At 39.1% G+C, this 576,716-nt stretch overlaps 16 protein-coding genes across 33 annotated transcripts; 8 read left to right on the forward strand and 8 right to left on the reverse strand.

Moving 5' to 3' along the window:
• Nucleotides 1–5,371: 5,371 nt before the first annotated feature.
• NFXL1 (nuclear transcription factor, X-box binding like 1) lies at nucleotides 5,372–49,065 on the reverse strand. The gene is made up of 22 exons (XM_054295569.1): nucleotides 48,906–49,065; nucleotides 47,627–47,797; nucleotides 47,188–47,297; nucleotides 44,946–45,079; nucleotides 43,350–43,528; nucleotides 43,011–43,172; nucleotides 42,805–42,905; nucleotides 41,468–41,582; nucleotides 41,007–41,131; nucleotides 40,067–40,189; nucleotides 38,674–38,764; nucleotides 34,988–35,108; nucleotides 34,198–34,354; nucleotides 33,396–33,487; nucleotides 32,914–32,935; nucleotides 26,928–27,068; nucleotides 23,943–24,109; nucleotides 23,114–23,183; nucleotides 16,188–16,292; nucleotides 14,903–14,989; nucleotides 11,324–11,377; nucleotides 5,372–6,421 (listed from the first exon to the last, which is right to left on the reverse strand). Exons 1-22 carry the CDS (start codon nucleotides 49,063–49,065, stop codon nucleotides 6,248–6,250), a joined length of 2,661 nt encoding a protein of 886 aa, XP_054151544.1. The 3' UTR covers nucleotides 5,372–6,247.
• A 3,059-nt stretch (nucleotides 49,066–52,124) lies between these two features.
• Nucleotides 52,125–56,618, reverse strand: CNGA1 (cyclic nucleotide gated channel subunit alpha 1). The gene is given in 7 exon segments (XM_054295570.1): nucleotides 52,125–53,542; nucleotides 54,358–54,464; nucleotides 54,603–54,710; nucleotides 55,589–55,690; nucleotides 55,793–55,818; nucleotides 56,212–56,282; nucleotides 56,507–56,618. Coding segments are annotated over 7 exon segments (1,944 nt in total).
• A 10,334-nt stretch (nucleotides 56,619–66,952) lies between these two features.
• NIPAL1 (NIPA like domain containing 1) lies at nucleotides 66,953–75,560 on the forward strand. Its single transcript, XM_054295702.1, is given in 7 exon segments — nucleotides 66,953–67,014; nucleotides 67,016–67,098; nucleotides 70,954–71,220; nucleotides 72,268–72,324; nucleotides 72,769–72,859; nucleotides 74,662–74,822; nucleotides 74,956–75,560. Coding segments are annotated over 7 exon segments (1,326 nt in total).
• Nucleotides 75,561–82,138: 6,578 nt separating this feature from the next.
• TXK (TXK tyrosine kinase) lies at nucleotides 82,139–95,432 on the reverse strand. 2 transcript variants are annotated; one of them, XM_054295517.1, is made up of 14 exons: nucleotides 95,365–95,432; nucleotides 95,044–95,146; nucleotides 94,653–94,852; nucleotides 93,584–93,646; nucleotides 92,879–92,933; nucleotides 91,980–92,059; nucleotides 90,485–90,612; nucleotides 89,271–89,345; nucleotides 88,158–88,329; nucleotides 87,231–87,447; nucleotides 86,231–86,295; nucleotides 84,141–84,259; nucleotides 83,523–83,680; nucleotides 82,139–82,207 (listed from the first exon to the last, which is right to left on the reverse strand). In XM_054295517.1, exons 1-14 carry the CDS (start codon nucleotides 95,430–95,432, stop codon nucleotides 82,139–82,141), a joined length of 1,572 nt encoding a protein of 523 aa, XP_054151492.1. The 2 variants fall into 2 exon arrangements, with proteins under 2 accessions (XP_054151492.1, XP_054151490.1); XM_054295515.1 differs by having other exon boundaries at nucleotides 94,653–94,855.
• Nucleotides 95,433–103,108: 7,676 nt separating this feature from the next.
• TEC (tec protein tyrosine kinase) lies at nucleotides 103,109–131,528 on the reverse strand. Its single transcript, XM_054294331.1, has 17 exons — nucleotides 131,391–131,528; nucleotides 117,527–117,628; nucleotides 116,427–116,508; nucleotides 114,770–114,898; nucleotides 113,365–113,405; nucleotides 112,723–112,904; nucleotides 111,717–111,782; nucleotides 109,985–110,039; nucleotides 109,743–109,822; nucleotides 109,082–109,215; nucleotides 108,215–108,289; nucleotides 107,340–107,511; nucleotides 106,961–107,177; nucleotides 106,369–106,433; nucleotides 105,313–105,431; nucleotides 104,808–104,965; nucleotides 103,109–104,160 (listed from the first exon to the last, which is right to left on the reverse strand). The coding sequence occupies exons 1-17, from the start codon at nucleotides 131,526–131,528 to the stop codon at nucleotides 104,083–104,085; spliced, it is 1,893 nt and encodes a 630-aa protein (XP_054150306.1). The 3' UTR covers nucleotides 103,109–104,082.
• A 32,597-nt stretch (nucleotides 131,529–164,125) lies between these two features.
• SLAIN2 (SLAIN motif family member 2) lies at nucleotides 164,126–198,304 on the forward strand. Of its 7 annotated transcripts, none has more exons than XM_054292475.1 (9): nucleotides 164,126–164,484; nucleotides 173,877–174,025; nucleotides 178,825–178,989; nucleotides 180,388–180,549; nucleotides 181,754–182,113; nucleotides 184,185–184,322; nucleotides 189,232–189,309; nucleotides 193,685–193,994; nucleotides 195,688–198,304. In XM_054292475.1, exons 1-9 carry the CDS (start codon nucleotides 164,126–164,128, stop codon nucleotides 195,752–195,754), a joined length of 1,788 nt encoding a protein of 595 aa, XP_054148450.1. In that variant the 3' UTR covers nucleotides 195,755–198,304. The 7 variants fall into 7 exon arrangements, with proteins under 7 accessions (XP_054148450.1, XP_054148471.1, XP_054148457.1 ...); XM_054292496.1 differs by lacking the exon at nucleotides 195,688–198,304 and adding an exon at nucleotides 191,083–191,204 and having other exon boundaries at nucleotides 193,685–193,848; XM_054292482.1 differs by lacking the exon at nucleotides 189,232–189,309.
• A 15,910-nt stretch (nucleotides 198,305–214,214) lies between these two features.
• On the forward strand, nucleotides 214,215–216,847 carry SLC10A4 (solute carrier family 10 member 4). Its single transcript, XM_054295639.1, has 3 exons — nucleotides 214,215–214,606; nucleotides 215,016–215,226; nucleotides 215,890–216,847. The coding sequence occupies exons 1-3, from the start codon at nucleotides 214,221–214,223 to the stop codon at nucleotides 216,403–216,405; spliced, it is 1,113 nt and encodes a 370-aa protein (XP_054151614.1). The 5' UTR covers nucleotides 214,215–214,220; the 3' UTR covers nucleotides 216,406–216,847.
• Nucleotides 216,848–216,977: 130 nt separating this feature from the next.
• Nucleotides 216,978–219,253, forward strand: ZAR1 (zygote arrest 1). The gene is made up of 4 exons (XM_054295651.1): nucleotides 216,978–217,910; nucleotides 217,994–218,086; nucleotides 218,161–218,235; nucleotides 218,319–219,253. The coding sequence occupies exons 1-4, from the start codon at nucleotides 216,978–216,980 to the stop codon at nucleotides 218,460–218,462; spliced, it is 1,245 nt and encodes a 414-aa protein (XP_054151626.1). The 3' UTR covers nucleotides 218,463–219,253.
• A 3,348-nt stretch (nucleotides 219,254–222,601) lies between these two features.
• On the reverse strand, nucleotides 222,602–383,596 carry FRYL (FRY like transcription coactivator). Of its 8 annotated transcripts, none has more exons than XM_054290529.1 (63): nucleotides 383,492–383,596; nucleotides 369,784–369,984; nucleotides 316,271–316,470; nucleotides 309,901–309,954; nucleotides 305,937–306,076; nucleotides 305,430–305,526; nucleotides 304,804–304,883; nucleotides 304,231–304,311; nucleotides 303,600–303,768; nucleotides 302,664–302,756; nucleotides 299,560–299,658; nucleotides 298,088–298,189; nucleotides 291,970–292,073; nucleotides 291,234–291,342; nucleotides 290,148–290,234; nucleotides 289,347–289,518; nucleotides 288,533–288,665; nucleotides 288,171–288,278; nucleotides 286,732–286,969; nucleotides 285,933–286,118; nucleotides 285,755–285,841; nucleotides 284,731–284,999; nucleotides 284,119–284,314; nucleotides 283,047–283,171; nucleotides 280,818–280,875; nucleotides 279,354–279,445; nucleotides 278,099–278,271; nucleotides 277,483–277,643; nucleotides 276,845–276,955; nucleotides 275,826–275,980; nucleotides 275,481–275,580; nucleotides 274,159–274,327; nucleotides 273,079–273,338; nucleotides 271,770–271,910; nucleotides 270,587–270,755; nucleotides 269,202–269,286; nucleotides 267,316–267,428; nucleotides 264,842–264,992; nucleotides 264,402–264,505; nucleotides 263,695–263,880; nucleotides 261,782–261,986; nucleotides 260,777–260,898; nucleotides 260,122–260,312; nucleotides 259,346–259,440; nucleotides 257,587–258,194; nucleotides 256,912–257,009; nucleotides 255,764–255,934; nucleotides 254,685–254,825; nucleotides 252,407–252,604; nucleotides 251,036–251,197; nucleotides 250,673–250,747; nucleotides 249,382–249,558; nucleotides 246,529–246,732; nucleotides 245,514–245,684; nucleotides 241,364–241,617; nucleotides 239,139–239,346; nucleotides 237,007–237,156; nucleotides 234,609–234,707; nucleotides 230,101–230,169; nucleotides 226,759–226,776; nucleotides 225,683–225,793; nucleotides 224,125–224,321; nucleotides 222,602–223,672 (listed from the first exon to the last, which is right to left on the reverse strand). In XM_054290529.1, exons 3-63 carry the CDS (start codon nucleotides 316,388–316,390, stop codon nucleotides 223,414–223,416), a joined length of 9,060 nt encoding a protein of 3,019 aa, XP_054146504.1. In that variant the 5' UTR covers nucleotides 316,391–316,470; nucleotides 369,784–369,984; nucleotides 383,492–383,596; the 3' UTR covers nucleotides 222,602–223,413. The 8 variants fall into 8 exon arrangements, with proteins under 8 accessions (XP_054146504.1, XP_054146496.1, XP_054146514.1 ...); XM_054290521.1 differs by having other exon boundaries at nucleotides 383,445–383,596; XM_054290539.1 differs by lacking the exon at nucleotides 383,492–383,596 and adding an exon at nucleotides 382,494–382,566.
• A 4,743-nt stretch (nucleotides 383,597–388,339) lies between these two features.
• OCIAD1 (OCIA domain containing 1) lies at nucleotides 388,340–403,915 on the forward strand. Its single transcript, XM_054295609.1, has 8 exons — nucleotides 388,340–388,406; nucleotides 389,730–389,814; nucleotides 393,207–393,260; nucleotides 393,755–393,802; nucleotides 396,684–396,813; nucleotides 398,953–399,161; nucleotides 400,515–400,664; nucleotides 403,483–403,915. The coding sequence occupies exons 1-8, from the start codon at nucleotides 388,362–388,364 to the stop codon at nucleotides 403,518–403,520; spliced, it is 759 nt and encodes a 252-aa protein (XP_054151584.1). The 5' UTR covers nucleotides 388,340–388,361; the 3' UTR covers nucleotides 403,521–403,915.
• A 6,938-nt stretch (nucleotides 403,916–410,853) lies between these two features.
• On the reverse strand, nucleotides 410,854–425,728 carry OCIAD2 (OCIA domain containing 2). Its single transcript, XM_054295829.1, has 8 exons — nucleotides 425,661–425,728; nucleotides 422,383–422,512; nucleotides 420,025–420,115; nucleotides 419,171–419,224; nucleotides 417,297–417,344; nucleotides 416,210–416,315; nucleotides 414,944–415,031; nucleotides 410,854–412,524 (listed from the first exon to the last, which is right to left on the reverse strand). Exons 2-7 carry the CDS (start codon nucleotides 422,440–422,442, stop codon nucleotides 414,950–414,952), a joined length of 441 nt encoding a protein of 146 aa, XP_054151804.1. The 5' UTR covers nucleotides 422,443–422,512; nucleotides 425,661–425,728; the 3' UTR covers nucleotides 410,854–412,524; nucleotides 414,944–414,949.
• Nucleotides 425,729–430,923: 5,195 nt separating this feature from the next.
• Nucleotides 430,924–455,726, forward strand: CWH43 (cell wall biogenesis 43 C-terminal homolog). Its single transcript, XM_054295771.1, has 16 exons — nucleotides 430,924–430,966; nucleotides 431,740–431,931; nucleotides 434,964–435,084; nucleotides 435,197–435,351; nucleotides 436,656–436,857; nucleotides 437,821–437,909; nucleotides 439,205–439,459; nucleotides 442,193–442,318; nucleotides 444,439–444,518; nucleotides 445,450–445,555; nucleotides 448,318–448,453; nucleotides 449,673–449,822; nucleotides 452,095–452,239; nucleotides 452,862–452,923; nucleotides 453,972–454,127; nucleotides 455,639–455,726. Exons 1-16 carry the CDS (start codon nucleotides 430,924–430,926, stop codon nucleotides 455,724–455,726), a joined length of 2,106 nt encoding a protein of 701 aa, XP_054151746.1.
• A 7,929-nt stretch (nucleotides 455,727–463,655) lies between these two features.
• Nucleotides 463,656–501,882, forward strand: DCUN1D4 (defective in cullin neddylation 1 domain containing 4). Of its 4 annotated transcripts, XM_054291721.1 has the most exons (12): nucleotides 463,656–463,757; nucleotides 473,253–473,323; nucleotides 474,264–474,303; nucleotides 480,160–480,189; nucleotides 481,485–481,599; nucleotides 490,887–490,981; nucleotides 493,280–493,350; nucleotides 494,892–494,983; nucleotides 495,878–495,986; nucleotides 500,319–500,423; nucleotides 500,869–500,971; nucleotides 501,082–501,882. In XM_054291721.1, exons 1-12 carry the CDS (start codon nucleotides 463,733–463,735, stop codon nucleotides 501,135–501,137), a joined length of 912 nt encoding a protein of 303 aa, XP_054147696.1. In that variant the 5' UTR covers nucleotides 463,656–463,732; the 3' UTR covers nucleotides 501,138–501,882. The 4 variants fall into 4 exon arrangements, with proteins under 4 accessions (XP_054147696.1, XP_054147704.1, XP_054147719.1 ...); XM_054291729.1 differs by lacking the exon at nucleotides 480,160–480,189; XM_054291744.1 differs by lacking the exons at nucleotides 463,656–463,757; nucleotides 480,160–480,189; nucleotides 481,485–481,599 and having other exon boundaries at nucleotides 473,267–473,319.
• Nucleotides 501,883–508,898: 7,016 nt separating this feature from the next.
• LRRC66 (leucine rich repeat containing 66) lies at nucleotides 508,899–517,679 on the reverse strand. Its single transcript, XM_054291678.1, has 5 exons — nucleotides 517,184–517,679; nucleotides 514,629–514,798; nucleotides 513,786–514,116; nucleotides 510,660–512,398; nucleotides 508,899–509,579 (listed from the first exon to the last, which is right to left on the reverse strand). Exons 1-5 carry the CDS (start codon nucleotides 517,677–517,679, stop codon nucleotides 508,899–508,901), a joined length of 3,417 nt encoding a protein of 1,138 aa, XP_054147653.1.
• A 468-nt stretch (nucleotides 517,680–518,147) lies between these two features.
• On the reverse strand, nucleotides 518,148–525,396 carry SGCB (sarcoglycan beta). The gene is made up of 6 exons (XM_054291710.1): nucleotides 525,328–525,396; nucleotides 523,649–523,858; nucleotides 522,667–522,852; nucleotides 522,363–522,554; nucleotides 521,742–521,873; nucleotides 518,148–520,931 (listed from the first exon to the last, which is right to left on the reverse strand). Exons 1-6 carry the CDS (start codon nucleotides 525,349–525,351, stop codon nucleotides 520,728–520,730), a joined length of 948 nt encoding a protein of 315 aa, XP_054147685.1. The 5' UTR covers nucleotides 525,352–525,396; the 3' UTR covers nucleotides 518,148–520,727.
• A 172-nt stretch (nucleotides 525,397–525,568) lies between these two features.
• SPATA18 (spermatogenesis associated 18) lies at nucleotides 525,569–537,909 on the forward strand. The gene is made up of 12 exons (XM_054295307.1): nucleotides 525,569–525,761; nucleotides 527,344–527,449; nucleotides 527,534–527,637; nucleotides 529,055–529,173; nucleotides 530,992–531,114; nucleotides 532,877–533,093; nucleotides 533,599–533,760; nucleotides 534,127–534,302; nucleotides 535,964–536,087; nucleotides 536,438–536,500; nucleotides 537,320–537,359; nucleotides 537,831–537,909. Exons 1-12 carry the CDS (start codon nucleotides 525,699–525,701, stop codon nucleotides 537,839–537,841), a joined length of 1,308 nt encoding a protein of 435 aa, XP_054151282.1. The 5' UTR covers nucleotides 525,569–525,698; the 3' UTR covers nucleotides 537,842–537,909.
• The last annotated feature ends 38,807 nt before the right edge of the window (nucleotides 537,910–576,716 follow it).

Below are 576,716 nucleotides of genomic sequence, written 5' to 3' on the forward strand. Positions count from 1 at the left end.
CCAACCCCCAGGGAGGGCGGATGGAGTGGGCACAGCCTTTGCGCCCCTCCCCATCCCCCCATCCGGTAAAGGGACGCCTCGTCACGCTGCGAAGGGCTTCAGGTGGCAAGACAAGCCTGAGTCAGAGATGGTGTAGGGGGCAAGAACCCGCGGGGCTCGCCCCTCGCACCCCTTTACCTTGGCTCGCCGGGGCTCCGCCGCGCCCTGGGCCCCGCGCCGCCCGGACGCGCACTTGCGGCTGCAGCGATCCGAAGCCAGCCCAGCGCACGGACCTGCAGGCGCTCTCGGCCCACCGAGTCGAGGCGCAGAGTTCAGAGCGGAGATTGGCAAGCGTGGGCCAGACTCCCCTATCCCTTCATTCATCCGCGAGTGGACTTCCCTGCGCTTTATTTTACGTTACGCTCCGGCAAAGGCTTTCCTTTCAGCCCAGGGACGGAGCGTTTCGCGCCTGCAGGGACTGCAACGCTTCCCTCTGTAGCACAGCGGCTGGCCTGTCGCAGCCCGGCTTCTAACGCTCCAAAGAGAGCTGAAAGAGGCGCTGGCACCGCAGAAGCGGAGGGGAAAGAGCTCCAGCAGGAGGAACCTCCCGGAGCCAAAGACACGTTTCCCCAGCTCGTTCCCCGCAGGAAAGCTCCGGTCCCAGCCCCCTGGCGACAAGCCTGCCGTGCCCCGTTCCTCCCCTGCGAGGAAGCGCTGCGCGGGAGAACAGCGGCGACCCGACGGCGTTACCCCTTGTCCCGACGCCGGTCCTGGTCCTGACCGGCCCCAATGATCCGGAGCTGGAGGGATGTGCTGGCTGTTGCATATCTATTGAAGCAAAATTCTCAGGCTAAGAGCCAACTGCCGCCTGAAGCTGCAAATGACAGAGCAAATGTCCTACCCCCATGAGATACCAGCTAAGACCTGCATTTGATCTATTTGTCCCCTTGCCCTGTGTTTGCATTCAAAGATGTCAAGTCTGACTGAAGCCCCGGTCTGTGCACACAACAGAGCTCACCAATACTATCCAAGAACGATAAAGTCAACAGGACAAAAGGCAAAACAATGAGTACAAAATGGGCGGAAGTGTGTGCTACCAGAATAGAAACAGTTCAGGACCCTTCCAAAAGTCGCAGGGACTACTGCTGGGTTCTGAGATGACATCTGTAAACCAAAAAGGCTTCCAGTTTTTACTGTGTATGATTTAGTACTTCTGAAATGCTATCATTCTAAATGTAAATCAGAAAACTCCCAAGAAAATGTGAACCACCACCTCTCTATGAATATGGCTTCCAGCCCTGTCGGCACTCTTGACAATCAGTGAGGGTGATACTTCTCATCACAGCGTTTATATTTGTAAATATAAACGCATTGTGTTATATATGTTTATATTTAAATAATAAACAAGATGCTTAGCATTTTTTCCAGTTTCTTTTCCATACCTGTATTTCCATACCTTCCGATTTAGGCCCTGTTACCTTGTGTGCAAACATTATGGTGCAGACAGTGTTCTCTGTGCTTCTACAGTGCCAATGTACTTAGAGGCTTCTGCTCATGGTAACTCAGTGCTGCACCTTTTACCTAACCAACCAAACATCTCTCCAAACCAACCTCCAGCATCTGCAGGAAAACAGTGGTAGTTTTAAAACAATTGCACCAAAAATAGGAAAAGCATGGAAAGAGAGAAAATAAAGACCATTTATGCAAAATAACAAATATGTTGTGCTGTAATGCAGGAATCAAACCATAATTTGTGATTCATTAGAGAGATTAGGTAGCCCTGTCAAAAATTCTAATAACAGTAAATGACAATGTGTATCTAAGAGGTGCAGTACATGACTTAGACTGCAAAGCCAGCTTGGCCTTGGCTGAGGATGGCTTCAGCTGGAGAACTGTGAATTCCAAACCCCAAGCCAGTCTTGACTCCTAATCTCAAACTATTTCCTCCAGTAGGAGTGCCACTGAAACTGGAGTTTCACAACAAGATTCAGCAGCATACAAAGAAAGCCTGAGTTCTGTTTTTTTTGGTGATTTTATGGAAATCACTGCATGAGCAACATTTAGCATAAATAATGCTTGGTTGAATGAAGCCACAGTTCCCTCAGAGCATGACTTATTTCTACACAGCTGCTGTTTAGCCTACCTTACAGCTGAGTTTGATGTATCACAGGTCATATTCATACACTATCCATACCACAGAACTGTTTTCTGGTAGCACGGCATGTAGACATTGTAATACAGTGTTCAAATAATTAACATCTCACCATCTTTCCATCTTTGTGGAAAGAAGTATATCTCATTATCTTATAATTAATTTTACTTAATTTGATTTTTTTCCTTTATTTTTACCTTGCATTTCTTTTCCTAGGAAATTCAAGACACTACAGGTTCTTAATTTTTTAATTCTCTGAAGCAACTGACTAATTTACTTGAATAAGAGCAGATAGGAATACAAATATATTCATGAAGAAAGGAAAGGGAGCAATTGAAATGCTCATAGATAACAACTGGTAACAGGATGCAACCCAAGCAGAAGAGGGATATCAAAACTAAATGAAAATGAGAACAGGGCCACACGTGAGCCTGTTTGTGTGTGTCCAAACAAGAATGCTCCAACCTAAAGCACACACATCAAGCTTTCACTGCCTGGCACTGGAACACACTTCAGACCAAGCATCTCTGTGCTCTAACCTCACAATACACAAGCTCATCACCCAGAGAAAGCTGGCACAGGGCAGATACATTCTGGAGCCTGAACTACTACTGAGATGACAAACTCAGAATTCACTGCTTTAAAGCCACAATCACACATAGATGCTTTTATGAACAAATTTTGGTGCTTTCTGCTTAGTAACATTTCTTTCTCTAGTAGTTAAGGTCAGCACAAATGTCTAATAAATCATCTATATTTCTCCCTGTGAGGCCAAAAAAAATCTACAAAGTCCATTCCCATTTGTTTCACCTTCATCGACTTCCCCAACCCATTTTCACAATTTTGTCAGAGCAGTAACATGAAGGAACACAATTACATAATTCCAGCATTCATCTGAGAAGGAAGAATTATCACTACCAGAGAAAGGGGCAGAAAGCATACCTAAATCTTGGGCTGCAGTGTGTCAGTCATCCTTACCTGGGAAGTTTGCTGCTTCACTACACCAGTCCTTAAGAACAAACAAATTTTCAAGGTGTTTTTGATATATTTATTGTCTGACTTGGTTTTTACATTAAATTAACACACGCAATGGATTGATACTGTTACAGGGAAAAAACTTGCCCTAGGAGTTTCCAATCCCAAACATACTGAACAGTTGTAAGAACCTTGGCTCAACTGAAGGATACATTTTCATCACAATGCATCCAGAATCAGGAAAAGCCACAATATTTTTCATTTTACACATACCTAAATATTCTTCATGTTACGTCATCATCAGGCTTCTATCACTGTAATTTCCCTTCAACAGCAGGTCAGATTACATAATTTGTTTTAATGTATACTGATCAATATGCATTTTTTTTTGTAAGCTGTTAACATTAAAAATATTTGCTCATTACATTATGTAACAGCACATTACATATAAATTGCTACCAAACCCTACCTTCAGTTCAAAATTTCTTTTCTAAAATTGCCATCTTTCATTAATATTGAATAAAAGGTGATTTTATCTGTATCTTTTACTTCAAAGGTTGTTGACAACACAGAGCTCCAACCAAAGAAAGGCAAAATATTAACTGTCAAAATATTTTAAAGAAACAAACAAAAACCTATGATTTATTAAACTGCCGATTGCTTGAACCCCCACACTTTTTTTATGCCAAGAAATAAATATCTGGTTCAGCAGGCAGACCAGAGTGCAAATGACTCAAATGGTTGGATAAGATATACAGAACTATTTTGAATAAAATTTCAAAAATAGGTATGCCTTGCATATGCAAGGTTCAGAAGAGATACAAATCCTTTAAGAAAGGGAATACGCCCACTCACACATACCTTTGTATGAAGAGAATGAATTTGTATAGTAAAAAATCATGGCAATCTTTAATGAAGATGATCAATGAGAAGCCTCTTCCTCTCCAGTATTTCCCACAAATATGCAGGAAAGAATACTAAGAATTTCTTCAAACATCTAATAAGTGCAGTTAATTAGTATAACTCACTAGAGAGAGGTTTCTTCTCTTTGCTGTAGAAGCAAGGATAAACTTTCTACTGTAATTATTTTAAAGCTAGCAGTAAATAAAAAAAAATTAGTGATAGTCATGCAAGATAAAAGCTGTTTCCACAAAGTTCTCATTCATTTTGATTTCCGTGTTTCAGCCAGAAAGGTATCTTTTTGTACTTTTGGATAAACCATCACATTTTACTTCATCTGAACAAAAATATCTCTCCTTTTTCCTTAGTGACAAAAGAGTTACTGACATATGCAGTCACAATAGAATAGCATCACCTCACTCTTGTTAAACATATCTGAAATTATCCTTCAGGCATTAATATGATAGAAAAAAGTTAAAGCAACAATATGAAACAATGCTTACCTTTTATACTAGAAAAATAAATTCAATGGAGATGCCATTTTGCACAGTGTAATTTCAATTAATTCTACAACTTTAAATACTAATGGTCTGACACATAAGAAATATGCATCTCTAAAATTTAATTTACAACCAAAGTACTATAGAATAGCATTAATCCATGCTAAATATTGCCAAGTTTTCCCCCACCTTTCTCCTCATTCACCAAACTTCTGTGAAAAACTGAAAAGAAACTAATTTTATCTGTTTTCTTAATCTATGTAATCAAAAGCTTCTGCCTTTTTGCAGCTTTTCTATTTTATTTTCTTGCTGCTGAATCAGAATTACAATTGGATATCTTTCAAATTAATACTGGGTCCCTTCACAAGTAAGTCAAAATCAACCAGAAGAGCTTTCAAGCAAACTGCAACATTTTCTGCTAACTCATACAAATGGTCCCACTGCTTTTGCAGGATTTGTGGTTAAATTATATGCCAGAATTACAAGGGCATAATACTAATACCCGTTAGCCATGCACCCCATTTTTTACAGCATCTTGTAATCACTTTGCAGTAACCTGCAATGCTCAAGTATCAGCAAAAAGTTTCTAGCAGAGGTTTAAAAATTCTGTTTTCTGATATCCCCATTCCTGAATTGAACTTGCAGTCTCTCAGCTGAGACTACATAGCCTCTCTGATAATCCTGAAGCCAGATAAAAACTTGCCAGTTCTACACACCAATACTGATAACCTAAAGCAAGGTATTCACAAGTGTCAGTAAGAAAATATTTAAACATTTGGAAGTTTAGCTAGAAGGTTTAAATGTGACTACCAAGCATCAGGTGGCTTCAGAACATCACATTACTGTATTGTTACACTGTTCACATTACTGTATTGTTACACTGTCCAATTACATTTTTGCACACCGTGCAAATATCCAACTCTGACATTTATCCATACAAATAGTCCACTGATACTCTTAAGTTTAATTTCAAATTGTTTTCTGCTGCGGGCAGTTGGGGCAACAGTGAGAATGCAGCCTTGTACCCTGAAACTTCTTGACATCCCTGTTCAGCATATGCATCTGTCCACTAAAGGAACTTTTTAGTTAGTTGAATTTTGAGGAAACAAGGGTGGGAAGGGGCAGGGTGAAACAACAAAAAAGCAAACCTCACGGTTTGTAAGGGGGGGAGGGCACTGTTTTGTTTGTGATACAGCTGAATTGAAAGATAGTTCACATTTCCTTTATCTAACAAAGCTCTGAACAAGGCCCCAGAATATGCAAGCCTAAGTGACCCAAGGTTCCCTGTTAGTTGCCATAATTAAAACTGGTGTGAAGCATAGAATTATTGTGTGATACAACAAAGATGAGCATAAGAACACTAACCTTCAATAAACAACTAAGCTGATTTTACAGGAAACATATATTCAATAAACCATTTTATACTAAGCTATTCCTAATATTATGAAATGGAGACAAGGAAAAATAACAGAATAATAGAAGAGATGTTAACAAATCCCAGTCAAACTATCAACACTTCAGTGTAGACTAGAATCTACTATTACTTTTGATGTCTGACTTCAGTTTTGTGCTGTGAATGTAGTAACACAAAAGGTGACATTTCTTCTCTCCTCTACATTTTTCTTAGCAAAGAGTATAATATATAATCTATGCTTATTAAGTTCTGTTACACACAGACTAATGTTGTAGGAATAATAGCTACCAAAAGTCCAACTGAGGTATATGAAATATTGAGTTGTTTTCAGTCATTGTAGACCATGAGCCATGCAACCATCACAACAGCAACTCCGAACACCGGCAGCATAATGAAGTTCTTGTACTTTTGCCATGATGATTGTTCAACTTCTACCTCATCCTTTCTTCTCTTATTCTTTCTTCGCCCTTTTAATCTGTTTTCAAAAGCTTCCAGTTCAGCCTAGATAAAGAGAATCACAGGTAGTTGACATTTGTATCAGAATTAAAAACAAGGAAATACGAAGGCATTACCAAGTAACATTCAATCGAAGTAACCGTCAGCCAGGAGAAGTTACACATCTCACAGATGTGTACTACACCCATAGATTGGCACTGCATCCCACAGGTACAAAGCACACTGCTTTCAAGTATTAAACCATTGTTTAGTTTCCTATAAAAACATTGCCAAAAATGCAGCCAAATGAAGTTTGCATGCTCAGTCTTTTAACTCAGGCTGAAAATATTAAGCTAAAAATAATGTTATCTCAATGATATATGTTAAAAATACTTTTTTTTTTTCAATTAAAAAACACATTTGCATTTAAGCTATTTTACCAACTTCTATAAGGGCATAGGCTGAAATCTTCAAAGACATTCCCTTGTAATAAAGATGCATTCTGCCAAAACTAAATTAATAAAAACCTAAGTAACTAAAACTCTATGTTATTTCCCTCAATTCTTTATATTTGCATGGTCACTAAATCTTAGATTAATTGCTATAATCTTAGATACACACAAAAATATTCTATTTGTTAAGTGTTGTAACTTGAACATTTAATCACTCATGTGAATGTAAGAGGTATATAATATCCTTCAGTAGGAAGCACATGCCTATAGGCCCAAAAATGGAGCAAAACAATTGTAAAAGTAAGAATGCCAGGCTTCCAACATAGAATGGTAGTTTCAGGGTCCTGTCTGGAATAAACAATAGGATCTCTGATCCCTGTTCCTCATTCCCCTCCACATTTATTTTAAAAGAGCATCATGAGAACACAGAAAAAACTCATTTGAGTGTACAAAGCTGAAATAAAACTGGAACTAGGCAGCCTAGAATAAAGAGTGAAGACTAGGATGAGGCTCCAATGAGAAGGTATCTAATTGCTAGGAAGACCTGAGACAGGCTAAAGTCAGAAAAAGTCTGATGATTTCTTGGATTTTTGGTCAAGTTGTTAGCTACCAGAGAAAACATGGGACAAGGCACTAGGGAGCAGAGAACCCAGATGGAGTGAAAGGAAGTGAGATGGGAGTAGCAGAGCGCAGCAAGGCAGGACTGGCTGGGCAAAAGGCACAAGACTGAGCTGAAGCACAGGAATCATGGACAGTGAACAGGGACAAAGCCTGGCCAGAGAGGAAATAAATCTATGTGACTACAACTGCAGTGCTGCCAGGAAGAGGGACTAAGACAATACAGTAGGTGCATTATAAAAACAAGAAAAAGACTCTTTTGGGAAATGGACAGAGTAGTAGTTCAGTAAATAAAATTTTCATTCAAACTCAAGGTTGCCTGATGTCTGGTCTTCCTTCACTGACAGCAAATATTTGTCAGTTTCATAAAGCAGCTCTTCCCTTCCTGAGCCAGATACCACTGTTAGCAGGAGAACGGGACCTATTTTGAAGTCTATTCCTTTGTACCTAATAAAGGCAGAAATTGTTGGCACTTCTCTGATGATATGGGAGAAGAGTTCAGACAAAGTCACAGCCTATTTGAAACAAGATTACTCTGAACTAGCTAATCCTCCCTTAGAAAAGCAAAGTATTTTAATGAAACAGTTTTTCAAAATCCAAAATCTGGAGGCAAGGGCAGAGTTTTTATGGTTTTAAAGATAACATGGCAGTATTTCATGACAGTATTTCATTTACTTGAGTGACAGACACTCAAGTAAAATTTGGGACTTCTATAGTTATTATACACTTGTGATCAGTACATTTTAAAAGCAGAAAGCTCTAGGAATTACAATAGTTCAATTAAAATATAGGGCTCCAGCAAAATTATGTAATAGATATTGAATTGCTTTCCTAGTGAACTCTACAAAAACCTGGCTAAAAATGAATATATAATTTACAAAACCAAAAACACAGAATGAAAAAAGATTTGTAAGCACAGAATATGAGAGAGAAGCCATCACTACTCTTGAAAAGCCACCTACAGATTTTGTGTAACTGTCATATTCCTGAAGTGCCACCTTAATGACCTCTGAAGCAATGGTTGTGCACAGTCTTTTAACAAGCTTAACTTTTCAAGCTAAACAAGCCTAGGGTTTTTATTTAGATAAGAACCTAACTTCTTTGTATATAAGCACACTAAAAGTAAAATGGCATGTGTTTATTTGAACTGTATACTCAAAACATCTAGTTCAGTGTTGCTCAGGCCCTGGATTTTGTTCTTTCAGGTGTTGTTCACTATATTCTTTCTGCACTGAAGGGAGTAGCATTCCCATGGGAAAATGTAGCTAAATGAATGCAAGTAACAGTGACAAAGTGTATTTACTGAAAGTGAGGATCTATTTTTATTAATAGGGAGGGGAACACTTGACTATTTAACTTCTAAGGATCTGTTAAAATTTTTCTTTGGACATAAAAAAAAGGAAAATAAATCTTTCCTACAAGTCAGTAAATTACCCTTCAGGTTCAAGACCCTAACTTCCAGTATTGAAACTCTAAACAGTTAGCTTGAAAATTTAACTAAACCTTTTACAATGGAGAGGAACAGACAGAGCTTGGTCTGAGTTGTTAAATAATCAAAGTGCTGATCTTTTTTCCACCTCTAGCAGTTGTGAAAACCCTGGCCTCACAGCATGCCTCTGAATTAGAAGCAGAGGGAAAGTTTGGCTGCTAAGGCCACAACAAGAAGGCTAGCCAAGCCATCTCTTCCACTAAGAAACAAGTGATTCCATCTGTAAATGGTATTAGCAAAAGTTGCTACCAAATATAGCAAATACCAAAATATAAATGCACAGACTTACTAGAGCACTAACTAATTTGTATATAAAACATTTAATGAAGTATTAATCAAAATAGTTTTAAGAAACTGTGACTAACAGATGAACAGTCTCTACAAAAATGTGCTAATGACATTGAGGAAGGTGGTACAAGATGCATACTTTTGTCAGAAGGGAGTACACTCAAAAATATACTTTTAATGTGACCCAACACCCTACGATAGTGATGTCCTCCTATTTCCATCAACAGATGGCAGATAATGAGTTCTAACTGGATGGGAACCAATGTTACATAAAAAGGCTGCAGTAGTTGAGGTTAGTACTTGCATGCAGTTCTAGAGCCTATTTATTAGTTACAGCTGTCTCTTTTTTTTAACAATTTGTTTTGTCTTTTATTTTTTTTACTGTTTCTGTCCTACTGCTTCCTAATGCACTAAATAACTAAATTAACCTTCTAATAGCGTTCATTATGTATAGGTGAAGTTTTCCATCCCTGAAGTTGCATCCATCACAAAACACATATGCAGGAACAGTTGCCATATATTGCCTAAAGTTACTACAGTGGAGCTGAAACTGTGAGACTTCAAAGAATGTACAAGTAGAAAGCAATGGTGGTGTGACTGCAGAGAGAAACAATCACTGCTGAAGAACCCAGCCAAAATCCAGCACGCTGTGTTGGTGGAGTGAATCTGCTGCTGTTTCAGAGGAGCCTCCTTACTGAGACTTTACTAGAGGGACTATAAATCAAGTGATTTTGAGCAGAAATCATTAGTATTTGGGTGAGATGGCATCTGGAATGCATGCAAACACTCAGTGCAAGACAAACATCAGCAAATTTGGCTTTCTAGCTCTAGGACTGCAAACGTGTTCTTTACATGTTTAAATGGCCATTAGCATACATCAGTACTTAGCTTGCAGAACCAACATTTCCTCTGCCAATTTGTTTCAGACATCTGTATGTAAGTCACACTTCCTGAGCTATATGCCAGAAGTAACATTTCCGGGGTCAGCTTAGAGAATAAGAATTAGAACTGTCTAGGAGTTATATGAGGAAATATGTGCTCAATTCTATAGCCAGCTGAGATATGAATGTTGCAACAAACATTGCAGGATGATCACAGAACAGTGCCTGGTCCTCGGGACAGATGCATAACCATGTTTTTCTTGCAGGATGAGCAGATAAGGTTCTCCTCTGATAAGCAAAAACATGCCTTGCCAGAGCAATTTAGATGTAACATTTTCATAAATTACTTAGAGAACTTAAAAAGTGTGTATAACAGAAGTTATGACCCACAGAGAGGCTGTCTATCCTAATGAGACTGGGGAAATGGCACAAGTACATCAGCTCTGTAAGCCTCCCTTGCCCCCCTTTCAAGAAGGGAGCAAGCCACTGATCCCTGATAAAAACAGAGTGTGACATGCAGGTGAAAACACAAGTGTAAACCAAATACACAGATGCTGTGATAACTGAGTAAATGGAGTCAGAAAGCACACACCAGACATGGAATATGATTTGGTGTCAAACGCTCACTCAGGCACAGGCACACATAAAGTGGCTGGAAGGCGTGCAGACTCCAGATGGCAAACCTGTCCTAGCCATCACCAGCTAAGCTTAGAGTGTTTGCCTGAATGTGACCAGCACCTCCAGGCAGCTGGCACAGCAGCTTTGTGGATTACAATGCCAACCACATACCCTCACCACCAACAGCAATTACAGAAAATACATGTTCCCCCCACAACCCCAGAGACCTTGAAGGACAAAGACTCTTCTAGCTGTCCTTGTTCTTTCATGATAGGAGGGGGAAGAGCAGCTTCACCCAATATTTAAATCTTGCAGAGGCTATTCAGTATTCTGTGATGTCTATGCTGTATAAAGTGTTTGATTAAAGTAAAGCATCCTTACTAGTTTAAAAATAAATTACCTTGTAGTTACCATTTTGCACGAAATTATGAAAATTGCTTGCAGAAATGTGGCCTCAACCATTGTAAATAATTTACAGCACACAGAGTATGGTAACAGCTGACAGGAATGACTGTGCATATCACATTAAAAACTATAAATCTTTAATAGCATGTAAATTACATTATTTACTAACAAGAACAAGGTGGTTATGATGTGGATGAGGAAAAAGAAAGCCTAATACCTGTTGTCTTCGCTTCTCCTCTTCAAGAGCAGCTTTCGTTTCTGCTTCTTTTATCTGTCCAGACACACAAAGTTATAAAAAATTGTTGTAAACAGCAGCTAAACCTATTTTCTTAAGAAGTCATAATTACTCCTATAGAATGGTTCTCAGCAAAAGCCTGCAAACTTTCCGTCATGTGAGCTCCACCATCCAAAAGCCATGAAAAGTAGTCATGCAAGATACTATTGATAACTCTGTAGAAATATTTTACAGAGTTCAAGGAAGCAAATTAAATGCTAGAAAGTATTAAGAAGAAAATGGTGCAGAAAACATTGTCAATACATAAAGATGTCACATACTTGAATCTTAGCACCTGGATTCCATTTTGGTCCTAGAATAATAAATAAATGTGAAACCTGAATGTATACAAAAGACAACAGGATGGAGTGGCTCCCATCTGAAGAGATGCATAGCTAGGATTCATCAAGTGACTAACAGGACACCAAATCCTGGAGAGTACACAGATGCCAAACAGGGATAAAACATCAATAATTATTTTTCATAATGCAAAGGCATAAAATGAATTTACCAGGAGGTTGGCTCACAATAGAGGAAAGTATTCTACTCCCACAGAGTATTTGGCTAAATCTAGAATTTCAGTACTACAGGACATTTGTAGATGCCAGAATTTTATGTCAACTGAAAAACAACCAGACATGTGAATAGGAGATAAATCCAACAAAGACCATTAGAAAGACACCATCTCATCCTCTTCCATATACCATTCCCACAGGAACGGTATATGGAAGAAGTTTATATATCTCCCTTTTTTATACCTTTTTTAGGCTTTTAGCATTGCAGTCACTGAATCACTCCCTTAGAAAATTTAGATGTAAAAATCTATTAATAAGTTGAAATGAAAAAATCTTGATCCTAGTAGCTGGATGATTTGCATACTAACAAGGAAAACAGTTTACTGAATACTGTTTGCACAGGTAGAATTAATTACAAATAATTTCCAATTCAAGAGCATTGGATGACTAAGGAGAAAGCACACTAGCTCATGCTTTAGCATGCTGTAGATCAAACAGCAGGGACTGGGGGCAGGGCCAAAAGCACTGTCCTATTTGCAGGTTTTCTGACTAATTTTTAAATTACTAAACCTTGTATCAAATAAAAGCACTACTGAGAATTTCATTAATTTAGGTACAATGGCAGAGTCTCTTTAGAAATGTGTGTAAAGGACCTTTTCAGCCATGCACATCTGAAATCTGAAAATCTGGTGTGCAAAAAACTACACAATGAGCCCCCTCGTTTATCACTGCCATCTAATGGCAAAACTTCAGCTACAAAAGAAAAAGTGACCTTCAAATCTGGAAAAGAGCAACAGAAAAGCTTCTTTTTACTCTGGTGTGGTCATGTTTGTATAAGATGCACAGGTATAATGTACACAGATAAAGGGAACCTTAACTATTATAATCACAGCATGGGAAAACATTTCTAGGACTATTTCTTTAATGAAATGTACAGTCAAAGACACATTCAATTCCTAGGAATCTAATGAGTAAGAAATGCTTACTCAATAGGTGCCAAACATGAAAAGTTTCATTAAGAATTAATGCACTTCGGTTTTAGAAATTAATGGGTGTCTTGCAAATGTGCAAACTAATTTATCTTTGTAAATGTCTGCAGTTTTCAACAAGTTTTTTTCCAGTCTGGACACATTAAATAGTAATAGACATAAATAAGCCAACTTGATTAAAGTGCCTATATTAGTAGGCTATTGTAGTATGCCATTCAATAATAAATCAACACAGGTTACAAAAAGGTGCCTAGAAAGAACTTAAATAAAACTTAATCACTTTATATAAAAATCCCAAAACAAGTAAATACCCATTCTTCTGAGAAGAAGGTAGACACAGCTAGGTTGTGCCATCCAGTATGTCTGTGGCATTGCTTACAACAGAGACTTGTGGCCATTTGCTCACTGCCTTAGACCATTTCTCCCTGTGGATCACATCAGGGCAAGACATTGGCAGTAGCATCTGCTCCAGGCAGACAGCACTGACACTGCAGCACTCTGAGACAGGCTGCTGGGTCTCAGCTCATGCACTCTTACTGTCTGTTGGAATCCATAAAGTTAGAGGGTTTTTAAGAAATAGTTAAAAAAATATAGGCCTCAGATTGAAGTTCTGTTAGCATTGCAAATACAGCAGAAAAGTTTCCCAAGCAGTAGAGCATACGTGACAAATAAAAATAGGCCTCTGTAGAATTGGCTTAAAGATGGCAACAAAGTTATTTAATGTATATCTTTAGAAGGTTAGCATGAATAGAGCTCTGTTCTTTGTCTCTTATGAACCAGTCTTTGTTTTAACTACCATTACGTGTGTTTTATAAGATTAGATAGAATGCTTGTCAATATGTGTTGTTCTATGTATAATTGGCTGAAATCTAAGCTGAGATAGCTTTATACTATTCTGTATTACCCCACCTTCCCTGACATTCCCTGTAGATCAGCGAGCTGTTAACATCCTGTCTCCATTATCTAACAATGTCTTGAAGCTGATGTGCAAAAAACAACAAAAGCTCTTCACTAGTCTAGTTTGTCCGGTGTTGTCCATATTTGGACATTCTGCCGCGGCAAGTGAGTTCCTTTTTTAAAACGTAAGTTCCTGACACAATTAGACATATATTTCCCATATATACCTAAACCCCACACTGTCAGCTCACCTGGCTTTAGGGAGGGACTCCATACACTATGAACTTATCATCTTCACATTCTTCCTGGAACTATTTGTTATGGTTGGGATTCCCTAAAGGCATATCCCAAGAGCTTTAGCATTCAACCTGCTTGCAAAGTTGCAGGATTTGGTCAGTGTGGTACTTGTTAGAACTTGAAAATCTGAGCAGAAGCTGACTTGTTGGCCTTACCCATTGAGTTCTTGGCTTGTACATTTATAACATCTAACACTTACCTGATAAAACCCAAGCAACTTTGCATCAATTCTTTCTGTGTATGTTTTTATTAAAGGTTTGTAACAGCAAGGATCATATCCTGTCTCTCTGTGTGACAGCACACAGCAAATTCTTTACTTCATAAAAGAGCTGAGCTCGGGAGCAGTCACATTAACAGCAGTCTAGGTAGTATTCTGCAGTTACCAGAAAGTCTCAATTCTTCCAGTATAGGATAACTAATACCACATGGCAGATTATACTCCACACTGGACAAGCTAAGCAACTGATAACTGCAAAACCTTGATTGGAAAGAGATCTTACAATGCTCTGTAAAGCAGTCTGACTCTAGTCTTACAGCACTAATAATGACTATTTTATTATCACTGATCATCACTTGTTCTCAGTGAAAGAGGAAAGAATCAGTTCCAATCAATTCAAAGAAAAAAAAAGAATAATACTGTTTAAAAATAGTATTTGAGTCAATTAACACCATTCATAAATTCAAAACTGAAAAAATAGCTACTATTCAACAGCCCATCCACTTATGTTGCATTTCTGCAGGTACTGCCTTGAAAAATAATGTGTTCTTTTTTCTACTTTTCTTGAAGCTCTGAGAAGGAATTATAGCTCCAATGGTTACATTACCTCATATGCTTTCCTCTTCATTTCCTTGCATAACGCATCACATTCCAGTGAAACTTGGCCTTCTTGTATCTTGCTGCACTGCACTTCCTGTTAAGCAGAATTTGTCTTTTATAATCTTTTCCCTTTATAAGATTTTAATTCTCAACTTCTTTATGAAAATAATAAAACTTTCTTATTTAATAAAATATTGGTTTTACATATAAAGTTAATGACTGAATGTTATTTCAACCTGTAATTATGTATTAAATTGTCCTTTTTTTTTCTTCTTTCTAATAAGCTAAGCTGAAAGGAAGAATAAATATACAGTCCAGTTTAATTTTTCTCCTCTTTACTCATCTGTTTGCCTTAGACAAGTAAGATAACCTTCTGAACCTTTGCATTTAGAGTGTCAGTAATTTCATATATATTATCTTAACTGGCTTAGATTACAGGACATAGTCTGGTCATGGGGGGGGCAATTAAGTAATTCTCATTCATACTTTCTCCCCTTTTCCTAGTACTGAAGAAATTTAAAAAAAACAAACAAACAACAAAGTGGTTATCTGTAAGCAGAGGGTGCTCAATTTTAAGCACTTATTCTATATATGTCATCTTTTCTCTTGCTGAGCATCCAACCTGCAAGACTTCTTGGATGCACAAGACATTTTTTGGAGAAGCTGAGGACTCTGGGGAACTGCTGGATGGTTCAGAAGTTAATTTGGGTCCAGAAAGGTAATTTGAACATGACAGATTATGGTGTTCTTTCATTAAGACATTATCATTTGTCAAAACTTCATATAAATTTCTGTTGTTCCCCTCATAACAGTGTATAGCTATAGTAAACCTGCTATATTACTTTGTCCTTATCTGTGTTAGAAGCTAAGGATGCGGACGCCCATACTTGTTTTTAGGTTTGCAGGGAACCTTGATTAATTATAGTAGTTCAGGTTTCACAACATCTGTGCTAATTCCAACTGCTGTACATTTTCCCAATAATGTCATAAAAATGTCATTTTTATTCTCAAATCACTCCAGGTCATCTGAGTATTTTTCTCACAAAAATTTAAGTGTGAATGAAGTTAAAGCTATTGTAAGTCAGGCAGCTAACATATTTTAGAACTAACAAGATTTTATATTCTCCAGTGAATCTGCAGATATCTTCAGTGAATCTGCCCAGATCTTCAGTGATGTGAATTGTAACAGCCCTACTATAGCAACAGGCCCTATTCCAATCTGCAGCATCCATACAAGCTCAGGAACATGTAAGGAATACACATCCTTCAAAAACTGCATCTTGTAAATTTACCTTTTTCAGTCTCTTACAGAGACATCGGAGTTTGACCTTCTGGCTGCAGTTAAGAGGACAGCTACCTGAATGGCAAATCTCTTTACACCGGTGACCACAGGGCAGCTGTAAGGAACAAAACACAAATTAAACTCCCTCATCAATAAAGCATTGTAAAATTACCAAGAACCTATGGAATTGGTTTTATTTCAGACACAGAATTTTAACAGAAAACTCATTCAGGTAATCAGTCTTTTAACTTGTGAAATAATTGATTTTTCTTTTCATTTTTTTGTGGGGGGAAATGTTTGCTTATTATATACTGGATTTCAGTTCCTGTAGGATGATTTCTCTTTTATTGGCACAGCTTCATTGGAAGACAATTTCTCCTTTCACAGATTTCAAGCACAGTCATTTCCACAGTAATGTATACAACAATCACCCTAGCCATCTCTATGCTGGGGGAATACAAATGGATAAGGTAAAAAACCCCTGAAAACTGAAATTATGTAGCTACTTGTAGATTAGACAGAATAATAAAGGAAGAGAAAAAAATCAGAAGCAAAAATACCGCAAAAGAAATCTTCTATTCAAGCATTATCTGAACTATGCAAAAGTCAAATAAAGGTCACCAAAATTCTTATCATGGCAAAAATAATTTCACAAAATCCTAAATTTATGCATTTGGCAGATTATCTTATTTCTGCCATCTGAAAGATAAAGTCTTTTTTTACTGCCAGAGCAATTTTTAACTTACAAAGAAAATATTATCGTTCATTTACTGTGTAAGAATTGAGTTACTAATTTAAGTATGCTGATTGATAAGAATGTAGCAGTGCTCCCAGCATTGCATTAGATAAAATATGTCAGGAAAGTAAACAGATTTTTTTCATTATTAAGAACTTGACTAAAAATATCCCTTGCTCATAAGAAATCTTCACAGTAACCATTTTTCATTTTCAATTACATAACCTAATACTGTTAATAACCAAAGATAGAATCTCACAGAAGACGTCTAAGCAACTTACTTATAGAGAGCTTTAAAGCCCCCAACTACTTAAAATAGCATTAGACAATGTTCTTTATCAAAAGTGAAATTTCATCTCTTCACTGTCATCAAGGGATTAACACAAATTGGAAAATGCCCCAAGACATACAATTTTAAGATCTGTTTTTTCCATTTATTAAAAAAATCAAAATGTATACATACTACATCACTTCATCCACAAGAATGAAAACAGTAAGTATCAAACCCAGGTGGGTACAACTTTGATTAGTAAATCTGGGTTCTCAGAAGTCCATTGGAATGGGCACAACATCTGAGCCAGTATCATGAAACACACACCTAAACAGAACATGAATCTTTCAGACTAAAATTATGGAACACATACACACGTCTTCATGTCCATGACAATCACAAGCCATTATAGATACTTTGTGCTTTTGGTTCAGTTTCTTAGTTATTGTTTCAGCACATTTTAAAGAGGACTAGAAGGAACCTTTAAGTCACCATGTTCTGTCCTGAAATCCAGTCCTCCTCCAGGCAGGTACCTCATATATCCTTCCAGGACTGGATGAACACTTACCATGGAAACAGTCCCCCACTCTGAGCCTATTCTACTATCTCACTAAGGAGATGACTACAAGATGTAAGAGCTTATTTTTTTTGAGTTTCCTAGGTTTGTTCTAGCTAGTCTAAGCTGCAGTTCTTATCCTCATATTGAAGCACTTCTGTCTTTTCTTAAAAGGCTCTTTATTATCATAGTATTGCCTTAATTGAATTTCAACTTTGCTCAATCAATGTTTCTTGAATACACAGCCAGAACTGCATGTAATATTTCAAGTGACATCTCAGCAAGAAGGCATTTGTACAATGCCTTAATTGCACCTCATTCTTAGTAGAGCATGTTCCCCAAAACATCTTCAGCTCTCATTGCATTTCCCTCCAGCTAATCATGCTGTGAAAATAAGAATATCTGCTGTTTCCTGGGAGCTTATTATAAGCTTCATATGCATGGTCTTATTGTTTTGGGGTGTTTTTCTGTATTTAATAACATGACCCCAATACATGTGTTCTACAGATGCACTTCCTCAATTCTCATACACTGACAACACCCCACAACTTTTCATCAGAAAATTACAATGTTTTTACTGCCAAGGTCATTACTGAAAACAATGCGAAGTGTCAGTTCAGTCCTTGAAAAATCTTCCTTATTGTTAGTATCTCTTGCTCCATCTTTTTCTTTAGTTTTGATGTTGTTTTGGGGGAGGAAGTTGGGTGGTTTTTTCAAAAGATAATCACAGTTGTTTCTTTTAGCCACCTTCATGCTGGTATTAACTCTCTCCTGTATCTGAACTAGATATTCACTAAGTAGCATTGACTCAGCTGAAGCTGTATGCAGCAGATCTCACCTATTCATTTTATCTGGAGGGAAAAATATATAAATCGGTCACCTTATCAAAGAAGGAATCTAGGTTTTTTTCAGGCACAACTGATCATCAGCAAATATTTTTCCCTTAAATCAAAATATTATTTTGCCTCATTTGAAAAATATGAGAGGAGAACCTTGTTTAAGTCTTGTATGCTACCAAGGCGAGACGACAACTCAGAACATGGAATCTAACGGCTGAGTGTCCTCACAACTGACCACAGTCTCTGCAAAATCAATTTGCTGCTGCATGAACACTGTCTCCTGGCTCCCTACACAAGAGCATCAGACACAGTAACTCCATCTAGTCTCACCTGCAAGTCACCTCATGCTAGAACGAGCCATGGCTAGAACCATTACTTCCAGCTTACTCTTTCACAATAATTAAGCACATATTCAGTAATAGTGTCAAAGCCCAAACAGTCATATCCTAACTGACATGTCAGAGCTGCAAAGTCAAGACAGTAACCCTCATCTCATCCTCTAAGTGCTTCTGCAATAAAATTCTTAGACACCATTAGACCAAAATATTTATAGCACAGGAGTATGTTTAATCCAATACTGAAAAGCAAATGCACATGCTTAAGTTTCCCTGCCAGCTTTTTTCTTGTCCTATATCTCTGTGTGGGAAACTTTCTTCTTACTCCCTCCACTGTAAAAACAACACTAAAAAATATGAAGAGAAGCTGTGAAATGAATGGCAAAACAACATTTCCCCATGACTGCAGAAAACAAAAGCAATCATTCTGCTGCTTCTGCTGGATAAAAAATGTAATGGGAAAGGATTTTTTTTTGCTTGTTTTTAAGTGTCAGTGCTGAACTACTTGGTGCTCAAAGTGTGTGCCCCCTTTGGGGGGGGGCACTGTACAAAATCTCTTGTCAATAGCTTCTGGACTAAAGCCCAAATTGGACAGGCTTTATGTTTGATATGGCAAGGCCATTAAAAGAAGGGATTTAATCCAAAGCTCTGAAAAAAAACCAAAAAACAAAAAACAAAAAAAAAAAAACCCAAAAATGTCCTACAAATATTTTTTCCATAGGCAGTGCATTTAAGTCTTAACATTATACCCAATGATGATAAACTCTGTCAACACTTACGGAGGTTTAAGTGAACTCCAACAGAAGGCAGTAAACACAACCTGTTACTACACATCTGATAATACAGAAAATAGCCTGGTCCTAAAGAAAATAGCACTTTTGAGCACTGATTCCAAAAGTTAAGTACAAAATAGAATTTTATCACTTCCAAAGACAAAACTAAATTTTTACAATCCACATACATTTGCAGTGTGTGTTTGCAGAATTAAATTTTATTTCCAGAATGCTTAATTAGTTCAATGCATTAAAAAAACACAAAAAATTTATCATAATGGAGTCATGTATTTCACATCAAGACAAAAGCAGAGTGCACAGTAAAACTACAAAGTATGGCTATTTTGTCAAAAAATACTAACTACATGGAATAAAGTATTAAATACAGATTCACAAATACTAACAGGAAAACACAGACAATGAAAACTGATCGACTTAAAATTTCTATGTTAGAATTGTCTCAAAACATCTGCAAGCATAAGAATTTAATCACCCTGATTGAGAAAAAAATAAAGTTAAATTTCCTTTAACAGGATATCTTGTTATTACTACCAAACAAAAGAATTAACTTTTTAATTAAAATATCTCATTTATAACAGTTGTTGCAGTATTGAAGACACTGCTTCTCCCTAAAGCAGAAAGGAAATGTCAGCTGTATGCAATGCTGAAAGTTACTTTTTTAGTTTTATACTGCTATAGCCAAAAGAAAAGCATGGAACTTCTCAATTTTTTCAAGTTTCTGTAGCATTTTTGCAAAGGACCAGACAATATAATTGTTTTTCTTTATCTCCAAATGTACCACGGCAACTGTAGAACAAATGTAGTAGCTGTCCTACCACTATCTACTAATATTGTCTACTGCAATTTCCATTAACCAAAAACATCTCAAAATGATAACTGCAGTAAAATACTGCATTCTGTTGAACCTAAGTTGCACTATGGTAAGCTAGAAGTGATAGTGTACACTGATTTATAGGAAAAATCAACTTCACTGAGCTCTGCAAATGACTCGATGTCAGCTCCTGACATGGAATAACAAAATTCTCAAGAAACACTAATTTGAAATTTACTTGAGGCTCCAGAACTACACACAAAAACATTCCCAAATTAATTTTGGGCAGACATTTTAGATCTGCAATCTGTAAATGCTCCAAATTCAGTAGTCATATACATCTTATCTCTGGTCAAGTTGTTTCTAAGTTCTTGTCTCACAAGACAAAGACTTAAAAACAACAAAATGGGCTTGGCCTGTGTTTGCTGGGGAGAGGTGGTGATGGGAATGGCAGGGTGGTGTCTGTTAAGGCTGCCCCTTCAAATTGTGTTTATCAATGATTCCTTTAAAAGACAATTATCAGTATAATTTGTATTATGATGCAGGTATCTCATTTTCTCAAAGCTGAGGAGATATATTTTGTTTAAAAAACAGAAACAGACAAAACATCCCTAGAACTGTTTGGTATTAAGAGAAATGGAGCAGATTTTTTAGACAAAAAATAGTAAAAACCCCAAACAGTACCCATGTAGTTATCAAAGTAGGATCTGAAGAAAGTAGGAAGAATTGTAACACAAAGATATGAACTACCTGAAGCAAGAAGGTACTAATAGCTAATTTCTATATTTCATGAAAGACTGTAAGAGCTAGAGCTAGCATCACAGAAAAGGAAGAACATGCATTTTTCCATCATCAATTACAGTAAAACAATGCTCTGGATAGCAGAAGCCAGAAAAAACCCTTATTTTCCAAAGCATTTATAGGAGTAAGAATTTTAGAGCTGCTTCATAAAACAAATGTAAATTCTGTTGCTGTACTCCTTATTTCACATCCCACCAAACTAAGTAAAAAAGACATCATCTGTGGAACAGGGCAATTCTGAACTGCAAGCTGAAGTTTGGGACCACTGCTAGGTGGATTTTAAATCCCAGACTAAGTCTGGGGAATACGTTCAGAAAGATCACAACAGTTATATTAACCAGAGATGAGCTACAGGAAACAAAAGACTCTTTCAAGAGGAGCTGAAGTACAGAACATATAGTTCATGATAAGAGACTGCAAGCACTCGTGAAAATACAGAGAAGGAAGTCGTGGAGCAAATAAACTCAAAGTAACAAAGAAGGACATGAAAGGACAAAATTAAGAGATAAATGGACAATTAAGTAATATCTCAAAGTGTTCCCCCACCAGGAAGTGAGCTTTCAGACATCCAGATGAGAAAATTGTGACAGGAACATTCATGTACAAAAAAAAAATCCATCAGATAGGCATCTACAAGGGCAAAAAGCAGAAAACACAAGTATGTACAGAGCACAGCCTTCCTGTTGGGGTTAACCCAATCTTGTCTGAAAAGCAGAGCATCAGACACTGCTGGGAAAGCAGGAGAAATCTTGTAAATTTTTGTATTTAATCAAAATAATAATAAAAAAGTTTTCTAATAAAGACAAGGACTCAAATTTGAAGTTTCTGACACTGGATGATAATGAAATTCCTGCTTTTCCACTTTACATGTTTTCTAACCCTCCAGGAAATGGAGTAAAGAAAGAGCTGTCACTCTCAGCACAATTAATGGCAACTAAGGAACAAACATAACAGTAAGTAACGCAGTGATTTCTGAAAGCACACAAGCACCACACAACTGCAGCACTGAGAGGGGCAAGGACAAAGTCCTTTGGCCCATCCCTCACATCCAGTTGTGGGTGACACTGCTGCAAGAGACATCCTGAAACATTTCTAAGCTGCTTCTGATGAAAATTTGGTAGCTTCTCCTGCCCTGCTCCACAAAGTCTATTATTTAAACATAGTATTGAACAGGAATTTTCTTTACTGATGCTACTGGCTCATAGTCTAGGTATCATGTAGTAAGGATATTATTCTTCTCTTCTTCACAGCAAACCTTTAGATGCACCCAGATACAGCAGACAGACTAACTGGCTTGTCTTCCATTTTACACTACTTAACATATATTACACTAATTCACCAGGGCATTATTATCTCATCTCATTTATTAAGTATAAAATCCCTTAGCCTCCAAATTGCACAGATAGGGATTCTAAACCTGCACTTACATGAGAATAGCAAGCACAATTCTTACCATTTTTCCTAATCAAACAGCATCTTATCATTTATGAGACATAGATTGATGACTAGTTTTTAACCATGTAAGAGGACATCCTCTTCCACATTCAAGCTCATCTGTGTGTTTAAGCATCCAAGCCATTCGTGCCTTGAGACAAACCCCTGTCCCTTTAATAAACTCCTCCTAGTTGACAGCAATATATTAATAACTGTCCTTGAAGTACAGTCCACTAACCACCTTCACATCTATTATTTAACATATTCACTTAGACTAAGCTTCTCTAGTTTGCTTGGCCTATATTCACAAAATGTCACATACCCATCAACTGAAGTATTTCTTTGTTAATATGTCTTACCTCTTTTGGACACTGATTTCTGCAGGAAATAAGAAGCTCCTTTTCTTTTACATCAGCAAATGTTAGTTTTCTGTAAAAGGAAAGATGTATTTGTGTTAGAAAAAACCCAAACAATTTAAAAACAACACAAGTCAATGCAATTAGGGGTGTATATAATTCAGTATATTTCACTGTAAATAAAAGCAGACTCATTTGTCCACATCCTGAGTGACTAATATAAACTGCCCTGTTTTACAGACAAACCCACAAAAATTTAGAGGACTTGAGGTACTTTAAAGAAAATTAAGAAAAAAATACTTGCATATGATGAATATTTTCAGCAGAATTCTCAAGTTTTAACTTATATTTCATGAAGTCTAGCTTAAAATCTATCCACACACACAAATGATTTAAAAAGTGTATAAATTGAAAGACTAACCAGTTTTTCAATTAAAGCTAGAAATTGAAAGACATTAACTGCAAAGACAAAGACCTTTTAGACTAACTATATTCATTCTAATACTTGTATAAAATTCTTCTTTACATACTTTAAAATAAGCACATATAGAACAAATTTTATGTAGATTACATTATATTTGCATAATTTAAAGGATTATCTGTATTATAAAATCAATTTCTGTTCATGAGATCCATGCATTTATAGCAATTTCAGCAGTAAAAGCAAATAAAATACTTGCAAAATTTAAATAGAAAAAAACATTATCTTAGAAATTATAATCAAGAAAAGTTTTATAACTTGCTATAAGAGTAGCTCCCATCCCCAGTCACTTCAAATTATTTCCAGTTAATAGCATTGAAACGAAAAGCTGGTTTGTGTTCTGACACTTACAAGCATTCAATGTACAGTACTGATAGTTTGCAGTGACACTTTATTTTAAGCATCTGGAGACATGATGGGCAGTCCCCAGGATGACAGGGCAAAACACATCGGTGAGGACAGCCAGCTGGCCGGGGCTTGGTGCACTCCTCTTCACACTGCGAACACTCTGGACCCGCCTAACAAAATTAAAACAAAGTACTAAAGAAAATGCCAAAGTATTTGTTTTGTGGGGTGTCATTAATGATCTGTTACATAGAAGAAGGAGTTGGGGTGGTTTTGCTATGAGAATCAAGCTATTCAGTAAGATATTTCACAAGCAAGAGTAATTATTAAAATATGTTTTTTAAGAAAAAAACCAGAAATGCCAGTGTTTGTCAGTCAAAGAGAATTCCGTTTTCCCTTCTGGGCTTAAAAGAAGCTCCTTAATATTAGTGCTTTGGAAAGTGACCATAATCCCTGTTAATTCTCTAAGGAAAATTGTTAAAAAAATAAGTCATTACATATTCAAAACCAACTTAGTCCACTCACCATATTCTTGTAATGCTTGAGTCATTACATACTACCCTCTAATGCAGGGGTGGTAGGATTGGTTTGCTTGATTTTAAGAAGCAAATTTAAGTAATTCCATTTCCATACACATATGATATTTTGTATAATCTTCCAAATAGAATTATTAACTTGGGAACATCCTAGGAACTGCCTAAGGTCTTGCTTTTACTCCACAGACTACACAAGTCTCCCAGAGCTGTGATGTCACTCTCATTCCAGCTGAAGCGATCACCGGCACAAGGTGATCAACAGTACAGTAAATGAAGCTTCATTTCTACTCATATTCTTAACAACACTTCCAGAACCCCAGTCTGCAACCAAATAGACCCAGACAGATTGACATGATTTATCAACTCAACCTACACAACACAATATTTAAGGACTACTATCACATTCAATGTATAGTTTCCAAGAAGTCAGCCAAAGGAAAGCAAATTTATCCAGGAATGAAGCTACAAAAAGCTTCCCCAAAAGGACTTTTCCAACACCAGTGTTCCCCTTTATGCTGTTCAAAATAACAGCATAAGAATTTTAAGGTTTTAATAGTTTTTCCCCAGTTCCCTTTCCTTCTCCATCTATAGCTGAACAATTTTTGCTGAAGTTTAAAAAGAAACCTTTGTACAATGATTTTTAACAAATCTTGGCTCACAAAAATTCAAATCTAAGAAAAAAAACAGCAACTAAAGCCATTTAGAAAACTGTCATATAACATTTAACAGTAGGTAAAAGTAAAGAGCTGGCCTTTCTGCAACATTTTTCTAACACAACATGCAGAACAAAGTGAAATTCCAGACAGAAAAATCACTACTCAGACATATAAGCCAGAAATTAAATCAGCCCTGACTACATTTAGTCTACCAAAATAAGAGAACAAAAGCTCTAAAGGTCAACACAAACTTGAGTTCATAAGAATTGAAGAAAATTGAGAAATGAGATTTACCCATGCTTTGCAGGTACATAGATTCTCATTCTTCTAAGAATGTACTGCCTCATTCAAAATGGAGCCAGAAATAGTCCTGACTCATTCACATTTTAATTGGCTTAACTGAGGCAGCAGGCAGGCAGCCTCTTATAGCCAGAACTGGAGATGCTTAACTGTCACTCACTATTTACTGATGTCACTCTGTTGCTGCAAGTCATTGTTCCACCAGTTGCACTAACAGCCCATACTCCTCACACAAAATTTCCACAATCATAAGTTAATGTGTTACGATATACAGTTATTAAATGACAACACCACCACGTCCAGGACACGAATCCACAGAGATATTATGCTATTTAAGTTCAGTGTAAGCTAGTTAAAATATAACATTCCTGCTTTACACCCAACTCAATGCTTCTGTGTTTTCTAAATGCCCAGACTGCCATGGTGCAACTTTTTCGAAAGTAATGCTTAAAAAAAACTTGAGAAGCTGTTTTCCTCCAAATCATGGCTCTCCCAAACCATACAACATATATATGTGCCTCTAACTGCTCATGACTTGAACAATTTTAGTTTTACACTTTTGTTTCACATTATCTTCAGCAGTTAACACCTGCAACTTAACTGCATAAATGACAGTTTCTAGTAGACACTGATAAATTCATGTTTATATAATCACTTAAAGCAAAAGCATATTGACAGTGGTTCTATCTAATCACTTGAAGTACACATAGCTGTGGTTAAAACAACAGCAGTTTTTTCTCTAATACAATGCTTCATTTATAAAAGACAAAGCACAGAGCTCCATTCATATTTAAGTTTCTAAATGTATACTTAAAATATACTTTTTGCAACTTAGAAAGCCAAGCCACACAGGCCTATTGTTCTAGTCTTCATATCTTCACTACTGCTAATATATTTTTTCTGCTGCTCCAGCATTTCTCTATTCTGACAAGTCTCTGGAGCCTGTCCTTTTCTTGCTTTTTTAAAATCTTCTGATTTTATAAATTCCCACACATGAATACATCATCCCAGTACTTTGAAAAGTCTTCAGCAATTCTGCAACATTTCCAGTGCTCTCCTAAAGGTCTCCCAGCCTCCTCAACCCATTTAAACTCTCCTCAGTAAATAGCTTCCCCAGTAGATTGCAAGTGCATTTGTATACAGGGATTATCAGTAGCTCCCCTTGATCTTGACAGCTACTTTTTGTAACTTCAGAAGAGACTTCTCTAGGGTGTTAAATAAAGTTCTGATGAAGTCAAAGTAATGTCATCACAAGACAAAGTTATAGAATTTGCAAAAAACACAATACTGTCTCAGGTTTATAGTCTAAGGAAATATAGATTAGCTAACTGATCACAGCATCAATGGGAACAGCACACATGCAAGTCTCCCAGTGGGATCTGGAATAGATCTTTACCTGCCAGCTGTAAATTCCTTATTTTCCAAGTAAAACTGAAGACAATTTCCATATAAAATACATAAAATACACAAAAACAAAAGCAAACAGGAAATTACCCTACCTTCTTTCCATCTGCACTGCTGTTGGATTTAGTAACACGATGACATTCTTTCATACAGGTATGATTTTGACAATCAAGAAGCTGCCCACAAAATCTCTTACACGAGTAGGGATTTGCAGAGTGACATGGTAATGGACTAACCTAAAAGTTAAAAATAAATGAATAAATATATACAAGCTTTGCACATATGTAGCCTGTGAGATATATAAATTTACACACACAGAGACACAGAATTATTACAGAGAAGCTTTGGTTCTCCTTTGAAAAAGAAAAAACACCAGAGAAATTCTATTTAATTTTTTAAGTATCATTTGGGTTCCTATCCACACAAATTTGTTTTACACTGACTATAACAGGAAAAAGGCACACTTCATTAAACAAGCTAACTTTTGTAGCATAGTTTCCCTTTCTTTTTGAAAGATTATTTTGCACTCAAATCTTTTAGCACCATTTGCTCCATCTTTCTGAACTACACTCATGTCTTCCATTAAAGGTTTCTAGGGTGCTTTACTATTATTGCAAAAGACAGTAACAGTTTGCTTTTACAGGGCTAATTGTGTTATGGTCAACATAAATCAAAAACATTTTACAGTCTCAAAAACAGAAAACCTCCAAGCCGGAAATGCTAAAAAGCAAATACTGACTACATCAAATATAACTCCAAGGAAAAGTAAGGAGAAGCAGAAATAGTTCCAGAACAGGACTAAGATTTTAATGTCTTATGTCACATTTGTACTTTCCAGTTTGGGATCAACACTCCAGTTAACAGAACTCTGCAGAAACCTTCAGAGCATCTACTTTAAAGGCATTACTCCTCATTGGTACTGAAACCAGTGTAAATTCCTAAGTAGGTTACTTGCCTGAAGTTGAATAGTACAAGTCCCTCCATACAAAAGGATTAGAGGAAACTCACTGTTAGCATTTTCCAACCATTATATAATACTCATACAAAAAAAAAAACCTTAGTTTTCTGTGATGCTGTCAAAAAAATTGATTTTGTTTCTAAATTTCATGTCATTTCTCAGAGAAAAACAAACTATTTGTGATGTTATTACACAAGAGGCTAATGTGACATAACTCACTTTGACAAGACTAAGGGTGTGATTTTATGTTGCAACTGTGGTTGACTGAACTGCTTTGCAGGGTACCCATTCCTTTTCTCTCTTCAAAGTCTACAGCTCTCACAGCACTCTCCTACCACTTTGAACAAGTCCTACCACACATCTCTCTTTACAGAAGGATGATTCAAATAATCAAAATGGAAGAAAAGGAATCAATAGAAAAACGTTTCTTGACTTTTGCCAGTGGCCTGGCCATACAAAGAGGTGAACACAAGAAAAGAAAGAAGAGAGATGACCCCACAGGGCAGAATGAGGGACAGCCTCCCTTCAGCACTGTCCATGTTATCCTCCCTCAAGCACACAAAGCACAATTTCAATCCACTTGCCTATATAAATTTTTCTGGGCTTCACCCAAAAAATACTACTCCACTACATCACTTCAAAATCCAGTTCATTCACAAGACTTCTGAACTCCCCTGATCATCCTGACTCACCAAGACTGAAGAGAAGTCTGCATGGCAAGCTGAACATCAAGCATGGCATACACAGGAGAAAACCTTGAGGCCGTGTCAGAGCTGAAGCTCATGCTGGCTAAAGCACCAATACCACAACCACACCTGGTCCCTACTGCCCCTTGCAAACATCCTCCTCTGTCTCTGATGGATGCTTCTGGTGACAAAAGGAAAAGCCAGCAAGCAGTGGGTCTGAAGCAGAGAATAGTACCCTACCCAGAATGCACTTAGCAATCACCAAAGGTTTTGATGTTCCTAGTATCCCACCCCTTCACATCCTACTCCATCTCCCTCTCCAGAGCACAACATCCTTTCAGTAGCAATGTAAGTAGTCAAAGGATTACAAGATAAAAGAAGGAAAAAAAAGATGTATTAATCATTACATTCCACCCACTTCTCTACCTTTCCTTGCTCTCCCATTGCCACTCAGATTTTTATGACTATGCTTCTGCCCATGGCTCAGACAGTGACACCAGATCAGGGCAACAACAGCAATTAGCTCCAGCTGTTCCATAATGCTGGTGAGACTTCTTTTACCAAGAGTTAGTCTTCCACCAGATAAGGACACAACCCCTAGCTCCAGTTACAGCCAAGCACTTAGGCAGAATTGGAGCATCCCTCCCAGGAGCATTGCTCAAGCACACAGATGAGGGGCACTGTTAAACACAGGCAGACTGGTGAAGCACACAAGCCAGCCAGGCAACAATGGCAGCTTTCAGAGGTCTAACTAGAGGGAACATTCCAGCCCTCTGGCTGCATCCAGCAGGGCTTCAACTTGAGCTCAGTAAGATACAACAACCTCCTGGAATCAACAGACACTGTAGCCAAAAATTGAAAATTTTCAATTAATTTAAGCCTATTATTATTTTTTTCTCCATTTCTCTGCTGTGAATCCAAGCAATAAATCCAGCTGAGAAAGTAAACTTTTACTTCCTACAGTAGGAATGAGTTTCTGAAATGGTTCTGAAGGCTGGAATTCTTAATACAAAGACAAACATCAAAGTAGCCACAAACTCCAGGAGGCTGATGAGCTGAAGAATGAAGAAGGCAGATGAGAACCATAAGTATTTTATGAAAGCTGAATGGGAAAGAAAGAAAAAAAAAAAAGAAAGCAACATTTTCAGACTACAGGTCTTCCACAGGACAAGGAAAGGAAGGAAAGAAAAAAAACACATGACAACTTTCAAAAGCTTTCCAGGAAATCTCCCAAATGCATAAAAGTGATTAACACATAAATCAATTAGAATATGAAAACAGAAATCAACAGGGCAAGGAAATTCTGGAAACCTTTATAAGGTGTTTAGCCATACATACAAAGTCATCAAGTTTCACATTAAATTTTACCTAGAGGCAGAGTAATGGTCTTCGTCCTATGAAAAAAACAGAACTAAAACCCACTCAGAATATTAAAACATACCATTAAATTCCTATCTAAAGAAAAAAGAAACACCCAAGAAGGAAGAGTTCAATGATATGCCCAGCCTGATACAGGATATTTAGAAGGAAGCAGAACCAGAGTGTTTCCCTTCCTCTAGAACATTTAATGAAATTAGGCAACTAGAAGAAAATCACACACAGCAGATAAATTCATATCTTAGTCACTAAATATTTCCTTCTTTGTCATCATTTACCTTGTATGACCTTTAATGTATGTTTCCCATCAAAAAGAGATTTAGAATAACTTGATTTTAAAAGATTTTAAAAGAGCATATGTGTACTACTGCTATGAAATTCCAATGTATATAACAGTTAAGAAAAGTCAGAACATCAAGATTTCTTTTTTGGGATGGCATCAGCTGTTGATAGGTGATTTTTCTGACACACAACCTGAAACAAAATTGAGAGCTACTTTTAAGAGCCTACAAATGGAAGAATGATGAGTTATTTATTTTTATAAATATATGTAAAATTATTTAAGAGAAGGCTGTAGACTTCAGCTAAAAGAAATGTTCTTTTAGCTTAAACATCATGTAGAATCATACTCCCACTAAGAACAGATTTTATATAATTACATCATCTGAAAAGTAATTTTAAGTCTGTTCTTAAGGGATAAATTGCTTGTTCTAAATGCCAGAACATGTAAGAGCTCAAACTAAATCAATCCCTTAAAAATACTTCCTAAATTAAGTACCAAATAGAAATAAAATAAAACAACCCCATACACAACCTTCCCAATGAGCAACCAACTCCAATATCTACACAAATTAAATTTACTGTCCAAATATTAAAAAATTAGACAGTAGATTTGCTTGTTATACAAGTCCTAAGGTGTTCGCTTTTATTCTCAATTCTACACATTGTCAGTAGGCATCCTGATAAAACACAAGAAGACTTTACAGCCTGCTTCATTCCTAGTTTCTTTCTTTTTTATCTCTTCCATTATAGGAGGTATAACAACAGTCCAACATAAGTAGTAGCATAGTACAGCAAAAAACACCTACTCACAGCTCACAGCAAAAGTTTGCTTAGGAAAATTGCTACTACTACTTTTGTCACTTGTGAACAGCCCCCATCTTCCAGTGAAAATCCCCTTAGCAGCTGGACCCTTCTACTGGAGGGAAGCATTCCTAAATACATATGTTTTCTCTTATTAACAAAAGTAAATTAATTTGAGCTGAGATTATTTGCTAGGAACCAATGTGGCTGTAAAACAGTGAACAGACACTACATGTTTTTTTTTTTCTTTCCAGAGATCTCAGAGCAACACAAAAATGTACAATGAACACAAAATCCACTGCAAACAAAATACACTTCGTATACATATTAATGACTCATTCTTTTCCTTAACTTCCACCAAAATCTCAAAGAGGAGACAATTTCACTCGAGGAACTGCTGCACTTCAGCAGGAAGGCAGCACCGCCCTCTGCGGGCTGACAGAAGTCACAGTTCATCTAAAGCACCGTGTAGCATCAAAAAATCTAAATAATTAAAGTCAGCTATAGACTAACAGGGATTTGTCCTTATTGTCTATGCAAACCCATATAGAAAACATGACCCAAAGGCACTGGATAATTTTGCCAAGACTAGTATGCAACAGAAACTGAATTTTTTTTTAAATTATTCTGAAACAAGTAGTAATAAGTATGTACTAATTGTTACTATGTTCTCTATTAAGGTAGCAATACTGACCTTCTGCTGTGAGGAAGGACAAACTTCACAGTCATGTACATCTGAACAGGACCAAATCCTTTTACACTGTCTAGATCACGTTCTAGACTGGGTCTATTGACCACAGCTTGCATTTTATTTAACATAAATTCATGGAAGTTTGGGTGAGATTCGGGATGTCCTATCAAAAATCATGTCACTGACTAAATAACAAACTGGCTGTGGAAAAACAAAGCAAAGCCCATCTGTTTCAGCAACAAACAGAAAAGCACTGTTGATCTTTTCATCCACTTTCAGGACAAGCTTTTCTTCAGCAACCATCAAGCTGCAAAACAGCCCGATGGAAAAGTGCATTCACAGCCTGGCTGGGTTAGGAACATGCTGCCCCAACAGACTGCAGCTACCTGGACACTGGTAACAACATTTGAAGGTGTCACCAAAACATAATCGAGGCACCATTACAACACACAGCAAGACATTATTAATAAAGGTCAAAGGAAAAAAAAAGAGGTATCTTCGATATTTTTGTATTTATTTAGTGTTTTCTACAATTTTTTACTTGCTTAAAATTATCCTCGGGTTTTTTTTAATATAGTTAGTCAGGCTTTGACGCTGAATTTATAGCAGACATACCAGCAGACAAAACCATAACAGCAAAATGTTTTTTTAAATTAGTTTAGCAATCATCTTCTGAAATCAAGAAAAGATACTTGACCTTACATTTTGTAACTTTTAGAAATTATTGTGAATCATGATGACAGCTACCAAGTTTCAATTAGATTCTCTTCTCACGTAAGCCAAAAGAGACATCAACTCCACCTAGAACTAGAGAAGGCTACACACCAGAAAGATAAGTTATTAACTAACACTAAAGAAGTTTCCACTCCACAGTCTGACTTCATCCATGTGTGCTTAGATCCAAGTCACATGAGAATTTTCCTGTATGACATTATATTCCTAATCCTTTTAAAATACACACAGCAGTTCACAGAACTCAAGAGTGTGTGACAGAGAGAGAATACTAACTATAGAGTGAGGGGGAAAAAAGCATAAATATTTAATAAGAAGACCACCAAAAAACATTTAAACACAATTTAAACACCTGCAAGAAAACGTAGGGAGCTACATAAATGATGAGTTTAAATTTCTGTCCATGAATATGTAAGCTGTTGTGTTAAAGTACTTGATCAGTTAAAAAATATTTATTAAAAATCTACTAATTTTTTTAATGCCTTTTGTTTTCCAGACTTACAAAGTAAGATAACTGCCATATTTCACTTCACAGGGCAGTTTCCATGACTCACCTCATGCTGTCCAAGACACTCCCTGTTAAAAAAAATAAAAAATCAGAGATTAGAAAATGCCTATTTCTTTTGGGGACTTCAAACAGTGACACTGCTTTTCACACAAAAATTAGTGCAATCTATTTTTTAAAAGTGCAAACTAAGAAAATCACCCATCTATGCAGCTCAACGCCTCTCCCTTTTCAACAGTTGTTTGGATTGCTGTGTTTTGTAATGAAAATCTCAAAATTTGTTTCATTGCAAATTAATTGTAGTTGTATATGAAATCAGTTACTTTTTAGAAAGTAACCTGCTTTTGTTCCAAATAGCATCTTCTTTTTCTCTACTAATACACCATATTTTTCAGTTATTTCAGAGGTCTAGTCTGAAGAACAGTTATTTTTTAAAAAATATCTCTGATAACTTCTTGGACACAAAATAATTACCTTCCATATAAAACCTCCTTTTTTAATTTGCCTTTCTTATTTTATTTTACTACTTACACTGGTATAGGAACCTCACAGGGAGGGCACGGCAGTGCAGTCTGAATGAAGGCTGGCTCAGATGGCTGTTCCCAAGGCCCTGCAGACTGATGCTGAGAGCAAAAGACACCAGCTGAATACAAAACATAAATGGAACTATCTGCCTGACCATAAATAAATGTACAATCTAAAGCCTTTCCAATTCTAAAAAATTCACTTTCTATTAACTAGCTTTTACTAATGGAAATCTCCACATCCCATATAGACAAAAAAATTACAGTTTTATTCTTAGCGTGGTTAGGGATAGGAAAATTAAGTCCTGTGGCTCCTAGTGCTAAAAATTAAGCACCAAGCCAAATAAAAAAGACCAGTAAAACAGTTCTAACCAGTTAATAAAGGTAAAAATATTTCAACTAGTAAGCTATTTCAATTACCATCATGCAGTGCATAACACATGTTATGTTAAAAACTGCCAATTTCTGACCTCTAACTTGTGCAAAATTTGATGGTTTTGTGAACACCACACTTAAATTTTTTTGGTTCTTATGCTAAAAGCAATTGCTTAAAGCTGAAATTAAATGTTTTTAATACAACTCCAACAAGAATCTTATCTTTTGAGCAATTCAAGTATGTATTAAGAAATTAGTTAGATTGCAACAAAGGAGCTAGAACTAGTTAGCATCATGCTGAGCAGTATGCCTACCGTCTGTGCTTGACTATGTGTTTACTCTGAACTCCAAAAGCCCCAAAACAGAAGATTCAGGTCAAACTGATGCTCATTGTTCAAACACAAATAATGCACCATTTTTCACTGTTTACTTACTGAGCCTGTTTGCTTCACAAGTGCCTCATCATGGCAGGAAACAGGGCACAAATGGCCACAGGTTAAGGTTTTCTGGCAGGGCTGGCGACACGGAGGGCACCGCCCAAAGTGACAGTAGTGTTTCTCCTGGGTAGGATGGTGACAGGTAGGTGGCCGACTGAAGTAAAATCCAAGAATGAATCAATATGACAGCAGAAAATACCAAGTTACAGTCACTGGGCAAGTATGTTCAACATAAAAAGAACTGAAATGAAAAGCTGTTGGTGTTTTTTGTGAATTAGCTTACTTTTCATCTTCAGCGGGTTGTTAACCTTACAATAAAATTAGAGAGGAATTCTAAATAAAATATCAGAGTTGGTTTACATATTCAAACAGCTGTTTCAATCCTAATTCTACTCTGCACTACATAATCTTGCTACATTCCAGCAGAAAATATTCTTTTTCTTTTGCTAGTTTTCCAGATAAACTGCCTCACTGAGGTACTTCAAAACATACCAGAGGAGACTTGAAGAAATGAGCTGGTCTACAGAGTTGGAAGAGCTTGGTGGGACAGAACCTCCCCCATGAAGCAGGCAAGCTGCTCATGAAACCTCTGTGTCAGAGAGGTATCTGATAGGAGAGATTATTGCTAATCTGCATCGGCATAGTCAGGGATTCAGAAGACTGAGAAGTAATAACTGTAATCAGATAATGAACAAATTTTGCCTTTCAAGGTATATTTTACCACTTTCTTTAAGAACACTTTAAACTCCACTAAAGAACAGGAAACAGACCCACTTTCTATACTGACCTGCACAGCTGCTTGCACTTGGGAGGTTTGATGGTGCGCTCTCTGCCACAGGGCACTTTGATGACAGTTCTTCCACAATTGCATTTCACATCTACAGTCTCTGGACATGGATTACAACTACCTAAAAATAAATATATTAACAATGTGAAAGGCAAGTCAGAAATAACCCCTTTATCACATTTATAAAAGAAACCCAGTTATTTGGATCACACAACACTTAGATGTTTTCAATTTGTATTTCAGTCTTACTTACCTATGAAGAAATGTCATCTTTCATCTAAATTCAAAAAGGGACACTGAAAAACTGGTACAATAAAGTTTTGCAGATTTAGTATGATATTCATGTTCAGCCCGTGTATAATGAATGCTTCTTCCTTGACAACATCTTTCATCTCTATAAAGTTAATAATCTGATGCATTTTAAAAACTGTATCTGTAAAAGATCTATGTTTTAATTCATAACTCTCCCACACCATTTCTTCACCAAGTGACAACTGCTAAGTTTTATTATTGAGTAATTTAACAGCAAGAATATGAATCTGCTAAAAAAAGCAAAGATGTGAGATTTTAGCTTACTAATCATGTTGCATTCTGAAGCTTTTAAGAAAACAAATGAAGACATTTACAGCAAAAAATTTTAAGCAATTCTGACTTGTTAGCAGGATCTGAAAAGCAGCATTTCAAGAAGCAGATGTCTCACTGGCAAAAGGCTGCTGAAGAGAAAAGGATGGAAGCACTACAGTCTTCATATTGCAAAGTAAATTAAATAAGACTGTAGTGTTCAGCATGCACAGAAACATAGAATCATTTGGGCTGGAAGAGATCTTAAAGATGATTTAGATCCAACCCCTCTGCCATGGGCAGGGACACATTTCACTAGACTGCACTGCTCATAGTCCCTCCCTCAAAACACTGCCAGGGATGGAGCATCCAAAAATCCTCTGGACAACCAGTTCCAATGCCTCACCACTCTCACAGTAAAAAATCTCTTCCTAATCTAATCTAATCTAATCAAATCATATTCTCTTTTCACTGAAAGAATTGTCCTGCCCCTTGTCCAGCCACTGCCTGTCCTTGTAAAAAGTCCCTCTCCATCTTTCTTGTAGGCTGCCTTAGGGACTGGAAGGCTGCCAGTCTCCTCCAGGTTTAACAACCCCAATTCTCTCACCCTTTCCTTACAGGAGAGGTGCCCATATCTCTCCCCATCTTAGTGGCCCTTCTCTGGACTCACTCCAACAGGTCCATGTCCTTCCTGTGCTGGCACCCCAGAGTTGGATGCATTGTTTCATGTGGGGTGTCACCAGAGCAGAGCAGAGGGGCAGAACCCCCTCCCTCCCCTGCTGCCCACAGGGCTCTGGATGCAGCCCAGGACACCTTTGGCTCTCTGGGCTGTGAGTGCCCATGGCTGGGTCATGTCCAGCCTCTCACAGCACCCCCAAGACCCTCTCAGCAAGGCTGCTCTGGATCTGTTCAGTCCTCAGCCTATGTTGATACCAGGGGCTGCCCCAACCCTCGGGTGCAGCACCTTGCACCTGGTTGGTAAAGATCATGAGATTCCAAGGGCCCCCTTCTCAAGCTTGTCCAGCTACTTTAGCAAAATAAACCAAAGGTCTAAAGCTATAGTGCCCAGAGTGGCTAATATGTCTGCAATTCACTTAAATATCCTGTTAAGGAAGACAACTGGCTACATTCTCAAAAATACAGAAAGGCAGAGATCAGAGATTCAGAGAGCCTGAAGGTAAGGTGAGAGCACACTGTTCTCAAATCAAGCATTATAATGTACCACAGTAGGAAGCAAAACATTTCTATTCCCTGGCAACACACTGTAAATTTCAGCAGGCACAATAAATATTTAAGAAAAGAAGTAAAAAAAAAAACAAAAACAAAAACACGAACAGAATAGATTAAGCTACCTTTTTCCAGGGACTCCTGCTAAAGGCCAAGTGTTTATTATCACCAACCTCTAAAAATTCTGAGATTTGATGCCTTTTAAAGGACCCTATCTGGGAAGTTATTTTCTATGAGGCCTTATTTCCTTTAATATCAGTGGTCACTGCAATCTGACAGCTCATAGGAAAATTACCCTGACCCTGTATTACATAGTTATTTTATTACAAAGATATTTTATTACATAGATATTTTATTACAAAGATATTTTATTACATAGATATTGTATTACAAAGATAAAATAATTAATCATAACTTTCAGTAGCTATTAAAATATTGGTATATAGGGAGAAACAAATTAATATAAATATTTTACATTAAAATAACTGCCTTTATAAGGAATACTTTCAAACATTTATGAAGATATTACAAACTGTACAAGACTGTATTTTGTTAAAACACAGAATTTAGAAAAGAAAATAAATGTATCATCTGGTATCATTAGCGATTACCTTCATTATATGCAACTTTAGTGAGTAAATAGACAATTATGTTCTTTTGATAAGTTATTCTTCAAAGTGTATATATTTGTTATTTACATTCTCAAGGATCACTTTTGTTTTCTTACAGACATTGCTTTAGTGTTTTCATGTTAATTACTAGAAATCTTTGTCACTTTTAGCCAGCAGCACCAAATACAAACAATCATTCAACATAAAAGCTTATCCCATAATACAGCATAAGATCTTGAGTTTTCCAATCAGAATTTTATTCTAGAATTTAGTTATCAACCAAACTAACATGGAAAAGCAATGTTACCAGTTTTCTTCTGACAGTACACCAAAAAAATTACATATTTCCAAGATTTTAGAGAGGTACAGGGGATGGAGAAGAAAGGGAAAGAGAATAGGGGACACAGTATACAGAGAAAAACCAAACTACTAGTTTATTGTGACAGATTTAATAGCAAGTTAACAGGTACAACTACCACATTTACCTATCCTCTTCTCCTAAGAGTCACTGCCTCAGAAGGAAGACTGGCTGAACAAGCTGTGATTTACTTCCTGAGTCATTGCAATTTATACTTCAGAATACTAAGGAAAATTACAGAGCCTACTTGGCTGCTGTTTCAGCAGGGCAGCAGCTTCTGCGGGGAAAATTGCTGAGAGGGCAGACAATTTTCCAGTCATTCCAATTTAACCCCCTACCAAGCCAATGTCCAAGCAATCTGCCAGGTAATTTTGCCCATTTCCAGCATCTTTCTAACCAAGGTCACTGGATTCCAAAGCAAACTTTTTTGTTATCCTTCTCAGTCAGTAACAAGTTGTTATTTTCTTTTACCAGTAGGATACTGATATATATTCCAATTCCATCATATTTTTTTTTCATTTTAAGCCCACTTGTACCACATGTTGCATTCTAGGATTTTTTAAAACTGTCCAGACTCAATCAGCAGCAGTCATTTCTTGTATGCATTTGGACTTTGTTATGCATATTCAGTGAACAGAATTATTGAGAAATGGAAGTCAAGCCATGGCTTTTGTATTACACAATTGGAAAGGAGACAGGAGCATTTTCAGAGGAAAAGTATTAAGCAAAATCACCACATAAAAATTGAGGTTGCCACTATGTAAGTCCTTAAGTTCTAACCAGCACTTTCAAACACACTGCCCCCACAAAAAGCCCACATGCAACAATGGAGAGAATTTATTAAGCACTACACACAGTCATGCAAGCATGAAATTTGGCAAAAACTACGCAATATTCCATCACTACAGGGATTCTTCACCTGTTCTTACCTCTGTGGCAGCCTGAAGGGCATTTGTGATTTCTGCAGCCGAGAGTCCGCCCGCAGACTTGATCACAAGGTGGACAGTTTCCAGAACAGCACTATTAAAAAAAGCCCCATGAAATCTAATAACTGGACACTGAAATTTTTGGTGTACACTTTCCCTCTTCTACTATCTCATTTTTTCAATACTTATTTTTAAAAAAAGTCAGTGTAATTTAGCCAAATTTCCTCAAACCCATTCCAGAAAAAAGGCTACCTGTGAAGTGGTTTAAATTTTTTTTTTATTACAAAATAACAAGAGAACACATTTTAATGCATCATTTCAACACATTAAAAAGGCAGAGGGCTTCAAAAAAGCATAAAGCTCAAAATATTATAATATTTTAATCACAAATAATTTCAGAAGATAGGACATCTTACAGTTCACCTCATTATTCTGCGATTTCTTCCACTTTTGTGCTCTATTGTCCCCAGCACAAAAATGTTGCTAACCATTTTTTTATACACCCTTTACCTCTGTAGTAAAGGCAGATAATTTCACGACCAGTTATCTATTTTCTATTCTTAAATAAATCAGTAACATGAAAGAATCAAAAAATCTCGTAAAACCATCACATCGGTGGATGTTGTATCAGGAGAGAACATCACCTTTTCTACTAACTTGAAAAGTACCTTCCTTCCAACAAGAAACCTCTATTTTCCACCATGGAGGTGTCAACACTGCATTCACTTGTTTTGTAATCTTTTCACATAAAATAAATTTACTACAACAATAATATTCAAAAATACTTAAGAGTAAAACTGTATTTTTTCATGCCTATTTGTGGTAAGTAGTCCAACTTTCACTAAGTATTAATTCAAAAATAGGAGGCAACTTTCAGGCTCTCTTGAATGAATAAACTGAAAAGATCCTTCTTATACTTTTGACTTCAAATAAGAAGTGAAACAAATCTCCAATTCCCAACTGTCAGACCACTGCTGCTTGCACTGCTGTGTATGTGGGATGGAATGCTGGGCTGTGAAAAATAAAGAGTGTGTCCCTGACAAAATTTTAAGTGTTTCCCAGCTCTTCCTACAAAGCAGGGAAATAAATTTGATTTACTGCTGCAGAAAGCATAAATCATCAGTGACTACTCAAGAACCTGACAGCAAAAGTGCATTCAGGAACTATAGAGTTGTCAAAATCCCCTCCCTGCTTATAAGGCCAGTGAGAGTTACTTGATGTCATCCTTTTCGGGGAATTCTGGTACACTGAAAACTAATTTCAGTGACATGGAAGAAAATTCCTCTTGCTACACAGTAACATGAGGTGGAGCAACAAATTGATGTGATTTTATCTAGACTTTTTTCACAAGTCAGCTAAACAATGCATTTGAGACAGATCATCTGTGGGCTCTTACCTTCCTGCGGCACTGGTGCTTCTGGCAGTCGCGGATTTTGGTGCACTTGGTTTCACACAGGTATGGCTTATGGCACGGCATGCGCTTGGTGTGCTTCCCACAGCGACACTGCTTTTCAACCTCCTGGGCACCAGCACAGGCAAAAAAAGCAGGGTGTTTTTCATATAAGAGAAAAAAAAAAGGAAAATAGAATGTTCTACTACTCTGTAAAGGAAAGTTCGAGGAAAAGTAACATTACACTGCATACACAAGGCAAGCGTGTCCTGCAAGATGATAAGTGTAACTGCAAAACAAATTAGTACAAAAAAGTACCTCTCCTGCACATGAAAGCAGATTCACCCCTAGTGTATACAGATAATTTAAGAAGTAGATGAGCAGGTTTATCTGACCTTCATCATGGCTGTCAAGTGATGATTACTATCACCTAGATTTTGTAGCCAAAGCTGGTTCAGGAAGAGACAGCTGAGACCTGACAGAGCAATGGCTTTGTAGGCCAGACCACAGAAGCTCCAGAGATATCTAGAGCACAGTAAATTTCTTATTGTTAATTTTCTTACAAAGAAGAAAATAGTGTTATTTTATACCACCTTCCATCTCACTAATGAAGGAATATCATAGAAAGACAAAGCCAGAAGGAAGCTAGGAAAGATAGGGGAAATTTGTCTTTTAGCACATAATAATTTTTAAAAAATGAAATAAATCCAAGCTAAAGCAATACCCTCATCCACAGGTGCAGCCTCAACTCAATACAGTGCTCAACTACTTACTCAGAGTTGTGTTGAGGTGGGAGGGGAATAATGAAAGAACATGTTGTTTTTAATAAACAGAGTGACAGATTTTGTGATAGATGTGATTGCATTTTCCTTAGGTGACTTGCCCTGTTCCAGGCACATAGTTGAAGAGCCCAAGCAAAATGTGAGCCTGATAAAGTAAGACTAACCTGTCTGCATATTTCACAGGGACCCCGATGGCAGCGCTGTGAACATTTATGGATTCCACATTCCAGAACTTTGTCACAACTATCACCACAGGTGGGTACATCTTCTGTACAAGGCAACGTGAACTCTAGATGAAGAGAGGAAAGTACAAGTAAACATTTAGGGAACAAAAAAAAAAGCCAAAATATTTAGGAAAAAATGCAATGTATAGTAAGTTCAAATGACAGTTGTCTTTTGGTTTTTTCAAAGCTTCCTTAGATTTACTTAGTTATTCACATCAAAAATTAAACCCCTGGTGCTAAATAAATCTTTGAAAGCTATGCAAAAAAAATTTAATGTACTGTCATGGCTGACAGTGAGAACTTTTCATGGACCCCGCCCTGCAGAATTAGCCTAAACCACTGACTGTGAAAGACTGGAGGACTTTTTATTCAATTTATCATTAAAAAAAAAAGTAGCTTACTTGTTTTTCCACATGGACAGGACCTTTTCCCAGAACGAGGACAGTCTCCACAGGGACCAGCATGACAAACTTGCTCACATGTGTGATTGCCACATGGCAAACACTTCCCACACACCTGAGAAATTCAGAGAAATCAGTGAATGCAATGAAATAGAGCTACATACCAAGCTAAAGCAAGCCAAGGGTAAAAAGCAGGAGTGAAATGCTTCTGGATGAAATTTCACTTTTTCTGAATTTTGTTAATAAATGTTGTATTTGCCAGATTCACTAAATAAAACAGTGATCCTGCCTGGAATCAGTACAGTACAGTGAGGAGTTAGTGACTCACAAAACCTGAGTAGTTGCAGGTGTGTGCTGGGCTGCACATACAGCTCAGCCTTCAGGCCTGCATTGTGGGCACATACACTTTGGCCACAGGATAAACTTACTGTACAGAAGAGAGTGGAGGCACCTCCCACTTCGTACCAGTGATTATGGTGTCTGCATGTCTTTGCTTTTATCTAAAAGAGCAGCAAGAAGTTCTCATCTGAATAGCCTTTGTGTTTGACTGTAGAAATTATGATCAAGGATGCTTTCCTCTTGTAAGATCCTACAATAACCTTCAACAACCAAAGTGGGGTCTGCACTGTATGCTGCACATCTCTCATGGCCCATTCAATGCTGCACAGCTTGAGGCTCCAGAGATCTAAAGGGACATGCTAGTCTTTAGATTATACTCCTTTTCTCTACAGTGTTAGCTGAAATAAACTGCATTTTAACTGATACTTCACAGAGGCCAAGTACCTTCCTTACTGGGATCAGAATGGCCAAGTACCCCCTGATACAGCCTCCCCTCCACCACTTAATTTTTTAAATTATTTTTATTTTTTCCAGTCTGTCAATCCATAGCCTTGGTCTTAAGCACAGGCTGCAAATACACTTCAAAGAATTAATCACAAAGCTTTCATTCTGCTACAGTCCTAAAATTAGGACTCTTGTCTGCTAAGCTATGGTAAAATGAAACTCTTGTCTGCTAAGCTATGGTTTCATTCTTATTTTTGAAGGCAACAGCTGAAATTTCAACCTCAAGTAAAAGAAAAAGAGTATACAAAGTTAAATTCACTGCTAGAGTAACCCCAGAACAATTCCAGAACAGTAGCATTTTAACTATTATAGAAAATTAACGGAGTCACCAATTAAATCTCTACTCAAAACAATGCTGTATATATTTTTGATTTGTACACTTCCAAAAGTTAATTTTTTTTTCTTACTGAATAAGTTTTTCCAATCCTTAATACATCAAGTAATCAAATTTTATAAAGGTGAGAAATCTGTCTAAAAGGATAGGTTCAACATACCTGATCACACTGCCACTGAGGGCTTGCACAAAGCCTCTCTGCTGTCTGCCTCCCACAGATACACCGTTGTTTACTGACACGTGGACAAGGCTGACAATCTCCTGCATGCAATTGCAAAGTGACACTGAGAATAGGAATTGCAAAAGAATGATGTATCTTAAGAACAGAAACAGCTACTGCTCTGAAATTTAAAAAGGTTGGCCTACCTGCATGACAGGGATTCTCACAAACATGTTGTCCACACAGCAGCATTCGCCCACACGGCAGGCGGCAAGACCACGCCTTGGCACTGCACCGTCGGGGCACTGCTTTGGCCTTCTTACAGTGACACGTTGTTGTCACCATCTTTGGGCAAGGTGGACATGGTCCTAATGACAGGAAAAATAGCATCTTGTTAATGACCATTCATCTTGTTAAAGACCATTCAGCATTGACTACATCTCTTCTATTCTGGGAATTTTAAATATACTTAAGAGATGCTAAGTTGAACTGTGTAACAGGTATCTAAATACAGGTGACACAACCAAGAAACACAAAGGATTTACCTGGATGACAAAGCAGCAAACATTTATGACCACAGGAAGGTTTGAATTCCCTCTCACATATTTGACCACAGGAGTGAGGTACCAGCCATGGGTCCACTGCTGGATTCTCCACTTTTCCACAGTAACAGTAATATCTACTGGGAGTTTCAGAGCGTTTGTATTCAAACCTACATTTTGGACTACAACAAGGGGAAAAGGAGTGAAAACAAAAACAACTTCTTAAAACAATTAGAAAAAAAAACCAGTTTTATCATTTTGGCTTCCCAAGACTGTTTCAATGCTACCAATTAACATTTTTACAGCTACTACAATGAATAACAAAAATACACAGTAACACAGAAGAAAGGTCTTTCTATATGTCAGATATTACAATACATTAATTGGAATGTCTAAGGAATTGCTTTGTTAATGCAATTTCTCTTCTCTAAGAATACATATAGACAAAAATAAGCACAGCAAAAATCAGAACAGTTTTTATGTCAAGTAATATCAAAAGAATCTATGCAACAGTTAACCTACTTAAGTAGAACCAATTAAAAAAAGGATTAAAAACCAGGGGTTTACTAGTAGCAGTCTATTAGTCATGTAAAACAAAGTTTAGCAATGCTATTAAAACCAAGCATACTAATTAGAATTTTATATGAAAAAATTTAGATTCAAGATGTACACCTTCATTGTTCACTCCTGATATTGAGAGAAGTTAAAAAAATAATTATTTCTAAAGGTAGACAGACACTGGAGGCCTGGGATTTATAAAGTGCCACAGGCCCAACAGGCCCCACAGAAGCCATGAACAAGGGAGGCAACACAAGGAAGGAGAAACAAAGCAATTCACATTGCTGGCTACACTGAGAAAAGACAACAGACAAGAAAGTCCCCCTCAGAGAAGAACAGAAAGACTCTGAAAGACCTATGCACTCATTTTTATCAATTAAAACATCAATTTGCCCTGATATAATATATTACAGACCATGAACCATTTGTCTATAGTGATAGCATAGTTTTAGCATGTCCTTACATGTAAAATAAAATACCATTTGCCTGAAGAGGCATTATCAACTTGAGATGCAGCCAGGCAACAACTGACACTTTATTTCCTAAACAAAACTGCTTAGGAAACTGTATTCATGTAGCCACATTATTACCTCCTTCTTTATACAATCTCAAGGAAAACTGCAAGGCCTAACTTAATGTTTGGATTATAACAAGACTAAAAAAAAATAATAAATAAATCCCTACATCTTGCTATTTGACAATATTTTTTAAACTTATTTCATGGTGCCAACTTTAAAAGTGAAAAATATGTAAAGCCATTCAGAAATAAATATCAGAAGTTGAGATACAGATAAGTTACCTTCTAAGAGGTTAAAACAAATTTGATGTAGCAAGGTTTTAGTTACAGTGTGAAATTTTTCTGAATCATTTTAACAGAAACTTACATAATTTTAAAAAGCAAAGAAAAGTCAGCCTTCTGAACAGTTTTTTTTGGTTGTTGTTGTGCACATGATGTACAAATACCACTCCTTCTAAAGGAACACCGGTTTGCCTGGTCTTCTCAACAGAAATAACTTTGTAAATGTACCACGAGGAGCTCACCATGGCCAGGGATAGTCTTTCTTCCCAAAGTCATCATCTGTCAGAGGAGAAGATACAAGGAAGAGGCTGTCCTTGGCCCACTTTTGGATACACACCAGATGAAATATACAAAAGCATCCACAACAGCTCCAGACCTAAAGAGCAGACATCAAGCACCAATTGCTTTAAATGAGGTTTCTGTTTCCACTGATGAAAATCCGTAACATCTGAAGAAATACTTCCCTTCCAAAATAGTTTTTCAAAGACAGATTATACCCACTGTTAGATCAATACATAGATTCATACCTGTTACAGATTCATACCTGTAATCTTTTTTCCAACTCCCGTGGAAGTTTTTGCCAAGGCTGATGGAGCCCAAAATACTCAGATAATCAGAGAAATGTTGATTTAAACACTGTTGGAGGTCATGTAGCACAAACTGATGCCCAAAGAAGGACTACTGCCAGCTTAGCTCTGTTCAGACACAGCTTTGCCAAGCAAAGCTGGAAAGCCCTGAGGGATGGGGACTCAATCTTTGTGAGCAAGCTACTCCAACCATCATATCCCCTTCCTAGAACCCAAACTGCATCTCCCAAGGCCCAGTTTGTGCCACTCTCTCTTATTAAACCACCTGGCACCATAAAGATGACTTTGGTTTTACCCAAAACTGTAACAATTTGGTAAGAAAAGTGCAGAAGAAAATTTTAACTATTTTTTTAATAACTTCAGACAATGTTGTGAAATAATACTGTGAAAATGCAGATATTTTCTCCAGTAACTTACAGAGGACAGTGGCAATGACTAAGTTTCTATAACTATGGTAACTAACTTCACAAAACTAAAGCTAAGCAGGAGACATTACAAAAACAAACAGACTTGGCCAAAATTCTACAGATTCAAGATAATTAGCAAACCACTGAGTTATAAAAGAAGGCTTTCAAGTTACCAAATCATCTCACTTCTGCTAAGGTAAGATTAACTCTATCAAGAGCCACAGAAATATGAAGCAAAACTCATTGAGGTCTGAAAGAATATGGATTAAATATGTTAAGAATTCATACAAAATATATTGCATTTCTTTTTAGAAAAAAGTTACTGACTACAGTTTCATTGGGTACTTGTAGTCTGTGTATATCTATAATAAGAAATTTAAATATTTTCTGAAATTATTTATTATTATTTTGTTGTTATTTTTATTATTATTATTTCACTTCATTTCTTCTTCATGTCAAAGACACAGTTGATGCCTCAGGTTTTAGCTTTTATATTTCCCAGATTCTGTACTGCTTTGTGTGGAGCTCTGAGCTTCATATTAAGGGATGGTGAGCTCTCCTCACAGAGTAGCTTAGACAAAACAATTCCTTCTCTAGCTGGGGACCCAAGGACAACCAATCCAAATCTCAGGCCCAAGAGCACAAACAACAGTGGAATAAAGAGAGAAATACAAGGAGGATGGGACTTCATAACCTAAAGCTGTAACTGGACAATTAACTCCAATAGGCAAATGGACCAGAACTTCTAAAATTGAGAGACCTCGTGACTGGTTGTCCCTTTTTTGTGACCATTTTGGGTTCATCTTGGGTGTAGCTCTGCCTGGGCTCTTGTACTGCCCCAGGTGCATCCATTGAGGCCTTTTAATAAATACCTACTTTATTCCTTTAGCTCTGCCTAGTCTCTGTTCCAGGTCATCCTTCACAAAGCATCACAGTTCTACATGTTTTTGGTTCATGTACCTCTATCAGAAAGAGGAAAAAATATTTGTCCTGAAATCTTTCCCATATAAAATGTACCTATATGAAATAGGACAAACTTCTCTGACACACACACTTCTTTTTCACCTGATCAGCATTAAGGGCAGTGAAGTTTATCTTAGTTTCCCTGCTGTAAGCCTAACAATAATATCTCCTAATGTTCTAGTATTTCATGTTTTGCTTTGCTACTCCATAGCATAAGGAATACACAATTGCAAGCACTGGCATTCAAGCACTTATCTTTGTCACCTGCTACTACCTAAAACTTAAAAATAGCTATTTTACACAATGAGAAGAAACATATGACAAAAAAAAGGACACATTCTGATTACAAGCTACACATGTAACCTCTTGCATCTTCCAGTGTTTCAAAATCCAAAGATGCCAAATTTGCATTTAGTACTTTTACCATTTTAAAGCTATCAATCCCAATAATAACCTCAATAATATAATACAAGTTATTCAGACAGTAACATTTGTTTTGCTCTAAAAGATTACTGTAAAGTACTTACAGCTTGGTTCCTTTTAACTGAAGCAATGCAGATGAGACATGTCATGGCCCCTGACTGAAAGGCCTCATTCATGTACTGTCTTGTACGTTCCAGTTCACTTGCATCTCCATCTTAATGGGAAAAGATTTTTAAAGCAATTAGTAACATTTGATCTGTTATTTTGTACATGTTGAAACTACTGCACAAGTATTTTTTCTCTGAATAAAGCCAGTCATGTATTATTTAAAAAGCCACACTTCAGACAGTTAAGAGCTATACCATTGCTTCTGCACGAAAAGACAAGAAGTACACCCAGCATGCACTGCTGGGAAAGAACATTTTTAATGTAAGACATGATAGAGTGCCTTCCTTCCAACTACAGTAAAATTTAAATACAATAATACTGCATTGCTTATGCTTTCAGACCAAAATAAAAGTCAAGAAATGAAAAAAACATTACCAGTTTGACTGGTGTAAATGGTAAATGTTTTGTCCAAAATCTTCCCTTGTTTTGCCTCAGCATCTTCATCATCATCTTCAGACGAGGAGCTTAATTGGTCTTCAACTAGCTTTTTTGCTGCAGCCTGGTTGGCCTTCTTAATTTCATCAAATTTCTTCAGTGAAGATAATTCTATTAAGAGAAAATACTAATGATGATTAATATCATGATAGCTAATTGTAAACACACATTCAGTTCTACATACTTTCACTTATTCTTTTCTTTAAAGAGTTTGCTGATTTTATTTTTTTATGAGTATTACATCACTATCATTTCAATACCACACAAGAAGAGCTAAATTGTATTTACTTCTTTACTGTGCATTATAATAAAATTCACAGCAGGATTATCTATCAATACTGCTAACAAATCAAACCTAACATACCAGAGCAGAAGCAACTATAATGCTGCTTTATGAAAAGGATACTTAAAAAAACCCCAGACATCCCACACAAACACAACTGACACACATGAGGAAGAGAAAAACAAAACACAACCCACAGTTTTGTTTATAAGAAATTTACAGCTGTTATAACTTGCAGGTACCACACAGGTATTTCTCCAGCATGTGGTATTTCTTAAATTATGACTTTCACTGATCTCATTCAAATTCAAGAAATCTTTACTGCAAGAGCGTGTTCACGCTATTTCACAGGAGATTTTTCTATTAGACCCAATATATTTACCAGGGTTTAATCAAGTTTAGCTTTAAGGCTTTTCTTAAGAAACTATGCTGCCACTGAAAAGAGCTGTCTTTGGCACTTCTCTGCTGTATTTGCCGAGGGCGAACTTGCACTCCCAGCTGCCGCGTACACCGAGCACCCGCACCTTTCCCACACCGAAGCCAAGTGTTTCGCTGACCAGCGCACCTAATGCTGTCTCTACCGAGGAAATCCCCTGGCTCTTTCCAACCAGACAGAAACATTTCATCCATTACTTCACACTTTCCTCTAATGCTTCAGGAAGACGGTGCACCCAGTGCACCCTGGCGAGGGCTGAGCCCCTCAACTCCTCGCCACTGCTCGAGGCCTCCGCGTCTCTCCCCGGCAGGAGCCTGCAGGCAGGACCCGGCACATGGCGAGCACCGGCTCGACACCTCCAAGCAGCGCGGGAGGGGGCCGGGGCCCGCCAGCCTCCCTTCCCCGCGCCGCGGGGGACAGCCCCGACCTCGCATCTGCAGGGGCTCCGGGCACAGCCCGGGGCCCGGCAGCGCGGGTAGGGGGCGGAACGCAACACTCACCGCTGGCCCCGTCGCCGATGGGCCCCGCTGCCGCAGCGCGGGCAGCGCCGCGGCCCCGAGCGACCGGGGGCCGGGCGGCCGCCCCAGAGCGAGCGGCGAGCTCGTCCCCGGGCCTGCCGCGGCCGCGGCCCCGGCCGCCCTGACGCCACTGAGCCTCCATTTGTCCCTCTCCAGAGAGCGAAGGACGGCGCTGTGACCAGACCCTTCGCCTCCCCCGCTGCCGGCACAGCCGCCCGGGGAGCCCTCCGCCCGGCCCAGCCCGGCCGCTCCGCCGGGCCGTGGAGGCGGCGGCGCCGCCGGTGCTCCCGCGGCAGCGCGACTACAACTCCCGGCGCTCCCCGCGCGGCGGGCGGGCTCCGCCTCAGCCGGCCGGGCTCGGAGCCGGGGCTGCGGCGCTGTGCCCAGATCACAGGGCGTCCCAGCTTGGAAAGGGTGTGAGATCGCCGTCATTAACCCAGCGCTGCCACGTCCAACATTGAACCGTGTCCCCAAGTGCCACATCCATACGGCTTTTAAATACCTCAAGGGATGGTGACTCCACCACTTCCCTGGGCAGCCTGTTCTAGTGCTTGACAACCGTTTCGGCTGAAATTTTTCCTAGTTACTAGGAAACCTAGTTACTAATCTAAGTAATCTAAACGAATCTAACATCTCCTGGCGCAAATTTCCTCTCGTCCTGTCTCTTGTTGCTTAGGAGAAGACACCGCCCCCCATCCTCTCTCGACCGCCTCCCTTCAGGTGCGGTACCAGCGATCAGGGCCCCTGAGCCGCCTCCTTTTCTCCGCAGGGAATGTCGGGCAGCTGCTCCGGCGGCACGCGGCTCCTGCCGGCATTTTCTGCGCAGCTCCTGTAACTCCTATAACTTCATAGCTCCTGGAGGATGAGTTAAAAACCGACCACAAAGCCTGTTCAGAAACTTGACTGAAGCACATCCAGAAAGTTTTAGCGCACAGAAACATGTATTGAGGAACCCGTGTGCCTCCCAAGTTCTGACAAATAATGGCAGGTTGAAATAATTGTAATTTTATTAACATTTCCTTATAGCACTTGCATTATGTCGTGTGCCAGGAGGAAACTTTGCATTTAGCCTTCTTTCAGCAAATACCTTCTCATGAAAGTCGTTATAGAAGATTTCCAACCATAAGTAGTCTGAAAATAGTAAGCAAACCACTGGAGATAAATTCTGGTTTTCTGTTTTATTTTGAAATTGTTTAAATCAAAGAGTTTTTATTCTCAAGAAAGAGGCAGCTTTCTTAGTAAATACAATTCATGTCTTAGATTGAAGAATCAATATTGAAAAAAAAGTTAGCAGTAGATATCTGTCCTTTTTTAATTAAATCTTCATATAACACATTTATCTAATAAAAAGTTTTAAGCACTTCAACAAAGTGCTTTCTAAGTGCCTAGTAGCCACATAGGATAGGTTGCTGCTGGCATACAGATTGCAAATTATATTCAAGACCTGAGCTGGAAGAATGTAGATTGCAAAGTCCAACTCTCACAATATAGCTAAATACCAGAATAATCCTTGTTCCTGTGTACAGGGATAGAACCTTTACTGGCAGGATGGCATACCTTTTCCCCTTATCACCTAATGAAGCCATTTATCCTTCAAAGCACAGATCAACAGGGCATGGACAGCCATTTTGTGTTTATATTTACCCTTATTGTTCTATATATATCTCATGCATTAGGTACTTCAGAAAATTTCATCCTTGGAGTAAATCAGGAGCTATTTCTAAATCTCTGGCATGCTGGAAAGCATCAACATTACAAAATATAAAACAGCCAGAAAGGAATGCACTTTATAAAATACCCAATTTATATTATCTCCATCTCAATAAGCAGAGAATGCAAGTGTAGAGAGATTATTGACAGTAACATGTACATATGTATTTTTTAAGAGTGGCAGTCCAGTTGCTCAGAGAAATCAAACTTCCCTAAACAGAGAATTATCCATTCTCTCTACAGTCCCTTGCTTCACTCCCTTTCATCAAACTTTAACAATGTTATGTGCCTATGATCAAATTCTACTGAATACACCCAGCTGCGAACACTCAGCTGAGACTGTAACTAAGGAAACTATTTTTTTGCAAACAGAAAAAGAAAAAAGGATCTAAGGAGATAATGCATTTTAAAGCAGTTGAAAATTGATCTAACGTATGAATCTACAGACTTTACTATCTCAGAAGTAGTTATGAAAAACAGAAATTCTCTATCAGTGGGAAAAAGCAGCCTCTTTAGTCATATTCTTCCACCAACAGCATCTACAGAAGACCCTGGAGGAAGAATTTGGCCTGTTGCTGTTGTGTCTTCCCCTTGGACTCTGCCAGTGTTACAGTAGGGATATAAACATTTTTAATTACAAATCTTCAAAACTTGATAGTCCATGTTCTGCAGCCACATGATTACATAGAACAGAACAATCTTTAATGTATATTTTTATTTGTATATTTTTTGTATATTATTTGTTCTTATTGTGAAAAGAACACTAGATTATGAGCCATCCATATCTTTCATATTGATGCTTGCCTAAAATTGAATTTTCTCCTCTCTGTATTCCAGCCTTTGCTTGTACTATCCTGGAAAAAGGTATATTTCAATCTGCCCACTTATATTTCAAGAAATCAGCCAAGGTGGACCCAATGAAGTAACAATATTTTCTAAATCTTACAGTCTTCAGTGGTCACATCTACATTGTAGATGAGAGTGGACAATATTAATAGATATGCCTAATTTTTTATATAATATTGCATACTTAATTAATTTCATGTTGCTCAATAGATATTAAAATGTGCTCATTTATACACAAATGTAATATAAAGGTTAATGACTTCAAATTGTTACCAAACCTTTCATTCTTTCCATAAGCAGACACAAAGAAATTATTTTAAAACAACCAGCAAAGCTTCCAATATTTTCCAGTATGTGACAGTGCATGTGCATCTGTCATAGGGCAGCGTTACAGAGAGTACAAAACACATTAGCAGATAATAACACTTATTTGTGCAAGAGCAAAGCTTTATCTTCCATTCTCATTCTTGATTTTTCTTTTTCTGCCCCAAAACTGCCAAATATGCACTACTTGTAGGAGATTAGTGACATTGTCTCAACAAAAAATTTTTTGTAATTAATAGTCAGGTATTACAAAGATTAGAAATCAGTGTTCAGCCCCAGTCACGATTTGACCCTCAGTCTTATTGGCAACTTCCATTGTTTTTATTCTGCTTTTGACAATCCAGGTTTATCTGTGGATGGATCTGCTTCTTCTAAGGCTGCAAATTCTTCCTCTATAACTGGCTTCAATATTTTCTCTATTTGTGTAAGTCTTTTTTTCACTTTCTGTTGTGCACCTTCATACTCAGCCAACAACCTGGCAAACTTTGTTTGCAACCTGTCCATAGCACGTTCCATGTAGGCGACCTTCTCCTCCAGATCTTTAGGATCACTTCCTAAATTTGCAATTTCAATGTCCAGCAACCCATCTTTCATTAGGATTTGCTTGCCTTTTTCTTCCAGCATAGCCTTTGCATCCGGATACTCTGTTAAAGCCTCCATGAGATCATCTTTAGACAGACAAAACAAGTCTGAGTATCCAATACTTTTAATATTGGCTGTTCTTCGATTGCCAGCTTTGCTACCCTTGATGTTAAGAATGCTGATTTCTCCGAAGTAGCTGCCATCACTTAGGACCACAAATTGGGTGACTCCATCATCAGCAACTACTGCCAGCTTGCCTTCTTTGATAATGTACATCTCTCGTCCAATGTCTCCTTTTCTGCAAATATAATCTCCAGGACTGTATACTTGGGGCTGGAGTTTCAAAACCAGTTCAACCAGCAAACCTGCTTCACAGTCCGCAAAAATCCGAACTTTTTTTAACGTTTCCAGGTGAACATTGATTGCAATCTCTGCTCTTAGTTTATCTGGCAGGTACTTCAAGACCTCCCTTTCATCCACAGCCTTTTTGTTTGTCCACAGGTAGTCAAACCACTTTATAACTCTTTTTTCCATGTCCTTACTCACATTCCGAAAGTGCATATACTGCTTGATAGCATCAATCCTTGCTTGGAACTCCGCCCTGGCAGCATTCATGTTGGAGATCATTGAGCCCACATTACCAACGATGGTAGCAAAGATCAGTACTCCAACCAAGAAGTCAACAACCACAAAGAAATACTCAGAATCTCTTACAGGAGGGGGGGTTTCACCAATTGTAGTCAGGGTCAGTGTTGACCAGTAGAGACTGTAGACATATTTTCTCGTCAGGCGGGCAAATTCAGGATCTGAGGTGTTGGGGTAGACCCACGTGTCAGCCCCAAATCCAATGGCTTTTGAGATGGAGTAGTACACACAGGCATTCCAGTGAATAATAATCACAATGTACATGACAAGGTTAGAGATCCTGAAGATATTTGGGTAATTTGTTCTTGTTTCTGTTCTCTGGAAGAATTCAAACATCCGAGCTACTCTGAGTAGTCTGTTTATTCTTAATTCTGGGTAATTCAATCCTAACTTAAAGTATAAGAGATCAGTTGGTAAGATTGACAGAAAATCTAGTTTGAATTGAAAAGATTTCTTGTATTTCTCTCGTAGCTTATGTTCTTCTTTCACCAGAAGACCTTGCTCCAGGTAACCTAAAATAAAATTGTAAATAATACAAGAAGCTACAGGTTCAAACATGTTGAGTTTAAGGTCAGTCCAAATCTACTTTGAAAAATATTTTGGGTGCAAATTCCATATGGAACATAATTTCTCTTACTTTTTACTATTTAATTTCTTATTTCCAAATAGTCAGCTCAGTGCTATATGGTTTATCTATGAAAGATGAACAATTCTAGATCTGAATATTTTCCTCCACTTTTCCACTATGGTGAACATCTGGAAAAAAAAACCAAAAAACATCTTCCCCTCCAAAGAAACCTCCACAAGCTATAGGAAGGGTGATTAATGAGGAAAAGAATCTGAACACAGGAATTGCAGTTCCACATTGAGTGTATCTACTTAATAGCTCCATATCTTAATATTTTAAAATAAATAGTTGTAGCTGAAGTTAATGGGATGTCTTGCTTGCTCAATAGTCTTGAAAATCAAGCAAATACTTGAATCTCCCATTAATACAAAAACCAGATCTAGGTGCTTGTTTTTCAGAACCCGTGATCCTTTCTTGGCTGCACTTCTTTTTTTGTCTTGTTGAATCGGCTGCAGGCAGAACAGCTTGTACCTGCATATCTCAAACTTTATGTGTCCTTTGAGTAATACATAAAATTTCATCAGAATTTCTCCTACTTTTACAGTAAGGCTGCAGTCTTTCAGAAATCTAACTCAGTGTCTTTTTTTCGCTATTGCACCTCATCAAGGCAATTCAGATAAGAGAAGTAGTAGGGTTTTGATTTAAAAAAAACTGGCATAAAAATGTAAAAAGGAGTAATTAATCCTTGAGTATATTTACCTGTCCTTGTCCGCACAAACATATCAGCAACATAAATGGCATCAGAAACATAATCAATAATAAACCATGCAACTAAGTAATCGTGCTGAAGCTCATCAAAACAGGCTCTGAATATGAAAAAACAAAAGTAAATTACCATAAAACAAAAATTAAATACTTGTATGAGTCAATGATTATTTTTTTATCTAGTCAGGAATATTATGATTTTCCAGAAGTTCTATGTAGTCACTAAAGGAGTACATCACCTAGCAATAATCATGGTCCAGTTGTACATGACAGGCATTGTGATGCAAAACAACCAGTTGTAATATATATTTCCTGCTGGATCAATGGTGAAAATATCTTTCTTCTTCCTGAGTGGTAAGCAGGGGAAAAAACGAAATTTAATGAGAGACTTGAAATACACATCTCATTTTTGAGGAATTAAGCATTCCAGAAATTATTATTGTGAAATAAATGGTCTTTATCAAAGTTAAACTTCCTTGCTCAAGTGCATGGAAGATATGAAGCTGGTACAACTTGGTGTGACACAAATTTAGAATCTAAATTTTGCTGACCAAAGTCAGCTTGGCAGTCTCACTTCACTTCATAGTGGCACATGTGATTTTTAAATTATTTTTTCCTACACAAATAACTCTCTTGTCTGATAATTTATTTTATCATTTAATAAAAAGATTATGTGACCATTAATTTTTAGATAAATATAAATTATGAGATGAATCATGCCTTTCTCACAGGAAGATAAAACATTGGCATAGTTTACATAAAGAAACCAAAGAACAGGAAATCATACAACACAGGTTTCTATTGCACTGTCTTGAGTTTCTCTTCCTTAGCCAGAAAAGTATGAATTTACCAAGCAGACTACAAAGCAACAATTTTAGAGCGTTGAAGAGTTTACTGGCTTGTAGGTGCCTTTGAATGTGGAAGAGGTTGCTTTATACTGGCACATCATTTGCTGCAGTGTGTTGTACAAGAGATATTAGATAATCAGAATCCAAAGGAGATATATCTTGATTAAGGTTTCAGGTCACCTCCATGCATGCATAATTCTGTTGCCCACATACGAAGTTAAGTGAAAACAACTCTACTCTAGGGAGAGCAACAACAGTCTTTACACTCATTCACTAAGGTACAAACATCTTTACAGGACATCTGTGAATTAATTTCTTCTTACATCAAAAGCTATTTTATTGCATAGCATATCTGGACCTAAACAAAAAATACTTACTCTTCTGTATTTTCTTTCTTCTTCAACTTATCTTTATTTTTATTTTTCTCCTTTTTTTCTTTGGTCTTTTGTGTTTCTCCATCCTTTTTCTTCTCTGGCTTGCTAAGAAATAGATTAACATTTTCCATTGTTAAGGACCAAGTAAAACATATGTAGAAAAAAACCTAAATCTCTTAGAAATAGTAATATTACTCTTCATCTTACCTCTTCTTTTCTTTTTTCCTTTTCTTCTCCTCTCTAAGAAAAAGAAAAATATTATAGGGTCATGGGATTCACATCCTGTTTCTTCAACATCTATTTATTAGAAGCATCTGAATTCAGTAAGGATAACATTGTACTTATGTGTTTAGCCTTCAAAAAAAGTGTTTTTCTTACTGCTTGTTATTTCACCTAGAACTACTTTTGTTATAAATCAATAGATACAATATCAGTAACTTTGGTAATAAGAATCATCAACATCATAACTGATGTGCATGAAGTGAAATGTATGTGCAGTCTCTTTTGGGCTTACCTGAATGGCATAACTGTTTCTAATGAAACAATTAGATATTTATTATAATTATTTATTTCTGCTTTTATAATCAAAATTGCAGTGCTCTCATTTTATCGAATGGCAAAGATACTTACTCATCTTTATTACTATTATTGTTAATATTGTAGCATGCAAAAACTCCAGGTAGATACTGTTGCCTGGGAAACAACAAAACAACACAGTTATATGATATCTGCTGAAATTTAAAAAACAAAAATCTCCTAAAATATTTACAATAAGCAATATACTGTAATCTTAAAAATTTTGACTTTTACTAAGAGTGAAGAAAATTATATGATAGCAAGTATATGTGCTTAGATAATCCTATGTAAATCACCAAACTAAAAGAAAAAAACAAAAAACAAATGGACAAAAAATATATTTAACATACCTGTTTCCCCCTTCATGCATCAGTCCATGGTCCTTACTGGTGTCATGCACTACCACACTGGGAACAATTGTATGGGAGTGATGGGTCTCAATCACTCCTACCTTCATGGTCAGGTCTGTTTTAACTTGGGTAATTGAAGAAGGCTGAATAAAAAAAGTATCAAGTCAGTTCACCACTAGAATATTTCTTTTTCCTAAGAATAAATCTCTTACATTCTTGCTTTCCTGAAGCCCAACAAGAATATTTACAGTTTCCTGTCTCCCATGACATTCCCACCAGACAAGAAAATGACCTGGCAACTCCTGCTGAAGGGAACGTTGTGCACATCTTTAGGGAAGCATTAATTTAGGTTTTAGGTCAAAACTCCTGAGTTTTGACACATACTTTGAAAGTATTTAAATAATTGTGTTTGAAACATCTACTGCTGTTTCTCTGAGTTTGAACCAAAGGCCAGAAACACTGTATCAAGATGGAGAAACAGATTCATGCGCAGATACATCCTGAAAACCTGACCAAGAAGTATCCCCTGGTTGGAGGTCCAAAGAAATCTCAATATATCTGGTAACAGAGACTTACACTCTGTTGGGATCAAAGAGTGGTTCTGTAAGTAAGAGGGTAAGATTAATGTAGGAGTTTCCTCACATATATAGCAGGTGATAAATAAACACCTAATGGAAGTGTAAGTGGCTCTTTATGTCTGGGCTGTTCATCTCAAGGGAGAAAAAAATAAGCTGAAAATGTTTTCTAGCTAATACAGTGCATTCTACTGCATAATTTTCTGGAACTGGTGTAATTAACTTCTGCTCTCCTTTTTCACCACTTATTCCTATAGTGCTGTCAGTTATATTTTGGCAGCAGTGAGACTGCCAACTCTTCAGGCATGAATTCTACCAGTGTGATTTGCTCTTGCCAGGGCCATTTAGAGAGAATTATAAAGCAGATATTGATACTGCTATCCACTGCAGTAACAATATCCCTGTATGTGTGAAATCAGAGTATAGAGATCTCTGTAAGCCACAAGCTGGCAAATGAGTGACTGTACCACTGATAAGTGAAGTCAAATGCCATAGGGATCAGTCTCACAGCAGTTTATTCTGGCACACCACAAAGGAGGAGCAGAATGAAACAGCTGACATTGCTGCCAGACTTGACTTCCCTTATTTGTCAGTGAAACTAAAAATATGCCTATGCAGGAAATAGGAGGGGAAATTCATGTTTCCAGCACTCATCAGACATGAATGACACACGGTGCAAAAAAATAATACAGCAACATTACAGAATAACAGAATATTCTGATTTGGAAGGGACCCACAAGGACCACTGAGCCCAACCCTTAAGTGAATGGCCCATACAAGGAACAAATCCACAGTCTTGGTGTTATAAACACCATGCTCTGACCAACTGAGATCTAACATTCTACACAATAGAAAGATAAAGATTGAAAATTAAGATGTGTTATTCCTTGAATAGTCCTAAATAGAGTTCAATATTACTGGTCAGACTTTCAATATTTACCAGCATGGATCAGGTCTAAGACAAATAGACATAAAAATATTCTAAGTATCTAAGATATGGTAAACTTCAGGTTAGATTCATCAGGAGACTAAAAGCTGTACCAGGGTTTCCAGTGACTTACTACTTGAAAGTGAGAGGATTGAAATTACACGAGGTTCAATTAAGTAGCTTTATATCTGCTTACAGGTGCTCTGAAAGCTCTATTAATGCTGGCACACACAATTCCATCCTGATTAAACCTATATCCTCCACAGGACCACACAAATCCTCCACAGAGCACACAAATAATGGTGCAAAATAAAGCTGTATCCATCTCAGCACCAGACAAGTTCAAATGAATTATTCTCAAGGGAAATAATTTCTCCAACAGAGTGGGCTCTAAACCAGTCAGTTCATGTTAGTACTAACAGTACCAGCATTTCTATATAGGCATATATTTTTCATGTTTACTTTTGCTCTTTGAGTCTTCTTTACTTTCAAAAAAAAAAAAAAAAAAGAAATTTGACGTTGTGCTCTCCAGACATACTGATTTGCACTTGTTCTAGAGTTTAAAGATAATGATAAGTATCTATAAAATAGAACGTGTCTAAAATCACATGGATTGTGTATGGAGCCTGAAGGCTGGGGAAAAAAAAATCTATATCCTCTACATTCCCATCTTCTTCAGGTTAATAGGATTTTCTTTGCATTTTTTCAAATAAAAAAATTCCTCTGGCTCTGTTGGTGTCTGTTGTAAGCAGAGATACTGTGGGATACTGTGTGTTCTGCCATGGCAGCCATGCATAGGATTTTCTGGGAAAGAGGAGCTGCCATTTGAGGCAGGACTGGACATTTCATATTACTGAGACACTGAGAGCATTAAGTGGCATAGAAACTGAAGTATTAACTACCCTGTAGTCTCAAAATACCAAGTTTGAATGTCAGGCTTAGGTAAGTGCTGCACCAGGTTCTTTTCCTGTCATTCAGGATGTGTAGCACAAGAGTATCTTCAAATTCCATTAGTCTAAAAGCAAATTGTGGGGAGTTAAAGTTCCCAAGTCTAAGACACAGAAGTGCCAATGCAGCATGTGCCCAGTGCAAGTTGGACAGACACAGAAACTAAATCTAATTTGGGGACTACTGATACCTTGTTACAGCATTTGCCCATACTGGGCACAGTAGAAAATATCACATTAAACTCCCTGGGTCCAAATTCATGTTAATGCATTTTCAAGCATTTCAAAATTTTTACTAAATTCTATCACTATCATGTTTCCTATTCTGTAGTCACACATATTTTTTTCTTTAACTGATCCATTGTCACAACTTATTACAGTGCTTTTTAATATTGGGATGCACATTTTCACATTATCATATTTAGGTAGCAAATGCAAAAAGTAATAGATGTTTTCTATAGACATATTTTAGATTTCTACCATATGCTTTTTACTGTATCATCTCAAATAGTATCATCCTTTTACTACTTGGATTTTTTTAAATGTAACTACTATGATAAACAACCAAGTTTTCAAGCATTATGAGCTGAAAACTAATTCTACTAATCACTATACATCACAATCTTTAGGGCTGCAAGAAAATGAAGGATTGTGATGAATGGAAGACCAGCTTCTGTTGCTTCTGCTGTTTCATTTTACATATTTCTCCCTTTTTTACTGGCCCACTACATTCACATCTCTAATCATTATTTTCATAGACAAAATACTTTAAATAAGGATTCCCTGGAACAGATTTGGGCATCATATACAGATCTATTTTTTTTTCTTTACAAAAAGCAGCAAAAAAGTCTTCATTAACATTGACACCTGCAGCATGCTACAGCATGATCTGTCTTTTCTAACATGCTAAGAGTCCTCAGCAGCTCTGCAATAAGCAGTTTCAACAAGCAGTGTGCATGCTTACCTTAGGAATGCAGTCTGCTGCTTCTGCTAGAGATTTCAGTCCTTTAAATCAGCCACATTTCCTTTCTACATAAGCAGCATCACCATGAAAAGCTAAATATAATCAACATTTCAAAAATAAATTCCTTACTGATTGATTTCACAAAGAGCCAGCCCCCTTGCAGTTCTCTGAATTATTCCCAAGGAAGGACATGGTTATTAGAGGAGGATTTCCTTGACCTAGTGATGGATTTTGAGATTTAGAGGGAGATGAAGGTGACAGTGGCAGTCAGTAGTATCCTTCACCTAGTAAGCAGAAGCTTACTAGCCCTATCTGCAAGCACAAGAAGTGACAAATACTGGAGTGTGCTCTGTTTTGAAACTGAAAAAAAAATATTGTAAATAACTATGTATTCAGTATTGTCTGCTCACTTGTTCTCTTACATATTGCAGATGCTTTTTAGCAGTGGTAACAGGTTCTTTTACTGTAATAGATAAAATGCCATACATGGAAATTTCCTTTTATGAAAGGAATAAAATTAGAATAAATTAAAAATTTATTTTAATGCGTATACCATAGGGCTGAAGAAAAGGAAATAACATTTTAAATTACTTAAAGCTCTTAAATAATATAACATAACATATTTTGATGCTTTAAAATCCAGTGAATTGTGGATACATTTTTAGTGGAAAATACCTTGATGATGAAGTTATAAGACACTGAATTGATCTTCAGCTTCAGTATGGATTATGACTTTACAAAATGGTTTAAGTAGTTGCATTCCTCCTCCATTAGAAATGAGCAAAAGTGCATCTGTAGTGGCTAGAGAGTCAAGAAAGGCCCCATGAGGATATACTTGAAAAGAGGACATGGTATTTGCATACCTCACCTTTCATATTTCACTGCTGGATACCATAAGAATGAGAAAAATAATGTTCTCTGAAGTTTGAGTCATTAATTTTTCAATCTGGAATCTTGTACATGGCCCATTTTTTTAAAAGAAAAAAGAAAAAAGCTCTTAGGCAGCAAAAAGAGGTAAATGTTGAAACTTGAATTTATACCTTTGTCACAACTGAGACATAGCTAAAGTTTTTACATTCTATGAACTACATTCTAACTTTGCTTCACAAAAATCAGAACTCAGGAAAGCAGTCCAGCCCCTGGGACTCTAGGATTATGATGCATTTGTTTCTATAATCAAGGGCAGCCGGAAAAAATGTCATTAGCAATCATAGGAACCAACTTAAATCTTGCAGCCCAGATGACTGAGTTTATGGGTTTAATCATAAAACAAAAGCTCAGCACAAGTCAGCCTCCTGATGATGGAAGGAAATTAAACACTTCTGCTGGAATGACTTTCCAGCCCTGAAGACAGTCATTCCATTTCCCAGACAAGAGAACATGCATTGAAATTTAAAGAATAAAAATAATTTAAATAAGATAGTAATGGACAACAAGGAAATGTATAATCTTATGCACAATGGAAGCCACATACACCAGTTTTAGTAAGATATGCAACATGACTAAGAGATAAAGTGAATAATCTTCTAAATTCTGGCTTATACTTTACGGTTGTCTTTGAAGAGCTGAAATGCATCTCTTATCCTAAGATCATAGATATGAAAGAATCTCAGAAGGTTACTGCATCCAACCAGTATTGAATCTTGATCAGATTTACCTCTGTCATTCTCCAGGGTTTTCCCTGTCTTGCTATCTGAAAGGTGTCTGTTCAGTGCTGAGCAGCGATTCTGTGAATATGTGGTGACACTAAATGTTTGGGATACATGCCTTGTTATGTGTCACAAAAGAGTTGATACACCTTTTTAATCTGGTATAGAACTGCCAGTTTTCTTATAAAATAATAAGTTCTACAGAGAAAAACTAACTTTTTTTTTTCTTTATTGGTTTACCCTGGAATTTTTCAAAGCTCTCAAACACAGAAAAATGAGTCTTACTAGGCCTGGCCACTTTCTTGTCTGAGAGTGGCCAGGACCTCACTAACCTGTGAAGAAGTTTGCAGGACAAATTCTGGATGAGCTCAACACAGTGGTGTCAATTCTGCCCTCCTTTAAAAGCCAGTTACATAGCTGTCATTGACTCCACTGACAATTATATTAGTTGACTGTCAATATTTTTTCATGGATATTTTTCCTGTCATTCTGTATTCCAGTGAAGTAACCTTGGCTGATGGAAGAATGACTGCACTAATGGATTATTGTTTTAGTAGGCCAACTATAATCTCTTTTTGCATCTTGCATTGTCATCATCTGTAATTCTTCTCGATCCTATTAATTCTACATGTAGTTTCAGATACCCATAACCAAAACACTAGATACATTAAACATATGTATTATGACTTATAAATAAGCAGGTTTGAATGGCACATTGCCTTTCAGCTTACTATGTGGAAGCTCTGTAAACAGACGAGTGTTGGGATTGGGATCACAGTTTTGACCAGCTTATATTCTGCAAATATTGTTCTGGTTTTTCTAGTGCTGATGTGATTTCAGCAATTAATGTCATGTTGGAAGTGCTGCAGCTGAGAAGACTCCACGGCTTCTGACTTACTAATGCTCTTGTGTAGAATTCAGTGTCATGAAGCTCAATTGGCCCCAATGAGGCTTGATGACTGGAAAACCATCAGTGCCACGAGTGTCTCCACCAGTAGGTGGTACTGTATTTTTACTTTAGGGTGATGGAGAGTGAAATAGAAGCAATTTAGGATGTGTGCTGGTGAGTTGGATTCTAATGTTCAGATGAGGCTGGAATCACAAAGCACCCTAAGTGCTCTCAGGCGCAGAGCACAGCACTGCACGGTGTGCTCAAACACTGTCACAAACCTCTCACCATCATCCTCCAGGTCCAGAGCTTAGTTTCTGCATGACTACTCTGCACAGGGACTAGCACTTCTGAAAAGTGGCAATGTGGACACACTGTGTCTGGCCATGCCTGGCAGTTTTTTCTGTGCCCTGAGATGAACCTGCATTAAGATTATCCTTGTGTCTTCCAGGTTCAGTGGGTGTTTCGCCCCTGAGATCTCTCCTCAGCTCCCAGGCTGAAACTGCAAGGAACAGAGGGACTGGCTTATCAGAAAACTCTCTGGGAAATACTAGATCTTCATTCAATGGTATAATTGGGATAAAGAATAATTGTAGTGACCCTACAGAAGCTCCAGAATTTCTGTACAGTCAGTACTTCTATTTCACAGAATTTTATTTCAAGTTAAAATAACATAGGAAATCTTGGTTGCACAGAATTACGATGCTGAAACATTTACACATAAAAAAGTGATTCAACTGATATTAATTTTAAAAAATTAAAATTAAAACTGATATTAATTAAACAAAACCTGATATTAATGAAACAAAAATCATTAATATATGACATAGCCACCAATAAGAGAGGTCGAAAGTGCACTGTGATAAAAAAAGGTTTAATAAATCCAGCCTTGGATGTTGTGTGGCTACATGCCAGGAAAGGTAATGAATCTGTCTGTAGCCTCTGTATTGAACAGAACTTATGTTTGGACACTGTCGTGTAGCAACGACTGCTGGCAGAGTAATGCAGAGCAGGGAAGCTGAGTAATGATAACAGGATTTAAAAATGCCACAAGCAATTTTCCTAAATAATAATAAAAGAGATAGTTCTTGCTTCATGTCTGCACCTGAACCAGCTGCGTAGTGAACAGGTTTTCTAATTGTGGGGAAACTTGTCATCATCTTCAGTATTTACCATAATATAATTCAATACTGCATAAGGAACTCAAAGTTTATGCACATAAGAAAAAAAATCCTCAAGATTAAATTTATAACAAAGCCAAAGAGATACACAAATTATGGTAATTAAGTTGTTCATGGCTAACACAGAGGTAAAGATGGGATTTATTAAGGCACAAAAATGGGGTTTACCATGACTTATAAATGTAAAACACTAAAATTGGCTAGATAGTGCTTCCCTTTTTATGAAAGATCAACAATTAAAGTCAGTGCTTGTTGGCTTTAAGGAAAGTTTCATGAAACCTTTCATATATTAGTTAATGAAGTTATGTAACTACATAAGTAGCAGAATCTTAACATAAATTTTCTCTTGCATTTTCCAAACATTTAATGGGGGGGAGAATAATGCCATAATATAGAAGGACATAGCAGGGTTTCATAAGACACTTATTCCTCTTTAGGAGAAATGGAAACTGCCACAAAATTGCTTTGACTATTACTACATGCGTATTTTTACTTCATACACAAAAGGTTGATCTGTGCTTAGCTGCATCTGGCACAGCTCCAGGGAATTAAATGGGTCTGTGCCGATTTGCATTTGCTCATGATCCAGGCATTGCTCTAAATCAGTTGTAAGTGTCATTTTGAATGGCAAAATGGCTTTTTTTTTCTCTTTATGTCAGTTAACGAGATTGTATATTAATACTTTATTTTCTTTCCCATTTGACTTTTACATGCCATTCAAAATAAAGAAAAATATATCAATGTTGGTAAATTACTTTTGTGTAGTTAGTTGCTTCCTGACATTGTCTCAAAGTTCTTCAAAACAAATTGAGTGTGAAAACTGCTAATCATCATTGAAATATTTACACATGAAGTATATGCCTACTCTCTTCTGTAATAATATTATGGATTGCAAGTTTTTTGCATCTGTCCATTGACTTGGATTGTTAGTCACAATTTTTCTGTGACTTCACATTTTTTTCTCAGAAGAAAAAGGGTCTCGTAGTGCTTTTTGGAGTTTATTACAATATCAAAATATGAAGCCTTTAAAGCTTTTCAGCCAAGGAAAAATAAATATATAGCTTCAATTAAGTTGGAAAATATTCTTAAGATAAATAAGCCAAATTTAACCCAACACTATTGCATTCACCATTAAACTATACCCATCACTACCATATCGATACATCTTTTGAATACCTCCAGGGATGGTGTGTGCACCATTTCTTTAGGTGGCTTGTTCCAATGCTTGACAACCCTTTGAGTGAAGAAAAACCTCCCTGGCACAACCTGAAGCCATCTCTTCTTGTCCAGGTGCTTTTGACTTGGGACAAGAGACCAACCCTCTTCTAACTACAACCTCCTTTCAGGCAGTTGTAAAGGGGTGTAAGGTTTATCCTGAGCCTCCTTTTGTCCAGGCTAGACACCCCCAGCTCCCTCAGCCACTCCTCATAGCACTTGTGCTCCAGACCCTTCACCAGCTCCATTGCCCTTCTCTGGACTTGCTCCAGCACCTCAATGTCCTTCTTGTAGTGATGGGCCCAGAACTGAACGCAGGATTCACAATGTGGACTCATCAGTGTCAACCTCAGGGGGACAAAATTTTGCTGGCCACACTATTCCTGATAGAGGGCAGGATGCCATTGGTTTTCCCAGCCACCTGGGCACACCGCTGGTTCATGCTCAGCCAGCTGTCAACAAATTTGTAAATCAGATTAAATATTTTATTTATTAATTAAATAGACTTTGATGTCCATGGCCTGCTAAAGGACTTGGCTGATACAGAGGCCCACCTACAGAAGTGTTAGCTGTGCTGTTTCTCAGTATTCTTGCTCTGGGTGCTGCACCACAGTGAAACTGTGAGCAGCAAGGCAGCAAGAGCTGTGCCAGAGGTAGAGGTGGTCTTTGGCAGCTCACCCTCTCCCACCTGCTCTTCTGCTCCAGCAGGGCTCTGTGGATATTACCACCTCCCTTCTCAGCAGATCTGCCAAGAGTCACTTGCAGGATTGCAGCAAGCTCAAAAAATTGACATATTTTTGCAGAAACAGGGATATAAACAGAGTTGATAGATCTGAGAGGACACAGAACAAAAGCAGGAATTTGAAGCAGACTGCAGACATGCATCTGTCCATATATGTGGTTTTATCCTATGGGCATGCTTATGTGGTACAAGAAGATCACAGTTTTCTCCCAGACTTTCAGATTATGCTCTAAAATTTTGATTTAACTCTTTCAAATATAATTTAAAAATTTTGCTCTGTTTTTTTAGCAGTAACCTGTTTTAGAAATGTTAAAGCAGAGAAGTCAAACTATTTATCATGCAGCCTGCACTGGATTCAGGCCACCCTCCCTAGAAGTTGTTATAGTGTAGACACAGTAAAGATAAAGTGGAATGATAACTAAAATCACAAAAAGGAAATTCAATGTTCCTTTTCTCCTAACATACAGAGTGCTGGTAATGCTAAAAAATAAACACAGAAATTAAAAAATGAGACTAAGACATTGAAACTGGTCTCTTGGTTTAACCACAGGACTGCAAAGTCAACGATACCTAAGCCAAGGAAAACCAAGTTATTTTGCTGAAAATGTCAGTGTATGACATATTTCAGCAGTATGCCCCAATGGTACAACTTTTCAAAACCAATGATGATTAGTTTGGGTACTGTGCTGCAAAGGCTAGTTCCAGCTCTAATCTCAATCCCCTGTATCCCTGTGGTGCTCTGTGGAGGTGTGTTAAATTTGCAATTTTGACTCCAGTTAGAGAAATCTTTGTGCATGCTAAAGGTCTGCAGAGTGCCCCAAGAAATTTGTTGGGCGACATGGAATGTTTTATTAAGCCTTACATTTTGTAAATGTATTTCACGTAATCATGTCAAATCCGAGACCTTAGTTGAAACTATTCAACTAAGGTCTTGGGTAATAAAGGTAATTATTTCTTGTAACAACCTGGAGCCTGTTAAGCCACAGGGAGTCATCTCAGGGTGTGCATCACCAGGCACTGCCCTTGTTCTAGTTTGGCTGGGGGATCCCTCTGCTTGCCCGCAGATCCACCGGCCAAAGCGAGCACAGGCCGCTTGTCACAGGCACAAGTGGTTGCACATCAAGACGGCTCATCTCTTCTCCTAGCTGCGAAAGGGAAGAAAACTAAATCTGTAGAGACTCCAGGAGAGGCAAATGCTGCCAAGGTACTTCAGGAGAGCACGCTCTTCTTTGGATTCAGTGTTCAGGTGGGGTCACAGAGCTCCCCAGGTCTGGGACTCGATACCGATCTAGGAAGCCCACTCGGGGCCTCTCCCGGAGCCCTGCGCGCCCGTTCCCCGCAGGCCGAGGGGATGCCACCTCCGTGTCCGCCGGCGAGCGGGCGCGCCCAGGTGCGCTGAGCCGCGCCCGGGCGGGCGGAGCCCGCGGAGCCTGGCAGCCGTGGGGCCCGGAGGGGCGCTGCCCGTCCGCCCGTCCGTCTGTCTGTCCTGCCGTGCGGGTCAGCGTCTGCCCGTCCGTCCGTCCTGCCGTGCGGGTCAGCGTCTGCCCGTCCGTCCGTCCGTCTGTCCTGCCGTGCGGGTCAGTGTCTGTCCGTCCGTCCGTCCGTCTGTCCTGCCGTGCGGGTCAGCGTCTGTCCGTCCGTCCGTCCGTCTGTCCTGCCGTGCGGGTCAGCGTCTGCCCGTCCGTCCGTGCGGGTCGGTGTCTGCGCGGCCGCGGGGCCGGCCCGGTCTGTTCGGTGTGCGCGTCGCTCGGGACGCGGAGGGCCGGCGGGGCTCGGACCCCCGGTGTCCCCGTAAGATTTCCCTCCGCCCTGGTGTCACCCCGTTGTTTTCCGAGGAGTGGCGTGGGTCCGGCGCCGAGGAAGCTCCTGCGCTTCTGCCGCGGCTGCCTGGGGTAAAACATCTTTTCAGCTTTGTTCTGTGCTTTTTGGTGAGTCTCCGCTCCAGGCGTGCCAGGGGGGAATTCCTTGCTGCCTCTCGATACACCCAGGAGCTGCGCCTTGGCAAAGGTGGGCTTGGTATTTCCTGGGTGACCGAGAGAGGCGTTTCATGTTTCTGCCAGGGGTGAGCTGAGTCATGAGCTCGCTAGAAATGGTTAAATTATTGTCTAATCAAAGCAGTTAGTTTTTGAGATTACTTAGGACCAGTACCTTCAGTAGCAGGTTAAGAACCAAGTTGGCTGTCACTAACCAAGGCAAGTCAGCCCTGAACTGCAGAGTGACAGCAAGTCATGCATGTCACAAGCAGTGTGTAGCACCGGAGTGTCTGGTCTGCCCAATTCAGATAGAGAATATTTAGGTGTTTGAGGGGGAAAAAAAAGAAAAAAAATAGCTGAATCATAAAAAAAGTTCAGAAGTTACACCAGCAACTGCCTTGGCTCAGACCAGTTTCCTGTTGTTGCCAGTCTTGAGTCAGAGCTGGGAGAGATTATTTCTGCAAGGAGGAGTTCTGCTGACACGTTCGTGTTTGTTGACATTTGGAAGTAGGAGGTGAAACTAGCTTAGCTACAGAAACTCTGTGCTGAGCAAGCCAGGCAGCCTCAGTGATTTGTCATCTTCCTCAGCCTTTCCAAGCGATCTTCAGACTGTTCACAGGGTAATAAAATAACAGTAATTCCTGGATCAGCCTCCTCTTCCCGTCTCTCAGGTGGTTCTTTGATCAGTGCAGTTACATGCCACTTTTCATGAAAGTGGAACAAAGGACTTTTTTTTTTCTTTAACCATGAGAAGCTGCTCAGCCCAATAAACAGAGATCATAAGCATTCAAAATTAGTCTTCTCAGTGATAAATCCAATATTTCTTTGTGAATGTGGGCAAAGATTGTTATTCAGAAAGGAGCGAAACAACCTGTGGCAGTCACTGAGTGACTTAGTACAAATGGCATGATTAAATTTTTCTGATGTTGTAAGGTATGCTAAGGAATGAAAACCTTTAGAACACATAGAAAAACATTTTGTTTCATGTGAAACAAAATAAGCCTGCCATTCATCTCCAGCTAAATGAAAGTACACCAGTCACCAAAAAGGAGGAAGAAAATTGTCATTTTCTTCACTGTAGAAACCCAATGCACTGATAGAAAGCTGCCTTACAGTTCCTTACTGTTGCAGGAAACTGAAGGACTATACTTATCAGGAGTGTTTATCTCCATGTTTTCATTAAAGGCAAGGAATGTTACTGCTTCTCACACCATCCTGGTTTGGCATCAGTATAGGTATTGGGAGCTAAGGGATTTCATTCATCTCTCCATTGGTTTTTTTTCACAGAATAATAGAATAGTTTGGATTGGAAGGGACCTTTGAAGACTATTTAAACCAACCCCCATGCCATGAACAGGGCATTTTTATCTTGCCCTGGTATGTGTTTATAAAGAGAAAATGTAGTTATGCTAAAAGGACTTTTCTGTAATTTTGTTTTGTGATTTATTCTTCACTAATTTTGTCATAACAAGTATATGCAAATTTTTCTTCTTCTAAGACTATGCTAATAGTTTAGGATTTTAAAATACTTTCAGGTGCAAATGCTAATTCCATATTTTTACATTATCCAACTGTAATTTCTAGTAATAATAAGAGTGTAGAATAGTGTCTCTCCTACATACTATGCAACAGGAACTGCATGTGGATCTAAGCTCTCTAAGATTTTAATCTTCAGCTGGTGAATATGAACATGACTATCTTGTGGGAACATTTTTATTAAGTCTGACTTACCAATACAAAACAACTCCTGTTATATGGAAACACTCTTGGTAAACAAGGAAGTGTGTTTGCACTGCCTGCAAATCAAATTATAACTTCCTGTATTATGTTTGTTGTATAATATGGAATGAGAAAACAGGCAGCAGGTACTCACTCTAGCTCCTTGCTTGAAAACGGTTCTGTATCCCAGAGCTAATACCAGCATTGCCAACAGCAAATAGGATATTTTCAGGACCTTATGTATTTTAACTATTCTTTGTTAAACTGTATTAAATGAATTATCCAAGTCTGCTTCTTGTTAATTGTTCAGTGAAGTACTTTTGGTATAACATTTTTGTTTCCAGAGCTTACAGAGGCCCATCCTTTTCTACTAACTCCCCAAGTGCCATTTCTTCACTTGGAAAAGGGAAGAAGAAAAAAGAAAAAGAGGGAGTGTATTACTGATGCTGTCACTCTCCAGGATGAATTGTTCATGTATTATTTTAATTACAGGGAAAACATGGGGAAAAAACCATATTTGTTGGATCCCCTCCTTCCTATGTATCACAGTGGACTGAACTTTTGTACTTCTGCAAATTGTTTCATATTTTAACATGTCTTCACAATAAGCCTTCTTTACAAAAAAGGTTGTTCTTCAAAGTTTTCCAGGCTAGAGTCTGTAATCCACACAGGCTGCCTGATGCACTCCACTGTGACAAACTGAGACGTCAGCCTAGACTGCCCAAGCCCTGTGGCAGCTTTGCTGCCTGACCCCTGCTTCCCCATGAAAAAAGCAACTCCTTTTGTTCTTGGAAATGCAGTACCTGCTCTTCCTTTAGAAACAAATCTAGGCTGATTACAACGATGCCATTCCCACAGACTGTCATCACAGTGGTGCTGATAGTGCTTGGCTGGCTGAGTGTGAACCTTTGCTCTGTGCTCGGGATCACCCAGCTCTCCAGCAGGGTTGCAAGGATAGCTGGGGAGCTGTCCCCTGTTGGCTGTGATCTACCTCCACCAGGGCTTTCTGAGGTTAGATTGAATTTGCTGGGAGGCGGAATGAGGCCTTCACCTGAAAATTTTGTGATCGGTTAAATAAGACTTGGCTCACACAGTATTCACTGAACAGTTTTTATAAAATGCCTTAGTTCCCATATGCAGTGAGAGTTTCCTCTCTATTTGATTTTCCTTCCTTTTTTTCCATTTGTTTTTCCAATCTTACCTACCGATATAAAACCAGAAGCCTTGAATAGCAGCAGGCTGACTTTAACAGGCAAAGTCCAAAATCATGGATTTGGCTATATGTTTGTGGTCTCTGCACAACAAAAAGGAGCCCTTTCATCTTCAGGTTTCAGTTTAGCTTTTAAGATTTTGAGTTGAATTTTTAACTGAAGCTAATTTCTTTTTTTTGGTTCATTCCTTGGTATTTCCTTTATTGCCTGTCTGGCCAATGAAGTGCAAAATAGGGATGTAAAATAATGTAATCACCTGTGAGCTACAGGAGTGGGTAATGGCCCAGGGCAGCACTGTGTACATTGTGTGGGTTTTGTGTGTTATTCGCACAGTCAGAAATTACAGGTGCTCTGCAAAGACATAAAAAGGAGTGAGCAGAGTGGGAACAGGGCTCTTCCAGTGCTGGGCCTGTGTTGTGAATCATTTGTCCTCCTTTTTCTGCTCCCAGGTGCTGTGCTCTCTTTTTCTCGCCCTGACTCCTGCCAGGCATGGTGCCAGATCATCAACGTGTCTGAATCACACTCTCCTCTCCTCACCTCTATGGAGGGGGCTGGCAATGAAACAAACTGGAGCATTTCCCTTCCTTCTGGAAGCAAATACCACCTCTACATTGGCTTGGCTTTGGCTATAGGTTCCAGTATCTTTATTGGTTCTAGTTTCATACTGAAGAAGAAAGGACTTTTGAAACTGGCAGACAGAGGAGTCACCCGAGCTGGTAGGTGATGGTGCCATCCTTGCTCCTGCTGGGGACACAAACACCTCTTCTAACTTGACAAAATCAAGGTTCAACTCACAGATCACATGTTTGAAATTACTTTAATGGTGATCAGAAGTCCTGTCTTGGTGAGGGATGGAGATATGATATTATTTCTGTGTGTGGTTACAGGGACTGGGATTTCAGAACTCTTAGGACTAAGGAATATGCAGTGTATATTAAATCTAGTGAGCTGGTGCTATTTCCTCACTGAGAGCAAATAGTTACCAAAATAAAATTCTTTATTTGTCTTATCCTCCAAAATGCCATTCTCTCTCTTTTTTCAATCTTTCTTCCTCCTCATTTGAGATTGAAAGTCTTAGGCTGGTTTAGCTTTTTGGTTTTGCTCAGCTTTTTTAAAGTGAGTACAATGAGTTGTAGAAATGACATTTATTACAGAAGTTTCTACAGTTAGTACAACTATCCCTTCATCAAAGTCAGCAGATGAACAGCTAGAAAAAGAACAGTTGCACTAATGTCTTAATTTGCTTTGCATGGATTTAAATACATAGCATTAGCAGTTTTTCTTTTGTTTGTTGTCTTTATTGGAAAATATTATTCCAGGGAATTTGGTTATTTGAAGAAATTGGTACTGAATATTAGATATACGTAAAAAAAAAAGTCATGCACACGGGGGCATTGTTCTTTCTAATTTCTTCAAACCTAAAGTAAAAGGAGAGTCAAACTGCAGTTGACTGTATGAATCTATTGGATCTGACCTGGAAAAGCATTTTGAAACATTTCACCAAAAATCTTTATAAACATTTTACTTTTGCTTGAAACTTCTCCTCTGTGTATATTTAGTCAAACAGCATTTTTTACAAGCCCAAGTCACAAAGCAGTAGAGTCATTAATAAAATGTCAGTCAAAATCAAATATTCTTCTTTTTGCATCTAGGTAACATGCTCTTTTTGTACTTTGTAAGTGCAAATGTGAAGCTGTACTTTTTGTTTCTTACATTAAGGTGATCTGTTTCCTCTAAGATAAGGTTATTTTTTTCTCTTTCAGGGCAAGGTGGATATTCTTATTTGAAGGAATGGATTTGGTGGGCTGGACTGCTATCAAGTAAGTCAGCTCTTTTCTTTCAGCCTATCTGTAAATCTACAAAAAGCAGATTGTTTTAAATAGATTTATTGTCTGATTTTTCATTCCCTTCACTTAAATGTCCTTGCAATCACATTCATGACAAGCTCTTCTCATATGCCTTCTTTCAAATACTGCATTTGGTCTTAAGAGCTCTTTGCAGAATAACCATCTTTTCTTTAATATCTGATAAAATGCCATGGAATTGCATCTGTCCAGCTTCTAGGAGTACTTAGGGGAAGAATATTTTACTTCCTTCCAGCATTACTAATTGTGCAGCTAATTTTGAAATGAAAATGTGCCTATATAGTGCAGAAAAATGATTTTGGTTTGTATTTGCTGTCAGAGTTGCCGTACAAAATATTTACAATAGCGTGCCTTTTAATATTCTCCTCCAAGCTGATCCAAATGTTCTTTCTTCTGCAGTGGGATTAGGAGAAGCTGCAAACTTTGCTGCCTATGCCTTTGCACCTGCAACCTTGGTTACCCCCTTGGGTGCCCTGAGTGTTCTCATAAGGTCAGTACCAATGGGGAGCAAGCCTTGGCAAATGAACCACTAAGGGAAAAAATACTTGCTTTGGCTGAAAGGAGAGATTTTTAATAAAAAATCCTGAAAATCGATTTATGGGCAAAAATTGTTTTTTGTTGATTGCTGGAAATATATATTTCCTTATTTAGAACTGAATTATCTGGGTAGATGGAATCAAAAGTCTTGTTGCAAAGGTCACTGAATGCCTTCCCAGTAGCTTTTCACCTAGATCACAAAGTAATTCTTATCAGCATAAACAAGGTATACTGCTGATAGAAGGTAATTTAGCTATTCCTAGAGAACTGGAACTTTTTTAAGAACTGTTATCCTGTTCTTCAGCTGTGACTAAACTTTAAATAAAAATACAGCATTCCTTCACAAAATGTTTTAAAAAACTTTTCTATTGATAGGAGCATAATTTCATATTAATGCACAGTTAGTAAAACTTTTGATTTTGTTTGGTCTTTTTGACATCTTTCTAGAAAGAAGGCAAAGAAAATCTAAGCTTTCTTCTGTATCCACAATTAACATTTGTAGTTCTTTTGAAACATAAATGTCCTTCACAGACTTATTGTTTCCTATGTATGAAGGAAAAAAATTCCAAGGTCTTAAACACATACAGTAATGTGGCCATCATAGCAGCAGAAAAGATGTGGACTGTGCATACAAAAACTTTATAGGAAATAATCTTTTAACAAAATGAAATTATAGTATTTTAAATGTAAAACTCTGATTTTTAAGAACTGAGTATACTATATGAAACACTGTGTTTAAAACAACATGTGCCACATATTAAAAACAAAACAGAAAAATAACCCAAACAAAAACACCCCAAACAAACAAACCTCCCCTAGGATGCTTGGAATAATCCACCTGCTCAAACTGCAGCTGTTTTGTCATAGCAAAACCAAAACCAATGTAACTGAGTCTCTGCAGTGGGGCTGGGGTCAGCGTGTTGGTAAATGCAGATCAGCTGGATGCCTGGCTGCTGCTGTGCAAAAACAGCTTGAGCTTTATTGCCTTCTTCTTTGATGGGGAGAACAATCATTCAAATTTTCATGAGACAGAGGGGTTGTTAGAACTTCATGTCAGTGAACTCATTACCCTTGTGTGAAAAAAAGGTCTGTGTTTTGATCAGTGGGTTGAGTAACTATTTGTGTGTTCACACACCATTAAGCCTGTGTCTGTGCCCAAGGTTGTTCTCTAGCAGGCTAATCATGCCCCGTGAGTGGTGTTTTAGGCCATGTTATTGTGCCTTGGTTAAATAATCAACCCCGTGGAGATCCTGGGGTTGATCTCTGAAGGGGGAGACATGCCTTCTCTGTGTTTTGGGAGGAGCCCTGGCAAGCCAGGCAGAATGTGTGCCTGGGTGGGAGAGCCTGAGGATGGATGAGGAATAGTTTCCAGCACTCATGTGCTTTGGTTGTAATGGTAAATGAACTGCTTTGAGCCATTTTTGGAAGAAAGAAACAGCTCTTGTGGTTAATCTACAGTGAGAGTGCATACCCTGACCCAGACAATCAGGAACGAGAAGCTCCTTAGCAAATTTGGACCCTTTTACAACCTGGAGGGAAGCATTGAGTGTTGCTAAACTCCCTAAAACCTGACCTTACCTTCTTCATCATGACCAACTTTCTTGGAAAAACTCTTCACTCACAATTTGATTGTTTCAGGCTGGTTTACCATATATCCAAATTCAAAAGAAGTTTTCTGATATGCTACACAGAGAGATTTTGAATGTCTTCTGTGCATGGTGGAGCTGAACATTTTATTTCTGTTTTGCCGAACAGTGCTATATTGTCATCCTATTTTTTAAATGAGAAGCTGAATATTCATGGAAAGCTGGGCTGTGTACTGAGCATTTTGGGGTCAACAGTCATGGTTATTCATGCCCCAGAGGAGGAGGAGGTCACCTCACTAGATGAGATGGAAAGAAAGCTGCAAGATCCAGGTCTGTATGCAATTGCAGTGAAGACATGCTGCAGTTCACAGGGAAGTGTCTGGGACACTGAACAACTCTGAGCATGTTTGTGAGCATAGTCTGGTGTTGTGTGTATTACTCTTTCCTTTCCTCTTTTTTACAGTGTTTGTTACATTTGCTGTTCTGCTGACAGTCATTGCCCTTGTACTGATCATTGTTGTGGCTCCAAAGAGAGGTCAGACAAACATACTGATCTACATTTTAATTTGCTCTCTCATCGGTGCCTTCTCCGTCTCGTCTGTGAAGGGCCTGGGCATTGCCATCAAGCAGATGCTGCAGAGGAAGCCAGTCTATCGCCATCCCCTGGTTTACATTCTGGTGGGCATCCTGGTGCTCTCAGTCAGCACTCAGATCAGCTACCTCAACAAAGCCCTGGATGTGTTCAACACATCCCTTGTGACGCCCATTTACTACGTGTGCTTTACTACCACAGTGGTGACGTGCTCCATCATCTTGTTCAAGGAGTGGAGCAGTATGGAACTGGGTGACATCATTGGAACCCTGAGTGGATTCTGCAGCATCATCATTGGTATCTTCCTACTGCATGCTTTCAAGAACACTAACATCACCTGGAGTCAGTTGATGTCCACTGTTGCCAAAGAATCGTCACCGCCACACCGTGACTCTGAAACCAGTCACACTTTGCTGGAGAGCATGGAAAACCCAGCTTTGGCATATGAGGAGGACAACATTTTATTCAGTCAGTGAAACACTCAAGCAGTGTTCATCGTCGAAGTATCATGAATTGCAAACTCAGCCCACCCATGTCTACTAGAAAGCCCAACTCTTCTGCAGTCCTCTGGAAATTTGCCTGTGGGGCCTGTTAAGTGTGGACCACTCCTCTATTGTCAGCTGTTGGCAGTAATGAGTGAAAATGGTCAGTAATTAGCACAACAGACAGAAACCTAGTGGTGATTATATGTTAGACAATTAAAAACATGGTCCTTTTTTTATGCAGCCCCTCTTCCTGGGAAATTTTAGCAAAAAAGAATGGTCTTTGTAAGCCATGTTTAAAAATACAATTTTCTTTTGATGATAAAAGACAATCCTTGCTGAAGTGGCAGGTACTCTGCTATTATCTTGTGATGGCCTTAATATTTCTGGCTGTCTTTATATTTTTGTAATTTATTGCCAAGCAAGCTTGTAAATACTCTACATGAAGGATATTCATTGAAGACATAACATGAAGAAAACAGTGTTTAACCATTTTAGTTTTTCATTTAAAATTTTGTGCAAGATTTTTTTCACTTTTGATGACCTTCCAATGAACATTGATTAGATGTCACAAAAAAATTTTCACAAATGCAATTCTTGATATATCTCAGCTTTTCTACCCAAGGAATCCTGAATGGATTGTGAATTCCTGAATGTGCCTGTACTTTTTTATTTCAAAACTAAGACCAAGTTTAAGGAAAAAAATGCATTTGCCTGCAAACAGCTGCTACTGGCTTAAAAAGTTACATGAGGTTATAGAATTAAGTATTCAAATCCAGGAGAAAAACAGAACCTGCAATTAAAAATTTCTCCTTTGTTTCATATAGTTTTGAGGATTACGAAGTGGCTTTACTTATTTCCATAATTCTTCCTTATACAACCATCTATAACCCATATATACAGCCATCAGAACCCATATAAGCTTTTCAAATTTTTTTCCTTATTTTCTGGGAAGGTATTGTTCTTTATTAATAATAAAGCAGTCCTGTTAATTTTTATTCTTAGTGAAAAATTCATTTTGCAATCTATGCGCTACTTCTAAAAATACTAGGTAGGGGATGAGCTGTAGGCAAGGGTTGAGAAATGTCAGAATGTCTTTTTTTTGAGTTTGGACTTCTCTAAAAAAAGAGTATTTGCTCCTATTAGATGTTTTACAATATGTTAACCTACCAGAGGCCTTGAAGATTGGTAACTGTACTGTAGTTCCTCAGTTGAGGTCACTGATCTTCCTGTCACAAAAAACCTTGCACAGTCCATGGTTTGCTCATTACAATCTTCTTTGTTTTCCACTTTGTAAGTAAGTAACTTCAGCAATCAGACATGTGGTTGGTGACAAGCTCATCAGAAAGCAGCATTTCCAATCTTTGGATTTCTAAGTGTGAGTCCAGAAAGTTTGCCAGAGGATGCCAGCACTTCAGCAGTTAAAAACTGGTTTTAATCAGCTGAAATTTATATGCCAAGCAGAACTTCCTCATGAAGCAGGCTATATGCTTTCTAATGTTCAAAAGGTTCAGCAGAAGAAGAAAAAGAAAGAAAGCTCATCCTTTACAAAAGGGTTGCAGCTTGTATTTCATATATTTGTATGGCATCGCTGTTACCCAGCAAAAGCGACATTTTCACCAAAAATGTACTTGCCTTCAAAATATAATGACATTGTATAAATTATCTATTTGGAGTATTTTTCAGCTTGAGTGATGAAATTCACAGCAGTTCTTTGCTGTTAAAAAAGCTTCAGACAAGAAAATCTACTAACAGGATTTCATTACTTAGTTAATGTAGAGAATACTTTGGTTTAATTGACCAGATTCAAGCTTCAAAATCTTAATAGTTAAAAACAAGTAATACAAGCAATAATAAAACTAAGGATGGAGGGGGTTTTATAGTTTGTTCTTTAAAAAAACCCTTGCTTTTCACTCTGAATTAGACAATTCAAAGAATAACTGAAGAAAATGTTGACTGTAAAAAAGAGAAAAATAAATGCTTTTGCATAGTCCATGGCCCCTTTATTTGCTTACAGAGTCATCAATGTGATGTGACCAAATGAGTTATTTGTAAGAAATAGCAACCAGTCCAGCTCTTGAATGGACGTGTGTTGGCATTTTTTAAAGATATGTCATAATAGTTTCTTTGAGAAGGCAGTGGACTCCGTATATAACAATTGCTGGCAATAATTAGCTTATACCAAGCAAAATTCCTGTATTTTCTACTGGATCTGTGTATCTGCTATTAGACATAAATAGCAACTAATAATAAAAGAATGTTATTTTCTAACAATGTCAAAAAAACCAAAGTTAGTGGTTATTTTCGTGGTGTACAAGAAGTCCATCATGTTAGAAATAAATTAGTGATTATTTTTTTGTATAAAGATATTTCTTGTAAGAGAGGCTATTTTTTTAAATGTTTATATTTAGTTACTAGTTTGGAATAACTTTGATTTTTTAATTGAAATTATGCTAATATTTCTCTTGTAATAAATTACTCATGGTTATGTACTAAATTATGTGTGTTTTTTAAACAAGGGATAAAAAAAGAGTGTCATTCATATTTCTAAATTGGAGAAGAAAACCCAAAGCATGTGTGTCTCACAGCCAGTCTCAGTGGAGAGTGTTTCAGTGAGTTGCCGGGTTTCCCAGGCAGTGAAATGAAGAACACTATTTAAAGTAATTAGATGTGTTTTGGTATGTGGGGTGAATGCTTAGGAAGGTAAACAAAGCAATCCTCAGAGGCAATACATTGCTAACCAAATTACAGCTTTTAAATGCTGATACTAAACAAATCTTGGCAGCTACTCATTATTACCATATCTCAGAACAAATTAATGGGCAATTAAGTTCCTCACATAGCTGCACCAACTAAATTTAGGTAGGTCAAGAAGACTTGGATAGGTTAAAAAAATCTGTACAATTTTGGAAGGAAATACATCAGTTATTACTTTCTATAGAAATCTGTTCTACCATCTTCAATTTCCAGCCACACTTGAAAGAACCATGCTATTAAAAAAAATCTTCATCCCAAAGGGGTGCATATTCAAAAATTCAAACTCTACTCATCGGGTTGCATCCTAGAACTATATGGGGAATTGCATACTCCTAAAAAATGTTGTTGTCTTATTCTTTAAATTCCAGCAAAATAAAACTGTTGTCATCTTATTTCAAAAGCTCTCATATCTTCTTGGTGATTTCTCATGGGCAACTCCTCACGGCACTGACTCCTCCTTCTTCACAGAACAGCCAACAAACTCCATAAATCTCCTCACCCAGCTACCCCACTCTTTTGTAGCACTCATCTCCTTACTGGACACAGCTGTGGCCTGTTAAGCACAGGCCTGTTCCTAAACTTTGGTGATTGGTACAGCTGCAGCTCGTCAGGTGTGAGACTGCCTTCTGCACTATTCTCTTACATTCTATCCCTCCACACAAAACTGTCAGGTGTGCTAGGAAATATCCTTCCAGCAGGGCAGGTTTACAGCAGCTGACTCCTTTTGGGCAGGTTTTAAAATGATGCCATGGTTCAGAACATGGGTGGGAGGCTGAGCAGGAGCCAGACTGGTGGTGCATGAAGGAGGAGGGATGGTGATGTGCTTTGGTGGGCCTGCAGGGCCTCCCTTTTTATGAAATCTGCCGGGGCCAGAGGGGAAGGAGGCAGGAATTGGCCTGAAACAAGTGTCACCAGCCCAGTACACACTAGTTATTGGTCTGCATTGTTTCTCAGGAGTACTTTTGACAAGTGAATTCATTTCACTTTCTGAAAATAAATTCCATTTTGTCAATAATGCACCTTTTTATAGAAAAGAGATGTATCCTATGTGGCTGGCTCACAAAAGCTTGGAGTTCTGCCTCTTTTCCTCCCATCCATAATACAGACTTGTTCCAAGTTTTCTGATGTTTGATCAGCAAATAGTAGCTAAATTTTTACAAATGCTGAACACTCCTACAGCCTTTGATGGAAGTTTCCCTGTATGGAGGTGTCTCCCTGTATGGAGGTGCCTCCTTTACTACTTTTTCCAGATCTCATTTTCATCATATGGAAGTTTAAAAAGAAACCAGCAAACAGACATCTCTTTATGGTTAGTGATAAGGATGTCACTCACTATTCATCTGTTTTTCTGCCTGTTAGAATGTGGTTGGAATTTGACCTAAGCTCACAGTCACCATGAGGTCTAAGGTGGCCTACTCAGTCTTTATGTAAGGGTGTAGCTGTTCTGGTAAATAAATGCACTGTAGATACCTGACCTTTGTACTGCAGACCATTTCTTGCTGCCAATTAAGCACCACTTTCACTGACTCTGAAGCAAGTTCTCATGCTTTTTCATTTATTTACAGTCAGCTTGATGAAAGCAGCTGTTAAATTTATTCTGTGTCAGAATGTTAATAACAGCTTCTTCAAATTTTTCCCCAAGCAGCCTACAGAAAGATTATATTGGGAAGTGGAAGCCTGGTAGGCAAGCATTATTGGCTCCAGTTATTAGACCAGCATGTTTCTAGGATGGGTGGAAACATGAATATGGGTCCCATATTCACCATGGGACAGCTCAGTGAGACAGGCAGGAGCAAGATGCTTTGAGTACATAAATCTAATGCAGCTGGTTTTCACTGCATGGTGCTGTAACGTATTACACATTAACTTGCAGTAATATGGCAAAACCAGTTTTACAAGAGCTGCTTAAAAAGATGTCTCATATGTTATTCAAAGTCCCCATTTACTTTTTATTGTGGAGAGAGCTTGAATTCCACATTGGTAGTGCATCATCTGCTGAAAAGCTTTGTACTCTGTGGCCTGGACATAAACTGTGGTGAGCTCCATGTGTGTACTGTGTTGTTGTCTCAGTCTTGGCTGAGAGGGAGCAGAGCCAGGACAGCTGACCTGAGGTGTCCAAGGGGATATTTTATACCATAAAATGTCATGATCAATGTACAACCTGGGAGGGAGAGGGAGGGAAGTTGGCTGGGGGCTGCTGGTTACTGCCTGTGGATGGGCTGGGCATCAGTCAGCAGGGAGTGAGCACTGGTACTGGGCATCACTGGCTTCTCTTGGGTTCTACTCCTCTTTCTTTCTCCCTTTAATCACTATTGCTATTGTTACATCTTACTTTGCTTCAGCTGATAACCTGTTCTTATCTCCCCCACAAGTTTTACTTTGTGACTCCCTGTCCCACCAGGGCAGAGGCAGTGAGCAAGCACTGCATGGCACTGTTACCAGCTGGGGTTAAACCACAACAGTTAGAGGCCTGCATTCAGTCATAGCTCTCATAAAGGACCGAATGCTCGTAAATAAACTGATTACAAATGTAAACAGTGACATCAATTCTTCTGGGAAATTACATGAAATAATGAGAATATCATGGTTTACTTGATGCAGAAATACCTTAGAGGTGTGCTTGAAGGTACTCCCAAATGTTCAAACACTGGGACTAATGATTTCCTTTCCCAAGGGTTGATAACTATCAAAATGCTATTGCAGTAAAGATGACTGATTACTGCCAGGACTATATTTGATTATGAGACGCCATCATCCTTTGGAAATTCCAAACTTTGTGGGATTTTTTCTGTATTTAATTCTAATGTTGCAGTTATTTTTTTTTTAATTTGGAAATAAAAAATTATAGTGTGACTCAATTTATGACAAAAATTAAATTGAACTCAATCATTCTTTATCTAGCATGTTTTACATATTTTGTCTACAAATAAAATTAAATATTGTGATGTATTTACCTACAAATAATTCACAATGCAATCACATATTTCCAAGAACATATTTATTTGCAATGATCTGACTATTTTGTTTTAAATAATTATGAATTCTATCTACCTTTCCTTCTCTACAACATATTTGTGTTGACCATAGTTAAGATTTAAAATTAAAAGTGAATAATAGCATAAGAAGTAGGGGTACAGACCTGTCCATGTAAGGTGTCATAGGATCCATCTGAGCTTCACTGTCAGGTTCCAGTTTTAACTTGCCCATGAACCATCCTGGCCATTTGCAAGGGAGGGCTGAAGCACTACTTTGTCCAAGCAGTGGGTGCAGGCACACGTGTGGGCACTGCCCCAGCAGCCACTCACTGGGCTGGCTGTCCCTTGGACAGAGCCCTGCTCTGCTTCTCCAGGGCTGGATGCTCTGCAGTGCACAAGGACTTGCCTTTAGAAGTGACTTAGCCAGAGCTTTTCAGAGCTTTTTCCTTCATTTTGCTCTGCCAATCACTATTCCCCGGTGCATGAGTCATATTAAGTATAAATAATGTAATAATATTGATGCAAGAATTAGTGTAACTCAGAACAAAAGAATGAATAAAAATATCTATAAGGTGAGTAGGCTTAGTTATTGCTTTTCAGACAGATTTTTCTCCCTAATGATGAAAACAAAGTCTTGGGAGTCCCAAACCAGTGTCCTGGAGTATCTTTCACAAATAAGAAAAACTGTGCCAAGACCAAACAGCTGCTTCAGTATGCAGGATGCTGGTACTGGGATTTAGGTAGGGACCTCTCCAAAATGTTGAGGTTTTCTGTACCAGCTTCATTAGTGGCATGCTTAATGCTAACCTTTCAGGAAATACATTGGTATAAAATCTGTGATTATGTCATCTCTGCTAGATCTCTGAGGGTCACTGTTAACTCTGCAAAAGTAGGACGTCCTTCAGGTTTCTGAAAAGAAAAGCAGAGGATAAACTTGTGTTAGCAGATTGGTTGATTACAGTACCAGACTTCAGAAATTGGATATAAGTACATATGAGATAACAGTTAAAAATTACATTTCATTTTATTAATAGAAATTTTAAAAATCAAGTTTGTAATTTTAGAGAAAAAGAAAAATTTGTTATTCATGACACCAGCAGCATGAGCACAGACACTTGTAAAAAATTCCTGAAATTTCTTTATACTTATTTCAATTCTGTATCAGAATTCCTATGGAATTCTCCGTGCAGTAGGTTTATGGAAAGCCCTACCAACCAGGAAACCATAGTGCTCAGGAATGCTCCCTGTGTTTTTGATAAAGGATCTTCACTGCTGTATGATTTGAAGTGCTGCAGCTCAGTATTGAACAAACTCCTGTCTGGTGGCAGACAGGAAAGAGAATTTCCCCATGATCCCTCTGCTGGCTGGCACCCCAATGGGTGTTTGCAGTAAGCAGGCAAGGTGGATGCAATTTAGATTTCCTTCTCTTAAGCTTTTTTTTTTTTTTACTCAGGATTTAAAAATTTTATTCAGAGGAGTAAGGTGGGAGATAAAGGAGACAATGGTAGCAACAAGATTCCCCAGCTACTTACTGTGTATGCCCACAATTTTACATGAAAAAATTGCACACAAAGCTCTTCTGAAAGGACCTTTAACCTAAAATAAAGATTCATTTCTTCTAGAGACTAGAGAAGGAGGGCCCTTAAGGGATTAATCAGATGGAGAAGTTAATGAAATCAGTGTTTTGTTACCAATATAGGAAATAATAGGTGCTGGACAAATGGTGAAAGAACATGAAGTACTAAATCAGCTTGAAGAGGGTGAAAGAGGTGCAGCCTTAGGAGCTGCCCTGATGTACAGAGATACTGATACACACTTGAAAAAGGGGTTTCAAAATCTACATTTAGTGGGCATATCCACTTGGTGTATGAGTGTTTTATTATCCAGAGCAGATCTAGAGAAAGCCATGAACAATACAAAGGCACAAAAAAGGTATCACATTGCTCCCAGCAGAGAAACAGGACAGCAGTGGCATATTCCAATCAGGGATGCTCTAGACCTATTGTACTCATAGTGTGCTCTGTATTTCTCAGCTGCAACAGTCAAAAGAAGCAGAGGCTTGTAAACTTTGGTGTGATTTGTGAAAAACATAGTTGGAGATGCTGAGAATGCCACACATGTGAAATAAGGATTTGATGCCTTGAGGTTTTAAGATTGCTCTTATATCCATGTTAAAAATTAAGAACAAAGTAATACCTCAGGGAAAGAAACAAGGGTAACAAACCTCATGCCAGCAGCTGTACATGACTTTGTACACAGGATGGGATGCCAAATGTGGTCGATAAAGTCGGTTACCCTGAGAAATCTCACGGATTACTTCAGCATTTGACTTGGTTTCAAAAGGCATTTTGCCTTCTGTGAAAACTTCCCACATCAGTACACCTAGAAGTGAACCAAAATAGGTTTAGGACAAAACAAAAGATGCCAAACCCACAAGTTTTCAACAAAATTAGGAGAATAAAAACCACTCCTGATTCTTCTGTGTGTTGAAAAATGAATGAGAGTACGGGCAGCCTGAGCTGAAAGAAGGATACAGCCCAAACAATTTTCAACAAATATAATTCCGCTCTCTTTTAAGTCAGCTAAGGTGATGGTCCATGAAACTCAGATGAATACTTTTGGCTAATGAGGACTCATCAGAAATGCACATTTCAGTCAAAATCTACTTTTTAGGTGCAACCTTCCGAATGAAAAATCCATTTGTCCAATATAAGCAAACTTTGAAAAATGAGAAAGACTGAAGTTTCAGATATCTAGTATGGGTAGAAATTTATACTTTCCTAAATCACATCAGTAGTTTTTTTTAGGGAAGTATGGTTGCCTTTTCACCTAATCAACTCACCAAATGACCAGACATCTGATTTGCTGCTATATTTTTTGAAATGAAAGACTTCAGGAGATGACCATTTGACTGGAAACTTGGCACCTGAAGAGCTGATATATTCATCATCAATTACATACCTGAAGAAAAGGAGCAAACCACATAAATTTGAATGAGTGACATTCCCACAAATGGTTTAGAATTCCAGAAAAATAGTATCAATTTGCAAACGAAATTATATCACTATTTTAGTATAAAATGCACACACACAAAAAAACCCCATAGCAATGCACTTAAAGACATTTTGGTCTAAATGAATGATTTGGATTATTCATTAGAATTATGTCAGAATAAAACATTTTGATACAAGCATAAGAGTGACAGAATGGTTATTATTAATATACACCCAAAAGATGACAATAAGACACATCACTTCACCATGGGTAGGAAAATCAGCAGCAATAAAGAATTAGTCTTTTTTTTAAAGGATCCACCTTTTCAACCAAGTAAGACTCTTGCTGTCCATCTTCACAGATGCCATATCAGGGACATTGTTACCAAAGCAGCACACAAAGAAATGTTCATCACATTCAAGACAGCAGTTCTTGTAAGAGCACTAAAGTAATTGTTTTTCCCCAAGCTTATAGGAGCTGACCTCCCAGATAAAATGAAATTATTTACCTAATGCAGGCATTTCTAGGGCAACATTTTAAATGACTACTAGGCTGACCCTAACATCCTTATGAACTCTGGGCACATTTTCCAAGTATTAATGTTCCTGAGCAGATCACAGACATGCAGTACACATTTATTCTCAGGGAAAGCATAAAGGTAATTTTTTTAAGCACCTTTTAAAGGAGGTCACATTGAAATAAATAATCTTTTTGCCTCACTTTCTCATTTTGGTGCAGGCACAGAAACATGGGAGGCTATTGAATTAGGAACATATGAAATAGCAGTACAAAATAACCTGTAAAAGCAGTTGTGTGAGCTCTGAATAATTAGGTTGTGTTCCCATCACATTTCCACAGCCTCCCCAGGATAGTGAGTCCTAGAGCCAGACCACTGATCTCCACTTTGTGGCCACAGTGAGCCTTTCAGGTCCCTTATTCTTAGGCTGGAGCCTGACAGCCACCTTGGTCTTACTGTATTTTCTCATTCATTTGGATATGTCCAGAGCCCTGATACTGACCTTTCCCTTTTGGGGAGCAGTACAACCATGGTACAGGATAGCCCTTTGAAAAACAAGTCCTTAGCTATAAACTGCTAGGGTGTTGTAAGCCTGAGGTTAGAAATAGGAGGCAAAACTGAAGGAGCAAGGCTGTGCTGACCTAACGACTCGCAGCCACAAGTGTCACCACAACCTTCTGCTCAGAGCCACTGACTCTCTTTCAAGCTCATCTGCCTCCTAATGCTAACCCACAGAAAAACCAGCCAGTAAAGCACCAAAGTAGAGGGCTTTATGTCGGCCTTACAAGAGGACAACCTTTTGTTGTCCTCTTTGGGCAGCATTCAGTCATTTGGCCAGCTCAGCTGTGTCCTCTGAGGAAAGTCTGTGAGGCTAGAGCTGTTTCTCAGGCTGGTGCTTGTCACAGTTGAGAGTGCTCTCTTTCCTCACTTTGGCTGGTTCTATCACTAAGCAGAAAAACCACTTCCCTTCCAGAGCAGCATGTGTCACACTTCCTACCCACATGGTCCTTCCTGCATCCTGCCTCACCTACTCAGCTACCGCAGCCTCCAGAGGTCAGCACCAGCTCCAGTTCTGTCCCTAGCGGCTTTCTCACCTCCATCCTGCTCAGCAAAGCTGGGGAACTTCTTTCTGCAGGCTTCTGGCTGCCCTGCGCACTCTGGGCATTTCTCTGTCTATAAACACCTCTGAAGTTTACCTGGCACTGTGTTTACCTATCTTGCACTCACCAAGAGCAAGAGGAGGACACGATATCCAGTTCATGGTACAGTGGTTAAACAACATTTCAATTTTCATCAGGATTCAAAAATTACCCACAGTGGGATCCCCCAAACCAGTGAAGCAAGCAGTGAGGTTAACTAAAGATCATGCTGCACCTGTCTGAGAATGGGTGCTCTCAAAACCTTTGTCAGTGACCTCGTACCTTGCCATGCCAAAGTCAGATACTTTAACCACATGCTCCTCATTGACTAAACAGTTTCTTGCCGCCTGGGGAAAATGAGAGAAACATATCTGAAATCTGGGCTAAAGATTTTTAAGAGAAATACAGCAGCTGATTATATTTGCTCTAGCTCATGCTGTTTATATCTGAAAGGAGATTAGTGTATTGGTCAAAAATATTAATGAATTTTTGAGTCAGTGAACATATTTCACTATTGTGTAGTTACACATACATAGCACCTGGCAACTTATATGCTTGTAGAATGAGTTGCAATATGTTTATGTATTCTTAACAGTGAAAGACTTTTAGGTTTCAGAGTCTAACGATCCAACCAGATATTTTCCTGAACATCAACACAAGGGACAATTAGTGTAACTTTTTAAATTTGTTTTTTGATGCTTTCATTACAGAAATCAGGAACTTCCTGGTAATTTTCAAAATTTTACATTTCTTCATGCAACTAGGCAGGAGAGGAGGAAGATTTCCTCTCTACATCCAAATGTGAGCATTGAAAAAGTATCAAGGAGTAAAGAAACAAACTCCTTTTCTCGAATTCCCTGCCTACGGGCAGAAAAGCCACTCATATATCTCAACATTAATGAATGGCTGTAGAGAGACAAAAAATTATAGATAGAAAAATATTTCAATTTTAAAAAATTCTCATTGTTGCTGACATTTTGTAATGCTGTGATTCTGGTTGTGTTCTAATCACTTTCACATTGAGATATCATAATACCAGCTAGTTCCATGTCAATATCCTACTTTTCCCTGAGCTCTCAAGGGGTGTTTCCAATGGACAAACTTCTCTCAAGTGTTTTTTTGAGCTGTCCATGGGCAAAACAACAGCTGAAAAGTTTGGATTTTCCTTATTAGATCCTGCAGGGCTGAAGTCTTATAGGATTCACAGTGCCCCATAAAATGCAACCGCACATTCTGTACTGCAAATATTTGATAAGAACCACAGAAAACCTGTTGTACTTACCAAATCACGGTGAATAAAGCTGTTTCTTTCCAGATATTCCATCCCTTCACAAACGTCCTGGCACATGCTCAGGAGAACGTCTCTGCCGAGTTTCCCCCGCCCTTGCCGCAGGTAACTGAGCAGGCAACCATTTTCCATGAATTCAGTCACAACATAGAGGGGCTTGTGATGTGTGCACACTCCATAAAGCTGGACCAGCTTTGGGTGGGAGAGTTTCCTGTTTAAAATCACATTTTAGACAGGCTAATATTTGTTCTTGGCAGGTAACTAAACCTTTGATTCTCGGGATGGCTTTGAAAAAATTTTTCACTACTTGATAAACAGTGTCCTATTCAGCTGTACTAAGAGTTCTCCCCATACTTAATGCTTTTCTCTCTACAACTTTCTACAAAATTTCACTCTGTGAACCGATAATTCTTCATCAGTTATATAAATGCAGCAATCAGAATGCAAAGCTTGATTTGGTTGCTGCAAAATGGAAAGGTCTAGCTACACTTGGTTTGCAGGCAGGGGCCTTGACCCTGCAAGGGTTCATCCCTTCTGGGCTTTGCCAAGACCTCGTGTGGATACTTCCTTAATTTGCAAAGTTTGCAGGTATGGTAATATAGTTTCTCAAAAGCTTTAGTTGGATAGAAGCTCTGCCAGTGTTCCTGAGGCACTGAGGTATGGATTAAAGAATAGTTGTAGGAGCACAGTTACATTTTACCAGAACATTTATTCCCCAATGAGCTCCATAGCACAAAGCAAAGCACGCTCTAAAGAAAGAGTCTGGGCATAGGAAGCACCTGCATCAGCTTGGTTCAGACCTTTGCATCAGCCTTTCTGTCCCACACATCCACCATTCCCATCAAACTGCTTTGTTTGTTTGAAATGGAATTAGGTTATATTTATTTCTTGGTAAACTGACAGAATAGCTTTTGTACTTACATCATCAGTTTGGCCTCCTCTATGAAATCATCTTCAGACATTGCACCTTCATTGATTGTTTTGATAGCAACCTTGACAGTCTCTTTCCATTTACCAAGATAAACAACTCCAAACTGCCCACGCCCAAGTTCTTTCAGTATCAGCAGTTCAGACGGGTTTAATCCCCACTCCTCTGCAAAAGCAACCCAAAATGTCAGGAGAGTCAGGCCAGCTTTCCTGAGCCATGCTGCAGGAGACACGCCTTGCTGATGGCAGTCAATGAGCACTGCAAAGCATCACACTTCTTCGTCAGTCATAGCATGAGTTTTAAATATCTGAAATTTTTTACTGGTTCATATATATTTAAATATAAATACTGTTTTACAGCTTAAAGAATGCGATTAGTAATTTTGCTTAATGTAGGAATGTCTGAGGCTTGAAGATAAGGCAAGTGTTTAGCTTTGATTACACATGAGAACTTTTTTGGCACTATGATGTCTGATGTTTTTAGCTCCAAACCAGTTCCAGATGGATAGTATAGCTACAGAAATAGTCACTGGCTACCTGTATTGTAATAACTACAATAGCTCAACCCTTCAGAAATATTAAGCCATGAGATTCATGGGAACATGAAAGATACTCAGTTGTGGAGGTTCCTGTTGTCTAATAGATGGTATGAAATTCCTGATCTATATACACAAAACTGGCATTTATTGCTTATGTGTTTCTTTTACACCACATAAGAGTTCATTCTTATTTCTAAAACCTGCAGAACTGACAAAGAAAATCTTCTCTATTAATAGTATTAATTTCAGGTTTCAATTTTGGTTTCCTAAGCATTTACATAAATCTAATAGCCTTTCAAAAGCCATTAAATGTCTATTTGAGTCGTAGGTTTGCTTAGAAAAGTCCAAATAGCTCTGAATGCACTGGGGGTTGTAACAGAAGCACAATAGTCACAGAAGCAGCTCAGTCAGGTGTCTCATTTGGTACTGACACCTTACACTGTTTATGTGTTTAGTATTACCAAAGAATTTCACAGATACAATTTAATTATTAAGCTGGGTGAACATGAGCTAAATTCTTGCCTCAGCAGATAGCTAAATCTCCTTCAAAAGAAGACAAAAAATTTACCATAACTCAGTCCTGTAGTTTCTGGTGAGGTGCATCCATCTGATCCCACTGGATGTCGGAGACGTGTGATAAGACCTGTTGGGGACAAAGCCACAATAATCTGCTGACAAATTACTTTATTTTAAAATATGCTATACCATACTTCTTCTCAAACAAAATTACTTGGAATCTCATGTAAATTTCTTATTTATTGAAGTTATTTTTGCCTAGTTTGCTCAGATAAAACACTACAGTGAGAAGAAATGTAGAAAGACTATTTAATAGGGCCCTGACTACAAAACTATTTCTACTTTCATAAAGCCAACACTAATACTCTTACTTTTTTGTACCATGACAGTAAGCATAAATGACCTCTAAAATACTGTGTCACTGACCTAAGTAGGGTCGCATGACTTCTCAGGTTTGAAATATTTTTGCGTCTCATTTATTTTCTTTGCATTAATAAGCCAAGAGTACTAGTGAATTGAACGTCCTTCACCAAGGACTCCCTGAGTTAATTGATTCTTCCCACTACTACTTTTAGGGCCAATTCTGCTACAAGTGTTTCCTACAATTCTCCTCCCTCCAGCAAAAGGCTCTGTCCATTCCCATATCTTCCTCTCTAGAGCAAGGGATCTCCCTGTGTTTTCCCATCTTCCCTCATTCAGAGTAAAACCATTTTATATTGTATTAAAATGATGGGCAGAACCAAGGTGAAGGATATTTTTCATGCTAAAAATTATAAAAATCTGCCATCAGCCAACAGTTAGAGGTATCTAACTCTGGTGCTGAAAGTCAGTGTTAGAGAGTCCTTGTGAGCACAAGAACTAATTCTGTCCTGGATTGTTTGTGTTATGGGTTGGGTTTTTTTTCAAAATCAGTAGAATGCTGCCTGCTGATGCACAGCATAGCTCCTGCTTTTATTAGATTGTATGTATGCTGGTCCTTGTCATAGACAAAGAAAGAATTATGATCAAATTTCACCCAAGTCCCATTCAATCAAATGTGAACCAGGAGAATACAGAGCAGTCTTTTATTTTTGCTAAACTCATTTAATAATGTAGACAAGTTTGGTCATTTCACTTCCCTCATGGTATATGCACATGACAGCTATAACTTCGGCAGAAAGAATCAAGGCATGTTTGAATTCATTACCAATAGAAACACTTGTGTCAGATTTTATAAGGAAGCTATTAGAAAAAGATGTAAAACCATTATCAGCTCACATGCATTACCTGCAGCATTGTGTTGATGATACTCGATGAGCTCAGGAACAGATGAGAAGACATAATTTTCTGCTACATAATATTGTCCTGAGTGATTTTGTTTAATTTGATAATGTAGAATATTCCCATTATGACTTCTGAAATCAACAAAGCATTAGAATTTTCAGTAAAAATAATTTATAGTATAAATCTGCTTAAATTTCACTATGAAAACATAGAAAAATCTGAAAACTTGGGACACAGTTCTCATCTGAGAATGTGTCTGAGAATGTGACACATCTGAGGCTGTGTCTAGCTGGAACACTGTTTCAAGAGAAAAAAAACCACTTTTGTTGCCAAAGTATTTTTTACCCCTGTATCAATGCATTCATAAGAAATAGCCACAGTGTTTAAGAATTGCTCCTCCTCATTTAACATTCATTTGAACACAACCTCTTGAAATTAAAATGTTACAAATTACCTGCATTTTCTCCCCAAAAACTTAAACACATATTCATGTATAGCATGAGATTAAATTTTCAGTTCTATTTCTTCAAAGAGTCTTCATTGGAGCTTTTATTTGATACCTTTGTTTTTCTGTATTTCTTTACATTATCTGTCTTTTTTGCTTTCTGTGTATTTTGCTGTCTGCTTATCCCTACTTCTGTGACACTCAAAATTAAGCAGTTAAGTTTGCATTTCAGGCTGGTGGTTGCTGAAGGTTAGTACTCTAGACTGTGGACACAGCAAGCAGAGCTCAGAATACGGAGACATTGTACAGTCTGCATTACTGAGTCATTGTCAGAAACACTCCTGAGCCTCACACAGAAATTGTGAGCCTGACCCCAGCACAGGGATGGTGGGGAGGGCTGGCCCCATGTTTTCAAGGAGGAAATGGAGGGAGGGAGGAAGAGGGTGGAGGTAACAGCAATGCCTTAGCTGCTCTCACCTCTGGCTTACTGTAAGAGGGAGAGAAGGAAAGCAGACACAGTAGATACAGGGGGATGTGGGAGGGTTATAAAATAGCTTGAAATAGGTTAAGTCAGTGCTGTAGGTGATTGCTCCTGATATGGGCAAGTGTGAGTCCTGTGGGTGTTGTCCAGCAAAAGTAAGATTGCACAGTAGGGGTGAGGTGATTTTGGGAGACAAACAGGTGACGTTTGAGCACAGCAGACTCTGGGATGGATTTACAGTGCACAGAGCCTGTGGAGAAAGGAAACAGTTTGGTGCAGTGGCCAAAGGTTGTGGCATGGTTTCCACAGCTGGTTTCCACAGCAGATCATTTGAGAATTTCAGAGAGTGCAGGTAATCTTGTCTTGCTAGGACCTTTGCACACTGACTCCCAGATCCACCACTCCCCTTGATCTTTTCTGCACACAGGGTGATTAGCTCTGCATGAAAAGCATCCCAGTGGTTCCCTGCTCCTGTGCACTGCATGTCCAACCTACCCAGTTATTCTGAGGAGTCTGGAGGAAGCTTTTCCATCACCACTTGATTCAAACCCCAACCATTCAGAGGAACTCACCCCTTTGCCCGCGAATACATGGACAGCGTAAGAAGACCTTGCCGGCTTGAATCCCTGACAACAAAGGCACCTTCTTTGGGCTGAAAAGAAATCCAGGTAGAGTTATTTTATGCTTTTGAGCTTCAGTAATGCTCCCTTGAGACAGGACTTGCAGCTGATTACCAAATTATGTAGAATACTTAAGACTATTTGGGAGGAAGATCAAGAAGTGGAGAACAGGAATAGATAGCCAGGTACATGGCAGAGCAAAATAAACCAACAGAAAATAATAAATGCCAGGAAACTTCTAGAGATAAGCAATTTAGCTGAATTATACTCTTCAGTGTGAGGTAGTGAAAATGCTTCAATTTATTAAAAAATCAAATTGTACAAATCACTAGAAAAAAAATCCAGTTAAAATAATTCTGTCTGAGATGTTCTTCCTTGGTCTTTCTTGTCCTGGGCCTGCGCAAAGACCCAATGAGTTTGACTGAGTTAGGCACTTTGGTAACTGACAGGGGGTAGAATGCAGTGTGGATTGTTGGCTCTGTATTTAAGGAAGATGCAGTGGTTTGTTAAGTTCTGCTAAACTCAGAGCTAATTAGCTTACTACATGGATTTCTGTTTTTAATGTCTAATGTAACAGACAAGCACAGTAAGCCACATAATTTGATTTATCTGGCATGGAAAATCTACATAGAATTTGCTGGGGCTACAACTTAAAGCTTTGTGAAGTCTGGATAGTCTGCACTTTACACTCACACCAGAAAGCCTTTTCCTTTTAAGTTAGAAATCTTAAAATGTACTTTTCTCTCTTACAGAATACCAAACAGATTTTGATTTGACTGTGATAATGCTCTTGATGCTCTACTGATAGGTATTTTTTCAGTACTGTTAGCTCTATGTGCAAGCTGAATTACCTTCTGGTGCAAAAGAAGTTCTGCCTGGCTTCTGTTCATGTTTCTGCAGTACCACCTGCAACAAGGACATAACCTATCCTTAATTTCAGCCAGTAAAAATGAATGTTTGCTTTGTTTTACAGTTTAGTAGTTGCATTTTTCCAATTCAAAAACATGTTTAGAACTATCATTGTACATGAATATGTCTTAATTTAGAATGATTTTATTAGACTTTTTTTTAGAACTTTTTGGCCCCAATTTACTATGACTACATATTAGCTCAAAGAAAAGAAGAAAAAAAGAAAAAAAGAAAAAGAAACCCCAGGGGAAAAAAAAAATTATGCCAAACTGTGATGAAATTTACAGTCCTGGATGATGTGCCAAGTCTTTCTTCTCTACAATTTTTCAGAATTTTAATCTTCTCTTCAGTAATTTAAATTTATAGTAGATGGAATTAGCTACATGATCACAACAGGCAAAGATCAGAATACAGAAACATTATGCATTGGGTCTACAGAAACAGGAAAAATCTGGATTCTGACACTATGATTCATGTACATGAATTTAAATTCATTTTAGGAGTAATGTTTTATATTAAAAAAAAAAGAAAGCTGTTGATAAACATGTTCATGTCTAATAAAAATTTGAAGGCTCAAACATTAAAATGTATTTCTGCAATCCATTTTTAGAAATAAAAGCCCAGTTATAATTTTCAAAGGTACTTACTTGTATGTTTCTAAATTGCTTTTCTTCTCTGTAACATAGTTGCTGGGAATTAGACCTTCATTCCTGAAACAACATATTGGGGATAATATTATGGTATGGTGTAAAAGATAAGTAGGATCAAGATATACATCATCCTTTTGTTGAATTACAAAGATTCCTTATCTTGGGGGCTATGTTGCTGGATACTGAATTCCAGCATTAGAACTGAATAAAAATTTGAGTCCTTTCATCCAGGCACAACTTTTTGTCCCATGACTGTGGATGGCTACTCAAATGAAAAAGCCAGATGGTATAGGCTGAGACTTAGGAAAAAAATATTTTCCTTCTGAACCAGAAGCCACCATCTTTATTTCTGGCCTGTACAAATCCTATATGAAGAAATACAAAGTGTGTGCTTGTTTGTATGTTCAAAATAGTTGTCAGTATACTTTTGCTGAAAACATAAGTTGAGAAAAAGCATTTAAAATATTTAAAGGAGAAATCTGAAGGGAAAGGAGATGGTTATAATATAACATGCAACCATTCCCAATATCATAGTACAGGATATACTGCAGATAATACAAAGGAGAAAGGGGAACAAAACAAAACAAACGTAAGTGTGAAAAAGATCCTAATTGAAGTTATCTAGCTCTCTGAAATAACCAGGTATGTTGGGGAAGAGGTTATGTTTCAGGAATGTCTTCATAATCTCTGTGGTTTCACAAAGTTTTTACACGTACGCGCTCCATTGTAGAGCATTTGAAATATGGAAAGCTGGATTTTCACATGGCCCAGAGCCCAGTGACTCACATGGTCTTCAAACATCCCTATGTTGCTCAGGAACCTACTGAGTGTAGGGCTTAACTCTGAATTCCCAACAGGTTCTATATTCCCTGTCCATTTCTGGGGTGCCAAGCCCTGCTGAAAGTCTCCCCAGTCAATCTGTGTGCCTCACATATAGTTGAACACTTTCAAGCCTGTCCCTAAATAGTCCCATAAGTCTAATTCTATCTGCTCACTTTTGCACAGGGTGCTTTAAGGGTTTTTTCTTTCTGTGAAGGGAGATTGAAATAGATGCCCTCTCTCTTACCCATGTTGGTCTCTTGCCTTCCACCAGAGGGGATCATACTGTTCCAGGACAATATATTCTTCTGATTTCTTGAGAGGTAAATCTAAAGGCCCTCTAGCAAAGAAGTCATAGAGTGCAATAACTCTGGGTTTGTCCTTGTAGTCTTCAAAGGCCTCGGGAGGCAGAGGAGGTAATGGCTTGTCCTTAAACTGTCTCTTGGGCTGCTGAAAAATCAAAGTATTTTTCATAACTAGCCTTTCTCTCTACTATAGATTGTTTAGTTACTCTTACTCTGTAATTTTTATGCAACAAAGAACTTTATATGCTCAAGAGCTAGTTACTCCCCTGCTTATCCTGGTACTGAGCCACTGTGTGTCAATTCTCTCTTTTCACCTGCCAAAATGTTACTTACCCCACACTTCCAAATAGATTCATAGGAAACATCTGGCTGTGAGGCAGAGTACTGGGTCACCAGGACAGCGTCAGGCTCCAGGTTCACTTTTGTTCTCGTTTCCCTGATTTTGAAAAACATGAAGCATTGGTGTGAATGCCTACCTGTAAACATCCACATAAAAATATCCATGGCCATCCATGCCTTCCTTCATTAGGGATATGCAGAGTACAGTGTCTTTAAACTTCCACATATTTGCTCTTCTACTGCAAATAGAGGGGCTTTAAGAAGTCCTTTATGTGTAGATATTTAATTACTGAAAAGTTTAAGCATTTCACATACCTTTCTTGCACTGAGCAGCAGCAGCAGCAGAAAACAGACTGGATGGTGTGATCTGTGAACAAGAACATTTTCCATATTTGCAGTTTGTTCACAAAACTTACAGAATTAAAGACTATGCTATGTGCTTACACCCACTGTTAGCTCTGTCTTACTGTGAGATATTTAGCAAATCATTATAGCTAAATTTGCAGTCACCAAAACCAGCAGACCTTTCCTACCACAGTCTCCCTTACAATGTTTTTGCAATCATAAGGCTATATGTATGAGCTAAATCAGCTCACTAAATCAGCAAAAATAAATAATAAAAAAAGATACATTGTCAGCCAAATTCATACCAATTTGGTTGATTACACCACCCTGCACAAGCTCTACCTAGTGCAGTGAGGGGAATGAGAGTCTTATCAGGGACAGGAGGTGGAGGACTGTCCCCTTTATCACTGACATAAATTTTAGATTATTCAAGACAAATATAAAACCATGCTTGCATGACAAGCTTTTCTTTATTTTGAGGTTTATTAAAGGAGCCACACTATATTTACTTCTCTGAATTAATACTGATTTTCCAGTTTCTGTTGCAGCCATTAATATAATGAATACACTAGCCTAGGTTTGAAGTGCAGAGAGAATATGTGCTTTACACTTGCATGTCAAGGGGCTGATAATCCTTGTTTACAAAATTGTTTCTAAATCCAAAATACATTAGATACATCATCACAGACATCAAAAATTTAGAGAGAAACCAATCCACTCTGTCTTGTATATGCAGCAGAGATAATATGATACTAAATATTTTGGAAGGCATTAAAAATATTTGAATGAAGTAAATAAATGGTTGACACTTGGTCCACTCCTACCCAGGCTGAGATGTACCTTCCTCAGTTTGTGTTCCCAGAGCAGACTGAGCTAAGCTGCAGCAGTTATGGTCCTATACTCTTTCCCTCTCCATCTCATGTCATCACATCTCAACCTCATCTTATCTCAAACTGGGCAAGACAGGATGCTAAAAGGGCAGGTACTCCCTTTTTACTGGGTCAGTTCCTTGAAGCGTCACCACTGGGCAGGTGGGAGGGCACAGCAGCACCTGCAGGACAGGCTCAGGTTCTTCTTTTAAAAAGCATGACAGTCAGGGATGGAGAGACAAGGTTCCCCTCATATTCAGCACCACTAACACAAAATAAACTTTATATCCCACTATAATGTGTCCTATTTTTCTCTGCCACAGATGTCACAGTTTGCAAAGAGGCCTCAGATTTTTATTTGAAATAGACTTCCCAAGGTCTCAGAATTTTGCTGCTTTGTATTTCATATGATATTTCTTTGTGCAGTCCCACCAGTTCCTTCCACATTATTTGTTTTGCCCTCATGGCACTTTTGCATTGCTGATCCTAATGACCTAATCCAGCCTGGAATAAATAGGATGTCCCTTCTAGTGTCCTGTGAAACCTTTTGCCATTGCCTATTACTAGCTGAAAGCCAAGTGTACTAAGAGTATGAATCTTAGCATTCGAATAATTAAGCAACCTTACCACATAATGAAAACGTAATTATTTTTCCTATGAAGGTACACAGAATAGCAAATCTTGTGCTAATAAAAAAAGTGAGAATGTTGGATGTCAGAATGATAAGACCAAATCTAGTTCTTAGTTGGAAGAGCCATGTCTCATAAGTGGTTTGTTTAGACAGTCTTGAAAGTCATGGTGAAGTTTCCCCTAGACTGTTGAATCCTGTGAAGAATCTATTCTATGGGAAATGGATGAGCTGACAGTAATCAGAAGACATCATCAATTGTTTGATAAAAGTTTCCAGTGACAGCTGTGTAAAATGCAGCAAATAAAAATACCCAAGTCAGCTGACAGCAACAATTCTCTTCAAAGCAGCCAGACTAAAAAGATATTGTCAATGAAGTTGATTTGCTGTGTAATTGTCCAGTGTACATTGAATTGTCCCTTGGCCATTTAAACCTGCCTCATAAATAGTCAACACTGTGGGTGAAGAAATGCTTGGGTTTCTTTTATTTCAGTCAGTGACATGAAGTTTAATCAATGTCTATAAAGTACATTGTTATTTGCAAACAGGAACATGAAATTTTAAAACCTGTTTCTTCTCATTAAACCATCTAGTCCATTTAAATACATAATTTCTCTTCAGTTTATTTGCTCTCCATATAAAACATTTACAATAAATAGTTAGAAAGAGCACTGCAGACTTTCTTTGTAACACTAGAATAATCTTCTAATTAGATTTTAAAGATTTGGCTGTTAGCATGAAAACAAGGGTTCAGACAGATGCCATGGATGTGTAATTCTGGCTTGTTTTATTTATGAGCCCAGTAATTTGAGTATATTTATAGTGTAAGGTCAGGAATCCTTTTTGCCTTCAGTGAATCTCAGACTTGTTTTGTTAATGGATTATTTTTATGTCTGACCCCCTCCTTTCACTGTGCTAAAGCTATTAGTAATAAATGACTGTATGTAACATTTTAAAAAATACCCTAAGCATATATGATATTGAATATTTATCCTCTTGCCCTATCGATAAAACCACAGAAAAAGTATAGATTGAAGCTGTAATTGTGATGTTTCTTCCTGGGACATGTGCTTCATTTGGTGAGCAATTTTTCCAAGGATGGAGTGTGTAACCTAATAAAGATGACAAAATAGGAGATGATAAATTCTGCAGACTGTAAATTAAGGCTCAGATTAGATTAAAGCCATAGATCACACAAGAATACACTGAACTGAATTGCAGGATCTGGAGGAGCAGCACAAACTGCACAGTCCTACCAAAGTTTAGTGGAGTAGTAGAGTATTTAAAGTGTGAAATCACAGCCTATCAATCCAGCAGATATCATCCTAAAGCAGACAATTTCCAGTTCTTTGAGAATTAATTTGTCTTTATACATCTTTTTTCAGCAACCTCAGTCACTTCTGAAATTCTTTTGTCCCTCCATCACTCCTAGAGTATTTGTGGAATTAATTCAGTAGAAATTAGTACAAGTGTAAATTATTGCAGTGCAAACTGTACATTCCTGCTTGGAAATTTGCTAATGCTGCAAGGAAACATTATCAAAGGCCTTCAGCTCTGCAGAGCTCAGTCCTGCTTTAGTTAAATTGACTTAAGGCCGGAAGCTTTGACCTAATGGCTTGGAATTTCAGTTCTCAAGCAAAGACTCATGTACTGATCTATGCCTTTTACATCTTCCCTGGTCATTGGTAAGCTTCTTGAACTATAATTTTCCCTCCCAATTACATTCATATTTATTAAGTGCATAACTTACTTCAGAAAGTAGGCCCAAACTGTGATGCTGTTTTAGAAAGACTTGGCCAACACTACAGATGGGGCAAGCTTTGATACACTGAGTGAATAATTTGATTTAACTTCAATTTCCTTTAACTCTCCCCGTGGCCAAGGAAGATGCTGACACTGAGGGCTGCACAGCAGCGTGTGCTGTCACACAGCAGGAAGATGGCATTTCCTGCCTGACACTTCTCACCCTCACATGTACTCTCTCAGGTCTTGAGCTCTTCCTTCCTTTCTCTTTTCTCAACACCCAACAGATAAACTAAGAAAGAATTATAATATTTAAACTCCTGTATTTCAATTTTTTAAGCTATAATTTAAAATACAAATACATTGAAAATAGAATTTACTCATTTAAAACATTTCTTCTTGATTATCCCTTCTGCTAGATCCATGAAATCAGTGGAACAATTCTATCTGATTTCCTTTAGTTTTTCACGAAGGACATTCTCCTAAGCAAAACACTGGATTTGTCAAGGAGTGTTAGAGTCACATATTAGCTGGCCTAGATCCCCTGGTCCCCAGCTCAAGTAACCACACTGAAGAGTTCATAAATTAAAGATTAGTCACTGATGGTATCACTGAGAGTTGTGCTTCAGCAAGGAAATAACACTTTGGATTCCATATTTGGAAGAGAACAGAGAGACCAGTTAGATTTGCCATGTTATGAATTACAGACTGCTTGGACAGGACACAGGAAAGAAATACAGGCTAAGAGGAAGAAATAATCTCTAATTTTTAACAGTAAATTAATTTTGATGTCTTTTCAAATAAAGTACTTATGGAGCTATCAATTATTTTAGAATCCACCTCTCTGTTTCCGGCCTAACCAAAAAGTTTCCCATAAATAAAAAAGTACTCAAATCTAGCTTCTTTTAAATCCATACCAAGGAAGATTTCTGCAGCACCCACAGACCCATTAAATCTTCCAGCTCACATTCCCTTGAGTTCTATCACAACACAAGCTATGTACACACGTTGCTTTGATCTTCGGGGTACGTCATGATGGAACAACTAAACTCATAGCTTAAAACCTGGGTTTAAATTAAACAAGAAGAGTATTTGAGGTGCTGAATCTAGAGCTTGCAATCTTCCTTCTTAAACTGTATACAGAATTTTTTATTTCTGCAATTTTTGATGAAAGCTTGCCACCTTAGACAGAGTTCTTTAACACAGGAACAAACAAATACAGTGCATTTCACTGCTAATGTCTTTTTCTTTCCGGGAATGAGCAGTTTATGAGGAATACGCTTGTTTATAAAGCAGGGTCATTATCTCCCTGATGACAGTCAAGCAAACACAAATCCCAACACTAGCAAGAACCATGACAGTTCTGTACATCAGACCTATTAGGAGGCTCTGTTTCAAAACAAGAAATAACCATGGCACAAGAAGCATGTGGCTAAAGTAAAAACACTAGGAAAATGGTGTTGAAGCTAATCTGACAAATACACAGCCTAAAAATGTGCAGCTGACATTTTGATAACCAACTTTTGACTCCTGGAAATAAATTTATCTGTGCACAACAGAGCAGATGGGATGCAAGAGGAGGAAGAAAAAGATGGGTCAGCTGTCAGGAACAGCCATTTGCTTAAGCAGCTTAAAAGGAGTCTCATGAGAACAGAGAAGGTGGAGTGAAAACACATCATGGCCTGATACAGTCCCACAACACCCAGAGTACACTTTGGGTTGATAATGCTGTCTGCATACATGGCAAATTCACACATATATGTGCCATCTTCCTCCCATCCTCAGTTGTTACTCACTGTAAATGGCAGCTTTAGGAAAGTAACATCAAAGACAAAAGCAATAATTTAGAAATTAATTTTTATAATTTGCATTTTATAACTTTGCTTTTTCACCATTTTCTTCGAGAAGAAAATCTCTTTTTCTGAATCAGTTTCCCAAAGTGCTACTAACACTGAAGGCACTCCAGTCCACATCTAAGGTTTGCACTCTTCCACCATTTTTTGTCTTGCAAGAAGCTCTTGCTCTTGCAATGGAGCAGAAGGTTAACTGTGTTCAACACTACAAACTCAGCTTCACCCACCAAACCTTTGCTGTAACACACCGTGCCTCCTGGTCTGGTCTGCCAGTTTTCAACATTACTACAAAAATCAATAACCTGGTAGAAAGCCACACTATAGTTAGATTCTAAAATAATTTTAAAATACAAGCTTTCAGTTTTAGATGTGTGCAAGCTGAGGCTTCCTGTCTTTCCTGTGAGTTAACTCTACTCTGAGGAAAGACAGGTTTAGTTCTACCAAACTCTCTGTCCATGTCCATGTAGTTCACAAGTTTAAGAACAGTATTTGGAAACATCTCCCTATCTATATGTAAAAACAGTTGCTTTGCTAAATCTGTGGTACAATGGATTAATATTTGTATGTTAATTTTGAAAATCAAGACAAGCAGTCTTAACAGAGATCCCCTTAGCAGTGCAAGAGAAAGTAGATTGATATTTTTATGACAATATTTAAATACTTCATTTGCTAAGTACACTGCTGTTGCACAAAACAAAACTACAAGATCAAAATATGCACCCAAGATTACTTACAGGTAGAAAGAATCATGTCTGGTTATCCGTTTATATCAAAATGAAAATGCAAACCTCCCTTCATCAGCTGTGCCAGTAAAACAGCCCAAACTGAGCTCTTTGCTCTGATATGAAGCATGGTAAACCACAAGTATTGCTTGACCACGCCTACTTACCTTTTCTTAAAAAAAAAAAAAAAAACCAGAGTAGAAGGAGAAAAAATGGTCTGGTATGAAATATTTTATAGAAAAAATAAAATTATTAAACTGTTACCACTAGGTCTAACTATTTTTTTTTTTAAAGTAAAAAACCCACAGCAGATATAAATCACAGAATGGTTTTGTTCAAATGGATTTTTGACCCCAACATCTGACAGGAGTCAGTTATAATAAAAATGGGAGGAAGGGCTGAAGTAGCTTAAGGGTGAGTGAGATCATCCAGAAGAAAGGATGCTACAGCATTTCAGCGTGCTTTCAAAGATTCCAGGAGAGTCAGCAACACAGCTGCCTCCAGAGGAGTTCTGATCCTTTGTAAAATTAGCCACCTAAGGCTACATTCAACTAAAAAAAAATAATTCATCTAGAAACTGGGTGCCTCAGAGTTCCTGACATCCTCAGTATCAACCCCAATACCAAATAGGCAGAAATTATATTCAGGTACTGGGAAGAGGCAAGTGAAAGGGTCAGATTCAAAGCACCCATCCCACTGAGAAAACTGCTGCCAAACCTTCATACAATTAGATTGTGTTTTATAATATAAATTAATGATAAATATTTAATTATTGCAAAGAAATAGGCTTAAGGTTCATTGCAAGTAATTAATCTTCTGACTTTCCTAAGCATCATTTAGGTTTTAAGGAAAACATTACTTATGACAGGATGTGTTGTTGAAAGAGTTAGCAGCACCATACTTTGGAGGATCTTAAGAAAAAGTGGGGTTCAAATAAGGAGTCAGGGAAGGAAAGCTTACCTTAAATGTTCCACATTGCTTTTTCCACTACTTTTTCTACTAGATTTTCCCTTTCAGCAATGCTTGCTGTTGGTATTGATTGGAGAGTGGTTTTGGACTCAGCAATTTGACAAGTTAGTCTGCATGGTTGGAATAATCTTCTGAGACTTTGTCATGATGGAAATAGGCATTTGAACGTTTCTGGCAGCCTGCAGCTTTTCAATAGAATAGCATGAGAAAAGGAAAGCACTTCTTCCAAGAAAGAGGAGGCTTCCTCCTTTTGAACATAAAGGCAAACATTAAGCAAAGCAGTGTGGGAATCTGGACATCTCTAAATTGAAATACTCCAATGCCAGAATGATGGAATGTATTAAGCTAACTATGGTTACTCTTAATAACTTCATTGGAAAGTAAATTCATCATACTTCTCTCTGACTACTTGCAAAAATAACTTTTGTTGCAATCTATTTCCTATTACACATGGCACAACAGCACAAGTAGCAACAGAAAATGAAAACATTTAACAGAGCTCCTTAGAAGGTGACTACAGTGAAACGGGAGTACAAATAGCCCTCATATGCACTGTTACAAAGTGAGGTTAACTGAAGTAGGCTTCAGCAAGACTCTGGAGATGTTAGCCTCCAGCAGAGGGGACAGGGCATGTAACTTCCAAGGAAAGTTCAGGTAATGCTGAACATTTCATCGTGGCCAAATTCATTTAAATATGTATTCATTCCACCATATAGATATATACATATATATTTAAAGAGACAGAGAGTGTCTGTATACACACCAAAGTGTATATATCTATATAGGTACATATCTATATATACATGCCTTACCATAATGCCATATTCATGTGAACAATTCGTTTGACTTATGATGCATTGACAGTAAATTATAGGCTACAAATTAGTTGGTTCCAAACAATAGTTAACATTCAGTTTATTTACACACACATGCAGTATGATATCTCCTGTTATGAACAAAAGGTTAGATCACTGTATGTACAGACAACAGACAGAAACACGAGCCCCTCCTAAACACATTCGAGAATTTCTTTCATTTACAACTCCCTGTATAATTGTGTGTTTAAGTGAAGGAAGGACAAATTTTTGCTTAAACATTTCAAGACAAAAACCCCCCACTTTATATAAATAAATGCATTCAATTTATATATTTACAGTACATACAGCATATAAATAATTTTAAAATTAATCCAAAACATGGTACTATGGTTCACTCACAGCCAGTTGTGGTGAATCTTGGACTTATTTTTCATTAGCAACATGAAGACTAAGCATGGGAGATCTCTGGTAAACCAACTTTACAATGACTCCAGGCATATCATGGCTCATGAAGCACAGCTTTTAGAGTGTTATGCTAAACTGAGCTGGCAACAACTTACTATGTGCAAATGAAAGAGGTGCATTTTGTCTTCTTGATAAACACCCACCAACCAAGAAAAAGAACGTTTCTGGAGAATCTCTGGAAACATTTCAGTGTCAGTAAAAAGCCATTTATAGATACCTTCCATTTTTAAGCAGGCAAATCACTACTAATGCTACTACCCATGTAAAGAGAAACCCAGAAACGTGGACTGTATGTACATGAATCCAACCTATTAAATACAAATGAGGTTCCTGGCCTCTAGCCACATTTTCTACCTCCATAAAGAGCTAAACTTTACAGCTATGCTGACTTTTCAGAGAAAATACAGAGATTGCTAATATTGCTGAAGATACTGTGCTCATTTCCCGACATCATGGAAAATTCTCCTTGTTCTGGAGTGCATCAGATATTACAGGTTCCCCACATTGTTTATTTAGCAGCACCCAACAGCTTACAGGATCAAGTTATTAAAAAGAAATTATGAAGGCACATATCTCTGGGAAGTGCCTTATTTTCTCTGCTTGTGCTGCTGTTGCCATTTTTCAAAAAGCATCTTCACTCTCTGCAATGTCAATGATTGCATGAAGCAACTCTTCAAAAGTTGGGCGTTCCTCTGGTTTCTAAAAATAAAAAGCATGCTGTGATCAGAAATCAATAAAGTTGTGTTGATTTTGATAAATTACTGGACATATCATCATTCTTTGGTGAGGAATTTAGCATTTCATTAAGTATTAAATGTAAAAATATTTCCTTGTCTGGATTTTGGGATGTATCACTTAATCTCAGTAAGCCACACTTTTCTTTATGTTTTGAAAAGGCATAAATAGGTGTAGCTGGGCTACACTCTTTATATAATTAAATAATTTGCATAGTTTTACACCTTTTTATTTTTCTTCCCCATTCCCACCCTCCCCAATGAACTGCTCCAGTCTTTCTTTCTGCAAGTTGTTCATGCTCCTAAGAATTTTGGGTGTCATTCTCTGATGCCTCTTTTATATCAGCTGTATTTTCTGACCTCTGAAATAAGAAATGATTTAATTTTGTTACTAAATGCCTTCACATACTTAATCTGACAGTTCATTTATTTAATAGAAATTTCTTCAATGTTTTATCTTATCAGAGCTCTAGTTCAGTTGCACATGAATAGCTGAGAGACCTGGATGCACTCAGAACGCTGCTCTAGAGAACATAACTGCCGTTTCTAGATCAACCTTTATTTCAATTCAAAGACCAAACAAAATTTAAATATATGTACATGAATACATACCTCCTGCCAGCACATCATCATCATTTCATACATCTGCTTACAGGCCAGCTTGGGCCGATACAAGCGATGTCCTTGGCTAACCATTGTTACCACTTCATAGTTGGAGCTTTTTTCAAAAGGCATTTTTCCTTCTGTATATACTTCCCACATTAAAACACCTGCAGGGAAAAAAAAGAAGAAGTAACTCCTTAAACATATGTGTTCATTAAACTTATGTGTTTATTTTGAGCCCTGGACTCAGGCTTTCTGAAAGATAAATAGTTTGAGATCCATATTCTAGACACTTTTCACATGTGTCATCACTGAAAATCTGTTATTCTAGTAGCATGGGTTTTAATGAATAACAGAACTAAATGTGTCTCTGGAACTTTATCACAAATAAAACCATGGCAAATGATTTCTCTGAGCTTCTTCTCAGATGTCTGAATCCTTCCCAATAACCAGAGCTTAACTGCTACTGATAAAATATAAAAAATAAACTTTCTTTCCATGATGAATATCTTACCAAATGACCAGACATCTGACTTGCTGCTGAATCGGCTGTAATTAAAGACTTCTGGGGGACACCATTTGACAGGAAATTTAGCCCCTGAAGAACTTGTGTATTGGTCATCAAGGACATACCTTAAAAAAACACACACACACACAAAAAAAAAAAAAAAAAAAAAAAAAAAAAAAAAAAAGAAAAAAAGAGAGAGACATGATAGCCTTCTGATATCCTTCTGTCAGTCTCCAAACCTGCAAATTTTAATTTAGCTTTGGATTGGAGTACTAGAAGCTCATATTGCCACCTAATGGCCATGGGCGTTAGCATCATAAGATAAAAATAGCTTCCCTGGGGCAGTACTACTGCTTCAGCCACAACTGTTCTTTTTTCATATTACCCCAGAGTCCTCTCTTGTGATTTATTAGCTATACAACACAGGTCTAGGCCACCTGCAAGTTAAACATCTCTATTATGAGAGGAAATGAGGGAAAAGCAGAAATTTCATGTTCTGTTTTTCAGCAGCCAGTTTGAGTTCAGCTGTCAGGGGACATAGAAACTTAGCAGCACAGAGATGTGGCAAAAGTCAAACCACGGTGCTTTAACACCTTTCTTGGAAGAGCCGTTCCCACCACTGCCTCACCAACACATCACCCACGCAGGTGCTAACAAGGGCAGGAAATTAACCCCCCTCCAGATCTCAGCATCTCCCAGCCCTTCAGCCAGCACAACTCTGAAACATCGATCCCAAGAGAATCCCAAACTCACTGAACAGCCTCTTACTAACATCTATTTAACAAAATACAGTTTAACTATTATCTCTGCAGGAGCTCTGCTCTCTGAAACACAAACTCTGTCTTTTTTAAAATGAGTGAGGAAATCAACAGAGAACCAGCAAGTATTAAAGACACCAGAAAAGAAAAAAGCAAAACAAACCCCAAAAAACCAAAAAGAAGAGGCCAAAAAAGATCATCTTTGTATGCAATTTTGCTTGGTCTGTGTTGCCTTTGGGCCAAGTACAAGGCTTAGGTGAATTTTCCCAAATCTCCATAAATGCATTTGCACACTCACACATACCTCGTCATTCCAAAATCCGAGACTTTGACCACTCCTGAGTCACTCACCAAGCAGTTCCTGGCAGCCTGCAATGGGAATGGTTAGAGCTGGATGAAAACTTGGAGTCTCTTGCAGACAAATTACAGCAATCTACTCATGTCATTGTATTCATTGCTTAGCAAGTTTACCACGTTCAGTGGTGTACTCTCATTATAAAAAGTACATGTGCATCTCCTCTTGATAGCACCATTTTCACAACTACACTACTGTGTAAAAGATAACCAGGAAAAAATTATCATCTCAAGGGATTAATGTGTGGTGAAAATGGCACCAATATAGAAAGGAGATAGGCTGTTATATCAGCACAAATCGCTACTATTTATAAATATTTCAGAGAGATTTTATTCCATTTTCTTAGGAGAGAAAAATCTCTCATGATTTTTTGTACAGAGCAGTTTTAGAGACTTGACTAGACCATAAAGAGCCAACTTCATCCACTCAATTTTCTGCAAGAACAGAAGCAGTTGTAAACAAACAGACCATGTCAAAAAGGAATAGGTACATTCAAAAATAAAAATTTCAAAGAGGACTGTATTGCCTAATGGGATGTTACCAGATCTCTGTGGATAAAGCTGTTCCTCTCCAGGTACTCCATTCCCTCACACACATCCTGGCACATAGTAAGCAGAGTGTCTTTACTCAAAACTCCCCGTTTTTGTCTCAGGTAATTGAGAAGGCAGCCATGCTCCATGAACTCTGTCACGATGTAGATGGGCCTCTGCTGTGTGCACACACCGTACAGCTGAACTAGTTTAGGATGAGTTAGCTTCCTGAAAAGATTGAGATCATGTCGTTATTACTTCCTCCACGCAGTGCTACTCCTCCAGCACACAAAACTGCAGAAATACCACCTCCCCCAGAGTTTATTTATAATCAGTATACAGCATCAGAGGCCTAGGACTGGAAATCAAAGTGCCAAGCGCACAACTCACATCATTACTTTAGCTTCTTCAATGAAGTCCTCCTCATACATGGCACCTTCCCGAATTGCCTTGATGGCCACCTTGTACTGCGCCCTCCACTTCCCGAGGCGCACCACGCCGAACAGGCCGCTCCCCAGCTCCCTCATGAAGGTCAGCTCTGAGGGGTTGATCTCCCACTTCTCTGTAAAAAAAGTTAAAAAACAGCTAAGGAACCTCCTGAGCTGGCAGAGGATAAGGAAGAGGAAATAGAAACTGGACTAGTAGCAAATTAAGTAATTTAGGTAGAAGATGTCTGAGAATTAACTTGAAAACTGAACACTTCTGTACTTCACAAAACAAACTTTCAGGTGGACGTGACCTTTAAGCAGCTCCTGACTAACACAGAAGTCAAAATTCAAACTTTCCTGAGGCCAGTAATTACATACTGATACTATCAGATTTGACTTCAACAAAATGCCACCACAAAGTTGTGCCAATGTAAAGAAGTTGCTCACATCACCACACTTGAAAAATGGCTATTTTAAATTTATATTATAAAACAGTAACCCCTCAACAAGGATCAAAGGGTCAAGTTTGAGTCAGAAGTCTGGAGACTTACAAAGGAACCAAAAGCACAGCTCTCTAATTGGGCAAAGCTCAAGATATCCATGGCAGAAAGCAGGGAGGAAAAGACCAAATTCTCCTGGAGCACCAGTGGCACGTGGCGCCTCTGCACGCTGATACTCTGTGCAAGGGTCTTGAAAGTACAGCTTGGACCAGTGTAAGTTCATATTGCCAATCACAGCACAGAATCAGATCTTTTCAAAACTTTTAGAAAGTACTGTAGCATCTCAGCATAGCTAAAATCATTAGAATAAGCGTAGATGAACATAACAGGCAATCACCATAGCTGAATCCTGCTGTTGTGGGTGCTGTCGTCCTCTTTGGGGTCACTGGGTAGCGCAGCCTGGTAACGAGACCTGAGGTTCAATGACAATTCAAGAGACACAGTTTACTTCTGAAACAGCACCAGGCAGCAACTCAGCCTCTTGTTCACTGCAGACTACAATTAAGAATATGTAGAAAAATCAGTTATAATAAATTAAAAGTGGGCATGAGGAAATGCTGAGCCGTCTGAGTTTGATGCAAAGATCTGGAAATTATAGCTCTTGAGTGAGATTAATGCACAGACAAGACTTGGAAAAAAGAAGTATTAGTATCTGTGCCTTGAACTCAATTCCTATCCTCTCCCCATTCCATCATACAGAGGGCAGAGATCAGCATCAGCCATCAGCTATGGATCTGGAGTAGGGATTTTCTGAACAACACATTATTGTTCTCCTCAACCGTTTGCTGTATGGGAAGGTTAGATTATTTCAAGTGGCAGTGAGCAGCAGGTAAAAAGGTAGGGTCTGGAGAGTTTTCTGGGGAAGTACCATCCCTATTCATCTACTGTGGGTTACAGGCAGCTGATAGAAGCACTATGTGGAGCTAAGGGGAAAAGTTTTCCTGACTTGATACAACTATTCTTCTGTTACTCTGGGGAAGGAACATTTTATACATCGTATGTACACACATATATATACATACACACATGCACAAAACCTTTCAAATTACTGTCATTATTGAAATAATGTGAAACTACAGTGTTTCATGGCTTCCCTGAAAAGGAAGGATCCACAAACCCCCCCAAAATTTCATTCAAACAATAAAATGTCTCAATCTCCTTTTCAAATCAACCTTAAGTGATAGAAAGAATCCAATCCATCTACCTGCTGCATTATGGCTGTGATATTCAATTATTTCTGGAATGGAGTTAAAGAGATGTTTTTCTGCGAGGTAGTACTGTTTTGGTGATGTCATGGTTTCTTTTATATGGTAGTGTCTTATTCCTGATGAACCTTCCCTGGAAAAAAAAAAAAGCAAATAACCATTAGTAATAATATCATGTCATTTGTGGTGAATTTTTAAGAGGAGCACATTGACAAGGAAAAGTAAACTGAAAGGGCCAGCACAGGTGCAGAGCACCTCATGCTCTGGGAATGGCTTGAATATCAAATATCCAAAGAACTGGCGACTCGCCTTCATCTCAGTGCTCAAACCAAGTTGAAGATTAACCCAGAAAAGGTTAATTTTCAGCCCAGTGAGCTCCCCAGACCAGCTCACACATGCAGACTGGCAGGAGAGAAGAGACCAAATGGGGTGGGAGAGCAAATCCTCCTGCTGTGGGTTGGGGTTAAGGTGTATGCTGGATTAAACCAATTGGGAGCTAACCATGGAGTTGAGAAGTTCATTTTAGTCACCCCTCTTTTTTATCAGCAGCCCATTTCTTTATTGAGCCTTGTCCTGGCTTTCCCCCAGCCAATGAATTTGGATACAGATACAAATGGATTCAGATGAGACAAGGTGTGCAGAGAAAACACAGAAACTCACCCTCCAAATTTTGTGTAAAGGGAAACAGTATACAGGCCAGGCTGACTGGAGTCTCTCACCACAAAACCACCTTCTTTATCCTAAAACACAAGCACATTGACAGTTCTGAGCAACTGGTTTTAAGCAACATGAATCTTTCACTTGGTTCCAGACATGCATTTGCCAAAATAAGCTTCTGCTTTAACTAAAGAAGCTACTTAAAGTGAATTTCACAGTTGATACTACCAGGCTGATGTGCTCACCTCATTTCTGAGGAGCTGCTCTGCCTTGCTTCTGTTCAGGTTTCGGCTGTACCACCTGCAACACAACATCAGTAAATAAAACTTCCTCAAGGTGCATGATTTGCCTAAAATGCTGTAAGCAAAGTGTTATGAAGCTAGAGATTAAATAATTTTATGATAAATGAAAATCAAGAATTGAACCTTTGATAACATGCAAAAATAAGTCTCTACCACACAGTGCAGTTGTCCCATAAAAAAGCCCTGAAATAAATCCATCCCACAAAAGCCCAGGGAACTGATGTAAGTTTTTGGAAACAACACTTGTCCAACACACCCAGGCTGATGGCAGCAGTTGCTGAGAAGAGCAGCCCAAGGGGAAGGCTGGCAGCTCTGGGAAGCAGCTGCCTGCACACCAGTCAAACCACCCGTGGAGCTGCTGCCACACTGCTCTGCCATTCAGTACCCCACACCTCTGGGCTCCCAGGGAGGACCCACCTAGCAAAGGTGAAACTCTGAATTAAGTGCCATGGCTGCACATCTCTGAGCTGCATGGGCAGGTTAAAGCAGCTACAGAAGCACCAGCATGTCAGCCAGTCACAGAGAACAACAAAAAAAGGAAAACCAGGCAGTTTTCAAATGGAGGGGTGCAGTTGTTTTGAGCTGTGCTGTTATTTCAGGAACCAAGCAGGGAAGTGGCACAGCAGCCTTTAATCAGATTGTGCCTGCTCAGGAGACAGTGGTTTCTTGCAGTTGGTAGACGACCTGGAGTAATGCTCCCTGGGCTGCACAGTGACTCAGAATTTTGGCCCCAAGGTGGTAAAAGCACAAAGTGGCTGGACCAGATAAGGCAGTTCCTTCCTTCCCTTTCTGCCAGCCCTGCAGGCCAGCCCACAGCTGAACAGAGCTCTTAGCAAGAGCTTTTAAGATGAGAAAGCAACAAAGAATTCCCTCTAGTCAAGCTAAGGGCAAAATCCCAGATGAAATTCTGTCTTCTGTCAAAACATGGCAAGTAGGAGCCATATATAGCTGAGAGTAAAGTTTTGGAGCTACTAACATAGCTTTGAACATTGGTTTTATTTATTATTTTCTGACAGTTCCATTTTATCTAAAAGTCATTAAGTATGTCCTAAATTCTCAGACATAACAGTTTATCCTACAATGATGTTTGAGCATCAAGAACAGGTTTGGAGACTATCATGTTAAATTTTACCCTGATGTTCTTAAATAAGTGCTCCCTAATTAAACATCAACTGGAAAAAGTATTAAAAAAAAAAAAAGCTAGACATTTATGGCTGTTAAGTTACACTGAAATGCATTGAACTACATATTTTCTTGAAAACTAGAGCTTCCAAAATATCCAATCTTTTATGTTTATTTGGAGTGACTTTCACTGTTTTCTCCTCTAGTGTTTACTGCTACAAACTTTGGACAGACATGTCACTTTACTATTAAAACAGCATTTAGCACACTTAAAATGGGTAAATTTCCTTCAAAGTTTCCCTTTGCCTACCAGAGGATTAAGAGGGGAATTTTGCTTTAACCATGACAGCCTAAATACCACAGGCTGATGGCTGTCTTGCTGACTTGATTTTACATTATAAATCCTAACAAAACCAATGAGGAGAATCTGAAGAAATATGTGCCTATTTCAGTTGCTTAAGTTTAACTTCTAGCTGAGCAGTTGCTTTCAAAATGTTAAAAATACATTGTCATTCTTGAAGCATCGGTTTCATTTTATGGAATTCCAACTTACTCATATTGATCAAGGTTGTTGGACTTCTTTCCTGTTACATAGTTGCTTGGAATATATCCTTGTTTTCTAAAAAAATGTAGAATATATCATCTGAGTGAAAACATGTAAAATTGCATGCCTAGAAGACAGTTGTTTCATTCTGCTAATTATGAGAGGTCTCTCAATGTAATTTATTAATTACTGACCCACCCACCCTACTACTTATTATTCAGAAACTAATTTTCCACATCAGCATTTCCACATTAACTTTCAGCATCCCTAGAAAAGTGTCATGGGCAGCAAAAGTGTCCAAGAAAACAGCAGAAGGGATGAAGGAAAGTGAGAAACTATCTGCTGCTCTGTCACTCTTCTGCACTCAGAAGTCCCAGTCAGTCAGGGGAAATATGTGTGGAGCCTGGCACAGTCTGATAACTCACAATTACCCATAACATATGGCAACAGGAACCTGATAAATATTGAAATATGAAAACTTTCATCTTTGAAACCACAGGGAAAATTCTAATACAGGGAATGTAAAGTAGTAGTCATTACAGCATCTCACTGCAATTCTCTCTCAACTTATTCAAAGATTGTCCCTAATGATCCAGCTATTAAGTAAAAGGATGATTATTCAAGTCTGGAAGTTAGAGCCTGCTGAGCTAAATGTTAACCATATTGCACCCTAATGAGATGTTCCCCTGGGAAGAGGGAATACTTTACCAGTCTAGTGAGGTTTTAAAGGATGGCTGGTGCTTTAATTGTGGAACTATAAAGTTGGAAAGTAAACATAATTGGAAAGGCTTCCAGTTCTGGAACTGTCTTTGCACTCGGGTCCCACAATCTATCTGTTGAGCACTGCCCTTTTAAAAATTGGTTTCTGCATGAGAATGCATGGATGAGATTTCAGAGCCTGGGCCTAATGTAGAGTCTAACACAGTTATTTCTTGATACATAGTCAATATGAACTTCTACAACATGAAAACAGACTTTTGAACTTCATAACAAAAAATAAGGAACTCATTTTTACCCATATTTGTCTCTTGCTTTCCACCAATGAATGTCATTCTTCTCAATCACTGTGTATTCTTCACCTTTCTCTAATCTTAAATCATGGTGTTCTGTAGGTTCAAAGTCATACATTGCTACTACTATCTCCTCCTCTTCATTCCCATTTTCTTCAACTGGAGGAACAGGTGGAGGAGGCCTTCTCTGAAAACAACACAACATTATTAAATTATCATTACCATTATAAATTTTCATTATCATCCCATGCTGCTCCACCTTCCCGCCCCATTCACCCTCACCATCCCACCTGTGCATCCTGGAGGCAAAAGCTGGGCTAGGCCTGGGGGGCAGCTGGGGCAGGGGAGGCAAACATGCAGGTGCCATCCATGGGGCTGGTTTGTGCTGCAGCCCTGCAGCTGCCAGTACACAGCAAAGCTGGCTGGCGTTTGCTTTTTGCCCACATCTTCCACCAGCAGTACAGACACAGCTAACAGATGCAGCTAAATTTCAGTGGGATTTTTTTCACCCTGAGATAGAGCATGATGCCAATTGATGCATCCAGAAATAGACCTTTGCTCCAGGATACAGCAAGTATTTTGAGAAATGTAAGCACTGTTTCAAAAAGCAGTAATTATCTGTTCAATGTTTTAAAGATTCTACCTACCGCACTTTTTTCTGGCATTGAAGAAGACAATCTCATTACATCTAGAAACAAAGCACAGGAGAGGATTTATGCCTATTCATTTAGCTAAAAATCTCAAAATTAAATAAAAGGTTTAAATTTCAGATTAGGCTTGAATAAGCCTTCAGTATGGCTTAGAAATTCAGAAAGCAAAGACAACTCCAATTAAGCTATAGGAAAAGTGATTAAATATTCTTGCAAAAACATCCCAAATCAGCCAGCAGGTTACATCGACCACAGATTTGGCAACATCTATGGCACACCAGAGCATGCCACAGAGAGCTCTGAACCAGCCCTCAGATGCAAAAAATTATGAGAAATAAAAAAGGGATAGAGATGAAAAAGAAGCTGCGTTCTTTTCAGCATGATGATCTAAAAGTCTGTTGGTATTAACATCTGCCCTTTTAAAAAACATAAGCCCCTGAACCCTGCCTCGCTAAACAATGTGTAACAGTTGTAGGTATTTTCTTATTACATGTCTCAGATCCAATTTTTTTTTCCCCCCTGCAATGCTTTTTTCATGCATTTAAAACGTTGAGCTATAGTCATGCTTTTCACTTTGCTGAATCAGATCAGCCATGAGCCCCTGTTTGTACTGCAAGTCTTCTAATGCTACTAAATGCCCAGGTCCCCCTGACTGCCTGTGCAGACATAAGAAATCATTGGGTGCCACAGATTTAACTGGGAGATAAGCAATGGCTCAATGTCTTTCCCTACAACAGAATTTTCTTTAAATCAAGGACTGGATAATTACTAGCTCCTTTGTTGGACAATATTGCAGTGCCACAACAATGCACACTACAGCATCCACTGCCGAATCAGCAGAACCTGCAGTCTGGAGCCTGGAAAAAGTCACAGCTCATCCAGGCTTAGCACAGGGGCATTTACAAACCTCTGAGTGTCTGATATCCAGTGTCTGTAAATATATTAAATCTTGTATCATTTTTAGCTTGGTGTAGGAACACTGAATGCAATGCAGTTATTATTCCTTCATATGGCTATGCAGAGGTTTCAATAAATAACTGAAGAGCTGGCAAGATTTGCAGCTGAATCTTTTTACCATAAGGTTTTATCCTCAGTCTAAGGTAAACCCTTGGTCAAATAAGTTTCAAATGGGAGAAAAAAACCAAATGAAATTCAGCAACTCCAATAACTTCTTTCAGATTTATCTAAACTTTTTTTTCTTTCCAAGGATATTTTTCTGGCTTTTCTATTTTTTACAGAATGCTTGGTAATTATTTTTGTCTTACTTTAGGTACAGTACCAGCAATTGACTCTGCTCTACAAATTTGCCTAATACCCAGGGCATTCAGGTGTGACAACAGGATCATATAAAAATACAGAAAAATATACCAGAAGAACTTCATAAGAAAATGTATGTACTTACTGTTTTCAAAAAGACTATATTTTTCACAGCCAGGTGCTAATTTTTCTGTCTGCCTACAGCACTGATAAATTCCCTCTGTCCAGAATTTAGGATGATATTTTACCATTATATTGCTGTTGTTCTTTATTTCTACAAGAAGAAAAAGAGCATATATTGAAATATACAACAAAAGAAGTCTGCAAGAGGGTAATTTTTAATACATATTACAATATCTTTAACATGAGGCATAATCTTTGCTTGCCCTTACTTTGGCATGGCATCTCTTCTTGCAAGTTTACATGGAGGTGATAAAACAATCACAGAGGATATGTTTAAGGTAGTAACTTAATTCCAGAAGGGTATGCCATACTCCCCCCTACACCAGCCATCCTAGCAGGGGTTTGGTGCATCAGTGAAAGGAGACCCTGCACCACTGGGAACAGTCAGGCAGCTGTGTAGGCTTTGGGAGCTCTGCCTCCTCCTTTACTGCTGTTGCAAGTGACTCAAATTCATCTACAAACAGTGTTCTGGAGGGAAAGGGAGCTGATATTTATCTCTATTCCGCAGCACAATTCATCATTTTGGCCTGGAAAGCTGCTTACCCCATGCTAGGGGCTTGCTGAGTTTCAGAGGTCGCTCCTTGCCCCCTGACCCCAGCTCAGAAATAATTTCTTATTACTTTACAGACCATCTGTAATTAATGTGAGCACCTGATGGTGAGAGAGGGCATTAAGAGACAAATTAAAAAAACACCTTTACTTACTGTGAAAGCAACTATCTAATCACATCTCAGCAGAGATACCTCCTATCATTTTACACCAGCTTAAGGCCACAATGTTGTCTAGCTACATCCAAACAAAACTTTCCAGTGATGCTATCAACTAGCTTGGATAAACTTTTTAACTAATTGTGCAAAAGCAGAGTCAAATTCTGATTGCAGCTGCACTTCACAAAATCAAACTAGATCAGTCTGAGCATCTGAGGCTCTCAGTACCTGTTACCACACCCTGTGTATGCAAGCAATGAGCTGGCCCAATAAAAATTAAAATTGGTAGATATGAGCAGCAGAAACTCTACCATTTCATTTTTGTAATTTGTGGTGGGCTGATGTAGCCAGCAGCTAAGCACTTATGCAGGCACTCACCCACTCCCACAACCCAATGGGATGGGGGAAGGAATAGAAAGGACAAGAGATAAAAACTTTCGGCTTGAGATAAAAACAGTTTAATACCAAAAGAGAGAAAGAAAGAGCCCAGAAGTAATGTAAAGTAAATCACTCACCATCTCCCACAAGCAGACCAGTGCCCAGCCAACCCCTGTGCAGCAGCCAATAGGGAAGGAAAAACCCTAACCCCTGACTTCCTCTATCCCAGTTTTTATTGCTGAGCTCAACTTTATTTGGAATATCCCTTTGGTCAGACCAAGCCTGTTGTCCTGGCTGTGTCACCTCCCAGCCTCTTGTCCACCCCAGGTGTGTGGGGGCAAAAGAGGAAGGAAAAGGCAAATTCTCCATGCTGTGCAAGCGCTGCTCGGCAGCAACCACAACACTGGCATGTTTTTAACATTGTTTTGGCCACAAATCCAAAACACAGCACCAAGCTAAAGTCCAACCCATGCAGACAGCTCAGGCAAAGCTATCTGCCTATGTTAGGGTTGAAGTACAAGCAGCTCCCATTACCTTCTTTCAGGTTCCTCACCCACTGATCCCGGCTTTGTGCACTCGGTGCAAAAATATAAAGTGTATTAGCATCATATACAACCTGGAGGGGAGAAAAGAAATAATCAAAGTACATTCACCTCATAATGTTAATTCATTTCTTCCTAAAGAAACAGAGTAAGACAAATAACTGTTGCATTTGGCAAAATTAGTGTATTCAGGCAAGAAATACAGAAACTGGGAAAGGTTATTAAGGTGCAATTATTCTGATACGATGTTTTCAGGAGAATTAGGAAGAATTTTGTAATGGTATATTATCTTGTCAGCATTCCTTTAAATGCTTGCTTCATGCTTTGCTTTGTTCATTCTTCACTGTGCTTTTTCTAAAAATACTTCTGTTTAATGAATGAAAGCTACTTTGCAATCAGACATTCTCCCATCTGATTCAGTATTGCTCTGGAGTGACTCTTTTGTATATCTCCACTGCTTGTATTAGCAGAAAAAGAGTATTGCTGTGGCAAAAATGGATCAGAGTCACTGCTGCCCCTCTCCAGCAGTGGAATTCCTCCTCACTCCAACCATTCCCTCTATAGTAAGGAGGGAATAGTAAGCATCCAACCCCCACATGTTTCTTTTTCCCCTCTACGCACTTTGCTTTCTGTTTTCATTTCCATTCAATTCACAATGAAACAGGAAAAAAAAACCCAACACCTTTTATTTTGATTTTCTTATTCCGATATAATTTCATGGCAATTAGATTTAATTTAATGTGAAGGAATGAAGACTGGTAAATTGGGCTGTCAGCTCTCCTGTTCCAGCACAAGAACAGGGCAAGGCAGTTTCCAGTCAAAATTCAAGCTGAGAGGGTGAGGAAAAGATAACAACCAAGTTGTTTTCTGTGGCCCAACTCCCAAGGCAAGGGACTGCAAGGGCAGCAGAGCTTGCAGGGGATGTGTTTTAACACTGATCCTGAATTACCTCCTACCAGCCCAAAAGAGACAGAGAATGGGCTCATTATTTGGAATTGAGAGTAATTTTAGATTAAATTGGTTATGTCCAAATGACTTGGTGTTGTTGAAAAGAGCACTTTAATTGATGTATTTTATATTTAGAAAACATACCTGAAAAGGATATTTATTTTGACATGGAATAATACCATCATTTTTTACAACTTCTACACATTTAATCCTTGAAATATCCACAGATCCTTTTCTGTACTTTTTCTATAAGAGAAAAGAAGGAAAGAAAACATTTGTTAAAAGATAACAAATTTATCTAATTATCTTTTTTTTTTTTCAGCAGAGGCATCTTGATTTCTTTCCCACTTATAAAAGTGATTTCACTTTATGTGACTTTAGCTGGAGAAGTTGTCTGAAAACTGAAAGTATAAAGATCTGCACTTGTGAAAATGCACTGAGTACATTAAATTTGCTTAGTGAAAAGTACCAATTCTTTATATAGAAAGTTTCCAATCAGATGTGATTTTAAGCTTAATATACTCTTCTTTACAAAAAATAACTTGAGAAAAAATAAGTGCTTCCCCCTTGGTGAGTTTATGAATAAAACTGGTATAATCTCATCTGCTTCCTTGCTCTGTTGCTGAAGTGCTCCCCCCATTTGGAGGCTTCTGCAGTGTTCCACTAAGGTTCCAGAGAAATTTGGATGCTACACAGGCAACACAAGTCCCTAATGAAACAGAAGGCAGAAGATACAGGTGTAACCCTGGACCAAAGTGGGGTCTGTATTGAAGGAATTTCTTTGAACAAGGCTAGCAGAAGCCCAGAGAAGCAAAGTCAAAAGCACAGACTAAATCTGAGATTTATTCACCTTCACTGATAATTATGAGCATTTTAAAGAAGGCACAGGTGCTCAGCAGGTGCTACACAGTGCATGTAATGACAGTGTAGCTCAACACACTGGAGAGGCAGCCCCTTGGAAGAAGAGCTGATAATGAGTGGAAGGTGTACTGGGCTTTAGTCCACACTGAAATCCACAGACAGACTGTACAGTGCCACCTCTCACTTTTGGGACAACCAATCTCTAATAGGAGAGGAAGTTTCTACTGGAATCCAGAACAAAAAAATAGCAGTAGCAGCTCATGGCTGGTACTGATTTAATACACATCAAAAAAATTGATTTGCCAAGCACATCCAGAACATCCAGTCCAGAGTACATCTTATGAAAGACTGACACTGTTCACACAATGTGGAAATAATTAGCAATTACTGAATTCTTTGAGATATGCTAATCCTTACTCAGCTCCTCTCTTGGGGATGGAAATTTTAGCCCAAATAGCAGAAGTCTGGTACAATCACAAGCAATGGAAAACACAGCCTTGCCAACAGAAGCAAAGAACAACTTCAAACACAGCAGTTATGATTCCATCACCCTAGAAACACTACAGTTAATTACCCATGAAGCTTCATCAGCACTTAAAATGCATTTAGCACTCTGAGTCTTACATAGATTAGTGCAGAGAAAACATGAATAAAGAATTCATGTACATCATAGTCAGCATCAGGAAGAATGACAAGGGATAAGTTCAGATAAAGCTGCAACTCCTATTTGTTACCAGAAAAATCAATACACACAAAAGAAAGGTAGGTTTTGTAAGGGGAATGTATGGGGGAATTAGGCACTTAAACCAAGCATAAAGAAAAAAGTAAAACATAAACATTACCGTGAGTTGTACTACAAAGATTTATCAAGTAACACTGAAAAATAATTTTGTCCTAAGTATGCAACCTTGGATTTTAAACTTAGAATCATTTTAAGTTTTTTGTTTATTTTATGTTGGTCACCTCCAAACTCAGTATATTCTATGGTATCCCCTTACTTGAATATTGACTCCCTAAAGTTCATGCAAAAGCCAAAAGTTGTTACTGAAACATACACCACTTGGCAGAACAGCCAGTACTATCTCTCCCTCTCCTTGTCACTGTGTGGCTGCTTGGCAGTTTCAGGGATGCCAGGTTAGCCAAGGCCGAACAGGAGGGTCCAAACAAGATCAGCCTTTTCATGAACCCCAGAATTCAATACCCACATAACTGTGCTGAAGACACCTCCCCAGATTCTTTCTTGCACAACAACAGGCAAAGAAGAAGAAACACCACTCCTGTAAGTTATCTACCCTGCTCTCTGTGTCCAGAGGGGTGCCCATACTGCTTGGATCCCACCCACTGGTTAACTGAGGTTGCAGGACAGACAGACAATACACATTGGAGGGGGTTTTTGTCCAGAATCACAGAAATCCCTTAGAAGAACACACTATTATTCTATCTTGAATCACCCTCCTTCTGGGCTCAGAGATTTTCATGTCAATTCTGGCATTCAGGGAGCTCACTCAGAGGACACTGACAGGAGGACAAAGGACTGGAACCCAACTAGATAACCATCTAACATTTGGGGGAAAAACATAAAGGAAATCCCCTAGTGTACAGCACATCATTCTAGTAATTGTATTTCCTAATTCCTACCTTTGTATGCTGTCTTGATTTAGGGTGGCTCAGTTTGCTTCATCACAAGATGCTGAATTAAGCTAACACAAAGCTGACCCACCTTACAAGGCAATCCACCTTATTAAATCTAATGCCAGGGAAGATTCTTCTGTTCTTGCATATTTTATAGATTTAAAACCCCCCTTGCATATCTGAAATTAAAAACAAACCTACTGCTCAAGACGTTTTCAGATTACATCAGAAGCAACAGTTATTAATGCCAAGTGTGCAGCTCTGTTTTAGCTGACCATTACTCATTACATAAACTATGGTGCACAGAAGCAGGAAAGAATGACTCAAGAAAAATGCTAAAAAGACCACTGCAATTCTCTCTCCTCCTTACCTAAATGATTTCCTTTTATAATAATAGGACATCTTGCGTACCATAACTGCGTTGCATTTATTCTCCAGGCAAATCGGTTCTATGGGCTCTACAGCCAGCTGTACAGCAGACATGAAGTGCAGAAATGCAGAATCAAAGCAGAGCTCAAGCCCTGAAGCAGCTGGGAAGTAGAGATGTGGGAATGAGCCAGCCCTGAGAAATCCAACAACAAAAGCTACAGAGAGACAAAATTAGTGCAATGGCTAATCATGCAATGTTGAAGGGTAGGAAGCAGAGGGACATTTTGAGAGATTCTTTTTTTTTAGGTGGAAGATGGCTAATAGAGTAGAAAAAAGATAGATTTATTGTAGAAGTAGCAGTATTTTACCAGAACATTCATGCATGCTCTCTGAATGGGATACAAGTATTCAGAGAGGATTGGAAGAATCACAGGTCAGTGAAACGCAGGGATCTATCAAACCTGGTCTGCTCCTTTACTAAAGATAAATATATGCCTCTAGAGGGAGGCCTATAGAAGCAAATATGGTTAGAACAGTAATAAAGGAATAAAAATACTAAATCCCAATAAGGAAAACCTAAAATAGGTAAAATATGTACTTCAAAGTGACACTAAAGGTCGGGGTTTTGGTGTGGGTTTTCTTTTTAATGTATCTTCTTTCTGAAAATAACAAAAGGGAATGACTATACAGAAACTATTATACAAAGCTTTTCAAAATGCTGTACACATTTCATATTTACCTATGTTTCAAAATATTGATTTACAGTTTTAGAAGTCCTGCTCCTTGCTCACAATGGGTATGACCAAGTCTTGTTTCCATACAATCTCAAAAGAATAAGCTATTCCTCTTTATTTTAGCATATTAAACAGTAATATGAAGAAGTCATAACACTAGACCTATGTTGTCAGATACGGAACAAATACAGGATTACACAATTCTTTAAAAAAATAATCTTAGAATACAGTAAGACAAGAAATACCCAAGTGTTAGATAAGTGTACAATCAAACAGCTGATCCTCTGTACATTTGGAACTCCTCCTCTGCTAAACACAGAAGCTTTACAGCTACAGAAGCCCATATTCTCACTATCAGATGAAAATAATTCTTCAGCGTATTTCCTCTTTGCTGATGAACATATTGCACTGTTTACCCCTGCAGAAGTATGTGTGTATGTGGGGGTGTTAAACAACACAAAGGATGTTAGATTTGGAAAAAAAAGCCTCAATGAAAACATGCATAAGTCAGCCCAGCCTGCAAGAAATATCTAGATTTTTGTCTCCCCCATGCTCTCTCTTTCTCTCTTTCCTGGAAGTACTTATTATTTCTTTCTTCCATGCCTACCCCCATATAGGAAATCCTGAGGTCATCAGCATGTGACCATGGAGCTTGGGTTCTCACAAGTGCAACACATCACAGCACCACTTTTATCTCCTTTTATGGAGTGTCTCTTCAACTTTGCAAAACCACAAAAAGCCTGGCTAAGCCAACACTGCCTACAGACAGCTGCTCTGATAGAATATGCTCCAGAGCCAAATGTATGGGTATTTTCATTTTTGGGTTCTTTGCAGGGAGGGAGGTTGGGCTTTCAGGGTTTTTTTCCTTTTCATAATATTGCCATTTATTAATAAGAAGCACTGACTGAATACTTCTGCAGTTCCCTCTTGAGGCAAGCAATTACAGATTATGTCAATATAATTCCTATAACTAGGTGCTAGGTGGCCACATTTTCTATTCCTACATTTTCCAGTGTGTTAAATACATTGAAGAATGCCCTTCTCCTTTCAATTATATTTTTAAATTATTAGGAAAAGCAAGTATCAAGTATTTTCATTTACCTTTCGAAAGTGGCTAGAATTGATAGGAAAATAAAAGGTGATTACTATTCTGATCTAGTCTGACCTGATCCAATATCTGTCTACAAAGAGGAATTTAAAGGGGAAAAAATACAGACATAATTAAGAAGAAGAAAGTTTTAAACCCTGTCTTGTAGATTAAGAAACTGAGAATCCATTACCACGGCCTGGCTGCTAAGCAGATGTCAATGACCAGCACTGGAGAGACTGAAAAGCACAAAAATAAATTCTCTGTCATAGCACTGATACAACTTCCTAACCATGACTACAGTGCAGTATCTGTAATTATTGTAATTAATTCACTCTTCTCCTGCAATGGAGAGGCAGCCATTAAAACGTGCACAACTGCAGTTATGATACATTGCTGCAACCTCATAAAAGTAAAGGACACATAATAAATCAGCCAGGTCTCCATCCATATCAGGCCTTAAATAACCTTCAACCCTTCTGCTATCAAAGTAACTGCTATACCTCTACAGGTTCTTTCAGACAAGTCTTCTCTTCTTGGTTTTCTGTGAAGTCCACACACACAGAGCTCTTAGTCTGCCCAGCCCAGCTGCAGCATTTCTGCCCTGTTTTCTCCCTCTGGCTGCTGGGTGAGTGACACCTTGCATTAAGCCCAAACTCAGCTCCATGCTGTCTGAGCCATGCAGAGAGGAGAGCCCAAGTCCACAGGCACCACAGGCCAGTGACCAGAGCCCAAAACAGGATCCAAGAGGTCCCTCAGCCAAGGCGCTTGCTGCTTTAGCTACTTTCTCAAGGTCCAAGTGATGGAGTCCACAACTACAGGCCCCAGGCCCTGCTAGGGACAGCCTGACTCTTGGCTACTTATTGCTGTGCTGTATCTGAACATTTCAGCACTCCTGCCTTTTTACTTGTCCACACTGAATTGTATTCTACAAAATAAAAAGAAAAGGCAAACAATTAAACCCACCACACACCCAATCCAAATATACCACATGGATTTCTAGACTTGTTTGTCAAAACACTTGCAGCTCCTTCAAGTTTTATTTCATCTGAGAACTCTACAAGCTTCTATTCCAACGACAGTATCAGTAGTGAAAATACTAAAATGCAGAATAGGACATCCCGTTCAAGACAGGCTCTCAATCTGGAAACAAGCCACCAATGCCTGTTCAACACAGCAGCAGCTTCCCATGTGCTCTGCAATCAGATTTACACAAGTTTATATAGGTAATTTCTAATGCTGACACATGAAAATGCCTCATTCAGCAGTGTCAAAAAACCCTTACTGGGATGAAAAAACAGGATTTCTGCTGCTCTCTGCTATCCACAAGACTTGTCACCACATAGCAGAACATAGATAAATCGGAGATTATTTTGTTTTGTTTATTTATTTTGTTGTGTTTCTTTGTTGGCTGTTGTGCAATTTCTGCATCTTCTAGGTACCTTCAACAAGCCTGGTTTTTCTTGCATTTTTCTCTAAATTATCTTCACAGATTAAAGTTTCTCAGCTTCTCTTCTGCACATTTTTTAAAAAACTAGGACTTCTCTAGCCTTCTCTAATCTATTTTCCAGTTCTTCCTTCTTAAGACCTTTAAGACTCATCCACTCCTGTCCAGTCATAAGGTAAATGTTCTCATTCCTGCCTTTTCTATATCTCAACAACTGCAATCTGTGCTCCTCAACTTCATCTACATTTCATTTGTTCCATCTCATAAAAATCAAAATTCTTGTAGAAAGATAGTTACTGCAGATTCTCATTTTATAGCTGACTTTTCTTTCAGTAGCTGTTATAGAAAACAGGGAATCATTACTACAACATAACAATTTTTTTTTTACAACTAGGTTTCTTTATGAATTGCCCTTTAGAAGTGAGCATTCCCATGATCTGTTAAGCTGCTCCCATTCACATGAATAGCTTTACATTATGTCTCCAACTTGAACACTTTTCACTCACAAGTACTTTAAGAAAGCTCTATCATTATGACCTGTGACTTGGAACTAAAAAATTCTCTGGTTTCAGAAGCATTGTAATACTGAATTGTGCTTTCATTTATATAAAATAATTAAATCACCTATGCAATGACTAAGGAAATCCCATAAATCAGGGTAATTATTTAAAAAATTATAAAGGATAAGTACTATGGGAATAAACAACAGTAGAATGAATTAATCTTCTATTTAAAAAGTACAGAAAGAAGCACAGCTTTTTGGAACTCTATAATGTTGCTGTGTTCCAAATGAAGTATTTGCACAATATTAGTGTTGCAATGAAGCTACACAATTTTACCCTGAAACCTACAGCTTCGGGGTGGGCCCCAGAGCTTCATTTTTCCTTCCTTAAAATATCACCACTGTAATTTCAGTAGCTTCTGTCTCCTCTATATTCAAATTACAAGAACCAAACATAACCCTCACAGAAGGACCTTTTTTCCTTAGGAAGAGACTTTCAAAATGAGCAACCCCCCAAAACGTTCAGGTTTGTATTCTGCTTTTTTCATTTATATTCTGGTTGGGTTTTATTATTTTTAACAGTCCTGTTTACACAAGAAAGTTTTCACAGAAATCTGATTCTAATGGCAAATGCCACTGAAGACAGGAGCATTCTGCAGCTCCCAAATTCAGACTCTTAAACATTTTCCCTCAGGGAGCTATCATTTGCCTTCTCTGTAGAAGGAAATGGTTTCTGCACACTAATAAACAGGTAAGTGATGTGCCTACTCCAACATCTTCTGTGCAGCAGTTCCAGAGCCAGTGGGCACTGCAGCCCAAACTCTGCCCCCTTCTCTTCCTCCCTTCTAGCACTGCAGACTCCTGTCCACCCAAACACAGGCAGGGTAACCACAGGAACCAGGATTTAGCCTATGCCTTTAGAAGATGCAAAATCCAATGTACACTATTTATTGCTGTGAACTGTCATCCATACAGCAAACGTGAGCAAAAAATAAAGATGCCAAAGCATAAAGAAATTTAATGTTCATAAGCTCATAGTCAGCTTCACATTCATGGTCAGTGCAAGCTGCAGTGGGATGGAAAGGTTAATTCAAGCATGCTGTGCCCTGTGTGGGAGGACAGTAACCAAACCACACACATCAGCACACTTTCAAACTAGAGAGTATCACTGATAAACAAGTTGAGTGACAGAGAAATATCATGGTGAAAGGGAACATTGCACAGGCTCAATATATATGAGGATACTAACAGTTTACACATTGATAAGAATTGATTAAATTATGACCAGATCTGTGTCGCCTTTTGGAAGCACCACACTCATGAGAAACATCAATGTGAAAGTTTTTAAACCAACAAACTGGTAGGACATCTCACTTGCACAGACCAGCCCTTTTCAACTATTTCACTGCAAGAAGTACTTTAACACCTACACTTACTCTCTTTCCTTCATCATGACGAATTTCCCTTGCCTAAAATGCCATCTAGAGCAAAAACCTCTAGTCTGGTGGCACTTTTAAGTTCAAGCTGGATGCCCTGCCAGTACTAGCTAACTAAAACTTGTGTGCAGTAGGTGTTACTTGCTATCATGGCTGTTCTGCAATGCAGCAGCAAGCCTGCCCCAGCTGAGGCCATCCAGCTGCCCAGGGAGAGACATCTTCTCACTGTGTGCTGAGAAATGATTCACAGCAGCCAGACTCACTGGCACACAAGGAGAAAGCCAATAAACCACAAGAAGGTGGTGGCCAACCCTGGTGGATGCAGTAGCTTGGATGCAATTTTTGTGTGGTCTTGGCTAACGCAAGAGGAATAAAGGATGCTGTTCTTTGCAGTCAGCCTCCAAAGGAGTGTGGGGGACACACGAACTGTGTGACACCAGGCATGCTGGTAAAATGAGTCCTCCTTTCCACTGTCCAGCTGATATTTACTGAAGTGTTTACAATTTCAGTGGGCTCCTAGATAAACACTTAAGGTTTGATTTTCCAAACAGAAACAGATGAAAGTGAGAATGCATCAATCCTTTGAAAATAAATTCCAGGGAAATTTAAGTTGAATATTCAAGATATGAGCTCACTTTTGACAGAAAATGGCTAAACTTGCCTAGGGCCATGCATATCTGGTATTATTTCCACAAATGCCTCCTTGGAATTCAAACCTACCCTCCTACATTCAAGATTAAATTAGCAATTTGGAAAAATTCATACTAAAACTCCAGCTAAATTTTTGCTGGTCAAAAATAAAGAAAGCCGTTCTGGATGAGATTTTTTTTAATCACTGCATGAAATATTTGATTTTCAAGCAAGTCAAATAATTTCAAAATTGCTTGAATTTACTTATAAATTTAAAACTGACTAGTATATTTTGATTTCTTGAAAGAAAATAGTTCAGGAAAATGACCAGAAGCACACCTGAAATATTTTCCTCAGTTTTCAAACCACACTTACTCTCTTGAAAAGAGATTTCCTAATAAAATATTTCATGCTTGTGTTTCCTCATTTAAAACAAACAAACACTACCTTTGCTATACAACCAGATTATCCAGCAAAGTCACACTATAATCCATTATTCCAGCTGACACCAGTAAGAATAGTGCAGCAGCCCTCAAGAGCAAGGGCCAGTTTGTGAAAAAATGCCACCACCTCCCACTTCAAACTAGTTACTACTGTCTACATAAATTTGTTTAAAGCTGCCTTGGTAAGTCTACCATACATGTTTGAGAACACTGTACATATCTCAAGTCTTTCTGACTGCAGCATAACCACCAAAATGTACTTTACAGTACATCCTCATGCTCAGAATAGGAAGATATTTTACTTCTACTCTACTTTTATACAGTCATGAAAGTACTCTGTCCTTGAAGACCAATGCAGTTATATTTTACTACAGTGAATTTTTGTCTTCATTGTAAATGGACCACATCACATTCAGATTTCAACAGCCACTTTTGCAACATTAGGAAAACATACAGAAAATACTCTTTCCAACAATGACAGCTGATAAGCCATTAGGAGCTTCAAGAAACAACATTAGCTCAGCCTTTTCATTTGCTTATAATCATTGTTGGTCCAATATTGCATAATAGTGCAATGATGCCATTTCCCCAACAGCTCCACTTACTAATTCTCAGAATTTATGACCAAGAAAAAAAGACAAAACCAGAACACATCCCAGCTTAAACAGACTATTTCTCTTTTCTGACATTAAAAAGCTATCTCCATGACACTTAAGGCACATTGGTTCCTGATGTATTTTTATTTTCAAGCTTCTTAATAGCTTCTTAATGTCCATCTTTTTAAAAAACCTAAAGGTGATACTTCTTCTACATTTTTTATCCAACAGCATCATGCCCAGAAGGTAATGAGTAAAAGCCAAGGCCCCATGGGCTTCCTATGCAAAGTAAGTTTCCCATGGTATCAATCATAATTGTAGAGCTTTTCACAGGTGACCCAAACCAGGATTCTCCTTCCTCAGGCTTTTGTGTTTTGAAACCAGCCTTGAAATGCAGCCTCTTCACTGATTCTGTAGCTGTGCTCCATCAATAGCTCATGCACCTGCTCCATGACTTACAGCAGAGCAGTATCTTTAAGTGATATAATATATCACTTTATAAAAATAAACTGTATTTCTCCTTCTCATGGCAGCAGGGCAGTTCCAGCTTCACTGCAGGCCTGCACTGCCATTGTGCCATGGCAGGAGGCCTGATCTGCTTGAGAGCAGGTATAGAAAGATTTAAACCAGTAATAAGCAAGCTAAACCAAGATTTTAGCCTGTTGTTAGTAGTTATGTTTAGGAGATAATCATTTATTGCTCCAAGTAAGGTAAATGGGACTTTTTCAGTACACAGGACAGGAAAAAACAGAGAAGTGTGATGTCTATAACGTGCAGTTTCTGTTCAAAGAGCCAGAGATGCTCCACTTCTGGCTGCACAGAACAATTAAATCTCTCAGCAGCATTTACATGAATACTATTTGCTGTGGTTGACTGCTTTTTGTTGTCATAAATGTTCCACTTCTGTCACCAGACATACAAAATGTCTAATTCTGTCACTTTATTAATAATCCCAACCTGCCCACACTCTGAGTATTGACTAATCTGGTTAACAAGATTTACTTCAGTCTTGTTTTAAAAAAGAAGTGGTATGATTATTCACGTGCCCACAAATCCCGGGTTTTTCTTGAACTCTCTCTACTGAACTTCCATAAAAGTTAAAATGGAAGAAAACAAGAAAATATTTCAGATTGGCCAACAATCAAACTGGGAATTGCACACTTGCCTAGAGGAGCAGAACTCGACACCCTTGGCAGACTGCTACCACTGCAGTAGTGGGATTAAAATGAGGGTGTGAGATCCTCTTGGCTTGGGATTTCCATGCTTATTTTACCAATCTGGACTTTGAATACTGCCAAGCCCAAAATTAAATCAGTCTGTACCTATCCTTTCATCTGTCAAGTCTTTAAATTCAACCAGCATACACAGGAGTCACATTTATTTCAGCAACAAACCCCCAGTTATTCAGAGGGGGCAGAATTATCTTGATGGCTAATAACATTTTTCTCTTCGTATAAATTAGCCAGAATATGCAGCTTACATATTTATAGCCACCACAATTGGCTTTAAAAAAACCCAAACAATAATAAAACAAATAATTAAACCCACAAACATCTTTGCCATTAAAGTTCTCCAGAAACATTAAGGAATAACTGTGCCACAGAGATCTTAGTCTTACAGTTGTGGTTTTTTTAAAGAGATAAAAGTATTCAGTACGCCCCTTTAAGATCAGAGCTCACTATTTTCAGACAACATTGCTAATAAAATAAAATGCTGATTAATGTTTAAAAGAATCTAAAATGAGAGGAACAGTGAAAATGAAAATGGTTTGAGGCTGGAAAGTAATGCATTATGGCTGAGCCAGTCTAACAACCTGCTGATGTCAACAGTTGGAGCATCTTGTTCTCCTCCACCACCTGGCACGGCCTCTGGCACTTGTTAGGTCCTGCACCCAGTCATGCAGCGTGCTAATCCAGCAGAACACTGATCCAGCAAAAATAAAACCAGATCCAATATCTTTCTGCTGACCTAACTGCAGCCTTCCAGCACCCGAAGGGAGACAGCAAGTAAGACAGTAACTGTTTCCAAGGGCAGGTAGTGACAGGACAGTGGGGAATGGCTTCCAACTAAGAGTAGGCTGAGATCACATTTCTAGAAATCATTCTTTACTGTAAGGGTGGTGAGGCACTGGAACAGGCTGCCCACAGAGGTGGTGGGTGCCCCATCCCTAGAAGTGCTCTAGGTTGGATGGAGTTCTGACAAATCTGGGCTAGTGGAAAGTATCTCTGCCCAGGTTCAGAGGGGCTCGAACTGGATGAACTTCAAGGTCCTTCCTGACCCAGGACATTCTATGATTCCATGGTTAGCAAATTTTTTCAGAGTAATATGGATTCCAAGAAGGACCAGTATGAATTCAAGTGAGTAGGGGAGTCTAGGAGGTCTAGGAGAGGGATAAAATGGCCTTTTTCAGCAGCAAACTGATGGCATAGCATAGGCATAACGCATATTTTCAGCCCAACTGGCTGTATCTGAGGCAGAAATTTTTTAAGAAGTTACTGCATCCTCAGCTGATGGCACTATGGGCTGCCCTGTTCAATCTCACTGCAGATGAAACTGACAGTTTAAACCCCCTCTCAGAGAGATCCACAAGTCAGTCTCCCGGAAAAGCATTTTAGCCAGAGGACATTAACCTGCAGGGCAAAGGGAAAACTGGAAGGGGAAGACTGGAAGAGGGGAAGCTGGAAATGGTAACTTCTTAAAGGTTGACAACTAGACCTGCAAAACCTGTTTGTCACATTTCTATTTGATCTGAATGTAAGACATGGGATAAGCAGGTAAGACATATTTCAGAGGACTTCCTAGCCCCCACCTCTTTATTCTCTAGGAATGTGCAAAGAGGACAGAGCTGGGAGACTGCCAGCAGTGTCCAGTGACAGGGCCAGAGGCAGTGGGCACAAACTGAAAGACAAGAGGCTCCATCTGAACACCAGGAAACAATGTTGGTCTTTTTTTACTGTGAGGGTGACCATGCCCTAGCACAGATTGCCAAGCAAGGCTGTGAGGACTCCATCAGTGGAGATACTCAACAGCCAGCTGGACAGAGATATCTGACAGCCAGCTGGCTCTTGGCAACCAGCTCTGTGTGGCCTTGCTTGAATAGGGGGCTTGGATCAGACAGCCTCCAGAGGCCCCCTGCAGCCTCGGTCTGTGGTCTTGTTCTTAATCCCTGACTGTGTCCAAGCTACTTTCAGAGAACAAAGTGCTGTGAGTATCTTGCAGCGGGGTAAGTGAGCTCAGTTCTCGTGCAACCATAACATCTGGCAGAGAAACATGCTTAGCAAGCCTTAGCTCTCCTCTACCCTCTTCTTTTAGTACAGGTAAGAGAGCCAAGACAAGAGGTTGCAGGGTTCCCTCCATTAAGCTTTATGTGTTAAATGGCTTCCCAAGGTATACAACATGTTTCACAAGCTACTGCAGTCATTTTAATCCTCTTCAGCATTGTGACAAACATGGAAAGTAGCCTCACTTAAGTGGAAAATCTCACCCCCAGCACTGAGGATATGACAGGGCAGATGACCTGGGGAAAAAAATCTCACCCTGAGCACTGAGGATATGACAGGGCAGGTGACCTATACTCTGGGGGCAGGTGACAGTGAAGAAACTGAGTCTGAAGATTATTTGGAAAAATGCTGATCTGAGGATTTGCATGGTTTACACCAATGACTTTCTGAGTAACTGAATTTACACAGAAAGTGGTAATCTGGATGAGTTGCTTGTATGGTCAAAGATAAACTGCTTCCAGCTTCATTTCAATCACCAGGCTGCATGATCCACTCTAATGGATCTTGTCTCTGCTGAACTTGGTCTGCAATGCACTGCTCCTATCAAATGATCTTTCTCCTGTTCAAATGCAGTTAATTGCTAGATGTTAATGTAATGGCCTTCACAGTACCCATGGCTACAAGAAACTGCAATTGCAACTTTTTCTACCTTTTCCCCAATTCATCCTAGCAGTGATCTTTCACCTCTCTGGAGAGAGAAAGAAATCAGCTTTGATGACCACCTCTAAATGCTGTTTTATGTCATTTATGACGACCTCTAAATGCTGGCTATACACTACTTCTCCTATTGAGAACCAATTCACACTGACTGCCAGGTAAGTTACCTACACCTCTGCCAGCTTGCATTATAAATAAGAGAAGTGCCAGCTCATGTTCACAGCCACTAAAGACCATTTCCCTGATCAGCTCTTGATAGTATGACATACAGTAGGAAAAAAAGCCAGTGTGGTACAAAAGCAAAAAGGAACAAAGGCAATCTGTGTCTCCTACCTCCGCTCGACCTTCATAGTATGTTAGCATAGACTTTGTAAGCACAAAAAGTCTCTCTTTGTAGTTCAAGGGAGAAGTCCTCTTCTTCTGCTGCGATCTTTTAATCAAAATCTCTTGTAGGATAGTAGTCGTATTCATTTCAGCCACTTGTCAGCTCTCTTCTAGCCATTGAACATCAGTTCCTGTGAAGATGAGGAATAAAACATTACCAGATCTTAGGAGGATCACAGAATTGGAGACTTCTGCAACAAAAAGAGCTTCTACTTATAAACGAAACTGCCTGAATATACAGAAAGCTGGAGCTCACATGGAAGTTTACAAAAGTTAATTATTAGACTAAAAAGTTCAGGCTTTGCTCAGCTGAGGGCTGCACTGGCACATTCCCAGGAAGCCCAAAGCTGTACGTGACTGGGATGAAATCAGGTACACTGCAGCCTGTGTCACAGAGAATATGGGTGAGAAGTCTGAAATGTGCTCCAGGCAAGCAGCAGTGCACAACTGCTCTTCACCTCAAACCTGTACAGAAGTTTCTAACCTGTATAGAAGTTGTAATTGCTAATTTAATTTCAAATGCTAATTGTGCATGTATAAATGTCATTTGCAAAAGAGTTCTATACACAAAATTGAAGATCATAGAATCATAGATTATCCTGCATGGAAGAGACCTACAGGGATCATGGAAGTCAAACTCCTGGCCCAGAACAGGACAGCTCCAAGCATCCCATCATTTATCTGAGAGCATGGTCCAAATGTTCCTTCAACTGTCAGGCTTGGTGCTGTGATCATTTCTCTGGAGAGCCTGTCCCAGTACCAAACCATCTTCTAAGTGAAGAATATTTTTCTGATATCCAGCCTAAACCTCTCCTGACACAACTTCAGGCCATTCCCTTGGGTCCTGTCACTGGTCACAAGGGAGAAGAGATCAGTGTCTGCCCCTTCTCCTCCCGTCCCAAAAAAGTTTCAACTGCAGTGAAGTGTCTCCTCAGCCTCCTCCAGACTGTACAGACCAAGTGTCCTCAGACATTCTTCATATGGATTCCCCTCTAGACCCTTCACCATCCTTGCTGCCCTCCTTTGGATACTCCCCAATAGCTTAATGTCTTTCTCACATTGTGGCACCCAAAACTGCCCACAATATTCAAGGTGAGGCCGCCCCAGTGCAGAGCAGAGCAGAGCAGGACAATCCCCTCCCTTGCCTGGCTGGCGATGCTGTGCCTGATGCACCCAGGACACACCCATGGCCCTCCTGGCTGCCAGGGCACTGCTGGCTCATGTTCACCTTGCCATCAACCACGGCTCCCAGGTCTCTTTCCACAGTGCTGCTTTCCAGCCTCTCATTCCCCAGTCTGTACACACAACCAGGGCTGTCCCATGCCAGGTGCAGAATCCCCGATGTGCCCTTGTCAAACTTCAAATGGTTGGTGATTGCCCATCTCTCTAATCTGCAGGGCCTCTTTCTGCCCTTGAGGCAGTCCACAGCTACTCCCAATTTAGTATTTTGGGAAAGCTCATTTAATATTCTTTCAATTCTGCATCCAAGTGTTTTATGAGGATGCTGAAGAATGCTGGGCCTAAAATGAAGCCCTGGAGAATTCCACTAATGACCAGTCATCAGCCTGATTAATCCCATTTACTACAACTCTTTGTACTTAAGATGGATCAGTAGAAGTAATTTTGAAAATTTACCCAGATTTTATTAATGAAAATTTTTAGACACAAATGATTGTTTAGAAGAAATTAGTTTGAGAAAAAAGAACTTAAGCTTGTTTTTCAGAAACTGCTAAGCATATGCCTTCCAGCTTCTGTTGAGAAAGACTTCATGCTGACTATCAAAATCAAGCAATTGGATTCACAGTTTTGGTCACTCAGTAATGTCAAGCTGCTTTAAGCTGTACACCATGACTGATACCTGTAGGACAAACTTAGGAGTCCATGAAAACCAATGCACCCACAGCTGCTTGTTTGCCAATCCGGCTCCAGGGTTCCGCTGTAGGCAATTTCTCTGTTCTTCACAATGATGCCAGCTTAAACACAGCTGATCTCCTCCCTCATCAACCCACCACTGTCCTGCCATGCCACCCTGCCTTGTGCAGGTGTTCCTCCTGCCAGGCTGGGAAGCAGGTTAGGGAAGGGATCCAAGGAGGATTTCATCATGCAGCATATGACACATTTCATCTGCCTGCACAGACGCATTAAATGGAGTGCACGGAGGCAGGAATGAAAGCTGTGGGAGAGGTTGTGCAGAAGCTGTCCCAGAAATCTTCCTCCCCACTCCCTTTTGCTTTGCTCCCTTTCTGCCAGCCCTGCCCATGGCACCACTTGCCCTCCCTGCCTGGAGCTGTGCTCCAAAGCCAGGAGAAGCTGCAGGCACAGACCTGGAGAACAACTCAGGCTAGAGCAGCACGGCTGGAGCTGAAGCCATGGCTTGAAGAAGGAACAGCAGCATCTGCTGAAGCACCAGTGACTGAACAATCTCTCAGCTGTTTGGAGGGGGTGGGGGGATAACCCAAACCAAAGCCCTAGAGTAAAACAAAAAAATAATTCATTCTTTACAGGGCTTGCTTTATGCACCTATTTGCTACTTAGAGTATTTCAGAATTCACTGGGGAAATGGCATGCACGTTTTTCTCTACAGGCAACATAACTTCAGCATGGACAAAACAGTACGTTTCACAGAATTGTGGCAGACAATCCTGAAAAACCACAAACCTCTTCACAACTGCCTTACACTATATAATTTTTAATAAAATCAAACGTAAACAAACTCACTGTAGCGTGTCTCACTTTGTGAGCAATTGATGGCTGTCACAATACATGAAGTGACACTCTTGGCCTTCCAGTCCAGCGCCGATACTACTTTTCACTGCCTGGTTTGATCAGCTGAGCTCTCATAGCCCATACTGCTGCTATCTTAACAGCTGGAAGTCACGGTTAACTGTTAACAGCTTTAAAATATCCTTTTCTTTCCTAGGAATACCTCTTCATATGTCAAAAAAAAAAAAAATCAGTGGTTTATGTTAGGATTTTAGTTGATTAGAAATTGGAAAAGTACAAGGCTGTGGTTAATTCTAAGTCTTGCACTTGTAAGATAGTGTGTCTTTAGGCTTAGTTGTAGCATGATAACAAATAGTGAAAGAGACATGAGAAAAGAAGGATGTAACTCCTAAGGAAAGGGGAAGAACTGATGTTGTAGTGTAGCCAACAGACGGTGCAAATTACAGAATATTCATGAGCTTATTACTTGCTGTATAGGTGTCTGATGCTCTCTTCAATAAACTAAGCTTGCTGAACACTCATATTGAGTGTCCGAGTTTTCCCTGCACCCAACAAATGGCTCATCCCCGACAAACGGATCATTCTGCAACAGGTTTAAATGAAACTACAAAATAAGACAAGGCTAGGATGCATAAGTAAAAGATGATGATTGGACTGCAAATAGTGATTATTATGAATAATCTACATTTTGTTATTTCTCTTCTTCTGAAATGCATACACATACATTTTGTTGGTAATCTGTCATATTGCATTCTGGGAAAAAGGCAGATCTTTAATAAGTAATTGTCTTGGATACGTTATTTAACCACTAAAGCTGACCAATTCTGTTTTATTGCCCTTCTAAAAATAAATTGGCAATCTTAAAGGTAATTGCAGAAGGAAGAATACTACCATAAACTGAAAATATAAACATTGTCCAAAAAAATTAAAATTCAGTATTAACTTTCAGACTAGCTTAATGCATACAAAACTTTAAGAGTTCCCATCACATGATCTCCCACTCAAAACAATTCTACTGTTCTCAATAGTAAAAATTCTCTGTTTGTACTTAAGAAAAATATAATTATCCATCTTATCTCTAGATCCCTAGAGTGCTCCATTACAGAGCACAAGAAGGATTCAAAGTTAACTATGATTTCAAATCTCAATACTGATAATGCTAATATATTTCATTTCTCTCTAGGTTATTTAACATGACACAAGAATCAAAAAAATCCTTTTGACAAAATCAGGGTTAAAAAATAAAAACATCAGTAAATGTCTGCTCTTGGTTGCTACAATGAATTATCTCTGCTATGAAGATTTCAGCAGATTAGAACCAGTTTCCCAGGTCACAAGATCAGCCCTTGAATCTGCATTTGGTCACGGAAACCTGCCTTATTTGGGGTTATTTCCAAGCCAATGGCTCTAGATACATTTCTGTTTGGCTCAGGATAAGTGAGCCTTCACCTATTATTCTGAAAGTTCTTTTTCAGAATAGCAATACTTCATTAAGAAGCCCGAGTAACAGCCACATCTACTCTTAACAAACCCATATATCACTACTTTTCTTCATTAGAGTTTTAGACACTTCCTGCACATTTTCCCTGCCCCACTTCCCCCCAACCACTCCTTTGTTCCCAGACCAACCCTCAGAACACGAAGCTGTTTGCATGACACATTGTTATCTTGTTATAAACACCTGTGGGAGTTTCAGGCTGACACCCAAGGTAAACTTTTCACGATGTGACTGGTGCCAAGGAATTGCCCTGTTCCCTGCCAACCATAGTTACACAATAACAAAGACAATCTAATTTGCAGAGATGCTGAAGACTCAGAATTACAGCAGAAATCAGAAAGAGTTACAGATTCTCAGCTTTTCTGAGGGCAGGAAAACATCCTCAACTTTAAGTTTCAAAATATCTTCATCAGCTCAGGTTTCCCATCTTCCCATTGTACAATTATTAATCTGTACAGCCATGAAGTCACCATACACCTCCTCAAAACAAATGAAAACCACTGTTCAGATGAGCCTTCTATGTCAATATTGGTCCAAATGCACAAGGTACATCTTCACTTGTACACAGAGCTTCTTATGCATGCCACCTCTGCCAGTTTTCACTGGGGAAAACTGAGCCACCAAGTGATGTGGTAAGCTCAGGTGTTGCAACTCTACCCACCCCACACATCTTCTGGTTCCCACTCCCAGCTCCCAGATTGTGTCTGTTTATTGAAACAATTAGTCACTGTAAGCCACCTGGGCTGTAACACCTTCAACATTCAAAAAGTTGGAAAAATGTATGAAAATCCCAGCACAAATTCTAGCAAGCAGAAAAGAGAAAGTGCATCCAGTCTGACCAGGGTTCCTCTCAGCCAAATGCAACAAGTAATTGTCACTTCTTGAGGCACAAATCTTTGCACCACGCATAGTCATGGAGGGGCTCACAAGAAAAAAAGACATTCTGAAAAACATACTTATCACAATGATACAAAAGGAACACTAGGAGGAAATATTGGTAGCTGAAAAGAAAAATGAAAGCAAGGTGGAACAGTTTTCTGAGTTTCAACACCTCCTGATGGTAAAATGTCCCTAGGAATTTGTGTCCTTCAGAGCAAAGTCTTAATGTTAAGCTGATGGCAATCAAGGCAGATGCTTATTCCTCTAAGGAATAAGCATCCTCAGCTTTCTGACTTGGATTTCATACATCGTGCACAACTGCTCTTTTTCAGATTTGGGACACATCAGTCAAAACCCATGTCAACTCCAGATCTGGATACTTAACATTGAAAATGTACCTCCTAGGGCAGGAGACCCAAAAAAAAAATAGAATATTCACTACTTCCATTTTTGAAAGTATCAATCAAAATGTCAATTTTAAAAACCCAATTGGTACCTTGTAATCCCTCCTCAAATTGTACATTTCACAATATTTTTCCTCCATTTTAATCAGTTCAGATCAGTTTACTGACCAAGCTCATATTGTGCAAATGTCTGCAGTGGGGCAAGTGAAAATGCAGCCCAGAGCTCCTCTGGGTAGAGAGCAGAAACAGTGCAGAAGGAACAAGGAAAGGAGAACTCCTTACCCTGTTTTTTTCTGCTGGAGCTTCTGTTGCTTTACCATGAAACCATGAACTGAGTTACATGTGAACATTTACATAAGTATCCAGCACAGGCTTATTTGAATAATTACAACTCAGTGTAAGCAAGGGTTGCAAAATACACTCTTGTATTGCCTTTTTGTGCCACATCTAAGGTTGCAAATTCAACCTCAAAAAAATAAAAGACAACTGTTATTAATCCCTGTTCAAAATTTCACAGAAATGCATTTCTGTAAATTTCACAGAAATGAAAATACAAAAGAAATATACTTCATTGAAAATCTGTCATAATTTAAAAATTCAAGTTCAGGGGGAAATACTGTAATAATATACAAAATGTATCGCATCCAGAAAAAGGAGAAGTAAAAACATTAGGAAATATTTAGATTTACTTTATTTACTTTTTTTAACAGCAGACTCTCAGTAACCACTTCCACCACTTCCATCATATGCAAGTTTGGGGATTTTTTAACTGTGAGAAATGTAATTTGGGGGGACTAATTTCTAAGAGATTTCAAAATTATAGCCAAAGGTTTGCAAAAGCTTCGTTTCTCTTTGAAAATCAGCCAAACAACAAATGGCTAATTTTATATACACAATCAAACCCTGCAAAAATAAAATTTATATTTGCCTGTATGAAATTTAGTTTTAAAAGTAAACAGGCTAAGGGGCAACTCTGTGACAACTCTGACTGGAGATTCTGAGACCATGTGATACTGCAAAATATCCCTTATTCAGCTGAAAGGTACCCATGTACACACACAGAAAGAGCATTTTATCACAATCAGAACCAGTTTTCCAAAATTTCTTGGAAACAGGCTCACTACATTTTACAAAATACATCATTTGTTTCCTTTTGGCATTCTAACTTAGGTAGCTGGGGTAAGTAAAGAAAACGATGACAAGTCATGGTCCCTCTTAGGGTCAGCTGGCATTGAGGTGTTTATCACACCAAACTGGAGCATCAACCATTGCAACAGGGAAATGCACCCCAGAATGTACACAGAACAGCTCAGGGAGCACCAAAAGGGTTTCTTTTCCCCTTACAATGATGATTTAGTAGAACAGGCACGTCCAGGTCTCCAAGTCATTTATAAATGCAGCTGTTGCTCCTTACTGGGATTGCCTGCAAACCATACACTCCAGTTACTAAGTTATCATATCACAGCTTTGGAGGGCACCTTCTTCACAACTAAATTATTCAGGAAATTTATGAAACAAGAATTACATTATTACCATCCGTGATGAAGGAAATATGTTGACATGGGCATTTTTTACTTGAAATTATTTAGTACTAAGTTTGAGTTAGCAGCACTATGAGATGCCATACAAAAAATGGACTGATAATTTTTCACTATCCTCATCAACTTCTTATATTTTTATTCATTCCTCTAGAGCTGAGTACTTCTAGTTGTTTTATTTTTCCCACAAAAAGCTTTACAATATTTACAAATTTGCATTGACTGTTTTGCCTTCAGTTTACTCAGACCAAAACCCTCTATCATTTGTAATGTTCTCTGCTGCAAGACAAGGTGAAAATTAGTTTGGGACATGGGAAAGCAAGGCACAAAAAAAAAGACTTTGAAACTTCAGTGTTTGATATTAACCCTTAAAAGGGAGACAGTAGATTTCCCTAGGTCCAGACTTTGTAATTCAGGTTTATTTTTATTCTAAATACCATGTATAAAGCAAAGTGAAAATAGCAAACAATTTTCCATTGTCTTCCAGCAGGTTTTGCCCTCTATGGTGCTATCACCAGGACTTCAGGATGCTGCAAGGTTTGACTGCAGCTGGAATGAGGAGGCAGAGCATAAAGAGATTTGCTTAATTCACTTGTGCAGTATAAAGGTCTGGTGAAGAATATTGGCTTGGTTTACCTGTACAAATATAACTGACCCTCACCTGGCAGAGAAAAGGTAAAAGATAAAGTAAGAACAGGAAGGGAAGGACAGGTTCTGGGCTGGGAAGAGGCATGTGGTGTACTGGCCCCTTTCACATGTTTATGAACCTTTGAAAGGAAACAATCTGCTTTATTCTGGCAAGTGTTTCCAAAATAAGATTAGAGAGGGATGTGGAAGAGCTAACTCCAAACTGGCGTGGCATTGGTTCGGAGGAGCAGAAGCACCTCAAGAGCAGTGTATTTCCTTCACTTCCACACAGGCCAAGGCTACACCACCACCACCCCACTGGCCGGACACTCAGTAAAGCTGAGTGCTGCCTCGGCTTTTTCCAAAAATCCCCTGCTGATAAGAAGGAAAGAGAAACAGTAACACCTACTTTCTAAAGAAACAGGCAAAGATGAGATTTGGCAACGAAACAGAAAAAGAAATGGGTGATGCTTGTGCAAAAGATTTTCCTACTTCTCCAGGAAGCTGAAGATTTAGAGGGGTGGAAAAATAAAAGCACTATTAAATCAGAGGTTGAACCTAACTCTGTTAAGGAATCCTAAAGCTCACTGTCAAGTAGGACAATTGCTTTTGTACTGCAAGTACTGAAAAACTGCAAGTATGAGAAAAACAAATCAAATCTATAGGAAAGAAAAATATAAAAAGAAAACAGATCAACGGTGCCTGAGGGTATCCTTCTTTCCAACTACCATAAAGGAGTCAACTTAATTAACTTTCTTCACAATTTGAACTTGTCTTCTCAAATGTTATACAATCTCAGATAAGCATGTGATAGATTATACAAAAATAAGCTCAATTTATTTCAGCTGTTTTGACATGGTCTAACTAAAATACTGAAATACATACAAATTATGACTGTCTTTATGCACAGGGAATGACTAATACTTCCTCAGTTATTTCTCTTTCCAAACATTCCAAGACCTTTTTTCCCTAAACAACTGCTTGTTCTCCACCTACTAAAGAACTACTTGTTCTCCACATGCTAGACTCTGTGAAGCAACACAGTAAGAAATGCTTCAACAAACATGAGAACTTCTGCTGAAGGCAAAGCTGAGAAGCTGCCTCAGAGGATGAACTACTGGGCCCATCTCACATGTCGACTAACAAACATATTTACCTTCAAAGTAATTATTTTGAGGTAGTATTATAAGGTCACTCGATAAATGTTGCCTTTTCACACCTACTGAGCAACTGACTAGTCCCACCTGACAGGGCTCAGTAGGTGTGAAAAAGCAACATTTATCTATATCTAAATAATATATCTAAAGTTACTGGTCAGAACTGCCTTCTGTGCAGGAAAAACCCAAGGCAGTGAGTGGGGAGCAGAAAATATCCAAGTTCCATGTGTCACCTTTTCCCCATGTTGTTTTCACTAGGACACATCCCCTCTGCTACAAAACAAGTGCAGGAGATGGAACACGAAATGAACAACCATTTACATTTCAGCTGAGATGGTGTTCTGCCCTTCCCCTGCGTGGCAAAGCAGTGGTGTTGGCAAGGTCAGCCTGCTTATCTTGTGATTCCAGACTCTCTCACCCTGATATGTTGGATAGGTGTGCTTATTTTGGCTGGGGTAGAGTTAACTTTCTTCACAGTGGCTAATATGGAGCTGTGTTTTGAAACTGTGCTGATCACAGTGTTGATAAAATAGAGATGGCTTTGTTATTGCTGGGCAGTGCTTGCACAGAGCCAGGACCTTTTCTGCTTCTTTTACTGCCACATTGGCAAGGAGACTGGGGATGCAAGGGAAATTACAAGAAGACACAGCAGGGACAGGTGACCCAAATGACCAAAGGGATGTTTCAGACCATGTGCCATCACCTCTGTATACAAAGTGGGGGGAAGAAGGAGGAAGGGGAGACATTTGGAGCTATGGCATTTGTCTTCCCAAGAAACTGCTTTGCATGTTGTAGACCAGCTTTCCTGGGAATGGCTGAACACTGCCTACCCACAGGAAGTAGTGAAAGAAATTCTTGCTTTTACTTGCATTTCAGCCACTTGCTAATAAAGTCTCGTCATATGGGACTGAAAAGCCAGGCTGTGACCTTGAAGAATTTCTTCTTCACATACAGTGCACCCTAAGCAACAAGGAATACCAAAGAACTTCAGCTTCATTCATGTCAATATATAAATATTAATTCAAGGGAAAAGTTTCTCACTGAATCTGAAAATAAACACAACTGACACACGGTTGTGGTCTTGTGTTTTCCCTTTCCTCTGGTTAACGCAAGGTAGTGAGCATCTCTAGCAAAGCAGCTTGTTATCTCTGCTCTCCTTGATATCAGATCTCAGATGCATTGAGATGTTTCAACTGTTGCAAGTTAAACAGGGAATTGGACTTGCACTTGTACGGAGTCCCAAGACATTTATGGTATTAAGGAACAGCATTCAGCTCAAACTCTTTGAGACATCATGCAACACAGTCACTAATGCCTCGCAGTACCTTACTGCACTCTGCTTATCCATGGTGAGACACAAGGATATTGGAGAATCAACCAAACATCATCACAACATGGGCTACCATAATCCAGTCCCATTGAGGCCAAAATTACAAGTAGTAAAGCTAAGGCACTGCAAAGGTAAGATTTATGGTTAGGTCTCAGCTTTTCATGGGGAGTGCCTGCATCACACTGACTTTCAGAGTTAGTTTCAGGTTAAGAGATCCAGAAAAGTAACTAAACCAAATTGAGGGAATTTTGCTGCTTGCCCATGACTTTTACTTTTTCCTCAGAAAGCTGTAATCCCCTTCATGGTTGGAGAGAGTGCCTTGGTGGGAAGACAAAGCTGCTGTGGTGGCAAAGAGGCTGCCTGCACAGAGCGATGGCCTCCTCCCACTGCTCTCACACTCCACAGCCTTTCACCGTGCCATTCTCCCAAACTCCCTGCTATAAAACAGACCCTCACAGTTCATCTGACACTCTGGAGCTGTAAATATGTCTGCTTCCAACAACTGAACCCGCTATATTCAACCACTGAGGAGGACTGATTGCCAGCCTGCAGCTCTGAGGAGGAGGATGGTCCTCATGGCTGACCACAACAAAGCAAACTCAAACAGTCCAACCAGCCATGGGCTGAATGAAACAGCAAAATCACATGTGGCTACATAATTAAACACGTAACAGATTAGGTGTAAGCAAGGAGAATTCAAGTTGCAATAGCAGTTTTGAACCAGTCACTCTTAATACTGGAGTGTTAGATCTCTTCATGTTAAAAAAAAATATTATTTTAAGCATCTTTTGGATACAGATTAGGTAGAAATTTTAATTTCAAAAGATCTCAAAGTATATGTAAAATTATCAGTTTAGGAGATCTCTTTTGGGACAGAAAAAGGCCCACTCAGCTCAACTTACTTTGCACATCCCTTGAACTGGGTCACGCAATTCAAAGCAGGAGAGTCCCCCTCTTCTCCTCCTGCCATAGCACTGGAGACCACTGATGTGGCCTGCCACTTCAGCTGGGAAGAGATGCTCAGAATAAGAGTGGGGAGGCAGGGAAAACCCACAGTTATTTTTTCTGCCAGGATATGGAGCTTGCCCTGTGATATAGGACATCCTGTAATTCACAGGACAAGTAGCAACCTTGAATATATTTTTATATATATATATGAATATATATATATGGAGATATATATATTTTTTTTTTCAAGTTAATTATAATTATCTCACCTACCCAGTAAACTAGCACAGTGAATCTGACAAGATTTGTTCACAGGGCTGCCTAGGACAGATTTACAATGTTTAACTAAAATGAAGGAGCAGATATCACCTGGGTCTGATGGTGAGTTATGTGGCTATCCTGTGGAGGGAAAAAAAAACAAAGACAACAAAGAGAACCTTTTTTTGTTTCATAAACATAAATGGCCAGGAGTTTGTCCCAGATTAGTGTACAGTGCACACTCTGGAAGTGCCCCTAGAAGGGCAGGGTCCCAGTGTTGTGGCCAGATCCTCTTTCAGGAGGAAGAATCCTGCTTCCTTTACTACCCAAAGCCATGCTTTTCTGCCCCACATTCAATTGAAAAGAAGGCCTAGATCTTACAATTTAATCAGATCCCAGCTTGCAATAGGCACAAGGCTGAACAAAACCCCTCCTCACAGGAAACTCAGCTGTGACCTACTTGAGCCTACATGAAGTTGTACCCTATGCGTGGCAAAGTGGCACCCATTCACATATCTGCTGATAAGAGAAATGGAAATGAGAAAAAGCAGGAGTGCCAAGAAAGCCTTTGTTCAGGTCCCACTTGCCTCAGCACACTACTTTTTTTTTCCTTTTTTCCTGCATTTGTTTAATGTTGCACAGGATTTTTACCTTAAGAGCTGAAAGAGAGTGACCCAGTTGGCAGCTTGGTGCTTTGCTTCAGCAGAGGAGCGGTGACTGCTGGCATGGCCAAACACTTCTCCTTCCCCTCACCAAAACCTGAGTCCCACAGCTGATGGGAAACAGCTCTTGTACATCAGCTGTTAGCCAGGCTCAGACTCTCCTGGAGCAACTCCTCTCTCTGCAGCAGGCTCCTGAAAACCCTGTCTCCTGCTCACACACAAAGGCAGGACCACACCACGCTAAGCATGAGCTTTACTGAACTGCCCAGAATACAGGACAGCCATGCAACCAAGAGGTGTCTTTTCAGCAATATCCTTTCCTCCTAAATGTTTGGGTATTGTCCAAACCCAAGACAACTTCTAGGTGATGTCATTCTTCCTAAGAAAGGTAAACCCTGCACATGAAGGACAGACCTACTCTCAGGAGACTTCTGTAATTCTTCCCAAGATTTCACGACCCCATCTGAACACAGTGGCCACTTCACAGTACTTGTAAGAAATGTCTCTCTCTCCATCCCACCTCCAAGCCCAGGAAATGCAGAAAGCTGCTCCCCTCCCCACACAGCACCTTCTGCAATGAGACTGTTTTCACACTGGTATGTAGTGCCTGTCTATTTTTCAAGGTTTTAGCTCACATGTTGTTTTCCCTGACTCTGAATCATAGCCCATGGGGCTGAGCCAGGCCAGGGGATGACTGAGAACTGCCAGAGCTGTAATGGCCACAGGGCAGTGCTCAGTTCCCCAGTTCCTCTTCTGCTACACAAAGAGCAGACGTGTCCACCCAAACACTTGTTTCCTTCACTTGCACACTGTTTTCTTTCCTAATGCTTTTTCCTTTAGAAAATACACTTAGAAAAACAGACCAGAAGCAGGAGAGCAGAATGCTCCTCTGCCTGAGGGCTGGCAGAGCAAACCAGTGATTTGCTGCTAGAAGTAAACTGCTCTATTAACAAAAATACATTTCTTGAGACCTGGCTGACCATTTGGTAAAACACTGGTGCAATTTCATGCGTTTCTGGAGAGTTGTGTCCCACTATATCAGTAATACCTCTAAGGCCTAGTGCTGGCATGAAGTCCTGGCCAGGAGAATTAGGGTAAATTGGGCTGATCCCTCTGCAGTAAGGAGCAGCCAGTGTAGTGAGAGTCTTTCCCTTGCACTTTGCATAATGGAGAAAGCTATGGGGATCAGCAGGTCATTTAATGAACTTCATCACTCTAATTTCCATGGTGCAGCAACTGACTGACCATTGCCAACACTTTCCAGACAAGGTACCAGTAATTCTGAGCAAATAGATGTATCTAGATAATAATAAAAATATACGTAGCACAAATACAAAAATATACGATACACGTCCTTCAGGAGCACATATGTAATTAGAAATATAAAAGCTCCACCACCTCAGGCTTTCTTCATCATGCCAACCTGTACTCCACTATGTTTGAGTACTGTTTTCCATATTTTTCAGTTTTTATAGTTCCTTATATTATTTCTGCAAGAGAGTCATTGTAGACTGCTACAACTGATTCTTTTCCATGCACAAATCTTCCTTTTCCAAAGAATAGTTCCAGGTTCGGCAGCAAGAAGGTAATAGGTTACTGAAAAAAAGTCAAACTAAGCAAAAGAAAAAAAACATCTTAGACATCAATGGTTAACAAAGGCTAAAGACTGTTTTCCATGACCTTTGCATTGACAGCAGGCAGCACAGACTTCTATTGTCTAAGAAACAGAAAATGTTTTGCATATTTGAGGTATAAATATTTGTATAAAACTTACACTATTCTGCACCTTATCTTGGGCATCCAGTTTATAAGCTAACACAACACAGAGGTAATCAAATATACAACAAGTTGCACCTATATTTGGTGGGGGGGGAAGACTTGTCTTGATGCTTCCAAGTAATTCTATTAAATTAACCAGTTCCCAATTATTTTAACTTCATTACAGGTTATCACATATGGCGTTTCTGAATACAATGTTGTTTCAGGGCAAGATAAAAAATATGGAACTAATATTGTTTTATCAGCTCTATTATTTTTCTCTCTTTTTATCTACTGTAAACAGCCTAATGGATACACTACAATGCCAAATCCACAATGCCTACAGCTAAGCATTAAAATGTGATTTAACTTAGGACATAGTTCAAACCACCTCACAGTAAATGGTTTTTAAATATTTCAAAGACTTTAAAAAGTCTATATTAACATTAAAAATAGGTGGTATTCCTACAAATTTAGAAGGGTTAATAAAAGCAGGGCTGGCAGTTGATAACCAGAGTTCCTTCAAGGCAGAGGTGTAACTGCCAGTACGGCTTTGATTTGCGCACCTATGACATTATCTTATCAAAACAAAAAACATGCCAAACATAATCATGCTGCTCTGCTCTCAGTGGTTTCAGCAGGCAAGCTCGCATAGAAATCAACCATTTGGTTTAAAATAATCATAATATTCATTTAGAAATTTAGAGGAACACATAAGGCATCCTTTCAATAAGAACTAAGTGTAGAGATAAATGTGATCATTTCATGATAAAATGTATTTCACAACAAATAAAACATAAAATAAACCTCAGAGAAACATAAAGCATACCAGAGGAGAGTCTGATAGTAAATGGGCCCTTTCCTGCTGCAGTCCCCTTACAAACCATAACTACCAAATGACTGTAAGCAACTCCCTGTCTGGGAGCTACCTCCCCACGTACAAGAGCAGAACCCAGCAAACTAGACCAGGACACCTGAAGGGCCTCCTCTGCACAGGTGAAATGATCTGAGCAGCACAGCTGGTGTGCCAGAAGGAAAGAAAAGCACGTGCTTTCTGATAGCTCAAAATACTTTAAACATTTATGTAACAGCAATAAGTAATAACCCATCTTCCAGTCTCTGAAGAGTTCTGAGAAACTGAACAAAACATCATCCTCTATCAGAGGTGAGACAGTCAGAATATCAGAAACACGTATGCTAAAATGAAAACAAAAGCTCCAGTAGCAGGTACTCACAAGACAGCTTTTTGCCTGCATTTCTACTACAGTCAGTTTTTCCATCTATAAAACCAATATGTATTTGACTCAAAAAACAACCCTGAGTATTTCAGATCAGCATCTGTCATTTCAAGCAAGGAGCTCACGGCCATTCCGGTACTAAAACTTCAGTTTACAGCACAAATAATTACCCGTTCCAGCTTTTAAGGGTGCAGAAAGGAAGCCTGTGGAAAAGCACCACGCGAGTCTCGTCACCCACTGAACAAGCAGCAGGTGTGCTGTATCCCAGCACAAGGCTATGTAAGAGCATGCGCTGCCAACAAAAGGTAACTCCATGTGGGACAGAAAGCAGGAGGAATTATTAGGATAACTGAACTCAAAAGAAGGCAATTCTTCCCACGAGACGAGGCAAAACAGTCTTAGCAAAGCACACTGGTTGCATGGAGTTAAGACTCAGAGAAGAAAGTCACATAAAGAAATACTCATCAGTGTTGCGTTTCAAATGGACTTGGCAGCCTGGGCCACAGCCCCTTTATATCACACAGTTAGAGCATTAAGCAAAGGTTTCAAAGCCGGCTTTTGCCACCGCTCCCGCTTAGCGCTGCTGTGACACCTGTGCTCCGAGGCAGCAGCCCCTCGGCCCCGGCGGTGCCGCACGCTCTGGGGCTGGGAGCGGCGGCAGGGGGGCTCCGTGTGCCAGCTCCCCGGGCTCCGTGTGCCCCGCTCCCTCAGCGGGCCGGCACCCCCGGCCGGCCTCACCTGCCCTACCTGCGTGTCCCGGCCGCCGTCGCGGAAGGAGTCCGGGCGCCCGCGGCGTGGAGGGCGGCGGAAGGAGGGAGGGAGGAAGGGAGAGAGGCACCGCACTGCCTCGCTCCGGCCCGGGAAGGCGGCACCTCCTCCTCCTCCCGCCGAGCGCGGCTCCCCGCGGAGGAAGCAGCGGGGGCAACCCGGGGCGGCCGCGCTTGTCTGGGCGCCCGGGGCGGGTGCGGCGCTGCGAGAGGCTGAGCTGAACTGAGGTGTCCCACGCCCACCAGATCCGTCGGGAGCTCCCTCGAATCCCGTCCGAGAAGTAGAAGAAAAAGGCAAATTACGTAATTCGGAGCAAGTTGCAAACTCTCCCTCAAAATCTATGTTCTTGGCACCAGCTGCCTGTAAACTGTGTGAAAGCTGTGCTTTGACTACAGCATTTCTCTTACCAAACCACGGGGAGAATGAGCGCTTGCAGGGCTCCGGGCTGGGCCGTGCGGTGGCGGTGGGCACGGCATTCCCCCATCCCCAATGGGCTGTGCACCCCGAGGCTGCTCCTCTTCAATGCCCATCGCAGATCTGCTCTTGTCCCAGTGCCCCCGGGGTTCAGTGCCTTCCTTCATAATTAACCATGCCAACAGTCACATCCAGCCACCTCAAACCCACAGCCAGAATAACTGAAGTGGCTTTTTGTGCACCTCAGGTGCCTGTGCTGAACTTCAGAGTTCAGGGTGTGTACTGAAATGGCACGTAGGCTCTATTCTTTACCTCCTTTCCCACTCTTAGCGCAGTCTGACCTACAGAAACTGTCACTGCAAAACCACATTGAAAGAAAAAGATCTTGTAAAGTTCAATGGAAATACATCTCTCACATGTCAGTCAGCCTAGAGGAAAGCAAGCAGGGTCTATGCTGTTTACAAGAGAATTGTTTTGTTGTGATTAGTGTGTAATAGCTGTATCAACACAGATGTCTTTCTGTTCAGCTCAGAGGAAATGACTTACCGAGCCTTTGTTTTTACTTGAGGGATTTCCTCCAACTTAATTTGGCACTATGTCCATGTCTCTCATGCCTGTCACACTACTGCTGAGACCTGGGAGTCACAGGGCTGAATGCCTGGTGTGTGGGGCCTGTTTTAAATACATAGGCAGTCTCCTTGCAGCCACTTTATGATGACTAGTACCACCAGCCCATGTCACCACTCCCACTTCCCTCCACATCCATGCAGTTGTGGTAGCACACACTCAGGCATCCATTCAGACACCTTTACCCACTGCCACTGATGTGGTCAGTTTTGCAAACAGGCAACTGTTGCTTCATTTTTCAAGTAATGGCAGCTACAGCTTTCCTCACCCCCTCTGCTGCTGCTGTGGCACAGGGAAAGGGCAATAAAACCAAACAGTTGCTTAAAGGAGGAACTTGAAATAGCTTTGCCCTATATGGTGCCCTTTTTGAGCTCTAGAAAGAAGTGACATCTAGCAGAGAACTAGATTATGTGTTATGCTACACTGTGACTTAACCAGCAGCAGCTACCTTACTACTGAACCTTCACTCCAGAGCTGCAGCAGAGGCAAAGGGACAGCAGGGCACATCCCTGTGGTTCAAAGCATGTGGCCATTGCCATGCTGAAGTTGTTCTTCTTACAACCATTGATCAGGGGTTAACTACTTTGATCTTGATCAGCCAACAGACAGAGCATTTGTGGTGGACTTGTGGAGCACAAACTTGTTTGCAAACTTTATGGAGTTTGCGGTTCTCGGTTCCCTTCCTGTGTTTTTTCTACCACAATAGCAGACAAAAGACATCATCAGGATGGTGGAATCAAAGCAACTACAGGATGCCACTGCTTCTCAGGATTTTGCTCTACTAAGGAAAGAGCAATAGTGAAGAGTCCTTGTGGTGAAGTCTCAAGGAGAAAGTCTCCACTTTGGGAAAGACTGAGACTAATGAAATTTCAGGCCCACATAAAGTACCAAGGAGAGAAAGGCAAATACACAAGTTGGATGGCAACTTTAATAGACCACCTTTTCCAGCAGTTTTTCACCTACTGATGCTTTAGCATCTCATGATTCATGCCTATTTTCTCATTGAAGCCAGTGTTGCTCTTTTGGGTGTGCTCTTGGGTTCAAAAAGCCACTCTGTAATATTTCTGGTCAGAGAGAGGCATGTCTACCAGTTCCTTGATCACAGAGAGGCTCTTTTTCTTTTTCCTTTATATGCCTGTGAAATCCTCTTTGTCCCTTAATTTCTCAGAGGATTCTGTCAATTTAGTCACTGAACGTTTTCTTTGTTTATTTCTCTTCCCTCACTTGCTGTGGGCAGAGATAACACTCTAAAGAGGGAACCCTGTGAATGAGAGAAAAACTTGTCATTCTTCGTTATCTGGTTTTCCTATCAGCAAATGTGCTGGTTTTCCTTTCTCCATAGCTTTGGCCCAGTCGGATGTAGTCTGCCTGGACTTCAGCAAAGCCTTTAATACTGTCTCCCACAGCATCTTCCAGGAAAAGTAGGCAGCTGATGGCTTGGATGGGTGCACTCTGTCAAAAACTGTATGGACAGCTGGACCCAGAGAGTGAATGGTGCCACATCCAGCTGGTGGCAGTCCTTAGTGGTGTTTTCCAGGGCTCAGTACTGGGCCCAGTCCTGTTCCATATCTTTGTCAGTAATCTGGATGAGGGAATCAAGTGCATCCTCGCAGACTCATGGATGACACCAGGCTAGGTGGCAGTTGATCTGCTGGAGGGCAGGAAGGCTCTGCAGAGGGGTCTGGACAGGCTGGATCCATGGGCTAAGACCAGTAGTGTGAGGTTCAACAAGGCAAGTGCTGGGTCCAGCACCTGGGTCACAACAACCCCGTGCAGTGCTACAGGCTGGGGGAAGAGTATCAGGAAAGCTGCCCAGCAGAAAAGGACCTGGGGGTGCTGGTGACAGCAGCTGAACATGAGCCAGATGTGCCCAGGTGGGCAAGAAGGCCAATGGCACCCTGCCCTGTGTCTGCAACAGTGTGGCCAGCAGGGCCAGGGCAGTGATTGTCCCCCTGTGCTGGTGAGGCTGCACCTCAAATCCTGTGTCCAGTTCTGAGCCCCTCACTACAAGGACACAAGGCGCTGCAGTGAGTCCAGAGAAGGGCAATGGAGCTGGGGAAAGGTCTGGAGTACAAGTACTATGAGGAGTGGCTGAGGGAGCTGGGGGTGTCTAGCCTGGACAAAAGGAGGCTCAGGATGGACCTTATTGCCCCCTACAACTACCTGGAAGGAGGTTGTAGTTGGGTAGGGATTCATTTTTTCTCCCAGGTAACAAGTGGCAGGATGAGAGGACTTCACCTCAAGTTATGCCAGAGGAGGTTCAGGCTGGACATTAGGAGGAATTTTGTCACTGAAAGGTGTCAGTTATTGGAATGGGTTGTCCATGTAGGAGGTGGAGTCACCATCCCTGGAGGTGCTCAAGAAATGACTGTTCTGGCACTTGATGCCATGGTCTAGTCAACAAGGTGGTGATTGGTCAAAGATTGAACTTGATAATCTCAGAGGTGTTTTCCAACCTAAATGATTCTGTGATTCTTTGATTTACAAGATATCATAGTCACAACAGGAAGGTACAGTCAAAATACTAAGGAGTTTTGAAAGCACTCCAGAATACAGGTAATCTGGGGTTTTACCACCCACAGCTTTAGAATATTATAGCATTTTTCATTGTGAACATTGCCCAGCACAACATGAAAGATCTGTGCACAAGCTATGTGCACAAACAAAACATATAACCACATAACATTTGTTTTGTTATGTGGTTATAATCTAGATTTATGGAACAGCAATTATCCATATGTATCACTTGTCCTTTCCTTGATCACCCTCTCCTCTGAAAAGCCCCCTCTAGGAACTTCCCTTTCTGGACTAGGAAGCCAGTGTTTCCAAGTGGGAGGATGTAGCTGCTACTGCTGGATGGCTGGGAAGGGGCAGGCCCTTACCTACCACGGTGATAACCTTCGCTGGTCTAGCTGGGATTAATCTTCTTGGGGATGCAGGGTGATTTCCACCATGGTAACCTTTTATCCTTTCAGTGTGAACTGTTGTCAGTTGATGCCAGATTTTCCTTTGGCATGCAGCTGTGTCACCTGACATTTTGCGATTTTCATATCCACAGTCTAGCAGGACTCATAAATGAATGCTAACTCCATGTAGGAAAAAGAAACTGGGGAAATAGTTCATAAAACAGTCAGGTTATTGATATGCCAGGAGTAAAACCCACAAGACTTTGCAAGGAACTCTAATATAGTTACTGATTTAATGAACAAAAGATAAAAGAAGCATGTATCAGGCTAAATTAGCCTTCAAAAATCCATAGACCTCTCTAAAGCTACCAGACCCTTGCAAAAGAGTTTGAGAAATTTCTTTAGTAAGTGGTGGGCCTGCTTGACCACAATGTTTGGTAAAATCACACAACCACACACATTTGTCAACCCCTTCTTTCCTCTTTCTCTGTGCTATGGTGTACTGCTGCAGTGCAACTTGCCACAAACAAAGGAGTTAGTTATTAAAAACAAGGCCCTGTCTTCAGCACAGTGCAGCCTGATTTGAGTGGTGGCTTGATGTGCTAATGTAATAGCATAACAGGAAAGTAACATGAATATATAACATGGAAGAGAATGTAGAGTCTTCATTTAGTTGCACATTTTACCTGACATCCAGGGTCAGAACCGTAGTGCTAAGGAGTACATTGAAATTCTCTGCCAGTCCTGGTACAAAGAACAACTGTCTAAAAAGACAAGGATGTGGATTAGTATGCTGGGTTGTTCAGCTCTGGTGATTGTCAGCTTGTGCTCTCTGAGTCTCTAGATACTTGTCAGAGGACCCCTAGGAGGAAACCAAGAAGGACCACAGTAGGATTCACTCTCAAAGGATCTTTAGATCTGAAAACTACTGCCCTGCCAGCTAATGTAGTCAGTGTGGACTGCCTGAAGCATGCAGCTACCAGGAGCTGTGGGCAAAAACTGTCTAGGTGACACTGCAGGGCAGCCTCAGACACTGTGATAGCATCATATGTGGCTTAGCACATGCTGCTGCTAAGGAAACAGTAAGTCTGCTTGAAGAGGCAACTCTTAGATTTCAAAAGCAAGTTTAGCCTTTAGATATGGGTGGCAAAGCAAAATTTAACCAATTAATATGTGTGCTCAGTGAACAGAATCTGAGCTCTGCAAAACTGGGATTTCACATCTGGCTTTAGGGGAGTTACACCAAGTTTACAGGGAAAATGCTGAAAGGAAATGTTGTGTCAAGATGTGATCTGTTGAACTGGAATATACTATGGAAAAGTAGGTGTCAATGCATAATTTTAGCTTGTATATAAAGTATTATGTAAGACTGAGTAAGGTTAGAAAGCAAAGCAAAAATGCAAACAACTTTTCTCTCTCAAGAGAAAAAAATATTTTATCTCCATTTCTGAGAGGTTTGTATCACTGTATATATAACCATGTTATACTGATTTAATTATAAGAAGCAGCTGAACCACATGGATTAGAAGCCTATCATGCCAAATCCCCAAGAGAAGGTCAGATTCTGATTGTGATACTATTATAGCTGTGTTCCTAGTTAAATTATTCTGAATTTACATGTAGGTCAGACTATGGTTTTGCTTATGGAGCTTTAGTGTATTTGGCATTCCCTAACACAATTGCAAAATAAAATATACCATGCATCCAGTTGACAATAAAAGTTCACTTCAACAAATGGAATCAGTTGTACGGCAGCAGCCTTCAGTCCAAGCATTTTGCCACATGACCCTAATTTCTGCCCTTATCAGGCTGGCATCCCAGTAATGACAATTCAGAGTAAACCCACTGTGATAATCACATACATGACCTTACTATTATTTTAGAGTGAATTTGACATTCTACACTCTCTCTAAAACCCATTTAAAACCCATTTAAAACCCATTTTCCAGCCTTCATTGACAGACACTAATGTTACAAACTTTCAAAACAGGTGCAGCAAGTAGCATTTGTTTTGTTATTAAAGAATTTGCAACTTCATGTTAGAAAGTTTTATTTAACTGATGATCACTTTTCAAGTTATAATTACTGATTAAATGAAGTAGGGACATAAAATGTAATTTTTTTTCCTAATTCAACCCCTGTGAATGTGCATTGCTGTGAACAAAGCTGAGTGAAGATGAATGTTGCATCCTTTGCAATGCCATGTCTAAAGGTATGGTCTTGCTGAAAAAATTACCTTCATTGTTCCTAAAAGCTCTTAATATTGAAGTATAGGAAGAGTTAGGGACCCTCAAGTGTCATAAAGAGGGAATTTCCACTTCATACTTCATTGCTGCTTCCTTGCAACCTCCTGAAGCTGCAGTCCAGCATTCTAGCAATTTTTCAAGTCCAACATGGTCTGCAAATATGGTGTTTAAAGGAGTATGTGCATGTATAAGCACAGAGATACACACAAATGTGTGGTTGCACACACACTATTTGCTGTACATCTAACGAAAGACAAGTTAAAACAACACAATATGGTTCATCACTTTGAAATATAGCAATATGAACAGATCATAACCCTAGCCTTCCCAAATCAATACCCCTCCCTGCTTCATTGGACTTTGTCATAAATCCAATATTTTCAGAGAATTATTTAGCTGTCACTTATTTCTTTGGAAAAAAAATTGTCAAGAGCACTAAAAGCTTTGGGGTTTTTTAATAATAATTCTATTCCTTGGACAAACCTTAATGTTTTTCTCAAAATTTTCTTGCCAAAATGCTTATGAGAAAGGAAGAAGTCTTTAAGTCTCTTGCCTCATGTGTTTCTTTGTTCTAATAGCCAGGCCTGTCACTAGTAGGAGATGCCTGTGCCATGACTGAGAGTGGGCTGACACATTGCTATCTACCCTCACATTTGGCTTGCAAACAATACCAGGAACTGAGCCCATAGAAAATATCTCACTCTCACCAGCCTGCCACATTGTTTGAGCTGGGAAATTGAGACAAACTGCTACATTCTCAGTTAAAAATAAGAGGCCTTTGAATTTTCCCTCTACTCTGAACTTTCCACTAAGGGTTGACTTTTGTCATTTTGGCACATCTTCTGAGGTCTGAATATAGCTTAGCTTTTATGTAGGGATTTCTGTACTTAAAGAATTGTGCAGCAGTGGAACAGGTTCAGACCTGTTAACAGAGGAAGTGCAAAAAGTGCCTTATTGAACCAGACACCAGCATCCTACTGTGCCCTGATGTGCAGGTTTGGTTGTGATGGGGGTAAGATGCCTCAGCCCAAGACAGTTCCCTTCTCCTGGAGAAAGCCTAAATGTGGCTCATATTTAGCCCTAGAGCACCACTGACGTCAGCCACACTTGGGCTGGATCTGTCCCATACATTCTTTTGATTTTGCATCCTCCATCAATCCTTCATGAAGAGTGACTCAGCCTTTCCACCAAGGAACAAAGGCATTTAGAAGGTTACAGCTCATTCCAAAGATTGTTTCAAGATGAAAATGATAAAATAAGTTAAACTGCATGTGTACAAAGTACAATACTGCAAAGAGCCAGGGATTTTTACAGAGAAGAATACATACAGAAGGTAACTTCTAATAAAATGTACACGTTCTGCTGTGCTTATTATTGTCAAGCCCTCAATAAACAGATTTTCTGTGATGGTAACTACATGTTCAGATATTATTTCTCCTTTTTAATTTTGAGAGAGAAAAATAATTGTTTAAAAGTATTAAAAATTTTATATTCTACCTGGCAGCAAGGTAGAATATTTCTATTGCTATTTTACTTATCATATTCTAATATCTCAGCTTAACATTTTGATTGAAGTCAAATACATATATGTACACAGAGAAATACAAGTCAGTGACCACTTCCAACTTGGTATGTGTACTGACACTCATAATTATTACATGCATTAACAAAACCCAACATTAAATATTGCATTTTTGCAACTTACCTGAATTACAAAGGCACCTGAAGGATCCTGATGCTACAAGCTTTTAATTCCCACTGAAAATAGGAATAAATAGGGAGTATAAGATCAGGTTTTGGTTATAGCAAACCATCAATGCATGGCTTATTAATGTATTGTTTGCACTGGGAATGTTCAGACTGTGTAGAACTGCAACTTGAATGTGGAGGAAGCTGGAAAACCTGCTCATGGGGCACTGTTCTTTGACTTGCATAGTTCTTCCTCCCCAGTGTTTACCCTTGTTGCTGTCTAAAACAACATCTGGTTGAGCCCAACAAGACACCTCCTGACCTATACTTAAGGCATCACCATTTCCTTGACCATTTTAAGGTTTTGTCTCCTGAACTTCTCTGAGTGTATTTTAATGTTTCTCCACTGTGACGTGTTCTGAGTAATCTCCATAAGGTCTCAGTTTAAACAGTTTCAAAAATATTTTGAGCCAGGATTTTCTCTTCATTTTTATTCAGCAGCTGATAAATCTGTAGTTACTGAAGAAATTCCTCCTACTCTTTTAAGTACCTTGCCTTTGTTGCCTTAGACTTCTATTAATTAAGACTTTGTTTTATGGCAGTTCAGTCCAGATATTTTATTTTGGTCACAAGTGCATTTCATTAATTAGTTCTTGTCTTTGGACATAACCATTAACAGAAATAATAAATGCACCAGTCCCTAATCCAGTTACATAAACCATCCCCTATAGCCAGGGCAGTTTCCTTAAGTACAGTAATTGCTGTTGCTCTTTGGCTGGTTTCTTTCCTCTGATTTTCCTGCATCATCACACTGATTTCCATGTAACACCATGTCAGTCACTTTACTGAAATCTATATGGATTTGCTTTATTGCAATTGTCTAAAACATTGTGTATTTTAGCAAATAAAAATACCAGTTGATCCTTGGCAACTGTCTCCAATTTTTATCTGCTTCCATAGCTGTTTCTTTCACAAAAACATTGAGTCCTTACAGACAACTGAAATCATCACAATTCATCACTTTATTCCTTAAATACTGCTACTTCAATTTTTAGTCTTTTGGTCACATGGTATTGTTGTCTGTTTTAGTAAAAACCTTACTGCTGGGTTTATTGTCTCTGCTACTGGGCCTCCTTGACAGGCAAGCTCTCTGCCCTTCATTTTCACCTCACACATAATTTCTTTCCACACCCATTCTCATGAACATCTTTGGGCTTAGCTCTGTGTACTTCAGCATTATCATTACTCATGCTGAGCCAAATAATCAGGTAGTTTGGGGTGGGACCTTAATTATCTTTAATTATAAGCACATCCATGATTTATATGGCATCCACTCCTTTTTTGTTGTTTAAATGGCCAAGGTACCTTTCACTATTTGCTTAAACTTCTTTTGCAGCCTCCTCCTAAGTTTGACTTTTGACATTTTCACATGCCTTTTGTCTAGCAGGACACTTTTTCATTTTCTGTTCCTTGTAGACTCACTCTTTACTTTATAAAGTTCAAGGTTTCCCAGTTAATTGTGAATGGAGCTATTTCCATATTTTTTTTTCCCTTTGGGATACATGCTGAAGATAATTTCTGGAGCACTTAGGCTTAAAGGAATTCCAGTTGCCTTCCACAGTTATCTGACTGAGCCATTCTGGCTTCAAATCAGCTGAGTAGCACAAGTATTTTTAAATTAATATTTCAGCTAGTTGTATTCTGCAGAGCTCAACTTACACTTGAGTAGTTCGATTAGGTGTACTAGAGAAAAACAAAGCACTTCAAAAATAGAAGTGGGAGCAAAACTGCTCCAAACAAAGATCTTAAAATCTAAAGGGGATAATTGTTGTTATCATAGTGCAAGAGTTCTAGCATCATTACATTGCAAGGGTTCCATATTGCTAGAGTTCTGTACCTCCTTGATGCTTTGTGTAGGCAACTCCTCCAGACAGACTCTTCCTTGTCCACACAGCAGCCAAATGACTCCAGTTCCCACCAATCCACTCTTTTATAACACTCTTCTTATTGGCTACAGCTGTGGCCTGTTAAGATCAGGCCTGTTCCTAATCTTTAGTAATTGGTTCAGCTGCAACTCTTTAGGGGGTAAGATTACCTTCTATAGCACCTTCATTTACCCATACTGTATCCCCCGACAGATAATAACAGAAACAGAAGAAACACAAATACATTATACATGCAGGAGCATGAATAATGACACAGGCCATTTTATCAGCCTGGTTTTTCTAATTTTTAGTAGTCTCTAAAATGTCTGTAAAATAAAGCAAAACCAGAGGAAAATAAATAAGATTGGTGGTACTGTATACCTTAGAGGATGATCTTGCTGTTGCAGTCATTACTGAAAAAGAAAAAAAATCCCAGTCTGCTTGGTGAATGTTGTGATAATATTAGAAGGGAAGCAAATAATTCAGGAGGGAAATAATGGAATACATTTGTCCTGATTTTTTTACATCAAATTGTTTATCCACCTGCAGCTGGGCAGCTGAATCTCTGTATCAGGCCTACTGACTTATGGTGAGTGACCTGTCATATCATATAGTAGGAGTCCTAGTAAAATCTATGTATTGTATCAGTGGCCCTGCCCCAATCCTAGTTGTTCTAAATGGGCTGCAGCTGTGATGTCCTTAATTGGGTGGCAGCTGTGGCTAATGAAGATAACTGGGATACAAGGGGAGTGGGTTGGCCAGTTAGGGAGAGCCTTGGAGGAGCCCTGATGAAGAAGCAGGAACAACACTGCTGTGAAGAGCTGCTTGTGAGAAAACCACCCAGAAGGTATGGGACTCTACAAACATGATAACAACAATATGAATACAGCAATATCAAGACCAGACTATTTTCCTTTGACTTTGCTGAGAGCCATGATGAGAGGGCCATTTGCCTGCAAGCCCTTCTGAGGGGCCTCCTGTCCCCCTTCCTGGACAGCCTGCTCTTGTATTCCAGTGTGATTTCTAAACAATATTTTCCCAATTTGCTTCTCATTTACAAACCCTATAATATTCTTGCAGTGGGAAATGTAATGATAGTTCTTCTTGTGGACTTCAGCAAAAAGGTATGCATTTAATTAGGCCCTGGAAAACATGCTCTGGGAAACAAATGAATTTTAATTTTCTTTTAGTTTCCCTGCAGGGCCTTCCCTTTCACTTGTCCTTGCTGATAGAGGGCACAGTGACTAACTCAGCTCCTCATTGAGGTTAGCTCATTTATTTGAGCAGCAGGGACCACAGAGGGAATGTTTTAGCCAGTCCTATAAATTATTTGTTATTTTACCCCTGCTGGGTAAAATTAGCCCTCATTTGATATATTAAAAAAATTACCATACAAAAATCCAAAAGAAAAACAACATGACATTGCATTAAATAATACTGGTTCTGAAGAAAAGAAGATCAGTAAGTGCTGGGACTGACTACACTGTAGGATTTCCTTCATGGCATCCTCCAAATACAGGGAACTCCTTCCACTGTGGAATGTGCAGGGTGTCCTCTCCAAGTGCCCCCAAAATGTGGGCAGGAAAATGTCAGTGCAGAGGCCAGGGCACACACAAACCTGTGCTACCTCCCCACTGCACGGGCATGGCAAGAGCTGTCCCACGAGAAACTCTCCAGGCTCATTTGTCCCCTCTCTGAGTCACCTTCTCAAGAGGGAGCTCTGGACCACCAAAGCCATGACCGAGGTCTCTTGCCCTCAAGACCTCTGAAAGAGCGGCAGGAGTCCTGGGGCACCAGCTCCTCCCCGGGAACGCTCCCGTTACAGGCTCAGACTCAGCGGCAACGTGGTGTCACTAGATGGCGATGGATACCTTCGATACTGTGCAAAATAGCCAAAAGAGTTCTCAAAAGAGAGCAGGGAAGAGGAAAAAAAAAGAGCAGAAGTTGCATTATACAGTGATATGCCACATCTCAAATAACATATTCTTGTTTTCTCTCCAGATTCAAGTACCAGTAGTATCTCAGGCTTCTTTGGTAAATCTTTTGTTTGCATACAGTATTTTGGTTACTCATGGTCACACATTTTCCTGTCTTGATTGCAAATCTCAATTACTTTTGTCACCATTAGCATACTGCCTTCAGACAGAGACAGAGCCTTGTTAAATACAAGCCATTAATAAATCGAGCATAAACCTAATTTAATTGCAAAGTTTTGTCTATGCAATGTGAATACCCTCTCTCTCCTATTCAATAACAATTTTTCTGCAAATCTAAGCAAAAAGACATTTAATACATACTAGCTTTTCCAGTATGCAGCATTTCAAACTTTCAACACATTTGAAAGTTCCTGACTTTCCAATTACTTTGCATTCTGAAGATTTGGTGCTTTATCATGCTAAAAAAAGTGCAGAAGGAAAACTGTTTTAAAAACTTCTTGAGTGCAATGAAGTCTTCTTCCTTCCAGCCTTGGCCTGTTAGTAAAGCCATGTTGGGAGAGCAAATTTGGGAACTTTTTTTGAATGACAGAACAGAAGATTGCTTCATACGGGTGGAGACATGTAAGGTTTCACTCACTGTTACCCAAGTAATTAAAATCACTGCACTCGCAACTGAACATCAATCATGAATCTTCTTGACAACAAAAAATCCTTTCCCAATGTTCTGAGTCACCACAATGTCAATTCAATTTCCATGTCACCACAGCATTTTAAGTGTGTTGAACTCTGCAGTTTTTTTAAGAGCAACTAAGCTATTCCCAAGTGATTGATAAAAATGAAATACTGGTAGCTAACGCCATGACAAAACTGAAATTGCTCTTCCCTCCTTCCCTTCCTTTCTTTTCTTTCTCTTTTCTTTCTTCTCTTCTCAAAATATATTGTAAGCCAGACTAAAAAATTCCAATCAATACCTTAAAAAGTACCTTGTTCTGTCTGAATAATTTAAATTTGGCTAAGTTTAAGCTTGCTCAACTCAATTTTGTTAAGTGTCTTGTAACTTGGTAAGGAGACCAATGTACTGATCACGGGTCTATCATCCACAACACTGTCAGCAGAAAACACTTTTAAAAATTATTTATATAGACTTTTAAAGTGTATTTATGCACAGCTCACTGCTGTTTAAAGTTTTTAGGGGATGGGTACTGAAGATGTGTGCAGAGTGACTACATTTTTAAGTTTCCAAACTCCAATCTAAAGGGCTAAACGTTGTTGGTGCTGTCTCACCACTGATGAGCCTGATGTACTCAGAGGTGTATTTTATAAATAGCTGAAGTTACAATGTTGCTTCTTTTAATAGAACCAGAGTAACAGTTCTGCCTTTAATTCTGAAAGGAACATATGACAGGAACATGCTTCTTCCACTCTGTATTCAATTTTTGCATGTGCCATATATTGTAATGATAAACAATACTTTATATTTTGTCAAAGGTTTAGCTAAACACTGCCTAACACAAACATGTGTGGGCCTGCTGAACACCTCCTTTGACAAGTCTGGCAGGCAACAACCCTTCTGCAGGAGAATAAACAAAGCTGCTTAAAAACCAGTCCAGTTTTCCAGACATCAAGTTAAATATTTACAACAAATGTTAACTTCCCACCACACATCTACCCATCTTCATGTACTATTCTCCCTAAGGGATTGTCCTCTCAGGTGACAAGTGAAATCCAGGTTTCAAAGTCAGATTCTAAGACAGATGTAAAGACAAAGATTCAGCAAATCACCACTGTGAGAAACTAACCATAGGGCTGTCCATTCTAGAGAGCTCAAAGGTCAGCAAAACAAGGCTCCTGGTGGCCTTTTTCTAGGATCCACTTGTCAGAAGGATGGGTTGAATTATTTGAGTGACATGAGAGCCTTGTTCAGACTTCCTTTCCTTTGGAGAGACTGCTCCTCATTTTCTCTCATCTTGTGAGTTTAGAACCTGCCCCAAGTCAGACAAGGGAAGCACCCATGCATGAACTGAGATCTGGAAATAGTGCTGTGGAAAGGCTGCTTTTCCTCCCTCTCTGTGAAAAGGGAAAACACAGCGTGGGTGCAATCACAGCTGTTCACAAAAAACTCTGCAACAGATCTAATTTCACACACAGAGGAATTTCTCTGGCCCTTGTGACACAGTGGAAAGGTTTCATTTTTGTAGCATTACTATCAATTAATACTATTTCTGTATATCCACCCAGGGGCCTCTGCTTGGGTGTGGTCTCACATCTGACCAGAGCAAGCCTGGAATCTGAGGAACAAGAAGGTTGTGGAAGCCTATTATTGACCTGATATTTCACAGGAAGCTTATGGACCAAGCCCTGCTGCTCTTCAGTTCCCAGCACATGAGAAGGGCACTCACAGCACAGGAATGAATGAGAAAGCAGAATCATGGCTCTTGCTATTCAAAACACAGACTATGGTGACTATTAAGCAGCGACTCCCTTTGTTCATTTCATTTATGCCCTTACTCTTTGTAAAAATAGCAGATGATTCAGCAGTTCTGAAGCTCTTTTCTGAGACTTTTTTCTCACTTTCCTCCTCCTTTGTCCACACACACCTGCAGGGAGTGTATCTTGTGGGGAGAGAAAATTGCTACAGCTGCTGGCAGCAAAGTAATGGTGTCAGCAGGGGACAGAAGGTTGGAGTAGGAAATCTGGGGGACAGACAGACCATAAAATGAACTGGGGGGAGAGGAAGGGAGAAGGAAGAGGAAGCAGAGGAGAGGCAGGATGCAGGCAGTGCACTGACCACTAAAGAGCTCTCAGAGGTGCCCCATTAGCTATCAGAGCAGGCCCCTAAACATGACAGAATCACCAGGAACAGCTGCAGTTTTGGAGCAGCTCCCAGGAGCCTGGGTCTCTGTGGTCCTGGTCCTCCTCTGCACTGCCTGTCTGCATCTCCTGGCAGAGCCCTTTGTCACAGCCCCACTTCACACTGTGACACTCCCAGTTCCAGCCACCAGTCCCATCCTGGTCCCAGTATTTGCACTGTAGAAAGGATTACACTCCTCCTGTTGCTACCATAGAAGCATGATTAATTCAAATGCCTGAGGGTTTCTCACACCACTGATGTTTGGCCTAAAGATAGTCATAGAAGAAAGAAGTTATTATTGCGTGGTCCTGCTATAAATGCTCTAATTTGGAATAAAGTTCCCTGCATAGTTTAAGACCCACCAACTACTGAATCATCAGCAGTGTTACTGTAAGTATGGGGGTCATGGAAGATCCTTAATGTAAAAAACCTTTATATTATAGTTTTCTTGGCCTTTTGGTAGGACTGTAAATTCTGTTGATAAGTAACTGTTCTCACAGAATATATCTCGATTCCCTTAAGGCACTTGACTTTGTTCCATATCATACAGACACACAGAACGAGCTGGATTTACAAACTGGTTTACAGCCCAGTCTCTAAGGAATTATGATAGTCATTAACGTGGTGCCAGGGAGCAGAGTGCCAAAGGTCTCAGCTCATGGGCCAAAACTGTTTAGTAGTTCTACAACTGTGAGAATTATACAAAATCTGTGGCAAAATCTGCTGCTGATAAGAAGTTTGCTTCATTTGCAGATAATGAAGACATTACCATAGGAGTAATTAAATTGCTTTGTTGGAAGATAGCAGCCCTGATGTATTTTAATGCAGTTAAACACTTAAGGTGATAATTGTTTTGGGAAAACAATGACATAAATTGCATGTATGGATCAAAGGCCTGGATTCTGGTGAGAAGCTAACATTAACAGTGCAAAACCACCCCAGAATAAACCCTCAAATAATGCTGTACATACAGGGAATGTATTCTTTGAATGTATAAGGGGAGAGTGTTGTGTAAGGCAAAGAAGCGACCCAGTCTTGTAAGGATGTGGTAAACTCATGCCTGGCAGTCTCAACACACCAGCAGTCCATGCACCATACCTAACACAACCAGATTGTGTGGCATTAAATGCCCCTAAACTTTGCAACTTCTCAGCAAATACTGCAGGTCTGAGCACCCCAGTCTTATTTTCCTTCTTCCCTTCCTGAGCCTGGTAAAAACTGCTCACAGCAGTGCCATCCCCTGCAGGCTCCAGCCATCCTCTGGCCCACTTGCTGGTGTTCCTCCTCTCCTCTGCTAAAATAGGTTCCAAAATGAAGCTGGTGAGTAGATGGAACTTTGGAAGAGGAAAAAATTCTGAAGAGGTGGGACTAAGGACAGTGTCACTCAGTGGCTCAGGGAAGGGGGACACAGAGCATCCCCACAATGCCAGCTGACAAAATTTGGAGACAATTCGTCACAAGACACAAAACATCCCAAGAAACAGGGCAGGAGGCAATGGGCAGAAAGCAATGCACAGAAAGTTCCACCTGAATATAAAAAACTTCTTTACTGGAACACATTGCCCAGTAAACACAATCCTGTGCCCTGAGCTCTACGGTAACTCTGCTTGAGCAGGGAGGTTGGACCAGATCAACGACTGTGGTCCCTTCCCACATTATCCATTCTGTGATTCTGTGACAAATCCCAAAGCCCCACTAATACCTTAAACCTAAAGGTGTAAATTTTGCTATGGAAGGCAAAATCCCCACAATCTTTAAAAGAATATGCATCTATTTATACAAAATGTAGACTCGAAGGATGTTCAGTTCACACGACCCTCATACACAATAGACCCAACGCTTTCACCTAGGCCTTGAACCATAGGCAGCCTTGTACTCTCCAGAGGTTTTGAACGGTTTTGAAAGATATTCCGGGGCTTCCATACAACTCCTGTCCGGGACCTGCGGTGCCCAAGACACGGGAGGCCAGGCCAGGCCAGGCCGCTCCCTCAGGAGCGAGCCCACCGGACGGCCCCAGGCGGGGCTGAGTCACAGCCTCCCGCTGCCGGGGCCGCGAGCCGCCGCCACGCCACGCCACGCCGTGCCGTGCCGTGCCGTGTCGTGCCGTGCCGTGCCGTGCCGCCCCGAGAGAAGGCGGCGCGAGGGCCGGCGGTTCCGGCGGCAGAGGCGGTGACATGGCGGCGGCGGATGTGCGTCCTGCGCCCCGCCCCAGCCCTGCCCCGCCGCCGGCCGCCGGGCCGCGTAGACGGGGCGGCACGGCCGCCTCTCCCCGCGCAGCCGCCGCTCTGCCGGCGGCCGCCATGGAGGATGTGGGCTCGGGCGTGAACGCGGACGCGGAGGTGCGGAAGCTGCAGGAGCTGGTGAAGAAGCTAGAGAAGCAGAATGAACAGCTTCGCAGCCGCCACGGCGCCCTGCCCGCCGCCCCCGCCAGCCCCAAGCGCCTGCCGAGCGCCGGGCCCTCCTCGCCGCCCCCCGCCGTCTCCGCGTCGCCCGACGGCCGCTGTCTCAGCACCAGGGCCACCGCCCGGCACTCGCTCCTCGAGGAGCCCGGCGGTGGCGATGGGGATAACGGCGGCAATGGCCTCCTGGACGACGCGGCGGTGCTCAGGCCGGAGGAGCTGGAGCGGCTGGCCGGCTGCGATGAGGACGAGACCGGCTGGTGAGGAGGCGGCCGGGGTGGGGATCGGGCGGGGGCGGGTTGGTGAGCAGGGCTCCGCCGTGCCTGGGTGGGGAAGGGGCTGTTTCCAGGCGTGTGGCTGATGTCGGAGGGGGTCTCGGGGCTTTGTGTGCGGAGGCAGCCTCGCCCTCTGGGCTGGGTGAAGGGCTTAATGAGCTGGACTAGGCGCCTGCCGGGGAAGGGTGTTTGGCTTTCTGCAAGCGGCGGTGAAGCTCCCTGGAGGCCGCGGCTCTGCCCTGCTTGCTGCTCGGCCGCGAGGGGAGCGTTACTTGGGGGCACTCGGACCCCGAGCGGGCTCCGGTGCTGCCGCAGAACGAGCCGGCAGTGTTTTCGGGAGTGCAGGCGGTGGAGAGGCATTGACAAACTTGTGGGAAATTTCTGCGTATAGAATTGGCCCACACGTAGTGTTAGACTTCAGACATGCATCGGGCACCTTTAATGCCTCGATTTCTTTCAACTGTAAAGGCAGCAATGTAGCACTTTTTCATCTCATAAACGCTTTGCCCTTAGGCGTTCTAATTTATCGCTAATGATGTAGGATCACGGTTTCCCTTAGGTGGTTCCTCGGTATAAATGGACTGCTTACCCTGCTGCTTCAGCAGAAACAGCTGCAGGTGGCTGTTTGCCTTGTCATTATTAACACTTGATTGAGCTTCCACTGAGAATCAAGGAGACTTGGCTCTCTCCACACATCACACTGGCTCCAGCTGTCGTTTTGAAGTTTCCTGTGACAGTTGTTGAGCGGCAGCCTCAGAGCTGCAGGAGAAATAGTGGGGAGGAGCGCCGTGTCAGCACCATGTCCACAGAGAAATGCAAGGGAAGCATGTACAGGGACAAAAAGCGTAAACTTTTGTTTAAACAGACATGCTGACTGTCTTGCAACAGAACTGATTGTGGGTCCATCTACGAAGGTCTCTGGAAGCAAACATGCAGACAGATTTACAAAACAAACAAAAATGTCTTGCAGAGTTAGGAACGCCTTTAAAAATTCTGGAATGACTCCATGCATGAGCAATGTTTTACTTGCTCAGGGAGGAGACGGCATGTGCGCTTCCTTGGAGAAATCATTTGCCTGACATTCAGCCCGATCCACTGGAGAAGTATGAGAGCATAAGTTTATTCTCATCCAACACTAAATTAACACAGGGCATCATCTCCCAGAAGATGAGTCTGTGCAAGGCAGCTACTCTTATTTCTCACTGTATGCCTGGTAACCTACAAGGGCCTACAGCCCTTGATGGAAATAGAATCTGGTAAATTTGCACTGCAGGTTTGGAGTGGCATGGCCAAATTTATTTGTAAATGTTGTGAATTCTAGTGACAATAGATCTTACTGTTTTATACATTAATTCTAAATCATGGGTAACATAATGAGTCTCTTAAGTGAAAGTGAATGTCCCGACAGAGTGTGTGGTGGCAGTGTATGGTGACAGTGGTGGCATTAGTGCTGTGTTTTTGTTGACGCAGTTCTGGGCACTCACGGGGCAGCCGCACGGTTCGCTGAGCGCTGCCCTTGCTGGTGTCAGGTGTTTGGCTGCCAGTTATTGTGGCACCCTCATGTTGCTGTGCAAGTTGTGGTGCTCAAAAGGCAGCAAAACTTATAGGCAGTCTTTTGCACATCTTGATTCCTTTACTAATATTTTGGCAGCTATAATGCTGAAGTGATTTAGTTGCTAATTTTCAGTCTCAGGCATGGGACACTTAGTGAGACACAAATGCATGAAACAAAAGAAGCAATTGTAAAAACTTACAAATTGTCACACATATCACAAAATATGGATATGTGGTTGTTTAAAAAAAGTGTTTTCCTGCTGTTGTTTAATATGCAATTAATGATCAAGATAGTTTAGCTAGAATGATGATTTTTTTGTTCCAAAGTGCTTAATAAAAATGGAAATCAAGCTCTTGGAATTTCTAAACATCTTTTAATTCAACTGTTGAAACGCTAAATAGTCCAACCCCTTTTATTTTCCTATGAAGGTAAGATGCCTTTGTATTTATGCATTTGATTAATGGAGTTTTTGCTCTTAATGAAGTTTGAAATTTTCAGAGGGCTAATGGAGCAATCTAAAAGAAACAAGCCTGTTTTTTTTAGGAGGGGTTGGTGTGAGTAAGTGGATTTCCCTTAAACTGTTTTATAAATATCCTGCTCCTAAGGCCTTGGCTATGCAAGGTCATTCATAAAATAATTTAATCAACTGAAAGGGTGAATGTATTCAATGAAATTTAAGTCTCATATGAACTCTTTGAGGTTCAAATGGATTGGATCACTACACTACTACTTAACCCAAAGTCCTGTTTAAAATATGGGATTATACGCTGTCAAAATCAAATACCTCTCTCTTAGCAGCTGAGGACACCTCTTGGGGAAACAAACTAAATCATTGTTTGTTCATAAAAAATTGATTCATCTTGCCTGTTTTGCTTGTCTACAGATAGAAGTTAAGATTTGTCTTTACTTTTGATTTCAAAAGGACCTTGCTGTGGGCAGTAATAGGTGTTAAAGGGTGCTGGTTATCACTGTTCTTTTCTGTTTTGTGTAATACAGACATTTTCATACCCCATTATGAAATTGTCTGCAGTTTTGTCATAGCAGAATAAATATTTTTCTTAACTGTTAAAATTGTTTTATATTTAATGCCTACATGAGATTAGTGGCTGTGAATTTAAGACAGAACACTTAATACTGTGATTGAAATTGATACTAGAATGTGACATGTTTCTTTAAATCTACATTGTAGAGTTGATCAACTTATTTTTAGCTTTTAAAATGCATTTAGGTAAGAACAGAAGTGTCAAGTGAAAAAGTAAGGAGAAGGTGCAACTGTCAAACAAGCAAAGGAACTTTGACACTGCTGTTTTAATAGCAGCATTAGCTATTCAAACATCCATAGAGTATTAGTGAATTTTGGGATTGTTTATATTTTTGCTTGATTGTTTTTCTTCTCTGTGCTTCTTAAATCCAGATTCACTTCACGTTTTAAACATTTTTGCATCAGACAATCTTCAAATTATGTGGTAAATTATTAAAAATATTTTACTGAATTTAGATTGAGTTTCTTGTCTATATGCTTCTGAAGGTTGTTTAATGTGCTGAAACTTTCTTCCTGCTAAGGTCCTGAAGGTTGCAGATTGGCACATATGTACTTGCACACTGTACTGAGCTCTGCACAGACCCATGGAGACTTTGCTTTAGGCCTGCTGATTATTTCCTCCAGTTATCAGCAACTTTCATAATCTACTCTATGGGTGTTCCTATTTAGCTGTTCTTGAACCAGATTGCATCAAATTTAATTTTTTTCAAGTTCAGTCTGAACAGGTCTTTTCTTACTAATTAATTGCAAAGACAATAGGGCAGAAGAGGTGACCAGAGTGGAGAAATCTTCAGAGAAGTGGTGTGCACCTCCTTGCCTGACTTGCTGGGTAAGGTTGGGTGTGGATGTGTTATCTGGATAACAGGGTGCAGGGTGGCTTGCCATGCTGCTTTTAAAAAGAGTTTATTGGGTCTTGAGTTTATTGCAGGATAAGTGTGCACACGTGGGCAATTACTCTAGATGAGTTACTGTGCTGGGAACCCACTGTCACTTCCTTTGTGGTAACTTGTTGCACGGTCTCCCAGACTAAGCTCTCTGAGAAGTTTTGTTTTAAATTTGAGCAAAGCATGCTGTACTTTTCTTCAAAATTTACTTGCAGCATGTGCATAAGAGTATAGAGCTTGCTGTGTATCTATTTTGTACATGTAATTGCTCAGCAAACTTCAGAACAGTTGTTCCTCTTTAAATGACAGTGCTATAAAAACTAGCACCCATGTTTTCATATCAGCATCAAGTCTCCTTGGTAGGGTTAAAATAGCTGACAGTTGACTGACCTTATTTAACAAGAGGCGGTTATTGTGTATTTAAAATTAAATTATTGGTGTTTTTTTACTAACTGAATAGCTAAAAGTAATAGTTTCAGTGTTTGTTAAGAGCTCAGGCTGGTTGTGTATCCTGCCTAGTTCAAATGGAAGGCACATACATTTGCTGTTATACTCTCTCTCGTTCAGCAGCTATTTCTAATTTGCACCTGTTGGTAGCAGTGCAAGTTTCCGCTCCAGCCATCCGTTAGCGTTACTTGGCCAAGGGCCTGTGTGCGATACACGATTGTCATCTGTAATGATTCTTCTGTCTCATATTGCTGGATGTCCCTTGAGCACCAGCATTGTTTTGGAATCCTGGTTTGCCATAGTGAGCTGGTAAAGTATACTGTGACTGTTTTAGGCTAGAGCTCCACCTGAATGAAACCCCATTGCTGAAATTGCATTGCAGCATTTCCTGTTTAAGTGTTAAATTTTATTGAATTAATGTGGTTTAGGCCCTTTGGAAGCAGGACAGATTCTGATCAATTTCTGTTCCATGGTGTAAGTAAAAGAGAAATTGCTGCTTTTCATTTTGTGGCACATAAAAAGTCAATTTGATTTAAAGTTGTTGGGGTTTAACCAAATTCAGATAACATCTTCATAAACTAGGAAGATAATATGAAAAGAAGCATGGAGGAAAAGTAGGGATTATGGAAGTCATCAGTGTTATAATGAAAAGCAATTGGTAACATTAAATAATACTCAGTTTGATTATTGTCTTTGAGATATCCATATTTGTCGTGAAACAGATATTTGAGAACTGGAGGAAGAATCCTGAGAAAGAACTATTTCAAATTCTGACCTTTTTTGTGATAATTATAGCTTTTAAACATGCTTGATATTTAGATATAAGGAAATCATTGATATGGGTTTCCTTTACTTGTCCTAATGATATTACTGAAATTTACTACATAATCATGTCTTGTTTAGGCATGATTCACATTTCTACAACTTGTAGTTGTTGGTAGAGCTCTCAGGCGAAGTCATTAAAAGGAATTTTATTTTGGAGCACATTTATTTGGACACAGAACTTCTCAACTTTTCTCTCTTGAATGTAAGTATGAACAATGCTATGTTCGAGCACATATGCACTAATAAATTCCTTATGAAAAGCTTCTCAGATAGTGGACAGTTGTACAATTTGTGTGGTAGTTCTGGAGAAGGTACATGATGGTGGTTTTGATGGCCTATTTCCCATTCTGCAAGATCCTTTTCCGACACAAACATGTTCTTCTGGATGAGGAAATGAATAATGGCAGTAATTTCCAGCAACTAGCCAGGGCACAGCTAACTAGCTTTTATTGTTGGGCACAGAAAGATAGTTGTGTTCCAAATTGCACTTTGCAACCTCTTGGATATTCTTAATTCTGCTTAAAAAATTCATTATGTAACTGAGATGTACCACTGTGATATGAAGGTTTAATGAGTCTGTCAAAGGCTTTTTGTAGTATTCATATTCTGCAGTTTATATTCATAGACTGGAGTTTGCTGTAGTTTGTACAATCTCTCAGAACTAGAAGTATTCTGTGAAGTAGAGCTGAAAACTAATAATTGCAGGCTAAACAATGTGTATCTTAGTCAGCCACAGCTGTGGCACAGGAATTTTGTGGGATAGGGAGAAGAAAAGGAGATCTGTGGGCCACATAAGTGCAGGGATGTCACTTAATTTTTTGATTGATTTGTCTTTCAGCCAGAGATGCTTTTCAGATCTTTACCTGTCCATTCAAAATGTGTCTTAAATTTTAACATGCTTAAGTCACTTCAGATAGGTTTTCCTAAATCTTTTTAATTGTCTTAAAATAGCTTAGACTGACACTCTTGTGTTCTAAACTGTCTGTTTCCAAGACTGTCCAGTATTATTGTCTCCTGATTTATGTTTTCATTAGCTTTTCACTGTGAAGTTTCTTTCTTGTATTTTAGGGGCATTTCTTATTGATTTATCCTTGGATTTCAGTTTTTTCTCCTCATCATGTCTTCAGGTTTTTAATCTTGCTTTTGCACGCATCACGTTTTGTGTGCTCCCATTTAATTTCCCTTATTGTAACTTCCAGTTTTTGCTTAAACCTAATGTAACTAAAATAAATGAGCTCTAACTTCAGATTCCTTCCACTTGTCATCTTCTTTCTGATTCAGATTTGTGACTTCATGTTTTCCCTCACTCTTGTACTGAGCAGTGGAAGGATTTGATACAAAAAGACACTTCCTTTTTTTTCCAGGCTTCTTGTTTCATGCCTGTAGCAACTAGCCTCTTGTATTTTAATGCACTGGGAGGTGTTCCTCAGGTGAGGTAATCTGTACACAGATATTCCACTCCTGATGCAGTGGTGTGTCCTCTTTCTTCAAAGCCTTTTGTGACTCACCTGTGTCCCAGTGCAACGTGCTGCATCTTGCTCCATTTGGCTGACATCATGTTTGCTTGTAGTCAGGGCAGTCTTCCTGCAAAACTCTGCTTGTTTCTGTGCTGCATCTTCCTGGAACTAATCAGTAGAGCCTCTGGCTGCTTTCAGCCTCAGGTTGGTGCTGCTCTGCTGTGGTTGACTAGTAAGAGCCAAAGGAAGGAAATATTAATGGCTGCAGCAGAGTCATAGTGTCTGCTCTCCTTAGTGTTGTTTCAAAGTAGATCAAAGCTCCTGAGCTCCTCTTAATGTACCATTTTGTTCTGTTTTATCTTATGTCACTGAGTTGTGGAGTCTTTACTCCATTGAGGAGAGATTGGAGTATATATTTCTGGTGTGTTAACGTTTGTAGTATGGATGGCAACTGTAAGTTGTCAGCTTCCTCAATAATTTTTAACTTCCTGATTTGAGAGAGTTGATTTACAGTGGTTAAAGATGTATGAAGTCATTCTGATAATCTTCTGTCTTGAAGTTGCTGTACTGCCAGTCAGTGCTGTTGTGTTGCTGTAGATTGCATTGACAGGTACACATGGGATCTCTTCTGGAAGGTTCTTCAGCTAAAGAGGACCTAGATCATTTGGATCAAACAGTTTGACCAGGAAGACCACTTAGCTGTGTGAAGTTACTTGTTTGAGCTTCATGTATCTGTTCTTTTTCTGATGTTGGGCAAAGAGGAAGAAGTAATAGAGGCATCACTCTGATTCTTAGCCTTGCCCTTGGTCCTTTTGGTTTTTGTAAAATCCAAGTTAGGCAAAGCAAGTAGAGTTAAGTCAGTCTCAAGACTTGAGATTGGCTGTTCTTTGTCAGGTGGAATATTAAGATCACTGTTTATAGTGAGACTTGATAATTGCATGATGTGCAAGAAACTGCCCTGAAAGAGCTGTTTTGTCACTGCATGAGTGTATGTGTGTCTATGTGTTGGAGTTGCATGAAATATGTATGTTGTCAAGTTCTGTCTTTCCTTGAAGTCCAAGTTATGAAACAAAGGTTGATAAAGGAGTTGGAAGAGGTGGGGGGAATATGCGATATGTATTTGGTTAGAAAGGGAGGTGGAAAAGAGGGAGGGAGCTGTGTGAGCCTGGATTGCTTCAGTAAATAAACTACTTGTGAAACAAATGGAACAATTGGGAGTTCCTGAAAGGAATGTGCTGAAGTTTAAAATATCAGGTAGAGTTTTGATTAGACCAGTCCTCAAAGACGACATACATTTTAATTTCTTGCCTTTTATACTGGCTGCTACTGTAAACTGAATGTGCACGGAACTTCTCAAACACAGCAAGGCATGCCAGCTATCCAGAGCACCAGGAGTGAGTCTGGCCTGTACTGGGCAAAGCTGGCCTTGTTGCCTTTGACACTTCTGTGTATTGTATAAACATACCTTAGGACAGAAAGGAGTACAGGTAAGTACTAAAAAGACAGTAAATTCTAAATGCTGGAGAGATAGTAAATGTTAAACATTACTTTTAATGGTATGGAGATGTCCTAAAAATTACAGAAAGTGGTGTAATTGTTTACACAACTGTGAAAATTGAGTGACTCTTGTGCTTTTCAAGGATCTTCAGGGCTATAAATACATGAAGAGCTTTTAGCTTTTCCTTTGGGCTGAGTGCCCAGTTGCAGGCGTTTCTACAAAAGCAGTTATGACAGCATGATATTGGCCACAGCATAAACCCCTTGAACTACAGTAAGTGGCAGTGACTATTTGGATTGTTACAAACAGCTTCATTTTTATTTTAAAACCTGGCAGCTGAAATATTTTCTTGCCTGGATCTGCAAGCATAGCTTGCTAATTTCTGTGTTAGAGGGAAGAGTGTTTTGGAGCTCGCTCTTAATAAAGATCAGTATTTTGGGTGACAGGTGGTTTTATAAACATAAGCTTTTGTAAGAAGTGAACTTAATGGTAGTAATTACAAAAAATCTCTAAAAGCTATTATAACACAAACAGTTCAAGTTCTAGAATTACAGAGGAGAGATGAGATAATCTTGTAGAGAGAAAGTTGTAGGAAATAACTTGTGTTGCTAATGTCATTGGCATAAAGAGAACAACTTTTGCTGTGTGTTTTGTACAGAAGCATGTCTGATTAGACTGTCAGATGTTCCTAAGTGATGCTGTGTGGCATGCAATCATATTCACTTGGAATATGAAGTCTGTCATTACCCTAGAAGAAACACTTGTTTAGCTGATTCTGCCCATGCATAATCTCTAGTTAAGAGTTATGTCTTGCAATTCACTTTTGTCTTTTGCTGAACCACATTTCCAAGTTTGGTTCTAATTCAAAGTAAGGCTTAAAGTTCCCTGCTGCGAGTGTGTGATTGGTTATGACTTTTCCTTTGATCTGTCTGTTGAGGGAGGAGAAGTTTTCAGCTAAATTTCTAGAGTTTTTTAACTGGACTACTACTTTCTTTAGTCATGGAATGTTGATGTTAAAATAAATGAGTGGAGATGCAGACAGACAAAGGTTTCAGTATATCTGGCAAAACAATATGATCTCGTTGTTTCTCTCCACTCTCCTGTGTGCATTATCTCTTTTTCCTTGTTGCTAATGCTTGACTGTGTACCTCCTTAGGACAGAGATAGTTTCTTTGTTCTGTGTTCAAAGAGAGTGGAAAGATCAGGTGCTAGGATAGCAATAATAAACAAAAATAAATTGTTTATTGTTCAAGGCTACTGAAACAGTAGTTGTGTTTTGTGTACTTTAGCAGGGCTCCTTGGCTGTTAAGATGCTTATTGCTTCCTTTGCTTAGGAAAACAAGAGTTCTCTGTTGCATAGTGTTTTATTTCTTTCAGGTGAATCTGAAAAGATTAATCCTCATTTGTATGTTTATGTATATTATGGACAGTGAAATTGTCCATGATGTGTCTGAAGTCCTTGGTAGGCATATGTTATCACTGTTATACTCTATCCAAAATAGTTAATTGCAGGGTCAAATCTGTGCTTTCTTTATCTTTTGGGATTGTACTATCATGTAGATAGAGTATTAAAACTGAAATAGCATACTCCGTGGTATTCTGTTGCATGTCTGATCTTATGCTCATTTTGTTTGTCCTCATAATTTATTTTTTTTTCTCTGTTTTCCAGGTTATATACATCTCCAAAGAAGAAAAAAAATCCACTGCAAAAAAGTGTCAGTCCATTAGTTTGGTGCAGACAGGTATTGGATTACCCAAGTCCTGATGTTGAATGTGCTAAGAAGTCACTGATCCACAAGCTGGAACAAACAATGTCAGGTGAGTTTCTGCACACTGAAACCCCTGGGTTGTATGTATTTATTCTGAAACAGCATCAAAATTAGCTAATGGTTGTGAGATAAAACATCTATCAATTACTTGTGTCTAAAGCTTTCATTATGGTTTATAAAGTCATTAATTCTACTCATTTTACTCATATGAATGAAATGAAAGAAGGCATTAGATCATGAGTCATGATTTCAGAGTTTTGTAATACCTGCATAGTTTGGTCTGATGTTTTCAGGAAAAGCCAATGGTTTTAACTCAAAAAGTTTTCTCTTTTTTTTTTTTTTATAGAGGCCTATATTAAGATATCATAATTGTTAGGTGTTTGTCAGTATTTTAGCATGAAACTTGATTTTCTGCTAAATTATCTATTTTACTTCATCTAAAGAAATGGAGGCTTATGTTTTTGAATACTTTTGGGAGATGATAATGATTTCTTCTCCTCACATCCCCAGTAACTTGAGATCTAGTTACAGTCAGATTTTAAAAAAATCCAGAGTTTGATTCTTCCTTAATACTAATTAGTTGCTTATATTCAAAACTGGAGAGTGTTTGACCCTGTGAGAATGCAAGTCTGCATTCTCCATCCTTCTATTACCAGACTTTTTAATGTCAAACCAGCAGCAAAATCCTGAAGGTCTGATTTGAATTCTCGGTCCATCTTGTTTCTTGCTTTGTTTTGTTTCTTTGTTGGAACCTATTTTTTTTAAATTATGCTGAGAAAACTCACTTTCTTGTTATTAATAGCTCTTCTCCTCCTGTTGCCTCTTTTTGTAGTCTGCTACTGCTACATGTTAAACTGTTATCTTCAGGAATTAGCAGAATAGTTGGACTTGAGCTAAGAGTGTATGAACACACAGTTCCAGCAGCCACCTCCTTTCCATGGTTATATGTAAACTTTGTGCTGAGTTTATTTGGCTGTGACTTCTTTCCTGTCCTTGTATTGTTTTTTGGAGCAATTCAGTCTTTATTCTGGTTTGTACTAAAACTGTTCTCAATAAGATTTGAATCCATTCTTTATTCTTAGGAAAATCATGGGCATAGTGGTGGAAGTGCCTTCAGTACGAGTCACCCTAAATATTTCCCTATTTCTTGTGCTTTTTTATGCTGCCTGGACAATTGTCTTTTAAAAATTTACCTCAACAGTTAACATAACATATGATATAGATACAGGCAAAGACTGAGATTGTGAACAACAAAAAGCACTCACATCACAGGGATTTATGAAGGATGATACAGGTTTGGGAATCTGAATACTACTGAGTATTTATGAATGGATAGCAGTTGATTGACATAATTCTGTTTGTGGTTTAACTTCTTTCAGAATTGAGTAGAAGTCTTGCGGAAATATCACTAATTCTGCTACCCACAGGGTATCTTTAAAAATTCATAGCTGAAGCAGAATGGCAGGAAACTTGTCTGTGAAATGGATACATTTGAAAGTTTTAACATTCCAATGATGTGTTTTCTCTTTTTTTTTGTTTTCCCCTAGATCTGTGAATCTGCTTCTGGCAGTGATACTTGTAAGAATAACACAATTTGTAGTATTAATTGGTGGAAATACAAATGGGGCACATGCTGCTTGGAGCAGATTGCATGTAAAAATGAATTTTCAACAAAACAGAAAATTATCTTTCAGAGCAACCAGCCTCCTTTAAGAATAAGGGTAGCAGGGAGCTCCACTGGAGAAGACAAGTGGTGTTTCTTGTAACTTTGTGTGTATTTCCTATTCTAAACTTCAGGAGTGTCATGTAACTTGCATTTTGCATAGTACTTGTACCTCATGGACCCATCACTTAAGGCTGTTCAATATCTGTAACTTTCTTCCCTGAATCCTTGGTGATGCTTCTTTAGCATTGACTCTCTGATTCTTCTTTTGCATTTAGTCTTTTTACATTGTTAGGTCTTTCTAATCTTAATATCTTTTTCCTCTTTTTCAGTCTCAAATGCTTTCTTGTATATCTTATTTTCTTCTTTCATTGTATTTTTCATTGCATGACAATCAAGGAGGGAAGAATAGCATGGAGTCTCAGCTCCATGCTACTGCTAGCAGTTACTGATGCACAGTGCCTTGTCAGCAGTCAGGTTTACCTTGCAGAGCAAGTCATGCTCAGTGTTGGAAGTGTGTTCAGACTCGAGGGAACTTTAGGTATATTCTATACTCAAATTTTCCTATTTTCTACAGCAAAAGAGAAATTCATTACCATTTCAGCAGAAACATAACTAAAGGAATTAGATGCTGCATACTATTTCTGTATTTTTTAAAAGAAAATTTATGTTAAAATAAACTTGCTGATTATCAGCCCTCCCTTCTGATGTTTTGAAAGCTAATGTGTAATCTTTTGTAAGCTAGTGTTTAATATTAGGATCATTGTAATTCTAAAATGATTCTGTCTTGCTAGTTTTGTCTGACACTCCTAATAAAGACCATATCTCTATTTGTAAAAATAGCAATGTCTTCCTGAGTCACAAAAATCCCTGTTGGAAAACCTTTAGGAATTCTGGTCCAGAAAATGGATTTGAATCCAGATTTTTTTCTTTCTTGGAAAATCTACTGTGCTGATGAAGGTTCACATTAGCTACCATGAAAACTACTGTGTGTATCAAGTCTCACCACATACAGGAGCAAACTTTTTACATGTAGCACAGTCCTGCTAAGTTTCATCCAAAAAAAAAACACCTGTGTATGTTCAAATACTTTGTATCATTATGGATGTATACAAAGAGCCTGTTTTGAAGACTGTACAGTAGTAGAATTGTTTTCTAATGTGTGGTTAATATTTTAAAATACTTGTCTGTGTAATAAATACAAAAGAAAGAACTGTTGTGCAGATTTACATCTTAGGGATTTTTAATGACTTTTTCAGCAAGAGATGAAAGGTAGATTTTTTTTTTTGGTGTGAGAACAAAGATTCAATTGGAATAGATGCTTTGGGGTTCCTTTGTGAATGCTAGAAGTTGATATCAAAGGCCTCATCATAATCATCCAGATCAGAGTGAGTTGTAATTACTGGCTTTGTTTACTGAGCTTTGTAATCAAATGGAGGTTTTCCCTTCTGACACTCAAAATAAACTGAAAATATCTCATGAATACTTGCTAGAATTTAGTGAAGTCACAACCTGCTGAAATTAACACATACTGTTTAAGACTTGCAGTGAAAGCTGAAATATAAACCTTTCATCCTTCATCTATAACTGTCTTTTCATTCTAACTAAAACACTGGTAATACTAACTGGTTTAGAAAGGATCTTTATATGAGGTGTGATTTTAGGAATTTGCTGCAAAGTCAACTTTAATTTCTGCTGCTTTTGCCTCTATATTCTGCCATTGGCTAGGTTGGATGTTATGCTTTTTTGGGGACACTCTTAAAAACTGATTAAGTGATGCAATACAGTTTAAAATCAGTTTAAATAATATATTTTTAAACTTACATCTACTTTAGTAGGTCAGATAATAGTCCAGCCCCACCAGTGTTTGCACTGGACAACTGAGGATGTAGTGACCAAGAGCAAAGGGGAGAAGCTGAAGCTTTGCTGGGCTTGGCTGCTGAAAGCAGCATTTCATGCAACTGTAATCTATTTTGGCTTCTAATGTCAAATTAACAATGATTTTTAGTGAGGAAATTTGGGTTCCTTTCCTTTTTTTTTTCTGTCCACTGCTATCAGTAGCCTAATTCTTACTGCACTCATTGAAGCCCCTTTTCACTAAGAGAAATGTCACACAATATTTTTTAATTGCTTACTTTCAGCAGCTGGGTGAGCTGCAACTAAATCTAATCTGGATTTACATAACATCAAGTTGGCTTTTCTAGCTTTTTTCTTTTTAACATTTTGTAATTTAATTTGTCCTTATATACATTTCTGCATTAATATACTTCCAGCAGTGAAGGAACTGATTTCTAGCAAAATTATCTTTTGGATCCCACTACCTCTGTAGCTGAAATTCCATTTTCTGTTACATTTAAAATGTAAACTTTTGAACAAAATAGTCAAGTAACTAAACAAATAATATACCTGACAACCAGCGGAATTTCAGTATCATACTGTTCACCACTGTTAATGTTCACCAGTGTTTAAAATTAATCTGAAAATTCTTCAACATTGAAACATTTACAACAAATGGCAGAGGAAAGTACCAAATTTAGATCTTATATTGCATATGAGGTTGAAGCCTAAGGTCAAAAAATCCCAAGTTATTAGAACAGAAGGTTAACAGTAGGAAATAGTCAATTTGCTTTAGTCTGGTAGGTTCACGGTACCTGCAAATCTATACAGAAGTGTTTGCCTTACTTGGTGGCTTTTGATTTTAGTATATGCATAGGGAAATTTTGTAGGTGATACTGCTTAGTTGTGTGGTGCCAGTCTTGGAGTTACTGTTGAAGTATTGTGTGATTCAGAGAGATCTGAGAGTTCTGAGAACACGACTTCCTGGTGTGCTCTGGTTTGTATGTAGTTGTGTATGGGGTGTGTGTTAGTGTAACTGAGCTACTACTGCCTTCCTGCCTCCCAGCACCTACACTGGACATCTCAAAGACATCAGCTGTAGTGATCTTAGATCTGACTTCTGAAAAGAAAACACTTGTCACTATCTTGTCTTGCCCTCTTCTGCCACTCCTTTCACTTTATGGTTATACCTAGGGGTGAAGAAAGCAGTGGAAAAACTTTCTGGTGACTGAAGTTTTCTACTTGAACTGCATAGTAATTAAATCACACTGAAGACACAATATAGTATTGTATTTGTTTTTCATTGATTCATTGAGTATAATTCATCACTTTTCCCCTCCTTCCTGCAGCCCTCAAGAGACAGAGTTTGTACAGCAGCCCTTTCAGTGCGGTCAGTTACGCGAGCTCCTACAGTCCAAATACCGGCAGCCCCTACAGCAGTGGCTTCAACTCTCCCTCCTCAACACCAGTGAAATCTGCTTTAGTGAAACAGCTCATACCTCCTGGTACCTCAGGTAAGGCACTGTGGCTGGTCTTTTCCTTTCTTCCTCCTCTTCCTTCACAAATATGCTCAGATAGACAACATTTGCATCGAACTAGAGTAAGAAAGACTCCAGAACTTTCCAGCATTTTGTAGGATGTGTGCATCACACATTTTAAGCTTTTGAGGAAGGGATTTTTGCGTACTCTCTGGCATGAGAAACATGTAAAATGTTTTCTTTGGGTGTCTGTGACCCAAGAATTACTGATGTATGTGATTAGCAGTTAGACCAAAACACCTGAGATCATTCTGTAGAGTTCCAAGTGGCTTCTGGAACTGACCCTGTAATTGACAGGGGTGTAAGTTCCATGGTAGCTGTTCAAAGGTTAGTTGTGAAGTTTTTTCAACTATCCTGTTGTTTACTAACTGAAACATTTGGTATGCAGTGTATCCAGCAATACCTCTGAGATGTGAACAATATAAGGAAGAAGCATACATTCCAGTTAGGCATTCCATGCTTGTAGCCTTTGTAGCCATCAGTGTGAGCATTAACTTCTGGCAATGTTTTCTACTTTTATTCTGCTCTGTAGACACTTTCTTTGCATGAAAAAATTTGGTGCCTGGAACATATCTCTACTCTGAAGTCAGGCTGTTGGCCTATTGTATATAATTTAAGTTAGCTTACAGGAAAGATGAAAAAACATTGCATTGACAATCCAGCTATCACTAGTTCACTGGACTTTTACAGAAGCCTGCACTGCATGAGAGCCATTACCCAGTTTTTATCTTGGTAGCTGTGCTCTGCATTGTGTGCTACAATGACATGTCTGCCTGAGGGACAGAGATGTAACAGGAAGTGGGAAGGCAGAAGGCAGCGAACAGGGAGAGTTTTTCCTTGTTATAGTTTCCATGTTACGGTTTAGCAAAGGTGTGTTTGTGGAACAGGTAGTATTCTTAGATAAAGTCTATTTTAAGCATTCTAAACTGAATCAATATTCATTGGATCAGCAAAAATGTTATTGTTAAGAAAGATCTAAACTTATATTTTACAAGTGTATACAGAGGTGAGACTGATAGCAGAGATGGAACCAGGTATGTAGTTGCTTTTTTGTAGAGCTGTGCAAACTTCACAGCAGTTGTAGCATGCTATGATAGACCAAATTATTTGCCACTAGTCTGTTTTGGGACTATGATTTTATAAAGTTGCCCATTTTTAGAAGGTAATGGCTATGACCTGCTTTTGTAAGTTACATTTTCAGCCTAGGTTTGCAATAAAATAATCAAATGTGTCAAATGGTTTGTCAGATCAATGTCTCAGTAGCAATTTCTTCAGACTGGTGGTTTTTACTAGGAAAGGAAATGCAGCTTGCCTTTTTTTTTAATTGTTTTTTTTAGTAACAACAATTCCTGTTACTTTATTTTCCTTCTATAGGTCATCTTAAAATTTCAGGAGATAGAAATCCTCCACTAAGTCCACAGTCTTCTCTGGACAGTGAATTAAGTGCATCAGAAATGGATGAAGACTCTATTGGGTCTAATTACAAGCTAAATGATGTTACAGATGTGCAAATTTTAGCACGAATGCAGGAAGAAAGTAAGTGGTTTTTTTTTTTCCTGAAATCAAATAGAGCCGTTGCATTTTGGTTTTTTTTAATAACTGCAGTAGTAGTTGCTTAGTAAGTGTGGAAAAGCATTATAACTTCTACTATGGATATACAAATGTAGTTTGCCCAAGAAAGCTGGTTAAGGACTTCAGCCTCCAGGCTAAACAAAGGAAGTTGCTGTGCAGAAGTTTTCTTTAGGAACAATGGACAAGACTTTTGTAAGGTACAGTATTTGCTAAAAGGATGGTTGTTTGAATGGACTACTGCCTGCCACCATTCTTCTAAGGACATTGGTGCCTTCCTGATGTAAGCCAGTCTTGTTCACATCAATGCTTAAATCATAATTTAAATCATTGAATTAAAAAGTCAATATGGCAAAGAATTATTAAGGAAAGTGCCTATATAGATGTCTATCTTTAATTATAGCTTTAGTTGAGACTTTTTGTCCCTCTGAATTTGCAGTGGTAATAATTTCAGATGTCTAACTAGGTGGTCTCCAGACTATTTTATTGTGTGTCCTTACCAGTGAAAAAAACCAAAACCAAATGCCTAATATATGTACTTTTTAATAAACTATAGACGTGTATTAATCTAATGTATAACATACATACATATACACAAAAATATAATTTTAAAAAGTATGAGATAAAGACGAGATAAATGCTGTTTTAAGAATATCAGTTGTTCAGAATTTTCTTGCTTTATGCCAGTGGATTGCTTTGTATATCCCCAGAGGTGTGGGCACCACACTTCAGAGACCACTGATCTAATACCTCCAGTTTCTCTAGGAGTAGCTTATTGTGTTGCTTTTTTGGTTAGATTCACTAACACATTGCAAGAGACATTTCACTGTGGCTGCTGTAATTGCTGTAGGATGTTACTTGATACCAAAATTATGATGTAGCCTGTGTTGCTAGTCACAGCCTGAGAGAGGAGATGAACATGTACATACACAATACACCTATACTGGTGATTGCTTTACTAGGAAAAGGAATGAGCTCACGTAATTCAAGTCGTCATTAGCTGGTCGATAACTTTTTGGTACTGATCGGAATTTATTTAATGCCTCCAATAAAAGGAGTTAAGGTGAGCCAAATCTGAGTTTGAGAACTGTGCAGGTATCTGTGTGCCCAGTCTCTAGTTGGAACCATTTGTGGGCTGGAAGCAAGTAAACAACGCTCTTGTTGTTGCCAGGCCTGCGGCAAGAGTACGCAGCCACGGCGTCTCGGCGTAGTTCTGGCTCCTCCTGCAATTCCACGCGACGAGGCACGTTCAGCGACCAGGAGCTTGATGCACAGAGCTTAGAAGATGAGGAGGATGGCACACATCACACAGTGCACCCTGCTGTCAGCAGGTTCTCACCATCACCTCGCAGTTCTCCCTGGCCTTCACCAAAACAATCCCCAAGAAACTCGCCCCGCTCCCGATCGCCTGCTCGCAGCATAGAGTACAGCAGAGTGTCACCGCAGCCCATGATCAGCCGCTTGCAGCAGCCTCGTCTTTCCCTTCAAGGCCATCCTACAGACTTGCAGACTAGTAATGTCAAAAGTGAAGGTAAAAAACGGTTTGAAGTTCATTACACGAGTAGCTGTGTAGTTACTCTATAAAGGAGTTTTGTCAGTGTGCAGTCCTAAAATTATGTGCCTGTGTAACATTGTGGTTTGATCTCTGAATTGCTGAAGAAAACGCAGAGCAAGCAAAGCTTCAGTTCTGCTGGGGCACCCTTACAGTGTGATAAGTTAATAGGCTTACATTTATTTTAGATGTTATCCAGTCAATGAGTATAATTGAGTTTCATAGTGACCAAGGTCTATATTTGGCAGGCAAATGCACTAAAATAAAGCAGGGAAACTCATTTACTAGTAGAGTTAGGCCTTGCAGATAACAGAACAAAATGCAGAGGAAAGTAACTGTGGTCAGATAAGAGTAACATGGTGATTTATGCATACCTATAGCCTGTGAGGCAGCTGAATGCTTTCTTCTGGTTGCACAGGACTCTGAAACTTTTTAATCATGAACATAGTCTTAAAAATATTTGTACTTAACTCATGCATTTGTTGGATATTTTAGATATCTCAAATCTGTGAAAACTGGTGTCTAATAAATAAAGTTTGGAGTAAATTCAATAGAGTTATACTATATTGGCATGGAACAAAATAATATAATCCTGATACAACTTTTCTTCTTGAATGTACTTTTTCCTAGTAGCCATCTGGCAGAAACTCCTTTTACTGGGATAAAATTTTGCAAGCAAGTTCCCCTTTCAACAAATGTATTTTTTATCCAGCAAGTAAGATTTTTAATTTAGAAAGAATATACATTTAAATATTAAGAATTCCCCTTACTAGTAATAGTGGTTTGGGGAAATTTTAGGTATCTAGGAAAATGTGCAACACACAAGCTAATCAATTATATTGTAACTTAATCAAGAATTCCTTTCCCATTCATTTCTTAAAATGAAAGTCTTAATGTGTGCTAGATGAGCTGCAGTAAAAATACCCTATGAGAGGAATGGTACCAAAAGCTAGTATCCCACATACCAGAGGGATCAAAATAGAGTATGTGATCATGTGTTTCTGAAACACTTCAAAGGAGTTATCTTGCAGTGGTTTTTGTGCAGTTGAGTGTTGCTTGGATATTCAGAGTTGATACAGCAGCAGCCAGAAAAAGTTGTTCAGGTTTGCTCTTTTGTTTGTTTTTTTTTTTAATATTCTTTGTCTAGAATGATTGGAGGGAAATTTGGTTGACAGGGTTCAACAATGTACCAAGTGCAGTACAAAGGAATGCAGACTGCTAAGTGAAGAAAGTACACTTATTGGAATATTCAGCCAATGAAGACTTAGTTTTGTTTTCACCTTTAGTGCTTGTGCATTGTAACCTACTTCTTCCCTGCATCCCTCTGCAGAATCAGGTTGGCCACTCATCCTGTCAAGGCATCTTCAGTCCTCTGTCCAAAGTATGTCATCAACCCAGCTCTGCATGGGTTGGAGATACACAGAATGTCATTAGACTTGAGAAGTACTTAATGACATCTTTTCATATTCTGTGAACAGTGGTACAAATATTAGAAGGCCCCTGACAGATCAGCATTAGCTGAGTAGATAAGTCAAGTCATGTGTGAAAGATGAAGCATAACTGGACACTTCAATAATGCTGTGTATGAAGAGGTCCTTACCAAGTGGGACTCTGTTATTTGTTGTGTAATGGACTGATATGGGACAGGGCAGTCTCAAAAATTCTCCAACATCTATGTTGTTTTTACTCTTCAGGCAAGCATTTTGTTACAAATAACCTTCTAGGTAAATAATTTGAAAACTGTGCAAAACTGCAAATTTGGTTTGTCTGTTCAGCTTTGATAATACTACCATAAAACCCAGAGAATCACAATCCAGATATGTTTCAATTTCAAAACACAATATGCTTGACTTTTTTCACCATAGGTGAGAAATAGACATTCTTAGATACATAAATATTTTGTATGTGATAGAAGAAGTAATGTAACAAAATATACTTTTAAATTGTAGTTTTATATGGCTACTTACATTTGGGGCTCAGCTACAGGTTCACAACCTGACCTTTGTCCAGCATCAGACTACACGTTGTATCTTTGTATTATTTCATACAGAAAAGCTAAGGCGTAGTCTTCCAAACTTGTCCAGGACATCCAGCATCCAAGCAGAGTCTGTGAAAAACAGCAGAAGTGACTCAAACTTCCAAGTGCCAAATGGAGGAATACCTCGCATTCAACCTCAAGCCTCAGCCAGTAAGTACCTTTAGTACTGCTTCAGTGGGAATTTCAGAGTTAAGTGATGGTGTTCAGCTGTCTTTGCCCAGTCTCAGGGCAAAGCAGAACATTGCATGCCACACTGGAGATGCTAATCTTGATTTGTAATCAGACTTTTGTGAATCTGTTTTTATGGTTTACAAAATAGTCGAAGTCTGGTTTCTTATTAAGGTGTCATTCGTAGTTTCCCAGAAGTATATGTAGAAGTAATATGAAGAATTATAAATACAGTATTTGAGCATGTCCAAAACTTTTCTTTCTAGGCTCTGAAAAAACACCTAGATGATGTTTATTGCTTTTTTTAACTAGTAAAACATGACCTGAAAGTGTTAATTTCAGTTTAGCCCTTTAAGTTAACCCATGTCTACAGTTTCTTTCTTTCTTTTTTTTTTTTTTTTTCTGGGCATATGGATTATATATCTAGTTGGCAATTTTATTTACTTAAAGTGTTAGTTACTTCCTAAAAATGGTTTGGATGAACCTGTGTCTCATAAAACATATTAGCCCATTGCTAGACTCCCATTGCTCTCCTAGTTTTTCCAAAAGTTAACTGCTGATATGAAAATACTGCTATGCTCACAAGTCTCTTGAAAATGGTGACCTTAAAGAAGCTAAAGCAAATGAAAATTAAATATTCAGTGTTTCTTTATATGTCAATATTGCCAATTCCTGTTGTTTAAATGTTTCCTGACCATTTCTTTTAAAACAAGTTTCTGAATTCAATAACCTTGTGTGACATTTTCAAGGAAAGAACACATTATGAATATTTTTATGTGAAGAGCTTTGAACTGTAAAAATTCTGTGATAAAGGTTCATCAGTAATCTAAATATTTGGCAGGAAATGTAAAAATGATGTTTGTGAATTTAACTAGGGGTATTTTACCTATAGAACAGTGAAGCCACAGTGGCATACCTGGTTGGTTGTCTTAAAGCTTTCAAAACTATGTGTTAAAGCTAACAAGTACAGTTAAATACAGAATAAGGAATAGAGACCAAGCCAAAGACTCCAAGGTTTCCATCTTTGTACAGACTCAGAGCAGATGTAAGGATTGCGTGGACAGTCAGTCCAGGTGTGTGATACTGCAGTAGACAGAAGTTAGTGTGACTTTACCATTGTTCATATAAGTTATTCCAGCATCCTTCCACCTTGGCCCTCTTCTTCCACCTTTGGCAGACACTCAGAAGGTGGGATTTCAAGCTGAAAGGACGTTTGTGTAGTTCAAATGCACAACTGTTACCTGTTTGGCAGCCTTATCAAAGTAGAAAGCACTCAGAGGAGTTGGGCAGCTGGTCTACAGCTGTGCTATTTCAGTGATAGGAAGAATTATCAAAATGAGCTGAAATAAATTTAATGAAAAAATATTTTTAGTAAAAATCTCTACAGATTTCATTTGGTGCTTTAGAATTGAGTGAACTGGAAAGGGAAGAGCATAGAGAGCAACTTAGCTAGAAGGCTGTTTCCAGAATTAAAAGTATATTCATGGCTAAACTTTCTGGAAAGACCAGACAACAGAAGACTCAGTATTCAATATTTAGTCAGTTACTTCATTGCACGAACCAAAGTGGTCTGATTGTGTTTATATTTCTTTTTTTCAACTTGTGGATGCATTAAGAATTACTAGGTAAATTTGCGTTTCTTTCATAGACAATTTCCCCAAATGTGAACCACTCTAGACCAACTTACATTTAAATGTAAGTTAAATATCATTAATAAAGGCCAGATTTCTAGCTTTTACAGTTTCCCTGCTCTTACAGATGTTTGTCAGAGTCTTGCTATTGACAATCGTAAAACGGTTTGTGTGTGAAGTCGATGAGTAAGTATCTTTGCTTAGTCCGGATTAAAAAATTTTCTGCAAAACTGTACATTGTATCAAGATTTCCAGAATTGTGTCCTTTTTATTGTATACTTTTTGTTTTATTGGTTTTATATTTTGTCACTTTGCACAAAGCACTGTTAAATTGCAGCAAATTTTTGTTTTCCCTTGGCAATGATTTCTGGGTCTTGGGATTTGAAGCTTCCTCATACAGCTGCTAGTTTTGCATGAGCTTACCTTTGCAAGGACGCTGGCTTGCCACCCGAGGTCACTACTTCGCTCCTTGTCAAAGATTCGCGGTTCATAATTTACTTGCACATTTGCTGTGGCTGCAATACTGAACTTGCTATGGTTGCTGGCATTCAAAAAATGAGCTAGGAATCCAGTAAGTTTCTGAAATGACAATTCCTCTTACAGTTTTATAGCCAAATTGTATTTGCTTGCTTACAGAAGAGAGGGAAGACACATGTGATGTGTTTAGAAGTACAACTGTAAACATGAAAACATAGGCCTTTTCACTTTTAGCTGCAGTGTCGTGAACAATCCAAATTGATTTTGAAGAGAGACTGAATTAAGTAGCAATTTTAACAATTTACATCTGATTCTCTGTGCCATTCTATACTTTTTTTAAATATGAAAGCTAGTAAATAGTTCACTTTAAAACACTAGAAGATATGGTAATATGTGTGTTCCCCAAGGAAATAGGTATTTTCTAAAGTGTTAGCGATGGGAAATCTCTGTGTTTGGGTCCTATACCACGTAGATTGTACAAAGCTCTAGAAATGGTAGGGTGACTTGCACGTAGGAGCTACCTGCTTTTAAATTCTGTGTGATGCTTTTGTACTTAGTGGCACTATGAGCACATGGATGCTTTTAAGAAGAGCTAAATACAAAACTTTCTCGAGCTGTAGATTCAAAGTATCAGTAAAGTGACTGGTCTGCTTGCCAAGATCCAACTGCTTGGCATGTTCAGAGTAAAAGGAGGAAGAGTAAGTTTTGAAGAGACCAAATAGTCCAGTTAGTTGATCAGAAGTAAATGTAACTACATGAGTTCAGCACGCAGCAGCTGTGACAGGGAATGTCACAGCACACAGAGCACTTCAAGAGCAGCAAGTGGTGTGGATAAACATGCACTGGGCGCTTATCTCAAACTGCATGTTTGCTCAGCATTGCTCAGATTGAACTGCCTAAGCTCTGTTCAGTGTTTCAGTGCACAGAAATGTTTTGCTATTGAGTGTCTATTTCCTAGAGTCTCCATTGAGAAGGAAGGAATTTGATATGTGCATATTTAAAATCCTTTCCATATCATCCCATCTCTCTGACTTGCAAGAAGTGTGAATAATGATGGGGGAAGAAAGTGCCATGTGCAGTAGCATATTGAAATTAGGACAAAACAAATTCAAATTATGAAGAAAGAAACTTTTCTTCATTTTGTGTGGTATAACAAAAACAGTGATTCTGTAGAAAATAATAAAGTGGAATTCTTGAGGACTGAAGCAGTCTGCCTAGTGGTCTGCCTCAGTAAATTTCTAGGAATTGTGCTCATATTTAGAGACCATACTGTACTTAATTGGCTGTTCACATGTATGCTTTAAAAAAAGTTTCCAGGAAGACCATGTGCCAGTTGAGTAAGAATTACATATTGCCACAGGCTATTTTGCATTAGATTCTAGTTGGTAGAACGAATAATGTTTTTATTAGTAGTAGGCACAGGCAGAATTTTACTGTTTATGAACAATCTAATTCCTTTTTGCTGTTTGTTGACCATGACAGTTTTAGTTAGTTATTAGGACTAAATTGAATAGCCTGCCTAGTCATAATTTCAGCATGATGTTAAAACATATGATGAATTTTTTATAGTTCATAAAATACTGTGTATTTTGCACTGACTGAAGCATAGGAAAGGTGATAGTAATCATTATATGCTATCAAACAAAAGGATTAACTAATATTAGGATTCAAATTATTCCCCCCCACCTTCTTTATAGCAATATTCAGCAACTGGTGATGGGATTATTCCTTATTCAGGGTCAGAATCTTTTTGCACAGATGTTCCTCCATCTTACTTCCTTCTCACTATGGAAATAACCCTTGCTAGTGCAATCAGTTATATTCTGCTATAAAACTTCATACACTGAGATAAGCAGAGATGTTTATTCATACATTATCATTTTATGAAGTCTCTGTGTAGTCAAAGCTTTATTTCATTGACTACTTTCCTCCTTCTCCCCCTTAAATGTGCTGCGATGGAAATAGGCTGAGTCAGTGCATTCCTTCTGGCAATAAGTAATTCTCTCCATGCCAAGATTCTGCAGCTCTCGGAACATTGGCTTCTCTCTTGGTAACTGGTAGGTAGTGAGGTCATTGCAAGGCAGCACCAGCCCTGAGTGTTACTAGGCAAAAGGCAGGATGAGGGAGAAAAGGAGCAATAAAAACCAATTTCCATCATGCTGGGTACATGCTGGCAGTTGATAAATCTTAGTGTTAAGTCTTCATTTTAAGCTTAAGTCCTCTTGCATACCTTTGGAAGAGGAGAGAAAAAAGACATCTCTCAAGAAGGCTTAAGTCTCCATAACTGAAGAATACAATTTGTTTATATGATGATCATATTAGACAAAGATTTATGCTTTTGTATAGTATTAGAATATTTTTTGAAAACACTTCTAAAATTAAAAATTTAGTCTTGCTAGGTCAAATACAACAGTTTAATTTTCATCTGTATCTAATCTTGCTCTCATATTGCTGTAGCATGTTTGCTAGGTGGCTTGTTCTCCCTTTGGTGTTTTAATTTTTGTTTTGCATTTCTGGGCATTTTGCCCTGCAAGAAGCTTTACTCTTACCAAATCTGCGCATTTTGCACTGCAAAATTTCTGACACACTCCTCTGCAACTCTTTGCCATTAAGAGCAAGCACCATTCACAAAACTCCATCACTTCCAGATTCATAACAGCTTTTTGAGTGTTTTACTCACACTGTTTCTTGATGCTTCACCAGTGGATACAATTCTGAAATTCCCAAGAAGTTTAGTTTTCTTATCTTCTTAGACAAATATAACACTTCTTGTCTTTCAACAGCTCTGCAAAGGCAGAAAAATTTGCCTCGTGCTGCCTTCAAAACCAAACAGTTTCTTCAAACTCCATCTACAAAAGGAGGTAATTAACTTACAACCTCTTATCAAGCTCCAGCAAATCTCAGATAATGGTTCGGTTCGCCTGCATTAAATCTCACATGTTCTAGATTATTAAACTTGCTCTTGCAATTACTGTAGAGATTAACCAAGTGGTCCTTGCTGTATGAAAGTTAACTTCTTGGTCTAAATATTGAAAATAAACTCTGTGTTATATAGGAGATTGAATTTTGAGATAAAAATCCAAGGAACAGTGACTTTCTAACATTAATCTGGAAATAGGGATTAGAAAAGTAGACTCCTAAATACATATTCACTAGGGCTGCATTTGTATAGGAATTCTTTAAATGGCAAAATACAGTTTTTAAAACAGAAGTTGTAAAAATACTCATACAATCCTTTGTGCTGGGAACAAAAGCTAACAAATTTATCTTTGAGAAGATGACTGTGGACTGTCAACTTATTTTGCATGTACTTGTGCTTTCTCTTTTCCTCTCAAAAACAGAAGGTTAATCCCAACACAGATGAATTAAGGTTTGTTGACTCAAGGAATTAGAGACTCTTGTATATAATATTCCAGTTTGCTAGTGGTTGAACTTGACTTTTTTTTTAATACAATGAAATATCAAGTCTCTAATACAATTAGACAGTTTTATCTGATTTTTAATCAGCTCTGGCAGCCTTGTATGTGACACTGCCTCAATTTCACAGTTAAGGTAAACAATGATTCTGGTTTTAAGCATAGTTGGTCTGTTGTCTATTACACTGAAGAAGATCTCATTTTAAAAATCATATTACACTTGAGACGAATTCATAAGCTTGTAGATGCTAGAATCCTTTGAGTGTTGTGAGAGTCACTGGTGCAGACATGAGGGACTGACAGAATGTACGTGTTTCTCTTGGGGCCAATGCCAACTCCTTAGAGTCATCTTCAAGCCATGCAGAAAGTTTTAGCAGAGTATGAGGCCTGTGGAACAGATTCACATGTCTTAAGAGGAAGTCTTTTAACAGTTTTCATACTTTGTACCAGATAAAGTTCTCACAATGTTCTGCTTTGCATAAGAGCACCATTGCTATTCCTCTGCAGAGCTTTCTTTGCTTTCTTTCCAGTTGGCCATGCCCCCCTCTGGCTGTCTGGAACACTTACTAGGTCAATGGCCTAGTCTGAGCCTGTAGGAATGTACAGAAAATCAGCTTTTCTTTGAGTTTATATTGTTTGTAAAAAATTATTAAACCTTAGAGAATGCGGAACAGAGCATATTGCACTGCCAGTTATATATTCCAGTTTATGGCTGTTGTCATTCCTTACTGCAAATGAGGACCCTTTCAGTTACTTGCTTTGTCTTTTTCAGTTATTTGCTATTTTATAGTCCTTAATGTGTTGGTTTTCTTTCTTCTGATCTGAGATCCTCCTCAGTATAGAAGTATTTAATAGTAATGAAGCAGAGAAATGAACAGCTGAGAGACAATTTATTTTACCTTCTTAAAATACTGTTCATTGCATAGCTTGACACCTTTCACACACATGTTGGCTTTTTTTTACCACTTTGTGGTAACATCTCCCCAGCACCTTCTCTTCTCCAGGCTGAAGACCTCCACCTCTCTCCAGATAGAGGAGAGATACTCATCCATGCTCTGTACCTGCTCCAACAGGTCCACATCTTTCCTGTACTGAGATGACAGATCAGTTTATTGATTCCAATAGTTATACCTCATCTGTTCTTTCATATTGGGGTGATTCATCTCATCATAATGGTTGTGGGTTAACAACTGCATTAGAATTTAATCTGTTTTCAAGTTGGTGTGCAGCAGCTGGCCTTGGAGTGCAAGCCAAATAAGTTTGCAGCTTCACAGCACCCTACTTTGCCACATGGAGATCTCGTGCTCCCTGCCCACAATCCAGGACAGAATCCAGAGAGGGTAGGACATCTAAATATCATAACTGCACCATGCCTTTTAATTTCTTTTTTTTTTCTTTTTTTTTTGGCTGCCAGATGTTTTAATTGTAGCTGTTTCTAGTTTACTTTATAAGGAGACTGAGTTGTGTAAAATTATTAAGCACTACACTTACATGTTTACATGTTTTTGTTGAACATGGATCAGCTAAATACTCTCCATGGTTACGCAGTTTCCAGATAGTCTGTGAGGCAGTACCTCAGTCTTTGTGATCCTGTCTTACAGATAGACCAAACTGACTATAATGAATATCAAAAACTGCTCTGAGACCAAATTCTTTATCTGTAGAACAGTACTATTAGGCAGTTTGCCAGACTGCATCATGTGGGCTGCTCTGGAAGACAATTCATTCCTTTATGCACAAGAATGAATATAGCTCTCAGCAATGTCTGCAATGCTGTGCTGACAGGAAATGTTTTGTGAATTGACAGCTCAAGTTTGCAGCATGGTAAAATATGGCCAGCAGAAGGTTAAAGAGGATGGAGAAGACTAATGTACTGGATCCTTACTTCTGCTGGGAATGCTGGAAGCTTACTTCTGTTGCAACTTTTTGTTGCTTGTATTCTTTACCTAAAATCCTTTTCCCTGTTGTGCCTGTAAGAGGCCCGAAGCTGTATTCAGCTTTTATACACTGGCGTTGCTTTGTTGGTAGTTGCTAACATGGTGCTGTGTTTGTGTTCCAAGCATTGTAATGAGGAGTTCAGTGATAAAAGCTCCCACTATTTACACTGTAGAGTCACTTGGAAATTCTGCAGATTTGATTGCATTGATGTTAACAGCTGAGGTCACGTTTTAAAAACTTACATATAATCTATCTTAGTCCTAGGAGCACTTGGATGCTCTTCTTGTCCAGTCATTCCATTGGTAATGCTTTCCTTAATCCATACTCTGGCTTGATGCCAGCTTTTATTTTAAGATTTTTTACTTAATCTCCCTGCCACTTAGCAACTGTCACGTGGTTTTGACCTCTCTGTCACCTTTTCTTGTCAGCTTTTCCCATGAGCGGCTTCATGCTGTGTTTGATATTGCTGTCAGGGGAAAGGCCCCCTTGGGTAATCCAGAAAGGAATCAAATCCAATTCACATCTCTAATGAGGTACATATTAATCTTCCTAGACATCCCCTATAAGAAACAGCTTCAGAATACAATTTCAAAATTACCAGTTCTTCTGTAGCCCATTTGGGATGCTGCATTCCTGCATTACCTGTCTCCTTTCTCACTCCTTCTGTTCTTACTGGATCTACCTTGAAAATGATAATAAAAGCTGTGTTAAGGACCAGCTTCTTTATGCACAACATCTGTCAAAAACGATGCAACTTTAGTCTTAGTATAAAACAATTATTTAGTAGAGGAAAGTATAGTTAATGCAGATTTACTAGATGTAAACATGCTTTTGTCACATGATTGATTTGATCATCCTGTGTTGACTCTTACTGACTCACCCTAATCACTTCGAAAAGCTGGTGAAATTTCATTCCATTACTAAGATGATGAGTTTATTTAAGTATTCTATTCAGTGATAAGTTATGCATAATTTGTAAATATTCCTCATACTTGTGAAGAATTATGCTTAAGGTTTGGCATTATCAAAGGACTGTTGAATATTCTGTCTTATTAACCTATCCCAGAAAGGACTGATAAGAAAACCTTGCATACCAACTCAGGTACAAAGTACTAGAAAACAGGTATTAGTTGTACCGATCATTTAGGTAATGTTTGTAAGAAGAGGAAGGCTATAAATTGTTAAGAGTTGTCTGGTTTAAGTTTCATTAAGCAGCACCTTAACCTCTTTGGTGTTGGGGGTTGGCTGATGTCATCCTTAATCCAAACTACAGCATTATACCAGTTACTAGGAAAAAAATTTACTCTATCCCAGCTGAAATCAGGACAGATAACGCCATCTTTTTTTTTTTCCATCTGCCAGAAAATGTGGGATGTAACTATATCTTTAGATGAATTCTAACTCAGTGGTTAAACAGAACAGCATTAAAGAAACACCAAGATGCTCTGTGCTCAAAGTTTCATCATTGAAGACTAAAATAGACTTTGAATCTGTTTAAAGCCCGTGTCACACTAGAATACTGTATTTTTCAACATGTTCTTTCACAGATGGGAATTATGTTCACATATTTCTGAAGTAGTTAAATTTCTTCTTAAGCCTTCTTCTCTATTTCTTTTGACTTAACTGATACAACAGTTATAGCCTGATTAGGATCACTTAGAAATCCAAATAAATATTTGTAGTCAGCAAAGAGGGCATTACAGTTATGATATCAAAAACACATGCCAAAGAGGACATCTGAATTCCTGTTTCTCATTGCTGCTTGATTGGCTGTATTCCATTATACATTCCATATTGTTTGTACAATCACATAAAGTAATTTCCAGTTGTTCATTTCAGTAATATTGTAACACAAGCTGAAAGCGACTTCTGTATTTTGCAGTACCCTCTTCGAGCAAATTCCGCTCGCCCGCGGCACCGTCTCCGTTGGCCCTGCGGCAGCCGGTGAAAGCGTTCAGCGCCCACGGGCCGGGCTCGGCTGCCTCTCCAGAAGCCGCTCAGCTGACGCACAGCAGTTCTTCACCAGGGCCCCTCGCAGCCCAGAGCTCAGGCTTGCCCAGCCCTGCCAGCAGTATTAACAGTACTACTCTCACCAGACCAGCAGGGATGAGGAGTGGCTTGCCCAGACCCAGTGCCCCTTCCACAGGGGGCATCCCAGTGCCTCGTAGCAAACTTGCACAGCCTGTTCGCAGGTGAGTCTCTGACAGGCAGTCTGAGGTTGAAGTTTTCAAAATTAATTTTGTTCACTGTGTATTTGTGCTGCTGCTTCTTGCAATTGTTATTTTGATCTTAAGGTTTTCAGAACAGAAATGGAAACCTCCATGTGAAGTATTTCCAAAACAGTTTTGAATCCAAACCGAGAGATAAAGGTTCGTTAATGAGAGAGTGAAAGTAAAGAGTGGAAGTGAAATTGGTAATGGAAGATACTGAACTAAGTAAATAAAATCTTAGTCTGGGCTGATAAGGCAGCAAGAATTTGTCTGCATGTGGTAAAAAGTTACCAAAGTACAGCTGACAAGAGAGTGACACATTCTGAAGTCGGAACTGCTTGCCTCCATAACTCAAGCAACACTACCATGGTGAGAGTAGTTTCTCTCCTTGGGCAGCTGGAAACTTCCAGAAGGAAGATGCACCGAGACATCTATAGCATTTGCTAAACCTAACATAAAAAGCACTGCAGTTAACCCCCAGGCTGAAACAGCGTTTTTAGCTTAAACATAACTGTGCTAACACCCAAGAATAGAAGTTGCTTGATGTGTCTTTTTGAAAACTACTGCGAGAGAGACTGAGTATTAACTGTAAATGTCGGTTTTCACTGAAGGTATTAAGTAGAAGCTGACATAAGGAAGCAGTCATCCATGAGAAATATTAAGGATCTCTTTAAACAGGAGGGAAAAACAGTTAGTCTGTAGTACTGTAAAAAAGACAAAATGGTGGTAAATAGCACAGTGGAAAAGTTCTGCTCTGCAGTGAGTGCTAGGCAGGGGAATGACAAGTGACTGTCACAGCACTGACTTTTGTGGTTAAAGCCTGCACTGATCAGCAATACAGAACTCTGTGGAATAAAAAGCAATTGTTTTGCTTGGAGTTTGCTAATAGTAATGAAGTGTGGTTGTCCAAATCACAGCTTATAGAAAAGTGTTTCACTTACTAAACTTTTTTAAAACTGACTTTATAAAATTTTTTTTTTTAAAGTTTACATGTACAGGGCAAAGGGAAATAGACCCAGCTTGCACCAGAGGAGGTTTAGATTGGGTATCAGGGGAAATCTCTTCACTGAAAGGGTTCTCAATCATTGTAACAGGCTGGCCAGGGAAGTGGTGGAGTTATCATCCCTGGAGATATCTGAAACATGTGTAGATGTGGCATTTTGAGACATGGTCTTGTGGTGGCCTTGGCAGTGCTGAGTTAATGGTAGGACTTGATGATCTTACAGGTCATTTCCAGCCTAAACAATTCCATGGTTCTATAATGCAGACTCTGTACACAGTGCAATAATCAAGTTTCCAGGAATGTCAGATTTTGATGTAAGCAAAATGCAATATTCTAAACAAGGATTTGCCTGTTTATATACATCACTGAAAAAATGGCCCATTTTAGGTGGAAGCAGATTAAGTTTGCATTTTCACAGAGTATAATAGCAATAAGTTTTCTATCTGTTTATTTATTTAGCCTTTTTCCTGGCGTGGTAGTTGCCAAGATACAACACATGAAACCTAAAACTGAAAATACTCTAGAGATTATCTTAAGTAAACTGTATTGCAGAGAAGTAAATGAATGAAGTGTATATTTCAGTTATTTATAAAATGTTTAAATTCTTATGTATTGTAGATAGAGACTTGAACAGTTATATATGAAACTGAAAAACATCTCATTTCATTTTAGATCATTACCCACTCCCAAGACATATGGCAACGTGAAAGATGAGAGTTGGAAAGATGGCTGCTACTGATCTGCACAGCTTAATGCAGAGTTCCAGTGCTCATGGATACTTCCTCACCAGGCGAAAAGACAGCTTGATTAAACAAACTGTTCAGATGTGACTCTTGGAATTTGTAAAAATTCCAAACCTCTCTGTCTCTAATTAGCACAAACTGGCAGAGATTATTATAAAGCAGCACTTTAATGACATCTAACATCAGATGTTTGGTGGTCATACAATCACTTCTACATTAAATTGCTATCAGTTCTGGGGGCTTTTTTATTGCTTGCTAAAAATGTTATCAATATGAGCATTTATGAGAGTGGCCAATGTCAGGGCAAAAATGAATGAATGCCAAAGAAATGCCCATCTTGAAAAACAGCAAGGATAACTATCAACACACATCATCCAAAACTTCATTTTCAGCCTGCTTTAACTCAGCAGAAAGATTGCTGAATATGTACTATTGAAACAAGGCTACATGAATCAGAGCTCATGTTCTGATTGCAGACTGCTACAGTGCTAGGGAAATGTTGCTTTTATCAATTGTATGAGATCCCAACTGGGGCTGGATCTGTCCTTCAGTACTGCAGAAAGAATCAGCAGCTACTCTGGAGGATTGGGCAGACAGGGAGTTGTAGCCATGACTTCTGTTGCATTAAAAGGTTTGAATGTAGCAGACACACACAATGCAATAGATAGATTGCATCTTTCCTATGTTGATTTATTGGCTTTACCTACTCCTGTGTCCGATTGCCAAAAGGGCTTAGTATCAGTTGTACAATCTTTCTAACTTTAAATTCCTGGCTCAGGAAAGATGGCCTTCACTATTGTAGCCACATTTTTAACACATGGCTTGCTATTTGGGGAAAAATTTTTTATAGCAGGTTTCCTTGCAAAAGAAAGAGCAAGTGATAATTTTGATTTATTCTAATACCATACCACTATACATGCAGCCTGCAGCAACTGTAAATGCTGATAGTTAAGGAGAAGGAAACACAACTATGCACTTGTAACATACAAATTTTAAGGAAATTAGTTGACTCTTGATGCCAAATGATATTCATTTAGGTGATGTTCCATGGTATGAGGGAGTTTTCTGTATCCTATTTTTTTACTTTCATCCATTTCTTAAATTGGTTTATTTTAAATTGTAAATATTTTTACAGAAGATATTGCCCATGTAAGTGTGTTTAAATATGTACTTTGCCTTACATATGTGTATCTTACATTACTGGTAACAGAATATGAAACCTGCTATGTCTGTTTACAAGCTATTAAACTCCTCTGGTGGCTCTGATTTACTCTAATACATTTTGCTCAGAACAACTGATATATTTAGCATTGAACCATTGTTTTCTGTTTTGGAAGACATCATACAAAAATCTGTACCTAAAGTTGTATTGAGTGGGACTAGTTAAGCGGAAGGGATTTTGTTTGAAGGTTTTTCAATATTTTGGATGTACAGTTGATGAAGTAAGAGAATGTGAATCCTTTGTGCAATGATTGACAAACACTACAAGTCAGCTTGGACGGTAGGTAGCCTTCAACCCCATTAGTAACTGAGTTTGGGACTGCTGGTGTATTTTGCTCCCACCACTAAGAGGATAACTAATCCTGAAATTCTAGCACTTGAATTTTAGGCCAACATTAACATATTCCTGGATGAAAAGCCATTCAATACTACTTGACTTGGAAGAAACCAAATAGGAAGGAGTGGAGACTAACTTGCAACTTAAACTACTCAAGCAAGCTCTGGGTTGATGGGTGATTTCACACACCAGACCAAGATGTGTGCTAAGACTTCAAAGTTGGGGTGTCAAATATACTGTAATTGTCAGATTGCAGCAGAAAGCACCTTTCACCAGTACAGAGCAGTGCATACCACTAATGCAGCCTTGAGTCACCTGCAGGTACAGGGAATGGATGTATCTCACAGCACTGTTCAGCAGAAAACAGGACTAGATCAAATGTGCATATTCTCAGTAAAGCCTGAATTTTAATATTTCAGCATTGTACAAATCAGTGCTGCAGTCTTCACTGAAGAAAGGGGAATTTGATGGATTGGATCAAACTTCACTTGACTCACAAATTTTGAAAGTCAGTTTAGGTGACAATATTGGGGGGTTTGCCATGGCTGCATCAAACTTGTGTACGTTTCCTTAAGTTAAGTAATTCATCGCTTGGGTAAATTCAGCTTGAGTTTTATAGGGATTTTTTTCTCTGCTATTCTCCCTGAAATACAGCAAATGACTTCCTGAGAAGACAGACTGTCTGTTTGCTAGAAAGCCTTTGTGCATTACCAGTTCATTGATATCAGGAAATCATGGGGCTCTGTGTTTAGAGATTTACTGCAGAATTGTGGAAATATGGATTTGATAAAATAGTGCCTATGATTTACTTAACTTATGTTTGATATAGTAGTAAGGGTTTTATGAATGTGGATTACTTTTTGTGCCAACAGCTTGGAATTGATGTATGTGTGTAGGCAGAAGGATTTATTCTGCTCCCAAAGTTATTTAATTTTTTTTTGTGTTTGAATGTTTTTGTAAGTGTTAAAAGTGTAAAAAAATATATAAAATATTCTTACCACAAAACACTTCCTGGATCATCATTTTTACAACAAAGTGTTTTTAAAATCTCTTAGAAATTTAGAGGATATTTTATGGGGGTTTTTTTGTCTGGTTGGTTGGGTTGTTTTTCAGGAACTGTATTCTCTTTTTTTAGAGGTTACCAGTATTGGTTTCTGCCTACTGTAATTCATGAACTGAGTACAACACTGTATTTGGGTAAAATCTGTGATTTCACTGACACACAGAGGTGGACTCATGCCTCTGTTCCAGAAGGACCCTGCATAGTTCAGATTTACGTGAAAAACTGTATTCTAAATTTGCATCCAGAGAGATTTGTATGGGCAGTTTGAAGTATACAAGCCTTCCTTTCCATTTTACAGGACTTCAGACCACCACATGAAACAAAATTTTAATTTTGAAAATTCTGGCATTTAGCAGAAAATTGACCCATGTAAAAGTGTACCTACTAAGCCCTCTTGGAACTGATAAGTACTCATTTTATCTACCTTCTACATGAATGCCTCCATCTTTGGCTCACATACAAGCAAGAAGTTAGTTTTGAACTTGGAACTTGGTATTTTTCTGTAATCTGCATTTTGTTATAAAGCAATGGATTCAATAGTAATGTGAATGCCATCTTTGCCTTGGTATTAATAAGGGCAGGTTTAATTCTATTTGATAGCCACTTAAGTTTAAAAGAATTTAAGCTATAAAACTTCTAACCCTTTATCCCAGCATAGTCCCCTATTTTGTAATTAAGCCAGTAAGTTAAAATGTTTCCCCCTAGTTAACGGACGTATTTATGGAGAACTGGCTTCAGACCTGCTGCTTCTAAAAGGTATTGCCACTTTCTAGTCTGCAGTCAAGTACCATTTGGCCCATTCCTTCAGGAAAGTAGAGCAGTGTCAAAATCTGGTAACTATTAGCCTTTTGCACTTCTCTTTTAGTAGGTTTCTGTAACAAACTCTTCTGTTTTAAACTGTTGTTTATAATTAGTATCATCGCCATATTGCAAGACTGAGGATTAGAAATAGTATTTTTCTCAGTTCTCATTCTGAGGGAGGGTGTGACAGCTCCTTTGGGTCCTCTTACATTTCATGTGTGTTCCCCTCTGGCAGCCCAATTGCAGTGGTGAAGGAAAAAAAGTTATGAACATATGAGGAGGCAGAAGGCTGAAAAGGCATATGCTGCTGGTCTTGAGATGGCGGCAGAGTGCACAATTCAATAATTTAAAACTTACCTTTTTTATTTCTCAGCAGTATTTCCATTAAAACAGGTATGGGACATGACCATGGCCAGCAGTATTGTCTGCAATTCTCCCTCTTTTGATTGGAACAGAACAAACTTTGGATTTAATGTTTAATTTTTAACTAAAACAGGCAACATGTGAGGTTGCTTTGATTTAACAAACAAACCAGAAGGCCCACCTGCTCCTGACTTGCATTTATGCCATGTGCAGTCCGAGTGTGACCCCTACAGGCAGCCTGTCTGTACTCACTGTATGCCTCAGGAAGGGGAGGCTGGCATTCAGCTGCTCTCGGGAGCACCCCTGTTTTACACACAACTGCCCAGTGAAGAAGATGCTTTTGGCTCTAAGAGTTAAAGGAGCAAATTCCACCTAACTCACTCTCCACAAGATTTTTTACAACTGTTTTCAGCTATGATATCACACAGAGTTGTCCTGTGTGTCATTGTCCTCTTTGCACTAAATGATAAATTCTGCTGGGACCACGTTAAGCACTTAGAAGGACACAAACTGCAACTGTAGTGATTAAGCTGATTTGTGGCTCTTCAGCATTTATTTAAAGGAAGAGGTAGCAAAAATTACTTCTTACCAGCAAAGTAATTTTTTAACTTGATGCATCATCCACCTGTTACAAACTGAATTTAAAAAAACCCCCTAGATTTGAAAACTGGAATGCCTGAGATCTCTACGCAGTGTGGCAATCTCAGGGGACAAAAGTATACTGTATCTTTCATCAGACTAAACAAAAGATACTTATATTGTAATCTGAGTTTCTGTCATCAGCAGCATAAGCAAAGAATCACATGAAATCATCCTCCGAGAATCCTCTGAAATCATCAAATCCAACCAACCAAGGGCCACTTCCAGTCTTTCCTTCAGGGATGGTGACTCCACCACCTCCCTGGGCAGTGCATTCCAATGTCTAATCACCCTTTCTGTGTAGGAAATTCTGTGTCCAAATGCAACCTCCCCTGGCGCAGCTTGGGGCCATGTCCTGTTGTCACTAACTGAGTGAGAGAAGAGGCCGATCCCCACCTGCCTGCAACCTGCTCTCAGGCAGTTGTGGACAGGGATAAGGTCCCTCCTTTTCTCCAGGCTAAACACCCCAGCTCCCTCAGCTGCTCCTTGTGCTAAAACTAGAACACAACAACTAGAACTTGTGCTCCAGACTCTTAGCAGCTTTGTTGCCCTGAAAGTGACAAGAATAATGTAAATCCATTTTCTTTTGAAAATAGCTTTAATAAATTAAACAGTAAATACAGTAAATAATAGTTTTAATAACTAGAACCAGTACATTTTAAAAGACAGTGGCCTGTGATGCCTTCTCCCCCAGCATGTTCTCCCCTTCTTGCTGTTTTTAAACTACCCCTGAGAGCTTGCTTCCCTTGGCACTACATCATGGGAGACTCAAGCCAATACAGCTTTTGGGGTGAGTGGGATGTGCCTTACTGAGAAGGGGACTTTGTGGTTCCCAGTGCCACTCAGCTGCTGGTTATCATGCACAATGCACAGAATACAGATTGTATATTATTTTCCATTCCGTTCTTTACCATTCTCTTTGCCATGATTTTCTTGGGACTTGGAAAACTGCAACCTTTCACAGCCCTGCTATGACAGGCTGATTAAAATCCTCACTAGTGCAAACAGCTTGGGCTAAATGTCAGACAAACTACAGGCCCTCCACCCAGCACATGATCTCTGGAAGCCTCATACCAGCTACCTCCACTCTCCTCCAGTAGCAAGGCTAGGATTTTTTTCATGGAAACTCTCTACATAGTAACAGGAAGGTGAATAAAGACACTTCTGTTCTGCATTGTTCCCCACCTCTGCCCTGCCCAAGAGAAAAAGGTGCTTATTAAATGTGGGAGTAGGTCATCAGTGACTTGACCTGGGACTCTGTGTGGCCTTGGCTGCTTAAAGCCACAAATGTGATGAGGAAACAGCTGGGGTATGATGGAAGAGTGGTCAGGGTATAGGGGGCCAGCATGCTGGGCTTTCCCCAGTCTCCTGCTCTTCCCAGGCACCTGCCTTGGGCACTGACACATCAGCTGCTGGGTTGGACAGGGGGCCCTGCTCTAACACCAGCATCACTGCACTGTAACCCCCAGCAGCCTCCTCCATTTCTCTTGCAGCACTCTTCCTAAGCTGTTTCCCTTTAGAGATCATCAGTAAACAAAACTGCACAACCCATTACAAAGCTTAGTTATGCCACTGATCCCTACCTGCCTTTCACTCAGCAGCGTTAACACTGCTGTGCAAATTGTACAGCTGCTGCTGGTCCCTGTGCTGCACACGATTGCCAAAATGCTGCCAGGAAAAGTCAGGCTCTGGGTTACAGCGAGTTTGGTTCCTGTTCAGAGCAGAGGGTAAGGCCAATGTGCTCCTGGCTTACTGAACCCAATACATGCCAAATTAAAAGCAGAATAAGTGTTCTTCTTCAAAGCTGTTTGTCTAATGATGGACAGGACAGAGTATTGTGCCACCATAATTATATCTTTGTTACTCTCCTCCTTTAAAAATAAAAACTTCATTGAAGCACTTGCTACCATTTTGAGTCCCCTCTCAAAGAAAAAGAAAAGAGGGAGATCAGGCAAACCCTCTCCTTTTCATGCTCTGCCTCAGCTCCTGTCTTAGCCTTGTATTTCTGAGCTCCACAGTGATCCATTTACCCCTCCATTTATTCACCCAACTCCTGAGCCCAGGGCAGGCTTGTATTGTTTCTGTTCATCTGTTCTCCACCAGGCTAATGCAGACACAGAAAACCACTGTTAATGCCGCTTCAAAGGAGCCATGAAAACCTCGTCCTGATTCTCATCCCTTTAAAACCATGCCTGCATGTCAGAGACAGCAGTGCGATGCCACCACCGTCACACAGCCTCAGGAAAGAGCCCGGAGCATCCCCCTGCAGGCGGGGCCAGCCCTGCTGGCAGCAGCGGCAGCTCCCGAGCCGCAGGCGGGCCCTGCCTGCACACGCAGCGCCTGCAGCACGGTCACGGCACCGCCCGAAACTCCCCCGCGGGAGCGGCTGCGCTGCCATCGCAGCCACCGATAACACCCGGCACGGCTGCTGCCGGCCGGCGCTGCTGAGTCAGGGCACACAGACCTCCTGAATGCCTGTGGGTGCAAGGAAATGATTTGTTATGGTACAAGAGGGGGCTATAGAATACCCTCAGCCAGTTCCCCCTCTGCTCATTTATTTTTCCTTGAGGCTCAGTCCATCATCACTGAAATGACTCCCAGGCTTCCTGACTCACGTGCTGGGAGCAAGGGGCAGGTGGCTGCTCTTTAGAGGAAGGGACAGCCAGTCAGTTCATATCTGGTCTGATACAGCAGGGAAAGTTAAGAACAGAAATTTGGTTCACCTCAGTTTATGAGCTCAAATGTCAGAGAGCAGATAATTCCTATTGTAAATGTCAGAGTCAAGGGATTTTATTTTCCCTTTAAAAGAACATCAACAAAGATTTAGTGACTATTGACGCTGCCATTCACACAGGCTCAGCATGAATGGTGGGGCCCACATACACAAACATACTGGAGAAATATTAAAGGGACTTGCTTAAAACCACAGAGCTGGTAAAGCACCCGAGCGCAGCTCAGCCCTCCTCAGCAATAAAGCAGCTTTTAGCAACACAAGGCTCTGATAAAGTCTGGCAAATTCAGGCTACCTTTACCAGAGGAGAACAGAGGGATTTGATATATGGCGGACTTCTTACCTTTACAACTTATACCCATGTGAAAATTTACCCAGGGGACTGAAATACAATTCTCTGCAGGTCCCTGGATCCAGCCACCAGTGCCAGCTCTCCTGCCCAGAGGCCCACTGTCAGGGGAAGAAATGGAAAATTCCATTAACTGTTGCAGCATGTGCCACCACACACATCGCAGCTGAGATGGCCACGACACACAGAGCACATCATACAATGTCAGAAGGCTTTAACCCACACACAGCAACACCAAACCACTGCAGGCGGCTTCAAGTGTCTGCCCATCCAGAGTAACATCATCCCACTTCAGAAGGCTACGAGCATGTGCTCTTAGTCTTCAGCCCAGCCTTTTATCCCCCTCATGCTCACACATTGCACTGTGTGCCCTCTGTTCCCTTTGGTGGTGGGTCAGTAACCTCAGCACTCCATGGCTCATTGCTGTCAGTGCTGCTCACCTGCTTTTCACAGCTGCACCCACTGGGGATGAGGCTCAGCCACAGCCCCACTCCCAGTTACCACAAACTCTGTTCCTACAATTTACAAAGCCACTTCACAGCTTACTGCTCAAGACTTGCTACAGTGTAGTAGGCTCTACTGATTTGTACCCTATTTCCCCACCTTCACAAAGGTACAACATCAGTTTAAGATTCCTTTCCCTGGCCCAAGTGCCTCAATGGCAAAAGTGAAGTACAAAAATAGGTGTTTCTTGTTAAGGAGCTCCAACCATGTACCCTATTCAGGGCCTTGACTCAGCCCATCTCCCCTGCTCCTTGCCCAGGCCATTTCTCTGTGCTGCCTTCCACACTGAAGTCTCTCAGCCGTTTTCATTAGCAGATTCTATCTGTGTGCTCGCACTTTCTGCATCCTTCTCATTATCAAGATAATTAAATAACATTAATTACCCAAACAAGTCGCTTGAAATCTGCCTACCAGAAACTAACTTTCAAAATTTGAAATGTCACCTACGATTGGTAGGTTACATTTATAACCCATTTATGCATTCTTTTTAGCCCTTCTATTTTCCTTTTATTTCCTGTAATTTTTGCCTTTTATTACTCTATTAAGTATTGCAGGGTTTTCTTTTTGCTCTCTGCTTCCTACCCAGGACTCTTCAGACACTAGAGGGTGAACTTGTCTTCACAGTGCTTTTTCATGCCAAGTTTGGTCTAGTTCAGCTTCAATTCAACACATTGTGCTGAGCTTTCACTGAATTGTTCATAAGGTCCTGAATGTAATTAACAGCTGCATTTATGCCAGGAAAGCCCTAGTCTGAGGGAGGATGAAGCCACACACAGCAGGCCATAAAAAACACATCTTGAGATGTGTTAGACTTTTTACTCAGTGTCACTGGACTTAAACTTCCTTAAATTGTTTAGGATTTCAGAAATATTCTCCTACTGGTCTGGGTTTTTCCAGCTAAATGTGTGGTGACACGGCAACATCTCAAGACTGTGGGATGCACAAAGGCTTGTCTTGAGCTACTCAGAGATTTTATGCATTACACAAGACATACACCCCTCCTCTTCTTGCTGTGGCAATTAGCATCGCACTCAAGTAGAGCCAACCCCCAGAGCAGCCCCTCTGAGCAACCCCAGTGCAGTGCTGAGCCACCAATTCCCACTGGCATGGCTATGAAATCCCTGGAGGGGTTGGGAGTCTGAGCTGCACCAGGACTGCTTCTGCTTTGGGGCCACAGCAGTGACTGCAAACTGATGCTGTTACTACTCTGCAACAGGGAGCAAGGGTCAGTCTCCTTTTCTGCAGAGCTTGGCTTCTCAGGGCTTCCAGATTTGGGCATCTGATCCGAGAAATCTCCTGGGAAGAGCTCAGCTGTGACATGCCTTTTTGCACAAGCAACAGTGAAATTCGCACTCAAATATTAGTGCTTCCTATGCTGGTTGGCCAATGGCTCTTACTGTTTGTTATCCCTCAAAATTAAATTTTTGGTTACTTAAGGTCTTTCTAAAATCTCCTTCTGAGTTCTCAGATAATATCTTTCATTCTCTAATGAAGGCTAAGATCACTGCCAAAAATGTCTTGAATGTCAAAAGGCCTGGGATGCTAATGGTGAGTGCCAGCATGCTGCAGGGACAGGGAGCAGCCACGAGCTGTGAGACAGCCTCTCCACTTGAAGGGAAAATATGCTTGGACACCTTTCCTTTGCTACTGAATCAAAGGGTTTAATGAAGCCCTTACAAAGAACTGTTGCCTGCTGGAGGAGCCCAGCAGCCATCCTCCCTGCAGAGTCTCTCTGGGAGCAGGATTCATGTGTCTGTAGGGACTGGAGGTGATTGCTCACTGCTTATGGCAGGTCCTAAGGAGGGTCTCAGCATCACCACTCAAACACTTCAAGAAGCTAGAATTTAAAATTAATTCTGTAGATGTTTGGCAGTGGTAGAGAAACAGAATTGTTTTGTCCTGAGGGATCACACTGTACATGCTGCCTCCTCAGGAGTATGGTAGATGTGGAGCTTTGTGCACTTGTCACCAGTGTGCAGCTTTGCGCTATTTCCAGCATGATCTCATGCAAATTAATCACTCCCAAGTATAACTTCTCCCTCTGTACATAACCATGATAATGTCATGACCCTGCATCTCTGCACTTGATAATAAACTCTCTGGGGACAGGGAAGGTCCTTTCCCTAGCTGGCTTTGCATTAGCACCTTGCATTTGGGACCTGGACTTGTTTAGACTTCTTGATGTTACCTTGAAGCAATTGTTTTGCAAGGATGAGTTTCTGGATTTCCATGGGAAGTCGTGACTGTGTCATCTCCTGCCCATCTCCAGCTTCTATCCTGCACAGGGCTTCCTTGCCTGGAGGGGTTTGGGCTGGGTTTGTTTGGGTGAACTTTCTCTTGTGGGCCTGGGGTTACTGCATGGTACCACTCACAGCTGGGTGCAAACACTGAGCACTGACACCTTACAGATGTCTGTGGGCAGCCACTCTTTTGGTCCCAGTCAGCTTTGCTGATTTCAGCAGCAAGAATCTCCTACTGAAACTTCCTCAGCATTTAGATTACCCATGTACATATGGGTAAAATATATTTCAAATAGTTTATTTAGAAATTATATGCTTTAAACAGTGTGTACGAAATAAATGTTATATGTTTATTTATATTATTTTAGCAATTTATATATTTTAATATCCTAAAATTAATTTAATAATATCGCTAATATTTTGCTTTCTTATAATGGACTGAGCAGAGGAAAGGAGCTCTTATGGTGGCCCTTTTGTGTATGTTTATTCCAATCTTTTGTCTTTAATTCTTTCACCCTGAAACAAGGGGCTAACCACTTTTTATTCCTTCTACTGACTAACCAATCCGAAACAGCTCTGTCCGAAGCTCGTTCTCTGGCAGGCAGGATGCAAGATGCTGCCAGCTTAATAAAATTTGCAAGCAGTTCAGGACACAGACTTCATTTCTGGGCTGTGAACTGCACCTGACGTCTCCAGCTTGGGCAGACGCCTGCAACCCCGTAGGCGCTGCCGGCAGCTCCAGCCGCAGTTACGCCCCAGAGAGACGCGAGGTTCTGTTGGTACCGGCGGTGTCACCGCGCAGGACAAAGGGCATTAAAGGGCACATTAAAGGGCACAAGGTACAGGCAGCCAGGTAAGCAGGGCCACGAGGAGCCCGTGCCACCCCAAAGCCAAGTCAGCAGCTGCAGCTCGCAGAGATGCTCGCCTGACCTTTCCCGGGAGATCGCTGCTGCCTGCCCAGACCATCCGGCCTTCAGCACCACGGCTGTATTGGCCCCGGCAGTATCTAATCCCAATCTCTTACAGCAGCTTAAACCCACTGTGTTTCTGAGCAGTTGTGAGTTTATAAAAAGAGGTTACTCTCAGCTACTGGCAGAATGGACAGCACAGGCAGGAACAAATATTCCCCTGACTTCATACCCAGCATTTCTGCTTAGGCACTGCAGAAAGGAAATAAAAGATCTTGTTGATCAAGACATTCATGCTTTCATCTCTCTGGAAAATTAACAAATACACAAAGCCCAGAGTACCTCTGCCTCAGCTGCAGTGACATACAGTCTCTACTGATACTGTGGTTTATTAAAAATGTTCTGCTTCATCATAGTTTTAAAAGTGCACATAACACTGTGCCAAGGCTATTTTCATGGGCTTAATATACAACATTAGCTAAGACAAGTATTAAGAGATGTCTATTACGTTTGAGATTTATTTCTCCCCATTTCCCTGACATTTTTTTCTAGACAGCTCAAGAGTTAATTTAGGTAATGGTGCACCTATTTTGAAGGGCTTCCTTATTTGCTGATCAGCATTACTGATACTCATTTTTAATATCTGGTAAAAATTTGGCAGCAGGACAAGAAGCATTTTTATTCTATGGTTATGCTAGCACAAAACAGCTTTAGTCCACATGCAGGCACCTTCAATGGCATGATACAAATGGCTGGTAACTGAGTACAAAGATATTTTTTTGTGTGCAACCTGAGATACAGAATATTGATGCTATTAATTCTTACCATTCCCACGGGGCTCACCATTAACATTCCTTTTAATATGGAGAAAGCTTTGGCAGGTGAGTGATGTAATTTTTCTTTTGGGTGTCTTTCTTCAATTAAATGAATACTCTATGAAGCAACTGCTGCTATAGATGGTACTAAATGGCATTTATTTATACATTTTTGACAACTAAATTAATCTGTGGGACAATATCTTGGTGTCATTTACTCTGATCTGTTTTTTTTGCAAAACCCAAATTATAGGTTATATAGGCACAAAACCACATCTGTGTGATCTACTGCCACATTACCTCTCTTGATTTATGCCCTTAACCCCAAGTTCAAACACAGAAAATTAAAAGGGGGCTGGGACCCTCAGCAGGTGATGGATGCCAAGTAAACCCAGCTGGACCTGGAGCTGCAACTGCACATCCATCCTGAAGCCCCAACACTTACCAGGCTGTGCACATCCCATTGTCACTGTGCTCTCTGGCCTTGATGTCCACAGCCATCAGGGTCCCCCACACCGCAGTGTGGCCCCCCACACCATCAGGGAAGGTGCTGAGCAGGCTGTTTGTGACGCTCTTGGGGAGGCCAATCAGAGCTCTGACATCCAAGACATGCCTGGTTCTCAAGTCCTATGAACACGTGCCTGTAAGAGCCTGTGCCTGCAGTGCAAAATACCACTGAATTTTAAATCTGAATCCAGTGCTTTCAGTCATCCTCATCTCACCTCCTTGTCCCTATCTGATGGGGCAGGATGATAATTTTGGCTCTTCTGGACAAAGGCATGCATTAGTCATCAGGTCATTTATTACAACTTTTCATTTTAATTCTGATAATACTCCAACCCCAGAAAAAGATCAAATGACACCAAAAGGGAATAGTGAATGAGGCAGAATCCTTTCTTATCTGAATCTGGGTAAAGGTACCTCACACAAAGGCATTTACTTGCTTAAAGAAAAACTTGCTGCTAGTAATTGTTTTACAGTTGTAGGGATACAACTGCCTAAACAACTCACTGTCAGCAGTCAATTTACAAAATTATCCTTCAGTGTTTCCCTGATTTCATCTCTTTTCATGGACCAGAAGACCTTTTCTAATGGGATGGCTGGCAAAAGGCCTCTTCATTTAGAAGGCAGACCACGCATTCTTATACACTTAGCTCGAATTATGAAGTACTGGAACACTGCGACCTGAGGCATCGTGCACTTACTTGTTGATTAATGTTTCAGACATCTTAAAAATAAACGTGGAGAACACCAAGTGCAACAGGAGGAGCTAAATAATTTCTGCCCTTTATTGCTAACCCAGAGCTTCTGAAAGGCTCTGTTCCCATATGGTCAGAGACTGAATGTATAGAGGGGACACAAAGGAGACTGCCCAGCCAGGTAACAAGGCTTATGCTTGTTTCCCTTCCACATCACTTCAATTTAATAAAATCTCAGAGGCTCTAAGTTGCTTGGTAGATGGCACTGTTCCCAAGGCAGGCATAAATACAGAGCAGGACTGGACTGAAACAGGCATCATTAGGAAGAAGAGCCCTGAGAAAAGGGGGATGGCACTCCCATGAACAGAAAAATTACAAAGACAGCAGAGGAGAGGAGAGGCAGACACAGCGCAGCAGAGGAGGGTGCCTGGATGCCTTTGCCACCTCAGCCAAGAGAAGGCAAGCATGATTTGATGGGATCTCATCTCTGAGAGGAGACAGGGATGCAGCAATGACTGCTGCTGAAGAGGAGAGGAAGGGACATTTATCTAATTTTCTGCACCCTGAAATTCAGACCCTGGGACAGGTTGAGGATGCTGGCCATGGAATAAAAGATGCTGATTAATGTGGAGATTTACCAAGCAGGATTGAGCAGCAGCACCTTGCTAAGGACAGGACAGAGAAGACTTGAAGATAAACAAGCTCAGGATGAGATGTATCAGTGCTGCAATGGGGCCAGGTGCCATGTTGCACAGCAGCAGAAAAGCCTGGGAAGCAGGAAAGGCAGGTCTCTCCTAGTGCTTCTGCACTACAGACATCTGCAGGAGCAATGAACCAGCAGGAAACCCACAACTTTTGTGTTTTCTCCATCTCCATGGTACAACTGCACTCTGCCTCTGTGTGACCCACAAGCAGCTTGGGGCAGGAGCAATGTTGATCAACCAGCATATCCTCACCAAAGCAGTTTCTGCCTGTGTCTGCCTGGGGAGGTTTCTTGGGAAAAACTTGATTGCACAGATCTCAGTGCTTCACCTTATTTCCAAAACGTATTTTCTCACCTGTTTAGTGACCAGACAACATAACAATATCCCAAACAACATAAAATTTTTAAAAAGGATAAAGTCACTTGTCTGCTAAGATCTGACAGTTGCTTGCTCCGTGAGGGTGGGCTATGGGTGGGAGTGACAAGAGGTGCCAAGTCCCCTGTGTGCTGCCACTCTCGAGAGACAGAGTGGGAGACAGGTCCTAGTTCAGCAAAGGAACAGGAACACATCCTTCCCAGCACAAAGATAACCATGGAAGAACAAGCAAAAGCACCAATATCTCTGCACAATTAGGCTTCAACTTCTAATTCTCCTAAGCCACAAAAATCACTGCTCTGGATCTACATTATAAATAAAGATCAAGCTCATGCATTTCATGGAGTTTACCACAAAATTACCTTTAACTGCATACAGAGGATCACACAATACACGACAAAGGAATATTTTAATTCAAGGCAACAGCAAAGACTTTTCTTTTTCCCATGGTAAATTATTATTTCCCTATTGAGTCTTTAATTTTATTTCTATCCATAACCTAGGTGTATAGCAAGTAAGGTAGAAATGAAGGGATTGTACATCCCCTGGAAATCAGGAACTGCTCCTGCTAGGTCTCACCTGAACATCACTTTCACAGCAGTATTTTGTCCCAGCATCTTTAGTAGCACACTGGCTTAAGGTGCTGACTGAAAGCTTTCCACCCTCCAGGACTATCCTTCAGAGGCCTCTCCTCTGCAAACACCCAGCACAGCTCCACAAATCAGCTGGCATGGACTGCAGAGAGGCAGAGCGTGACTTACGGGAGGGTGACGCCACTTCCCACAGACCCAGGCACGGCGCGCAGGAGCCAGGGCGGGAGGAGCTGACATGGATATCGAGCTGAAATGGGAATAGAGGGAAAAGAGGGGGTGACCACCCTTGGCTTTCTTACCCAGCCCCACTGGCTGCTTTTATGGAGTGCTCATAACTACAGCATGCACACACCTGAAGTGCACACGTTCGGGATTTAGGCTTTCAAGACCCTGATTTATCCCTAACTCACTTGGGATTTGCAAACCAACCCCTGTTGCTTGAGGCTTTAGAGCCTGCAGAGTGACAGGCACACACCAAACCCCCTCTTGCTGCCCCAAATTCAGCTCAGAGGACAACACCCACAGTGACTTCCCTTGGGGGTCACTAAGAGGAAGCATAATGACTGCAATTTTGCAGCAGTCCTGGGCTATGCAAGATGCTTTTAATCTCTGTCAGGAGAAGCAACATTATGCTGAAGCAGTCACTGCGTAAACAGCAAGGTTGCTTTGCTCATTCCTTACAGTACCATTAGAATTCCTTACAAATTTATCCTCTCTTTTTCACCTTTGATTCTAGTTAAATAAAGGGAAGGCACAAAAATCCTGTTACAAAGGAGCAAACAAAATTCCTTGGTTTTGAGAGACTTCTCCCTCTCCAGACTGGCTTATAGCACAAGTGCTCTTCTGTGGAAATCAACCCTCTTCTAAGATTATTGTAAGGCAATATTTTAATATAAGTTACAAACTACAACAAGTTCATATTTCAGTGGTCCTTTCCCTCCCTCTTCTTTGTTCTTGCTAACTCTTATCCTTTTACCCATTTTTCAACAGAAGTACTAACAAGAAATAATTGAGAATTATTTATGATCAGGTTTACTTGCCAAGTCTTTTTATACTCAAATATTCAATTTGTGGCTTCCAGTAATAGCAGGGTAGGCAGTATCCTTTCTCCTGCCCTCCCCAAAAGAAAGCAGAAAGGAATTATCCATGGGTGTAGATACATTGAGGTGTTCACTATGTGTGAGCTGGCTGCCTCACAGCCAGATCCTGCAAAACTACTCAGCATCACTCCAGACTCCAGACTGTGCCTTCATTAGGACATATCAGAAAAGCCTGCAGCAAGTTAGAGGCAAGAGCCATGCTCAGCAGCAGGTACAACGTTTCTTTCATTCTAAATGCTCCATGTGAAAATATTCCGGGTGCCCACTTGGAGTGGAGGTACTTTGTGGATGGACAATTTACAAAATCGATTGGCTGGGTTCAGACTTGGCTTTCCCTGAAGGCAGCTTCACTGCTCATGTTTAAACCAAGAGTTTAACTTAAATTTTAGCTGCTAAATTATAACAAAAATCTCAAGAGGTCTTGTTTTGTTGCAATGCATTCATGACATTTTCCCACTACAGTTCCGTTTCCCTTGAAACTGAAGTTCATGCTGACTGGGTGGGCTCTCAAAGAGCTTGCATCTGCTTCCAGGGATACTGGACTCCTCCTGCAACTGCCTGCACCAAAGGTGCCACACATTGTGATATAAAAATATCTTCCTGTGGCCAGCCCTGCTGCAGTGGGGAGTCTGGGGAGCGGCAGTCAGAGATAAAGCACAGCTGGCTGTGCTGACCTGCTCAGTAAGAGCCCCCTTGTGCTCACACAGTGGATCCATCCTGGGTCTGCCCACAGTGATCCCTGGTCAGCCACAGCACAGGGAACACCCAGGCATTTCTTACAGACCAAGGAAGGCATGATAAACAAATGACCTGCATGTTGCAAAGCAAAGAATTGGCTACATGACAGATGGAATGAGATATAACAGGGGTAAGACTTTATGAACCACAATAAATATACTGCAAGCGCTCTTCTGTGTATGCAAACCAGAAAATTAAATCCAGAGGATGCTGTTGGCTCAAAAAGCCAACCAGATCCTGAGCTCCCCTCCTCGGGAGGCCAAAAATATGAATGAACTAAAGCAATCTGGATCCTATTTGGTTGTTCAGCTCTGATGACTCATCTTCCCTGAGCTCTCATCTGAGCTCTTCTTAGGCTAATGACAAGGAAACAAACACAGGCAGAACAGTACTGAACTTGGTATCATTTTGGCAAAGCTGCTTTTCCAGGATTTTGTCACCAGGTACTGCTTGCACTTCCCCAAGAAACAACCAAAGGTTTAATAAGCAAACTGTCCAGTTTTCTTTCAAGTCACCAATAACTTCTACTCGAGTCCCAGGACAACCTAAAATTTTACCCAAACTTGCTGTTTGATGGAGCTTAAGGCAAGCAGCCAGTCAGGGCAGCTCCCACAGGCTGTCTCCTTACACCCAGTGTCTCTCCTTCAGCTGTGACCCGAAACGTTCCATGCAGAAATAGAGCCATAGAGTGCAGAAGCCAAGGGGGAGACCCTGGGGATGCTCTGTCCTGAGTCAGCTACCCTCACCCAGGAGTGATAATGTGAATTGGTGGCTGTGACCCCTCTAAACCCCGTGGGTGAAGGAGGGAAAGAGTTACATTCCTAAGACAAGGCCAATAGCAGTGCCAAGAGTGAGAGTCACAATGTATCGCTGCCCTCCTCTCTCAGGAACTCCTGCCCTTGTGAGTCTATTTGGGCATTCTATACAGCACTTTACTCCTGAAGGAACAGAGTGACACACAATTATTAAATGAAAAGCAAATGTTGTAAGCACAATTTTATGACTCAAAGCAGTTTAATTGCCCTTGGATGTGATTTTTGGGTGACAGACTGCATCTTACCCTGCTTTGAATATTTGTGAGCCTCTGATCTTGCCTGCTTCTTTCACGTGTACTGACTACACTTTAAAAGGTATCACCTCTCATGACAAGTTTCTGGGTCCCCACCAGCAGAAAGTGGTGCCTTCTCGATTTCATGAAAAGGCTTTCCATCCTTCCTCACACATTCCAAAACCTTCATATCAATGGCAACTTGGCTGAAGGGGGAACGAGCTTGGCAATCCCTCGGCAGAGGGGTCTAGTGCTGCCCACCCCCATCGCGTGACACTGCGACGCTAATTGACCTTTCTGTAATGCCGACTCCAAAGTAAACCCTGTGATACCTCAGGTCCTCCGCTGGAAGGGTCGGGCCCTGCTGGCTCCAGAAGAGGCTGCCGGGGGTCCCACCGGAGAGGGGGATGCGGCCGCGAACCCGCCGCCGCCTGCGCTTCCCTCCGCCGGGCCCGGGCGGCGCTGGCGGCCGGCGCTGACCGCCGTCGAGGCGGCAGCGAGACACCGCCCACGGCGGGGGTGGCCCCGCGTGGGTCCGGGGACGCGCGGGCGGCGCCGCAGCAGACAGGAGCCGGGGACCGCGGCCGCTGCGCGTCGGCAGCGCCCGGAGCTGCGAGGGAGCCGGGGAGGGATGCGGGCACCGCCGCCCGCCGGGGCGACACCTCCCCGCGTCCCGCACTGACGGCCGCCCCGCCGCCGGCGCTCTCCTCGGGGCTCCCGGGGCCGCGCAGCCCATGGCCAGCTCCGCGCAGCCCCCGGCGGCGGCGGGGGGCGCCGGCCCCGACGGCGGGTCCCTGGCGGGGGGCGGCGAGACCTTCGGGGACCGCTCCCTCAGCCAGGGCCTGAGCGTGCTGGTGGGGCTGGGGCTCTGCGTGACCATGCTGGGGCTGGGCTGCGCCGTGGAGCTGGGGCAGCTGGGGCAGCAGCTCCGGCGGCCCGTAGGGCTGCTGCTGGCGCTGCTGGGACAGTTCGTGGCAATGCCGCTGCTGGCCTTCCTCCTCGCCCTCATCTTCGCCCTGGACGAGGTGGCGGCCGTGGCTGTACTGCTGTGCGGCTGCTGCCCCGGGGGCAACCTCTCCAACCTCATGTCGGTGCTCGTCGACGGGGATATGAATCTGAGGTAGGTGCCCCGCTGCCCCTCGCCCCCAGCCAGCCGGGGGCTGCGGCGGCCCCGGGAAGCGGGGAGGGCTCGCTGGGCATCTGCCGCCGGTGGAGCCGGGACGGACGGGCGGGTGGGCACGGCGCGCTGGGAATCGCCAGCGCTGCTCTCCTGCCTCTGCCGTGGAGGATCTTAGAACCCGACACACGCCTCCTGCCTCCTTCCCTAAAAAGCTTGCGTGCCCGCGCCCTGGCCGGAGCAGGGAAAGGGTGGAGGACGGAGAGGGGAGCGAGGGGAGCGAGCGGGCTCTTGCCGTGAGAAGTGCCCGGCCGGCTGCAGAAGCCGCTTCCCGCGGGGGTTGGAGCTTCCCAGGGTTGCCCCCCGGCCGGGCGGACGGTGATGGAGCATTTCTTTGGTTCCCCCGGCGCAGCATTATCATGACGGCCTCCTCCACGCTGCTGGCCCTCTTCCTGATGCCCCTCTGCCTCTGGATCTACAGCCGCCACTGGATCAACACGGCCGTGGTGCAGCTGCTGCCCCTGGGGGCGGTGAGCCTGACGCTGGGCAGCACGCTGCTGCCCATCGGCCTGGGGGTGCTCATCCGCTACCGGCACCCCCGCGCCGCCGACCTCCTGGTCAAGGTAGGCACGGCGCCCGGAGCGGAGCGGGGCGGCCACGCCGCGGGGAAGGAGCGGGGCGGCACCGGGAACCGGGAGCCGATGGCAGCGAGCATTGTGGTCTCTCCAAACCGGTGTGTCACACAAGCACGTTCAGCTACTTAGGTGAAATACAAAGACTTTTAGTCTTGAAATAAACCGGTGGGACAGAGAAAGCGAGAGAAAGGGCGGGTGACCCCCTATCGCAGCACACAGGACACAGGGCAGCGTGGTGTTCTACCCCGGCAGGCATCCTGGACCCTGTAGCAGAGGCATTCCGTGACATCCTACTTTCTCCCCACTCTTGCTGCACCCAGGTCAGGCAAAACCAACCTGCAGGCACAGCCACACTTCCTTAAAATGTGCAACTAAATTAGCTTAATTGAAAAAGGAAGAATGAGGCACAAGTCCCAACTCTTGTTTCTCAGCAAGTCATCCCAAAGCAAAATGATGGAGGATGACCTCAGCCCATTCCTTTCCTGAGATATGATCAAACACTACCAAAATCCCAGGCCAGGAGCAAACCTGGGAAGGGCAGTGCAACCACGTTGTGCTATTTAGATTCTTTAGCAAGCCTCTAATTGCTATGCTTATCCTTTCAAAATAATAGCCCTCATGTTGTTTATCAATGTCTCTGTCTATTGCCAGATTTCCCTTTGGTCCCTCTTGGTGACTCTGGTGGTCCTGTTCATCCTGACTGGGACCATGCTGGGCCCAGACCTGTTGGCACAGATTCCTGCGTCTGTCTACGCCATTGCAGTGCTGATGCCTCTGGCAGGGTACGCCCTGGGATACGGCTTAGCCACGGTCTTTAAAATGCCCCCACACTGCAGGAGAACAGTATCTTTGGAAACAGGGTGCCAAAACGTCCAGCTCTGCACAGCCATCCTAAAGCTCACCTTCTCCCCCGAGCTCATAGGGAGCATGTACATGTTTCCCTTGCTTTATGCGCTGTTCCAGTCAGCAGAAGCGGGACTGTTTGTGCTGGCATACAAGATGTATGGAAAAGACAGCTACAAGCAAGATGCACTCGGTGAAGAGGAAGACACAGATATTTCCTACAAGAAGCTGAAGGAAGAGGAGGTAGCTGATACTTCATATGGCACAGTGACCACAGAGGAGCACAACTCCATTCAGATGGAGCCGACTCAGACGGCGCTTTAGGCAGGACCAAGAGGTAACTCCCAGAGACGTGAATGTGTGTTGTGCTTGCAGCCAGGCTGGGGCTGTGCTCGCTGCTGTGCAAGTGGAGCTGCCCAGCCTCTATCGTTTCTCCAGCTACTCCCATTGTACAAGGTGATATGTGTTTATTGCCATGACAGTTCTACTTCCTCAAAAGTAAATGTGAAGAAAAAAAAAAAAAAGAAAAAAAAAAAGGAAAAAGCATCACTGCGACACAAAATAGTAACTGTAAAACTTCATGCAAGAAAGCTGCTGCCTGGCTGAGTGCAGCAGGAATGGGTAGAAGGAAGAAACAGGGTTCTACAGAGTAAACACCAACTCAGTGTCAGTTCAGATGACAGGAAAAACCACGTGGCATGTGTATCTCTGTGCCTCCCACCTGCTGTAAAAGCATTGTTCTCATTGTTGTCACCACAAATACATGGCGAAGCCAAACCAAACCCGTGTTCTCCCCTGTTTACTCCCTCGGAGGCAATTAATAGCCGCGCTACCTGGTTCAGCTGGGGAGCTGTGAGGGGGGTGGGGGATGGCCCAGGGCCGCGCACCAGGTGGGGATGGTGAGGGGCCAGGGGAGCCGGGCCCCGCCCCGGGGGTATTTAAGGCCACTGCCCGGGGGCTGCCCTGGGTCCGGTGCGATGGCCGAGGAAGCGATGGCGAGCTACCTCTACACCGCCTACCACCCCTACTCCTACCGCTATCCACCGCCCAAGGGCAAAGGTGGGGCGGCGGGCGGCTGGCGCCCGCGGGGCAGCAGCAGCTACTACTCGGGCTACGGGGAGGCGGCCGCCGAGTACTTCGACAACTACCAACGGGCGCAGCTGAAGGCCATCCTGTCCCAGGTCAACCCCAACCTGACGCCGCGGCTCCGCAAGGCCAACACCAAGGAGGTGGGCGTGCAGGTGAACCCGCGGCAGGACGCCTCGGTGCAGTGCTCGCTCGGGCGCCGCACGCTGCTGCGCCGCCCCCCCGGCCCCGCCGCGCCGCGGCCCCGTGAGGCGCAGCGAGAGCAGGAGCTGGGCAGCCCCGCCACCACCAACACCCGCGCCGTGCGCTTCCCCCGCACCATCGCCGTCTACTCGCCCGTGGCGTCCCGCAGACTCACCGCCTTCCTGGAGGAGCCGAGCCCGGAGCCGGAGCGGCGGCCGCAGCAGGACAAAGCGCCGGCCGTCGAGGAGGAGCCGGCCGCGCTGAGGGAGCAGCGAGCGGCGGAGGCGGCTGCCGTGAGGGCGAGCTGGGAGAAGCCCCCCGAGGTTGGCGCCGAGCCGCTGGAGCAGCGCTCGGCCGCCCCCCCGGAGCCGGCGACGGAGGAAAGCCAGGAGCAGCCGGCAGAGCCTTCAGCCCAGGCAGGGGCAGCAGAGCCGTCAGCCCTGGCAGAGCCTTCAGCCCAGGCAGGGGCGGCAGAGCCGGCAGCCCAGCCGGCAGAACCACCGGCCTCACCCCAGAAGCAGCAGCAGGCGTCGGCGGGCAAGACCCGCCTGCGCTTCCAGGTGAGTGTCGACCGCGGGGGAGCGCAGCGGGGCCGGGCAGGTCCGGGAGGGGCCGCACCGTCGAATAACATTGTCCCCGTCAGTTTCTGGAGCAGAAGTACGGGTACTACCACTGCAAGGCCTGCAACATCCGCTGGGAGAGCGCCTACGTCTGGTGCGTCCAGGGCACCAACAAGGTAGGGCCGGCTCGGATTGCCCCGGCGAGCGCTCCTCGCCGCCGCCCTCCTGCTGACCCCGTCCTTCCTCACAGGTCTATTTCCGTCAGTTCTGCCGGACCTGCCAGAAGTCCTACAACCCGTACCGCGTGGAGGACATCACCTGCCAGGTAAGGGACCCCGCCCTGCCCTGAGCCCGGCCTCTCCGGGGCCCGGCTGCCCGCGCCGACCGCCGCCTTCTCCCCTCCCTCAGAGCTGCAAGCAGACGCGGTGCACCTGCCCCGTGAAGATGCGCCACGTGGATCCCAAGAGGCCCCACCGCCAGGACCTCTGTGGGAGATGCAAAGGGAAACGCCTCTCCTGTGATAGCACTTTCAGTTTCAAATACATCATCTGAGTGGGATGGGGTTCCTTGTTTTTGTTTAGGGCTCTTCAAGAAAACTGCAAGTAGAGCAGATTTTTTTGTTGTTGTTGTTTTTGATGGTATTGTTGAAGGTAATTGGTGAGATGTAGCTAGGAAAGCATGAAAATAAAAGCATTGCAAAGCATACTCAAATGATCAGGTGGGTTTGTGCCCAGCTCAGAGGATGCATATTGTAAATTCTGTAACTTGCATGGGCAACAAGCCTAGAGGTGTATTGTAAATCAGTGATGGTCTTGGAAGCAACTGACTTAGGATTTTGTAGACTCTCAGGTGGAAAGGGTTTCTGTTTCTGCTCCTGCTCTTGAACTAATCAAATGCCTGAAGTTAACATAAAATTGACATCTGTAGTAGGTAGTAGACCATCCTTCATGATGAACAAAACACCAGTAGTATTCACTTGTTTTGCACACCTCTATTCAATATATAAAGTATCCTGCACCTGTTTTTCATCACTAGAAAATGATTGAGAAATGCTGCATAAGTACTGAATCACTTCTACTGCTACTGGCCTGCATTTAGCTAAGTTGGTGTTTTTTGTCTGTAAGAGTGGAAGAAAGCTTTTCAGGGATGGTTCTCACAAAGTGCTGAGGAATGGAGTCACCGATGTTATGGTGAGGTCTCTTGGTAAATGTATCATTCATCTCACACAAGGTTACAGAGAGACGTGACACTGCAGAGGAGCAAGATGCAATAATACTGCATCTGCTTGGCTTCCTCTTCAACCTGCAGGTGAAGTGCAAGAGCGATGCGCTAGGTGGATTGTACTTGAGGAGTTTGATCTAATTACAGTTTAGATGCCTGCCCTCAGAAGGATTGACACTGCCACACTCCTCTGGGTTTGCAGCTAGGGATTGTACTGTCGTGTTTGGTAGTAATGGCAGAACCAGCACTGGTTCCTTGCAGATGATGCTCCTGTGGGGTGGTGGTGCTGTCTATAGGAACACCATGCTTCAGCCAAGTGTTACAAGCTGGCTCTGTGACCAATGTACAGCATCACCATCTCAGCAGGTTCACAAGCTAGCAAAACCTACACCACTGCCCCAGTCTACCTTTTAGCTGTGAAGCTGGAACAACTCAGATGAAGACCTGCTTTTCTGAGAATGCTACCAGCACTGTTAATTTTTAAATTGGGCATAGAGTCACCAAGCCTTTTGCAGAACTCTCAAAATAACTTCTCTTTCAAAAGAGTAATTTTTTTTTTTTTTGTATTTGCTACAGCAAACTTTTCTACATCTACACCCAGCTTACTTGAGAGACCATTCTGTTAAATGCTAAAGAGAGAATGCTAAAGAATCAGTCTGAGCCCATGCTGTAGAACAGCTTCAGTGCCAGTTTCTGTAAGTGGCAGCGAGTGTTATTTCTATATGCTTCACTCATCTTGCTGTAAATTCCTGCCTTATTTCAATATGCCCCTTGAACCTGCTGCAGTAGGCTTAATGCCTCAGTGTCAATTTATTGCAAAGTAATTTTATTTATTCTTGCTGCATTCATTATTATAGCAGTGTGAGGCATTCTGGGAAGAAGTAGACCTACTCCTTCCAGAGCAGAGCATGGTTCTATTTCAGGCTTCTACCTGAACTGTTTTTCCATGCATCACAGTAAAAGGAAACATGTTTTTTTTTCTTTACCAGCTCACTCAGACGTTCACAGCAAACTCCATCCTTGGCCAATTCAATTTGAAAAGCTGCCCTGCAGCTGGGCAGGGTTCTGTTGTAGATGCACATGCCTTGTACTCACCTGTAGTTACTGTGATGAGCAGTGGCAAGCCTCCAGCTTGAGGAATGCACCTGGGGCCCTCTGCAGCCACCTGGCCCCACTGCCTCAGTTTGCAGTGGCAGCTGTGATCTGGGATGACTTTATTTCTGAGCATATTCCCCTCCAGGGATGTTCTTCAATGTTTTCCTCTTTGCCTTCCCCATTCTTGTGGCTGTAGTGTGTTCCCCATGCATGCATTGAGAAACTGACTGTGATGAGTCTGTGCACCTTGGTAGTGAGTGAGAGAACTGAAACTCTGTGCCATGTCAGTGTGAAGCCATGGCAATGGCAGCAGCTGAATGCTTTCTATTTATATAGGCATCCTTACAAAACGTGGCTTTGAGGATTACTTGCTGTGAATATGGTGACTCTTACATGATTATCAGTACTAGCCCAAAGTGAAATCTAGCAATGCTTAAGGGCTGTCATCCCCACTAACTACAGTCAAAGCAGCATTGGTTCTGCATGATAAGATGTAGAACAGGCTTAGCTGATGTGAACTGAGTAGCAGCAAGGAGGCCACCCCTGCTTCCATCAGCTACTGCAAGGCTCTGTGGCTTGGAGGAGTCCAGTGCAGAGGGCAGCCATATTAAACAAGCTTTCCTTAATCCTGTAGCATTCCTCAGTTGTAGAGTAGCTCTACATGTCATCCCTCTTACATAAATATGTCCCATGCTTTCACTGCTTGATGCCCAAGTACAATTCTGTACTCTAGCTGTTTCTCAGCTTTACTGCCATGCCATGTCCATGACAGCACACACTGATGGTGGGCACTGGTTCCTGGACTCAGCAGGAAGGAAAGCTCCTCCTGACCTATGTAATTATGCAAAGTGGAAGGGTGACAGTTATTCAAAGCTCTGTACGGCCTTTTCACAGAAATTCTTTTGCAAGTGTTAGCTCAGTCAGTGCTGTATTTGCTGCATCTTACAGGGGCTGTCTCATGTTCTGCTTGTTTCTACACAGCTTTACCACAGCTTTGGATTCAGCACAGGCCTGGCACCATGTAATGCAGGGTGACAGCTCATGCAGTAGATGAGTCATGTTTGAAAAGCTTAATGAAATTAAAGCAATATCAAAAGACAGTCATCTAACATGATTCTGCTCAATAGTGCAGGTTCCACTAGCCATTATAAATGGAGGAAGATGTGTAACATAAGGAATTACATATATGAATTCAGGTTTGAGTTTCATGAGAAATCCAGTAACAGCTTCAGATGATGCCTAGAAAAATGCTGCTGCAATGACAGGACATAAAAGGGAAAAAATGTTTTCAGGGCACCCAGGCCTCTGTTGTCAGTGTTTAATCTCTTTAGCTAAAGTATTTAAACTCTAGCTTGTAAAAATACACAAAATGAGAGATACAATGTCTTTTATTTTTACAAAAAAAGCTGGTAAAAGATGATGTAAATAAAAGTGTAATGCACCCCTAAATAAAACTACATCTCCCCTGTAAATACTTGTTAAATAATTAAGAACACCATCTACAGTACCACAAAACCATCAAAATAATTAAATTTTATCAGGGACAGGGGAAAAAAAATACAGTGAATATGAATGTGCCTTGACCAGTTACAGAACTTGTTAGGATAACATAACTACTGTCAGCAGTCCAACAGCGTGCACAGTGCCTTCAATTAATGCATTTCAGCATAATTACATTTCTAGTGGGGCCTAGTTCCCCCAAAAAGGCAGAGCTAAGAATTTCAATTCTACATTCTAAACTCTGGAATTTGAGCCCATTAAAAAAATCACAGTGGGTAAGAGATGTATATAAAAATACTGGGTGTTCCTTTCAAATCACAGGAGTTGTGGGACTACATTCTTTTTTTGGGGGGGTTTTTTCTGTTTTTTTTCTTTTTTTTTTTTTCTATAAAATGCTATTGGTTTCAACAGAATCCAGTTTGTTTTATGCTACAGACTTTGACACTGAACTATGAGTATATTGCCTGTTTGCATGTTTTGGTAGTTGGGTTTTTTTATCTTTTTTTTTCCTGTAGTCCCAATTCCTTAGGCTTCAGTTGAGTCATGAAGAAGCATCTACATGCCTTCAAACCCTGCAGGCTACTCAGACTGCAAGTACTGCATGTGATTACCAAGAGGGAATGCCCCCTTCTCCTCATAGCTTTATACACCTACTGTTTTAACAGTGCATTGCACAAATTTACATGAAAAATACTGGTTTTGCACTATACAGTTTCTAGAATATATACAGAATAAAATAAGTTAACTTCTAATGAGAATTGCTGATGGGCAGCATATATCTTTAATATACATTTTAAAGTCTCTGCAGGCAGCTACTTTTTGGTTAGTTGTTATCAGTATTTTAACATAAGCACTGGTCAGAGAACTGAGCAGCATTCCAATAAAGTTAACAGATATATTATTTCTTTTAGAAACACTGGGAAATCCCAGTTTAAAATATTATTAAATGTCCTAACATTTACACACTATGAGGATTAGATCTAATAAAATAAAATTTCTTCAAAAATAATCTTGCAGCTCTTTTAAGCATGCTCTGAGACCTTATTTAACAATCATCCATACCTTCAAAAAAACAACTGTCACATAGCCATACATTCTAACTCGCACACGTTATTTCCTTATAACAGACAACAAAAGCAAATAAAACACTGAGAAGTCAATGGTTTTTGCAGTCTATATCGTTCTACTCATGTTTGACTGCACATTCTTCATGACATTGCAAAGTGTCTCATTAGGTGTTAAGCTGATGCTTTTACTGCTGGAAAGCCAGGAAGCCTTGCAGGTCTTCAGCCAAAATAAACCAGCCTTGATTTTAGCCTCATCCCACCTGCGATACTGATCCAACCTCTAGAGGCTGTTTTTGCAAACATCCTTTATGGTTCTGTTGCAACAGAAAATAATGCGTATCTATGCATTGTGTTTAAGCCCTTTTCCTTTCATGTAGTTTTTATACATAAATTTAATAAAAAAATACTACTGCCACACAGGCTGCTGTGTAGAAAGAGCAGACAAGAAGGATGTTCACTTCAATTTTCAGGGTTTTACTTGTGATGAAACAGTTTCTTGCTGTGATAAAAGTGTGTTGCTTGTCAGGATTGCTGGAGGTTTGTTTTTGTTTTTTTGTGAAAGGTGCTCAATGATAGTCTGAAGTATCTTCATGATCAGTTCTTTTCTAAATGACAGCTGTTCAGAATCCAGTGGTCACAAGATTTATTCCTGTTTTGATCTTCCCTAGAAGCTGACAGGATTGCACCATGCGGAGAGACTCTCGGATTTCTAGATTAAGTTCCATCAGCTTTGAGCTGGCCTCAGACATGTCCTGGTTGGAGCCCACTACTGCAAAGCTGCCAGTCTGGCCAAGTGTCTGGTGACGGAAATAGATGTGCAGCAACGTTTGAACTGGGTCATCTTCAGAACTGCCAAAGATGTCATGGGGCCAAATAGATCTGTAAACACACAGTTTGGATTTAAATGTTACCAAAAAAAAGTTTAAATGTTCTTTTAAAAGATATTTGAACAGAAGACAGGAAAATGCAAGGGAAAATAACATGCAATTTGGATTTAAAAATCAAAAGTTTAAATACTTTTAAGCAGATATTTGAACAAAAGACAGAAAAATGCTAGAGGAAAGTTTCTTCCACAGAGTCCTGGTAAATAACAGTATAATTTCTCAGATATAAATTCTAAGTAAGTACTACTAAAATTGCTTTTTACTTTTCTTAAATTACTGAAAAGAAAACCCCAAAACTTGTAATGAAGCAACAGCGCTTGTCCTTTTCAACAAGGACATCTGACAAGAACTGAAATGAAAAAAAAAGGAATAGTACTTATCCCTGTTTTTAATTTAAAAATGTCTGTTAAGAAACTCAAGATCTGAAAGCAATCCTTAAAAACTTACCTGAAAGCCTTGACCTGTGCCACAGCTGACACAAACTCCTTGTTTCTCAGGGTTTCAATGAGGGAGTGAATAGCTGTTTCTGTGCTAGCTTGGGCAGCCTCTGCAATTTCAATTTCTTCAATACCACTGTCAGACACTGCCTCGGCCTCTTTCAGGCAGCTCTCCAAATGAGCAAGTTCTTCAGACATGTTTATTACCTAAAACAAGTATAATTTATCTTTTTTAGTTTAAATGTATTTCAAACCAAAATAATTTTCAGAAGATCAGGTTTTTATTTTTCATCCTCTGTGCAATAAAGAGAGATAGAAAAAGAACACCCAAATATTTTCTGCAGATGCTTAAAGTACAGTTAACGGCCCAAGCCTGCAAGTCAATTATTTGGGCTTTCCCTGATGAAATTTCCCTCTTAGTTATTTTAAAATTTATTAAAAAAATTAATTTCTTTTCTTCTTATATTACTTAACAAGAAACTGAGAAGAATAAAACATTTCAGAAAGGTATTAATTACCTCTCAGAAAGGTATGAGAGCAATGGTGCCATTACAAGGACATCTTAAATACGAAGGAAAAAATCTGGAAGATGGTAACCCAGCACAGTAACAGTAGTGCAGCCAGTGTATATAATAATGTCTTTGGCTTTAGCTGCAACGCATGAGTAAAACACAAGGCCATTTCTCAGAACATGGTTCTGCATCTGACTAACTTAGGCGAGACGTGGGACTGATGTGATGCCAACCTTCCACAGTGTTCTTCAAACCCAAACTTATTTGCAGCCTCTACAAAAATCTGGAAATACCAGTGAGGAACATGCAGTTTTTTATGAAGCTACTCATAAACAAAACACTTTCAGTCAGGATTTTCATGTTCCTCCCTAGTATATCAAGCAAGACCAAGCCTACTTCTTTTTTCTGCTACCCTTGTTTATTGCATTCCCAGGGGAGAACTTACAGAAGGCATTATTAATAGCATAATGCACACAACTCGATTAACATCACATATGGACCACATGTGCACAGTTGAAAAACACTTCTTACTTCTGAAGTTACTACAACTAAAAATCAGGCATAAGAGGTGCTTGTGTACTACTAACTGTGCTTAGGATGGGGACTAAGGTTGCAGAGTAATTGAATGGTGGCTGAAGTGACAGAGTTAAATGAATCAGTTGGTAGAAAGTGGTGGTGTTTGCTGTAGGAAACACCAGGGCTATGGAAAGGCTCAACTCTTCTGAGTGGACTTGATGTGCCTTGATTGTAGCTTGATTAGAATACACCAGGAGTGCCACTGAAATACTTAAAATCCTCATCATTGGACTCCCTACGTTCCTGTCTTTTTTTAAAGAGCTTTCAAGCTGTACAAAAATCAACACAGAAAATTGAACATCTCAGAAAATTATTGTAAGCTCTACTTAAATATTTTATTAATTGGCTATAAAACAGCTGGAACCCTCTTCCAGTTTCTAAAAGGATGTCCCACTGATGAAAATGTTATCAAAATGTGTTTTAAATTGTCTGCTTTTAAAATGTCAACAATTACTAGCTGAATGGCATGGTTTTCATTACCTCTGCTTCTTTTTTGATTGTTTTTACTTGACTGATGAGTTTGCAATAGGCTTGGAACAGAAGCAGCAACTGGAAATGCAACTTGTATAGCCTCCGACACAACTCCAGCTCCTACAAACGTAAACAACACTGTTACATTCAGGAAGTGCAAACCTCCTACTATTCAGTGCAAGAGACAATAAATCACAACTTCTTCAGTAGAGTGTGCAAAATTAGAAGTAGTTAATTTGGCTACTAAAGAAAATGCCAAAAATATTTAGAAGCTAACATACAGTAAGCTAATGAAAAGCAGGTGAAAGCTTCATTCAGTTCTAGATTAACAAGTAGCCTCTCACAGAGATTTGAAGTTCACCTTATAATAAGTTACATTTCCAAGAAAGGGGGTAGAATGGGATGTGAAGTGATTCAAAAGGCATTTTGAAATGTCTGGAACATTTCAAGATTTCATGTCTTAAAACCAAGAGTTTCATAGATCACTTACTTTTATTGTTGATATTTTACTGTTTTAAATTCAAGATCTAATATCCAAAAGAAGCAGTTGTGGTCCATAAGTATAGGATCTTTCATAACCATTAATACTTATATTGTAAGCACAGTATATAACCTGGCCCTTAGCTTACACTGCCTGACAGAGTAGGAAGAGAATAATTCCATTCCTGGAGGCAAGAATAATGTTTCCTTTAAAAAAGGTAGCTCTTATTCTGCTTTAGAAAATAACATATGATATATTCTTAAGGAAATGAAATAGCAGTATTAATTTATGCACTGTCTTGCTTCCATTTTTATGCCTCTAAAACACTAGTCAGAAATGCAGACAGTGTTAATACTGCTTCACATACAGACATAAAAGCTAGTGCTAATGGAATAATCTTTATAACATTCTACTAACTACAGGATCCTATTATCTACAAAGGACCAACAGTCTAATGGGTTAGATGATGCAAAACTGAAGCACACAGCATTTCTGTAATAGTCTAGGACAAGACATCATTATTTCACAAATGGACAAGACAGATGGAGACCAGTTTGGTGACTGGCATGGTTAAGTATTTGATAAATCAAGAACTGTCACTTACTGCTAGAATTTCCATTTGCTAAGCAAGAAGATGAGCAGGTCACAAAAATACAAAGAAAGAAAAAAGAGCAAGAATTAGTGTAGGAAATAATTTTAATTCGGGTAAAAGATGTCCCAGGTAAAATAGAGGAAGAAATACAAGTAACATGCTCCAAACATATCCTGAATGTAAAAAATTACCAGGCTGAATTTGGCGTAAAATTAGTTGCTGCTGCTATAGCTAAAAATAAAAAGTACTGGCTTTGTTACCCCACAGCATGAATAACACTCTTACAACCCTGTCTGGTCTTTATACATTGTGTAGTCTGAAAGGTGCACAAATTTAAGGTAATCAAAATCAAGGACACTTAGATCTGAACATCTGTACAAAGCTTCTTGTTCTGTATCACAATAGTTTAAGCAAAACCAATGCATTTTAAAATTGGAGATGCAAGGTTAATTTGGATTCTGAATCAGTTTAGAAATTCTTGGGTTTGCTAAACTCAATTCTAAACCCTCTCAGAGATTTCTGTACTGTAATTGCACTTGGTTTTTACAAGCCATTTCTGAAAAAAAATCTGGGGAGGAGGGATAGGGAGAGAAGAGGTCAGAAAATGTATGTGTCAGACTAGGGATGTGAACTTGCCCACTCCTGTGCTTTGTAAAGCACTGAGTGTACTGATGGCACTTAGGCACGTACAGTGGTCATGGCAAACCAGCTCAACAGAGTCACAGAATATCCTGAGCTGGAAGAGACCCACAAGGATCACTGAAGTCCAGCTCCTGACCCTGCACAGGACAACCCCATTGGAATCATGGGGTTGTCATCGTCGTCATCATCATCATCATCATCATCATCATCATCATCATCATCATCATCATCAATCCTACACACCACATGCCTGAGAGCCAAAAAAAGGAATGTCAGTGGATGTCTGGCTCCCAAGAGACAGGAGCAGTTGAGCTTTACTAAGCACACAGCTGTACACAGTGTTATGGTAAGTTATAAACTATGTGCTTCCCAGGTTATAAACATTGCATGGTTTTGTTACACTCCATGTTTTTGTTCTGCACTCTGTGCTAACATATACTCAGCACAATTACCATATTTCTGATTGAAGAACAGAACATTGAAGACATAAAATCTCGAACTGCAGAAGTTAACATGACTTTGATTGATCACTTTAATGAGGCACAGAGAATCAGATTTTGAGAAATGGCAGGATTGACTATTTAATAATTTTAATCATTAAGTTCCAGTATTCTTAAAGCCAAGTCTCGTTAATACTGTAACCCATAATTAATCCCTTTTCCCCAAAACACACCTTGATAGCTACCTTTTAAAAATTCAGGAGAGGTTTTCCTTTAAAAATGGCTTTGTACTGCTTCAGTGTCTTTCACATACATGCTTACTTGAGAAATAATCTGATTTTTCTACCTGCCTGTCCTGTAGAAACAGTCAAGCCAGAGTCCAGATGCATTCTTTCAGGCTTAGATGTACTAATAGCAAGAACTGAATAATTAGATTTACTTGCAAGTCTGCTGGCAATGCACAAGCTGGAACAGAATTAATCTCGCTGTTCCTTAGCTGTATGGACCACAGTGCCAAAAATTAGTAAGAAAATCTTATTGTGTTAGTGAATGAAAAATATCTGTTTTTCTGAGCGAGACAACACTTACACATTTTTAGCATTAACTGGCTGACTGCTCAGACTTAGCAGCCCCACACTCCATTTACAAGGACTTTTGAAGAATTACCAGCATGCACCCTTGCAGGGTGGATTAAAAACCAAAATCAAAAGATGTCCCCACAAATAATAATCACTGTGATTCAGAGGCCATCTTCAAACCCTACAGAAACGGGGAAGAATAGGCCAAACTGCCTTGCCAAGGAATCAAGGATTTTCTCTGTACAAGCTATCTGAAAGCCTGCATGTTATTTGTCTCCCATTTCTTGGTTTCTCCAGTAGGAACAGTAACATTTACCTTCATGGTCAGAATGGTTCTGTTCTAACAACTAAATGTTAGAACAATTTCTTGGTGTACATAAAGAAAATTACTTACAAGTATGGACTGAAATACATAAATGCTGCTTTTTAATTAACATATATACAGCATTTACTGTATTGTAATAGTAAATGTTATCTATTTCTAAAAATATACCAGTCAGTATGCAAAGACGTATACTTAGTGTAAAATACACTAAAGCATGTGTTCGTAGGCAAGATAAAAAGTCCTTGCAAATAGTAGCAAATTATTTGCCAGTTTTGTATTACCTAAGCTTATTCACTTGATTTTTTTTTAATATGCAACTTCAATGCAGTACAAAAACTAATATATAGTATCACATTTTACTGCTGTAAAAATGCAGGTACATTTTGTGATTGCATTAAAAAGCCCCAAACACATATGTGTATATATATGAAGAACAACGAAAGAAAACACTATAAAAGAAGACATAGTCCAAAGATACAGTAAACATTTCTGTTGGTGAAGACTACATCTTCAGCAGCAGAAACCTGACCAAGTGCATCAATGAATGGTTCAACTGAATAAAAGAAATAAAATTCCTCCTTTTTCAGCTTGGATTTGAGATTTTTGTCAAACTGTGATTGTGAAAAGGTTAAGTTCATCTGCTACCTGCAGTTTTTTCTTGCATCTTTCACTGTTCTTACCACAGTACTTCAGATGGCAGACCTCTTGTACCTACTGGTGTTGGGTTTCGGATTTGCTTTTTTAACTGTATCAATATTATACAGCTATTCTATTTTAAAAAAAACCTCAATCCTAGTCCATTTTGGGAAAAGCCATCACTTACTATAGCAATTAGTAATATTAAACATGGATGAGTGCCATGCAAATACATACAAAATATTCAACTAATATTAATGGTTACTTAACCTATTGTTAGATGATATTTTGACAGAAGTGTTTAATGAGCTTTTTGCTATACTGCTACTTTACTCCCTGTTACTTCTCACTCAAATACTGGCTCCAGAAAGGTCTTACATAGTTCTAAGTTTTTGAGTAGACAATATATCTGAGCATATAACCAGGATTTTAATCTTTTTTCTTTCTAGAAACAGCAGCAGAAAAGCAGACTTGCTGGTACACAGATGGTATCTAGTCTGCTTATCTACTCATTGTTATTAAATCTAGAACACGAGACGGATTGCCAGCTTTTATTAAGAAGACCCATTTTTATTGCCACTTCATGAGACTCTGAGTTTCCAAAAGATAGGATGATAACTGAAATGAAAAGCTCTTCATACATTTTTAATATCTCTACAAATATTGGAATTTTTGTGCAGTAAAGATGATTTTTAGTCTCATATCCTGAGACTCACAAATGACATACACTTACCTGGGCATCTGTGTTAGTGCCATGAATACCATCATCAGTACCAAATGTCCTTTTGCAGTCTTCTAGCCACTGCAAAATAAATACAAACAAGATTAATCATCTTCTGACACAGCAAACTGAAGACTGTGCTAAAACTGCTTAAGACACTTTGTCTTGTACATTCTTGGATAATGTAAGAAATTGTGCTATGAAATTATTGTTTACCAATATTGTTTGCAGTGATGATATCCACTGTGATAGATCACTTTGTAACTTTTATTTCCTGTGGCCTTCCTTACCCAAGATGGAGATAGTACACTCCAGCATAAATACTAACCCATGATTGAACTGATACTGTTACAGGAAAATGTATGAGAGGGTGGAAGCAGAAATATTTCTGCCTTTACTTTCTGCACAACTTTTACACTAATGTGATTTATCAGCCTTTAAAATATAGAACTAATTCATATTAATTCTCATTCCCCTTAAGAGAATAAGTCTGTTACATTTCTTGGGACTACTTGAGAAACAGAAGGAAATAGAGCTCTCCTGTGTAAGTGCAGGTTTACAAGATGGAATGAAAAAACCCAAATTCTCCAGTGGGAGTTTAGCATCACCTCCAGTTCATACAAGCCAAGGAGATAAAGTGTTCTTGCATTACACAATGCAAACCTGCAGGTTCCACTCAGGGCTGCACTTCACTTCCTATATCAGACAAAAAGTTTATTAATTTCAGTGGGCAGTCTCTTTTTCTACCTTTAACCAACCATGCAAATTTCTCAAAAAATAACCTCCATGTGTACTGGCATTCCCATGAATTTCTGTGTTACTATAAAGCATTTATAGAATAAAATATGTTCTCTTTGGACAATACAACCTGATCACCCCATTGATTAATTTTTCTGTACAGTGCCAACAACTGCAAGCATGGTTATTACTGAAATGGGAATGCATCTTGTTGAGATAAGGTGTATAATATCATCTGAAATGAAGAATAGCCTCTGTACATCCAAGGAAGAATAATTTAGCATACTGCTTGTGTTCGGTATCTTGAATCTCAGAGGGAATCTTGGTGACCTTTTTCTAACCTTTGTCTGATGCAAGAAAAAGAAAAATGTGATTTCCCATCTGCTCAATTTAATAAAGGTTACTTAGTGAATTAACTAGGCCAGTGTGCTCATCAAGAGGAGAAATGGAATTCTCTGAACATCACAGTGTCAGTTTCAATTAGTGACATGGATACCAACATCCGCAGCAAATCTCATTTTTCTTTTTATCAGCCAGCCTCCATCAGGAACAATGGAATAGGTTTGCACTGCAACAAAGAGCAGCAGCAATTGGGAAGCTAGTATTTATTTTCACACCCCACCTTTTTAAGATCTTTTTTTAAATCTTAGAACCAGTCTGAATAAAGGGTGTGCCTAGAATGCTGTGTGTATAAACCTGCATTTTCCATTACATTTATCTGATTCAGTATCTTTGTCCTTAATACCCATACGAAGTCTAAGCAGTCATCTTGCAAGAAAATAGAACAATAGCTCCAAAAAGGTGACAAAATTAATTTGTTAAGAATTTTTACAGAATATTTGTTCAGCATGGTAGAAAGATTTTTTTTTTCTTTAGGAATAGTGTGAAGAATAACCTTCTTTATGTGTTTGCTTTGTGTCAATTCATGTTTTCTCCATGTATCTCCTACAAAGTGTTGATGAAAGCTTAAGGCAGGGAAGTCTGGGGTTAGTCTAGGTCATAGGCACAGGTTGTTCTGGCAGATTACACCCTAAACAGACATGCTGAGCAGCCTATACTATGGGTACCTTTCTGTCTTATGTTGGTCTATAGGGAAGTGTTTCAAGCAACTGCAGCCCAAGCCTTTTACTTTTTCAATTTGATTCATGTGAATGCCAGCACTGAGAGTGACAAACGTCTTTTAGGATAAAGTTTAAACAACAGTTTTTCATTAAAGAAATTCACATACAGATTCTCCCAGTGGTTGATTCCAGACGATACCAGATTAACCTGCAAAAATCTGTTAATTTTTATTTACTTTATTATACAGTAACCCAACTACTTACTGGTCATTTTTCTGTGTGTTTCTATGAAAAAACCAAGGGTCTGCATAAAGTTGATTAAGGATTTTGCCTTAACACTTTCAAATTTAATAGGATACATAGCACAGCTGTGTGTAACAACAGAAATTCAGATTTTACTTGAGGAAATCTTGTTCAATCTTTCCCTTTACTCTGTTTAAGAGGACAGAGTAAGAAGACAATAAAACATATATCTAAGATATAGCTTAGAAGATTCTTAGTTTACATTTAATATAAAATACACCTTAGGAAAAAAGGGCCAACAGCTAAAGGAATACTTCTAAAATGTTTTAGAAAAGTAAAGTATTTGAGTAGTCACTACTTCCAAATTAACATGCTCAACAACCACTTAAATAATGCCCTAAATTGTCTAAATGATGTACTATCAAGAGTCAGAGATGACTGGTCAAAGCTGAAAGTTTCCTCCTTCTCAGTACTCCTTTTCATTTATAAATGATTAAATAAAAATAAAACCCTGACAAAATGCTCTCAGTTGTTTCAGAACAATTTCTTTAACCCTGTGAACCTTCTTCCTGCTCCAGTCACTCACAGATCTGTGGCATAAGACAGGCTGACCATAGAAACATGTTACTGGACTCCGTTTTTGACAGAAAAAACAATTCCTTCACTATGATATGACAGAGGCCATCAAATTGATGTATTTTATTTGTTTACCTAGTAAAATAAAATACAAAGAAGTTCCTAATATCCAGTATGGGTTTATATCAATATGAAATGTGGTAGTGCAAAATTAGATAACAATACCTTTAGTGAATTAGTTGCCATCTGAAAGGGATGTAATTTTAATTTGTTATACTTTGACAAATCAACAAAACAATACCATTGGTTATTGCTGTGATACAGTAGGCTAAATGGAGAGTTGATGCAAAATTCCTTCATGTTTGGACAGTCATCATTCCAATCACACCACACACGAGTCCCTTTTTACCCTGTCACAAATCTTTCTGTCTGACCATGGGGCAAATCAGTTACATCCTCTGTGCCTCAGGGCTGCTCTCTAAAAGGAGGAATGAAATACATTATGCTCTCACAGCAGTGCTGATAGCATTCTGCACTGAAGATTGCCAGACATGAAATATTACATTGAGTAAAATTATCTTAGTCATTAGATGAGCACTTGTTTCTGATTAAGCCTACAAGGCAAAATGTAGCTCATTATATTTGATCAAATAAATTGTTATTACCACAGAGCAGGGCAAATAAATGCAGCAACTCCTTAACAGAAATGCTGGCCTGGATCCTGCCAAGAGTTTATCTTCATTAACAGTGCTGTGTGGCATACTTTAGCATTGGTTTCAAGGAAACCACATTTCTTGTGAGATCCTTTCCACAAAAAAGTGCATGTCTGGTCTGTTCAACAGATGAGCTGTCAGCAGTTTTTGCAAGGCAAAGGCCATAATTTCCTAATAAATTCAGCATGATCAAGAGACATGGAGCCACTTGTGCTGCAAAACATCTGCCAAAGCTCTGCCAAAGCATCATGGCTTGAATTCTGGTTGTTTTGTATTACTCGAACTTGCCTGTACAGCCATTGTCACAGCCTCAGAGGCTGCTGAGATCAGTAAAATTCAGCATGTTCAATCTTCCTAGGAATCATCATCTCTACAACAAAAACCCCATACATTCCCCCTTTCCCTCTATTTGCAAAACTCATTGTAGATCCATGTTTTATTTCGGCCCTTGAAATACAAATCTTACCTGTGTCAGTTTTCTGAAGTTAGTATCTTACTTTCTGGAATTCACACATAGGTTCACAAAACCAAACATACAGACCCTTGCTACAGAAATTTTCTAAATTTCTTCTAAACTGCATTTCTTTGGAAAAAGGATGTAACCACTAACATACACCTTGAAAACTAAACTGCATTATTCTAAGCAACACAGAAACATCATCCTCAATGAGATCCAGCTGTAAGATGAGCCCTAAATTTGTCTCTGTGTGACACAGCTGTAAAACCCTCATTATTTGTCAGTGGAGATTCAGTCACCAAAAAGAAGTATAAAGAATTATTCAGCTAAACAAGTCGGTATCTCTATTATAATAAATGCATTGCTTTCTTGATTCCTTTTAATGTATTGACCTGATCCTTGAATATTGTGGGTGTTAATGCACTTGGCATTCCAGAAAGATAGTTATCTGTAAATGTCTTAATCTGGAGGTGAATCCCTAGTCTAATAAAATAAGTAGAACATAAATTTAAAAAACCTATTATTTATTGATATTCATGTTAGAAAATGAATTACACTTACTAAAAAACCCCTCAGGTTCCAATTATAGTAATAAGAAAAGGAAACAGGATTTTATTTCAGAAGTCTTTTCCCACAGTTTACCTTTAGATGCCTTTGATGAGAGATAAGGACCTGCAACATTTTTTGATAAGTAGGTTCTAATACTGTTGTCTTGAGATATAAGAGACTCACCTGTTCTGCTGCCTCTCTTTTGACATTATAGGTATCCAAGTGTTCTTGGAGCTCTAGAACACTGAATTTCAATGTTTCTAGCAGGCCACAAGACAACAGCTGGAAGATAAAAGCAATCAAACTAGTCATGTAACATCTGACTATAACCCACACAGTCTAATATCTAAATTACATTATACAGAATCTCACGTTCACATTTGGAAAAACAAATTAGAATTAGCTGGCCATGTCATTTGTGACAAGCAAGTGAATTAACACATGCAGCTCTGCCATTTAAATCAGTGAACAACAGTTTTAATTCCAAAATAAGAAGAGTAGTACCTAGTTAACATGTGAAAGAGAGATTTCAAAGCAATTTTAAGGTCTTTCATAATGAAGATATTTGATACACACATACAACTAGTGTAAATAAAACAGCTTGTAGAAGGAAGGAAAGGTACTGCTGCTGGATTGCTCCTGTAGCAACCTAAGGAGTATCCACTGAGGGTTACTTGCTCTTCTCAATATACAAAATATACTACCAGAAAAGCTTCTGCATTCTGACAGGACTTGGTCAAAGCAGGAACCACTGGATATTTGATTATTACTACTATCTACTATTAATAACTGCCTCTTTTAATATGGTATCAGTCTTTTTCCCTCAAGGACTGCTACCTCAGCTTTCTTCCACACAATTTCTCCCTGTAGTTTTATTTTCACTCAGGTTTTCTTATTAGTCCTTCTTCTGACGCTTCCTGTAATAAACATCTCTAACATGACGTTTCCTCCCTCACACTGGTCAGTCCTTGCACACAATAACAGCTCTGTACTTTATCAGTGAGAATTGATCTGACAAACAGGTTCATTTAATTTTCATTATTTGGAGAGGAAAGATTTATTTATACAGTATTTGTCAATGTAACAACACTAATGTGTGCATGTCCATGTACACATGTACGTATTTGTGTGCTATATTAATTTATATCCTTTTTATATTTGTGTTTATATAGATTTGGTTTTTTATTTTATAATACACATGGTGTTTTAGTTAGGCACTAATGTAGCTTTTCTTAAGGCTTCTTATCTTAAAGAAATATCTTTTTTTTGTAAATTTCTACTGCTTTTAAAGTGACATAATAAAAACCAAAAAACATTACAGGTGGTTCCCTTGAAATGCACTATCTGTATCATGCTTTTTTCATTCTCATATTCTTAAGTGAGAGCTTAAGAAAGAGTTGCCCCTTAGTAGCAAGGGAAAAAAAGCAGGACAGTAGAAATGTCTCACACAGGGCATTAAGGCCAAAGATCCATGTACCTCAGCCCTGCAGCTGACAATGTCTAATAGCAGTTGTTTAAAGAAGGGCAAACGTGGTGATCCACCTGCCCCAGAGTGCTTTCAAAGCCTCTGTCAATGTATTGTTCTGCATATTTAAAGGATCTGTCCAGGGCTACTTCTTCCATGAATTTCTTTAGTGGCTTTTTGAAAACATGAACAGATACCATAAAAAGTGACAGCATTTCACAGTTTATGTATCACATGAAGGACCTTGGTTCTGTATGTTTTTTAGGTTACTGCTAGCTTAATTTGATCACCCTTAACATCAATTAAGACAAAAGAAAATATTTTCTATCACTTATCCATGATAAGACATTGATTGACAGATTTATCTTCTAAAGGGCTAAAAATCCTAGCCTACATACTCATATCTTACATGTACTTATTTCATCATCCTTGTGTTGTGATCTTTCTTTAATTTTTTCCAGCACTACTACATTTGCTATGAGAGCAAGGGACCAAAACTGCCCCCAAAATTCAGGATGTAGGTATACTGGGAATATGTACATTAACTCAGTGATATTTCCTGTTTTGCTGTCTTCTTTCTTGATAATTCTAGCACAGGGGTTTTTCTGCCTGCTGCTAAACACTGAGCTGACTTCTTGGATTAGTATCTATTATAATGAGGATTTCAACTTGCATGACAACAAATAATTCCAAGTCTTCTCATTGTAGATTTGTAGTGAGAATGTTCTTCCCATGCATCACTGAATATATACATAAAACAATATAACAGAAAAATGCAAAGTTGCTGCTAGATAAACAATCTTCCTTCTTCTTACTTGTGCAGAGAACATAGAATAAATATGAACAATCAGGGAAGGTAAAGAGTAGTAAGGGATTTAAAGTGATATCTACTAAGTTTCCATACTGTTCACTGTTACAGCTGGAACCTATTTTTTAAGAAAATGCATTTCTCACTGGTGGTTTCCAGTGTTTATGATACACAGTGGCCACTTAAGATTTTAATTCCCTTCTGATTTCAAAGAGTTTCTTTTTTCCATATATTAAAACATTATTTTGTATGTTACATGAAAGGTTTAAGCAGACAAATATTCCAACATGCAGGTTTGAGATTCTTACCGTTTCTGCATCCACAAAGACTGTTGGACATTCTGAACATAACATCATCACTTCCAGAGAACTTTTAAACTTTGTTCCAATGCGCTGTAGACTTTCACCAAGAAAGCTGACTGAATCATTTGTAATAGATACAAACTTTCTTTGAATGGTCTAAAAGTCAAATCAGAAAAACATTTATCTTACATTGTGTTTTACTACTCTTCCGGCTTTTTAGGTAAGAATTTCAAAGCAAATTTCTATCCTGACAAGTCTCTATCAAATTATGTTTTTTCATTAAATGAAAAACTAATATGCAATTTTCTCTGAAGAGTTATGTAAAATCAACTCTGGAAAATGCAATAAATCAATAAAACCAGCCAGTATCTGTAGAAACAAGTACTCCTTTCCTACCTAGGCCTCTAGCCTTAGTATAGGTAGATGGCTATTTGCCTTTACACAGTACAGACAGTTCAATTTATTTTCAAGTGTTTGTGTTGCAGAAAATTACAGAGTTTGATGAGTCAGTATGCAATCTGTGTAGCACAATCTGTGTCCAAAACTGCCACCTGCAGGATTTCTACCTTCTTCAAAAATCAGTCCTGAGTTTATCATAATCCTGAGATTATGCAGAGTGTCATGTCAGCCTAATGGAATACTGCAATCTGCTATGCACTATTTCATTAATCCGGGAAGCTACATGTAGAAAAAAAACTATATAAAGATTATACAGACAGCTGCAAAGTTAAACAAAGGAAGAAGGAGCCAAAAGGTAAAATGGAAAGGTTCAGTCAAACAAGGACTTCCAAGTATCACTTGATCATGTTAACCCTCCTCTGTACCCAGTAACAACTCCTCAGCAACATTTTTTGCCCATGCTTGAACATTGGTTTGCTATTGTGCAGAGCAGCTGACTTTCCAGCTGTTAAGTTTCATCCTTCTTCCTCAGCTCCCTTGTTAATGAGCACAAGAGAATATGAGCTCTCATTTTACCACTTTCAGGAAATGAATGAATGTGTGAAAACCAACTGCAGCTAAGCTTTGGTATAATACAGGCAAACCAAATCCCTGATGTCTAGACAAAGCAAGAGACAAAAATCTACAACCTGTAACAGAAATTTCATGGCACTGTGGCCATGAAAATAGTTTACCATAAAATGGAAAATGGGTATAGATGTGAAAACAAATTACTCCATGGGAAAGGCAGAGCATGAATTCTTCCCATCTAAGTTACTGCCCATACATGGGATAAAATGTGCTAGTGTGCATCTTTCACTGAGGAATTTATTATGATATGCCAAACAGCAAGCAAAATTAATATCAGAGATACAAGAAAGGGCTGGAGCCATAAAATCTTGTTCTGAATATTACCGTAGCTCATTTGGCACATTGACTGTATGTAAAATGAATTAATTATACTTATTCTACCCCATAGGAATTTGGAAAGAAGCATTACTTTTAAAATGTAAAATCTCATCCCCTACATATAGGGAGAAGGGAGCCAGAAAAATTAAGCCATGGGTATTTTGTGTTGGATAGCAGATCTATGAGGTAAATAGAGTTAAAAAGAGGCATTTGAAATATCCAGCTCCAGTAGATCTCCTGGTGTTTCAATTACTTCTCTGCAGAAAGAAACCTTTTTCTCTCAAGACAGATGCAAGATAAATTCATTAATGTTTGTCATGCTGTGATCCCATAATAATGACTCCCACAAAAAAAACCAAAAACAAAACAAAACAAAACAAAAAAACCAAACAAAAAAACCCAGAAAAACCCCCAAAAAACAGGAGAAAGACATTAATTCTGTAATCATCACAGAACCCAGGTAATGGTCAGAAAATAAAAGAAGGGACCCAGCCTGGACTAAGAGCTTACAAGAAACACTGAACTGATTTTTTTGAGCTTTTCTCAATTTTTGCTTATTTTCTGAGCAGGTTCACTCCTAGGCAATGAATACAGCAGATATCCTATGGAAAAATAGGGTATGACAGTGTAACATTACTTCAGCAGTGTTTTTCTGGTCTGCTTTTAATTTGCTATCTAAAGCTTCTTGCTACCATAATCCTGTGGCTTTTGCAGTTTCAAGGGGAAGACCAGTTTTAGAACTAGGGGGAAAGGATTTCAGATGAGCAATCACATACAGAGAATTCACTGACCTGAAACAATCTTGAGAAGACATGAAATGTATAGACAGCACAGGATCCATCTGTGTCTGACAGCATCTGATTGACGTGGCAGCGCCAGGCCTGCTCTTCGTCATCGTAGGCCACGGGCTGGAAAGCTGCCAATATGGCAGAAAGAAAGGGGGAAGGAGGAGGGGAGGCCTGCACTTCTGGGAAACCATCCTGTTCTTCTTCATCTTGGCTACAAACAATAAATAACAGAAATTACCTCCTCAGCAAACTTTTTAGGAAGAAAACACCTTCATTTTGGCAAGAAAAAAAAAAAGAATTTTGGATTCAGAATAGCATTTTGTAAAATAAATAACAGATCAACTAAGGTAACTACGAGACAAGAAAAGAGTAAACAATCAAAAACTTTTGCTACTGCAATGTATTAAAAATTGCTTATACTCTCCAAAATTTACTACCACATGTCAGTTCTACACAGAACTAGAGACAAAGAGCTATCTGGAGGTTATATATAGGTATATAAAGCACTATATATATGGACACCACTTAGAAACAGGCATCTTCTTCTTGCCCCCAATAACTGAAGTAACATCCCATTCTTCAAATTTTTATTGATCTGAACAGATGGTCCACCAATATCTGCAGCAAGTTTTAGCCTTCCTTAAGGGAAGCACAAGAGCTCATTTAGCAATGTAATAGTGTTTTATAACTGTCTTAAGTAACAGAAGCAAATGGAGATAGATCAAAACACTCATTTTTATGGGCAATCAGTTTAACAGGCCTTTGTTCACAGAACAGTCTGCTGTCACACTTTCCATTAGGCACCAAACATCCAATAAAAATATCAAACTATAAATTAATCAATGCTACTACTTCCAATCATTAAAATAATGATTAAGCTAAAACATTCTGTATTACAAGGGATGATACATTTTGACATTTCTTCTTGTATAACTGTATGTAGACAGCACAAATATGTGTAGGACGATTGCAAATATACAGACAGTTTATTAAAATAATCTTTTAAATTACCTACAGTTTTTCTCTATGACAACTGCCTCATCCACAACAGCACTAAGTACATCTTAAACAAGACTTAAACATGTCTTAAACAAGAAGTATGGGTGCTGATTTTAACTAACTAGTGTACCAATGCTATCACCTCTGTCACTCTTTAGACTAGAGCTATGCGGTTTTTCATTTGCTTGCTTAGTGTAAATAAAATAAAACCTTAAGAGATTGTTCAGTTGCAAATGAGGAACTAAACTGCTCTTAACTGGTACTAGCCTTGAATTCTCACAAGGCATATGCAGTAGGTCAAGTATGGGATCACAAGAAACAAGTTTCTGTCTCTCCTGGTAAAACCTTCTCAACCAACTTCTTTTGTGTCTCCTGTTGTCCTCTTTTCCGAAAAAGCCTCCTTAAGAGATCTCTCTGGAAGAAGATATCAAGTCTGTGTACCTATATATACCAAGTTTCTCTATTATTCAATCTAAACTTCTGAACAATTTTAAATATGAACAAGCCTATGATCAATGTGGATTTTGTTTGTTTTGGTTTGTGGGTTTTATTTGTTTGTTTGGGGTTTCTTATTCCTTTTCCTTCCTTCTTAGACCATTACTTCCAGGGGACTTAAGAGTTTCACTTTAACTGTGATTCAACCAGCTAGGACTAACTTTAACTTTTCCTCTCAATAGTTATTTTTGCTCTCCTTAATTAATCAAAAAAGATGTTATTTTACTTTAAAATATCTTAGAAATATACAGGAAATTTATCAACCTTAATAATGAAAATAACCCTCGAGCAAATTCAAAGACAAACTGATCTGACTGCTACAGAAGCTTTGATTTTAAAAAACCCAACTTTTTCTCCTGGTTTTTTTCATGTCTTTGGGTACTGCTGTAAGTCAGAGCAGTTCAAGAGCCTTTCTCTGTTATACTGTCTGCAGCTAATTTTTCACATTTCTGTCCTACTGATGGTGAAGAAAAGTGCTAATTTCTTTTATTCGAGAATTCTCATATTTTCCTGCGCAACTGTTTTCCTTGTACCAGAAACAATTGCTGGAAAAAAAACTGAGTTTAGGTGCTATAACAGGCAAGACTGATCAACCATTATTTCAGATATGCAAACCATCATTTTATATTTTTGTATTTTGGGATTAATGAAAATCTCCATACCATAGAAAAGCCTGTTTGATAATGCACTGATAACATGTAATTTGTGTTACTTATAACCAGTATTAATCTTACCTAGACAAACCAGAGAAGTCAGCTTCTTCTTCTTCACATCTCTCATCTAGCTCTTTCAAAGCAAGAGTGACATCCTCTTCACAGACAGATTCAGAATAGCTTTCAGGAGCTGCTGCCTCTACCAGTTCTGGGGTCTCTTCCAGCTCCAGAGACTCGTGACAGACCAGACATTCTTGCTGCTCATGTAGTAGGTACGAGCCAGTGTCTTCACTAGCAGTGCTAATCTGTTCATCCCTCACTGCTGAACTGCCTTCCTGTGAATCACACATCCTTTCATTAGTGTTACTGTCAGGGCCTGTGTATTCTTAGCAGTTTTTATTATGGTAAACTAACAGTTATAAAAGATTATTTACAAATATTTACTTTAACTATTCAGGTCTTTGGCTTGTGTACACAGTTTTAGTGGGGCAAAGACAGGCAGCCTATTTGTAATGTTTATAACTTCTGATAAACATTAATATCCTAGAATGTGACTTATGTAGAGCAAATACAATTTCTCAAATACATTTAATTAAGTCTGCTAGAGAATACTGATAGAAAAATATGCAAACAGCCTCAAACTTAGTGAGATCAAACAAACCCAAGACTTTCATGTTTTACTTTTCTAGGTAAGCATCAAAATGACTGCCTCACGCTTGCCTTTGGAGTCTAGAGCAAGTACCAGAACACTTTTTCTCCTTTCCACTCTCCATTTTAATAAATTTCTAAAGTATAACTACTTAGCAACAGTGTAATAGATAAACAGGAGAAAAGGGACATTCCACTGTTTTTATCATTTTGCCATTACTACTAATATGGGCATCTTTTAAGGGTTTTACCCTGAATCTCTAAATGCAGACTTTCATTAACAGGCAATTACAGAGAGAGGATAATTAAACTCATGTAGGTAATATTGAAACAACCCTTTCTCCCTTCCTCCATTAGCATTAGCATCACTATATTGAACAGACGAATTAAGATTCAGGTAATTTATGATGAATTAATTTGAAACCTTTATATTGGATTTCTCTGTGGAATAAAAATAACACTTGCTATTTCCTAAAGACACAAATTACCACATATTTTCATTCTTAGTATGCTGGTCTTTCTCTACTGGCATATCCAAAACTGGTCAAGGAACCTTTGGACAGCCTCTGAGCATACACATAATTTCATGGTTTTCAGCAGTTGAAACAGATCCTCTGAGACATGAAATAACTGTATACATATTAGAAAGGAAAATTCAGCTTTAAACATAATTTTCTTTCACAGTGATCCTAACCAAATCTCACTTTGACTATGGTACTCCTCAATGTGACACTGCTGACATTTGACACAGCTAGTGACTTCACTTATGCCTCTTTTGTTAAAGTAAAATCAGGAAATTTTTTTCACAGAAGAGTCATTTTGTCCTACCGAGCAGCTGAGGCACATGGGAATGCAGGACACTTTTACAAAACCTCAACAAAATACTTTGGGTTGAACCAATGGTCCATTTCTGTTACAGGTGCTTACACAGGATACAGAATTGCACTGATCATGACTGGTAAATATACACATGAGAGATGCACTTTTTGAAAATACACTTATTAATAATAAATTTACTGCCAAGTTTAAATCTTCATAGTGCCATGACTCCTGATTTCATTCTCAGTGTGTCATTGGACATTACTCCCAGCATGAATATTCTTTAAGTATCTTAAAAAGCTGATTTATATAGTTATATGGTTACCAATGCCACAGAACCTTGGGAAAATTACTTCTACTAAACTACTCCCTCACAAATCTACAGTGCAAGTGAGTAAAACAGAGAATCATCTTAGTCAGACACTTTCATATGCATTAGCCTGTAACACATATTTTTGAACAAAATTATTCTTCTCAGAGGCACAGTAAATTCTTTACTGGAAGGTGAAACGTCTTTTTTGCATTTTCTGGGAATCAGCCAAATGCATTTAAGTGAACAATTAATTTAAATACAGCATCCCTATGAGACAAACAAGGAACTCAATTCATCTAACCAGCACACTCTTGTTTATGAATAATGGCTTCAATTTTTCCCATATTGTCTTAGATAACTTAGATACTTATTTATATTAAAAACATTTTGATAACTGACAGTTGGCATACAATGAAATGCTTGTGCTGAGAGAGCTTTATAATAAAGTATAGGAGCACAGGAAAAAACAACTGCCCTATGCTACAAGTTGTACAGTATAAGTATTCAGAATAAAATCCATTTTACTGGCTTCATAAATATTTCAAGATGAGTCAATCATGTGCATATTTTCAAGCTCATTCTGGTAAGAGGCGTAAGGCCAGCTCACTTTTTGGGCAACAAAATCCAACCAGATATCTAAGTCTTGTAGAGCAATAACTGTGAGTGTTTGAATTTTGCTTGAAGAAACCTGTATAGTTGTCCAAATCTCATATTCTAACAAGCCCAAAATAAACCTGCAACACATCATAGCTAGTGAATGCATTTGTATGCACCTGCAGTAATTTTTTTTATTTATATACAGCAATTCATTCTGAATGCTGCCTGGTCATAGAATTATTTTACAGCCCAATTTAAATGTTTTCCATATTTTAAAATTACAGTGGTGCTTTTTTGTGTGAATATTTTCACCTGAATTACAGCAGTATAGTGATTTTATAAAGGGAGCTGCAGAAGAACAATGAATTCTAAGGGCAGTCTTAGAAATAACTATGAAAATGTAAAAATTAGTTACAGCTGAGGATGTACCACACGCCAGCAAGGGAGAAGACAAAAGTTTTTTATGGTGAATTTAATTCTATAAAATTCCAGCTTATATATTGCTTCTTGCTTCTGAAATCTTAACATAAAGTATCTATTCTGTGTGCAAAAAGTTCACCCAGATGAGGTGTTCTTCCTCAAACAAAATTCTTTTGTATGAGAAATGGATGTTGTAGAGGAGCACAAGAAGTGACAACAATTTGTTTGACAATCTAAGCACAGGTGCTCTGCAACACCTGAGACAATTTATCAACAGCAGTGTAATGAAACACTTTTTTTAAAAAGCACATAGATAATCATAATGGGAAAATAGGAAAAGATGTGGGGGAAAGCATTTTATGAGCATCACAATATTACACCTGTAAAAGGTGAGGATTTTATTACAGGAAATCAGCCATGCTCCCTTTATTGGACTCTTTTGTTACAGTTTTCTTCATTAAATATTAGCTATATCTGTGGTCTGCCTCTTAGTAAGAGCAATTTTTCTAGTAGCAAACAGATAAACTGGAGCCTTTAGAAACTTGAACTAGTCAGTAAATTGTTTGAACCAGGTTGGCTGAAGACTCATTCTTAAGTGTCAACAGTGCACTCACTGGTTAGTCAAATAAACATAGGAATGGCTTAATTTTCTGGAATACTCAATAAAACTTCATGCATAGTTAAAGATAGGATTGGCTAACACTATGCAAATAAAAATAAGATTTCTAGTAGCATAAATAATTTTAAATGAAGAGATAAGAAGTCCACCTAAACCAAGCCACTTAGAGAAAAATTGTAGCAGATGAGAGTTTGTTTTAAATTAGGGATGTCTTTTTAAATTTTTAATTATTCAAACATTTGAAAACACAATAAACTGAAGTACTCACAGATTTGCAGGCGGCCATTAGCTTGAAATCTGTCTCGGTCCACATGGGCCTTTCCAAAAAAGTATACCACTAGCATCTGTAGTCCTTACTAAAGGATTATTTAATGGAACCAACTGCTAACACAGCTGGCCTGAGGTTTTATTCCCATATAGCACCAATCACAACCCAAAGAAAGCAAAACAAAAAAGGTGGGGGACAGGGGAAGAAAAATAAAAAAGTATTGGAAAGAAAATGTCGCTCAAGAAGAATTTCAACCATATCAAGTAAAAGCATTTTGAATATTAGCCTGTTTCATTCTGCACCATGAAATGATCATGATCAGCCCTTCGAGAATATTTTTAACCTGTGGCGAGTTCCCTCAGTCCATCCAAGAAATCTCCATGCTGAGGGAACATTTTGTAAGAACATGCCAACAGGTCAGAAATATTAAAAGCAAATCAACTAATCAGTGTAACAGACGAAAATTCAGTTGAAAAGAAAGCCAAAGTTGCTACTAAAACTAGAAGGAGCTCAAATCAGCCATGCACCAGCCCCCATTTCTCCCCACCTCAGGCAGCTGGTTGCTAGAGTTATCTAGAGAAGAAGCCTCCAAACTTGGGGTCTCAGTTCTGATTTGAAGCACCTCTTCTGTTCCCACACTGCTAGTGGAATCTTGAGACTGAAGTGATAAACCAGCATGATCTGACACTGTTTCATCCATGGCAGAATCACTGATTAACTAAGACAGAAAAGAAAGAAACAAAATTCTTCGAAGGAAACACAGATTTCAGGTAAAGAATACATTAGTTCTGAAATAGGTTGTTTCAGTATTATTAGCTATCTGAATTTATTCACATATGATGGATTTCACAGCTTTACACTAGAACTATTACAAAGCATCACCTGCATTTCTGCAACATTTCACTTTGAAAAGAAGTTTTTCCTTTAAGGAAAATTATTTTCTTTCTTATTTTAGAAGTTCTTTTTGCTAGACTGAAACTCTTGAAAAGCAGAGCATTTTGTTGGGAGCAACATTAATACAGACTTTGCCTAAAGTCTAAAAAGCAACATGCACATCAAGCTGCTCCCCATCAAGTCAACCTTTTCTTAATTTCATTTATGTAATGCAGAGAGACTTTTGAGTGGCCAGCATTCTTGATTTTCCTAAGTTATATGTACACAGGTTTCAAAATCCATAATTAATTTAGCAATTTCTGTGCTTAGACCTCCATAGGACCACTTAATGCTCTTAATCTTATTTAGCATTTGGAGTGGTTTTTTGATCTAGAAATCCACAAAGATACACACTTTATATATAATAGATGCAATTTTGTGCTTATATTTAAAAACACGTAAGTGTAAAGACACTACACAATTAAGAGCGTTCTAAAATTATAAATTATGTACCATCAATGTCATAAAGTAACTTTTTTCCTTCATTGATGCTGTAAAAAAGAAGCTTAGTCACATTAACTTAGTTCCTTACTATGTCACTTAGGCTGAAAGTGTGAGCCACACTTATCTAATAAATGTGTTAGGGAAAGCTTAAGTTCTCAGATTTCTTCCACAGAAAAATAACCTACCATCTGTGAACGAGACAGTATCTGACTTGCAGTCAGTGCTGCTTCTTCTTCTGAAGACTCATCAGTATCCTCCTGGTTGGTCAAGTTCAAGCTGGGTGTGCTGCCGGAGTACTGGCACTCCTGAAGGGACGGTGTGTCTCCTTTGTCAATGCTGTCAAGAGAGCGCCTGCGAACGCCCCAGTTGAAGTTGTCCATGCTTTCACCCTGGAACAGAAAAGTGTGCACACATCTGGTATGTACGAGTTTCAACATAACTAAGTTAATACACAAATGAGACAGAGAAAATATGAGTACTGAATGCATCATGAACAGAGTTTCAATCAGCCCTTTAGTTTTATTAAAATTTTAAGTACCTTGATAAATGCTTGTAAATAAAATATATGGCAAAGGAAGTAGAAATATTTTGAATATCTTCTTGGAAAGTAACTCAGTATGTAATCTAAAACTACATCAGTATTGATTTTATAATCTGACTAGAAAGTACAAACACATCACAGACAACAACAGATGAACAAGCCAGGGCACCAGGCTGCAACTTACCTGCAGCTCCTGGTTAGCAAAAAGGAAAACACATATAATTAGAAAGAACGAGGACAAACACTTAAAGATACTCTAGAGCCAGGGAAAAATGTTTTATTACATAGGATTTGCCAACAGTAAAAGACTGATTCAAGCTCTGGAAAAAAGCTTAATCAAAAAGCTAGTATTTAAAATAATGTCTCTTTCTAATGAGGTTAAAAAAAAAAACAACAAACTGACGACAAAACACTAAAATCAGCATGCTTATGATACATTTCCTCTAGCATAACATGTAAAGCAACTGTTCCAACAAACATTGATGAAGTTCTTTAACTAACACACATGAATCTATACTGACCACATCCAAGTGACAAAACACTATCAACAATAATTATATACAGGGTGTAGAAAAGATGATGTTGTCCCTAACTGTTTTACCAGCTACTTAGTGTCAGTTTTATGAAGTGCACCCTGAATACCAATACCCTGGATCCATGCTTGTGCATTTTCAAGCTGAGATATTTGAGTTTCAAATATCCATCATACTAAGTGGCATCCACATCTTAAAAACACTGTTATTTTAATTCACAAGTACAATAATGGTCTTTGATTTTCTCAAGCACTTCATCAGCCTTTAAGAATTCAGCTAAGCGATATGGAAAACCTGGTGAAGTTCACTTCACCCGTCTACAGTTACTGTAACACCACACCTAGCCCCAAAAAGGGCTCCAAAACTGCCTTAACAGTACCTTGTGTGGTGACTTAAGAAATCACCATGACTCATTAAACATGCAAACTAAACATTTTGCAATCCCTTTCTCTCTTGGTGATTTCTTTTCCTCAAAAGAGGATGAAAAGTTATTGCAAAGCAAAATAATTTCAAGTACAACAAAGTACTACTACTGTGGGCTGAAGCATTTAAGTTTAATCTGGATATTACTCAGATGTTAATGTAAAAGCCCCATTTCATACTGCTGGCATTTAATTATTAGCAATAAAGAACATGCTATATTTTTGGTGAAAAAATAAGACACAGCTCTTATACCAAGCGCACGATTTATATATAACACCCTAAATCTGTGCTATCATATTAGTGGTCTTTTTTTTTTAATTTAGTAGAGCACTACATGCTGCATTCAGGCAAGTAATGAAGAAGAAACTGTCTTTTCTTAATTATGACCTGCCATTAAAATAGCACAGAAAGTGAAGTTAAAGGTTAACTTCATTTGGTAAAGTATTCAACTTCTGCTATCCTATCTGTCAAGTCCTGTCTAGTGTTAAACCAGTGTTTAAATACTACTGAGACTCAATTCTGAACTTGTATTCAATACAGGAAATGGCGTCTGAATAGTGTGTGGTTACATCTATGCAATAGACCATAACGAGCCTGTACTTTTCCTAGAAGGTGCAAATTCTGGCTGAAGTTAAGCAATACACAGGAAACAAGAGGAAAGCAAGATAAAACTAAATAATTAGGGGGAAACCCTGTAAAGAGGTCTAGATAATTCAAGAGAAAAACAATCAGTGTTTAGATAGGTAGATATTCTTAGTAACTTGTGGACTCATGACCAGCAAGGATATCCATTACTATTTCAATAGTTTGCATAGTCTGTAACAAAACCACTGCAAGAAACTACAGAACATTCTACTTTTTCCTTCCCAGTCCTTTTATAGTCATACTTTTAAGCTTCAGCAAATTCTGGTCTGAAGCATTTTATTGATCTGAAACAAGTAACAGTTGTTAACAGAATCTTCACTATTTCTCAATACTTAATTTTGTTTTACCTTCCCTCTCTCTTTTTGACAGGAGAAGTAGAAGAAATACAAGAACTGCAATATACCAGATATAATGTAAAAGTCAAAGCAAGCAATTATAGAGAGCAAGTCAATCATATATAATGAGATAGTGTATCATACAGTTTGTTACTTTGAAAGCTTTTCATCAAGTTCTCAAAATCCAGAAACATATCAGAAACAATAATTATGCCATTTTCTTAACACACTGTTCCATAATTAAGTTTTTTCCTGCATGGTACCCAGGTGCTTATGCTGACATTGGCTTATACTGTCATACGACTTCACTTTCAGGTAAAGTCACTTAAATCCCTCCAATAAAACCTCAACTCTTTCCTCCAAAACCAGCCAACAATTTGCAACAACTTAACCCTGCAAAGTTTTTGGCCCAGGTTTCTCTATCTAAATTCCACCATGTCATAAATTTTTCTGAATTGGATTAGCTAGTAGGGCTGCCAATTCCTTGGAGTTGCACCAACACAACCTTATTTTTAAAATGCTCTCAAATGGAAATACACAGAAGAAACCCCAAGGTCTCACCTCCGCATCTTCCAATTCAACATCTAAAAAGTCAAAGTCTTTAAAAACTCCAAATTGCTGTTCACTGGTATTGTCTTCTACAGCCACTTCCTCCTCTTGAATCACTTCTTCTGTTGCTGAAATTAGACTAGTTTGTTGATCTCCAACTTCCAAGTCTTCATTAGAAGAAAACACAACCTGCAGATATAGGTAAAAACAGAAGTAAGAACTTCCAATTTCTGTAACTCCAAAAGTCAGCTATCCTGCTTCCTGCCATTTAGTGGAATTAGTGGCAGGCAGCGTGTCTACCCCAGTACTGGTAACACTTGGCTTCAAGACTAGTTGGATTTAAAACTACATCTTGAAATTAGTGGTATCGTTCTGTCCTTAATGTAACTAAGAGTTACAAAGATATAAATAGAGAGAAAAACATATCACCCAAACTTCATTTTCATAACCACAATATCAGTCAAATTTAAGAACAAAAGAATCCATCATAATAATCAGCCACATGACACAGACCATACCTACAAACTTCTGTGGAAGGATTGTACACCTTTAAAATGGATCCAATACTGAGCTACTGTGGCCTTCACAAATGACAATATTCTGTTTATTTCCATACACTGTTTTTTAATATGTCCACTTCCAGCTTTCAGGCATCTATTTTTATTTATTTTAGCTTCTTCTACTAGATTCAAGATCCTTCTCCCACCAATATTTTCCTCAGGTAAGAACTGTTATGCCACAATAAAAAACTATGTTCCAGATGATAACCAAGGTAGGCTATCCACTTTGTTTTAAAAGCTGTCAGTGTCATCACCACCATCAAGCATATTATGCCAGTGGGGTTCTTTATAAATAAGTAAAACCATCAACCTATTTTTAATCAACAGTTAAGACTACTGTTCCTATAAATAACCATGTTTCAAGGTATATGACCCATTGGTTATTTTCAATGGATTCGATGATATTTGCAATACAGCATCAACACCCTTGCAGTCCTCAGCTACTGCTACCCCTTTGCTCAAGAGCATCTGTAATGGACTAGGTAGAGAGGTAGTCAGAACAGGAGAGATCTAGTTCAATTCTCTTTTCTAGCCAAGACAACCATGCCCACTGGAGTCCTTGAGGACCAATAGTAATCCATTACTTCTGATTCTTCTTTTTAATCTTTCTATTGGATTTGTGAACTATTGAACCAAAACTAGCTTGTCCAAATCCACTGTTATAACTTCACCAACAACTACAAATGCAATAGCATTCTGCCAGTTGAGTTCAAAAACCAAAACAAACCACCACCACCACTTACCGAAGGATTCTTGGGAAGACCAGAATCTGGACCACACAGAGAAAGCACATTCATTAACTTCTCCCTAGTCCTTCTCTGAAAAATATGCCAAAGAAAACCACATAGCACAGCAGCTTCTCGAGGTTCAGGTAAAAACAGAAAACATTTGCATATTCAACTAGTCATATTGCATATTGACACCCTCTAAAAACAATCTTAAATTTTTTTACTTTTCACCAGTATCAGCTTTTAGTTTATGCTGTATTCATTTACTGTTTTGCTATGACACAATACAGACTTCAAATAACACTTCAATGCATTTTTTTAATACATTCACAAACACTGTCTCTAATATATGCATGAAGTGTTTGAGGCACAATTTACCTGAGATGGCTGTGGTCTCTTCCAGCTGACAGGAACCAGTGCATTTGAATTGGAGCCTGATGAAGTTGAAGAAGTGCTCCGGGTCACAGCAATGACTTTTGGCTTCCCATTTCTACCAGCTGCACTGTGTTGATCACCATATTTATTCCCAATAATTGGAGTCTAGCAAAGACAACAAACAACTTATTAAAATTGAAATCTATATTAATAAAGAGGACATATTTGACTTAAGAATTTAGCATTATATGAATCGTAGGAGGGTTGGTCTGTTTGTAAGCATTCTGTAAAACCCATGTCAAATCCACTGAGCCTCAGTTCACTGAGAAATACAAAGCTGAATACGTGTACCCTATGCAGCAAGGGCCATTCTGCCCACTTGTGTGGCTTTGAATTATGCACATTCTATGCAACAATCCAATTATATTTTTAAACACACATCAAAACCAAATGTGTTTTAGGTTTAAAAGATGCAAAGCTTCTCTGTAGAATCATTCCCTGACATGAACAAATTGTTTTCACAGACCAGCAACTTCACAAATACACACACACTTCTAAAAAAAATCAATTATCAAATTCAACTCTTTTGACAGCAAATGCTAACCCAATGAACTCTGTGGGAATTTATCTTATCTCTCAATTATCCACATGCCCTGAAACTTGAGTAGTGAATGTACTTGCCAATTTATGCAATGTTCCTATGACATCTATATCTCCTATCATATTATCTAGGGTTAGCTTCAACCGAGGGCTCTTACTCCTGATCACTTCTAAAGTTTCTACAATTTTCATGTCTCTACATTACACAGCAGTCACTTGGCCATGCTCCCCTTTTCAGATGTAAATGAGTATCACTGGTGGTAGGGGTGATATTTTTAGCCACAGGAGGTTTTTCTCCAACTGTATCCCTCTTACACTGAATTTCCTACATTTCGTATCCTACCCCCTCTCTAAATTTCCTCCCCCTTCCCTAAATTCATGCCAAAACTGCAGTACAGGGATTTAATCCTCCCAGCCCTTGAATGAACAGCCCTTCATTTGTTGAAAGCCTGGTGTGTTCAGCTGCAAGCAGCAGCCAGCTGCATTGTCTGCTCTCTGACACAGATGAGATACCCTTGAGAATAACCTTACTGACTTTCAGTAATTCACTCTGCAAATATTCAAAAGGGGGAAAAGGCAAACAAACATCATAAATGAATTTGAAATTTATCTTCTAGTATCACTCTCATTTAAAGTACATAAAACTTCAATCTCTGCCATTCTTAAAAACTGTACTTATTCAAAAACATATAAATGTAGAAGGCTAACAAAAAATAATACCTGAGTTTGTAACAGCAAGTCATAAATGCATTGTCATCTAAATATAATAATTACCTCTGATATATCAAAATGAAAATCTAAGGTCTTCCCAGGTAGCTCCTTGGAGACATTATTAAAAATTTTCGTGAAAGAGATTTCTGGAGAGCCTATGTCACCTCCATAAGACTTTGGAATATCATTAGGCACAACAAGGCTTGCTGATCGAGACACCACCAGTTTCAAAATATTAAGGGCTTCCTTCCAATATGGACTCTGAAGAGAACATACACAAATCACACAACAATCCCTTCAACCAAGACAGCAATTTTTATGTACAGTAGCATTTTGTAAGAATCCCCAACCCAAAAGCCTCTGATCAGGTGGGAAACTTCAGACCCTGAAGTGCCAGGAAAGCAGTGGCCATCCCATGGAGCATGGTTAGGTCCAGCCAAGCAGGCTTAGCTCCAGCTCACTGGGCCAGCAACAACCAGACCTCAGTCCATGTCCCTCCATCCCTGTAGTTACACCATGTTTTTTACCATTGTCTGAAACTGCCCTTTGTGACCCAGGAGACAGAAACTGAGAGTATTGAACTATCACTTAACTACAGTAACTGACAGTACTCAAATTAACAATTCCACCTCTGGCCATCTTCAATTATTTTACAGTTATGGAGAGAGTAAATGCAATTTGAAACAAGCAAAACTATTCCTTGAAATACATGAGGAAATACAAAAGATTTTATCTAAGAAGTGAAAACATTTACAAAGTTATTAGTATCAAACCAATGGAGTGCTTAAAAATGCTATAGAAAAAGTGTGAGAATATAAGAGGCAGAACCAGAGTTAAGTGGTGTAAAAGATTATTTACATTATCTTAATCATTAAAAAAATGATTAAGATAATGTAAATAATTCAGTGGTTTGAATTACACACACTGTGAAAAGAATAATAAGAAGAGACAAAATAAAAGCAGCTTTGTGCAAAGATTAAGATTTACACTCCCAGAAATGCAAGGATTCTGCCTGAAACTTAAATCTTCCAATTTTTGAAATCAGCATGATGTCTTTTTTTTTTTAATTAGGAGGCCATATTTGTCAAAATATTATTTTATTGCATTAAAATAAGTAAACACCCCTTTCAATTCTCTAAGTAGTATATGCTTTATGCTTCTTTGCAGATAACGAGAGTCTTCACTAATCTCCTCCATTTCTATGTATCATAAGCATAAAAAAAAGGAGTCTCAAACTGGAACTGTCCTGTAGCAACTTAGATTTATTTATAGCCATTGTCATTGCAGAGGACTGAAAAGACTCAAAGCTTAGTAGAAAATTTAAACAAGACATGATAATTTATGATCTTTTCTTTTGTCATTTATAGCAACACATTTCATTTTATCAAAAATAAGTTAAGACTTCTCTGGAATGTTTTTTCGCTAGCACCATCTTTTGATAGCTTACATCTAAGACTACATTCCATGGTACTGTGGGCTTGCTTCAGAGCAAGCTTGCTCAGAGAGGGGTTAGAGGTGAAGCAAGAAGCCACCAGGCCATAGAAACTATAGCTAATGCTAATCATTTCATTTTGCCTAATGCACTCTGACAGGAGCACAATATCTAAAGTACATATCCATCAATAACAAAATGTCCAGGGAACACGACTTTCCTGGTAATTATGATTAAACCATTTGACTGAAATACACTCACCAATAATGGAATTCAGAGAAAAAAGAAGAGAATGTTGTGCACTGAAATGGTTTTATGCTCCAGGCATTTTTATAAAATCTTTCAGTAAGATGCTACACTTTCTTCTGTGTAGAAGATTTTCAGTAAATTTGTGTTTCGAGTACAAAGGCTTAAATTACCTTGGGCAAAACACTGTGGTTCATCTTTTGGGGACTTTCTTTAATAAAAAAATGTACTCAATTTTGTTAAGGTGCACCTTAAAGTTCCTCACAGATACATTACTGAGAGTGATTTAAATATTCATTTAACTGTGAAATTTTATTTTTAAAACATATACACATAAATAAAACATTTGTCCAGCTTAGCAGTAAACATTTCCTTGTGTTTAAATAGCTGAAGGATCATCATCTCTAACTACACATGACAAGTTGCTTACATCTGTACATAGATGCACATTCACCCAGATAATGTGTGCCACCAGATCCAAACCACATTGGACAAATACAAAAGCATTTGGTGGATTAAGTACATAGGAAAAAAACCCCTATGGAATCTGACCACAAGCATCTTACTTATATCTGAAATAAATGACCCCCAAAATTCAAGTGTAATTTTGATACCATTTTGATAAAGAGCAGACAGGCTTTTACAGTTCTTCAGAGTACCTACCTGAACATATTTACCAATAACTTTTATGATTTCCAAATTAAACTGCTTCACTGGAGCTGTGGATAGGTCAATATGACTCAGAAGACTGTAAATGATCTGCAGCAAGGACTGTTGCATACTGGATAAGCCTTTCTCTAACAGCTAAAAGAAGGTTTTTAAAATACAAAATTTAGTTAGGGTAGCAAAAAGTGAAAGCAAACAGTAAGATACAGCTAACTTCTACACACATTTATTTTTCCCTTCAAGAAACTTAAATCTACCACTTCCTGTTTTTCAAACTTTTTGCTTTAGCACTAAAAAACAGTAATACAACAGCACAATGGTTTTTGTCCTAATTAATTTTTTCCCTGAATTTTGACATATTTTTAGCACAGATTGAAAGTACCTAATAGTAAAACACTTTTCACTAAATAAAAGTTCATAGGAATTCAAAGTCTTAAAACTGTATGAAAAACAATTACAGCAACACCTTAAGGAAGGTTGGCAAATGCAGTTTTGCAAACAAAAAAATATATATATAAAGTTATTTGTAAGAATGAACAAATTTTTTAAAATGCCTCCATCAGTTTGAAGCGATACACTTCAAGGACAAGCTCTACAAGCTTTTCATACAAAGTACTTAACAGTTTTCCTGTATGAATGGCCAGCAAAATAATATACCGATTTCTATAATTTAAATTATCTTTTTCTACATTATGCACTACTTACAAATGAACCTTGCAATTAATTTTTAAATTTGTGATAAAGACGTGTACCTGACTAAAGAAGGTCTCTTAAAATTTTAAATTAAGCTTATTTTGGTAAAGCCAGGACAGTGTATATTCATGTAGTACAGAATATAAACATCTAATACCAAACACCATTCTCATAAAAAGAGATCTGTCATTAGAGGGATTCTAATTTCAAGGTATTTATAAATTACTGCACTCCAAAATGGCACCTTTTCTACATCCTAGAACATTTTAGCAATATTTTCCTGTTAGAGAAGATATGCTGTATTCCCCCTGATATTCAGAATCATGAGAAAATAGTAATTGGCAATGAATTGTCAACATGAGATACTTCCAGTAAAACCTTACCTCTGCAAGATAAGTTATGAGGTTAAATGTGGCATCTGAGAAAGAGTCATGCAAGTATCTACACACTACATTAATCCAGTTAGAACAGTCTCTGGAATAACTGTGTGTACTGTATAAACTCATCATATGAGCCAGATTGGCAAGAGTTGGTGACTTCTCTTCTGCACAAACCTGAAAAGCGAAACCATATTTAATTATATCAGAAATATTTTATTTAAATCCAAGCATTCCTGAGTCATTATGCACTTCTCCCAAATTTCACTCTAAGATTTAATTTCTATGATTTCACTTCAGTTATTTTCTAGTAAGCGAAATCAAACCAATCACACAAGCCTGACCTACAGTTTCTGTTGAATTTTGATACTGTGGCATCCGTGTTCCAAGTTTATTTATTTATACACTTGGTATGATCAACCAATATCCCTCACTCAGGTAATACAAGTATTTAAGGGCAGCAGTGATTTCTGCACTTGCATCAGGCACATACTCTGAGTCAGCCTGTGCACAGCCTCAGTGGTTTAGTGGCTCATGTGTCACAGCCTGAGCAGCCAGAGGTGTCTGCCTGCAGCTCCTGTGCCACACAGCTCTTTCCTATTCCCCTTTCCACATTCTTCCTTAAAGGACAGACTCTGTCAGGCCAGTGAAACACCATCCTGGCTAACAGCTGCTGTGCACCACGTACCTCTTTAATAGCCACTACAGTTCAGAAATATTTCAAGGTGTATTTTACTGTGTACAAGTAAAAGAAAGAACATACAACCTTTTCTTCTCTATCAGTAAGAAGCACTTTCTTCTTGTAAGAAAATTAGGAAGCATGCTTAATATGTGATTAGGTTGACATTCAAAATTACAAGTAGAAAAATCAGACAAGTAAGAAAAAGTAATTGATATCATTGGTAAGAAAATTTGTTCTTGAAATCTAAATTTTCACACAATAACCTAAAGAAACAAACAAACTCAGGGGTTGATACAAGGTCCAGGTATATAAATTTGACTGGGTCACGTCTTTAAAATATGGCCTCTTATAGTTATGTGTATATTACTACTAGAATAACATAGAAGTATTACAAAAGGGACCCCAAAAAATAAAGAAACAGTGCTGGTATATATATCCTCCTGGATACTTCTCCAAGCATCATGTTACATACCTTTGCTATCCTGTCAGCTGTTTCTTTACAAAACTGAGTTGGGTTATCAAAATGTTGTATCAGATGAGGAAGTAGGCACAAGATGTTTAGGGGAAATCCTAAACACACACATAAACAGAGTTATAGGAGTCCTTAAGGTTTTTACTGACTTAATTTAATGTGAAGCTAGCCAGTATTTAAAATTCCGACAGTATGACATATACTTTCACACAGATATATAAATTATATACACACATATATTTATGAACAATGTATATAGATATGTCTGTGTTAGGTATAAAAATGCATTATGAAAATAAAATCATCACTGGACCAATTAATCAAAACCACCATGAAACTGGATAGTTTTAGGCACTATGTCACATTGTTTCTAAAAATGTGTAAACAGGGCTATTTGAGCTAGTTAGCATAAGATAATGAAAAAAAAATACACAGCTCTTAAAACTCACTTGCAAACAACATTCAATACATAAAGTTTACATGCAATCTTGCTCATGAGATAACCAGTCTGTAATGTATTCCTACTATTTAGCAGTGTAATACAGACAGCTGCAGAAAGTTGTCTGTATTTTTTACAGGAGTGTTTCTTTAAGGCAAAAGCACAATTACTACTGATTTTGACTCTACTTAATTCAATGAAAAGATAGATTTTTATCACATATTTACGAAAGGTACCTGCTAACTGAGAAGGATCCACCAAAGCATGCCGGGAAATTGTGATGAGTTTACTGAGGAGATGAACTGTCATTTCTTGTGTAGAGGCTGAAGTAAAGCCTTTCAGGAAAAGCTGCTGAAGGCCTGGAAAGTTATTCCATTTCAGTTTATTCTGCACCTCTTCTATCTTTTCCCGACTCTCTGATTTATCCAGAGGCATGTGAATAAGAAGCTTGTTGAGTAGCTTGAGAGCCAGCAGGTATTCATACTCATAATCTGACTCCAGCAACGAAGCTGCAATCCAAAATATGGTGGCCATCAAGTTGACAGGGTCAGTAGTGGGCTGCACATCATACATGCCTCCCTCTCTCAGGGAGGAAAGGCTTCTAGTCCTTGCCAAACTTCCACCATGATTTATCCTTCCATCCATTATATCCAGTGTGTTGCTCCGTCGCCGGTCGCCTCTCCGCTCGCTGATTAAATTCAGTCTCAAGGAATTACTCCTTGTATTGCTGTAGTATCCCAAACAACTGCCACTATTCATGGGACTTGTGCTTAGATTTATCTGTCCAGTGCTTTTCCTATTAGCTGCATACTTGTTTCCCATTACAGAATCATGGTATGAGGTTCTAAAATAAAATCAGTATTGCATATTGTTACATGCCAAATATTTTAGTAACAAAGAATTTTAATAACAATGAAAAAGGGAAGGAGGGAAGGAGGAAAGAGAGAGAGGGAGAGAGAGGGAGAGGAAAGAGAGAAAGAGAGAAAGAGAGAAAGAGAGAAAGAGAGAAAGAGAGAGAGAAAGAAAGAAAGAAAGAAAGAAAGAGAAAGAGAGAAAGAGAGAAGAGTTACACAAATCACATACACATGCAGTATACTCTGTTTCATCATCCTAAGAGTATTATAATGCACGTAAATACAGGATTTCTGTATCTATTATTAAAATATCCTTACAGCATTAAGACAACACTGCAGTTATCCTGTTATCTTTTCTACCAAATCTTTTTGTTACCATCCCAGAATACAATAAAATTATAGTAAAATTGGAAAAATTAGCCCATAGCATGCAAAAGATTATGTGTAAATGATGACCTAGCATCCAAACTTATTTAAAGATGTGATAAAAGTAGGGAAATGAATGAATTAATACAATTATTACCATGTATTTGTCTGAGGTATCTAACCTAGGAAACCCAACACCTTCCTATTCTGATACAGAGAAATTGAATGTATTCCTAGAAATCTCAGCATTTTCAAAATCTTTGCAAGGGAATCAAACAAATACAGAGATGTCTGTACATTTAGGCATTTTTTTCAGTTTGATAAAAAGTCATCAAGGTAACCATTCAAACTGTAATGAGACACACAAATGACTCAGACTGTTCAGTTACACTTTTTATATATGGACAACAAACTTGAGGCCTAAGACAGACCAACATTTGCAGAGCATTTAAATTCAAGAAGGTTAAGAAGAACTGACAATATTTCAGAACTGAGCCATAAGAAACTCCTTGAACTCCATTTCTACAATATTAAATTGAACCCAAGAGGGTAAATCAGAAAGGCAATAAGATATCCTTTACAGGAAATCTAGATTCTCACAAGTTTTGCTTGAGGCAGAATGATAAAAACATACCAGAGCAAGCAATTTTGCTATATGGATACAATTATTCTGCAAAGATGACAAGGAATTATTTAATTACATTTATAATACAGATTTTTAATAATTCAAATGTACAAAAATGCATAATAAAGATTGACTAATAAAAGAACTTACTGAGAAAGGGCAGAAAGCAGATCATAATGCTTCATGGTTTCAGCCAATGTATCAATAGCAGATTCTAAAGTCAAAAGCAGCTCTATGACGAAACCCTGGGGAAAGCCACAGGCCATTATAAATTATGCAATATGCACAAGGAAGATCACAGAAAATCTACTAAGTAGTAATATAAAAATATAAAATCAGTAGCAGTAAACAAAATTATTTCATGCTTCAATTAGAACACAATCCTCACGAGACAGCTCAATTTAGCAGTATAGCTTCCAGACAAGGAAAAACTTCCATTTATTTATAAGCATTTACTGAATTAATTCTAGTTTGCATTTTTTAAGGATGGATTGAAGGATGAAGTCATTCAGACTTATTTTGCAGTATTAAAAGCTTAGATACACTCTTAAGATGTACAATGACATGAAGCTGAATGATTGTTAACACTTTATCAGATAAAGTTCTTAACAAAAGAAAACAAAAATAAGTAATTTCTTATATGGCTGATCTCAGTATTCTCTAACAATGAAAGAGGTGGTGTCTACAGTAAACAGATGTATCTCTGAAAGAGCCTCTTGCTGTAGAAGAGAATGTGAACAACTTCTCCTTAGTTAATTAGGTGAAATTCAGGAAGTGTCATGATTAAAACTGTTTCATATTTGAAACACTTAAAAATAAAAAAAAAAACCTGAATAAAACAATGCTTTTAAATTTTGCTAATAATGCATGCACATCATTTAGACAGACTTAGTGTTCTAATAAAGTAGGAGCAAAATTTCAAATACCTGAGCTTCTTCTCCTGCATCTCCAACAGTTTCCACTAGTCTGGAGAGAACATCAGAAAGTGTAGATGGAGTGAGAGGCTGCTTCAGAGCCCTGAAAATCTGAAAGGACCTCCCAGCATAATGGCGAGAGGAGCACGACAGGGCAGTTTGCAGAGCAACTTCACTGAGACGATGTTCCAATTGATATCCTCCTATGAAGGGAAATAAATAGCCAAGCAGTGCTTTGTAAAAACCAAATCCACTTGAGTTTACTGAAGAGTAAATTGCCAAAGTCATTCCCAAATTTAAAGTATTCTCACATCCTCTACGTTTTTCTCAAGAAGTATTAGTCTCCAAAATCTTTACAGGAATATAAACATGTATTCCAAATACTTAATGCTAGAGAGACTCGTAGATAATAAAACATTTATGATTAGAATATTAACTGTTCACAATAAATTAATAAGATGTTTTATCCCATTCCTAAAAGATTATATTTAAATCTGTCATAACAGAAACATGAACTGAAGTGAGAATACACAAGAAAACTATTATTTAGAAGCAGCAATTTCCTAGAGTGATTTTATAGATAACCTATGCATTTACATGCATTAAAAAGTATTTATTTAGTTCAGTCTTGCATATTTGATCATGTATGGTCTGTTTGCTAACATACCTGAGCTAGACTGTTTAAATATAGATACCACATGCTTTAAAAACACAGTTAACTGTTCAGCACTCTTTATATTAGGGTTCTTGGCTGAAACATCTTCATGATTCCAAAGTGGGCCTCGTTTTCTAAAAAATACAAAAATAGAGTAAACAGAATATAAAATGCAGCCTTTGTCCTTAATATTATTTAAATGAAATTTAAACCTTAAGGTTAATTGCAAAAGAATCTACTATGTACCACATTAAAAAAACCATCTAGAAGCGCAGGCATGAATTGGAAGGAATTTTGACAACTGACCAATATTATACAATATACAAGAAGTTAAGACAAAGTGAAAAGCAGTGTATCAGTTCCAACTGAAATAACTGAGTAAGAAGATGGAAGAGATGCTATAGTACATAACAGATGTAATAGATGGAAGGTATAGTTATAGTACAATAAATAGTACTCTAAGAAAGAGCCAGTACAACTACCACCATTATGCATTTCCTAACTTCCTTTCTTCCCAATTCCTTTCCATTGATATGCCACACAATTATAAATTTAAGCTGAGGTAAAGAAAAAGTATCAAAGCATGGAGGAACAGGCAGGATTTCAGATTAACATTATCTTCAAAGCTTAATATAAACTATCATGCAAACTGCACGACTGTGGATGATTTTACCAATGTCCTGTGCAACAAATTCATCATTTTTGAATAGCCAGCTCTCTACTACTAGCTAATCCCTAAACTGCACAGAAATCTTCAGGTCTCTAATAATCTCAATGTATTCCTGCCCTAATTCAGAATAAAACATGGCAAAATACTTTTAAACAGAGAGGACTTGAAAGGATGGTCAAAATTCTCTGGAAGTGTTGGAAAGTTAGAGCTTTTCATGTGTGTATCACATAAAAACATTTACTCGTGATAAAACAGAGACAGAATTAGAAAACATGATGCTAAATAGTGAGAGGTTTGCCATTTTTCCACAAAATATGTCTCAACAAAAATAAAAACTGAAATCTTACCTTGAGGTAATAAATTCTATAAGAGTTTTCACTTTTTCATCCTGCTCTACTGAAATGTCAACCTCATTGAGGATTGTGGTGTGCAGTTGAGAAATGGCAGCACTTGTATTTCCTAAACTGATGCTAGAAGAGGTAGAACTTGAACTAAGCCCTGAGTCTGTCATTGGGGAGGGCTGGTAATCAGGTATAAAATCATGAACACCTGCTGAAATTGAAACAAGAGGATTATGCACTTTTAAGCTGACAGTTAATATTAAATATAGAAAAGGAAAAAATAGCCCTCTAAAAAGATCAATAACTTAGTAAATGTAATGAGAACACTTAGAAGAGAATAAATTAATGGATGCAATAATTTCAATGAAATCAACAAGTCTCATACATGCAAATTCTTCACATGACTTATATGAACTTTAATTGGGAACTGCTAGATCCCTTTTTAAAACCCCTCTATTATCCTTGATTTTGTACCAATAGTATCAGAGCTCATCAGCTTCTGAGGCATCTCAACTTAATTAACAAAATTATACAGACTATTTCTTACTAATGAGCAGGTTTTTTTGGTAAAACCCAGTCCCACTGAATCTGACAGTACTTGAAATCAGTGAACATTGAGTATTATCTAGTGAATGGACTCTGAGCAGAGCCCCTGTGGCTGCACAAAGTTTCTCTGAAGTTAGCTTAATCTTGTGGCCAGAAGATTTTTCTCCTCCATATAAAGAATCACGTGACAAAAAAATACCTCAGCAGTGACTCCTCACATTGCCCTTCCATCCATCCATGAAGGGCTGAGGGAAAGTAAACTACCAAGGAAAACTGGCAGGGCCTTTGACTGGAGCACTTGTACTTAAATAAGCTTAAGACTCACTAATCCACCACAGATTTTCACTATAGAACCACAGAGTTTTGACTGGGGTATTTGAGCTTAGTCAGCTCAAATAAAATTTAAAATTAGCTTGTCCAACCTTGTGCTAGGCGTTCATACCTGTAAACACCTTATCCTAGTCCCCAGCTGGAAATGTTTGATGCTGACCTTATTCTAGTTTCTATCAAACATCTTTGTTTTATTGTGTCCAGTTTAGACAGTTTATCCAAGCCCTTAAAGATGAGGAAGGGAATGGTTTGTACATGCCACTGTGTAGATGCACCATTAAAGTTCTGCTGAACAGATTGCTATAAAATAATCCTTCCACTATACACAGTGGAATTTAATTCCTCATTGCTACTAAAAACCAAATTCACAAATCAGACAACTACTTTTGCTAAGTAATAAAACCATTGCTGATGTGAGCAAAAGAGAACAAACAACTGTATGGCAATATGCTGCCACCTACTGAAATAATATGAAATACTAAATTTTAAAAAACCACAAAGAACTATTTTAATAGAAACTACAATACAGTCTCACCATCAAAATATTCCCTTCATAAAGAGGTACATAGAAATATAAAGTATACTGTATAATTACAATATTGTAAAGTTAAAGGGAATATTCAAGAGTCATATCTCAAAAAATATTCTGATAGACAATAAAGAATGCAATCACAGCTGACAAAACTTGGAAATTTTAACTTGCTATAAACAAGTAAGAGATATATCTTCTTGGTTTTTATTTTCAAAGGCATCATGAAAACAGCTGTATTAAAGTTCCAAAGCACAGGTCTCCCTCTTTGATTTCCACTACTATTCCTCATACAACTGTGCTCCCAACTCTGACGACTGAGCACAAAGTGCCAATGAGAACTCCATTCATTTTGACTTCATTAAAATCCAAAGAAATTTTAATGCCAAGGCCTCAGGAAAATATTTGCAAGAAATGTGCAAGAAAAACAACAGAAATCTGATTAATGCCTGTAAGAAACAGGTAACTTCCCATGTCATTTCAACAAGCAACATGTAATAAATGAAAAGCATACCTGTGAAAGTGTAATCTAAATGGGTAGTCTGTTTGACAGTAAGCACCCTGGACTCGTTGAACTCTCTGTTTCTGAGTAGGACAGAAGCAACAGACTGGACATTACTGCCAGAGCCCATCACTATCAGTAGATGCAAAAGTAGTCGTTTACAATGCTCATAGACTTCAGAGTGACCGTGGTCAAAACCTAACACAAAAGGAAAACAGAGAGGCTTTATGATACTCAAAGGGCACATTGAATTACATTATTTAAATACAGCAGTATTCAAATTGGTCTGCTATACTTTACCAAATAACAGATATAGAATTCTCTAAACAATATTTTTTCAGTGTTTCAATAGAGAAAAAACCAGCATATAGTTTAACAAACTGTATGTTGATCAGATTAAAATATATCTGATAATCCCATGCAAGGTTAAAGTACAAAGTCATTTTAAGTAAGAACTTCATTTGTGCTCTGTATGAAAATTACCACTTAAAAACAGAAAGCAAAATATTGAATTTTACTGTGTCTTCTACAAGAGGTAAAAGCTTCTAAACAAAGTGCCCTAAAACAACACTAAAAAATCTACATTGTAGTAATTAAGCTGAAAGACATTTAATTGAATTTTTAAAAATACTGTAAATATTATCAAATTAATGGGATTTCAGTACAATGGTAAAAAATTCCTCAAGTTACTGTAAGTATTTCTGTAAGAAGTTAGTTACCTATAAAAATTGCGTGAAGCAAAAGATGCAAGTATCCTCCCCATTCCACCTTTACACTGTGGTCAACTATCAAATCAGTCAAAAGAATCACTGCTATATTGCATCTAAAACAAAAAAAATAGAATGTTAGAAGAATGTAACAGGAACTTTACAAAGAGCTGCAAAGGGCTTCATATGCTTCTAACTTGTATTCTTCAGTCTATAAACATTCACAAAGTTGTGTTATAAGGCAAAAGATGAAGGCTCATAATAAAAATAGAAACACTTTAATCCTCCAGATTAAAAGTTTGAGTAATCTTAAATTGCTAGACCTGTGAGAAAACCCACAGAAAACAAATGTATTGTTAACTGCCCTTTAATCTGCTGTCTTCAAATGACTGTATTTGTGCAACACAAATGAAAACACAAAGAACTGCCACTGGCATTGCCAAAACAGCTACCTGTGAAGTGACATGCCCGGAGGAGAAGTTTCAGGCAAGTAATCCACCAGTGGTGACCAGCAACCTCCAGAAGGTGGGAAAGGGAGAGGCTCTCCTTGATTGTGCTCCATCACCTTCAACCGCCAGTTGGAATAGAGAGGCATTGAATCACCTAACACAACAGAAAATTAAACCAGAGATATATTTACAATGCATATTTCTGTATGTTACAGCCTTCTGAAGAAATATTTTTAAATTCTTGAAAAGTTGAGATCTAGGAGAGGGGAAGGGAAGCCAGCTGTAAACAGTAGAAGTTGGACACAGTGTTTTGAAAGAAGTATTATTTCTTTTAGTACAAGGATGATTCTCAGAAGTTGCACACATAACAGAGTAAGATGTTTTTGAACAGGTTCATAAAACTCATGATAAAAGGTAAAGTGATCTGATGTAACTTCCTTGAATTTCAAACCTCATGCCAGATAGGGAGTTATTTAAGGCTGGGCCCTAAGATTTAACTGAGCTCATCTTGAAGAGCAGTTCATTATAGGCTAAGGAAGTATTCATCAAGAGCACATCTTTATAGGTCTTACAACAAAACCCCACCAGTGCTATCTGCTAGATAATGCTGGCCTGATCCACGGGTAACTTGGAAGTTGCCACTTTTACAACAGCATAGCCCAATCCCACTGGTTGATAAAAGTTACTGCTCAGAAAATCAGTAAATTTGTCAAGAAAGCACAGAAAGACATTTAGTTTTTTTATTCAGCAAGCTTCAAAAGTGCAAGAAAAACTGCAGCTCTTTGGTATGAGAGTATACTGTGTTAACAGACCCAAAATGCTTTACTGGTTTAAAAGTTGTTTTGGACTTCAAAACTGTCAGTGAAGACTAGAAACAAGAAAATTGCCTCAACAGTTCTATGTTTCAGGGATTCTACCAGCTCTGTTTGGAAGTATAGCTGCAGAAGTTTCAGATGTTCACACATGTATCAGCTCATTATCACCTTCTTCACTGGAAGTGACAAACTCCTTACTGATGGAATATGGGAAATATCATCAAGATACTCAGTGCTGCTATCACAAACAGCAAACAAATCCAAAACTGACTGCAGCTGTGATTCTGGATAATGCCTATCCATGCAGTAATAAACATTCTGGCTGATCAGAAGCCATTAACCTGTTACTGACCCAAAGTTTAGGAGATTTTGCATTAGTATGTCCAGCCCTTACAACAATCTCTGTAGAGGACATTAGGTTTCACCTCCTTAACAGAGGCAGTAAGAACTACATATTCACTCTAATCTTCACATTGTGCAAAGAATCAGTCACTGAAGAGTGCATCAGAAGATCCTAATGAACTCTTGTTGCCTCAATATAGCATGGACAGGTTCCATACTGACATCTAAAGCTCAAAATGCAGAAGTTCACCTCCTGTTGTTCAGTCACATAAGAAAATTAGTGAAAAGGCAGTGTTGCACTGTGTGCTGTAACACACCCAAAGTACTTAAGTGGTAGTAAAATCAATGATCAATAAAAAATTGAGTGAAACCTAAGTCTGTGGGACCACTTCCACGACTGAAATGTATCTGATTATCCCATGCAGGGTGAAGTACAAAATCATTTAAATGACTAACCTGTTAGCTGAAACAAGAGTTTCAATGAAACAACTCTTCTGACCAAGCACACAGAACCCCCTAATGTAACACATCATTTACTGTCTGCACTGTCCTCATTTTTGCCTGATTACATGACCTGTTTTGCTTTCTGTAGCACTGCCATGGCAATTTCTATCTTAGGCATTGGTGCAAAAGTAGCCACAGTTAATAAGCCTCTGTTAAGGAAATCTTTGCAAATGCATAATGGAGTTTCAGAAGAAATTTTTACCTCTTTCCATACCTCTGCATCTCAGTGGAAAAAAACCAACAACATAGATCACAAAAAATAATCCAAGACATGTTTTCAGAACAATCTTGGAAATTAGATGTACATAAAGAGAACTTTTTTCCCTGCTATGTTTTCCTTTGCTATGGATTAAAAAAAGTTTAGTATACTTATTTTTTAATAAGTCAAGGAATGCTATCCTTTAAAAGAACAATTACTTGCAATTTCTTTTCTTTTTTTAAAAAAACTTCTTTTCCATCACCTTTTTTAAAATCTCATCTTCATACTGCTCATCTCTGTTTCTTGTGCCTAACTGTTGAAGGAAATAGAGTAAAACCATTTCATTCAGGAAGATGTTCACAACTCATTCAAGAGGATAACAGAAAGAACAAAGCATATTATCTTCCTTGAATATTTTATTGCAGTCAAATGTATGCTAGTCTTCAATAGCAGTAATAAGATGGAGGAAGATAAAAAAACCCTTGATATTTAATAGATTTATGCAAAAAACAGTGATAATGTTGATTTCTTTATGTTCCACAACCTTCAGCAGAAATATTGACTCATGAAAATTCTGTGTGCTATTCATAGAAATATTTTAAAATAAAGAATATTACTTTTTTCCTCTTCATATGATCCTCCAGAGCTGCTGCTGTAGCGAGACTCCAGTCTGTGGTGCTGGCGGTTCAGGTTGCTGTTCAACCCGCTGTAGATGTCTAGGTGTGCGTAGCTGTGGGTGCAAATAAAGCAGAATTAGTGACTGACATTCTGTGACAAACACTAATCAGGGTCTCTCAGGAAAACTGTATTTCAGCAAAACTCCTTTACAAAAAAAAATTCATCTTACAATCAACATGATGCCAAAGCACCTCAGCCATGTAAGACATACCTTCTCAACCAACATCAGATAAGGGGATTCAAAGAGATTATCCACTATAAATTGTATTTCTGTTCCATCATTTTCACTAACATTTAAGCACATTAAAATAATTGTTACCATTTTACATAAGTTCTTCTCACTCTAGAACAAAATAAGGAGATCCATATGTGATCTGGCAGAGACATATGCATGTATACACACATGGTGTCCAAGATCCTACCTTGCTAATCTGATAAAACTATAAAGAAATCAGATAAATTAGAGTGCTAAAAGCACCATTTCCAAACTGTTTCTATACTTCTCTCCTCTTGGCAAGTCCAAGATGTACAGGGTACATCTTATCAAGAAGCATATACCCTGGGCAGGTTTAAGACAACCCTACCGTACATGCCAAAACTCACAGAGACTTTCAAAACTTCATTACTTCATTTCAAAACTTTTAAAACTTCATTACTTTACAAGTTTCTTCAGCTTGAGCCCCCATAGCAGCCAAGTTCTTGTCTGTGCCTTGCTAGGCTGAATTCTGAATGACACCTTGCATTCCAGGTTTCTATGATTTACTATCATACAGCTCACCCCAATTTAATTTAAGTATTGAGGTTGCCTCTCCCAATATATTTACTATTCTAACTACATTGACATAATTATCCTAGAGAAGGAAAGGAAGTGTCCAACTGGGAAGTTATATCAGAACTGTAATTATTAAAGCTCTCAAACAAGTTGTCAGAAACTCATCTGCAAACTTATGACATCGTTGCTACTCAACAGTAATGGCAGACATGCACACTTTGCTCATGTTAATTACAGAGCCTCCACTCCCTCTTCACTTGAAGGTTAGCTATCTATATTAACACAAAATGACAGCATGCCCACACTCAGTTACTGCTGAGCTCCAACTACACAGCCTAAGTCTACATCAACTGTTTGCTTTCCACCAGCCTCACAGTGTCTGCCAAATTTCTCCAAAAGATTATGTTTAAATAGCTCAAAAATTAGGGAGGGAGAAATCTGTTTTAAAGTTAGCTGTAAAGTATCTTGACACAGATACCAGGCATTCAAACACCCTAGTTAGGGAAAATAAACTAGCAACACATAGGCAGTGTTCATTTCCAGTGAGGCAATAATCTGCAAGTCATAAAATCACATAATTACTTGGATTGGAAAGGACCTAAAGATCATTTGGTTCCAACCCCCCTGCCAAGGCAGGAACACCTTCCACTTGACCAGGCTGCTCAGAGCTCTATCCAGCTTTGCCTTGAACATTTCCAGAGATGGGGCATCCACTTTTCCGGGCAATATGTTCCAGTGTCTCACCAACCCCACCTCACAGTACACTGCCCTCACGTGAACATACACAGTCCAGTGTAACAGTAGTTACTTCAGCACCACCAACAATGTAACTGTAAGCAATACCATGCCTGACCTGGACTGGAGTTCAAATCGCAATTGAGGCTGCTAGTTAGTCCCAAATAGTACTCCAGTTCTGTTGACATGCATGCCAATACATGGAATGTAATCCCTGCAATGAAGACATACCTGGAGCTGCTGAGATGGGAGTATTTCAAGCACCTAGAAGGAATTCCTGTAATTCAACTAGTAACTGCTCTTTGAGGAGATACTTACTTCTCTTCAATACTGTCTTTCATGTGTTTACTGTCAGGATTGCCATCTGTGGGAGCCACCATTGTATTGCTACTAGAAGTGGTACCTGTGAATTATAGACAAGGAAAAAGGTTGGTCAATAAAATGGAAAAGTAGTCTTAAGCACTACAAGATCACCCTTATTTACTGGTCCTTGCCCAGTAAATCATATAATCAGGTTTATTCTACAGCAACTGGCACAAATACAAACTGAGTCATACTTTCACATGAAATAAAGGATTGTGAGCTGCTACCATAATTTCACTAACCAGAAAAAAAAAAATCTATTCCAGGAATCTCTAACTCTTCAATGTAAATTAAGTAGAAAGTTTTTTAAGCAGTATCTAGAGACCTATTTCCTTTTTTCCTGTATTATACACCTCACAGTAATCTGCAAAATGTAGTTGGACTTTGTTAGCCAGTTAATTCAAACCACAAACTCATTAAGGATTAAAACCTAATAGCCTGTGGTGAAGCTTTTAACAATTCTCTTTAAGGAGAAATTTGCAAGCATCACATTGAACTGACAGCCCCAACTGGAAGCAATTTTGTACCCTTCCATCCTTTGCAATTCTAAATTACATTAACTGCAAGAGCCCCAGATTTTTTTACACACTTTTTAAACACTTCCAAGAACAAGTGCCAACGCATCCACCTTGTGATCCACATAACACCATGTGATAAGTCCAGGCTGCTTCATAGTATAGACAAATTTTCAGCACAAAAGTTAAGGCCTTGCTTAGATTCTCTGCCCACATCTGTGTCTTTTGCAGCTCAATTTGACAGATGGAAACTGCACCAAAACAAGACTGCTTTTCCCCACATTTCTCAGCATGTTCTTGGATTGAAGTATGAGGTAGACACTTTTGATATGTTCAGCACTTTGAGGGGTTTTTGACGATTGGTCTATTGTTAATAATTTCCAGATAAATTTTCCTAAGTAAGTGAACTTAAATCTTGAAACAAGTCCTGTGGATACAGTTTGTGTCTGGAACAGAACTTCAAATGCAATGACTTAGATGGATTTAAAATGATATACATTTTCCCCATGGTTTTACTGAGTAAACATCAAAGTCATATAGTGAGGGTAAACAGTGCAAGGTCTCTGAACACAGATGAAGTCTGATGCACACATTAAGACAAACCCATCCCTTGTGAACCTATCAGATGTTCTTCAGTAAGAACTCTGGGTACACCAAAATCTGCAGATACTGTAAAACAAACTTTTAACCTGTTTTTTAGAAACAGAACCTTGCACTCCTACAGAATACTTACAAATGCAGTCCAGTGGCATAACTGATTGACAGCAGCATGTTTATAATTATCAATAATAACAGTTGAAATGAGTGAAGTCAGTAAATGCTTACCTGAAGTGACAGAGGGGATTTTGTAACTGGATGTAATGCGGTAATATGGTGGATTATCCATATGGGTGACTCCTGAACTGACAGGATCCGTAAGCTGCAGTTCACTCACCAGCTCTTCTAGTAGTTGCATTGTTTTGTCTCTACCCAAATAAACAATGACTTTCTTTACCTGCAATAAAAACATATATATAAAAATTTATTTATTTATATGAAAATATTTGAATACCACAACTTGTTAGAATCAGTATCTACCTGCACTGCAAGCAACGATACATGAAACTTACTCCAGTTCTAAAAGCAACCAAAGTTGCTTTCCTAGCTGTCAACAGCAGGAAGCATGGGGAATATATCACAACAGTAAGAAAGCAAATCTTCAGAGTTCCAGTCTTCTGACAATAAAGTTTGAAAGTATGCTTCTGAAAATCATTTAAGCAAAAGATTTTCTTACAAAGGTTTTAGTAGCACCTGAGACCAACACTGGAATGAATGTATTCTGATATAATTTCTTTTTGATATTTCACAGTTCTGTTCCATACTATTTCTTTTCCTGCATATTATCATATTTTTCTTCATGCTATCCTGCAGTGCTCTCACATACATTTTCACATAAAATAAATTTGGTTTTGAGGGTGCTTGGGATGGTTTGTGGGTTTTTTTTGTATAATACTGGTCATGAAAGAATGATGCTCTGCAGGGTGTAACTGGTGCTTTATTTTCCTGTATTATCTGTCTGCTTTTCAGGAAAATACTAAAGTATAGCATGAGAAAAAAATTGTTCAGTATATACTCTTAATAAAGTTAATCCAAGTTTACCAATCAAACGCTGAAGATTACTTTTTAAAAAGAAAATAACATGCTAAGACACATGTAGAATTTCAGTAATTTTTTTACATTGTTTATTATTTAATCACTTAGTAATGTCTTCATATAGTCCTACAATCATTCAATGAATGACAAATTAATTAATTTAATTGATTCTATAATTTTGACATAGATGTCCAAAGTAATGCAAACAAAATAACTGAATTTGATTTGTTCATAGTATTAGTGGTCATAAAATACAGGGTGGAGATTTTGATACTATAAATCCAACCTCACATTTTTATTTGGTGATCTTTGCTGCCAGACATACTAATTTTTAAAATATCAATAAGCACTAATGAGAGATCTGTCACATACTCACATAAGGCAAAAGGCTGGGTTCACTGTTCACTCCACAAATACTGATCAAGAAGTGCAAAATTATTTTCAGATTCTTTGGCCAGCTGTCTGCCAAAGTAGTCCAGACATTTTCTATCTCTGACCAAGCCACTTCATCACCATACTAGAAAACAAAATAAATGTATGTCCTGAAAACTTCATCAGAAAACACTGTACTCAGAAATTGTCTGCACTGATCAAGTGAAACAGGCTCTAGAAAAAAGAGACATAAATCTTGTAGGAAACTGTTGCCTTTCTAATGTTCTGGAATGATGCTTTCACGTGTATTTTTAAAAACGTTCTCTGGAAATACCTTTTCTTCTATAGATTTAACTATATAAAAATATATTATAAGATATGTGTACATATTTTATATCCCATTGATATATAATACATTAGACTGAGGAAGCTGGGCCTTTCTAGTCTAGAGAAGGCTGAGAGGGGAGGGTCTCATTAATACATATAAGTATCTCAAAGGCCAAGAGGATGGTGCCAGACTCATTTTGGTGGTGCCCAGTGACAGGATGAGGAGCAATGGGCATACACTAACACACAAGTTCCATCTCAACATGAAGAATTTCTTTCCATGGAGGGTGGAGAGCACTGCAACAGGCTGCTGAGGGAGGTCATGAAGCCTCCTTCTCTGGAGACCAAAAACCCACCTAGACAAGTTCCTGTGTAACATGCTCAGGGTGACCCTCCTTTGGCAGGAGGGTTGGTCCTGATGATCTCCTGAGGACCCTTTAAACTCTAACAATTCTGTGAAATTTAACAGAGACCCAGTCTCCTAGTTGCTGACAATTCTCAATAAAACTCCATGGGCCACACACTGACAAGAGCTTTTAATTGATAGTTCAAAACACAATCTCTCATCACTAAGAGTCTTATTGACAGGACCACTGCATGTGAGCAATACTTCTCTGTTGGAAGTAGCTATGATAGGAAGAAGGAGAGTCAATCAGGTAGCAAGACAGGTTCCAAAACTCCACTTTGAGATCATAGGTACACAGGCAGTTAGGTATTCTCTATCTAGCTAGACATCTATATTGCAAAACATTAGTTATATACTGTCACTATACAAAACAATTACTATGACATTTTTGTTATATATTACATATTTCTTGGAATACCTCAAAACTGTAGGGTATAGTTTGGGTATACAAAGCACCTCCACAAATATGAACAGTACCTCTTGAAAGCTCAGTGACATAGTACCTCTGAATAGTATTTTCTTGCATCCCAAACAGAACAATCCACTGAAAGAAGATAAGCACATAAGTAATTAATTTTACCTTTGCAGTCATGTACATCAGGTTGTTCAGAACCATAGCTGTAGCCTGTGGTGACCCCCAGCCTTCTCCTCGTAGCCACCGTCTGCTGTTCACCATCATTTCCCTGTCCTTCAGAGAATCTTCCTCATCTTCATCTTGCCGACGAATGGTTGGCAAAGGTTTCAAGTCCACCAACTCAATATTGTTCATCCATGGCAGCAGATAATGCAGCATCACCTGCCTCCCAGCTGGGTGAGCTGTTTGGATTCTCTGACTCACTTCTGCCATTCAAAAAATTAGGTACATACACGAATTCCAAATCAATAATGAGAACTGGCTTGGTGATAACAACAATCACGAACCCAGCACACCATACTGATATAATGTCATGCTGATCAAAATGCATTTTTTTTGTTTAGCTGACTAGTGCCATTTCATAATGAAAAAGTCCATGGTCTTCAGCAGAGCTAACTGAAGACACTGCTGACAAACAGTGTGATGAAGAAATCACATTAGTATGCATATATATACATACATATACACATATATATATGTGTGTGTGTGTGTGTGTGTGTGTGTGTGTGTGTACATATATTCCTTGAATTGAAGGAGAGAACTGAAAAACCTATGGCATAAAAATGTACCAAGTTTGGCAAAAAAACACTTACATTTTTTTCTTCCTAATATTAGTCACAGTAGTTTGTTTTTTTTTTATTTATGTAATAGGTTATTATTCTGCAATTGTTTAAAAATGCTGCAGAATAATGTATTTAAGCAATCTACAATAAATAACACACTAAAGGGAACAATGAAAGAATGTTTTTTTTTAATTGCAAATTAGTTCTATAATGTGATTTTCCATGGTTATTAGGAAGTCAGTAAAGTATTTTTGATTCATGTTCTTTCACCTTGAATATATTTCAAACACAAGTGAACAAAAACTGTCACTTAGTAGGCTTTTTTGTCTCTATTCAGTATGATGATGTTGGTGTCCTGATTTTAGTGAATTACATATAAATCAGTTATTGAAAAATAAGAATGACACATTTCCTATAATGCTTTTGACTTGATGAAGTTTTTTGTTTTGTTTTAAAATCGTACCTGAGAAGATAGCAAGTGTCAGCTCAGGGTAAGTCCTTGCTAATTCTTCTGACAGTTGATAATAGGACATAGAATACAAATGTGGTAAAGGAGAAGGCTGTCCCAAAACCCCATCCATCCGCTGAACTTCCAGTTTGTGAGCATAACGGAACATCTTTGGTTCCAAAATCTACAACAGTAATGTTCAGAATTTGAAGCCAAGTATAGAGTTACTGTAGAAATTTTTATACAAAAATCACTTTTTAAGTTAATATATCTACATCACATTTTGTACATTACATTACATGTACATTTTAAAGTTAATTTATCTATTCTCATTTAATGTTTCTTATCTATGCAGATCTCCATACACCTACAGCATTTGCTGACACTGTGGTAAATGAATAGAAGACTAGCTAAGATACATTCTACGTGATGAGTTTCCAGCAATAAAGTTTCAAAACCTGCTTTCACAAAATACCATCTTAAATACAAATTTATCTATAAAGAAATGCAAAATACTATTTAACATTTGCATTTCCAAACAACACCAATTTTTGCTCATCTATGAGACATGGACAGGAACCACACAATCTCTGATGTGGTAGAGATGCAGCAGGAGGCTAAAGCACTCTGATACTTTAAAAATCAATTTGGGTTGATTTTAACAAGTAGTGTCCATGAGAGAAGAGAGATGGGGTTGATATATCAATAAGGGTGTGACTTCAGTGAGGACTTCACTGTTGAATTCAGCTGACAAAAAAACTTTAAAAAAATCTCCAAGACTTAAGGTCTGAGCTACTATCAGCACAGATTTTTAAACACTAATGTGACCTTAAGTTTACCCCTATATGACCACAGAAAGGAATATACAAAAGTAAATTAAATTGGTAACAAGATCTTCACTGTCATCTCTCCACATGGACAGATGAAAAAATGTTTGGTAATAGTGCAAAAATCAGAAAACTGACTGCTGCCCCAGCAGACAGAGAAGGCTTGGGAAGCAATCTGCTTCTCTCTGAGGTGCTTTTGGACAAAGGGAGCTAGGTATCACTCTGTTTCAGGGCCAAATCAAGAGAGTCCTGATTTAGGTTGTTTCTTTAAAAAGCAGGTACTATGAAAATACAGGTCTCGAGTGCATGGAAACAGACAGACTTTCAGGAAAGTCTATTTGTGCCAGGAAAGGATCTGGTTTAACTATGTACTAAAATAGAGAAGAAAAAAACAACATTGTTTTTCAATTTCCTTACTGAAGGCAATCAAACAAAACCAGACTTTTTTTTAATACATAGGACAATTATTATTTTAAAAGAAAAAATAATAATCAGAATTAGCTTACAAACCTGCAATAGTTGCATAGCAACTTCATAGATAGCCCTAGTAGAATCAGCTGCTTTAAATAGTATCAGATTCAGGAGGGTCACTGTATCACACTGGTAATCCCTAGGAAAAAATGACAAGTATGAAAAAAATAAAATTAGATTTGGTTTTCTAAGATTTGAATTTATTTAAGTTTAATTTACAAGGAACACGATAGGGGACAGAATAACATTTTGACAAGTTTCTCTAGGAACACAGACACACACACACATTGATGATATTTTCTCTCTATGGAAGCAAAATCCACAGTTTTACATAAAAGCACACTGAAAATGGAAGTTTTAAAGCTTTGAAAAATGCTGTAGTACCTGTTTTGGAACACATTGGCTATGGCTTTAAAGCAGCCAGCTGCCACCCGCTTGGAACCTGTGTAACACCGGTCAACGGCCCAGTACATGAGGTTACTCTGGTCAGGATTGAGTTCCAAGAGCAGCATGACTGCCTCACAGCCCAGCTGGTGAACCTAGAGAAGAGTAAATACATATGTTAAAATGTAGAGAAAAAGACCAACTTACAAAACAGGGAAACAACTATTTAAGAAAGCTGAAACCTTTGGGAACATAAAATCTTTTTCATCCAAAATCAATGACACCATAGACTAAACTGGCAGCAGATAATTCTATCACACTGTTTACTGTTCAACTTGCACACAGTCATAAATTATTGTGTAAATAACTAGAGCTCTACTGACTTTTTTCCCCCTTCAGTTCCAAGGCTAGCTTGCGCTTTTTTCTGTCTCACACTGACACACTGCCCTGAAAGCACTAGATACAAAGAAGCATTTAAAGACAAGCAAGAATTCCAGTGGGATACAAGGGATACATCCACATGGAGACTTGCATCTTTCCTGGACTCAAAGTAGCCCACAGGAGCTGTATTTTTATGTAGTCCTAGCATTACAGGGCAATAGAGGTCCTGCCTTCAAAGCTTACCTGGCTGTTTAGATTAAAAGCTTGGTCTTAGTAACTCCAAAGGACCCCAAGGAACTCTGCAGTCTCACAAGAGTTCAAGTTCAAGATCTCATCTCCTTTAAATTTGTGGAACACCTGACTTATTACTACAGCTTAACATGGTTGATCAGTTTATAAAAAATATACAGTGCTTCACCCCTTGTCCTTTCCTCTTCCATTCTGCTTCTCTTGGTGTCTGATTAGGGACCACCTCCCTCAACAGGGTGAATACATGTGAAGGACAGTGCAAAACCCTGTGCTACTAAAACAGCTTTGAGCTTAAGTAAAGCACTTAGGCAAATCTGTCTGCAAACTCACTAAAACATGTGTTTGAAGCACTGATAGCTGCAAAGTGATGCTGACATTGCTTGTATTACCTTTTTATCTTGTGAATCCAAAATATTATCCAGCCATTTGTATAAATAGCCATCAGATGAAAGCCCAACGTTGTCTGCAACAGGGCCACAACACAGTACAGCAGACATAGCCTTTGGAAAGCAATGAAAAACACATTTTAGTAACTCAGATACAGGAATTGCTCTTACTCAGTCCACTAAAATATCAGATAATTAAATACTAACCTGTTAAGAGGGAAAGACCAAGGGCAATAAGAATGTTTAACATTTTATTCAAAAAATTATGAAATAATATTTTCCTCACCTTTCAAATACAAGGAAGGGTCAATACTAAAATGCTGACATATTGAAGAATTAATACACCATTAACCAGTTTCATTGCTAATGTACATTTAGATGAAAGCCTTTAAATTAAGCAAATGAGAACTAAAGTGAGGAAGTGAACATTCAGTAGTGATTATAAGAAATTTCAATAGCAAGTGCAATAGTCACATTATAGGAAAAGCTGAACTGACAAATACACATGTAAGCAGAAGGAATAAAAGGAATAAAGAGGTGCTAAAACATGGATGTAAAAACCACATCTAAAAGCCCAAATGTTGAATTTGCATCATGTTGACATAACAATCTATTTCCAAAATTCAGAAGTGTTAAAATACCTTTAATGCACAGTATTGGTGTCTGTTTATTCTCATGTTTCTATCACTGTATCTGTCCAGGGGAGTAAACATGATACTAAAAGGGCCTGCCCAGTGACTGAACAGCATAAATAGACTGTGGCGTAGACTCTGCTGTGGAAAGACACTTCTTCTCTGGTGAACTGTAAGAAATACACACAGTTATACACACTCCTCCTGTAATTCTTTAAGATAAAGCATGTAATGCAAAAAAGACCCAAACTATGAATATAAAAGGAAAAATCCCTGTAAAGATCCACTATTATTTTAACACCATAATGCCTGGATGTAGATTGACTATTGTCCTGTTTAATGCCAGTAGTGTACAAGTGTACAGTAGTGTACAAGTTATTTATTAGTACACAGAACTCAAATACATAGACAATCAACAGGACTTTGCCAAACAGTACCAAAATCTCTTAAAACTAATACTGCTAAAGTTAATACTCAAAAATGATGTCACAAATTATTTTAATAAAAGTTTTCTGAAAGTTCAGATAAGAAGTGTATTTTAGTTTAGCTTCTGTTTGGTTGGTTTGTTTTTTTAAATATACTGCATATTAAATAATCAGTAATCAGAAGTTACATTTTGACATACCTGGAACATTTTGGATGATATTTGCCACTAAGGCACTAAAATGGCATCGGATATCTTTCAATGTATCAGAATCCTTTTCATTTTCTGCTTCTAGGAGTTGTCTTGTTAGATCAACATACTCAAGTAAAGTGTTGTTGAGGGAATGTGTTTCATTATCAAGGCCACCACTTGCACTGAACAAATAAAATAAATTTAGAAAATCAAAGAGCGCGGTAATTACATACAACATTTGAAAAACATCGTTATGTTTTTTTATCTTTAAAAAACCCTACACCCTCATCACTGCAAATACTTAATTCAAAGTAATTTCTTCATCCAGCTACAATACAGTAAAAAACTCCAGTGAAAGCAAACTAAGAATCAAACCTAATTATCTGAAGTCACTTATCCTTCCACAGAACTAGCTCTTTTACTGGGGACAAGTGTTAAAAATATTAACTAAAATCTTCAAACACAAAATCCCTTCCCCGTCCCCTAGTGAGAACCTTAAAAGATAAGGGAAAGAATAGTTGGATTCTATAATATCAGCATGCTGACAGACATTTCAGTAATGCTCCTGAGTCAATATTCTGAAATACACTTGAGAATGACACTTGAAGAAATACACTTGAGAATTTTACGCATATATTGTTACTGACAAATACACATCTAAGTACCATTGTCAAATTGTGGGGGGAAGGAGCCAACCATCTCCTAGACTACTTGCTCTTACACAATTCCACATGCATAGGAAAAAATTTCCTAAGGGACTTCTGTAAAACATATGCCAAAACTTCTTCTTTGGAAGTGTCCCTACACAAGCAGGGTAAATTGAGGAAAAAAAAAACCAACTGAGTTAACACTCTCCATCCTTCAGAAGTCCAACATTAATAAGCAGCAGCCTTCTCTGCATAAGATGTGCTGACTAGCACCAGCACTCCAAGTAAGGCAGAAGGTCCTGAATTATCACAGAACAGTTAGAATTTGCACAAGTGGTGCGATGTTTGAGCACACACAAACAAAAGGGACTATGATGTACTGCCTGTTCAAAGTATGGGGAACAGTAACATCTTAAATAAAACATAGAGCACAGTGACAAAGAACATGGGAGCAAGAGGGATTAGAAAACCAGCAAAATTCTGAGTTTTATAACCCCATGTCTATTTATTTAGTGATATACTGAAACTCACGGATGAATTTTGCATGCTTGTTTTACTGAGTCATAGTCAGTGACAATTCAGGAACACCAAGAACTTCTCACGCGTGCTGCCCCTACCTGTGACTAATGACACCAGCATCTGCCAACAGTTCAAATATTCGCACCAGTTGTACTCGTAAAATATCTCGACGCCTGCGCCGTTTCATGTTCTGTCCATCAGAGGAAACACAAAATTACATGAAGCAGAGGAAAAACTAAGTAGAAAACCAGAGTAGAATATAAAAGCATTATTATATCTGTACTACAACTGGCATCTGTTATCAGAGGTGCCAATCTTTTAAGATAAGTTACCAAAATTGCTAACGAGTTTAATAAACCAGACAGTGAACAAACATTTTCCCTGCTGCGGCTCTGAGATATACCAGGTTTGCTATTACATGTATTATCCAGCCTCTTGTCACTAAGTGCAATGTATAAAACAATTGAGTGCAACAGGCAGTCTCCCCACATATTTTGAGGGAGGTGACTCTGCCTCTCTGCTCCACTCTCGTGAGACCCCTCCTGAAGTACTGCCTCGTGGGGTCCACATGCACAGAAAGGACATGGGCATATTGGAGTGGGGCCAGAGGAGCGCTTCAAAAATGATCAAAGGGCTGGAGCACCTCTCTTGTGAACAGAAGCTGTGAGAGCTAGGGCTGTTCAGCCTGGAGAAGAGAAAGGTCCAAGGAGACCTCATTGTGACCTTTCAGTGCTTAAAAAGGGCTTGTAAGAATGATGGGGACAAACATTTTAGCAGGGCCTGTTGTGATACAAGGGGCAAAGGTTTTAAACTAAAAGTGGGTAGATTTAGACTAGATAAAAAAGAGATACTTTTTATTAAGAGGGTGTGAAACTCTGGAACAGGTTGCCCAGAGAGATGAAAGATGCCCCATCAGTAGAAACATTCAAGGTCAGGGTGATGGTGCTCTGAGAAACATGATGTAACTGAAGATGGTCCTGCTCATTTCAAGGTGGGTGGACTAGGAGACCTTTAAAGGTCCTTTACAAACCAAAATATTCTGTGATTTGTATGCAAGCCTGACACAACACACAACATTACAGGAACATTTTGAAACAGAAGTGCTGTTCCTTTTCATCGTTTTCATTAGAGCAGTCAGCTGAGTTTACAACCTTTTCCCCTAAAAACCATCACCACCACCAAACCCCAACAAAGTTAGTGGAGATTTAAACTCAATTCTATGTCATAGCTACCACTAATTGTGGGAATGTCGCTGATGATATAACAAAGTAACAATTGTGTCAAACTATGATTAGGTTAAAGAAATTAACAGAATGTGGAAGAGGTTACTGTATTTTTTCATCATTTGAAATAAAGTCTCGGATAGAGGAATAACAGAGATCTCAAACATGAAGATCTTCTAATGCAAACACTTCACAATCATTTAAAAAAGCAATATTTCACCTTTTTATCTGTTATACTGACTGTTTTTAAATGCAAAAATTAAAGAAAATAACTAACACTTTCTCTTTGTGAAAAGACAGTTAAAACTGTACTGAGTATAATGGAAATTATTTAATTACCTCTGGCCTTCTTTCAAGTGCTTCCTTAATTATAGGATGTAATTCTTCTATTAGTTCCCTGAATTAAAATAATTAAAAGGATAAAAACAAACATTAAATTAACATCTCAACTGAAAGATGTTTCTCAAGAACTAGTATTACAACAGAAGTTAAAACACCCTCAGGTTTTCCTTCTTTATCTGTAGCTTTTAAAAGCAAAGTTTCCTAGAAAGATATTTTCCTAATTTAAAGGAGATTATAAATTAATGTCCCAACAATTATCCCTAAATTTGCATTCTCCAAATATTATGGCTTATTTCTATCACACATAATTTTCATTTATTTTCATATTAGGAGTTTAACAACGGCATATGGTGCAGATGGATATCATTACGGGGAAAAAAAGATGCTGGCAGCTTATCATACAATGCCCCTTCAGCTGTTATGATGCATTTAGTTGTTAATATTGTTTCTTTAAGTCCAGTAACAATACACTGACTGTAGTTAGACCAGTCTCTGAAAACTGAAACCGGTTTTGACACTGTGCTTACATTCCCCATTTGTTCTGAAGCTCCACAGTTTTTATCACTACTCGATTCCTGCTGCCAAACTAAGATTCTCATATGACTTCAACAAGGAGGCAGGGAAAGGAGATCAGTAGTACAGAAGTAAGCAGACAACATACTACGGGTAAAAATATTTGGTTTACTTTCATATTTGTTATCATAGTAACTACTGACTCCAGATTTGTTGGAGTGGACACATGCTTCTACTTTCTGTGGTGCCCCAACTGAGATATATCAAAAGCATAAACCACTTCAAGTTTTCGTGGTAAATGACTGACTCCTCTGATACCTCATGCAAAGTTCCTCCTTCAGAGAATGGGTCCAGGTGATCAGAATGCTGCACAAATGTTTGTGGTGTACTCATTTACAAGAAAGTTAGGCATATTGTTATGTATTTTCTTTCAAACACAGAAAATAACTTGGAAGAAACTTTTCTGTGCTAAAATATAGTAAAGGGTAGTCTTACAATGAAGATCAAGAGATACCTAGAAGAATTTATATGATAGTTACACAAGGCAAAAATATTATTCTAATAAATGTATGTGGATTGCATGTATATAGTCTATAATGGAAAAAGTTCCTGAGCAAACATAACAAGTGGGGAGGAACAGTGCCTAAAACCACAAAAGCTAAACACCAAATCAGTGCAGAGCAGCAATGGTGAGGGGTAGGCTACAGCTAGCATCTGGTGTGAGTACATGCACTGGACAGAGAAAAAAGCTGGTCATAGAAAAAAAACCACATTCTGAAATTATAAAACTGATGAGGAATCAGATCTTTTTCTTTTTAACTTGCTGGATGAGTTGTTTCTAATTCAGAAATCAAGGATTTCTGGTAAAATTATCTCTGAAGGCATTTTCTAGACTTCATAGCTGTTAAGCAGCTCTTCAGGATCATGGCACAAAGTCTTGCTTTACTCCTGGCAGCAAATAAAGTCAGATATCATATAAAATTATAAGATTATCAAGGGATATAAACCAGAACATGACAACTGAGAACCTGACATTAATATCAATATTGACTTTTTATCTGAGATAATATGGGACACAAGTGACTGGAGAGAAGCATCATCTTATTCAAAACCAACAGTATCAGCAATTCTTGTTCCTTCTGCAGAAGCAGAGTTGGTTGCTCTGCATGGTACAACTTTATAATCCTCAAATAACTCTCATAATCTCAACTTTATAAGTCATAATTTCTTTCAGCAGCAGAGATTGGCTGCTGTCAGAGAACATCTGATGGCCTTCCCAGGAGGTTTTCGTGCCCTCAGATGTTCTCTCTCTCCATTCATCCTCATAAAGAGCAATTGACAATACCAGTAAGGAGAGTTTATCAATCACTACAAACTTGGTTGTAATTAACATTTCAAATGTTATTAGTTCACATAATCTGTTCTTTCAGATAAGAGCAGCTTTAAATACCAATAAGCTATTTATTCTTTCTACTAACTTCTTTTTCTTTATGCAGGCATGACCTCCACACAAAATTCTTACAATCTCTAACCATCTCTATCATGCCTCTAAATGCTAGAAAAGACAATGAGAATCAGTCGTCATAGCTTTTTAAAAATTCTTAAAAGGGAAAAAAAAAAAGGAAAAAAAAAAAAAAAGGAGAGAAAAAATGAGCTCCAATTCCCCAGCTTTATAACCAATTAGAACAGAAATAGATGAAACACAACAGTTACCTAAAAGCTCCTGGGTTGGTCCTGCCAAGTCCCAGGACAAGAGATTCTGTAATTTCCATGCTCTCAGAGCGCATCATTGGAACTGTGTGCTTAAACAGGGAGGAAGGGGATGGAATGCCAATAATCTAAGAAGAAAACCAGAACAAAACGCAATGAAGTAGCTACCACAAGGTGGTGACATGAAAACATCTGCCGTAATTTCACAGTTTATTCACAATGGACCAGTGACTCAGAATGATAAAAGTGAAATTTATCTTTGACATGGAAAAGATTTCCTGAAATAGTAAAGTAGTATTAACTATTTCTTGCATCACTGAATTTTCCTAGTCAGATGACAATGAATTGCACAATATGATATACAGATGCTTTGCACATTAATGTATCTGCCCTCCTTGGGGAAGAAGTAGATTTCTGGTGTCCAACTCCTTAGACTCCTGAGTTGTTCTCAAAGAGAACAAAGCTTTCAGTCTATAGTTTCTCAGAATTGGGGAAAGTATCTTGGTAACAAACAAGTGGAACAGGCTGCTTCTGTCAAAAATCTGCGGCATAGTCCATGAATTGTCTTTATGTCTACTGTATCTTCTACGGGAAGCCAAAAATGAGATGAACAAAAAGAAGCAAAAGAAGAGGGAAAAAACCCTGTAATCTGCAGATAATATGAAGACAAAAAAGTATTTGTGATTGGGAAAATATACAAGATACATCATGCCTGAATAGGTCCCTGTTTCAGTTATTGAAGTGAGAGTCTATTTGCTCAGAACTACAGAAGTCTAATGACAGCAAAACCACCCCTTTAAGAGCAAACAAAACATTTCCGTATTACTGCTGGGTAAGATTTTGAGATTTGGTAAACGTCTTCATTATGTGACTGGATTTGCTTTAAAAACATACCACAGACTGGGAAAAGCAAACTAAAACAGTATTCTAAACAAATGAAAAACAAAGGTATCCTAAAAATATTTTCAAACAAATTATACCAGTTTCTAATCATGATAGAATATAATACACCCTCTGGTGTTTCTATTTTCAATAAGATGTAGACTTATTTACAGAAAGTATTAGAAGAACCTACTCTTGAATCAATGCTATAACCACTGTCTGGGGTAGACGCCAGCGTCTCAGGAGGGGAACATCTCACAGAGCCTGTGGAAGTGGAGGAGTTTGAAGAAGATGCTGCACTGCAGCAAAGAATCAGGTAGTTTCTCCAGAGCCCAATATAGGAGTCGCTGCTTGTAGTAGTATTTACTTTCTTTGCGTTGATAGGGCTGCTATTAAAAAAGAAAGAGAAGAGCTCAGTAGAGTAAATTAAGCTTACTACATTTTATTTTGGTTTTCTACTGAATTTATTTTTCAGTTACGCATGTGCCATGACTTCCCCAATTGTTAACATAGTAAACTCTGAGTAAGTTATTCAGAGCAGACTTGTACATCAATAATGCATGCTTTCATATTCAAATCTGCTGAACTACAATATGGCCAAAGGCACTAATTAATGTTAGCTGCAGATGATATTTTATGCAGATAAATCTGCTTTAATTTTTTGTTATATAAAGCTGAATTAAATCCACAGACAATATCAAGAATTTATATTACCTCAATGAAACAATAATGGCACTGCAATGATGATAAATCTTGAAATAATATTAAATATAATATAATGTATTTACTTTAGAAATAAACTTACTTGATATCCACTTGTGGAGACAGCAGCTGAAGTCTTGTATAAGCAAATGTCCAAGCATAGCTTACAGCTGTTGGGCAGTGTTTTGGAAGATTTTCCTGCTTCATGAAACTTGAGAGGCTTATAATCCATGGATCTTGGCCTTGAGTCACATGTGCAAATATCCAAATATGTGAGGGACTGACCACATCAAGGTGGTGGCTGATTGGGGAGGAATTCCAGTCAGCCAGAGTTTGTAAATCTATTGAACTGGGACAGTACAGTAAAGTAGTCTGCGTGCACAGAAAAGACAATGAGGAAATATTTAATACCCATGTATTTTAAGCAACAATATCTTTTGTTATTTATCTAATAAAGTATCAGTATCAAAAGCACACCCATAACAGAGAAAAAATTAATTTATGGGGCTTTTTACAGAAGATCTTAATGTAAACAGCTATAGAAACATGTTGTTTGTGAACAAACTGGTATTAGGAAATAGCAAATCCTAGAAAAAGACCCTTTCATGCATAAAGATTTAATTCTTCCAAAAGCTTTGTACTCTAAAAGCCTTACTACTGGATTCCAATTTGTTTCCTAATCCTAAAATCAGAAGTTTCCTTGATACTTAGGAGTTTATGATAAATACCTAAGTATGGAATTCAGCTGTTATTCACTGACAGCTATTAGAGCATTCATCATGGATAAAGGGCACATTGACTGTTATGACACTATATTACTGCAGAAAAAAGCAGTGCCCTTTGCTTTTAAGAAATTGCAGTCTGTGAGCAAGATGAGAAAAAACAGATAAAGACACAGCTCTCAGTGTTTATATGGTGATGATAACAACACACTATCAGTCAGAAAGTTTACAATGGTGGAGTCAACCTCACGACATACCTCAGATTTTTGCCTTTTTGTGGTGATAAATTGCTATTAAAATCAGCATGAACATAATGACGCTATCATTTGACATACATACTATTTATTTGGGATAGCTTTACAGAATTGCTTCATCTTACAAGCAACTTTACATAAAAAGTCCTACCTGGTCAGCCCCTGTGAGATGTATGAAACTCTCCAGGATAGTAGCACTTAGTCTGTCCATTACATCTATAGCCAACTCATCATCACTCTACAAAAAACACAAAGCATACTAGGCTCAAAGAATGTCAAAATAAAAGCAGTTTCACCAGGCAGCCTAAGAATGGGTCATCAACTGTTACCTTTGAAATTTCTAGAAGTGTGAACAAGGCCCTTATTTCTCTGAGAACACTGACAGCTAATCTCCTGGTGGCAGGCCTTGTGCTGCAAAGGATGACCAAAGCAAAGCCTTCCACCACATGGAATACACTGGAGTAAAGGGTCCTCTCCAGGGGAAGGGTATGGGCAGCCCCATTGGATACACCACGCTAAGAAAAACAACACAGAAGTTAAGCAAATAAAGAAAAACTAAACACAGCTAAGATACAGTTCCATTATTGGCAATGGCTGATTTAAAAATAAGATATTCAGATTTTTGGCTACGGGTCAAATTCTGCATTATGAGAATGACATAATATTAGTCACTTCATTTTTTATTACCTCTCTGAATTTAGTCCAAACAAATACCACAAGAACATCTTTATTTCACTTTCTCGCAAGATGATGCAATGAGAGCAAAATTTCAAAAACTTCAAGCAATACTCTTTTGTAAACAATTATGATATTAAATTATTTGAACCCATTCTATTGGCAAGTAAAAACTGGTGGGCTTAATTCTACTGTTTAATAATTCCTACATATTTCCTGTAATGTAAGCAAAATGTGGTCATGAATTAGTGTTCACGTAATACTTAATAATTTGGGACTAATTTTATTTTGATAAAAAAATGTTAACTTAAAATGAGAGATCTAGAAGTCTTCAAGTGCTGTAAGAAATTTAGCTGAATACTTATTACTTAACAAAACCAGTAAAGCCCACTACTAAGTTTGTATGTAGATTCCAAGTATGTTTTAACATCAAAGGATCTTATATAGATATACCTGAGCATCTTGGGTTTTATTGTGCATTTGGGCTGCTTGTTTCCACTGATTTATGAGCTGCACTAACATTTTTACTGCATTGTCAAGAAGCGTTGGGTGGATGTCAGTCACTTCACGCACAATAAAATAAACAAATCCTGAAAGAACATCTTCCCGCCAATCTGGAAAATCAAGCATTAATGCTTGGAGTGTATTGAAAGCCAAGGCACGAAGTTCTTCATCCATATGAATTGTCAGCCTGTTTAGAAAAAACATTGGTATCATCACCCTAAATAAGCATACTCTTAACCAGCCTTTATCATTTAAAGTTTGGTGTTTACTCTCTCTTCTTTACTGTACAATGCAGAACAGTTCCATAGAGATTCATTTCCTGCACTGGATAAAACTGAAACTGGCTAGTAACAGAAGACACTTCTACTAGAGCAAAATAATGTGAGGTTTCACAAAACTTAATACAAATAAACAGCGTTCAAGAAAAACTATCAAGTGTTTAACAAAGGTGCATCTTTGCAGGTGTCTGAGCTCAGCAGACCAGCACTCTGTGATGTATAAACTATTTTCTTCAAATTAAAATTGAAAACAACACATTTGTTTTCCAGCTAAAGGACACTTACTTTGGATATGAGAAAAAATTCACAAAACAATCTTTTGCACATACACTTAAAAGTCTGTCTAAGTCTGCTATGGTAGAAGATACCTCTTCTAGTATTATAATATTACTTAATAATTTTGTGTCTCTAATATTATTTTAACCATTGAAGAAAGAGTGTTAGAAAAATCTTATTCTCTTAAGTTATTACTAACTTTTTATATATGTAACTCAACCCTTTATATGAAAATGAATTTAGAATTTCCAAGCTATAAGTTGTCCTGTATTTCTGTGCCACACTATTCTTACATTTAAAATTTTAAAAAATCTTCTCAACTATATATCAGGACTGACAGGGTATATTCAATTTAAACTGAGATAAGAGATGGAAGAATATGGGTAGTGTTGGATCACAGAAAAATGGAAAAACAAAGCAGGATTAGTAGAGAAAAATACTGAAGTTTCCCCCAGGTGCCTATCTCAAATTTTGGTAATGTCAAACAAGACTGACTTTATGAAAATTTATAGTATTCGCGACACAAGAAAAAAAGAGAGGAAAAAAGTACAGCAGTGACAAAAAGATAAAACAGGTTCAAAAAAACAAAGCAACAGCAATAAATTCCTAGTTCTCAAAATACTCTCTCTAAAAATACATGCAAGGTCTGCAGGATAAATTTGCCTCCTGCTACTACAGCCAGTAAAAGCTGACCAACTGCAGAAGGCTGGCAGGAGCAGCGAGGACAGAGTGTGCATGCAGGGACTCACGCTGCAGAGCGAGGGCACTGACAATTGTGCACACGCAGCATTTGAAACAGAACATCCACTAAGAGCACAATCCCGTTTCTCTTACCTTGCAAGCAATTCAATGAGGTCAGTCCTACTCATGCCATCTGGAATCAGTCTTGGGATAGCAGCAATGCAAGTTCTGAACAAATCTATCTTAGGTTTTCTCTCACCCCTACAAAGGCAGTTTATAACCAAAAAAGAGACCAGAAAATTTACTTCAGTACACTAGAAATGCATTTTCAATTTCACGCCACAACTATAGAGGTAACAAACATTTTTATCAATAATTAATGAAACTAACATTCACTTAATAGTCCAGTAAAAACCTCACAACTGTAACACTTTAATAATGGCATCTGCAACATAAGAGAATAAAAATAATGTGATGCTACTGTGACAGTGAAAATGCTGCAATTCAGTACATACGTAATCATGTCTTCTGGTTCTTTATTGGACATCTGCACACTAGTCATGCACATGGGCCTTCCAACTTCTTTGTCCAAATGCCTAAGAATGCTATCCAGTGCTTTTCTGACTTGAGGATAGTATATGGACATTCCTGAAAAATCAGAGTGAGTTCCATCACCTTCTTTCATATTTTTATTAAAATATCTGCCACTTATTCAGGTTAGGACAAGTTTCTTATTGCACAGATGACATGAAATATATGCTTTAACTATCAAAACAAATGCATGTATTTATGAAATACATATCTATAAATATAGGACGTTATACAAAAGTAGAAGTTTCCTGCAGGAAAAACAAAAACAATGAAGTAACCATTAGCTGCTTCTTCATTTTCTCAATTCCAAGCTTTTTAGTTCTAGTTTAAATTTGACATGTTGAAACAGTCCTTTGAGATGACTACCTCATTCATAGAAGATCAACAAGGTACAGGGATTTAGAGTGTCTTACTCCACTCAGCTGTGAGACATTTGGGACATTTTAGAGTGACATCAAGAAAAAAAAAAACTTGCCATGCTATTTACCACACTCACTGCACTCAGGCTTCTTTGTACTTATTTTGCAATAAGTGCAAAACACTTTAAGAAAAGACATGGGTTTAGTTTGAGACACCAGAGGGTCATTAATGTCTAGCAGCCCTCTCTAAAACTCAAAGTAATTCTGGCTAACAATTAAACTAAATACATAAATAAAGTTACACTAATGTACTGATGAGAATAATGGGGAATATACACATACATATTGAAATGCCAACTTACAAAAGAATACAACATACCTATAACTTTTGCTTCCTCATCTGTCAGTGTTTTATTAAGAAAAATTTTCTTCACACGTAGAGTATTTCCTGATGGAAGAACAACTCCTGTTGTTGGCATTGGTGGTTCACCATCTTTTTGCTGCAAACTATCTGCTATGACAAGGAAGACTCTGAGGCCAATATTCATCCTCTTCAAGAACAAAAATGGGAGAAAAAAAGGGAAAAGAGAAAAAATTACAATATTGAAGTAACACAGAGACAAAATATAAATTGCATTTTTCCTCTCTTTTAAGCAGACAGCAAGACAGACCTTATTTAAATGTTACATATTAAGGCAATGAAAGTAACAGGAATAGAGCTTAAGTTTTCTGTGCCGCTCCACATTCTGATTCAAGTGAACTGACTGGGCCCAGGCTAAGATACAGAATATTTTATAGTACTGAGCACTCAAGGACTTGATATGAACCTCTAGAGCAACACACTGAAGACAGACCTTGCTAAACATCCCATCTGTTAGACTGGGTCTTGAAGAGCTAGGTATGACTTTCCTGAAAAAATGCTTTACAGTTACACTGTACCAAAAACCCCATACTTTCTGAAATTGTTCTTGAAATCAGTCTTAACTGTAGAACTGCTTCCTCACCTAAAATCAAACAGCAACAGTGCACAACAACAATTACTTCTTCAGTGTCAGCAGAACACTCCTTCAGATACTCATTAATTTGCTTCTATCCCGGTGCAAACAAAGTTAACCACTTCCTCCCCAAAAATCCCTCAATGCCTTATTCTCATGGCATGCAAGTAATGAGCTTTTATTACCTCTGGATTAATAGTGAAGGTTTTAGGTGATTTTCCAACACTAAGAAGATCAAATATTATTTCTTTCATTGCAAAATCCAAACGTTCCTACAAAGAAAAATAGATTTGTATGATCATCTCTTTTCCATTAATATGCATAATTTCTTGGCTTTGCACAGCTAATGGGTATTATGTCTTAAAATTTATTTTAAAAAGTTTTTAAAATATTTCTTTTTTCCTCCGTATTCTTATGACCTTTTTTTAAAATCTAGTACAATTCAACACAGCTCATCCCCTGATATGGCTGAACCATTTCTCCTGAAAAAATTCCCAGACAATTCACCATCAGATCAAATACATTTCTACAAATAACATGAGCTGTTATAGAAAAAAGAAATTGGGATAGAGAAGCCCTAAGGTAGAAAAAAATACTACATATAAATATAAATACAAAAAAATATAAACAGTGATGAGTTGTGCATCCTGCCTCATCCTTGTATGACCAAAAGCAAATAGTTTTGGATGCTGAAGCACAGACAAGCTATTTCTAAGACAGGAAAGGATGTCTCTAATATATAAATTTAAAGATCAATGAAAGCTCATCTTGACATATTGCATCTTGCATTTTGATATTAGGACAAGAAATGCACCTAAAATAATATAAATCATAATGTAATGCTGACTATATACTACTGCATTCATTGCATACTATTTCTGTCTATTGAGGTCAGTCTCCAGGCTAAACATAAATAGGTATTACTGTTCTAATTCTTGTCCCTTATAAAAATACCATAATGGATATAGTAATTATATTGCAAACATATAAATATATATATATATATATATATACAGCCATCAACAGTGCAATACAAATGTAAATACTAATCATCATAATGTTTGTACATACCAGTTTGTGAAGTTCAAAAAAAAAATTTTGCCACCAATTGAAAGAGAATTAATTCTTTCATTTGTTACACATATTTGGAGAAATTCTACTCAAGATGAGACCACTTTCAGTGGAAACATTTCAAAAATGAACCTTAAACTTACATTTCTTCCAAATAATGTTCATCCTACTATTCTAGCTCTAGCTAGATGCATTCTTACCTGAGCAATGAACTGAATAATCTTCACAAATATATTCAGAGGTGTGTCTCGTGGGACCACGCTGCGCGACCCTTTTGGGAAAAGTGCTGATACAATGCTCATGAGACGGCTACAAGAGTTTAGAAACAAAAAGATCTTTTAAAAATTGATACTTATAACAGCACAGATGTTACAGTTCAAATCTGGAAGAATGTGTGTGTGTGTGTGTGTGTGTGGACCTACTATGAAATAATATGGAAGCCTATACAGGTAGGACCAGGTACAGGAAGCCCAGCACCAGCTGTCACAGGCAATAGGATCATGGGTTCCTCTATGAACTGAAAAATATCCTGTTTTAAACCAGTTACTAATAGTCAGGAGGAGGGGCAAAATCTGAGTGACTATTCCAAATTCTCATTATACACAATTATAAATAAAACCTTTTTATATCCAGTCCATACTTAGTGATGGACACTTCATACCCAATTTGTTCTGTCACCATTGGTATCTTTTGACTTTAATAAATTTCCTGCTCATCTCTCTGCCTTCTTCTATCCCTGCAAAGACAATTCTAGATCTATTCATTCTTTCCATCAAAGTACTCAAGGGCTTTTGGTTTTCTCTATTAAGACAAAATATTTACTGCTTATTTGACTAAACCATCCCTGAGCTGGCTTCAAGCTCTCTTCTGATATCACTAAATTGGAATAAAATCTCCATCATCAGTAGTTTAAAATACTTTGTATAATGAACTTACCTTTGAGTTACAGTGTTGCTTTCACATTTAATTCTAATAACATAAACCCACAATAACCTATACAAAGATTCCAGTGCAACTCGGGACATTTTGGGATCTTTATTCTGTAAAATAAATTTAGAAATACAGTTATTGTTGCCTGTGAGACACTGACAAAATTCTATTATAATGTTTATTTACTTTTGAAAATAATTTTTTAACAATGAAAGCAGATGGGTTTAATACTGACTACAATTTTTTGGTATTTTTTCAAAAACAAACCAAGCCTGTATTGCACATTTCCTAACCTTAAATTTTTAACTAGTAACTCCAGCTCATTTTACACATCTCCAACTCTGAGGGCAGAGCAGTAACTAAAAAGCAGATATTCCTCTTGAGATGAACACACCAAGAGTATATTGCTTTCAAGAACTTTTCTCAGAAAGCCATTGGTAACAAATACCTACTTCATAGCAAACCAATTTTTAGTTTGTCTAAAACATTGGAGTAGCTGCTTTGGATCAGGCACAAGGTCTCATCCCATCACTCAGCCTGTGACAGCAGACAATAGCAGGTGCAGAAGAAAAGAATGCAAAACAGGGAAGGCACACAAAGATGCATCTCTGGGTGTGGCTTCAGACAATGCAGACACTTCCTGCAGGCTGTATTAGTGTTTGCCCACTTTCAATGAACTTTTATTGTAACAATTATGTGACTGCTTCTTGAATTAATATAAAATCTAGCAGCACAATTCAGTTTAAATAATGTACTGAACACAAAATTATTTTTGTCTTCAAGCTGCTACTAAGTTTAGCTTTGCTCCTCCAAGCTCTTAAACTGTGTAAAACAGTAGCTAGCATTCTTTGTACCAGCTCCAGAAACCTCCTTTCCAAATAGGGATTCTTGGAGTACTTACAATCTAGAAGTGTCCAGCAAAATTCCTGGACTGGGCCATAAGTATAAATTTCTGAATATAATAAATGATTCCGAGTTGTCAACTTTTTAGGCATTATCCCAATTCAAACTAATAAACCCAAACAAAACTAACAAAAAAGCAAAAACAGAACCCCAAAACCACACCTTCCCCACCTCCAGTGAAGTCCCTCTGTCTCAAGACATATCTATATGATGACTTGAACATAATTAATTTCATTTCTTTTTTTGCCACAAGCCAGTGAGTCAGAATCGCAGATGCCTTTGTCCTTCCAGGACAAATGGAGTGCAAATTCACAAAGGGTGTAAGCGGAACTAAAAAAACATACTGTTCAAAAAGAGATGGTCTCATTCATGGTTCTCTCTCCCACAACCTCAATGCTCCCTGTACATTAATTCTAGCAGTAAGAAAGTCCAACTCGCACCCACAAGCTGATCAAAATAACCTCATGTCCATGTCTGTGTAAAAGATTGTATAAACGAAGGAGTGAAATTTTGGTGGCTTTAGCACAAGTGGGTCCAGACTACTGGTTTTGGCACTAAAAGCCTATCACAGAATCACAGAGGCAGAAGTGGTATTTCAAAGTAGGACAGACAAGTAACACACAAGATTGACTACCAGAATTTTAGAGGGAATAATTTAACCCAGTTTACATCCGTGATAATGCTGTTCTGTCTTCCCTTCATACATCAATGTGTGCTGCCATCACCTCTGAATTAGCACCTACAGCTAGGCAGTGGGTAAATTTAGGGAAGTGATCCGGACAAAATCTTTCCAGCAAGAAGTTACACCTGTCCCTATTTATTATTCACACTGATAAATGTCTCACCCTTCAGTTAATTTACCTGCAGTGCTACTGTGAGCAAGAAGGAAATGTAACTGTACCAGAGGGTGAGACTGGGATAGCTTTGATTCTAATCAGCTTAAACAGCAAAACCCCCACAATATTATTACTCATTGTATTTAATTTACAGGCCAACAATTACTGATTGTCAAAGCAGATGGGGAATTCATTGGTACAAGTGTTATCAAAGTCTACCTGAAATGCATCTGGAAATGAGTAATACTTCAATTTTCTAATTTCTGATATTCTACAGGGGAGCTTAATTTACAGGTCCAGAAGTAAACAAAAAAATTATCGTTGGCTTTCAATCATCTAATAAAAAAATGGCAGAGGTAGCAAATATTTTAATATTGTGTAAACGATGTTCCATCTGTTAGCAGGTGTATCATCCAATAGAGCTACTTCTGAGTAGTTTTGACAAAGTTTGCTTGTTATCAAGGAAAAAAAAGGAGCATATATAAAGGCATTCACCTTTTTAAAACAGTTAGGAAATAAATTCTGCAGTACTTTTATTATTTTAAGCATTGAAAATTTTCATTACCACTTCCTACAATGAAAAGCTAAAAAATATTCTAGCAGAAAATTGCTTTCTGAATTACAACACTGCATGTACACCTGGTATTAAGATGTCAGTATTTATTTTCTCTTAGACATTAGAGCAACTAGAATAAGGAATAGATGGCTATGTAATCAACATCTGGCAGAATTTTAATCCTTTTTAGATGATATCTGTCACATTTTAAAGTATGCTATATGTTTGGGGTTTTTTAAACATAATTTTGTTTAAAATTCTAAAACTTTTAAACATAAATTATGGTATCAGCAGACTATGAAAAAAGTTGTCAGGAACAGTATCTGTTACAAAACCAAAAACGTAAGGGCAAATTAAAACACATTAAAATGAGTCAATGAAACAAATCTCAATGATGGCAAGAAACAAAATAGCATTTTTTCCATGTTAGTCAAATGTAGTCACTTACTGAAGAAAGTACTTTTTAATACTGATGTTAAACTTTTCTTCTGTTCTGAACTAAAACAATTTCTACTTTTTAAAACCTGCAAAACCAACAGTGTAAAAGTCTTTCAAGTTAGTGCACTGCAAGTTGTTACAGTAAATCAGTTTCACATTTTTTTATTGTGAAAATGGTTTCAGTTTGCTCACATGCAAGACACTTTTTGAAATGAAGTAACAGAAAAACCCATACATCTGAATAGGTAGTTACTTCCAGAGGAAACATGCACTGGTGTTCAGGGAAACCAGCTGTGATATTAATAATCAATCTCACAAAGCCACACTTTCACCCCCAAGGAAAAACTGGTATTAGACAATTTTCTGATCTTTCTCCTTTACTCCCTGGCAAGAGAAAAACATCTTTGAAACATTAGCTATTCTTAGTCCTATTGCTTCTAACAGTACTAACAGCAATTTTACAAAGAAAGGAAAGCACAAAATACAACAAATAACATAAAAAACCAAAACAAAAGTATTTACATGAGACAAAGCAACATTTCACTGAGTTACAACAACATATTAACTCACCTGCAGTGTTTCTATTTGTTTTCTGATACTGTTGTTAGATGGCATCTAAATAAAGCAATGTGAGACAGCAAAACATAACAAACATGAGAATGGAAGGCACATGCATGTTAGATGAAAAAAAGCTCAAAACCAACAGATAGCTGTCTAGCAAGGACTCTATTCAGTAGAAATAAAGGGTTTGCTATAGTGGCAGAAAACGTTCCTTCAATTTTCAAGGTTTTGTGGTAACAGACACTACAGGTAAACTGTGAGGAAAAAAAAATACTCTTTTTCCAGCCAACAGTGGTGCAGAATGACAGATACTGTTCTCTCTCATTTCTCCAGCTTTTTAAAATGTTCCTTTCTCCCTCCAGAAGAAGTAGTAAAGATACCACAACTCAGATTCATCCAAGAATTTATCAAATTTCTGACAAACTTGCTAGAATTAGTCTGTGTAAATACTAGTCAAAAAAAGTAAGCAAAGTGTTTTACAATACTGACCCAGCTTTACTATCTGCTGAACAAACTCAGAATTTTGCCTACACTACAATGTGTAAAAAAATGCCTGCTGGGCTCAGTGCTGAAACAGCAGCCCAAGCGATTTGTGGGACAAAGCTAACTATATATATACCAGAAAAAAACCAACCCTTTGGTACACTCCTGGTCTAAACTGACTCTTACAGCTCACTGATGTGCTAATTGCACTGGTCCAGACCACTAGGTTTCCTCCTTGCAGCAAGGCTAGGATGTTCTCCCCACACTCTAAGCCTGCTTTGAGGATAACTAAAGGCAACGTGCACTGAAACCCAGCACAAAGAGTTTACAAAGACCATAAATATTGCCAGGTTTAGGATTCAGAGCACTCTCAGGAGCATTATCAAATTTATTAAAGCACCAGAAGGTAAGGCAGGTATCAACAAACTGCATCAGGTACTGTAGGGCCACTGCAAAGGTGTGAGCTTTCACAGCATGGCAAATGGGAAATGGCTCACTTCAGTCAACAATGTGCAACATGGTGCTCATGGCTAAGGAGAGTTTGTACTGGGCACTCACCAAGGAATAATGAGAGCACCACGAATCCATAACCTACATTACCTCTTGGTGACTTCTAGCATGGCTGTACTCTTCATGGAATATCCCTGTGACGGACTCCAAGGGTTATCATTATTTCAATTCCTAATTTGTTCATTTCAACAAATACAGTAGGGGTAAATGAATCCTGTTAGTGCTCTAAGCATCTCCTAGTAACTTTCAAAATTACTTTATTAATAAAAAGGATACTAGAGGCAATGGATTTGGAATTCCTTATTTCATTTTACATATTTAAATAACTCCAAATAAAATAATTTTAGTCATTAGAAAATCAGGAAATAAAATTAGGGGAAATCCGAAAGACTAAACTGCTGTGAAATCTAGATTTGAAATTAATGAGATTACTTATTACAGAGTGCATGCATTTAATTAGCTTCAGAAACAAAGGAACACATTAATTCATAAGATACATCAGGACAGTGGGGTGTATTTTTCAAGATTAAGCTCAATGAAGTTTCTGAACAAGGTAGGCACCCAAAAAACTTGATAGTATTTGGTGTGCCCAATTAAACCAAGCCATAAAATACCCTAAAGGACTCACTGATGGCATAGCATCATAACACTTCAAATTCTGAATTGCAGAAATTCGTAAGTGGAATTTCTGCTGAATAGAGCCTTACAGTAAATGTGTTAAGCTGTTAGTGGTTAACAAATCTAAGTAAAATATAAAATGCATGCTCAGCAAATACCAGTTAAACTCACTGGCATTTATAGTTTTAAAACATCCATTACCAGCGATGGACATTATGCCAGAAAAAGGCAACTCCTAGATTGTAAGGAGTTTTTTTTAAAGCTTTAAAAACAAAAAGCACAAGCAGCCTCCATAAGCAAAATAAACCACAAAACAAAAATCAAAGCAAATACTGCAAAAGAACTGCAATAATGTTAGATGAAAAATATACAGAACCCAACAAGCAACAGAAAGGTGTGAAAGATGTTGTAAGAACAAAATGACCCAAAACAATCAAAGCAGCTAAACTGTTTTCCTTTTGACTTCATGCTGGTTTATGTATTTTACAAATAAGCTTTGTAACTGTCACTCATAGCTAACCAGAATCAGCGTTGTGAAGGAGGATCAAAGAATTTATTAACATTATCAAAATCAATACATTAGGCAAAATCATGAATTATGTTAATCATAATCAAGGAAAGAATACATACAATAACTACAATAAAGTGACTGATTTGTAAATATCTTGATGTCTTTATCAACCAATTGATGGTTACAATGATACCAACAGAAGGCACAAGTTAAAGGGACACTGTAATTGGTTTTTTAAAATTTGTATCACAGGCTGTAGATATAACATCTTTTCTGGTCTCACAGCTCATTTTCTATTCCTTCAATAAGTGAACAAAAGACAGGAAGTTTGCACTTCCTATACATTCTACTTAGAGCAGATAAGTAATTTATTTTCTCACATATAATTTACACATAAAGAAATATGGTTTATATTTTCTCTGGCATTAATAGCCCTTGTTAGCAGACATTTCTGCAGATTTTACTCAATAAAAATTATAATCCCCAAGGGGACCACACTTATTTCCAACATAATATAGCATCACAAAAACTTACTACTAGGTTTAATACAGAGACTTGAAACATTTAATTTCTTTTTAGAAAAATATTTCAGTGTCCTTTTAAACAGCCAAATATTACTCATTGTTTATTTGGCACAAGAATGGTGAAAACATATTGTCATAAATGCTAGTGATTCGCAACAGTTCCTTAATTAGAAAGGATTCTTACCTTCAGATGTGACAAACAGTTCTGCAGGAAAACGTGCCAATTATTTAAAAAAAACTGTTTCTGACTGACACACAACAGGCAGGTGATCAATGGGTACAAAGCCTATGAGTAGGGGGAAAAAGAGTTGATCAAATTGCTCTTTGCAGACCTCCCAAGTGTTGTACATTGAGAATGAGACACAGTTGGCTGCTGCCCCTCACTCTCACAGTTTTGGCACTGCATGGCCCCTCTCCCTGCCCTGGGACACGTGCACAGAGCCCTGGGCAACTCCTGAGTGCTGCAAGAGCCCAGGGGGTCACACTGGGGCAGTGGGACCAAGGTGAAGCTCATCCCCAGCAAGGCCTGATGTCAAACAAGGACTGAGAGAAGTCTGATCCTACAATGTTCAGGCTTTCCCTGCAACCACAAGACTCAATTCATGTAGCTCTACATGCTGGGCAGGTGAACTGCCTCCAAGAACATTCAGGAAAAATATCAACTCAGTAAAAACTCAGACTTTAAGTTGTCAGAAATGCTACTTCTACTCACGATCTACTTTTAGTGAGGAATGAACCACAATATATTTTATTTTAAATCTGTGCATATGCAAAGTGTGATTTAGCTTTTTTAGTAAGGTAAGATTTAAGTACCACAACCTTTTAACACATAAATGGTGATTAGTACCAAATCTGACTGCAGCTTTTCTTGTTATGAAGCAAAACTAAAGGATGAGTAAGTAAACAGTACTCTTGATACAATGTTTCTAACTTCATTTTAAAAATGTCATTTTTAATACTAATATCAACCACTTTATGTTACTCTTACATAAGGAGTTTAACCAATACAATGATATATGCTTTATATGTGCAGAATACTAGAAAGAAAAGCTCATCCACAACATGAAAGTGAGAATAAAACATTTTGAATTCACTTGCATTTACTTAATGTGCCAACTGAAATGCAAAAATTAGCTCTACATTTTCAACTTGAAACATGGCTGCCATAGTCATCAAAAACAACCAAATACTGCAAAAATAAGAGATAATTTAAAAAATGATAAAATTTAAACAAGGTGTATGATGAGAGGAGAGAACCAGGCAAAGCAGAGCTATTAAGAGGCTGCTATTTTACTGAAAAAGTCTTGTCTGACATTTGCATCTTTTAATTAACCCTAATTTAAATATATTCAGATTCCCTGAATGGAAGTTTTTTACTAAAAAGACATTAAGTTAAATAACTCTGCTAAAATCCACTAAAATAATCAAAAACAAGCACTGACTTCAAGACAATCTCACATGTGAGATAAGAGCACATATCTGCACAAAGAAACAAAGCAAAATTAGAACAAATGAACACACACTGTGGGAATTTAATTATACTGAGATGTTAAGATTTAAATTAATATGGCTTGATAAGCTTTTCCTCTTATAATGTACTAGCTTAAGAGCCTAAGATGAGCAAAATGGAGAAGTTGAAATATTTCTTTAAAATACCAGCGAGTGCTTCTTCCTTGAACTCAATTCAAAGGTAGTCTGATAAAGCATCTCCACAAAATTTTTCAAACATGGCACATTCACTTCATTTTTAACAGCCTATAAAAAAAAAGCACAAATTAATGGGCTTAAAAATTTACAAAGAAGGCAATTTAAATACACATTAAGATGTCTATGAATTCAAAACCACTCAAAAGTTAAATTTCACATTAGTAAGGTATTTCAGTGTATTTATCTGAAATAGAAGCAGAAGCATAAGAAATCATGCCATACACTACAACCATATGGTTAAAATTAACAATTAAAGCAAACATACAAAAAACTCCACCCCAACAGAACAGTCCACTAAAATAAACTGGTTTAGGAACATGGTCTCTATTCCGTACTCAAAGAAGAAAATGTATTTGATACCAACTAACAAATAAAAACTACACTGAAGATCTTCATATGCATATTTACATTTATTAAAAAAATATTAGTATCTTTAACTTTCACAGCTCCCCTCTTAATGCTCCTGTTTTCTTCTTTGTTTTAATACTGAAAACTGGAAAATTAAGAAATAATCCACAGGATTACCAGTCAACCAATCATGCAAGTTGTCTTTGCTCAGCTTTCAGAAGTAATGAAACACACATGGAGCCCTACAGCTTTCTGACCCACTCTGTTCTTGCACACAGAACAGGTTTCCTTCCACAACCCAAGCAGCTGCCACCTTCTTTACTGAAACCTCTGCAAGCCTCTTAGGCTTCCCTCTGGATCTTCAGGATGATCTATTTAAACACTATTCTCAACCTACTGTTTTAAGCTGTTCCTGCTTTATTTATCAAATTGAGGGGTGGGGTGTTGGAGACTGAAAGGGCTTTTTTGGAAGAAGTCCTCAGTACATATAATTTCCTTACAACATAAGATAATTTCTGTTATCTTTATTATTTACAGTTATTAATATTACATAAACATTATATCTACTAACATTACATAAAGAAAAATCATGTCCATCTTGCTAAGAACACTCTAAAAGCTTCATGATGTAGAAGCACAAAAAAAGCATGTATCTCTGTAATGTGTACAGATCCACAAAGAAAGAAATGAGAAAGTAATTATGATTTAAATCACTTCCTATGTACCCAATTATTTATCCTTTGCTATCTTAGGCTATAGGTTGATTAGTACTCTGCTAGCTCCACAGGAGAAATCAGTCAGTTGCTGTCACCACAGCACTGTTGCTTTGGGATATAATCTCAGGCTTTCAGAGCAGCCCTAACTTCCCTGCTATAAAATATGTTGTGATTCATCATACCTGCAGGGTCCAAATCAGGTCAGGTTTCTTAAAATGCCTGAATGACTAAGCAAGGGAATGACAGTAAAGAAGTCTCAATGCTGAAACCCAACAGCTTCCTCACTTGAGCGATTTTCTGTATCCAAGATACAGAAAAATCTACATTCAATTCCTTCAGCTGCATGAAAAATATTCAAACTTGCATCTCACATCTTCCCAGAGAATGACTAACCTGCTCAACTGCACCTCAGCCTGGGAGTGAGCTCCTCATTTCTATTTAAGAAGCTCCATTTGTATGAAATGATTAGAGACCCAGTGAGTCAGAAGGACAGATCAAGCCTCCCTCCCCAAGTGTGTGAAGCGCTGATTCAGGCTGGATCACAGCACCACAAGTGCTCTGCACAGCCCTGTTCCTGCCTCTGCCCCTGCCAGAGCATAGTCCCATCTCCCAAATGCTTCTTCTTCCTCCTTATTTCAAGGGCAGTTTTCACCACGTTTATGATTCTGCAAACTAATATTTGCATTTACCTAAATGCTAAATAGTTTCACTTGGCACTCCCACTCCAACTGCCAAGCTACTATGGAATTCAAAATGACAAAATGTGCTCACTCTTCAATAGGAAAGAAATTCTTCTATTCTTCTCTAGAAGAGTATAGGCATGCCTGGGTAAGATCAAAACTTATTCCCATAAGCAATTACTACTGGAAGCACCTCTTTCTAATTATGCCTTATGAAAAAGGATTGTTTCCTTTGTAATTTAAAAGTGATTTAAAAAACCCAAGTCCCCAAGTATACCAAACCTAACAGCAGCAACAAAACCAACAAAAAAAACAACAAACAAACAGCAGCCACACAAAAACCTCAAATAAACCCACAACCCCTCCCCCCAAACCAACAAAAACAAACAAACATCCATAAAAACAAACAAACAAAACCCACAAAACCAAAAACAACCTCCTGCCTCAAAAAACCAAGACTGAGACCACAGAAAGGAAAGAAGCATTTGCCCAGGGCAAGGTAAACCATTTAAAAGAGGATGAAGAACTCAGAGAGTTACTTTCCTTTCTTTTCCTACCTAATCTTTCTTTTCCTATGATCTTGCTCAGATGGGATGCCCACCCAGTGTGCTACTCTTTGTAGATCCTATTCTACAAAACAAGATCTACATGTCCCAATTTTCCATTTATAGCAAGATATATCCCTATAATATATGTGGCAACACACAGCCACAACTGGCCACTTTTTAGGACTACATGCCAAACATGGGCCTGGCATCTGCTAATACAACTAGCATTTTACACAACAATCCCAGAAAGTATCAATCTACTATGAAGAAATTAACTGAGCTTGTCAATGGTCAACTTGAATTATACTCAGGTGCCATAATTTCTTCTTGACCTGCTGAACAAGCTTCACAAAACCAAGCTAAGCAGCCTGGGAAGAAAGAGAGCCTGTCTTGACTTAAAGATTGCACAAGCAGCATTACAGGCACAGTACATCCAACACTGGGATGATAATGAGTGTTTTTACCTTGTTCATGGTTGCTGTGTGAAATTTCTACTTTTAGATTTAAAACACACACAGGAGATGACTGACTGCTCTTCCACTTGAAGGATTAAATCTAGTGGACATTCACCTCTACAAATCATTTTTATTTAATTAGCCAAGACCTACATTCTTCCTTCCTACATGAGTTCACACTCTCCTTATCAAACTGTAAAATGTTACACAGCTTACTACAGAAAAAACTCAATTGAAGAATTTTAATAATGAGAGCCCAATGGAAAGTGGGGGGAACAGTGTGGCAAGGGGGATTAAAATACTTACAGCAGCCACAGGTATGAGAATTTCCACAAACAAACCAGCAAGTGCATGTTTTATATCCTTATCTTTTACTTCCAGGAAGTATTGAGCACACTCCTTAGTAAAAAAACATTAGAAAAATATTTAGAAAAAGGAATACAAACATAACTACGTCATAAAAACCACTAGCAGTCTAACATTAGCTGCCTGTTTTAATTTTAAACATGTAATGTGTTTGAGTTACTTTTATATTCCTTAGCAGTATCAACTTCACAAAACATAAGAAACTTTAAAACCTGTTTGCCCAGCAATACACCTCAATGAATTGAAAGGAGAACATTTGTAATACCAGATAGCTATTTACTTTTTACTCAGAATATAAAGAGTACTCAGAATACAAAAGAATATAAATATACACATTTTCCCTCAGATAATTTTGAAGCTTAAAAATTTTTAATGCTTATATCTATTAAAATTATTGGGAAATTATATTTTATTTTTTAATACTAATTTTCATTTTCAAAGGACTTTGATGGAAAGAAAATTAAATATAATTAAATATTCCATACACAATAAATAATCCATAGTGAAGTGTTTTTAAAGAAAAGCAAGTCTTGACATCTCATCTGTTAAAAAATTATACACAAAATAATTCTTTTTCTTTAATACACTGCTTTTATAAAGAGAAAATTATTTGATTGCTATCCATTTTCATTCAGTCTTAAATTCATATATTACAGGTTTGCCACACTACTAAGGCAATTGTGGCTTCTCCTGATGAAAGGTACTCACAAACTAAAGAAACAATTCACACCTCTGAAAAATTAGGAACTGAACAGAAAAGGATGAAGGATGGCACACAAGTAGAGGGAGTGAGTGATCACAGCAAGCGTCATCATAGCTTCATGACTTAAACATTTAAAATTACACTCATTTCAGTTTTCTGTAGCATTTGTTTACCTGCATGAACTGAAATGATGCTTCAAAATCCTCCACAGGATACATCTTTACTCGAAAAAACTTCATTCCCATGATCAAACTGATGATACTCTGTACTACGTGAGGACTCTGTTCTTTTTGCCGCAGTTCCTTTAATTCAGTGACAAACTTCTTCCTAACAGCTTGAAACCTGAACAAGGGATACAGACAGCAATTATTTGCATTCTTACTTACTTTTGTATGAGGTCTATAATTTTGAACCAATTTCTTTAGTCTGTAACAGTATCAGCAGCTGCTGTATGAGAAATGCAAGGGAGATGAACCCTGGTACTTCAAGCCCAGGCATTTATGAGTGCCTATGATGATCAGTACATGAGAATACACCAGTTAAGTAAACAACAGTCGACTGGCACAGGGCCTCCTTTCCCTGCCCCTACAAGCTGACTGCAAAGCAATGGTACTAAAGACTATTTCTTAATTTGTTCAATTTTTTTGTGCTGGAACATCAGACAGACACAGCACACTACACCTGACTACATCTGACACTTACAGGATTATCTACTGGGGACATGAATAGATTCTGCTATAGCAAATAGTCTTTAAGTCTACATTGGTCTGTTCCTAGACACAAAGAGTCAGAGACTGAACTTACTTTGATTGAGCAAGAACCCCTGTCACTTCTGCATATAAGTCTGCAATAATATGAACATTCCCAGTGTTGGTTCCTGAATACCTAAAGAAAAAAAAAAAAACAATAAAGGGAAAAAAACCTCATTAAATACAACTTTGCTCTTCTAAACCCCAAGCAAGTTTTCAATTACAAACAAAAAAATTTGTCCCCTAGCAGGCAAATTATTACCATAAAAACAATTAAATTCAAACATGAAATGCATGGGTGACATTTAAAGCAATGTAGTTTCATTTCTTATTTCAAAAGAAACATATTCTGGATAGAAATTTTACTGTATTTATCTAAACTCGGACTTTTCTTACTGCATCTGAGGATGCAAATAATTCTGTATATTCGAAGCAAAATAAACTCAGTGTTACATTGAACACAGCCATCTTCTTTCAAGATATGTTTCCAATTTAAAGACATTGACTTTTGTTCATTCACACTGGTATTATCACAAACATTTTACATGTGAGGCAAAAGAGAGCAATCACAACAAAGAAACACAGGCTGGTAATACAAAGTATTTTAAAGTACACAATTGAAACTTACCCTTCCTTATGTTTAAAGTGCTTAAAAGCCAAGTTTAGAACTTCATGTACTAAAGGATCTGGCACTGGATGAACAGGTATCTGAAAGGCACATATCACTTACATGTATGTAGAACCTATACATGCATGTATGAAGCAAATAAACAGTGCTGTGAGATGCTCTGGAGAAATCTCTCCCACCAGTGTCCAAGGACACATCCTTTACTGGCATATATCAAGCTAACTCTGCAATATATAACTTTTACACAATCTCTACTGGCATTCTTAGCCAAATAAGGATAATTCTAAAGTACATTTTAACCTCATTATCCAACAATTTCAACCTGTATTTCAAGAACATTTAAGCCGACAATGGGTACTGAGCATAAATTAAATGTTATTTTTTACAGTTCTGCTTTTTGGAGTACATCAGCAGCTTTCCAAGACACATGAACTGAGACAATGCAGGCATGTAAAGAAAAGGCAGGAGAGGCCAAAGGCTTTATGTAACTGAGAGTATAATTACAGCCTTGCATATGCTCACCATAGATATGTTCTAGTCTTTAAAATAAAAATTTAAAGGAGATTATCAAAAGCAACATTACAAGCAAAATATTAAAATTAATTTGCCAAAGTAAAAGATCTTACCTGTTTTAGAACCTCTATTAAAACTAAGCAAAAAATGAAATCTACAGCTAAGTCCCTCCTTTCAAGTAGATAATCTCTTTCACGTTGTTGGTCATCCCTAAAATAAGAAATCAAGAACACAGCCATCAGACGCAAGACTGAACACAGATATTGCAGTGACAATAACTGCATTTTTTTCATGTAATCACTGTTGCAGATGTGTATAAAATGCACAGGTGGACCTGCCAATAATAAAAAAAAAAAAGGGGGGGGAGGGGGACAAACTAGCTTAGAATTACCAGTATCCAGCTTCCTTCTGTATATCTATGCCAAAACCATTAAGTCACTTCATGTATATCATCTAACCAAGTTAAATACACTACCTTAAAGAAGTCTGTGTTTTTTCTACACAAATTTAGGTAATGACAAATCCAAATACAACATACTTGTCACAGAAGTACAAAGCACACATTTTCTTATGAGAAAGCACACAAAAATCAAACAGACTTCAGCAAGGAAAATTCTTACCCCTTTGATTTTGTGCTTGACCGAGGTCTATACTCATAAGATTCATCCTCTGTTCCATTTTGGCGCCTGTACCAGTCAAACAAGGTGCGTAGTAAGGAGGGGAGACAGTGCTCTGCTACTGAGCTCATAGAGCTTATCAACTGAAAGAGGAAGAAAAATACTTTAGCCACATATAGCTAGGAAAATCCTGGAGTTGAATAATTCTTTCAAATTGTTTTTTAATGTTAAAAACCATGTATCGCATAACTTCACAAAGTGGCAAGTTAATATTCATTTTCACCTAGGACAGTTAGTGTAAATATAACATACTGAGTCTATTATTATAATAAATTTAAGTAAAGTGTTCCAAAGCTCACAGGGATCACAAAATGACAAATTTATAGACATATAACGTGTATAAAATCACTGAGAAAAGAGCAGAGGTTTTAGGATGTCCCTGAATGTTGCTGTATTTATGTCTGAAGTATACACACCTTCACATCACACATGACAAGAGCCAACCCTCCTAAATTGAAGAAGTTTATAACTTTAAAAACTTGGTTCTTTGGTTATTATATAAACAAAAATAAAAGCCTTTTAGACATTCTACATCGCCTTTAATACATTTGACTGGTCTGGGTCTCAGGCTATATTTACTTTTAGTGTAACTCCCCCATCTTCTGCTTTCTTTCAGAAAATCTGTACTAGTAGTAAACTCATCTGTGCAACAGATGTGGCAATAGGAACCATTATAGAAGGAAGACTTTAAGATGCTATTAAACTTAAATTATCTCGGCTTCCTTTAACTAAAAACTTTTTGGAAAGGACAAGAATGACTGAAGACAGCAAAATGCCATTACAAACCTGGTTCCAGGAGGCAGCAGGGAGCAAGCCCATTCCCTAACACAGGTTGGAATGGGAGAGTTACCATGCTGCTCACTGATTTCATGTATTACCTGTCTCTTGGATCTTTCAAATAAGGTTTTAATAGAAGCCATGCTCAAGCTGTAACTTATCTATTATTCACTATTCCAGATAACAGTATAATATTATGCCACTACGTGTTCTGATACAACATTAATGAAATTATTTCTTTTTCCTCATTTGAAGCATCTTGGGTTTTTAGGTTTGTCGAAAGGATAGGGACAAGTTAACCACAGGAAAACCTCAGAAGGACCTCTTTTCATCTTCTGAATACATTACTCAGATTGTTAATTAGTCAGTTATTCAAGTCACAATAATTAAATAGTGCTGTGAACTGATGGGTTTATTAGCACAAGCAAAAGAAGCAAGCTGCATTTAAAGCTTTGCTAAACCTTTCCTTTAGGTTTTCCTGCAAGGTTACACAATTTATCAGTACTAATACTATTCATAAATGTTCATAAAAGTAGTTAGGCAATTTACATTGGCTTCTAGAGAAACAAGCATGTATTACACACATTCAAAAATGTCACTGCTAAAATGCTGAACCCCGAAACTACTGGCATAATAAGGTATTTTCCTCTAGAAAAATAAAAAGTTTTACAAAAGAATTATTTATTTCCTGTCAAGTTTTGCATTCTTTGTATTCTAATGAAAAGGCACTGGAATCACCAGGAAGATGACATCTTTGCTAATATTGCACAGCATCTAAGCAGAACATCAGCTATTTTTCATTTAAAATAATTACTATACTGCCTGGGTACTATATTCAAAATCATTTTATAATTAAAAGAATACTTTCTTCTATAGAAGATCTATTTCTCATACAAGAAAACTCTTTTATTTTAGCATTACATTATGCCTAGGTTGAAAGCAACAATCCAGACAAAGGGCTCCTATAATACCCAGGAGGACAGGGCTGCAATAGATGTGACGTATACTTCAGTTCCTCAGAATGAAACAGCAAATCCTGCTCAACTCTCAAAGGCTGGAACATATTGCTAATTGCTTCACATAACATATCCAACAGCACAGTGAGAGGTAAAAACAGAGAAGCAAAATTATAGTAAGATGCTAAAGCACAAATTCCAGCTTTGGCCAAAATCCTTATCCTGTAAATATTGCTCAAGTTGAGCCTAATCATGAGCAACCCTGAACCTTACATACATCTGCTTTCAGTCACTGAGAAGGTCAACACAGGCCTCTGTGTGATCATAAAATTTTGGTGTCTTAGGACAAGAGTAGGAAATTGCCAAGTATGTTTCCTACAAGAAACAAAAAAAAGAAAACCACTAGCTATTTCAGTTTCAAGCTGTACAAGCAAAAATATTTTAAGAAACGCAATATATGCTCTATAAAAAAACTCCTGTCTGGTAGCTTCCTGATGTGCTAGGAATGGTAAAGGGAAAGCTCTGGTACTAAAATTTTGAACAGTTCACGAGTGTATCAACATACAAATTTCCTTTTCCAAAATTTCTCCTCTTTTAGCTGAATTTATATTATTGTTCCAATTAAGATATCAAATGACAAAGAGAAAATTTCTGCTGTTTGGAAATTTAAAGCTATTGATTTTTCAAACTTGTTTTAATAGCAGCCCTCTTGGTCTGGTTATGTTTCTAACAAAAATGATTTATAATCCCCTTAAATGCTATTTTACTTTTTCATTAGAAGGACAGGCAACACTCCATGCCTTCCTCCTCCATCCCTTTTCTCATCACTTACTGAGATGAGAGAACAAGCCTTAATTAGATAGCACCTTAGTCCCAGGGCCCTCTTGTGTTCCAAGCATGCCCTCTTTATTCACAAAGTATAACACTTACAAGCTCAGACCCCATTATCAGTACAGGTAAAGCCACTTTTCAGACCCAGATTCCTGGCTCCATAAAGACCTCTGGGTGAGCAAGGTTGGCCCAGCAACAGCTCTAGCTTCTCTGCTGGATGCTGTGGCTGTGACCTCTGGATCCTCCTCATTCCCACACGTTATCAATCACTTTTTTAATCTGTAATCTTCTGCACTGTTGGAGAATTGTTCTTAATAAGAGTTTTATACAGCAAGCAACAAACAGAGAGATGCAATCTTAATTCCTTTTGCCAAACAATGTGCAAAGTTCCCTAACAAAGTTCATGATCCCAGCCATTCAGGTCTGTCTAAAGCAGTTATACAGTGGCATTATAGTTCAGATCTTGACTTCAAAGTGGATTACAAATTACAAAAGAATAAAATAAGAACTCACACACATATATATATACAAACAATCAAAACTTTTTTTTAAAAACTGTATTTTCAGGAAAACCAGTTTCTTTCTATATTATCCAATTTTAAAAGTTACACGTTTTATTTTTTATTTCTCTTCACTCATCCTATTTTTAGAACCTCTCTTAGAACACTAAGCTTCATCTTAGATGCTATTCAGGAACAGTCAATAACAGGAACAGGCAACTAATGGGGCTTCCTCTGAACACTGCCTCTCCACTGCAAGGAAGTGGTTATGGGGCACAAACATGCCTACACTATCGAAGAATTGGAAATACAGACAATAAATATTAATAAATTGAGCAGAGAGTCTTTCCAGACACAGTTCACTGAGACTAAGTGAAATGGAATTGCCTAGCAGTCTGTCTATATTCTCAGCAAAGGACAAAGTAACACTTTAGTAGCACTTTGAATCCACCCTATACCTTCTGCCATAGAATCAAAAAGCATTCAGTAAAAGCCATGCTACTGAAATAAAATTCACACTATTTGTTTATAAAAATAGAACCCCAGACACTCAAATAATAACTGAAGCAGAAATAAACTAAGACTTTTTGTCCCCTAGTGTGCTTCAGCATCTTTCTTCCACCAGTTTTCACTGCCACCTTCAAATAATTATCTATTCTAATAGCTTATTACTATCATATTCTACAATGGAAAATAAAGTCTAACTAACATTCAGAGTCTAAATCTTCTGACACAGATTCAGGTGTGAATGTTTTAAGTTATTACAACAGTGGAACCACTACTCTGCAAAAGTAAGGCCCACCTTAATCCAATAAAAGTTGCCTTCAATTATACGTTGCCTACCTGATCAAACTGAAGATCTTCACCTCTTTGAAGAGATCTGGACAAGAGCTTTTCCTGTACAAAAAAATAAGAAGAAACATACATTTCACAATGTCATTGACTATTATCAAAGATAGATTCCTTTTTTCCAGTTATATTACAGAACAAAGAAAAAACTCTTCATATAAATATTTGCAAGTTTTTTTAGATACAAGTATCTCTGGAGATGTGATGTATACTGCCAAAAATTAATTCAGTAGCAAAATAATAATAACATTAAAGACTGACAAACAGAAGATGGTAGAGGCCAAATGAGGACCAGCTGGTGGTGGGTATCAAGTGTAACTTGGAGGGAAAGCCATTCCTATCTCAATTAGCAAGTTTATTCATGTTCATATATGGCAATTATTCTAAGTTACAATGACTTTTAAAATGTCTTCACAAAGGCAGAGAGAAGTGTTCAACGCATTTCTAATCTGCAGTACAACACAGCTAGAAGACCTACTCCAGTAAAAGGAGAATGTGAATAATCACTTGCTTTAATTGAAGTAACTATAAGGAACAAAAAAAAGCAATATTACTAGAATTTTACTTATTACAATATTTAGTGCTACCAGTAGCATATGACACACTCCTCTGTTAAAAGCAAAATTAAATTATACTCCTGACAAAATAATTTAGTGAGGATTAAAGCATTGTGGAAATAAAACATTTATAAAGTCTAATAGTACACAGTAATTCTTACTAGTCACTGTGTAGAGTACAAAATGATACACTTACAAGAAATACAAGTATACCTTGCTCAGGTACCCTGGAAAGTAAAAAAAAAAAAAAAAAAGGTGGAAGAAAAGGAAGAAAAGAATAAAGAAATAAAAAGAAAAAGAAGAAGAAACAGAAGAAGAAAAGAAAAGAACACTGAGTCCTGTGAGCTGGCTTTGAGGATCACTGATTTACAGCACCCCAAGTGCCACAGTAAGAGCTTTAAGAGCACACTGCAAAGCAGTAGCATATATAAAGATCTGCTGAGCATTTCCTCTTATTTAAAAAAATTTTAAACTATCCTTCAGTTGATAATACAAATGAGTTCAAAATGTTATCTTTCACAAGGAAAGAAAAAAAGTACCTAAAGAGTTAATAGCTCACATTAGACTGCAATAGGCAAACAAGGAAGTTTTATGCAGCAGGCTAAGTCAAGTAGTTAACTTGCCTGGTCTGGCATGTAAAGGGAGGTGTGAGCAATTCTGATAGCCAGTTCTGCTCTCAACAGGTTGTAACTCAGCACAAAGTAACTGCTCAGTAGTTTAGTATGAGACAACACCCATGCTGTCAGACTGTTGACAAAAACTGAGTAAGTCAACATTGCTTGGTGATTAACACTTGCAAGGCTGCAAGAGACAGCCTGTATGTTCAACAGATAAAAATTCACTTTGCATGTCCCAAATCCAAGGTTCGAACAGGCAACTGATTTTTTCTTGTCCTAAGTGTAATCTTGAAAATACAGCACAGTTTCTGGCATTTTCTCCTGTAAGTGTAGCTGTATTTGGTGTTAAAAAGAATGCAATATCTGGCAACTATTACAGCCTCTGAAAACTTGGATTCAACACTGCCCAGGCAAAAAGCACTTGCCTACTCTGAAAGTATAATTTGAAATTATAAAAATGTCAATGCACAAGTCATTTTCACTTTCCATAATCCAAAGAAATCCACTTAATTATCTAGGAAAATACTACCATTTATGTTCACTTCCAGTATGCCCAAAATAAAAAATATTTTAAGAAGGGGGTTTCTAGGTAAATGCATTGATTATTCTGAAAAAGTTGTATTTTTTGATCAACTGATGTAATAGTTAATGTTCTTTCACTGTCTATTTAAAAGCAAAGGGGAAAAGGTTCCACTTTCTTGAATTTTTAAAATTAATGTAATTTTACATGTTAAATCTGTTCAAAACACTGTTATGAGAAATAATATTTTGAAGTATATACTAAAAGCTCCAGAGAGCACTTGCAAAGCCATATTTTCTTGTAGCTAGCAAGCCTCCCTCCTTTTTTTTTTACACAGAAATGCCTGCTATAGATGAATTCTTATCTGTATTATGCTTTCAGATAAACTGCACAGTAATTGCCAGCTTATCTATAAAGCAGAAATACAAGAAATGCTCCACTCTATACAAACATTGTATCATTGCTAAGTAAGTTAAATGAGAAAAACTAGAAAGCTATTTCCTTATAAGATGGAAAAGTGTAAGAAGATGGGAAGAAGACTTCCTGTAAGAAGATGGGAAAAGTCAGGTTCCTTAAGTCCTTAGGATACAATGTCCCAACAAACCATGTTTCCACCATAATACTACAAACTATTACACAGGTGAAGAAACCCTGGGTTCACTACACCCATTGCATGTGTCTAAACCCAAAAATTGCTAAAGAAAAGAATGACAAATCAAAGAGAAGTGAAACATTCTGTAAGTCTTTACACAAATTTGAAATCCATGTCAATAGAGAGAAAGCTAGTTCTGAAAGTTTAGCTTCCCTCCCATGACTCATACTAATTTAGATACCTCTGTGTATCAAATGTTTAAGATTTTAAGGTCAGAAAGAATGAAGACCTTACAAGTTCATAACCAACTCTATTATGTTTCCTCAGCACTAAGAATCTTAACTCTTAAAAGGTAAATACACTGTAGAGTTAATGTAACACTCACCAAACAAACCTGACATAACCAAATAATACTCTTGAACCCAACCACAGGTTTATCAAGGCCTTTGAATTATTTGACTTTTAAATTTAGTTTCTTTTAATATCTTCTTCTACCTCTGCTTTGTCATGGCTCCAGTCATCTCACATGATTTAAAGAAATCTATTCAACAGCATAAAGTAAATGTCTGGAAACTCTAACTGAATAATTTAAGATTTATTTTCCTGGCTTCCTGAAGTTCAGAGAGAGATGGAAATAATAGGTCTCCATTTATCTTTTACAAGTGAAATGAAAAAAAACCAAAACACTATTGCATTAAGCAGAGAGCAGTTTGCATCCATTGTGTAAAGGAGAAATGTCAACATATGGCAGGCAGCAGGGATCAGGATGTGCATGTGCTGTGCAAACAACTGCACCCATGGAAAAAGGCACCACCCGTTGGTCCCTCTCCAGCATTCCCTGGCACCATCCTCTGGTGGCCAGCACACCTCAGCAGGGTGGCTCAGAGTGCTTCTGGCAGAGCTCCAAGCTGCAGGGAGGAAAGCAGACAAGGGATGCTGCCTCACCTCCTGCAGCCCCGGGGCTGGGCAGTGCATCCCCGCCCCAGGGGCCAGCACAGCACTCTGCTAAATTTTACTTCAGACAAACTTTTGAAAGCATCTAGGCAAGACCTGCAAAAGTGCACAGTGCTAGTCTGAGCCATGTGTAGTATTTCCACAGCAGAATAAAATCCTTGTGGTGGTAACAGGCATAAATACTCTTGCTAGCTGTGACTTCAGTGTGAGACACCTACAATTTAGTAGGTGGCACCATGTTAAACTCTCTGCTTAAATTCTAACCATCCATACTTACATGCAGCTTGACAAAATGCAAATAATTGAGTTTATCACTAATCTTTTTAACTGGCATTGTTTATGTCACATTTGGGGAATGCTGGTGTCATTCCTCAGTGTCATCCTTCTAAGCTGAAGAGTACTTTTTAAGCTACAAGACTACTCTTGGGCTCTTTTTTTCTTTTAAAACTATATACTGCTCCAAAAGATTTAGCACAGCTGGTTAAAAAGAAAAATGGTTTTATTTCATTTATTCACTAAAAGGATGATCTTCCTTCCTGTCATTACACTTGCTGCTTTCATTTAATCATTTATTTTAAGCATTTGCTGAAAAGCTCTGTCTGCAACTTTGAAAAAGCTGAGGTATTACAATTTGCAAGCAGAGAACTCTTAATTAAATTAGTAAGAAGAAATAAGGTAAAAATCACAGCCAGAGAAACCATTCAGGTAATTTTTGAAATCACAAGTCAGTTACCTTTAAATGCAATCCATACATTTAGCAAAAATGGTACTACCTCTCACCCACAAATGATCTGCAGTGAGTGACCTTTTTTTAAATTTATATTTTAATTAATTTTTATTCCCCTACTGTCATGTTCAAGTTTTAAAAACTGTCTAGCTCCTAATTTTTATTAGTCTGGCTTTAAATTCTCTCAAACAGCTTCACCCAACAGCCTAGCTTCATTAAAGATTTATGTAACTCTATATATATTCTTCATAATTTGTTTGCAGCCAAGTCATTCCACAAAATCAAATCACACTAAAATAATAAAGAGCTTTCCACTCTTCCATTAAAGCCTTTTGTCCAATCACAATCAGTGCTTTTCTGGTGCTCTTCCAGCCTTTTTATCTTTCTTTTCAAATTTCATACACTAGAACTGAATGTTCAGTACTTACAAAAATTCTACATACAGGAATAAAGCTGCTTCAATACCTCAGTATTTCCTTTCAGTTGGACACTTAAGAATTCCCTCCTACCTCTTTATGTTATCCAGGCTCAGGCTGTTTCACTTCCACAGCCTTTGGCACCTCTCTTAATTTGCTTGTTTTCTAAACAGTCCTTCTCACCCATCAATATAAAATAAGGAAAGCTGGCTATACATGTAAATTACATTTGTTTCCATTAAAATTCATTTTGTTTAAAGGAATTCAGCTTAGCAAATGAACCCAGACAAAACTGTTTAAAACCTTTATAGATGAGCACTTAAGTAATATTTGTAATTTCTTACTTTATTCTAAAGAATTTTATACACACTTGTATACACACAAAATACTGACTGCAGGTTCTTATCGGTAAAAAAATCTTGACAAGGTAGACTTCATGCAATCACCATAAAACCTCACCAGGCAACAAAGCTGGGAATCACTCTTCTGTGAAAGGTGAATTATTTAATTAGTTTCATGGGGTTTCTAATTTTTAATCTGGTGAGATGTTTCAATTTTGTATGATTAAGAGATTTAAAAACATTTGTTTAATTAACAGTCAACAGCATGGCAAGGAGACACAACCTGGGATTGATGACAGAGGATTTATTTTATCTGGTCTAGGGACAATTTTGCAGCAAAAGTGAACTCCAGGGCTATTATATTTGCCTTGCTCCCATTATTCTGGTTATATTTGACTCCAAACTAGCTGTGTCTGCAGGAAAAGCCCTCTTCAGCTCATCTCAGCTCCAGGCAGTCTGTCCCTCTGGCCAAGCACTACCCTCCCTGTCTGTTCAGCTGATGGATGGAAATGGGGCTGGAGGAGCAGCACTTGGCACATGGATGGACAGTGGAGCTACCAGGCTTTCCTCCCACAGCACTACTGCCACTACAGCTCTCCTCTCATTTTCAGCCAGGTGGAGGCTTGTGTGCCCATTTTGCTATGAAGTTTTTGTGCTCTCTTTTAAACCCCTCCTGAACACATTACTTTTTTGGATGTAAAAACCAAATAAGCAAGTTATATTTAAGTTGTAAACCTGCTTGGTGCACACTGACATATATATAAAGAACAGGTATAAAGAAAAGTTTCATTTTCCTCAGCCTTTTATACACTAATGGTAGTAGCTGAAGATGATTCCATAATCCAAACAAAACAGTTTCAGCCCTGCTTCTGTGCTCTTTTGGACTGCTTCCTAAGAAAACTTTTTCCTGAAGTTTCAAAACTGGGGCTCAAATGCTCACATAGGCACTTTCTGCACATGAGCACTTTGGCAAGCAGCAGCTGCCAACAGAAGCCTTCTGTGAGCTGGCCTTCTGCTAGCCACAGCATCTCACCTGCCCAGTGAATTTCCAGGCTTAAAAAAATAAAAGTTGGTTTTGTTTGTTGTTGTTTTGGGGTTTTTTTTTTGTTTTTTTCCCAGAAATTTCCAAATTAAAAGAAAACCATTTATTTCAAGACCATGAAGTCTAGATCAACAACGGAATTTTACCTTTTAGCTCAATCTGCAATATATGCAGACTACTATATTATTCCAGGTGTTATTATCATTACTTCAAAAAACAAGCCAAATATATCTTTTCTTGAAAGTATATTGCCTAAGTATTATTTAAAAGAAACACTGACAGGAAACACACTTCACAGTATTAATGAAAGAACATTTTTTGTTGTTCCTATTTACTTTTGTAACTTCACAGACCTTAGGGATACACTAAAGAGGTCTTGTTTCCAGTAACTACTAGGTAACAGTTTTGACACAAGTCAATAAAACAAATCAGGGAGCAACCCTGTTTGCAGAAGCTTATTTATTCCTGAAGTAATCTCTCTGAAAAGTCAACACTATCTGGGAGTGCTTTTTTCACTAACCACACATATGATAAATCAGCCTATTCCAGAAAAAAACAAGACCATTTTGAGAGATACTATGAAAAAAAAAGGACTCACCAAAGGTTCAGCCATTACAAGTTCAATTTTCTTTTCAGCTTGAACAGCAAATTCAGCAAAGAGGCTTTTGATGACATACTCGCCCGGTTTCACATCTGGGTCAATAGTAATGTTAGACATGATGATGCCTCTCTTTTCCCAGGTGGAAACAACACTTGGAGAAACTCTACGTTTATTTACTCTGCTGGGTGGTGCGGAGGCTAAAGGTAAAAAACAAGAAAAACACAGAGCTATAAAGCAGAGCTTCTAAACATCGTCCCACAACATTTTCCCATTCATCACACACATATTTTCAACAGTAAATTCTCTAAAACAGAAGGAAACAATTGTAACGTAGAATAAGAATTTGTTTCAGTGAGGTCGGAGTTTCTATGCTTAAGTTGCACAAGGGTTTACAATGCAGGTCACTTGTGTTGCCAATAAAATGCTCTACATGATTAACCTATAGTAGCTTCAGTTCAAGTATGACTAAAAATCAGAAGGTTGAATGGAAAGGGTTATCCCCCATATTATGAGAAGCATTGCTTGATTCCATTTTATGGATCACTCATTAAGTACATGTTTCTATTTGGTGTCCAAATACCTTCAAGAGAAATTCTTCTTTGGCACTTTTTGTCAATAAGTTGATTTTCCTAACAGGAAAGCAAACCCTTTTTAGACATGTCATGCTAACTGATCTTCTAGTCCCATGTTAAAAACTGTTCCTTGTAAGAAAAACCTATTAATCAATAAAAAAAACATTGTATGTATCAGTCTCATTTTCTAAGAATTATTTTGCTTTTATACTGACATTGTCATATACAAACTTTATATATAGTTATCCACCTTTAATTTTATTTTTCTCCTCAGGCATTCCAAAACATCCACTTATTGTAAAAGCTGCTAGCAATGTGAACTGCAGGACTGAAAATCATGTTTCAGAGTTCACACACAGAGTTTAATACACAAAACAATCAGGGTAGATAATTACAATTCTTGTCTTGCACACTATATATCAAAATAACTGCTGACACCTCTTAATGATGAACCAGACATACATAGGAAGGTCTGATATTTCCCTAGTGTATTCCATGACTGCAGATGTTATTTTTCAATTGCTATTAGGAATTGATATTAACAATTCCTATCTATTTATATTAAGATTTTATTTTCCTAAGACAGTCATGCAGGGAGCCTAGTTCCCATCTGTTTCATTCTGCCACATTTCGTGATGTGTTTAGGTAAGCGTTTTTAAGGCTTTTTGCACATAAAGTGTGAGGTGACACATTTGGTTTATTTTGCTGAACCTGAAATTTTTTTTACATGATCTCAGTTTTTACATGTACAAACCCTGTAAGCTAAATATTATCCACAACTTTTTCTCAAATGTTTTTTTCAAGTCATTTATGAAAAAACATGAGACCAAATATGGAGACCAAACATTGGTACATCACATCTTCTCAAGAGAAGTCTTGGCCATTTATTATATCTTCTATCAATTCAGAGAGTTACATTTTACATAATATAAAACAGACTCCTGCAACTTCCATTGAAATTTATCATTTATCAAATGCATTGGTGAGAAGTGAGAAATTCTGCAGGAGTGAAAACTGAATGCCCCCAACTACCTCAGCTTCTGATCCAGAAGGAAGGGTACCTTGCATAAGATTGTGAGTACTACACATTACTTGTTTTTAATCCTTATGCTATTGTACAAACTTGCTGCTTGGCTGGAGTATGCATCTTTTTTCCTGTTGCATAAAACAGGAAATAAACATAAATTGCAGAATCCTTTCTTTGAGGCTGGAAAGACTTGCACAAGGTCACAAAACTGAGTGCCTGGGAACCAGGGGCAACACCAGAACAGCAGGCACACACTGCATATGTCATAAAAAATTTCCAAAACTCCTCTAACACTTCAATCCAGCACTTTGATCTCAGTAACAGAGGCCCTAAAAGACAGAGAAGAGCATGTCCCACACAGCCAGGGACAATGGGACATCACAGACACTGCCGTGATCTAGATCCCTGTGGTAGAAGCTCACTACATATAAGTACATAAAAACATTAAGAAACAAAGCAAAGTGCAGGCTGCAAAAGGAAGATTACAACCCAAAACTCTTTCTCATCCCACATCTGACGATTGGCTCATCCTTCAGTACAGAAACATAAACATTACAGGAACTTAAAAAAAGAAATCATGTCTTTACAATGCCTATGTTCTCCAGCATCCACACTCTTGCCATCCTGAAGCGTCAATGCTTCCAAAGGCAGCCCAGAAAATGAGAGAGATGAAAATGTGTCAAGAACAAGAGTACAGAGGTTTGAGAAGAGGTGAAAGAAGGAATAAAGACATCCTTCATGGCCGTAGCAGGTAACAAACAGAAATACCAAGCATGGGATAGGCAAAACAGAAGAATGCTGTAACATACCATTTCGAACAACCTTCCTTTCATTTTCATCAGATAAACAAAATAGAAATTTGAGTAGCTAAGGACCCACAACAGATACCACATATTTCTAATATATGCAGTAGCTTTCATCCTAAATATGAGAGTTTCTAAGAAAGATAAAGCTCTGTTCTAATTACAGACAACTTGGACTGTCTTATTTTAAAAGACATATTAACACTAACAGGCTGGAAAGAAATGAGAGTGTTTAAATGTCCTTTTGAATATCATTACTTGTGTCTTGTCAGAAGAAATTTAGCAAAGCAGCAGCTTCAGCTCATTCCAGACTTACCTACTGGATATGCCACAGCTGTTGCATGATCTGGACTGAAGTGAACATGCCAGAGCTCTGGTCCAGTTCCCACTCCTGAAGAGTGAGGAGCTGGTACTGAACCAGCTCTTTTTGTTCTCTGGGGAAACTAAGACCACTGTGCTCCTTAACCCCACACTATATTTAGATGTAGACAATTAGGTAGACAACTCTTAATAGTGTGATTACATAATACACTTCTGTCTTCAGATTTTAAAGGACCACATTCAAAAAGCCCCTGTCACTCAAGAATCAGGAAACATTGGGAGCTGATCATCTTTTAAGTGCTATCTTTACTTTGTGTTAGCAATTCAATCCTCAGTAAAAGGGATCACCTTAGTGTGTTAACTTTCAAAGCTATAAGACAGCTTCCCTCACTAAGGATGAAACTCCAAGGCTCTCTACACTGATCTAAACATAGGTAAATTCCCTCCTCAGGCTCAAACAAAAGCACAGGAAATGGATAAACTGGGCAAAAATCTTATGGTGGCAAGAAAAAAAAGAACTGGACTATAATCAAACTGGGTCTTGTGAGTGCTGCAGACATTTCAGTACAAGGCAGAGGTCATGGCCAGGCAGCCAAGGAAATGTGGTGCCAGGGTAGCCTTACACCCCCCAGAATGAGCAAGGACCCCACTCCCTGGCTATAGTTCACAGAGCCCCCCTTGGACAGCACACAGAGAGTGCACACACAGTGCTGCTGTGGCTGCAGCACTGCCAGGGATGCAATCAATCCCTTCCAGCCAGCACAGAGTCAGTGCAGGAACAGGGCTTGCCTTGCTTTCTTTCTCATTCAGCAGCAAAGCAGGGTCACAGCTATCCCTACAGCCATTCATGTTACTCATCTCTCCGTTCACATGCACAAACTCTCCAGGTGGCAATGAACTTACCCCCCTGATTTGTTTTCCACAAAAAACAGGGAAAATTGTCATACTGAAGCAGTTATAAACCCTGCCATGAGAGTATTACAAATACCTTAGTTTTGCTAAAATGTAAGAGTATGTAAAAAGAAGAAAAAATTATTAGGATTTATTTTAATCCATGAACTTGCTGAGGACTCTAATTCACAACACCACTAGTGGTTGACATTAGCATCAAGACTCTTGTCTTGCATATGACAATGTTCATGGTTTCATCTGCTTTGTAAAACCAGTAATTCAGTTAAATACACACAGAAAAACATGGACGAGGGAAAATGGAGAAGGAGCTCGACTATTTAATAAGTAATTATACAAGAGTGTCTTAAAGAAAAGTCAAAATCTAATCTTAGATTTCTTAGCTAGGTCAAACAACATTATTAAATGGTATAATTACATTCAGTGGGATGCATTTACTCATGAACTTTCAATCAATAAAATTGTAAGAAGGATCTATATGAATTTAAGTATGCTTAATGGAAAAAAAAAGTCATTGCAGGACAGAATTAAATTTTTTTTTTCTGCTATTCTTTGCCATCAAAGCAAAGCCATTCTTTACTCTTAGGTGCCAGAGAAAATGTAAGTTTCAAACATCGTCTGGAAGCTTCAAAACATGAAGCATTCTACAGAACTTCAGATGAGATCTGGAACCAGAAACCATAGAGCTTGCAACAGCTCAAAACTAAAAAACTACTTTCACAAACCACTTGAAAACAGTGAACATTATTCACTTGAAACAATATCCTGTTTGTTTGCTCTGATGTGAGCTACTGCTACGTGGGAAATCTGGGAGCAATGCAGTAAGGAAATCTTTGTTAAACAGTATTGTTTGGTTGCTAGGGCCACACCGAATTGTTTGGATAGTTGCAAGGAACAGTAAAACAATACAAAGGGTAATTAGACAGACAACACACTCCTAGGTCAAAAGGCAACACGCCCTGATGTATGCTAAGTGAAAAACAAAGTTGTTTCATGTTAAACACAAGTGTCTAGAACTAGGAAAGGTTATTTAATACCCAATCTGACAGTAAAGAATGCTACTATTTTATCATCCTGTTTCTCTCTGCATAGCCCAAATGCATCAAGTATTTGAGGATATAAAGTAGCATCCTATTTACCAATGAGACTATTCAGGGTTCAAACATACAAAGCAGGTACTGAAAGGTAATAAATGCTAGCAAGTGACAGCTGATGAGTCCATTTTACTTCATGGCTAATAAAAAATGATGATTTTTAGCTTTCAGACTTTTTTTGGGTACTACTTTACACTTAGCCAAGTATTGGCACTTTATATGTGCTTTTTCCCCAAGTTTTTCACGGTTATTGCTTTAACTGAAATTTGGGTTCAGTTGCTGCTGTGTCTCAGGAAGTTGGAAATGGCTGGACTGAAGCAAAACTTCCATCAGGTATCTTCCCTTTTTCCACATACCTGAAAACACATCTGGAATTACTTTTATAGCATTTTAAAATAAGGTACTCAACTATAAAATAAACATGCTCAGCACAATCTTGAGGAGCCTCTGCAGTTTTCATCAAGCAGATTATATTCTTGGTTGCTATTTTTATAATGAATTGCAAAAGTAGTACATAATTTTACATAGCTCACATTTAGCAATTAAGCTTTTTACTGTTATTTTTGAAGCACATGTACTTTCAGAAGTACTTTATATTTCCTGTGACACTTGTTGCAGAATAGAGTTTGCATGTCCAACTGACAATACAAAAATCTCCAAAGACTAAAAATATTACGTGTGGTTACTTAAAGGAATTTTAATTAAACTCCTTGCCTTCTACTCTGATAACATCTAGAACATTTTATCCTGCCTCCAGAAATGATATTAATATACATGGAAACTTGTCTGTAGTGATTGTTAGAATGTTTCATAACAAACAATCTTTAGTTATTTTACCAAAAGAATATTTTTTTCCTTAAAAGGATGTCAATGCTCAAAAGAGATGGCAATCTACCCAGAATCATGCCAACAAATTATGAATAGAGCCCAAATGTTAAACCTAGGTTTCCCATGTCCCTGATAAGAACCCTGTTTTTCAGAGCAACTTCCTCACTAAATTTATCGTTACTTTACAATTCTGAAAGCCATGCTGATCATCAGGTTTTTACTGTTTCCAAAGTCTGCTTGCTCCTACCAGTGGAAAACAAAGTCTTACGACTTGAATGAAAGGAACAGTGAACAGCTTTATGAATACAATGGAACTCAACAAACACTGCTCTAGTAACAGGTGCACATTCCAGATCTCAGCCTCCAACCTATAAGCAAATACAAAGAAAGAGCCATTCTTCACTGAAATCTCTTGGATTTGCTTTCCCAGCAGCAAAGGGAGGATGTGGTTTACCTGGGTTGCTGAAGCACGTGGTGGCACAGCAGACAATGAGGTCTACTTCACTGGTTTTTGTTCCAACTATGCAGCACTACTGATAGTGCATGAAGCCTGTCTGACAGCTGGATTTATCCCTGCCTCACCTGCTCCAGCTGTACTGAATCCCTGCTGATGCCATGCACACCCAGTACTGTGCACACGTGGCTGGCTCCTTGGCTCAGCAGCGTCACACAGGTGCTGGATTCAGCAGTCCTGCAGAATTAGTGGACGCTTCTGCATTATACTGCATTTATCCAGATTTTCTCATTTATTTCACTAACAATTATTTACCAGCAAGATGGTACTAATCTTAAACTGTGCTACTAGACACAATAAAAGAGAAAAAAAAAAATGCAAACTCATAAAACACATACTCATTTTGAGCACATCTGTTTTTATACAAATGCTATTCTAATTTTCTTGGTTATGTAAATTATTCTCAATAATATGTTTGGACTGATCAAGAAATTGAGTTTCTGTCAGATGCCCTTTTTTGAGACATTCCTACAAGGCCCTTAAAAAACCCCATACCTAATATGAATATTAATCTTGATATTGGTATGGAACACTCAATGCCAAAGGAGAGGCAAAGCAGCCTCCAGACACCAGAGCAATGTCACTTTACAGGACAACCTAAATAATGTGAACAAAATTCACAGTCCTTGACAGTGAAATTAAGCATCTATTATGGGCAACTGACCACATGTTTTCATAGAGTCTGGTACCTAGACATTCCTTTGCTGTATATAATACATATGAACTGATTGGTAACACCACAAATACAAACACAGCAGTAGAAACTGAAATCAATTTGAATACATTAGAATATACATGATCAAGAAAAAAAACCAGCACTTTTTCCCCTATTTCTCATACCTTAGTCTGGATACATAGTTCTTGAAGCACAAACTTCCTATTATTTTCAATACAGACTACACAACTAATTCATCCAGCAACACCAGCTATGGAATTCTCTCTTCCCTTTCTGTGTTGGCAGTATACAGTGGATTTTCTTTGGAAGATGTTTAACAAAAATTTTGGCTTCATACAGGTGTTCAACTGCACAACAGGCAAAGAACTATTCTCTCATTAACAGGTCACATAGACTAAGCCCAGAGTGCAAATTCTTACCTCACCTCTCTCAATTCTTTACTGGTTTTAAATGACTTATGGAAACAATCAAGTAACCAGCAATTGTAGCTGATATTTGTGTCATGCATTTATGATATGTCACACGATGACAAGATGAATGGATTACCTACCTGTGAAATAGAAACAGGCTTACAAGTGGCTTTGTTCAGTGCTACGGTTCATGTAAAGTTTGTAAAGCTAAGTCCAACCTTTCAGTAAGAGGAAGTTTTATGTGTATTGATAACTTCCCCTCCACATCTAAATTGGAACTCACATTTTACTTCTGCAGCAGAAACACTTCCCTATTAAAAACTTCTCTAAGGAGTCTCAGGCACGTTTAATTTCAGCCGAACTCTGGGACAAAGAACATAAAGGAATGCTGCATCAATAAACAGAACATAAATTAATTTCAACAAGTAGTTGATTAACCATACGGCTGTAACATGAAGGATAGCCTGAGAGAGAATACACAAGGTATTTCTGAGTTTATTGTGGGAACTGGTGCCATGACAGCTGAGCTTTCATTTGGACTAAAAACATCCCAACAGAACAAAATCTTCACAGAAATCTTTGAAGTTTTATTCTAAAGATTATTTTTTTTATCTCCAGCAAATATGAACATTCTTTCTTTAGGGAAAGTTGACTCAACTGGGAGAGCAGCTGTAAATTTGTCTAGTTACAGGTACTCACATGAAACTTGTTTTCTGCTCTCAAAGACTCTGCAAACACAGGCAAGAATGGTAATAGAAACATTACTTCTTGCCAACACAAAGACACAGCAGAAATTCTAAGGCATAGAACCTTGTCTGGCAATATCTGGTTTTCTAGGTATCTGGGCCAGATTGCAAACCCTTAGAAGTCTTGCTGCTACAGATGATCCTTAGATTTCAAGCTCTGCCTTACAACTAAGTAATTGATTCCTTCCAGAGATTCAGTAGCCTTCTTCTCCACTGCTGTTAATACCTCTGTCACTTTCATTCTTAAAATGTGATTTTTAGATTTTCATTTGGCATAAATTTCTAGAAATGCAACCAAACAGTCTCCCACAAGAGAAGAAGCAAAAGGGAAGTAATATTCCATCAAACTTGAAAGTGACATTTTGAATTAATAGAAAAAACACAACTGTAACAAACCACAAATATTTCAGTTTAGAAGAAAATTTCTCCAGCATCTTTTCCACACATATAACCATTGTCTGGGATATATGAAGTAAATTCCCCATGTGTCAAACATAAAGTAAGTCCTTGAAAGGTCTTTTTCCTTTCTAAACTCCCTATCACCATAATCCTCTGGAGACTTTTTGCTATATTCTCTGCCACGTTATTCTTTTACCCCTTTTTTGTACTAATATTCAGATGTTCTTTGAGGAAGCACTATGAAGAGAACAAGACATTCTTCTTGTCCAGCTGCTTTAACAAGCAAACTCTAACCAGCAAATACTCCAATTTATGTATGGGACTTCATCTTATAGTCCCTTCCCTACTTTGAAAAGTCAAAAATAAAATAGGTATATGATTTCTTTCCTGAAACTCTAGAACAGATAAAAAGACAAAATGGATTTGAGATAAAATCAGGGAAATTATTTTTAAATACATATTTTTCGTAAACTGAGAAACATGAGAAGAGAGAAACAGAGCTTTGAATTTCTCCAAGTAAATCCTACTGGCTTTGCAATTATGGAATGTGGCAGTCATCCACACCTTTATACATAGGTGAGAAGTGGCAGCTCCACTGAACATTCTTTCTAACGCTCCATCCTCATAGTGTGCAAGGAGCACCTGCTTCTCACAGAACTGTGGCTGAACAGGACAAACAACAGCCACATACACAATGCACAATCACCCAAATCAGATGGATGAGTATTTTTCATTTACTGGAGTAGAACACACAAAAACTTTCATTAAGAAATTTAACGGTTGAAGAAGAGATCAGATCTGCCATTCAGGATAGTGTGAGGATACCCAGGGCAGTAGTCAGAAATAGACTGTTAGTTGTCACTGGGCTCCCTCTGTCCACTGAGAATGTTGGATTTGACAGCATCAAAGGCTGCTAGAAGCTCCAAAGATAATGCTGAGGATCATCTGATCTCTAGTGCTGTGTAATTCAGAATATAGTGTCAGACAGCAGGACAGACTGTGCCATCTATGGCAGAAGCAACGACCATGGCAAGCAAGAAATTTAAAATTAAAAACTATTTTTTCAAATAACTAAGATGAATATAAGATTAATTTACATACATTTAAAAAAATCCTCAACAACACAACAGCTAGGAATAGATGGGAAATACTGGCTGAAATTTCTAGACATATGCAAGAAGTACAACTCATTTTGTGACTCATTTTACAGAGCCTTGTATGGTAGACCATGCATGTAGATTATTATCAGACAGGAAAAAAAGAAAAATTAAAAAATAATTTTGATAGCACAAGATGCCAAAAGAGCAAACCATACACAGTGGAAAACAATGTGATAGAACACAAAAACTAGAGGGGGAAGAGGAAATCAGTTTGAACTCAATTGTCTCAAGTCCTGCCCAGTCACTCTTGATTACGGCATGCCATCAGGATATCCTGGCCATTAAAGTGTCAGATCATTAAAAATATAGTTTATGTAATTCCTTTTCTAGAATAACAGCCAGAATAGAAAACCTCTTCAAATAAAGTACTTTAATTAAAAATAATATTTTTGAATTTCACAGCAATCTTTATTTAGAAAGAAGTGAAACCCTAATTAATGGCATACTTCCAAACTACTAATTTATTTAACATACTTTGTTTCACTGTTAGAAAGCTGCTCTCGTGCAAGATCAGCTTCAAAGAATGTAAAGGATAAGTCTCATCTGTCCATAATCTAAACATAATCCATCACATTTGGAAGCAGAATAATGGCAGGAATGCAAAGATTCAGGGCTGTAAGTTAAATTCCCAACAGTAGTTTTCAGAAATACTCTTAGTGTCCTGACATTTAATACAACTGCCTTCAATGCAATTTTAAGCTGCACATATTATAAAGCAAACTAGACTTTAATACAGTAATTTCTGCTCGAAAACAGTTCTGTAATCAAGTTGCAAACTTCTCAGAGAAACAACACCACCCCAGGCACACATCTGGTACCTTCAGTCTCCTTTCCCAGTAGACCTTGTGAAGACCAAACATGCCCTGAACTGTCAGACTACTTTGCCCAGCGCAAGCGAACAATGCATGTATCCACCCTGCTATCTCAGCTTCCTTCAAAACACTGAACTTTAACAAATGAACATATAGAACTATCAACACTCACTCATTTACAAATTCTGTGTTCCCTCAAAAGAATAACCACATAAGTATAAAAAAATCCCTAAACTTGTTTCTTTACTTCCTATCCTCATTAGCATTAGGCTTCTACAGCATTGCAAGTCATACTTTCATTAACGATGCAAACACAGAAGCAATTTATTCCAGAATGATTAACTTGCCAAAAAAAAAGCTTACAGTATTCATTTTAAAGGGCAGTATCTGATGCTTATTTTTTATTTAACTTTATTTCTGCAACCGGGACAAAGACATCAACTTCCCACTGAATATGGAGAGCAAAGACAGAATTGCTTAATATTGGCTTGTTCTGTTAGTTCTTCTGATCCATCTGGAAAATGTAAACCGAGTCCCCACTAAGTCTGAGCCAGTACTATTCCCTGCTTTTCATGGGGGCTTATAAGTTCAGGGTCACCAGCATAACAGTCAGTTACCATGCCTTTAGATGGTTTGTGCATTCATGCAATGGCTGAGAGGCCATAACTCATCAGTATTATTTTTCCTTCAGTTGAGTCTCCTGGAGTTTTTTATTATTTAGAAGAAGTTTCCAAGGGGGATGCAGATTCCTACAGAGCAAATTTAAGCTTGCTGAGGGCAGTTTGGTTTCTCATTATTCCCCCTCCCTCCCATTTGAGAGCCAGATACTGATGGTCAACTTTTCAAGCAACGGGCATGGGCACACTGATAAAGCTGCAAGCACTCATAACCTTTCTGACTGGCACAGAAATTGTGCCCTGCACAGCCCGTGGGGTGAGGGAAGTGGGGCAGGGAACAGTACTTACTGCTCTCTCTTACTGCTAGGAGAGAAACCCATTTTTGCCATCAAATTGAAGGCTGCACCAGGCTGGAAACACACTAATGCTCTGAATCCTGTGTTAAGCTGAGCTAGCAAAGGCAATAAAATTAAATCAATGCTTGGCTAAATTATGTTAAACCAAAAAGCAGAAGAGAAGCAAAGGCAGCAGTGAAAGATAGACTAGTCAGGCCTGTGGAGTGAAAGAGTAGGAAGAGAAGGAAAGAGAATTTTATTCACAAGTGTTTATTCCGGATTTCCTTACACACTGATCTGTAAGTTAAGAAAACACACATTTCCACAGCAATGATGAGAGTGAACCTGCTCTGAATAAAGAGTAAAAGCATACCACTTCCATGGTATGCTAACTATATGAAGACAAAGAAAAACATGTACTAAATCTAAAGTTTTAAGAAGTAGCATTTAAAATCTAGAACTAAGGCAAGGATATAGCAGCAAAGGAACACACATAAATACAGGCTGCACAGACACTGACAGCTGTCACTGCACCATGATGATGTTTTATTTCCTTTCAATGTATTAAAAGATCGGTATACACCATATACAAAAAGTGCATTCTGTAACAAAGTGACCACAGGTATGCCTTTGTTAACTAGCAAACAGAAACTTAAATACTTTATCTCATCTTTCCTAATCCACAGCTCTCTGGAAAAACAAAACTTCACATCCTCAGTTTGCAGATTTAGGGATATAAAAAACTCTATTGGTCCACTGTATTTGAAGAAAAAACAATGTCAAAATACTCAACAAAGTTGTGCTTAATCTTATTTCCAAATAAGATTGTGTCAGAAGCCAGCAGCTTTTGCAAAGAGGTCTCTTGCAGAGCACAGCCAAGGTAGTTTGTTTAACCTTCTCTCACTTCGCTGCCTGCTTATTCTTTCCTTGTGAGAAGAGGGCAATTCCAGCTCCCAGTTCAAAGAGGAAAAAACTTTTCCTCATTATCCTCATTATGCTCATTATCCTCAATTATCCTCATTAGTGTCAAATTGATACCTTTCCTGAGTAAATGCAAGAAAGTAATGAATGCTGGCAGTTTTGCTCTAAAAGATTATTTCAGAAAAGGACTGTGGAATGTCAGTTATAAGGTAACCAAGAACTTCAAATAATGTATCATTAAAAACAAACAAACAAACAAACAAAAAACCCCAAAACCAATACATTAGCCCAGCCTGGGTCCTCTTAGAGAGCACCTTCACTTCTTTGTAAATAACAGTCTAGTGATGTACTCAGAAATACTGTAATGGTATTTCTGATACCAAGGTATGTTTTGAAAATGGAAGAGTTAGGTACATATAGACAAGGATTAAAAAAGCAAAGTAGAGAATAAATAAACAAATACAATCCAGCATTGGAATATGCTCAAGCATACACAAATCAGGGACAAAAAGTGTCTCATGCATTAAATATCAATTTCAGAAAAGAACAACTGTTCCACGCTCTGATTCTGTCAGTTTTGCCTGGTAATCCTCCATATGAACATATGAACTGAAAAGGAAAATATACTAGACTAACTCAATCTGCCACATTTAACACAAACATGTCATAGGAAGAAAAACAGAAAAAGTGAAACCAACATTTTCAAAAGCATATTCTTAGTAATTTTGCTGAGGAATAAAAAAACAAACCCCTTTTTCTTTTCACATCCAGGTAACTACCTAAATTTAACTGTAAAAAAAAACCTGATAATTTCCCTGAATGAAATTTTCTGCCCTGCACTCATGGGATCAGCTCTTCTGAAAATTCAACTCCAATGTGTTTCAGCTCCCAGTAGATATTACCAAAGAGTTATCAGCACATAGGAGAGACTGAGTATTTTTCAACTACAACAAAAATTTCCTTGTGAAGGCATAAACACATCTTATAATGCTGTTGTAAGTTCTGTTTTTAAATAGGTGTAGTTAATTTTCAATGTTTTTCCTGTTTATCAAATGTGCTCCTCTGAGTCAAGTCCATTCCTCAAACACTACAGAAAAACAGCAGTGTCAGCTGCTTTATTTATTGATAGTCTGGGACAACTATTTTCTTGGGGAAAAAGTTTTATGAATATGAAAATTAACAAATATATAGAAAACTTAGGATTGTTCACTAGGACACTTATTATTTGCTTTGCATGTGTGTGCTAGTGTGGGTATTGTTTTTTTGGGGTTTCTCAGTGCTTTTTAAGTCTTTAACAGCAAAAGGTAGTGCTGAGTTCACATGAGACCCTAGTTAGCTTTTTTTTTAAGAAAAAGCATGAGACACTTGTAATTCTAATCAGTCTTTCTGACTAAATTTAACTATGCTTACTGCAAATAAAAGTAAACTAAATTAGGAAGAATCCCAAGTTGTGCAATTCCTTAGGGAAGCAGATGACTGCCTTCAGGGCTTTAAGTCTTCAGACGAAGCATAAGGGCATAGTGCAAACCTGGCAAAAAACCCCACCCAGCAAGCACACAGCCAGCACTCACACTGGACTTCTACATGGAGACAATGCTCAGTGCCATGCTATTCTTAGCCACCATAAACACACCAAGGTTTCAGAGTTACCAGCTTCTTTGTCAGTTTCATTGGAGGAGACTAGTCACATCTGAAGTAAAAATAGGTTGTCATATGCTTGTCCATGGAACTCCAAAATACATGGCTAAATTGGTCATCTAAAAGATTTGAGCTGTGTGTACTGGTATCACAAGGAAAAAAAAAACCCTTTTTTCTCCTAACTCCCTCAACTTTCTTTTTATGTTTTTATCTGATTCTAATTTACTTCAAAAAGGAGTTTGCTCTCACTGCAATAGGAACTTTATCTAGTTTCAATGCACTCGTTTAAGCTCTAAAAAGCATTGCAGAGAACTGTACCTGAGAGGCTGAGGCTGATATGAATGGGAGGTTTTGGCTATGGAAGCACCAGGGAGCTGGTGCTTTCAGCATGGCCTGGATCAACAACACCTGGCTGAGTGGGTACAGAGATCCCCCTGCCCCCACCTCACCCACCTGCAGTTTCACAACACACCCAGAGCTGGAGACAAAGAATCGTGCAATGACTCACAGAGTGTGACAGGATGGGCACACTAAACAGTGACAACTTCAAAAACACTGCTCCAAAATCTGGTGCCAACTGAAAAGGAGCCCAGGACACATGGGGAATGACACACCTGACATTCCTGGCTCCCACACCATGGCCATAGATTACAGATGTAATAGCTTGACACGAGCATTGTGGTGCCTTTTTGCTGGACGTTGAGCACCCCCCTTGTCCTAGTGGCTGGCTGCTTGGTGGTCCTCTTGGACTCATTCACTTTGCTCCTCTCAGTTCATTTTAAATAATATCTGCTTTCCCTCTTACAAGATATCACACTTTCATCTGCTACACAGTTTATACAATGTTGCAACAGCATTTCCTACACTGTGTTGTGGTAAAAATTAAATAGTGGGTTTTGTACTTGTGTAGGAAGACACAGAAAATATCCCCAGTCTATCAGAAAAGAAACAGATACACTGGCCTACAAGCTGATGGACAGGGATAAAAACATGTTTATACATCAATCCATATTTCAAAGAGAGCAGCCTGTTAAGGAGATGAGACAACTGTGTCATAGCTACATTCAGATCTGCAAGTCATTCAAATACTACCATGTTTTGGGGCTTGAAAGGGAACTAAGTATCTAACTGCATGTGCTGACACCAACTATGGCTGGCCAATAATGACAGCAGTACTTGCATGATATTTAGATGACTACACAGTTCATGACAAATATAAAAATGAGGAATATGCAGGAAAAATTATATGAAACTATTACGTTTCTGCTTTAAAAATTCTTCAATGTTCATCCCTCTTTAAGAAGAGAGGGTAAAATTTCCTAGTAGAGGATATCACAAAACAAATAATGGTCTGATAATCTGTAGGGCTGCTTACTACTGCTACATAATAGAGAAAAAAAAAATTATAGGTCACTTAAATTTCCAACCAGAATTACTACAGAGAGGTAGTCAATGCTGCCATCTTCTAAGCTGCAATATATAAATATATTGGCAGCAGTATTTTTAAAATGGAGCAATTCTTTCTTCATTCTTGCTCAGGTATACTATTAACAGAACTGATATTATACATTGCCCAGTTATTCCCACTTAACCCTGGAAATCTTGGACTCTCTGATCAAGGTTTTGGAACTCAAGCTTCTTCACTATATTGAGGTTACACAGGCAAATTCTGTATCTATTCTAATAAAACATGACCTCAATAATCACTCTCCAGTAATAAAACACAGATGAGATGTACAACTGACCAGCTTCTGGAGGGAACAGAAGCAGAGGTGCAGTTTGGGCATGCTGGGGGCTTAGGGCCTCAAAGCAGGGAGTGCTCCAGCCCTGCCACCTGGAAGGAGACCAAAGGCAAACCATGAAATGATAACAAGCTCTGGCCTCTGCCCAGCCACACTCTTGGCCAGTGACCTGGAAACGCCAGTTTCACATCCAGAGCTCATCGCTCATCCTTTTCTTTCAGGATGTGGGATTTAAGTCTGCGTGCTCACATATTAACACCACCATAAACCACTGAGATGTTTTAATCATGTCAGGATGGCACAGCTGCACCTCATAGGTCTCTGTCACCTCTCTCAGTCCCAAATAGCTAAAACTGTCTGATACTCACAATTGCCTTCTGGCAGTCAGTCCTGGTAACCTCAGTCTTAAAACTGCAAACATTCTCAAGGACTTAACATCGTTTTTCTCAGCACATTAGGTAGATGGTCTCAGTAGAAGTAAGCACGCAAGAAAGACATACAAAAGCTTGAGGAAAAACTGTGCAAGAACATATGTTAAAAAACCCGTATCTAAATTAAAGTTAACAGAGGACACAGTACTGCCTCACTTCAGGTTTTCGAGTGAGAAGTGCAGTGCATACTATTTTTTTTTTAAGACTTGAATCTACAGCAAGACACCATTTTGGCACACCAAGACTGACTTTTAGTGATGCTGAACTTCAGCTTCAATATGCTTCAAAATGTTTTTGTGCAGCATAAGTGGCAGCATAAATTCACATCCTTTACTACATTTTAGATAATGAAATCTTACAGGATTGCTTCAAATAATATAGAACCAATGCTGAGGACCTCCCAGGCTCTGTCCTGCCATCCTCTCCCCTGTCTGATTAAACACATTATGTTCTTGTTTTTCCTTGTCTTCTCCAAAATGAGCACTCCAGTTTTCCAGTTACAGCAATGTCCTTAGGAATAATGTGGGCATAAAAGATAGGCATGAACTATAAATTAATATAAATACATAAGTAAAAATTATTCAAATTAACCTTTGAACCACTGATAGACACTAGGAAAACTTTTAACAGTAAAATCACTTTCCTTTTGGTCACCTTTTGCCATATTTGGGAAACCTGGGGTTTGCCCATAGTTTTCTTAAAATAGTTCTTTCAGAATTAGTGATACACTTTTAATTTTTCCCACAGAAGAAAAATTCTAACTTGAAGTACTCTTTCAGGTTTTTTTAAATCAGTATTTAAGAAGAAAAAAAGTAAGACAAAAAGACTGCAAAATTTTTGCAATCCATGCACTTCTGGTAGGTTATTTCTAGGTTTTGGGTACTCTCTTTCCTTTTTTCCTACCCAGTTACTTTCTGAAGAGAGATTAAAAGATGAAAATACCCCTACATGCTGAACAATGTAGGATTCCACCTTAATATCCCCAGCTTAGTCTATCATGGCATTCTGGACACAGAGTTCAAACAGCTACCAAAAAAACCTTTGAACTTCTCAGTCAAACCTCAGTACACCTGGCTCTGCTTCCCTCTTTCTTCACTTTGCTGTCATAAAAATGAAGTGCCAGTTGCCAGCCTCTCTTTTCAGGACAAGACCTCATTTGTAGCTGAAAGAACAGTAAAAATCTGGTGATATTTGGCCCACCTGCTACGTCCTGCTGACAGCCAGCACAAAGCAAGATGTTGGAGAGAAAAAGGAGGCAGGTTTCCACGGGGATGTCAGACACATGATTCTCTAAGCCAAACATGGGCTTCACTAAGAGCTGCTGAACTGTTACTGACCACTGACCCTGGCACCCTCACAGACATCACTTTCCTAACCTGAGGATCTTCAGTTCTAGTTCAGCAGCATGAATAAAGGCAGCAAACAGGGATGATGAATAAAAAAAGCAAAAGGAAGAAAATGAACAACCCCCAGAGCTACTTACACTGCTTTGATAGCACTCACTGTGAATGTAACAGTTCTTTCAAATATCCAATACTTAGCTAGCATTGATTTGCAAGGGCTTAAGGCATTCATACATCTTTCTAGACCACTATTCTTGTCTGTACCAGTTGTCTGCAAAGAAAACTTCAAAAAATATAGTTGAAAATATCCCAAATCACATGCCAGCTATGCCTGATAGGCAGAAGCACAGGAGTTATTTATACCTCCCATGCTTTCCTAAGATCGCTTTATAAAATTAATTGCTTCTAGAACTTAAATGAATTCTTGAGCAAGAAACCTATAAATATTAATGTTCTAAATTAAAAATGTTATTTTTGAAGACTGAAATGGTTGTTTTTTAAACTCTTGGCAGTCTGTTTCTGAGTCTACATATATCTGATAAAAAGTACTCCTTCCTTTGGATTTTCAAATTCTTGATTCTTAGAAGAATGAGAAAAGGCAAAGAATGAAGAAAATGTTTCATATGCCTGTTGTGTTCTATTACTACTTTGAAAGCATTATATAATATATATATACTTATTCATTAGAAGAATTTGTTCTGATCGGAGTAAAATATGTCCTACACATCATTCTTTTCTTGTTTTAATAACTATACCTACTTAGGGCATCAAGTTTAAATTCTGATGAAAATTAATTAAAGACTCATAAACCATGTAATTCTGTAACTGCATTGAAACACTTTCACATCTAGCTTTTTGACCATCACTGTATTTTAAGTACTTCTATATCAGTCTATAAGAGACTGCTGGATTTGTCTAATCAGAGTTACTAAAGCAAACTCAATGATAAAAAGTTTATTTCTTTCTGTAACCTAATTTTCCAATAATTAGTATTCTAATATTAAAAGCAGTTCAAGCAATTCTATGCCTCAATATTTTATTTTCTTGTATTATTGCAGCTTGGTAGCCTATTACACACATCAAGTTTCTGAAATCTCTCACAAAATGTAGTTTCCACCAGACCTACCAATATAAGCCTTTGCTTGCAACATTCACACAGGCAACTGGGAATGTTAAGAGATCAAAAACTTAATTCTTATTTACAGTAGCATGGCCCAGTTTCCTTTAGGTTCCGAGTGTCCTTTCTGATTTAGAATGGCCTTTTCCTCTTTAAACAGACCCTTTATTTTGCACTGCACCTAACACAATTTAACAGCTCCCTTTAACCAGCATCATTACTCTTTGTATAGGAATGAGAAAGAACATTTACTTCTATAGAGTGGAAAACTTCTAACTACACCCACACAGGATATAATACAGCAAAAAAAAGTTGGCAACCACCTTTCCAAATAAATCAATGTCGTTGTGTCAGTTATCTCTAAAATGCTATTAAACCCCTAATGTCTAAACCTTTCCCCTTCAAATACAAAAGCACCAGAGCTAGAGTGTAAAAAAAAAAAAAAAAAACCAGTCAGCAGAAATGGGGTATTTGATATGGCTTGTTGCAATTGGTTTATCTGGAGCTTTCCTGAAGTCCATGCAGAGCGGGCAGTTTATTCCAGCAACAGTAGCTGACAGAGTGATTTGCATTTGGTGCACTTTCTCCTTTCAACAGCATTCTCTTCTGCAATTTGAATCATTACAGAATCTAGTTATGGGTTTAGCAGAAAGTCTATCACTTTCATGAAAGAATTTCACAAAGGGGAGCTCATTCTAGCATATCTATGTCTGATGAAGACAAATAATGCATATCTCAACATGTAATGTACTTCCTACAACACAGGCATTTTATTAAAAAATTAATACAAAGAACTTCACACAAAACAATCCTCAAAAAATTTTTGTTTTAAATAACAGTTCCATACTTTCCATCTTTATGTGCAGAGAAGTCCAAAGTAGGGCACAAAACATCATATAACGTTAGCTAATTACAACTGGTAAAAATCTGGATACATGCACTTCCCTAATGAGCATCCACACCCTAATGGAAGGTGTTACAATACAGACTGCTGACATCAAATAGATAAGGCAGGCAAAAAGTATACAAGTAGGTATGAATGCTTAGCAATAATGGAAGCTAGACCAACCCCAAAATACCCAACCCACTCCCCATCTTCAGTCACACAGAAGAAAAATGAGCAAATATAAAAAGGCTTCTATGCAAAAGACAGGAGAGCAAGACTCCAGGATCCAGCTGAGCTGAGACATCCATACATGCACACCAAGAGAGGCAGGCAGCCTCTCACTGCCAGGCAGCTGATCCTGAACATTCCATTACAGGAGCCTCCTTCCCTCGACATCATTCACTTATGTGTGCTGGGTGCTCTTCGGCTGCAGGGTGGTACTTGGCTTTGACTAGTTTGGATGTTATACTCCAGCCTTGTTATCCTCTTCAAGTCTACATCCACTGATAGACCTTGTTGTTCCAAACATACCCAGAAACAAAGAAAGAAGGAGGAAAAAAAGTCCCACCCAATGTTCTCTTTGCATAGCAAATTTTACTATACAGAACATTACCAGCACCTCTGTTAATGACTATCACAACACACCATATATCTGGAAATGCAATGACTCATCATGTGCCTCAAGATGTACTGTACAAGAGACCATCATCAAAGGCCACAGAAGTTCATAAACAGAGCCAAATATGGAGGCCACACTCCACAATACATTGATACATTCACACTGTATTGGGTAATTAACTATTGCCAGGAACTTGTTTTTCCCATGACAACTTAAAGACTTTGGAAAGGTCATCATATGTCCTTTCTACAGGAAAATAAATTGCTTCTCAAGTAGTACAGGGACCTGTAAGTACATTTACTAACACAAATTACATGTAGATGCTTTTTTCAAAAAAGTAGAATTTAGTAGCTTTTCCAAAACTCAATACACATTTGGATTCATATTTCATTTAAAAAATTCACTTTGCAACACGTCAAAACAGTTTTGGAAGATAAAATCAGAAAGAAAAATTGTTACATTCTCTAGAAAGTGCCTATTGTGTCTCAGCATACAAAGCAACACTACTAACTGATGTGATCCTTTGAAGTCAAGGTTACAATAAAGAAAAAGTTTCCAACAAAAAAAAGACTGAGCATATTATTGTTTGGGATGCTGAAGTTAACACCCTACTTAATATTGTACTTATTTAATAACTATTATTGTTTTAGAAGGCACCAAAAATAGTATCTCATGAAAACAGGACTTCTCTACATTGTGAAGTAATACTGGTTTATCCACTGGAATATAAAAGCTGTATGAACATTCTCTAAAGCACAGCCATGCCACTAATAACTCTTAGCCCAAAGCACAGTCTGAAAGAGAAACAATCATGTAACATCTCAGATCAATTTTTTTCCTCAAGTTTCATTTTTCTTTGCTCTTTAACAGTTAATGGGGAAATAAGACGAAACTTATCATACAATAATGACTTCCAGTATGTTAAAAACTGGTGCTTTTATTACTTTTAAAAAGTATAAATCACTAGCAAATAGCCACAGAAGCAGCAAATGGTTTTATTAAAAAGGCACACACAGACCCATGTATACTCCACCTCACCGGTCTTCTCCTAAAGAATAAAACCATGAAGAAAACATTTGTTTTCCCAGACTTCTTCCTATGGTCCTCTTTCATATACATTCCTATAATGGCACTGCAATGTGACTTTTCTTATTTAAATTACAGCTTCACTGCTGTCTTCAAACAAACAGTCACAGGATAAAAATGAATCCACTACATCTACTTCATTAAATACTGTATTAGCAGAGCAGAACCTCTCTTGAGAGCCAAGAGTTCATTTCTGGTTGGTAAAGGAGGAAGTAATCTTCAAACTAATCCTATGTGATAAGTGAATCTTAAAAAGCAAACTCCAAGTGCTTTTTTTCATCCACAGAAAGAATGATTCAAAAGTATCTGCCAGGCAGCTCCCCAGTTTTCATGTGCTCATCAGCACCTGGCAGCCATAGCTCCAATGATTCGGAGCTTTTAAAGCCGCTCCATTTCTTTCTGATTTTATAACAATTTCCAAACCAACTGCTGTCCAGGCAGACACAGCTTGCTTTCCTGGCAGGACTTTGTTCCCAGGCTCACAAGTCTCAGTAACACTGAAAATCCCTATCACAAACCTTTATCAAAAAGAAGCCAAGGGCAACAACCTCAATGTAGCTTTGGCAGGGGCATTGTCAAAGTGCAGCCTTGTTCTCCTAACCAGCAAAAGTTCTTGAGATATATGCATGACTTCTGAACCAAGCTGAGCAAGGTGGAATGGAAAATCTCACAAAGCACCTCCAAAACTGATTCCTCTAGAAGAAGATAGGGATGAATTCAAGGACAGAGAAACACCCACATGACAGGGGTACCCTTCTGTTTAGTTCCTTCTGTTTACCAGATAGATACAGCACAACTGCAGCACAGCCACAGAAAGCTCTCTGATAGCTTTAAGAAAGACATCCTATAAAAAAATCCAGAAATAATTCTTTATTTCCAAACAGGACATGACTACTAATACAGTATATATTGGAAACACAAAAAAGCTTTTAATAAAGCAATAATGGATTATATTTGTGCTTACTGGAAAGTCATTGTTCCTGTCCAGACTGTAAGCCCCAGAAATACATGCCTAGTTTTCATTAAAACTTGTGTCATATCTTACAGTAAGGTATCTATTACTTAATGCTTTTCACTGTAAGCAGCACCACGTTTGGTTTTTGAACCCACATACTGCATTACTAAAAGCAATTCTCATGGCATCCAGACCTCCTTAACCTTAAATGAAGGTTTTTGTGGACAAAATAAGAGGTCTCTTACACCAAGTGACATAAACAACAATCAAAATTAGTATTTTTCCTATAATTCAGGAACTCATAAGAACCACTAGACAGACCACACATGGAAACTGCAATGGGCTAAACAACAGAATACAAGAGCACTGAGATACATAATCACAACTAGGATGCCTTAAATACCAAGGAGCCAAGCAGCCCTGAGGACAAGCAAGTATAAAGCTCCCAGTTACATTCATAACTTCAGTAAGGAATCAGTTCTTAAGCAAGAACATCCTCACTTCACTGCTGGATTAAAAGAACATTCCTGACTCCATTTCAAAAGAAGTAATGCCTAAAATTGTTGGCACAGAGACAGCATGCTGAAACTAGGCCGTATGAATGTCACTTCATTGTTGTTACTGAAAGAAAAAAGATCAACTACAATAAAACCTTAGCCAGCACTGCAACATTATGCCAGCTAAGCAAGCCCTTAACCAGACCCATGGAGCTTTACTGCCTTTCTGTTACACACTTATACACTCCCTGCAGATGCTTACTTTTATACACATGGAAATGCATGCTAGCACACCCACTCCTTTTCTGACATCCTTCAGCATGTAAAAATTTAAAGTTATGATAAAAACTATAAAAAGTAGCATTTGCACCTAAAAATTTCATGAAAACATGGCAAAAACTTTTCTGAAGTAATTTCTTAGCATATGGATATTTCCTGAATTTCCAAGCTCATCCTCAACGTAAATATTGCGTAATTCCTCTGCACGTAGTGCATCACTTGAATAGAAAATGCTTTAGGAACAAAGCAAATGGCTTGCCCACTTCAGCTCAGCTCACTGAGGTTTGCATGTGAATCACAGTCCTTGGAGCCAGCACAAGCTGCACAGAGGGCTCTGCTCCCGGCCAGGCTGCACAGCGCCATCAGAACGCGACTCCCGCACGCTCACGGAGCAGACGTGCAGCTATGCTGGAATCACAGCCATTCCCACAAATGGGGTGACAATGCTGGGAAAAGTGAAATAAACCCCAGCTATCTCACCAGCACACACAGAAAATTGGTTTGTTGGTAGATGATCCAAGTGCCACTTCCTGATGAAGGAGTCAGGAAGATCTTACTCCGTGGGACTTACATAACAGAGGGCATAAAGGAGAAAACATAGCACCATGTATTACTGCTTCTCGGAACACCTTTTTATTATTATTACTCTCTATCTTAATATTGTTACTCTGTCTTGTCACAGCTGACAATTATCTGGTCTGGAAGCTGCAATTTATCTCCTTATCTATGCAATGATATATCTAGTAGCAGACTAAATTTACTGTTACTGATTGTATCCTACGATTTACTTTAGTTTGGAAACAATATACATGAGTCAACATTGAGGATTTTTAATCATTTTCATAAGGTATTTTCAACTTCTACTATGAAATACTGGAAAAATCCTTCTGGTTATCTGTATTGCAGCAAGCATGTTAATAACTACCAAGTACAATTACAAGGTATAATTTGGAACAGATACTGTTAATCCGCAAGACACAAATTAAACAAACTAAAAAGCAAAACCTATAAGGAAAACCTGTTCTGAAACATGAATTGCTTTAACTTGTAAGACAATAGTCTAGAAGTTATCAGTCTAAAACAAATTACAGCAGTTAATACAAAAAGCAAATCGGGTCTGAATGAGCTATTAGGACAAACTAAGTATCTGCATATCTCCTAGCACTGATTAATACAGTGTATAATAAATAACTTGCTACTAATTCCTTCAAACAAGACAGGTGAATATATACTACTGCATTGGGGTAAAAATCCTCATGGAGCTATTTTGATGAAGTGTATGGTAAGCAGAAACTGCATCCCAGTACATCTCAAGCAGCAATTAATGAAACAAAGCTGAGATACTGGTTACTTGCAGATCTTAACTTTTTTCATTTTCACATATACAAGAAACTTCAGACGTAGGAAATGCTCAGCTGACGTCCAGTTACGTCATCTTTGTCACCTCCTGGCATCCTGTCATGAAGTTGCTGTGCTTACGTTAGCAAAGCCTTGGACACGGTGCGAGGCAGCTCGGGGCCCAGACCCTGCATTGAAGCGTGTGTGAAGGGGTGACGTGAGGACAGGCGGCTTGTCTGAACCCAGAGCAGCATCCTTGCTTCGCTGCTTCACTTCAGACAAGGAATCCTCCAAGAAACTCTCATTTCAGGACATTTAGAAGATCAAAGTGGGCAGTTTTTGTAGGCATAATAATAGGTTTCAGGCACAAAAGCAATGTCCCCCTGTAAAATACACTGTCCAAGGGTGACTGAGCTCCAAAGGAGCATTTGGAGCTTGACAGAACTAAGACATCATCAGCATCCGGTAACTCCGCAGAGATGAGCATCTACTGTCACTTCTCTTGGACAGCAAAGGGTGCAAAGAACTTTATCAGACTGAAATAACTGCAGTCTGAGAAAATACAATAATAAACAAATATATAAATACAAAATCTTTGGTGAGAACTACGAAGCAGATAGCTCTCAGATTAGCTATGCCAAGTTGCATCAGCACACAGGACCACTAAAAGCCTGTTTTAAACGGGCAATTTCACACAGCAACATGCAAAAAAAAGGGGGAAAGAAAAATAGAGGAAAAAAATCGCCAAAAAAGAAAATCAAAAAGGGATAAGATATCTGCTACACTGCTGTGATTCCGGGTGCAGCGACATACTTACTGCTACTGCCGCTCCAGGATTTCAGCAGAGACTTAATGCTGATCTCGAAGAAGAGGGAGTCCTGCAGGCTGAGCATGGTGCGGGCAGGGCGGAGCGGGCGCCGGCCGCGCCGCCGCCTCCGCCAGCACCCGCGGGAGGGACGCGCCGGTGCCGGTGCCGCCGTGACGCAGGGCCCGGGGGCGGCTCCTGCCGGCACCGAGCCCTCCTCGCCCGCCGGGCCCCGCCCCGCGGCCGTCCCGCCTCCGGGGGATGCTCCCAGCGACACGGGCACAGCGACCGAGCGCCCCAGCCCTTGGCAGCCCAATGGAGCGACTCCTCGCAACTGCAACCACAAGGGGCTATAAAAGGCTGCTTGTGCTTTTCCGAGTTTTAAATAAACTTCCAACCGATCTGTTAAAATCGTGATGAATTAAACAAACCGCCCAGCGTTCCTCTGCGCAGTGCCAAAAGCCAATCAAGCCGTCTACGCTAAAAGAACATCAAAATCAAAGGAGGGGTGGCGGTACGGAGGATGGGAAATCACAAATGTGAAAAACAGTCGCGGTGGAGGGCAGGAAGGCCGTAAGTATTCCCACGGTGGATGCCTGCAAAAGAGCTACAGCCAGTGGCAGTTCTGGATGTCCCAGCTCAGAAGAGTTCAAGGCCAGGCTGGATGAAGCTCTGAGCAACCTGGTGTAGTGCTGCTATTGCAGGAGGCTGCAACTAGACTAGCTTTAAGGCCCCTTCCAGCCCAAATCCTTCTATGATTCAAACTCTCTGGAGTTTGGTTGGTGGTGGTTGTTTTTCCTTAATGTCTTTTAAAGGACTTGAGCTGGGGTTTGTTTGGTTTGGGTTTTTTTTCCTTAGCGCCTTCTAAAGGACTTGACACAATTTTGGTATTTCTGATGGTTTGCTCTGTCCAGTACCATCCCAAACGCTACAATGGGAAGTGTCTCTTAGAAGTTACAGTTCTGGGTTCCTAGGGATGCAATCCAACACTGATTAACTTAATCTGTTCTAAAGTGACATTTTTAAAAATCCACAGTTTTAAAACTGCTGCCCATACTAGGAGTAAACAAGCCATGAGGAGGAAATAACACCTGTGTCCTCAGACAAATTAGATATCTGAAGTTGTAGGAAAGATTAAAGAACAGTGAACATCAAATACTTTTAAGGTTTGGGGTTTATTTGTGGTTTTGGTTTTGTTTGTTTGGGGCTTTTTTAATCTATGTCCCTCACCCCACATAGACAAAAGAATTATCACTAACCAAGAGGTAACACAAACCAGTTGATGGAAAACTAAGTGGTTCTGAGTGACAGGTCTAACAGAGCAGTAGAAGGACACTGGAGAAAGAATGGGACAAGCCTCTCACTGCACTAGGCTGGTTCAACCAACAGCTGCTGTCATTTAGGAGATGAACAGTTTTATTAAGAGAGGGACCAGTAATCTCATTCAGTTTTCACAGATTAAAAATAATCCAAATTTCCCCATGCAAAAAATATTTTTCTGTAATTAGATAGTAAATTGCCACCTATAGCAAAATAGTACTTTTGTTCTTCCCAAACAGGTTACAGCAGCACATATATCCGCAGGGTAACTCTCTGGGACTTCACATCCAACTTTCTCTCATAAGCCTGTTTCAGGTAGTACTGCCCATGTAGTAGGCAGTATTACACCATATTCCTTTTCATCACTCCTTTTATGAATACATTCAAAGTTACACTCCAATCATTCCTTTTTCCTCTTACTAAATAAGACATAGCAGAGGTTGTATTTTGTTATGAGTGGAATATAAAGGTCAGATTTTGGAGCCGGCTGATGAATTTCACTACTAATTTGAAAGACTGTATTAATTATGGTTGGTGTCTGACTGCCTTTAACACTGGGCTACAGAGACTTCTTCAGAGGAATCCTTGTTAACAGTGTGCATTCCAAAATCATGAGCCAACTCTCTCAGCACCTCAAAAATAATGACTTTTAAAAATACACTTTGGCTTCTTTGTAGTTGCCCTTTCCACTCCCCCTCAGCTTTTATTCTTTAAGTTATCAGTGCCAAAAACTTATTAAAAACAATCATCCCAAGAAATTCCAAGAGATACCCTAAAACAACCCCACAAAAATACTGGTCTCCATGTTCCACCTTCTGGATTCCCGTTAAGAGACTTTCAACAAACAGAGAAGTTGTCAGTATTTCTGTAAAGTAGCAGTTCAAAATTAAATTATTATCAGGAAATCTTTTTCAAAATTTGCATTTATTTATGACATTGAGGTGTTTGGCCAGGCAAGTTACTCAGCCTTTCACCACAGTATCTGAGATTTTGTAGCACTGTTATTTATTCATAATATCAACTAATGATCACAACAGATTGGGTTTCCTCAAGGATACTTGCAATTGTAATTTTAAATTATTAACAGAAAAAATATTAGCCCATTAACAATTCCTAAGAAATGAGAATTGTATGTACCAAGAGTATCAGCTTCTCTTTCTAAAGACTTCAGTAGATGCATTGAAGACTAGGAATATATATTAGGAACCAAAATATTATGAAAAGAAAGATGTTCTTTTAATACTACATGAATATGTATGCTCTCATACATACATGAACAGACCTAGAAACTTTCATTAAATGGACATCACTAATTTATTAGACTCAAAAATGGCTTGCACCAAGTATTTTCACAGTCCTCCCTTCCCCCAAGAAAGGCAGAACCAAATTATCAGTACAAGTCCATTTCACAAGTGGAGTAATGGGTCTGTCAGTATCTTAGACCTATCATATAACATCAGCATCATAAGAGTTTTCTCATTGTACAACTGTGCACAAGCCCTCCAAAAATTCTTCTTCCTCACAACTCAATTTAACTGCTTTGTAACTAAAGGTGAGTAAATAACAATGGTTGCCATACCACACTTCTTGGGTTTTGGTTTTCCTTTGAAATGAGTTAATGCAACAACCTACCAAATATTAGAATAAACAGAAGATTTCAGTATAAACCACAAAGTTTAAAATGTAACCTTTTATTTTTAATCAAAACAAGAATAGTAAAAGCAGGAAAGAAAAACTATGGATTACAAGCTTCTGAATCTTGGACAAGCACAGACAAGGCTAATTCTTTGAGAAGAGCCCAACAAAACTCATAAGGCAGAGTTAAAAGATATCAACATTATATATTTCTAGAACAGTGTTAGAAAAATGCCATTTACAACAAATATTTTTTTCCAGTTCCTGATTCTCAGAGAGGAACATGAAAGAGTCTTCTGGAAAGTACACTGTGTCTAAAACAAAGAGCAACAAGTATGACCACTAAAAATACCTATCAGTGTGAGTACTTATAAAAAGTCTTCCGTAAGATTAATATTTTACTATTTTAGATAAACTGGAAAATAAAGCACTTGCATTTAAATATAAGCAAATAGCTTTCATTTGGAGCTGGTTCAATTAAGAAAAAAAAATCCAAAAAAGAAAATATGAAATTGAGGAGGTGTGCATAGTTTTATAAATAGGCTGAACATTAAACAATTCCAATAAATACACAGTATATACTGATCCCAGTATACCTTTTGATTCTGGATCAATTTCACTTCTAAAGGGAGCAGACTACTCTAAAGTCTATTTTTGAGACTCTCAAGAGCCAAGGTGAGGTATGCATGAATAAGCACACTGGTATCAGTAAGCTGTTAAAAAACACGACAAGAATTGGACTGTAGGTGCAGTAAAGCAGAAGTGCTCAATCTGCAGACACAAGCTGTTTGTACTCTACTAAAATGATTCATCCAAGTGCCCAGTCCACACCATGCTTTCTGCTCTGATATGGAAAACTCTCAGTAAAGAGGATGGCCAGAAGCAAATTGCTCAAGCTGCTTCAGTGACCTAAGTCAGCAGACTCCAGGCTGGAAACAGACTGATACATTACAAGATTCACGCACTGTAAGCCCAGCTGCTCCAGGAAGCATTGCACTGGCATTTGTGGTACCATTCATCCACAGCACGCTTGACCTGCACAAGCAAAGCCCATTCAGCACTTCCACACATACCTTTGAGATGGAATTTTCAATACATGTACAGTAAGCCCAGTCACAGGACAGGCAAGATTTCCCTTGAGTGTTTTAACAGCTGGAGGACCCAAGTAATTTAAGAGATCAGAAACTTTAGCACTGTAGATAGTACAGATAACAGAACTTCTCTTTATTAGTAGCATTAGGTATTTAATAAAAAATATTTCTGAAAGGATCATTATCCATATTAGGATCAATACATTTACCAGAAATGTGTATGCAAAGGCTATTTGCACAGCTTTGCTTTAATTCAAGTAGCATCATGCCATTTTCTTGGAGATGCCCAGACACATTGCTGGCAACCACTCTGAACAATGTACATGAAGTGCCATATGCATAATGCTGCTGCTGCAGTACCTGCCAGAGATCTGGCCTGTGGCAAACACTGACACACAGGACCAACAAAAATTATTCATACAATGCTGGTTTTGCTTCACCTCTACAGGCTGCAAAGGTAAGAGGGGTTTCATGACTGAAGACATTGGTGTATTTATTATCTTAAAAGAGCAATATTTAACTTTAAAAACTTTGCTTTTAAATGGCAAAGAAATAACACTGTATAAGTAATTAATTTGTGTTTCACAGGGAGCGTTACAGATTTTTAGCTTCATTTCCTTTCCCCCTCCCTTCATTTGAAGCATTGTTCCCCAGTTCTACAATAGCTTCATTTCTCTAGGACTCTAGAGAACACTCTGCCTCCCTCCCTCAAACCCCCAGTGCAGCTCTTGATTTTTTCTAGTGGCATGGCCAAGATAACAGAATATGATTTTTCTACTTATCTCTCTGCAAAATAATTTAGATTATTTTGAACAAAGCATTCTGGCATTAACACTCAATTAAAAATCAAAGCTAAAGGTATTCTTTCCAGTTACAAAAAACATGCAGCTATCCTTGCTTCTGTAAGTTCCTTTACAGTTTTCAACCCTACTACATTTATCTTCAGGATGATAAAGACCAGCAGAAAATACATTCAGAACTACAAATAATATTCCCCACTGAAAGTGAATTATCAAGTTTCCAGCTAGTTCTGGAAGAACACTGAAGATACACATGCACACCCTCCTCACAGAACACAGTCTTTGAGTAGGATCAAAGAGGATACAGTTAATATTTAACTTTTCATTAAGTTAACAATATCTAGGTTGAATAATAAGTCTGCTGTACATGGAAAAAAAATTAAAGGGAAAGAATCCTCCACAACCTTCAAAAGTAATCAAATAATGAAAATTCAAATCATTTTTAAGGTAGATAACAACAGCCTTATGAATTTTGTAAGAGTTTATAGTAAATAGATACCCAGTCCTTCCTGAAAATCTAGTTTTCCAGATCAGCAAACATTGTAAGACTACAAGGAAACAAATCAGAAATCAAAAGGTGAAACATTTCAAAAACCACAACAGGCTGTTCTGAGATGATATTTAACCAATCTCCTGCCAAGACAAAATGAGACAGATAAAGTGATATCCAAGCCTAAAGTTGCTACCACATCTCTTAAATCTGACAAAATCCAAGTTTCTCAATTGCCACAAGCAGCCCTGTAATTAAAATTCTGAGAAACATAGTGATTTATTCCCTTCTCAAACTTCAATGACTGCAATAAAACTTAGAGGTATAAAGCCCAATTAGGATGGTTGAGTGTCAGACAACCTGCAATAACTGCTTAAGGTCTGATCTGTCCAATTCTGTACTGTGCCGGCCTCCTCACGGTGCTTCAGCACAAACACACCCATGCACTGGGAACCAGCCCTTGGTTTTCACCAACTTTTGAAATGGAACCTGGAAACAGTTACGGAGCTACACAGAAAATCCCTGCTTAGTTGCTGGGCGTTTAAATGGATAGAGTAAGGAAAGGCTTAACTCTGTTACCCTACAAGGCCTCAAGGCAACTGCTACAAATCAGTTATGTTTCTATTTTTGTTGTTCCTCCCAAGCTGCTGGATGTCTCTGCCACTTTTACGGGAAACATCGTATTTACATTATGCAAGGATCAGTTATTCCATCCCTATAGAGAGCATCGGGGAAAAAAGAACACCAAGAGCTTATGATTCATCTGGGAAAACTTTAAAGAAGAAAAAGTTTAAGAAAAACACTACCTATAGGGATAAACTCAGCCCAGAAGCTGCAATCTATTAAGCCTCATGAGGGCAATAGTACTTGGGCAGAAAATATTCTTGGCTGCAGATTACCACTAAACTCACAGAGCAGTTGCAGATCCTTGTGTGTGTGCTTGCCCTGTGCCTGGAGGTGAACTCCTGCCCTCCTCCCTCTGCCATAAGCAAAGCTGAGTGTTTGCTCCTGAGCCACTGTCACTGCAGTCCACTCCTGCTCATACATTAAACACTAGAGAGCCCTGCATATGCAGATGCATGTCTCAGTCAGCCACCTCTGCCACAGGGCACTTAACAGCAGGCAGAGGATGGGCAGTGGCACAGTGACAAGAGGGAACTGCTGTAAAACCTCTGTAAAACTGTCTCACAATCACAGCCTACCAACTTACTCCACCACAGCTTCAATCCCCATGTAGGCAGCTCTGCACACATAGTATAAGGACTTGGACAGCTGTACTTGAGAGTCAGGAAAAGGAAAGCAAGAAGGGGCAAGGCATGGACAGCCAATTTTCTCTTGAGGTTTCAACTCCTAAACCTGCCTTTCCTGATGTTTGTTACACAGGGCAGGAGCATATGGAGCTCCACCACCCAATATCAGAAATAAATGGAGTCATTACATTAACAGGGCATTCTTCACAGTTGAACTTAACTGGCATATTTCTTTACTCCAAAGCCAGAAAATATTTACAGCACCTTTCTTTAGTGCTTTAGTTACCAGGATTTAAACAAGTGTTTTTAATGCTGAATTTTGCAGCTCTCCAATCTCTGTGAAACACATATTCTTGCAGGAACCTGAAGCATAAGTTAAAAATAGAGATGCTTTTAAGATTTAAAAAGGTAATTAAAAGGTAAAACATACATTGTTTTGCAAATCAGAAATAAAAATTCATATGAGTGTCTTTTCTGAACCTTTATCTTGAGCAAGCATGCTGTTACACTAAAGAAAAGCAAAACACACACAAAAATCAGAAAGAGGGAGAACCAGAACTAGTAACAAACCCAAGGGCAGCTAAATGCAACAGTTAGATACTAAACACCTAACACACACTAAAACTTTACAAGGCCATGTTTGCCTGGAAGCTGTGCAAATATTTCCCAGAGCTCCTTCAAGTGCCATAGCTGGTGGACTAGAAGCCAGTCTCTGCCAGCAGCTGCACAGCCCAGCACTCCACCTGAACCACGGCAGGCAGCTCTGCACCTACACACCTGCACTGGGCACAGCACATCCAACCAGAGCCGTGGTGTCACCCACTGCAAGCCCTACTAATGACTGAAAAATGAACAATCAGGTGGTAAACACATGTTCATATAACATGGACAATGTGCTTTAGCTTCTTCTGTTCATTCAGCTGGCTCTCCCTATTTGCCAGTCATATTATCTATTGATAGAGCATTTGCATGCTGCTCATTTTTCCCAGTAACTGATATGAACATGTCAATTATCCAAACATACAATGTACCTAGAAACATCTAACTTCCTCAATACCTGGGCAAATTAACCTACTCTGCTCTGCACAGCACCTTCCATGGAAATAGAATTTATGGAAACCCCAATTAACGAAGAAAAAACAGTTTTAAACTAACTCTAATAAACTGAAAACAACATACTAGATAAATACAATATTTTTATACAAGTTTTGAGTTTCTTTTATATGTATTACTGGTTTTCCTGTTTTAACTTAGAAAATACTTTGAAATTTAAAACATCCATCCTTCAGCAAGTCATTCTCTCAAAGAAGTAACTGAGACAAAGCTCACATCAGTGCATTTTTAAAGATGCCACATGACACCAGACAGTTTTGAGTCAGTCTAATGCAACCATGCAACAGCATCCTGATGTTAAGAGTATCTGAAGCTTATATTGCCATACTGGTCTTGTCAATGAGCACTGAAAGTACCCCAAGCAATCAGGGCACACAACATGCCTGGCACTACAAATCTTTTTGGACTAATCAGCCAAAGAACTATCATTACTTATGTAGTATCACCCTACAAAGGCATATTGCACAGCTCATTAAGTGAGGATACACCAAGTCCTGAACATCCAGAGCACATAATGAAAAACTGCTGCAGACAGAAACAATCTCTTGAGAAGGTTCCACTGGTAAATTGACATGGCTTTCTGAAAGTTTTACTTGTCTTCTCAAAACAGTAGTGCATTTGGATTTCTCATAACAAATTCTTCCTTTTATAAATAAATACAAGCATCAAAAATGTACAAGCATGAGTCAAGAACCCTCCTGTCTGGGAGGGTGGTTCCTTGCTTGAAGGGACCTTTTAGAACTCGGCTGGAGAACAAGAGGATGTGTGTCGAGTGAAACAACCAACATCACAAACACTGCTTCCCAAATCACAGCTACTCTGCAGTAGCATTCACTACCTGAGAGAACATACTCTTACTTGAAGAGCAACTAAAGCTATTCAGTGTTAAGTTAGAGACATGAAAAATGACATTTACTGAAAATGGAAAGGCTTTTCAAAGTAGCCCTTGATAAAGAGGATGTAGTTGAAGTAGTAGTCTTTTTCCCCCAGTTTGGACCCACACAATAAAGGAACACATATAAAATTAGAACTCACAGGGTAAGAACCATCCTGTTACCAAAGAGCTTAGAACAAAAGCAACTAGAAACATAGAAGTTTACAAACAAAGACATAAAACAGTTAACAAATGCAGCCAACAGAAACTACCAACAGTCATCAAAAATATCAATTATTGAAAAATATCATATCTGACTCTTCCACTTAAAATTCACATTTTCATTAGAAACAGAAAAACTATGCCTAAAGGAGATTAAGACTAGTCTGATCACCTATAAACTAAAACTTTTCCATTTGAAACACAGACCTCTTTTACAAGTGATAAATGAAAAACTGTTTCACAATGTTCTAATTCTAACCTTTAATCTGAATTGCTGGTATCACAAGTGTGGCATCTTCACATGAAGTTGCTGAATTAATCCTGCTAGTAAATACTATACTGACCTTTCAAATACATACTTGAATATTAGGAGGATATTAGTTGGGATTTCTGTAGCCCATATATCAATTTTAATGTTTTAAAGGTAACAGTTTTTTACTTCAAAGAAAACAGCTCCTTAAAAATAAGCTGATACTTTTATTTTACATGCTATCCAGCCTTTTATATACTCACCTTGGGATCACTAACAGACATTATTGATAGAACAGATTTTAAAACTTAATCTGCTACGTGCAAGATATATACAAGTAAAATTTGAAACAGGAACAACATGCTAAACTATTCTATCTCTCTCAAAATGTCACTTCCAAGGCCTGTGGCCACCTTAGACTCAAAAAATTTCAAGAGTATTTTTGTTCTTCTATTACCAGTATATTATAGATAGAACAGTTTTACAGTAGCAGATATTTTTGCAACAAGTTTCTCCACATCTTGTTGACTTCAGCAGCTTTTGTAAAACCTTCTGAAAACTTGTTTATCTGTCTATTTTAAGTTTTTTCACATCCCCCACATGTATTATGTCTCTCCCCCTCTCCTTCAACTTAAAAGCTTTATTTTGTCCCTCTCACAACTACCTTAAAAATAATTGTAGATTGGCAAGGTCAAGAGATGTTTGCTTAATTTACACTCCTCCCACTAAATTTTATCCGTATTATTTCAAAGAATTAGTCTGAAGATAACATTTCAATGAATATTTGCAGCTAAGTATTGTCCAATTTCACCTTTTTTTTCCCCTCAATAAACTGGAGATTTTATTCCTACTTTTCACCATACAATCTGCAGGACAAAGTCAAAAGAACAGAAAAACAAAGTCCAAACAGCAGGTTTACTGACATTCACTTCCTAGATTTGCTGTTGGTTGTTTCTCACAGCATTCCAGTTTGCTGCCTATCCACTGGTATTGAAAGGGAAGGGAGGTTTCCTCTGGTTTAGCAGTAGAATAGTCTCACCAAAGATAGATGTGCAACCGAAATACCAAAAATGAATATGCAAGACAACTACACAGGTGGAAGGGTACAATCTCCTGTTCACAGCACTGAGCCATTACATTGATTCAGCTGTCACATGAAAGCTCATACTAACTCTATGTCTGAGAAAACCTTTAAAGTGCTTGAAGTCCAGAAGATGCATAAATGTGATACAAAGATAATCTAGTAAGTGACCAATAGCAATAAAAAATTTATAAGCTCTTCACCATGTGTTAGATGAAAACAAGTGAATTACCTCCTCACTGTATACATATACTGCACACATTTATAGAAATATACCCCACACAAGTAGCTGTTAAGTATGAAGAAATACTTCTAGATCCACCTTTGATTTGTTCTGATACACACCTTGTATGAAGCACTGAATTACAATTACTTCACCACTTTACTAAAATATATTCATTGTAAATTTCTGCACACATACTCTTCAGAAGAAACCCTGAGAAAAACTACAGAAGTATATTAGATATACAGTCAAGTATGCAATTTTAAAAGATCAGATCTTCAATAAAATAAAGATTATATTTGAGATGTGGCTGAAAACTGAACACAACTACAGTTGATTTTCTGTATTAATGGTAAAATAAAGAAGTCAGAAGTGTACCCTCTTTGCACTTGGGCTTACTTTCAAAAAGATTTGCTGGACCTTACTTCAGTTCCTTATTGACTCCATCTTAAGCTAATGCCTTACTTAAGAAACATTTACCCGGTGGTCATTTTATCTGCTTATAAGCAGTAATAATAAAATCTATCATGCCTGCACTTAAAATAAAACTCTGGAGAGATGCTTGTTTTTCCATTTATCTAAAATATTTAAGAGTTCATTTCCCACAAATCAATTAAACCAGAGGATATCCAAAAGATGACTGCTACTTTTGGTGATGGTAGGACATCTAATGCTGTGCCATTACTGACCCAAAAGGCCCTTTCAGCAAGTTGATTCCCCTTGCCGATTCATTTCAAAAGTGCCCCTAATACACTGGAACGTTTTCCACTGGCTTTGTGAAATTAATCAGCTCAGGGAAAAGCCACACCACAACTCAGGAGAAGATGGGGAAGGCTGCACAGCTGTGAGTGAGATTGCCCTTTTCATTGACGGCAGGCTGTTAGATCAGCCTGATCCGCTTGTAAAACTGCACTCAAAAATCCAACCAAAATCTCCTTTCCCTCCCTTCTGTTGCAAAGGGCTTCAAAGCACAGATTCCAAAGGCCCTTAGGAGAGGTTCACTTTTTATTTCTTATGGAAAATATACACAGAACAATTTCCTGGGGCATTACTCAAACAAAACAACGTTATCTGCAGCGATAAGAAAACAAGGAGAGAGGTTAGAGGCTTTTATGCAAACAGTATTCTGGATCCCAAACAGTATTATGGAGCAGTCTTTAAACACGAGCCAGCAGAGATTGTGGGGGGGCAGCCACTGCACTGAGCTGCACACCAACCCCCCCCAGTCTTTTCTAACCAAAACTCTGTACTTGGCTACAGAAACTGACTCTTATTTCATGTATAAACACCAACTCCCAGGTGTACAGGGCTGATGAGAGATGCAATGGGAGCTGAATGAGCCCTGCAGAGCTGCTGATATTACAGGTTACACAGTGCTCACAGGTACTGTATGTGTATCCAGCCCCTGCTGCTGACCCCCGAGGCAGCCACAGCTCTGTTACTCTACCACCAAAGACCACACTCCTGCTGGAATGTATTTTTACTCTCCTAGCAGAAGCACTTGAAGTCAAGTAGGTTTTCCACGCACAGAAATAACAAGGGGGCTGTGAGCAATGAGAATACTCACATCACTGAAAAAAATCAACATCTCATCTACAATTCTTGCAGATCTGACTTACACAGCTGGCCATTAAGACAGTTCACAGTGTTAGCTACCCTGCCCTGTAACACAGTGAGAGCACAGAGCTGCAACAGGAGGGCACATCTCACACACCACAGGCACAGCTGCCATTTGCCAGTTCACTCAGGGCAGTCCTGGCATTCCCCTTCCTTAATGCCACAATCTGAAACTTCCATGCTCAACTTTGCATGTTTCATTTGGATTGTAGATTTTTTTGAAACAAATTTTTACAACTGAGAACATGTAGTCTTAAACACTACAGCAAATTTTTAAAAACTGCCTGTTTCTTTACTAACCTCTATTAAGCACTGTGATGCATCCAGTCACATACAAACACTTCAATAAGTCAGTTGTGGTTTTCTTCTACAATTGTGCTAATCTTACACATCTGAAAAGACTTCTAAAATACACTTGAAACCATTCTGATGGAAACAACGTATTTTAAAAGATGTATCACAGAGCATATATTTGTAAGGTCCTATTTTCAGCTTTAAAACAAAGTATATACTGAGTAAATATTTTGACAGCTGATATGACAAATATTTATTAACCAACAAAAACAAAAAATTTCACCACCCAAATTTCTCACAAAAAGTTTAGGTCAGCTAGATGCAAACCCAACTAGCTCGTATTATAAAAATAATAGTTTAGGATTTCAATGCCAGGAATAGTTTTTTTGCTTGGTCTGTCTGTAGGAGAACTTCTAAACTGTGGTTATACTTAAAAATAATTGTCAGGCTCAGAATTTCACCTAAATTCTCACCAAAACAAAACAAAAAATCTTAAACAGCAGCAATGAGGAACAGAAAGTAAAAAGAAAAAACTAATAAACACCACTTACTCTCAAATTCAAACACAGTAATAGGACAAACCACCTTGGCTTTAAAAAACTATTGAGCTCCTCAAATTCTATGGTGCATTAACACCACATCTGCCAACAACAAGCAAGTAAATGTTCACAATATTTATTCAAATAATTCTATTGTTTTATTACCTGTTTGGTCAGCACCTGCCTTCTGCAGCATACCCAACTGGTAAACACAGTAGTTCTTTTGCTCTATTCCAGCAGAGCAGCTCATTCCATTACCAAGATACAAAAATAGAAATAAGCAGATAATTTAAAGAGGATTCAGCTACTATCTGCTATTGTAAAAGCATGATCCCAGAACAGACTCTAAGTCTTCATTTCGTAAATGATGACATCACACTATTAAACATTAGTCAGGCACTGCTGGTTTCCACAAAACCACTCCTAATAGCCACCATTTGGCCCATATTTAAGGATCAAGAGAGGTAAATTCATCTTTAACAGTCAGAGTAGTTTATTCTATGTTTATTATCCTCATTTGCTCAAACTATCAACAAAACACTGAATAAAGATGAATGTATCTGTTTTCTCTACCAACTTAATCAGCCTACAGAATTTTCTTTTAACCTGACACAAAGACAATTCTATTTCTTCTGATGTTATAACATGTGGAAAAAATATTATTTAAATTGAGAGCTATAAAGAAATTAGAATGTAGCACAAAAGCAGGATTGGTGAGATATACCTATGGAGATATTAAATTCACAGTGATATCCAACTATAAACTCCAGGGCTGTTGTACAGCATTCCAAGTTAAATGAGGCTAAAAAACCTTTGCCATCACACACCATGGGCTTCTGATCAGTTTTCAAGTATATAGGCAGCCACAGCACTTTATTCTGTAGGCAGCTTTCAATAACTCACAGCATTAGAACATGAACTTCTTGTAATTTGCTGTGCACAGAAACAACTTGTTTAAAACATCACAACTGTCCCTGCTTTCCTCAGCTGCCTATTTTACTCAACCTGATGCACTAAAAAAAGTGGTTCATGTAACAATCAGAAAGGCTAAGAGACATCTTTCCAAGGAAATGCTTTTCTCCCACCACTACCACCATCCTATTTCCCTAAAGCTGTAAGTTCATCACCCAGTGAGACAGATGAATGTCTCCATCTCCCACCACTGCAGGTAGACAGGAAAAAAATTGCAGGTAAGGAAAAAAATTTAAAAGCCATACTAATTCTTGAAAATATCCAACCACACAGTGAAGGGCAAAAACTACATCTGACAGCCAGCAGAATCCAAGACCATAAAGGCTCAAGACTGCACTATTTTGGCTGAAGGCAAAAAGAAAAAAAAAGTAAAACTGAATTTTCCATTACCACCCAGCTGTACTATCTGAAAAAGGAACATGAACTAATTCTACTTTTTATTAGCACAATACACTAATATTTAGCCACTAACACATAGTAAAAAATTTTTTTAAAGAAATCATATAAGCAACCTTACCCATGTTCTTGAGGTTAAAAGTTCTCTACACAATATCCATATTCTTACTTTACTTATTTACATAATATGTTTACTAAAAATGTGCAATCTTAAAACACTAAAAAAGTGAAACATATACTGTTTTGAGACAAGAAACCACTCAAAAGGAAAGCCTTTGAAAACTTAGGGGATCAAAAGACAGGGAGAGAAAAGATGACACAGAATTCACATCGTGCACTACAGTCACAGATCTCTGTGTAGCACACTTCTGTCTAGACAACTTAGTGCCTAATTTTATGCACATTACAGTTTAGAAACTTAAACATATTCTTATCCCAGAAAGAGGAGGGAGAAAAAGCTACACAGACATGCAAAGACAAGAAGTCCTGAAATTAGAAATCCTGACAAATTGCTTCCACACAGGTCACTAACAAAGGATAATGCGTCAGTGATAAAATAGTTCTAAAGCTCAAGACACCACAGTCATAGGAACTCTGATAAAAAGGCCTTTCATAATCAAATTTGTCAATTGAACAAAATAATCATGATCTGAAGGAAGAGCTTAGCAATCAGTTTCCACCAGGTTGATGACATGGATACATACAGCAATCAGGATGTAAAACATGTGTCTCCTCATCTTCATCTATTGTCTGTCCTAATGAAAACAGCCTGACCCGTCTCATCTTCAGCAGCCTCGGAGAGCTCTCGCGGGCTGGACTCCCAACATCCAGAACGTCTCCAGAAGCAGCAGTGGGAACAATTTTTTTCAGGAATTCCATTTTTACATGCCCTCTGTGGTCTCAGCAGTTATGCTCCACTTCACAGAGCGTGGCTCCCACATCAACTTCCTTGAGCACAGAGGTGGACTTCTGGTGATGTCATGTTTGAACCTGGGTGGTGCCAGCAGCACGTCAGCTGCCAGCCAGCTGCTCCAGGGCAGATTCTAAAGACATTTCACTGTGGGGACTGATAAGAAAACCAAACACCACCAAGCCTATATATTAACCAACGCAGGCTAAACTCTGCACGCCAAGGAGACACTACTTAGCACTGCTAAAGTTGTAAGCCCTAAGAAAATTTGCACAGAATTTGCAAACTCACATCTGACAGAGTTCAATAGCTCTTCATTTTCATGAAGTGCACAGAGAGCGTTCTTCTGTATTTGAAAGATAACACTTATCATTCAGAAAGTCCAGGCACTTTGTTTTTAAAGCTGGTGTATAACACCACCATTCACATTCTCACATAGCTTTAGCCACTAACTACAAAAATACTAACTTTTATTATATTTATGTGCTTTTTGCAGGGACTCTGGTGCTATTTTTACCACTTAAAATATTCGCACCACCTTCCAGAAAACTACAAGTACAGAAATAACCTGTCTCTTGTCCAAACATCCACTTTATCCCTAGGGCTACTTCTCCATACATGCCTGGTTTAGCTGAATTTTTGGGTTTTATTTTGGGAAGTTTAAATGTTGTTTTATATTTAGCTTAAAGAAGCCAGAAAGATGACTTGCATTTGGAGAAGAAAGTTCAAGGACAAAAAAAAAATTATCATAGAAGAAGAACATTCCTTAAGGCTTTCTACAATTGGGAATATGTGTAATTGTTTGATTTACAGTATTCTTTTATTTACTACACTTAGAGAGGAGATAGACAGACACTGTATTAGGCAATATTCCTACCTCATTTACTACTGCAGACTGTACACACTGCTCAGAGGAAATACACTAAACACTCACTCCAAACATCTCAGTGGCACCCTGCATGATCCTGTTGTTTTTATGAAGGCAGCACAGTGTCCAAAGCATTGCTGAATGCATGCAACACAACTATCCAAACTACACATGAAGCATAGCACACTTCTATACTTTCCTCAAAAGAAGGTATCTAATCTGAAATTCAATACTATTTAGCTCTTAAAAAGAAAACAGAAGTCTATGAAAGGTATGCAGCATAACATGTTTTAGGTCTCAGAGTTTCAGCTGCATGCTGACAAGGGGCTGCTCAACTGGATTAAGTTGTCAGTCTTACTCAACTGCCATGTATGTTGTTCAGAATGCCACAACTTCAAAAAGTTGGTACAATTTATTAAAGCTGTCACCTAAGATATTTTTTCAAGTTCTATATAGACTGAAAATGTCTTTTCTATTCAATTCTGCATTAAAATCCCCAGATAACCAGGTGAGTCCAAATTCCCCTTGCAAATGAATATAAACATCTATACAATTTTTTCCTTATAAATGAATACAAAATTCTGACCTTATCATAAGAGACATATTGCAAGAATACCACTTCCTGCAGGGAGATCAAGCAGAAAATTCTCCCTAAAATGATTTCATTCACAGTGTTTTACCCACAATACAAAAAGAAAATACAGAGAAAGGGGTTTATGCATTTTCAGAACAATAATAAAGATATCACAAAGACAACTTGTGATTACAAGAGATCATGAGTCATTACAAGCTCAAGCCATCATTTATTCATAATAGCATTATTTTCTATAGAATTCCTTTTTTTGCCCTTGAAATCTTGCCACAAAGCTACTTTGCAGTTCTTTGCATTTGGGAGCAATTCAGATACTTCAGTGAGACTGAGAATGGTTCTAACTATCCACCCTGCCAAACTGGAGTTTGCAGATGGGGCAACCAGATCCTTCCCTTTGTACCTACCTTAAACATCCTCTGAAAGGCTCAGACTAGGAACCAAAGTGCTGTTAACCACAGTAGGGAGATTTTATTATGTGTGTGGACTCAGGGTGGAGTCAACATGTGAAGTTTAAGCACCTAGTGCACCACTTAACATTAAGTGCACAAGGTGTGACATTTTACACAACATGTGGCATATGTAAGTTAATCATGAATTTAAAAAACAATTAGGTGTTGAAGCTATATTTTTTGCAAAATAAGAAAACAATAGCCTTGCAAGTAATAGGACACATAAAACACAAGCAATAAAAAAAATCACCCTCCAGACACATAATCATATTTCAAGATTAAACCTGATAAACTAATAAAGCTTATACAAAACAGATGTACCAAAAAGCTTTTGACTGATTTTTCCTTCAGGCTGGCTTTTGACTCTTAAGAAAAGAACATCAAGAAGTTTTCTACAGAAGATAGCTGGGGATAAACACACATATATTTATATATGTACATGGATGGCTGGAGGTTAACTCCAGGATTTAAATGAAGGCAAGATACAAGGTTTACGCTTTTGCCTTGGTATATCATTTCACATATACTCCTTACTCACATTTGCTCTTACCATCTTCTTAAACAGTACAATGTACACTTGTGGGTTCTATACAACCTAAGCAAGTTTTACAGATTGTCTGTCAGTGTAAAACATATCAGAAGTCTTACAATTGTTATACCTAAATTCATGTTTAAACAAATCCAAAACAGGCAACGCTAAGCCTTATTGAATAAATTTTAACAGAATAAGAATAAGAATTTTTAATTCTTATTCTGGAACCTCTAAACAAAAAGAGCTTTAAAAATAGAAGACCTGCTTTTAAAAATGTTATATGCATTACAGCAAGTTCTTTGATGTGTTTTCACATATATTCCACTTCAGTTACACTCAAAGGATGACTGACTTTGCACTGAAGTGCCTGCTGAAGTCTTTCAGGCTTCCCCTTCCACAGTTCTTGATGTTTGTGTCACTAGCTGGCAAGATAACATTTGAGCTCTACACCTCTCACCAACAGGAGTCCACATTAGCAGAAGGGATTGCAAACAGATCGTGAAACATGCAGAAGTATAATACTGGGAGACTCAGTGAGTGGATGATCACTGGGTCTTCTCAGAGCACTTCTCAGAGCACTGTCTCCTTGGATTAGACCTTTCAGAACATAAATAGCCAAGCTGTTTGGCAGGGGTGCATAGAAAGCCCTGTACATGGAAATTCCACTGAAGCAGGTGAACCTGCTGATGGGGGAACATCCCAAGAATGAGAAATACTGAAAAAATAAAACACAGTCAACAAAAGAAAGATCCATGTGAGAAAAAACTACTTGGAAGCGACTTGAATTCACATGTGCAGAGAATTCCTAGAATTACCAATAATAATAGTAGAAGACAATTATAAATCAGACAAGATACTGGGAAGTACAATTTTGGAAGGCTGCCTAGAGGGCCTATAGCCTACCACAAACAACACATCATTTGACAGGTCCGAGCATCATCTGACATTCTGAGCAAGCATGCATTGCAAACCTACAGCTTTGCAACACAAAATGTTTGTAGAACTACCCCACTGTGCCAGAGAAACGCCAGCCCATTCCTACCTGCTGTGGGAGAGGGGGCAGAGGTTTCATTTATACTTAGGTTGTAAGGCGGCAGAGGGTGCTGGAGGGCGGGGAAGCGCGGTGCCCCGCTCCCGGCGGGATCTCTCCGGGAGCCCCGCGCCCCCGCTCCCGGCGGGCTTTGCCGCAGCGCCCCCGCGCGGCCCGAGGCCGGACCCCGCTCCGCCTGGCCCGACTGCCGGCCCGGCCCTCGGCCCTCACAGCGGGCTGGCTTCAACTTGCCAGGGCCGCGCAGACCGCCCTGGCACAGGAAACAGAACTGCGCCCGATTTCACGGGCCCCCGCAGAGTGCAACAAGTTCAGGGGAGTTTGCTTAGCACGGTGGGAACGTGTGTTCCAAAATACAGCCGTGTTAAGGAAACTCCCTGTCCGCCCATCCGGGAGCCGCTCTGCCGGCCACCCTGGCACCCCCTGAGCTGGGACTAAGGCCCCTTCACAGATGCACGCCCCACACTCACAGTCAGGCGAGGTTTCCCTGTAGGCTCTATCCCAGGGCTCCCACAGCAGAGTTTCAGACGTCCAGATCCTTAAAATAATTTAAGGTAATGCAATAATTAAATCACAAAATAACAGCTGGAGCTGGTGCCCCAGAGGAGGAACTCTGAGCAAAGGAACCCCTGGGCGTTTGTACCCTCACAGTGCAGGCGCAGGGATGCCTGGGGTCCCTCAGCTGAGTCCTCGACTGCCTGTCTCTGAGGGTCCGGTGCCCTTCGCTGTGAACAGGGTCACCAACTCACATTCTCTTGCCTCAGGCTCCTGGCTCCGCAGAGCTCAGCCTGGAGCTGTACACTGAGCCACGGGTGAGGAATGTATTCCTCAACAGCCATGCTGGCAATATGGCCATCAGTACAACCACACTGGCAAAGGACATGGCTGGAGGCATTCCTGTGCCAGCATAGTGGAAGTTCACACTGCAAACCTTGGTTTTTTTTTTTTTTCCAACCTAAACGATTCTGTGATCTCCCCTTTCGGTAAACACTGCTGTCGGGTGGGCACATCTATTGGCTCACAGACCCTGTGCTTTCTCACAGCTTTTCAGCCACAGGACACCGTTAACCAGACAGAACAACATGTTTGGGATACAGAGTAGACGAGGTTGGCTGATGAGGCGATTAGGCAAAGGGTTTCTTGCAAGACCAGTCTCATGGAAGGATGAGATGGTAAGGTTGTTACATCCAATGCCATCACATCAAAAGCCACTTTAATTCTAGTTACAATGTCTTTTATATATTTCTTATCCAATCAACTACTTCCACAAAGCTTGCTAGCATCTTCATAAACCAATCACTAATTGTTTTACATGATTCTGCCACAATGCATCTCTTTTTATCCAATCATCTAACTCTACTTACTGCTGTATCTTCTACTTTTTACCAACTCTGTAACAAGTTCCATTAGTAGCCTTTAAAATTTTATACTATCTTGGTTAGCATATTTATTGCTTACGTGAGGCATATTTCTACTTGCTTAAAACATATTTCTGCTTAAACTACAAATCTTTATTCTTACTTTGTGTCTCTTTCACTTTTCTGTTCTAAAGCTTCAAGCCTTCTCCAAGGTCTTAGGTCAAACATTGTATCAATCTCCATCTCTGAGCTGGTATGCTCGAGGCTTTGGGAGCTCTCTGTGCCTGTATTTCCCACAATGACACAGCCAAAAAAAAAAAAAAAAAAAAAAAAAAAGCCAAGAAAAAACCACCAACACTCCCCTGCAAAAAAAAAAAACCAACACCCCTCCAAAACAAGAACCTACAAAGCACAGCTATCCTTCCTGCTGGGACACTGGTACTGGAGGCATCACCAAAGAAGTTTTAACAGTAAAGACCCAGCAGCATAAAAAGGGTGCAAGTTCTGCCTTTTGAAAGAGTGAGCGGGTCAAGGGTTGCAAAGTGATCTCTATCTGTTTGCACCTCTTCAGGAAACATTAATATTCCTTGAGATTAAAGGTATTAACTATGCATCCCATACTGAACAAAGCATATAAAACATATTAAACATAGCATTAGTGTGCACCAAATAAACATGACTGTTTTCACCAACTTCCTCATTTCAACCTGACATCACTGTTTGCTTCCACTGTCACGTGAAAGCAAATCTGCTAAAAAAAATAAATATTTAGGAGAAAAACCCAAGTACAGGAAGTGTCTTCTTGATGCTTAGAAGAAAAGACAAATTTGTAAGACTATTTGTAATAGTTTGTCATATCAATGGAAAAAAATCTACTCTTAAAAAAAAAAGTTATGATGCAAGATACACGACTGAAAGCAGAATAAAACAGCAGAGATAGAAATCCAGCCTAAAGGTATAAATTAACAGACCTACATTAAACTCACGAGGGGTAGTAGGCACTGGACATCCATGCTTTATACCAGCTAGGCAAACAGTACAACACTCATAATTTCACACAAAAGCCTGCATGGGGTAGGGAAGACAAACCCTGTTTCTTCCTTTGTATATGCTGCATTTTTTTTTAATGGCAAGCCTTTTTGCTCTAGAACTACAACTGTCACATAGTTTTGAACAAAGAACATGGCCTAGAAAAACACACACACAGAGGGAGAAAACAGTGTATCTGTCATGTTGTTGTGTTGTCTCATCTTTTGGCAGTTTGCACTAACCAATTGTAAGGACCTAATATATTTAAAGGAATCAACTTGCCATGTCTAATTCAAACTTTAAAACTATATTTAAGAGGCCATCCTTCATATAAGTTACACTTAACTTTACAGTTAATTCCTAAGCTACTTGGAATTGATGGTTTCTTTGGTTCTGTTGAACTAATGTTATTTCACAGAAAAAAACCAGGGACAAATCAATGTGCAATTTTGCAATACACTCTCTCTATATCAGTGCAAACTTGCTTTAGCTATTATTTTGCATACAAAATACTTATAAATTAAGTCATTCAACCTTTCTGTAGTTTTGGTTTACTGCTTTAATGTAAAATGTAAATAGTTTCAGTTATCACTTTTCTTAGACACACCTAGCTGTTTTCTGAGAAATGAAAGAAACAAACAACAGTCAGTTTCTTGTAAAGTTTCGCTTTTCTTTCAGTCACTTAGGCTGTATTTATTTGCTTTAAATGGGGCTGGAGATCCTTTCGGAGCAAGTTGTGGGGCTTTTTCTTTGGAAGGCTGCAAATTTCCGGGAATGATTTGAGGGGGAGGTTTCAGAGTTTAGCTTTGATTGTCTAGCATGAGAATGAAAAAAACCCACAAACATCTGTCAAAATATATCCATCAGCAGTTGAACATAAAACTGTTCTGTTCACTGACTGAATACTGTATTAGTCTGTTGAACAGAAAAGCCCCCAAATTCTTACCATTTATGTATTAAATAACTGTTCTTATCTTGAGGTCACATACAAGAATACAATGCTTTCCTGAACTCATTAGGAGTTCCTGAGAAGAGCAAGGTATTGTCTACCCCACAGCTCCTACAATCCTCAGTCAGGCTTCCTGTTGCTAACCTCTTGCTTGTTCCAAGTATTGATATATTGCATAAGATCTTCCAAACTATGCAGCATAACCTGAACCATACCCATTTCCATGCAAGTAGAAACAGCAAGAGAAGACATCATTACACAATCCCATAACAATAGAAGTGGCCAGACCTTTTTTCTTATAAAATAATCAAAGTGAATGATGACAATCTTGATGTTGATATCTCTTTATAAAGGACATTAAAATAAGAAACATTTTAAAACCAAAGGTTCACTGCCAGAACAACAATGGTAATATTGCTGTAAAATTGGATCTCTAAGGAATTGAGACTAGAAAACTTTTACCAAAAGTTTTTCAGAGTGCTCTACAGAAAAACAAGAGTTGCCAATTGTTAATAGATAGAGCAGCCAGAAGAGACAGTAAGTAATAACCAGAGACCAAGCACATGTGTATTTCCAGAATTACTCAAGAACAGTGAGTCAACATGTATTTCTTAAACAAATATTTGGGCTATTTAGTTGATTTTCACAGCATTGTCACAGTCTCTGTAAAGAGTTTCTCTAGCACTAATAAAAGTACACATCTGTAGAAGAATTTCCTCATGTTTGAATGGCCAACTTTTAAAATCATGTTGAAAGCATAAAAGTCAAACAGCATGGGAATCTATATTCCACTGTTCAAAATAACCATCATTCCAATCCCAAAACTGCATACAGCACACTTATCTTGCTTCCCTTACCAAGCCTAACCGAACTGCAGTTCATTGCTTAAAATTTCATACAAGGCACACATTGACCTGGGGGAACTACCATTATCCTTTTTTTCACTGTGATTTTTCTCAATAGCTTCTATTTCTTGAAAAAATAAAACAAACATGCTTAGTGAGTTCATAGGACAAGCTCTCTTTACAATAGCAATGAAAAAGCTCCCAATGCCTACATTAAATACAGGTTCTGCCTTGGTTTACACCCATCCCATCTATTTTAGCTCTTCTCTTGCAAAATTAACTGGGTTCTTGAAACATGGCCACAGAAAGTTTAATCTACACGGCAAAATAGAAAGTAGAAACTCATATTCAACCTACTTGGAAGAAAACCCAACCTACCTGGGTGGCTGCATTCACCTGTCCATTCATGTGGACTGACATGCTCAACTCTCCACTAATTTAGGCTCTGTTTTACAGACCATAATACTAAAACTCTGAAACTCTATATACATTGTATGAATATAACATATGTATCAATACAAGTATTTAATAGGCTTCCTTTTGGTGTTGTCTCAGCAAATGGGCTGGACTGTGGATGGAAACATCTGGATTCCTGTCTTAAGGAGGAAGAAAAAAATCAGTAGCAAGAACCAAAACACCAGATACTGCAGAGAATGCTCCCAGTAGAATTCCACATGGGCCTATGGGCACCACAGTATTGTAGCTTTAAATACATAAACATTTACAAAACATCATTCATGTTTAACGTAGAACAAGAAAAGAGGCAGAGAATTTGCACTTTTACAATTTCTATAAAAGAAAGAGAATGGATATCGTTTAGGTTTGGTGAGGTTTTGGTTTCAGGGCTTTGAGCACAGGAGAGGAAATTCTAACTTTCAGTGTTAGATGTTAGATGAAATCTAATTTCCTGTTTGGAAAAATACAACATACTTGGATGAAACAGGGGTCCAACTAAGGTACTAAATTAAATTTCAAAAATGTTTTTAGGAAGAAGAGGAGGAAAAAAACCAAAGTTTGAAACCAAACAACTTTTGATTATTAGTAAATAACTAAACACAGTCACTAAATGCACTGCTAGAATAACTAATTCTCAGTATATCAAAGTTACTAAGTAAGTAAACACACAAGGATGAAGGAACTAAACAAAAAAATTGTTGAGCCATCCAAGAGAAAACAACTTATGCACAACCATGCAGGTTTGTTTGCTAAATATAGCCATATTATCACAGTAAAGCTTATAAAATTGAAGAGCAGTAAACAAGATCACCAAAAAATAAAATAAAAAACCCAGAAGCAATACACAGCACACTGACTTTGCAACTTCAGGAGGACAGTTAACAGACTTGGCTTAAAAGACAGCAATCAAGGCAAAGTTACTGTTCCTACACACCAGCTCTGCTGCCCAGGCATTCTGACAGTCACCTGGGGGCCACAGCAAAGCTCAAAAGGCACTTCCATGTACCAGTAGTTCTACCCAAGTACCACACCTTAAGGTGGATCTATGGAACAGACATACTAAGAGTGGTGGCATACTTTTTACTCACATATATCATCTGATTTAAAGGATTATTCTAATTTCTAATGCCAGAAGAAACACATACAAGATTACATGTGTTGTAAAAGATTTATGGAAGTATCCTTATCATGGAGGAGAATTGCTGTATTACCTATCTGAAGGAGAGGTTAAGCCTGTTCCTGTTAGAAGCAGGAAGGAAAAAAATCACTTGCCTTTGAAGGGAAAGAGAGGAAACTAAAACTTAAGGACCTGGCTGAACATGATCACCAAAAAAGGGAAGAATTCCTTTATTTAAAGAAGTGATGCTCCAGTCATCTGATGAGAACAGAAAGACTAAAGAACACCTGAGTGCTTTCTTCACTTGTGACTTTTAATAACAAAAAACTAGTAATTGTAGTAGTGAAACACAAGAGGATTCTTTGCTAAAAAAATTCACAAACTGGAATCACTTCCTCTTAAAGGAAATGTTAAAGAGGTGTGACAATTGTCATTTTGTCCATGCTAGGATTACCTTTCATCACTCTTACAGAGGAGCCAACTAAATGTGGTTACAATTAAGAATAGGAGCTAAGTACCCCTGAATGGGAGAAGGCTCCTTTCCTCACACAACCCTGTTATTCCTCCTTTAACTCTGCTGTATGTCTTAGACTGAATCCTTATATTCTTTACAGAGTGCCTCAAATCGAAGAACAGTTCTGCATCAGAAGTGAGGCTTGCTGCACGTCATTATGCATTTCTGAGCTAGAGCATTACTGAGGAGGAACTAACCACAGCAGGAACAATAACTTAATGACCAGTGGTGCACTGTACATGGAAATTGCCCTGGGCCAAGTGAGGCAAGATGTATAAAGCCCTGATGAGCAGGGGCACAAGGGAGGCCAACTCAGAGCTTCCACAGGAAAGCTCTGCAGCTACCTAGGAGGTATCAGAAGTAGATACATCACTTGTGCTGTACCCAAACCTCTGGGAAAAAAAAATCATTTTTCTTATCTTGGACATACTTGTTTTGTTTAAATACATACAGTGTTTCCATTAGCTGCTAATCAAGGAATAAGCATTTTCCAGTTCCTTAAAGATTTCTGGTTTCCATTCCATTATATATCATAAATTCAAACTGCAATATGGAGTCTTTACTGCAACTTGTACAGTTACCCCACACCTTAAGGTAGAAGTTACTGTTACTTTTAAATTAAGCACCTCTCCAAGTGAATTGCTTTCAAGCAAACAGTTGCTGGCTGCAAAAGAAGAACAGCAGCATCTCCACAACCAATATGTAACAGCTGCCTGACCAAAAAAAGCATTAAAAATGAGGGTTGAAGATATATATGGATACAAATAGCTGTATACATGTGTGTATATATACAGATTAAAAAGGGCTGTAATAGCGCAATTTTAAGCAAGAGCAAAATGACTTAGCATACAGAGTTCTTCTCCACAGTATTTCTGCTGATTCACAATGAAACTGCCAAAAAAAATCCACCACAGGTCTAGCCCCTTTGAAGGCCAAATGTATTTCATTTTAGGTGTTAAAAGACACCTAAAGGTAGTGCCTTGTATATTAGGCTCAATACAAAAGCAGATTATATTTTTTTAAATGTGGTCAAAAGAAAAAAAAGCAATCACACTAAAATTTATTGTTCATTATCAAGATAAATCGCTGTTCTTTATGCAAGAAAATAAGTTTAAAAAAATCTTACAAAATGTTGAAAACAAAAATTTATGAATGCTGAATGCTGCCTAAAAAGGAAACCCAAACAAACAAAAACAAAGCACAAAGTCCACCGAATCCTAGGAAAAGTAAGTCCTAAGTAAGGTTGAACGTTTTTTTTCCCCTCTAGTCTGACAGCCACTTTCCCATTTCACAGATTAAGCATCTCTTCTGTGTCCCTGTTAGACTTCCATCTTCTTGTTTGGTAGATGTGTTTCAGATGTTCCACATTATTTGAACAACAGGAGGCATCGAGTGTGAGGCATTCTGCAAGTCATTTTCACTACAATTAGGTATGGTCTTCAGCTCTTCAGCAGAAACACACCTCTCTAGTCAGGCATCAGAGTGAGAACAAATGTCAAATGAAGCAGGAAGCAAGGGGGAAAGCCCACAGAAAGCCTTATTAAAAGTCACTGAGGCCCACTGAGCTATATCTTAATAGAAACTTTGTGATGAAAAAAAGAACTTAAATTTCCTATTTATTTTTTCAATATCTATTTTAGAATTTATATTGACCAAACTAAAGAAACTGCTGAGCAGACTATCAAGTGACTAATAAGTACTTCTTTAATCCTAAATGATTATTTAAGGAGAAGAAAAAACAAAAGGAAGAATAAGAAATATTTGTTTTTAAATAAAATGCATTAAAAAACCACTATACTTTTTCTCCTCATGATGATCCTCAATTAATAATGCTGGAAAAGAAATTAACCAAACTTATTTGCTACACCTGCAAAAATGCTTGTGAAGTATTAACAGGCACATTTCTTATTTTGAATATGTTCAGGAATTGCTTTTACAGAAATAGGTTTCTCAGCATCACTGGTGCTCCAGAAAATTCTGCAGAGAAGCCATGAGAGCTTTTCAAGACCTGACTGGACAAAGCCCTGAGCAACAAGGTGGATCAGGAAACTGACTGCAGGTAAATTAGCAACACCGAAGAAGAATGGCAACTGGCACATATTTCCATCTGTATTATTTCTCCCTATCACCCATATTTCTAAAGGAATGCACTTGCATAAAACTTTCTGTGCATTCTCCAACAGGAAAATAGACCCTGAAAGACCACTTCCTCAAAGTGCAAAACAAAAACAACACCTAACACCCCAAACATTTATTGCCTGTAGAAAACACAATAGGCTTTTATTACAGAAGACAATAGATAGAAAAGCTGAGGACCCAGTACTAAGAATATTTGTTTTAAACCTGATTTGTTAAAAACCTGATTCGTTTTTAAACATCTCCAGTATATCATGTACCATGTTTTCTTCTGTTACTTTTTTCATTTCCAGTGATGTAACGTGCTGACCTCCTTAACTGTGCTTTGTTAGAATTTTATACCATAATTATTTTTGTACTGAAGTATTCTTTCTCTCAATGTATAATAGATTTGTTGCTGCAGAAGTTTACCTTATACACCATATCTTGCTATTGCTCAAGAATGGCAAGTACATCTTTGAACATTACAGGAGGAACTCCAAATCAATCTTTTAAATGAAGCAGAACAATGGAGGCAGAGGGTTTGAGAACATTACTATAATTTTTTACTGTAAGTTTTTCTTCTGTCCAAGCTTTTCTTCTGCACAGAATATATAGAACAATAAAAAATAGAGGAAAGTGAGAGCTATGAGTAAATATTATATAACATATATATTCTAATTATTAATGGCAGTTAGTAATAAAATATTCTATTACATTCTACAAAATACTATAGAATATATAAATAATAAAATTTTCTTGAATACAAAAGTCCACATAGTAAATATAATATCAACAACAGCACTTCAATATTTTCGTCCTGTCACACCAATGTACCCTCTGCTCTCAAAGGCCCAAAGAAAGCACGGTCTATCAGTTTTACCACTTGACTATAGAAAAGCAGTGTGTTATGTTATTTTTGAAGGACAGTTTAGATGTTGGTTGGATCTATCCATACTCATTTCAGCTCAGAAGTGCTTTAGGGACAATAGTTGCCCTGTACTTGGCATCAATGCCTATCTATTTCCTACTGGAAAATCCTAAGGTAAATTTCCTAAGGTAAAATCCTTCCATGCAAAGCAGCAAAGAAACGAGCATCTGTACATGGCACTGACTGAGGACTGAGAACTCTGACTGAGGAACCAGAGGTCCCTTCCAGCCCAAGGCGCTCCATGACCGCCCAGCCAACGGGCTGCAGTACCGGCCGCAGCCACAGGGGGGCAGCGCGCAGGCGCCCGCCCGCCCGCACACCCACAGGCGGGAGGGCCCCGCTCCCACCAACTCCCACCCGCGCGGAGCACCGACCCTCGAGAAAGAGAACTTGAGAGACCTGTTGAACATGCAGAAATTACACAAAGAAATACCGATTCAAGACAATTCGAGAATTACTAACTGCACAGAAACCACATCTGGCTTCGGAAGTCCCCACACAGACGACAGGGAGGCTATTTGCCTTGTTCCTGACCTCTTCCTCAGGCATTCACTTTTGGCCATGGTCAGTCACTGCACCGTATTAAAACAAATGTTCTTGTTGGGCTGAACACAGTACAGACAGACTTCTAGTCAGACAACTGACAGCTGAAGTAGCAGCCCAAGGTGTGTTCACAGTACAACACAGACAAGCAAAACAGAAAGAGATAGATGAAAATCTATTTATGACACTACCGTGAGAAAGACTTACCACTTAGAAGCCATTGTTAACCACTGACGAGAGCTACCACACTTAGGTTGGATCCATCAAGACATTTTCCCCACGAGTCCAACGTTGTGCTTCGAGATGTAGGAGTAGACAAAGATGTAAACAGCTTTGAGTCGGCTGGTGTGTAGCCAAAAACTGGAGAAAGATCTCCAAACACAGTACAGACAAATGAAATACAAAACTCTGAAAAAGAAATGAGAAAAAAAAAAAATCAAACCTTAGACATTTAACAGATATGTCAACAATTTCTCAATGCTTTAGAATCCTAAATTTATCATTTAAAAGTCAAAAACCAGAAAAATCTATTTGTTACATTTGTCTTCAAAATTGCTCTTCTGCTCAGAAGCTAATTATTTTTAATGATTTTTTTCCCCATGAAAGAGAAAAATTAAAACTGACACCAAAATAACATCTGGTTTCCCATGCTCAGCATATTCTACATGCATCCATTCCTTATGAAAGGTTTTAATTGCACTTTAGTTACAATCATATTTTTATTAACCATATCTAACCATTCTAAAATGCAAGTAATTCTGAATCAATTTTTTCATATTAGTCCTTTTATTAATTTCTTTTCTGATTTTTGGGTTTTTTTTTTTTCATCTGCTCAGTTAGCAGGAGGATGTGGTCAGAAAAAGAAACAAAATACTTCAGAGCTGGGTCTTCCTAACAAAGCCTTGAGAACTTCAGCAGATTCCTTCACAATAGAAGTTTGTATGCAGCTGACATACTTGCCACAACTTGCCTAGGCAGCAGTTTCTTTTTGTTCTTCTACAGTGCCAAACTACAGTAAAAGAAAGCACTTTAGTATTTTTAAATTTACCCTGAAGACAGATCAAGCACTTTCAACTGCTTTTAACAAGTCTCATCATGCAGCAGAGTCCACCACTCCGGAACATCTAGTTTATAGGGGGAAGGTTTTTTTTTCTTCTTTATAAAATTCGTAGCTTGAAAAATTCCAGGAATTTTAAAATTCCATAGCTTGAAAATTCTCCAGAAAAAAACTGTAAAAAACCCTGTACATCCAACATGATTTTCAGTGCTCTGATGCAGCACAAATGTAGTAGTTTCCTTTAAGTATGTGTGAACTATTCAATCATCATCATCAATTCTTTTATGTACAATTTGTTCCACTTCTTAATTAGTGTTTCCAAAAATACAAAAGAGAGACCCATATAAGTGCAATCTAAAAGTAAAAAGCCACATCCTGAAGATTTTAACATGTAAGAGAGCTTAAAAGTGGGACTGTGAGACAAGCAAGAAAATTAGATAAACTTTTGCAAATAGGAGGCAACCTGATGTTTACATATAAATTGGGAATGCATTACATAATCCCTTGGAAAAGGAAGTCAAGTAATTCAAAGACTTGACCAGGTACAAAGGGAAGCATTTAAAGACAGACAAAATTCTGACTGTGAATTTTACCTGTTAAATTTTGCAACACTTTAATAAAAATGTCAACTGTTTTCCGTAGTCTGCGCATTTGACAGTGCAGTGAGTCAAATCCACATCACTTTTACTTCTTCAGACACTTAGGATAAGTTAACATATATTTCTGCTGTGCAGAAAACAATCACCTTGCATCCTAGCTACATCAATAAACTGAACAATTCCATTTTTTTCTCCTCTTTTTGCTCCTCTTTTTTTTTTTTTATTAAAAGTAAGCAATACTTTTTTTCAATTCATGCCAAACCTTCCATTTGCCCCAGTTTGAAAGAGAGTGGGTCAGCTGTCCTTTAACTCCTCCCCTAATACAATCACTGGGAACAGCACTTGAACACAATCAAACCCGTGCATTATCACCCTCCCCAAAACTGACAGAATACCCAGACAGAAACCACCCTGGCATATGCTGGCATTTTAGCTCACCACCTCAAGCAAAACAAACATTCACAGGTACATAATCCATTCTCATTAGAGGCTTCCCTGCTTGCTGCCTTCAGAGCAAACACACAGAAATACATACAAATCTTCCTTCTTTACCACACCACATTCAACCTCCCCCTCCCACCACACCACCACCCAACAGCCCAGCTGCTTAAGGAAGGAAATAAAGTTAAGCTGAAAACTGACTCGACTGTCCAAGCTTTAGGAAGGCACTGTCAGTTCAGCTAGCTGACTGTTTGGGAAGAGGCCAGAAGCCCACAAAAACCCATGCAATGTACTCAAGTTTTTTTGTGCACACTGGGCAATAATGAATTTCATATTGTAGCTGCTGCCCAGAACTTCAAGAACAACTACAGCTGGATTTGAATACAACCTGAGGTATTCTACAGAATCAATCTGATCAGATTAACTCAGACTACAGGAAAAATAAAGTATTAGTAAAGGTAGCAAAAAGGTCAAAAGTCTCCAACAGATGCCAGGGAAGCTTACAGTACCTACAGCATATTGCTGGTTCATTTGGCTTCATTTCCTAATGGCAGCTGACAAGTTAAAATATAACTATATTTATCAGATTTGAAGTCAAAGGTATCACACAGGTATAGTTTCAGTGTTTAGGGTTCACCCCTACAGAAGATTTATGAAAAGTTAAGGAGCAGAACATGAAAAAAAGAAACATAACAAAGCTGAAAATACAGGAGGTTTGCTATCATAAGGTTCAAAAAATAGTACAAAGAAAACTGATGCTACCTCCAAGTTTTCATATCTAAAAGAATTAAGAATCCTCCAACAACCTGAATTGGAAAACACAAATAAAAATTCTGCCAACCTCAAATCTGATCAAGTAACAGCACATGTAACTTCTAATTACAAAAGCTTTTTTTTTTTTGTAAGGAAAAGTGTTCACGGAGCATTCTTTTCAAGCTGTTGTATTATATTCACAGAGCAGCAGCTATAATGTTGGCTACTTGTTGTGCAAGATGGAACTCAACTTTAACTTTTGAGCAGCAATTAACATGCTCCAATTCAGCACACATTGCTAAGTGTAGGAGAGGGGTACAGCAGATCACTTCCAAAAACTTCAGGGATGGGGATTAATACTAATGTTGCTGGAAATCCAAGTATCAGCAACTTCATTTAAGAAGATACACACAACACACTAAATTAGAGCCTTCTTCACAATTACAGGCCCAAAAAAATTATTAAGATGATACTTCAAAAGACAGAAAGATATAGTAATAGTTTTAGCCCATCTGCTAGAAGTGGTGTTTCCACACTACAAACCCTAACCAGGCTTCAATACACTGTTGGCTTTTACACAGGTAAAACAAAGGCAGAAAGGAACTATATCAGTTTTTATGACATCATTTGAAAAATTACAAGAAGAAGCTTGGAGTTTAGCGGAAAACATTTACACAATGGCACTATGGTCACCCAAACCTGTGGCTTACCCATAACCTCAGCTTTTTCTAGAGCTAAGTAACCTATTGTCACAAGCACTCCTGAGATAACACACCACCCCTGGTGAGCTCTGGTCCTCTTGTCAGCTAACACCACCTCTCCTCATACAGGAGGTATGAAAACAAGAAAATATTGTTAACTATAAATGTTAACTGTAGTTAACAATGTTAACTATAAACTAGATTTATTATACAACACATTGACTTTATACAAGACTTCCCTGTTACAGACCAATTACACATTTTTTCCACTACAGCACGGGAAAATGATACCAGAAGCCTGAAAGATTTCCAGGGGCTGACCAGTTCCCTTTTCTCCCAACCTTTTCCTCAGCAACAGCATGCACTACTGAGACTATACTGAGCTTATGGCTTGCTATCCTCCCAAGTAAGTGATACTGGTGACTGACATCAGAAATAGCAAAAAGAAGAGCTGGAGAGCACCTGAATATGACAGAAGCCACTTTTAAGCTAATTACTTCATAAAACTGGATGTCCTAAGAATAAAAAGGGAGAATGAAGTTTCCCAGGCTCCTTTTATTCAAATCTACTCCATTTCCTTACTGATGCTCAGCACACTGTGTATCAACAGAAGATTTTTAGTAACAACTTCGTTCTTTTGCTTCCTGTAAAAGTTTTAAGTATATTAACAGTGTATAACAATAATCAACACCACAAACTAAAAATGCTACATGATGAACTGAGTGCTACTAAAAGCTGTCAACAACACAGTAGTCATGCAATATTCTCCCAATTTCACCAACCATCTCCTTACTAAAAAACAGCTTTTTTTCCACTCCACAATCCACACAACCAGCAAGGCTGGGTGGCTGCTGAACAATTAACTGAGGATCAATTAATCAGTTGAGTGAGGAACCACAAAAGTGGTAAACAGGAGAGACACAGGGTCACTAATGCAAAAACCAAGCCTTCAGGGGCTTGGGCAGGGAGAACTTCATTGAATACAAATATTGCAACTGGAAGATGCCTAGATCATTGGTACAAAATTAATGCAGGTTCAGCTTTTACATGACTGATATGGAAATGAGATAACACTCATAAGACATATCAAGATCACCTAAAAGGATTCATGAAGAAGAAAAGGCAAGAAGAAAAAACTGCCTATCTCAGTCATAACAAATCTTTGGAATATAGCCAACCACCTGCACCTGAGAACTACACATGCTTTACTGGTTCAACACTTTCTTCTTCCAAGAATCACAAATAGCTCTCCATTTACAAACTGATAAAGTTCAATTGAAAATGCTTCTGTTTGTAGTGAAGAAGGAGTTGCAAGATAAATTTGAGGGCTTGGTACTAAATATGTAATAATTTGACCGTGATAACTCAAACTTAAAATGGGTTGTTTGAATTCTCTTTTCCTTAGTTAGCATGAAAAGGGACTGAGTAAGTGAATCCCAAATTTTATCCACTGGGTCAGGGCCTGCCTGTTGATAGACTCTTTACCATAACTTTTTCACTTTTGGAGACTCATTTAACAGTATTAGGAGTATGCCAAAACTCAGACTGTTTTTACCACAGGAGAATGGGTATTTCCATCTAGGCCTAAGACCTTTCCGGTTTGTCAGATTATTCTCTAGAAAAATTGTCTTTACTAGTGCCACAAGGCAAGGAACCCACTGCGTTCAGAAAGCAGTGATGCAGTTACACCTTTCCAAGGTGCTAATGCCCTCTGATTGCTCCTTTACCCCTGCTATTTTCTGATTGTTGGTTTAGAGGAGTGTTTCCTCAGCTGTAGTATGGAACCAAATATTTTGGGTCCCCCAAAAAGTGACCTTAACTATCTTTTATTACACCATTAATTTGGACTAGCAATCTGAGAGAAAGTATTTCTCTGCTGCTTTTCAAGAAACTGCAGCAGAGAAATACTTTCTCTGCAAGTGTTCAATCTGCAAGTGATCTGCAGAGGACCAAGAAATCACAGTTCTTTCCTCTTGGCATGAGAGGTTGTAAGCAATTCAGGTGTTCAAACTAACTTAAAGAAATGTTGCTTCCACCAGGAGAACAGCTAAAACTAAGTTTGTATAGTATTTCCAAGAGAAGAAATGAGTAAGACCCCAGCTTGGCTAACCTTATGTCCCCTAGAATTTAATCCTCATCTGTGCCTTCTTATTTCACGTGTGCTTGGAAGGGAAAACAGCAGACCCTTATCAAGAGCAACACCATCATGCTCTCTTCAGATGCACTGCAGCCCTCAACAATAAAGCACAGCAGTGTGTCTGGAGTGTTTGCACTTATCTGAACACACTGCTCACCATCACCTCTATTAACAAAGTTTCACCACAGGAAAAGTGAGAACTTCAATGAGTGTGCAGTGTAGGCCAGAAGCTTTAAACTCTGACCCCTACACCACCACTAAGCAACAACTGAGAAATGCAAAAAAATGCTAAATGGCTTTAGAAACTAAACTCCTTTTTTCCCTTTTTACAAAATAAATTGCAAGCACAGCTAAACTAAAAATGAGCCTGAAACTAAATAAATTAGATCCAAAGAACAGGACCTTACATCACACCTTCAAACTGCTTTTGGCAATTTCCTATTTTTGAAAGTATCTCGAAGCAAAGACAACAATCCCTTTTTATTCAATCAGCTTTTGGACATCACCATCTAGCAGGGTTCAAGCACTTGAAATTAAGCAATGATAAAAAAATTAACATCTTATGTAGAACATTTCTTCCCTTAACAGACTATTAAGGCTCAAAATACATTCTCTTTTTTTAAAAGTTCCAAAAACTATAAAACACTGACCACTTCTGTTACTGTATCTATACAAAGAAAAATGCTTGCTAGTTATGACATAACATTAGGAAGAACCAACATGAACTTTATGCACATTCAGTACCAAGGTCTGGATGAATTAAATAAATAAATAACAACTCCCCACTGCTCCACCCACACCAAAAAACATCTCACCTCTTTACTCCTTCGAACAAAGCAGGCAGCTGCCTTCCCCACTTCCTGCCCTCAAAGCATCTTCAACAGAGCTTAAACTAAGGTCCTACATATAAAACACCAGTAGTTCTTCCAATATGCTGACCAGACAACACTGAAGTAGAACATCAATAATGTATAATACAGCAAGTATAACACCAGTTAGCAAATTTCTTAGCCACTCAAGCCATTGCAGAAAAACATTCCAAGTGATATATCCCAACCTAGTGCAATTATCTCTGGCCTCTGGAAGTAGAATACAAATACTGCATAAAAAGCAGTAGTGCTAACTGCTTTTGAACTGCAATGATCAGAATGGGGATTTTGTTGTACCTGCAGACCATTCAACCTCCTCTTTTTTCTTAAACTGTAGAGTTCATAGAGTCTATATTTACACAGGGTGAGATATGAACTTGCTTTTTCACTTTAAAAAAAAGCTCAAATGAGGCCAGTCTGCATTCTCCAGCATAACAATAACAAACATTAAAGTAGCTGAATTATCCTTCTTGTTTCTAGGCACAAAACGTTAAGAACGCCCTAGTGATTTCTCTCTCTCTACATTCTAGTCTTCCCATAATAATCACATAGTAGTTTTCAAACAGCCACCTGCAAAATTCAGAATGTCTTGTGTCCCTAACATATGTCAGTACTTCAACTTGGAATATTTGTATCACTGAGCTACAGTCACAAAGATTTTATGCCCTTAAACTACCTAAGTTTTACGTAAAAGTTTTATATACTAGATATGGTTTGATGGGAACATGCAATAAAAGCTACTTGCAAATTATGGAGACTAGGACATACCTGAAAATATTCTTAATTTAAGAAGGCAAGACAAGAGAACAACAACTCACACTATGGCATAACACAGAATGCCATACAGTGCAATACCTTCTTTAGATATTCTCCCAGGAGAAAAAAGGTTGGGTTTCCAAGAGGATCAAATCAGTTGCACACAATTTATCTCAGCACCACAAAAATACAAGTACAATCTGTGCCTGATGGTTTGTTTACAGATTTTGAATTACAGACTATAATATCATAGCCTGCTCATGACTTACAGGAAAAGAAGTGCTCATAAATGCTTTGAAATAAGGTTCATTCTTCCCCTACTACAGCAAAGGCCCAAAATTATACTGAAGTGTTAAAGGAATGTGTAGGTAAAATCTCACTGTTTCCTGCACCAAAAGCTTGTTCTATTTCTTTTGTACTTCTGTTTACCCACACTTGCTGTTCCCACACTTACTATCCACCACTCTCACCCTCTCTAGCTATTCACCTATCAATTCTGCAGGTAGGTGCCTGTAAATACATATAAATATACACACAAACACATGTATCAACTCCATCTGAAAAGACAGCTCTGATCCCTAATTTTATATGCAACATCCACCACCAAAGTAATTTCAAACAGGGTGGCAGTGGTAGGCTCACAGCTGAAGAAACAGAGGGAATGGGGCAAGATCTCCATGATTTCTGTGTCAAGAAACAGACCACCAGGTTTGCCGTATCCTAGTGAAGATGTCAGGGAGACCTACACGTACTGTTACTCCTGCAAAGAATAAGAGCACTCATTTGCAACTCCTTTCTCTTTATGGGCTGATGTGGGGTGGGACCAGTGACTACTCATCACCCTGTCCCAGAGAAGAACCAGGCCAGTCAGCAGTCACAGGGCAGTAGTTCTTCAGCTTTTTGGATGACATTGGTTTTGGATGATGTCTGCAGAGGTAGAAAGCTTAGTATTTTTGCTTGTAGCAATTTTTTTTAACATAACCAGCATTACTGGCAGATTAGATTAGTTCAATTAAAAATCATGAAAATTCTGTCAACGTCAATATGTCCAGCTGCCACGAGCACAACCTCAGCAGTTCTTTCTGATTTAGCACAAGAGCAGAAGTGGTGTTGATAAGGACTATTCTCATGAAAGACAGATAAAAATTACTAGGAACACTTCAGCTATTTCCCATGCTAATGCCTTTAAAGAGAATCAGCCTTTGTCCAGGTCTACTCTTAGTTCCAAGTCCTCTTTAGGACATGGCATTTACAAAAGAAGATGCCTCTTTATTTTGCAAAACTGGACAACACCAATGGAGAAAGTCACTCTTTGCAATATCAGCTTCAAATGGAAATCACTGAAGTCTCATTTTATCAGATCATTCCCAAGCCTTATGTTATAGATATTCTTTCACTTTTAAAAAAATTTAATCTCTTAACAGTCTCCCACATTGAATTACTAGAGCCTTATGCTCAGGATCAAGTACAACAAAACTATCTCTATTTGTAGTTTTTATGCTCTCTCCAGCTCTTATTTTATAAACATATCCAACATTATATTCAGTTACTCTAAACAAACAAACAACTGCATAGGGCTGGTAAAACCTACACAATTATTGTCCTTGAGACTACTACAAAAAGCCAACAGTGGAAGTTCAACAGCAAGAAGTCTGTGAAAGGCTAAGCAAATGGGATTGCATATGACAAGGCAGGTCTTGCCATAACCCACAGATCTTTTTAGCACACACCATTTTATTTTGTGCTCCTCTCCCCTGCTTACTGGCAGGCTGCTGGGGCATCTTTGAGCTCCTTGAACACTCTCTGCACAAGCATGACTAACACCATGCCCACTGGGGCCCAAACTATATGGGGCCCCAAGGACTGCTGGCAAAAGTGATACTCACTAAAGCTGCATTTAACCTACAGATTCTCTTCCTCCCTTAATGTATATACTTGAGCAGTAACAGCTTTTGTTATAAGCTGCAGTTTATGAAGACAGAGAGAAACCTTGAGAGGACCGTGGAAAGAAAACAGGATCCCTAAGGTTTACCAGCAAGATACACCCATCAGAGTATTAAAGAACCTTTATAAAGTACAATTGGAACTTTCCCTGGAACACTTTATAGAAGTCTGGCCAATGCATGTTAAAAAGACTAATTAATACATGAAGAAGGCAATTACAGCATATTATTATGATAAAGTGAACAAGAAATCTCACCTGAACAAGAGAGAGTCTGGTTTATCTGGTTTAGCAAAATTATGCTATTGCTCTCTAAAAACACTCAAGATAAGGGGAAACAAACATTAAAAAGAAAAAAATTGCTACCTAAGATGAAAAATAATGTTGGCAACTGCCACTGACAAACTGCTTTAACATACAATTGCAAATATTCCCCAAGTATCAGTTACTTAGTTTTGAAGCAGCCTTCCAATAGTCAGCCGACAAAACACACAAAGCTTGTTTTACTATCATGACCATCTTATGTAACTTCACTTAAAAAAATCTAATAAGAGAGGGGAGAAAAAGGTCCAAGCCAGGAGTCTTCTCCCATTTTCTGGAATACAGGGAATAAGAAGAAAATAGGTCACCATGCTAATTCCAAAGGGACCACCTGCACCACTCAAGTGGCATGTCAATATCCCAAGCCTACTGCTAGATACTCTTGTCTGTAGCTACTTCAGGCTAGGCCAGCCCCATCTCTTGAAATGTAAAGTTCTCTCACACCTGTATGGACCAGCTGCCAAAGCAGCAGCTGGAATGATGGAAGAAAGGTCCTTCTGTAACAAGGTCTGTGCAAATTCCCTGCAGCTCAGCTTTGACTATTGTCACTAACCACAAAAAACAATTCATGCTCCTTCTGGTGACAAGGACAAGAATACCCACGTAAAGAACAAACCAATAAAACCCCAAAGCTTACAGCAATGGCGTCAGGACACCAGGTCCTTGCACCAGATCAAATACATAGACATTTCAGAGAACCTCAAACTCAAAAAGGTTTGGTTTTGTTTTTAATACTTGTTCCTCTTCTATTTTTGCATGCAAACATAAATCATTAGAAAAAACTAGGGATAAACACAAAAATCCCTCAAAACTGAAGCCATATCCAGAGCAAACACTGTTGTTCAACTAGCTCAAGGGGATTTTTTTTTCCTTTTTGATATCTTCCAGTGATGGCATTGGACACTTGCTGCTTAAGACTGTATTCAGTCATTCTTCCTGGGAGGTGCTCATGTCAGAGGGAATTAGGATTATAATAGATTTGGGGGAGGGGAAGGAAGGAAAGGGAGGACAACAGAAATCTTAGGAGACAGAGCTATATGGCAGTACACAGACACTTGGACAATTAACTGTCGAGCACTGAGGATAAGCAAGCTAAATACCAGAAAGAATTGCTCTTTTAGTAGAATATAGAAAGGCAGAAGCAGCCCTAGCTGAGTCAGTCTGGTTAGCATCTATTACTGGAGTTCATCAGGATTTAGAGCAAGACCAGACAAGAATAATGCTGAATTCTGAAACCTTCTAACATTGCAACACTTCTCCAGCCCACTGTGATTCCTGGGAGGATTATTACAGATACAAGAGTTGTAAAGGCTGAAGGTTGTTTGGGTGTGAGCACACAGAAGCTGCAGAAAGCAGCAAACCACAGCCAGGCCGTGTGCTAGGCAAGCAGCCCCCTCACTGAGGAAAAGCTACATCACATTTTCTACTGGTAAGGCAGGCCAGTAACCACAGGTACAGGGTCACAAACCCTGAAATATTATCCTCATTTTTCTCACAGTAACTCACACAGCCCACTCGTGCATGTAGCTCCTTCCTCCGACATTACGTGCATAATACCTGTAGTTTCTTTCAAACTAAGGCAAATTGTAGGCAAAATTGCTAAAAACTCATGGCACTCTAATCTAGAAGGAGCACATTATGCACCCATGTTCTGCATTGTTCAAGTCCACTGAAGCGAAAAGTTTGCCTTCACATGTCTTAAGGAGCTCAGACAAAAAAATCTGAACTTGTCCTTTGATCCTTTATGCAATAACAAAGTAGTCTTCACCTGGCAAGACAATGAAGACAAAACCCCCTTAAATACAAGGCTAGATATAAAATAAGCAACTCCTGCCTGATGCAGAACACACTGTTTTCCAAGTTGTTTTCCTTGATGCATAGCCACTGAAGGGAATTATAATCTCCTTAAGTTCTTAGAAAAAGCAAATACAGACAGCATGATCTCAACTGTATTAGCAAAAAACTTTCAGCATACCAATTAATTTTATCACCCCCAATTAGAAAGACAAGCTTCACAGTGAAATAAACATGTGAGGACCACTATTGAGCTAGGAAGATGACTCTGCAAAGCGTTAATACAGTAACAAGAAAAACGAACAGTTCTACTTTTTGCCTTAGCCTCTACAACCTAAAACTTCCCTTCTTAAAAGTGTTATGCTATTACATGAAAACCAGCTATCACCATGCTTTGGTTCACTTAGGCCAGTCAAACAGAAACAGAATTAGTTGAATTTTCCAACTTTACCTTAACTAACCTCACAGAAGAATTAAACAACTTTTCTTTTGAAATGAAGCTCAGCAACAATGTTCTACAACATCCCAAAGCAACATACCACCACTCTGCTCCAAGGAAACCACTTCCAGAGAAGTCAGCACACACAGCCAAACTACAATCAGTTTTGGAATATAAATAAGGAGTCACTCACAGCAGCAATTTGCCCAGGGAAGTTGGTTGCCTATGGGAAACAACCACCATCAAGCACCACTAAGGACCTCTACAAACCACAGATAAAGGAAGCTTTTGATACTGAAAATGTTGTTCTCATCTTTAAATACGTGACTTACTAAACCTGCAGCACAATTTTTACAGAGTGGTTTGTTTCCTTCCTGAGATAGTGTCACAAGATAAGAATCAGGGCGGTTTTACAGCACTTGGTGTGCGATCTTCCACAAAGATTCTGAAGTATTTAGCACATATCCTCAGCACGACAGCAGCAACACAGAAGCAAAGCGACTGAAAGAGCCTACTGAGGAAATGACACGGTGAGGAAATACTTCTTAAGAAACTACAGTTAATTTCACTCTTTGCCCAACCCTCAAGCAGCAAATCACCTTTCTCATAGTACTCCATATTCTTTACTCCTTTGTGCACTCTGTATCTCTGTGCTGCAGACTCCATGAAGTCTGCAGCACAGAGATACAGAGTGCACAAAGGAGTAAAGAATTCATTTTCTGGTTTAGGATATTTCTTGCCTAGAGTCCATTTGAGATTTGTAATTCTGAAGGAAGTCCAGGTTACACTCTTGCTGCCTTGTCTCCAGATTGCCTTACTATTCCTCAAGATCATATTAGCAAATTGTTTTTGCAACTCCCTCAGTATAAGTGGCCACCAAAATATTTGAGGTTTGTTGGGTTTTCAGGGATTTTTTTCTTTTTATGTTTTCCCTCTGATCCTTAGGATGTTTTAGCTAGAGCTACCCTGATCGTCAGGCAGTGATTTCTGGCCAAGACACAAAGTGAACCGCCCACTGAGTAACAAAAATGATCACATTACCAAAATACTAGAAACACACACGTAAAAGTGAAGAGGGGAAAACTAATTAAGCCCCTACAATACTTACAGCTATACAAGCACGCGGATCTGAGGCTGTAAAAACAGTGGAAGCCAAACTTGGTCCTAAAAGCGCCTCAGAGCGACTCCATCAGCGAGGCGCCGCACACGGAGCGCACACACGTCTCCTAGTTTGCCGCTCAAGTCTCCCAAGTTCCCCCCGAAGGCGGGGGAGCGGGCCAGCTGCGCCGAGGGCGGCACGGGCGGCCGGGGGCGTCGCTGCTCGCCCGCGCCGCCCTCCGCACTAGGAGCCGGGACGCGCGTTTCTCCGACGGAGCCCCCGGCACCCCCAGGCGGGGCGGGGCCGGGAACAAAGCCCGGCTCCGTGCCACCCTCCCCGTTCCGTCCCGCCTGGCCCGCTCCCAGCCCCGCCATCCCCTGCGGCGGTGGCTGCCCGGCGGCTGCGCGGCCCCGCTGTCCCGGGGGGCGGCCGGAGCCGGCCGGACGGGTGCGGGCGCGGGACGGGAGCAGCCCGGCGGCGGCCGCCCCTTTACGCTCGGCCCGCGGGGCCGTGCGAGGGCCGCTCCTAGCCCGGAGGCTCCGGGGGCCGCCGGCTGAGAAGCTGGGCACGCACGGGTGGGGCCGCGGCCGGGGAGGAAGGGGCGGAAGGAGACAGAGCGCGGGCCGCGGAGGAGATCGGGGCAGGCTCCGTCTCTCCGGGGCAAGAGGTCCGGAGCTCAGGTGGGGGCGGCCGGGCGCACGCAGCACCGCCGACCCCTGCTCCGCCTCCGCCCTACTCATGCCCCCGCGGCGACGGCGGGCAGGGCCGCCCGGCCACACGCTGCCCTCCCTCCCGTCCCTCCCCTCCCCGCCCCACCGTAAACAAAGCGGCGAGGACCGGGGCCGGGCCAGCGCCAGGGGCCGCAAAGCACAACCCGCGGGCTCCGCTCCCGTCGGGGCAAGGCGCCCCCTCCTCCCTCCGATCAGCCACGACCGGATCCCGGCTGCGCCGCCGCCTCACCTCTCCCGCCGGTGGAAGCTGCCGCAGCCCCGGGCGCCGCCGCCTACCTCAGCGCGGCTGCGGTCCCCCCCACACTTCAGAGTGACCCCGGTGGGACCCAGCGAACAACGCGCGCCACCGGCATCCCCCGCCGGCTTTATCCCGACGCCGCCTCTCCCCTCCGGCACCTCGACGTCCCGGCGCGGCGCTCCCGCCCCCCCCGCCGCCCCATTGGCACGCACGGCCCCGCCCGGCCCCGGCGCTCACTGGGGCAGGCGCGCAGCACTCACAAGGCCCCGCCCCCGCGCTCCCTCCCCGTTGGCTCCTGAGCGCCCGGCCCGCCCTCGAGGCACCGCCCTCCACACTTCAGCCAATCGCGATGCGACGAGGGGCGAGCCGGGCCCCGATTGGCGGTGCCCCCCCTTCCCGTGGCTGTGATAGGCCGGGACGGCGGCCGGGCCCGCCCCCAGAGCACTCCCAGGGCGCCGCTCCCCTCGGGCCGCCCGGGCAGCGCTCCGGCCCCCGCGGCTCCGCGGAGCCCCGCAGCGGGCCCGGCCATGCCCGGGATGCCTCCGAGACCCCGGAGAGAGCAGGACCGATCGCTGCCGTTAAGAAGACCGGTATCATCAAGGTAGCCGGGAATCAAACGGCTCTCTGGGCACCCTGGGAAACATCAGGGAAGCGTCCTGGCGGCTGAGGCCAATGAAGCCCCGCAGAGGTCCCGCCGCGCCGTGCCCGTGCTGTCAGGGCGCTCCTTTCGCCCGTAGGAAGCGGTCGGAAAACCCGCCCTTCCCCCCAGCGAATAAGGGCAAATATTTGTGTCGCGGCCAGTTGCACAAATGCTGAGATACCGCAGGTTTTTTTGCCGGGAATTACTGGCGTTGTTCTAGCCCCGCGAGCCGCCGGGCTTCCCCCGCAGAAGCAGCCTGGCTCCGGGCAGCCTGCGGGGCAGGGCGCGCTGCCGCCACACCCGCACGGCACATACAGCACTGGCACCGCTCTGGCCATTGATATTCGCTTTGATTTCATGGGCTTCCCGCAGCAGCCAAGCTGCAAGGTTTATCGCAATGCACTGGCAGCGAGGCGGAGTAATGAGATAATTCACATCATCCTCAGAAAACGGAGCCGCTACTGGGTCTAGCCGGGATTTCACTAATACAACAGGACTGGTGGTTGGAAGTAACAATGTATTTCTAAACAATGCAAAGATCAGGGAGCTAACGTTAACAGAAACAGTACCAACATCAACATTTTAACTGGTTAAAAAGTAACTATATTTTCTGTTAAAGTGCCTTAAAGCTTCCCGGCCTTAAAGAAAAACGGAGTCGGGAGGAAAGAAAAAAATAAATACATGTAAAATGTGATAAAATAACACAAGATTTGCAAAACAGTATTAGAAAGAATCCTGCAGTTAACATTTTCCCACTGTTAAACATAAGCCTGTCATGCAAGTACTGCATTATAATAAGCATTTCTAAGAAAACTGAGTGAAAAGTACAAAGAACAAACGCACCAGCACAACAGCTGTAAAAAATTCTATTAGAAGTTCAAAGTTCTGTACCACACTTTGTACAATTATAGTTTATTTGCAGTAAAAGCCCCTCCATGTTTAAGTACTTATATCCACGTGCTGCATACCCTTAAGACACATGATGTACATCAACTTATAGAAGCCAGTAGGGAAAGAAAGCAGGAGAGGAAAAAAATAAAAGTCTCCTGGTAGCTGAGGTTAACTCTTCCCCATAGCTTTAAGAATTTTGTGGAGTAGTTTTTATTGAATTTTAACAATTGTACCAAACAGTCCAAACATGGGTGACATAAGACCTAACATGACAAACAGGATTCATTGCTTCTGGTGTTGTGCATAATTTCAGACAATTGATTGAAGCAAGTATGTAACTTTCAGACCCAAATGCTCCTTTACCTGCCAGCTTTACAAAATAGCTCTAAGGATTAGTTAACACGTAAAGTAATTTTCAAAATACATTACAGTACCAGTTAATATTAATGGCAATCATTATGTATGTGGGTAAAGTCCTTACTAATTGAGGCTTTGACTATCAGCTCCTCGAAGACACCCACTCTTGGTTCTTGCTGATGTGCCATAATGCTTCAGGCAAATAACTGAGTCTTTGTTTGCCACCAGTTGTAGCAGTTACAACAATGCTCTTTTTTCTTGGTATGAGGCACTGCTATTTCCTCATTAGGGAGAGATTCTTCCAATACAGTCCTATTAACTCTTGGCAGTCACCAGAACCTCTCAGCTGTTGCATTTTCTATATTGTCCAGAGCACCAAGCCAAAAAAAAAACAAATCACCATTGTTCTTTGCACTTGAGCACCTACACTTCCATTACTTGCTTTGGAGACTTTCCTTACCAGATCAGTGTTTGCTCCAACTCTTTCATATATCTAATAATTTTAGTTATGTCTTATACAGCATTGTAAAACTTATTTGTTAGGCCACCTGTGTTTTGCAGTGGAGTTGTATAAAACCTGTCATTGACTGTTATGAGGGGATGAAAAAAAATTAATCAGAAACATAAACTTTTAAACCACTTGATAGACTGCACAGAGCTCACCCCAATCATTCTCTGAGCTCCACCTTCAAGGGTTCTGAATATTCACCACTGCTTTGCAAAGTACTGCAATTAGAAACCGTGTGACTTTCACACCTTCCAACTTGTTAACCTAAGTAATCAGTTCGTTTCAAGAGAATCTCATCGTTTGAAAGTTTTCATTTTTCTTTCTAGGCATCTCCTTCACAAGATTTCAATTTCTAAAGGTAAACTATCAAGTTTTTTTGTTACAGTATTTTGAATCTCAAATATATTCTTCATTCTTACATAATACTAAGTAATAAAAGATAAAAAGTTTAGAGGCATAGATACGTGAGTTGTAATACTTGTAAAAATAATTTTGACTCTTGAAGTGGCCCAAAAATATATAACTTTGTGCTACTACAAATAATCTATTATTTTTGTGTTTAAAACAACACAGAACAGCAATTATAAAACAGCTGCTGAAATGCAGTCAAACCAGCATTGTGCCTGTTGTTAAAACAAACATTTCAAGATCTCTGAGAGTTTTTCTCTTAAGAACTACTCCAGTGCATAGATTTATAAACAAAACTCAGCATATTGCATAATGGCACCTGTTAAAGCAAAAAGTAGAGAAAATAGTATTCAAGAAAGGGGTTAAATATCTAGCCTCAAGCCTTGCAAGAGAACAACATTTTATGCTTATCAGAAGGACTTGATGATGCAATCATCAATTGTAAATTGAAATTCTCATAGTTGCATGAAAGATAGCATGATTATAAAGGAAGTTGTAAAAAAACCACCAGAGGGTCAGAAAAGGTGTCCTTGTTAACATTTCTTTCAATGAATGAACTCCAAAAACTGGTCTTGAGTACAGAGAATGAAGTGCCAAGGCTGTAGATATGCTCTACCATCGATGCTGCATATGGACCCACAACTGCAGCTGTAAGCCAACAAATGGATGCATGTAGCCTGGTGAAACTTTTAAGTATCTCACAAGCAGGCTGTACTAGGAAAGATTTTTGAATGGATGGTAAACTCACCAGTTTGCTGGATTATTTTAAATTTTTTCCCCATTAGAAGTCTAAGAAACATGAAGACAGTGAAGTGAGAAAACCGAATGGATAACTATCAATTTTACAATAGAGAAGCAAAACAGCAGCTCAGAGTCATTATTTTCTACAACGAAAGAGACTGATTGCCATTTCCTCCCCACTGAAGCTCCTTATTTAGAGGAAGTGCAATTCATAAGCATGTCCTACCCCACAAAAGTTAAAGATTTTAAACCCCACTGTATTCTTTGCATAGAAAGATAAGTGGAAAAAGGCATGAAATAAGTTGTTTTAATAAATGAGCTATAGTCCCATAAACAAAACTGTCTTGAGCTGATGAGGCAAACATCTTTTGCCTTCCGACTAATAATGTGCATCATGGATGGTCATGTATTGGAGAATGCTTAATTAGCAAGGGCCCAGGTGACAAGCAGAAATAAAGATTGCCTGATTACACCAATTACTTCCAATCTCATGTAAATTAGAAATATATTTATTGTATGATGAGAGGTGTGAATAAAAGAACCCCTGGTTCTATCCACCTATTTTGTTTCAAGAATCCAATCTCCTCTATAGTTTTCATTAGTCCATTTGCCCTAGGCCCTGCACATGATTCACATTCTGTAGAAAATTCGGACCTTCAATCTCAAGGCCCTTCCTTCTCCTATCATCAGGCATGGACCCTTTTTTGTACAGCCATCAGAGAGCAGCAATTTAAGCCAAATTCCAGGGTAAAGAGACAATGGCTTGCTCTTTAGGCCTCGAAAGGCTTAAAGGGAGTGGTACATTCCATATGCAAGCACGGGCATATCAGCATATAGTGAGCTCAAGCCACAGTACTGCTTGTTTACAAGAAAATGCCAAGGCATACATTGCACTACCAACACCATACTTTTTTCCCCTCAACTTCTTATTTCTCAAAAACTGCAAGCACCTGCTAAAGCTGCCATTTCCACGGCATTGGCTAGAATCAAGCACACAACTTCTTAGTCTCCCACTCCAAGACAATCCTAACCACCAAACCAATTGCACTTTCGAGCTCAAGAGCTGCCTAGCAGACACTTGCTTGGTCCTGATTCAGAAAAAAACCATCTTTTTTAGGCAACAGAGATCCTTTCCTTTTAGGAAATTCTGGCCATCCGTCTTTAGCAAGCCTCTGGGTACCGTACGTACAGCTGGGGCTGGGCAGGGGCAGACAGAAGCCTCTCGCTGCCCGCTGTGAGGGCCGGGCCCGTGCGCAGTGCGGGCAGCGCCGCCGAGCCGAGCCCGCCCCGCCGCGGCCCGCCCGCCCCCGCGCATGCGCACCGCGTCTGCGTGCGCCGAGCGCAGTTCCGGGTCACGGCGGCCATGGAGGCCGGGCAGGGACCCGGCCCCGGCGGCGACGCGGCCCAGGTAACTGCGCTGGATCGGCGGCGCTGCCGCGGGGAAACCTGGGGGGGCTGGGGGCGGCGGGGCGGAGGGCGAGGCGGCGGGCTCGGGGCAGGGAAAGGGGATTCCTGTCAGCAGCTCGGCCGTCCCTGCCCTGAGCTCCACGCGGGGCCGGTGCCCTTGAGGCCTCTCGGGGGCCGGGCGGGGGTCCTGGCGGGAGGTGAGGAGGTGTTCGTGTCTGACCGTGAGCCACCGAGGTGCTCTGCTACCAGTGGCATCCTGGCCTGAATCAAGAATAGCGTGGCCTGCAGGACCAGGGAAGTCACCGTGCCGCTGTACTCGGCACTGGTGAGGCCACACCTCAGGTATTGCGTTCAGATTTGGGCCACTCAGCTCAGGAGGGCACTGAAGTGCTGGAGCGTGTCCAGAGGACGGCAACTCGTGATGGGTCTGGAGTTCAAGTCTTAAGAGCAGTGGCTGTAGGAGCTGGGGTTGTTTATCCTGGAGAAAAGGAGGCTCAGGGCGGCCTTATCACTGTCTTATCTCCAACTGGCTGAAGGAGGTTGTAACCAGTTGGGGATCGACCTCTTCCCCCAGGCAACCAGCGACAGGACAAGACAGCTGCACCAGGGGAGATTTAGATTAGACATTAGATGGAATTTCTTCACAGGAAGGGTCATTAGATATTGGAATGGACTGCTCAGGGAGGTTCTGGAGTCACCGTCCCTAGTGGTGATTAAGGAAAGACTGGACATGGCACTTGGTGTGGTGGTGTTCAGTCCTAGATGACCTCAGAAGTCATTTCCAACCCACCTGATTCGGTGATTCTCTGTTCCCCGGTGGCCTTCCCACAGCTGTGACCAGCAGTGTGCCCAGTGTCATGGCTCTCAGGGGGGACAGGGTCAGCACCCCCGCACAAACCTCGCTCACGCTGGGGAAACAGCTGGTCAGCTCTGAATTACATCCCTGTGAACCAACAACACGCCCTGTGGTCTTTGAAACCCTAAGAAATACTTCAAAAAGGCACTTAATGATCTGTCAGGTGTCAGCTGTTTGGGAGGCTGGTTGGAGGGACCAAAGCAGGCTTTTATAAAGTAAAGGACTGAGCTGAGTTGGGATCTGACTATGCATAAAGTATTTCCTGCTCTCTCATGTAATTTTTAGAAGGACTGGATTTTTTAAAATTATATATTTCATGTGACATTGATGGACAAAAAGCACTGGTTTCTTAACTGGGTGAAAGTATAGAAGCTACAAGGTGTGAAAGTTAGACATTAAGTTTTTTGATTGGACAAAACAATCTGGGGGCATTTTTCATTCTTTTCTAATTTATTTGGCTAATGGAAGAGGGAAGTACCAAAGCCTTATGTTCCAACGGAGGAAGAAAGAAGACTGCTCAAGGAATGTGCTGAGGAGAGTTTTCGCTACAGAGGTGAGCTCACTTTGCTGGCAAGCTTGGTTGCTTTCCTTCCACCCTTAGCTTTTGCTGTTGCCTGAGGCATTACAGAGGCCCTGGGTCAATAGAGCACAACAGAGCAATAAGGAGCTTCATGTGTACTAGAACTGTGCAAATGCTGATCCATGTGGTATTTACTGAGAGTTTGCAGCAGTTTTGTAAAAGGTGCAACATAATTTCCAAGTTGCATGCCTTATAACAAGATATCTTCATATTTGAAATTTATGTGGTTATTAAAAGTCTGAAAATAGATTTAATTGCTGAGTCTCGTTTATATTACTGGATTTTTTTGTGTTATTTCTGCATTTTTATTTTCAATTTTTATTGTTATCTTTAACATGCAAGAGTAAAATAGTTTAACTTATAACCATTAGTTTTCATCTCTATAGAGACTTGTAAAGAGAACAATATACAAGTAGTCACTCTGTTCAGTTTTTGGAGAAAATTGCTGTGTGAGCATGGTTTCTGTAACCCTAAGGTTCAAGGCATGCTTGATTTTTGTACACCTGGTCTTGAGGTTTGAAAAGGCCTTCTGTGTGATTGTTACCTGCTGTTTTATCACACACTAGTAGGTTACTGATGCTGATAGGTGGCTTGGCAAAAACCAGGACAGATGAAGAATTTAGCAGCTGATTTGCTAATTTTAGCACACTGGGGCTCTAATTTCTCGTGGAAGCCAGTACTTTCAGGGACAGTTCCTAAGGCATTGTGATTTTGAATTAATGATTCAAAGTTCTGTTTTGTCTTTCTCCATTGGTTTGGCATCTCCTCATCCACTTTTACACAAATACTTGGAAGTCTTCAGCATATTTGTTAAAATGTACATTTTCTGTATAATTGTATAAGTGAAGGAGGCAGGTCCATTAGTGGTACAATGATGGTTGTGGTTTATTGATAATCTCTCTTTCGGAACACAAAGAGGAGAGAGAGTTGTTTGTTCCTGAGCTGTTGTGCTGCTTGGCAATGTAGCTCATTGCCCTGTGCATCTTTATCTAGTCACTGAAGAAACAGCATGTAGGCATTGCTTGAAAGCCCTAAGTTAGTTTCTTGAGTCACTTTTCTTTAGGGAGCTACAACAGTAACAGATTTTTTTTGAGGGGTTGTGTACTGTGCTGTTACCTGGCTGGGAGAGCCTAAAGTCCATCACTGTTTTCTAGGTCTCCTGTCTTTGTTTCCCTGTTGTGCATGCACATACCAGACTGTTGTATTCACTGTATTACATACATACTGCTTGAACTCCCCTTTGCAAGAGGGTGCTTGTGTGACTGCCCTGAAATCCTCACTTTTTACTCTGTCAGCTTTTGTTTTTCACTGAGGTTACTATAAATTTGTGTGTTTTCAGTTTGTTTATTCAAATTTCAAGCTGTAGCAAATTTTACTCATTCTTACAAACTGTTTTGTCATAGTTTCTCTTGACAGCTCATGCCACTAGTCATTTCACAATTCAGTTTAGTATGTGCTTTACTGGAGTTACTAGTATGTAATCACATAATCCAATAAGTTTTTACACTCTTAAAAATTCTAACTAAAATCACGTTAACAAAATCAAATTATACCGATAAAGCTTTTTCCCCATCAAATACTTCTGACTTGGGTGCATTATATTACCATCCTTATGTGCTGTTGATATATCAGCCTTCCATTATTTTCCCTAGATTTATTTTGTTCCTGGAGTAGAAAAAGTATTCTTTGCCTATTAGATGGTTTCTGATTTATTGAATAATTCATGTTGATTTTTAAGTATGAATCCAATTTTCATTTAGCTTCTTTTTTTTACTTTTATTTTTAGTTACCATTTCAGGTCACTTATATGCTCAGTGTTTTGATATCTGGAATGTTTCTGTTAGGTCTAGAAATAATTTCAAACTTCTAAGGATTGGACTGAAATCTTCTGTAATAATTTTTGAGCGTATTTTTCTTTACACACCCTCTCTCCCCTTGTTTTGTTGGGAGGGTGTTATTTGCTTTTGTTTTGTTGTTGTTGTTGACTTTGTTTGCTTTTGTTTTTCTTTTACAATTTAGTTGCAAATCTGTGCTGTCATTTTATATCGCAGAAAATCTAGAACAGTAAATTTTTGAAAATCTAGGTCTGGAATCTGTAAAAGCATCAGATTTTTAACATCTAATAGGTTGGGAGGTTTTATTCTCTATTTTGAAGTTTTGCTGTAATCCTGTTTTGAACTAAAGAGGCAGTATTTCTTCTTAAAGTGACATCCAGTTGCTTTTACCTTGAGACAAATGCTGGTTGGAGTCCTTACCTGGTTTAGACCTGTCAGAATTTTTGAGGGAATTCGATGTTAATTTGCAAACTATTCTTTAGTACTTTGCTCTCCAGAAATACAATTTGTCTTCAAATATGAACTTAATTAACAAATTGTGTGCATCAAAACACTTCAGCCATCTCGTGCTGTTGCAAAAATTTCTTTCCTAGAAGTCATTGAGCCTTTTTGTAACCTCTACATTTTCAGACTTGTATGAAATTAAACTTCTCTATGGCATATCTAAATCTTTAAATAACTTTAGCCTTCTGTTATGTTTGTTACTTCATTGTCCCTGTATCTTGTGCAGTGGTGGTGCTCTTCATGAATAGCTGCACAGTGATCTTCCCAATAAAATAATTATTATTGCTTGAAAGAAGCATTCATTTTGATTTTTGTGATCTCTAAATGCTTCTTGCCACATAAAGTCTTTCAATATAATAAAAATTGACATGGACTGTTAGGCTGGTTGTGGTAGGCAGTGATGGTCTTCCAGAATGTTCTTTTCTCTGCATTTCTGACCCTAAGCCCAGGTTGTATAGTTTGGTCTGTAAGCTATGGGAAAAGCTGCCCTGTTTCTACATTTGCTGGTGAATCAAACATTACCTAATTTTAATCACTCTTATTTATAGCTCTGTAGGAGTCAAACTTTTTCCAAAATTCTTATGTTAAAACATCAAGAGTTTAGATTATCAAGTTTTTAGAAGCACTGGCCTCTATATAACTTCCTCCTGCTGTGCAGAACTGTGGATGCCTCTCTAGCCCAAAGTTCTGCACCTTGATGCTGTAGCAGCTGCAGCGAGACCTGGAGTCTTGTCTGGAGAGCTTTATTCCATCCAACAGTGGCTTTTGTATTTTAGCAAGCATGAAGTATAATGCAGGCAGGATGACTCATTAACTCATACAACATAATTTGTAGTAGGTCTTAAAAAGTGGAATTGACAATGTTTGATAATTTATATACAGTTTGTTAATTATATATATATATATATATATCCTTACACAAATGAGCTTTGGAAGGCATAGCAACTCTCATTTTATTGCATTTTGTTAAATGTGATTGAAAATATTGAAAATTGTATTTTAAGCAGCTTTTTTTCTTCTTCACAGCTTTCCCTTTGGCTGCAGTGAGCATGCTTGGTACTAGTTTCTTAATTAGAAAAGGTAAAGTATAAAAATACTTCAGTTTCATTCCAGTTTGCTCATTTGATATCTCTTTCTGCTGTTAGGAAAGTTATTATGATAATATAATGTCCAATCTACTTGCAAATAAAAGATGCAGCTCAGACTCTGCAGCTACATGATCTGCAGTTCCTCAACATAAAGAAGGAGCTGAACTTAAAATCAAGTTCATATGTGTTTTATGTTGTGTGAGAAGTGCAGTATCTCGCTGCTTATGAAGCAGTATGTTCTTAGTGTGTTAATAACCCTGTAGTTAAATATGATTAAAGAGGTAATTCCTAGAATTTTAAATTATATGGGGAATTCAGATATTAGGGTTTTATTTTAAATTTTCTTTAATGTGAAGTGTAAAGGAGTAACCTGCTTCTACAAACATAACTACAGTTGAGTTTTTTCAAGTTAATTCTTGAGATCTGATTACACATATCTTATGTAATATCATATATCTTAATATCTGATTTCATCCTCATTTTCAGGTGTTCTAAGAGATACCTCCAGATTTGGCTCTTTTATTAAAGTTGCATGTAAGTAAAAGCTACATAAAAATTCAGCCTGTATTTGTGCTGTATGTTCTGGACTCTGCTGTGCAGATGTAATTCCCCTGGGTCTGGCTGGCTAATTCACTGTGGCTCAAGTTGGCAGGGACCCATAAGGAGCAGAGTCCGAGCTCCCTGCTCCTGACAGAACAACCTCAAACCACACCGTGTGACTGAGAGTGTTTGCCAGATGCTCCTCAAACCCTGCCAGGCTTGGTGCTGTGTTTGCTTCCCTGGGGAGCCTGCTCCAGTGCCTGACAGCCCTCCCAGTGAAGAGCCTTTTCCTAATGCCCAGTGTGACCACTGCTTTTAAACTAAAAGGAGAGATTTAGATGAGATGTTAGAAAGAAATCCTTTACGAGGGTGGTGAGGCACTGGACAGGTTGCCCAGAGTAGTTGTGGATGCCTCATTCCTGGAAGTGTTCAAGGGCAGGTTGGATGAGCCCTGAACAACCAGGTTTAGTGGGGGGCATCCCTGCTCATGCCACAGGGGAACTAGATGATCTTTAAGGTCCCTTTGCAACCCAAGCCATTTTATGAGTCAGTGATTTATTCACTGTCTGAATTTGTACTGCACATTTTGCACAACTTTTCTTTATAAGGTTTGTATAAAATTGCTTGATAAATGCAACATAATCATTTAAGATAAAAATGCTGTAAATAGACACTGTGCAACCTTACTTTAAATTACACTGCCAGAACACAGCCACCCCTCCCTTCCGAATTTGAAAGTCTTTATTCATGGATCTCACGTGTCCCATTCAGGCTAGTTTAATTACTTTTTTTTTCCTGGACATTATGTATATACAATTGTAGGAAAAAAGCAATTTCATGTGAATGATTTTTTGATAAAGTATAAGCAAAAATAAATTATTAACTTAATAAATTAGTCTTTTCAATGTAATACAGGACAGTAAAACAGGAAGTTGCCATCTTGCCAATCTGGCAGATACAGCCAGTTTACTTCAGTGGGAAGAGGGTAAACCCTATGATTGTGGTCAAGGAAGTGTTGTTAAAGCAGATAAATGAATGTGAGACTAGGGCTCCAGTTGTTTATGCTAAATTCTGGTAACTTTCTTTGAACACCAAACAATGGTATAACACAAATATTTCTAATAAATAATACAACAGCTATTTCCCCAATCACTGCTATGCATAAGAGCCACATTCTTCTTATTTAATACAAGTAATTTATTGAAATCAGGGGGTAAAATAAGGTGCAGCTGGGCTGGCCAGGATGTTCTGCCTGTAGGAATTACTGTACTTTTGTCAGTAGTTTTCTAGGTACTCTCAACAATTTTCTGAAACATGTAGTTAGCCATGGCTGATTTACTACATTGGCAGCATTCCCTTCAACACAGCAGAGAGCTCTTGGTCCTCTCTGTCTTTGACAAAGAAGGGGAAGATTCCAATGCCTCTGTGTCCTTCATGGTAGTCTGCAGTGGGACCTGGCCATATCTAATCAGCTTCTCAAAGATCTTGTCACAGTGAATGTAGAAGCAAAGAACAACACCTAATTTACTGTGCTAACTTGAAAAATGTGGATCATCTGGCTCTTAGTTCTGTAATAAAATAAATCAAATACTTTGGCCAATAATTACTTTGAGTGAAACATCTTCCAGAGAGATACTTCCCCTTTTCTTTACTAGAAGGCCTCAAGAAAAATACTTTCTCTTTGTAATTAATGCAAAAGAGTAATCAGCTTTTCTGGTTTTATTTTGCTAAATGTTTAGTTTGAATTATTCTTAGACTTGTAATTTTTCTCTTTGCACGTATTTATTGTAAATGAAGTGTTTGGGTTTTTGTAACCCGCTAAACAGTGCAACCCTTACATTCCCTATTTGTAAACATCACTCAGTTGTGGCTGTTCTTCTCTGTTCCCTTGGAAAAGGACTTCTAGCCTTCTCTTGAAAATAAGACATTAGAACAGGAATCAAAGTTTCAGTATCAGCACAGCAGGCTAGGGTAAAATCCCCTTTATATTGGTTCCCAGGCAATGTAACCTACAGATGAGAATTGCAGAGGATTAACGTTCCTGATAATTAACTCTTTCCTGACTTAAAGATAATCAAGACTCTTAGTCTTTATATTTAGGAAATACTCATTGCACATGAAAGGAGGGACTAGTCTTTTTCTCCTACAAAGTTGACAAGAAAACTGTTAATTCCCATGGAATCCTTCGTACACCATTGACCCACTCATAAAACTTGAAGAAGCCAGTTGATGGAAATCATAAGTTTTAAGCCCAGAAAGGGCTATCTTGGTAATTTATTCTTACGTTCTTTGCAGCAGGTGGAGGTAGGTCATGCACTAAATTGAAACCATTTGCTTAGTCATTACAAGGGTTCAGCTAATTCAGTTGTTTGCCCCCTGGCAGTCAAATAACAGAATCCTTTACAGAAAATAAGCCTACTGCTAAGTTGGTTTAGACCTCTCTTCATACTGGTAAAGCCTTTTCAGGATCTGACTGTTCTGATGGATTAAATTAGCAGAATGTACTGCCTGTATTTATTTCTGATTGGTTTGTCATCTTTGATAGTTAATTGTGATTTCTGGATCTTGGGAAAAAACAATGCAATTTAATTTTTTTGCCACATTTCATTCACCAAGTACTAGCTGAAATCATCTGTTGCTCACACCATGTCTAAATCATTGCTTTATGTCTCTGTTCAGCTGTTCCATTTGGTTTTGTACCCTTTGTCTCCAGAAGAAGGAGAGATGATTAATGCATGTTTTTGGTTTAGATCTAAACTGGTTTTCTTTCTTTTATTCAAGATACTATATTATTTATTTGAAATTATTGTTTTAAAAAACAATGTTGGATATTATAGTGCAGCATATAAACCCATCTTTTTTTCTTTTTAAAAAGTTGCTGGAATGTGTGGATACCTGGCTGGAAAGATATCCTACTTGCCAATCTGTAGCGAGAAATTTAAGAAACTGAAGGATTCCCCAATAGGAGATGTTCTGCGACAAGCTCAGAGGCATAGTTCACCTAAGTAAGAGTTTAAGTATCTTTTAAATTCAAAACATATTCTGAATAGGGTGTTTTAAACACTAACAGATCAATACTACTATTGCAGCTTTCCAACACCTTCAGAGCTGCACCTTCCCTCATTCCCCATTACCTCAAATCTACCACTTTCAGAAATCTGTATTTGTATCAGTTGGCAAGCTATAAAATACATATTTTGAACTCTTTACATACAACTGATGACTTTGAATAGTGGAAAAATAAACCGTTTACTTAGCAAACTGTGTTTCTTGTAAAATTGAGAGTGTTTCCCATGGAATTTGCTTAGAGAAGTGTGATAGCACAAGTTGTCTCCTTAATTTAAAAGTAAACTAAATTAACTGAAATAAAATAGTGTTACATTCTGGAATTTTTTCCCATAGTTTAGTTTGATTGAAGTAGGAAAAGGGTGGAAATGATTTCAGTGTTTATCAAAGGAAAGAGCTTAGTAAACAATATCAGTGCAGGAAGAAGCATGGTGGTCAAACTTACTGCTGTTTGTTTAAATCCTTTACATCTGTAACACCATTATGCTGTACATATGAGAAACTCATCAGGTTCTTAAAACTATTTCCTGTTTTCTTCCAGAATGTTTTCTACTTCAACTGGTTTTTAATTGCAAGCTGCTTTCAGAATATGTCACTTAAACCCTTGATTCAAAACTGGGAGGATAGTGTTTGGATAGTGAGTAGTAGTCCTCCTGTGTATGTGCTGAGATTTGTTAAATGTTTATAAAGGATTTGCTTAAATTCTTAAATACACTATAAATTCAGATTTATGACAGTTTTAATTTTGTCTGCAAGATTTACCTTTATTCTGAAATGTTTATGGTTTTATGACATCACACAATTTCAGGCATTACCACTTCATACACTGACTGCATAGAATCAGCTCACCTCCCTCCAGTTTCTAATATGAAATTGTCATGCTCATTAATTGTGTTTACATGAGAACTTGTTTAAGTGCCATCACCTGCCACACCAATAAATTCCTTCTGTTAATGGCCCATTTGTATCTGTAAAGTTTTATTTCCTAAGTGATAAATTCCTTTTCCTTGGTTGAATAAATAATTTAAATTCATTTCAATTGCATTATTATCCATACAGGCTAACCCTTTTAACCCTTGCAACAGAAATCATTACATTTTCCTGAGCATTGTATGTCTACTAATTAATGTATTTTGGTAATTTGATTTCTCAAAATATAATATGAGTTAAAAACTTGTAGGGACCTAAAAGATTAGGTAGTTTTTTAAAGCTGTGTTTGCATGTATTTTAAAAGCATAATTGAGGCAATAAAGTGGGTTTGTTCTGTATGTTTATTATGAGAATTAAATGAAGACTAATTGCAAATGTTTATCATAGGAAACTAAAAGTACAGCTGAGCAGAAATTAAAAGTAAAAAATTAATAAATACTCTAGAGATGTTCTAGTGGCATTCTAGTGGTGGCATTCCTGGTAGAGGGACATGTTGTATAGTGGCTTGCAAGGCCATTCTAAGAATATAGTGAACACTTGAAAATATCTGGCACCAATTTCCAGAGTATTCTTTATATGATATCATCTTTCTCTCTCAAGAGAAAATTCATTAATATTTTTGCAGAATTCAGCAACTTGATTAATTTTCATAATTTAATTTTCTTAAGATATCTGTTTGTTTTCCTTCTGTTCTTCAGTCCTGATCAGTTACAGCACCTTCTAATGATGAAGGGTTTTAAATATCAAATTCTTCCTAAAAGGCTTTTAAAATTCACTGTAGTGTATACTACCACTAGTTACGTGGGCACACCGTGTACTATTTGTGTCTGATGTGGGGTGTTTTTGTCTGAAGATTCCTTGGGAAAAAGGATTGTAACTTCAGTTATTGTAAAGTTCAATATGTTTTGTCTCTTTTCTCTCCTCTTCTGGAGGTATGAGCTAAGATTCTGTGGGGAAAGAAAGAGAGAAAATTTTGCAGTGTAAAGAAAATACCCAAAACATCCCAAAATTTTTTTTAAGATGATGATTCAGTTGGAAACTAAACTATTTAAAATGAAAGAACATTTTCTTGAATTGCAAGTATTGTTATAGTTCCATTTTTAACTTCAGTATTTTTGTATTTAATATTTAGTTCTATTCTTTTCCAGTCGTTCCAGTCGTAAATCTGAATTTTCAGACGTACCTTCTCAGTCATTCACTGAGTCATCTTCTCCAAGTGCTGGATTCCCACCTTCTTCCAGCTATTTAGATGATTACAGCTCAACAGATAGAGCCCTCTCAAGTTATGAGCCTGTTCCATTCAGTGCTTCTTTGAATGAATCTTCACCTACAGGAATTACTGACTACTCTGTTCAAGGTGAGCCTTAGTACTTGGAGACTTTCTTTTAGATACTGCTCTTACTAAACTATGCATTCTCACCCTATGCAAATACACATGGCAAATATAGTGGTTTTGAGTGAAAGAGCTGTGGAAGAATTATAATTGTTTTCACACAGAAGATGAATATAAATTTTATTTTTGTGTTATAACTGTAAACTAGATTCAGGGTTTTCTAGCTGAAAATTGCTTTAATTGCAAATAAAGATCCTGAATTAATTTACAAAGTGACATCTGTTGTGGAACTAAACTTGCAAAAAACTCAGCCTGACTGAAAGCTCTCTTTGACTGAAGGAAAGGGGAATATGCCATCCCTTCCCTGTACTGAATACACCACAGCCTTCCCACTGCCTGCTGGCCCTTCCAAGGTGATTGTTGCAGTTCCACCCTCTGTGGGGCTGTCACTGATAGTGCTGTAACTCCGTGACATTAAACTTCTAAAAATGTTTCTCAATGTGAAAAAACATTTTTGTCTCCTGGGAACTGAATGGATATTGTGTTCTATCCACTAGCAGTCTGGTTTTCTCACAGAGAACTAAAATGGTTTTCAAGTACAATACAGCTGTTTCCCTCCTTCCAGTGTGAACTGTCCTCAGCTATTGCAGGGAAAACACAGGATTCTGAATTCAGGTATCTCTGGTACACAAAGGAGGAAGATACTGTCAAATTCAGGGTTTAGTACTTTGAATTAGTTTGGATTTCTTCAACTTACTTATGAAAAATGTTTTATTTCACTAAAAAAGCCCTTTCGTGCAACTTGGTTATAATTATATGAAAATATCAGATATAAACGCGTCAAGAAAATTGTTATTGCATTTCATCACAAATATCAATAGTTGGTAAAACCTTTATTATATAACAAAGATTCTGCAATATAAATACAGATAAAAGGATCAAATGTTTATCAGGCATCATATGATGCATATTGTCCTAATTCTTTGAAGGCAAAATTTAAAGCCTTAATGCAAACCCTTGAGCTTTACTTAGATTTCTCTTCTGAAATTATATATATCTCAAATGTACAATAAATGTAAATTTTAGGTAAAGTGACCAGAGCTCTTTTATCCATCAACTACCACGTGGTTGTTAGAATTTCTTATGGTAAAATGAAGAAAAATAATTAACAGCCAGTGTTTCAAAGAAGTTTGGCAAAATTAAAAGGATAAAAGGAATGGATTACTTGAAGACCATATACATTCACTGTTGTATTTGGAATTGCAGCTGTCATGCTCCTATTAATTCGGGATTGAGCAATAATTAACTGGTGTTCTAGAAGCTACATTTTGGTGTGTTATGTCATATTTAGTATTTTTCTGTTTGTTTTGTGTCCAGAACCTGCTCCAGTTCCAGAAGAAAGTCGTAAAAAAAAAGGCATCACATACGAGGAGTTGAGGAATAAACACAGACAGACATACGAGGTAATGCAACCACCAAAGGCAGAAACTCCAAGCAAGTTTTCACAGGAAAAACCAGCTAAGGAAGGTAAAACACCAATTTACAGAAATACTTGTGAAATTAATATATTTGCCATAATGTTAAAAATGGTTGCAAATACAAAGCTGAATTCTGCATACTTTTTAAGCAATGTATATTTAGTGTATCTGCAGATATCTGATGTGTGATAGATACAGTCTGTAGTTTCCTGTTGCAGATTAATTATTTTTTCGAAAATTTTGGTCGCCCCATAGAAAATTGTAATTCATTTTCTCTAGCCATATTGCTTGGTGCCAGACTGAAAAGCTCATAAGTTTTGCTTCATTGAGTATATTGAGCAACCTCTTTCAACAAAGAATTCTCTGAGCTCAGAGCTATACCAAAGAGCTATGGGAGAGGGGCTTGTGTTTTAGATAGCATTGTTCTCTCAAAATAGAGCACATGGCCGATGGTTTGAAGGGGAGGGTATTTATTTTTATGAATAGTTTCATGTGGAATTAGGGAATTTCTATAGAGGCATTGTTTGTAAAGGTTCATTTTCTACATTAAAACCCAGAGGAAGGAAATGGTGTTTGGCAGCAATATTGAGATTTGTTTTCACAGTGAAAAAGAAAACTCTGCAGAGCAAAATAAGAATGCAATGTCCTGAAGAGCAAGATGCCAGACAACTTTTTGACTCAATCAATTTTTTGAAAAGGAGACACAGAAGCAATTCATATTCAATTACTCGCTCTAGAACTTTTAAAATTTAATGTGGCATCTGTAAAAACAATTGTAGCTGGAGGAAAGGTTTACCATTTAATATGCTGAGGGACTAGTCAGTCACCTCAAATTGTTTGGGTTTGTGTGCACTGCCCAGTCTTGTCAGCCATGTTGCAACAAGACTTCTAGGAACAGCTGTTGTCTCCTATTGGGCATAATGGGTGGTAGTAAGTATAGAAGAGTGTATTAAAACAAAACCTTCTGAAGCAGTAACACCAAGCTCTGGAATAGTGTTGCTTAAGAGTGTCAGTCTCTTTGATGCTTGTGAATTACTTTCTGCAGGTCATCTATCTTTGGACAGATCTGCAGTCTTGAAAGAAAAATTATAAACCATTTTTGTATAATGATTTTTAACTGTTTTTTCAAGGATAAAAGGCTTTCTCTTATCATGTGACTGTGCCAAATGAGACATGAAAAAGTTATTGAAGCTGTGGTTTCAGATTGCTTTTCAATTCCATTGGCTGACACTTTGTGGATTTACACAATGTTTCTTTCTCAAGATACTTCTCCACAAGTAGAAAGCCTAGAAATGTCACTTGTGAGCCATAGAAAGAAATGTTAAGCAGCATTCTGAAAACCTTGCCATATTCCATGGCAGATGTGGCTGTGAAATGAGAACGTATATTTCTTACTTTATTTTTAGTTACTTGAGGTATGTAAAAGACCTCTATAAAATGTTGATCAAATATTGCATTCTTTCTTTTATATTTCTGGGTTCTGTGTTTGAAGGCTGTACTTGAGCTTTGAGAAGAAAACTGAGCAGTGTGTGAGATTTGTTAATAGACTTTTTAAAGTATCTCTTCACATTTTTAGGGAAAAGGAGGAAGGAGGGCATACAAAAATTCAGGAGTGGTTTGCACGTGCAAGTACATTTAAATCTGCAGTTCAGGGATTACACTGATATTGTGGACTAAGATCTGATTTAGCTTCTTGTGTCAAACTGGGCATGTTACTTGCTGTGTGCTTGTTGAGTCACTGCCCCTTGGTTCGTTCTCTTATCTCTGAGTCCCTAGCAAATAGAACCTTCCTTGCAAGGGCAGAAGGGAAGCTAACCCATGTCTGAACCAGCTTTAAGCAAGCCCCAACTTCCATCTGCCAGTGCCTTCTCCCTTCCCTGCAGCGGCACAAATACGTGCGTCTGCATAGTGATCGAGGCTGGCCCAGTTTCCAGGCAATGAGTGCAGCCTGTTCAGCTGCCGTGGGTAATAGAAATGGAAATCAAATCCTGCTTTGGGAGAGCTTCTCATTGTGTCTCACTGCAATATCAGTCACTCCAGAGAGATGTGTCAGGGCATTATGCTCAGTTTGCTGGTAGCTCACAGAGACAAGGACCAGGTGTTTTGCTCCATTCCACTTGTTCTGCTGCATAGTTAGTAACAATCAGCTTAATTATTAACTTGCAAGTGGATTTATAAAGGGGTGCCTGACTACTGTCAGCATTCCTACTGGATCAAATGGAGCCATTCTTAACCTTTTCAGTGATGGCAGTCAATTCCAGAGGACTCTGCAGCTCATTCTCAAGAGAGCCCATTTTCACTTTCTGGTCGGTGTTCAGTTACAGTGGCACTCTGAGCAAAGCCGTTAGACCACTGCCCCGGGTTTTTTCCTCTCTGACTCAATCCTGTGCTAAAGGAAGCTGCCAAATAATAATGGCTGAGTAGTTTCCTAGTCGGGATTACTGATTTCTGTTTGTTTGTCTTTGAGTGTGTTTTTAACTATCCCGAATACATCCAACTGTGCATGTAACCAGATTATGTGGCCTCATTATTTATTGTAACATTCCTTGCCTGTTTCCTCCAATTGTCTTTTTTTCATTCTCGTGTTACATTTGTTTTAAAGCAATTACAAATTCTGTAGAGCAGGAATTAGCACAGTAGGCCTCCTGATTGAATATTGATTCATTAAGGTAAAGTGATTAGCAAACTCTTCTCCCCATTTATTCAAAAGTAGCTTTAATTACGTGTCTGTGGTGCTGTGACTGACTCTCTCCCCACACACCACTTCAGGTGACAGTGCACTTCATTATACTTTTTGGCACTGTATATGATAAACTTCAGCAGTTAAACTGTCACGTGACTACTTTTGTTTTTTCTTTTTTCTTTAGTTAAAGTAAATAAATATGGAGATACCTGGGATGAGTAAGAGTCAAATGAAGAACTGAAGAAAATTACCTCCTGTCAGCTAACTTGAACTTCATCTAGATTAGTCATGAGTATCAGCACCTTTGGTGTGCTCTGCCAGACACAACTATTAATAAATGAGGAAAAAATCCTGACTTCTCAAAAAATTTAAAAATTGTATTTATGCTGAATTTTTTTTTAATTTTGCATAAATGAAAAACAAGGCTACTGTTAGGTGTCATGACTGTAAACCATTTGTGCTGTTGTTTAAGAATGAGAAAGGTAACTGGTAATATGAACATATGGCATAAGGTAAAATACATGTAAATAAATGCAATCCTATGTATTGAGAAGGGAACAAATCAGAATCTTCTCAAATTTTCAAGACTTGCATTAAAAGTTACCTGTAGAACTCAACCTCTCACCTTGTTTTGTGTGCAAGTGATATGCTGGGAACTTGAAATTGTCCTCATACTTGGTTTGTAATGTGAGGAATACTGCTAAAGTGTTGAGAGGAAAAGGGCTGAAGAGCTGAGCCAGACACTGAAATAACCATAACTTTTTCAAAAGTGTTTCATGGTGCCAACTCTATTTTTAGGCTGATACTCTGCTTGCCCACAACAGGTTTCTACAGACAGTCGTTTCTGAAGAAAATAATTGAATGAAACTGCACATATTGAAAATAACTACATTTAAGTGCAGAAGGCTAAACATGACAAACTTTGGTAAAACCTTGAATGATATATTGACTGTTAATGTTAGGCTCTGTATATTTGACCTTATTTCTCAATTTTTCCAAGTCATGACAAAACCACCATGTTTATGGAGAAGAGATCCCAATCAATGGAATATTTTGTTATTATCAACTGTAAGAGAAGAGCTACATTGGCAAAACTGAAGAGTTTTTCCTGGTGTTTGCATCACCTGCTCTGTCTCTGAACATGTTGCCTTCACTTAGGGATTTTCATCTTCTCACCTGTGCAGTTTCATCTCCCAGCATTGTGTTTATTTGGGGGTTTGGGCTGTAAGGGAGCAAAAACCATGATGAAGTTGATAGCATAAAAGCCTTCCTGAAATCTGTGTTGGAGCTGAAAAACAACACGCCTACCAAGCTGAAAATTCTCAAAGACCTTATTGATTTAGTGGACTTGCAGCAAATGGCACAAATGAGGAGGAAGAAGTGGGAAGAGGAGGATGCTTAAAGAGCCAAATACTACTTAAAATAAACCAGGAAGATTGCTCTCAGAAAAGCTCATCTTCTAAAAAAATCAATGCACTAATTGGATAATCTTTTAGTTGTATCAGAAATTTACCTTGTAGAGTGCTTCTCATGGCTGTTAGGAGTGAACTCTGAAAATACACAGTCTGCCAGAATTGTATTGCTGTGGTTTTCAGTGTGCTATTCCAAAGCTGATTAGCTTTATCATGAAAATATTCACAGTTTCTTAGTTGTCAGTTATGCAATAGGAGGCAGACTATTGAGATGATAATAATAGAGCAGATTCCTGTGATGGTGCCTTCCTGCAAAGTGTCTTGCCTCACATTCATATTTTTGGGTGGACAAGCACAGTATTTTATATAAATTGTATCAGAATTTTTCTTCCTTTCTTAAAGGAGAAAATAAAAGGCATGTCAATTAATGTTGTTCTGTATTGATAGCATTTTTAAATTGAATATAAAGCTTTTATTCTATTGCATCTAGTTACTCTCAGAGGACATACTTTCTTTTGTACTTGAACAAGTTTGGTTTGTTGTCAACCAGTTTTAAATTCTTTTGATTTCACACCCTTAGTACACATTAAATACAGGACATTTCCCAATCATAGCTGTTAATTTTGTAGGGTATTGGGAACTGATATTTCATCAAAGTTGGGTCACATTCAGTTTGCTGTGACAATGTGTACATTGAGCCCCTGATTCACTAAACAGCCAAGGGAATTCAATTTCCTTCCCTTTTCCTGCATATCTTCCATTAGTACCCCCTTGTTTCATAGTGGGTCTTTACACTCATGGTTTCAGAGCAGCTACTCAGTCACCCATCAGTAGCTTGCTCATACTGCACTGCCATGACTTTTGGGAATTTTTAGCTGAAACCAAGTGTCTGGAGCTGACAGCAGGGTTACTGTTGCTGGGAGCAATGTTACTACATGTATAGAACAATGGTGTTAAAAAATACTTGAAGTTTTTCTATGGTCCATCATACCTGTATCTTTGTCAATAATTGAGAATTAACTCAATGTTTATTGTACAGTTAAGTAAATTTTCTTTTCTTCCTCAAATTGAAAATAACATTAAAAAAGTAACTTTTTATACCTTAAATCAAACACAAGGAAAGGAGTCTGAATGCTTCACAAAGAACATTCCTAAAAAAACCCCTCTAAAATAATTGTTTTCACAGTTTCTACAAGCTTAAAAATGAGCAGGCCAGTTTAAAGGAGCTGGTAGCTCCAAGTTTGTTGTTACTAACATACATGAACAGAGAGAAGAGGGTTCCAGAAATGTGCCTCAGCTCTTTTATAGCTGGTAAAGCTACCAAAAATCCTGGTCCTGAATGTTTCTGTGTTTCCCCAAATTAGTAGGCATGTTTAGAGCCCCAAGTAGGTACTAGTCTGACCTTTGCAGGGCTTTCTCCCTACTGACTTTGTTTGGAGCACAGCTACATGGAAAGGTGTAACTGAAAAGTGATTTGATTTGATTTGATTTGATTTGATTTGATTAATGAAAGCTGAGCAGATTTGTGGAAAACTGGGGAAATCATTCATATTCCAGATTGAACCCATAATTTTTTTGCCTCCTTGAGCTTCAAGAAGAAATCCTCTTGTCCACTGTTTGCTGGAAGCTGAAAGACCTATTTGTTCTCCTCACGGGGGACTCTTGTTTGTGGCCCTGAGTGAGGACCTTGCCAGCTGCAGGAGGCATGTCCAGCTCAGTTCCTTGGCCCCACAAACACACCAGACCTGCCAGAAGAAGGCTTTGCTTGCTGCCCAGTCTTCCTAACTCACAACCAGAATAAATTCTCTGTAATCTCTTACATGAAACACGGGGTCTAAAAATATCCTTTTACTTTTTGCAGTTTAGTTTCCTATTAAGTTGTTAGCAGAAAACCACAAATCCTTGGATGTTAATCTCAAGGCAACAAGTGGGACAATTTGCATCCCATTTCCACTTCAGACCCTTGCCCTGGGTTTGTGGTGGTTCAGCACAGCCAGTGCAGGTCTGGACATGCACCTGCCTCAAGTTTATACTTTCAAAACTAAAAATCAAGAGCCTGGTATGAGCTACTCTCATAATGTGATGCTGCAGTAAGCAAACAAAGGATATGTGATAAAGAGGCTATGCAATCATCTGATACCATGGATATGCAATCAAATAGAATATTCACTTATCCTTGAAAGGAGAAAAAAAATCTTAAGATGAAAAAGAAATGGAGATAATTTACCTCAAGTTTGCCAAAACTTGAGGTAAATTACTCAGGATTAAAAACTCATAGCGTATAACCTTTGTGTTGCTGTTTTTCCAGTTGCTCACTGATGACATAGGACTCCATTTTCAGGATCTGAGATCTTGCATGAACAGCTTCTAAACCCTGAAATTTTTAATTTATTTCTTACACAGAATGATACACATTCTTTTCTACTTCCACTAACCCACAGAGGAAGCACATTTCTAGTACATTCGATTTTTATTTTATATATGAAGCTAGTTTCTATATAAATCTAATGCCAAAATAAATAATTTTGTTTGGCTTAATTTTGTACTTTGAATACAATTGTTAATCTTAACTATTTTAGGATAACTAGCATTTTTAAAAAGTGCAACTGATTCGGGTAAGGATGACTTTGGTTGCAGTGGCCAATCCCTAAACATCAATGATGGATTATTAACAATGTCTAAATAATTTAAGCTATGGTAAGTAGAAAACATTTCTGCTAGTACAGAGCTGTGGAGTCAGTGCATGCGAAGAAGAGCAGAGTGTGCTTTTTAGGGTCCCCTGAAGATCTGATGTAAGCCTGCATGCATTTTTCCTCGCTGCCCCTCCTCATGCCGGAGAACGCGCAGCTCCCAGCCCGCCCTGAGGCCGCGTTGTGGCCGGGAGCGGCGGGCGGGCGGGAGCTCCCGCTGTGCCGGGAGGAGCGGAGCGGCACGGAACGGCACGGGCACGGAACAGAACGGGCCGGGTTGGAAGCCGGGCTGCTGGAGCCGCTCTGAGCTGCGGCGGCCCCAGCTGCCAGCTGTGCTGCATGAGTGAGACACGGGCAGGCTCCGTGCCCGGCACGGCTCAGAGCGCTCCGGTCTGCTGGCTCCTGGAGCTAAGCAGGAGAATGGGAGTGAGTAAATGGCAAGCGTTTGCTGCTGGGAAAGGTTTCCTCTGAGTATTACAGATGTGATCGTGTAAAAGGAAGAAGTACCCTTGGGCACGTCCAGCCCAGCCCTGGCAGACCTCAGCCTCCAGCTGGCTGAGCAAAGGACAGGTTTAAAATGTGTCTCTGGGATGAAGAATTAAAGATCTCTTGTTCTGAAATGCCTGAGCTTGCTGATCACAGGCTGCAGAATGCTCAAAACGCTCACAGGTGAGAAGAAACATTTCAAAGTTTGGGTAAGTGGGGTTTTTCTGTGCAAGAAGTTGGAAGTGCCATTGCTCTCAAACAATCTGAATGCCAAAGACAGTGGGAAAAGCATCCATTACCACCCTTAGTTCTTTTTCACCCTTCATCTGCACAGGAAGTCACTATACTGTAATAAAAATAATTTAAAGGTGCAATTTCTCAAGAATCACGAATCTTGTCCTTTCTACACATGAAGATCTTTCAGTCTCCACTTCTAGATATGACCTACCTGGGGTTTAGTTCATTTGGCAAGCCTCTTAACTTGGTTTTTCAATAGCTGCAAGAATTTAAGAATCATCATGGTGGTCACCCTGTCTCCCACACTGGCAAGTGATCCTTCTAGAAGGAGATCTTCACTGGTGCCCACTCCTGTCCTTCACTGATCACAGCTGCTTAATTTCCTGACACAAGGGCTGCATTTGGATCATGCAAATGCAGGTGTTTTGCAGCCAAGTCTCTGTGTAGGTCATGTCTCTTGAAGCTGTTTTCTTTGCTCCTACCAGATCCTGTGGCAAGAATGCCCCTGATGGGATTGTGTGGTGTAAAGAAGAATTTCTTTTCTGTTTGGTTTAAATCTGATTTCACTGAGTGTTGATAAGGTTTGATTTTACAAAACCAGCAATTACTTGCTCCTTATTCATCTTTCACTCTTTGACAGACGTAGTATTCCTCACCTTGAGATGTTTTCAGCCTGGAAAGTGAGTTACATAATCTCTTGTGATGAAACAACTTTGTATTTCTGATCATTCTTTTTTAATTTTTCTTTCTCGTGTTTGTGTCTCTGTGTTGCAGTTTCTGAGATGCACTGGAAGCACCATAATACTCAAAATGAGGGCATGCAATAGAATTGCTGTGTAGTCTAAATCTATTTTTTCCCTGAGAATTGTTAATGTTCTACTTGCCTTTTGGCTGTCAAAGACCACTGATCCTATGTCTTGCAACTATGCAAAATGACTCCCAGGTCCCTGTTCTGAAAAAGAGTAATTTAAAACCAACTGTGTGATGCAGTTAGTATTTTTCTGCATGACTGTGAAGCCTATTAGTCAGCCTCTCATGTGAAGACTTTTTTCCTAGTTCTGTAATTTTGTCATCAAGAAACACTTGTGTTTTCCTTTGGCAGATTATCTGTTAAAATGTTGACCAGATGCCCCCTAACATGTCCCCAAATGTCCTTTCAGGCATTCTACATTTTAAACAGCCTTGAGAAGTCTCATTTATTTCCTGAAGAACCTCATTTTTTTGTGAGGGACTTACTAGGGGAAAAAACCCCAAACAAACAAAACAAATAACCCTCCATACTCATACAATGTACAAGTTCTTAGTATTTCAAGGATGTGGAACTACTGCAATGCTGATGTCAGAAGTTGGATCCCATTTTTTGTTCTCTCAAAGGGATTTTTTGTGTGTGATGCCAAAAACAAGTTGGGTGAGTTGGACAAATTACCAGCAGCTCTTCCACTGGTAGAAATGGACCTGAGGAAGGGGCTGCTGCTCCCAAGTTAGCATTGCTGCCACTCTGTATTTCCCACAGGGCCTGGTCCAGCATGCTCTTCTTGTAAATCCTGCCCCAGAACCTGCTTTCTTACCAGTTCACTCCAGAGCTCTGCCCTCCTATCACCTGTTGTTGCATAGCATGCCCTTTTCTCTCCTCCTTCTCTAAAAATACAATAAAATAAGGCTCAAATCTTGGTTTTGGTAGGGATTTATGAAAACCTGGATAGTGAGCTTTCATGTCCCTTTCATTCCCAGTTTTAGAATTCTAGACCAGCTGGCTTGCCTGGAGTCCACCTAAGGATTTAAACAGGAATGTGCTGTTTTCAACCTACAATTGCTTTCTCTTCTAAAACACATTTTAAAAAAATTTGGAGTGAATACCTTATTTGTAAAATGAATGCCAACAGCTAATATAAAAATCCACAAAGATAAGCAGTCTATTGCAGTTGTTTGTGGTTAATGTCACTGTAGCTTTCCTCTTGCACCCTTTTTCTAGCCATAAATTCATAAAGTGCACAGAGATTTATCTACAGCTCTCCACTCTGTATGTATGACAGCTGAAGGAGGTATTTGGTTTCCTGATTTTAACAAGTACATGGACTGCACCTAAGCTGTGATATGCCTAAGCACACAGTTCAACTCCCTCGTCTCTGAGCGAAGAAAACAAGTTCAACTTTCCAGATACAAATGACTCACAGGAAGCTGTGTAAGTTCATAGGATTTTTTGGGCCTTTTTTAACTTCTTCTGGCAAAGGGGGGAGTACAGCCTATCATCAGTGTAAGAAAAGACTAAGAAAAGTTTAGTTTACCTTTGCAAGGTCAAACGTTTTTCCTCCTAGAGACCTCTTCCCCTCTTATTAAAGAAGAAACTGATTACCTCAAATCTTTCCCATTTTTTTGATAGGTCGCTCCTAAATTCAATGTATTCAACTCCTGCTTCAATTAAAAATAAATTCTTTAACCTGCTTGTATGGAATGCACAACAGCAATGGTCAACAAAGATTAGCTCATTAAACTGCACATAATTACTAAAAACCAGCTGCTTTTAACAACCTTTGAAAGAACAGTCTGCCCATTAGCTGTGCTCATTTTTCCTTTGAAATGCATACATTTTGTGCTAATACATCTTATTCACAAATTGCCTTTTTTCATATCTGCATCACTAACTTAGATCAACACAATTAGCCATTCATCCTTTTGCAAAGTATGGAAACAAAGTTAGAAAAAAAGGAAACAAGAAATTTTATACATCAGTATATTTATTACAGAAAAATAATCAAAGGTAAAAAATAATCAGAATTACATTTAAGGAAAAGTTCAGTAGCTAAGCTGTAATCCCAAGAGGTCACACTGACCACAAGAACAACCTCTGAGAGTCTGACACGCAAGGTCCTTGTCACACGCATGGCTCTCCTTGGTGTCACCTGGATGTGATGGCTTCCCTCAGATGAGCCAGGCACGAACAGCCCTGGGGAGCTGCTGGCTGTTCCCTTGGCAGCTGATGACAGATGAAGGGGAAGTAGCTCAGACACATCACCAGTCAAGTTTTGGTGGCTATCACAGCATAGCCATGACAATGACATGATTTTCACAAAGGAGGCTGCCTTCTCTGTGGGTGTGTAAGCCCCTCTCCCTGGAGGCCCTCCAAGGCTCACCTGCCTGTCACAGCAGCAGCTGTGACCCAGCACTGCTGTGTATCCCTGACTCCCACTGAAAGTGCTGTGGAAAAATTCTGTAGAAAAGTAGCGAGTGTAAAATTGAAGCCCCTGTTGATACAGGGGTGCTTAGTAGCTCAAGAATTCAAGAGGATAAACACTAAGTAGAAAAATATAAAATCTTATAGTAAAGAACAGGCAGGCCAGTCTAACCCTTCCCCTTCTGCCTGGTGCCTGCTTGGCTAGGAAAGGCTATGCAAGTGCTTTATCAGGGAGTTGAGTAGTCAGTCTAATGACTCTGTCAAATCCAGAATGTCTTTTGTGTTTACTAACCAATTAATAGTTACATTATACTTTTCTACACTATATATTTTGCCTGCAGAATTTCTTTGTGTCAAGGTAAAGATGCCCACAGAAGCTAGTTCAAAAGAGGAACACTAGCCACAGGCATAATATTAAAGCAAACAGAAAAAGCCCACCGAAGACAGTCTTCATTGACTGACAGCAAAGGCCAAACTTTTCAGTAGCTGCACTGATTTCCATATGAAAGCCATCACTGTGTTTAGGGGAAGTGCCTGCTTTTGATTTGCTGAGATGTTTCATGGAAGACTGTGTCCTGCTGTTTGTAGGGAGTATGTGCCATCTAGGTTTGGGGTTTTCTCAGCATCTGGTGGCCTCAGATTTTATGTAACCATAAACTGTTCCAAAATATTGTGTGTTCTTGTTCATGATTTTGGTATCCCTGGCAAAGTGGCCCTTTGTGTAAAACTGGCTTATGGAAAGTTGGTTCAGCACAGTAAGTGCAGTCTGACAATCCCCTGGATTGGGAACTCTTAGAGTACTCCATAACCAAGGGGTCAGCTCAGAGACTGCATAGCTGCTTCACTGTGCAAACCATTTACACATCCTCACACCATTTCTGTTTGACACAGACAAACATTCCAACATAAACCACTTTGTCTGTTACACAAAGCATTGCCAGCATCTAAATACAATAGACAAATGTAATTTTTTGGCACTAAGAGCTAAATTACACTGAAGAGAGGAAAATTAACCAATATGTGCTGAAAGAGAGGGGTGTATTTCAAAAAGTGCATTCCAAAAAAATGGTATTTAGTACAAATAGAACTATGAAACAATATGCAACTATTTCAAATAAGTCAATTTATATCAAATCTAAGAGATAGAATCACAAAATTATTATTTCTAATCTACAGGAAAGCGCCTTGAAAGAAGATGGTCCGTAAGGTTTTAATTGTGTTCACCACATCTGTAAACAGAATAAAATGACCTGTTATTTATGTGAGTGCCACCTTGCTTTCAGTGTTAAACATAGAAACATAGAACTTCTTGGTGGTTTCTCAAACATTCCAGAGTCCCTGAGGATAAGAGACATTGACTTTGGACTCCTGGACATGAATACAATTTTATCTGAGTGGGCTTCCCAGGTACTGCCAGAGCTTGCATCACATGCTTTGCATGGATAGTAGCAAGATGTGCTCAGCAGGGGCTCTGCACATTTTTAGAGCACAGCATGCTAAATTAAGAATTTTTATTGAAACATAGAAGAGGTTTAACAACACAGAAAACAACATAATACTTACAGTACTTCTTCTTTTCCTAAGTTTCTAAAACCTGTCCATCAGAACTGACTTGTGGCAAATTCAAAATACCACACTGCCCCAAATACAATGGCTTTTTCATTACAGCAATTAAAACTTGAAAGAAATACACTTACCTTACATTTGTTTTCAAACTAATTTTTTTTACTAAGCTTTCAAGCTGTTTTAAAAACCAAACAAGAAGATCTAAGCTGCTGGTAAAATGTGCAGCAATCAGGGCCTTTGATGAACGTGTGAGCTGGAGCAGGGAACAGGTTCCACAGCAGAACTTTCAGGACCCATTACAGGAAGAAAACAAGGAAACAGGCCTGTGGCATCCTGTGTTCTTCCCCTCTAAAAGCTGCAAGGCTCCTTTGTATTTGAGACAATTTGGAATTTATTTAAAAGCTAATTGGTACTTGCATACCAGAAAAATATTGTCAGCTCACAGAGGAAGACTGAAAAATAAAATGTGTTTGGATTGAAGGCTCAGCAAGCTGCAGCTCTGGCAAACAGCAGGGGTAAATCCCATAATAAATATTTGATTCCTCCACACAGGTAACTGCTAGTAAATGACCATTCTCAATTAAATATGCTTTGAGGTGCTTATTTGAAATAAGTGAGCCTACATAAACATTTATTTAACACAAAATCTTCAAAAGCAGTTAATCAGCACAGCATTGCAAGAAGTTAATTAAGCTCATAGGTGCTAATGGATTTAGAATGTTATTTATTCAGAGTTATCTAAGTCTGGCTCACTTCCTCCTTCATGCTGGCACTAGCAAGAAACCCTTCAGAAAGTTCTGGGGGATTTTTTACCCCTGTCCTCATACCAAATTAGAGCAGAGAGGTGGCCTGGAGGGCCAGCTCAGTTAGTGATCTCTGTAGCTGGCACAAGAGAAACACTGCTTCTTTTGGCACAACCCCATGAGGTGAGCCTAAGCCAAAGTGCATTTTCTGCCAGTGGCTGAGCACTTGCAGCACTTGATATAAAATGCTGAGCCAGTGGCAAAATTGGTTAAAATCAGGACTTTATTCTAATACCTTTTTTAAGGACTCTGAAAACTCTTTTCAATCCTCACTGCCACAATGTATTGCTGCATAGTAAAAGTCCATCAAAATCTCTCATCTGGGCAAGTGAACAGGTTCTGACAGGATATTCCTCTTCTAGACTGTCTGTGGGCATGCACTTTGGAGTAAGAAAGGCACCATCACCAATATCCTTGTCCAAACTGGTACATTATATATGCTAGACTCAATGCAACAATTTCTGTGTCAGACTTCTGTTCGTAGCTGAATAAACTCCCGTGGCAGGGTTTCAAACAGGCCCTCTGCTCTCCTCTCTTGCAGGCAGCTGAGCTATTTGCAAACACTTTCACACATTCTCCTGCCTGTGAGAAATGTAGGCCAGCTTACCACAAGCAGACAGTGTGAAAGCATTCTTAAAAAACCCAGCTGCTGGCCTGTTTTTCATAGAGTGCAAGTCCTTTTAAACACTTGCCTACCCTGCAAACCCTCCTTTTCCACAGAGGGAACTTCCCCCTTTCTGGGGTGAGAACACCTCATGAGCCACGTCCCCTGCCCCACCACAGCAGACTGCTCTTGCACCACTATCACACTGCCCACTAAGGCTCTAGCCAAACTGTAGAACTGAATGCAAAAAACCTACACCCAGCTGTGTCTGCTTTTAGTTCTCAATACTTCAATGCATTTTTAAATATCAACAAAATCCATACATATTTGATTCTTAAGTAGAACAAGCTGAAAATTGAAAGGAGTTGTATTTGTTTTAATACAAGCAGTCAATCCACATTAATTCCACTTAGGTCAATCATCAATACTCAGCTACAGCTAAAGAAAAAATTCCACAGAGATGGGGGATTTAAAATTAGTATGAAAGGTATGTAAGGTAAAAATTAAGAAACAAAATTAATCAGGAATTACAAATACAGAATATTTCCTCGAGTAATGCTTGGATTTTGATCCATTGTTAAAATCTGTAATTTACACAATATTGTTCAAAAGCAGAATACCATTCACCATGGAAAATAATATGAGATTTAAAAAAACAATTACAAGGTTGCCTACCTGGCACTAAGTTGCTGAAGGACTTGAACCTTCTCTCTCATTCGATCCTGATTTTGCTTTACATTCTTTGCAAGTATGAGGACACTTCCTAAATATGGAAAGCAAATAAAACATTGAAGAATTTTGCTGGATTTCTTCTAATACAACCATAGACCATGATGGTAAAAGTTCTTGAAGAAGTAATCTCTTGCCTAGATTCCCCAATTTTTGTAATATGGGATATAAACTGCAAAATAGGACATCTAAATGCCTCCGACAATAAATGCCCATTAACTAGTATTAAGTACTCCTAGCAATTGCTAAAATGTAACAGGATTTTCTAAGCAGCAAAGGACAGTCCTTGCCATTGTACCTATGAGCAAACTGAGCTAGGAGTAAGGGGTATAACACTTCATGTAATATCAAATATATACTTTGATATGTGGGGGAAGAATACAAGTAGAGAAATAGATGAACATTGAAGAAGCTTCCCATTATCAGTCAGGTACTTTTATAGCCATAAAAGCTCATGCTGGTCTGGGGGAAAGATGTGGAAAGACAAAGGAGAATGTTTTTTTAGATAGGACTTTTGGAAATGTGTTCTGTGAGCAAAAGGTTTATACAAGAAGTCATATTGAGAATGGAGAGTACAACAGGCAGCTGAAGGAAGAGCTGGGAAGGAAGTCAGAGTCTGATTTGATGGGAAGGAGTACTTTATGTGAAATTAAGAAAACAATGAATAAAACATTCATGGAGGCACCAGGTGACAGAAGTCAACCACTGAGATCTATTCTATGGTTAGAGGTGCAAGGCGGAAGAAACACCCCCTCAGTTTGTGCTCTTCATGGTTTGGCATGAGAGCATGAGGCTGGGCAAAGCCAGAGAGGAGAGGGAGGCTGGAATACGAGCTGAGATCGACACTGTTGTTAAAACATGAGAACATTACAAGAAAATCTGTAGCATATTTGGCCTGAGGTATGTTCCAAAGGAAGACTCAAAGGATCAAAGTGATAACATGGACAATCTTAGCAGTATGATACTAGAAAAGAGACTGAGCAACTGTTCACATCACACTAAAAGTACAATGATTTCATTTAAATAATGGATATCCTAGTAACAGGTATTACATGAGTTTAATTTGCATTTTCTGAAGAATGTGTAGTAGTTTCTAATACTGTGATACATAGTCCAAGATGAGTATCTCAGGATCTAATCATAGAATTTAAATTCATAGTTTTGCTCCATATAATTTTAGTGTGTTTTAGACTATTTTAAATAAGCACAGACCTTTTTTTTCCTGGACCAATTGGTGCAATACCCATTTGCTGAAATTTTTTTCTGCATTCTCCCATGTATGACATCTTTCCAATGGCATAACCCAAGACACCAGCAACTACAGAGACAGATAACAAAATATTGTTAATACAACAGCTTAAATCAGGAGTGTGCTACTGGCTCCACTTTATTCATATAACAAATTCTGTACCACATCTTCTCAGAACATGTCACAAACACATGTGAAATTATACAGGGTTTACAGGGGTAAATTCAATAACTACTGAACACTGGTTACCTATCATGAGAACAACTGGTCCAAAATAATTGATACAGAAAAAGATATAATATTCCTATGTACAGGAAAAGGAGATAATATTTAAAGGATTATAGAAAATTAACTCACAATGTCAGCACTAACAGTTTTTGCCTTTGATTGCAGAACATGGTTTACTTCGAATTGATCACACTTTTAACACCAACTTCTCTGGCCTTCTAAGAAGCTGGAACATTAGCTTGCCATACTGTTGCACTGTGGCTTTCATTCACTAGAGTCAGAATAAAAGACTACTTCAATGTCCTTGATTTCCTGCTGAATTTCTGCTGGAGAGGGAATCTATTTAATTTCTTGTCATTTATGAGCCACCTCACTGCACAGTACAGTTCCTGTGCTTCTCTCTGTTTTCTTTATCAATCCACAGTTCTGAATTAGACAGCTGAGATCAATCAAACACATGAAAAGGACTGTACTATTTTATATATTATAGTATTGTGACTTCTTGAAACCATAAATTGTGCAATCTGCCAAGCACAATGAGTTGACATAATTTATAAAACAAAATGGAGACTAGAGTTTGTACCACTTTGAGATACTGTGTTACATAAATATAAGCTGCTACTGAAAATATTTACATTAGAAGAATCTCATTTCATACATTTATTTTTAAACACATCAGAAATCTGATTTCCTAATCTGCTGGAGTAACATATAAATTGCAAAAAAAGAAGATTTTGGAAAGAAATTCAGAGAGATGCATCTTCACAGGCATATTGCCTGTAAAGAACCTTATCTTTCCTTTTAGAATTGGGTACAACTTACTTGCCATCTTGGGGAATGGACCAAATCTTGGACTTGCTGAGAAAACGCCTACAATAAAAGGAAATAGTCAGAAATCTTATTCACTTGAGGAACTCAGCAGCACTCAAAACCAGCACTAATTTTCCTACAGATTTTGCATTTCTTAAGGTGAAGATAGTATGAAGTCCATTAACTCAGATTTCAGTACATCAGGGCACTTTCTATTCCACTAGTTCTTAGTGCATGTGTTTTGGGCAGTTCTAGAGTCATAGGAGGAAGAGAATCTGGACTTTGCAGGATTCACCTCAGGCAGGAGTTCAGAGTGTAAACCAACATGAAAGCAGCAGTGTAAACCAACATGTCTGCCACTGGTGACACCTGCAGCACTGCAGAGGAAGTGATGGTGGCTTGTGTTTCAGCACAAACCAACCCTGCATATAAAACAGCAAAATTCAATCTCTTACACAGGGTCCAGCTCCTTGTGCTGTGATAAGTAGGATGAAACTGCTCTTTGGTAGCTTTCCATGGCTATCAATTAAAATTGTACCACTGGTATCTAGCCTTCCCCTGTGCAGAGGAAAGATCACACATTTTGGCCTTTAAGAGGAGAACACAGTGTGCTAAACAAGAAAAGCAAAAAATTATCTTTAGCTTTTCCACCAAAATCCACATTCCCCCAGTTATCTCAGGAGGTGAAACCAGTATTCCTCTGAGAACTATGTGTCTGGCAGAGGAATGCCATGCTGTGGAGGAGGGCTCCACACAGCAAGATTACCACGGCAAAGGGAAGGGAAGTAAACACTGCTTGCACTGTTACATGCATTCAGACAGTAATAATGAGGCTTAGAAGCTCCAGCATCTTCTAGAGGCAGGGTACTGTGTGCAGCCACCAGAAGAAAGTATTTACACAGAGGATTATTCAGCCTATGCTAAGCACAAGGGCCTTTGCCCACTGTGATCTATGCAATTTTATATTGGGTCTCTCGGGGGAGAGAGGAACAAAAGTGTTGTTTGTTTCTAATCACGCCCCTCCAACTGTTGACACACAGCAATGATTATTTACTAAGAGCATTTGTTATTTCACAGCTGATCAGAAACAGCTAAGTACAATGAACAGAGACTGAGAAGAGTACCTGGTGCCAGAGGCTGGAATGTTACTACAGAGACAGCCCTGGTGCCCTTCCTATCACTGCTCACCCTTTTTCCAGTGTGCAGTCCTTCTCTGACACACTCTTACTCCTTCCCTCCCTGTCTCCCTACAAGCTCATAGGTCAAGGATGGAGTAGAGAACCCCCATCAACCTCTTGTGATACAGCTTAGCAGACTTCAGGGTGGATGCCCCTCACTCTCTCCCCAAAACACCAACCTCAACTGTATACACAGTCAAGGCCCCAGCAGGGAAACTGAAGGTGCCTGTGCAGAACCAGGTTCACCCACCACATAAACAGAACACAATTTTCTTTTGTGTTAGCCTGCAGATCGTGAGCCATCTCTACAGAAAGCTCTCTGTCTCCTCCCTTTGGCAGCACTCCTTGTCCCTTTGCACCAAAGCTGCAGTCACATTGATGCATGGTCAGTGCCAAAACACTGCCAGCATTTGCAAACGCACCAGGGAGAGCTCCAGCCCCCGACGCTGACGCCCTGCTCGGGCTGTACCACGCTCTGCCCCACGAGCTGCCCCACTGAAGGCTCTACTCACCTCCAGGTGATCATGGTGACAAAACCCAGCCACCAGGCTTTGGATTTGCAAATTCTCTTCTCAGTTCATTCTTGTAAAAGAATGACTGTGGCAATGCACACATAATAATCAAATCACCATAGCAATGATGGTAATGAGCAAGAAGAATATTGATCTTGAAAACCAGCACTTTAATGACGTATTTTTTTATCTTTACCTTTTGAGATTAGCCCCTGGGTGACAAGCATGCTCCCAAGAGATAAAGGAAGAGCTGTGAAAATGAAAATGAGAGTAGCTGGTATCAGCCAAAATTTGCTACGTATTTGGTAAATACTCTCTTATACATTAAATGTTTTCTGTTTCTAATGTTAAACACATTATTTCTAAACATTAACTTTGCCCACTGTGTTAATCACCTATTACATCTGCTCATTCAAATTATGTTCTCTTCAAAGCCACAATGTCCTCACACAGTGCCAGACATCAGCGATGCTGTAACATCTGGAGCTAATGCAATATATATATATATTTATTAAATAATAGTTTCCACAATCTGAATATCTCCTCTAACTACTGCAACACTTGTAATGACAACAACTCCAATAAAATTCATCTTTTCAAGGAATTATGTAATTTAGATACAAACTGAGAGGGTAGAAGTAAAGGATACTAAAACACCAAGCACTGATCTTTTTAGCTGTCCTAACAGACAAAGAATTTCACAAATCAAAGACACATAGCCATGCCTGCCTTCCATTCAAAGGCAAGGATAAGTATGTAAGAAAGTAAAACATTCCTAAGGTGGTTGTTATAATGGACTTCAAGAATGGAACCAACTCTACAACTGCTGAAGCTGAGATTAAACAAGACCTCAATTCAGCCACCTTTACCTACAACAATTATGCAAATAATTCAATTAAACCTTTGAGAATACAAAGTATAACTTAACTTAACAGAGTTAACCCACAACAGTGTTCCAACAAAAAAGCATTTTGCAGACAGTTTTGCATACATACATCAAGAAATCATTCTGTGTGGTAAGTGTGGTGAGAATGATTTTGGATCACTCACCTCTGTACCAGAAACTTTCCTGTTTGCATTCTTTAATGATCCTTGCAACCTCTCTGTCTTGAATTTGGGACATGGGACAAAAAAACATTGGCTGAAAGCATAAACATGGATTAGTTTACCAAATTTAATCTCACGGGAAGAAAAAAAAACCAAATCAATTAAAGAAGATAAATTATTTAAAAAACAAATAAATGCAAAGCAAAACTCCTTATTCTGTTGCTAGCAGTGTGATGAAATTGTGATACCCCAATACAGAAACAGAAAGAACTACTTAGGTTTTAAGTATAAACAACCCATCTTGTTGGTCTTTACTTTCCTAAAATAGCTCAGCTGCTGCTTACCCCAGGAGCATATTGTTTTCTATCTGTTAGTCATTTCATTCTCATGAGCTACATTATGTGTCCCAGAAAGAAATGACAGGAAATAAAGGCAGAGTGGCAGTTTTCAAAAATCAAGTTCTGCTCTGTACAGAAATCAACTGAAGTTCAATAATAGCAGATTTTGCAAGCAGAGGGTCAACACAAATTCTGCCAGCCTCCCCACTAGCAGAACTTTCTCTCTGAGCAATTTAAATATGTCCATGGCATTAACTGAACTCATACTGGCTTCACTCTAGTACAAATCAGGCTGCCAACAGACTTCTTGAAGGTAGCTCTTTTTTCCCCCATTGTGCTTGTGAGGAAAAAGTGACAGTATTCTCCCTTGCATTCTATCCAGGGTATTGGCATGGAAACATATGAGGATTATTTTTCTTTCTTTTAGAAAAGACTCAGTGTTAAATGGGTACACTGGTTTTGACTGGATGAGAGTTTATTTTCTCCATAGTAACCAGTGTGGTGCTAGGCTGGGGATTTATGACCAAACCAGTCTTTACAATACAGGGATATTTCATTACTGCTGAGTAGACCTTACACAGAGTCAAGGCCTTTTTGTTTCTCAGGCTGCCCCACCAGCTGGGGATGTAGAAGAATTTGGTAAGGGACACAGCTGGGACAGCTGAACCTAGCTGATCCAAAGGATATGCCAATTCCATACCATGACACTGTGCTCAGCAAGAAAAGCCAAGGGAAAGGAGTTGTCATTAAGTTAAAATTTATTGAAATTTTAACATTTTTCTATAAAAAAACATCATCTTCAAACATACACATTCTTGAAACAAAAACCAGGCATCACAGAAGAAGCAATGCCTTGGGAAAAAAAGTTCATTCATTTATTACAGGATTCAATCTTCTTTTATGCCTGACTCCTTTTATGCATGATTTTATAGCCATAATAAGGAAATGCATTTATTGGCCATAGCCACACATTTCACATTATAGGTAATTAATATCTCAGCCCTTTTTCAAGCACTGCTCCCACAAAAGTTAATGGTGGAGCTGGGCAAACAATACAGAATTGGCTCCACTTCAGATCACAGAGAACTGCTTCAAACTGGTTTCAGAGGAAGGTCATAACAAATACAGTAACATACAAACAGGCTGCCTGAAAGATAAGGAAATGCATGTCAGAGCCCCGAGTGCACCAACAGGCTTTGCAACCTTTCTGCCTCCATACACACCCTGCCAGCTGTTCATTGCTTGAGCTCAGAGTCAGCTCTACCATGGCACAGTTGTGTAACACTGAGTTAGACTGCTGGGAAAACAGAAAAGCTCAGAGAAAGCAGCAGGAATCTTTACCCAGGGCCTCTGCCCTTCAGCTCAGGAGCTGTGTACAAGCTCAGGCCCTTGCCTTAACTGTGCTGTAGCTATACCATGGAGATCCTCACTAACCTTGCTAACCTGATCACCCAGCTTAGCATCAGACTTGCCTGGCAGTCACTGAACTGACTGTAGGCTGACCATTGGATCTGCTCTCCTCCTCTTTTTGGGTATTGTGACACTGTGCTCCCTGTACCTGAGGCCCTATCTCCTGCCACCCTGCTGCCACTTGTGCCTCTTCCTTGCAGATCAGCCCAGTATTGCAGCCCTCTGGTGGTGACTGGGTAGCAAAAAGTCCTATCACATTTAAATTCCTTGATGTCTCCATCAGAGGAGAATGTTCTTGTGCTGAACTGTTCCCTTCTCCCCTTCTGAACATGTGCATGCAGAGCTTGATGGGGACAGGCTGTACTGGACTTGTGCTCAGACACCACAGCTATGCCAGCTCATAACTCAGGGCACAAATCAGAGCCTTGAGATTCACAACTCCCAGCCCTCTGAGCACAGTGAACCAGGAAAAATAACACACCATCCTCTCCTCTCTTCATCTACATGCTTAAGCTAACAGACACCTATTTCTCTCTTCCATAAGAGCAACTGAGGCAAAGCCTGTTATTCATTAGCAATAGCACCGAAATAAAAGGGAGGAAACCCAGCTTACCCATCCAGGTTGCTTTACTGGAGGTGTCTGACCTCCCTGTTGAGCTGTTTCAGAAGACATTGTCTCTTTCCTTGTAGTCTGCTACTGCTCTTGTTCAGCAGAGGCGTTTTATGCTTGGCTACTTCTCTTTCTGCAAGGTACAAAGGTAGAAAGTCAAGATATCATACTGATATTTGTAAGTCCAATGTTCATCTACAAAGAAAAATGACCAGGTTGAAAGGAGTGCAATTTTTACAGCAGACAGCATCCTGATACACAATTTCCAGCACAGTTTATCACTTATCAGCAACACAGAGTTGTGCATAACTTAAACAGGTAAGTCAGTAACTACAATTAAATGCTGAATCATGACTTAGTATAGTATGCTCAATCATAAAGAAATTACAATAAATATGAGCAAGTAATAGAAAACCTTTCTAATTTTTTAATGTATTGCAGGTCCAAAAACCAGCTTCTTTAGTGTGCTGTCCAGAATTACTGCACTACTTCTACCCTCACTGCCATCATCTGAAGCCTGGATCCCATGGGACCCCCCAAGCAAGCCTATCACAAACCACATCTGTGTCTCCAAAAACCCAATTCAGTTACAAACATCCTTTAAAAAAAAAAAAAAACCACAAAAGAAGAAATAGATTCCAAAGAGTTTTAGAGTTGCAACCTTCCATGCTTGAGAGCTATGCTGCTAGGGAAAAGCAAGAAGGAAACTCATTTATTTCTAGAACACTTCAAACAATCTGAATTGTGATTTTTACCTAGCACTTTGCTGCATGCTCCAACACTTTATTAACATAGAGGGCACTTCTTTTCTGAAAGTACCTTGTGAGAATGGTGGCACTGAGCAAGGCTAAAGTGGCTGTAAAGGGCAGAGTTAAATAGAAAAGATATGTAACAATTTACTGATCTATTTTTTTTTTTCATTCATAATATTAGTGTATAAACAACTTCCTGCACTTACTTTGGGGTCAGTTGCACAGCTATGAAGTTCAAGCAACATCTGCTTCATAACCACTAGATATTCAGACAGCAAGGCTTTTTTAAACAATAGGAGCAACATAACCTCCTATCCCCTTGGTAAAAAAAAACTTGAATAAAGCATTGAATTCACACCAACCTGCACTTTATTCTCAGACACTCACAAAAATGACAATGATCACTGTGTCTTTCAAAAACCATAAGTTTGAAAGCCCATATTCTATAAGGAAAGCTCACAGCTCTACACCATCTTCCTCAATCTGAGAGCAATTTAATTTTCATCAGTTTCTTGTCACTTAATGCAAAAAAATGACATAAAATATAAGAAAGACATATAAAGATGCTTATGTCAATCAAAAATGAATCAAATTTTCTTTTCTTATCTGCCTTTTTATTCTCATCTACTCAGAAAGCCTACTTGTGCAGACGGCTGCATAAAATAATCACTGGAAACAGTTTCTAAATGCTGCAACAGATATAAAGCGCTTGTCTTTTTCATGATAATAAAACAGCTGAGTCACAGGAGGAAAATAAATAAAATAAAATGAAGGGAAAAGAGTGAGTATAAATAAAGATTACAGCTATCTGCAGTTTGCCATGGGCCTCCTATATTGGCCTAAGTACACATTTCTCCTGAATTATAAATTATTCAGCTATGCTACTGCTTCAACATAATGAAGAACCCCAAAAATATTTAGCCCTTTAAGCAGCCTCATGGTACATCTCCCACATGGGATGAAAGCTGAGAGCTATACTGGCAAGAACGAAACAAAGAGACAGAGTTGATGTCATCAAAACATTATGTAACTGACTTATTAATATTCATATCTAGCAGACAAGCTGTCTCCTATCTGAGGAATGTAAAAGTGTTCTAGTATTTCAAGCCCCTGTGTCTTGGAAAGACAACTATTATCCCAAAAAATAACTATATTTTTATTAGCTTACTGCAGAAATGTAATTTCTTGTAATTTTCTGCAGTACTCATTGCTGTTTTCTCAACCTTACTCATAATTCTTAGTGCAACAATTAAGTTTATATTCTGGGAAGAATTTCCCAGTTATATTATTCTGTTTAAATGAAATACCTATATAATACAAGATTAAATCGATGTTGTTTGCAAGGATCAAATAGTCAAAAAACTTGTTTGTCTTTTACAAGAAATATTCTGGTCAATTTCTTCATTTTCAAAAGAAAATGCTAATTTTAGGCTCCTGAAAATATCTCACAGTTTGAATACCTCTAATGGGATGACAAAGAAGCAGTATGCAAGAAGACAGCTAAGTTTTTCAAATATGAGAGTTGTCAACTTCATATACTGTGTTTTCAATAAAAATCCTCCTTCTAAATAGAAATAATGACCCCATACTTCCTTCTGCTAGAATTTGGGGAAGAAATGGGGGAGCCAAAATCGCTTGTATTAACTGGTCCAGGCAATGGGCTGTGACGCCCAGGGCAGGCATCACTCATCAAAGATTTCAGAGAGGCACTTCAAGGACCATCGTGAGGAAGATGACAAGCCTCAACATGATGTTTCACACCTATCTGAACTGGTTCTCTGAAATAAGAGCCTGAGTCTAAAACAAAGGTGAGTCTACAGAGTAGCTGCACTAGGCAGCCAATGGAAAGGTCCCTACCAGCACCTGAGAGCACGGGCAATGCCCCGCGCCTGCCCAGCCCTGCTCAGTGCCCACGCCCAGGGCATGCACACCCGGCCAGCACGGAGGATTTCTTTCCCAGACTCACAGAAGTGATTAAGCTGGAGAAGGCCTCTAAGATAATCGAGTCCAACCTATGACCAAACACCACCTTGTCAACTGAACCATGGCACTAAGTGTCACGTCCATTCCAATGTCTAATCGCCCTTATTGTGAATAAATTCTTCGAACGTCCTCCTCTGGCACAGCTTGAGGCTAGTCCTCTTGTCCTGCCATCAGTCGTCTGGGAGAAGAGACTAATCAACGACTAATCAAGAGGGCAATAAGGTCTCCCCGAGCATCCTTTTCTCCAAGCTAAACGCCCCCAGCTCCCTCAGCCACTCCTAGCAGGACTTATACCCCAGACCCTTCAGCAGCTCGGCTGCCCGTCTCTGCACACGCTCAAGCACCTCAGTGTGCTTCCTGAACTGGCAGGGCACCGTCGGGCTGCGGCAGCACAGGCCCCCAGCGCCCGCCTGCGCCGGGCCTGCTGCCCAAAGCCGCGCCTCGACCCCCGCCTTCCCCCGCCGTGACGCCGGAGAAACCCGGCCCCGCGGGGCCGCTCGGCGCGGGGAGGAGGAGTCTTACACTCACGGCCCCCACACCGCTTACCTTCCGTAGGCCTCAGGAGGAAACGGGCTGAACTGGGCTGGGCTGGGCTGGGCTGGGCCGGGCCGGGCTGGGCTGGGCTGACCCGGCCGGCCCCAGAAGCCCGCAAGGGCCCGCCTGCCGGGCTGAGCCGCGCTGGGCGGGGGCCGGCCCGGCCGGGCTGCCGGGCTCCAGCGGCACCTGCCGGCCGCCGGCGCAGGGACACCGGGGCGGCCGGGCCGCAGGGTGCCCCTCGTGCCCCGCTCCTCGCTCCTACGAGGGCTACACGGGCACATCTCGCCTCCCGGTGCGCTGCTCCGGTAGGAAAACAGCCAGCACGCCAAGAAAATTCCGCTTTCTCGGATTTGTCCACTGAAATTCAGACCGCTCTTTTAGCAAGGGTATGTGTTAGTGAAGGTAACAGAATGACGGAATCATTAGGGTTGGAAGGGCCCCGTGGAGGTCATCCAGTCCAACCCCCAAGCCAAGGCAGGGCCACCTGGAACAGGTGACACAGGAACTCGTCTAGGTGGGTTTGGAACCTCCCTGGGCACCCTGTTCAGTGCTCTGCCACTCTCCGAGGAAAGGTCTTCCTCAAGCTGAATTGGAACTTCTTGTGGTTTTAGTTTATGGCCACTGCTCCTTGTCCTGTTGCTGGGCACCACCAAAAAGGGTCTGCCAGCATCCTCTGGCACCTGCCTTTGAGATATTTATATGCACTGATGAGATCCCTCCCAGTTTTCTCATCTGCAGACTAAACAGGCCCAGCTCCTGCAGTCTCTCCTCAAGAGAGATGTTCCAGACCTCTCATCATCCTTGTGGCTTCCACTGAACCCTCTTCAGTAACTTCTTCTCTTTCTTGTAGTGAGGACCCCAATATACAACATACGGGGTCTGTCCTATGAATTGAAAATATTTTTTTTGGAAATGAAATCTTCTTTAAAAAAAACCACTCTTTTGAAATCTTCTTTAAAAAGGAAATTCTACCTTGACCATTTTGGAATGAAAAGTGTTGCTTATCTACTTTGATTTTAATACTACGATGCTTGTAAATAATTAAGTAAATAATTAAGTTTTAATATTAACAAGAATTAAACAAATAAGAAAGGCACTTTCATCAGGCAAAAATAATTTTGCAAACAAAGTTATCCTGAAAATGTCAGTTGGGTGTGGGAGGAGTTGTTCTAGGAATATTGAAAAAAGTGGTTCTACTTTCTCTGAAATGAGAAATTCAATGCCTCTCTTTAAGAATAAGTTTTCTAAAACAAAAAATATAAACATGAGTTTTATTCTGCATTTCATTTTAATAAAAAAGTCTCTGTTTCAATTTTATTTTGCTTTTTTTTTTTCACAGAAAGACAGTAGTTTTCAGTAGAGTTCTAAAATGGTGATATGACACTTCAGTGCTTATCATGAAATGAATAGCCTGTGAGATCACCATTAAACTTCCTCCTTTTGCATGACCTTGGTGTCTCAGTTTCATAAGAAACATAAATAGTAGTTAATTTTCTTAAGTCCAGAAAAAGCTTTCAGCTTCCATGAGTCTCAGCTACTTGAAGCCCCTTTCACCAGACTATTCTCCCACTCTTTCCTGCCAAACCAGAGGATCAGATTTTGCTGCTGCAAAATGTGCTTTTCACGTGGAGGCTGGGCAAGAGCGTTGTCCTAAAACAAGTCCTGAAAGTGTATCTAATACCTTTCTAATACTGGGATCTAAAAGGTATTCTTGGAAACATACACTAAAACTATTTAATAGATATTGGCTCCATGCTGTTCTGAAAAATGCAATACACTAGAGAATCCCATGTGGAGTGAGTACTTAATAACCAAAGACTTCTTAACTGGTCCAGCTTAAACTGAACATAAAATGAAAGAGCTCTGGAATGATAATTTTCTTATGGGCCATATGTGTGCCTGGGGATAGTGATTGCCTAGAGATAGGATTGTTTGAATTCTTGCAAAAGAATTCTTGCAAATTTCTGTGCAAAAGTGCCTATTAAAAATCAGTTTAACCTTCTTTTTAATTGCAACTTTAAATGTAAAGTTTGTTATCACAATTCAATATGTTCTTCAAACACTCTTTCTTTCCAAGATTTACCTGAAAGTTTTTCAGAGTTATAAAAATGGAGAGAAGGTAATAGAAACCAGTAAATGTAAGTGATTTGGAAGAGTAAACACAAAGCAAAAGAGATTCTTATTGCTCCTGAACAAAACCAACTTTACACATCAAAATAAAAAAACCCCAAGTGATACCAAAAATAAAACAACCAATATGGAATTGAATGTTTGGCTGAGGAATTATCTGTTGTCAGAGTAGAAGCAGATCAAGGACTGAGATTTCACAAACTCAGGGAAGGTTTACAGGTTCTGGCTGCTTGACTGAAGAACCTCTTAGAAAACACAGAAGGGTTGTCAGGGTCCTGATGTTCACCACAGTCACCAAAGCAAAGCCTTGCTGGTGTGCATGTTCAACAGAAACACTCCACCTATGTGTGCAGTGTGTGCCAGCAGGAGGAACTATTACCACTTGTGTCAAACGTGGTTTATTTGTCTCTTACAAAATCAAACCCTATTAATTGCTTGAAATTCCCTGAGAAACAAAGCTCCACCCCCTTGCTTTGTAACCATAACAGAGCATGGAAAATGAAGTAAGAATTACATGACAGGGCATTGTTCTCATGCTGATGGGAGTAGGAGTCAAGGGCGAATGAAAAGACCTGAAAAGTCACAGCAGGAAACAGTCAACATACTTCTGAGTAAAACATTAAACTGCCCTCACTACTTGCAAGGAATCATGTAAGTTTTCTCTGTCTTGGCTGATTCTTGGATGTACTTCTATTTTATACTTGGCCTGGGTTATCTTTAAGAAGTGAAGAGTTGGTAATTATGAAATATTTGAGATACAGGATTTCCCCTTCTCAGTGTGAAGAACCCAGTAAAGTGCTTGCAGGGACCTGCATGTGTTTGTGTTTCCCATGAGATTGTGACAAATGCCTAACTGTAAACTCACCCACTCCTGCTTTCTTGCAGAGCTGTGGTTTTAATCCTAATCTGTGCTCATACTTTCATGCTTTTTTACCCCTTTTCTCTGGCACTTGCTTCTGCATCATGCTCATTTCAGGCATCTCAGGCAATACGTAAGGACAACTTCTCACAGGGGTTTGAAAGTTCTTTTAAGTGCCATGTGTTTACTTGGGTTTCAAAACATACTTGTATCACAGTTTGAACCCAAATAAAGCATTGTTTTTACAATCACTAGCTTTAGAAAAGTGTACCCTTGTCAACCAATATAATTATGGGGCTGTTAAATTCAGATAATTTTTTAGGTCTGCCTTGGGGTAGAGGTGTCTTAAATATTATTCTAGAATGAAAATGCTTCTTGTTCTGTGAGTGGAAGATCCTACTGTAGTGTTTTCTTGACTCTACTGGTTTGACATCATTGTATTCCTATAAAGATCAAATGCTTTTGCTTTATTTTCTTTGTCAAGTACACCTGTGGCACTCCAGGAATACAAAAAAATGTAGTGAAAGGCATTGCTCCACATATATGTGTAACTAAGCACCTTGCAAGCATTGACTTTTGTATTTAACACATTACTACTGAATCTGGAGCTCATACACATATCAGCCCTATAGAGAGCACTAGAATGTAACTTTGTGCCATGTGAAGCCAAACTTAATAGTTACTAAGAATCTTCAAGACAGTACCCAGAATACAATGGGTAAATTTGTCAGGATCTGCATTATTTTCCTTGCATTATGAGTTTAATGGAAGCCACACAAGCATATCAGGTTCACAATTCCAGTCATGTCTTGTTTTACTGGAACTCCACCTCTGAACCATGAAGCAAGATACTGCAATTACAAAAAGGGTTGCAAAATTTTTTTTAATATGTATTGGCTGAATACATGCTGTGAGCCTCAAGCTCTGCTCAGCAGCCATGTTCTGGTTTTATTCTGTCTAAAGATCCCATCTTCCATTTGCATCACACCACAGTGAGATGAAATTGTGTCATCACTCACATAATCCTGATATCCAGTCATAAGTGAGCTTGGCGACTATTCTGGTATGACTTTTCTTTAATGAAGAAAAAGAAAGATGCCTTTAGTGACATGGAACTTGGAGAAAACAGAAGCTCATTAAATCTGTGAGTCTCAATCTTCCTTCCCTAGTGAGCTCAATTTTTCCATCAAAATACTTTAATTCTTCTGTGGACAGTTAAAACACATTTCAAACTTTTAAAACACATTTTCAAATAGCAGCCAAAATTCAACAGAATTTTTTGTAATAACCAAACCTCATCATACTGCAGGGTAAATGAATCACTTGACTTTGAGACTTCTAGGGCAAAATTTAGCTTAGTACTATGTCCTCTTGATTGTCTAAACCAGACTTTATTGCTAATAATAGGTCATATAGATGTTAGGTGTTTGTAGTTTACTCCTATGGATTTAGAGTTTCACAAACTGGGGAAAGAAAATGCATACCATAAGGTTTATTTAGAATGGAACAGTCTTTTTAAACAAATTAGAAGATGATACAGATGGTGGTTCTATAGGATGCTGTATGAAGATTATTAAAATTTAAGATGATGGTATATTCCAACAGCAAAAGGATTTCTTAGTTCTTGGCTTATATTTACAATTTTGCTTTTCATGCCCTCCCCAAAAATTCTAAAATTGAGATTTTGTTTATGTAATCTTTTTGCCAGAACTTGGCAGCTGTGATCATGGCTGGCTCGATTTAACTCATGATTTCTTCTAAAATTATCAAACATGGTTACTCAGGAATCTCAGCAAACGAAACGCATCTTTTGGTGCTTTTTGTAGACAGCACTGCTTTTCAGAAGTCCTTACTCTGCTACAGAACAACATAAATTTCACAAAGGTGAGCACAGCGCTAATTCGGACATCCCCGAACCCCGCGTAGTCAACCATGTGTTTGTACAGGCTGCCAAGTGGGTTCCCTCCTCTTTTCCCCACACCTTGTGCTATGACAACCTTTTGCTTTTATTTTTCTTGCTGCCGTGACTGCTCAGGGTAGCAAGAAAAATACTCCTGTGCGCTGCTGGCACACGAGCGGCGGGGCGATCTGTCCTAGCCGTCCAGCGCGGCGGGCTCTGAAGATCGCGGAGAGCGCGGTCCGGCCGTGCGGGCTGCCCGCCCCCGCCGGGGACGCGGCTCCGTGAGGCGGGACGGGCGGCGGCGCCGCGCCCTGCCGGGCACTCGGGACGCGGCTCCCGGGAGAGGGACGCAGCCCCCCCCGAGCCGGGCAGCGCCGGGGGCGATGTTCCCGCTGTGGAAGGCCGTTCTCTCGGAGAGTGTCCTGGGTAGGTGGCCGCCGCGGCTGGGGGCGGCGGGGCTCGGCGGGGCCCGGCCGGGCAGGGCATCGCGGGGCTCACCTGCGTGCGAGCGTGTTGCCCATGAACAGCTCCCCTCTGGGACGAGTAAATAGTGCTCTCATCTGAGCGTTCTTCTTCGGGTTCTTTATTCCTCTAATGCTGGATTGCTTTTTGTCTCTCGGATCAGCCAGAATTTATTGCTGCTCCGGGCCAAGTGTTTGTGCAGGTGTTGCAGTGGCGGTGCTGTGCTGTCCTGCTCAAGGCAGGGCGCCGAGCAGTTACCTCGGCTCGGTGCATCTCCTGCAAAGGCTGGAAACTCCCAGCGCAGTGCTGCTGTGCCCGGAGAAGGTGTCTCCGGGGGTGAACAGCACGCCGATTTACTAGAATAATTCCTTTGTCACCCGTCTGCCTTTGAGGAGCCCTCACACTGTGGGTGGGCTGCTTAAATAGCCAGCCATCTGAACACGGATCCTTGCTGAGGTTCAGCACCTCACTGAGGTTCAAAGTACGAACCGTTGAGTGGGGAAAGAGCTGTTTTATTTTCATAATTCTATTTCCTCATAAAATGTGTTTGTTTAACTTGAAATAACAAACATTTCTTCAAAGAAGGTGGCTGTTGTTGCTTGAACTGCTTTCAAATACATTTGATTGTCTGTATATATGTGAAAGTATAAAATGGTACCTCTTAAGTAATCTCCAGGAAATCTTGTTGTTGAAAATACGTAATGGGGTTTTCTTTTTTTGGCTTGTTCTTGTTTTAGGCTACATTTCTTGGTCTCTTTACCATGCACTGCCACCAATGATCTACTACTTCCCTCTTCAGACACTGGCACTCACAGGCATAGAAGTTTTTGCTGTTGCCTTCTTTTCCCCGATATTCTTGACAATTGGCCCTTTTTGGAGGTTGGCTAACAATGAGTATGTCCTAGCCTTTCTGAGACTGACTATGGTTGGTAAGTATGCACTTATAGATTCTGTTTTGGCATCAGTGCATAAGAACAAACATTCCAAATTGCCTTAAAATTCAGGCAAAAAGGGACAAGAATAAGAAGTTCTCACTCTCTCCATACTCATGTTTTGTTGGTTTCTTTTTTTTCTTTCATGCTTTTTAGCTATAATCAGAGAAATATTTTCTGTAGCCATTGTATCGCATAAATGCAGAAAAATATAATTTCACTTTTATTTCTAGGAGCTTTTAATTTAGTAAGAGTGATGTCCAATAGGAAAGCTGTTTTCAGTATCACTCAAATATCAGCAGAGCAGGTGTTTTTTGAATTGTGACAATGGGTAGGGATGAGGCATTACAGAGCAGCTTGGGGCTAATTTCTATGAGTGAAACATTCTTTTTTAGTTTCTGAGGCAGTTTTTTCTTCTAACAATGTATTTTTAAAATTAAATCTATCTATCTACATGCCTGTAGAGGGGTTATAGGTTCATCCAAAATACGAAATAACTCTTACATGATCAGTTGCACAGGACAAAAATTTGATCTTAAATTCAGGAAATAGACGCCTCATTTCCCATTCCACATGCTCCTTCTTAAACCAAGATTATCTGGAATTCCTACTTCAGTTTCAGCTAACTGGTGCAAATCTTAGCTCTTGTTGATTCTTTGAAGGTTTTTTGAGGGAAGGTTTGGCAGCTACAGCCACATTCAGAAGTGAGAGTTTGCCACGCCCAATGAACTCAGAGGAGACAAAGGTCTCCATCCAGTGTAGAGGTGAAAATGCTGCTGCAGAGTGATGTTTCACAAGCTGCAGATCCTAGCTCCTTATTTGTCAATATAAGATGACAGACAGATAATAACTTTCCTTATCATTTTCCTCTTTTACTGTTAGAAGACAGAGTAAGGCAATCTTATTTACTTTCCATGAATAATTTTAAAAACAATAATTCTTGTTCTTTATCTCTAGAAAAATACTAGAAATTAGCAGAATTTGTTGGTGTCATTGATTTTCATGAAGAATAGTCTTACCATGTTCTTTTCTTTTCCTGCTCTTCCCATTATATCCATCCTTGTCTTGTTGTTTGGAATAAGCTTCTCAATGAGCAGAATCTTCAGTTTCTTGCAGCAGTGCCTTGTGTGTTGCCTTCTGCAAGTTCTTCCAGTTTAGAAAGTAGGAGTGAGTATAAGCATTTAAAATTCACCTTACCTTCCTTCAGATGTGACAGTAACACAAAATTTGCCATGTTTATTTAAGGTTGATCCTTCAGATCACCTTGCTGTGTTTACTAGTTCACTTTACCAAAAGAGATGGAAATCACTTAGAAATGTGTAATTTTTGTTCTGCTAAATAGAGAGCAGTGACCAGCCTATGATGGTTTTTATATGCTGCTGATTCTCCTGTTTCTTAGTTCTTCCTGCATTTTTCCTTCTTCATGCTGACACAATTTTATTATTCTCTTTTTGATCTTTTTTTCTTCTCAAAAAGGCCATGGCCTTCCTCTGGGACTTGTTGAATTGTCAGGCAGGACAATCTACCCCATGCATGCTCCACCCCATTCTACTCAGTCTTCAGTTTCACAATCAAAAAAAAAAAAAAATTCTTCATGCTTAGCTAAGACCAGAATGTTTATGGAGATGATTTTTTTTTTCTATTCTGTTTCTCTCTGTCTTTTCAGGAAGCTTTATTTTCCCTGCAACTTCTAATTTCTGTATCCTTTTGTGCTACTTGATTTTGTGTTCAATTTGAAAACAAACAACAGCAAAGTATCCTGTGGTAGTTCTATTTGCATCTGTGTCTTCACATAACATACATTAAATTTGGTTGTTTGGATAGATATATTTAAGTCTTGGGTGTACTTGCCCAGCAAGTAAAGGTGTGTCTGCTCTAACTTGGCAAACCCATGCTACCTTTAATCAGGGTAGCACACATGATGAAGTATTTGAAGAGGCAGGTTTAGGGATTGCCAGCACAATTTAGTGACAGAAATCTGTGTGTACTGTACATGAAACCTCTGTTGAAGTTCATGCAAGTACACCTTCACTGCACATTGATCTTGTTTATCACCTTGGCTCTAAGCTTTGCATCTTTTACTCTGAGCAGAATGAGCAGCTGAACAGTTGGAGGATTCCTAGCACACGTTGCCAGAATCTGCAGAGCCATTTCTGACATTACTCGCTTAACTTCTCCTCAAGTTTGACTCATACTCACTTAGCCAATGGCTGGTACCATAACAGTGTTGCTGCCTCCTCTGCTGCTTGTCATTGGTCCTGGGCCAGAATTTACCACGCTGACTGAAGTTATAAGAATGTATGTGGTCCATTGTCACTTGAATTGGAAACCTGTTAGCAGAATTTATAACTGCTGGTGATGTGGGGTCACTGTGCCCTGGGAAATGGCAAAGGTATGCACATGCTCTCCTTCAGTGGCTGGGAAAGTGGTAGCTCTCAGTAATAAACTGGCACAGGCTGGTACTGACCACTTCTGAGACCAGACTTCAGAGAAAGCCTTGTGCACCCCTACTGAGGCAGTAGATTACTAATCCCTGTGCTATGTTTGGTGACTGCTCCTGTCTAATAAAGAACATGGCTTTTGCCACAGGGTACTTACTTTTGTAAGTGCACTGCAGCAAAAGCTATATCCTTTTTAGAAAGGAACACTCACAGTACATAAAACTTTATGGCTTTTGAATTATCCAAATGCATGGTTGAAGAATATCTGTACATGCTTAGATATCCATACATCCTCTCTATGGAATCAATCACCATAAGCACTTAAAAAAAGGCAATCACTTGGACTGTTGGATAATTGCTTCATATAAAATTTTTCCTTGAAAATTATAACTGCTATGAAATCACTTATACCCGGCTTGTATGCATATCTACATCTTTTGTTGGTTTAAAAATGTGTAGTGTCATGTGTTTTCAGATGAGTGGTATAGCTGCTCAAATTACAGAAAATGTTGACCTAATGCACAGGAAATCCTTATTACCCGGTCTCTATTGATCATTAAAGTAACCTCTGTGTGTATTTGTTTGCAGGAAGCTTAGCATCATACCATGCACCAAATGCTTCAATTAGACTGCTCATCTTGGCTGCTGGTGTTTCTTCTTCATTGCTGGTTCAAACAGTAACATGGTGGTCAGGAAACAGTTTACAAAGGTATTTTCTTATACTGATGGAATTTAACTGATGTTTTTTTATATTAAAAGCTGTTTTCTTTTTTTGTTTAATCCCCCAGATGTCTCACTATTTCAAAAACTGATTCTTACAGGTTCATCAGGATATGGGGCTTCATGCTAGGCAAGATAATGCTCCTTGTTCTTCGTATCTGGTACACATCCCTTAATCCAGTCTGGAGCTCACAAGTTGCCAATACTGTCATATTGACAATTGGTTTCATAGCAGCAGTGGAGCAAATCCATTCAGGTAAGTATATTACAGCAAAGATGGTGGTTATGAGAAGAGCCTAAAGTATACCTAGCTATGTGTCACTGGGTTTTGATTCTTTGACTTTTATCCCCAACCCCATCTGGTTTTAGACCTGCTGCATGAGCATTGCAGGTTTTAGAAGTTGTGGGGTACTTCCATCTGCCCATAATATGGCAGAACTGGTATCACAATTCATACAAGTGGTAGTAAGTTGGTGCCAGAACTGCCTCTTTTTCCTTATTGCAGTGCCAACAATATGACAGTAACACAAACAAAGGTATAAGATAGACCAATAAAATCAGAATGAGTTATTGTCTTTCCAGCATGAAACATTTGTGGTGTTTTTGTTATTTTGTTAATTCAGTTTGCACTTTGAGTTTCTCTGCCAGTGCATATCTTTTAACAGAGAAAGGGAGACACAGCTGGGGAACAGCTGATATGTGAAAATAAACAGAAAGAATTGGAGAAGTGGACAAGTTGTCCCAGTTACACTTTGCCCAGGTTCTTGGAGTGTTTGCACAGAGTACACAGTAGTGAGGGCTGGCATAGGCTAAACTGTGGAGGTGGCATTGCCAAGGAAGACAGCAAGGTTGGGTTGGTTAGTTAAGGCAGCTCATGTTAAATCCTCACAATATCCTTCCTTCTCAGTATAACCTTAAAGAATTAATTGAAAGATAAAACCTTATCTACGTGTAAGTGGGTATAAATTAGCATCATGCATATTGTCTGTAATCTTGCATTACACAATCTAAATTAAGCCTGAGCTTTCATCAGAATTTAGAAAGGGAATCTGCTGCAGGAGATTAGGAAGGAAATCTGTCTTGTTTGTGGGTGACAAAATGATATGTCTATGCAATTAAAGGTGCTGCTTTCTCCTTAGATAAGAGTGGTTCTAAAGCACATGGAAAAAAGAAGGAAGGGAGTTTATTTCTGGCTTATTTGGAAGTGTCAGGTTTTGTTCTTATCAGAGTTTAGAGTTTCAGAGAACAGAAGCCTCTGAACAAATTCTAATAACTTTTCTGCTGATTTTCAAGGCAAATTTAAACATTTAAAATTTCTTATGGAAAATAATCAGATGGGCAGGTTGGCATTTTTGAACACTTAGGGTGAATATATTTTCTTGATAGATCTTGGGTTGTTAGTAAAGAATTTTTTTTTTGTATTATCAATTTCTGATAACACAGTCCTAGTCATATAAATTAGCTTTTGTGTATGTAATTTATTCTAGTAAATTTGTGATTTTGGCTATTTCTTTTTCTCAGTAACTCTTGCTAATAGCTGTATTTCTATTCTTATTCTAGGTGGAGACAAGAAGAAACAAGAAGCAAACAAAACTGGTAATGTGATTAGAGAGACTGCTTCCCATCCTCATTGGTTTTTATCAGGGATTGCTTTTGGCAGCCTCATGTTCCTCATTCTGTGGATATTTGGGGAGGTTTCCCTCATTTCCAGATGGGCAGTAAGTGGACATCCACATACAGGTCCAGATCCTAATCCATATGGGTAAGTGCATGATGATGATGATGATGATGATGATGATTACAAAATTGTAATGAAAATCCAGTGCTGTAGTGGGTGACAAATTAAAACTCAACCTGATGATGGTATAAGACAGAAAATAGTGGGTACAAGGTACTTCACACAGAGGATTCATTCTTCCTTTGAGATACTGCTGAGCATTTTGTCCAGACCTGAAAATTTTCTGATACAGAATTATTTTTATTTCAGCACTAAAATCTTGGTTTACCACATTTCAAAACAATTTTTAGATTAGGACCGAGGTTCAAGGACTTATGAATGCAGTGCATCTACACTATGCAGTAAACTAGTCTAGCAGTTGGCTTCAGAGAGGAGATGATCAGAGACACGTGCACAAAGTATAAATAAACTGTGTGCACTATTAAAATATATACTTCAGTAGAAGTTTTTGTTAGTAAAAATGTAGTCTTAATGCTGTTTGTGTTCATTCAGGTTCCAAAATCTAGAAAGAAAACAAATTTGTTATTCTGAGTAAACCACATGTGATGTCAGTTGACAGAGTTTATATTTTGGAATTGGTATACAAAAGAGATCCCCAAGACTGAGAGGAGTGTTAGATTCTTTAGGATTCCTTATTTGACATGAAAAAAATACTTCTGTTTGGGGTAGATTCTTCCCTTTTGTTTTCTCTGAGTTGTTTTTGCCTTTTGTACCAAGATTTCAGTGGACTGCTTTGCTGCTGAACATGGCTCCTTTATACATCACAGTAAATTGCCATTATTTTCAACTGGATATTTTTTACATCCAATAAAGGGAAGAAAATGCAGCTGGATGTGAGCAAAATTTAGCTTTGTTTAAAGTAAAATAATTTTATAATATATTACCAAGAACCCTTGTCTGTAAATCTAGAAGTGTTTTTTTTTTTAATATCAGGTGTTTTTCAAATCATATGAGTGCATGTTTTCTTTTTCCTTATTGTTGTATCAGAGGTACAGTTCTGTTGGGCCTTGCTCATGGACTGATGCTTTCATTTTGGAGCTGGTCTTCTATCATCAGTTTTGCTTTGTTTCTTATAGGTAGGTGCAAATCCTGAGCAGAATTTTTGTCTGTTACCTTATTCCCTTTACTCAAGTCCTCTGACCTGACTCCACATCTCAGAAAAGGGTGGCTAATCAAAGCCTCCTTTTCTCTTGCCACTGACTGTAGTACACATATGTCACCAGCTGACTGAGGGTTACAGGCCAAATCCCCAGGCCATTGCAGAGCAGAGCTATTTCTTCAGAAGCCCTGTTAAGGCTCTGTTCCCTTGAGCAGCATCTCAGTTCTGACCACCTGCATTGTGGTCAGTTGGGCTTGATGATCTTAGAGGTCTTTTCCAACCTTAGTGATTCTATGATAAGGCCACATCTAGGGTTAGGGGTTGAGAGCACACAAGTCTCTCAATTGCACAGGAGGCAAAATAACTTGTAATTAAACAAGCAGTCTACCTGGAGACAAGCTTGCCTCCTGTATCTTTACTTGCCAAGTTCTGCAGTCAGTAAAATAGTATGAATGGGCAGGTTTTAGTGTTAAGAAATGTGTGTGCAGATTGTAATGTAAGGATGAACTTTTGATTTTTGATGCACTCACCTTGCTTATTTAAAATAGGCACAGAAAGGTTCTTTAGTTGATTCAAGCACTGCATTCTAAAATGCTCAGAACTTTGATGTATTAAAGTTAAATATTAAGAGTGTTTCTATACATTTGCTTTCATGGTGTGACAGTAAGTATTCATATCTACAATAATGTTTTAAAATGAAGTCATCCTGTCATAGAGAGGTTCTGTGGTTGCTAGTGTTCTGTTTAGAGTCAAATCCCCAAATCAAAGATAGCATGGTAAGTCAAGGATCTTGCAGTCAGTAGAAGATTAATAGTTGTTTTCTTGCCCATCCTGTGGTTATCTACAGGGAAAGATCAGGAAATTATATGTTTTCTCTTCATATTGATCTATTTGATTATTTCTGTATTACAGTAAAAGAGATTTATAACTGACAGACCTGTTACTCTCTTAAGAGCTGCATCACTCCTCTGTTGTGCTGAAGAACTCTGTAAGAAAAAACTGTTTGGTTTTGGCTCTTGATGACATTTCTCTGCCCTTTTTGCTATACTGTTTTCAGCTGAATAGGCAATGTTTAAAAGAATGAGATATTGGGAAAAATAAAAGACTCTCTTTAGCTACTGAATACCTGTCCTTCTAGTGATGCAATTTCTAAGCCTAGAAAGCACAATTATATTTCCCAGACTATTTTTTCGCTAGCCAAAATATGAAAATTAGTGTGGTGGGTAATACACCTGACTGAGACTTACTGTATTGTTTTCTATCCCTTCACAGGTTTGGCATCTTCAGCTGGTCTGCTTTATTTACACACCTGGAGTGCTGCTGTTGCAGGCAACATGCTTGGGGTCTTTACCATGTGTGTGTGGCCTCAGCTAGCGGGACACTTTGTTAGCTGTCCCCATCCTGGGAAAGCCATGAGCACAGCCATGTTTGCCTACGTTCTTGAATTGTTCTTCTGTGTGTGGTGTACAGCTTATAAATTTGTACCTGGAGGAGTTTACATTAGAGAAAGCTCCCATCTTCTTCTAGGTACATTTAGTGATAATGAACAAATACAAATATGCTTGCTTTAGCCTCAGACAGGCATGTGAAATGTATCTAGTGTATAAAGAGTCTTTTCAAATGCTTGGTTACTGTTAAATTACTTACTGTGGTAAGAATTTCAGTGCAAAAATTAATGAGACATGCAAAAAATATTCTACTTGTTTCTTTTCTGTTAGAAATAGTCTAAATGTGGACAGGAAATGGAATTCAGTTAAGGGAAAATGACAAAGTGGAAAAATGTCTGATAAGTAAAGTAGGCAGTGGAGGAAGAGATCTGTTATCCAGTCACCTTAAAAATATGGCTGCAATCCAGGGTGTGAATGCACAAATATGCTGGTTACCTAAGGTAGCAGTGCCTCAGGTAACAGGGCTACTGGGACTGTAATGTAGTTCAGTGCATTATTTAGCCCTGCTCTGCAGAGCAAAGTGCAGCATCATGCTCATCTAGCTAGTCTACACGGGAGACCTGAGCTTCTTTCTCCTGTGGCTCTACCTTATGTTTTGTGGACACACCAGCATGTTTGGGGGAGTTCAGATGAGCCTGTAGCATCAGAAACACGAGAACAGGACAGGCAGAAAAGAAGCTGTCAGGTAGCTGCAAATCAGGAAAAACTGAGTTGAGCAAATATAAGGGCTTTAGGAAAATGATGACTTGATGAGGGTGGAGAGGTGGAAAGGAAATCAACCCTTCCTGGTTTTGTCTCCAGAAATATTTTTGCAATATGTACTAACATGTTTCAATGGCATATTTCACTGACTATATTTAACAATGCCAAACATGATCTTGGGCTCATTGTGTGGGACGTTTTTTAAAATGTGACGCATTAGTATATTTTATTTGGAAAGGATTAATGAATGCTGGGTTTAACTTGTTGCTCCAAAGGTTTCAGATTTTATAAATGTCATTGCAACTATTTTGTGTCACTCCAGTTTCTTACTCTTCAGGTGTGTTTCTTATATTACAGCATTCACATGAGGGATTTAAGTTCATTATGTTTTAGGAGAATTTAATTCCATTATTGCATTACTTTCTTTGTTCTGAAAGCACTCTGAGGAGTCTTTAGAAACAGTTATCCTAGGTAATTAAATTTAATTTTTTGAAGTTATATGAAGAAAGCATGTGGTAGAGGAGTGTCAAATGCTTTCTTGAGTAATGCTTTCACAAAAGAAATGCTTTTATTCAAAATTCCTCTGTTACTTCCTTTGAAATGCACACTTGTGATTAATTTACCTGGTGTGATCACTGGGTGGTAACAGAGAGATGGCCCTAATTTTCTCTTTGGAAAAGAAAACTGTAAATGGAACATAGCTGATGGCACTGCATGAATTTAACTTCCATCTGGGAATGCGTTTTCTATGTTTTTTATGCCATCCCATAGCTTATCAAAGATTATACCATGAGACTAGGTATTTGTTGCTGTGCTTTTACTCTTAGAGCTTGGCTTTCTGGCAAACTGCTCATTTTCTTCTGGTTTCTTCCAGGTGCAAGTGCTATTTCTTGCTTTCTTCTCCTGTCCAATATCCTGCCTTTCTCTTGCTGCAGTTTGGGTAGGGAACTGCACCACGAAAAGTGACAATGAAAGTAAGATCATTAAATTCAAAACTTCTGTGCTGCTTCACTGTGATGTGATATAATGCTGAGGGGTCAGATTCCTGATCTCTGTCAACTTTATGGCCGTGAATCAATCACCCTTTGAGAAAGGTTTTGTGCGTTCCCCTTTGTTGTGCAGACCCAGTGTCCTGGTTTCCAAACTTTCCCTACAGCTAATGTAACAAGTAAGGGAAATAAAAAATTACTGAGTAACAGTTAGCTATTACTCTGAAGTAAAATATGGCTTCTATAATTAATTAACTATGCCACAAAGATATTAAGGGCATATATCTTCTCCAGCAGAGCTCTTACCCAGTTCATTATCCTCCCATGTTTTTTTTGAAAGTAATTGGATTCTTTATCTCATTAGGGATTGGAAAAGACCTTGTACTATTAGTCTGAGCTACTTATTGAAAAGATACTATCCCCACCCATTGCACCAGTTAGTGCACTGAAGTTGCTCACTAGCTTTTAAAATGTATCTGTAGGTGTGTTTAGTTTTCTGCTCCTAAAAAGCAGAACTATTTCTATTGGCTCTGGAGTTCCAGAATACAAGGTGCTGCCGTGTTAAATGGACTGCAGCAGTCTGCTTAGCCTGTTTTATAACAAAGTGTTATTGGCAATTGCTTTGGTAGTTCCCATATGAAAAATGTGTTAATTTTATCTTGGTGACAGACAGTTCATTGTCAAAGATAATAGGTATGTGCAATCATCAACGTACTTTTTTCATCAAGCTGTTATTTTAAGGTTCTATAATATGTAGGAGTAACTCAATTGTTCTTGTCAGGTTAATTCCAGTAAACTTTGAAAACAGTGGGCTCAGCTGAGAGTTGTAGCCATCAATAGGGCCTGGAAGGATTTTAGCATATTTTATCAGTCATGTGTTAGCATTTTGACATAATACCCTGTAACTGCACTCCAAATCACTCTGCTTGAGAGTGTTGCCAATAAATCTCATAGTTCCTGCATTGCCTTATTAGCTATGGCATTTATGTGCTTTTTGCTTTGAATCTTCTTTGTTGTTGGAACCATAAGGTTGTTATGTTGTAACACAACAGCTGGGAGTTTACAAAAAGTGTTTATGAGCAATGTTTAATATGTTAAACTAATCACTTGTATTTTTACAGGTTTTATAATGTTATGTATTGGGATAGAATTTCTAACAGGACCCAAGAAAGACCTTAGCTCTGTCTTTGAAGTGAAAAGCAACCAAAAACCATTATTCAAAAGGAGTAAAAACTATATTAAACTATGTAAGTATAATTTTAGTTCCTTTTCTCCATGACTCTACGAATAGTGTTTGAGGAAGAAAAGTAGTGCTGTGGGGTATTCTCTCAGTGTTCTAGAAATGGTTTTTTGGTGCTAGTTTTAGAGACAGACTGGTAGTTGGTATTTCCCCAGTTCCAGGTTAATGATGGCATATACTACTGAAGGAGCTGACTCACTGTGGTTATGACTGATAGAGGCTATTCCTCATGGAATATATTAAACAGAGACAAGAAACTGGGCAAAAACCAAAATGTGAAAGTGGATTCAGCATCATGGGTGGTTTTGTTTCAGTGGTTGAGGAGGAGCCCTCTCTGGACCTTGGGATTTACATGGTGTGTACAGAAGCTGTGAATGGTTTCCCAGCCATGCAGTATGGCGATTTTGAGGTGGTTTGATGTGACAGCACTGCCAGGGCTGTGTGAGCTGGCTGGCAGGGTGGTGGCACTGGCTGGCCCTGAGCTGCTGTACGTGTGGCACTGTCCTGCATGAGGAGGCTGTCCTGCAGGGCCTGCTGTGGCCAGCAGCCCAGCACAATGCTTGGGGCTGGCTGTGTGTTCAGACCAGGCCTGTCCCTCTACAATGCCTAGGGATCCCAGATTTTCAGATTTTATGTATGGGGTCTGCTTTTTTCCTTAGCTTTTGAAGAGAAATGAAAATCAAATATTTGAGGTTTTATCACTTTTTGGCTTTTGAAGCATACAAATATTTTCAAACTATTTCTCTACAATCATTTGAGTGCCTGATTTGTTTTCATTGTCAGCTTACTGTTTCTAAAGAAAAATGCCTGTCAGTAGCATGAAGTTTGGTAGAGGAACAAAATGCCAGGCATGAGGGCATGGTAACCCTACAGAGATGAGGATGCTGAAGATTGCAATTCCTACATCTTTTCTTCTGTGACTTTGGATCAAATCACCTGCCATTTGTGTACATTTTGCTGCATTTGGAAAAAGAAGACAATAGTGCTTCACAGTTTTTCAGAGCTATTTCTGGAATCTTTATGGAGATCTTTACCCTGTATGCTCAGGAGCCAAAAGAATGTGGCCTGTGAGAGTTTGTGTGTCAGAGACATGAGCACCATTTCAAGTGGTTTGAATATTACGGCTAAGAAACATTTCACAAAAGTAAATTAATATTTCAAAATGCTACCTGTCACAAAGCACAGCTCTTGCTCAGCTAACCTTGTAATGTTGCAACAGTGCCTCTTGTACTTCCTCATCATGCCCACACTTGTACTGTTTCTCAGCTTCCACTCTAAGCACCTTTGTGTCTTGCAGAGTATGAAATTGCTTGATCTGTGCTAATATAGGCAGCATGTCCTTCTTTCTGACATCTTCCATTATAAAATGTATTTAAATTTTACACAAAACCATTCCAGGAAACTTGCATTAAAATAATTTAATATATTTTTAAATATATAAAAGAGTAAACTGGAGTTACTGAAATCATTGTAGATAGCATATGCCACTGTGTAAATGAAATAAATGCAAAGGGCTTTGATCATCAAATTAAATCATGCTGAATGGTGAGAGCTCTTGAGTGCACACTGTGGTTATTTGTAATGTTACAGGAGCAATTAGAAAGCTCTGAACATGTTTTCCATGAAGCTGCTCTGTCTTCCAAGAGTATGTCAAACAAAGGGGCACTCTGTAAGCCTGGCAAGAGCCACATCTTTCTGACATCTAAAGACTTGCCAAGTAAACTAAATTTTATTCCACACATTGTATTAATACAAGATAAAAATTGTGTACTACAAATGCATACTTGCACAAAGGGAGGAAAACACTGAAGGGTTTACATGATGCTCTTACTCATGTTCTATAATGAATTCTTCAGTAGTTGTAATTTTTACATAACTATTCCAAGGACTTTTGGTACATTTTATCTGCTCAGCATGTTGTGTTTTGGAGAGTGTATTTGCACATACATACACATTCTGCACGCATGCATAGATACTGCCTTGATCTGGTGCTGTCACTTAAGTGGACACATTTCTCATTCTGTGAATAGCACACCTTAGAATAAGTGCTCTGTTTAACAGCAATATAAACATTATTTTATTTTTTTCTCAAATTAAAACCATTTTTCTCTGTTTTTCTATTTCAAGTATTGTGGCTGCTTGTTGGTGTTGGCTTACTTGGATTGGGTTTACGTTATAAAACTTACCAGAAGAAGTTGGGCCAAGGGGTGAGTAGGGTGTTTGTGACAATGGTAACTTTCAAATATACAGAAAAATGTGTGTGTAGTAGCTTAGGTGTGTTCATTGTGGCTGAAGAGATCTTTGCAACCAAATAGTCAGAAAAACTAATGCATAAATGAAGATGCAAAAATTTAATTTATGAATTCATGTCAAATTGAAATGTCCGTGTCTTTGGAGATTTATAGTGATGCTATGAAGGAAGAATATTTTGAAAATTTGAGAGATTCATGTCTCATATGTTCAATTTGAACATTATTTTTATAAATTAGTTTATTTGAATGGTATTCAAACTGGACAATGCTGTTAGCCTCCTAATCTCCTGAAGGGGGAGTTTGAACAGATAACTTCCTGAGGTTTCTTCCAGGTGAAGGAATTCGAGGGTTCTGTACTACATCATAACTCTGAACTGAAGCTCTCTGAAAAGTTGGTTGACATAAATTAGATTTAGACTAGGTATGGAAATTGGATGAAAATTTGAAGATTCCAATTTTCTATCTTGCAAGAAAATTGGTATTGCAAAGGTAGTAAATAACAAGATGGTTAACAGTCATGGAGTTCAGTGTTAGATTCACAAATGCACACAGATTTATACGGTTGGCCTTCTTTTTTCAATTAATTCAGGTTTATCCTTATTGTGTGGCAAAATGTGGTCAGTTCCTCTTAGAAAGATGAAAAAATGCTTTGTCTCTCTCCTCTTCATTTGTACAAATTCATTTGAAGTATGATGACTTTTATTCCCTTGTTAATAGCAGTTTTAGTCTTTTGTGATTCTGACAGCTTTATTAGGAAAATATATTGGGTAAAACATCTCTTCTTGTGTGTCTTTTATGGCACCATGTGTCTGATGTTGTTTACTGCAAAGCTATAGAATGTAAAAATTCAAACTTTATTTTACTTTTTTTCCATTTATTTTTTGAGGTTCCAAAAAGAGATTTCTCTGCTATGATCTGGCCTTTTAGATTTGGATATGACAATGAAGGATGGTCTAATTTGGAAGGATCAGCTAATTTGCTTAATCAGACAGGTAACTCGTTTTTTCCATGCTTCATTTATATTTGGGAGGATTCATCTGAAGAGACAAGTGAAAACACCTTGGTAACTGAGGCCATTTTCACATTAACACAAGAACCTGTGTTCTTGTGTTTAGTGGTTTTCTCCTCAATTTCTGAACTGTTCCAATATAATCACTTCAGTCAAAAACCCATTTGCAGAGGTGATAATTTGTTTAATATTTTTAAAGAGATTTCTGATTAGAGGAAGTATTATATTTCTTATTTGGATTTTTCTTCTCATATTGCTGATGAGTTACTTGTCTATAGAGAAATTCTTTGCATAAATGAAATAATATCCTTTTAGATAAAATACAATTGTATTTACAAAGGTAAATATACTTTTACATAAAATACAACGTTTTATAAGTCCTATGTGGTTTTTCTTAAAATGTGAACCATTATATAATTCCTAAAGCATGTGAAATTCAAATGCCCTTAACAATGAATACAGAGAAGAAACAGACAAGTCTGTTTCCATCACTGAACCAGTGCAATGTATACAAGAAAAGTAGTGATTGTAGCTTGGTTGTCAGGATTTCACTCTAAAGAAGAGCATCTAAACTGTTGGTCATGGGCAGGATTTTGGTTGGAAAATTAGCTATAGGAAATGAAGAATTTGGATTCAAGATGAGTGCTGTTGCAGAGAGCATTGAAAGGAATTGGCCAGGAGTGCTTGTAGATGTTACTCTTTTCCTGCACTGCCCATGAGATCGGGTAGACAGGGGACAGACAGTTTAACATCTAAAGCAGTTCAGGGAATTAGGAAATGCCCGTGCTGCCATTCCAGCATTTGTTGCTCTCTGGTCCACCACAGTATTTTCCTGAGCAGCTCAGGCTTTATAGACCCAAGCAATGACAAGGTGCTCCTGTGCAAGTCTTGATTTTGTGGCAGAGATACACAGGTGTTAGTGAAGAGTGAAGAGACTGATTTTAACCTTGTTCACTCCATTGTCCCATGACCAAAGGTTCAGAGAGCTGGGCTATGTTGGCTATCTGGTGATACAAGAAAAGAGCTAGGACATTTAATAAATTGAAATTTGGAGCATTCTTCTACATAACTGATTCTATAGTTCATGTCTGGCTGGTTATTTAATCTTTGCATATTTATTTATAAATTTTGATGAATGCATTAATTTCTGGTACCTATAGTTTAAATTAATGAATATTAGAAAAAGTGCTTACTTTGTTATGTCCATTGGCATTTCTTTAGGGTAATAAAATATCACTTCTAAAAGAGACAATTGGTAAGTCAAAAAGGCAGCAAATTCCAAAATATAAATAATAAATCATAATTTCTAATAGGTGGAAATAGGTGGAAAAAATTTCTAATAGGTGGTATTCTGAAGTTATATCTTACATGCATATTGTTACATAAAATACTACATTAACATTGTCAATAAATGCATTCAAAGTTTGTCTAGAAATTCCTATAAGAAGAGTTTCTGATTTTGAGAGCCATAGAGAAAAGAGTGGCTATCTGCTTTAGGGTAGGAGTTGTCTTTAAAGGTGTGGTGGAGTGCATTCCTTGGGCTCACCTCTCTGTTGGAGTAGTGAAGATGCAACATATAATGGCATTTGTGACTGGAATTTCTGTCTGCCCTGAAGGGATCCAACATCAGCCCTTCTTAATGGTTTCAGTTACTGTTTCTGTGATCAGCCTGTATGCTAATGATGTAGAAGAAAAAACCTGGGAATCCATTTAAGAACTCTGCATTCCCATTTTCCCTCCTGGCAATGCTTTACGCACTCCTGCATATGATATTTCAAAAGCAAAAAATCTTCTGTGGTGCTGGATGGTCGTAATTCCTTATGGAAGGGCTGTGGATGAAATGGTGACTTGATTTGCCTTCCTGTGTAGGGGAGCACTCTAAGAGAGGCATAATTGCAGCAAGAAGGGAGCCCTTGGATCACTTGTGACTGCTGCACTTATACTGACCTGCTGCTCAAGCTGAGTCTGAATAGTTCAGCCCTCCTGTGGGCAGCTTGCAACTCCCACCTTCCTTTAGGCATGGACAGGTGTTTCCTAGATGCCAGCTCCTCAAGGAACTGCAAGTTCTCCTGTACCCTGCAGTTAAAATATAGGAGAACCCATCATGTTCCCCTGGCAAAACCACACCTCTGCATGCAAACAGGGAGGGACCACAGTGCTTTGAGAAAGTGAGATGGCTGCAGGTGGTCAGCAATTCACTGGAGCTGCAAACCCTTCTGTTACCATGCCTTGGGGCTGATGCAAGGTTGCTCTGGGCTGAATAATTATTTTGGCAACAGCATCCAGCTGTGTCTTACACAGGACCTTTTGAAGCACAATAGGATTTGGTAGATGAAGGGAAGTGCAGGTGTGCTGTGTAGTGTTTGTTCATGAAATTGAAAGCAGTAGATTTGCTACTGTGCTGTTAATTTGTGTGTGTACAGTATCTCTAATGATTTAGAAATGGCACGAGGTCTGCTCAGGCCAGCTCTATTCTGCACTCTGGTGTCTCTGGTTATGCACCAGGGATGAACCATGGCCAGCAGACACTAAGTGCATCCTCATCAGAGTTTGTGTGGCCTGCAGTAGCCAAAAGTTTGGGCATGACTTTGTTGCCAGCATTGATTTGCCTTGACTGACCCCTGAAGGGCTTGTGTCCATCCCTCTGTAACCAAAATAATGACATTATGTGCTTCTTTATAAGTCCCATTTATAGGTAGCAGTTATAAATGTGAAGTTATTTTCTTTTTTCCCCTTCCATTCTAGGAGCAGATTTTATCACTATTATAGAGAGTGATGCCTCTAAACCATTCATTGGAAACCATGATCCAACCATGTGGCTAGGAGAAAGACTGGGATTTTACACAGATTTTGGTCCAAGCACAAGAGATCACACCTGGGGGTGAGTCACCTTCACATGCACAGTGACAGTAAATAGATGTAAATATATTGCCCAATGCAAACTGCACTAATACAGAAGCAAAGAATAGTTGGAATAGTGCTCACTATAATCGCTTGTTGAAGCTTGTCCTTTAGAAACAGGCTTTGATTCATTAGCAGTACCATGCCATGTGGATGGAGTGTTCTCATTGCTAAACATGATCAGATTTTGGTGCCTGCCCCCATAAGCTGCTTTGGTTTTGGTGATGCAGAGAATGGCATCCTACCCTTTAATGTACAGATTTGGAAGTTTAGCATTCCAAGTGCTGCATCTGATGCCCTTTTCATATTATTTTGTTTTGGGCTATGAGAATTTTATGTTGCAGACTTAAAAATGTGACAGCAGTTGCAAAATGTACCCCATCAGGAGGTATGAGAAATTTTGATTTCATATAGGAGGTATGAGAAATTTTGAATTCATGTCTAATTTGGGGTGTAAAATGGAAAATGGGAATAGAAAGGTGCAAGTCTGTTTGACAGATATTTTATGTCTAATTTTACCTTAATGCTTGACCACCTACCAGTTACATATCTTTAAACATCTTTGTCCTCTAGAAAAATACTGGCATATAAAATGTCTTTTTATTTTCAGGGGGATATACACATCTCTATGGCAGACAGAACTTCCTACTGATGTTGCTATGGCTATTTAATTTTTGCCATATGTGAGGGGCATTTTGTAACTTTCTTCTTCCAGACCCTGTCTATTTGAGATAGAATGGGGGAGAGAAGTTATTCTCTGAGATTTTATTAATGAAATACATTGAAAAACCTGGTGCAAAATGTCCAAACAGAAGCTGAAAAAAGAGAAATCTCTCATTTTAAAGATATATTTCTACCTACTTCTACTGTAAATAAAATACCTTTTAATTTCTGGTAGCATAAAATTCTGGTTTTTTCTGAAATACAGATAATGAAAAGCTCAGTGAAAGAATTAATATTTATGGAAATATATTTCTTAGTGTAGGAATTAACTTGATAATATATTTTTAGACATGTAGTTCAGCAGTATTTTAGAAGGAAACTTTCTATATTCTGAAAAATCCACTAGACATGGTTTGTATTCTGGTCTTACAGTTTTCTATTTCAGTGACTGTTAGATTTCTGCTCACATTTATCTGCTTACACACCTTTGATGCTTGTGAATCACAAAATGTAACTTTTTTCCTCTCCTCATGTAGGATTATGGCACTGTCCAGGTATCCAATTGTAAAATCGACCCATCACCTCCTTCCATCTCCAGAGGGAGAGATTGCACCTGCCATCTCCCTGACTGTCAACTTCACAGGGAAGCTGGTTGATTTTGTTGTTGCTCACTTCGGAAATGAAGAGTGTGTATTCCACTTATTTTGCATAGAGTGTACAAAGTCATGTAATGTAATTTGTGAACTTCCAGGATTCATTTTGTACTCTTTAAAATCTGCTGCTGTAATACTGGTTCTAGGGCACATTTGAAGAAATACTATGACGGTTTAAAATCGGTTAAACTACTGGTTTAAAATTTTGAAGCATTTTTTTAAGGTATCATGTAAAACTCAGCTGAACCTACTATCTGAATTACTAGGGATTTAAAGATACAGTTCTGCAAAGTCACAACAAATTATAGGGCTACAGATGCATCTCAGTGCAAGACAGCATCCTTCTGACTTTTTGCATGTGGAATAGATGTATTACATTCCACAATGAGTGCAGAGAGGTACAGTTAGAGATAGGTACCATTAATAGAAAACTGTTTGGTTTTTTTTTTTTTTTTAAAGTAACACATCTGAAACCTCCAAGAAAGGACAAGGTTGAAACAGCAGCAAAAATATCCATCAGTGTCTTTCTGAGAGTGTGCAAATGGAAATAGGAAGTCTGATCACTGAATTCAGAAAAGCAATATTATACCAATAAATCAAATAAGTGATGGAAAAGAATAAGGTATATATTTCAGTTCTTGAAAACAATGCTTTGATTACCTGTGTGTAATGAATATTAATAAGAGACAGTTTTGTGAATACTCCATGTAGCTGTTATTTCTGTTATATTTGATGGGATATCTAGTATGTTAGTGGCTATGTACTAAAATCTGGAATGAAAAAAAAATTCTTACAATTAATGGAGTATCAAATTTATGGATAAGATGCAGAATATTATAACACAAAGAAGCTGCTCAGAAAGCCACAGGAATTCTCTGTATCCCATTTCCTTCCCCTGAGTAGAAACTGCACCAAACCTGCAAATTGTTTATAGATTTCCCATTTATTAAACAAATATAATTGTCAGAAATCACTCCCAAGTTTTAACTCTAGAACAGAATTTAATTCTGTGCCTCACACAGATGATTAGACTTGCCTGTCTGAGAAACTGTTTGTCAAAGTAGAAGAAAATAACATTGTATTATACCCTTGCAAAGAAATGAGATAAAGATGTGAGAGAAAATTTGAGGAGACACATGGGAAATGAGTGCAAATTAGATTGTGTTTTAGAGGGGAATGAGTTCGTAGCTAAATACTGCACATAACTGCTCATTTTTAATATTTTTTATTCTGCTGGTTACATTGACATAGACTATAGAATACTAGATAACTAGGATAAGGTTGTTTTTAAATAGGATTTTTAAAATGTGGGACTATAACTATGCCTGTGCCTTTAAAAGATCCCATCTTCTGGAGAGGTGCATTCTGGAAAAAGCAGCTAGCTGAGCAGGCAACTTCATATATACCTAGGTCAGACTTCTACTTAAGTGTTTGGGGGGTGTTTGTCTCCTGCCTGTGTGCTCTTTCTCCCTAGCACAGTTGCTTCAGTCAGAAGTACCACTATTTACAAAGCATAGCTGCACTTAAATTGTTGTCTTCTTTAGGGTTTACAGGTTCCAAAATCAGCTCTCTCTGTCAACGATTTTACTGTTAGCCCAGACTATCAAAATCTAGAAGACAACTTGATTTACGCAACCATTTAAAGTCATTAATATGAAGAATCATAGAAAGAGAACTGCTTTTTCATTATTTTATGACAAATCCAAGGACAGGGAATGAGATCCAATGAAGTATTTTACCACTTACTTCACTATCACTTTCAGTCATGTTGGAACTCTTGTGTAAATCTTGTTAAAGAGATGTGAAATACATGCCAAATGTTATTAAGTAGTGCTAATGGGATGATGTAACTAGTTACATTTCATAAATTATGGGACCCAGACTTTAAGACTTTATTTACCATGATCTATCCATAATAAAACTTTTTTAGCATGTAAGTTCTTTGTTACCCACCACATTGTGCTAGCACGGTTAAATTTTAAGTGCAAGCAGAGACAAAGCTTTAGATAACCAAAACACTGACATTCACATTTCCTAGTGATGGTATCAGTATTAAAAACAGAACAGTAATAGAAAATGTCATTCCTGTAATGGATAGAAAGAGAATGGGAATTACATCTACCATGACCATGTGGCATTTATCAAATGTAGTGATAATTTTGAATCAATGAGCTTTTTGTGAACTTTCATACTCCAATATTGAGAAAGAAAAATAGTACCAGATTGATTTGTGGCTTACTATGTCATAGCACAAAGATTGTGAGCTAAAATGTGTATGTCTTAAAGTCTTTTCCATTTCTTTCAGAGAGGACTTGGACAGAAAACTCCAAGCAATAGCTGTTTCAAACCTGTTGAAGACTAGCTCTAAGCAAGTTGTGTTTCTAGGATACATCACTTCAGCACCTGGATCCAGAGACTATACTGAATTAATAAAAAATGGAAATGTGCAGGTAATATAAAAATACTGCACCTTTAGAGAATATATATATATTGGAAACACTTAGCTTAATATTTCAAATGGGTAACTTAAATATAGACGGAGAAGAAAACACATGCCCATTTTCAAATATAATCTTTAGCTACCTCATGATATCTTGCAGAGGAGGTGGAGTTACACAGTGAAAGAACAAGAGGCAATGGACAGCAGCTGCCTCAAGAGAAATGTCACTTAGAAGAAATAAAAAGTCACAGGGTGGTCAAGGATTAGAACAGGGAGCTGGTGAAGTTGTGAAACCTTCATCCTTAGGGATATTCAGAAGTTAGCTGCATAAGGCCCTGAGCAACCTGCCTGAAATGACTTTGACCAAGGTTAGGAGTAGGAGACCTCCAGATAGCCTCTAATTCTGTGATTCTTTTGTTTTAAAAATGAGTTCTGCATTAAGAGATGCCAAAAATTTATCTGATTTGTCCACATCTAACAGTGAGCTTTTTCTTTCTACCTTATTACAATGTTTAGGCAAAATATTTTTCTGCAGTGAGTTTACACTTTGGTCCTGTTACTGCTTTAAAGCCTACCCAGATGAACACTTACCTTATTTGTTTGACTTTTTTTCTCTTTCACTACCCCTCTAGGATATTGACAGTACAGACCGGGACAGATGGTGTAGCTACATTATGTATCGTGGAGTAATAAGGTATGTTAAAGGGAATCACCTATTTGTGGCTTAAATATCTGTATGGTTATCAGTTTTATAATCTTTTGTAAGTGATTGTGGAGGAGTCTTACATCTCTAAACAATTCTTATGGGCAGTTGGATCTATCATAAAATTATGTGAAACATTCATCTTAGGGTCACGTCTTAGGTGAATATAATTCACCAGTTCACAAGAACTCTGAATATAATTCACAAAGACACTATTACAGGTTTCATCATTCTGTGTCAGAATTACATTCAGATCTACTCTTCTTTGGTAGCATAAAACCACATTTTTCCAAAGCTCTGGCTTTGCATCTTCATTCTAAAATGTGAAGGCTAAGACCTAATTTGTATGTGACACAGAAGATACAAATTTTGAACTCTGCTTTAGGGTTTGTTGAAGCAAAATGCTGATCTAATCCAGCCAATCTTTATGCTGGATTTAGTGGAAACTTGAACTGTTTAAACCCATATTGAGGCACTAGACTTATGCATTCCATATCTTTTAATCCCAAATTGCTTGTAAATCATTCTCTTGGTGGTCTTTGTACAGAAATGGACTTCATCTTCTTTTGAATAAACTGCAAATTCTGAAGTGTTCACAAGAAGTAAAATTGATAGCTGTCTGAACAGTATTGAGTAAAAAGAAAAAAAGGCAACAAAAAAACCTCAATTAAAACTCGATTTGCAATTTGAATTTTTCTCATTATTCATTCAATTGATGCTTGAGTTTCTTTCTTGAATATTGAAATCTTTTCAGTGAAAATTTACTCACATTCTAAAGCTGTAATTTTTAAAAAAGGTTTTTAGACATAGACATTATTTTTACTGTCAAACACATTTTTTCAGTTTTTATGCTTGTGACATGGTATTATGATCCTGTTTATGGAGCACTTTCAGTTTTTTGAAGGTGAGATTCACAGAAATGGAAAATTGTGTTGATAAGTCAAAGCATAACTCTTGGGAAAAAAAGATACATTCATTAAGAATGGGTTGAAATTGTCTTGGGTTATATCTTCAAACTAACTCTTGTCATATTTGACAGGCTGGGTTATGCCCGCATATCTCATGCTGGTTTAAGTGATTCAGAAGTCCAGATGGCCAAATTTAGAATCCCAGATCACGTGGATAGCTATGTTGACAATGACAGAATTGTCACTGATCCCAGCCAAGTTCCTGAGGACATCCATTTCAATCCCAGGTCAGTGTGTCTCATAGGAAATGAAGGGGATGGTGTACCTGGCATCTGGTAAAAGAGAAGTCTAGGAACAAAATTATTTCTAAAGTGAGAGACACTGATCAGTACCCAACTGAGCAGAAGGGTAGAAGTCAAGAACTTCTGATTTGTAATTCCATTTTTTCGGTTGTTTTGGCATATGCCCTGGGAAAATCAGTCTGTTGTGTCGCAGCATAAATTGCAAATAATGCTCATTTCACCCAGGCAGTTTCTGAGATTGTTGATAGGGATATTTGCCAAGTGGTGTGGTGACTCATTTGATAGATGATGAAAAGTCTCCCATGTTTCTCAGCACTCTGGAGATTGGGCTCTTAATATACTGTTACTTAGAATATCAAATACAATATATACATTAAATACTTTTTGCATAAGCATTTTAAAACATACCATATAATTGGAGCAAAAATTAAAAAGAATGCCTGAGACAGTATGTTGCATGTGTCAAGAAGGAAAAAAAAGGACTAGGTTTAATGCAAAAGAGTAATTTATTTCTAAATTGCCATAATTTTCCCACTGGTATTTCATAAGGAAGAGATACACAGAGGAAGATATTTATTCTTGTGTTAAGTATTAGTAGTGAAAGAGTCATGAAGTTAGTGACAGATGTTGCCAGAAAGAGAATAATTCCCAGTAATGCCACATTTACTACTCCTAACATGCATAATGCAGAATATATTACTTTCTCATATACATCTGACAGTGGAGTGTAGTCACTTTTTATGTACCACTCAACCACTGATTCCTGTCTAAGCAGGGGTTTGCCCAGACTTTTCCACATGATGGAACTTGCCTACAGTTAGCATTCATGTTCAGATTTTTCTCAGTTGACTTCAGCACAGAATCTTGTCCTAATTTCTTTTGTCTGCCTATAATCAGAAAATGTTTACCCTATTGGAATCTATTTAACTTTTTCTGATTAACTCTACTTCTTTAGCAACACAATGGCATTGCTCTTAAATATTATTTAGCACTGATATTTTGAATAAATACCCCATTTTACCTTTGCAAGTCTGTCTACCATAATAGTCAGTTGTCAAAACTTTCATATTTAAATTTGGCGTGAAAAAATTAAAATTTTCATCATAATTTGCAAAAGCAAGATGTACAGTATTTATAACAGAGTTGACTGTTTTGATACAATGGGTGTTTAAATTGTATCTCCACTAAAATCAGGAATAAAAACTTAGGACTAAAAATTTGAGTAGATAAATGCAACACTCAGCTTTTTCATCTGGAGTTCCAATTATAGAGTGCCTATAGCATGAGCAGAATCAATGTAATTAATTGTCTCCAGTATACTCAAAGACCTTTAGCAGGAGAGGGTTCATAGAACCTGATGTACATTTAATAGAGTTGGGCCCTGTTTCTGAAATAAATTGCCTAGAACATTCAGAAGTAGAGTAGGGACTGTATGACTTAATTGCATGGTTTAAATAAGGTTGTAATAGTGTTGCTCTGTTGAATATTTTTTTTAGGTTTGGATCTTATAAAGATGGGCATAATTATGTGCCTATTCATCACTTTCATATGAGCACACCTAAATATTTTAAACGGACAAATTAAAGCAAGAAAATAAGATTATTATTCAGACCAACAAGAAAGGTTTGTTGCTTGAAACTGAATTGACAGCCAAAAAGACTACACTGTTTAAGGCTGAGCAACTCCCATGCTGCACAACACTGTGAATGTCTATGTAATAGCTGGGGACTTCCTTCTTGAATGCGCTGCCATCACTGTGAGGGGGGGAAGATGCACGCATTTTGATAAACTGGTTGGCCAGATACCTGCTTTGTATGCCACAGAGCAAGGGTGGGAACCTGCTTTGGCTACAACTTCTTCAGCTTTTGTGAAGGTATCATGTATTCAGGTTTCAGAGTGCTATTGCTGCTACTGCAATAAAAAGATTGACCTAGGGCTTTTCAAAATAGGAATGGAACTAGTGTATTTTTTAATTGGGAATTATGCACTAAGTATGCGTTTGAAGTGTGCACCTTTTTGACTCAAACAGTATTTACATCTGTTGCTATTCTACATTTTATTCTTAAATGAGTTTTACAACAATTTGCAGATAATTGATGTCCATAGTGCTGGAGAAAAAGAGGTGACTTTTATAGACTTCATTTTATTAACTGGACATTAGACACTTCAATGCCTTTACAAAGGGAAGAGCAGAGTACCTCTGAATAATGATGGTTATGAGACACCTGCATGAACACACTGATGAAGAATTAAGAACAATCATGCTTAACATAACAAGGTTTCTGAGAAGGGAGAAAAGTTGGTGGTAACTTTTATTTAAAATGAACTGTAATAAAGGGAGGGGGGGAAGCTTTGTTTCTTTTCTAGCACTACACTTCTGTAGGACTTGAATAGAGGTGTTGCTTTTTTCACCTAGGCAGTGAATTCCCTGTTATGTCATGCACATGTGACACAATGTAAAATGTTGTGTCTTCTCAGGGTCTCTTGGCAATGTATTTTATATTTAGCTCCTGATCCTTCAGTGTATGTGCAGAGCTTCCCTTTAACAATGAGGACATCTTCAATGCTGTCCAAAGGATGTTTCCTGCTTGTGAGAAGCATGTTAGATAATTTAAGTGACACGTTCAGTTTGGAAACCACATTTTTGATGTTGAGATTTAATACTGTGTGTCTTTCCAGTCATATCTAAGCATACCATAGCTAAGAGGAATAGGCTATGTTGCAGGAAAGAGGATGGATTTTTTTTCTCTCTCTAATTCTTTACCATATACTTTTAAGAAGAGCTTGAGCATACTCAATTTGATTGTTTCTCTATGTAAGCAAATACAGGATGGGTTTTTACCCATGGTTTCTTGTTCTATGGAGGCAGGTAATTGCTGCCAGCACCACACTTGTTGCTCTGTTCTGATCATCTATCATTTTGCTCCCTTGTTTTTAGAGCTGTGTTTCTGAGACAGAAACTGGTCACTGGCCTTTGTGGACAGAGGATATCTGAAAGCCATTTAAAAGTCTCAGTGGTTATGTATTCATCATCTCAGATGTAACTGACAATTAACCAGGCATTGTTGAACTAATTTCTCACCTATGGGTGCTTTGTGTGTCTTTACAAGCCCTCTGAACTTGCTCTTTGTGTGCCTCCCCAGCAGGACAGGATAAGTGATGTTGTGGAGAGATACAAATTACTTTCTTGCGCTTTTAGCAGTTTTCTTCTGCAAATACCAGTAGCCCTTGTCTCTTTCTCCCAGCTTGCAGAAGCAGCTGGCACTGGCACCAACACTGCACAGTGCTCTGAGTATCCTCATTTATTTTCAGCATGCTCTCATGCTAGCTGTGATGCATGTCCAGCCACAGGTTTGCCTTTTCATAGTCTGTAGAACACTTAACATTATCTTGCCACATTATTTAACATTCTCCACAGGCTGTCTCTGCAAATACCTTGTAATGTGAGCAGATTATTAATGTGAAATGCAAGAGACAATACATGTAAGTACAAAAAGCTTGAAAACTCCTAATTTTTTAACAATTAAAAAATAGGATGAGGATATTTTTCAAGAAGCCAGACAGCATAACACGACTTACATATCAGATCAGATTATGAATCATATCTGTATGTAATCTTCAAAGTCTCTGAGCATACTTTGATGGATTTTTTACAGGATTTAGACATGCTCACCCTATTAGGAAGGTTTATGTTGACAGTGAAAAAAATCTTCAATTTGAGTATTCTTTTCTTCTAAGTAGCTTGTGTAGTTTAATGTATGTAATTAGTAGCTAATATTTATTGACATTTGCATTATTTTATCAAAATGATTAAGAAAAAACATGACTACAAACAGTTTGTATACTTCTTCTACACCTGTGGTTAGACTTGGTAAGCTAAAACTAAACTTTATTTGTCCTTACATCCACACACTGATCTAATCCCTTGATATTTAAGTGGTTTAGGAAAATGTGCATTATATATCTAAGTCACAATCATTGTTTCAAACTATGACAGAAATGTGCTAGAACAGGTCCTGCTGCAGGGGTGTGTGACTAATCTTTTAGTTTTCTAATCATACTTTCTTCATCTCAGCTTTCATAAGAAAGTATGTTATGAAAGAAGAAGTTTGTGGATATCTTTATGCATTCAGAGATGGCATGTAAAGAAAATAACGTATTAAATAAGCAGTATTTACTAAAGGTTTGAACTTTTGCTTGTGCTAAAAGGTCTAGATTACATATATCTGACTTCTAAATAATATGTATTCTGTGGTACTCCAAATCCCATCCTCTGAAATTCTGTGCAGGTCTGTTGAAGTTTGTAGGAATGTGCAGGAAGAGGCAGCAGTACATCAGGGGCCTATCAGTGTGTACCTTGCAATCAAAAAGAACTCCAGATAACATATATCAGAGCAACTTCTGAGAGTACTGAGAGCAGGGTGGAGACTCCAGTCTCCCCTTACATATATTTTCCTGCCTTGACTCAGGCACAGTGACTCTGGTGTTGCTACAGAGCACTCCAGAACCTGGGAGCTGCAGTTCAAACCTCTTGGGCTAAGAAAAACCCGAAACTGTTATTTCCCATTTTCAAAAACAGTATTGCAGCTACAAGCTGAGCAAGAGTTGGACACACCCTTTGGTTTTGAACCAGACTTGATGTTATTAAAACAAGTTGTTGCAGCTTAAGTGTACAGGTAACCAGTTCCCACCTGTCTCACTGGAACAGAGCTCTGAGAATGTTCATGGTCCTCTGCTGATAGTGAGGGAGCTTTGTGGCCCCAGAAAGGGGTGCTGGCTGTTTTGATGCACTCCCAGGGCTCAGGAAGACATTCTTAGATGCTCTCAAGCTTGGCTGCTTAGAGTTGCCTCCTGATGAATGAAGAAAATGTAAAATTGAAAACTGAAGCTGAAAAAATCCTATAACTGGAATGTAAGAATTTAGGTATTAACAGCCCTGCAACATGATTTCTCTCATGTATGTAAAATGACATTGGTTATTACAGAAGGACCTCTGGGTCAAAGCAATGTACTTGTGGAGCAAGTGTTAGAGAACAGACCTTTTCACTTCAACAGGGAACACAGTCTGGGTCCATGGACAAGGAGATTAAAATGAGCTGAACTGTTTTATGAGTAGTGCTTTGAAGCAGTTCATATAATCTGCAGCTCTACTTTCTGCCACTTGAGGTCCTCTTTTGTCCCTAATTGGTACAGTTTGCTGACACCAAGCAGGAATAACTCACAGGTGTTAGATTTTTTCATTGCAACTCTGAGGGTGAAAAATCTTTTCAGAAGCATTAGACAAATATGAGTTGATTTGGGTATCAGTTAACTCTTCATATCTGCAAATGATTTAGAACTATGATTGCTGGGCTTCTTGTAGGCACTTTGTTTATTTTTTTACAATACCCTGCACTGTGCTTTGTTACTGCTTTATCTGCTTTCTTAGTGTTCAGCAAATTCCTCTTTGTAATGTTTTTCATTTCAATACAATTCTCTTTCCCCTCTGACTTGTAAAACACATCACGGCATGTGATTCTGGTGCCTAAAATTAACTTTCAAGCTTGTTTCTAAGCAAAGCAAGATAAATTAAAGTATTCAAGAGATAAAATTGCTTTAGCAATCTGGAGTCTGATATCCTTTGGATACAGAGTTTCCTTTTGGAAATTCTTTCTCAGACAAATCTGCACAGTTTCTGATAGTGAAGAAGATATAACTAAGTAAATGGCTCATCTTTCTCTTGTTATCCAGTATTTTTCACAGTCTACAATTGTTTTGGGTTTTTTTAACATGGTTGTTATTTTAGCTATCAGTTAAAAAAGCAGTGCAAACATAAAAAAAGCAAACAATGACAGTCTTTTTCAGGAAAAAAGAAAAGAAGTCTGCAGTTCCAAGGTTGATCTAACAGTGTGCAAACTGGCAAATGCACTTACTGCCACTCTTCACTACCATGGTTTGTTACTCCTCTCCCATGCATTGATGGGAGCACTTGCACATATGTGTAGTAAGCCAGATCTGGATATTCAGCTGGCTGGGAAAACAAACAAATAAAGAAAACTTAAGCAAGTGTTGAAAGGCTTGTTTTGTTATGGGATTTTTTGCTTTTTGGGAGCATTGAGGACAGTCTTGCTCTTTGACCTACCTTGCTATTTAGCTGTCCAGGTGATTGCACTGGCACAAAATAAAGGATGCCAGGAGGGTTAGTATCAAGACACTAATGCTGGAACTGCTTAAGCTGTCTCAGTCCATGTGGTGGTTCCACCCTGGCTAGATTCCAGATGCCCACCAAAGCCACTCTGTCACTCCCCTGTGCAACTGGACAGGGAGAGAAAATACAATGAAAGACTTGGAGGCTGAGATAAGAACAGGGAGAGATCACTCACCAGTTAGTGTCATGGGCAAAACAGACTTAAAATTAATTGAATTTATTGCCAATCAAAATCAGAGCAGGACAATGAGAAGTAAAAGAAATTTTAGGAGCACCTTTCCCCCACCCCTCCCTTCTTTCTGGGCTTAACTTTGTTCCCAGTTTTCTACTCCTCCCACACAGCGGCTCAGGGAGATGGGGAATGGGGGTTATGGTCAGTTCATCATGCGCTGTTTCTGCTGCTGCTTCCTGCTCAGGGAGAGGAGTCCTTCAGCTGCTCCAGTGTGTGTGTCCCTCCCACGGGAGAAGGACAGGCCTACACAAACCACTCCAAGCTGAGCTCTTGCCATGAGCTGCAGTTCCTCATGAACTGCTCCACTCTGCCATGGGGTGCAGTCCTTCAGGAACAGGCTGCTCCAGCATGGGTCTCCCACAGGCTCACACGTCCTGTCAGGACCCTGCTCCAGTGTGGGCTTCCCACACCTTTCTTTTGGGCATCTCCTGCTGCATTGTGGGGTCTCCAGGGGCTGTGTAGGTGGATTGCTGAATCCTGTGGAGCTCCATGGGCTCCACCACAGCCTGCAGGGGAATGTCAGCTCTGCCACCTGGAGCACCTACTCCCCCTCCCTTACTGACCCTGCTGGCTGCAGAGCTGTTTCTTTCAAACGTTCTCATTCCCCCCTTCTCTGGCCACCATTACATCTGCGCATTAACTTTTTTTTCCCTTCTTAAATATGTTACCACAGAGGCATTACCCCATCACTGATTTGTCTGTCTTGGAGCTGTCTGCCCTTGGCTCTGTCAGACATAGAAGTTTCTAGCAGCTTCTCACAGAAGCACTCCTGTAATCCTTCTGCTATCAGAACCTTGGCAAGCGACCCAACACAATGATTGATCAGCCATGACCTGTTTATCTGCTCTATGTAAAGTGAAGCATTTCTGCATTTTATAAACTCAGGCTTTAGAAAGGAAACACAGGCCTGATTTTGTAGCATCTGTTGGCTTGGAGACCTCCATAGTGGTTTACAGCTAGTGGTAACAAAGGGGTTATTTCTAACTTATTGAGGTGCATGTTTTAATGGGCCTTGTTCTCATGGGGCAGGCTTCTTCTGGCTGATGCATGAATCCCCTGTTTAGCAGGCAGAAGCTAAGAAAACAGTTTATGTTTCCCTCTGGATTTCTTTGCAGGTCTCATTTTTAAGGGTCAGGGATTTTACTTGTGTATTCAAAAATATATGGAAGTTTTGCCTGTCAAACCTATTTGCTTTACAATCTAGAATGAAAGTAGTTACAGAAGCTATAGTCTAAGGAAATATTTTTAAGGCCAAGGAGTATCTTTCATTTTAGACTAATATAAATGGGGGGAAAGTACAAACCTTTCTGTCTTCAGATACAACCAAAAAGGGTTTTTCTGTGCCACCTTTCTTTACATCTGTATCAATTTACAGCTTTGTAAGGGATGGAAGAAATTTTCTTTTCGAATATGTTTTTATTCTGAACTAGCAGCCTGCATGCTTTTTATGGTCAAGTGAACAACAGACACCCCTAAAGGAATTGTTCCTCTTAAACCAGAATTAGATCAGATGAACTGCTACTCAGTGGTGCCCCTATTGGGTATAAGAACTTGGGATGACACATACTAATGTGAATGTCTGGCATGTGGGATGTTATAGAACTACCAAAGAAGTGAAACCTAGTTTGCATTGCTTTATATTTTTTTTGCAGAGGTTTCACAGAATCACAGAATATTCTTAATTGGAAGGGACTCACAAGGATCACAGAGTCCAGGTCTCAAGTAAATAGTTCATATGGGGACTGAACTCCAACCTTAGTGTTATTAACACCAACTAACTGAGCTCAAGAAAAGATGGTGAAAATAGGAAAATATCCTGAGACACAGGCAGGAAGTTCTATAGAAATAATTTCAACAAGTTGTTGAGTAAGTGAGGATTTCAAATAATGTGAGCTTTCATTGCTCTGACATGGGTTTTAGTGCCCGACTTTTGAAAAGTGGATTCATTTTATTGTGAATCAATCTCTGTAAAACAGAAACAGGCAGTGGAAAACAAGCAAAATAAAATCACCTACACTTGCACATTCTAACTCACTGAGTAAGGCAAAGCTTACAAAAAACCCCAAAGAAACACAAACAGGTCTGTGATCAGTTAATTCAGGACTGTATGTTAGTGCATTACTCCAGAGGGACAATTACCTTGAATCTGGCACTACTGCACGTTCGTAGTCCTTGACTTTATTTTAACTTAACCTTTTAGCGGGAGGGTTTTTTCACTACTCAGTTCTTTCTAATCCAGCACATGCGCTGCTCTAGCAGTCTCTGGCACCGGTGTTCCAGCGGCGGGAGGTGCCGGGGCCGGGTTCACCCCGGAGCGCCCCGGGATGCTGCGCTCGCAGGCCGAGCAGCAATGACCGGCAGGGAGCCTTCCTCCCGGGCTCGGCGATGGCGACCTGTCCTGCGAGGGCAGGGGAAGGAGGGAGGGAGGCTCCATGCAGTACATTTCCAGGATGGAAAACAACATCGAGGGCAGGAGCCGCTGCCACCGTCCCGCACGGAGCACCCCTGGTGGCCCTAGGTATGCCCACAGCCCATCCTGCCGCTGCTGTAACATTGACCTGACACTTGTGTGCGTTCGGCTGGCGTTGGCAGCCTGCCAGTTTTCTCCCTTGGAAGAGGGGGATGGAAGAAAAAAGGAAATCGTTCCAGGCGGGCCGGTGATTTGGCCGCACGGCGCGGAGATCACTGACCAGAGGGGAAGTGCCGCAGTCCGGCCCCCCCGACCCGGGCACGCCCCGCCCGCGGCTCTGGAGGGCGGGGCAGTCCCACAGGCCACGCCCTCTTCTCTAGCTCAGCCAATCGCATCAGTGCATGGGCGCGGCCCTTGGTCCCTATAGCCAATCAGCGCCGCGGGTGACACAAAGTGGTGCTCTTTGCACGCGCTTTAAAGGCCGGGAAAAACTGGCAGCGCCGGAGCCCAGTCAGAGCGGAGAGGGGCGTGGCCAGCTCGGCCTTCTGCCCAATGGGAGGCCTAGGCGGAGGTGCAGGGCAGGCGGGGGGAGAGTGGCAGCAGCCCCACCCAGTAAGAGAGCGAGGCTCGCCGCGTCCCCCGGCAGCGCGGGCCAATGGGCGCGGGCGGTGGGCGGGGCAGGGGTGTCCGTGCCCAGGCTCTGGATTGGGAGCAGGGCAGGAGCCGGGCCGGGCCGGCAGCGTGTGCAGCGCTGCACGAAAATGCACTCGGATGCCGCCGCTGTCAGTGAGTAGCGCCACGGCCGGGCCCGGGCCCGGGCCCGGCGCTCGCCCCGCTGTCAGACCGAAAGAACCGCCCGGCTGGGGGCGGCTTCTCTTGTCCCTGAGCCGTGAGGCTTGGCCGAGCGCGCCACCGGGACTCCCGATGCCGGGGAAGGGTTCAGGCCCGCGGGTGCGGGACCGCCGCGGAGCGGGGCGGTGTGTGCGTGCCTGCCGGCGGGGCCTCTGCGGGTCAGAGGGAGCCCCGCGGCCCTCAGCGCGCTGCCCCGGGGGGCGGGGGCGGGAGCGGGCGGGGGCAGCAGCACCGGAGTGGGCCGGGGGCGCTCGGAGGGTGTGACGCAGTTTGCCCATCCCAGCTGGTGAGCGGGTGAGGCTGCGGCCGGCCCTCGTGGCCGGCTGTGAGAGAGCCGGGGTTGCCGAGGGGAGCGCGGGCCGCGGAGCTGCGTGAGTAAGGGAAGGCGGACGGGGGTGAATTCAGCGGGTTCCGCCGGGCCGGTGCGGGAGAACCGTGCTGCTTGTGCGGGGGACTGGAGCCGCGGCGCATGGTGGGAGGTGAAGTCCCTGCGGCGGCCGCCCCACGCAACGGGGGCGGCGGGAGGCGGCCTGGCGGACTACAACTCCCAGCGGGCCCTGCGGCGGCGCGGCGCGCTGCCCCCGCCCCGCGGACCCCCGGCCGGCTGGGCCGTCCCCGCCCGCCCTGGACAGCACGGGGGCATCGCGCCGCCCGTTCTGGAGGAGCGGGGCCAGGGCTTTGTCTCCGCAATAGAGTTTCTGGCTGCGCGTTCCGAGCTGCAGGAACCGCCTGCTGTAGGCGGGGTGCGCGGTGCAGGGGGTCACGCAGCGGCGAGGCCGTGGGGTGGCCGGGGTTCAGGGACGGGCACGGTCCGCTGCAGAGACCTGGCGGTCGTCCCGAGCACAACGCTGTCCTGCTCAGCGGCGTCCCTCTAAAACCTCCCGGGAACGTGTTCTCACTGCGAGAGGATTTGCAGCTCTGAGATGCTTTATTACTGTAGAACTTGCTTGTGGGAAAGATAATGAAAATTGAAGCTTTGATCGTGCGTTAGGCAATGATGGTCCGACTTTTGGACAAAGTCCTGAAAGCGGTGCGGGAAAGAAATGCTGCATAATGCCTGGATTTTCTTGAATCCTCCTGTGTCTCTTATAGTGAGATCTCATACAGGGGCAGCCTGGTAAAGGCTCTAAATCATAAGGTTATATCATTTTTACTGGTTCTGGTTTATTTTACCTTTGTATTTAGGGGTCATTATGTGTTGGTGGTGAAGGCTGCCATTAAAACAGAAATGATTGCCTCAGAAATAGAAGGATAACTATTCTAGAAAATGCCTTCTGTTCAGTGTCTTTTGTCATATGCCCTGTCAAAAAAAATGCAGGTCCTCATTATATACACGTGTGAGTTGCAGTTACAAATATTCCAGGGCTCCCTCATATAGGATGATTTGGCAACATAATAATTTTTAATTTTTTTAAAATTTAGCTTGTCTTCAAAAAACAGTAAGAGTAGTCCTCCTCAGCCTTCAGCTCTTACTGGCTTTTCATTAACAGTGTGCTGTGGAGTTATCGAATCTTGTGCCTCAAATTTTTTTTTTTAATTGCATATGTGTTATTTTAAATAGATATTTTTTCCTAAATGAACTAATTTCATTATCTGTAGCTTCATAGTGGTTGGGTTTTTTTCATTGATCTAAATGAGCACTTCTTGAAGCGAGAAGTGTTCATAGCATAGTTTTGCACATACAGGAGCTGGCTTATGGTAGTCTCTTGACTGAAGGTTTATTTTGCGCCACTGTTTTGATCCTTCTTAGTTCTTATGCTGTAAACTCCATTAATATGTTTTTGCTCAGTCTGAGTTTTACTTTCTGGATACACACCATTATATAAGGAAATCAGCTTTGCTTTGCTTTTTTCTATTGAAGATGCTTGCTTAAAAGTTTCTTGTAGCTCCTGTAGCTATAATTGGAAAAGCCTTCTCTGTATAAGACCGTGTAATAGGTTGAATTAGGCAGGTAAAGTTTTGTTTTACTGCTTCTCTTCATTCTGTTGTATCAGGGTGAGCTCTTATTTGTGTAATTGCAGCACTTCATTTAAATTTATTTTTGTCTGAGTACTTTTTGTCCTCTTAGTGAATTATTAATCCTGTGTTTTCTTTAATTCCCCTCCTCCCACACTTTCTTTGCAGGTACTGAAAGCAAAGACTTTGGGCTTTTTCAAAGCATTAGTTCTTAGTTTTGTTTGTGTCTTCAAGCAGAAGAAGATAACTCGCTTAATTTGTCTGTCTTGGTGCTTGCCAAAAAGCATAGCATTAGGAAGTACAGTACATCCTGTGATAGTGTTCACCTCTTGTATCCAGCTTAAATATTAGAGCATTTAATAGTGTGGTTGTTTCTTCTACAGGAAGTAAGACTACTTAACAGGGGCTTGAAGCAGAACCCTTAGTTTGTATGTGCCAGCATTTTTGTTGTACTCTCCAATTAAATTGTTTTATTTACAGTCATGGTCTGATGTTAAACAGAATTTTTACTTTTGGCTCATAAAGAGATGGGAACAACTACCAGTTCATTCAGTGAGGGGCATGTGTATATATGTATATACCTATAAAGTTGTATCTATGTAGATGGTTATATATATTTATATAGGGTTAGAGCTGCAAGGCTTTAGCTCATCCTGGGGAGCTGGCTGGTGTGGCACACTTGATGCAGATGTGTCACTGCCCAGACTGTGGGACTGGGTCTGCTCATTACTGCTCATGAGCTGCAGATTGCTGCTTCCCTGCTCTGCTGGTAGAGTGGTTTGTAGGAGCACCCTCTAATCCACTCAGTCAAATGTACCTGGGTTAGCTCTTGCCACTTAAGTTGTCTCAACTGGCAGGTTGATTTCTAGCCTGAAGTGGGTTAGGGAACGTGGCCATGGCCTGTGCTGCTGGCAGGGCTGTGGGGTCAGTCAGTTTTGGCAGGGAGGAGGAAGCAAGCAGCGGGACAGTGATGCCTTTGGCTGGCATAGCTGTTTCTAGGCTGTTGCAGCTCCTTCCTGAGCCACATTCCAGATGTGCACAGTGCTGGATACCCTATAGCAGGTGCTTGACAGGGTTGCATTTCTGCTGAATTAGCTAGAGCCCAAGATACAAAGTTTGTATTAGCTTTGTGCCCTTTGTAGGGTGCCAGGTGACACCTGGCATGAAGTTAAGAGTAATGCTTGCAAACAGCTCTCAGGTCATGGCAGCCAATGATGCAAAACTAGCTCACTGACACTTGTTTGAATTAATCTGATGGTAGAATAAGTGTTAGACTGGATGAACACTTGCCATCAATTGAAGTAGATGTTTTGCACCAGAAACCCACTTAGTGTTAGTCTTTGCTATATAGCACAAAACACCCAACCAAAATCACCTTCCAAGCAAAGCCAAATCCTGCCATGAGCCAGTTATGCAGAGTATTTTATCCTGTATGTTAGTATAGGAGAATTAGCCTAGCTCTTATTTGTTCAATTTAAGGTCAATGGAAATGTATTCAAGCTAAAGTAGCAGTTACACAAATTTTGCACTGTTTAAATTGCTCTAAAATTCTTAAGTAGTGTTAAACTGCTGTAGATCTTTTTGTAAACAAGCCTTCAGATTAGGATACTGCAAAAACACCTAGGTAGAATAAAGATTTGTTCCTATGGGGGCAAAAAAAATTATGCTTTTTCCTATCTATGCAGCATGCAGTGATCTTAAAGTATTTTGTTGCAGTCATTCTGAGTGGTGATAGCAAATGTTAAGAGTTGAATGTGAATGTTTACTTTTAAAATATTTTAGAGTACGTTTAGTAACTCCTACCATATTTTTTTGCTTGGATTTGGGTTTTCTGTAGGGTTTTTTATTTACTAGCTTAAGTCAGACTATGTTTTGCTTCAGAACATTTTAGGCTGTTGTGTTTGCAAAATTTACACAAATTTGCAGCTGTGTGTTTTGGATACTGCTGGTGTCAGCAGTAGCTCTGAGCCTGGTGCAGTTCTGGGTGCAGGCAGGCAGGAGGAACATTCTGCAGTATCCTGTCTTCAGCTTTAATGGCTGGGTCCTGATGCTCCTCGAGATAGCTTGGATCATCCCATCTAATTGCCTGTCCTTGCTTTGCAAGCTGGAATTCACTTCTGTTTTCCTTACTTTCTGAATCATGCCCTTTATTTGACCACACCAAATCAAGGGAGACCCTGCTTTTCAAGCCTGTTCTCTGCCTCCCTTGACCCATGGCTTGTTGTCCCATGTTGGACTGGGAGAAAGGATTCTTCTGCAGGGTGGCCCTGGTATAGGGTGTCACTGCCTGCAGGGATGCAGCTACAGACACACTGGAAATAGATTTTTAATCCTGTCTTTGACAGGAATGCAGAGTCAGCTCCTGTCTGTTGTGTACTGCAGTTTGGGACTCTCAGTCTTCAGGTGTGTTGTTAAGATTTTGTGTAAATAAGACTGATGTACATTTTTCTTTTGCCTTCTGTATTTAGTAATGAATACAAAAATTTTGCTTCCTGGACGTGAGCATTGAGGGCTTTCACCAAATGTAGGTTTCAGATCATTAATCAATTCATCATTAATCAATACAAATTGTATTGCTGTTAGGATAATTCTGTAAGTAGACTACAGACTATTAAATAGTATATTTTGTAGAAGATTAAATGATTCTTTTTTGAGTAAGTAAAGTTTATTTAAAGCTAACTCAGACAACAGAACTTTGAACTATTGTTGCTAGTACTACTACAAGTTTTTTTTTCTATCTCTGTTACTTGAAAGCAAGGAAAACAATTGAATAAAAGCCTAAACATGCTATTTTAATTTTTAGATATGAGTTTGCCTGATGTGTTTTCTGTTAATTTTTTTTCTGAGAAGTTTACAGCTGTATTTTAGCAGTAATAAGAATTACTACTATGTTATTACTACTGCGATTTCTATATTTAAATTTTAATATTGTATATATGGCATATCAATTTGGGACAACTATTTTAGACCTATTGTTAAAGTGAGATTTTGTATAGATTTTCTATTTGCTTAAAAAAATTAGCAGCTTTTAAAAGAAACTTGGAGTCAGCTGATCTTGTTTACTACTATTGTTAATTTCTTACTAGGTTTTTAATAGATTTTACTGCACCTTGTAGCTGTGTTTTGTCCAAGCTTTAAATTTCCACAGCAGGTACTTTTTTTTTCCCCCCTTGGTTTTCAGATGTTCATTTCAATAGTTTGGCAACACATTGCTCCTTCTGATAAAAAAATAGAAAAAATTGGGATTTGATCTCTAAAGTTTTTTCATTTCAGATAGGAAAGTAGAGTATTTGAGTCTAGTTTACCTGTATACTTTGCTTATACTTAAGATACATTGAGTTTTTTGTTTTTCTGTATTGTATTTCATGTGTGCATTAATGAGAGGGTGTAGAATGTTTTTTCTCTAGTTTGTTATGGAAGCAAGCCCAGGTAGCTCTTGTTTCTTTTACCTCTCTGTAATTCTCAGGTCCATAGTTTAAACCTTAACCTGTAATATTCTAAAAATTATTTTTAAACTATTTTCTTTTTAATTTTAAGTCATATATAATTGACTAACCCAGCCTTTAACCCTTAACATTGTGTTAATTACACACTGCAGACAATGTTTAAATTCCATTAACCTAGGTTGTCTCTGTCATTTCTTTCCTTTCTGGGTTCTGGATTTGCAATTATTTTACTCAGATTTTTTTTTTAGCCATTGCATTCTGAATTACTGCAAAGTATTTAATGCCATCTGGAATTTTCATTGCTTCAGACCTCACTGAAGATCAGCTACCTTTTGCATGAAAACTAATTTAATCGACAGAATACATATGCTTGTTTGACATATGCCCCTTAAAGTCATAGCAAACTTGCCACATATCATCTTTCACTATTTACAAAGCAAGCAGATTTCCTTCTTCTGTGTGTTCTGTCTTAGAATGGCTGGAATTGGAAGGGACCTGGAAGATAATCTAGTTCCAATCCCCCTGCCATGGGCACCAGTACCTTCTACCGGGACCAGGTTGCTCAGAGCCCCATCCAGCCTCACACTTCAGGCTTGGGGCCTCCACAGCTTCTTTGGACAGCCTGTGCTAATGTCTCACCACCCTCACAGTAAAGAATTTCTTACTAATATCTGATCTAAACCCACTGTCAGTTTGCAGACATTCCTCCTTGTGCTGTCACTCTTCTGGAAAGTCCCTCTCCAGCTTTCTTGAAAGTCCCCTTAAAGTACTGTAAGTGCACTAAAAGTGCTCTGAGATCTCCCTGGAGTCTTCTGTTCTCCCCACTAAACAAGCCTAGCTCTCAGCCTTTCTTCATGGTTAGCTGTTCCTCCAGTTGTCCTTTGTGACCTTCCTCCAACACGTCCATGTCTTCCCTGTGCTGAGGAACCCAGAGCTGGATGCAGTTTCCGTAGGAAAAAAAAAATAATTCAGAGCAATTCATGTGCTTTCAAACTCTTGTCTTTAGGTGAAAAATAGCTTCAGACATGGTGGCATTATTTGTGTCAGGCTCATCCAAGCAGCTGTGGAGCTTCCTGTGATGTGTTGCTCCTCTCGAGGTGGCACTGGCAGGGACAGGTGGATTAATCAAACACATTGCTGCTGTTGTCCTCCCACTTCAGAAGATCTTTCCTGTTTCTTCCTCTAAATCAGCTTGTGTTGCAGCTCCTTGGTGATCTGATTCAGAGCACTGGGATGGCAGGGTTTGTTTATTTATTCTGTGGGTTAGATTCCAAGTGTAGTGGGCTGACCAAGAAGGGGATCAGCAGGCACAACTTTGGAGGCTGGATAAGCATATGTGGAAAGTTTGGGAAGTGGAGGGGAGAGAGTGTGTCCCTAAAGAATACATTTGCAACCAGCTGTCCAGTTGCTAGCCATCTTGACCACTGTTGATCGGTGCTATTTTTGCTAATTTCTCAGATAGTGTTATTTGAGCATGGGAACTATTATTTTTTTGGATTTTGTTTCTTAAAAAAACCCAATCTTTTTCAAAATAGTATTTTTCACAGTGGCATAGGATACTTTGTGAATCATTCTTGAAATATAGGTAAAGCAAACACTGACTCACTGACTAATTCAGAGAATAACCTGAACTGTAATTTAACTTCCCTAACTTAACAGGTGCTCCTTGTGTTTGCTTTTATAACTGTAAAAGAAACCTGTTTTCAGTTTTAGCTAATTATCCCTACACTGTGCAAGCTTCCCCCGTGAGTGAAAAAAAACTTTGGGCTCCGGTCCTCCATATTCAAATGGTGGATGGTGTGACATCTCTTGTATTAGAACTGGAAAATATGTTGGTATAACTCTGCTAAGTCCATCATAGTTACGGATCCTATTTCTGAAGCAGCAGCTTAAAATTGTACAGATATTTCCAGCGAACATGTAAAACATACTGGCATGAACTGTGTGTTTTAAAGTGCCTAGGAATGTTTTGTTTCAAAGGTGAAACAAAAAAAATATACCTATATATATAATCCTAATGTTAGAGCACTTTTTCAACCATTTTAAGAGTGCTATCTGAAGTTAATATTAGATAAGAATAAATAAATATTTGCTTAGTGTTCTCAGCTTCTTACCTCCAGATATAACTAGTTTCTCTAACCACTCATGTTCTTTGTAGATTTTAGGCTAAGCAGCAAGGGAAACTGTAAAATTCATATTCCAGAAAGTTTAATCTGATCTGCCTGTTAACAAATCAAATCTTATCTTTTCATCCTGCCCTCCTCAGAATGGCTTTCATGTTCCCTGTTGTCCTTGTCCCTGTTTGCCCCCCTCTCGTTCTGTTTTTTTCTCATTGCTTTATATTGAATTGAGATTGACCAAGAAACTCAGGATTATTTTTTTCTTCCAAAATGGTTCTGCTTAGTATTGTTTGACTAGCAAAAATGGAACTTTATTGAGCTCTTAATGCAGGAAAAACTCTAGCACCCTGTTCAAGGTTCAAGAGTTTCCTATTGTAGCTTGGTAAGAAGATTAGATTGTCTTTGACTTTGTATGAATAAGGTTAGCTGAAGTTGGAAATTCCATCTCTGCTGCTTCTGACTTAGAGCAATTTTATTGCTGTGGTGGACTGGGGACAACACGTTAAGAAATAGGTAGCAATTAATTAGATGATACTCTGGCTAACAGAATAAATGACATGTATAATTTCTAAAAGTATCTTTTTATTTTTTTTTTAATTCCCTGTGATAAGAGAATTCCACAGGGATGTGTGTAACAAGTACACTTGGAACAGGCAGTTTTTCAGTTCCACTTGTTAACTTCATAGCAGTGTGCTTCACTGACTTGGCAGTCGGATGTTTAATGATGACCCTTGTTTATCTGGGTCATCTTAAGTGTATCTTGCGAGCATTCCTTTGAAATGCTCTGGATGGAAATAAGGGAATTATTTTTTTGACCTTGCATCTTGCATCAGCTGCTGGGCAAAGCCAAATTAAATGTCTCATGTTAGAAATGCTTTAGTGCATTAGCTGGGTAGTGACGCTAGGCACATACAGAAGCTTTTCACATACAGAAGAAGTTTGCTTGGAATACTTTGCTTATCATACAGTACATTTCTCTAGAGTGTTTTGGCACATGAGTTCTAGTGGGGTAGCTAATTTATTTTTCGTTTAAATGGAGATACTCTGTAGTAGTTGGCTGTCTTTAAGCCCTCTCAGCTGGTTTGTGTTCAGTTTCTGAGATTCTTTTTGGTTTGCCTGCTGTCTCGCTGGATCTCAGTTGTTTTCTTGTGAATTAGTTACTTTCCAGTTTTGTTCTTGCCACATTCCTAGCAAAAATAGGGAATTCAAAAGAATGGAGAAAAATTAGTTTCTTGCTCTTTAGCAACTGAAGCAAGCTCAAGTGTTTTCTATTTGGAGCGTGGAAGCAAAATTACCATCTATGCTATGGCTTCTTCCAAGAGGTGTCAGAGTATTTCATTATCAGTTTTTTTTGTCTCTTGTCTTAACAACTGCTGTATTGTAACCTTTGGTTAGTTATTAAAAAGCCATGTTTCAACTGTGCGAGTGTATTCTAGTCACTTATTTTTGCAAGGAAATTAGCATAAAGGCAAGTACATGTGTGTGAATAAAATCAGATTTTTTTAAGAACTAGGATTTTTATTAATGATTTTGGAATGTTGTATGGTACTTAACTTGGTTTTAGAATAGATGAAACAGAAGGACTGGGTAACATGGAAGTTACAATGATTCCCAATATCAGGGAAAAAAAAAGTTCTAATTTATTTTTTTAAATTCAGCTATAGTTAGCTATATTTCTGTTCTGCTGAGGGTCATCCATATCTTAAGAAATATAGATGCATATGCTATCTTTTTGCAGATTTCAATTGTTCTACTCAAGTGTTGAAAATGTCAGTGCTGAAAGAGTTGAGATTACTTTTAGTTTATAGTTCTGTGATGATTTTATTAAATAGCCAGAATATGGGAAGATCATGACTGCTGCATTTGGAAATCAGAAATTTAAAACCCTTTTTTTTCCTCCCCTCTAGATTTTCAACTGAATTCTCATCTATCAACACTGGCAAATATTCACAAGATTTACCACACCCTCAATAGGCTGGTAATGACTTGCCATTTTCTCTTAGCAGAATAGCTAAGGCTTTGGTCCAGAATATTTCATGATTGAAATCATTGTGATTACACTTCTAAAATTATAACTGCTTTGTTGTATGAAAGGCTATTGGGTTTGAGTTTGTGAAGAGATAAGCAGTATTCGTAAAAGGTGAAAGATTATACTCCAGAGGTCAAAGTGGAGTTTGAACTTTGAACATTGGATTTAGATGTTGCCTCATACAAGAAGCTTTCTTGGATACATTAAGTGATGGTAATCATCATAGTTACCCAGTTTCTTGCAGTTCTTCTGGAAAACATATTGAATGAGCAAGCTGTCCTTTTACACCCATGCAAAAAGTGAAACAAGGTTTTTGTGAAGACTCTTCCTGCTTATGTGCTGTGCATTTACATTTGTTTTATTGCAACTATAGCTGGAAATGGTGATACGGCTTCTGTGTGTACACTGTAAATTTAGTGGAAAAGACCCTGCCTGAAGAAAGGGGTAAATTCGTTTCCAGTGTTTCAGATGGTTTTTAATCAGTTTTCTTTAAAACACATATGCATGTTTATCCTTAAGCAAAGCCATTTCTGTGCTAAGGGGTAAATTCAGTCTTTCTAATGCTGCATTTATTGGAGAAATTATTAAGTAAAATAATGCCAATTTCCCACCTGATGGGTAAGTATTTCCACTCTTGAAATAATTTGATATGTTTTTGATTGAAAAAAACCTCAAAAATATTTATCAAATTCAATTTACTTGAACTTTTTAGATAAATGTGCAAGTGTAAGTTTTTAGGTAAATATGGGCTGAAAACACAAAGTCTACAATCTTAGGTAGATGATCCTTAAGTAATCAGGATGATATTACTGTCAAGTAAAAGTTAAAAATAGTACAGAAGAATGAAGATCACTGTCTTGTTTAACTGTGTCATTCCTGTTTCTTGCAGAATCTGACAGAGGACGTTGGTCAAGACGATCACCAGACAGGTATTTAATAAGGACAGAGTAGAGTAAAAATAGATGGAAACAGTTCAAACATGCTTTATTAAGCAAGTCTCTCAAACATAACTGGAAATGATGTTTTAGAAAGCTAAAGGAGTTTTAGGAAACAAGTGCCTGGGTTTCTTAGTTTTTTTCAAAATAGGTGTTTGTGCTTTTAATTTATCAAATTATGAAGGACTTGAACAGGTATCAGCAGTATCTGTAATTTTACTGTCTCTTAGTTTAGAAGACATAATAAAAAATTTTTCTCACTCCTGGGACTCAGCCTGCTGGGCCACAGAATATCCATGTTCTTACAGTGTTTTGAGTCTTGAAAGAGCATTAGTGAGAACAGAGCAGAAGCAAAACCTCTTCTGGCTGTTGTGATACCTGTGACTGAGTTTAAATGCTGTGCTCCAAACAACCAGCATTTTTCTTGACTGGTTCTGATGCAGGTTATTTCTGTTTCTTGTGCAGATTTTCAGTCAGTGTCTGAGTACTATCTATTTTTGAGTTCATATCTGTGTTTTGTTCCATGAAGTGTCATCATTTTTTCAGGCCTTCTTCTCAGGTGCCTGATACCAGCTTCCTGTCATTCTTGATTTGTCAGCATTTGAGCTTTGTGACTTGATGTTTTGCTAGGGTTCTTACCTCCTTTTGCACTGCCTTCAAGCCCTGATCACTCACTCAGCAGAACTGTTCTTCAAAACTGACCATTGTCTATCCAATCATCTGACTCAAAGCTTTTTCACTGTCTTGAGGTGATGGCTATATTTGCTGATGTTACCTTGAGCATTTAGCAAAGTGGAGAGAGCTGTCAGCTCCTCCTGGAGATTTCTGCCACACACTTACAAATCTAGCACACTCAGCCTAGAGCAATGAGAAGAGATGCATAGGACTGCATTGCTTGGGATTGGACAGAGCTCACTTAGGGATTGTGCACCCTCCTCTGTACAGCAGCAGGTCACTTTGTTTCAAGCTTGAACTCTTCTTACCCTAGCCACAGAAGGCTTCTCTGAAATACTTTCCTTCAGTGTGGTTAGTGATTTGATACTTGAAATTAACTCATTATGTAAATGAAAAGCCTCTGAAAAAGAGCTTATGACCAATAGTTGAAGACAGCGATTTTAATGTCCATAATTTAGAACTGATGTCCTCTCCCATCTTGTGATGGAGACCTGGAATTTTTTCCTATGTGTCCCAGGTGCTCTAAACTGATATCTAAGCTTCATACTGATTTCCTGTATGAAATGTGTTCTGTAATCTTTGTGTACTCTTGATCACCAAGACCTGTTGTGAAGCATTGAGGTAGTCCCCTTCTGTCACTAATCAGTAAGTGTTGATGTACTTGAGGTGTTTGGAATTTGTCTTACCTCTTGCCTAGCACTTCTGTGATAAAGTATAAGAAATTAACCTTGGTGCTCTTATTACCTGTATTGGAAGGTGCTTGAGCACATTACCATCAGTGTCAGTACAAAACTGTTCATCAAAGCCAGTATCCTATTGCCTGCACACTGTTGTTTGAATTAAGCTGTTTCAAAAGTGTAAATGTGCCTGTTGAATGAGTTGGGACACAAAATCTCAGTAAAGGGTGCATTTTTTTTGCAATAGCTGTAAAACCTTTCAAACCAGAAACAAATATGAAATGAGAACCACAAGTAAAGGTTGATAATGCTAGGTTGATTCCTCATCTTCAGATATTATTTCCACTATTATGCTTCTGCCCTGTTTTATGTCTCCTTGTAGGATGAAGCCCAAATGTTTACATAAGTTCCAGGCATGTTCATTTGAAATGTGTGTTTGGTTTTTTACTCGAATGAGGACAAATACACATGCAAGGAGCTCTTTTGGCCCTCATGAATGTAGTACAGTGAGGTTTTCTGTTTCTGTTTTGTATGGAACTTGACACTTCTGAAGTATCTTACTTGGAGAGACTGGCATAAATCTATAAAGTTACTTTTGAAAAATGTTTGATTTCAATGTGCCTAAACTTGTGGAACTTCTGTTTTCCAGTAAGAAGTTGTCAAGACCTATTAATTTTGTTGCACAATTTATAGAACTGTATAGGTGCTGTAAATTTGAGATTCTGTGTCTAGAACTCATTTGAAAGTCAGATTAAGAACTGTTGCAAAAGGTTTTAGTGTTGCCAAACCCATGTCAAGGTTTTTTATAGTTCTGAGATTATTTTAACCCTAAATCTTCTGACCCAGGCCTTATTCTTAAAGATTGCTGTTCATTTTCTGACGTAATTATCTGGATTATTGTCATTAGGTTGTGGACTTTGTTTTTGGGATGACTTAATGTATGCTTATCTAAATTGGATTGGGATTTCTAAAAGCTATTTTAAAAAATCTTAGTTTTAGGTTAATATTTATTAATAATAGTGTTAAGTTTTAAATGCGTATCACATTTACTTCAAAGCAGTTTTTGTAAGCTAACAAAAAATGTATTGGATGTCTAAGTTACTTAGAAGCAAATTGTATCTTTTGTAAGTATTAGCCAGATTGTCTGTCTGAAACCAGGCCCTAAAACACCAGTGAACTACAGGGAAGTGGCAGTTTCAGAATTCCTTCAGTGATTTGAGAGCTAAGATGAATCTTGTTTCAAAATTCTGGTTCCCTACAATGATTGCAGTCTCATGTGCTATAATTCAGTATGCATATCTGTCTGAAAAATAAGATAGACTTCAACTGTGTCATGGGCTTTGCCTTTTCACCTGTTTGTAGGTGTAAGAACAGCAGGCATTCAGATTCTGTAAACAATTTCTTTTTCTTGTAGTATGTATATGCATTAACTTGGAAAACTTACATTGGAAATAATAGTTGTTTTTCTGTTATAACTACAAATCTAGCAGCTTGTTAATAGCTTAAAGTCATGATTTGGTAATTAAATTGTGACTTACTTATCCAGACTAAAAAGTCTTTAAAATATGCTTCTTGTTGTCACCTGGCTTGTTTAAAACAGGGAGGTAACCTCTTCAACAAAAAGAAGGCTTCATTGTGGTTCATTAATCTTTGGAGGGAGAGAAATTGCTTTTGTCTCTGCTGGTTTTTTCTTTTGTTAGGTTACAGAAGAAACCCCTCTTGAGTCCTGAGCAATTCTGTAGTGTAGCATTCAAGACAGAGAAGATGATTTTTCCTTTTGCAACGGCATTGCAAGTTGTTTAATGTTTTGATGAGTATCTTAGCTTTCTCATCTTGTGTCTGAAAACTGATGATTGTAGCTATGCTTGTGGTCGTTTTGTTGCATTATTAAGTAATCAGCTGTATCTTCCCAATTGCTTCAGCATTCACAGTTTCTAATTATTTTTCCTTTGAAGCATCCTTCTACTGAAGCATCAGAAGAGCAGGATTCCTCACGGGCTTTAGCTAGAGAAGGTGAAAGTGCCATGCCTGTAAATAATTTCTGTAGGGACACAGCTTGTGGAGTTCTTCTTTATTGACTTTTTTCTTTTTTTTTTTTTTATTCTGGTTTTGTTGCTATTCTAGGGCTGTCCCTCTCTTTTGGGTTTTATTTTATATATTGTTTTAAATTTCCTAGGATGAATTTTAGCTCTTGAATTGATACTTCCATTTGGAAGCTTTGTCTCCTGCAAATTTGGAAGTATTCAATAGGATGTTTGGCAAACAGCATTTAAACTTGACAGGCTTTTGGCTGCTGGTGGTCTATTCAGCAGCCATTTGGAGGCTCTACCTTGCAAATGCTAGCTTCAAGTGTCAAAAAACTGGTGAGAACTAGGAGGGTTCTGCCAATCTTGAGTTGAGGCCTAGGAGTGAGAAACTTTGAAGATAATCACATCAGCAAAGCTGCACTTGGTAAGTAAAATTCTGTCAAATTTACATGTAGTCAGAGGTAGCTGCATGTTTGTTTGCAGATGGTCAGACTTTGGGAAGAGAAATTAACTGTGCACTGCTAGACCTAAAATTACTTTTAGAATTAGAAAGCTCTGTGTAGGAAAGGTTAATATTGCTATTTAGTGAGCTGTATTGTAATTTAAGAAATTGCAGGAGTTCAAAGTAAAAAAATCCAATTTAATAATTTTTAGCTTTATATGAAAATTAAAGAAATATTCTGCTGCTGTTACAGAGAAATTATAACTGCCCTTCAAATTTAATACACCAATTTTAGTAACAAAAGAAATACTTTGAAAGTAAAATCCTTACACTGTGTTTTTTAGTAGTTTAGAGATTATTCAAAATCTGAAGTTTAGTGAAGACTTGCTCCAAACCTCAGTTATTAAGATGTTAAGTCGTGGAAAGCATTTACAATATGTCCACCCGGTGTCTGTGTGCTGTCAGCTGTCAGTGTGTGAGGGCAATGTATGTGTGCATTTAAACCTACCAATTTCTGAGCTGTCTCTTTTCTTCCCTTTTCTGTGCCTTTGAGAGCTGCAACTAGATACATTCAAACCAAAAAGGATACAAGTTTTTCATAGGAGTCATTGGAGAAATTGGGTTGTGTAGTGAATTGTGATCAGTTTAAGCCTTTAAAGCAAGTTCACCAATCTTAAAAACATCCTATCATTTAAGGAGGCAAAGAGTCCAGCAGGAGTTCTTGAGTTAAGTTCTTTGGTTTGTATGGGGTTGCAGGTCTGACAAAATGATTTCTCTGTTCTATAACTGCTTTATTTTACTTTTATTTGTTTATTTTTTCTCTTTTGCTCTGCTTCTTTTGTCACAGAGGCCTTGCATATTTCTTTTCACAATCAACTGACCAGTAAACTGCACAAATTTGTGGGGGGTGAGGGGGATGTGTATTTTTTTTCTTGCATTTTACCAGCATCCAATGCCTGTGTCCATCACAAATGGATTTTTACTTTTTTAAAAGAAAGGCACTTAAAAGCAATCTATTTGCTCTTGAAGGAATGAGATAGCTACAGGTTATACTTAAGTAAATTCATATTTACCAAAAAGAGGTGTTCACTATCACATTTTCATTTATTAAGTTCATTGTGTGTCTTAAGTCTGTTGGCTCTTTCTAGCCATCTGTTGAGTTTTGCTGTCATCCTAGGTGGTTTTAGTCTGTGTAGGCTTTCAAAAAATACTTACTGGCAGAGTCTTCAGAAATTTGATCTGAAAGATAAATTATTGCAGATTCAATAACTTATGAGAGTAGTGTTTTTCAGTATCATTAATGTGGAGGCATAACTTGATGGAACAAATGACATTCAGCAGGTCAGGTTCCTTAGTTTGTTTAATTTTTAAAAAGCCTTTGATGTACTCTGAGTTTTTTATGGTCTCTGGCTTACCTGTTTCAAATATATCTGATATTGTTGAGGAGAAAATAATTACTATTGTCACTAATTTCCTTTTGTAATGTGTTCTGGACAGTGCTTCTAGAAATATGTTCTTCTGACACAGCCATTACGATTTTTTTTGTGGTAATAGTTTATGGAGCATAATACTTGCAAGTTTTTTGATTATTAGTTGAATTGTAATTTGAATTTACAATGCTGTTAATTCTCTTTCAAAAAAACAGTGTATGGCCATACTCTCCTAGGACAATAATGGGGAGGGAGTTTTAGGGTTAAAAAAAAGAATATATAGGAAGAATTTTTTTAATTGGAGAGTATTTCTTGAACTAGAGAGATTAATTTTCTTCTTAATAGATGGAAGTGAATATAAAGATAAGACCAAAGAAGGCATACTTAGTGCAAAAGCTTTATTAGTTGAAACCAGATTAGTTCATCTTGGTGTAAAAATTGGGTTGAACATCTTATGTAATACTAGAGAAATATGAACATAATACTAGAGAAATATGTACTTTCTTATGGGTTAGAATTTCCATGCATGTTTAAATAATGTACATGTAGCAAAGCCTGTGAGGCTCTAAGGTTCCTTACATGTGTTTCTCCTATAACAGGAGAGAGCCTTTCAAAGATTCGAAGAATAGGTAAGCAAAAGATTGCTGTCAGTGTTTGGTGGGAATTGGGCCTCTGATTTCAGTCTGTTCCCTTGGTGTCAAAAAGCAGTCAAAGTTTTATTGCTTGCTTCTGTGCTGTGATGTTGTAAGATAAAAGATTTTGTGGGCATCTTAACTGAGCGTAGCTAAACTTGGATGCTGTTGTAGCAAAGAGAAGATAGCTTAGGAATGCTGGAGTTCTTAATGTTTTCTTGCAAATTTCTTTGGCATCTCTTTGTGTCTGGATTGTTATACCTCGCTTCTCTCTTCCTTTTCTTTTCAAATTCTCTGTGTAACACTTCGAGGTGTGAGAGCTCTTGGAGCGAGCTGCTGTTACACACACCTTTCTCAGGTGTCACTGTGGTCTTCAGCACATGAAAGTAGGACAAAATTGTGCCTGGAGTGTTAGCCTACTGTTTCATGAGGCAGCAAAAACAATTTAATGACTTGGTGTGGTCAAAAGGAATGGTCCTGTGCTCTTTCTTGTGCTAATGTACAGAAAGTTGTTATTCTTTTTTTCCTTGGTTAATTATCTACAGATTTGGTGAGCTGAATTGCCACACAGAAGAGTTACCAGAGACAGGAGTATGTAGCTGAGAGAAGGGGATGGAAAGACTGCCACCTGATTGGCATCAGTGTCAAGAATTGGCTATTTCCTGTTTGGGGACCTTCATTTTTTGAGAACTGTTCAGTGCAAATAATACAGCCAGCCACTTATTTCTTTCCCTGGTGGCTGCTGACTGTCTCTACCTGTCCCTGCAAAACAAAACAAAAAAACCTCACAAAAAACCTGAAAAAAACCCTCTCACCAATGAACAAACAAAACCTTTCCTACCTCTTGCTCTCTGTATCACAAAAAACTTGAGGCTTGAAAATAAAGTTCTGTTTTCTAGAGGTAGGTGTTCACTCATATCTGTATTTCAAAAAGCAATGATCAGCTCTTAGAACTTTTGATTTGAATAAAAGACTAAAAATAAGGATGACTTTTTGGGGACCTAAATACCTCTTTAGGATAGTGTCAGTTCTTGACTGCTGTTAGACTGAAGTAATGCCAGTGCTACTGTGCATTTTGCTGTAGTACTTTTGACCTTAATGGAAATCTGGTCATAGGAAACCATGTAAAGCTGAGATGGATTTTGCTATTGAAAGGAGACTGTTTCTTTTTTAATTTTTAAATCCCCTGACTTCCTTCCCTTTCCTTTGTAATATGCCTATTAGTGGACACAGTTTAACTGGTCTGCAACAGTTTCATTTCTTTGTGCTGGTGTTTTTAATTCCCTCTGTAGGAAGTCTTCGGTCTTGCAGTTCATCAGACTGCTTTAGTAAAGTGATGCCTCCAAGGAAAAAGAGGAGACCTGCAGCAGGAGATGATTTATCTGCTAAGAAAAGTAGACATGATGGGTATGTCATCTTACCATGAGCTAAGACTGATGGAATATCTAAAGTTGAAGAGCTGATATATCATGTGTTTACTAATGGAAATAATATTGAAATTTACTTGGTTTCTCAGTGTGGAACCATAGCTGGTGATTGAACTGTGGGATAATGATAAGTATATGTAGCTTCAGTTTGCATCTCACCTTTCTCTAGACATACAAGAAGCATGTAGGGAACTTTTCCTTGCTCTAGTTGCCAGCTATGAAGATATGTACTTGTTTGTTCAAAACCAACTTCTAAGAGATACAGTACTATTTTCTCATATACATGCATAAGGTCTGGATTGGCTGTAATCAATCTCTAGCCTGTCAAAAAAGTGAATGTAGTTATAGTCCACTCAGCTCTTAAAGTCCTGCTAGTCTCTCCCTGTTATGTTGTGATTTGATATTGAACATAGAAGGGAAATTGCCCAGGTAAGGTGACAGCCAGTGGTTCAACAGTTACTGAGGGGCTTCTCATTGGACAGCAGAGGCCAAACAGGTTAAAGAGAGTGCATGAACAGTGTACTCTTTTGGCATGAAGTATTGGATGGCTGAAATCTCTGCAAGCAGTGGATTTCCAGTAGTGTAGTGAGTCATTCAGAAAGCATTGAATGTGCTCAGGGTGTGCAAAAATCACTATTTATGTGGACTAAATTCCGAACTTGAGGCTGTATAGAACTGCACACTCCTACATGATAGATGCAGGACTGCTCTGATGTTGAATAGTGGCTTATACAACTGGAAAGTTTGCTTGGCACTGCATCAATCAGTAGAATTTGAGCTCTGTTATACTCATGTGTTACTGATGCTTCCATGGCAGGTACCTGCAGGGAGGTTAAAAGAGGCATTTTTCTCCAAACTGTCAGCCTGAAATCAGGCTAGGTTCTCTCCTTTTTATACTCTAGCATGAGTAAGAAAAATACTGGTAGCCAAATTAGGCCTCTGGTCATGCCCCTATAACTCCATTGTGTTTAATAGGGTTGCACAACTGTAACTGCACTGGAATTTATTAAATGATCTGTTGATGCAGAAGAAAGAGATTTCAACTCTCTTTCATTGTATTGTAACACTAACTAGAACAAAAAAGCTGTTCATGTCCTTAATGTTTTTTGTTCCTTTTCAGAAATAATGAAATATAAAAGGTAAATAGTTGATAGAGGGCATTACAGGTTATTCACAGATAGGCATACAATGTGGAAGCAATACAAAGACAGACCCTTTCTTGAATATAGAGAGGTTCATAAAACTGAGTTCTACCTACCTTAGCCAAGACACTGATGATAGAAAAAAGCAACCCCCTAAAAAGTAAGCTTGCATGTAAGTAAGAAATACTGATTTGTGTAATTACATAAGAAAATTATAAAAAACTGATTTTTTGCTCTCTGAATACTGGATATTTCATCATTTTTAAGAGCTTGTTGCAAATGTAATTTGAAGGATTTGTTAATATCTGCCTCTCAGTTTATAAGTAATGGATCTACTCTTCATTTTACTGCCATGTAAATCTGTATTTAAGGGAAGATCTCAGCCTGCTTTTAGAATTGGAAGAGAAACCAGATCTGCTAGTCATGAGCCATGGGGTAATATCCTCTGATGTGGTTGCAGTTTTTATCTGACTGACTTCCTATAAAGATTTTTGAGCTTTCTCTGTTTTCCAGAGTGTTTATTTTGTTTTTGTCTTCAAGAAAACAGTTTTTTATTTCAGCATGACTGGAAATATGAAATTATTTGCTGGACATTCAGCCTGGTCTTGAAGCTGTATTTTCTTTCAAGGAAGGATTTTTACCCCTGTAATCTCCTTGAATGGGTTAGTCAAAATGCAGTCTCCTACTTCCATGCTTGTTTTAGTCAGGTGGAGTTCATACCTGTCAAGTTTAGTTTTTGAATCAGGCATCTCAGTTAGTTGAGCAGAAATCAGTCTGAAATCAGGAAACTACATCAGTGTGCTGTAGCATGCCTTGTTTACAAAGCCAGTTCTGCTTACTTTGTGTGCAGAGAATGCTATATACAGTAAAAAGAGTATAGTGGAATACCAGTTTATAGAATAAGGGTCTCCTAGGCCCAGTTCTCAGCTTCTGTTTTAGAGACACACTTCTTAGAAGCTGCATTCTAGTAACTCAGGATAAGCCTTCACAGGACATTAGTCTGTGTGGATTCTGTATTAAGTGAAGAAAGGCAGTCACTGAAGAGCTACACAGTCCTCTCCAGAAGAGCCCCTCTTTCCTAACAGAAGTGATTTGTCACTTCAAATACTTAATGGAGTGACATACATTTTTGTGTATTTCTCAGCTACAGTGGCATACTTATAGGGTCAACGTTAACAAATTCAGTAATTCAAAGTCTCCTGTTTGTTCTCAGTGGAAAAATACTGGGTGGTAGTCCAAAGATTTTCAAGGGATGTCATCATTAATGGTGTTACTGTAACTGAGACTGAAGGTTGATGATTTTTTCTGGTTTGTCCATTATAAAAATGTGGGGTTTTTTAATCTGTAATGGAGTGCTTTGTTTGGTGATATTTTCAGTCTTCACTATTTTTTATTCATTCCTATAATCCCTTCAAATCTGATAGGAAATTTTTAGATATGCCTTCTTCCATAAAGTTTCTTTCAGCAGGCCTCTATGCTGAAAGAGAAGATAGTTTCTAAAGACTCTTCCAGTTATAAACTTAAACATATCTTACACCCTTAATTTCAAGCTGGTAGGAATACAACCTCATCTCACAAGTACTAGTGGAATGCACAGGCAATTGAGGAAAAACATTTATAGGAAGCAATCTAGTTGTGAAATTATTTGGAAATGCTGATCTAGTGCATAAACTGATTATAGAAGACTCCAAGCATGTTCATTAGTATTGCACCCTTACATAATAAGAACTTGAATTCTCTTAATTAGTGTTTATAGCATCACCATGAACCATGCATGAATGCAGCGTTTCAGTGGGAGGGAATTTTTATACCAGATGACGAATAATAAAAAGAACTCAATGCTCTATAGATAACAGTAAGAGTTATCTTGCCTTAAAGAATCGCTGTTGGAAGTAAACAGTTGAGAATGTGCTAACTTGAACATAATCACTTGAAGACTTCGTTTGTATTTTCATCTCAGTATCACAGTCTTGACTTCATCGTACTTAAAGCTGTCACAGTATAGAGTATTCTCAAATTGGAGTTAAAATTACATTTTCTGTACATTGTTCTTCCATCACTATGTTAAGCATCTTCAGAAAGGTAAAGCAAGATTCATGTAAAGATACTTGCTAGGTAAAACGATAGTCCTCACTGGGTAATTGTTTTATGCTGCTTATCTGTTACACCATATCTAGCCAAATAGGGAAAAATGAGCTGTTTAATATAATGTCTATGTTTTGACAGTCTCATTTAAAAAGTAATTCTACTCCTTATTCTGGAATCACACTGAGGGCAAAAGCCTTGAAATAATGGGTATTGTCACTTTAGGAGGATGAAAACTAGGAATATTTACCTACTTCCCTGAAATTTAGGTTTTCAAACAATTAAATAAATGTTTTCAATGAATTTACCCTTATGTGTGTAGGAACCACAAAAGGGGCCTACTAACATGAAAAATAGGTTTTCTGTATTGAATCGTAAACTCCATATTCTGTGTGGAAAAATACAGTTTTTGAAAACAGAGTGTCATTAACATAAGATGTGCTAACTTCCTAAGTTTTCAAAACCCTTGGTGTTGAGAGTTGGTTTGGTTTTTGTTCTGCTGTTGTTTACTATCTGGTTAGGTCCTGCCCCATGCAGACCACCTGTGTTCCCAGCTGTCATAGATGTGTAGATCTTTTTGCTTGAAGTAGGGCTTTTCAGGTACACACAAGCATAATTTTTCCTTTTTCTATAGCTTTTCAGTGCACTTCACTTAAACTGGACATGTGACTATCAGCATGTGTGTTGTTACACATACTGCTCATTAAGTAATTCTGATAAAGTTCCAAACATTGAACAGTTTAGGAATGATTGTAAGTCTTTAAACAAGGAGACATAAGGTATATTCATTCATAAAACTTAACAGTCAGGTTAGTCCTGAGGGTTGCTTTAAACTGTTTTTGTCATGTCTTGTAAATTGCAAAACATCTCTTCTCCCACCCTTCTGTTTCTACTGCAGATTTTATGAAACTATTGCTAGAATCATAATTGTGGATGAATAGATAAGGCTTTATTAAAGTATGTTCATTGTGCTGCATTGATGAAAATTCTCAGCCAAAATTGAAAATTAATTAGTATTAATGGAAGTAGTGTGGGGCATCTTCTTCAATCAAAAATTGGCATGTTTTGAAAAAAAAGTTATCTGGAAGCAATTAGTTACTTAGCTCAAAACTCAAACAAAATTCAGTAAAGATTTTGACTAAGTTCTGGTTGCTTAGAAACAAAGCTTCTGTTGGTGAATTTCTTGATGTCTTCATTCAGTAAGCACTGACCTTCTGAAATAACCAGGCTGTAGATCTTCATGAGAGACTTTTGACTTACCATAATAAAACATAGCTTTTTTTCCCCTTCCCTTTTGATCTTCTTTTTCCTCTTCAATGGATTATTACCAGCTTCCACCATGAAGAGAATGTTTTGTGTGACCTAAGCTCCATGTTTTCACTGATCTTGGTTGGAATATTCTGGAGCTACACAGCCCAGAGTTGGTGCACTGATAGGGGCTGTGGCTAGAGCTTTAACCAACTCCAGTACAGGTGAAACATGCTCAGAGCAGCAGATAACCCAGCTTTGAGGACTGCAGTGAGTTGAAGAGAATTGCCCTTACCTTGTTCTTTTTGCTGGCAGCAACCATCAACTTTTACGGTCACTTGCCTAGTCACCCCATTATAGTTGGATGCAATTTTCATGCTTTTGTTTCCCCACCAAATTAGTTAGGAAGAGAAGAAAATAATGTGGAAAAGATGTGGACCATATATTTAAAGTTCCCACAAAGTGTGAAGTGCCTAGACACTCAGTTTTAATTTTTTTTGGTGGTTGTTGATGCTTGCCTATAGCACTTCCAGTTATAAACTACATTGTCTTACCTTTTTTGCTGGTATATTACAGTTCCCTCACATGAATATTTCATATATATGTTTGAACATGGATGTTATGAGTCAGCCATTAGGTCATGATGGAGGTGCAAGCATCTCTGAGAAAATTATTACATTTTGATGTGGTTAAGTGAAATCACTTTTACAAAATTCATACAGGTTATCTCATGTTGCTTTTGCCCTGCCCTGTCCTACATTCTTTCCTCTCTCTAGCTGATGAAATGGCTGTTAGAAATAGATAATAATAAAAAAAACCCTAAATGCTCCTTACAGGGATATTTGTTACAAATAACTTGTATATTGCTGTCACTGTCGCTGACACAGTATCATGCTTAACTAAAAAATAGAAAGCTATTTTTCAAGTAAAGATTTTTCTGAGTTGTTGTATCTACATGTGTGTTCCATCTGAGAGGTAAATACATACTTAGCCTGGAAGTAATACTTTTCTTTTTTTTTCCCTGTTCCTGATGAATATTCATGTCATGAGTCAGAAATGGAAGGGTAATTCTAAAGGCAAATGTTCTGAGTTTGGTATTGTGTGGTAGTGATGGGTATATATACAAAACTGTGCTTGCACCTTTCTAACTGGTGATGGAGAAAATGCCCTTAGCAGTCCTGTTTCGGTGCCAACATTCTTTGACAGTGTGCAAATTCTAGTACCAAAAGTGCCAGGTGTATTCATTTGCTCTTCCTGTATGGAAGGTATCTTTTTGAGGTTTTTACTTTTCCCCTGTGCCTTGCCTGCTATCACCCTTCCCGCCCCCCCCCCCCCTTTTTTTTTCTTTTTTTTGTGAGCAGTGTGTTGTTTCACATCTGGTGTGTGAGTGACACTTTGCTGGCAGTTTCCTGTGACTGGCAGTTTTCTTTTACAGACCATCAATATGGAAGCAAATTACTAAGCAGAACGTGGTTGGCATAATGGTTGTGCATCTGTTTGAGAGTACTGGTGCTGGTCATCTTGATGAAGCTGTGAGCCATTGACAACTTGCTGTTTGTGAGATCTGTTCATTAGATGTTTGGTACTCCCAAAGTATTCAGATATCTACCCTGTGCACTCTGGCAGTGTGTTTTTCTGCATAGCAAGAGATACTGTCATTAGAACAAAGACAAGGCACATCATCTTGCAGTATATACTGAGAAATTCCACAGAGATGAGGAATACTGCAAGATATAAAATGGATGCCAGATGTGTCTGGAAGTTTGTGTTTTTCTCCTCTGTAAATATGGTTCTTGAGGTAATCAAATCCATATTAATCATAATTCAGGGGATGTAGTCCTTAAGAACACCTTTACTCTGTGCCACTAGATTGAACCAAGTTGTCCTAGGCTGAGTAATCTCAGGTACTTGTCTACTTACTTGTTTGCATCTCCCCACTCATCTTGCTTCCCTAGGCACTTCAGAGATTAGGAGTCTCTTGCTAGTAGGAATAGCTGGCTTGGCTAGGCTGGGAGGGAGACACTCATTTAATGTTTGGAGTAAGCAGGGAAAGAAAAGGGTTTGTCTTTATACATAAGATCACTAATTCTGGCCGTGCATCGTCTGTTTTCATTATAAACGTGATACAGGGCCATCTGCGCTGTTAATGCATGTCTGACTAATTAGCTTATAGCAGAAATTGGGATAATATTTCAAGATTGTATCCTTTTTGACTTTATTTTCTGAACTTGTCAACTGGCACAAGCTGGAATATCTGTAGTCAGTTCTGGTTTCTCAAAAATCAAACTCCAGTGGTCAGGTATTGAGCTTTTTGAACAATCATATGTTTGAGGCAAGACCATTTTCATTGGAGTTACTTGGCCGTATGTTGGGCACATGGACTTAATTTATTATTGCTGTTTCCTGCAGTTCCTGAACTGTGACCTTAGCCCTTAAGACAAGTGACTTTCAATCTCATATCAGTTGTCTGAAATTCTTCTGCTATGTGCAGATGCAGAGAATGTATAAAAAGGGCTGGTTTTTTCTGTTCTTGCTCACCATTCCTGTTTCCATACTGCTGGCACCGATGTCTTGTTTCAGGCTGCAGTATCTAGCTCTGCCATTTGTAGATGCAGGATACCTTTTTTTCTAAAATACCTGAATGACTTACAGCTTTGTCAATAAGTCTGTTTCTTGAGAGTTCCTTCTTAAATGCGCTGTTTGCATACTTACAGCTTAATGTATTGATGATTTACATGAACAAGCAGGGCAAGACAATTGGTTATCATCCCTTTGTAAGAAAAAGCATTGAGTCTTGTGATAAATAACTTTCTTTGTGAACCTTGTTAGCTTGCCATGTCTTCAATCCCAGCAGTACTTTTACAGACTTCTTGAATAAAGAGAATAGAATAAAGATGTTGACTAGCTCCTGCTACAGTTTCCAACTTGTATTCTACTTGGTGTTTGTCACGTTTGTTTGTGACAAAAAAGGGGATACTGAATAATTAAGACTTTTGCCAAAGTGGCAGAATGCCTCTTTTCTTTGTCTTGATTGCTCTGAATTCAGAGTACTCTAAAAATTATTGGATAGGTCTTTCATAATCACAGTTCATTTTGCAAGTGTAAAAATGTTATCAGACCTATTTAAAAAAAATTATTCCAACTCAGTCTTATACCTTCTGGATTAGCTCTTACTAAGCAATGCTGTCAGCCTTTTCCTTTGCAGCTTCAGTAAAGCTTATGCAAAGTAGATAATTCAAATAGGAAAAGAGTGTTTTCAAAATGAAAAAAACCCAAACCTAAAATTGTGAGTATATGAATGTGTTTGGAACACATATGGCTGACATTTCTATGCAGTGTTCCAGTTTGTTGTAGATCGGTGTGTTTCAGTACAGTGTCAATTTTTCATAAGAAATTTCTTAAGAGCCTCATTTGTATTTTTCTTCCAATTAGCAATTTATCATTTTGTTCTGACTAGTATTACTTTTCTAAAGGTTAGCTGCTTTTAGGGAACTATGACAGTAAACATGAAATATTTCTTTGAATTCCTGTCAGAATGATCTGTGTGCTGTTAAATTCTAGCTATACTTCCTCACAGCTGATAGCTGAGCTAGTTGGAGGATAGTGAGATCAGTGTCTTCTAAGATCCTAAATCTAGGTGTCTTATACATGTCTTTCTAGAAGGACGAAACAGTGATGAAGTCAGCTCCAAATTAATTTCATTATTCAAATGGTTTCAAAATTCTCCTTGAACCTGTTAGCCGCTTCATTGTCTTCCCCCATCAGGATTTGACATTGTAAGAGGAAACTCTGCATGCTTGGAACACTTACAGAGCTGTTCTTGGCTAGCTCCTCTAGACTAAACCATTTATTTGTTGCTCTTTTCAGCCTTTGAGCGCATGCTCTGAAGAGTGGTGGAAATGGATCAGAGAATGCGAATGCAGCAGTGGATAACTACTTGGACTGCTGAGTCTCTTTCCTCTAGCAGGCACAAATGATATTGTGCCTGTTTCAGAATGTCTAACTGAGGGAGTGACCCTTCACATTCTGTCATGTTCTCTGTGCTTTAGGTGTTTCAGATACTAAATTTGTTTCCTTAGTGTAGTTAAAATTCCTTACACTTCTTGTTGAAGGAGAAGAGCATTACCCTGCTGGTAGTCTCTAGGGGAAGGGGCCAGCCTTTCAGATGGTTCTGTAGTCCATGATGAATGACATCCCTTGAGGTATTGTCTATGAGGACTTTCAACCTTTTTTTTCTGTGATTCTTTCATGTAACCATCTTACTGGCTTTAGAATAATATAAGTGTAGGTCTTGTCTCTTTTCACCTTTATGCCCTTTGTAGAATATTTTTGAGGCAGCAAAAAGAGTGTTTGCAGTTTTCTTTAGTTAATAATTCAAAGTGCACCTAGAGGTAGGACCTGTGTTGACTGTGACATAGAATTACTCTGGCCATAGACCCACAGCTGGATTGCAGCCCATCAGCTGTCTGTGGTGACTGGTGGTGTAAGGCAAGGCCTTACTGTGAACTTTTACAGAACAGTTTGGGGTTGAATTTGAACTGACCTATATTCATTTTAGGGGAAGGTCATTACATGGGTAATGATTATTAATCAGTGGAAATATGACAGAGTGAGCAAACCAAGTATTTAGTGTCATTGATTCTTAAGCAGTGTTCCAAATGACTGGATATGAGGACAGATGTTGAGTAAACTGAAAGGAATAATGTTTCTGTTAAGAGTGGCTGTTGACTAAAGGATCGCTTTTAAAAAATGTTGATTAATTAATTACTTGTTTCTCTTTCTTTTTTCTAAGTATGTATAGAAAATACGATTCTACTAGAATAAAAGCAGAGGAAGAAGAAGTCTTTTCAAGTAAGAGATGCTTAGAATGGTTCTATGAATATGCAGGTAAGTGTGAAATGCAAATTTCCTACCAATAACAATTAAATTTATATTGGAATATTAAAATTGCATTAACTGAGCTTTCAAAAGATGGAATATAAAATATGTTTTGTAAAAGTCTTAGAGAAACTTCCCTTTATCCTCTGGGATTTGAGGTTGAAGAGTTCAAGGTTCAGTTTTGTCTTTGTCTATATCCTATGAAAAGAATACAGAAGGTGTGTAATTTGGAATATTTTGGAACATTATACATTACTATTCAAATCTACAGTTAAAGCTGTACTTCTGTTGAAAATGTTGTTACCTCTCTGTCATCTGCCATGTTAGTGCTGTGTAGTACAGAATTAGCCTCAGAAGTGGTGTGTCTTTAATTAAAAAACCCAAAGGGTGAGGGAGGTAGTAATGCTAGTTTTGTTCCTGCTGAATCTGGTGCTTAGGGTTTCAAGCAAAGAAGTGCATGAGTTCAAATACCCTGGACTAGTTTTATCAGATAGTTTTGCATCACAAGGTATAGGGAAGGTAGCCTGTGTTATTTATTCTTGCCCTTATGTATGAGAACTTTCTTCAGGCATTACTTCTAGGAATGTTAATTATGGTCTGTGGTCACAGATGATCCTTTATTAGTGAAGTTGGTTGTTGTATTTGTTTTCCTGCAAATGTTTTCTGAAAGGAAGAATTTGACGTATGGGGGAAAATGATCTCATGACTGTAAAGACCAAAAAGAAATTAAATAGATATTTTGTGTCATCTTACAGTTTTCTGGCGATGTCTTGAATAACATGTCTAACTTGTTCTGTTTTGTCTGCTTTTTAAACATAATGAAGAGTGACTTAATTTCATGTAATAAAACATTTTTTCTCCTAATAAAATTATATAAATGAAATTAAACACTTTGAGATCTCACTTGTCTGTGGCAGTCTGTGAGAGGAGATTCAGACAAATTCAAGCCAAATCTAACCTGTTAGATTATCTGCCTTTCTGACCAGCTTGATTTATTTTTTTACTCTAGCAACAGGCATGACTCATTTTTGTCAAGACTTTCATGGAAAAAAAGGATGAAAGGAAGGCTGTTTGTGAAAGAACTTTGGGGTTTCCACTGGATGCACACACCAAGATAAAACACAGAAAAGTGGAGAGTACGATTCTGTTTACAGTATTGAGTAACATTCTAAAAATTGAATTTTCAAGGAATAATCTCTTGTGTTCTTGCTTCATAAGTCTTCTTTATGTATGCAGACAGTTGACACTGCATTTGGGTTTCTTCCCTCCCTTGGTGTGTTTTTGCATAGCAGAATGAGTCTTTTTAAAGGCTGTTGTGTACACTCTGAGAGCTGAGAGGCTGTTATGAGAAGATGGGAAAAGACATAATTAAACCTTGTTATTTCTAGAATAGATCACCTAATAATAAAATACAGATTGATCTTCCCTTTATAAATCCTGTTTTTCTTGCACATGTGCTCTTTATATTGGGGGAAAGTAGGCATTTCAGCATGTATTTTTTTCCAAATGAGCCCTTTTAAATATGAGTCAAATAATTCTAACAAAATAGTTCAAATACTTAAAGTGTAGAATTGCACAGTACAATTCTTAATGTCTGTATAATTTTTTCAGAGTATTATAGAAGTTGTAAATATCTTGATTTAAGACCATGTTTTATTAGTGGTGCATTTTAATAGCATTTGTGTTTTGAATCTTTTTTTTCCTTTTAAGTAGGCAAATAAATAACTGTAATTCATTATTTCCTACCTACTGCATTTACTGTCAGACAGATGATGTGTGACCATCGTGTAGCAATATGATAAATAAGCAGGATAATATTATATAAAGATAATATATGAGACAGTGTGGAATGAGGTTCTGGGAGTGATAATGCCTTGTATGCTGTATAGCTGTACATCATGTTTGTATGTGATTTGAGCTTATGATAAAGTAGAGATTCCAGCCAGGGCATGAGTTTCACTAACCATCGTCCTCTCATTTAATTTGGTAATATTATCTGGGTGTTCTGTTAGTCTTAAGTGCATTATGGAAAAAATTTTACTAATTTACACTTCCAAGATTATCTCAGTAAACGAGTTGAAAGATTGGCAGGGATGAAAAGTTGTTTTACGGTTTCTCTGTTTTCAAAGGTGAGATAAAGATTTAAGTGTATCCAAGTCTGATAGTAAGTGTGGAAATATTTATTTAGTGCCAAAACAAACAAACTGTATGAAAGTTAGGTTGCACTATGTGATTGCACTTCTTTTGTGCTGTAAAGGACAGGCCATTTTAATTTTTAGAGATAAGTAAAATATATTTTGTTTGCAGGCACAGATGACATTGTAGGGCCAGAAGGTATGGAGAAATTTTGCGAAGACATTGGAGTTGAACCAGAAAATGTAAGTTCAGAATCCATTTTAAAATTGCCTCATCTGCTGTGGTGTACATGAGCTAGTCTTACAGTTTTTGTGTTTCCACCAAGAATTAAAAAAATCTTGAGAGTTTAAAAAAAAATCAAGAAATATAAACCATGGAGGTTTTGAAACACATTTGGGAACAACTTGCCATTATGTTAAACCCCAGACTGTCAACCTGTAAAACCTCAATTTGTCTTCACTGCCACCCCTTCTTTCACTTTAAGACCACCAACCTTCGGGCTCTTCATAAAAAGAGAGATCTTAAAAAAAAAAATTGCTGATGATTGTCTTCTCTGAAACAATGAGATAACATTCAAGATTTAATATATCAGCTAACAAACAAATAGTGTTTCCTTTGGGTTTTCTAGGACAGAAAGAGATCTCAAATATTATGGGCAGTAGTGGCACTACCATTACACTGTTTCAAAAAAACAAATAAGGAATATAAATACATTTACAGGTACTTATTCTGTATGGAAGGTGTGTATAGTTATATATATATATATAAATAAATAAAATCTAAAAAAAAAAATTGAGCATTTTACAGGCTTTTTCCTAGTGCCTAATTTTTGTTCTTTAAATGCATTTTGTAAGCGCTGTCTTTTGCAGAATTCATGGAGCTTCATATAAGTAAATGAGAATTTTGGCTTTGAAAGATGTACTGGAAAATCAGATGTAATTTGCTAATTTCAGAGTTTAGGATAATAATAAATGTTGTGATTTAGGTAGACATTTGGACGTATGAGTGGATATTCTGCTTTTGCATTATAAGCTGTATAGGGTTGCCCTAACCGTAGCCAGTTAATGGCTGAGTTGCAAATTTAAATAACTTGATTATTTTTTTTTTTCCAGGTTGGTAGGGTCAGTTATCCTGCAAGTTTTTCTTTCACATATTTGTCAAAGGTGGTTTCTTAAGTTGATAAATTAAATAATAATAATCTTATGGTATTGCTTTATCTAAATTCTTTTTTGCTTTGGTCTTCTGTGTGAGATGTGAAAAAGACTCTTTTCTTTTGGGCAGAACTGAGGTATTATGTATTAGCCTGTGTTTTGATGTGTATTACTGTTAGTTCATCTAGATTTACTTATCTGCTTGAATTGTGGGATCATTATTAGCTTTCAAATAGTTGATTCCATGGATTGCAGATGATGCTCATTGAGATGAAGGTTTAACAAATGTCAGGTATAGCTTGTCAAACTGATACTGAAATTTTGTAGTTAGTTTGGGAAATCTTTTCTGCAGCTTTCGCACCAACTCATCTTCTCCCCACCGTATTGCTTATGAGATGACTGATAACTTGGGTAGATGTTCACTCCATGTATTTGTACTATTCTCTTCATTTGGATTGTGTAAGGTTTGTCACTTACAGGGTTTTTTAAACTTCTAAAATATTGTAGCAAAGTTCTGAACTTTCCACTTACGCAAGTAAAAGCATTGGTATCCTACTAAACAGTGGTTATTTATAAAACACATGGGTCTTTTTGTTAAATTCTCAGTCTCCATTTTTTTCTCTTTAAAACAGGTAGTTATGCTTGTACTAGCATGGAAGTTGGATGCACAAAACATGGGCTACTTTACATTACAAGAATGGTTAAAAGGAATGACATCACTACAGTAAGTGCCTTGAAAATTCTCTATAGTTACTTAGTTCTCTATAGTTACTATATTTGTTATAGTAAACACAGCTTTTCAGAAAAAACACATTTTAGTGTTTTCACTCAACACCTAAAGCAAAGAACTCTGCCATGGAGTAGAAGTCACAAATTTTTGGCCTGATTTATGATAATATGGTCACTTGGAGACAACTTGAACCCTGATGTAGCACATTTAAATATATTTGGGTTAAAAGATCTGCAGTCTCAATAAAAGAGAAATGTTATGAGGTTTGACACTCTTTCTGTCCTCAAGGACACCAACAATCTTTGTTGCTGGATTGCATGTATCTTTTAGATATTGGTATGTTGTTAGAGTGATGTAAAACACTAAATAATACCAACCCTTTCTGTAACTCTGCATTGCTCGAAAAGTTGCTTTCTCCGGTTAAGAGCCTAATTTTATGGCAAAATTAACATAAATAAAATTGAATAATCATGTTTCACAGAGAGTTGGAGAAAGAATGAACTGTTTTGACTTACCTTCCAGAAGAGAATTACTAAAACTGTGTAGGAAGTTCTATAGTTTCAGCAAGACTTTAGAAGTATTTTTTCACTGCTTTGATTTGATGCTTGTTTGCCATGCATGGACAAGCTCTTAGCTTTATCTGTTGGAGAGTGCATTTTTTACAAAGCCAGTCAGTCCCAGTGTAAGACTTTGCTACTTCATCTAAATTTGTTTTCCACTATGGGTATAATAAGGCATTTTATGCAGACATACTCAAAAACTTGTGTCTGTACAGAGTGATGTGTTTTGAACAGGTTAACGGGCATACTTGTTAGAGATTCTTTCCTAGAACATCAGACATTTCAGTAAGAATGCAGACTCTAAACTCACTTGGTGCTTGTTTTGTAGGTGTGATACTACAGAAAAATTGAGAAATTCTCTGGATTACTTGAGATCTTTATTAAATGAGCCTACCAATTTTAAACTTATTTATAGATACGCCTTTGACTTTGCACGGGTAAGTACTGTGCATTTGAAATTAAAAACTTTACTGTCATAAATAATAATTGAAAGACTGTGTACTTCTAAGTTTGTTTCTCTGAAGGTACCACTCAAGATGGCTTTGAACAAATGGAGCAATTTGTGTTCTGAAACAGTATATGCAAAATGTCAAAACTGGAAAAGAAAAGTACATGGAATGTGTAATGCTTAGTGGTTTAGTGGCATGTAGTAATTACATCTCTACCTCAACGTATTTTATGACTTCAGGGAAATGATGTAGGCCCTGTTCTGTTATATATTGGAGCTTTATCACTGAGTTCCCCTGACACTATAATTTACTGTGGTTTTTCTTACTCTGAATTTTGTGAGCATAAACATATATAAAACAGGAAGACACTTCACATATTTCAATAGCTGGTAAAAATGGATAACATGATAAAAGCTGGCTATGATATAAATACTGATTCAGAAGATTTTTGGAATGGCTTTAATGATGTTTTCAGTATTCATTAAAGAATACACTGATATTAGTCTTCCTGCTATAAAACATGCTTTGATGCAATTTTGCCTGTAATGGAACCAATATGCATAAGACTGTTCATACTTGGAAGGAGTAATAAGAGAACTTTATTTTCTGAAATAACATTTTGAAATAGAATGTGGACATCCCTTTTGCTAATGTGATGGAGTGTACAGAAGACTTAACATAAAGAGGTAAAACTGAACCTCAGATTTCAGTGCAAGAAAACTAAAAATACTGAGAAAACTTGCACCGAAAAAAGTAGCATGAGAAAATGAGAAAAATGAGGAGAAGTTTGACTGATAGCAGTTCTGATAGTATCTCATTAGCAACTCAGATTTTTGGTACCTCAGTGCTTTCTGCATCTCAGCATTCTGATTTGTGGTAGTTCACTTTTAAACAAGGAAAATTGCAGTTGAGTAGAAAAAAATGCATGGGATTAGTTAGTGTGTGAGGAAAAGAAAAGCTACATCAACCTCTTAGTTCCTCCTTTGCTGTATGAAGCTTTATTCTGCTCGTTTTTGCTGAATGTGAAATGCAAAAGCATTGCCTAAGAAGTTCAAGATACTGATGAAATATTTGGGATAGAGAGCAAACCTGTGCCAGCTGATGGCCTGTCAGAAGTGCAGATACTTAAAAGGTGAATAGTGTGTGTGTTCTTTTCAAGAGGTACGGTACCAAACTGGTATGACTTTTAAACAGTGGTCTCAAAAAATTTAAACATTGAGACACAGGTGCTGTGACTTCATTTGTGACAAAAAGCCCCTGCAGATTATAGAACTTGAAGTCAACTGGGGAATATTTGGCTAATATGATTATTGAACTTCCCATACTACAGACTTGGGGAAAGTCTATAGGAGAATGGCATCCAGTAAGAATAGAAAAGAACAAAGGCAGGTATATTTATAGATGGCAGATTAAATTGGGCATAACTTTTTTCAGGGTCACTGAAGCGATTGATAGAAAAAAGCTGATTGTATAATTTCTGTCCTAAGGATAATTCTTTCAAGGGAGTACTCTATGGCAAAAAGCCACTTGTCTAAACTTCCTAAGTTATTAGAGGAAAGGTTTTTAAAGAGTCTGTTGATTTGGCATTTGAAGTTAGTTTGTGAATAAAGATGTGTCATCGAGGTTTCATGTGGCATGTGTGATTTAAGTCAGCATAGATTTGGGGAAATAATTTATAACACCATATGTTGATATTAAGCACAAATAACATTCCTCAATCCATGTTTGCCCTTGTTATTGCCAAGTTTTAGAACATACAGATGCATCTATTGCATAGCTTAAATTGATCTTTAATGTGAAATATTAGGGGAAAAAAATCTCAGGAAGAGTGTCTATCATTAGTGTAAAACAAATACTCAGATAAAATAAAGTTTTTAAATAAATTCCTTTAACTGTATCCAAGGGATGTGTTTAGAATGTAAGCTAAGAATGCAATTGCATCATCTGTCATGGCAAATGTGCCATTAGGCAGTTGGAGGTGGGTAGAAAGTGCTTATCTGAACAATTTGTTCTGATCAGTTGTCTCTGAGAGAGAACGTAGAAATGTAACAATATAAGGCATGAAAAACCAGTGTGGCCAAAGTAAAGGCAATAGAGCCTGATTTCATTAATACTTGAGTGTGTGGGAAGAATTCAGAGTATGAACTGCAGGCAAAATAAAATATATTCTGATAGCAGTATTGTTTCTGCTTTGAAGGTGTTTGTGACAGAAGTGTAGATGGGCTTTGGAAAGGGGATTAGGTTTTAGAACTTTTTGAGGTTGGAAATAAGTGAAAGATTTATATCATACTAGTACAAAAATGCCTTTGCAGGTATCTTTTTCTTCTTTATTGCTAATTGAAAAGCGTTGTTCCTCATGGAATTTACTTTTTTTTCCCCTAAATCCCTCTTGGATTTAGTGCCCAGAATGCAAAACAGTTTCTCATGTTTTCAGAATTGCTGGTCTCCCCACTTTACTTTAAAACAAATCTGCATTAAATTCTGTCTATACAATTTTAGAACTGAGGAACATTTAGTTGAAATGAACATAACCTTGTAACTAGGGCATTCAGTTGTTGACTGAGAACTGGGATCTTGCTCTGTCAGTTCCTTCCTGTGTGATAGAACAATTCGGTTATGATTTGAGCTTGTTTTTTTTTTTTAATAAAGATGCATGTTCTGTAATACATACGAGTGCATTTTTGCAGGTGAAATGTAGGGCACAATTCCCCTTGTGGTGGGCAGCTAGCTGTCTTGCAATGATCTGTTAGACAGTCCCTACATCCAGATATCCCTGTGTGGGATATGTCCTGGTGGACAGCAAGCTGTCCATGAGTCAGCAGTGTGTTCTGGTGGCCAGGAAAGCCAGTGGTTTTCTGGGAGGCATTAGGAAGGACAGTGCCAGCAGGCTGAGGGAGGTGATCCTGCCCCTCTACTCAGCCCTGGTGAGGCCACATCAGGAGTGCTGTGCCCAGCTCTGGGCTCCTCAGGGCAGGAGAGGAATGGAGCTCCTGGAGCAGGTCCAGTGGAGGGCAATGAGGTTGGTTAAAGGATAGGAACTTAGCAGTGTCTATCAGTATCTGCAGGGAGGGTGTCCGAGAATGGATCCAGGCTTTTCTCAGTGCTGCCAAGCAATAGGACAAGAGGCTGTGAGCAGAAAGTGATGCACAGGAAGTTCCATCTGAATATGGGGGAGAACTTTTTTGCTGTGCAGGTGACCACACACTGAAACAGACTGCCCAGAGAGGCTGTGGAGTCTCCCTCTCAGGAGATAGTCAAGAACCACTTGGGTGCAGTTCTGTGCTGTGTGCTCTAGGGTGACCCTGCTTGAGCAGGGGAGCTGGACCTGATGAGCCACTGTAGTCTCTTACCCATTCCATGATTCTGTGATGCTTCTTAATTTAGCCTTTGCACTCTGCTGTCATGAGTAGATACACAAAACAAGTATATGTTAGCTAATATGGAAATATATTTTTTGTGATTTCATTAACCTGTGAATTTGTAGCTCAGTGTTAAAACCAAGGCATAAAAGTGTGGGAGGTTGTGTTTCATCTCTCAGCAAAAGTGGTTTAATTTTGTGGTAACAAATGTAGGTGAATAAACTACTTAACAAAATGGAATCATAAACATACATGTTACTTTGAGATGCGCAGATGTTATGTTACTAAATATTTACCACTGATTAACAAACCTGCTGGGTACATATGTTGCTGCTCTTAGCAGAAACAAAAAAAACAGCCCTTAAGCTTAAATAGGTTGTTGTTACATTGAACTAAAACTGGACAGTCCAGAGGGGAGTCTCAATGTGCTAATGTACTATGTTCTGTGTGCTCATTTGATAATTTAATCTGAATTCCATCTAATCAGTTAGAATAACAGAACAAAGATCCTCCCTTGGCTCACTCGTGGGTAGGGAAGGAGGTGTCAATTAGTACTGAGTGTCTATTGACAGCTCACATAGTTGTAATGATAGGGTGGGAAGTGGGACAGCACTGCTGTTCTGAGAGGTGTGGCTGTGCAGGGGTAAGTGCCAGCCTGGCTGGGGATGTGGTGGCCATTGCTGGCTAGGGAGGTCTGCAGTCAGAAATAACCTCATGCCTCATCTGCCATAACGGTGATGTTTTTATTGGGTACATCTATAAAAAGCAACATCTCCATATAACAAACCATTACCTATAAGGAAGGAAATTTTACTGGCAAGTTGTATATTATTAAAAAAACACTGTTAGATACTGTTGTGTATTATTTATTTGGTAATTTATTTTGTCCATGGGTGAGCTGTGAGGGAAGTGAAAAATCTGGAATTCATGCTCTGTTTTCCTTTTTGACGTTTTCGTGCAGGAAAAGGACCAGCGCAGCCTAGATATCAATACTGCCAAGTGTATGTTGGGCCTTCTTTTAGGAAAAGCATGGTCCCTTTTTCCAGTGTTTCATCAGTTTCTAGAGGTATGGAATTGGAAACAGAATTGTGGAGGCTTTTAATCTGTCTTTGATACTTTTAACTCGAGGTAGAATGAACAGCTAAGAATGCTGTGTTCTGATTTAGGAAATTGTAACCACCAAAGCAGCACATACAGCTGGTTATCTTTCCTTTCTTTCTTTTTCCTAAAATCCTATGCTGTTAAGATTTGTGTAATGCAGAACAAACTATAGAATGTTATTTATTTGCTTTTGAACTTTATTGCAGTATGTTTGCCCTCTAAAAGATGACTTAATCAGAAGCATGATTCAACACTAGTTTGAATACTTGCTGGTTTAATCCTTTTTATTTTTGATGGCATACAAATTAAAACAATAAGGCACCAAAAAGTTGAAATTTTCAATATGAAAATCTTGAGTTTGAGACAGTTGAAAATACATTTCAGTAATTTCTGTTTCTTGCCTCAAGCAGCAATCAAAATACAAAGTTATCAATAAGGACCAATGGTGTAACGTTCTTGAATTCAGCAGAACAATTAACCTTGACCTCAGTAACTATGATGAAGATGGAGCCTGTAAGTACTACCATTTGTTGATTTTCTAAAATAATTTATTTCTCTGAGCTTAATCAATCATTGTTGTTTTACAAAATTTTGTAAAATACAGTTCTTTGATCTCTCCACAGGGCCAGTGTTGTTGGATGAGTTTGTGGAGTGGTATAAAGGAAAACAGATGACATAGGAGTTTAACTATGCACAGCCACTCAAGAGTCACTGTTCCCACAGTTATGTCAACCATTAGCCATAAACTGCTATTTGTATCAAAGTGCATGCTGCTTTTCTTGCACTGCATCCCTTTGGCAAGGAACTTTTGATGTTTGCTATTTAACAAGCTAGCTATGCTTGCTGTTTAGCATTGTTCTCTTTGAAGGCTGCTTTGCATTTTGTATTTACACTACAAATTGGTGAACTTGCCAGAGTCTTCACTGTGATTATGTGTATATTGCTGTCTAAATTTTGTATATGTGTATAAAAAAAGGCTTCACCTAGGAATTATTTCTGCAGAAATGTATTGTAAAAATAATTTTGTGGCATATTTCTAATCATCACTTACATGTCTGTTGAAACTTTAGTTATTTTGTTTTTCTTTTGGTCTCAAATGTAGCATTTCAGTCTTTCTGGACATAGTTATGTGAAGAACTATTTACGGTTTCAATGTTACTATTTGAGATGCCAGTTTCTGAGAAGAGAAGACATGCTGTGATTTCCTTCACCAGAATTTGCCAAACCTGACTTTATGCTTTATAGGAATGAAATATTGGTGTCTTAAAAAAATATATATACATATAAATATTTAAACACTGTAATAGCTGTACATGCCACAGATGATTTCCATTTGAAGAAAAAAGTACTGACTTTTTAATGTTAAAACTGCAGTAGTTGTTACAGGTACAAAAGAACAAATTAAAGTACCTTTTAAAAATGGGTTTTAGACTTTTGTAAATTGCCTTTGGCATACTCCTTTTAATTTTTGGTGTACCAAGAGTGTTTGGTCTGTGTTGTGATCTAGTCACCCAATGACATTGAAAGTGCTAGCTGAAGTAAGTGGTTTGGGGAATGAAGTATGCTCACCCCTAGCACAGACACGATAAAGGTTTTGGGGATTATTTTGTTTGTAACACTAGTCTTTCCAAGGGCCTCCAGCTTTGTGTTTCTAAGTACTTAAAATATGATATTGGAAAAAATAGGATGTTGAATAGTCAAAGTATTGCTTTTTCTTTCCTGTTGGGCATTAAAGTTTCCTGGCAGAATGTCCATTGCAGGCAATGGGCATGTAAGACACCAGCATTAAGTAACAGTACTTTTTAGTAGGAACCACTGCCTGTTTCACTCATCTCTGTCTGTATGGGATGGTTCTAGTGATTATTTTGGGAAAAAATGAGTGAATGGAATAACGTTTAAGTTCTGTAATTTTGTCATGTTGTCTTTGCCTTACCCTTCTTCATTGATGTTAATGTTGATATTTCTAAATAGGTCCTTAAAGTATCAGGTGCTATTAAACTTTTATCCCTAAGGATTTATTAAAATGTTATTGATTCATGGAGCATTTAACAGCAAAGGGGCCATTGGGTGTTTTGGAACAACAAATGACATTGCTTTTCTGTAGAAATATTTTACAAGGTGTTGGCAGTTTTGTTATTTCCCTAGAATGCCGTCCAGGGGAACAGAAGGAAAGCATTTTCAGTTGAAAGTGAAATTCTCTTCTGTGTTGAAGGTTTTATCCTTGCCAGCAAGTGAGGAACAACTGCCATTGACTTGACTCCTTTCAGGATTAAGTCTAGTTTAGCAAAAGCAGGTTAGTTTGCTGTCCTGGGCCAGGAGGTTGTAATTGTCATGGTACAGGTGGTCATTTGTGTTCAGATCTGTTTGTTTTTCTTGGTTTTTGCTTTTCAAGCTCAGCTGCCAAAGACAAAAACTGTGTGTCTGTTTGTGTATATTTCTGTATATGTAAATATACAATATACATGCATATACAAAACCTAGAATTTCATGATGTTAAGAAGAAAATACTACCTTTCCTGTGAAATAGCTACATTTGGATTTCCATAACACTAAATAGTGCTTTTTAAAGTTAGTAGTGGTAAAACATACACAGTCAGTGCTTTCTCATGTACTAATGCACATAACCTTAATTCCATGTTTGATGCCAGTTTGCACAAGAAATTGAGTGGAGTGTGGTATTTAATGTTTACAATAAGCCTCCTAAGAATACACACCTTTTATTAAGACTTCTGATGTAAATGTGTACATTACAATAGTATTATTGTAATGAAATACCAGTGGAGCTGCTGGTTTAGTTCTTCAAAGAATGAACTTAGAAGCAATATAACTTTTAACATTAGGCCAAATTGTGATTGCCAAGATTTTAAGGGAAATAGATGTAATTCTTCTTAAAACATTAAGCTAGCTGTTGACTCTAGGAGACTGTTCAGCACAAATTGGTGTGAGTCCTGCAACAAATAAAAGTTTGTATAAAAGGTTTTGTATGTCACAAATAACTGAGCTTCCAATAATGGAAGCAAGAGCCAAAGACACTTTTAATATATTACTGTTACAGGTATAGCTTTCATATAACAGGATTGACAGAAATTGGTTAGGCCAAATGTTGGCAATTTTGCAAATGTTTATCAGAATAAAAAATGTACTTAAAAGCAAAGAAATGGGGAAAGAAACCTCAGAAAGTACTTGAGCTGTGTAAGCAAACAAACTTGATTTTTTTAATTTGGGTAAAAGTAATTGAGAATGATGGAAAGGAAGGATATGTTTGGAAATGAATCAGATGCTGCAAATTTTTTCTTCCATTTGAAACAGTATGAATCTGTAGCCATCAGCAGGTTTATAAACATGCATCTTCATAAAATAAACCACAGATTCAATTAAAGCTAGTAGAGACAGCTTTACTGACATTTATAGTGAACAAATGGACTAAAATGGACCTGTGGTTTGATGAGCTTCCCTGTGCTATCCATCCTGTTGGGTTTGCTAAATATGCTGATAAGCAGAAGATCCTAACATTGCCTACTCCTGTATGTTGGAGAAACTTTTAATAGTTGTGGAAACTTAATTAACATACTCAGTTAATCTTGTATTTAGTACAAGTGTGGCATTTGCTTTTTTTTGTTTATTATGCCATCAAATAGCTGATGTAGATTTTTTTTTTTTTGTTTGATTGTGGGCTCCCATCCCAACCCTTATGAAAAGTAATGTAGAAAACATGCTGTTTTCTGGGACAAGACACTTGAGAGATCATTCCTGAAGAAGTGTTAAGAGTCTTGTGCTGATGTTACTGATGTACTGTGATTGAACTTCTAGCAGAAACTTGATGATCAATCTACAGTTCATTTTTGGTGTTTGGGAGATGTAAATTGTGAAAGACAGTTAGTGAAAGGACAACAGTGTCCAGAGACTATAGCAGTTGATGTTCTTTGATAGATGACAGACATTTGGAGCTCCTTCCACTCAGTAGTCTTAAGAATCTTTTCAACCTAAATGATTCTATTAATACTAGTAACCAAAACAGTCCATGAATTAAATTTTCTTCTAAAGCAAAGTGACTGAGTATTTAAAGTATTAATATAATTCTCTATTGCTGTTATTTCTTCACTTTTTTATCTTTTCCAAGGAAAGCAAACCGAAGAACATTGAAATTACTGAAAATATTAATGTATTTGAGTTTTCAGTTAAAACCTCTTTAAGGTTGTTTTTAAGCTACAATAACTACTTGGGTTCTCTTTCTGTAGGCATTTCTAATACTGTAGAGGCTTCTCTCATTTTACCACAAACGTGTGTTTTATTTCATCAGAAATATTCTCACACAATCAAAATTAGTCATGGCTTATTGCTACTTCATTAATGTTCCCAAGTGACTATTCTGAAGGGCAAGAAATGGACTTCAGTTGTGTTAAGGTTTTCCCAGATTTCTGTTGACCCTTAGTCACAAGTGTCAAATTGTTTGATACTCTTGGAATTTATATAGGCAGCTATAAAGGCTAGATTGTGCCCTGGTTTTATTTATAGCTGCTAACATAACTCTTTCTAGGCCTTATATTTTGTCTTTTCATATTGTTGTAAAAGTATATAGAATCCATCCACAAACAGAACGGTTTGTTTTCCGTAATTGAGACCAAAATTCAGCTTATTTTTTTGGTTGATTTGCCTTTATTTTTTAAATCCTCACCCACTCCCCCACTGCGTGTGTGTGTGTGCATGTGTACATGTGTCCAAATAGCACCTACTGACACTGCTGTGGCAGGAGCAGCAGTTAACCTGTAACTGTGAATGCTATGTCTTAGTTACCTGGATATTACATAATTAAGATGTGCTAACTCCTGTGACTCACAATATGGTGAAAATACTATTATGCCACCTAACATGAGTTAATCCAGTTGATTTTTTTAGGTCTTTTCTTGGTGTTGTTCTAAAATGGCATCTCACAAATAAACAGTATTTGTGTTGGTATCAGAAACTGACTTCAGATTTTTCTGTGACTCATAGTTCAGGAATTCTCATATCTGAATGTACATCAGCTGGCAGTCTTTATTAAATATTAGCAGGGAATTTGTGTGTAGGATCTTGTCCCCCTAGTTTCTAATAGTAGAGCAAATCTGTGTTTAAAACTGTTGGGAACAGGTACATGTATCAAAAAGGTTATGGCTCAAATGGAGTGTGTTGGTGTAAAACATTAATATGAAAGTTTTCAACAATAAGTGAATTTGAGCAGAAATGTCTCAAGACAAAATTTTACAGAAGGATAGTTCTTACCCACTTATCTTGGTCCAGCTTTTTGAACCACAAGGTCCTCATAGAAAAGCTGTTGGTATATGGAATGGATGAACAGATGGGTGAAAACTGAAAATTGTAGGGCCCAGGGAGTGGTGCTCTGCAGAGCAAAGTCTAACTGGAGACCAGTAACTAGTGCTATACCCCTAGGGTCAGAGCTGGGTCCAGTCCTGCTCAACAGCTTCATTACTGACCTGGGTGATGGGGCACAGCAAGTTTGCTGATATGACAGAGCTGGAAGTAAAGGATGATAAGCCAGAGGACCATACTGCCTTCCAGAAGGATCTCAGCATGCTTGAGAAATGGCCTGACAAGAACTACAAGAGCTTCATCCTGGAGAGGTGCAAAGTCCTGCAGCTGGGGAGGAGCAGCCCCCTGCACCAGTATCTGCTGGGGACCACCCAGCTGGGAAGCAGCTTGGCAGAAAAGGGCCTGGAGATCCTGGTGGACACCGAGTCGGAGATGAGCCAGCAACAAGTCCTTGCAGTGAAGAAGGTGAGTGGCTCCTGCCTGATTCTGACCAGGTACTGCCAGTAGGCTGAGGGTTGACTCTTCCCTCCTACACAGCCCTGATGAGGCCACACCTGTTGTGTCCAGTTCTGGGCTTCCCATGCCAGAGACACTGTGACATTCTGGAGAGGGTCCAGTAAAGGGCTGTGAAGATAATGAGGAAGGAAATGAAGGGACGGGAACTTCTCTCCCATGAGGAAAGGCTTACAGCTGTTTGGCCTGGAGAAGAGGCTATGGGAAGTCTTACTAAAGTGTTCCAATATCTCTGAAGGGATGGTGTAAAGAAGACAAAGACTCTTCAGCCAGTGCCTAGTGACAGGACAGAGGCAGTGGGCATTAACTGAAACTTAGGAGGCTCCATCTGCACATCAGGAACTGCTCTGTTTTTCTGTGAGGGTCACCATGCACTGATACTGAGTCTGTCCTTGAGATGCTCAGAAGCCCTCTGAAAGTGTCCTGAGCAACTGGCTCTAAGTGGCATTGCTTGGCCAGGATCATTGGACTAGGTGACCTCCAGGTATTGCTTCCAACCTTGACTTAAAATATTACTTGAAGTGGATGTATTTACATTGTAATCAGAATATTGTAATGCAGAACCCATCATGAAGAAGTTTTTCATTGTGTTTATGTTTCTGATGAAGGCTGGGATTGGCTTTGCCAATTCTCAGAATGTAGGCTCTTGCTTATCTGTATTTATCAGAGGGGATGAGTCACAGTCTTCTCTACCATAAAGAATTTACTATCCAAAAAAGTTTCTTTTGTTGATCATGTGTAAGTTGAATGTGTGTGTCTTCTTCTTATATTTAAGGGTTATTTTCCAGCTCAATTTTCAGCATATTTGGGAAAGATTGAAATGCTTTGTACCCACAGCAAATAACTTGACAATTATCAAACTATTATGTGTTTGAAAATGGCAGTTTTGTTTCATCCTGATTACTGCATTTGACGTACTAAAGAGGAATTGCTAATGAAATGAACTAATATGAAGGAGAAGCAGCTGAGTTTGAATTTGAATGAAGATGTGATAGTAAGAATAGAGAGGTGAGTAGTGGCAAGATTTGGCAGCCATACAAAGATAAGTTTGAGATGAAACATAATATTTTGGCAGTAGAATGAATACTTCGCCATATGTTAAAATCCCACTATAAAGGAGTGAATTTATTTTGTTTGACAAGAACAGAAACTTTTCCACAACTTTATGGCATAAAGGAAATCTTAGAAATCCTGCAGGTTCTCACATGTAGTGTACTGTATGCCTCACCACCACAGCATTCTCATGGTCAGAAAAAAAGATGAGAAAATTTTCCAATTTATATTTTGAAATCCTGTTGGACTGTTGCACAAGCAAATGGCAAAGCATTTCAGTGTATGAGATACCAATAGAACACTCGAGTGTGTTTTTTCCCCCATGATTCACAAAATTGCCTTGCTTGTATAGTTAGATTTCTTAACATGTTAGTAGCTGCAACAACCAAAAGATGACAGGCCTTGGAGAGGTGTTAATGATGTTTGAAGACCCACAGATACCAAAAAGAGTGAGTCAGTGCTTTTTTCAGGCATTACATTTTTAAAGTTGTTTTGGCCACAAAGAACTTGTGTGGATAATGAGCTTTACTGAAACTGGCTGTGACACTTTGTTCTTAGTTTTTTTCTTTAAAGGTAGTTTCAGTGATGTAGTGTACCATTGGATTTGCTTCTCTTGTGATGGAATTGAAATACATTCCTTCTGTTTGGAGTTTTTAGGAGTTGATTGTGTCTTTGTGAAAGAGTTTTCCTAGAGTTGTAGCCAACATCCTGCATTTTCCCAGGACTGGGTCTGCTCCCTTTCAGATGACTTTTCCCTTCAAGGACTGCATCAGTGGTACTGAGTCTGTTGATAGGGCCTTGGGCTATATTCAGAGGTAATTTTACCTTACAATTGCTATCTATTGGCTACTGATGTTTTAAAATAGCAGTTTTCAACTGCTCTTGATTTCCCCCTCTTAAATAAAATTCTCAAATGGGTATAGGATACTTTGTCTCTTTTAAAATTACCCTTCCTGTGTCACCACATCTGCAAACTTCAGGTGATGTCCCATTATAGCTACATTTCTATAACTGATGTTTCTGGAGAATTGAACTCTATTCTGTGTCTTTGAGAAAGGTGGTTTTCTCTCTTTTGCTACGTTAAAATGTAATTTTTGAAATGTAATTGAATACTACTTGGACTTTACTTATTTTTGCAACACTAGGAATTCAGAGATAACCCACAAATCTGGCTCAAAAAGCAGAAGACAGTAGTATGTACTCTTTCACTGTATATATATATATATATAAATACACTGTATATATAGGTTGAGTCTCATAAGAAAACACAGTAATAGTAATAATGTAAATTTCCATATTGCATTTATTTTAGACAAAAAGACAAAACTGAGTATCTGAAGCAAATTCCAAGGGAAATGATGTAGTAGTATGAACTACCAATAATGCGAAAGTAAACATAATTCAGCAAAAGGTTTATTAATATTCTGGAGTAGCTTTTTATAAAGTCTGTTATTAGGTTTTTTACGGGTACCCTTCTAAACAAAAGTAATTTCACTTCAAAACAAAATGTTTGCACCTGCTGTAGTGACATAAACACTGTGGGAGCTTAGTATTACCATTTTGTGTTTCAGCTATTGAAGTTTGTTCTCCTGCTTTGCAAAATATTAGCAAATCCATCAAATGCTCTTTTCTTCTTAACAAAAAACTGGTTCTGTCTCGAATTTGTCTGACTTTTTTGGCTGAGATTTTCACTGGAACTTTGGAAGTGTTCTCCAGTTATTGCAGAGTGGTTCTCCAGTTCTGTCAAAGTAGTGTGATCCTTCATCTTGCTGGAATCAGTGCTTTCAGAGGTTGTATTTCCTGTAGGCTTTTGTGGAATTGAGAAGGAATATGCATCCTCATCACCCTGATCCAGTTGGAAGGGATCATTTTTTGTGAATTCTGACTGTGTTTTCCCAGAACTATGAAGATGCAGCGGAACTGCTGTAGGACTACAAGACTGCTTTTCTTCAGGCAGGCTGTGATTGCTGCTTTCCTGCAATTCTGTGACTCCATCAGAATTTTTCTCATCAGAACCTCCTTGCATTTCATCTGCACAAGCCTGCTTCTCTTGTGGTAGCAAGTCATCTTCCTGTGTAACAAACATGAAATGTTTTTTAGCTGTGCTTTCAGGCAGCAGTTGAAGAGATGATTCTTGGCTGGAATGCAGCAGCGATGGTTTTCTTACAACCTCATTCAAACCAGTATCAGTGGGAGCAAAAATAAAGCCTTTGTCCTCAGATGTACTCGTGTTTCTTTGTAATGTAATGTCTGCTTCGCCATGATTCTTTTCAGGGAAATTCCTGGCTGTGTGCTCATCTGTGCTTCCTGCTGGTGCATTTCCTTTTTGTTCTGTGTGACTGAAGGTGGGAGAATGTTGTGGTTCTCTGGGAAGCAGAGAAAGCTGCAGTTCATCCTCTTCAGAAGTTTTCTCTGTCTCATATTTGGGAAAAGGTTTTGATTTAAGTACCATGTTACCAAAATCTGTACTTTGATTGTGGAAAGAATCAGAAATAGTGGACTCTGCATTAATGTCTGCTTCACCATGATTCTTTTCAGGGGAGTTCCTGGCTGTGTGCTCATCTGTATTTTCTGCTGGTGCATTTTCTGTTTGTTCTGTGTGACTGAAGCTGAGGAAGTGCTGTGGTTGTCTGGGAAGAAGAGAAAGCTGCAGTTCATCCTCTTCAGAAGTTTTCTCTGTCTCATATTTGGGAAAAGGTTTTAACTTAAGTACCAGGTTACCAAAATCTGTTCTTTGACTGTGGAAAGAATCAGAAATAGAGTTTTCTTCTGTTGACTCTGCCTTAATGTCTGCTTCACCATGACTCTTTTCAGGGGAGTTCCTGGTTGTGTGCTCATCTGTACTTTCTGCTGGTGCATTTTCTGTTTGTTCTGTGTGACTGAAGGTGGGAGAATGCTGTGGTTCTCTGGGAAACAGAGAAAGCTGCAGTTCATCCTCTTCAGAAGTTTTCTCTGTCTCATATTTGGGAAAAGGTTTTAATTTAGGTACCATGTTACCAAAATCTGTACTTTGATTGTGGAAAGAATCAGAAATAGTGGACTCTGCATTAATGTCTGCTTCACCATGACTCTTTCCAGGGGAGTTCCTGGTTATGTGCTCATCTGTGCTTCCTGCTGGTGCATTTTCTGTTTGTTCTGTGTGACTGAAGGTGAGGGAATGCTGTGGCTCTCTGGGAAACAGAGAAAGCTGCAGTTCATCCTCTTCAGAAGTTTTTTCTGTGTCATATGTGGGGAAATCTTTTGTGTTAAATACCAGGTTACCAAAATCTGTACTTTGATTGTGGAAAGAATCAGAAATAGAGTTTTCTTCTGTTGACTCTGCATTAATGTCTGCTTCACCATGATTCTTTTCAGGGGAGTTCCTGGCTGTGTGCTCATCTGTATTTTCTGCTGGTGCATTTTCTTTTTGTTCTGTGTGACTGAAGGTGGGAGAATGTTGTGGTTCTCTGGGAAACAGAGAAAGCTGCAGTTCATCCTCTTCAGAAGTTTTCTCTGTCTCATATTTGGGAAAAGGTTTTAATTTAAGTACCATGTTACCAAAATCTGTACTTTGGTTGTGGAGTGAATCAGAAATAGAGTTTTCTTCTGTTGACTCTGCGTTAGTAAAATAATCAAATGTAACTGGAATTTCTTGACTTGAAGAACTAACTGTATCTGGATCTGACACGCTCACGTGGCCACTGCTTTTATTGGTGTAAGTGGATGCTGTTTCCTGCATGGTGGTGTCTGATCCATAATTAATAGTGGTTTCAAAATAGGCACTGTTCTCATCTTCATTTTTCCCAGTCTGCTGAAGTTCAGCAGTATTGTTTGGAGACTCTGGTGGTGTTACAAACTTCTCAGTTCCACTGTCTGTGTTGGCTTCATCTAGAGGTGACTGACACACTGGCAGGTTGTCACTGACACCAGAGTGTTCCACTTCAAAGTCTGCTAAAGAGCTACAGTCACTCATTGTGAATGGAGTCCCTTCAGCTGAAGAACTGTCACCAAATATATCGGCTGCAGCATCTTTTTCATCTGAATGTATCCTTTTACAGTCATGCTCTGTTGTGGGAAAGTTGTCTATTGTTTCACAGATGTCTAGCTTCTCAATATCTGCATCTCTTCTGAAGCTACTGGGTGAAATAAAATCTCCAACATCACTAGATATATTTTTGTTGCCATTTAGACAAAGTTGTTCTTCACAGCTTTGCCTTCCCTGCATAAATTTTCTAGTGTGCCTGGGTTTTTTATGTGAAAGAGCACCTTTTCTTTCTGGAGAATCTGGTGTAGCTTTTGTGATCTCAGAGTGCAGCAGACCAGAGTTGTTTCTTACTTTGCTGTTTGGTGTTATTTCGTTGCTGTTCTGGTAATCCGTCCTTACAAAAACCAGTCCAGTATCGTAAACATTTATGCTTTCATTACTGTCAGTACTAGTTTGGGCTTTTGAAAACACTGGCATTTTCTTCATGTTGATCTCAGTATTGCTTTGTTTCTGGTACTCTGCTTTGGGATTTGGTGAATGTACACCACTGCCAGTGACATTTTCATACACAGTAGAAGCTTCTGTAGGAAAAGTCCATGTGTTTCTTAAAGAATTCTTATCACAATTGAACATATTACGCTGCATATTTGTTGGCTTGCTTGCAGAAGAGTCTCTGCTCAAGGTTTCATCTGAAAACGCTTGGTTAGAATATGTGTGTTCTGAACCTGAATTTTTGTTCCTGCGCATGAGTCTCCACAGCCTCTCCAGGTAGGGTCTAGCAAAAGCACCCAGACAAAAAGCACAAACAAATGTAATGACCACAGAGAGGGAGACAGCCAGTGCAAAGTTTGGCTCTGTATTTTTCTCTCTAAAAAGGGTGTCCCTGGTTTTTCTAACCAAAAATGCTGACACTTCTTCTTTCACCTCTATATTGTAAATCGGATATTTCTTTTTTGTTGTATTAAAAAGACACAAATATAATCCTTCAGCAGTTTTCTCAGCATTGTATATCACTAAATTATTCATTTTATCCAGTTTCATATGAGGAAGACTGTGAGTTTTTGAAATTCTGCCCTTAGGTGTCCACCAAGAGACTCCATTGCCTGAAATGAAAGAAAATACAAACTCAGTCTTTGTTAAAAGCATAGTATACTTGGGTATGTTGTTAAGAATATACTCTGGACTATCTTTCATAATTTTAACAGTTTATTATAAGCCTCATTTTCCTTTTATCCATCCTAAGTAATTTTACATGGTATGAAGTCTGTTAAAGCATATTACAGGCCTGTCCCAACTGCCTCCCATCTAAAAACACAGTACATGTGGGGTCTTAATCGTAGACTTTACCAGAAAAATGGTAATGTGAGGAAGGAGGTCACTGAAATAATCTAAGCAAGTTCAGAGTTGTTCTAGAAACACCTCCTGATCTTCCTTGTGGAAGAGACATCTACAGCCAGCTGCTCTGCAGCCTGGCCATGGTCACTGTGTGCAGCTGGCGGATAAAACATCACCTCTTAATTGCCAGTGTTTCAACCACTGATTTTCCTGTAGTTCCTCATCTGACTGCAGCAAAAAAAGTAAATCAAGGGAATTTACACAGACTGAGCAATTGTTCCAAACCTGAGTTTGTGTGGGCCATGGCTGGTTGTTGTCTTTTAGCAATTTGTTTCAAGGTTGCATTTTTGGCTTTGTCTTTGCATCAGCTTTCATTCCCATCTGAGTTTTGCTGCAATGCAATGTGTTGATTTAATCCAGGTTTCTGTGACTTTTCTTGTAAACAGAGCAGGTGGCATTTCTGATGGGTCCTGCATATTTTCATTGGGGATGAATTATTCCCAGGGGGAAAGCCTTACCACCTCCAAGTGCTATTAGGCCATTAGAGTTAAACCATTTTGCCTTATGGCACATGGCAAATACGCCTTCTGCTCTGAGTTTGGTCTTAGTTTTCCATCTGCATAGTAAGACTTGGCTCTTTAGATTTTGTTGCTTATATTCTCAATGTTCTCTATCAATTTTAAATGTAAGTGAAGTGTGTGCTACAGTGGCTGTACTTCTTTAGAAGAACTAGAAATCTTTTTCCCTGCCAATAAACCTTCAATTTATTTTGCTGTAACTGAATACTGAAAACTATTGCATCCTTCTTGGTTTTCTACATGCCTCAGAAGTGTCACCCTGCTGTTAGGTCCTTTGTTTCAGTCCAAAATGAACCGATACATTTGCAATGCATTTCTTACTGAAACTTATTTGTATGGAATTTAGCATCACTTCCTCCTTTAATGTAAGAAAGGAGATGAATACTCAGGAAACCTAACTTTCAAATATTCCAAGCAGAATGCTACTTTCTAATGAAATATTTTTGCATGTTAAATTGTTATTCAGTTATTTTTAAACAGTGTCTTTAGAAAGACACTTTAAAAACCAGATTTATTTGATCATTCTGCGTTCATTTGGATTTTAGTAACATTTGAATGGAGTGCCTGATTTACATACCCCTTATGTTGTCCAAGTTACAGCTCAGCACTGATGTGTTCCCTGTTGGGATTGTAGCCCTTTTGAGCAAAACATTGTCCCTGCAGTTTAAATGGAAGCTTGAAAGATACAGCAGAGGTTTCTGGGAGTTGTTGGCAGGCTTATTGTAGGAAAGGCTCCATTTCTGCCTTGTGGAGTCAAAGACAAAATGAAAGAACTCTTTAAAAGCATTTAGCCTGCAGTTAAATATCCAGGCATTCTTTGAGAAATACACTTCAAGTTGAAAAAAGTTCAAACTGATTAGTATTTGTGGAAGAGGGATTGTCAGAGCATTTTCACGGAGATCCACGACCTATTTGGAAACAACACAGAATTAATTTGATAAGGCTTACAGTGGAATTCTTATTGCAACATCTTACAACAGTGTTTCAGTGTACAAGCACTTCTGATTTCTGTGAATCTGCTTAGGATTTCAATAATGTTGTACTAAGCTTTTTAATGTAGATGAAAAGGTTAAATGGTGGTGTTTAGATTTCTCCCATTGTAGACTTACCTCTGTGTAAATAGGGAGCTGCAGAGCTCTCGCCGTGGAAGGAGTGGGGTTAGAAAAGGACATGTGTTGTTATGGATTGGTTTGTGGCATAGAGAAACTGTGAATTTATGGTTATATCTATTATATTTCAGCATGTGTGTTTTCCTACATATAAAAAGGAAATATATAAAATATTATTTTCACCATTTTCTCTAGTTTTTAAATTCTACACTAGTATTATAATCAGAACCATATAATCATGCTGAATAGTTGGTAAATAATATCTTTAATGATTACCATAAAATATTGAAACAGCTGTATTGCTTTAAAACCTGTAATTTGTTGAGATCTCTGAAGGCATCTGGATGAATTTTCGTTATCTTGTTGTTTTGCAGGTCAATGTCCTTCAGCTGTGAGCAGTTCTGAAAATCCTTTGGGTCAATCTGTTCTATGGCATTGGATGACATATGGACAGTTTGTAAAGACTGCAGGAGGCCTAGCCCTAGGAAGAAAAAAATCCCTATTTTACATTTCATATTCTTGTTTTCTAAACTGCATCAAGTGTCTTTATAAAATTCTTTGCCACAAAATTCCTTCCATTCCTCACTATTGCAATGAGTGGCTGCAGCCTTTGTGTTATGGCTTTCCTAGTCAGGGGTTGTCCCATTCTAAAAGCTGCATAGCATCAACAGCTGGCACATTAAAACATTCACAGTCAATGGATGTCTTAAAAATTGATACTTTCATAAAAGCCACTAGCATTTCTTTGTGCTATCACAATGATTCTGACTTTGATCTCTGTACTTTGAGCAAGCTTCTCTGGAGAACTGGAGGTAGGAGAGGAGTGTGAAAAGGCTAGAGTATATTGAGTTGACAAGATCCAAATATGCTAACTGCAAGTAAAAGACAGAGATGCAAAGGTGATACAGTATCTCCTATCCACTTGCATGTGCAGTTTCATGGGAGTTTTTCATATGTGGAATTACTTGAACTGTATTCCTAGAATGTAAAACCAAATGAAAACAAAACCATGTTGTTGTCTATGCCTATCTGCCTGTGAATTATGAAGCATGACAGTATATTCTTCAGTGTATCCTAGCTACAATGACATCCACCTTGCATAAGGATCACTTTTGTTTGCTGGAGACACCTAATTGTTTTGAGGTGCTGTGAAGGCTGCCCCTGAAGCTCCAGCCTGCAGGGTCCAGTGGAAAGGCAGGCACTTGAACACTCAGCATGCCCACTGATATTCAACACCACAGTGCCACTCTGAAGGGATTTTTGATCATACAGTATTGTTGAGAAGCTACTCGTTCTTAACAATTTTGCCCTTGGTGTCACCTTGTTTTCCAGAAACCTCTTTTCTCAGACAGCAGTTCTGTTTGCTGAGTAACTGATCTTTGGGTTTATTGTGAAAAGCAGAGAGGATGATTCATTCCTGGTATAAAACTAGAGGTGGGTGATAGGAAAGGCATACAGAAGTTCTGGCACTTCATAAATTCATCAGTGTACCTACATGAGGAATTGTACTGTGGCTACTTCCCTGAATTTAAGTTTGTGCCAAAAATATACACTGGTATGGCAGGAGTGGGCAGCAGCCTTACTCCTGGGGGGAGGTAGGGGAAGGGTTTTGCTGTGGGAAACCTCTGGTATAGAACTGCATATTGTGTTTTCTTTCCAGAGCTTAAACCTCAGAATTTTAGTGAAGTACTTTGGACAAGAATAAGGTTCTGAACATGTATTTAAATGAATATAGGATTTAAGTATAACTTGAAATATGGTGGTACCATGCATAGCAATTTGAACTTAAAAAACTGAGTCTCTTAGAGGATTGATCTGTCTGACCTTCTGAGGCATCCTATAATGGGCAGTCATATTTATCTAAATCCAACGAAATAATTTTTATCTATATCAAAACAAATCAAATCTTAATAGATATATTTTAAAATGTAAGCTTTTCTGTACTGTCTATTCAGATACCTTGTCTATACAGACACTACAAAATCATTAAATGAAATGGATTTCCTGTGTGCCAGAGAATTATTTAATAGCAGAAAAGGAGAAAAACTGAACTTTCATGATCCTGTGTAAAGGCAAATATATTATCTTTGTGTGACTTTGTGGGATAAGTGGCATTTTTGTTTGTCATCACTTGTCCTCCTGTATTTTCAAACTCTCATTAATCTGATGGTGTTATCAGACATCAATAAATTCTACATATTGTATAGGACAGGGCTGCTCATCTGGTACCTTCTGCTTTATTTAAACTGTTTGGTCACTGTGACTCATCCCTGGATGAGGCTGAGCTGCCCAGCATAGTTCAGTGACCAGCAAAGCTCTTCTCAAAGTCTCTCGAAGCCTTGCAGCCCTCTCCTGTTACTCGCTGTGACTGAGTATTAAACAACAATAAGCAAAATTGTTAGTAATAAACAAAATATGTTTTCCTGTCTCTGAAATACCTAAATACAGCAAGTTTTATTTAAGAGTGTTGATTTCCTTCTGAAGGGTAGTATGAAATTAATGATCTGTAATTATTTTGGTGTTAAAGTTCATGACTGGGATGTGGAGGCTGGTAGCTTTCCAAAGATCCATACTCCCCCTTTCTATACAACAAGTAAGAATACTGCTTGGGCTCTTACAGGATAAAACTGGTTGTATTTGACTGCTGTTAATGCAGTACATTTGCTAACACTGTAATAAAAAACCTAACAAAGTAAACAAACAACCGATTTACTTCTGCCTCTGTATTTGCCAGTGGAACTTCCCCTCACCTGAAGTATAATAAAATGACAAAGTCACATTCTGGATTCAGTAAGATGTATGAATTATATCCAAAGCCAACCTACCCCTTGGGAATCAAGTCCTTAAAGATTTTTGAAATGCTTACCTCTTGGAACCGTATTAAGATTATTTCTTTCAAGTGACAACACTTTCAAAGCAGGCAGGAGACGATCAACAATGCTGTAGTTTTTAGACCTGTGTGCAGGTGCAGGCATTTCCAGTGTGAGGGTGTGGATGGCATTACCACTGAGGTTTAGAGTTTCTAAATTGGGTAAATTTGTACAAGTAGTTAAGGTGAGTTCAGAAATCAGGTTGTTACTGAGGTTCAGATGTTTTAGCATCCACTCTTCATTTCTTCCATCAGAGCACACAAAAGTTTTAATATTATTGTAACTCAAATCAGCTGTTACTGCCGTTTGTGATGTATCTTCTGGAACAGCAGACATTCTGGTGAAAGAGCAATTGAGCAAGAGCTGCCCATCCCACCGGCACTCTGAACGGCGATGTGTAGCAGGAAGGATCCGCTGGGACTTGGCTCCCACTGATCCAGGAAGATTAAAGTAAAGGACCACAGCTAGGACATGCAAGTGATAGTTATCCATAGTATCTATATGTAAAACGTAGAATTATGGTTAAATTCAGCACAACAAGGATAGAAAGCATAAAGAGTTTGACATTACAAAAAAATCAACACCGAAGAACCACAGCATTACCAACATTCTGCCTTGAGCATTCAGTTTTGGAGTCTTATTTTCAAAAAGAGCATTCATAAACTGGCAACCTCCCTCCTCCCCCATCTATCCCAAAAAACAATTAGAACCTTTTTTTTTCCTTTTCCAGCCTTTTGGACGAGAAACACAACTTCTTGGGAGCTTGAGATCTAACAACAGTGGAGACTTTTGAACTCTGCTTCAGGTATTGCACACAATTACACTGAGCAAAGTCCACCACATACAATCTATGACAAACAGGTGTGGAACAATTTTTATACTTCCAGCTCTATCAGTAACACAACAATGTATTTTTAATGAAAAACTATATTCTTACAAATAACACTTCTGGACTGCAGCTGCATCTTAGAATTTATTGTTTTATTTCAAAACAAGCATTTGAAATTCTACTGCCTTTCACCCATTGGAACAACCACCACACTTAGAGATGGTGAGAGCTCTTCACATGCAAGTTGTTTCAGCATACCCAGCATGGCATTTTACAGAGGCATGTAGAATACACTTTATACATGCAGAATCTTAAGTGCATCTGTGGGACTGAAATAAACAGTGTTCCACTCAATGTTTTAAATACATATAGAAAAATGTACTTAGGCAGTTAGAAGATAAACAAGTAAATGCTCAACAGAGGCATGTGTGGTACCAACATTTCTCAAACTGTATAATATAAATATAAAATATATTAACAATACATAGTGGCTAGCAAATTTGATAATATATTTCATTTGGTATTTTTATGATTGGTTTTGCTACATTTTGACCAAAAAAATCCACACTTCAAAAACAATTCTGCAGATCATGATTTAAGAGTACCTTTGTGACAAATCTTTCAGCTGCACATTGCACACAGTATTTTAAAAAGAACTCTTGATAATTACAAGAATCCAATACTAGCATACAGGCAGTCAGTATTAATCAGTGAAGAGCTTTAATACGTGTTTAACCTACTTGACCAAGGTAGTATCTGTTATTTTCAACCTGTACTTCAGCTTTGAGGATGCCGCTCTTTATAATTTTTAATATATATATGTTTGCATTTGTATACATAAAGTGACAAACTTCCATTAGCATGAGAGTGAAAATTCTAAAAATGTTAGTCCATTTCCTCCTCTTAACTCTAACAGATACTAATTGAGGCACTGCTTAGCAGCAGAGGTGGGTGTAAAGCAGCAAAATGTGTGTCAAAGTGTTTAGTAGCTATTAACTCTGATAAAACTATGAGGTCCATGATGGAAGTATGCAAAATATTAGTACTTCCCCACAATCTTTAATGTGAGAACTCTGTGGTTTTTGCTACATTATATTCTGCTTATTCTGTTTGTCAGAACAGCTCCACTGCTGTCCAGCCCCAAAAATGCAACAACTACTGAGCACCAAAATCTCATTTGCCTTTGAGCAGTGAGGGAAATATGACTCCTCTGACCTCCCCCATGTGCCATAATGCCTGACTGATGAACACCCCTCCAAAAATCACTTCCACCCATACACATTCTGCATGAGTACTTACTGCCTGCCACTAAATTCAGAAAGGACCTTGGATATTAATTTCTTGTTACAGCAGGAGCTGATTTGTGATTTATGGAATCCTATGTACTTTGAGCACTGTAAAACGTGGGTAGATAGTTTATCTTCCTATAACACATAATCAATTCTGAAGTTAATGTGTAAAACTCACATAATTTTTAGGTAAAGAAGTGCATGCTTATCAAAAAACTTGTCAAAAAGCTGTTACAAAATCACTTTGAGACCTCCAATATTAAGGTTACTTGACGCTACTGCAAAACAAAGCTGTTTTAAACTGAAGAAATACATGGGGTGAGGAAAGAGGGACTCTTATAAATAGCTGGTCTATTTTTAGCACAAAACACCTCACTGCTGCCAAAGCAGTTGGAAGACTCTAATAGGCCCCAGTTCACCATAGTTTCACTGCTGACAAATTCTGGTACACATGTATTTACCCTGATGTCCTACCACCTCATTTATTATTACAGACCTGCAGTTTAACTTTTGGATTTAAAGTTTTGATTTTCTCAGTAATGCATCAGTACTGACATTTATGAGGAAGGAGAGATCTATCTCAGACACTGCTGCAACAGTTATACTCAGATTATTACCTATTGATTAATGGACTCAGACACTATTCACATTAGAACACCCAGGAAAACATTATTTTTGGGTAGTAAGCAAGTTGTAAGTACGTTTTTAAAAATGTACTTTTACTATAAACACGTTTTGTAAGTACTTCACATAAATTAAGCAACTGCAGAATGCATTAACTGCAGATAGAATGGAAGTTCAAGCAACACTTCAATAACCACAAGACTACTTCAAAATGCAAGTTAAATTTCCATACTCTGTATTACTTTGCAAATATTATTTATGATAGCATAATTTTTTAACAACGTGAGAACGAATACATGGCAGAAATAATGCGATATTTTAAAGTGAATCTGCCACTACCCCTCTTAGTACACATCTGGTAAGCCACCTAAGTTTGGGGTAAATTAATGTATCAAAAAGAAAGAAAAGTCTGCCACTTCAGCCATCCTAGGAAAATCTATTTCCAACAAGAAGTTGACATTCCTGTGGAAGTACTTGAGACGTAGGACAAAAACCTTCCCTAGAGACAACTGTAGGCAGTAGAGCTGTTGCCAAGATCATGTTCTTTACATATATTCTACTGATCCCAATTCAAGGTACTTCAGTATGCATGTACACTGAAAGCTTACAGATTCAGTGCCACCATTGCAGCTAACAGCACGATGACCTAACATTGCTGACCGTAACAGCCTTTCCTTAAAAATACCATGTAAGAAATGTTAGTATAAACCGCTGTAAAAAAAGAAACCCTGGAAGGCATGCAATTACTTCCTATAGCTCTATGTAAACACCAAGAGGCCCGTGCCAGGAACAGCTGTTTCAGTGCGTGGCTCCACAGGGGTTGGCAGAGGTCTGGCAGCCCATGTTGTGCCCGGTGACCTGGACCTTGAAGAGCGTCCCGTCGGCGCACATGCACAGCTTGAAGCGCAGCCAGTTGCCGTTGTTGAACTGATCCCCGTAGGAGGAGCTCGGCAGCCGCGTCGGGCTGACCATCACGCTTCCGTTCAGGACGATGCTGTTTTCCTATTAGGAGAGGAAAAAATTAAATTGGAGAATTACAACTTTTAATGTAAATAAGGCAGATTGTTTTTGAGAAGGACAAACTGCTTTAATGGATAAGTAACATCTCTAGGATGGCTGTAGAATCAACAATAATAAAAAAGGTATGTGTACAAATGTTTAATTTTTAAATGAAAATTATAGTGATGCCTATGGATTTCTAGTCAGCAATGTACTTTGCTATTCCAGTGGTGGATTGATATGGAAAAAGACAGCAGTAGGGTGACTTTTCATGTTATATTCTTATTAGCAATTGCAGTAAATGTAAAATATGGACATGAAACAGGCAATTGAATTCATACATGAAATTCATTCACACAATACCTCTATTCTTATCCTTTTTTTCCATCACTCCATATATACTGCCATCTTATCTCCAAAAATCTTAAAGGAATGCTAGTGAGTCTTACAGCAGCAGCACAGAAGGTAATGCTCCAAACTATATGCACTGCTCGTCTGGCAAAGGTTGTCAACCCTGGTTAAGCTTCCAGAGGAGATTTACTCCCTTTGGTATTGATGTCAATAGCTTAGCTTTAACTGCATAGTAGGTTTTTGGTGTCTTAACAGTAGTAAATCAGTGCTACCTGAAGCCACTCAACCACTACTTAACAGCAAAGTAATAAATCATCTATTTAAATCCTACTAAATATATTGACTTTTATGCATGAGTAATTTATATAAAATTTGAAGCTATATAAAGCTACATCAGTTTACTATCAGCCTAAATTTGAAACTAAGCTGTTAAAAAAAATTGCTTCCATTTGAAGTACTTACTGCTTTAAGTTCCATGTTTCCACCCATTCGAAACTCAATTGTCTTGCCTGTGATGAAAACACCTTCATTCCCCCGGACAATGGCACGACCATCAACTTTTATGTTTAGGTCACTGGTTGCATTGCTGGTAATCTAAGAACACAACCAACAAAACTGTATTATGGATTAGTGAAAATGTGCCACTTGTGTTTGTCTGAGTAACTTTAATTACCCTGAAAGCAGTGCTGTGCAATTTAATAAAAAACTTGAATTTCCCTTCTGCCCACTAGCTTCTGCATATTTGTTATTTTCCATGGTGAATTTCAAAACAGAATTTTGGAAGGTATGTAAAATTAATTTTTTGTATAAAGACAACAATTCATATGACAATTTTATGGGATACACAGCTAACACTTGTACCAAATATGGGCTTCCTGCTAAAACAGATTATGTAAATTTACCCCTCTGTTTTCACTGAATCTGTTCCTCCTATCTATTTATAGTTGTGTGTGTTTTTTCTGCAACAAGGTTGCTCAGTGCTTCCAAAGGCACACTCAACCCCCTATAAAACCACTAACTCTGCTCTTACACAAACAAACAATGGGCTGTATTCTCATTACTTACAAAAAATAAGAAACATACCCTCTCTGTAGAGGCCTTTTGTACATTCAAGATTTTAACTCCATTTGGCAGATGAAACTCATGAGTTTCATAGTCGGTGCTGAACAAAGTATTTTGTGTTCGTGGGTCAACAAATTCCATGCCAATATCACTGGTGATAGAAGTTTTGTCTTTTTCCACGCTAAGCTTGGTTGTTCCTTGCTGAAATACAATCTTCAGAAACAAAGGCATGAACTTAATGATGTTTCAAATGTAACATTTATCAGCAGTGTGAGTGTAATTCTCTAGTGTTGCTCACACACTTTCAATTCACGGTATAACTTACAGGCTGATTATTGCCGGTGATCACCAAGTCTTCGTTCCGTCTCCCTCCCACAGTGCTCTTATACAAGGGATGGATAACGCCCATGTCAGACACCTGCTTGAACCGCAGCAAGCCACTCTCATGGAATTCCATGCTGTCACAACCATTGGGACCAATTCTTATCACTGCCCAGATAACCAGGGTAATCTGAAAGAGAAACGCATTTTCAAGGATTATGTTGATTGTTCAGATCTTCCTACCACAATTATTTCATTAATTAGATGTTTTATTTGAACAATTAGTAATGCCAGTGTTAAAGTGAGCTTTAAGTGTGAGTTGACTTTTGTTTGTTCCTACTGAAAACATCACAACACATTTAATTATGAAAAGCATTTTAAATTATTTTTAGACTTACTTGAAACAGTGACTGAAATTATTTTTATATATATTATATATATGAAATAGATATGAAATATTAAATCACATCCATACTTATATATTTTTTCTGTTTAAGGGTAATAATTAATTAAACAAATTTCCTGAACAGTTCAGCTTGGTATATAGTATGTTGAACTGCAAGAATGCATCCTCTCAGATGGATGTGCAATTATGAAAAATAATTTGTTACTTCTCATTGAACACGCAATAAAAATGTGATGATTAGAACAATGAAGCTTTAAATTATAGTGGCTTGTTAATTCTGAATGTTCACATACAGCTCTGTAACATAAAATATAACCATGTTTTATATGCCATATAATCCTGAATGCATATGTACTAATAACACTTCTCATGAGGTGACCATTAAATACTCATGCCTGAACTTACACCATTCTTCCATCTAACCTTGCTCAGACTAAAAAAGAACTAAAAAGAGAGAAGAAAAATGAGAATCTCCTTCAGTATGTTTTAAGTCCTCAGCCATACTGGAAACTTTTTTTTTACTGAACTGTCAAAATGAAATACGACCTAATGTTGCTTACACTATAGCTATTATACTCACAATCAGATTGATGACGGCCAAAATAAAAAGAACAACAATCACACATATGGCCAAGTTGCCTTTCCTGCCACGTAACCCTGTCTTATGGAGACGGTCTTCATCAATTGGGATGTATCCTGCTTTGAAGTTACTGTTGTGCTCCTTATTAACATTCCTGCGTTCCACAGCCTTCTCTCGCATAGACTTCTTCACCGGGCCGTTAGAGCTTTGCTGTAACACAAGGCACGGGTCAGCTTTAAAAGGCATGCAAATTTGCTACAATGGCACACACATATGTATGCAAAAACCGTAAATTGACTAGTGGGATATATTGGATCTTACGTTCAGTATTAGATTTAAGTCTGGCACCTACCTGGCTGTCAGAATAAGCGCTTAGAACCACAGCAACCTCTGCTAGCACAATGACTTAAGTTTAAAATCCAGATACTTTCAGACAATATATGGCTTTATATCTCATTTTTATCATGGCAGATAGGAATTATTAATTATATTGTTACAGTTAATAAACTAAAACCAGCTACCAAGAAATTAATTACCTCTCAGGGTATTGTTTACCTCTCAGGGATGATAGAGGACATAACTGGCAGGTCATCTGCCAATACACAGGATTTTAGTTGTGCTCATATGTGATAGACTCCCAGTGACTATTCAAAAAGAGAGTGGTGGATACAGTTTTTAAATTAGTTTGACAGCACAAGGTTTGCGTTCAACTCCTGTTGCTTGCATGCAGCATTGATAAAGATACTATGAGGCTTCAAACCTGGCATGGGGCACTTGGCCAGAGTAGCTTTCATGTAATAATCTGAAGTTATGAGATTGTAAGGGATATCCTGTCAACGTAACAAAGTAATAGAGGAAACTCTTGTAGGTATTCATAGTAAAAATAAACCTTTAATGTATTTTCATAGCTGTCCAAAATCTTGTTCCACTTCCCTTGAATGGAACGGTTTGTTATTCAGGGATTCACATCTTCAAAGGAGTTTGATCTTTCGGATGGAATTAAGTTTGTTCACTTGAACCCTAAAACTACTCCTTAAGTAACTACACTTGCACATATCCACACTGATGCAACGAGTAACAACACCGTATTTTCTTCTGCTGTTGAAGAACTATTAAGAGATTGTGTTGACAAAGGTGCTTGACCTGGACGAGTCTGTGGAGGCTTCGCTGCCTCGGAGATGTTCTGGACTCCCTGTGACCCTGCCGAGCCCACAGGAGCTGCGGAGCCCCGCAGGCACCCACGGCTGCCTCCCGCCCCCTCGGCAGCGCCAAGCGCCCCGACAGGCGCGGCGGCGGCGTCCGCGCACCGCTCCAACGCCAGGCGCCTCACACAGAGCACAAAGTGTTTCTGTCTGTCACACACCCACGCCTGCGGGCAGGACGGCGCCGTTCCGGGCCCCGCCCGGACAGCAGGCTCGGGCCGTCTCTCCCCGAGCCCGTCCCGTCCGGGCACAAGGCGGGAAGGGCCACCCGAGCGCCGTTTCTCCCCTCCCCAGCCGGAGCACTCCGGCACCACACCAGCCTCGCCCCCCGCGGAGAAAATGGCGCCCCCGCCCGCGCTCCCCCTCCGCGACCAGCATCCCCGGCCGGACCGCCTGCTCCCCGCGGCCCCGCTCCCCCCTGGCCCCGGCGGAGACGGCGCCGCGCCTCGCCGTGCCCGCGTCCCGCTGCGGACGGACCTGCTCGGGGGCGGCCGCCGCCATCTTTCCCCGCCGCCGCCGCCGCCGCTGCGCGGGGCCCGCGAGCGCCCCCACGTGCCGCTCCGCGCGCCGGGTCCCCGCAGCTCGCGCGCACCGTCGTTATCCGGCAGCGTCACCTGGCGGCCGCGAACCGTCCACGCGCCCCGCGAGGCGCCTCGCAGCCCCCCCCCCCAGTCCCGTGGCACCGCCATCGCCGCGCCAGCCGTTAAGACACCACCGCGGCTGTGGAAGCCCTCGGACGCGGCCAAGCCCAGGGAAGGGGCCCGGGCTGGCATTACCATCTCCATTACACCTGCGCCGCCCGAAGAATACTCTGCCGAGGGGACAGCAGAGCGAGCTGACATCTAGCCATGGCCAAAGAAATTAACAGCCTCGTGGGCGGGGGAAACGCCCGGGAAATGCAGGACTATGAGGTGAGTCCTGCCACTCCTCGGGGCCAGAGGCAGCCGCCCTCGCTCGGCGGTCCACGGGCCGGTCTGGGACACTGCCCGGAACGCGCGTCCAGTTAGCGCAGTTTTAAGACCTGTTAAGCTCCCACAGCTTCAGTTGTTTCGCTTTTTGTCCGTGGCAAGGTTCCCTGAAAAGAAGGGTTGGAGATTAAAAGTGAGATTTGATCGGTACCGGCTGTGCTTAGAAGGGAGGAGAGCGTTGAAAAACGGCCGGTGGAAGGACTACGGTTGGGGCCTAGGTACAGTCTGGAAAAAATTCACCTAGTTCTATTCCCTTAAAATAAGTTTCTTACACACCTGAGTGAGGTTGTCACTTCCTGAAGCAGTACAGCATATACTCGGCAGGAGACAGCCTTTTATTTTTGCTGCACAATCATCTAAGAAAACACAAACATTAAGAAATGCTAAGAACACGTACAGAAAAAGCCAGAGTTGAGTGAGGAGTGCGAGTGAGGAAAACGGCTGCTGGAAGTGAGACGGGGTTACCCAGCATCCCGGCTCTTTTGGGGGGGGGAGAAGCTTGTGCGCGAGAGAGGCGGTTACCGGGCAGCGCGCGGCGCGGCCGGCTAGCGGCCGTTGGCGGCAAACGGTTTCAGAAACGGCAGGCGGTACGGGCGGAGCGCCGTTAGTTGAAGAAGAGCTGCCGAAGGGGTGAGATGGAGTCCATCCAGGAGTGACCGGAGGTGAGCTGAGGGGGTGAAACAGTGGAAGCAGTAGAGAAAGTGTAAAATTAGGGAAAGGCGAGACTTCACAGCAGTGACTTTGCTCAGTGGAAAAAAAATCTTGATAGAATTTATCGTCCGGCATCCCCAGGTTTCTGTACCTTCAGGATGCAGATAGTTTGTCACGAACTTGTAACTACCTGCTGTGTGTGCTGTGGTTGGTGAGAAAAGAAATGCAGTGTTTTCAGGGGAAATTAGTTTTTTTCTTTTACTTCATGGTTGAATAGGAGTTACAGTTACATAACCGGTGTAACTGTCGGCAAGATTCAAGGCAAAGGGCGGTTTTAAGGAGGTTGGGAGTAGCCGGTAAAGCTACCACAGAGGAGGCCAGAGAAGGAACAGTGTCGTGTATTTCAAAATCTTGCAAATGGTTGTTGGAGGTAGGCCTTAGGAGGGCCGAGTGGCAGTGGGAGCTGACCTCTCCATCAAAACTTGGTTAGGAATAGACAAAGCAAGATAAGAGCCTTATATGTGTTATTTCAGCTAATATGGAAAAGCAGATTTTGGGCTATTTTTTAAAATCCAACAATCTTCTAGATTATTATTTTAATAACTGTTGGAAGATTTTAACTCAACTTGTGGTTGCATCCTCTTTATGATGATAAAGGAGTATGCTTTCTCAAGTAGTGAATGAAGTGGGTCATAGAAGTCCTGTTTTGCTCATTGGCCTATTAGAAATGAGTATTCAAAAATAAGCATTCTAATGGATCCAGTAGGAAAAGGTTGGGAAGATGTAATTATGGGGGAGAATGTGTCATGATTGTAACAGGAGTAACTTTAAGTAAGAAAGCCCACACAGATGTCATAATGCACATTATTAACAGGGGAATTCTGCTGAGGAAAATCTGAGCCGATGCTGTGAAGTGTTAGAACTGAACAAGGCAATTCAAAAGCAGCTCTTCTCAATTCTCAATGAAACATCCCAAGGAGGTAAATTGATGCCTTGTCCAATTACTTACACATTTCACATGTGCCATTTTTTCCAACTCTGGCTTTTTCTGTACATGTTCTTAGCATTTCTTAATGTTTGTATTTTTAGAGGATTGTGCAGCAAAATTAAAAGGCTGTCTCCTGCCAAGTATATATGTACTGCTTCAGGAAGTGACAACCTCAATCAGGTGTGTAAGAAACTCATTTTAAGGGAATAGAACTAGGTGAATTTATACCTGCAGAAGTGCTTTAATGACTTTCTGTTAATATTAGCCTCCCTCAGATTTTACTTAATGAAATATATCCTTAGTTGCTTGTGGAGGCACCTATGGAGACAACTATACTATTATGGAGGGATTTGCTTTGTATAAGAAGTCTGTGTTATTATACTGCTTTCCTTTTCTAGGTACAGATTTGCCATTTACATTTACATTTCAGAGACATAATAGCAGTATTTATGCCATATCTCTTTTTTAGAAAAAAAGAGCACTGTGAAAATACATGTGTAAGCTGAAAGTGTGCATAAACTCCATGCATTAATCTGTGAGCTCCTTTTACTTTTTTTCTTTTTTAAGGAAAAAACCCTAAGGATATCTTAACATTGTATTATTTCCTGGAGTGTTAAAAAAAAAGTGTTCATGTGTGTCATGATACCACTATGCTCCTGCCATGATATTTGGAGTTCATATATATTTGGTATTTACTGAAGGGGTTGTAATACTAACAGTTTGATACTAACAGAAAAGACAGATCTGTTGTGGCTTTATGGTTTGAATGAAAATAAGAGACTTTGCTAATTCAGGCTAGGGGAAGATCTTCAAGATCCTGAGATTTGATAGTGATGTCTCCATGTTCTTTGGTTTCTCATTTTTACACCTGATCTGTCAAAATATTTCACAATTAAAATAGGACAAATAAAAAGTGATATCCCTTAAGAGTTAGAGTCTATTATGAATCAGGAGTGGTGGTGTGCCGAAACCCTCCCAAAATATTAAACAACAAAGTTATTAAATGACAGTACACCAGGAATACCAGCTGCAGGTTTGCAATTGCATGTGACATTCAAAATTTAAAGAAAAGTCCATTGCACAGTTACTAATTTAATTCCAGTACTAGCTGGCCATTTTATGGGTTGTTAAAGGCAGCTGCATGTATAGTAGTGTGCTTTCTGGAATGATACTTGCCTTCTGTGTTCTAATAACTTTTGTTGTTTTGTATACACGAATTCCCAAAAAGTTTACTTGAGTTGGTTATTTAGTCAATCAGGAGTTGACTAACTGAAAAAAACCAGCTATGCAACACATCTGCAAAAGGCTTTGTTCTGATGATTCGGGCAGTAAATCTGCATATGCTGGCCTTCCATAATTTCTACCATGAAGTATAAAATAAGTGAATATTTTATTTCTATAACTGAGTCTTTCTTTGGTGTGCCTGAAAGGTATTGCTTATGTCTCAGAGAGAATGCAATAGCTTTTGTTCTCAGTTTCTTTAAGAATGGTCATTGCTGAAATATTTAGAAATACATCTGCCCTTTATGCTCTAGTACTTTACTGAGGGAATTTATAAAGTAGAACATTCAAGCAGTGTGACTTCATTTCCTGGTAGGAGTCAGCTGAAGGAGAGCTACAGCTGAGAGATTTGTCCTGCAAACCAAGGTGTGAGCTGCAAGAGCTGGAGGACAAACTAAGTGAAACTCGTGTGCAGATCAACCAGATGGAACGAGAGTAGGGAAAAAAAATTAACTGCAATTTTTTCTGTTTGCTTTTTGTTTTTGTTTTTTTTCCCTTGATGTCTAAATATTGATGGAGGTTTGTAAAATGTTTTATTTCTGGCCTAAAAGCAGAGTTTCAAAATGCATTGAGCTCTGTATCGTGTGTATATATCCAAAGTGGGGTACAAATGATACAGTCACACCCACATTCATAAATTCACTTGGTAAGTTTTGCTTATGACAGAGATGTTGAAAGACATGCCAGTATTCTACATAAAAAGGTTTTGTATAGTCCGTGACAATCCCTTGTGGAGTTATAGTCTATGAAATGTTGCATACTAAGCAAACCCTAAATAAAAAAAATCAATTGAGTAGCTACAGTGTAACATTTATTGAAGGACCTACAACATGTCACAATTAATTATACAATGTAATTGATACATAAATGTCCAAGAAGATAAAAGCCACTGTCATAAGATGGAGGAAGTCACTCATCATTTCCAGATGAGTGACTAGGCCTGAAGACTTTTTGTCTAGTTGCATAAAACATATTTTATGGAGCATTATAATATAAAAGTTAATAAATTGCTTCAGATACAAGTTAGTGCAGTTATTACCAGTGGCACGGCCATTTAAGAGGCAGCTCGACGTGGCAGACACATTCTCATGCATCCTGTTACCATGAGAACAATGAACGTTCCGGAAGTCTTGGGTCAGTGCATAAAGTGATATAATTTCATGCCCTTACTAAGTGATTCCAAGAATATAATTTTGGATTTCCCCCATGCCTACTTCTAGAGCTCATCTTCCCAAATCTGCTTTTCTTTCCCAATTGTCCTTTGTAGTAGAATTCTTTAACCCTCTTTTACCACTGTTCTGCTAGACGTCCTTCCTGAAGGAGCTGACTTGGATGGAGCTGGGCAGTCTTTCCTCTTAGCAGATGTTGCTGGCCTTATTACCTGTGGTCATCTCAGTCAGCTTGTTCCTTAAAAAGGTGGAACAAGAATCCTATCAATTGATAAGTGTTAGAGCTTTTGTTGATTCAGAGTCTCAAAAAAATCTCACCAGGGTCCTCCAGTAAGGAAAAGGAAGGACAGGGTGAATACCTTCAAAATAAATAGAAAACATATTTTCTTTTTGCCTTCCACTTCTGGTAAGAGAAAAGCAACAGTAATACTGGTATTTGGATGGAAAGCAGAGATTTTGGGATAGTTTTTATTATTAACTAAGAGTAAAGGACAGAAGATAAACTTGTTTCATTGGTTGTCTGCCAATCTTTAAGAATCACTCCCGCTTTTGGGGACAGCAGGAGAGGAATTGTTAGCTTTTGGTATTACTTGACTAGCATCTCTGATGTCTTTTGACTGACTAATATATTTCTGCAAAGAAAAAGAGCCCAAGAACCTGGTAGGAGACAATACATAGGTTCTTAATCTATAGGAAAGAAAACTGAGATGGTTTAGTTGCTGTCTTAAATGTGAAAAAGAAATTAGTTTCTTTTAGACCTGATCATCTGAGCTAGTATAAGGACGCCAAATGTTAACCAGTAATTGTTCCTATAGCACACAGTGCTATATCCACTTTCCTGCCACAATACACTTACACAATTTAAAGTAAGATCAAGGGTCTGCTTTGTTTAATTTGTTTTTAAACTCTGGATTTTTCCTGTATTTCAGTATAAGGAAAGCATGCTGAAATTATTCAGCAAGCATAAGGAGCTTGGTCAATAGTTTTCCTATTTTTTTTGCTCCTTTTGTTTGATGATGAGGATTAATTGATAGTTTACGTTGATAGAAGGACATCTTGTGACTGACTGTTCTGTGTCATTAAGTCTGAAGGCTTCCCGGTGCCACTTAAAGAGGCTAGAGGAACTAGATGAGTACGAGCAGAAGATTGAGAACTTGCGGGATGAGATTGCTATGCTGGATTGCAAAAAGTCTGTTATCCAGAGCAGGTAGAGACCTTACTCAGAGAAGTCACTGAATCATAGAAATCGGTCATGTTAGGTAGCATGAATTTCTTCCTCATTTAAATTGAAACATAAACAAAAGCCAAGGTTTTTTGCTTTGTTATGAAGGAACATAAACTCTTTAGGTTATTTGTTCTAGTGCCCAAATATTTTATTTTAAAGCAGTTATGTTACGTTTCAGACAAAACAGCAAATAATGCACCTTTACAAAATACATGGATAGCAACTGTATGAAATAGTTCTTTTGTTGATGAGTACTTTTACAGAGTTCTGCTCTGTAGTTGTAGTATTCAATTTTTACTTGTTTGACTTCAGCAGTACTCTTTGGTGGTACTGAAAGAGGAACAAATCTCCAAAATATTACTAGTTAAAGGTGTGTTTCCTAGGAACACAAGTGCTTGGCCTTATATGCTTTACATGTTACTTTTCTTTTACTGTTTATGCTGTAGGCCATAAAACATTCTATGAAAATGCCTTCATATTAGACTAACCAGCTGTAGCTTCTTTAATTACTTGGCTCAAAACTCACCTTACCCTTGTAAAAATTAAATTGACGAAGAAGTCTGCCATAGGGAAAGCATCTGAGGATAGTAAAGTGACATGAAGCTTCTTTGCTTGTGTGTCGTAGGCTTTCCCGCTGCACTCCTCCGCCATGCCGTCGGAGATGTCTCTCTCCACCGTGCCGTCTGAGGGGCTGTATCTCTCCTCCACCGTGCGTTCCAAGGGGCTGTATTTCTCCTCCACCATGCCTTCCTAGGGCCTGCTCTCCATGCCGTCCAAGGGGCTGCTCTCCATGCCCTGTGAGGGGCTGCTCTCCATGCCCTGTGAGGGCCTGCTCTCCATGCCGTCCAAGCGCCTGCTCTCCATGCCCTGTGAGGGGCTGCTCTCCATGCCCTGTGAGGGGCTGCTCTCCATGCGTACCCTGCCGTCCGAGGGCCTGCTCTCCGTGCCTTCCGAGGGCCTGCTCTCCATGCCCTGTGAGGGGCTGCTCTCCATGCGTACCCTGCCGTCCAAGGGCCTGCTCTCCGTGCCTTCCGAGGGCCTGCTCTCCATGTGTACCCTGCCGTCCAAGGGCCTGCTCTCCATGCGGACCCTGTGGTCCATGCGGACCCTGTGGTCCATGTGGACCCTGCCGTCCAAGGGCCTGCTCTCCATGTGGACCCTGTGGTCCATGTGGACCCTGTGGTCCATGCGGACCTTGTGGTCCATGTGGACCCTGTGGTCCATGCGGACCCTGTGGTCCATGTGGACCCTGCCGTCCAAGGGCCTGCTCTCCATGCGGACCCTGCGGACCCTGCGGACCCTGTGGACCCTGTGGTCCGTGTGGACCCTGTGGACCCTGTGGTCCGTGCGGTCCCTGTGGTCCGTGCGGTCCCTGTGGTCCATGCGGTCCCTGTGGACCTTGTGGTCCGTGCGGACCCTGTGGTCCATGTGGACCCTGTGGTCCAAGGCCCTGCTCTCCATGCATACCCTGCCGTCCAAGGGCCTGCTCTCCATGCATACCCTGCCGTCCAAGGGCCTGCTCTCCATGCATACCCTGCCGTCCAAGGGTCTGCTCTCCATGCGTACCCTGCCCTCCAAGGTCGGGCTCTCCATGCCGTCTGAAGTGTCTCTCTCCACCGTGCCTACCATGTCGTCCAAGGGCGTGTATGAGGCCCTGTGCCAGGCCCTGTGTGAGGCCCTGTATCTCTCCTCTGCCGTGCCGTTTGAGGCCCTGCGTGAGGCCCTGCGTGAGACCCTGCGTGAGACCCTGCGTGAGGCCCTGTCCTCCCAAGTGCCGTGCCCTTTGCCCAAGGCCCTGTACACCTCCCCGGATCAGGCGGGGCAGCGCTTCACACCGTGCCTGCCTCATAGCTCGCTATAACTTCATTTACGCTAAAGAACGCTTGGAGGCAGAGTGCATTTTGAGGCGATACGTCTGTAACTTGGAGACGGTGCAGAGGATAGTATACATTGCATGTGTGGTGAGAAAGAAATATTATTTCTTATTTTACAGGCTGGAGGTGTGTTGTAAAATACTATGTCTGCAGTGGTTTAAATTGTGGGTAAATTAGCATTTCTGTCAAGTGCAGAGAAGAAAAGCTTTCTTTTTTATTTTGATTTTTCTTTCTTCCCCTCACATTTCTACATTGCACTCTCAATGTAGTGCCCTACCTGACCTGTCCCAAGATGGGAACAGGGTCAATGATTTATTGTATGGATACTAAAAGAGTGAAATTTAGTCTGAAATTGGTCAAGTGATTTGGTCTGAAAAGTACATGGTATCTGCGGTGATCAACATTGCCTTCTGCAAATAAATTACACTCAATCAGAGAATTCCTTCCTCATGAGTAAATTTTCTCCTTTACAGCAATGTATTATATTCCACCTTGTTTTGATGATAGTGGGTTCAATTATTAATTTTCTGATAACAGATAAAATATTAAACTGGCTCTGCTGTATTTAACTTGATGTTCTTTACTTTTGCAGGAATCTTTCCGTGCGGCAAAGATGGCCTTCTGGAGGGTGAAAATAAACGTAAAAGACACTTTAGGTATATGTTTCAGAGGGGGACCTACGTCACTTGAAGTTGCTGTCCTGGACTATATAGCTTGCCACAAGGATCTGTATGACGTTTGTTGCAGTGTCCATGTAAGTCAAGGGCAGTGGTGATCTCTTTCAGGAGCTAGTAAATTCAGAATATGTAAATTAGAAATGCACTGTAACCTGAAGGAGAAAAGAGTTACTGTATGGACTTTGTCTTGTAGCAGTTTATTTTCTAGAACAACATTGCTAGGACTTATGTATGACTTAGTAATGGCTTGCTTGGTTTGTTCATAGCAGCACATTCTTCTGAAGTTGTTGTTTTCTGGAGTAGTCCAGGCCAACATTACTATAAGTTTTTTATACTGATTTTTAAATGTAGAAAGCTGAGAGGCATATTTAGGGGGGATTTCTGCAGTTGCTTGTGAAAAAATTGTTAGTGAGTGCAAATTACTCATGTATGTTTATTTTCAGGAAGTAGTTTGCTGCATGAACAGGAACCCAAAGCTTCCATGTCCAGGAGAACTGGATTTCGTTGTGATCAGCAATTTGATTCGAGAGGTGTGCTGTTTGGCTTATTCAATGCAGACACTCATTCCTCCTCTTGATATTGCCTATGGTGTTGATGGAGAATGCTTCAATAGGAACATGTAAGAAATTTCTATATTCAGTCAGACTTACCATTAGAAGTTTTGTAGTCTACTTGTTTCCTAATTAATACAGCAGTTCATGATTGCTAAACATTAATTTAGGGCAAAACCCCCTGGCCTGTAGTGAATTTGGTATGTCTTTAAGGTAAATACTAGCATGTACATAAGTGTCAGCAATTTTTTTTTTTAGTGAACAGCAGAGCAGTTTTCTGGATAAACTTCACTCTCAAGAGCATATTTAATTTATTATTTAAGAAGAAAATGATCATCAGCTTTCCCTGCTTAGTCTCTATCTGCCTTTTAAAAAATGCTTGCATCTTGTTCCTCCTTCCTGGCCTGTTCTGTAAAAGTCATATTTACTGAGATCTTGCAGTCGGTATCATTACCAGGGTCATCAACATGTTTGCTGCAACCTCCAGGCTGTGGCTACTGTACAACATACGACTATTAATATGCTCCCATCTCTTCTGGTTTAGAGCTGGTCAAAACCAAAACTGCCTCTTAAAAATGAGAATTTTGTTAATAATTTTTCTTTTTTCTGTAGGGTCAAGCTGCTTTTTTAGCAGAGACCTGTAGGGTGCTTCCATGTTGTCTAGAAAATAATTGGAATTGATAGGTCATAAAAATTGCTCTAAAAAGCAAAACACCTTACATCACTAAGAGGGTTTCTAGTAATAATTTAGAATAGAATGGAACCCAGGTCATGAAGAGCTTGAGAAGTCAAGGAGAGAAATAGAGAATATGAAAGTAGACTCTCGACAGGGGAGTGCAAAATCATACAGGACTACTCAATGATCCTATCTGAATATAGGACAGTTAGCTTTTGACACTCAAAACTATTGGCTAAATTAGGAAGCATGAACACTGTAATATAGTCTTGAGATGCTTTCTCCACCTACTTGGTGTGTATGGCCTTAAAAAACAACATTTATTATGTTTTTGTGTGCTGCTGTGGGAGACATACATCTGTCTATCTAGCTAGATAAATGTGGCATATGTATATGCTTACATGTATAGGATTTGGATGTGGTACACAGAGATGGAACAAATAAAAGTTGTAGAAATTAAAATATATCTGTTTATTACATGTGATAGCATTCTACAAAGAGCCAGCCAAACATCGTTGTACCCTATGCCTTGCTTTGTGCCTCTGATTATGACATTGTTTTATATTACTTACTGTTGTAATAGATTACTTAAGTATAGATGTATTGCTTTTAATACAATTTATGTTATTTGGTATTTGTTGTGAGTTTGAATCCATAAAGCCAGATGTGTTATTTGTCCTTATAGGGGGCTTGTTCTAGCAAGATATTCCAGGAAGCGGGGATGACTGTGTCTGCCAAATTGCTGCTCAGAAGGTTTAATCTGTCAGTGGACACAGGGGCCCTGGCTTGTGTGGGGCTTATGCAAAAATTAAGGTCTAGTGGCCTTCTGAAGTGTTAGATGACTTTATTAGAATGTCTGTCAGGATAAGTAAACAGTATGTTCTGCTAAGTCTGTCTCCCAAGTCCATTTCTTTTACAGGATCACATTAAGAATACATATTTTTGTGATGTGGAAAGATACTAGTAGCTACTTTTTATCAACATTGATGATTTGGAACATATTTCTCTTTAGGCACTTAATGCAGACATTTCTTGTACTGTTTGTTTCAACAGGTACTATCGTAGCTTTGACTCCGATTTCGCAGCTCCCTTTGTGGCCTATCACGTCTGGCCTCCTCTGGTAGAAGACGGCACTGTTATTGTGAAAGGAGAAGTAGTCACTAAAAAAATGGTTATGGTATGTATTTTATTAAAGAAAAATGTTAAGGGAAAGTCAGTGGATTTCAACACTGTTTTTAAAATTTAAAAAGATAAGTTTTTAACTGTCCCCTATATGGGTGGAGTAGTATATCAAACATCAATTAGGTTTTAGTGCCTCATCCTGTATATAGGATGAATAGTTCCATTTTCCTTCATGTATTAATTATGCAGATATATGGTTGTTGTCAGAACCTGTTCTAAGCAGAAAGCTTACTGTGTTTCCTCTCTGTCCTCAAACCTTGTCTCCAGTATGGCTTGCAAAGTGTGTCTTTATTAAACCTTCTCTCAGAAGAGGTTTACTTACAAGAGCCTACTTTTCTCTTGTAGTGTCCTCGCAGATGCAGGATTAGAAGCAGAAGCTGCAGCTGTGGCCGTCCTCTGCTGTGTGGTGTAAGCCTCAGCTCAATATTTGTAGTGTTAACAGCATATCAAGTATTTTTAACTAGGAATGTAGGCAACCTGTTAAAAATGCTGATGTGCCACATGTACATTTTAACACTGGGAATAAGTGCCTTTGCTTGACGGTCTCGAATGAGGTGAAGCTGAACTGACAGATAGATATTGCCTGGTATAATGATCAGTAGAGATACTGTATGAGAAGTAGATCATAGTTAAATTCTCAGAAGCATCAATTGTGGATCTTGGAATGCTTTGCCCCTACTCTGCTTTATTGCCCTTCCGAATAAATAATTGCATCATCTGGAAGTGTTTCAGTAATTTTGGAGTACATATACAACACATAGTTCCTGCCTCCTGGACTTAGTGACCTAAATTTACTCCTAATTTATGAAATGCATCAAAGGGGCCAAAAAGAAAAGTAGGGTGAGCAGGAAAGGAAGGTGGTACAAATAAGATATGTGAAACTTCAGCAGAGTTCTGCATATTGTGTGGTTACAAAACGTTTTTTAATTATTTCTGTTAAAAATGTGTATATTTTTCTAGTTGTTAGCCCATCTTATTAAATGGACATAGACGCCCTCAACTTAAAATATGAATATTGAAAATGTGAGAGGCTTTGGGTAGGGCTCCCTTTTTTGTGTGTGTGTGCAGGATGTGAAAGAAAACTAGAAAGTTGTTGAACTTGACTTTGTAACAGTAGAGCTGCACTGATAGATGTGCAGGTTTTCTGAATGTTGATGGGTGCCCAGGTGACTTTTTTGGTTACAGTTCTTTAGCACACCTGATTTTCCTTTTCTCTTTGTCTTGCAGGTGCCTCGAAGCCGCAGTCTTTCAACAGTGAGGGTCAGAAGTAAGTGGCATATTGGTTCCTAGTGACTCATGGTTTTCACATCAAGCCCTTGAACAATTGAACAAAAGAACAAAATTACATGTTGACTGTCTCTGATTCTAAAATACTTGCCGAAGTGTTAAATTGGATAGCCCCCTTTTTTTTATGAGTGGAAAAAGGCTGAGATTTTTTACTTGGAGGAAAGCTTGTTTTTTCACTCTACTTGGACCATTGTCATGATTTCTCTCTGCTGGTTGCCTTCACTGTGGCCAGTGCTATAGTAAGTAAAACTTGCTTCCTTCCTTACACGAGAGACAGTTTGCTACTGTAAATCTGCTGTCTTCCAGCCTTTCAAATTCCAAAGAGATGGCTAAGTTGTGGCAGTGAAGTGAGGGATTTCAGGCAGCATGAGTGTGTGCCTATCTTGAAGCCAACCCAACTTAGAGATTTAGAAAATACAGTTGCACTGAAATGTACCTTTTTCTTCCATAGGGCGCTGCTAACTGGACATCTTCCTGCAGTGCAACACAACTGGATTCAACAACTTTGCTGGTGTCGTTTCTCTTCGGAAATACCTCAAATCTCTCAATAAATGGCGGTTGTCACTCCAAATGGAGTTTGTATTCAGTGTGTTTTTTAGAATTATAGAAGGCTTATTTATAATTTTAGAAACGAAACACTTTTGAATTAAAAAAAGTGCATGCAGTACAGGATCATTTGGCAAAATTTGCAAAGCGGTCAGGAAGCCATGATGTAATCTTGCAGGTGGAGATGGAATTATTGCATCTAGAATGTTTGCTTCCCTCAGATTCCAAATGATGCAGTTTATCTTACTAATTAAACATCTTATATTAAACATCTTTATAGGATGTTTAATATAACCTAAATGATGAATGTTGCAGAATATTGAGGTTAGCTGTTGCTTGAACACAATGTAATTAATTGGTTCTTGTTTACAATTTTAGAAAATAGCAATAATCATAGGATATGGCAGTCTCACACAGCAGCCTTTTAATACATCCCTGTGATAAAGTGAATTTTTTAGCTGCAATGCATAAGTTGCACAGAGCAGTCATAAACTGCCAATCCTCCAGGAGTCCCCAGGGCTTTATTGACATTTATGGATGAATGCTCACATGTTCTTTAGCAAGGCCAGTAATAGTCCTGGTTTAAATACATTCTAACTTAGAAATTATTATAATAAAAATTTGTAGTTTGATACTAGAAGTATTTTGAAAGTGTGCCACTGAGTATTTGTAGGCTTGAAATATGTGAGGCCTCTTCAGTATCACACTTAGTGGGCTTTCATACTGTATTGATAGATCAGTGATTGTGAATACAGTGAAAAAATCCTGTCTAGTTATTTCTTACTGTAGGCATTTATTGCACTTTAAGTGTAAAAATTGGAGAGACCTGAAGAGATTTAACAGTGATAAGATGTGGGATGACATGCCATCCCATTCATACTAGTTGGCTCTCTGAGCCAGAAAGAGATGACCAGAGCCTGGAGAGGGTGTGCAGTTCGGTGAACGCCTGAAGGAATAGCACCAAGGAATTCCAGCCACTGCAGTCAGAGAGTTTCACCAGGGGCCCAGCTTAAATCCTCTATTCTAAAAAAAGCGGGTAAGATGGGAAGTAAACAGGAGAAACTAGAGATGTATGCAAGCCTGCAGGGCTATGGACCATATTGGCATCCTGAGAAGTGGTGGGATGGTTCCTGTGTCTGGAGGGCTGGGAATGGAAGAGCAGGGGCACTTTATGAAGGAAAGGCATGGGAGATGAATGGTATTGCCCTCTCTGTCGACCAGCTGGAGTGCATGGAGCTTGGCCTGGACGTGGGTGAGGAGCTGACTGGGTAAGGATTAAAGGGAGGGCTGGAACAGGTGTCATTATTAGTGGGGAACTGCTACAGGCCACTTGGCCAGAAAGACTGAGTCAATGAGGCCCACTACAGCCCACTGTGATACCCCTACTTGGCTTAGCTGGGAGGAGCTGGCTAATAAAGAGGAACGGGAATGATGGAATAGCCTGGGAAATTAAACCTTTAATAATGAAAATAACAATGGTGGCACAGGGTACAGAGGCTAGATTCCAAAAACCTTTTGGATGGGGCAAATGCAGCCAGGTATAGGGGCACAGGTCCAATCAGGAAGGTGAACTCAGAACATGACCTTATAAGAAAAAAGTTCTAAACCAACAGAGAAGGAAAACTGGAAATGACCAAATATAGGAAGGTTCTATTACATACTACTCACAAGAACCTATAGGTCCCACTGTGACCTGATTAGGTCACCCCCTCTCAATACACTATCTGCCATGGTCTGAGGTCAAAACCCTCTGTAGAAGCATCTGAGCTAAAGATCTTAGCAGGATGAGATTCCACAAAGAACTGTCTGCTGTAAGAGGAGAATGAGTTTGAGAACATCTCAGGAACCCGAAGGTGCACAAGCCCCTGACATGTGGTGAGTAACGTCCACAGGAACTAGCCAAGGAAGTGACTAAGCCACTATCCATCGTGTTTGAGAAGTCATGGCAGTCCCATGAAGTTCACATAGACTGAAAAAGGGCAAGCATAACCGCCATTATTAAAAAGGAAAGAAAGAAGACACACTGCTTGTGGGAAAACCAGATGCATCCTCATTGTTTACACTGCAGGACAGATAGACATTTTAAATGTAAAAAGGTGTCAGGTGCTCTCTGGCTTGTGAGATATTTTTGACTCTGCAGAAACTGAGGGGAAAAGCCATTAAAAGGAGAGGAGGCACAAAATCAGATAAAAGAGTCTGAAAAGGTTTCCAGAAGAGGCAGGGTTAAGATAGGACTGGCCACTGTGTGTGTGTGTGTGTGTGTGTGTGTGTGTAACACGTGCAGCAGAGCCGAGGACTCACAGCATGGACTTGGTTGGTGAGGCTATTCTTGCTGGACAATGCAGAGTAGCACTACTTGCAGTTGGGCTGAGTGCTCTGCCTCATGCCCATGGGACCCTCCTGGCAGGATGCAGGACTTGGGTCCCTAGGCACATACCCAGACAGGGGCTGTGGTTTGTGGAACACCTTGGAGCAGAGCAAAAATCTTATGAAACCTTACCAGAGTGACTAGAAAGGGATAGTGGGCATTTTAGATGAAAGTTTATGTATTAACCTGAGGGAGCCAACTTAGGGGGGGAAAAAAACTACATCTCTTTTTCTTGAGGAATTTTTTGTCTAAGAAAGGCTTTGAGCTCCTTTGCCCAGAATAAGACAAAAAAACTGAATATTTCCCACTAGATGGCACTATTGCCTTAAGAACAGAAAAATCGGGTTTTAATTTCAACTGCAGTTTTAAAAGCTATTGCCATAATGAGGCTTGCCAGTAAATGCATAATAGTCACAGATTGAAGCAATATCAACAGATGTTAGATGGAGAATTATGATGTCAAATTAGCTTGCTGATAGCACAATTGAAGTTTGCTGCCTGATAAGAATATGAAAATCCTTATGTATTGTAAGATGAACATCACTATCAATACATTATTGGAGAAACTGTTTGAGTTTAGGTATTTTCCTGTTGAGAGGTCAATTTTTCAAAATTAATGAGTCTTTCCAAAGTGAATGGTATTTATCTGGTTATATTCTGACCAATCTTCTCAAAGAACATATATAAAAACAAATCCCAAACTGAAATTCAGATTGAAAATTAACTTCTCTTAACATTTGTTCTTTTAAAATGACTTCCAGTTCAAGAAAATTACTCTAGTTCTTTTAATTTTTCTATCTAGTTAAAGAAAACGGCGGCTTGCAAAATTGTTATCTTGTGTGTGATTTTTCTGTTGCAATGGCTGACTGGCAAGTTGCTTCGCTATTTCCTTTGTCTATGACTGAAATAGATGTTTTTGAACATTGCAGACTTTTAAATGAAGTCTGCTAAGTCTTTGAATCAGGAAGGTACTCCCTGCTTTTCGCTGCACCTCTGTTCATTTTCTAATCAAAGACAGAGTCAATTGCACCTGCTGAACCCTCAGGATACAGCTGGAGGGAAGGCTGCTGTCACAGTGACTGGTTTGGGTAATGATGTTCTTCAACTTATTAATTATCTTTTTAAACGAAAGTTTGTTTAGCATCATGCTCTATCTTTAATTGCAGTGTTGGTCCAGAGTGTAATTTCTCTAATGCTTGGAAGTTTTCTTCTGTATCCAGCCCAAATGTATTAATTTCCTATAGCCAAAGAGGCTATACCTCTTTGTTCTTCTGCCAGTGTGATTATCTTCAGAAGTCCTCATTCCCTGCCTTTGGTATTTGCCCTACTGTTGAGAGCAATAATCTTTTCTCCTCTGAACTAAAACCACCAAATCTTTCCATCTCCTCTGAAGAGAGGTTTTTCATTGCCTTGATTATCCTTTTTGGGTGGCTCTGGGTTTATTTCTGTTTCTGTTCCTCTTTCTTGAGTACAGATGACTAGAAATGGTGCCCAATATTCAGGATAAGGCCTGACAACAGCTTTGTATCATACAATTATCATTTTCATTGTACCATTGTAGTGTGTCTGTGGGAAGTGGCTCATTATCTGTGATCAGTTAAGAAGCTTTATTATCCTCAGTTGTTTCAAATGGATGAGTCCTTTCCCCCCTAGAACTTAATTCATCCACACATTTTTGGTGGACTCTTGATGTCTAAATGCTTTTCATATGAATGGCACAATTGTTTTAGAAATGCTGAGCTTTGGGCATCCATTTGCACACATACCATGACAATGTGAATGCCATAGTGCATCGTGGTGTGTTCCTCTATTGCTAAAACTTACTGCAGGGTGATTCTATGCATTAAGCAGCCTGAACAGATTTTAGTAACCAGCCTTACAAAGTTTCAAAGTAGCTTGATGATGCAAAGGAAAATATCTTACTTAACTCTATTTATGTCCACTTTGACAAGAGAAGAAATAAATGTGAAGAGTATTACTAGAAACTTGTTGAAATACTGGAGACCATTCAATAGACACGTCTCTGTCAATATTAACAGAATGAAATACCAGAAATTCCTCATGAAAAGAATACAAGCTATATACCTGATGGTTTGCAGTAAGTAACGTTGAAATATTTTATAAGTCATCTAAACTTGCCTTTTGATTTATTGATGACATGGCTCTCATTTCATGAGACATGATTTTTTTCTTAGTTGTATTTGCCTACCCCGTAGATTTGATGAGGGCCTTCCTAGGCATCTCCAAAATATATGTATAACACTTGTCAGAGCAAAAATGACCCTGCTAAAAATATTTTCTGCCATGATTCTGGATTTGTGCTGTTTATCTGTAAGTCCTGGGTCACCCAGAGTTTTGAAGTCTGCTCTCTTGGTTGAATGGCACTTTCCCCAGGCTATTTTGTGCCATTGCTTCTTGTCTGAATCATGCAAACAGTAACAGGCAAGCAGTCAACATGTACAGGTACCTCTGTCACTGAAATACCCTGTTCATGTATCTAAATCTCTGTGCACCCACAGGATGTGGTTATTGTTCCCATGGTTCTTCCTGCACAGTTCATCTACTGTGCAGCTTTCAGACTACAATCTTTGGGTCAGGAACAGTTTCTTACCTTTTGTGCAGCAGGGCTGGGTTTCACAGGTGATGTGTCTGCAAGGCAGATGCAGCCTTACCATATCAGTGCTTGGTGCAACGTGCTCCCCTGGTCCCATGAGTCAGCTGTGGACCCATCCACACTCCTGTTGCACAGCATGAATCACTCTCTGTGCCCAAGTATTGTGCAGTTAGAGCAGCTCCATCATCTCATATAAATACAAACAACCCAGGCATCTGGATGAATGTTAACATGCACAAATTCCTATGTGTAATAAAGACAGGGAGGAAGGATTAGAGGGAATATGATCAAAAAGGCTCTCACAATAAGAGCCTTCCTAAGTCACCCCTAAAATATGTGGGCCTTTAAGTGTTCTTGAAGGTAATTGTACAGTTTTCCTTTGTTTTTGAATAGGCTTAAAAGTAGCTTCCTCCTTATCTCCCTAAAGCATGGAGTGCACACAGGGAGCAAAACTGCTTGGGAGATTCGACTGGGCCAAGGACAGGAGATTTTTCATAAGGTCAGCTCTTCCCCCCTAGCTGCTGTCTAGGAGACTTCTCAGAATTTGAATAGATGGGCTGTTCTTATAGGGTGGTTTTTGTTGCTGTTGTTGTTTTGGGTTTGGCTTTTTTTTTAAAAACTGGCCTTGGAATAATATAAATGAATACTTCAACAAATGGTGAAAGTTGCCTCAGAGAAATTGCTTTTGGCAACTGTTCCTCCTAATTAAAATGAAAGTCTGAGAAGCCTCAGTCTTTGGGAACAATTAATCAAATGCTGACACTAGATAAGATAGAGATAATGCTTTGTGCCTATTGATTTCTTTCTGCAATTAGCATGTGTGTGTTCAGCCAAATGCAGCCTGACCCTGATATGGTGGGAAGGAGAGGTTTGGAGTGAATGGAGGGCAGCACCTCTCTCTTGCCCTGCTGAGCCGACCAGTGCCTTCTCACCTTCCTGCTAACAACAATAAGAACAATTAGTAGAAAGTTTCAGTACTGAGAGACTCCCAAACTGTCCCCAGGACCCTGCAGTGGGCAGCAAGGGACCTTGTTCTGGTAGCTTAGATGCAGCAGCTAGAACACCTCTGTAAGCATTTGAGTGGATGGCCAGACAGAAAAAAGAAAGGAAAGAGGAATTCTCTCCTGCTGGGGTCCAAGATACTAATTTCCCTGCTGGGGACTTCAATGCTGATCTGGAGTGGTCAAAGACAGGTGTGTAGGACCTCCAAGTTCTGTTTAGATTTACTTATTTCTCAAACTGTAATATAATTAGAAGTCATCAAAATCCCGAGGAAATCTGTGCTCTCTGCCCCGTAGAGTGGCAGAGGTCAGGACTAGCAGCTGGTGGAGGTCCTGGGGGAGGCTCTGCACCCTCAGAGACCTCAGAGGTTGTTCCTGTCCTCTGTCCCAGCTTGGGAAGTCAAAAATATGTTGAGAAAGTGCCAAGCAGGAGCTGCAGACAAAACCGGTGTGTGCTCATGAGTGCAGCGGTCAGGTGAATCCCCCAGAAAAAAACATGCAACCAGAGGCTGTGGGCGGCAATGCTGGATTTATGGCAGCCCAGCAGTAGGAGATGTGACCCCAAAACCTGAGGGATGGTGCTGGGCAGGAAAATGTGCAGGCAGGCGCCTGGAGAAAGGCTCTGGAGGACAGCCATGGATCTGCACATGGGGAAGGGACGTGCTGGAGGCTGTGGGACCCAGATGAGACAGAGCAAAGAAATGAAGTTTTGAGCCTATTATCTTCATATGGAGAATGTATGAGTCAGGGGTGTGGGAGAGCTGATGATCCACATGTGCATGCATGAAGGGGAGAAGGGCAGGGAGCAGCCAGCCTGCTTGGCTCAGAAACAGCAGAGACAGGCTCTCAAGCGATGCCTCCAAAGGAATCCCAACTGTAAGGAGAGTTTCAGACAGCTCAGAGTGAGAGTTGAAGATGACAGAGCAATGTCATCATCTCAGCTGGTGCTGCATCCCTCACCCCTGGCAGCTAAAGCATGGAAATAGAAACCAGTGAGCACTTAAGAAAATAAAAGTACACTACAAGGTAAAGGGGCCGTTGACATCCCCATTCTAAGCAATCTTACTGCGTGTATGGGCATTTAAGTGTAGGACAGGCACCACATTCTGGGAGCAGCAGCCCCATGGCAGCCTGAGCTAGATGTGGAGGGAAATCTTGCCTTGCCATCTGGGCTGTGGCCCAGGCAGATTTGCTTAACTAAGGCTCAGAGATGTGTAGAAAAACTGTGATTAAGCAAGCCATGTACAGGAAAGTATTCTCAGAACTCGCTTTAACCACTGCCACAACCTAGTGGTTTCAGAAATGTCTGCAAAGTAGTTGTGCTGCTCCTCCACTGCTGGGCTTAAATTCATGGGAGGGATTTATGCTAAAGCTCAGGGTGCCTGCATAAGCCTGTTTTTCCTTTGCTTTGTGTGCAGGAATGAGGGTCTGGGCCCATGGCTGCTCTCTGACTAGGCTTATTCCCAGAATAACTCCTCTCCCAGCCTCCTCTGCCCCACCAGAAAAAAAAATTCTTAAACAAATGTATAAACACTGGCAGCCTTCAGGTTTGTGTTTCTTTCTGAGCCTAATTTAAATGAACAGCAGACATTTTATGGGCTTTTCCAAGAGAACCTACAGGGGCTTATTTGCTTGAGTCTGACTTTCTGACAGCTCTCTACAAGCCTAATCAAAACCAGACTTAGTCTCTTGTGAAGCAAAATAATATATATTATGCAGCTACAAAGAACCAGGCTAAATGTAGTAAGTCATAAACCATTACTATGGCAGCAAGCATTCAATCATGGGCATGTACCATACTTGGATTTTGGAACAAGGGGTGTATTTGTTTTGTTCTCATTGTACAAAAAGTTGTAGTGGTGAGGAGCTGAGAAAACATTCCTTGCATCTAGAAAATGCCCCACTTGTGTAACTTGGAGTGTGTAGCTCCAACTCAAAGGGTGTCTCTTCACTTTTGTCCCCACAGTGGGGAATGCCGAGTTGATATCTCATGGTGGGGTGCACCCAGTTCTGTTAGGAAAGCTGTAGGTGTGGAACGCACTCCCTTGGAGCTGGATAGGACAAATCCTAGGACCAAGCTAGATTTAAGGGAGATTTGTCTTTATCATCTTTTTAGGTTTTTTTCTTCAATACATAGACCATATTTCTGAAATGTTCCCAAGTCTTTGTTTAGATGAATTCTGGACGGCATAGTTAGAGTGGGGAATTCTGCGGAGACAATAAATACTTAAAATGTTTTGACAGACAGCTCACCACTGACCTTTAAGAGAAGACTTTTTTCTATTTCTAATCATCCCACAGTGTTCTCATCACATAATGTCACCTCTCTCTGTATAAGTTCATGTTCAGTTCCTGACATCTGGAAGTAATTTCTCCTTATCTGGCTTGTGTATTTTCAAGTGAAATTGTGAGAAGAGGTGCTGAACTGATAAAGCAGGGGTGTACCTGTACCTTTGGGCTGGACCAGATGGTGAGGTGCTGCAAGCAGAAAGCATTTCTGCCCAAAACAAGGAAGAAGGGGAAGGAAATCTCCATGACTGAGCCAAGATGGAGGAATGGTAAAACCCTCATTCAGGAGGTGTCAGTCTGTTTAACCTTCCCCTTCTAACAGAGACCTTAAGTTTGTCTGCAGCTGGAGAGACATCAGGCAGGTTTAGATTGTGAGCTTTCCTGCCTAATTTAGATTTCAGTGTTTCCAGTTTCTCTGTTGAACTGTTGCGTGACTGAAAATCTTATCTGGTAGCAGACAGCCTGCACTGGCCACAGTGTGTATAATATGGTCCACCTGGTTTCCCTAAACCTTTTGATTTTTGAGATAGATCATCTATTCTATGCTGAAGCCACAGTTTAGCTCCTGCTGTATTGCCTTAATGATTTTAGGGTGATGACAATTGCTTTTGCCTAAAAGTCCCAAATTACCTTTTGCAATACGTCTAGAGGAGACATTTCAGTCCATGGGCTGAGATTCCTTCAAGCACAGTTCCTGTCCAAAGGGGCTATTGACTTGGGTTTTTGCAATCCCCTCTTTGTTGTCACCCAGTGATTTGGAAGGAAATTATTCTTTCAAAACAAACCTGAGCTCCAGCAGACTAATAGATTTTTATTTCTAGTCAAATAAACCTACTTGTGTCCTTTACCATAGTGCAGAACACATCGAGTTGAGCTCTTGGGATTCAGTGTTATTTGAGGTCCACGTGCCACACAGTGCAGGAAGGCATTGCCCACAGAAAGTTGTAACAAGACCAAGACATTACACCAAGTTACACCAAGTGCTACATGGTCATGTTTGATAGTCATAGAGTGATTTGGGTAGATGTAAAACTGATACCAAATTCATTTTGGTTTGTTGTTTTTTCTAGTGACTTTCACTGAGTAAACAGTGAAATTTTACTTCATCTGCATCGATTAGACTGTTTGGATTTTTCATGGACACTCAGTGTGTTTAGATCTGCAATTTTGATTCAGGGTCTGTTTAACTGAGATTTTATGGTGGGTTTTTGTTTTTGTTGTTTGCTTTTTTTTTTTTTTGTTTGTTTGTGCTCTTTACTTTGTACAAAGCCTGCACACAGACAAATGTATTAACTGCATGGCCCATGTATATGGTTTGATGTAATTATTTTTCACTGCTCTCTGCAGACACTATTGTTGTTTATTTTTTTAAAATGTGTTGTGGCCATTTGATAGGTTTTCCAAGTTCAATATCTCTCAGCACAATGCATTGCAGCATAACTTGCTTTTGGAAGGGTGAATGATTATAGACAAAACATTATCTTGCTTTAAAATTATGTAGTATCTTTTTATTATTTTTTTGTGAGTACTATCCAGTTTTGGCATGAGAACAGCCATGCAGTCTGTACAAATCAAATTCCTTTGGATACTTACCTTTTCATTTTCTAAAAATATGGATGTGTTGACATTTTATAAAACCACCTTTAAAGTATTTTTGGTATCAGAATTTGGTAGAGTGTTTTTAACCTCTTTATGTAGAAGGTGAAACCATTAGAACCCTCTGGATGGCTTTTTAGCAAGACTACTTCTCACTGTGGACAGAAAAGATGACTCAGACAGAAGCAATTGTGTCACTCTATTAATACAAAGGCTTTTAAGGGGTTTAATAATGCCTGTTGCACTGGATGGGAACAAAATGTGAACGCTTTTCTAGGAAATGATTATTAAAACTGTAATCCTGGATTATGCACAAATTTGGTCAATATTTGAAGGGTGTCACCAGGGACTGATTTGCAACCTGACTTGTGGTGTCTTCCTGTTGCTCTAGAGGCCAGGGCAGGTCGGACAGCAGAAGACAATTTTACATCTGAGCACCAAATTTTGTATTGTGCGGACTCATGTAGTGGAAAAAGCTGTAGATGAAAAAACTATTTGAAGAGAAAAGCCATTCTCCATGGATGCTGAAGAAGTGACACTTGGTAGGCTATCCATAAAAATGGGTGCAGGGGAGAATATTTCACATGTGAATGCACCTGGCTTCGGAGGGGACCTCACTGACTTGTGCCCTTTCATTCTGTAAAGGGGAAACAAAAAGGAGCATTCCAGGTACTTTCATACAGAAAATAATTGAGTCAATATTTAGATTGCCTTGCAAGGATAAAAAAATTTTGCCTGTGCCCTTGTATTAATGGTGAGTATTCAAGTTCTGTGTACAGTGGAGGAAGTGGCTTTTTTTCTAAAATTGAATGCCTTGTCTTGTGGCAGCATAGAGGAAACCACAGTAATAATATTAAATCAGGTTACATTGAAAAAAGCAGACCTATGTCATTTGGAGAGAGCAAGTTCATTCATGAAGGATAGAGGCATAGTAATTCACAAGATCAAATTAGCTGGTTTATGGTTTCTTTTTCTGCTTCTGTTAAGGTTGGGATTGAAAGCACTAGGGATGGTATTTCGTGTTCAGACACGGGTATTTGTTATTTCTTATCTATATCACAGTCTTACAAGTCGTGAGTTTCACAGTATTAATAAGTTACAAAATGGTTAACTATTTTTCTCTACAAGGTCTTTTAAGCAACTATCTAATTAAGAAATTACACCTAAATTATTTTTACTTTTAACTCAGTAATCTCTTGTATCTTGCAATGTGGACTTTTCTGTTTAATTACAAAACCCCACAAACTCATGAAGAAGGTGAAAAAGAAGAACTAGCTACTGCCTTAAAACTTCTATCTTGTTTCACATATAATATTATGTTCTAAAACTTTAAACTCTAAGTTTTCCACCATGTGATATTACACACTTCTAATCAAACTACACACTCATAATCCTAGTTGTATCATTCAATTTTAGAAGCCTTCTCTATGGCCTTAGGTCAAATATAGTATTCTCTTGTGGGTCTGTGTCTTTCAGAACAGAAAGTTTAAATTTCCCAGCATCCAGTGTTCCAACACAAATTGGTAAAACCAGAACCTCCTGAACTGTATTTAGCTGTTCCTTTACTCAGTTATTTCTCATGGGAAACCCAGATCCTGCAGAAGAGAGTGCAGCCACATGAATGAAGTGAGAGCCAGTTTGCCCCTTGCCAGCAACAGCAATCATTTCTTTGTCTCATTTGTAGGTGATTTTGAGATCCTGTCAGGGTAGGTTTTTTCCTGCTTGTGTAAATCGTCTTCTACATTCCCGTTGTACCAACTCTGAGTCACAATATCAAACTCCAAACCCAGTTTTCTTGCACGTGGTGCTGGCAGTCTTTTCCATGGCCCCTGATTACTTGTGGTGATGTAAATACCACTGGGGTGCTGGATAGATGTCATCCACAGATCACAGCCTGGTGAGGACCTCATATGTGAGCCCTCTGACTGTATCTTTCATAAAAGGTTAGTTAATGAACAGTAACAGAGAAGGTTTTCTTCTGAACACAGAGCATCAAGGTATGTGTTTTTTGGACCCTTTGTGTAGACATACTCCAGATGTGTTCCTTGCTGCTTGGTAATCACTGCATTCCCCAGATAACTCTGTGATAATGATAATATTAGCAAAATTCTAGTAATAGATGTGCACAGGGGCTTTCAACTATATAACAATTTCCTGCTTGCAAAGAAGGAGGTTCAGGAATATTTTTTCTTTATTATCTTGCTAGGAGGATTGTCTTACATGTCTTTAGAAAGAAGAAAACAGTGATACATACATGGACTGTATTTTTGCTACCTCTCTGATTGCCAGCAGATAACAGCAAAATGGTTTCACTACCACTATGCCATTATTTTTACACCTGGATATTATACCAAAAGTTTCCTTTTCCATCTTTCTTTTCTTTTTAGAATTTTTTTAAGGTAGGGGAAAAGTGAAGTTTACTGCTAAGTTATTTCTTGCCAAGCTTTTTCAGCTGCAGGATATAATGGAAGCCAAATTCTTTGGAACTTATTAAAGCTGTCAGTATAATCAAGGGGAATTGCATAGTGATAAAATTACAGATCTGTGCCATAGTAGTCATGTGTAATGGATGGCTGTAGACATATATTTGTTCATTATGCCAGGGTGCTGTGGTGTATCTCCTTATTTTTCTTGAAGTGCAATTTCTCTGGATTGTTTTATATGGGTGCACATACACATACACAGGAGAGAGAAAAAAAGAGCTATCTCCTCCCCTTGTGTTGTCTGAGTCTTTGAAGACAGCATCTGCTCTTAATGATGCAGTCATTGACAAGCAGATGTTCCAAAGCTGGGTTTAAGAGTTGCATAAATTGAGATTTCAACAATTCCTTTAAATTTTGATATGTCGCTTTCAAAACATTATGTATTTTGAATTTATGAAAGACAGAAATGTTAATGCTTTCATTTTGTCTCATACCTAAACCCCAGTGGTGTTTGGGGTTTTTTTTCAAGTGATGAATTCCTTTGTCAGGAGCCACGTTTTATGGCACACCCACAGTTCTTAGTGGAAAATTTGAAAGAAGTCATTTGTTCAGAGCTGGGCTTGTTCAGGCTTTCTCTGCCTTGGCTGGTATGTACAATGCACCAGCTTCCTGAGAGCAGTTCCCATCAGGATATTTAAGGAGGTTTTTGTTTACCAAAGGAACACATGGCTTTCACTCAAATGTATAATGACTCTCACAGCCAAATCAGCTTTTATGAAAATAGTTTTAAATGCCCTTCTTAGTTTTAAATGCCCACAACATTACATGGCAAGAAATGTGTGTTTGAGTCAGAAAACCCAACCTATGTTCTCATGCCTGTTGGCACAGGAGAGGAAAGAGGGGACCAAGGTGAATGCAAAGGGTTGCAGGAGGATATTGCCTGTGTTATACCATCTTCCCTTTCCCAGTGGGAATCTTCCTCCGAGGATGATACAAGCAGCAGGCTTGAGGCTGTGAAAAGTGAGAGATCCCTTACCATTGCTGTTTGCCACTGAGCCCTGCCCTGCACCAGCCAGCTGAGTCCTGGCTCCCTGTCTTCTTTGGCTTGCCTGTTGGGTGCTTTGAAGGGAAATTCCTGTCCACAGCTCACCTGGTGGCGGGGTCACACGTGGGATGGGCACACAGACAGACAGAAAACATCTAAGGGACAAATAGTGTCCAAAGCTCCCAGAAGCCTGTGCTTTAGCCCAGCAGCTCTCTGGACAGCTCCACAAAGCTGAGGTTAACTCAGAAGGACATTATCTTGTGCAATTTCCAATGGGTTTTGATAGGATGCAGATGGTCAGCAGCTCCTTCTACGGGACAGTCTGCTGGCCAAAAACATGCTCTGGCCCAAGGAGACCCCGCATTGCCTGGGATCTTAGACTCCACTCCAAACTGAAGTAATTCCAAAAGACTCCCCTCATTGCATTGATGTTTGGGGCGCTTTTGAGTTTTGATGTTTGACTCAGAAAGTAACCCCTAACAAGGCAGGAAGTTTAGTTGTAAGGCGGCAGGAGTTTTCCAGAGTTACAAAGATAAATAGGACACGGTGGTTCTGTATTCTGTAGCTACACAGAACACATGGCAGGATTCAACTGAGCTCCCTTGAACTCCAAAGCAATGATTTGTCTCTTATTGATAAGTATTTGTCATAGACAGATGAAGAAAACCCTCAACAAATCTTGGTTAGCTTTTCAAGCTGGGAGTTAATTTGTCCATAGTTAAACAGAAGATATTTATAGAGGCATTAGCCAGTTGAACAGAACACTTCAGATGTTTGTTTAGAAGTGATTGAAATCAGCTGTTGCTGAACTGAAAAACCAGCCACATAAGCTAATTCTACAGCCCTTTGTCTGTCTGTTGTCTGTTAGTGTAGTGTTTTCTTCCAGCAACATCACTAACTCAGGGAAATAACATCAATCTCCTGTCTTTCATTGGTGGGTATTAATAATTCAAGGATTAAACTCATCATTGAAGAGGGCAATTTAAGTGGGTTTTAATGAGAAACTGCGCCAGTTCTTATATTAAAATATATTTAAAATATTTCCATGTTTGAGAAGTCAAGCACTGAACCAGCAGGAAAACCAGTGCAGCCCCCAGCCAAAGCCCCCTTTGCCAGCATATGTAAACCTAGTCAAAAGTGAGTGATGTGGAAGATAAGAGAGGGCACTTCCCTTTCAGAATCCTGCAGGTCAAAATCCACAACTGCAGTAAGCTACAATTAAAAAATGCTGGTGTCAGTGTGAACCAGGCTGCTCTGTCCTTATCCAGCCCTTCTTCTATCCCCCAGCAAATTGTGGACCCAGCTACAGTGGTGTGTTTTGTACAAGCTGAGTAGAACAAAAAAATGTCATTAGGGTAATGAACAGAGCCTGTCTCATTTGAAAAGGAGCTTTCCAGATGATGCACTTCTCACAGCAGCTATGCTCCACTGGTGCCCTTCCTCTAGGCCATTTCTGTAGTATTTTGCTCAATATGAACATTGCTTTCATTCCTATAGGATTCTCAACAGAACACTGATTCCAGGGAATTAATCACTATGTTGATAAGCAGCAAGTTGCTGATATTTTTGTTCTATTTGTTTTTCTTCTTATACATAAATAGGGAAGAAAAACAAATAGAAATAATAACAATAATAGTATCATTAGTTAAATAGCATGCTTAACTTCATCATATTTAAATACCCTAGGACAAGCTCTCTTATAGCATCCTCATTTATGTGACAGCAGTGACACCTCCACAGCTCAACCAAAACTTGGCATTCCTGTCTAACACCTGCACAGCTCAGAGCTCTGCTCTTCCTTTGCATGTTCCCTGGTGGGAACATCACAGCCTTGACACCATGACTGGTTGTCCTATGACTTTATGTCTCCCAGTTGTGGATGGTTTTCAGGAGACATACTTCCTTGACGAATAGCATGAAAAATGTTTTCATAACAAAAAATGCCAGAGATGCCTTTAAAATATTTCAATGCAAGGGGCCTGAATGTGAGGTAAAAGGAAAACTTTCCATATTTAATCTCTAAATAATAAGTTTATTGCTGATGTTTACACAGATGCCATAGAGCTGGAGCCACTGCACATCTGGGGAGTAGTTGGCTAAATCTCCCTTTCAGTTTTTTTTACTGAAAACACAGTCAGAGGAGGCTGGCTGACAGTGTGAATAAATCAACATGCTGTCCACAGGAAATAAGGAGATAGCTGGAATGAGGCATAAATAATATAATACTAACATGGAGAGATTATTTAATACATCTTTTTCAGAGGACTGCAGTGGATGGGTTGCTGGAAACTTTCTGAGTCCTGCTCTAAGTGCACAGTTTTGAATGATCTCTTCACCTCCATGCAAAAGGCTGGATTAGCAGGATTCCACAAGGCCACAGATGCAGAGGCAGGGAAAGAGGTGGGAGGCAGAAGACAAGATGGAAAGATCTTCTGATATATTCTGTCTTATCTTTGATAGGGAAATAAAAGAACAAAGACTTTTTGGTTTTAACAACATGAAAAAAGTGATTTTGCTTTTTCCATAAAACTTTCCAGATTAAAAAAATGAAGAGGCATGCAGTTTTTTAATCATCTGCTCTTCTCCATAAAAAAGTTCCCATGTCTTATTTTGAGAATAATGGAGTTGCTTGCTTAGTCAGAAAATTTAACCACCTAGTCCTTCCCAGTATTATTTTTCTCTGAGCAAAAGTTCTGTCCCCTCTCTACCTGTTTGCACTTGGACATGGAAGGAGAAGTACCAGCCCAAGGGCAGTGTTTGAAAGAAATCTGGGTTGACACGGAAAACCTTGGCTAATGTCAGCAGAACATGTGGTCTGGTGTAGCCAGAAGTGCTACTCAGGGGGTGTCTCAGCAATCCTGTCAGTCATGGCTGAGTGCAATTTTGCCTTGTGCTCCCTTACCCGCTCCATGCTGGGGTTATGCTGCCTTGAGGTCTGCAGAACATCTGGAAGCACTCACCAGGTACTTCAGGGAGACTCAAAGAAGCCCAGGAAGATGGTGACTGGATAGCGTGAGCTCCTACAATGACTGCTATTTCCTATCATACTCTATCAGGTTCCAGGAAATAAAATCATTTGGGTGATCAGATCTTGGTCCTTGCTGAGCCAGAAGAGGTCCTGGTGTTGTTACCACTTTGCAAATCCATGGCAAGCCAGCTGTACAGGGATGTTGATTGGAGCGAAATCCCAGAGAAACACTATTACGGGAAGTTAAAACTCTGATTTGAATTCCAGTGACTTCCCATTGGATTATGGGCACATTAGTAGGTTTCTGAGGCAAAATTATTATAGGAAAAAGAAATAGTGAGATTTTCTAAATCACTATGGTCATATTTAATGCAAAGCACATGCACAGTCCAAGGGAGAATGCACAGAAGACCCTGGGATAGGCACAACGTCTCTTAATGAGAATTTTGGCTGCTGACAGGGTCTCTATTTCCCAATTTGTGTGTTTGAAACTTTGTTTCTGAAGTAGCTGTGATTGCTAGAAAACACCAGAGAGCTGTGCCAAGGACAATTTATATTAATGGATAAAGTAATTGTTTATCTGTGAGGTCTTAAGTTATCATGTACCAGACCAGCATTATTTCATGGGATATTTTTTGTCTGCTTGTGTCATAATGCTGTCCCCAAACCGTGTGCAGTAACATCTCTGTCCAGTATGAGGAATTTTGAGATACAAGAAAACCAAAACAAAAGGGGTCATGAGGGATTCCTAAAATTCCAGAAAATTTTCATTGCATTCAGGTGACCAGAGAAACATTCTTCTGTTTCCACTAGGTATGAGGAGCTTTTCCAGGATCCTGTAGAAGCTCCAAATGTACTTTCTGTCATGGCAAAGTCCTACAGAACTCTGCCCATCTGTAAAGCTGGAAATTTGACTGGTTTTGCATGTTTTATTTTGCTTTTGTTGATGGAAATTCCATCCTTGCTGATTTTGCTTCTCTGTTGGTTTGGGGTTTTTTTAGCATGCAACATGTTGGAATTTAGATTTAGCCAAGATGGTTAGAGAGGTCTGCCAGCTATTCCAGGATCATCTGTGTTCTACAAGCTGTTGCAACCACAGTCTTTTGTGTTGACTCAGACTCTGTGCTGTAGACTTTCCCCCATCTTCTGAGCCCATTTGTCATTGCTTGCTTAAAATCCAGCACAGAAAAATTACTGTCTCCACTCTTGCACCCAAGGATAACATTGGTGGGTGTGTGGAATACGATATTCCTTCATGGTGACTTTGATAACTCCACTGTGGCCAGATCTAGATGGTCTCTGATGCCTTTTCTTTTGCTAAGTGATGGCCAAAGTCTCTGAACAATCTTTAATGGCTTGTAAGATGACTTTGTCCTTTGCAATTACCAAATGATGAGGTGGCTGCTTCTAGAGCCTCTTCCCTCTGCATCAGTCTTTTTTGGACTGATCCTCTATGACTGATAATTTCTGAGACAGAAATTAATCTTCCTAAACAAAAGGTATCTTCAAGCTGTGTTGAAGGCATTAATTTAAGATCCACCCCATGCTATACTGAACCACACTGAATCCAAATAAATGCAGGGAACTTCTGGCCTAGAATATTCTTCATTGTTTTATGTCTGTTAGAGTTGCCATCTTCAAGATAGAGACACCTTTTTGTTCATCTTCCCACCAGTCCATGTGGCTGGATAATTGAGAGAAATAGGCTTCTTAGCAAATGGTCTTCCTAAACAGTTGTTTTTCTTATTTGAACTGAAGCAATCTGAACTGTACTTCCTGAACCTGTATAGGCCACAAAAAGGTTGTGAAATTCCTGTTGTATCAAAGTTGTCTGGTGGGTCCAATTCACTACCCAGGTGGTGAATTTTGACTGAAGTCCTAACATTAGGTTTTTTTGTGGATCTAATGCATATTACAACAATAATTTTATTGGCGGGTCTTGGCTGGCACACGTGCAGAGAAGTCCAGCAGACTGGCAATCTGAGGTGAAATTTGTGAATGAGTGAAGAGAGAAGCAGGGAGATCAGCAGAGACTCAGGGGCAGCGAGTTGCTTCAGCTCAGTGTTGCCCAGTGAGCCTGAAGACCGGGGTCTTAGACCTTGCAGTAAAGGCTAAACAAAGCCTCAGTCAGTGGAGCCATGAAACTGATGCGCAAAAGCATTTGGGCTGAAGAAAAAAGATGGAAGATCAGAGCAAAGACAACTTCTGGGCGGACAGAGAGATTATTACAAGAAGATTCATTTGGCCATTGCTGGCTGTGGGCTGTTATTTTGTGGAAGACTACTCCTTGTATTGAAGGTAGAGAAATGGCTGACTATCAGTCACTCCAGCAAGACTCATGTTAGCAACTTCCAGACCAGTTTAAGAGCTTCTGGCCTCTTTTGTTTCTTGAAAAGTCTGTTCCTCAGAAGTTAGGTCATGCCAGTGGTTTGAATTTCTCCTCAAATCTGAGAGATATGCCTACTTGTTTTACTGCTTTCTCTGGTGAAATCCCCTTATTTTTAAAGGGCCAAAGAGGCTTATTTGCTTTAACATGAAAGTAGTCAAAAAACAGATGACTGTTTATTTTCATACAGTCACAAGACACATTTTGTAACACCCATCCCAGAAAACACTCTGGTGCCATCTGCCAGTGTCACTCTGTGGCTCTGGCTGAGTTATCTTTGACAGGCTCAAGAAGTGGGTGTGTGGAAATCTCATGAGAATTAGGAAGCCCAAGGGCAAGGTGCTGCACCTGGGTTCAGGATGGAGCCTCCTCAGCTGCCTGCCTGGGGAAGAGTGGAAGACTGCAATGGCTTGATGAAACCAAGACCAGTCTGGTCTCCCTGTAACCGTGCTTCCAGCAGCTTCTTAAAGAACAGGAGCATGGCAGAGGAGCGATTCTTCTGAAAACCCTTGCAGCCTTTGGGATCTGTTGTTCCAGAAGAGACAAAGCTTTGGGAAATCAGATCCTTCAGGCCCAAGAAAGCTAAAATTTACAGAATTTCCAACCAGTCCTGGTATTTCCATATTACTGATTTCTCAACCATGGTATCAGCCAGCATCCTACAGGCTGTTTGGTGACCCTCAATTCACGTTGTTACTGAGCTAAAGTCAGACTCTGACTTTTGTTCTGGGTTGTGGTTTGGTATGGTTTCTGTGTGTTAGTGACCATAATCCTGATGATGAATTGTTTTCTGGTGGTTTCTATGCTTGTGTTGACAGTATAGCTCTGGCCCTAGAAACGAACAATAACTATACTTTATGTTAATTTGCTTTGAGGTATTAGCCACAGCTAATAATTCTGCCCTCTCTAGGTTTTTGTTTTCTTTAGAAAACAGTTTAAAGATTATGTGGTGCTCTTGTTCTGTTTTTGGCCAGACTCCAGCAAAACAAAGTCTAGAAATTACACTAATTAAAACAGTCCTTACTGAGAGCTATCAAGCCACGAAGCATATCTATGTTTTCAACTCTGAACTTCCTTCCTGAGGACATTATAGGTTTTAATGAAAATGAACATGATTTCTTCAGGATTTTTTCCTCTTCATGAACCACAGAGATATGGTCTGTCACATATGTTGTGTATCAGAGGAGCACTCAAACAGTTAAGAGAGAACCAAAGTATTTCAGTCAGCCTGTTTCATTGTGACGATTTTTTTATTTATTTAGCAAAGGGAGAAAAAAACTGACATTAGCTGCAGGCCCTGCCAAAATAGACATTTGTTTCCCATTAGCTGCACATATGCTTTCCTAAGGGCTTACTACGAACTGAGATGCAGCTCTGGGCATAGATCTGGCTTATGTAAGGCATTTTTTATAAAGATAAGTAAACTTCACACTCAGAAAGTTCCCGTCTCTTCTTCTAATTCTACATTGATTATGTCTCTGCTTAACACCTAAGGGCTGTGAGCCTATCTCACCTGGGGAGAGGTGTCCCAGAATAAGAGGGAGTGATGTAGTTAGGTGGCCTTCAAAGGTCCTACAACAAATTAAAAAATAATAAGCTATTTTATGCTTTGGTGTCATTCTCAAGGCTTAACATATACTTCACTTTATCTCAGGTGCGTCTTGGAGAGAAAGTCATAATACTTCAGCACATCTACTTAGCAATCTACAGCAAGTGGAGGAAAATTTTTTTCTGAACATTTTTTTATTTTTAGCTGAAAGGGGGACTGGAAGCAATCCACTGACTAGTTTGTTACCAGCAACCTAGTCCATACATGAGCAGTAACTTTTGAAATCAGATTTTCACATGTTCCAGGTGCAAGAAGCAGTTCATGGATGGCCACATGGATGCCAGAGGACACCGGAAGCAGTTATTATTTATACTTTTAGACTGAAAAACCTTTGAAAGTAAAACTCACCACAGACTTCAGCGGCTACATTTTCTATGGTGGCAGGCAACACAAGTGCTGTGAGAGGTCACTGCCTCTCAAGAATCAGATCACTGATTTTTTGGATAATACAAAACTCTCTTAAATAAATATCAAGAAGAGAAAGCAAAATACAGTATTCTTCACTACCACAACCCCTGACTGAAAGTGAATTGCTGGAAAGCTGAAACCCAGAAATACCTTATTGGCTCCCAGGCTGTACTCTGTTCTCCATCATGAAGATCTGGAGGAAACAATAGGGTTTTCAGCCTTGTGTAGCTGAGAGATCTGTGTGAGCTGTGCCTTACCAGCAAATCCCTCCTGAGAAAGCCCCTGGGAGGCTGCTGCTGCTGTCTGGAAAGGGGGCAGAGGAAAGTGGACAGGAAGCAGGTTAGTGCAGTTCAAGGTAGACAGTGTGCTTGGCAGGGCATCTGGCTTTAATCACATCCCCAGCTGGAGGTTAGAAGCCAAGTTTGGGGCTACCAGCTGTGCCTGGCATGGTCAGTGGAGGAAATTCTGCTGCTTCTGTCTGTGTGGTCTCTCCACAGAGGGTTTGGTCTTGGGTTGGAAGGGTGAACTTCTGAAAATGAAGTGTGAGACTCTGGCTGAAGGGAGACAGGACATCATTATGGAAGTATTCTGTGCAGAAGATGAGCATGGCCAGAAATTCCCTGCTCACTTAAGGAGAGCCTCCACTGTGAGCAGACACATCAGCTTGTGGGCAGCCCTCAGGAAGCTCCATTCACAGAGTGTGAAGAAAATGCAGTGATCAGAATAGGAGTTAATTATTTTCCAGTCTTGCAGAGGGGACACCACGAAGACATAAATGACCTCTGAATGAAAGAAGAGATTAAATAGGAAAATCTTTACCCAGAAAAGTTCAGCAATCTGTAGCTTAGGTTTCATTATGGACAGTACAGTATGATGTAGGCAATGCTGGGGTTCTTTGCTGTTTAAAATTTTGATGAGGCTGATATTTGTCATGCTCATGTTGCATGCAGTATAAAGAATGAGGTAAGTTAATGATACCACTGAGATGTCACAGTGGCTTGCCAAGCAAGAGAGATTCTCCCTCAATGGTGTTTTGATTCCTCGTTGTTTGTTGGATTGATTATTTTAAATAATCATCACAGTATGGAAACAAAAATTCCTTCACCAATCTTAAAACCTGAAATTAAATGAGAATATAGTATTTTCCTAACTAGAATTCAAAATTTTATCTTTTTCCTTTTTTTTTTTTTTGTCTTTATCATAAGGCCTGTTACAGTCATCAGAAATTATTCAGGCTGTGAGATAAATCGAGAGTCATATGTGACTGAAATAAAACAACTGAAGTCTGACAAGTTTTATTGTCTGTAGAATGTCTGAGACTGAGAGGAGCAGATACTCCTATTTATATTTGGTTATGGTTAAATCACTTTGGAAAAAATAGGATATTGGTTCCATCTCATGAGTGGTCTCAGCCATCTGAACAGGCCTCACTTAGACTCTGATGTCCATCAAGGACCTGTGCTGCTCCTTGATTTGACTCTCTGGCAATGGATTTAACCTCCTGTTCCCAAGAACTACAGTTTACAATGCTTTTCTCTGTGTGTGCTGGGGCAACCTCCAGTGTCTCAGGGCAGGGAGCTTACAACCAAGCTAAACTCTGCTAGTTCCAGGAGGACTTGTAGAGCAAATTGCAGTTCTCATGATGAGACTTTTGGAGGGGGGAGATGTTTGAGGCAAACTTGGACAAGCATAACTTGACAGGGTCCCCAGGGAAGTGGTCACAGCACCAGGCCTGACAGAGTTTGAGGAGATTTTGCTCTCAGACATGTGGTGTGACTCTTGAGGGTGTCCTGCACAGGACTAGGTGTTGGACTTAATGAACTTTGAGGGTGCCTTCCAACTCAGTTTATCTTGTGGTTGTGTGATTGTGGGATAAATGCCTTGGATGTGCCTAGTTGTTCAAAAGCAGCTGAAAATGTGCTTGCTAAACAATGGCAAATGCTTTGTTTGGCATCCAAATGGGAACAAATCCCCTTTTGTTCATGAAAGGCAGTATTATAAAGTTGTTCATCTTTCAATAGGATTTTTTGGCAAATTATGTTTTCCACCTACATTCAGTAGCAAAGACTTTCTGCTTTCCAGGGCAGTAACTCACATAAGATGGTCCAAATGAGATCATGAAGCTTTTATCTATGCCTTTTTATTTTCATATGTTCCTTTTCCTAAAACATGTTCCTCTGAGTAACTTATGCCAGCTCATCTTCTGGTCAAAATGAATATCGCAAAAACTATTTCAAGGCTTTTTTTTAAGGAAAAATTAAAACTTGCAGAAAAGGTTGCAGAAAAAGGTATATTTTATAATTAAAAAAATGCATGTGGAGACTTTATTCAAACTTGGGCTTAAATCAAGTATTATTTCAGCTCAGCCCTCAGTTGTACCTGTTTTCTCATGAGGTGCAGTTTTGCCAGTGTCCCAGTGCTGGTGAGAGCACCAGGGCAGGAATCCTAGAGGCCATGTCTGGTGTTTGGTGTTTAGCTCACTTTCCTGAGCATGTCCCAGGCTGCCACTGCTGTGTGTGGGGATGACACTGTGGCCAACTTGTCAGCCCTGTCATGTCCCCTTGCTGGTGTGGCAGCATGAGTTTTGTGGGTGATGTGCTCCTCAAGACTGATGTTGTCAGAGGGAGACCTGGCACAATGAGTGGTTTATTTGAGTCAATACTGGGATCTCCTAAACCTGAAGGAAAGAGGTGCAACATTATAGGGACCACTGGAGTCCTGCCCTTCAGTTATCCAAGCAGGATAGAGGCAAACCCAGGTCACAGTGCTAGGCCCAGCTTTGTTTTCAAGCTTGTGCTAACATCCTTTCCCAAAATGAACCCTTCTGCTTGAACACACAGCACTTGTAGTCTGTGCATGGGTCTCAGGCTGCACACAGAAGCTGCCTGTGTCTACCTGTAAGCCCACCTGGATGCTATCAGGTCAGAATGGATGGAGGAGAGCAACAAGCTGGCCATTCCCTCCTGCATGTGCCTGGGGAGCAGGGCAGAGGAGCAGATGGAATATCTGCAGAAGGAAGTTAGGATGGCTGCTGCCTGGAAGGAAAATGGGAATGGGAGCCTCAGGTGTGTCTGCAGAGCAGCCTGGCATGGGGTCAGCACACTCAGCAGCTTGTGGGTGCAGTGGGATTGCCAGCTACCAAGCTGACAATTCCCGTGTCTTTGCCAAGCAGCCATCTGGGCAAGCTGGCCATCTTGCTGCCTGAGTTCACTGGCTCCTAAGCTGTTCCAACAGATGGATTTACCTTTAGCAGATGGATGAGGAAACATCTGCAATGTTGTCTGCCTTTCTGGAGGGTAATCTCCCAAGGATATCCCTTGACAATGATGGATCTGGGTAATGAAGAAGCCGCTGGATGTGGAAGCTGAGAGGGGATCCTGGCAGTGATCTTTTTTTCGTTGCTTTTGCCTTTGTGAGGTGGGCTGTCACAGCCACAAATGTACATGTTGTGATGACAGAGGCTTGATGAATCCTGTGGTGAACTCCAGGGGACTGATGCTAATTGTGTCATGCTGTGAATTCCGCAGAACACCTCAGGGCTGGCTCACTGTGCCATCACATTTTGGTCCCCACTGACTTTAAAGGCCAGATCACCACATAGGTTGTTGTTCTCAGGCTTATCTGCCTCATGTATATGGAGGGCTTATCTCATCTCATATGGATGCCCTTGAAGGCTGACAGACTCAGAGGGGTTCCAGGAGGCCCCACCAGTGTGGGAGAGGTCTGTCTAAAAGGATCTGCCCCTGGGACAGGCTGTACCTTATTTCTTTTGGCCAGCAGAGATAAGTGAGCTTGCTGTGAGCATATGTGCCCAGCTGTATAGACATCACCTCAGTGTTTAGATTTGCATCTAATCTAGCTTTGGTGAAAAAGTGTGACTCCAGCCAAGGACTCCTTGCCTTGAGCCTGGCTCCAGTGTACAGGACAAACACTTTACCAGTAGCTCTGGTGCAAGGGCTGACACTCAATACTCATTTTCTTCCCAGTCTCTGAGGCAGGTGCTCTCCATAGTGTTGGGTAGTGTGGAATGACTGCCTGGACTCATGCCTTGCCCAGCAGCCTCTATGCAAGGCCCCTGTGGCTGCTTTCATTTAGCAACATAGGGAGGTGTTTGCAGCAGCCAGCACTAGGTGTTTTGTGGTTTAAAACATGTATCTGTTCTCTGAGTGAGTTCTCTAGGTGTGTGTAGGTGTGTTATGCCCTTATTGCCTATGGGCTGCAGGTGTTCAACTCAGCTGTGTTCAGCCTCTGCATGGGCAGCATATTCACATCTCCAAGGGCAAATGAGTAGTTTGTGTGGGAAGGAGGCAGCCTCTGAGAGACTGGGGAATGAACTGGGATGTTTGGGATTCAGAATAGCTGAGAGCTGGCCCCTAACCCTTTGGCTGCAGAGCTCCTTTGCTCTTCCCTCACTTGGTTACACCTGCAAATACGTTAGGCAGAATGTTCAGATGTGTACATGTCCTTCCTGGCACAGCCCTGTTGATGGGAAATCTCATTCCAAGAGGTGCCTTTGTCTCCCTGAAAGGGTGCATGAACACAGGAGTCCTGGGGATGGTAGCAAAAGAATGGACAGGCCCCTGTGCGATGCAGCATCTCCCATCTTTTTGGCCAAGAGGTGGGAAGCACTGGGGGCTTGCTGTGATTGCCAGGAGATTGCTGTGTCTGAAGATGGTTTTCTCAAAATCACAGAATATTCTGAGTTGGAAGGGGACCCGCAGAGATCCTCAAGTCCATTGCTTAAGTGAATGGCCCATTTGGGGATCAATCCCATAACCTGGGTGATACTAGCACCATGCTCTGAAAAACTGAGCTAAAACAGCAGCCCACAACACCTGCCCTATGGGACAATGAGCAAGGGAACCAGGAGAAAGGGGCAGCTAAATAAACTGGTGGAGGAAGAGGAGACATTTGAGAAGGAAATTGAACTAGGATATTTTTGGGATATTCCTGTTCAGATGAGGTGGGACAAAAATTGGGAGTGCTTGCAGCAACCAATGAAGATCTAAGGGATGGAAATAGCACGTGAATTATTTGAAACTTTGCAAAAGTAGTTAAGGCTAGTACTGAAGAGTAAACCTTCACAGGACTGAAGGAGCTTTGGGTTTTGGAGGTTCCCCAGAAAGACCAGATAAAATACTTCCAGGCACAATAAAACCATTTATTTGTGAAGGAACAGTTGGCTAGATGAGAAGTGCAGTTGTGACACCTCTGGCTCACCAAGAGGGACTGATGAAGTGATCAGCATCCTGGCTGCCATGGACAGGAAGCTTTTTAGGCAAAATATGATCATGTTTGCTCTGGCCAATTTGGATCTTGTCAGCCAATGTGAACAAAGAGTACAAGAGCCAAAGTGTCAGCTACACACTGAAAGAGTCAAAGACTAAAGAAGAAACATGTTCTGTGGACATGGAATTTTGCCAGCTAAAGGACCTGGGTAAGACATGAAACTCTTATATGTTTCCTATTCTATTTATAACCACGCGTGCTGCAGAGAGAAGAATTCATACACTTACAGCTCATAACTCCTTAACAGGTTTTCCTAACTACAGTGCTAGAGCTCAAATAGATGTGTAGGAGGATGTTGATTCTTTGAGCAATTAATGTGACTCATAGAAGACCACGGCTCTGCAGAGGTGACCTCAGCTCTCCAAAGAGAGGCAGAAATTTCCAGAGCAAAAATGGGTTTTTGAGCTCACCACACCAGGAAAGGTGGCCTGGAGGGGATCTCCCAGGGGGCTAAGAAAAGTCCCAGGGACTCAAGGTGAAGCCTAGATCACTCTGATTTCAAAAAGGTCTATAAGAACATTTTTATACTTTCTGAAAAAACCCTTCTTTTATTAACAGAATAAGGAAGAAATGAACAAATTCAGGGTCTTCATTCCAGTTATGGAGGAAAACTTTAAAGATGTTTTTAATTTCCAACAAACCAGAAATCTCATTCCTTATGCTACAAGACTGCTCATAAAATACAAAACCTCTTGTTTTGTCTTTTAAAGGTAATGGCCACCACAGATCCGGGATTTTTCCTATTTGGTGTTCCTGACATGGATGTTTTTACTTGGTGTGCCATAGTCACTATGCCAGTCCTTTACCTTCAGCATGAGCATCACAGTTGTCCATCATTCACCTGTCACTGCTGAGGTAAACTAGTGAACTACTGCTCCTACACAGGCACAGTCACCCTTGCACTGATAATTTTTGAAAACATTTGTTTTCTGAAATTATGGAAAAGAAATTTAATTATGAGAGACAGCTGTGGTAGTTCTGGGACAAAGTCCTTACACTTGGTTTTCAGCTTGAGAGAACTGATGAATGAAGGAGACATCCCACATCCAAATGTCTGTTATCAACTAGCCACCTTCACTTGAATTTTTCTAGCAATTAGCAACATTGCAAGGATGAGGATTTTGATTCAGCAAGCAGTTGAGCCTCTTGGGGACTCCCTTACTCCACCACAGTCATGCACCAGAATGATCTAATTAATGTCAAAATGGGGCTACAGAAGGCAACTGCTAGGAAGGGTACAAGGGAAAGGATACTTTGCAGGATAAGGTTGTTATGTGTGTTTGTCTGGGGCTTCCACTTCCTGGAGGAAAAGAGTATTCTGGATTGAGAAACTGTGGGATAGGTATGTAGCTGAGCATGGATATGTGAGAAGAGGGCTGCCTTATTATGAGTAAATATGGTACTTAAACTAATTTTTAAGAGAGACAACAAGCGATTAGCCTGAGGTGGAGAGCAGCTGAGCAGCTAAAAGGTGAGGACTGAGGCAAAGAGATGTGGTCATCCTGTGCTGCTCAGACCAGTGATATGGAAGAATTGATTCTGGCTTCCTCTCTTGTGCTGCAAGTGGAATAGCACTTTGGAGAGAAAAAACGTGAATGGTCACCACAATTGTTAATCAGGAAAGTTGGAAGGGATCTTACAGGTCACCTAGTTTCAGCCCCCCTTCCAAGGGCAGGGACATCTTCCACTAGACCAGGTTACTCAGAGCCCCATTCCATTACATTTCCAGGAATGGGGCATCCACAGCTTCTCTGGGAAACCTGTGCCCATGCCTCACCACTCCCACAGTAAAGAAATTCTTCCTAAATCCCACCTAGACATATTTGCTTTTAGTTTAAAGCCATCCCCTGTTGTTTTATCAGCGTAACTCGTAGAGTGTCCCTCTCTGGCTTTTTTACAGGTCTTCTTTAGGCATTGAAAGGTGTGTAGGGTCTCCTTGTAGTCTCTTCTTCAGGCTGAACAGCCCCAGCTCTCTCATCCTGTCTTCACAGGAGCAGTGCTACAGTCCTCTGATACCTCCCCTGGACACACTCCAGCAGGTTTATATCCTTCTTGTGCTGAGGGCTCCAAGGGTGGGTGCATCCTTCAAGATGAGGTCTCACCACAGCGAAGGGAGGACCTCTCCTGACCTGCTGGCCATGCTGCTTTGGATGCAGCCCAGGCTTTGTGGGCTTCAAGTGCACATTGCTGGGTCATGTCAAACTTCTTGTCCATGAACACCACAAATCTTTCTCCTCTGGAGTGATCTCAATCCATTCCATACACAATCTGTATTTGTGTTTGCCCTGATCTGGTTGTAGGACTTTGTACGTGGTGTTGTTGCACCAGCTCATCTTTTAAGCCTGCCAACTTTCCTCTGCATGGTCCCTTTCTGCCCATGGCTCCAGCAGGGGACGGGGAGACTTCTCTGCCTCTCAGTGTTCTCACACAAGGCAAGGTGGCCTGATAGTTTGCCTGATTGTTTGCTTAGGATCTGTAAGCCCTTAGACCATGAACTGGATGGTGTAACTTGCTCAGGGGCCCTGGGGGTACTTCTGCACTATATACAGTGTCAGTTACAAGTCAAAATGGAAATATGGAGCCAGATGATAAAATCTGACACAGGTTCTTTGATCCTCATGATGGTGTTCTGGAAGCTTATGTGTCATGTATAGCTGTCTGGCTTGGGCCCTTGCCAAACTTTAGCCCTTGAAGAAAATTTTTAATCAGTGAAAAGTAACTAATTATTATTATGAAACTGAGTGTGCATACCTAATTTTTTTTAAATCACCAAAGAGAAGAAATTTCCAGGATACTATTGAAACTCCTGTTATAATAATAATAATTATTATTACTCTTCCATTCTCCTTTCCTATTTTTTGGCACAGATCATTTGGATTTCCATAGCATCTGGCATGCAGTTTTCAGTTAAATATGACTATAAAGGGCCTTATTTCCCATAGGAACTCACATACAAATTAAACCTGTACTAAGACACCTGATCTGAGCCAGATGAAATCAAAGCTTTGAGTCCATACACCTTACCTTTGAATGGCTTTAATTCTCAGGGAATGGATCAATTTGAAGGCTTCAGAAGCCAGCTGTGGCTCTTTAGAAGTTGTAAAAGGTGAAGAAAAAAAAAAGATTTATGATTGCTGTACCACAAACCAACTTGGAGTTTGCCAGCTGTCATCCATTTTTAAAGCTGTTTTCAAGGCACTGGTACATCTACCACTCTCCTCACTCCTTTTTAAGAGCTGTGTGTTTTTCCTTACTATTGTCAATAACAATAGTATGCCGTGATCATCATGTTCTTTAGGATGTACTGCTCCTTTAAGTTTTCAGCCTTAGTGTTGCAGACAACTGGCAGCAGGAATATTTATAGATGCTGCTAGGCAAGAAGCTATGGTTTATCTAGTAGCACTCAGCATTATTTTTTAAGCAGGGTTTGTAATTTCTCACAAATCTGAGGTTTTGAGCTTTGAACTGCAGCTCTAGTGGATGAAGTCTGCATAACTCTTTGGAGAAATAAACCTCACAGATTTATTTTGGCTAGCAACTGTTCTGCAGTCACCTCCAACCACACCCGGACACCAATGGACCCTGAATAGCAGATGTGCCCATTACATTGTACCACAGTTATAATCCAGTGCTGGTGTAGTGTGACCTGCTGAACTGAGATCCAGATTCATCCCATCAGAGAGACAAGAATCAAATACTTTGGATGAGTTGCTTAGGGCAGGGTTGACCAAGTAAACTGTGTTTTGTTGAGCTGAAAAAACCTGAACACTGCTCTGTTGGGCTGCCACAAAGTTTTGCTGCTTCTCTTCCATTGTGAAGGTAGGAAAGATTCACATGATGTCTTGCAGATAACTTTGGAAAGCCTTAAGAGGAGTGATGCTTGAAACACATTCACAGTGCATTTTCTCAATGTTGTCCCCTTTGAAAGGACAAGGTAGGCAGAAATGCTGTCATAACATGGAACAGTTAATAATGAAGCTGTATTTTAATTTGGTATTAGAAGGTAACAAGAAGAAAAAGTAATGAGAGGGCTTAAGAAATAAGACGGATAGTTTATTCTGTGGGTAGCAAAGCACATTGAAATGTAGTCCTGTTTAGGGACAGCTGCAGCAGTCTGGCTTCAGCACACACTGAGCATAAACCACACTGAAAATAAGCCCTTCATTTTGTCAGCCAATTTCTGTATGAAAGTGCATCACAGCACTGTGGTTTTGAATTGCTTTTAGGAGATGGTTAGAGTAGAGGTTTGATAACAAAACCTTTCATGCTATGTTCTGCATGAAGCTGTAAGTTCTGTCTCTTTGGTAGATTATTTTCATATATGCAAAATTGTAATAATGAATACCTCTACCTTCCACATTGTTAATATGTTTTGATGTACAGAAAATCAGGGCAATTCCTGACGTTTGAACTAATGGTACCAAATGTCCATAATATTCAATATTTCATCCCTGGATCAAGCCAATACAAATGATTTACTGAAAGCTGTTTGAAGTGCTGATGTGCATTATTTAATTCCATTTTGGTTTTATGTTTAGCTTAAATCTTGAAATGAAGAATGTATTAGAGTAAAATATTTAATGTCTCTACTAAATAAGTAGCTAAAGGAAATTCTGGCTTTTCATATAAATATTCAGCTTCTTGAATCTTGCTGATTGTTTGGCCACAAATTCTGAAGTTGAATTATGCAATGTATGAACCAGACTTGTTTGTTTCTTTTTCAATTTCCATCTGACTGAAATGCCATTAGGTTCTTTTATTCATAGGTGTTCTTTAGCAACCCTCAGATAAGTAACCTAGAAGTGTACAAAAACATTTTTGATGCTCTATCCTAAGCAGTATGTTGCACTTCACATTGCAGACCTGCAGCGGCATTATTAGAGTTGTTAATTTTGGGGATGTGGGGGAGAGAGGATGTGATAAAGATGGAAGAAAGAGGAGAGGAGGGTTTGAAGCATACCTAGCATGAAAGATTGGAGTGGAGATATCCAGCTGGACTATGTACTGGACCTGCTTTAATGCTTCTCTGTAACTACTGTGCTGCTCCTGCTTCCTGAGGGCCGTACTTTGAGATGACAGGAAATGTCTCATGGGGCTTTGCTGGCAAGCCAAAATTTATCTTATGTTTTGTCTCTTTAATGTTAGCAGACACTGGCAGAAAGAAGGGGTGGTCATAATCTGTCAGGGGCTTGAAAGGCTGGCTCTGACTGTTCAGCCAATGACATTCAGATGGGCTGTCAAACTGCATGCAGATCCAAGGGAGGTTTGGTGACTAATGAAGTTAATAAGCATGACATGAAAATTTAATCTGAAACAGCCTTCCCAACTACTTGTTACTGCTTGATAATACTGAAGTGATTATATTCTATGAAATAGTCGATCTTCTGACAGCGTGGCTTTTGTTACATCTTCCTTTGTTAGATTCTGGGATTATTCTTGGCTTTACAAAAGACAAGGTAATATTTCTTAAGCTGCAAGCATCTGTAAGAGAGCTCTGCTTCCCTGGGGACTGGTTCTCTTCAGGCTGTCTGCCTGGCTTTCCCTCCTTTGGAAAAGGGAAGTTTCTGCTCAGTCCCATTCCATTCCCGCCTGCCCTGTGGCTTCTGGCTAGAGCGTGGCTCTGGTATCTGTGAAGAGCTGCTGGTTCTCATCAAAGGATGCAGCCTTTGTAAACAAATGAGAGGCACTTTCATTTGGAGCATTTGGAATGATAAACTGAAACATGACGAACTTAATAGAAAAGTTAAGTCTGATACAGCTCTCTTGGAGACTTCTGCAAACATCTTGTACAAATCTCATCAAAAGCTGGAATTACAGGTCTCGGTTACTTTCCTGGGGCAAAGCAGAATCATAATATTAATTTGCTTAGTCACAGGAGTCAAAACAAAGCACTAAAATGGGGTATGGTAAGAAGAAAACAAAGTTATTAACCTGACAGTGTCTTGGTTGATCAATTGCTACAAACAGGAGAAATAAAACTGTGGAGCCATGCAGAAAAATTATGCAATGTTATGAAACAGATGTGGAAGAACTGATTAAATGCACATATCCTTTGTACTTGAAAATTATTTCTGGAAGCTTCCAACCCTAGACGTGGCCCCATGTAACCAATCCATCCCTATCTAAATATAGTGAGCCAGAATCTCATGCTGCTGGATCAATATCTTGAGATCAAAAATGACAAAGGACCTGCTGAGCATTAGGATACTGCTTTCTGCCTGCTCCTTCTATCCAGTGCCTAGTGAATTACTTATTTAATGATATTTAATAATTGATTAAGGTTATTTGAAAGCCTGCCTGTATTGATGATATCTAGCCAACATGCAAACGTATCTGGGTTTCAGATGTAGCTGGTTAAGTCTTACCATGTGCTTGCCCTGCATGAGGGATCACTAACGCTCCTGTCTGTGTAATGGTACCATTGATCAAGGATCATGCACTTCTGTTCTGTAGGAGGAAGAGTTCCTGAAATGGGCTGACTCTTTTCCAACACAGTCCCCATTGCCATTAAGATGCAGAGGCCCAGATCCCGCTGGAAACTTCAGTGGTTCAGGTGTACCTTCATGACAGACCTCAGCATCCTATGAGACACTCCAGGAGCAAGAGGTTTTCATGTTACAAAATTCTTTCAGTTATCTAGGGTCTTCTATGACATACCTGTCACCCCCAAGTAAGGATAGGATGGGGAGAAGCCATTCAGCTGTGAGTTGTACATAACAGCACTGAGGGGTCATGCCTGAACCAGGTCACAGGCTTCTTCCCACTAGAAGGGTGACAAACAGGTGACCTTAGTACCCTTTTTAATACGAAGTATAGAGAAGGAATTGTATGTAAGATTTTTCTCTGGAGTGACATATTTGTGGCTATACAAAAAGCAAGGTATCTCAGTGTGCAAGGGGTGGGAGCCAAGGCTCCCCCTTGGCTTAGTGTTATGTATGAACTGTCCCCACAGTTGAAATGCTGCAGACCAGCTGGTAGCTTTCTATGACAAGATGTTGAGAGGTACTTGTGGCTGTATACAACATGGTACATTTAATGTGGAACAAAAGGCAAAATAAAAAGTACTGTGCCACTCTGAATGTGTGGCCTCTTGGGATATGAAATCAAGGAGATACTGGGCTCTTGCTTATCAGTTCTCAAGGCAATTATATCCATTCTCTAAGGATCAGCTTTGGTTTCCCTTAGGCTGAAGGTGTGAAAGCACTTTGTACTAAAAACACTTCATACTAGGGGCAGCTGGATGTCTGCCTGAAGCAGGAGAATTTCCACTGAAGTCCATCCTCTGTTTGCATCTACATTCATTGGAATTTTTACACAAATGGTTATTTTTTCAGAAAAAAAGGCTACATATAAAACTTATTCATATGCAAACAGCACTACTGAGTTGTAGGGGGATACAATCTAAGTAAATAAAGGTAGTCTAGAAAGTAACCTTACCTCCTGAAGAGTTGCAGCTGGGTTAATTATTAAGGATTAGGAGCAGGCCTGACTTTAACAGGCTGCAGCTGTAGCAAATCAGAAGAGTGTTATAAAAGAGTGGATTGGTTGGTTGAAGGGAACTGGAGTCAGTTGGCTGCTGTGAGAAGAAGGAAGAGGCAGTGCCTGGAGGAGATGCCTATGAGAACCATCAAGGAGGTATGCAACTCTCTTGCAATATGGAACCTTTGCAACGTAATGACAATAGGACTCTTGCAATACAATGACAACACTGAGTGACCTAATGGGATAATTAATAGGAGGTTTTGCTGTTTGAGGTTTTTTGTTTGCTTGGATTTTGTTGTTGATTTGTTGTTGTTTTTTAAGATGTTTAGATATTCAAGTCAAGTAAAGTCTGAGGCATAATAAATTTAATGGCAAAACAACCCCCAAAACCCTGGGAAGGACTAAACTTTTAAATTTTAAAAGCTGAGTATTGGCTGGTTGAGGAGCAAGCTGGGTGTGAGGAGTTGTGTGTTCTCACAGCAGAGAGGGGCATCAGCATCCTAGGCTGCTTTAACAGGAGCATAGCCTAAGCCAGGAAGGTGATCATTCCCCCTGTTCAGCACTTTATCACTTTATTGACCAAATCTGGGTACTACTTCTGGGTTTGTTTCTCCTTTCAGGTCCCCAGCCAATACAGAAAAAAGTGTTAGCAAGCTGGAACAAGTTCAGGGGAAAGCCACCAAACAGGTCATGCGGGGCACTTGCCCTGTGAGTGGAGTGTGACAGACAAGAGCCTGCTCAGCCTGGAGGAGAGGGGGTTTCAGAGGGAGCCATCTGCAGACCACAGTGCCTGTGGGGATGTTAGCTGAAGGGATACAAGACATCCCATGGCAGCAGTAAGGGATTGGACTGGGTAGGATCTATCACTGGAGTTTAGAAAGCCCAACAGGACCGGACCCTGAGCTGTCTGCTCTAAACTCACAGCTGGCTCTGCCTGTGCAGGGGGCTGGGCTGGAGACCTCCTGTGGGTCCTTCCAACTTGAGTTATGCTGTGGTCATATGGCCAGCTTGTGTTTTATGCTAACAACAGTAATGCCTCCAAGTCAATGGCATCTGGAGATTTTGCCAGATCTGTGCATGATGGATTGAAGGCCTTCAGGTGAGGTATATTTCTTGGGATGATGGCGGTGTTGTCTCAGGTGACAAGTAGGAAGCCAAGCTAGGCAGTCCCTACAAGGAAATCAGTGCTCCTACACTTAAAGAGCCATGAGAATATTCTTACAGACTATGTCTCTCTATAAAATCCCCTTCAATTGGAGACAAGTAACTACAGTGAGTGGGAGCAACTAGAGTGTAGTCTTGGCAGAAGGGATTGTGTTTTTTCCCTTTGATGTGAAAAGCTCTATTTGACCAAAGAAATTCATACTTCTTAAATGGTTTAAACATGCAAGAAAAATCAAATAGGACCTTGATTTAGAGAAGAAGCCTCAGTTTTCTGAAAGGAAGAAGCTTCTGTTAAATTAGTGCAATGACAGTAATCATGTTGTTTGTCATGAGCTAAAATATAGTTGAGAAGGAAGATAACCACCAGCTTTATTAATACAGCTTACCTTAGGTTTCATATCTGACACACCACTTTTACTCAGCTACCTCATTGCAAGGCTTTTTGAAAAAGGATAAGGGACAAGAATTCAGATGGCTTGGTTAGGTTGCAATGTTTACAGTACAACAAATACTGATGCCTTCATGGATGAATCCAACTGGTATTGTACAAGTAACTACTATTTAATATCAAATACAGTATTAATATTTAATTAATAGTATTTTATAATATTTAATTTAATATTGTGAACTCTGTAAGTGCATCATACACATAGTAACCCCTATTTTAAAAAGGCAAGGCCATCATCAAGTGTTGATGATTCTGACTAGGCATATTACCAGTCTGACTTAGGTGCTTGGAGACTGCATGAAATCTCTGTCCAAATCATCATGTGGCAAAATGCTGGGAAACAAGACATATAAAAGCACCTGTTCACCTGGTGGCGACTCACTTAGCTTCTGAATTAACCTGGCTTCATTAACTTAGGGAATAACATAGGATGGAAAATCTTCAGCAGCTTTTGAGAGTGTGACTATTTTTTCACATGTCTTGTGAGGCTTATTTTGACCACACTTCAATTCATTAACCTAATGTATGAACTTCTGTGCTGACTTGACTTTTCGTTTCCATATTTTTCTTCTTGCTTGTGATTTAAACAAAAGCAGTCTTGGTACTCTAGCGCATCTGCCAGGGCTCTGTCACTACTTTGCCATTCACACTGTCTTTTCAGCTGTCATCAGATGTACAGTAGATGCTTTCCCAAGTTCCAGAAATTTTTTTCTTGATTGTACTAATATCAATACTCTGGATATACAAAATCTCATTCTTATTCACTACACCTCCTTGCTGTAGGCAAGAAAAAATGCTTGCGGAACAATCACCTGTGTCTCACATATGAGGTCTCCTTCATGTGGTTTTCTTCTGTGTATCCCAAGTTTGTCTTTGTAACTTGTTTTTTCTTCATTTGAAGAGTTTGTTTAAAAAGAAAACAAAGTACATGCACATACACATGCTCCCAAGCTCCAGCCAGTTTAACTGCCTATTTCAAATGCTTTCCTTAAGTTACCTGATGCCTGACCTATCTTTGGGATATGTCTGTGAACAAATTCTTGACTTTTAACAGCCCATTGCTCTTGTTCTAGGCAGGGTAGGTTTCTGAATTATTATTCAATCTCTTGCATAGTCTCTATCGAATGCTGCTCTATTATTAACTGCTCTACTATTTGTCTTCAGAAATAGCAAATGCATGTGTAGGGACCTTACACATTTTGGACAAGTAGCAGGATCTGACAACATGTCCTTGTTGACAGTTCCTGATGCTCTCAGTGGGCTGAGGTCATTGTTGGAACATTCCTGAGTGTTTCCAGTACCCTGCCTTCAGATGGCTGCTGTGGTTACCATTGTCCATGGCAGTGCTCTTTTCACCTGATGCTGTTGTGACTTAATAATATCACATCACCATGAGAAAGACATCATTGCTGAATACTTTTTTCCCCTCTTCATCTATCTGGGGACAGGAATCTGATTTTTCTGCTCCTCTTTCTGCATCTTTGATTTTCTTTCTGCATCTTTTATTTCTTTTCCATATCTTGACTTTCTAACTTCACTTACCTGAAGGAAGCTGTTCTCTTCTGCCATCCACCTCAAGATTCAAGGGTTAAAAGTAAGACAACATGAGACATTCAGATTATGTTCCTTCCTCTCTATCTACCTTCTCAAGGCCTTCATTCAAATGTTCTCATGTAGTTCTGGCTCTCTAGCTGGTGAGACACGTAGAAAAGGGTCAGGCCAGTAAAGAGATGAGCGATAGGGGAACACTGCAGGACAGGACCATTTTTTTCTACCTATGAGCTTTATCTCACCCCTCTCTCGGCTCTTTCTCCTTGCTGCCTGCAGACCACTCAGTGCCAGTGAGGCCGAAATAACAAAAAGCATACTGTTTATTTTATATCTTCCTTAGAAAAGTATAAGAGGAAATAGAGGGAATCTGATCTGCCTGGCTTCGGTCCTCAACATTTGCACTACTTCATTAGCTTTAGCTGTTGGGACTGAAGAGGGGACAGACACTGCACAGACCTCTCCTCTTGGCTGTGGGGAAGCCGTCACACAGACACATCATGTCTCCTGTGTGGATCTGCAGAGATTCCTGCCTTCTGCTCCTCTGGCAACACTTGGTGTTTGAGACTCCTCCTGAGGGTGCCCTGGCTCTTCTGAAGAAGAGATCTAGCTCTCAATTTAGAGTGTAGGGAACTGTAAAATGTGGCACATGTCTGTCCTGATGGTAGCCATGTGGTGGTGAGGCTGTTGTTGTCTCTAGAGTATTGTTCCACTGGTCCCAGCACAGGTTTCTCCTTTCAGCTAACCCTAAAATGAATTAAGGCTGTCTCCCATCCCAGCTGCCCTGATCACCAGGCCACAGTGAAGGGGGTTTGTCTGCCTTGGACTGATAGGCAAGTAGGCAAGAGGCAAATGTCTTCAAGTAAGCCAGATAATGGATTTAGTCACCTCCACAATTGTGCAGGGATTTTTAGAGAGACCTGCCTGTCATTTAGGATGCTGACAAAAGTAACTAAAATGTATCCTGTCATAATTGTTATTTAGATGTCCTGAATCCTTCCCCATAAGCTTAAATTGGTGGGTACTACTGTTGTGTTCAACAGCAATTCACCTAGCATTTAATTTTGTCAGCTATATTTGAGTGTGATGTAGTTGTTCAGTTGCTGCTGCTTCTTTCAGATTGATGAATTTAATTTACAGAGAGCCTCAACAGCTTCACTGCACAGACAAGAAATTATTCCTGTGTTTAAATGAAGAGGAAATAGTAGATATTAACCAACTGCTTTCAGTCTTGAAGTCCTGATCAAACATCATGTACAAGAACTGAGCTGTAGCCTGTCTAATTAACCTTAATTTGAAACTTAACCAGCTTCATCATTAGCAGAGAACATTAAATACAAACTCTTAAAGCTATTCTTGACAGTGAAAAATGAGGTCATCCTGCCAGACAGCTACATCGAATGATAAGCCATGTAACTCTCCTTCCTCCCATCTCCCTGCTGTGACTAAACCATTAATGATAACCACCTAATTCTACCAAAGGGGATTTGGTTGTCAGCAAACAATCCTGGCCAAGGCCAAAAACCTAAAAAACAAATGTAAATTTAATTTATCTCATCTTCTTTCTGTCTGTCCAACAAACCTCTAACTTCAGGCAAAAAAAGTTTGCCTGAATAGAAAGTAAGTAAGAGCAGGGGCTTTCCTCCTATCACAATAAATATCTAATGCTTTGATGCTTCTTCTAGTTTGTCACAATTGTTTTTCCCATCTGTTCTTTTGTGGCAAGGGAGGACTACAAATGTTTAGAACTGAAGACCATAAATCTGCAGGTAATAGTATATCAATAATAATGTATGAATCCTTTAAGTTTTCAAGTGGTTTTACATTACTGAATTAGCTGGCTTGAAGTTTTCCATCTTCATGGTCTTCCATCTCCTTGCTCAGTACGATTGAGAGTCTGGCCCTGTTTTTTCTGCTTCTCCTCTTTCCATGCTGTTATGAGTATGCAAAGGAGCTTTTCAGGGCTTTTATTTTCTGTTTCTTTTTTTTTTTTTTTCTTTACAGTTGAATTTACCTGCATTTGTCTTGTGTCAGAGCTGCCATCATGCTTTGCTCTTGTGATGTGTTCAAAACACTCGCATCACCCTGGATATGTCAGTGGCAGCTGCTGACTCTTGCCCTGTCTTGTTGGTTGTTATCAGGTGCTGAGTTCC

Source organism: Melozone crissalis, unplaced genomic scaffold (genome assembly GCF_028551555.1).
Source record: "Melozone crissalis strain CALT ecotype California unplaced genomic scaffold, PUWL_Pcris_2 ptg000006l_1, whole genome shotgun sequence".
NCBI lineage: Eukaryota > Metazoa > Chordata > Aves > Passeriformes > Passerellidae > Melozone > Melozone crissalis.

Coding starts and splice junctions, on each gene's coding strand:
- OCIAD2 (XM_054295829.1), bottom strand. CDS start 422,442: ATGTCTTCTGAAACAGCTCAACAGGGAGGTCAGACACCTCCAGTAAAG. Junction 416,316..417,296: donor TCCATTCCCCAAGATGGCAA/GTAAGTTGTACC, acceptor CTGTCTCTGTAG/TTGCTGGTGTCTTGGGTTAT. Junction 415,032..416,209: donor ATTGGTCCAGGAAAAAAAAG/GTCTGTGCTTAT, acceptor TTCCATATTTAG/GAAGTGTCCTCATACTTGCA.
- DCUN1D4 (XM_054291721.1), top strand. CDS start 463,733: ATGCACTCGGATGCCGCCGCTGTCA. Junction 474,304..480,159: donor TCAAGACGATCACCAGACAG/GTATTTAATAAG, acceptor CTCCTATAACAG/GAGAGAGCCTTTCAAAGATT. Junction 495,987..500,318: donor ACGCCTTTGACTTTGCACGG/GTAAGTACTGTG, acceptor GTTTTCGTGCAG/GAAAAGGACCAGCGCAGCCT.
- ZAR1 (XM_054295651.1), top strand. CDS start 216,978: ATGGTGAGGGGCCAGGGGAGCCGGGCCCCGCCCCGGGGGTATTTAAGG. Junction 217,911..217,993: donor AGACCCGCCTGCGCTTCCAG/GTGAGTGTCGAC, acceptor TGTCCCCGTCAG/TTTCTGGAGCAGAAGTACGG. Junction 218,087..218,160: donor GCGTCCAGGGCACCAACAAG/GTAGGGCCGGCT, acceptor CCTTCCTCACAG/GTCTATTTCCGTCAGTTCTG.
- TEC (XM_054294331.1), bottom strand. CDS start 131,528: ATGAATACGACTACTATCCTACAAGAGATTTTGATTAAAAGATCGCAG. Junction 116,509..117,526: donor AAAATAAATATCCTTTTCAG/GTATGTTTTCTA, acceptor TCTCCCCTCCAG/GTTGTATATGATGCTAATAC. Junction 110,040..111,716: donor AACAACCTTGATCAATATGA/GTAAGTTGGAAT, acceptor GTTGTGTTGCAG/GTGGTACAGCCGAAACCTGA.
- LRRC66 (XM_054291678.1), bottom strand. CDS start 517,679: ATGGATAACTATCACTTGCATGTCCTAGCTGTGGTCCTTTACTTTAAT. Junction 514,117..514,628: donor GAGATCTCAACAAATTACAG/GTTTTAAAGCAA, acceptor GTTTCCAAATAG/GTCGTGGATCTCCGTGAAAA. Junction 509,580..510,659: donor AGAATCATGGTGAAGCAGAC/ATTAATGCAGAG, acceptor GGCGAAGCAGAC/ATTACATTACAAAGAAACAC.
- TXK (XM_054295515.1), bottom strand. CDS start 95,432: ATGTTCTTGTTCACAGATCACACCATCCAGTCTGTTTTCTGCTGCTGC. Junction 95,147..95,364: donor TGCTGCTCAGTGCAAGAAAG/GTATGTGAAATG, acceptor TTTCAAAATCAG/GGAAACGAGAACAAAAGTGA. Junction 87,448..88,157: donor GAGGAGGCCAAACTGATGAT/GTAAGTACAAAA, acceptor GATTTTAAACAG/GAAACTCTCCCACCCAAAGC.
- SLAIN2 (XM_054292475.1), top strand. CDS start 164,126: ATGGAGGATGTGGGCTCGGGCGTGAACGCGGACGCGGAGGTGCGGAAG. Junction 184,323..189,231: donor TCAACCTCAAGCCTCAGCCA/GTAAGTACCTTT, acceptor GTCTTTCAACAG/CTCTGCAAAGGCAGAAAAAT. Junction 189,310..193,684: donor AACTCCATCTACAAAAGGAG/GTAATTAACTTA, acceptor TGTATTTTGCAG/TACCCTCTTCGAGCAAATTC.
- SPATA18 (XM_054295307.1), top strand. CDS start 525,699: ATGGCCAAAGAAATTAACAGCCTCGTGGGCGGGGGAAACGCCCGGGAA. Junction 529,174..530,991: donor ATCAACCAGATGGAACGAGA/GTAGGGAAAAAA, acceptor TGTGTCATTAAG/TCTGAAGGCTTCCCGGTGCC. Junction 536,501..537,319: donor GCCGTCCTCTGCTGTGTGGT/GTAAGCCTCAGC, acceptor TTTGTCTTGCAG/GTGCCTCGAAGCCGCAGTCT.
- NFXL1 (XM_054295569.1), bottom strand. CDS start 49,065: ATGGAGGCTCAGTGGCGTCAGGGCGGCCGGGGCCGCGGCCGCGGCAGG. Junction 40,190..41,006: donor CCTGTGAAATATGCAGACAG/GTTAGTCTTACT, acceptor GCTGGTGCCCAG/GAGGTTGAAAAGCAGTGTCG. Junction 34,355..34,987: donor AAGTGCAAGCAGCTGTGCAG/GTCAGTATAGAA, acceptor ATTTTACTTCAG/TCGGCCACCTACCTGTCACC.
- SGCB (XM_054291710.1), bottom strand. CDS start 525,351: ATGGCGGCGGCCGCCCCCGAGCAG. Junction 523,859..525,327: donor CGGCGGCCGCCCCCGAGCAG/GTCCGTCCGCAG, acceptor CTTGTGTTACAG/CAAAGCTCTAACGGCCCGGT. Junction 522,853..523,648: donor TGGCCGTCATCAATCTGATT/GTGAGTATAATA, acceptor TTTCTCTTTCAG/ATTACCCTGGTTATCTGGGC.
- OCIAD1 (XM_054295609.1), top strand. CDS start 388,362: ATGGAGGCCGGGCAGGGACCCGGCCCCGGCGGCGACGCGGCCCAG. Junction 393,261..393,754: donor TAGTTTCTTAATTAGAAAAG/GTAAAGTATAAA, acceptor CCTCATTTTCAG/GTGTTCTAAGAGATACCTCC. Junction 393,803..396,683: donor CTCTTTTATTAAAGTTGCAT/GTAAGTAAAAGC, acceptor CTTTTTAAAAAG/TTGCTGGAATGTGTGGATAC.
- SLC10A4 (XM_054295639.1), top strand. CDS start 214,221: ATGGCCAGCTCCGCGCAGCCCCCGGCGGCGGCGGGGGGCGCCGGCCCC. Junction 214,607..215,015: donor GACGGGGATATGAATCTGAG/GTAGGTGCCCCG, acceptor CCCCCGGCGCAG/CATTATCATGACGGCCTCCT. Junction 215,227..215,889: donor CCGCCGACCTCCTGGTCAAG/GTAGGCACGGCG, acceptor GTCTATTGCCAG/ATTTCCCTTTGGTCCCTCTT.
- CWH43 (XM_054295771.1), top strand. CDS start 430,924: ATGTTCCCGCTGTGGAAGGCCGTTCTCTCGGAGAGTGTCCTGG. Junction 435,352..436,655: donor AGTGGAGCAAATCCATTCAG/GTAAGTATATTA, acceptor TTCTTATTCTAG/GTGGAGACAAGAAGAAACAA. Junction 448,454..449,672: donor ACAAGAGATCACACCTGGGG/GTGAGTCACCTT, acceptor CTCCTCATGTAG/GATTATGGCACTGTCCAGGT.
- FRYL (XM_054290500.1), bottom strand. CDS start 341,241: ATGCTCAGCCTGCAGGACTCCCTCTTCTTCGAGATCAGCATTAAGTCT. Junction 275,581..275,825: donor GCCAATGTGTTCCAAAACAG/GTACTACAGCAT, acceptor ATTTTTTCCTAG/GGATTACCAGTGTGATACAG. Junction 267,429..269,201: donor AAAGACAGTATTGAAGAGAA/GTAAGTATCTCC, acceptor TTGCACCCACAG/CTACGCACACCTAGACATCT.